Below are 563,556 nucleotides of genomic sequence, written 5' to 3'. Positions count from 1 at the left end.
ATCAGGGACACATGACAATAAACTCACTTGAACTTGAAGGTTTGCGGTAATTCTACTAGTTTTTCTTTGAGATGTGGGAAGAAACCAGAGCACTGTGCAGAAACTACGTATACAGGAAGGTAGACACAAAACGCTGGAGTAACTCAGTATGCCACGCAGCATCTCTGGAGAGAAGGAATGGGTTACGTTTCGGATCGAGACCCTTCTTCAGACTGATGTCGGGAGTGGGCAGGACAGAGATAGAATGTAGCCAGAGACTGTAAGACTGGTGGGAGAACTGGGAAGGGGGAGGGGATGGAGAGAGGGAAAGCAAGGGCTATTTGAAGTTAGAGGTCAATGTTCATACCGCTGAGGTGGGAGCTACCCAAGCGAAATATGAGGTGCTGTTCCTCCAATTTGCTCTAGGCCTCACTCTGACAATGGAGGCGGCCCAGGACAGAAAGGTCAGATTGGGAATGGGAGGGGGAGTTATAGTGCTGAGCAACCGGGAGATCAGGTAGTTTAACGCGGACTGAGCGGAGGTGTTCAGTAAAACAAATGCCGAGCCTGCGCTTGGTCTTGCTGATTTGCAGAAGTTGAAACCTGGGACAGATACAGTAGATGAGGTTGGAGGAGGTGCAAGTGAACCTCTACCTCACGTGAAAAGACTGTCGGGGGTCCTTGGATGGAGTCGCGCGGGGAGGTAAAGAGACAGGTGTTGCATTTCCTGCGGTTGCAGGGGAAAGTACCTGGGGAGGGGGTCGTTTGGGTGTGAAGGGACGAGTTGACCAGGGAGTTGCGGAGGGAACGGTCTGCGGAAAGCAGAATGGGGTGAAGATGTGGCCAGTAGTGAGATCCCGTTGGAGGTGGCAAAAGTGTTGGAGGATTTATATGCTGTACTAGACTAAGTGGGGCCCGTTGGGTCCCATGTTCACACGGGAGGGCTGGTCCCCCGAAGCAATATTCCACCTCTCCACCAATTCCAATATTGGTGGCCAGTGTGGGGGGGGGGGGGGGGACTTCTGGAGCGCTAGTATGGGCGTTGTTGGCTGCAGGGACTACTGGTCTCCAGAGGGCTAGTATGGACATTGTGGGCCAAATAGATTCTTGGGACGGCAGCTCAGTCCCTCAAGCCTGATGTGCTGGCAGCTCACTTACGGCTGGTGGGCTGGCAGTTGACTCATGGCTATTCCTTGAAATTCCATTTCAAGCAGAGTGCAAGGCCACCAAATTCAAATCCATTTTCCGACCATTTCAAGCAGGGTGCAAGGCCACCAAATTCAAGTGCAGTTTAATACCTCTTTGAGCAGGGTGCAAGGCCACAAAATTCAAGTGCAGTTTCATACCACTTCAAGCAGGGTGCAAGGCCACCAAATTCAGGTTCAGTTTCCTACCACTTCAAGCAGGGTGCAAGGCCACCATATTCAGGTTCAGTTTCCTACCACTTCAAGCAGGGTGCAAGGCCACCGAATTCAAGTGCAGTTCCCAACCACTTCAAGCAGGGTGCAAGGCCTCCAAATTCAAATGTAGTTTCATACCATTTCATGCAGGGTGCAACGACACCACATTCAAATGCAGTTTCATACCATTTCATGCAGGGTGCAAGGCCACCACATTCAAATGCAGTTTCATACTATTTCTAGCAGGGTGAAACCACCATAAAAACCACCATAAATCCCACACAAAACACCACACTCACAGATCAGTAGACATTCAGTGTGTTCAGTTGATTCACAGCTCAGACAGTCGTGAACTCTCCCTCCCCCATCATGCAGAGACTGAGCCACACCCACACTTCCGGGTTTTATAATCCCTCCCCCTCCCACCAGAAAAGGTGGTGTGATTGACAGGAGAGAGATTCTCAACATTTTTTAAACACTAATAACACTTTTGTTTTATTGATGGGAATAATCCTCTGCACCTGATGAGCGGAGGGGGACTGAGTAAGATGGCCAAAAATCACAGCCGTAAGTGGTAGCATTTTATCTAAATTCAATATAGTGCAAACAGGAAGTCAAGTTTAGACAAACAACCATTTGCAGGCAGTGCCTTTTCACTTCAACCCAAACCCCCCAAGCAACCATTTTCAGGCAATGCCCTTTCACTTCAACCCAAACCCTCCAAACAACCATTTGCAGGCAGTGTCTTTTTACTTCAAACCAACCATATTTCATTTTCAAACCACATTAAGGGCACTCACAGTTGAGTAGACACGTGTTCAGTGTTATTCAGAGCTCAGAGAGACGTGACCCTCTGGCTTCCTCCATCTTGCAGAGACTGAGTGAGGCACACTACTTCCTGGTTTTATAGTCCCTCCTCCCTCCAGCAGGGGCAGCAGAGAGAATGGCAAATTATTTAAAACAATTAATATCTCTGATTTTTCATCGATTGGAAAAATCCTTTGGTCCAGGAAGGCAGAGGGGGGCTCTGAGCGAGGTGGCCAAAAATGACGGCCGTAGGAGGCGGCGTTCTCTCGGAAATCACACCATAGCGAGCCAAAAGCGGTCAAGATCAGACTTTTAGTAATATAGACTAGACTAAGTGGAGCGCTAATATGGGTGTTGTGGGCCAAAGGGACTGGTTTACAGAGGGCTAGTGTGGACATTGTGGGCCGAATGGATTCTTGGGCTGACGGCTCAGCCACTCAAGCCTGTGTGCTGGCAGCACACTCACTCACGGCTGGTGGGCTGCCAGTTGACTCACGGCTATTCCTTGATATTCCATTTCTTTTTTTTTTTTAACTCAACATTTATTGACATAACTAAATACACATACAGACCAAACAAAGAAACACACAAAAGACAATCGCAAGATGACAAAATACAAATCACCAAACCTCTATTAGCATCGCATCAGATCCTCTTAACATTCTATCACAGAAGCATCTTATTCACAGGCACCAGAGCAAGCTCATCAATTCATATATTTAATCATTCTTGGCATTTGTAATATTACCGGTTTCCATATAATATTAAAGGCATCAGTCCTCAACTGGAGTTTAGCAGTTATACTTTCCATCAAGTATACATTTTTCAATCTTTCCCTCCACTGTTGGCATTTCCTTTCTCCATAGCACTGTTATCATCTTTTTAGCTATCAACAGCATCACCCCAAGCAAATATTTCTGATTTTGAATATCTGTCGCTGCTGGGGTATCTCCTAATATGAAACAAGCCAGTTCCAAAGGTAGATCCACTCCCAGAATTAATTTAAACTCTACCTGGATGTCTCCCCAGTATTGGTACAATTTGGGACAATCCCAAAAAATATGTGTGTGATCACCGATCTTCCCACATTGTCTCCAGCATAAATTTGAAGTGTTACTGTATCTTGCCAGCACTAGAGGGGTCCTAAATACTCTCATTTTAATTTTCCAATCGAACTCCCTCCAAGAGGTGCTGCTTGTCAGCCTATGGCCCAAGAGACATGTCCTTTCCCTTATTTCATCTGTAATAATAATGTTCATTTCCAATTCCCATTTCTGTTTTGTTTCTATAGTATTTCCTTTTGTATAGTCTTGAAGTCGATATAAATTTTTTATTTATTTATTTATTTTTTTAGTATGTTTTAAAGTGTGTATTTTGTGTTTCTTCGTGTGTTTTGTGTGCGGGGTGGTGTGGGGGGGGGTAAGGGGGAAACCACTTCGGCCGCCTCCTCCATGGAGAGGCGACTTTTTCCAGGTCGCCTCCCCCGTGGCCTAACATCAAAGATCGGGCGGCCTTTCCCGGAGACGCGCCCGGGGCTTCAGCGGCGGGCGCAGCGTGGACTCTCGATGTGGAGCGGGTGAGCCCTCGCTGGGGCTCGCTGGAGGGGAGCGCTCCGTTTCGCTGGCCCGGGGCAGCCGGCAGCCTGAAGTCGCAGCCTGAAGCCGCGGTCTGCAGAGCTCCAGCTGGTGCGGCGTCTACAGCCCGGGATCCCTCGTGGGGGACCTGGGGGAAGAAGAAGCCATCACTGCCGGCCCGCGGCCAACTTCTACCGCGGGGCCGGCATGGACTTACCATCACCCCTGGAGGGGAGCTTCGACCGCCGCCCCTGCAGTCTACGGTGCTTCTGGCTGCGGCGGGGACTTTAAATCTCGACCGCCGGCCTGCGGCCTACAACAATCTAAAGCCGCGGTCTCCGGTGAGGATGAGGAAGAGCCGATCCTGGACTCTGGTCCTGTACATGGGGGGGAAATGGAGGAGGACTGGCCAAATGTTTGTGCCTTCCACCACAGTGATGAATGCTGTGGTGGATGTTTGTGTTACAGTTTTATTGTGTGTTCTTTATTATTGTACTGCTGCTGACAACCCAAATTTCCACCAACCCTGGTTGTGTGGCAATAAATTATATCTAATCTAATCTAATCAAATTCTTTTGTAACACTCCCTCTGTAGTCATCAAGAAAGTATTTTCCAAATTTGAAGGTAATCTACATATCTGCTCCCAATCTACATGTGTCTATATGTAGTGCCGAATTTGGAGGAACCTAAAGAAACCCAACCCTGACAGTCCAAATTCATTCTGCAAGTGTTCATAAGATTTCAAGACTCCCCCACAAAAACGCTGGTCCACAGTGCCCTTTATCTGCCCAGTTTCTAAATCCCTTATCAGTTTTGCTGGGTATAAAATTTGGACTAGCAGCTACCTTCATTGCTCTAGATATCGAATTAAAAATATTTAATTGCTTTCTGATAGCTAACCATGTTTTCATCGTGAATTTAATCCAATCGTTATCTACTTTTAATTTCTTCCAATTTACTTGAGTTAGAAATGGGAGCCCAGCCAGGGGAATACTAGGACATGCATTTTGTTCTATTTTCACCCATCCCATTTCCTCGTCGTTCGTTAACCATGCTATCAAGGTTCTCAGCTGCGCTGCCCAATAATAATATTTAAAGTTGGGCATATTTAGGTCCCATTTTTGTTTTGATAACAACAGTGTCTTAAGTCTGACTCTGGGTCTCTTATTTTACCACACAAATCTTGTTAACTCTTTGTCTAACGCCTTAAATGCTGCGCCTAGGACCCCTACTGGTAAAGATTGAAATAAGAAAAGCAGTCGGGGCAAAATGCTCCATTTCAAGCAGGGTGCAAGGCCACCAAATTCAAGTGCAGTTTCTTACCACTTCAAGCAGGGTGCAAGGCCACCAAATTCAATTGCAGTTTCTTACCACTTCAAGCAGCGTGTAAGGCCACCAAATTCAAGTGCAGCTTCATACCATTTCAAGCAGGGTGCAAGGCCACTAAAGACAGCGAGTCTTGACCTCTCCCTCCTCCATCTTACAGAGACTGAGCCATGCCCACACTTCTGGGTGTTATAGTCCCTCCCCCCCCGCCCACCAGAAGGGGCGTAGCCTTCATGGCGTGGTTGACGGGAGAGAGAATCTCAAAAATTTTAAACACAACTCTTTTATTTTTCATCGATGGGAAAAATCCTTGGCGCCTGTTGAGCGGAGGGGAACTCTGAGTATGATGGCCAAAAATCACAGCCGTACGTGGTAGCATTTTTTCTAAAAATCAATATAAAGCGCAAACAGGAAGTGGTCAAGATTAGACTTTTAATTATATAGAAGGCAAGGAAACTTTATTTATGCAAGGCAACTTCAATTATGCAACACAGTTTTAACATTTCCAAACCAAAGGCAACACAGCCTTAGAATTTCCAAACCAAAGGCAACACAGCTTTAGCATTTCCAATCCAAAGGCAACACAGCTTTAGCATTTCCAAACCAAAGACAACACAGCTTTAGCATTTCTAAACCAAAGGCAAATCCTCTTGTCCTGCGCAGGGGAGGGGGATTCTGAGTAAGATGGCTAAAAATCGCAGCCGTAAGTGGCAGCGTTTTTTCTAAAATCAATATACAGAACAACAGGAAGTGGTCAAGATCAGACTTTTAGTAATATAGATTATACAACTGAGAGGGAAAGATAGATCAGCCATGATTGAGTGGCGTACACTTGATGGGCCGAATGGCCTAATTCTGCTCCTATAACTTATGAACCAGATGCTTTGCTCGGCCTTTTCAGAGGAACTGAAGAGTTAATCATTTTGCTGTGTTCCAGAGTCAGCCTGGGTAAGGACAGCAGATTTCCTCTGTTGTTTGGGCATTAATGAATTTTGTGGGGGTTATAAAAATCTGTGCAAGTTTCTTTGTCATCAAGACTAAGACTGTTAGTTTCTAATTAACACCAGATTACTTAATTGAGTGAATTTAATTCTACAATGGTCATGGTGAGATTTGAACTCTTACCTCTGGATTGTTTGTCCAGGTATCCGAATTATGAGAACGGTAACTCAGCTATTATGCCACCGCTGAACTTGCAGTACCATACCAATATTATTTTTATTTCTGGCTTCCAGCATCTGTTTTTATGTTGTGGTGACAAATATGTGACAGTCACTAATAAATTCAATATGAAATTCAGGGGAAACTTTACTGAGAAAGACGTGAAAAGGCAGAACTCAAAACACAAGAAAAAAAATTAAGGCTTTTGGCATTTGTATACTCAGTGGGAAAATAGCCATCAGGCTCGGACAAAACTCTGAACATTAATAACCCATTATCTGTTATTTGCACTTTATCAGTTTATTTATTCATGTTTTTTGTAGTCAATGCCTACTATGTTCAGTTGTGCTGAAGCAAAGCAAGAATTTCATTGTCCTATCAGGGACACGTGACAATAAACTCACTTGAACTTGAACTTGAGATTAGTGAACAATAGTGAGAAGAATGGGAGTACATGGGGATAGCTAAGACAAAATTATGAGGACATCATTGTGCAACAGTTGGACCACGTGATGTCTTTCTGTGCTGTAAAGTCCCATGTATTAAATGGAAGCAACTAATACGACACAGTGACTTAGTACACAGATACAGTTTCCACTGACATTTATGATAATCTTGAATATACTGTGTGAAGAAGTGTTAGAAGCAAATTCAGAAAGGGAGCCTGGTGTGGAGGGGCCGCCAAAAACTAAAGGGGACCCAGTGTGGAATTAACACATTTTGTAACTTTTTCGGTGCCTTTGTGGTGGCTCTTTTGTGTACTTTGTATGCAAAAACAAAGACTTTCACTGTACCTAGGTACAATAAAGTATCATCATCATCAGAAATATCAGAAAATAATGTTTTCCTACCTGAAAAAAACAGGACTATCAAAGAAGAACTACGAAGAAGACTAAGTGGCTTCCTATTTTAAAGAGCAAGAATGGGTTAACATGTAAACATCTTTATGTGTAATTCAATGAAACCATTCTTCCTGACAATGCCAGCACCCATTGTCCAGCCCCAAATACCTTGAACTGAGGAGGCAGCCAAGAGTCAAGCACATTGATGAGGTCCTGATGAATAAATAAGGAGAAACTATTATCATCGATGAAATAGTCAGTAACAGACACAAATTTTAGGTGATTACAAAAGAACCAAGAATAAAATGAGGTATCAATTTTTAAATAGTAAGTTGATGTCATCTGGAATCTACCAATGGATGTTGGCTGCAGGTTCAGCAGTAACACTGAAAAGGGAATTAAATAAGTACTTGAAGTGGAAACAAATTACGGAGCTATGGAGAAAAAACATAGCAGCACAGTGTGAGTTGTGAATTGTTCCACCAGAGGCCAGTGGAGGTACCATGAGCACTGTGGTCTGTACTGTTTTGTTACAGTAATTTCTGTTGAATAACTTCGACCTGGAGATTGGGCCTGCAAGTCTGTTCGTTTTTCGGCTTGGTCTTAAAACGTTGTAACTCAGCACTCCCCAATTTCTGGTTCAATTTCTTTCATGTCAAGCTGAATAACCTTGCACCCCCCCTCCCCGCATTAGTCAACTGCAGTAAATAAATCATAGAACTCCTTTAATCTTTGCCAAAAAAACAAATGGAAATCCACCGACTTTCAGCCACGAGGAAAGTGAACTTTGCGACAACTAGGTTTAAATTGTATTAATATTGACACTTATTAGGATATACAAACTACTGTATGAATGAATTAATGCCTTCATGCTCTAGGTCAAACAGCTGCAGCTGTATAAAACTTGGGTCAGGCTGCACTTTGAATACTGTGTATAGTTATGGTTGCCACACTACGGGAAGGATGTGGTACATCAGAAAGAGTGCAGAAGATATTCACCAGGATGTTGCTTGAATGGAGGATCATTCGTACAAGGAGAGATCAGTAGGCTGGGTTTATTCTCACTGGAACGTAGAAGGCTGTGGTTTGCCCTTGTAGAGATTTATAAAACTATGAGGGACACAGTTAGCGTATCAAGTTTGAATATTTGAAAAATGTCAAGAATTTAGTTTGAAGATAGACACAAAAAGCTGGAGTAACTCAGCGGGACAGACACCATCTCTGGAGAAAAGGAATGGGTGCCGATTCAGGTCGAGACCCTTCTTCAGACAATTTAGATCACTAATTTTACTGTTGATAAGCTCACAATTTAGCAAAAATTTCAGGTAGTGGTATAATTGTTTTTCAGAGTTAGAATCCAAGGAATTGGTTGTCTTCATTCCTTCTGAAGTGGGGATGGGGGGGGGGGGCTTGACATTGTTTCATGATTGTTTCCTGACATGAAACAGCACCTATCCATGTTCTCTGGAGATGCTGCCTGACTCGTTGAGTTACGCCAGCACTTTGTGTTCTAGCAAGATTCCCGCATCTACAGTTTCTTGCAACTTGTTATGGGGAGAAGGCAGGAGAATGGGGTTAGGAGGGAGAGATACATCAGCCATGATTGAATGGCAGAGTAGACTTGATGAGCCGAATGGCCCAATTCTACTCCTATTCCTTATGACCTTATGTCCATGAATACTTGCTGCCCTGATGATTCTCAGGATTTTGGTCATGTTCTTTCTTGACCTGGTCCCGGATGTCTGTCCACTTGATACAACCAGTAGGTTGTGGGCCGAGCATCGAAAATGTGACTAGAATTTAACTTTTGTGACTCATGTCTCGGAACTACATTAAATTTTGCACAGATGTAGATAAAATATAATGTAGAAGGAAGTCATAACTTGTCAGTGCCAAAAGATGCACATAAACTAATTAGAAAATGAGATCGAAAAAGTAAGCGCCATCTAGTGTCCAATGCCCATATTACACCATGGGGGAGCCTAATTCCGTGCTGCTGTCTATTTAAACCATATATTATTATACAATATATATATATATATATATATATATATATATATATATATATATATATATATAGTATCTTGCTTGCGGCACCGCCCCCTCCCCCCCTCCCCCCCCCCCACCCCGCTCTCGATTAAAGCAGATGCGTTGGGGGGGACAGACCCAACGGGTCTGCACTTGGTCTAGTATTATATAAAAATAATATGATGAATATAATTGTGTGTATTTTGAATGAGACTGCCGTAGAGGTCCGGCTCCTGAACCAGCCTAATTAATGGGTGAGGGCAGTTCCTGTGGGTTCCCCTGTTTAAGGAACCCCACTGACTGCCAGTGTGCAGAGTGGGGGTCAAGGCCATAGTGGGACTGGGACAGTGCCAGGCTGGGGGACAGACTTGCAAGCCATCTTTCAGTCACTTTAATAGGAAAACGAATGAGACTGTCGCAGAGGTCCCGGGTTTCACCGGCTCATGAACCCGCCTAATTAAAGGGCCAGGACAGATCCTGTGAGTTCCGTTTACTGAACCCCACTGACCGCCAGTGTGCAGAGTGGGGGTCACGGCCATATTGGGACTGGGGCAGTGCCAGGTTGGGGGACAGACCTGTAAGTAAAAAGTCTTATTTCTGATGTAAATGTCACATCCTGACCAAGAATCGAATGCTCTGATGTTTACTCGATGAGTATTCATTTTAAGTTACAATGAGCCTATATTTATGTTAAAGACCCCCCCCCCCCATGGTGCCTTTGCAAATGAGGGCTATTACCTTTAACCTAAAATAACCCCAAAAGTGTGGCATTGTTTGCATACCTGTAGTTTGTGTGTGTGTCTGCATGTACCTGTCTAAAGTGTAGATGTGGATGGATGTGTGTGTGTATATGTATGTTTGGATGGATGTATGTGTGGTTGGATGTGTGTATGAATGGATGTATGTGTGGATGGATGTGTGTGTGTATGTATGTATGGATGTGTATGTATGTATGTGTGTGTGTGGATGGATGTGTGTGTGTGGATGTATGTGTGTGTGTGGATGTATGTATGTGTGGATGTATGTATGCGTGGATGCATGTATGGATGGATGTGTGGATAGATGAGTGTATGTGTAGATGGATGTGTGAGTGGATGTGTAGGTGGATGTATGTATGTGTGGATGGATAGATTTATGTGTGTATGTGTGGGTGGATGTATGTGTGGATGGGTGGATTTTGGCCAAAACAAAATGAACTGATGTCCTGACCTACCTCATAGCATATCATATTATATCATATTATATTGTCTCCTGGGCCTGTGCAATTTACAATGCAATCGACACTTTTATATAGGGTTTGTGCAATTTACAATGCTCTCACTTTCCCCTTTATATAGGGTTTTAGGCACTTTTCTTTTCTATTTCTAGAGAAGTATATGTTTTTATAGATTATGTGTCTTTCTGTGTGTCTTTTTAATTTGACTTGACTTGACTCTCTGAACAACCGCACAAGAGTTCCTATGTGTGTAAGCACAAATGGCAAATAAAGTTTTTGACCTTTGACCTTTGGATGGATGGATGGACTGTCGCACTGGCATTCACCAGCACGCCATAATCACAAGTCATTCACTCATTTTTTAAATAATTCAACACAATAAACAAAATAACACTCCCCATTAAAAGACTTTATATAATCATTTATTTCCCCAATATTTTGGTTTACATTCCATCTAATCTTCATCTGAATATTCTTCATCAGATTCCAAATCGTTTGTAGTAAGAACATTTCTGCAGTCAACACACTTACATAATTCTGTACATGGCACACCATGCTGTTGATATGAGCATCTTCCTTTCCCTGTACTTGGCTTCTCACAGCTTGTTTTCTTGCATGAACAGTATGTTAATTCTAGCAACGTGCTTGGGGCTGGAGGCCGATCAGCCCAGTCAATGTCCCATTTACCACCTACAATTCTCCACCCATGTTCCTTTGGACTGGGAATTTGTGGAAACTGTTCCAGACATTTTGAATGTACAGCAGCCTGGTAAAGGGATGAAAAGTAAAATAAATCAACATCCTCAAATATATCTTTTCATTGTTCAAATCATATGACGATAAATAAAGAAATGTTGTTTGAGTCCTATCATTACCTTTCTTCCTTCACGACCTTGCTGTAGCTCGATTTATTGTTGTTGCAGAAGTGACGATAGCACTCGGCATGGTAAAGGGCCTGTCCCACGATGCGAGTTCACCCAAGAGCTCTCCCGAGTTTAAAAAAAATCAAACTCGTGGTACCTCATCACGAGTATTTTTTTACTCTTGGAAATTTTTCACACTGTTGAAACATATCATGTACGCATGAAATATACATGTACGCATGTCCAGGTAGATGGCATGGCAAGTCAGCAAATGATCAAATTAGTGTTCATTATGTGGCACAGTGCCTACAGTGCATGTCCACACAAAACACTTTAGTGTGTGAATATTCATGGGGCTCTGAAGAGTGGCGGGGCAGAGGCTACAGAATAGATACAGAAAGAAAACATCTCATAGTGCATGGACTTCAATTCCATATAACCATATAACAATGACAGCACGGAAACAAGCCATCTCAGCCCTACAAGTCCGTGCCGAACAATTATTTTCCCATAGTCCCATCTACCTGCACTCAGACCATAACCCTCCATTCCTTTCCCATCCATATACCTATCCAATTTATTTTTAAATGATAAAATCGAACCTGCCTCCACCGCTTCCACTGGAAGCTCATTCCACACAGCTACCACTCCCTGAGTAAAGAAGTTCCCCCTCATGTTACCCCTAAACTTCCGTCCCTTAATTCTGAAGTCATGTCCTCTTGTTTGAATCTTCCCTACTCTCAATGGGAAAAGCTTGTCCACGTCAACTCTGTCTATTCCTCTCATCATTTTAAAGACCTCTATCAAGTCCCCCCTTAACCTTCTGCGCTCCAGAGAATAAAGACCTAACTTATTCAACCTTTCTCTGTTGGGGGGGACGAGTCGGGCTACAGGAGTCTGGTGAACGACATTCTTGCCTATGGTGAGGTGAACGACCTAAGCCTCAACACAGACAAGACAAGAGAAATAATAATGGACTTCAGAAAAAATCCACCCCCCCTGCAGCCCCTCATCATCAAGGGGACTGTGGTGGAGAGGGCTGACAGTTACAGATACCTGGGATTACAAGTAACATCAGATCTGAACTGGACTTTGAACACTGCAGCCACAGTGAAAAAAGCCCAGCAGAGACTGTACTTCATCAGGCTGCTCAGAAAAGCTGGTCTGCACTGTCGCCCTCTCACCCAGGTCTACAAAGGACTGATAGAGAGCATCCTCACCACAGGCATCACGGTGTGGTATGGAAACACCACACAGACAGAGAGGAAGGCTCTGCAAAGAGTCATAAAGACTGCAGAGAGGATCATCAGAACTGAACTCCCCTCCATGGACACAATCTACACACAGCGCTGTCAAAAAAGAGCAGAGAGAATCATCAGAGACACACTACATCCAGCTCACTCCCTGCTCAAACACAAAAACTGCACATACAACCTCAGGCACAGACGAGCGGACAGTATCGCCACAAATAGAACACGCTTTTTTAAGAGCTTCTTCCCTGCAACAGTGAGACTCTTGGCCAAAACAAAACAAAATGAACTGATGTCCTGATATAGGGTTTGTGCAAGTTACAATGCTCTCACTTTCCCCTTTGTATAGGGTTTTAGGCATTTTCTTTATTTATTTCTGGAGTGGTATGTGTTTTTTATGGATTATGTGTCTTCTGTGTTTCTTTTTAATTTTTTTAAATGTTTTAAATTAAAAAAAATTTTAATTTTAATTTTTAACTTGACTTGACTCTCTGAATAGCCGCACAAGAGTTCCTATGTGTGTAAGCTACAAATGGCAAATAAAGTTTTTGACCTTTGACCTTTTGACCTTTTGTAACGTAGTTGCTGAAACCCAGGCAACATTCTAGTAAATCTCCTCTGTACTCTCTCTATTTTGTTGACATCCTTCTATAATTGGGCGACCAAAATTGTACACCATACTCCAGAATTGGCCTCACCAATGCCTTGTACAATTTTAACATTACATCCCAACTTCATTAAATGTCAACCTCTTCTAATGTTAATGAGACTTACTGTAAGTTACTACCGTAGATAAATTAGTTCAAGTTCACATACACCAATTGATTTCAAAATAAACATCCACCATTTCTGAGCATTTCTCACAGCGATGGAAGCAAATAAAGGCAGTAAATCTTCCTTTATTCTCTCGTGGTCAGTGCCTTGAAACCTCTGCAGTCGCCGCTTCGAACGGCACTATGTAAACCGCCCCCCCACCCCCCCCGCGGAGTTGATCCAAACACACTCCGCGGCTCCGAGTTCCTGAATCGGCCGCTTCTTACCGGAGACCGCGGGCGGCTTCACTATATTAAGTGATCAGAGCATTTTTCTCAGGAAGTGATCAGAGCACCGAGATTAGATGTTAAAGAAGACTTCTTTGACTTCAGCAAGCTGGCATTAGTGACAACTTTTAATTTAATTTGTTATGGATAGACATAGTTTGGGCCCTCAACTTCAGCCTGCAGATCTAATTTTTCACATTATGAGGTTGAAATTAAATTAATTAAAGTCCATACAGATTAATTTTCATAAATTCAGACTTTAGATCTTACCTTTCAGTTCCAATTGCTTCACAATGTTTCACTGGTTTTACGACTTGGCTGTCCTCTTTGTGTTGCAGCACCTTAGCAGCGACTTTGCTTTCAAGACTTTCTTCCACTTCTATCCACTTAGCTGCACATTCTTCAGACTTCTTAATGCTTTTCTCACTAAATTCAATTACCTTGCTGTGAGTTTCCAGGACATTTATTCCACAGAACAACAAATAACCTTCAGCTCTCCAACACCCGCGGCCCGTGCAGTTGATATGAGCTTTGAAATTCTCGTTGATCACAGAATTTCTCACGACAGAGCTTGAGAAATTTGTGATCAGCGTGAGAGCGTGAGAATTTGGCGAAATGCGTGATTCTCACGCTCAATGCGTGAGCGTTGGCAGCCCTGTTGTCAATGATGTTTCAGGTCAGAAACCTCCTTCAGACTGAATGTGGCGGGGGGTGGGGAGGGGGAGATGAGTTTGATGGAAGAGAGATTGATGCGGGACAAAACCAGGCAAGTGGAGGGGGGTTGGGAAGGGGGAGATGATTAGCAGACGGGTGGACAAAGACCTGAGATAACAAGGAGACAAAGGGTTTAAGATAAGGAGAGAAGAGGCATGAATTGTGAGGCCAGAGGCAGGGATGCAAGTGGGAGATTAACCTGCAGAGTTCAACTGGAGATACACGCCTGTGTTTGACATAATCAAACCATGCACAATACAAAAGAACTCTGCCTGTAATGGACAAGTGTTCAGGTCTCACAACCTGTTGACTTACTTGTGGCCAGTTTAGTTATCATTGCACATAACATTGCTCAGTGAAAGCACAAGCTTCAAGGTCAGAGCTAGTTGCTTCAAACTGTTTTTGTTGCAAAGAACCAGATAACAGCGGAATGCAGAAGGAAGCCAGTTAGCGGTCACTGGATCTTTTGAAGAGCAATCCAGTTGGTCCTAATCATTTTCCCACTTATCTGTGCAATTTCATTCAGAAGGCCACTACTGTATCAATATCCTCTATCAGGCAGTGAATTAAAAATGCTAGCCACGCTCTGCCTAATAGATGGTGAGTATTCTAAGATTTGGTACATAATCAAATGCTTTTTGCAAGTCCACAAACACCATCAGCTGCACTGCACTTGTCCATCCTGTTACCTCAGAGAACTGAACCTAATTAAACTAGGTTGCCATTAACAACCTTATGCTGATTTAATTATACTTGCTTGTCCAAGACAGTATTAGTTTTCATCCAGAGAGTTGTTTCTGTAAAGCTTTCCTATCACTTAGATGCAATTGATTGAACTATAATTGCCCAGTTAATCCTTATCAACCTCTTCAAACAGAAGATAGCGGACAGGAAGAAACAGATTTTGAAGCAGAAATATTGTGACTGCTGGGGTGCTAGTCACAAACTTGGTTGTGGGAGTTCAGCTGAGTAATTGTATTACTGACTAAGTTGAAGGGATAGAATCCATCCAAGTTTGTAGGTGATAAAAAGTCTGGTGGGAAAGCAAAATATATGGATGCAAAGAGCATGCAAAGGAATACGGACTGGTTACATTGGGCAAGATGGAATATTAATATGAGAATTTTGAGGATATTCACTTTGGTCGGTGGGGGGCGCTGCAAGTTGGTTGCCCTGCCAGCGTGTTCGTTATTTCGACTTTTTTTGTTTGTTTTGGTGTGTCTAATGTTAGTTTAGGTGTCTCTTGGTGAGTCTTGTGTGGGGATTGGTGGGGGGGAGAAGGGGGGAACCGTTTTTGGTCGCCTCCTCGACGGAGAGGTGACTTTTTCCATGTCGCCTCCCTCGCGACCTAACAGCTTGGATTGGAGCGGCCTTTCCCGGAGTCGGGCCCGAAGCATCAGCAGCAGGCACAGCGTGGACATTTCCATCACGGAGCGGGCGAACCCTTTCGGGGGGTCGCCAGAGAGGAGTGCTCCGATCGTTGGCCTGGTGACTTTGGCATCACGGTACTGTGGTCTGTGGAGCTTCTAGCTGCGGGCGTGGCGTGGACTTACCATCCGGAGCCTGGGATCCCTTGCCGGGGATTACCAGAGAAGAGCTCCAACCGCCGGCCTGCGGCCTATAATATCTTAAAGCCGCGGTCTCCGGTAGGAAAGTGCCAATTCGGGACCTCCAAGCCGCGGAGTGCGTTTGAACATCCCGACGCCAGAGTTTTGATCATCCCGGTGAGGGGGCCTGTACATCGGGCTGTGGGTAGCGGTGATGGAGGGTTGATGGCCCCGACCACGGGTGAACAAAGGAGGAGGATTGGCTGAACTTTGTTGCCTTCCACCACAGTGAAGAATGCTGTGGTGGATGTTTGTGTTAAATCTTATTGTGTATTGTGTCTTCTTTTTAAGTGTATCGCTGCTGGCAAATTCATTTCACTGCACCTTCGGGTGCATGTGACAAATAAAATTGACTTTGACTTTGAATAGAAATAAAATACTATTTAAAATGTTGCCAAACTAGTTTGTGTTAACGTACAGACAACTGGGAATAGAAAGACAATATGAGTTGGTCTTTGTTACAAGAGGGATGAAGTACAAAGTCTTGCTGCAATGGTGCAGGATTTTGATGAGAGTTTCATTTTCTGCCTCTAAAGTAGGATGTACTTGCCCTGAAGGCAGTACTTGCCGTTAAGCCCGTCCCACTTTCACAACCTAATTGGCGACCTTTGCTGAGTTTGCCCTTGACTCATACTCACAGCATGGTCGCCACAAGGTCGTAGGTCACTCTTCCTCATGCTCGTGAGTGGTCTCCGCGTACTCATGGCCTCAAAAAATGTCCACGAGTAAAAAAAAGGTTGGCATGGAAAAAATTGATATTTTTTACTCGTAGGTAGGTCGTAGTAGATTGTGATGGTAGTCGTAGGTAGTCGTAGGTTGGTAATTGGCCCGAGAAAAAAAAAAATGCAAACATGACATCATTTTATCATGTGATCATTTTCCACTCGTAGCTAGTCGTAGTTGGTCTTAGGTGTGGAAGACTGAGGTCGAGGGGGTTCGTAGGAGGTCGTAGACATAGTCGTAGGTGGTCTTTTACTTCGGAGAGTCAACACGACATTGACATTTTTTTCAACTAGTCTAGGGTCTTCTAAACTCGTGGATTAGGTCGTCCAAGTGGGACAGGCCCTTTAATCAATTGCTAAGAGGACAATTTTTGAGAAGACTGATGAAGAATGGCCTTTACTCGGTGCAGCTTAGAATAACAATAGACAATAGGTGCAGGAGTAGGCCATTCGGCCCTTCGAGCCAGCACCGCCATTCAATGTGATCATGGCTGATCATCCCCAATCAGTACCCTGTTCCTGCCTTCTCCCCATATCCCCTGACTCTGCTATCTTTAAGAGCCCTATCTAGCTCACTCTTGAAAGTATCCAGAGAACCGGCCTCCACCGCCCTCTGAGGCAGAGAATTCCACAGACTCACAACTCTCTGTGAGAAAAAGTGTTTCCTCGTCTCCGTTCTAAATGGCTTACCCCTTATTCTTAAACTGAGGCCCCTATTTCTGGACTCCCCAACATCGGGAACCTGTTTCCTGCCTCTAGTGTGTCCAAACCCTTAACAATCTTATATGTTTCAATAAGATCCCCTCTCATCCTTCTAAACTCCAGAGTGTACAAGCCCAGCCGCTCCATTCTCTCAGCATTTGACAGTCCCAGCTTCCCGGGAATTAACCTTGTAAACCTACCCGCACTCCCTCAATAGCAAGAATGTCCTTCCTCAAATTAGGGGACCAAAACGGCATACAATACTCCAGGTGTGGTCTCACTAGGGCCCTGTACAACTGCAGAAGGACCTCTTTGCTCCTATACTCGACTCCTCTTGTTATAAAGGCCAACACGCCATTCGCTTTCTTCACTGCCTGCATGCTTATCTTCATAGACTGATGAACAAGGAACCCCAGATCCCATTGTACTTCCCCTTTTCCCAACTTGACGCCATTTAGATAATCTGCCTTCCTGGTTTTGATACCAAAGTGGATAACCTCACATTTATCCACATTAAACTTCATCTGCCATGCATCTGCCCACTCCCCCAACTTGTCCAAGTCACCCTGCATTCTCAACATCCACTTCCATTGAGGCATGCACATTTCTAAGAGGTATTGACAGGCTACTGTGAGAGGTCGATTCCTCTAGCTGGAAAATCTAGAACGAGGGAGAAGTCAGGCATTTATTATTAAGCAGAGAGTGAAAAGAAGAAATATTTTTACATTGCAGGTGGTAAGTCTTTGCGATTTTCTCCATTAGCTATTGGACTTAGTGCTTTGTGAAGCAGGGAATTTGCACTACAGCAGCCATGGTATTGAAAAGTAGAGTAGCCTGCAGGGGTCATTGCCCTACTGCTCAGGTTCTTGTTATGATATATTCTCATTTGCAATTCTCTTGTCCTTTGAGACAACATCTGTATCTGTGGAGAAAGATTGTGGCAGTACTTTTGCAACTTCTAACCTTAATTCCCTTTTGACCTTGGATGTATCCCAGCTAGACAGGATGACATCCACTTTAATACTCAAATCCTTTATTTTTTGTGTCTTGTCCACATTGTAGCAATCTTTTCATTTACAATAGCTTTGGCAAAGTGATCTTCATGGGTGGGTGATACTTCGAATTGCAATCATGCTTCTGCCACTACCAATGGATCTCCATTTTTAACCCATCATTCCCACTAACCCTCTAACCTTTCAAGTTATTATGCCTCCAACAGACTTTCAGATTTCTTTTTATGTTGACCGCAAATCTATTCTTGTGCTCCCATTTTTGTCCTCATTTGCTTTTTCACGTGTTTTCCATGTTCAGTCTGATTTCCCGCTTTGTCCACAATGACGATATGTTTCCTATCTTCAGCTGAAATGGCCGGTATTTTATTCACAAGAGTCACTGCTTTGGTGACTTAAGCGCAGTATGCCTTGGTTGGTCAGGTTAAAAAGGTACTGAGGATGTCATGGGTGTCAAGCAAGAAAATCCAGCATATATGTAATGGTGCAAAGGTAAGGTTATTACTAGCTGTATTACAGTGGACAGGTGAGTTGGAGCACAGTATGGTAATGCAAAACTGACAAAACTGGCTGGAATCTATTACATTCTGCAGATTAGAGAAATGCAGGCCATCATGACACGTTGATCAGAAAGATTAGCAGGTGTCAAGTGAATCATAGTAGTGCATAGACATATAAAAGACAAGTAACCTCGGTCTCTTCAAATGATACAACGATAAAACCAAAGTTGAGAGATTTATATTTTCTACAAAACATTTATACATTTAAAAACAAACATTGACACAAGAAACCATATAGCACACGATATAGTTAAGTTCAATGCAAATTATAATATTGGTTCCCTGCTTATGAATTTTATCCCTCAGGAAATGAACTCCAGCACTTTATTTTCATGGTTTTTAACTGGCATCAAATTATTTGTATATCGACACCTTTGATATCTTTTTTCCAGCCCCATTCAGACATTTCTTTCCCCAAGTATGTAGTATCAATCTTCCCACCAATATATAGCAATTCATACATTGGACTTAATTTGCCCCTCTCTCTCTGTCTCTACCCCCTCACTACCACCCCTCCCTCTCTAGACGTTCCTGCGAGTTGGGGGCTATGCGTCAGTGGATAGGGCAGGGATGGGGTAAAAGGAGCCAATGAATAATATTAATGTAATATCAAGGAGAGGAATATTAATGTAATATCAAGAAGAGGAAGTACTGACACTTTTGAAAAATATAAAAGTGGATAAGTCTCCAGGTCCGGACAGGATATTCCCTAGGACATTGAGGGAAGTTAGTGTAGAAATAGCAGGGGCTATGACAGAAATATTTCAAATGTCATTAGAACCGGGAATAGTGCCGGAGGATTGGCGTACTGCGCATGTTGTTCCATTGTTTAAAAAGGGTTCTAAGAGTAAACCTAGCATTTATAGACCTGTTAGTTTGACGTCAGTGGTGGGCAAATTAATGGAAAGGATACTTAGAGATAATATATATAAGCATCTGGATAAACAGGGTCTGATTAGGAACAGTCAACATGGATTTGTGCCTGGAAGGTCATGTTTGACTAATCTTCTTAAATTTTTTGAAGAGGTTACTCGGGAAATTGATGAGGGTAAAGCAGTGGATGTTGTATATATGGACTTCAGTAAGGCCTTTGACAAGGTTCCTCATGGAAGAAGGTTAAGAAGGTTCAATTGTTGGGTATTAATTGGGGAGTAGCAAGATAGATTCAACAGTGGCTGAATGGGAGATGCCAGAGAGTAATGGTGGATGGCTGTTTGTCAGGTTGGAGGCCAGTGACTAGTGGGGTGCCACAGGGATTTGTGTTGGGTCCACTGTTGTTTGTCATGTACATCAATGATCTGGATGATGGTGTGGTAAATTGGATTAGTAAGTATGCAGATGATACTAAGATATGTGGTGTTGTGGATAATGAAGTAGATTTTCAAAGTCTACAGAGAGATTTATGCCAGTTGGAAGAGTGGGCTGAAAGATGGCAGATGGAGTTTAATGCTGATAAGTGTGAGGTGCTACATCTTGGCAGGACAAATCAAAATAGGACGTACATGTTAAATGGTAGGGAATTGAGGAATGCAGTTGAACAGAGGGATCTAGAAATAACTGTGCACAGTTCCCTGAAGGTGGAATCTCATGTAGATAGGGTGGTAAAGAAAGCTTTTGGTGTGCTGGCCTTTATAAATCAGAGCATTGAGTATAGAAGTTGGGATGTAATGTTAAAATTGTACAAGGCATTGGTGAGGCCAATTCTGGAGTATGGTGTACAATTTTGGTCGCTTAATTATAGGAAGGATGTCAACAAAATAGAGAGAGTACAGAGGAGATTTACTAGAATGTTGCCTGGGTTTCAGCAACTAAGTTACAGAGAAAGGCTGAACAAGTTAGGTCTTTATTCTTTGGAGTGCAGAAGGTTAAGGGGGGACTTGATAGATGTCTTTAAAATGATGAGAGGGATAGACAGAGTTGACGAGGATAAGCTTTTCCCACTGAGAGTAGGGAAGATTCAAACAAGAGGACATGACTTGAGAATTAAGGGACAGAAGTTTAGGGGTAACATGAGGGGGAACTTCTTTACTCAGAGAGTGGTAGCTGTGTGGAATGAGCTTCCAGTGAAGGTGGTGGAGGCAGGTTCGATTTTATCATTTAAAAATAAATTGGATAGTTATATGGACGGGAAAGGAATGGAGGGTTATGGTCTGAGTGCAGGTAGATGGGACTAGGGGAGAATACGTGTTCGGTACGGACTAGAAGGGCCGAGATGGCCTGTTTCCGTGCTGTAATTGTTATATGGTTATAAGGTGGGTGGTTAGTGTGTGTGTGTGTGTGGGGGGGGGGGGGGGGTGGGGTGGTTAGTGTGTGTGTGACGCAGCAGGCCCCCCTCCTCACCCCCACAACCGCACATTGAGGGGACGGGACCCAACGGGTCCCACTTGGTCTAGTATATTATATAATTGTGTTTTGCACAATATTTCTTAAGTGTTATCTGTCCCATGAACTTGTTGTTGTCCACAAATTTTTGAAGTGTATTTTCAAGTCCAAATTACATACAGCAGGGGTTCCAGCTAAAATCGTTCCAGAATATCACTCCTCACATTTTCCCAGATAGTGGAGCAGCTGTTAACCCCTTCTCTTGTTTGCTGTTCTATATTTAGGATACTATTTAATCTGCTATGTGTCATCCGACTCCAGAGGTATTGACAGGCCACTTTCTTTGGCGTGCAGATTATGCACAATCTTGTCCAGTCTTTCAAAGCATTATATCGAATTATCGTATCTATGGAGCTTTTTTTCCAAGTATCTCAACATGTTGGTTAAGCATGTCCCTTTTGACTTCCATCAAAGGGCCAAATGACCTCCTCCTGCACCTATTTTCTATGTTTCTATTACATTTTTGGCCTGGAGTCAATCCTATAAAAATCACTGATCCTATTTATAGATTCATAGTCGTGTATGTGGTGGTTATTTTGTCCTGATTTCGATTGCTCCCATGATAGCAATTCCATCTTACTGCCCTTTGCCTGGTAATTTTTTTCCCTATCCCAAAGGGACACAACATTTCAAAGGGAAGACCAACATTTATAACTCCTCAGAAAATGAAACAGTCAGTGTGTGACTGCAACAAGACCGTTGCAACATTCTGGGATGGGCTGATTAGTAGTATAAATGCTATTGTGTTAGAGCAATTTCCAACAAGGCTATGTGTAACCACCTACCTTTGCAGTTCATTGGCATTACCATTGTCAAATCTCCCACCATCAACGAGTCACCACTGATTAGAAACTCAACAGGTCCAGCCACAAACAGCATGGCTGCAAGAAAATATCGGAAGCAGGTTATCCTGTTCTGAATAATTCAACTTCTGCCATCTTAGAGCTTATCTACCAATTCAGTTCTGTTTAGTTTAACATCTACAAGTATGATGGAATACACATAACTTGTGGGATGTGTGTTGCTCCTACAACAATGAAGGTGGTTGACACCATTGGGGAAATGGAATGCAATTGATTGGCACCAACCTAAACATTTACTTCCAAGATTGCATAGTGGCTGCAGTGTATACCTTAAACAAAATGTTCTTACCTAGGGTTTCCTAATAGCAGCCCCAAATGCATAATTTCTTACATCAAGGTAACCAAAGGCAGCAGGTGTGTGGAAACATCACCTGCAAGTTCCCTTCCAAGTTGCACACCATCCTGACTTAGACATAAAAACCTCAGTTTCTGCATCTTACACTTCAAACTCCTTGCTCAATGGTATTCACAAAACGTCGAGGTAACTCAACCCCATTTTCTCTAGGGCATTAGGAATATTCAATATATGCTAGTTATGCCAATGATTCCCATGTTTCAAAATTGAATAAAATGACAGATCTGTGTCCACTATTACACAACTTAATGGAGAGGAGCAGGTTTGTGCCCTTCAGTGCTATACTGTGTTATAAAACATCAGATTAGTTTCCACTAGTGTGTGGCGCTGTATAACATATGACCCATGTCCACCAGTACAGTACACCAAGACCGACATTTGGGTATGAAACTGGATCTGGACTTGTGTACAGAAGATCAAACTAGCTTCTAGTTATTTCATAATAGGCCCCAGTGCTGAATGGGTAAATGAACCTATCCTATCTGAAGAAGGGTTTCGGCCCGAAACGTTGTCTATTTCCTTCGCTCCTGGATGCTGCTGCACCCGCTGAGTTTCTCCAGCATTTTAGTGTACCTTCGATTTTCCAGCATCTGTAGTTCCTTCTTAAACACTATCCTATCTAGTTCCCTTTTGAAATCTCTAAATAATTATTTTCCACCACAATTAAAATTCCAGATCATAACTAGTTAAAATTGTCCCTTTGTCAAGGTGCCGCATGACTGGAAGGATAGATCGAATGGGATCCAGGGAGAGCTAACTAATTGGACACATAATTGGCTTGATGGTAGAAAGTAGATGCTAATGGTGGCAGGTTTTTTTTTCTTACTGGAGATCTGTGATCAGTAGTGTCCCTCAGGGATTGCTGCTAGGCCCATTGCTGTTGGTCATCCATATCACGATTTAGACAAAATGTAGAAGGCATGATTAGTATGTATGCAGATGACACTTAAATATATAGTATCAGAGACAGTAAAGAACGGTAATAAGAATTACAGTGGGATATTAATCAATTGGATAAGTGGATCAAGGCATGGCAAATGGCGAACAAATCAAACAAGTGGGAGGAGTTCCATATTGGGAAGTCAAGCCAATCTTCTGAAAGTGAGCGGACCAGAATTGCAAGTAATATTTGAATTGTGGCCTAATTTGTGCTTTCAAGTTAGAAGTATCTACACCACCTGAACTTTAAAGTTCAACTTAATCTCCCACTTTTGTATTCAGCGTGTCATTTTATGAAGCCCTCTATATGCCTTTAATAATCATTTTCAACCTGCCCTGTCATTTAAAAAAATTCGTATAGGTCTGTACATCTACTTTAGGGTATAGTGTCTACCCTATACTACTTTAGGGTATAGGGTTTCTTTACTCCCTTTAGAACTGACATTTTGCCTTTTCCATCTATTTCTGTGAATGTGCATCACTTTATGGGTTGTTTTGATTTCATTGTACTTTACTACCATTATACTGTCTCTAATTAGAAGAGATTCCCTACCCACGTCTTTGTTCTTTCTAAATGCCTTACATCTTTCAGTACTTAACTGCCAGTCCATTTCTTTAAATAGCCACGTTTCAGTTATCCACATCTGGCTGCTTACTTTGAATTATTGCTTCCAGTTCCTGTTTTGTTTTGGAATCTGCACACATTGTTACACACGCTATTTAATGTTTTAATTAATTCTTTCACAAAATTCAATTTTATGTCATTTCATGGTAATTATATATTATTATAATTATAACTGTCACTCCTGCCTTGATCTCTTCAGCCACAAGCGACACTACTCCAGCCGAGGTTTGGAGCAAGCAGCCAACAACTTGGATGCATCATCCATGGTCAGTCATGACCGAGGGGGGCCTACGACGAACTATATATAACTATGTTTTTTTGGCATTACCTTCAGTCTCATCCTTAATTCTTATCGTTTATGACTCAAGTTATTTTCTTCAGATTTTCACCAATCACTCTGCAACCTGTGCATCCCTACTCTGAACAAGTCTTAACCAGAACACTATTTAGCCTTTGTTAGAATACTGATTTATTTCCCGTTACAAGGGACCTGATGATACAAATCTTTTCTGGCTCAGTGATAGTGTATGACCAATGGTTACTAGTAAGATAGGTTCAGGTGGTGTAGATACTTCTAACTTTAAAGATACAACCATATAGTAAATATAACAACTCTTGCTTACATCAGTCTTTTATTCATGCATTCCACTTCCAATTATGAAATCAAACTCCCAAAATAGTTAGTTGAAATAATCGATGTAATCTCTGTTCCACGTCGCTTGAAATGTTTAGGTTGATTATTGTCACATGCACTGAGTTACAGTGAAAAGCTGTTTTGCATGTTATCCAAACAGATCAGATATACCATACATAAATCCAATCAAGTCAAACTCAAGTACAATAGATAGAGCAAAGGGAAAGCTACAGAGTGCAGAATATAGTTCGCAGTATTGTCGTGCTTCAGTTCCATAGACAAAATCCAATGTCCACAATGGGGTAGAGGTGAATCTGAAGGACTGTTCAGAAGACTGATAACATAGGGGAAGAAGCTGTAGATGTCTGTAAGAGTCATTGGAGACCTGCAGAATTACCTCAGTTTCCTCTGGAAGTAGAAGTGTTGGTGTTCTTTCTTCACTGTCGCATCAATGTAGTTGGTCCATAACAGATTGTTAGTAATATTAACGACAAGGAACTTGAAGTTCCCAATCATTTCCACCCATTAATGCCGATTGGTGCATGTGGGCGGCCCGGTGCGGGGCGGAGACGGTGCTACGGCGGCTGAGGCGGCGGCGACCTGGATCCGGGGCTCGGCCGCGGGCCAATGGAGGACAATGTCAGGAGCTCGCAGGTCACAGGCTGGTGCCTGTTTTCCGGAGCACCCGTTGCAACAGCTGCGGGCAGCTTTGACCACCCCCCGGGCCGCGGAGCTTGAACCGCGGACTGACTTACCATCGCCCGGTGGGGTATCGCCTCGGCGCAGAGGGAGAAGAGGAGGGAAGAGACAGTAACTCTAAGACTTTTGCCTCCATCACAGTGAGGAGGTGTTTGGTGAACTCACTGTGGTGGATGTTAATTTGTGTTTATTGTGTTTTGTTATTATTACATGTATGGCTGCAGGCAACAGCATTTCGTTCAGACCGAAAGGTCTGAATGACAAATAAAGGATTAAATTCAATTCAATTCAGTATCCACTAAGCGTCTTGAAGTCGATAATGAACTCCTTTGTCTTGCTGACATTGAGGGGGAGGTTATTATCCTTACACAAAGTTCTCTATCTCCTTTCAGTACTCCATCTCGTAATTGTTCGTGATTCGGCCCATCTCAGGGGTGTCATCCGCAAACTTTTATATGGATTTAAAGCCGAATTTGGCTAGAATTTGGTATGGAGAATAGAATATTAAGTACACATTCTTGTGGTGCACCGTGTTGAGTATTATTGTAGAGGAGCTGTTGTTACCAATCCTTACTGATTGCAGTCTGTGGGTCAAAAAGTCGAGGGACCAGTGGCAAGGAGGGTGCAGATTCCTTGGTCCAGGAATTTGGAGATGCTTTTGGATGGCATTATGGTATTAAAGGTGGAGCTACAGTCGATAAATAGGATTCCTTGTTGTCTAGGCGTTTCAGAAATGGGTTTTATGTCAGGGAGATGATGTCTGCTGTTGACCTGTTGTGACGGCAAACAAACTGTAGTGGATCAAGGCTGCTGGAAGACTGGAGTTAATATGCGCCATGACCAGTCTCCCAATGTACTTCATGCTGCTGGATGTCAGTCACTGGACGGTAGTAATTAAGGCACGCAACCTTGCTTTACTTTTGCATTAGGATGATAGTGGACTTCTTGAAGCAAGTGGGGTCATCAGAAGATTGAGAGGTTAAAGACATCTCAAGATGTCTCAGATTCTTACGTCTGCCACAGTAACCGTTGGTACAGGCACACCCATGATTGGCGGGGAGGTGGCATTCCTCCACCAACCTTCTGCTCAAAGTGGGCATAGAATGCATTGAGCTCATCAGGAAGGGACCCATTATTGCCTGTGATACTGCCCACATTTGCTTTGTAGCCCATTATAGTGTACAAGCCTTGCCACAATCTATGGGTAACCATGTCATTGCCTCAGGACTCCAATGTGGTCTGACATTCCTTCCTGGCATCCTTAATGGCTTTGCAAAGGTTGTAGATACATTTCTTATACCGCTTGGGATTGTTTGACTTGAATGCTGCAGACTTGGAATTCACTTGTGAGTGGACCTCATGAAGCCTGTAACAATAGTGGCATATTCATCTAGGTTAACTGCAGAGTTCTTGAATATGAACCAGTCCACCAACTCACAGCCGTCACAAAGGATCTCATCTGTTTCCTCGGACCAGCACCGTATGCTTTCTGTACTGGATTCTCTCGCTTCATGTTCTGCTTATAAGCAGGGAGTTTTATAAGAGTTCTGCTTATAAGCACAGCCAGGTGATCAAGTCAGTATGTAGTTCCTGTAATCTCTGATTAACTGTATTAATCAGAGCTATGGTTTTGAAACCTGATCCCTATTTTCAGATACTTCCTTACTAAAACCTCCTTTACCTATAATTGGTTACAACATAAACCACATCTTCCTCTACCTTTTCAAGTTAATTTTAACATTGTTTTAGGACATCTCTTAACTGTATTCCGATGAGTGAACACTCTCCATGACAGATATATCATCAATTCACCTAATTGAACAATTCTCAATTCATCCTGCTCTCCTCCCCCACCCTCACCATCCATCCATCATCAAGGATCTTCACCATCAGCACCATGCCCTCTTTTCACTGCTACTATCGGGCAGAAGATACAGAGGACTGAAGTTGCCCCACCACCAAGTTCGGGAACAGCTATTTTCTTACAAAGGTTAGGTTCTTGAATCGACCTGCACAACTTCCATCCTCCATTAGCAATGGTGCACCATGGACCACCTCTTGTTAGAGCATGACTTTCATTTCCTCATCTTTTTTTATACTGATGTCTTTTTTTCCCCCAGTCTTTTTTCTTTAAACTGGCAGAATCTCTGTAATTTTCATTCATAATTTATTTTTCTGTGTGTTGTTGGAGTCTCTCCCTCTGATGCTGCTGCAAGCAACGATACGCTATAACTTTATTTATCCCAGGAGGGAAATTGATCTGCCAACAGTCATAAAAGCACAAAATACATGAAACATGAAATTAAAGTGACGAATGGAAAAGATTGGGGATGTGCAAAGATTGGGGGGGGGGGGGGGGGGGGGGGGGGGGGGGGGGGGGGGAAGGAGAGTCAGTCTCAGTTTACCGACTCCTTATTGGACAAGTGTCTTATTAATTGTGACCCTTTGTTTATTTTGCACAACTTCAATCACAATCCACCAATGTCAGAAAAGTTTTAAGATTAAATCAACCCTTGATTTTAAACATAATTTGATGACTTCTGGATTGTAATAATAATAATAATAGTATATTTTATTGTCATTGCACATCAGTGCAACGAGGTTTAGTATGCAGATTCCAACCGATGTCAAAAAATAAAATAAATAAATAAACTGCGAAGTGACCATCTGAGGGAGACAGTCCAGATGGTCAGCTCTCATAGAAATGTGACCTATCCATGCTTGCATACAAATCTCTGGTGATAGATGCCCTAGCCCACTTAGGATTTTACTAGGCCCTAGCCCACTTAAGGGCCTGTCCCACTTTCACGACCTAATTCACGAACTCTGCCGAATTTGCCCTTGACTCGTACTCGCAGCATGGTCATCACGAGGTCGTAGGTAGGTCGTGATGCTAGTCGTAGGTACTCGTGGCATCAAGTAGGTCGGGGCGTTTTTCTAGCCTGATTTAAAATGTCCACGAGTAAAAAAGGTCGTGAATTAGGTTGTGAAAGTGGGACAGGCCCTTTAGGCATGCTGCTGCTGCTGGCACCAACGATGGCTGCCACGGTGTACTGCTCCTTGCTGTTTTGTATGTGTTTGTTCGTTTGTGTCGTCTGTGAAAACCCTACAAAGATTACTTTCACGAGAGAGGTACTCATTAACATCGGACATACATACCTCCAAACATCGTTCCGGATTTCTCTCACTCGCTGGATTATTTGGACATACTCGTCGGCGGGGCTGTAGCTGCGTTCAAGGCCTTGAGATGGGGGAGGACCCGTGGGAAGCGCTCTGGAGCACTCACCTGACTCCGGCGACGAGGATCACGCACACCACTCACGAGCATATTCCTGGCAAACGTACGTTCTCTCAATAACAAAGTGGACGAACTGCAACTTCTGTGCCGGACAAACAAGGACTTCTCTCGAGCCGCTGCCCTGTGTTTCACCGAGACCTGGCTGTGTGAGTCGACCCCGGACAGCGCGCTGCAACTGGCTGGCTTCCAACTTCACAGAGTGGTTCGCGAAGTGGAGGCAGCGGGGAAATCAAGAGGCGGTGGAATATGCTTCTATACCAACCAGGACTGGTGCAGTGACATCACGGTAATGTCAAACCTCTCCTCTCCCAACCTAGAATCCTTCTTTATAAACTGCAAACCCTTCTACTCTCTGAGGGAATTTAACTCCTTTATTCTCGCTGGAGTTTACATCTCCCCCATGCCTGCGTACGTGAGGCGCAAGCGCAACTCGCTGACCAGGTAATGAGGGTAGAGAGTGATTTCCGGACTCCATGGTCATTGTTTTGGGGGACATTAACAAAGCTAACCTCAGCCGTGACCTGCCAAAGTACAGACTTCAGGTTACCTGCCCCACCAGAGGGGAGAGAACACTTGCCCACTGTTACACGTCAATCAAGAACATATATCGCTCGGTACACAAGATTACTGGAGGAACTCAGCGGGTGCAGCAGCATCAGCTGCTGCACCCGCTGAGTTCCTCCAGTAATCTTGTGTACCTTCGATATTCCAGCATCTGCAGTTCCCTTTTGAACACATATATCGCTCGGGTGGGTCCCGGGCGGGTCTGGGTCTCTCTGATCCAAACTCCAAACTCTCCAAGTTGACTGTGCCTGAACACCCCTTGTCGGTGGATCACCAGCTTCCTGACAGACAGGAAGCAGCATGTGAGGCTGGGAGAGCATATCTCGGACCTCCACTGACTCCTCTGTCAAGCTTCTCAAGTTTGCAGATGACACAACCCTGATTGGACTGATCCAGGATGGGGAGGAATCTGCCTACAGGCAGAAGTGACACAGCTGGCATCCTGGTACCTTCGTAACAACCCGGAGCTCAATGATCTTAAGACAGTGGAATTGATTGTAGACTTTAGGAGAGCTCCCCCTCCCCTCACCCCACTCACCATCAACAACACCACAGTCACATCTGTGGAGTATTTTAACTTCCTGGGAACCATCATCTCCAAGGACCTTAAATGGGGGAGGGGGGAGGGGGGGGGCACCATCGACTCGACAGTCAAAAAGGCACAACCGAGGATGTACTTCCTGCGGAGTTGAGGCAATGACGGTCCAATTTTATACGGCAATCGTAGAGTCTGTCCTCACCTTCTCCATCATGGTCTGGTTTGGTTCAGCCACCAAGCACAACATTCGGAGGCTGCAGCGAATAGTTCGATCAGCTGAGATGGTTATTGGCTGCAACCTTCCCTCCATTGACGAACTGTACACTGCAAGGGCCAGGAAGCGAGCGGGTAAGATCATCTCTGACCCCTCTCACCCTGGCCATAAACCCTCTGGAAGGCGACTCCGGACTGTCAAAGCTGCCACAGCCAAACATAAAAACTGCTTTTTTCCATGAGTAGGAGCTCAATAACCAAAAATATGTACTCCTTTTGCTCTGGTATTTTATTTAATTCCCATGATTAATCGATAATGTTTTATTATTAATGTTTTATGTGTCATTCCTAACTGTTACTGTATGTCATGTTGTCACTTGCGGGCGGAGCACTAAGGCAAATTCTTTGTATGTGAATACATGGCCAGTAAACTTATTCATTCAACTGTTGTTGGTGTTATCCAGATACCACCAATCACGAGGTTTGAAGACATCCAATGACTGCTGCTGCTGGTAGTTATGTAGGATATGTAACTAGTATTAAATACAGATCAATGGTTTGAAAAACATTGAGAATCTAAAGTGGGTCAAGAACTAAAGTTCAGTTTGCATGAGAATCAATGAAAAGCCGGAAGATTAACCAAGTGAAAATCTGAGAGGGACCAGAGTTTCCCTTAATTGAGAGCCTAGGAGTTGGTGAATACCACAGGAAAACAAGGCAATATGGTTCAAGCAATGTAGGCACAATGACCTGTAGATGTTGGTTTACAAAAATAGACACAAAGTGCCAGTAACTCAGCAGGTCAGGCAGCACCCGCTGAGCTAGTCCAGCACTTTCTGTCATTTATAGTTCAAAGCACTATTTATAATTGTGCTAAGAAATACGATATTGCAAATAAAAAGTTCTAACAAACCCTGGAATAAAAAAGCAACCACAACAGTCTAAAAAGAAAAAATCATAGTATTACAAACATAGCCTGTTACAAATGTGGAGTTTCCATTCCAAGGAGCAGATTGCTAAGAATGAGAGACGAGAGAACAAAAGCTATTCAATAGATATTTGATTAAGAAATGGGAATCATTTTCAGTTAAGTCATGAAAGGGTAGTCATCGCTTCTCTCAGGATGAGCTGAACCTGAACCGATAAAACGAATGAAAGAATATTACAGTGATACATTTCTCCTCAATTTTAAATCCAGCACAGTGTGATGCAGTTACTTTTGTTTGCTGAATGCCTCAATCCATATGTAGGAATAAAAATGCACAACTTTCCCATGAACTAAGCCTAAGAACATGTGATCAGTAGAAGTAGAAAAAAAATTATACTAACTCACCAGCGATATTATAATGTCAGGGCAAAAGTTCACGTTGAGGCAGAGTGAAGTTGAGCCATTTCTTGCAATACCTGGTCCTAGGAATGATCGGTGTGACAGTGTAATATGAGCTACATTCTGTATCCACATTGTTTTGTATCTGCCCAGGATGTGTTTGATGGGACAATGTACCTTGCACTTAACAAGTGCTGTAACCTCCCTGGATTCACTCAATGACAGTAATATGTCCCCACCAGACTGGCCGGGAAGCTAATGGAATTGGGGCTCAACACCTCCCTGTGTGCCTGGGTCCTGGACTTTCTCACCGCCAGGCCCCAGGTAGTCAAGATGGGAGGGAATACATCGAAGTCCCTCACCCTGAGCACAGGATCGCCGCAGGGTTGCGTCCTCAGCCCCCTATTGTACTCCCTGTACACACATGACTGTGTGGCTAGGTTCAGCTCCAACTCAATAATTAAGTTTGCTGATGACACTGTGGTGGTGGGCCTGATCTCAGACAACGACGAGAAGGCCTACCGGGAGGAGGTGGCTGATCTAGCACTCTGGTGCCAGGATAACAGCCTCCTCTTGAACATCAAAAAAACGAAGGAGCTGATCATGGACTTTAGGAGGGCACATCATCCGAGGATGTACACTCCATTGAGGATAAATGGGGATCCTGTGGATAGGGTGAACTGTTTTAAATATCTGGGAGTCCACATCTCCGAGGATATGACATGGGCATCACACGCCTCAGCACTCGTGAGTAAGGCAAGGCAGCGCCTTTACCACCTCAGGCAATTGCGGAAATTCAGAGTGTCTCCGAGGATCCTCCAGTGCTTCTACGCAGCGGCAGTGGAAAGCATCTTGTCCGGGAACATTACCATCTGGTTTGGGAATTGCTCTGTCAAGGACAAGAAGGCTCTGCAGAGAATAGTGCGTTCGGCCGAACGCACTATGGGAACTTCACTTGCCCCCCTGCAAGAACTATACATCAGGTGGTGCAACTCCAGAGCCAACAATATCATGAGAAACCCCTTCCACCCCTGCAACGGTCTGTTCCAGCTGTTACGGTCAGGCAAACACCTCCGTTGCCATGCGGTGAGAACAGAGAGGTTGAGAAGGAGTTTCTTCCCAGAGGCCATTCGGACTGTAAATGCCTATCTCACCAGGGACTAACTCTACTGAACGTTTTTCCATCGATCTATCTATCTATCTGTCTGTCTGTCTGTCTGTCTGTCTGTCTGTCTGTCTGTCTGTCTATCTATCTATCCATCATATAAAAGTCTGTGGCTGCCGCCTGCCGTCCGTCCGCCTTTCTGCCTTTTGATTCGTTCCATCGTGTGATGTCACAATGCCCAATACTCGCAGATGTCCAATCGGAATGGATCCATTTACATGGACGGCTGCCGGCCGCCTTTCTTCCTTTGATTCCCTGCAACTCCAAAACCAGACGCAGAATCGCCGACATCTTTTCCATTTCGGTAGAGATTTCACTTTTCTTTCTAAGTATCCGCTTCTCATTACATTTTGTCGTGTTTAAGTACACGTTTTTAATCAAATCCTCCCCCCCCCCCAATATTTCAAAAATAAACTGGCTTCTCACCCATAGAAGCAGCACCAGCCCCAGCCCCTGGTGAACGTTCCATCGTGTAATGTCACAATGCCCGATGCTCACAGATGCCCAATCGGAATGGAGCCATTTACATATGCCTTTGCAGGAGCCTCAGCCCCTGGTGAACGTTCCATTGTGTGATGTCACAATGCCCAATGCTCAAAGACATTGTTGCCATAGAGGGAGTACAGAGAAGGTTCACCAGACTGATTCCTGGGATGTCAGGACTTTCATATGAAGAAAGACTGGATAGACTCGGCTTGTACTCGCTAGAATTTAGAAGTTTGAGGGCGGATCTTATAGAAACGTACAAAATTCTTAAGGGGTTGGTCATGCTAGATGCAGGAAGATTGTTCCAGATGTTGGGGAAGTCCAGAACAAGGGGTCACAGTTTAAAGATAAGGGGGAAATCCTTTAGTACAGAGATGAGAAAACCCCCCCATCTTCCCCATCCCCACATCTCTCTCCCCATCTCTCACCCCCTACCCCGCTCTCCTTTCCCTCCCAAATCTATCCCGTTTCCTCCTCCTCCTCTCCCCCCCCCCCCCCCCCCCCCCCCCCCTCAAACGCCGTTGGGGAAACAGACCCAACGGGTCTGCACTTGGACTAGTTAATTTATAAAACTGTGTGCCTGTCGCCTGCCGTCCGTCCGGAAAGAGGGACAGCAAAGCCTTTCTTCCTTTTGATTCGTTCCATCGTGTGATGTCACAATGCCCAATAATCGCAGATGTCCAATCGGAATGGATCCATTTACATGGACGGCTGCCGGCCGCTTTTCTTCCTTTGATTCCCTGCAACTCCGAAACCAGACGCAGAATCGCCGACATCTTTTCCATTTCGGTAGAGATTTCAATTTTCTTTCTAAGTATCCGCTCCTCATTACATTTCGTCGTGTTCAAGTACACGTTTTTAATCAAATCCTTCCCCCGCCCCCCAATATTTCAAAAATAAACTGGCTTCTCACCCATAGAAGCAGCACCAGCCCCAGCCCCTAGTGAATGCCCGATGCTCACAGATGTCCAATCGGAATGGATTCATTTACATATGCCTTTGCAGGAGCCCCAGTGAACGTTCCATTGTGTGATGTCACAATGCCCAATGTTCACATATGGCCAATCGGAACTTAAGAGGGAGTTAGATGTGGCCCTTGTGGCTAAAGGGATCAGGGGGTATGGAGAGAAGGCAGGTACAGGATACTGAGTTGAATGATCAGCCATGATCATATTGAATGGTGGTGCAGGCTCAAAGGGCCGAATGGCCTACTCCTGCACTTAATTTCTATGTTTTTGTTTCCCTCTCCTCACCCCTCTCACTCTCCCACCCAACCCTCTCTCCCCCACCCCTTTCCCTCTCTACCCCACCCCCTTCCCTCTCTCCCCCGTCCCCTTCCCCCTACCACTCTGTCCCTCTTCCACCACTCACCCTACCCCTCCCTCCCCACTCTTCCACTTCTCTCCCCTTACCCCTCCCCTCTCCCTCCCCCACCCCTCTCTTCCCCTCCATTTCCCTCTCTCCCCCACCCCTTCCTCCTACCCCTCTGTTCCTCTTCCACCACTCCCCCGTCCCTCTTCCACCACTCCCGCTACCCCTCCCCACTCTTCCACTTCTCTCCTCCCCCCTCCCTCTCCTCACCCCTCTCCCTCTCCCATCCCTCTCTCCCCCACACCCTTCCCTCTCTCCCCCCGCCCCCTGCCCCCTATCCCTCTGTCCGTCTTCCATCACTCCCCCTACCCCTCTCCTCCTCCCTCCCCTCTTCCACTTCTCTCCCCCCACCCCCTCCACTCTTTCCCCTCTCTCCCCCCACCCCTCTCCCCCTCCCTCCCTCTTCCCCTCCCTCCCCATCCCCCACATCTCTCTCCCCATCCCCCACATCTCTCTCCCCATCCCCTTCTCTCACCCCCTACCCCGCTCTCCTTTCCCTCCCAAATCTATCCCGTTTCCTCCTCCTCCTCTCCCATCCCTCCTCTCTTCTAACGCCCCCCTCCCCCCACCTGTGTGTTTGGGGGGTGGTTAATGTGAGAGTGATGTATCCTGTACCTCTCGGAGCGGAGACGGCGTTCCGGCTTTCGGCGGCGGCGACATCACCACGGAGGTCCGCTGGACTGGAGGGCGGCATCTCCGGCCTGGATCGATCGCCTCAGCGCAGAGGGAGAACAAGGAGGGAAGAGACGGAGACTAAAGACTTTGCCTCCATCACAGTGAGGATGTGCTTGGTGAACTCACTGTGGTGGATGTTTAATTTGTGTTTATTGTATGTTTTGTTTTTATTGGTTCTGTGTATGACTGCAGGCAACATAATTTCGTTCAGACCGAAAGGTCTGAATGACAATAAAGGAATCTAATCTAATCTAATGCCGCAACCCCCCCCCTCCCCCGCAAACGCCGTTGGGGAAACAGACCCAACGGGTCTACACTTGTGTTCAAAAGGGAACTGCAGATGCTGGAATATCGAAGGTACACAAAATTGCTGGGGAAACTCAGCGGGTGCAGCAGCATCTATGGAGCCAGTCTAGTTAGATTTAAAAATCATGTTATATTGTGTTATTGTGTGAATGTTATTTGAACACTTAGGCTATTTAAAAATGTTAACTTTTTTGTAAGAAATGGATAGATGTTTAGATCTAGTGATTGAATTTTGTAATTAGCTACAATTGGGTAACTAACTAATTATATGCTTTAATTTCAGGTTATCCAAGTAAGATTGTTTCATATTTGTTTCAGAATGCTTCAATCTATAATAACTGAAAATGTCATTCAGTTCTCTTAATTTTTAAGAAAGTTATGGGCTTTTGACTGTCCTTGATCACAGCTTTTGAGTCGATGGAAAAGCAATAGGGAACAAGATGCTAATTTCAGAGTATGAAAATGGCCATCACTTTTTTAATACTGAAGATATGAAAGTGAATTAGGTGTCAAATTAAACTTCTTTTTATGCTTTATCTGATGGGATAAATTGCAGACTTGATTTTTTAAATCTCAAAATTTTGTAACATTGCTACAGAGGTAGGAAAGGTTGAGAAGGATATGGGCCAAATGCAGGGAAATGGGATCAGCTCGATTAAGCAACTTGGTCGGCATGGAAGAGTTGGGCCTTTTTTCTGTGCTGTCAGACCCTATGACTCTTCATCCTTGCAAAGAAGTGGCTGAAGAGTGATTTAATAGCTTTCATTAAAATTATAAAAGGGTTGGGAAGATACAGAGTATGCAGAAGAATAAAACTGAGGCCACCAAGAAGGTCATGCTGAAATGACCTTTGTACCCAGAATATAACAAACGTATAAAAACACCTGGAATGAATAAAAATGACAGAGATGTATTTAAGGGGAAGCTAGGCAAACATACAAGTTTTGAAAATGAAAGGTTATGGTGATAATTTGGATTTGAAATGCTAGAAAAAGGGTTTAGTGGTGCTGAACACTGGGTGGACCATTTGGCCCGATTGGTTTGTTTCTGTTTTGTACATTCTATGTACTATTAATTTGCCTTGTCAATAGAAAATGCTTTTGTTACTAACTTTGTGGAAGAAGGAAAATATAATAAATAATCTTTCATTTTGTCAAGCTGTACAGTGCATTCAAATAGTTTATTTCCTGGCAAATCACAAATGTGAATACAGTCCCGTGAAGACTACAAAATGCCCCAGTCCAAATGTATTTCCTTGGATGTTATCTTCCATTTGAAGATCCAAAAGTCTAGGAAAATGAACGTGTCTAACTTGATTAGTATCTTTCTCAGAATGTTAAAATGCAAAATGATCTATTTACATTATTAAATGTAACTGAATAAATCCTTCAATATATATTTAAAAATGCAGATATAGTAGTTAAAAAGTGTCTTACCTGCTGGTACAGCAGTTGGTAAAGAAACTTAAAACAAAATAAAATCATGCAATAGCATGAAAAGTGTAAGGCACATACATCTGCCTGGCAAAGACTGACTGCAATTGTGAATGTATTAATCTAATCTCCAGAACAGATCCAGAACTGCAGCTTCTCCTGACCAGATTGCAGATCTTTGTGAAATGTTCAATATAAAGGATGCACAGAAGCCCCATTAAAGTAACAAGATGTAATCATCCATAAATGTCTTTCAACCATGTGTCGTCATCTTCGTTACGTACATGGTCAGTTTCTTCCACTTCAGATGGAGCCATATACTCTGTAGATGGACCTCTGCCTCCAGTCTTCAGGCCAAATTTTCGTTTCAATAAATGGAACTGATCCTTGACATAGTTATAAAAGTCATACTCATACCGCATTCTTTGGAACAACACTTTAAGAGCTTCCTGTGATGGTTTTTGTTTCTTCACAGTGATTGTCCCATTTCCAAGTTTTCTGTACTCTGTGATGGAAGCATAAATATTTTCAGTTGTTCTAAGAAAAAGACAACTCACATTTATTAAAAATATTGCAATAAATATAGCATTTCTATACTGGAATTGTTACGTTAAATTATTTCTTTGCCAATTGAATGATTTCCAGATTTCAATTTTTTATTTCTTGAAATAAAGCAAATGTACCTCAAAGCACGTGGAAGAATTTCCAAAGTTACATTTGTGTAAATTTTGATGATAATGTCACATAATGCATTGTACAATGTGACCAACATATACATGTTGTAGGTATAATAAGATGTACCAAAGAGGAAGTGATGATATAACAGCTAGAAGGAGGAGGGGAAGAGTGGCAGGTAGGGAAAAAGAGTAACGTAGGTTGAGAAAATGGTTGCATTTGTATAATGAATTTAAGTTTTAAAAATATTCTAAAACACCTCAAGAGCAAAATTAAAACATTGTGAAACTAAAGAGGAAGACATTGATGGAAAGAATGAAAGTTTGACCAAGTATATTTTAGGAATATCTTAAAAGAATAGAGAATATATTCCATTGTAAGAGGCCCAGGTGCCTGAAGGCATGGCAAGATGAAGTATGAGAGAAATGATTTCAGAGGATCCAGACTTACAGGGAGTTAAAGTTGGGGAAGGTTCTTGTTTTTGGATGCCAACAAGACTTTGGACAAGAAATAAGATAGGGTTGAAGCGAGTGAGAGACGGAAGATGAAGGGATCAGTTTTGGATGAAGGACAGAGAATCAGGACAAAGATGGAATTATAGGTGACAGGATGACATTGATAAATTGGGAAGATGGGCTGAGAAATGGCAGATGGAATTTTATCTTGATATGGGTAATGTGAACCACTTTGGAAGGACTATCATTTATATATGCATTTGAATAGAAAGTCCGATTTGGGATAGTTAGCGTGGTTTTGTGCATGGGAGACCATGTCTCACATATCGGATCGAGCTTTTTGAAATAATCAAAAAGGTGGACAAGGGCAAGCCTTTGATAAGGTTCTGCAAGGTAGGCTGCTTTGGAAGGTTAGATTGGATGGGATCCAGAGAAAGCTAAAGAAAGAAATCCAGAAAGACTGGATACAGATTTGGCTTCGAAAAAGGAAGGTGATGGTGGAAGGTTGAAGGTGATGGTGGAAGGTTGATCAGCTGGGCAAGTGGACTGAGAAATGGTTAATGGAGTTTAATACAGATAACTGTGAGACATTGCATTTTGGGAAGTCAAACCATGGCAAGACCTTCACTGTGAATAGCAGAGCCCTAGGGAGTGTTGTAGAGCAGAGGGATCCAGGAGTGTCGGTACATAGTTCCCTGAAGGTGGCGTCACAGGTCAAGATGGTTTTTAGTAAATTGGCCTTCATCAGTCAGGGTATTGAATACGGAAGTTGGGATGTAATATTTCAGTTGTAAAAAGTGTTGGTGAAGCCGCATTTGGAGTATTCTGGTTAGTTGTGGTCACCTTGCTCTAGGAAAGATGTTATTAAGCTGGAAAGAGAAAATTCACGAGGATATTGCCAGGACTTGAGGGTCTGAGCTATCGGGAGAGGTTGGGCAGGCTAGCACTTCATTCCTTGGAGTGCAGGAGGAGAAGCAGTGATCTTATAGGGATGTATACAACCATGAGGGGAATAGACAAAGTGAATGTGGAGTATTTTACCAAGAGTTGGGGAAAAAAAGTTTAAGGCGAGAGGGGAAAGATTTAATAAGAACCTGAGGGCAAGTATTTCCACACACAGATGATGGTGATTATATGGAACGATGACCTGCCAAATGAGGCAGTGAAGGGAGGTACTATAACAATACTTTTAAAACATTTACATTTGCACATGTATATAGATGGAAAAGATGAGTGATATGGGCAAAAAGCAGGTAGATGGCACTAGCGTAGATGGGCATCTTGGTCGGCATGGAAAACAGGGCCTGTTTCATGCTGTATGATTATTATTAGTAAGGAGAGGGCATACACAATGAATAGTTGGGCTCTCAGGAGGATTGAGGAACAACTGAACCTTTGTGTACAAGTCTACGGATCTCTGAAGGTAGTAGCATAGGAAGATAAGGTGGTGAAGGCTGCATGCATGATACTTGTCTTTAAGAGCAAGGAGGTTATGGTGCAACTTTATAAAATATAGGTCAGGTCATAGCTGTAATACTGTGAGCAGTTCTGGTTGCCACACTCTGAGGAGGACATGTGCAGGAAGGAACTGCAGATGCTGGTATAAACCGATGTTAGACACAAAAAGCTGGAGTAACTCAGCAGATCAGACAGCATCTCTGGAGAAAAGGAATAGATGATGTTTCAGCTTGAGACCCTTCTTCGGACAGACTGGAGTTACTCCAGCTTTTTGTGTCTATGTAAGGAGGACATGATTGTTTCGGAGCAAGTGCAGAGATTAGTCACCAGGATGTTCCCTGGAATAGAGCATTTCAACTCTGAAGAAAGGCTGGATGAGCTGGGTTCGTTTTTCTTGGAGTGGAAGAGGCTGAGAGGGGACATGAGGACCAGAATGTAAGGGGTAAAATGAGCGTAGATAGGACATTTTCTCTTGCATGGCAGTTTTATCGAAAACTAGGCATAGGTTCAAGGAAGGTTGAAACAAGAGGTTTAGAGGGGGGGAATAACAACATTTACTAAGCCATTGGCCAAGTGCTGGTAAATTAATATAAATAGATATTCAATTGTTGGCATGGACACAGTGGCTGAAAGGCCTGTTTTAGCCTGTATGACTTCTTCTTCTTCTTTCGTGTCGCGTGCACAGCCTAAAGTTGTTGGACAACTTGTACTATTTGATGCCTGTATGACTAACAAGACCCAATAGAAGAAACATGAGACCAACACAAATGTCATTAGCTGTCCAGTTGATGTTTTCAGATTCATAAGTGGTTCATTAACCATGTTATGATTTTGACCAATTTTTCAGCTGATGGGTATAAAGTTGATCTTTGCTACGGCACATTACCTACCGCCCCTTCAGACATCATTAGGTGGCCAGGCATTCTGCTGTGCGAGCAACTTCCTAACCGTTTGCTCTCTTGTGAAGATGCTCTTTAGTTCTTATGACCAATATTTTCTTTGTTATCAGATAAGGTTTGTCTGATTGTGCTGAGCAACTTCATTCAAGAGCTATCTAATAATCCGATGGAATCTTGTGAATGACAGAATACAAGGCTCTTTGGCACACCTATGACAAATCTAACTTTTCAACTAAAGTTGTCAACTGTAATCTAATTTCTCTGTCTTTTAATATTTTGTTCAATTATTCACCTTTTTGAAATGCATCCAAATTCCCTTTTAAATATTATAGATATTTAAATGGAGATGCAAGAAACTGCAGATGCTGGAAACTTAAGCAAAAACACTGGAGGTGCTGGAGGAACTCATTGCTTCAGACAGCTTCTGCGGAGAGAATGGATAAACGACTGCATCAGTCTGAAGAAGGGTTTCGGCCCGAAACGTTGCCTATTTCCTTCGCTCCATAGATGCTGCTGCACCCGCTGAGTTTCTCCAGCATTTTTGTGTACCTATGGATAAACGACATTTTGGGTTGGGACCCTTCCTCAGACTGATTGGAGTGGGGGGGAGAAAGCTGGAAAAGAGGTAGGGGTGGGGCACAGCCTGGCAAGTGATGGGTGGATACAGGTGAAGGGGGTGTGATTAGCAGATGGGTGGAATAAGTGAAAAAGGCTGGAAGTGAAAAAGAACAAAAGGTGTCAGATGTGGTAAGAGAAGGAATGAAATGTAAAGTCAGAGGGAGGGATATGGGTGGAAGAGGAGAAAGTGGGGGAGGGGGAAATCAAATGGAAATGTGGGACTTGGGGATGTGAGATTAATCTTATGATGTTGGGTATGGGGTAGTAGAACTGGGGTAGTGGAACAATGTAGTGGAGGGGGCAGGGGAAAGTAGGTGGGGTATTGCTTGAAATTGGGGAATCTATGTTCATATAATTGGGCAGGAAGCTACCAAAGCAGAATATGAGATGCTGTTCTTCCAGTTTGCATGTGGCCTCACTCTGGCAATGGAGGAGGCCAAGGACAATATGGGAATGGGAATTGTAGTTGGAGTTAAAATGGTAACTGGGCGCTCCATCTAGCAGAGTGCAAGTATTTGGTGAAAAAGTTGCCTGGTCTAACCCAGTGGCTCCCAACTTTTTTAGCTCATGGCCTCCTTGGGCTCTTAAATTTTTCTGCCCCCCCCCTGACATTATTAGCGGAAAAAAATGGCCCTCTTCATTGAACCTGTGGCCTCCTAAATCCCCCAAAATTTCTGTGGCCCCCCCTGAAATTTGCCATGGCCCCAGGTTGGGAATCACTGGTCTAACCGATGTAAAGAAGAACACATCAGGAGCACCGAATGTAGTAGACTAAGTTGTAAGATGAGCACGTGAACCTCTGTCTCACCTGGAAGAACTGCTGCAGTCCCTGGATGGAAGTGGGAGAAGAGGTGAGGGGATAGGTGTTACATCTCTTGTGGGGAAAGGGCCTGGGGAGGGACTGCATTTGGGTGTGATGGGATGAGTGAACCAAGGAGTTGTGGTTTTTATGGAAAAAAAACAAGTAGGGATGGGAAGATATTTGACTTGATGGGATCACATTAATGTGGTGGGAGTGTTAGAAAATGATGTGTTGGAAGCAGAAACTGATGGGGTGAAAGGTGAGGACCATGGAAACTCTAAACTTGCTCCATCTGAGGGGATGGGGGAATAAGAGCAGAACTGCAGGATATGGAGAAGACACGCGAATGTCTTATTCAGGATGTCCTCGAGTGGAAAGCCTTGCCTTGGGAATAGATGTGACAGTGACAAAGAAATTGAGAGTGAGGAGTGGCTTCCTTGCAAGAGGCAGGGTGGGAGCTCATGTCGTAAAGGTCGGTTATTTGTTATGGAGGCAGAGATCGAGAAAGGTGTCAAAGATAGTCCAAGTGAATTTGAGGGCAGGGTGAAGTTAGTAATAAATTTGATGAAATCAATGAGTTCTGTACGGGTGCAGGAGGCAGCCCGTTTCAGTTGTTGATGTAGCAGAAAATGAGTTGGGGTATGTTTGTAACAAGGACTATTCAACGTAACCAACAAAGAGACAGATTTAGCTGGCGCCACATGTGAGTGTCATGACCACAGCTTTGAATTGAAACAAGTGAGAGCTGTCAAAAGAAAAGTTGTTAAGACATGGACAAATTCTGCCGGGCAGGAGAGTGTTAGTTGAGGGGAATTGATTGGGTCTCTGTTCAAGGAAGAATTGGAGGGCCCAAGGTCTTCCTGGTGGGGAATGTAGGTTAAAGGGAGGAGATGGGGGCCTTAGAATTGAAAGCTATTGAAGTGGCAAAGACATGTGAGGTGTCTTAGATGAATGTCGGATGAGACCAGAAAATGGGGGACAAGATAAAAATAGAGTTATTTGGAGATGAGCCTTCTACTTTCCTCTCCTTCATATGCTAATTTACCATCTCTATTCCCATATTTTCCTTTTATTCCCCCTCCCCTTCCCTTCCCATCCCATCCCGTTCCATCTATATCACTCCCCCCGAGTTTACATTTCACTCCTCCTCTTCTTTACTTAGCTTTTTGATTCCCTTTCATCTCTCGCCGTTGGCACTTACAACACTTATCTGCCAGTAACCCCCCCCCCCCCCCCCAACTAATATCAAGCTATCACTTGGCACGGTTTGTCCCATCCCACCTCTCTTTTCCAGCTTTCCCCCCACAATTTCACTGAGTCTGAAGAAGGATCCCGACATGGAATGTCATCTGTCCATTCCCTCCACAGGTTTTGCATGACTTACTGCATGACATCACCAGTTAGATTGCAACCTTGTCGTGGTCAGGGAGCTTGTGTGTCTCAGTGACCAATAGAGCTATGCCCGTGGGAGATTCGTCTCCTGTTAGGGTCTCCCATGCTGGACAGATCGAAGGGTAGAGGCAAGACGAAGCGCGATCCACTAGTCCTCCAGGTTGGAGGTTGAGCACAGGGCTAACAACCCTGTCTTGTAAAACAAATAAGTAACGGAAACAGCAACTGAAGGAATCAACAGAAGTGGAGGACCTTCGTTGCTGCCCTACATGCCAGGAGGCATAATAGGGAGTAAGTAAGTAAGTAAGTAAGTAAGTAAGTGAGTGGGTGAGTGAGTGAGTGAGTGAGTAAGTAAGTAAGTAAGTAAGTAAGTAAGTAAGTAAGTAAGTAAGTAAGTAAGTAAGTAAGTACTGCATGACACCAGCACTTTGTTTTTGATAAACATTTATATAGTCTCTTTCCATTTTCATATTCCAAATGTTTGCTGCATCAAATAAACCTAATTTCATTAATAGGGAACGTAGCTATTACTGATCAATCAACTAATGATAACCATCTACTGTTTATCATGAAATCTTTCATAATTAAGAAGTGAACAGACTGTTCTGTCACAGCACTCTTATTCCTCTGGGCTCATTTCCAATCCTCTACTTTTCATATTCTGTGCATTTATCTGCAATAATTTGCTGTTTGTGCTCACTTCCAGTGATCTGCATGCTATTAACATGATCAGTGCACTTATCTGGAATCTATGAGTTCCAATCCAAAACAAAGAAGACATGAAAAATAAATGGCTTATTCACTTGAAGAATCCATTACTCGGATTGTATTTTTCCGCGGGTGTTTCTAAAGTAGATAGCGCGACCTTTAACAGTTAAACCTGGATCTCTGATATTTTGTCACTGCATGTGGACTTGTACAGTTACAATGGATAAACTTGTGCCTACTGAACAACATGTTGCCTCTGCTATCAGGTGACTGCAATGGCAACCTTTCTGTTCATCTTCCCTTAAATCAAGTGACAGTGAAAGCAGTCTGCTTGATTGTTCAAACTAGCTGACACTGCTGCAGCCTTTTACTGCTGATGTGAGAAAAACTGCCTGGACTCTTGAAACTTATTCCATGCAGTGAGGCAAGCTTATTATGTGAGGCAACAGTTTGACTATCCTCAATGAGCAACAATGCTCCAATTTGCATGGGGAACATATCGCTACAGTGCTTGCATAATGGCACAGATCACTGTAATTGCAGTGTGTTGGAATCTATAGAGTTTGAAATCGCTGGACAAAACCACATCATTAACAGTGCAGTAATTTTCCGCTTGTATTTCAACTTAGCTGTTCTGCTAAATCCTTTCAAGAAAAAGTTACTATTTTAATGTATGATTTGCAAGATTCCACAAGTTGTGGACCAGTAAGAGACAGGATCCACAGGAGCCTCTATTTGTAAATAACAATTTCTTAGCCAAAAAAAGGAAAAACATGCAGATGGTATTTAGAAGTTTCCACTATTGCATGGAAACAAATCCTGCCACGATTCTTTGATTCAGAAGGTAGTGGGTTTAAATCCCACCAGATCTTAAATACTATGGCCTTAGTGCAAAGCTGAAGTGTTGCATTATGAAATGCTGTACAGTTGGTATTGGTCAATAGTCATTCTTCAAATAAAACCATTAAACTGGTTAATTTGGTACTTCATCTCATTTTATAAACTGGTTGATGTATTCGCCCACATAACAGTATCAGCTGCATTAATATGGAACTCAATATTAATGCAAATTCTTTTCTTCATAAGGTGCAGATAAGAGAGGCCATTTGGCTCATCTACTTCATCCTTACAGAAAGGTTCAAGACCATTGCAAGTCAATACTTAAGTGAAGTTTGAATGATTCTTGAACTTCTGTCTCCACTTCATCCACAGAGGGCTTTCAGGAATTGAATGTGGAAAGTGTTTCTCAACAATAATCCTGATATTGTCATTCAACAGTTTGCATCTGTGCCCTCCTGCTTTGCATTTGTAATTTAACCTGTAACAATGTTCAGGATTAATCTTTTCCATGTCAGTTAGTGTCGTCTATACCTCAATAATTTGCCTACTTTCAAAGGCTAAAGGGTCCAGTTTTTCCAACCTTTGCTTATAACTCAGTCCTTTGACACCAGGGATCAGCCTCATGGCGCTTCTCTGCGTCGCTTCCATGGCTTGGAGGTTTCCCTTGTGCCTTGATAAACCGAAAATAAGACAATCACAAAATACAATTAAAGGGCTGGTTAGTGTGGAATCCTCTGCCCTAGAGTTTTGTTATAGCAGAGTTCACAAATCCCTTATAGGGAACTAAATAGTTGATTGCTCCGAAAAGAGGAAAGAAGAGGCACAGAGAATAGGAGAATATAGTAAATCCAGATGGACTAAGGATACTGCAACCTGTGCGGATGTTGATAGGTTTAATGCCCACTGATATCCTGGCAATGAGGACTAGCTGAGGCAAGAACATTAATCCATTTAAGGGAAAGACACGAAAGAAAGAGATAAATGAATGGTGTAAGACTTTTCTTTTTTGCAGCAATGACTAGCCTGACAATGTCGCTCACATCTGAAGGCCAGTCATCCCGCCCAATTCCTTGCCATTATTATTCTATCTATGTTTCAACATTGGAGCGCAGCAGTGAAGTATTTATTTCCAGCATTTGTTCTGGGAAATCTGAGCACCAAATAAATACCAGTTTACACCTGCACAGATTCAGAGACTCCATTCATTTTAATGGGAAACATCAACTCTGAAGGAAATGGCCATCAGATAATGGGTGAGTTAATTAAAATAAATCAATAATTTATTTAAATGTATTTTCTAATGTTTTTAAAAGTTGTAATTCTTAAAAAAACAACTTTTAATAATATTTTAATATTTTTCATTATTTGGCAAGGACGCATTTTTTTTCATCAGGGATATCCGCAAACATTTCAAATTATGCACTGCTTGACTGAAAAATTATTTCTAGGGACAGGCCTTGTAATTAAAGTGGTAATTCTCTGCACTTAACTTGATCAGCAGCCAGTTTGGGTTACCACGGCAGGTGAGTGATATGTGGCAAGCTTGTGCATCTTGCTGCCCACTGAGGCGGGCTGGACCAAACCAAAGCATCCATGGGCTGCATGTTGTGCACAATTAAAATCAAAGACATTGATGATTTAAATGAACCTGCCAGTGGAGGTGGGCAAGGCCTTAGCTCAGTATCAGCATCAAGTCTAAGTGGGCCAAGTACTTGGACATTCCTTGAAACTATGTTATCCTCTGCTGTTAATTCTTGAAGTAGCAATAATGTTTTGAATAAAAGATTAAACTGAATGTTAAGTCAAATGTAATGCTCATCTTACTGACAAAACATTGATGTTGTGCATCTGTTGGCCAGCTGTTGCTATACAAGTAATAAAAGCAGGAGAGAACAGAAACTTGGATGGTGTCACTTTCAGATACTGTTAATGTTTCAGAGAGAAGGCACACAAACAGCACAAACTTGGAAAGGTTCTAACATAACTTAAAATACCACAAGAGTTGTACACATTCCCGTAAGAATCAAGGAACAACCAGGGTGTATAATTATATTATCACCAGGCCATTTATCCAAATATTCCAATTTTTAATTAGAGCAGTTTGGGTATTTGAAAATCAGTCTGAGCTGAGGGAGAGGTTCACCTGCACCTCCTCCAACCTCATTTACCACATCCGCTGTTCCAGGTGTCAACTTCTCTACATCGGCGAGACCAAGCGCAGGTTCGGCGATCGCTTCGCTGAACTCCTCCGCTCAGTCCGTCTTAACCAACCTGATTGCCCGGTTGCTCAGCACTTCAACTCCCCCTCCCATTTCTGTCCTGGGCCTCCTCCATTGCCAGAGTGAGGCCCAGCGCAAATTGGAAGAACAGCACCTCATATTTCGCTTGGGTAGCTTACACCCCAGCGGTATGATCATTGACTTCTCTAATTTTAGATAGCCCTTGCCTTCTCCCTCCTTCCCCTCCCCCTTCCCAGTTCTCCCACAAGTCCTGTCTCCGCCTACTTCCTTTCTTTTTCCCACCCCCCGCCCCCACCGACATCAGTCTGAAGAAGGGTCTCAACCCGAAACGTCGCCAATTCCTTTTCTCCATGGATGCTGCCTCACCCGCTGAGTTTCTCCAGCATTTTTTGTCTACCATCACTCTGTTCTTGTTGATCCACATTGGTTGCCAGCATTACCTCACATTTAAGATTCTCAATCTTGTTTACAAATTCCTCCAAGGTTTTTACACTCCAAATCTCTGATTTCCACCAGATACCCATTTAAGAGCATGAAGATAAGGACTGTAAACTGGACAGTTACAGGGTTGGAGACAATAATGGATATATGAGGAATTAAGGTAGAGTGCAAGAGAATGGAGTTGCAGCGGTGTTGCTGGGGAGAAGGGGAGGGCAGAGAAGTTAGACAACGTTTGAGGGAGGGTTTGTGGTTAATGCAAGTTCTCAGTTATGTTAGCTTAAAGATATCTACGAGTTCAAGGTGGCCACAAGGACTAACAGAGGTGAGGATTGAAAAAAAATTTTTTTTTTGCCCATGGATACAATTTATTGCCCATCCCTAAACATCCTTGAGAAGTTGGTGATGAGCCACTTCCTTGAACTTTGTTAAAGGCCTGTAACAAGGTTCCCCATAAACGGTCGGTCACTTAAGTACATGGAAGTACCTTCCTAGAGGGCAGTGGATCTCTGAAATTCTGTGGTATTGGAGGCTGGATCATTAGATATATTTAAGCTGGTGACAGGCAAATATTTGCAAGATCAAGGACTTGAGGTTAATGGACACCGCTATTTTTGTGATGGTACGTGCCAGCACACCGTACTAACGCTTCCAAAAAGCTAAAAACCACATTTTCAAATGTTTTTAAGTCATCAAAATTAACGCGCTAAAAACTTTAAAAAAAATTTTTTGATTAGTTAAATTTGGCAGTAAAGTCCCAAAACAGCTCAAGCAGCTTACAGGACAATGATCTGCCATAGACACCAACAGCAAGGAACAATATGCAATCTGGCACCAATTTATCTATGAAAAAACCCCACTCGTTATGGGAAACTGGCATAGAAGAGTTGAGGCTAGCATAGATCAGCCAATGGATCAGCGAATGGCCGAGCAAGTGTGAGGGGCATGGTGGCTGACTCCTGCCCCTATTTTCTTGCGTCTGATAGCTGGAACTATCACATAAACAAATTTGCCAATTATTTTCAGTTGTGAGATGGGCATTACAGGCAAGGCCAGCAACACTGTCCAAACCTTGGTGCCTTTGAGGAAGATATCTTGTTGTCTTCCTGATCTGCTACCTGATGCTGCCTGATCCACTGAGTTACTCTAGAACTTTGTGTCTATCTTTGGTATAAACCAGTTCCTTCCTACACATCTTGTTGAACTACTGTAGGAACTGCAGATGCTGGTTTACACCAAAGATAGACACAAAATGCTGGAGTAACTCAGCGGAATAGGCAGCATCACTGGAGAGAAGGAATGGGTGACTTTTCAGTCAAGACCGGAAATGCCACCTATCATTCTCTCCAGAGATGCTGCCTGGCCCACTGAGTTACTCCAGCATTTTGTGACTTCCTTTGTTGAATTATTGCTTTCTTTCTGATGATCATACCCCCATTAAGCTACAGGACAGGAAGTTCAAGAATATGCACCCAGCACATAAAATGTTTCGATATTAAGGGGAGCGTGTAATGTAGGATGAGTGAAAGGAAGTGGCAATGAGGCAATTTACCAGCTATTATATAACTGAAGAGCATGACCAAATGAGCTACTCTTGCTTCTATGTTTCCTAAAAATTATTATTTTAAAACCAAATCCCAATAACTTTGAACTGTCCACTGCTCATTGAGCTTACCTTGATTTCACTCCAGGTAGGCGGAAGAAGAACCCTTCTAAACTTTCGAATTTGAGCTATGGTTTCTTTAATTTTTTAATAATATTTACTCAAAATTGTTAAGCTTTACCGATAAACTACTTGCGGGAAGGCCTCCCGGGAAATTGCGCGTAAAATAAAATGACATAGATCCAACTATCCAGTCTATGACTTTATCTGGATCCAAGACAACATTTCTGCTCTCCTTGTATCTGATCCCATGCCACCAAGTAAGTGTCTTGAAATTACAAGCCAGCAATTTTCAATAACATTTAACGCAACTTCTTTTAAAGCTGCAACCAATCTCAAATCCACCACCATTCTATGTTAACACCGGCTCCAAAATGCTGCAAGTGAGGACAAAGTTCTTTCTAATTTTGAACTACAATCGACTCTTTCAGATTTTGGGTTGGTACTCACTGTCCCCGAAAAACGAAGCTTGCTTCAACTTTGTACTTTCATTACATCCTAATGTAAAGTAATCCACCCACAGTCCTGAAATCCCATTGGATCGGCATGTGGCTCACTTTTTACCATTGTTATCTGCAGGATTGCTCTCTGTCTACCCGTGAGGTTGACCATGTATCACTCAGAGTGTGGCTAGAGCCAAGGTCAAAGGAAGCTAAACCATACAAGCTAAGAGCCCGAGCTCTGGTTGCAGACCTGGTCAACAGAGCAACACAAGCTTAAATTCACCGGGATCTGGTTCCTGTGCTCCCTTTAAACTTACTGATTCAGTGAAAAAATTATACGTGTAACATGTTATAAAAAGTGTGAAGTAAAGGTGTGTTTTGATAATAGAAGTAACATTTAATAGTCTGGAGAAGTCCTCAGGGTGCAGGATTATCAGAGTTTTTATGTAATAAATTCTTTCAGCATATTATTTTATATATAAACTAGTTCCCCAGGTCTTGTCACCCTTCAATGAATGTTTTCTAATGCATTTTACATTTTTTGGCGTTACTTATATTTCTCTATCTCCACTGTAAATATAATTTCTGACAGAAAGCCTTTGCTTCTGCGTAGGCTCACCAACTTAATACATACTGTACCAGTACTGTACCAATGCCATAGTGTCAAACAGAAACCTTACTGTAGTTAACGTGAAGCATGACACAAGTTCTTCTAAACTTCAAAAAAAGAGGAAAAATAAACATTCTATCTGTGGCATGTTCTATAAACTATAGTATGGGTTTATAAAAAGTACTTGTTAAGTTTTAGCAAGAGACAACATAAACTTACATTCTTTCCAGAACTATTAACACAATTTCTCCTCAGGCACAAATATCAGCTTCTTGATATTTCCAAACCTGGAACTATTGCCTCTAATATAACATTTAGGTATGATTTACGATGGCACAAGAACTGCCTCATGCAAGTCAATGTACAATGATTCATGAGATATCTGATAAACTGGAAGCCTTTCTTTCACATATAACTCACTTAAAAAGGCCAACATACGCAAGATGTACTGCCTCACAATTATGCAGAAAAACACAAGACATGATCTTTGGCTACTTCTACAATTTTAGTTTAGAGATACAGTGCGGAAATGGGCCCTTCGGCCCACCGGGACCCGCCGACCAGCGATCCCCGCATATTAACACTATCCTACACACACCAGGGACAATTTTTACATTTACCAGGCCAATTTACCTACATACCGGTACGTCTTTGGAGTGTGAGAGGAAACCGAAGATCTCTGAGAAAACCCACGCAGGTCACGGGGAGAATGTACAAACTCTATACAGACAGCACCCGTAGTCGGCATCGAACCCGGGTCTCCGGCGTTGCAAGGCAACAACTCTACCGCTGCGCCACCGTGCAGCCCTTGCATAATAAGGGACACGGGGTGGTCAAAGCTCATCTTTTGATTCTCTATACAGAGACATTTAATCATGATGAATGAAGGCGCATACTGAATTTTCCTTCAATAGCTTAAACCCCAGATCAGATTGGGCTATTGTGGTCAATTCTTGCATTCTAAAACTTTTGAAGTTTAGAAAAAAGTTTAAAAAGTTAAATCAACTAATTCTGAAAAGGATGTTGTTGTCGAGACATTCTCACATGTCAAATTCAGACCATCCTATTATAATATTGGACTTCCTTTTCCAAGAACACCACCTCTCCAACTCAATGTCTGCTCTCCTACTTTGCTTGGGAGCTGCTTCATCATCTGGTGTCTGCCTTGGTCTGATTTATGCTCCCGTGAACAGCCATGCAACATTAAAGAAATGCTTAAGATTTCCGGTGCCAAAAGTGTTATGAAAATGTAGATTATCATCAACAATTATCCTGAGCGAGAGAGAGACCAAAGGTTGTCTTTTGCTCAAACTTTTTTTTAACTCCACAATTAGCATCAATTTAGGTCGGCTGGGAATATATCACATGAATGAACTTGCCATTTATTCTTAATTTTCATTTTAGGGCTCTGGTTGTCCATGTTCAGCTTGCAGAATCTTGCAAGTCAACTACTTGGCTCATCATTTCTCATTGTTGAAAACTGATATTTTAAAATATGATATGCATTCTTCTCAACAGTATAAAACCCTCACAAATTATTCTCAAATTTTCCAGGCAAAGAGTGAAAATTGATAAAGAGCTAGTGTGTAGATTTGGAACATTTGCACAGAACCAATTCTACATTAAATAAACATCTGTGTAGGAACATTCAAGTTTAGTGAGATGTGTTAGATAAAAACAGTGACAAGATTACCTGTACTGTGATAAAGAGTACTGGCATCTTTAAAGTAATGAGGTAAGAGTCGCTCCAGTAAAAGAAGGACGTCTTCAAGCTCTTCTAGAATTCCTACAAGTAGGTAATTCTGATTCATGTTCTCTTTGGCTCTCTGCAGAGCCCATCCCCCTGGGTCCCTACAAAAGGATGTAATGACATTGAATTAAAGCAAAGAGGACAGTGCATTAAGATTGAATATTAGTTTGAAAATTGAGTCACTGTAATTAACAAAACAAAAAAAGTACAAACAGGCTATACTTAGCAATGTTACAAAATTTTGAGATTTTAAAAATCAAGTCTGTAATTTATCCCATCAGATAAAGCATAAAAATAAGTTTAATTTGACACCTAATTCACTTTCATATCTCAAGTATTTAAAAAGTTATGGCCATTTTCATACTCGGAAATGAGCATCTTGTTCCCTATTGATTTTCTATGGACATAACAAAAAAGTTGTGATCGTGAACAGTCAAAAGCCCATAACTTTCTTAAAAATTAAGAGAACTGAATGAAATTTTCAGTTATCATAGATTGAAGCATTCTGAAACAAATATAAAATAATCTAACTTGGATGACCTGAAATTAAAGCATATAATTAGTTAGTTACCTAATTGTAGCTAATTTCAGACTTCAATTACTAGATCTAAACATCTATCCATTTCTTAATAAATGATTAACATTTTTAAATAGCCTAAATGTCCAAATAATATTCACAAATAATTCACAATAAAACATGATTTTTAAATCTCATTTACATTAATTTATAGGCCAAATGGAAGGAATTCAGTGTTTAATTGCTGTAAATAAATGCCCATTTAAATCAGCTTTCCAGTGGGTCCCTGTGGAACGCGCTGGTTTAGAACGTTCACATTGCGGTAGATTTGTGCCTCAAATGCCCAGAAAAATACTGCGCGATATAATGGGTCCAAAATGAGCTACTCGCAATAGTAAACTTTGTATAAAGGGATCTTTAGAAGCCCTTTTTAATGTAAAAATATACAACCTAACTTCTGCTATCTGCTTTATGAGACCATGCGGTTGCTGGCGGTCGCGGGTTTAGAGATTGATTTTTAAACTACTATAACTATTATTCAAGGCCTTTAAACCTATTAATAATAGCTTTTGCGACGGGGTCTTCCAGCGATTTTTCGTTAATAATTAACTAGGCTGAACATCTTCGATTTGAACAGCCTAGAGAAAATCGCGTTTTAAACCCGCCCCCTCTAAACGGCGCCAAAATCGCGCACACCCGTAGCGGCAGATTTTCAAAGACGCTTCAGGTAGGCTTTGCAACATACCTACTATACTGCCCATGTCTCCATCATGGTGATTTTTTTTTTTTTGCAGGTAAAAAGTTATGTAGATTCCTGGAAATCCACAGGTTGACCTTTTCTCAAGTCAAGTCAAGAGAGATTATTGTCATGTGTCCCTGATAGGACAATGAAATTCTTGCTTTGCTTCAGCACAACAGAACATAGTAGGCATTGACTACAAAACAAATCAGTGTGTCCATATAATGGAATGAAAATTTTAGATTGCAAGATTTGGTCAGATGGAATTCATAGATAAATCATGGAAATCTTAGTCAAAAACGACAGAAACAACCCTTCAGTCAATGAAGCTGCCCATAATGCACAGATTTGAAAGGTCTGGATAGAGTGGATGTGGAGAGGATGTTTCTACGACCAGTGGACATAGCCTTAGAATAAAACGGATGTACCTTTAGGAAGGAGATGAGGAATTTCTTTAGTCAGAAGGTGGTGAATCGTTGGAATTCATTGCCACAGAAGGCTGTGGAGGCCTTCAATAGATATATTTTAAGGCAGAGGATGATATATTCTTGCTTAGTATGGGTGTCAGGGATTATGGAGAAAGCAGGAGAATGGGATTGAGAGGGAAAGATAGATCAGTCATTGAATAATGGAGTAGATTTGATGAGCCAAGTGGCCTAACTTTACCCCTATCACTAACATTTACATAAATGTTACATTCATGCCTTGGAGGGCATCTACTACACGCGGTGCCTCAGGAAGGCCGTCAGCACCTCACACCCTTGTAATAGTCTGTTCGAACTCATACCTTCCGGCAGACGTTACAAGGCCTGCTACGCCCGCACCTCCAGACTCAGGAACAGCTTCATCCCCAGAGCTATCGCTGCTCTGAACCGGCCCTGCTGAGTGCCCCCCCCCACCCCCATAAACTGTATTCATGCACATCGACCCGGCACAGACATATTTGCACTGTTTTACTGTTCTTTTTTAAAATATAAATCATGTTTCTTGGGGTACCTAAATTTTATTAGTTGTTTAAGTTATGAATATCGGATGGAAGCTGCATACCAAATCTCGTTGCACCTATGTGCAATGACAATAAAATATATTATTATTATTATCATTATTATTATGCTATGACATTCTACCCTACACAATCTTAAGTCCATCGTAATTTATAGGGAACTTTATAAATTTTCTTCAGAAAATGTAAATAACATTTATAGATAATAGTCAACTATTATCAACTGCCTTAATCACTTCAAAAAGCTTAATCGGTATTTCTTCTTGCACCTTCAGTACCCTCCTCGAGAACACTTCACTCATTTCAACTTGCCAATATCAATCAATCAGTATTATTCTTTGGGATCCCTGCCTCAATCTATTGTGACCCATTTATTCAACCATCATAGTTAATCAATCTAAGCGGTGGGAAGGTTTGTTAACAATAAACATTTTAAAAATACTGAATTTGTCTCACCTGCATTTGGGATGCTGCCCACAAAAATATGGGATAATGTAGAATACTCTTGGGTTGTTGCATTCAGCGTAATTTTCTAAAATGCAATCATTGATATCCTGCAGGGAAAGGAGAAAAGGTTACAGATGAAGCAATTCAGAATCATTGAATAACACACATCGCAGGTCAATGCCATTAAGTGTCTTGCCTCAGTGGTGGTTCGGGGGGATAGTTATCAAATTGACCTATTTCCTAGCACTTCCCCAATGTACTGCAAATTCTCCCCGTCAATCTGTTTTGAATTGTTTTCATAACCCTTTCAGGCACTGCATTCTAAATCACAGTAAAATGCAGGGCTAAAATTATTTATTTGTGTCACCTCTGATTTCTCAGCAAGTATCTCCGAATTGAGCGTGGTTTGTAATTCTCCTCTGACCAGAAAGTTTCCCTAAATTACCAAAAGCATTCACAATGTCATACTTTTCCTCTTACAACTCCAGCTTCCCCAATGCTTCGACATCCTTTCTGAAGGCTAGAACTGACCACAACATTCTGTTTGAGGCCAATATACACTTTGGCTACAACAGCAACTTCTTTTAAATAACAAAACTGGTTTCTTTACTGACCATATACAAATGTAATTTTTTTAAAGTACCGGTAAATATCTATATTGACTTAAATGTCTGAAAGACTTTCATTGAGTTTTGAATTTTGAATCCTTTATAAAATAATTATTAGATATATAAAATACACAGTAATGTTGAAGGGAACGAGTACTTGTATCTTATCTTACTGCCGTGAAAGCATTCAAATCACGATTAGAAGTGAAATATATATTAAAAAAATTATTTGTTCAAAGGATGTGGGCATCGTTGGCATGATAATCAGCAATATATTCCCCATACTTGAACAGAGTGCCTATTGACTACAGTCAACCAATGCACTGCAGGTCGGATGGAGCCTATGGCTTCAGTCACATCAAAGAAAAGTGATTGTACATAAACAGTCAATTTATTCAGTAAACAGTCTATTTAAAGAGTGAAGGAAATGGAACATGACAAACTACAGCAGTCTATCTCAATAAAAGAGGTTATTTCATCGGAAAAATACAGCGTAATTATGTGCATGAATCTGCAATATGGTCATTAACAGACAGGGAGTACTCAACAGGGAGTGGTATTATCACTGTATGCAGCTACACCCCAATTCTCTTCTGAACACAAGTGATAGGAGCAGGAGTAGGCCATCTAGTCCTTCACACCTATTGCACCTTTCAACAAGAGCTAATCTTCTACCTCAGTGTCAAATTCAAGCACATTTACCATATCCCGTTTCCTTAATTCCCAGAAATATATCAATTTCCATTTTGAATGGTATAATGAGTGAATCTCTGTGGCGCTCAGAGTAAATTAACCCTAATCACACAAAACAATCTCCAAAATGGCTTTTTCCATTGTTGATCTAGTAAAGCATGTTTTTCTAGATCTAGAAAAGTATATATTCCATTAAATCACCATCCTTTTTACCAGGCCAGACTTGAATGTCCAATTTATATAGAAACCCAATCTCACCCACGTCACCCTTATAAGGGGCTCCAATTTTTGTCACACTCTATATTACAACTACAGCTCGATGATCTATATTTGCTTTTTTTTCCCATATAAAGTTTAACCTAAATGGTTAAGTCCAGGTAGAAACATAGAAACATAGAAAATAGGTGCAGGAGCAGGCCATTCGGCCCTCCGAGCCTGCGCCGCCATTCAATATGATCATGGCTGATCATCCAACTCAGTATCTTGTACCTGCCTTCTCTCCATACCCCCTGATACTTTTAGCCACAAGGGCCACATCTAACACCCTCTTAAATATAGCCAATGAACAGGCCTCAACTACCTTCTGTGGCAGAGAATTCCAGAGATTCATCACTCTCTGTGTGATTTTTTTTCTCCTCATCTCGGTCTTAAAAGATTTCCCCCTTATCCTTAAACTGTGACCCCTTGTTCTGGACTTCCCCAACATCGGGAACAATCTTCCTGCATCTAGCCTGTCCAACCCCTTAAGAATTTTGTAAGTTTCTATAAGATCCCCCCTCAATCTTCTAAATTCTAGCGAGTACAAGCCGAGTCTATCCAGTCTTTCTTCATATGAAAGTCCTGACATCCCAGGAATCAGTCTGGTGAACCTTCTCTGTACTCCCTCTATGGCAAGAATGTCTTTCCTCAGATTAGGAGACCAAAACTGTACGCAATACTCCAGGTTTGGTCTCACCAAGACCCTGTACAACTGCAGTAGAACCTCCCTGCTCCTATACTCAAATCCTTTTGCTATGAATGCTAACATACCATTCGCTTTCTTCACTGCCTGCTGCACCTGCATGCCTACTTTTAATAACTGGTGTACCATGACACCCAGGTCTCGTTGCATCTCCCCTTTTCCTAATCGGCCACCATTCAGATAATACTTTCCTGTTTTTGCCGCCAAAGTGGATAACCTTACATTTATCCACATTATACTGCATCTGCCATGCATTTTTCGGTAGGGGGCGCTGCACTGGCAGCGCCTGTCGGCAGCGTGTCCGTCTTTTTTCAACTTTTTTAATTTTTTTAGTATGTTTAAAAGTGTGTTTTTAATGTTTCTTTGTGTGTTATGTGTGGGGGGTGGTGAGGGGGGGTAAGGGGGAATCCGTTTTGGCCGCCTCTTCCATGGAGAGGCGACTTTTTCAGGCCGCCTCCCCCGTGGCCTAACAGCAAGGATCGGCGCTGACTTTCCCGGAGACGCGCCTGGAGCTTCAGCGGCGGGCGCAGCGTGGACTCTCGGCGCGGAGCGGGTGGGACCTCGCTGGAGGGGAGCGCTCCGTCACGCTGGCCCGCGGCGGCCGGCAGCCTGAAGCAGCGGTCTGCAGAACTCCAGCTGGTGCGGCGTCTACAGCCCGAGATCTCACGTTGGGGACCCGGGTGGAAGAAGCTTCCACCGCCGGCCCGCGGCCATCTTCTACCGCGGGCGCGGTATGGACTTAACATCACCCCAGGAGGGGAGCTTCGACCGCCGGCCTTGCAGACTGTGGTGCTTCCGGCTGCGGCACGGCAGGTACTTTAAAACTTTGACCGCCGGCCTGCGGCCTACACCAGCCTGAAGCCGTGGTCTCTGGTTGGGAAGAGCCGATCGTGGACTCACCTTGACTTTGACTTTGTCCCTTACCATCTGGACGCCCGCAGCAACGGCTGTGGAGGGTGGTGGTCCCGACCACGGGGGAAAATGGAGGAGGACTGGCCAAGCTCTGTGCCTTCCACCACAGTGATGAATGCTGTGGTGGATGTTTGTGTAAAATTTTAATGTGGTTGTGTTCTTTATTATTGTACCGCTGCTGGCAACCCAAATACCACCGACCTTGGTTGTGTGGCAATAAAATTATTTCAAAAAATTTCAATTTGCCCACTCACCCAGCCTATCCAAGTCACCTTGCAGCCTCCTAGCATCCTCCTCACAGCTAAGACTGCCCCCCAGCTTCGTGTCATCCGCAAACTTGGAGATGTTGCATTCAATTCCCTCGTCCAAATCATTAATATATATTGTAAATAGCTGGGGTCCCAGCACTGAGCCTTGCAGTACCCCACTAGTCACTGCCTGCCATTGTGAAAAGGACCCGTTTACTCCTACTCTTTGCTTCCTGTCTGCCAGCCAGTTCTCTATCCACATCAATACTGAACCCCCAATACCGTGTGCTTTAAGTTTGTATACTAATCTCTTATGTGGGACCTTGTCGAAAGCCTTCTGAAAGTCCAGATATAACACATTCATGGTTCTCCCTTATCCACTCTACTAGTTACATCCTCGAAAAATTCTATAAGATTCGTCAGACATGATTTACCTTTCATAAATCCATGCTGACTTTGTCCAATAATTTCACCACTTTCCAAATGTGCTGCTATCCCATCTTTAATAACTGATTCTAGCTGTTTCCCCACTACTGATGTTAGACTAACTGGTCTGTAATTCCCCGTTTTCTCTCTCCCTCCCTTTTTAAAAAGTGGGGTTACATTAGCTACCCTCCAATCCTCAGGAACTACTTCAGAATCTAAAGAGTTTTGAAAAATTATCACTAATGCATCCACTATTTCTGGGACTACTTCCTTAAGTACTCTGGGACGCAGCCTATCTGGCCCTGGGGATTTATCGGCCTTTAATCCATTCAATTTACCTAACACCACTTCCCGGCTAACCTGGATTTCACTCAGTTCCTCCATCACATTTGACCCCCGGTCCCCTGCTATTTCCGGCAGATTATTTATGTCTTCCTTAGTGAAGACAGAACCAAAGTAGTTATTCAATTGGTCTGCCATGTCCTTGTTCCCCATGATCAATTCACCCGTTTCTGACTGCAAGGGACCTACATTTGTTTTAACTAATCTTTTTCTCTTCACATATCTATAAAAACTTTTGCTGTCTGTTTTTATGTTCCCTGCCAGTTTTCTTTCATAATCTATTTTCCCTTTCCTAATTAAGCCTTTGTCCTCCTCTGCTGGACTCTGAATTTCTCCCAGTCCTCTGGTTGGCTGCTTTTTCTGGCTAATTTGTATGCTTCATCTTTTGTTTTGATACTATCCCTGATTTCCTTTGTTATCCATGGATGCACTACCTTCCCTGATTTATTCTTTTGCCAAACTGGGATGAACAATTGTTGTAGCTCATCCATGCAGTCTTTAAATGCCTTCCATTGCATATCTACCTTCAACCCTTTAAGAATCAATTGCCAGTCTATCTTGGCCAATTCACGTCTCATACCTTCAAACTCAACCATATTATGGTCACTCTTGCCCAAGGGGGCACGCACAACAAGACTGCTAACTAACCCTTCCTCATTACTCAATACCCAGTCTAGAATAGCCTGCTCTCTCGTTGGTTCCTCTACACGTTGGTTTAGAAAACTATCCCGTATACATTCCAAGAAATCCTCTTCCTCAGCATCCTTGCCAATTTGATTCACCCTATCTATATGTAGATTGAAGTCACCCATTATAACTGTTTTACCTTTGTTGCACGCATTTCTAATTTCCTGTTTGATGCAATCCCCAACTCCACTACTAGTTAGGTGGCCTGTACACAACTCCCACTAGTGTTTTCTGTCCCTTAGTGTTTCACAGCTCTACCCATATCAATTCCACATCCTCCAAGCTAATGTCCTTCCTTTCTATTGCGTTAATCTCCTCTCTAACCAGCAACGCTACCCCACCTCCTTTTCCTTTCTGTCTATCCCTCCTGAATATTGAATATCCCTGGATGTTCAGCTCCCAGCCTTGGTCACCCTGGAGCCATGTCTCTGTGATCCCAACTATATCATAGTCATTAATAGCTATCTGCACATTCAACTCATCCACCTTATTACGAATGCTCCTTGCATTGAGACACAAAGCCTTCAGGCTTGTTTTTACAACACTCTTACCCCTTATACAATTATGTTGAAAAGTGGCCCTTTTTGATTTTTGCTCTGGATTTGTCTGCCTGCCACTTTTACTTTTCACCTTGCTACCTATTGTTTCTACCCTCATTTTACACCCCTCTGTCTCTACGCTCACACATTTAAGAAACCCTTTCCCTTTAACTCCATCCTCGACTCTCCCATTTGACACCCCACCCCACTTATTCAGTTTAAAACCACCCGTGTAGCAGTGGCAAACCTGCCTGCCAGAATGCTGGTCCCCCACCTGTTAAGATGCAATCCGTCCCTTTTGTACAGTTCCCCCTTACTCCAAAACAGATCCCAGTGATCTAAGAATCTAAATCCCTGCCCCGTGCACCAGTTCCTCAGCCACACATTCAGGTCCCGTATCTCCCTGTTCCTGCTCTCGCCAGCACGAGGAACTGGAAGCAAACCGGAGATAACAACGCTTTTCAGCATTTTTCCGAGCTCTCTGAAGTCACGTGGCAGAATATTCATCCCCTTCTTTCCGACATTGTTTGTGCCGACATGCACTACCACTTCCCTACATTTTGAGAACTTAAACCTCCTCAAAAGAGGCATCAGCCATGGTTATAAAGTGCTGAACATATGCGATTCAGTAGACTAGAATAAGAACAAAGGGCACAAAGTATTGGAGACTGGCTGAGGAAGGGTCTTCGCCTGAAACGTCCATGTTCTCAAGGGATGCTGCCTGACCGCTGAGTTACTCTAGCATTTTATGTCTTTTTTTTGGTAAACCAGCATCTGCAGTTCCTTGTTTCCACATTAGAACAAATGGCCTTGTATTAAGATATGGGCATACAAACAGGTGCAGGCCATTCAACTGCTTGAGACTGCCATCATATCATCTCATGACTTCTCTGCATTCAAACCCTTTTATGGGCCTGTCCCACTTAGGCAACTTTTTAGGTGACTGCAGGTGGTTGCCGGGGAGTCGCCTTCATGGTCGTGAGGAATTCCCGCATTCTGGAAACTAGTGCCGGTCTCATTATGGTCGCCGCAAAATTTTCAAGAATGAAGCCGCCATGGAGATTAGCGAGAATTCTCGTGCCGTAGGTGGGTCGCCAGGAGGTCAAAGGTTCTCGTAGGTTGTAGCCAGTGCTGACCGGTGAATATCATTGGCTCATTGGGGAAAAAAAACGTTAGCAGTAGTTTTCAGAACCATGGATAACCGACCGGTAATATTAAATGTCCGCCAAGCTTCATAGCCTTGTATCTCTGGCTTCTTAAAAGTTGTATGGCTTCTTAAAAGTTGTCTCCACTCCTTTTTCCTTCTTCTCCCTCCTCCCCCCCCCCCCCCACCTCTTTTAAAGGACTTACCGTACACTGTGCTTTAGCCGTATTAATTATAGCTCCAACCTTCCTGTTCATCGCTCTGTGTGTCTGTATCGCCTTGTCTTTGCAGTGTGAATTTTACTCAGACAGTGCTCCCTCCGCTTGCCCTGTCCCCTGCCTGCATAACAGGCTGCTGAAGGAAGCGATGTGTGAGTGTGTGTGTGTGTGTGTGTGTGTGTGTGTGTGTGTGTGTGTGTGTGTGTGTGTGTGTGTGTGTGTGTGTGTGTGTGGCCTGAAAAATCGCCTGTGGGACAGGCCCATTACCATTCACTTCCCCACTTTTGTTGAGACTGCTACTAAATTTGTGGTTAGACCCTTGAAAGTATCAACTGATCCTTTGCATGCACAGTCTTTTCAGGAGAGAGTTCTTCAGATTATCTGAATGGTGTCAGATGAGGAAAAGGGGAGGTGCAACAAGACCTGGGTGTGCTGGTAAATCAGTCACTGAAAGTAAGCATGTAAGTACAGCAGCAGTGAAGAAAGCTAATGGCATGTTGGCCTTCATTGCGAGAGGATTTGAGTTTAGGAGCAAGGAGGTCCTACTGCAGTTTTACAAGGCCCTGGTGAGACTGCACCTGGAGTATTGTGTGCAATTTTGGTCTCCTAATTTGAGGAAGGACATTATTGCTATTGAGAGAGTGCAGAATAGGTTCACCAGGTTAATTCCCAGGATGGCGGGACTGACATATAATGAAAGAATGGGTCGACTGGGCTTGTATTCACTGGAATTTAGAAGGATGAGATGGAATCTTATAGAAACATAAAATTCTTAAAGTATTGGACAGGCTAGATGCAGAAAAAATGGTCCCGATATTGGGGGAGTCCAGAACCAGGGGTCACAGTTTAAGTTTAAGAATAAGGGGTAGGCCAATTAGGACTGAAATGAGGAAAAACCTTTTCACCCGGAGAGTTGGGAATCTGTGGAATTCTCTGCCACAGGAGGCACTGGAGGCCAATTCACTAGATGTTTTCAAGAGAGAGTTAGATTGACCTTTTAGGGCTAAAGGAATCAAGGGATATGGGGAAAAAGCAGGAACGGGGTACTGATTTTAGATGATCAGCCATGATCATATTGAATGGCAGTGCTGGCTCGAAGGGCCGAATGGCCTACTCCTGAACCTATTTTTCTTTGTTTTCTATGCTTCTATTTCAATAATATTAAAGAACTTTAAGATTAAAGGATTTTAGCATATGCCCTTTTAGGAATTTTTACAGTAGCGGCTAAAAGGTTTAATAGAAGTTCAGGAGGAACGTGCAGTCGCTACTAAGCCCACGGCTCCACTCCCAAGAATTGTTTGCAAGTCAGAAACGTGGCTGCATATGAAGTTGAAGCACAGTATAAGCGCTGGTCTCCCAAATGCTAAATTGTATGAATGGGCTACACACAAATCGGGCATCTGTAAATTGGGGCGGATCTGTACTGCAAATTAGAGACTGCTGTAATGAGGAAGAAGTGGAGAAATTTGAGTTATTTTCATCAAGGGCAGGGGGATGAGATTACAAGACCAAGTGATATTGGGAAAGTAAATTGGGCAAATAAGTTGTACCGTGAGTAATTAATATGGGGAAAGCATGTCTTATCAAATGAAATTGAAACATCTTTTTTCTTTTAATAGCTCCAACAACCCCCTCCCCCTCAGAAACTCAGAAACATTCAGAAATGGGGAATGAACCCAAGTTGGTAACCACAAAAGGCAAGATAAGCTGAATAGCTTCCTGTTTCACCAAACCAGTTTATTTGCTGAAAAAAGTTACAAAGTGCTGTCCTGTGGGTTGGACAGCATCTCTGGAGAACATAGATAAGTGACTTCACCTACTCATGTTCTCCAGAGATGCTGTCTGTGTCTGACCCGCTAAGTTACTTCAGCACTTGATGCTTTTCTTTTGTATACTATCATTTGCAGTTCCTTGTATGTCCCGTTTATTAGGTGGGTTGCTATTAGTCTCCAACCTATGTGGCGATAAATGAGACATGCTTCAAGTTCAAATCTCACATTAGAATCATTGGCACAGCGGTAGAGTTGCTGTCAGAGACCCGGGTTCAATCCCAACCACGGATGCTAACTGTCCGGAGTTTGTACGTTCTCCCCGTGATCGCGTGGGTTTTCTCCGAGACCTTCGGTTTCCTCCCACACTCCAAAGATGTACAGGTTTGTAGGTTAATTGGCTTGGTATGAATGTAAGTGTGTGTAGGATGGCATTAGTGTGCGGGGATCGCTGGTTGGTGCAGACTCAGTGGGTTGAAGGGCCAGTTTCCACGCTGTATCGCTAAACTAGACTAGAATTTTGAGTTCATGCATGAAGGCTTGCACGACAGTACAGCATAAAAGGAAAGATACACTGCTAGTACATTTTTCAGACAAGACAGAACATCTATACTCTCAGGTATTTGTAAAAGATTCTATGGTACAATTCTAAGAACAGCTGACTTTCCCCAATTGTCCTGCCCACTAACTTCTCCAACAAACTTGGTATAATAGATTATATTACTATCTTATGATCACTGATGGAACTTCACCATGCATGAGTTAGCTGTCACACTTCATACTGTGACTGCACGTTGAAAGTACCTTGTTGGTTGGAATGCCCCTTGGGAGATCCTGAGGCTGTGAAGGGTATTGTAGTCGTAGAGCTTTCAGTCTCTTCAAAAAGTTGGCAATGATTTTTGCTGTTTTAGATGACTCCACACAAAATATGAATTGGCAATAATTTTTGCTGTTTTAGATAATTTCATACAAAATACAAATCTATCAACTTGGTAAGCTGCAACAGAATTAAAGCAAGAAAATCCCGTGACAGAAACAAACTTACCAGGTATCGTTCTTCATCTTTCATCCCTGGTGTTCGAATTTGATGATTTAGTTCAGATCGCCAATCCCCAAAACGTCGAAAGAAATAGTTTGACACAAACCGATTAATTGGATCCCTGATTATGTTGATATGTACAGGCTGCTCCAATCCAAATCTAAAATCAGAAATGTGCATCATAATTGATAGAACTAACACAAGCCTTACAAGTCTTATATGTCATCTAAAATCAGAACAAACACTTAATTGCAAAACAGTAACATCTACTGTAATTCCTTGTGAACTACTGTGCATAAATTTAATACATTGGTGTAACAACCAAATCCCTATTAACCTTCTCACAATCAAAAATGTATTCTATAATTGGTGCTATCAAAACTCTCAATGAAAGAACAATAGTAGTGTCTCATTAGAAAGACTATTTTCATTAGAATCAAGCTACAAATATTCCTAGTATATCATCTTGAACCTAGAAGATGTGATTGAATAAAGAATATAGTGCATTATCTTACAATGCTCAAAAGATATAATGATCGGCAGCTCAGCAACCGAAATACTGTGACCCGTGCAATGTCATTATTTTTGGAATCAAAGCACAATAGGATGTTACTTGGCCCACTGTGCCCAGATTAAAACTTCCATTCTGTTGCCACGATATAGCATGTTTTGCATTGTCAAATTATTTATCCAAATTCCTTTTCAAAATGATAAATCAACTTCTACCTTGCTTTCACGCCATGTGTTCTAGATCTTACGTATTTTTGGCAAGTACCTGAAGATTTTGTTTTAGATTTGTATGTATGTCCAACAAATGGAGGATGATTGATGAAATGTGCTTCTTGTTGACGGTAACACAGCTGCAGAAAATGTCTCTCTCAATAGACTTTTAAGACATATTGTGCATTCAATTTCTTTGAAATGTCACGCAAGTGCCACGTAATAACAAATACTGCTTCAGCACAAAATAGTCAACATTATACTTTTTTAAATGAACATTTATGAAGGATCAAATTTCAAGTTGGAATTTCCTGCCTCAATTTCATAAACATGTGGACCTATGAAAATGAAGCTGTTTCATTCCTTTAGCTTAGTGGGAGCATGTTCATTTCTAAGTCAGTAGGTCATGGATTTGAGCTCCACTACAAAGACTGGAACACAAAATTCCGCCTACTCAGAGGCCACATCATCATTCTGGTGAGAAGTCTCCTGCCTTCTCAAAGGATCCTGGCATTATTTAAAAAAGGACTGTGTGTTATCATGTGTTTCATTGTAACTTGCATATCCACGGTGCAGTTATATAACAATAAGGATCCAAGTGGTACGTGCAGCTGAATCTCAACGGAACTGTGGTTAATTTACCTTCACCTCAGGCCAGAAAGTGACTGGATTTACTGACTTGATTGCCATTTGTTGAATTGGCAGCTGGAATCTTCCAGGTGTTGCCTCAGCAACCGCCCTCTGGAAGTCACCCAGAGTACACTGAGATTTTTCAGCAAATCACACTTGTTGAACTGAGTGGTAAAGAGCTTCTGGTAGAGTGAGAGCCCTGGGAAGCAATAGGCTCTCGAGTTTAGTATTGGTCTCGGGTCGGAGGAAAGGGTGGAATATTATCACATTAAATTCTGCTCTCAGAATTCGCCACGATTGACATTCGTGAAAAAGTTGACTTTTGCTTTCTAGTTAACATGCATCAATCGGCAAAGATAGATTTTTTTCCATGATGAGGCTTCTTACAAAAATGATTTATGGTTATTTACTCCTGATATTATTGTCCTTATACGGTCCTTGCACCGTTGTGAAAGGGCTCCTTTTGTAACAAAACAAAAACTCCCTCATAACTACAGCTCTCATTACCAGCATTATCAATAAAAACTCAGCACCCTTCCCATCTCCTTTCAATAACTTGCAAAACCCAGGTAAATGGAGAAGGTAAAAGTAAACAGTCACATAAAGCATTCACGTTTCATCTAAAAATTGATGTCTCCATTCTGCTATCAGAGAGGGGGAATAAAAAGTATCAAAAAAATCCTAACATATCCATTCTTGATTCTATCGCTTTCCACCTTGTAGTCTATCTTCCCATTCTTCCTTTCTCCAACCAATGAGGAAACAGGCTCCAATCCAATGTCACCCTTACACGTTTCTGGCTTCTGCTGGACTCTCTGTGGCTCTCTTGTTCACTTCATTTGTTACACTCCTTTTCTAACCTGTGTCCATTATTTCTCCTCTATTTAGCCTGCGCACCTTGCTGCATTAAAAGCCAGCTTCTTTATAGCCTACTTGTCCAGGAATATTTTGTACGTATAATTAATATTTCTGTACAGAGCCATGGATTCATCATGAGGAGCACTGTGAACAATCTCCATACTGCATATAAAAATATAGAAAAAGCTTTACAATATAAAAAAGGACAAGTAGTGTTTCAAAGATTGAATAGACTGGGGCTCTTTTTTTTAATTGAATAGGAATGAACCAAAAGGGATCTTGAAATGTGTGAAACTCCTTTGGAAGTATTGACATGGAGAACATGTTTGCATTGGCTATGGAATTCAAAATTAAGAGTTATAAATACCAGATAGTCAGTAGAAAATGCAATAGGAAAGTAAGCAGAAACATCACACAGATGAGCCTCATAACTTCATAACACAAAGTGCCAAAACAATAAGCAGTGACCTATAGTGCCCTCCATAATGTTTTGGACGAAGACCCATCAATTATTTATTTGCCTCGGTACTCCACAATTTGAGATTTGTAAAAGAAAAATCACATGTGGTTAAAGTGTACATTGTCAGATTTTAATAAGGGCCATTTTTATACATTTTGGTTTCACCATTTAGAAATTACAGCAGTGTTTATGCATAGTCCCCCCCATTTCAGGGCACCATAATGTTCGGGACACAGCAATGTCATGTAAATGAAAGTAGCCATGTTTAGTATTTTGTTGCATATCCTTTGCATGCAATAACTGCTTGAAGTCTGTGATTCATGGATATGACCAGTTGCTGGGTGTCTTATCTGATGATGTTCTACCAGGACTGTATCACAGCCATCTTTAGCTTATGCTTGTTTTGGGGGTTAGTCCCCTTCCGTTTTCTCTTCAGCATATAAAAGGCATGCTCAATTGGGTTCAGATCGGGTGATGGACTTGGCCACTCAAGAATTAACCATTTTTTAGCTTTGAAAAACTCCTTTGTTGCTTTAGCAGTATGATTGGGATCATTGTCTTGCTGTAGAATGAACCGCCAGCCAATGAGTTTTGAGGCATTAGGTTGAACTTGAGCAGATAGTATGTGTCTATACACTTCAGAATTCATTATGCTACAACCATCAGCAGTTGTATCATCAATGAAGATAAATGAGCCAGTACCTTCAGCAGCCATACATGCCCAGGCCATAACACCCCCACCACCGTGTTTCACAGATGAGGTGGTATGCTTTGGATCTTGGGCAGTTCCTTCTCTCCCCCATACTTTGCTCTTGCCATCACTCTGATATAAGTTAATCTTCATCTCATCTGTACACAAGGCCTTTTACCAGAACTGTGGTTGCTCTTTTAAGTACTTCTTGGCAAACTGTAACCTGGCCCTCCTATTTTAGTGGCTAACCAGTCGTTTGCATCTTGCAGTGTAGCCTTTGTATTTCTATTTGTGAAGTCTTCTGCGGACAGTGGTCATTGGCAAATCCACACCTGACTCCTGAAGAGTGTTTGGGGGGGCGAGGGGCCGGAAAGGTGTTTGGCGATTTTTCTTTATTATAGAGAGAATTCTTCTATCATCAGCTGTGGAGGTGCTCTCTTACTTTTTTATTGACATTTTTTTAAAATTAGAAGTACAATAAGTTACAGTAATACACACCACATATATCTTATTACATTTGTTGTACCCCTTCATTTTTTGAGCTTTAAGCAAGATAGAAATAAAGTGAGAAAGAGTCGTGAAAGTGCAGGGAAGTGTTGGAAAAAGAAAGCCCATTAGAGAGAGAGTTAGAGAAGAAAGTTAAGAAATAGACCCTAGAAAAGAAAGAAAGAAAGAGAAACAATTGCTCTATTATAAAAAACTCCGCGAAAAGGGATATACCAACCATATTTTTCAACCCCCGTTACCAGATCCTGGCACCATTTATTTTTTAAATTACTATTGCACCTTATGCTTGTAGTAAGTTCATAAATGCAGACCACGTCTTTTGGAAGTGGTCTGATTTACCTGCGAGGAGGAGTCTCATATCTTCCAGGTGTAATGTTTCGAACATGTTTGAAATCCACATTTTTATTGTTGGTATAGGAGCGTTTTTCCAGAATTTGAGTATAAGCTTTTTTCCCGTTATTAGCCCGTAATTAGATAAACACTTACTATATGTGCATAAATGCTCGATCAACGTAAGACATACTCTAATTCAATTCAAAACATTACATAGACTATACTATTCAAAAACCAAAATAAATAAACTTTTCCCTAACGTCTCACCCATTTGTGATAAATGTCAGTCTCAAGAAGCTACCATGGCGCACTCTTTTGTTTTTTGTATAAAAATCCAAAAATTCTGGAACGAAATACTTGAAATCTTCACAAAACTATTTAAAATAAAACTGATACCAAAAGCAGAATGGATTATTTTTGGAATAACGGAAGGTAGCCCTGAACTAAACGTGTTTCAAAAGAATTTATTTAATTACGGGCTCTCTTTCTTCTTAATGATGTTTTAAACAGTTAATTTTGGTAAGTTTAAGGTTTGGATGATGTCTCCAACAGTTTTATTCTTGTTTCTCAGTCTCATAATGGCTTCTTTGACTTTCATTGGCACAACTTTGGTCCTCATGATGATAAACGACAATCAAAGTTTCCAAAGGTGATGGAAAGACTGGAGGAAAGACTAGGTGCTGAGAGCTCTTTTAAACCTGCATTATGGAGGCAGTTAAACACACCTGAGCAACGCATGTGAAGCCATGTGTCCCAAATATTATGGTGCCCTGAAATGGGAGGACTATATATAAACACAGCTGTAATTTCTACATGGTGAAACCAAAATGTATAAAAATGGCCTTTAATAAAATCTGACAATGTGCACTTTAAACACATACGATTTTTTTCTATTACAAATCTCAAATTGTGAAGTCAGAGGAAAATAAATAAATTATGGGTCTTTGTCCCAAACATTATGGAGGGCACTGTATTTCATGGAAATCTGAAGTGTCTCAGAACAATACTGTCAACTTCTAAAAACAGATCTTGAATGCACAAGCTTCTGACTCAGAGGAAAGAAAACTACCAACTAGCCAAAACTGACACTTTTGTGATACCAGAAGATTAACTGTTTGTTAGGAGTCCACATCACTTGTGGAATTTTGTTTAGAAAAATCCAATATTATTAGAATTTTGTTTATAACTATGCCAAACATAGAAAACAGTTGGCTTGTTTTTTTACCTTGTAAAGTTGAGGAAATGGACATGTCGTGTGTACAAGTATGGTTGTTCTCCAATGCTGATGTTATTTACTAATTCCATCTGCAAAATTAAAAGACAGTCATTATGATACCATTCAGCTCCTAACCAAGCGCTCGCAACTTTCCTACAGCTTTTGCAATAATTTCATCAATAGCTTTCAGGACTGTGAGAAACACATTGGGAATACAGTTGCAGGTACAAGGAACTTGTCCTTTGGCACTTTCCTTGTTTCTCCTAACCCACTTGCCCAAATGACCCATTCCTTAGCCCTCAACTCTCAACTTTGTTTTCTGAATTCCTCAATTCTATTTCTAATAATTTGCTGGCCGCACAACTTCCTTTTCCTGGAACCCATCACATATGTATTGTTAACTCCTCTTTCCGATTCCTCTATATTTCAAATCGCGAAAAATTGCGCAACCGTATCCTGTCCACAAAAATTCAAGTAAATTTCAATCTAGAAATTACCACCCAAACAGGTGACTTTTAATAATCATAAGTACTGTTGATAGAGCATGATTGATGAACAATATTTCCTGCTCAGCTTAGTCCAGTTTGGATTTTGTTGGGACCATTTAACTCCAGATCACACTGCAGCCTTGGTCCAAATACTTGCTAAATTCCAGAGGTGAGGTGAGATGAACTGCTCGAGATATCACAAAAGGCTGTCAAAACTGAGATCAATGAGCTTCAAGAGGAAAGTACACCAATGGTCGGGAGTCATACCTTGCTTAAAGGTCAGGGCTCGAAATTAACGGTTGCCTGGGTGCCCTTGACCACTCAAAACGCCGCCGGGCAACCTAAACACCGAGTCCAGATAGACACAAAAAACTGGAGTAACTCCACGGGTCAGGCAGCATCTCTGAAGAATAGGAACGCGACGTTTTGAGTCGGCGGTGACGGCTGTAATGCGTGGGAAAGATATTAGGTGTGGGGTGACGAAAGGTCGAAGCGAATGACGGGCCCCGAACAGCGGCAACAGCGGCCGCGATAGCGGCTCCATCTCCTCCTCCTCCCGCACCCCGCCCGCCCCGATAATGGCCGCTGCTTGCAAATCCGCTAACGGCGAACTTTCAAAACAAACCCTTCCTCACGCCGAGGCCGGGAGGAGGGAGGGGAGGGGGAGGCTTCGGCGTGCGGGAGGGTTTGTTTTGAAAGCGGTTATAGCCGTTAGCGTGTTTGCAAGCAGCGGCCGCTATCAGGGAGGAGGAGGAGATGGAGCACCTGTCATTCGCTCCGACACTTCTTAAGCAGCTGCACCATAGATCCTATAGCGATAGGATCTTTGAACTGCACCGCTCGGCCCCGCACCTTGCTGTTGGCTGGCGGAGGAGGGAGGCGGTGGCGAGGAGTTCCCAACGACCAAGGCAGCGGAGCGCTGACCCTCCTTCCTCCCCACCTCGCCCCCCCCCCCCCCCTTGTCTCTCTCTCTCTCTCTCTCTTGTACGCCCCCTCCACCCCCCATCCTTATCCTGGGACCCCTCCTCTACATCCAGCACTGATCCCCATTCCCGCCTCTATTCAGTCCTCACTGACATCCCCTGTGCTCCCCTCCCCATCTCCCCCCCCCCCAATCTATTCATCCTGCGCCGATCACCCTATCCACCTCGCATTGATTCTCCTGCCACCCCCCCCCCCCCCCCCCATCCATCCTGCACTGGTTCCCCAATTCACCCTGTACTTACCCCTTTCCCATCCATCCTGCACTTCTCCTCCATCCATCCTGTACTGATCCCCCATCCATCCAGTACTAATCCACGCATTCATCCCATACTGACCCACCCTCCATTTACCCTGCATCTTGCCCACATTCATCCTGTAGTGATCCCCCATTCATCCTGCACAGACCCTCCGATCCACACTGTACTGACCCCCCCCCCATTCATCCTGCGCTGATCTCCCTCCCCCCCCATCCATCCTGTACTGATCCTCCCATTCAAGAAGAATGGGGGGGAACAGTCTGAAGAAGGTCTCGACCTGAAACGTTGCCTATTTCCTTCGCTCCATAGATGCTGCCTCACCCGCTAAGTTTCTCCAGCATTTTTGTCTACCCCATCCATCCCGTACTGAACCCCTCCATTCAACATCACTGACATCCCCCGTGCTCTCCCCTCACAATTTTACCTACTCCAACCAACACGTACTAATTCACCTGCCTCAATCCATCCATTCTGCACCGACTGCCTTCTAACCCCCCTCCCCCCCCGCCATCTATCCACCCCGCACTGATTCACACACACCCCTCCCTGACCCTAATGTCCTGGAAATGTCTACGGAGCGAACATTGACTATGTTTGATAATGGAATGCAATCAAATATGTTTTAATTCCCAATGTTATTATTTGTTTTAATCCATAAAGATGGATTAATTATATTGTGAACACGTGAAACATTAAAACCGCAGTGTTCAATTGTCACTGCTACCGTTGACACATTATTACAGAATTCATTTTAATGGCAAATCAATGCTCTTAATATGGAATATCAGTACTGTAGTTATTTAATGAGCAACATTCACAACTATACGTACGCATATATGTTACCATGGTCCAGGATTTATTGACACAGGTTGATCATACGTTGAATAATTCAACCACATTTTTGTTTGGAAGTGGAAAGAACTAATAGAAATTGTATTAATTGCAATGTGTAAAAAGAGTTGAGATACTGTCTTATAATTTTGCTGCATGTCATTGTGGGATATATCATGTCTTGATTGGTGAATGTTTAGTTTGTGACTTTATTTGAAGCAGAAATAATATATGAATGCTTCATTGAGTATAATTCCGACTGGTAACTACGCAATTCGTCCGAGCACATTATCGCACGCGTTATGCAAGCCATCTTAAATGACCACCTAAACTGTCATTTGGCAACCTAAAAAGCTGCCAAGGTTGCCCGGCTGGCAACAGGGAAAAAAAGTTAAGCGAGAGCCCTGAAGGTAGATGCTGGTGGCTGTATAAGATCAATCATTCTAGTCCCAGGACATTGCTGTTGGAGCTCCTCAGGCTGAGTATTAGGCCCAAGCCAGTAACTTCATTAATCACCATTCTTCTATGTTAAAGTCAGAAGTGGGGTTGTTCACTGAAGGCACAGTGGTTAATTCTATTCACAATTTTCCAGAAACTGAAGTAGTCCACAGCTGTTTGCAGCAAGCCTGGACAACAACCAGGCATGATCTGATAGGTGGCAATCACACATCATGTAACATTCACGCCACTAAAAAGCCAGACTACAATCAACTTCACCAACAGGAAAGAATCCAAAGACCTTTTGGTGACATTCAATGTTATTATATTGATATGCTCTAATTATCAATATTCTGAGGGGGTGACTGTCAAACAAAAATTCAGCTGGACAAGTCACATCCTCAACATTTATTTCCTCCACCACCAGCATTTGATTCCAGTGTGTGCCACCTGTAAAATGCACTGCAGGTATTCATCCAGGCTGCAGCAACAGCACCTCCTAAAATTGAGGAATCTACTAATAATGCAGGCTAATGCCCCTATCCCACTTAGGAAACCTGAACGGAAACCTCTGGAGACTTTGCGCCCCACCCAAGGTTTCCGTGCGGTTCCCGGAGGTTCCTGGAGGTTTTTGTCAGTCTCCCTACCTGCTTCCACTACCGGCAACCACCTGCAACCTCCGGGAACCGCACAGAAACCTTGGGTGGGGCGCAAAGTCTCCAGAGGTTTCCGTTCAGGTTTCCTAAGTGGGACAGGGGCATAAGGGCAGCACACTCACTGGATCCTCAACTCTTAGGGGAATGCCTCCACTTTTCTGACTATCCTGACCAGAAAATGCATCAGTGCTCCATCTTCTCTGGTTCTAAACTAAATACTGGAATTTGCCTTTCAATAAGTTTGTAAGATTAGAAGAACTGCAGTAGTTTGGGAAGATGGCTCATCACAAACTTCTCAAGTACAATAATTACTGTGCTTGCCGGTAGTATCTACATTCTGAAAAAGCTGAGTACATTTAACAAAAAATTCTTCTCAATCTATCTGCATGCTTGACATAGTTAATCACACTGTGTTCCTAAACTGCTCCATGGGTGTCCAGCTGGATGGGACCCAAGTTGTCTGGTTCCATTGTTCCTTTCCAACAGATGCAGTTGTTTTTTAAGAATCATCAGTAATAATTTCTCTCATTCCTTCATTGTTATCTCTACCATTTTCCAAGGATTAGCACTGGCCCTTTCCTTCTTCTCATATACATATTGCATCACGACAATCTATGAAAACAACCAGTTTCCACATGGACCTGGTGTTGCTGAGCCCCATCTCTGATTGCTTGTCAACTTGAAACTGGAAATAGAAACTTCCTCCTCTAAACACTGGGATGGCCAAAGCCAGTTTTAATCTCCCTCTCACCACCATTTCATTGTTCTGTCACTTGTAGCTATGGTGTCAGCTACTAATGACCTAAACACAGAATTCCCTCAACCTTCACTGCTTTCTCTCTTTTTCCTCCATTCGTAAGCGATCCTGGAATTTGGTGCCATTTACAGTAAGAAATACTGACATTTCATCTGGAACTGTTAGTATTTCTCAGCATGTTCAGGCATGTTCTAAAATGCTTTTTGTTTAATGGTTCACGTATTTTCCTTTTATGTTTCTGCTATACTTAATCATAGAAACATAGAAAATAGGTGCAGGACGAGGACAATAGACAATAGACAATAGACAATGGACAATTGGTGCAGGAGCAGGACATTTGGCCCTTCGAGCCAGCAGTGCCATTCAATGTGATCATGGCTGGTCATCCCCAATCAGTACCCCGTTCCTGCTTTCTCCCCATATCCCCTGACTCCGCTATTTTTAAGAGCCCTATCTAGCTCGCTCTTGAAAGCATCTAGATAACCTGCCTCCACCGCCCACTGAGCCAGAGAATTCCACAGACTCACCACTCTCTGTGAGAAAAAGTGTTTCCTCGTCTCCGTTCTAAATGGCTTACTCCTTATTCTTAAACTGTGTGTGGCCCCTGGTTCTGGACTCCCCCAACATCGGGAACAAGTTTCCTGCCTCTAGTGTGTCCAAGTCCTTAACAATCTCATATGTTTAAATGAGATCCCCTGTAAACCTTCTAAACTCCAGAGTGTACAAGCCCAGATGCTCCATTCTCTCAGCATATGACAGTCCCGCCATCCCCGGAATTAACCTTGTAAACCTACACTGCACTCCCTCAATAGCAAGAATGTCCTTCCTCAAATTAGGGGACCAAAACTGCATGCAATACACCAGGTGTGGTCTCACTAGGGCTCTGTACAACTGCAGGCCATATCCCTTGATTGCACTAATAGAAACATAGAAAATAGGGCAATCATAAGCAATTATTTACTATTTAACTTAAAATACGAGCTCAAGCATTTCACATTCTTTAAAAAATAGACGATGAAAAAACAGATCTAATTCAATGAGTCAAATGGCCAAATATTTTGCACATTTTGCTTTGGCGGCCAAAAATAAGCTTTCCTATTGGTTCCGATACTCATCTCACCTTCCATGATTTTTTAGATGCTTGCCTCAAAGGCAGGACACATTCCTTGAGATGGCTATTATTAAAAGCTCCTCACTTAAAAGCAGCAGACACCCCACCAGTTACCAATCGCAGATACCCAGCTGAAGCATGTGGAGAACATGGGATTTCTTGTAATGCTCTTCAGTGTTAAGCGGATATTAAAAAACAAATGCAAAGTTATTGAAACGAGATAAGCAAGGAACCACTGCATAATGCCTGAGGAACTGCACCCCATTTATACACATTATACACCTTGAGGAATCCAATATCGAAACAAGATGTTGGATCTCAGCAACACCATGCTCCTGTGCAAACTGGTGCTCCGTTTACATAGATTGTCATGGGGCAATATGTATACTGCCAGTGAAAAGTGCCAAATAGATTCAGAAATTCCATTCGTAAGTAGTTCTGGAATTTGGTGCCACTTACCGTAAGAAATACTGGCATTTCATCTGGAACTGCTGGCATTTCTCAGCACATTCAAACATGTTCTAAAATGTTTTTTGTTTAATAGTTCATACATCTTTTAAGTCTCTAGTGTACATAATAATAAGCAATTATTTAGCTAAAATAAATATATTTTACTTGAGGCTCAAGTCTTGCATTTCACATCTATTAAAAATATTGAAAATGGAAAATAGATCCAATCGATTAAATTAAATGTCCAATATCTTGCATATTTAGTGACATAATTAAGCATCACCACTATTCCTTTGCTGTAACGATTGCAACATATTGAAGCTGGTTCATATTAAAATACAGAAATGTTTGCGCAAAGTCTATGCCATGGGACGTTTTCCACAATGAATAACTGGAAACTCTCTGGATTTGATAGTCATTAAAGTCTCTAAATAAATGTAAACTGCTATAGCATTACCACCCCACGGGTGTCAGGGTCAGTTAAATGTAAATGTTTCCAGATACTCTCTGTAAGCAAGGATCAGCAGCTCCAAACAACAGCTGGTTTATCAGCAGGTTTAAATACTTTTAAACAGAACAATATGCATCATGTCATTCAGGCAATAGATCTAATTAATTATCTAGCTGACATATGATAATAGCCTGTGTTTAGCTGCAGAAAAAAAAACAACGGCCAACATTATACATGGGATGGTGCTACTTATATTAAATTATAAAAGATGAAATAGTGGCATATTTGAATAGCAGTAGCAGGATCGGTCTGAGTCAGCATGGATTTACGAAGGGGAAATCATGCTTGAATAATCTTCTGGAATTTTTTGAGGATGTAACTCGGAAAATGGACAAGGGAGAGCCAGTAGATGTAGTGTACCTGGAATTTCAGAAAGTATTTGATAAGGTCCCACATAGGAGATTAATGGGAAAAATTAGAGCACATGGTATTGGCAGTAGGATGCTGACATGGATAGAAAATTGGTTGGCAGACAGGAAACAAAGAGTAGGGATTAACGGGTCCCTTTCAGAATGGCAGGCAGCGACTAGTGGGGTACCGCAAGGCTCGGTGCTGGGATCGCAGCTATTTACAATATACATTAATGATTTAGATGATGGGATTAAAAGCAATATTAGCAAATTTGCAGATGACACAAAGCTGAATGGCACTGTGAACTGTGAAAAGGATACTATGAGGATGCAGGGTGACTTGGACAGGTTGGGTGAGTGGGCAGATGCATGGCAGATGCAGTTTAATGTGTATAAATGTGAGGTTATCCACTTTGGTGGCAAAAACAGGAAGGCAGATTATTATCTAAATGGCGTCAAGTTGGGAAAGGGGAAAGTACAACGGGATCTGGGGGTCCTTGTTCATCAGTCACTGAAAGTAAGCATGCAGGTACAGCAGGCAGTGAAGAAAGCAAATAGCATGTTGGCCTTCATTACAAGAGGAGTTGAGTATAAGAGTAAATAGGTCCTTCTGCAGTTATACTAGTGAGACCACATCTGGCGTATTGTGTGCAGTTTTGGTCTCCCAATTTGAGGAAGGACATTCTTGCTATTGAGGGAGTGCAGCGTAGGTTCACCAGGTTAATTCCCGGGATGGCGGAATGTCATATGTTGATTGAATGGAGCAGCTGGGCTTGTATACACTGGAATTTAGAAGGATGAGAGGATATCTTATTGAAACGTATAAGATTATTAAGGGTTTGGACACGCTAGAGGTAGGAAACATGTTCCTGATGTTGGGGGATTCCAGAACCAGGGGCCACAGTTTAGGCATTTAGGACGTAGATGAGGAATAACCTTTTCACACAGAGAAACATAGAAACATAGAAAATAGCAGGAGGAGGCCATTCGGCCCTTTGAGCCAGCACCGCCATTCATTGTGATCATGGCTGATCGTCCCCTATCAATAACCCGTGCCTGCCTTCTCCCCATATCCCTTGACTCCACTAGCCCCTAGAGCTCTATCTAACTCTCTCTTAAATCCATCCAGTGACTTGGCCTCCATAAATTCCATAAATTCACAACTCTCTGGGGGAAAAAGATTTTTCTCACCTCAGTCTTAAATGACCTTTCCTTTATTCTAAGACTGTGGCCCCTGGTTCTGGACTCGCCCAACATTGGGAACATTTTTCCTGCATCTAGCTTGTCCAGTCCTTTTATAATTTTATATGTTTCTATAAGAACCCCCTCATCCTTCTAAACTCCAGTGAATACAAGCCTAGTCTTTTCAATGTTTCCTCATATGACATTCCAGCCATTCCAGGGATCAATCTCATGAACCTACGCTGCACTGCCTCAATCACAAGGATGTCCTTCCTCAAATTAGGAGACCAAAACTGTACACAATACTCCAGATGTGGTCTCACCAGAGCCCTATACAACTGCAGAAGAACCTCTTTACTCCTATACTGAAATCCTCTTGTTATGAAGGCTAACATTCCATTAGCTTTCTTCACTGCCTGCTGTACCTGTAAGCCAACTTTCAGTGACCGGTGTACAAGGACGCCCAGGTCTCACTGCTCCTCCCCCGTACCTAACCCAACCCCATTGAGATAATAGTCTGCCCCCTTGTTTTTGCTGCCAAAGTGGATAACCTCACATTTATCTATATTATACTGCATCTGCCCACTCACTTAACCTGTCCAGATCACCCTGCAACCTACTAACATCCTCTTCACAGTTTACACTGCCACCCAGCTTTGTGTCATCCACAAACTTGCTAGTGTTGCTCCTAATTCCCTCTTTCAAATCATTAATATATATGGTAAACAGTTGCGGCCCCAACACCGAGTCTTGCGGCACTCCACTCGCCACTGCCTGCCATTCTGAAATGGACCCATTCACTCCTCCTACTCTTTGCTTCGGGTCGGCCAACCAATATTCTATCCATGTCAACACCCTACCCCCAATACCATGTGCTCTAATTTTAGTCACCAGTCTCCTGTGCGGGACCTTATCAAAGGCTTTCTGAAAGTCTAGATATACTACATCCACTGGCACCCCTTCATCCATTTTACTTGTCACATCCTCAAATAATTCCAGAAGATTAGTCAAGCATGAATTTCCATTCATAAATCCATGTTGACTTGGACTAATCCTTTTACTGCTATCCAAATACCCCATTATTACCTCTTCAATAATTGACTCCAGCATCTTTCCCACCACCAAAGTCAGGCTAACTGGTCTGTAATTCCCCGTTTTCTCTCTCGCTACTTTCTTGAAAAGTGGGATAACATTAGCTATCCTCTAATCCACAGGAACTGATCATGAATCTATTTAACATTGGAAAATGACCACCAATGTGTCCACTATTTCTAGAGCACCTCCCTGAGGACCCTGGGATGCAGACCATCAGGTCCAGGGGATTTATCATCCTTCAGTCCCATTTGCCTACCCAATACTATTTCTCGCCTAATGAAAATTTATTTCAGTTCCTCTACCCCCTTAGATCCTCTGACCTCCAGTACATCTGGGAGATTGCTTGTGTCTTCCTTAGTGAAGACAGATCCGAAGTACCTATTCAACTCTTCTGCCATTTCCTTGTTGCCCATAATAATTTCACCCGTGTCTGCCTTCAAGGGACCCACATTTGACTTTGCTACTCTTTTTCCCTTAACATATCTAAAGAAGCTTTTACTGTCCTTCTTTATATTCCTGGCCAGCTTCCCTTCGTACTTCATATTCTCAGCCCGTATTGCCCGTTTTATTTCCTTCAGTTGTCCTATGAAAGTTTCACAATCCTGCGTCTTCCGGATTATGCCCAGAAATTCCTGCCATTGCTGTTCCACCGTCATTCCTGCTAGGATCCCTTTCCAGTCTACCTTGGCCAGCTCCCCTCTCATGCCTTCATAGTCCCCTTTGTTCAACTGCATCACTGACACTTTCGATTTAACTTTCTCCTTCTCAAATTGCAGATTAAAACGAATCATATTATGATCACTAACTCCAAGCGGTTCCTTTACCTCGAGTTCCCTTATCATATCTGGTTCATTGAACAACACTTAATCCAGAATTGCCTTTTCTCTGGGCGGCTCCATTACAAGCTGCTCTAAGAATCCATCTCGGAGGCATTCTACAAACTCTCTTTCTTGGGGTCCTGAACTAACCTGATTTTCCCAGTCTACCTGCATATTGAAATCCCCCATCACCACAGTGGCATTACCTTTGTTACATGCCAGTTTTAACTTCTGCTGGAACTTACACCCTACATCTGGGCTACTATTTGGGGGTCTGTAGATAACACTAATTAGTGTCTTCTTGCCTTTACAATTCCTCAACTCAATCCACAGTAATTCTACCTCGTCAGCCCCTATGTCTTCCCTCGCAAGGGACTGAATTCCATCCCTCACCAGCAGAGCTACCCCGCCTCCTCTGCCCACCTGTCTCTCCTTTCTACAGGATGTATAACCCTGGATATTAAGTTCCCAGGCCCAATCCTCCTGCAGCTACGTCTCAGTAATCTCCACAATGTCATATCTACCAACCTCTAACTGAGCCTCAAGCTCATCTACTTTACTTTTTATACTTCGCGCATTCATATACAATACTTTTAATTCCTTACGCATCTCACCTTTCACATCGATATTATACTTGGCCATACTCTCCTATCCCTTTGTGAGCTTCGAGAGAGTTGCGAGTCTATGGAATTCTCTGCCTCAGAGGGTGCTGGAGGCTGGTTCTCTGGATGCTTTCAAGAGATAGCTAGACAGAGCTCTTAAAGATAGCGGAGTCAAGGGATACGGGGAGAAGGCAGGAACGGGGTACTGATTGTGGATGATCGGCCATGACCACATTGAATGGCGGTGCTGGCTCGAGGGGCCGAATGGCCTACTCCTGCACCTATTGTCTATTGCTGGTCAGAATGCAGGTAGAGCAGTGTTCGGTTCTCATCACCTTGTTACTCACCCACTGATACATAGGCCCCAAGAGTTGCAAACTGATAATCAGCCTGGATATCATAGTCACGTGAGTTTTCTTCAACAGATAGAAACTTGGGAAGTGTGTATCTCACCTGCTCATTTTTATTTGGCCTGGTTTTGTTGTGAATGTCTGAATTTATGAGGGTGAAATGGTTCTTCTCTGCTAGAACCCTCAATAGCTGCACCACCGTCCGGCTTCCGCATTTTCCAACTCTGTTGTAAACCAGCTGGCTGGGGAATGGCATCACCTGAACAAATGAAAAAAGGTAGATGTCTAAATAGCTGCTGCAAGATTGTCTCCGCTGTGATGATATTGCAGTCAGTTTGGAGCTCTGCAGGCTGCAGTTGTTTCACCCACAGGAAGAATTTCCAGACACACATACATAAAGAGACAATCACCTATCTAGTGTACAAGTGTACAATGCAACACGGGCTATCGAACAACACGAGGGGTGGAATTCCTGGGTAATACTTATCCTTTCCATTAATATCGCAAATGTTCCTGAGCACCTATTGCAACCAGATGTGGTCAATGTGGGATGTTGAAAATAAAAAATCTGAAAAATCCTTAATTGCCTCTGTCCTTTCACCCAGCTTTTTTGTATCTGTAGTGGCAGGGCTCAAAAGCATAATTTGTTGGGCTATCATTATTCTAGTTCTTCCAATGCTCCACCAAAAAATTAAAGCAGAAACCATGATGTCCCCCAGCATCACATGTAACACACATCGGCCCTATCATTCAAATAGTGAAAAAAGAACTGCAGATGAGATGATCTTGAATTACTGGAGCAAGTCTTCGTGTGAGTGCCTCTGGCGAAGATATGGAGTTCAAACCCTGCCCAAGTCAGTCTCAGCTACTGGCAACTCTGGCCTCAAATTCTGTGTATGTGTAGCGGGAGCCCACAGTTACCTTCTACCACACAAGACTAGCAACTGTTTGAGCAAGGAAATTTTTTGATTGTGGTCACAGTAGGGCCTGGCAGACTGTTGATCAACCAGAAAAACATTCGAGGAAAGCTAGACTTTAGAATCAATTATACAATTTCTAAATATGGGGATGAACCAAGTTAAGAGTGCAGTCAATGCCAAAGAAGACAATAATGATTGAGATGGCATCAATAAACTTACAGAATAGATCAATAATTCAACAATAATGAGGAATACATTTGGGAGGAAGAAGATGGAGATCATTTACAAGTTGAGCTAAAGTAGGTGGACAAAGGAATCTCAAGTCAAAATATTTCATGTCCGAAAGCTCTGCAAGCAAAGCAAGCATTAAGGTTTACTGAAAAAGGGATCAAATTGAAAAAATAAAGTTCTGCTAAACCTTGATTTGACCTAATTTGCACAAATGCAAGAGTAATGTATAATAGACCAATCTGTTGTCTCTTGAGAGAAAGCTGCTTAGGGGTAACCCAAGATATTTAAAATTATGAAATGTTCTTATGAAGTGGATGCAGGCAGAATGTTTCCACCTGTGGGGAAAAAACATAACTAGAGGGCATCAGCGTAAGCAATTCACCAAGAAATCCAACACAGAATCCAGAAGAAACATTTGATTCAAAGAATGGTGTTCATGTGGAACTTGCTACCTCAAGGAATTGAAGCAAATATTATGAAGGTGACAATTAAGAAGGGAACAAAGATCACAGTAATTGGGTGGGATAATACATACAAAGATATAGACTAATTGGGCCAAAATATTTATCTCTGTACTGCATAACCAATGAAATGAATACCTCAGTGCTCAGGCTGAAAAGAATCAGTCCAATTGCCACTCAATCTGTACAAAGTGATGCCCTGCAAAACATTAGGTGAGGGCTAGACACAATTCAGACTTTTGACAATTTCTCCTCCCCCAACAGTTACCGACAATACACAATCCTCACTACCACTGCACTTGCAGAATTGCAGAAGTTCTGAAGAGGGCTAGAAAAATGGTAGGTTCTTTTCTGTAGTGTTCTTTACTCTGAGGGTAAGAAATGTAGAAATTTCCCCATTTCCCCCAACCTCCTGCCACTAAATGCTCACAAGACGGCTTTCAAAAGTCAGACAGTGTTTGAAGCTTTACACAAGCAAGATTACTAAAACTGACGCTATTAATACCACAGAAGATCACTGTGTCACTTTTTGAGGATTGAGTATTTGATGTTGACACAAGAGAGCCACAGTTCCATGACTAACCTAATGTGCATGGCAAGCCAACCTGCTTACCAAACACTGTGTCTCTGTTCTGATCTAGGCACAGAGTTTGCATACCTGCTGTTTCCAGAACCACTATGCTGTATTCATACTAAGGCCTAAATGAACGTCTTTATTTGAGCCGAGAACCAGTGCACATACAGAATATGTGACTATGTTAATGTAAAAACATGTCTGTTGAAAAACAGCAGCTCACTAAGGCAATATTATGTGCACAACCAGATACTACTATACAGACTTCGACTCACCTGAGGCTGAAAGAAACAAACCGAGCGTTATTCTTTGGCTGGCACTAAGAAATTTATTTCTTCCGAATCGCATTTTGCTTGTTTGTTGTGATAAAAAAAATCCTAATGACAACATTTCCATCAGCCTCTACCGTATGTACAAGACGCTTTTTAAGAAACAAATTTTCATTTATAACTGGAAAGTGCTGACAAGGAATGAATATTGAATATTTACTTTTCCTTATTCATGTCCTTTCTGTTACACTTGCTGACCCATTTGATTGAGATGCTGCCCTTTACTTTTTTTGATATAAGGTAAATCTACTTTTTTATAAAATTAGTTTTTTATAATTTTTAAAAGATTCCTTGAGTGAACAGTACCAGAATTCTACAGTAGGCACAATCCTTCAAGCTGAACCAGAGGTATACAGCATTCCATACTACTCTACCTCTTACAACCATCTGTTTCTCCAGTTAAATATTTACTCAACCCTCTCTTTAATGCGTCTACAGCCAGACGCTTCCACATATATTTGCTCAAAAAGTGCAGTAGACTTCAGTAAAGTCTCCCATGAGCCCTTTCCCCAACATAAACATTCCTCAGTTTCTCTCGGTTTTCTATAGAATGGCAATATATGTGTAGTACAGAGGGACTACTGCACTGTTGGAAGTGCAGTCTTTTGAATGAGTTATTCAACTGAGGCTTCTGTTTGTTCTCTCGTGTGGTCATAAACGTTCTATTATGCTATTTTGAAGAGGAGCTGGGAATTCGCTGTGGTATCTTGATTCAAACAATACTATAAACAAATCATATTATCTTTAGCTTATATGTTGTGTGCTACGTACAACTGTTCATCGCACCAGCTGTATTATAACAATGATTAAGATCCAAACTAATTTTTTTGAGATTTAAATTTTTGCAATGCCAAGAGGTTGAGATAGGAAAACTTGCATTTACATAGACCATTCCTTCCCTGCAAGGACAAGCAAATAACTTGCACAAACTTCCCTGTGCAAGCGATCTGGGCCCTTGGCTCTGGTAAAGTACCTGATAAAGATATTTACATATGGGTATTAAGGTAAACAGCCGTAGATAAGAAACTACTTGGGAGCATAGACAATTAAATGGCGTATACTACGCGCAAATTTCTGATATTTTGATAATGTACCATACGAAATACATCATGCAAAATTAGGATGTTGTATGAAAGGGAAGACAGCAAAATGATTTTTTTTACAAAATATCCATCAATGGAACATTGCCTAGCCAAATTTTTCATGAATATTACCTGTGATGTGAGTTGAAGATTGTGAACAAGCATGATGAAGAATATTAAGGAAAGACACGAAATGCTGGAGTAACTCAGAGGGTCAGGCAGTATCCCTGGAGAACATGGATAGGTGATGTTTTGGGACCGGATCCTTCTTCAGACTGATTGCAGGGGTGGCAAGAAGGCTAGAAATGTGGAGGTGCAGGACAAAGCATGGCAGGTCATAGGTAAGAACGCGAGGAGGGGGGCGGGGGGGGGGGGGGATTGATAAGCAGAAGCCAGAAATAAAAATGTATAAGATGCAAGATAAAAGGGTTAGAATGTTGTGGATGCAAAATTAGAGGATTGACGAGGTGCATTTTTCTTTACTCAGAGGGTGGTGGGTGCCTGGAACACGCCGCCAGGGATGGCGGTGCAGTCAGGTACAATAGGAACATAAGTACTCGTTTAACTGTTCTGCCATTTCCTTGTTTACCATTATAAATTCACCTGTCTCTGATTGTAAGGGACCTACATTTGTCTTCACTAATCTTTTCCTTTCTACATATCTAAACAAGCTTTTAATGTCAGTTTTTATATTCCCCGCAAGCTTTCTTTCATGCTCTTTCCCTCTTTCCCCACCCCCCTCTTAATTAACCCCATTGTCCTCCTCTGTTGTGTTCTAAATTTCTCCCAGTCTTCCGGTTTGCTGCTTCCTCTGGCCAATATGCCTTTTCCTTGGATTTAACACTACAGGTATCTTTGATTTCCCTCGTTAGTCACAGTTGAGCCGCTTTCCCCGTTTAATTTTTTCACCAGACTGGGATAAATAATTTTTGGAATTCATCCATGCGGTCATTAAACCTTTGCCATTGATTCTTCACCATCAACCCTTTAAGTATAATTTTCCTGTCTATCCTAGCCAATTCCCGTCTCATACCTTCAAAGTCCCCTTTTCAGGACCCTAGTCTCTGAATTAAGTGTCACTTTCCATCCAAATGCAGAATTCCACCATATTCTGGTCACTGTTGCCCAAGGGGCTTTGCACAACAAGATCGCTAACTAATCCTTCCTCATTACACAATACCCAGTCTAGGATGGCCTGTCCTCCAGTCGGTTCTTCTACATATTGGTTTAAAAAAACATCCCGTATACATTCCAGGAAATCCTCCTCCTCAGGGCTGCTACCAATTAGGTTGGCCCAATCTATATGCAGATTAAAGTCACCCATGATAACTGCTGTACATTTGTAAACACATCCCTAATTTCCTGCTTCATGCCATCCCCAACCTGCTGCTTGGTGGTCTTCATACAACTCCAACAAGCGTTTTCTGCCCTTGGCTATTTCGCAGTTCTACCCTTACCAATTCTACAGCATCCAAGATGATGTCTCTCCTTGCTGTTGCATTAATCTCCTCTTTAACCAGCAATGCCACCCAACCTCCTCTTCCTTTTTGTCTATCCTTCCTGAATATCGAATACCCCTGCATGTTTAGCTCCCAGCCTTGGTCACCCTGGAGCCATGTCTCCGTAATTCCAACTACTAACTGCACATTCATTTCATCCACCTTATTACGAATGCTCCTCGCATTAAGGCACAAAGCTTTCAGGTTTGTTCTTCTTATCTCCCTTCTACCTTTTGCTCCTGTCCCTCTGTCGCCTTCTATTGGTTCCCATCCCCCTGCCCTGTTTGTTTAAACGTGACACTCTCTTTCCCGTTAACTGCACGCATACGCTTCCACTTTGTTGACTCCAGCCCCCCACAGTTTAGTTTAAACCCACCCATGTAGCACTAGCAAACCTGCCTGCTTGCAAGTAACTGGCCTAATTGCAAGAGCCACCTATAGTAGAAACTTTCATCTCCTTTTGCACACGTGCTTCCTAACTTCACTCCTGAAAGATCCTGTTCTCACTTTTCACATAATACACTAGGAGAAATTATTCTCCGTATCTGTGAAGAAAATAATGTCAGCAAAACTTGTGACATATACAGGTAAAATCAGCAACTCTCATTTTTGCTCAAATTTTGAAATCCATCATAATTCTGATATCAGCAGCTTTTTGGCTATTAAGAGGAAACTAAAATCACTGCTATTGCCACACGCTTTTCTAGTATTTCCTTTTTAAGAATTTTGCAATTTCCCATCTGCTACTGTTATCTGCAGACAAAACCCAGTGAAATCAAGATTCCTCTGAATTCTTGTCTTAAATGATAATGTCTTCATTCTGTTTGTTAAGTTTCTGCTACCCTTTTGCAGTATCCTTTGTCATCCAGTGAAGTGATTTCAATCTTCATTTGCTTTGAGTGCAGTCCAGCAGAGGCTTGCCAGTATTCAGGACAAGAACAAATTAATTATCACCCAATCTATCAAACTTTAATCATTGTCACACTACAGAGTGCTTTCCCTTCAAAATTCAACAGTTACTTGCCTTAGCTACTCAGATAGCAGTTTCCTAAACCCACAACCTATGGCATCAGTAAATTAAGAGCAGCAGGCATTGGGAAGCCAACCACTTGCAGGTTCTGCTCAAGTCTCACGCCATTCTGACTTGGAATTTCTAAATTCAGGAACTTCTGACCAACACCAATGAGGGAGGACTGTCACCATAGGAAATTCAGTAGAGCATGGCATCTAAGTGATGTGACCATGGATAGTTTAAATGCTCTCATTCTTCCTGAGTCAAAATGATTCCAGCATGTACCTCATCTCAAGGACCGAACCGAGATTTGAGACCCAGGAAGCTCAACTACAACAAACCCTTGTAGATTCATTATAGTCTGGATAAAACACTGATCTGCAATGATTTAGTTTATATGTTTTTTTAAAAACCCAAAAGTTATTTTTAAAAAAGCACCGGATTTATAGATATCAACAATAAACTTTTACTGACTTCAGTTTTTTCTTCTGAGCAAATTCAATGCTTAACATGCATTTTTCTTGAGATCATTGGGGTAACTGTACACGTGGATTACACAAGATGTTGCCACTAGGATATTGTTTACAATGTACATATATTTCTCAAAAACTTGGTGTCATCGTCAATTTGTAGATTATACTAAGTGGATCTGCAAGCTAATCAAAAACAGATGGATTGGAACAGACTACAGTCAGATAAGGAATGGCAGAAATTATTTTACAATGCACAAATTGAAATATAACTGTTGAACAACATCACGGTGGTAGTTTAGAACTCAAGACGAATCTGGTAGTGTACCTCAAGTAACGATCTTTTTTTTTTTTACATACCAACCATACTTAACGACACTACTTTATTGGTGGCCATTGATCCCTTCAGGGTTAAAGTCTGGGCCTTTTGGGATATTTAAAGGAATAACTTTGCTACAAACTCAGTGACAGATAATGCAATTAAAATTTAACCATAATTATCCGCAAATTTTTAGTGTCTTTTAATGTGAATGTCCGTCCAAAGAACATCTTGCATTAGTCTTTCTTCTCTGAAAATGGTATCAGCCATTAGAAAGCCAGGAAGTAAGAAGCAGAATAGAATTAGTGTTGCGTTCAAATGAATACTGACGTCTAAGAAACGTAGGTATGAGTAGAGAAATTAAAATTTAACCATGTGCTAAGTAATGCAGGCCAACCTCGCAGGGAATCCTTTCAAGTTAGTTAGATATATTTATTGTCATATACACCAGCTGCGATGAAATCCCTTATTCACCTGAAGTGCAGAGTAAACAGTGTACATAGAGTAATGATAAATACAACATTAAATATAATGATGAATGCAGTGACAAAGCAGTTACTTTTTGATGATGATCAGGCACCTTTTAAGGCTGCTGTGGGGTGGCAGCCACAAATTAACAAATTTAATTCAATACAAAACTTGGTGAGATTTGAACTCATCTGACTTGACAGTTCAGTACCACGTCAAGGATAGTGGGAATAGTTGGGACACCCAACACCAGAAAAGGTGACTCCATCGCATCGGAAATAAGCACTTTCAAATCAATAGTGATAAATGTTCTATTTCAGGTTCAGTGTCAGCGAGGGATTTGACTGACTCTCATCAGTGGGTGTTTCGTTTAATTATTGCAAGTTGGCACAAATGTGTCAGCATAACCTGGCATTGATAGGTTTGACCTGGTGTTTACAGTGGCAAGTGGAAAAAGCAATGGCCTAATGTAATCTCTCAATTTCAAATCACTGATGTTAAAATGAGCAGAAACCAGTCAATAGCAAGGCAGATCACAGGGTGGTTTCACCCACCAATTCCAGTGGGAGTCAAGTCTTCTTTATGTCTGCCAGATTCAACATCAGCTGCAGGATGTGGGTCTCAATTGCAAGGCCAGCATTTAATATACTTCTGTAATTCCATCTCAGAGTGGTGGTGAATTGGGAAGTGGTGCTAAAGAAACCTTGTTAAGTTGTGGTCATGGGCCTTGCAAATACAACCATGGTGTAGGGAATATTTAGAACGGTGGATAGACAGCAAACAAATGGACTGCATTTTCCTGAATGGTGTTGTGTCTATGTGGCATTGAGCTGTACTCGTCAATCCAAGGAAAATGAAGAGTATTCCATCACAATATTCACTTGTACCCTTTAGGTGCAGGAAAGGCTTTAGGAAATCAGGAGGAGGGGGGGGGGGAATCACAAGGTAGAACATAACAAAAATGTCAGAAGTCCCGACCCAAAATATCACCTATCGATTTTTTCCAGAGATTCTGCCTGAGTTACTCCAACATTTTGTGTCTCAATGTAGAAAGTCAAGTTTCTGACCTGTTGTGTAGCTACAGTTTTTACGTGGCTTGTGCTCTTAAATGTTTAAACAAAGACGGTGTCTGGATGTTGATGGTTGAGAAGTATGTGATGCTACTGTATTTGAATACAGAACTGGTGGTTAGACTCTTAGATCAGACATACTGATTATTTGTCATTTGTGCTGTACAAATTGTATGCCAATTGATTGCGCAAACTTGAATGTTATTTGAGTCTTGCTGCACATGGGCTTGGGCTGCATCATTATCTGAGGAACTGAACAGCACGTTTTTATCAGTGGGAATCCCAACTTCTCACATCACAATGAAAGATGATCATTGACTAAAGAGTTAAAGATGGTGGCTTTGTCCGGGATACTACCCTGAGAACTCCCACTACACTTGCTCTCTGAAATCTCAAACCATTTCCCTATGAGCTGGAAAATTACATCCATGAGTATGTACCAGACAGGTGAGCTTTCTATATTGTTTAAGAAGGAACTGCAGATGCTGGAAAATCGAAGGTACACAAAAAAGCTGGAGAAACTCAGCGGGTGCAGCAGCATCTATGGAGCGAAGGAAATAGGCAACGTTTCGGCCCGAAACGTTGCCTATTTCCTTCGCTCCATAGATGCTGCTGCACCCGCTGAGTTTCTCCAGCTTTTTTGTGAGCTTTCTATATTGTTCTATAACAATACTTTTTACCTTTATACGTAACGGTTTCCTCTGAACAATGAAATAGTGCGAGTGCATCTTAATTTGGATAGCAGTTAAGATAAAACAAACCAACGCGAATACTGAAGAGTAGTGTAAAGCTCCTGTTAGGTTTGTTCCTGAGTATATTACCCAGAACAAATAGCAATAAGGCAGCACAGTGGCGCAACCGGTACAGCAACTGCCTCACAGAGCCAGAGACTCGGGTTCAATCCTAACCTCAGGTTTTGTCTGTGTGCAGTTTGCACATTCCCCGTGACCGCGTGGGTTTCCTCCATGTGCAACAGTTTCCTCCCACGTCATAAAACATGTGGGGTTGTAGGATAATTGTCCTCTATAAATTGCCCCTAATGTATAGGGAGTGTATGCAAAAGTGGGATAACTAGCATGAACGGGTGAATGATGGTTGTTGTAGACTCGGTGGGCCGAAGGGCCTGTTTCTATGCTGCCTCTCTAAACTAAATGTAGCATAACCACTGTTCCATACTGCTCTTTAATATCACATTGTTTTGCTTTAACTTATTACTTTTTGCCAGTGTACAAATTGACTAAAGCATTTGCTTCTATCACCGTATTGTTTAAAACACTAAGATGTTGACATTCAAATGCTTTGTGTTGCCCTGAGAACATGGAAGGCACGATATTGATGCAAGACCTACCAACTCAAGCAAAACACATACTGTTGGAGGACTTTGTGTTTAAGAAGGAACTGCAGATACTGGAAAATCAAAGGTAGACAAAAATGCTGGAGAAGCTCAGCGGTTGAGGCAGCATATATGGAGGGAACAAAATAGGCAACGTTTCGGGTCGAAACCCTTCTTCAGACTGATGTGAGAGTGGGAGGGGCGGGAGGAAGAAAGGAAGAGGTGGAGCTAGAGGGCTGAGGGAGAGCTGAGAAGGGGGGAGAAAGTAAGGACTACCTGAAATTAGAGAAGTCAATGTTCATACCGCTGGGGTGCAAACTGCCCAAGCGAAATATGAGGTGCTGCTTCTCAATTTACGGTAGTCCTTAATGGGTCTGGCAGCATTTCTGGAAGGAAATGGACAAATGACATTTCGGAGATAGACACAATATATTGGAGTAACTCTGCGAGTCAAGCAGCATCTCTTGGGAAAATGGATAGGTGACGTTTTGGGTCGGGATCTTCAGACAATGTTTCGTGTTGGTTTCCATCTTCAGACTCAGGACTGCACTGGTAGGCCCATTATTTCTGCCTGCTTCACCAAACTCATCTCCTTATACCTCAGTTCTATCTGGTTCCTCCCTCCTTCCCAGTTCTTTTCCAATTACATCTGGAATGCATTCCACCACTTCCAATCACTTGGCCCCTATTGTCCACGACGTCCAGTCCTTTTCCATCGTTATTCCCCTTCTGAAAGACCTGAGGGCCCTCCACGTCATCCTAGGACAGAGACCTAACCAGTGCCCCGTCTGGCAGTTGTTGGCCTCATTCTCAACAATTTCTCTATTGATTCCTCTCCCTTTCTAAAAATTCCTCCAGGAAATGGGCATAGCTCAAGATTCCAACAGCTACAGTCTCTCGTATATCTACCTATCAACTCACTATGATCAGGGTCCATGATATGCGAGTGCAATAAAATTTATTTATTATAATTAGCATAATAAATGTTTACCCATCATTTTCAGCAGTGACTTAGCTCAATGAAATATAATAGTGTTGCTGCAAAAGATGGGAATATTTCAATACAAGCCTTTGAGAACGAAGAACAGAAAATGTTAGAAGTATTCCATTGGCTAGGCAATATTTATGGGGAGGGAAACAATTTTAGGTTGATCAATACAACTGGAAAAAGTTAGAAAGGAAACAAGTTTTAAATTGCAGAGAAAGGGTGAAGGGGCAGAGAGGACAAAAGGGAAGGCCTATGATGAGATGCAATTCATGAGCAGTTGAAAGGCACAAGCAATACTGTCTGAACAGATCTCTGGCATTGGCAACGGTTTCCCTCTGAATTAGTTGGGAGAATATTTGCCATTTGCTCTAAATGGAACAGCAGAATTCCCCTTTCTTATAATTTGAATTTACCTTTAGGGCTTGATGTTGATACCCATCCAGAAAAGAGGAACTGCCTGTAAAAACAAAACAAAAATAATTATTAATCTGCTACAAAGAACAAATGAAACACAAACACCCTTTTAAAAAAAAGGCAGGATTAAAATGATCAGAACACATTGTGAGAATTCTGAAAAGGAATCACAATTTATGAAGAGTGCAGATTTTGTTGAAGGCCAAAAGCAGTTCTTTGATTATATAAGCTCTTGAGGACAGATCTGCTGAATTTATTCCCACAGTAACAGTGAATGCCACATAATGACAGTCTCCCCAATTGTATGTCATTTAGCTTAAGAAGCATGTGCTAGCTTTGTGATTTCCCATTAAGGCCACAGCCACTTCATCAAATGAATAAGCTAAATTCCTTCCTATATTTCATCCAAATTTCAGGACGTTTCTAAGTGTTTTGGGATCAAATTGCAGAATTTGGTTTGACCTTTTGTCGAAAAACTAAATCCACTGGTCTCACAACTGACATCAAAAGAGTCATGGGAATATAACGGCCATGAACTTGACATAATTTAAATTGGTGTTAAATCCATCATTACGTCACTTGGCAGGCTTGGAAACTTTAAAAGCTGGCATGAGCTTTGGTGTCTTAAATTGTTCCCTCATGCTAAGAGAATTTTGACCTGATGATTTCCTTATCATCTTCCTCACTTTGGAAAATAACATAATGAAATGTTGATTTTACTTCGGAGTCACGTGAGTGACTACGTGAAGAAGGGCCGTCCGTCTGCGTGCGCGTTCTTTCGGGCTTGAAGTTTTTTTCAGAGCCCAGATGTCGAGGAGACGGCCCGCGGGGATGTCGGCTGCCGAAGACCGCAGCCTTCCAAATAGCGGGCGACGGTCTTGTTCCCGACATTAGCGCCGACAGCAGAATCGGCAGGAGACTTTGCGCGGGAACAGGAGCTCCATGGTTGCCCTGCGGGACGTAATGCCACCCGCAAGTCTAAACGAACCCGTTGACTCAGATGAGTCCGGGGAAGAGGGATACCCTCCCTCAACGGAGAGCGTCTGAGGACGACTTCTCCCACATGGAGCAACTTATGGAGAAGTTGCTCCAACAATAATCTGCTCCAAAGGAGGGAGCAGTATCAGCACGGCCTACAGCAGTGCCGGTGCCAGGAGCCTCGCACATGGGGCAGCCCAATGTCTTCCCCATTGAAGGGGGAACTACATGTGGAAGAAACCACTCTGAATCAGAGTACAAAGAGAGGGGGGGAAACCTTCCCAGGGACAAGCAGAAGAAAGGAAGTAAGTAAGTAAGTTTTACTTATATTGCACTATTTAAGTCAACACCAAAATGCTTTACATAAAAGGAATAATAAGCTTCCATACAAACAAACAGAAAATAAGTGCTTCTGCAATCATCCAGGTTCCACTGGGTGCTTCCCTGGATGGAATCTAGCTCTTGACAGCCCGGGTATTATGGAGAACCCGCAGGCAGCAGCACCTGTTTTCAGGGCTGCACAAATGTCTCCTGCTCTAAGGAGAGGAGCATTCATGGTCCTTTTCAGTCTGATCAAAGCTAGAATCTCATTTAGGTCCACTGGAAGGGCCATGTCAGCACAGGTATCCTCAGGGGCCTGCGGCAGCACCTGTTTTCAGGGCTGCCTACGAACCTCACTCTCAGTGGAGCGGTTCACTGAATCCGGTGGCAGCTTGAAAGCTGGGCACGGAAATATGATCAGAGTCGTCTTTCAAGGCAGACTCAAAATAATGGCCAGAATTGTCCTACAAGGCAGGCTCAGTATGATGAGGTTTCAGACCAGACCCAAGCAGAGGTCGGGAGAAACATGGAATCCACACTCCTTACCAGTCCTACTCCCAATCAAGGAGAGGAAAGGAAGGGGCCTTTGGGCTTACCACAAGACCACCGGTAGCCATGGAGGTAGGTGGGTCTGGGTTTACTGAAACAAGGGATTGTGGAGCAGTTACATGTTGGTAATTTACTCTTGTGTTCTTGTTCAAAATGACAATAACAAGAAATTTCAGAACGGGGTTTTTAAAAACAGATAATAACGTGATAATTTTACTGCACAACATACACAGGTTCCAAGCAGACTTGGAACTCGGACTGGAATTGTCTTCGAGGCAGGCCCAGTATTTTTGGGCAGGATTGCCATTCAGGACATGCGACAGATGGAGGATGTCACTTCATCCAGGTGTAACTCATTTGTGCAGTATAGACTTTTAGAAACAGTAATTTTGTTACGGTTTAACTACTGTTTTATAGGAGCTTCCTATAGAATGGTCACATGGCATGCATCGACCTCAAAGATGCATACTATTCGGTGTCTATTCACTAAGAACAGGAGATATTTGAAGTTTAACTGGATGGTATGGATCTGCCAAATGGGTTGACAACAGCTCCTAGACTATTGACAAACTACGGAAACCAATTCTGGGCCTACAAAGGTCTCAAAACCACATAGTAATGGCATATTTGGAGGACATTTTCATTTTGGAGTCACCAAGAATTGGCAGAAGCATCAGTCAAGCAAACCAAAACCCTGTTTGAAAGAATTGGTTACCTCATCCATCCAGTTAAATCAAAATTGACACCTACAAGGGTAATTGATTACCTAGAATTTACTATCAAAAACAGTAAATATGTTGGTGACTTTGCCTAGGGGCAAACGACAATATTAATTAAGCCTGCAATGACCTGATAGTCAAATTCTAGTCATCTATCAGGCAAACAGCGAGTGTAATTGGCAAATAGTAGCTGCATTCCCAGCAGTACGGGCCTTTGCATTACCAGAACTTACAGCAAGCAAAGGAATGAACACTCAAATTATATGCAGGCCGAATTGGCAAACTATGGATTGCCAGCAGAGGCCATTGTTAAATAACTATGGTGGATAACGAATGGGAGACAGCTCAGGGAAATTTTGCTCGAAAGCCATCGAGGGTTCTTCAGACCTATGCAAGCGGCTAAGGATGGGGAGACACCAACAGTCTAAAGCTGTGGGGGCAGATGGAATGAGCAGGAGTCTGTAATTCCCCAACACATGGAATCAATTACCCAGAATTGTTGGGGGCACAATATGGACTCAAGGTTCTCTGTAGCGATATGCAACTGGTGCTTGTTCAAATTCAGATTGATAACACCACTGCGGTGGCATATATCCATTAACAAGGGTGGTGTAAAATCTGTATCTTACGACAGATTGTCGAACCTCATTTGGCACTGGTGTATCGAGAGGAATATTTGGGAAATCTACGAGGTAGATATAACACGGTGACAGTATTTAACAAAATAACTACACGATTTGGCATACCAGATGTTGATCCGTTTGCATCTAGACTAACCATTAGTTACCCATTTATGTGTCCTGCGAGCTGGATCCAGGAGCAAGGCAGTGGATGCTTTCTCCCTCAATTGGGGAGGAATGTTTATGTATGCTTTCCGCCAATTTGTCTCACAAACCGATGCTTGACAAAAATCAAGCAAGACTAAGCCACAGGCATATTGGTAGTGCCAGATTGGCCTACTCAAGCCTGGTCCCCCAAAATTTTGGGAATTATAGTCCAGCCAGTAATGGCTGTACCCAAGAGCAGGGACCTCCTAGTGAACCCAGTTACAGGGAGCAATCATCCACTACATGAACGTATAACTTGTTGGTCTGCAGATTCTGAGGAGGCCATTTCAAGGCATAGGACTGTCCGAACAAATACAACACAGTTCGGATAACGGATGTCTTGGAGTTCCTATCAATTGTACTATAACTATAAACTAAGTTATAGTGCATCTATAGTGCCAGAGGCGTACTCTCCTCCAATCTGATGCCAGAAGCAGGGCACAGTTCGATAGGAACGCACTCCTTTACAACAAAATTCATGAAGGGAATTTACAATTTAAGACCTCCAAGGCCAAGGTACACTGACACATGGGATGTGAGCGTGGTACAAGCCCTACTTTGACAGTGGGGACCGCCTATAACTAACCCTGAAGGTGGTATGCTGAGGTAGGTAGGTAGGCGGCGCGGCTCTCGCCAGCAGCGGCCTCTGCAGTCCGTCTGCGTTTTTATTATTTTATGTCTATGTTTTTATGTAGTTTTTGTTATTTTTTGTTGGGGTATGTGTGTGGGGGGGTGGGGGTGGTGTGGGGGGGTTGGGGGTAACTTTTAAATCTCTCCCTGCACGGGAGACCTGACCTTTTCTTTGTCGGGTCTCCGTTGTCGTTGGGGCTGCAACGAGGAGCGGCCTCCAACAGGAAAACCGGGGACTCTGGTGCCAACTACTCACCTCACCGTCGCGGAGCTGGCCGAGTCCAGAGCGGGTGGAGCTGTGGTGGACGCTGCTGCGGCCCGACCCCCGGAGATTCGGTGGCTGCAACTGCGGGTTTGGCGGACGGTAACACCGGGAGCCCGCGGGTACCTGGAGGGAGACCGCTTTTCCGGGCTCCCGCAACGGCGACTTTTCCCGCCCGAGTTGCGGGGTTGAAGAGCTCCTGGAGCGGGGCCTTACAGCACCGCCCCGCGCGGCTTGGAATGGCTGCGGGTCTCTGCGAGCGCGCGCCGGGGGCTCTAACACCAAGACCCGGTGTGCGACCTTGCATCACCCGGCGTGGCGTTAATGGCCACGGGACAATTCGCCATCGCCCGCCGGGGGCTTTGAATTTGACTCTGACATCGGGGGGGAGAGTGCAGTGGAGAGAGAAGTTGTTTTGGCCTTCCATCACAGTGATGTGATGGATGTTTATGTAAAATATGTTGTGTCTTGGGTCTATTTGTTTGTAATGTATGGCTGCAGAAACGGCATTTCGTTTGGACCTCAGGGGGTCCAAATGACAATAAATTGAATTGAATTGAATTGAATTGAATTGAATTGACAAAGAGTCCAGACACTGCAAAAGCTACGGTTGGACTACATGACCACCAATATGAACAACATAACATTCCTAATCAGGAACCTGATAAACAGAGCAGGCCAGGAATGCCAGGGATGGAGATCCAGTTCTTGGCATATCCAGAGGACCAACGGTTGTGTGGGTGGTAACATACTAACACCACTATCTGAGAGTTACGGAGAATCTCAGAGGCACAGAACAATCGGTCCTCATCAGCCATAAAAAAACCACACCAAAAGGTGTCAACTCAAACCATCTCCAGATGGTCAAAAGAGGTAATGGCGGTAGCAGGAGTAAACATTTATATGGTTAAATCTCACTCCACCAGGGCTGCATCTACGTCGGCAGCAAGAGCTATGGACGTGCCCCTTGACGACATCCTAGTGGCTGCAGGATGGACGAATGAAATAACGGTCCACCGGTTTTATAACAAACCTATAACCGGACTGGGGGTGTTTGCACGTACCATTTTAAGTTCTGTCCCTTAGTTTCCCCCCCAAGGTTGGGAGGGGTAACTTTTTAAAAAACTTTTCTTTCATTTAAAGCATCAGTTTCTTTACTTAACTACGTAATGTCTGAATGCTTTAATGATTACACGCATCCATGGTCAATCCATTCAGTGTGTGACGCCTGGATTCGTAACTGGCGTAAAATCACAGAGCTTTGAAATCTTCACGTAGTCACTCACGTGACTCCGAAGTAAAATAGTAAGATTAAACGAGAACTTACCAGTTTGAAGTTTGATCTTGATTTTATGAGGAGTTACGATGAGCGATTACGTGCCCACCGCTCCCACCCTCATACTATCAAGGTCATATGGAAGTTCTAGTTTCTTCACAATCTTACTATTCTCAGGTCTTCTTTTTATCTGTGATTTAACGCCGCTGCTTTGAAGATTGACGCGCACGCAGACGGACGGCCCTTCTTCACGTAATCGCTCATCGTAACTCCTCATAAAATCAAGATCAAACTGGTAAGTTCTCGTTTAATCTTACTATTTTAGTTTAGTTTAGAGATACAGCACGGAAACAGGTCCTACGTCCCACTGAGTCCACACCGACCAGCAAACCCCGCAGGCTAACGCTATCCTACACACACGAGGGACAGTTTGCAATTATACCAAGCCAATCAACCTACAAACCTGTACGTCTGGAATGTGGGAGGAACCTGGAGATCCCAGAGAAAATCCACGCAGGTCACAGGGAGAATGTACAAACTCCATATAGACAGCACCCGTAGTCAGGATCGGACCCGGGTCTCTGGCGCTGTAAGGCAGCAATTCTACCGCTGGGCCACTGTGCCACCCACTATTGTGGGGTACTTCAGGTTTCAAATATGAATCACACAATAATCCACTTCAAATTCATTTAGAAACTCGTGGTCTGAGATATGACACTTGCAACTGACCTTGAAGAATGTGTCCACAAAGACCTGGCAATCTCTGTGACAAAAACACCCCATTTATTGACGACTGTAACTAGTACTGGGATCCCTGGCTTCTAGTGCTGGGATGTCATCTGACTCAGATGCCATTCAAAATAGAAACTGCTGAAAACATTGAGCGGGTTCAGCAGCAACAGTGAAATGAGAAACCTAGTTAAATGATTCAGCGTTGACTGAAATTCACCGTTGACTGAAAAATTAACTCTACGTCCCTTTATGTGGATGCTGCCTGACCTGATGAGTGTTTCCAGCTTTTCTGGTATTACAAGCCTTTTCCATTTAGTTTTTATTTATTTCCATGAAGAACTCTCATAGAAAGCAAACAAAAATAACAATTCTTGATCTTATATATATACTAGACCAAGTGCAGATCCGTTCGCCCAACACCTCCGCTCAGTTCCGCATACCCACCCAGTGGCTCAGCACTTCAACTCCCCCTCCCATTCCGAATCCGACCTCTGTCCTGGATCTCCTCCATGGCCAGAGTGAGTCCCACTGCAAATTGGAGGAGCAGCACCTCATATTTCGCTTGGGTGGTTTACACCCCAGCAGTATGAACATTGACTTCTCCAATTTCAGGTAGTCCTAGCTTTCTCCCTCCTTCACCTCCCCTTCCCAGCTCTCCCACAGCCGACTGTCTCCGCCTCTTCCTTTCTTTCACCCCCCCCCCACATCAGTCTGAAGAAGGGTCTTGACCCGAAAACGCCGCCTATTCCTTCGCTGCCTCACCCGGTGTTTTACTATGGGACACATTGGTAAATAACTTAAATTCAGGTAAATTCAAGTGATTTTCCTTAATTACAATAGAAAGTTGACTTATGTGACAGCAACCTTGAGATTTCAGTGTCACACTATATGCATAGAGGTCCTGAAATTGCTGTTCAGCATAATAGCACAAGTAGTTTTATTGTCATTCATACTTCAAAATCTGAACTAGAGCCTCATCGGAATGAAAGAAAGAAAAACAGAAACACAGATTCAGAATGGCAAACAGTCAATGCAGTTATCCAGCACCGTGGTAACTAGCCAACATTCACATTGTAATAGTTTTAATCCTGTGATATTTTCTACTTGTATAAACAGTGTGGTTTTTACTGTAATAAATTCTTTGAATAACACCAGCGACTGTCAGGTTTTAGTATGTCTTAGGAGTACATTGTTAAGCAGAAAAAAAAGGATTTATTTTGTGCTTTGATTGCATGGATTTTTAAATTTCAACTTTCACATTCACCTGAGATAAAAGACATTCAATATCATTTGAAAAAAAGCAATTTGGACAATTTACTGCAATACCATCTGAAATTTTACAGCGAGGTCTCTGGATTGGTACCTGAACCCACTAACTTTAGAGGGAAAGAGCCAGAGAAAAGATGATTGTGGGAACTAGAATACCCTACAAATTTCTGTTCACATGCAGATCACTACTGGAGCTCACATCTGGTTGCAGTGATTTTATTTTTTTTAAATCATGTTGTAAGTATATCTTACGATCAATTCCCATTTTGGTTGGATGTCTTCACAGTTGAAAAGCAAATACAAACAGGAAATTGTGTGCAAGTGGGGGGGGGGGGGGGGGTGATTGCAGAGGAAAAGCTAATTAGAAAAACAAATTTTAAAGTACTGAAAAGATAATTGTGATTAAATGTCAACAAATCCCTTGAGCCTAATGGTGTATATCATTGCGAGTTTTAAAAGGGGCAGCACAATTGGTTTTGGTCCAAGTATATATATATATTTTAAATCAGGACTGGGAGTTCAATACCACAGGATATGACAGATTTCTAAGATATTGGGAAAAGGGGAGGTGAAGTGACTACAATTTACAGAAAGGACTGTTTACAGCTATCAACAAAATATAAACTTCCATGTAGATGTCAAAGGTTTAATTACACTAATGTTGGTTTACCGGGAAGATGGAAGACAAAATAAGTCAGGAAAATGAGCAAACATTTCCAGAAAATGCATAAACATTTATGGAGCCTTTCGACTATCTGAAAATTAATTGTCCCAGAGGAGGTAGGCAAACAATATTAAGGAATGGAATCCTTAAAATACACAGACGACTTTTATCTAAACCTTTCCGAAAAATTCCAACAAGACAGAGTTCATTATTGTATCCAGGAAAAGGATATGAAAAGTGATAATACAAGTACAAATAGGGAAACAACATGTTAATAATAACGGTAATACAGCAATGCTTTTAGACAATAATCAAGGACAAGTATGATCAAGGTAGAAAAAAATATATTTTTTTAGGGCCAGAGAACAGAAAATAGAGTGGACAATATCAGAGGGCGGCAATTGCAAGCATTTGAAGTGTTGAACTGAGTCCAGGAAAAAAAAAAATATTCTGCCAAAAAACAAGCTCAAACTAAACACCATTGAGACATAGGCAATGAATAAAGGCAAAAGGAAAAACCTAGAGCAAGAAAAGACGGGGCACCAAGTACAAAAACAACAGGGCTGCCCAAGGTAAGAAAGAATATGAAGGGATTCAGAAAATTAACAAAACAAGTGCACAAAAGAAGACTATTAAATTTAATTATTATGGATCATAAAACAAAATTGTAAAATGTAGCACATGCAAATAAAAAAGTAAAGCTGGTGTGAGAATAGGGATCAAATCACAATAATCACTTGCAATGCTTAAGAAGTTAACAGGGTGGTAAAGTAAGGTTCAGATTTGAAAGTATATTATCATATTTAAAATAAAATTAGGGTATAAAACGCATGGATCAAACAGAAGACGTGCTCATTTAAAAAAAAATCTAGAGATAGTGTAGGTATTATCACATATTCATATAATCATTCATTAGGTGCAGCAAAGAGGCTTGGTAGATAAAGTGCACACAAGCTTTGGACCAGTTAGCTCATCAGTGATAGGAAGGCAGTTAAAAAATAGAAACACGGGTGGAAACTAGTAACAACGAAAAGTCAGCGTGGATTTTAAAAGAGCAAGTCTTACTTGCCGAACCTCATTGCATTCACTGAGGTAGAGTAAGCATGGATAATGTTGCTAGGGTAAATCATCTGGATTTCCAAAGGACCTTAACTAAGATATCGATAGGTATAATGAGAATACACGAGAATGAATAAATAGCTGGCTTCAAGCCAAATGCAGAAAGCAAAAAATCAAGGTAAACGTAAACTGTTTGGAATGGTAGACAGAGAGTCACAAAGATTGAGGCTACTCCAAACTTACAATTTATATTAACATCTTCGACTTGGGAACCAAATCTGATTTTTAAACCTGCAAATACCACAATGCTGTTATGTCTTGACCATATTATTGCAACACACTCCTGGATATGTTAACTTGTTTAATCCTTCAATAGCTTGAGGAACTTTAAACTTCTGTTCGTTCATTACACGGATGCTCAATGAACTACTCTGGCTCCCACTCAAAATTATTCAATTAAAAAATTCTTAACATCGCTTTCAAATCTATTTACAGTCCGGCCTTATCTGTGCAACTTCCTCGAGTACTACAAGCCAGCAAAGTGCCTGCATTTGCCCAAATGTATTTCTTAATCATCCTTAAGTTTGATTATTAAATCATGGCAACTGCCCAATGTTCACAAATTCAGTTGTGCTGCTGCAAGTAAGAATTCCATTGTTCTATCTGGGACATATGACAATAAACACTCTTGACCATTCAAGACCCTAAGCTCTTCGATAATCTCCATAAATATCCATGCTGCTCTCATCTCTTGAGATGTTCCTGAAAGCGTACCAAGCCATCTGCCGTCTGGTTATGTGGATCAGCGTTGACTTTTGATTGTTAGCTTTCCTCCTGATACAGGTTCATAATGCAAGTTCCTGGTGCAATGTGCAAGGATTGTTTCAGGCTTGGTTGGAGCAAAAAGAGTAGGAATAAATTTGTCATTCTCAGGTTGGCAGCTTATAAATTATGGAATGCCATTGGATCAGTGCTTCGATTCAATCTACAGCAGTCATGTAGATGAGGGCGTGAAATAAAATGAATCGAAATTCACTTAAAATGATTTAAAAATCTTTAAGTATGATGGAAAGATCAAAATGATATGGAAAAGCAAATTGAATGGATAAAATGTTTCCAGATGGTGTGCAATATGTAAAATGCAATAATATTTACTCTGGTAAAAATAGAAAATGCATGTACAGTGCCCTCCATAATGTTTGGGACAAAGACCCATCATTTATTTATTTGCCTCTGTACTCCACTATTTGAGATTTGTAATAGAAGAAAATCACATCTGGTTAAAGTGCACATCGTCAGATTGTAATAAAGGCCATTTTTATACATTTTGGTTTCATCATGTAGAAATTACAGCAGGGCATTTCCAATGTTTTCTATTTTTATTTCGGACTTTCAACACCTGCAATATTTTGCTTTCCTACTGTCTAAGAATGTCCAGTTGCTGAGTTTGTTTAAGACTGAGGTCAATTGATTTCTGGACATTATGACAATCAAAGGATACAGTGATATGGTTAGTAAGTGAAGGCAGGGGAGAAAGTCAGCCACAATCTTACTGAATGGCAAAGCATGCTGGAGGGGTGGAGGGGGGTCAACCTGCTCCTATTTATGTTCATGGTTATAACAACTATAATTAAGGTCATATGCCAGTGTATAGCTATATATGTTTCATTTATAAACATATTTCAAGTTTCTCTGCTGGGAAACTGAGAGGGTATATGACTAGGAAGGAACTACAGATTCTCCTTTAAACCGGAGTGTATAGCTTGTGGAATCTGCAAGACCCTGAACGCAAATAAGTGAATGTTAATGGTACCCTGCCTGCGGAGGCACCTTGTTACAGATTAGCTTCTGATTGAAATGCTGCTACCCTAGTTCAGAAACACAAGCATTTGAGAACAGAACGTGCAGGCTTGATCGCGAATAACCGTGCAATAGTGCAGAAGGTGAACCATAACATTTTGCCCTACAGGCTGCACACAGCTGTTTAAAAAAAAAGCTTATTGATCTTGGAAATGTCGAGAAAATTTTAAGATTTAACTGCCGCTGTTGGCAACCATTAGAATCCAGTTCAAAAAACATATTTACTGTATTTGGAATTTCCCCAAAATCTGGGAGGGTTAAATATTCAATGACTGAATTTAACTCAGTGTAACACACTGCCAAGCTTTCATCGCTGATGCTAATGCCGCAGAATACTGGGCATTCAATGGCTCAGCTCCGACACAGAAAAAGATTGATATTACAGACTGAGACAGGAATTACAACTTCAGGTGCCGTGCACAAATATTTACTTTTTGTACTCGCTTTTCTAAAGCAATGGCCAAGGAGAGCCCCAGGAAAAATGGTGGCAAGAAAAAGCCACCTGTAGTAGTAGAAAGGGGTTTGAGTTTGTGCATCGATGGATGCTGCAGAATTTTGCAAACCAACTGAAAGCTTTCCTTTGCACATTTTGCTCTCCACAAAGACCTCCCATTCTGTCCCTTTCTTCCCCACAAACCCAAGACACAGTAGAACAAGGAACTTTACAAAAAAGGACACAAAGTACTGGAGTAATTCAACGGGTCGGGCAGCATCTCTAGAGAACATGTATAGAACATGTTCTATGTTTCTATGTTTCTATAGGTGATGTCTGGGGTGTGCCTTCTTCAGATACAGACAAGGTAAGGTGCCCAATGGACTTCCCTATTTTCATTCTGCACCACTGCTGGTTTACACCGGAAATAGGCACAAAATGCTGGAGTAACAGAGGGTCAGGCAGCATCTCTGGAGAAAAGGAACAGCATTGTAATTAGGTAGACTGTTGCCTGGGCATTCCACTGCCCTCAATGGCCAATGCCCAACAACATTGAGATAGCTTCTGGACCATATTCTCACACAGGGACTTATACCTATTAAAACCAGGCAACACTTGCAAATGGTTTACTCCAAATCTATTATTAAGTAGTTATCAGTCATTTAATTAATTAGGAAACAACTGCAGGTGATGGAAATCTGAAATAAAACCACAAAATACTGCAAACACTTAACGTCAGACAGTCTCTGTGAAGTCTAAAATAATTCTAACCACTACTATCACATTATTTGAATGTCTAACAGTTATCACAATGAATCGCAGAGTTATTAGGTTGGTTCAACCAGAAGATACCATGTCGACTAATTCTGACACCAGTTAGGTTGATTTTGTTCTGTTATTTACCACCTTATATTACTATTCCTGACATTGATTCAAGTTCCTACTGCATAGAACCAAAATAGTAACAGAGCACACAATCTCTTTGCATCAGCAAGGCTGAATCAGCACTTGGGTCACGTAATTACACCACTCCCTTTCTCTTCACTCAGCCACGAGACATCCATCTCCTCACGTACACAATCAATTACAGTTTGAATGCTACCATTATATAAAAATCCATGTAAACAGTAACCATAACAGTTCACTGCGCTGAAAAATCTGCACCCCTTCCTGTTCTTTCAGCAATTATCTTAAATCTATTTCTTGTGGTTACTGACCTTAATGCCAGTTCAAATAACTTCTCTATGTCTATTCGATTGAGGCCATCTCAAAAATGTTAAAAATGATTTGTGCAATTGTGGTTTTAATCATAGTGTGGACTATGCTTCACGACTCCGGTGACCCAGGTTCAATCCTGCCCTGCAATGCAATCTGGGTGGCTCAGCGGTAGAGTTGCTGCTTTACAGCACCAGAGAACTGGGTTTGATCCTGACTAGTGGTGCTTGTCTGCATCAAGTTTGTACGTTCTCCCTGTGACCTGCATGGGTTTCCCCAGGAAGCTCCAGTTTCCTCCCACACTCCAAAGATGTGCATTTTTGTAGGCTAATTCGCTTGGTATAAATATAAATTTGCCCTAGTGTGTGTGTGTAGGATAGTGTTAGTGTGCAGGGATCGCTGATAGCGTGGACTCGGTGGGCCGAAGAGCCAGTTTCCGCGCTCTATCTCTAAATTAAATTAAACTAAAATTAGCAAAGATGGGTTGGATGGATGGCTAATTACCCATTGCAAGTTGTCCACAGGTGGGTAGTGGAAAGTGGGGAAGTTCAGGAGAATAGGTTTAGTATAAATGGGTACATGATGATTAGCGCAGAGTCAAAGGGCTGATGTACCTGGTTACATGCTGCATGGGTCCAATGGAAATTAATTCTTCCATGAAGACCACATTATCTTTAGATTAAATTGATTAATGACCTTTACAAATGGTTTAATGACCAAATCGCAAAGGCCTTGCAACATGCCGGGTAGCTCTGAGGAACAATCAGTCCGAAGGGCCCGACCCGAAACGTCGCCCATTTATGTCCTCCAGAATTGCTGCCAGACCAGTGGAGTAAAGGGCCTGTCCCACGAGCATGCGACTGCATGCGGCAAGCGCGACCTAACATGGTCGCTTGAGCCGTACGGCCTCGCGGGGCCGGTCCCACTTCGATCGCTGGAGCCGTATGGAGTTGTGCGGAGCTGGTCCCGACATTGCGCGGGGCTCCGAAAAACTGACACTGTCCAAAATTTCCCCGCGGCAATGGCCTGCCGGCCCACAGCCGCTCTACGCACCGCCTCGACGGGCGTGCGCAGCGTCTCGACGCTGTACGCCTAGCGCGAACTTCCCGCGGACTTCGCTCGAACTTCACGTCAACTCGTACGGGATCACTCGATCTCCGCGCGGCCCCCGCTTCCGGCTTGGTCGCATGCTGGTGGGACAGGCCCTGTACGGGGATCACTCGACCTCCGCGCGGCCCCCGCTTCCGGTTTGGTCGCGCTTGCCGCATGCAGTCGCATGCTCGTGGGACAGGATCTTTACTCTAACAGTTTATCGTTTTTTTTGTAAATCAACATCTGCACTTGCTTGTATCTTCAGGAACAATCACAGACTGGATTTTAATTTATTTTGATGGGTCCACTCACACCACCCATCTGTTTAAGGTATGCGGATCACTAATAAACAACAAGGCAAAGAACCCAGAAGCAAATTCTTTGTACCGTGTGTGACAAGTCTCAACAATGGGTGGAGACTGGAGCAACGGAGGAACAGAATTATTCCTTCAGCATTTTTATTTCCATTTTGAAACTTGGAACTTTATAATCTTTTTAAATGGTTAAACTTTTGAAGATATAATCTTCTTCCATAAAGGATAGGGGCGGGCAAGCATCAGCTGAGATGTGCTGAAGAGAAAGCTAGACACACATGCAAGAGAGGAGCAGACGACCTTGGCAATAGGCTGAAAAGAACTATGTGGCTGATTGTTCATGTGGCCATTTCAGTCAATATAGATCTGTTGACTCAAAGAGCCATTGCACTGCAGAGACAACATGTAATGATGCTCGTTGCTCGGGAGAGCTAAAAACTGTTTATCTTCTGACAAAATAGGGGCATTGTCATAGAATGTGTTAGAAGTTTTTTTAAATGTTCCCTGCAATTGCAGCACTAATTACCCAAAGCATATGTGATAGGAGCAGATTTAGGCCATTCGGCCCATCAGGTCTACTCTGCCATTCAATCATGGCTGATCTATCCCTCTCTCTTAACCCCATTTTCCTGCCTTCTCCTCATAACCCCTGACACCCGTACTAATCAAGAATCTATCTATCTCTGCCTTAAAAATAACAATTGATGCAGTAAAAAAATAATCTATTAAATGTTTCAGGTAAAAGCAACCTATTGCTCCATTGGTTCAGCAAGTTCCTGCAAGATTTGCTTGAAGTACAACTTTAATCTACTTCATATGGTCACTAAACACTAGCTAAAGTAAGGAACTGAGTATTTGCAGCAACGTTGCGCAGCGGTAGAGTTGCTACCTTACAACGTCAGAGACCCGGGTTCGATCCTGCTTTAGCAAGAATTGTAAATCGTCCCTAGTGTGCAGGATAGTGCTAGTGAACGCGGATCGAAGGTCAGCGCGGACTCAGTGGGCCGAACGCCCTGCCTCTGTGTGGTATCTCTAAAACTAAAACTGGTAAATTGATTGGTTAAGTAAAGTATAGATTCATATAGCACACAAACAAGCTTATAAGCCCACCATGTTACTGCAGACCATCAAATTCCAGCTGTCAGTTGATATCCAATTGGTTGACTTATTTTCCCCTAGGTAGCTCTTTGGTTGGCAAATGATGAATTGGTAAGAGAATCACAAGGGCAATCTTTTAGCGTCTCAATAATCAGGAAAAGCACCAATTACTGTTAAAAATACTCTGAGGTGCATAAAAGGAAAGGAGACAGCCAGTCCCAACAAAGTCAAGGATTACAAATTCTGAGTACATTTACAAGTCGTCTCGTTTAAGAAAGAAGATCCACAGGTGTTGGGTACTATGGCTGGTTCATCACCTTGCAATACCAAACAAAAACCAGGAGCAACAGTGATCAAGTCAATGTGTTTACAGGTATTGAAAGATCAATTTTCATTCGTCTCAACCATTTATCTCGTAGCTTTTTTGACAAGTATGATCAGCTTATGAAACATCATAACCAAGTTGTGCTATTCAGCACCGAGTTGTTCTTTGTCAACCTTGACAAATGGATAGGGGCTGAAATAAGCCCATGGTTGGGTGTCTAGTCCATCAGTATGGGGGTTAGTTCAGGTGGTTTAGAGAGTTGCCTCTGTTGTTAAGCAACAGCAATATATTAGGTCCACCATGTTAAACTGGCCACTGCCAAGGAGGGCCAAAGCAGAGGGAACAATCCAAAGTTTTTAAAGTTAGGGCGAAGAGAGCAAGTGGACCAAATGCTGCTGGCCCATTACCTAATTGTTCAACAACTAGCACAAGTTACGCAGTGTCTCGATTTTAAACTTTCCAGTCATTTCAAACCTCCAAGTCACACCCCACCTATGACATCGATCCAGGCCCCACAATACACCTAGGTTTTATTCATCTTAAAATTAAGTTGCTCCATCACCGGGTGCTGCTTTCAGCTTCTCCATCTTTAGAATTCCCTTTCTAAATACCTGACTCTCAACCTCGTTCTTTCTCAAAAGATTCTTTATTACTTCACTGCTCAAGCTATTGGTCATCAGCCTGATGGGTTTTTATCTGTTGAGCATTATTTGTTTAAATCAGTAATGTTCTCATGAAGCCGTTGAATTTTTGTTCTGTCAAGCAACTCTATACAAAAGGGAAAGTATTATTGTTGATAGCCTCTACCTTTCTGCTCCTCACATCGAAACATTCTTCGTATCAAAGTCCTTCATTAGTTAAAAAACTTTCAGTCACCCTTCTGCCTTTTATTTACCAGGAAGAGACCCAATTCTTTTTATTGCTTTCCTGATAAATACAGTTTGGGGATCATCACCAACTTGCACATTTCCGGTGCCTATATATCCTTTTAATACAATCAGACTGCACACAATATTCCAAGTGTGGTCTATCTAACATTTGGCCCATGTTTACCACAAGTACTTTCATTTAGTTATTGAAACTCCAATGTTGTTCGCTTTTAGCAGTTAGAGTACAAACTCCCAGACCCCTTTATTCTTCAAATTATTTTCTAAATAATGACCTAATTTTCATTAACAAAATATAATAATTCAGACATGTTGAAAATCATTTTCTAACTATTCGCTCAGTCTTATTTTGTCATTTAATACCCGTCTCCTTGTGTTAACCATCTTTCTAATCTGATTTTGTCACCAAATTTAGAAATTATAATCCAATAACCTAAATATTTGATAGGTATTTTTAAGTTCAAATTTAGATCCCCTGTCATCATAATGGGAAACAGACAGTATTTAGCTAAAATGAGTTTAAAGGTTTTTTGCACTGGGAGTTGGCAGCATGAGAAATTTACTATGAGAAATAGGGATGGCATAAAATAGAATTTTAGTCTAATGAGGAAAATTAAAAAGGGGGGCAAGAACAAAATACTTTCTGTGAACGGACAAAAATAGGACAAATAATCGTGTTGCGAGAATAACCTCAGTGTTTAATAATCTAGAAATTACAGAATGGCTGAAAAATTCTCCGCAGCATGCTTTTGAAAGTACATCAACCTGACCTCTCGAGAATTGCTGCACGTCCTTACTGCGTCTTGCTGTCACTTACTTTTTCAGATTTTTCTATTGTCTACTTCCTCCCCCTTTATGTCCATGCTCACATTATAATGCCGAGCAATTTGTCCCCACGGCCACCTCCGCCAAGCGGCCGTTATTGTAAACGATGCGAGGCGAGGAGGATTCGCGCGATCCCGAGCCAGCCGCTTCTCAGTCCTGGGATGAAGGTTGCCAGCGTTTCAGCAGCGCTGAGTGTCTCTGGACCGACGCGGGCCACTAGATTACTGGCATTACCCTATGATTCCTTCACCATCTCCTAGTTCGTTCTTCTTGGGCAGCTTACAACCCAGCAGTATGAATATTGATTTATCTAACTTCAAGTAATCTTTGCTAACCCTCTCTCTCTCTCTCTCTCTCTCTGTCCCTCCCCAACCCTCGTTCTCCTAGTTTCACTGTCCTGATTCATTTTACTGATTGTATGCCTTGTTGTCATCTTCCCCTCAGTTAACAACGAACCACTGTACATTTTCTTGCTCGTCGTCTGCTTTGTTGTTTTCATACCTTACCCGTCCACAAATCCAGTTTTCCTCTCCCTGTCTCTCAGTCTGAAAAAGGGTCTCGAACCGAATCGTCACCCATTCTTGCTCTCCAGACTCACAGCGTTACTCCAACATTTTGTGTCTATCTTTGTTCAATATCCTCGGGTGGCAAGTCGGTCACCTTGCCCATCATCACCTGCACCTTGACACCCACAACTCTCTGCTGCCTTTCACATCCCCTCTTTGAGGAGTTGGAGGCGGAAAAGGGGAAGAAGGGGGAGACGGAGAAACGGGAGAAGGAGAAAGAGAAAAAGGGGAGAAGGAGAAAGGGGAGGGGGAGGAGGCGAAGGGGGAGAAGGACTGCGGGGCGAGCAGTGGCTGTAGTGCCATTGTCAGGAGCCCCGCTCGGCCGAGTGAAGCCTGAGACCCGGGCGATGGGTGGGCGGTCGATCGACAGCTCGCCCCGGCCCCCATACCCGCGGCTCCCCGCCACCTACCCAGATACTTGCGGAGCTCCAGCAGCAGGGCCGGCGCGCCGCCGTTGAGCTGGTAGCAGAGCGAGGCGAGGCTCAGCAGGAGCACCGAGGCCAGGCACAGGCCGTAGTCCCGCAGCGAACACTTGAGCAGCTTCCTCAACACCATCATCAGCCGCCTCACCCTCACCGACCCTCCTCCCATCGGGCTGCCGCCCCGCCGCCGACTGCCCGCTCTCAGATCATCGGCAGCGGCCACCGCAGCGCAGCGCCCAGAGCTCAGATTGACAGGCTCCAGCCCAGCCCCGCCCCGTCCCGACCTCCTCCGCTCACAACGCCCCCTGCAGTGCCGGCTGTAGCACCGCACCCAAACCACACCTCCGCTCACAACGCCCCCTGCAGTGTCGGCTGCAGCACCGCACCTAAACTACACCCCCACTCACAACGCACCCTGCAGTGCCGGCTGCAGCACCGCACCTAAACCACAACGCCCCTGCAGTGCCGGCTGCAGCACCGCACCTAAACCACACCTCCACTCACAACGCCCCCTGCAGTGCCGGCTGTAGCACCGCACCTTAACCAGACCAGACCTCCGCACCCTGACGTCCGCGCTCCAGGCAGTTCCTCCACCAGCTGCTGCTCCTACAGGTACACAAAAATGCTGGAGAAACTCAGCGGGTGCAGAAGCATCTATGGAGCGGAGGAAATAGGCAACGTTTCGGGCCGAAACCCTTCTGCAGGTTTCGTTTACAGACCAGTTAGTCTAACATCGGTAGTGGGGAAACTGCTAGAGTCAGTTATTAAAGATGGGGTAGCAGCACATTTGGAAAGTGGTGAAATCATTGGACAAAGTCAGCATGGATTTACAAAAGGTAAATCATGTCTGACGAATCTTATAGAATTTTTCGAGGATGTAACTAGTAGCGTGGATAGGGGAGAACCAGTGGATGTGGTGTACCTGGACTTCCAGAAGGCTTTCGACAAGGTCCCACATAAGAGATTAGCTTACAAACTTAAAGCACACGGCATTGGGGGTTCAGTATTGATGTGGATAGAGAACTGGCTGGCAAACAGGAAGCAAAGAGTAGGAGTAAACGGGTCCATTTCACAATGGCAGGCAGTGACTAGTGGGGTACCGCAAGGCTCAGTGCTGGGACCCCAGCTATTTACAATATATATTAATGATCTGGATGAGGGAATTGAAGGCAATATCTCCAAGTTTGCGGATGACACTAAGCTGGGGGGCAGTGTTAGCTGTGAGGAGGATGCTAGGAGACTGCAAGGTGACTTGGATAGGCTGGGTGAGTGGGCAAATGTTTGGCAGATGCAGTATAATGTGGATAAATGTGAGGTTATCCATTTTGGTGGCAAAAACAGGAAAGCAGACTATTATCTAAATGGTGGCCGACTAGGAAAAGGGGAGATGCAGCGAGACCTGGGTGTCATGGTACACCAGTCATTGAAAGTGGGCATGCAGGTGCTGCAGGCAGTGAAGAAAGCGAATGGTATGTTAGCTTTCATAGCAAAAGGATTTGAGTATAGGAGCAGGGAGGTTCTACCGCAGTTGTACAGGGTCTTGGTGAGACCATACCTGGAGTATTGCGTACAGTTTTGGTCTCCAAATCTGAGGAAGGACATTATTGCCATAGAGGGAGTGCAGAGAAGGTTCACCAGACTGATTCCTGGGATGTCAGGACTGTCTTATGAAGAAAGACTGGATAGACTTGGTTTATACTCTCTAGAATTTAGGAGATTGAGAGGGGATCTTATAGAAACTTACAAAATTCTTAAGGGGTTGGACAGGCTAGATGCAGGAAGATTGCTCCCGATGTTGGGGAAGTCCAGGCCAAGGGGTCACAGCTTAAGGATAAGGGGGAAATCTTTTAAAACCGAGATGAGAAGAACTTTTTTCACACAGAGAGTGGTGAATCTCTGGAACTCCCTGCCACAGAGGGTAGTCGAGGCCAGTTCATTGGCTATATTTAAGAGGGAGTTAGATGTGGCCCTTGTGGCTAAGGGGATCAGCGGGTATGGAGAGAAGGCAGGTACGGGATACTGAGTTGGATGATCAGCCATGATCATATTGAATGGCGGTGCAGGCTCGAAGGGCCGAATGGCCTACTCCTGCACCTAATTTCTATGTTTCTATGTCTCGGCTCCAGGCTGGACCTCGGCCCGCTGCGCCCCCTGCAGCCCCGCCTGTCAAGAGTCAACAGTCAAGAGCTCTGCTCTATGATCTTTGGTCAAGAGTGTTTTCAAAGGTCTTTTAAGCCCCTGTCCCACTTAGGAAACCTGAATAGAAACCTCTGGTGACCTTGCGCCCCACACAAGGTTTCCGTGAGGTTCCCAGAGGTTTTGGTCACTCTCCCTAATGGTCCCTAAGTACTCCCCACTCATCAGACGGGTTAAACCAACTGTGAGGACAGTTAAAGTCTGGTCAGAGGAAGCGGACTTCACACTTCAGCAGTGTTTTGGAAACACTGACTGGAAGGCGTTTGCAGCCCAGGCCACCCTTGACTCCCACACGGACATTGATTCCTACACATCCTCTATTCTGGACTTTATAAACTCCACCATCAATAGTGTCACCTCCCTCAAACAGGTGACCATATTCCCGAATCAGAAGCCATGGATGAACAGCGAGGTCAGGCTACTGCTGAAAGCATGGGACACCGCTTTCAGGTCAGGCGATGCTCGAGCCTACAGCTCATCCAGGGCTAACCTGAAGAGGGGCATCAAGAAGGCCAAGCACTGCCATACGCTCAGGATTGAGGAGCACTTCAACAACAACTCCGACCCCCGACGCATGTGGCAAGGCATCCAGGCCATCATGGACTATAGACCCTCCAACACCACCCGCACATCTAGCGACGCCTCCTTCCTTGAGGAGCTTAATCACTTCTATGGCCGCTTCGACAGGGACAATCTAGAGACAGCCATCAAGGCTGTGCTCCCTGCCGATCACCAACCCCTCACACTCACCCCCTACGACGTATACGTGGCACTGAGTAGGACTAATGCACGTAAGGCTGCTGGCCCTGGCGGCATCCCCGGGCGCGTGCTCAGGGCCTGTGCTGCGCAGCTGACAGACGTCTGGACTGACATCTTCAACCTGTCACTTGCCCAAGCAGTTGTCCCCACGTGCCTTAAAACCACGTCCATCGTGCCAGTGCCAAAACACTCCACTGCGGCAAGCCTCAACGACTTCCGCCCAGTTGCACTTACCCCCATCATCACCAAGTGCTTCGAGAGGCTGGTCCTGGCCCACCTCAAAAGCTGCCTACCCCCCACACTGGATCCCTATCAGTTTGCCTACCGCAAGAACAGGAGTACGGAGGATGCCATCTCAACGGCACTTCACTCCGCCCTCTCCCACCTCGACAACAGAGACACTTACGTAAGAATGCTGTTCATCGATTACAGCTCAGCATTCAACACCATTATACCATCTAAACTGATCACCAAACTCGGTAACCTGGGCATCGATCCCTCCCTCTGCAACTGGATACTGGACTTTCTAACCAACAGACCACAGTCTGTTAGGTTAGACAAGCACACCTCTTCAACCCTCACCCTGAACACCAGCGTTCCACAGGGCTGTGTGCTGAGCCTCCTCCTCTACTCCCTCTTCACCTATGACTGCACACCTGTACATGGTACTAACACCATCATCAAGTATGCAGATGATACAACGGTGATTGGCCTCATCAGCAACAACGATGAGTCGGCCTACAGGGAGGAGGTCCAGCACTTAGCAGCATGGTGCGCTGACAACAACCTGGCCCTTAACTCCAAGAAGACCAAGGAGCTCATTGTAGACTTCAGGAAGTCCAGGGGCGGCACGCACACCCCCATCCACATTAACGGGACGGAGGTGGAACGTGTTTCTAGCTTCAGGTTCCTGGGTGTTAACATCTCCGATGACCTCTCTTGGACCCACAATACCTCAACTCTGATCAAGAAGGCTCACCAGCGTCTCTTCTTCCTGAGGAGACTGAAGAAGGTCCATCTGTCTCCTCAGATCCTGGTGAACTTCTACCGCTGCACCATCGAGAGCATCCTTACCAACTGTATCACAGTATGATATGGCAACTGCTCTGTCTCCGACCGGAAGGCATTGCAGAGGGTGGTGAAAATTGCCCAACGCATCACCGGTTCCTCGCTCCCCTCCATTGAGTCTGTTCAAAGCAAGCGTTGTCTGCGGAGGGCGCTCAGCATCGCCAAGGACTGCTCTCACCCCAACCATGGACTGTTTACCCTCCTACCATCCGGGAGGCGCTACAGGTCTCTCCGTTGCCGGACCAGCAGGTCCAGGAACAGCTTCTTCCCGGCGGCTGTCACTCTACTCAACAACGTACCTCGGTGACTGCCAATCACCCCCCCCCCCCCCGGACACTCCTCCCACAGGAAAAACACTATGTCTGTATATATGCTAATGTAAATATTTATTCAAATCATATGCAATGTAGCTCTTCCAGGGAGATGCTAAATGCATTTCGTTGTCTCTGTACTGTACACGGACAATGACAATTAAAGTTGAATCTGAATCTGAATCTGAATCTGAAAGTGGTTTCCGTGTAGTCGAGGCTTTTTCTATGTTCCTGCGATTATTTCAACAAATTCAAAACCGGCCTCGACTAAAAATAGGTTGCTGTTTGGTCGAAGCCAGTGGAGTGGGGTTGCTATTTACTTACAGGCAGTCGAAGGCAATCTCCTTTGCTGACCGGCCATTTTGATTGGCTCAATGGAGTTTTCAGCACCTTTGGTTTTCAAGACCTAGAAGATCCGCCGGAAGGTAAAATGCCCGCTAACTTTATTAAACTTCTTAAAACTGTCTCCACTCCTAATCCCCCCCCCCCTTCTCTCCCCTTCTCCTCCCTTCTCTCGCCCCTCTCTTCCCATTCTCTCCCCTTCTTTCCCCTTCTCTCCCTCCCTCCCGCGCTCTCTAAAAGACTTACCGTGCTCTGTGGCAGCCATTTACCTTCCTCTTCATCGTGCAGAAAGCGCTCCTCCGCTGTCCCTGGCCCCCACCTTCGCATGTGTGTGTGTGTGTGTGTGTGTGTGTGTGTGTGTGTGTGTGTGTGTGCGGTCAGTAGCAAAGATCCTGTAGGATCTTTGATCAGTAGATGCAGCTCATGCTTCGGTGGAGGCTTTCCAGGCGAGTGACCAAAACCTCTGGCGACTCATGGAAACCTTGAATAAATAAACAGATAAGGTGCAAATAAACAGATAATGGTCTATTAATGTTCAGAGTTTTGTTTCATTTGAGTTTAATGGAAGGAACCATTCCTGAACCTGGACATTGCAGTCTTCAGGCTCCTGTACCTTCTACCTGAAGGTAGCGGGGAGATGAGTGTGTAGCCAGGATGGTGTGGGTACTTGATGATGCTGCCAGCCTTTTTGAGGCAACGACTGTGATAGATCTCCTCGATGGTAGGGAGGTCAGAGCAGATGAAGGACTGGGCAGTGTTTACTACTTTTTGTAGTCTTTTCCGCTCCAGGTCAAGTTCAAGTTTCCGTTCAAGTTGCCGAACCAGGCCACGATGCAACCGGTCAGCATGCTCTCTACTGTGCACCTGTAGAAGTTAGAGAGAGTCCTCCTTGACATACTGACTCTCCGTAATCTCAGGAAGTAGAGGCGCTGATGTGTTTTCTTTATAATTGCATCAGTGTTCTTGGACCAGGAGAGATTTTCAGAAATATGCACGCCCAGGAATTTGAAGCTCTTGATCCTCTCTACCATCTTGATGTAAATGGTATTGTGGGTCCCCATCCAACCCCTTACAAAGTCCACAATCAGTTCCTTGGTTTTGCTGGTGTTGAGGGCCAGGTTATTGTGCTGGCACCATTTGGTCAGTCAGTCGAACTCTCTTCTAAACTAAATAAACTAATCTTGACTTGACTATACTCTGACTCGTCCCCATCAGTGATATGTCCCACAACAGTGGTGTCGCCAGCGAACTTGATGATGGAATTCACACTATGACTGGCTACGCAGTCATGAGTATAGAGTGAGTACAGCAGGGGGCTGAGCACGCAGCCTTGAGGTGCTCCCGTGCTGATTGTTATCGAGGCTGACACATTTCCACCAATATGAACAGTCTGTGGTCTGTGAATGTGGAAGTTGAAGATCCAATTGCAGAGGGATGCGCAGAGACCCAGATTTGAGTGCTTGGTAGCCAGCTTGGAGGGGATGATTGTATTAAATGCCAAGCTGTAATCAATGAATAACAGCCTGACATATGATTTTTTGTTGTCCAAGTGGTCCAGAGCGGAGTGGAGAGCCAGCGAGATCGCATCCACTGTTGATCTGTTGTGGCGGTAGGCAAACAGCAGTGGGTCCAGGTTTTTGTCGAGGTGATTTGCGCCATGATCAACCTCTCAAAGCACTTCATCACCACCGACATTAGTGCTACTGGTCGATAGTCGTTGAGGCACGTCACCTTGCTCTTCTTGGGCACCGGTATAATTGATGCCCTTTTAAAGTAGGTGGGAACCTCAGACCTCAGAAGTGAGAGGTTGAAAATTTCTGTAAAAACTCCAGCCAGTTGGTCCGCACAGGTTTTTAGAACACGACCGGATATACCATCAGGTCCAGGCGCTTTTCGAGTGTTTACCCCTCTGAATGATTTTCTGACGTCGGCCTCAGTGACTGAGACTGAAATACCATCCCAGCGAATGGGGGCTCGAGAAGGCACATCAGTGTTCTCCCCATCAAAGCATGCGTAAAACGCATTGAGCTCGTCAGGGAGTGATGTTTTGACGACATTCGAGCTGCCTCCTGATTTCGCCTTGTAGGAGGTGATTGCATTCAGGCCCCGCCACAGCTGCCGAACATCTGTCTCATCCTCCAGCTTGGAGCAGATGTCCCTTTTGGCCTTTTTGATGGCCTTACCAAGGTCGTATCTGGACTTCTTGTAGACCACTGTATCATCAGACATGAATGCCCGGTGTCTGGTCTTCAGAAGAGTGCGGATCTCAAAGTTCATCCAAGGCTTCTGATTGGGAAACTCGGAATGCATTCTCTATTATACAAAAACTCTTCCGTTTGTTCTTAATATTCTAAATGTCTGTGTGAGCCAGGGTTTTGTCGGCTTTCTTTTAATCTCCTTATTTTGTATCTTCTCCCAAACGTTCGGTCACAGCCTTCCCATTTTCGCACATGCTACTCAAATTTTTCTCTCGAGCGAATACATATCTTCCCGTCGCATTTCAACCTATATTTCTCATGTTATTAACCTTTTAAAAACAGCTTCAAAATATTAAAGTTTTCAACGTTCTAATTTTGAAGAAAATAATGCCGACTGACGTCACAATACAATCACACGCTCTGGGCGCGAGGGGCACTCCAGCATTCCAACCCGCTCGGCCCAGCTGGGATCCCTCGCTCTCTCCATCTCCACCCTCCCTCCCCCCCACTCTACCCCCTTGCTCGAACCCCCTCCCTCTCGGCCCTTCTAAATTCGAGAATCTCCGAGTGGTGGCGCCATCGAGTGTGGCAGCCTCGCCAGCAGCTGTGTATCCTTTCATCCTTTTTGTTATTTTTAGTCTGTCTAAAAGCTTGTTTTTGGAGGTCTTTTAGTCTTTTTTATGTGGGGGGTGGGGGAGGGGGGAAGGGGGAAACCGTTTTTCTCAGTCACTACCTGTTCGAGGATGCGTCTTTCCTCCGAGCCGCATCTTCGCTCCCCCTCGCAGACTACCATCAGGATTGGTGCGGCCTTTCCTGCCGGAGACCGGCCAGAGCTTCAGCTCCAGCAGCGGCGCAGCACTGGATTCCATCACGGAGCAGGCGATCGCTGTGTTGGAGTTCTTGTGGTGCTGGGACTGCCGACTTTAACACCGTGGAGCTGTGGTCTGCGGTGCTTCCAGCCACGGACGGAGCTGACTTTAACATCGTGGAGCCTGGGATCCTTGCCGGGGTCGCCAGCGTTGAATCTCTGCCCAGCTCGGCCTGTGGACTTCGGGAGCCGCGGTCTCCGGTAGGAAGCGGCCAATTTGGAAACTCCAAGCCGCTGAGAGTGTTTTTTCGATCGTGGGCCTGAAACATCGGGCCGCCATTGCAGTGACTGCGAAGGCCTCAATAGGCCCCGAACATGAGGAAGAGGACTGAACTTTGTTGCCTTCCCTCACAGTGGGAAACGTTGATTCCGCTATGAGGGGATGTTTTTATGTTTTATGTTAAATTCTATCGTGTTGTGTTTATCTCATTGGTGTGCTGCATGGTAACTCTAATTTCACTGCACCAATTGGTGTATGTTATAGCTGCACCTACTGGTGCTCATAATCTTTGCCTGTGCTCGTCAGCATTGAACCCTGCGGTCGGAAGCCGCGCGCCAGTGACTCTGGGAGGGGTCGGGTTTTGGCGTGGTTTCAGGGCTTTGCCCGCCAGTCGTTCCAGGACCACCGCTGTGGTCAGTTGTGTTTTGTGACCACTGTTATTGGTGAATGAGAATTGTGAATAAATTCTTTTCAAACCTACCGATTGTCGTAATTCATCCGCTAAATTGGTGACCCCGTCGAGTCTAACCGTAGTTAGACCTAAGATCATGCAAGACAATTATTTTCCCGCCGGCGAGGCCAACGCTCAACAGGACTCTGTCAGCCTTCAACTGCCTCATTTTTGGCCGAATCAGCCACAGGTTTGGTTTACGCACGTAGAGGCGCAAATCCACCTGCACCGCATTGTCGCGGACGAGACGTGGTGGGGGCCCTGCCGCAGGAGTCGGCCTCACGTTTGCTGCCTTACCCGAGGGATCTGCCAGGGACGGCCAAGTATGACAGCCTCAAGGCCCTGTTGCTGCATACCTTTGGGCTCAGCCGTTGAGACCGTGCAGCGAAGATTCTACACATGGACGGTATGGGTGATCGGAGGCACGAAGTCTGCGCCATTACCCGTCCGGTTGCGCCAGCTCGAATACCGCCAAGGCGGCCACGCGAGGAAGGCCCGCCACCGGCCACCTCTGAGGATCCGCAGCAACAATCTGAGCCCTATGGTAGACGCCGCTGGGTTACTACCATCTCCGTTTCGGGGCGGAACCTCGACGCTGCCGAAATCCCTGTACATTTCGCACGTAGAGGCAACCGCGATCGGCCCGAACGAACGTCCCTGACCTACACTCTGTCCTTGTGGATTCCGGCACCATCGTCAGCATCCTTCCCCCGACCGCCCGCAATACCCGCGCCGGTAAGGTAGGACCCGTCCCCTCGGCTGTTAACGGGAGTGACATTCGAACATACGGTACGCAGACCCTTAAACTAACCTTTAACTCCCACCCGTATAGGTGGAAGTTTATCGTTGCTAACGTCGCTCAGCCGATCTTGGGAGCTGATTTCCTGTGTGCGTTCTCCCTCCTGGTCGATATGGTCCCATTGTAAGACCTCCGCCCAGACGAACCGCGCAGTGCACCTCCGCCCAAGCAGCAACCCGACGACATCGCAGAGGTCGAGGGACATTTCGCCGCTCTGCTATCCGAGTTCCCGGAGCTACTGACGCCCCGTTTTGACGGGGCCGCGCCTCGTCGTGGTGTGGTGCACCATATTCCCACAGAAGGCCCACCGGTGCACGCTCACGCACGCCGCCTACCACCGGACAGGCTGCGCATTGCCCGCGATGAATTCCAGTTGATGGAAGACATGGGCGTTGTGCGACGGTCTGATAGCCCTTGGGCTTCCCCACTCCACATGGTTCCCAAAGCATGTGGGTGTTGGAGGCCTTGCAGTGATTACAGGCGGCTTAACGCGGTAACCACAGCGGACCGGTACCCGGTGTCCAATATTCAGTATTTTTCGGCGCACCTCGAGGACATTACCTTCTATTCGAAGGTTGACCTGGTTCGGGGTTATAACCAGATCTCCGTCCACCCCGAAGACGTCCCCGAGACAGCCACCATCACCCCGTTCGGCCTGTTCGAATGGCTCCAGATGCCATTCGGCCTAAAGAATGCTGCTCAGGCGTTCCAATGGCTTATGGATCAGGTCGGGTGGGGGTTTGCCTTTCGTCTTAATTTATTTAGACGATATCCTGGTGGCCAGCAGTTCGCAGGCGGAACACGTTAGTCACCTTCGCCTTTTGTTCGAGCGATTATGCGAGCACGGCTTGGTGATTAACACTGCGAAGTGCCAATTCGGCTTGCGCTCCATCTCCTTAGGGCATCGGGTTACCTCTGGTGGCGCCGAGCCACTGCCTGAGAAGGTCGACGCCATTTGCCAGTTCCCTAGGCCGCTCACTGTCAAGGGTGTGCAGGAGTTTATCAGGATGGTAAATTTTGTACCACCGGTTCGTGCCGTCAGCCGCCGCTGTCATGCGCCCACTATTCCAGTGCCTCGCGGGTAAGCCGCGGGACCTGGTATGGTCGGACGAGGCTGACACGGCGTTCGAAGATGATAAAGCTGCGCTGGCTAATGCCACCGTGCTGGTGCACCCGAGGGCGTCCGCTCCCACTGCGTTCATGGTCAACGCTTCAGATGTCGCTGTGGGTGCAGTCCTGGAGCAGCGGGTCAGTGACCGAGGGTCGAGCTTTCACAGCTTTCATGGACCACAAACCGCTCACTTTTGCGTTGGGCAAAACTGCCGACCCGTGGTCCACCAGGCAGCAGTGGCACCTCGCCTGCATTTCCGAGTTCCCGTCTGACATTCGGCATGTAGCGGGGAAGCTTAACGTCGTGGCCGACGTGTTGTCTCGTCCGGCCATCCCGTTGGTTACGGCTCTAGACCTGGGAGTCGACTACGCTGAGCTGACAGCGGCCCAACGAGCCGATGCCGGTTTGGCGGGTTATCACACGGCGGAATCGGGCCTTGAGCTAGCCGAGGTGCCTTGCGGTGCGGCTGGGGTCAAGGTCCTCTGTGATATCTCCACGGGTAGGGTCCGCCCGGTTATCCCAGTCAGTTGGAGAAGGTGAGTTTTTGACACAGTCCGCAGTTTGGCCCACCCGTCCATCCATGCCACGTCCGCCCTGGTGGTCCAAATTCGTTTGGCACGGGCTGCGGAAGCAGGTGGCCGCCTGGGCCGCGTTTGCATCCTGTGTCAGACCTCCAAGGTTCAGCGACATTTATGGCCGGATTTCGCTGTGCCTGATGGCAGGTTGCTACATATTTATGTAGACCTTGTCGGTCCCTTACCATGTAGGGGGCGCCGTCGAGTATGGCTGCCCTGCCAGCAGCTGTTGGTCCCTTCACCCTTTTAAAAAAAAATTTTAGTGAGTTAAAAGTGTTTGTTTTGGAGGTCTTCTAGTCTTTTTATGTGGGGGGGTGGGGGGAAAGGGGGAAACTATTTTTCTCAGTCCCTACCTGGTCGGAGATGCGGCTTTTCTCCGAGCCGTGTTTTCGCCCCTTCCTCGCGGCCTACCAACAGTCTGGAGCGGCGTTTCCTGCCGGGACCGGCCAGGACTTCAGCTTCGGTGGCGGCACAGCGCTGAGGCACCATCGTGGAGCGGGCGATGCCTTACCCGGGTCGCCTTGCGGTAAGCTCTGGAGTGCTGTGACCGCCGACTCCAACATCGCGGATCTGCGGTCTGTGGAGCTTGCAGCCGCGGGCGGCGCTGAGTTTTAAACACCGCGGAGCCTGGGATCTCACAACGAGGTCGCCAGTGTCGGAGCACCGATCAGCGCGGCCTGTGGACTTCGGGAGGAAGCGGCAGCTCCAGACATTCCGAGCCGCTGAGTGTTCACCCGACGCCAGAGCTTCATCATCCGGCGAGAGGGCCTAAAGCATCGGGCTGCTGTAGCGGCGACAGCGGAGGCCTCAATAGGCCCGACTATGGGTGAACAGGGGACGGGACTGGAGTTTTGATGCCTTCCCCCACTGGGAACCATTGTGGGGGGATGTTTTTATGTTTATTGTTAAATTCTTTGATGTTGTGTCTTCTCTTTATTCGTGTGCTGCAATGACAAGTCAAATTTCACTACACCAATTGGTGTATGTGATAATAAATGTCCTTTGTTACCGGGGTGACACGCACCTGCTTATTATAGTGGACAGGTTCACTCGGTGGCCGGAGGCTATCTCGTTCTCGGATACCTCCGCGGAAGCTTGCGCCAGGGCTATCGTGTCGAACTGGATAGCTCGTTTCGGGGTGCCATCTGACATCACCACAGACCGTGGGGCACAGTTTACCTCATCTCTGTGGTCTGGTTTAGCGCAGCTATACGGCGCCCGCCTACACCAGACTACAGCTTATCACCCGGAGCCAAATGGGTTAGTCGAGCGGTTCCATAGACACCTTAAGTCGGCGTTGAAGGCCCAGCTCACCGTTGAGCCGGGCCTTCCCCGTTGTTCCGCCTGTCCCTTGTTCGCATCCCTCCGGTTCTGTTCTGCAGGTCCCCGTTGTTAAGCCCGTCCAACGTATAAGGACTACACGTTCAAGCCGTACCATTTGGCTCCCGGTGCGTTTCCGTACCTCGGTTTCTGGGGGGGGGGGCATGTAGCTCATCAGCATCAAACCCTGCGGGTCGGAGGCCACGCGCATGTGACTCTGGGAAGGGTCGGGTTTACGCGTGGTTTCTGGCAAAGATTATATGATATGATCTCTATGATCTTTGGTTTCTGGGCTTTGCCCGCCAGTCGTTCCAGGCCCACCGTTGTGGTCAGTTGTGTTTTGTGACCAGTGTTATCAGTGAATGAAAATTGTGAATAAATTCCTTTCAAACCTACCGATTGTCGTAATTCATCTGCTAAAATGTGACAATAAATGTCCTTTGTCCCCTCTCCCTCTCTACCCGCTTCACCTCACTCTCCCTCTCTACCCCCTCCCCCTCCAGCACTCCAACCCGCTCGGTCCCACTGGGAACCGTTCGGCCCCGCACGCTTGGCTCCGCGCACAAAAGAGCTTCAAGCACTGGATTCTGGACGAGGGGCCCATCGTGGAGAGTTACACCCCTGTCCTTTGAGAAGGACTGAATCCTCAAACCCGACTTCACCTCCCTCGACGTGCTCATCTTCGCTGGCAGCGGCATCCCAGCCGGCATCAATATCCCCAACTATGACGAATTCCGTCAGACGGTGGGCTTTAAAAACGTCTCGCTCGGTAATGTGCTGGCCGTGACCTACACCCAGAAGGAGAAACCCACCGTCCTGGAGGATCATGACAAGGACCTGTACATCAAGTGGAAAGGCCCCTCCTTCGAAGTCCAGGTCGGACTTCACGAGTTGCTGGGTCACGGCAGCGGGAAGCACTTCGTCCAAGACAGGGGTCTCCAAACTATGGCCTGCGGGCCACATCCCGCCCGCCACGAGATTTTATCCGGCCCGCAGCAAGCTCAGCGCAGGACGGAGCGTGTGTCCATTAGGCGTCGATTCAAGTCGGGGAGCGCGGCGGCCCGGAGCTGCTCTTAGTTTTGTTACCGGGTAGGTCCCTCGAATTGTCATAGCCGAGATATCACTGGGCCACCGTGAAGAAGGGTGCAATGGGGGAAGGGGAGGGGGTTTCGGAGGCAGCGGTCAGAATGGGTCGGCGGCGCATTATATAGTGCGAATAGTTCCTCTCTGCCTCTCTCTCCTCCTCTCTGCCTCTCTCTCCTCCTCTCTGCCTCTCTCCCTGCCCCCCCCCCCCATCTCTTTCACCACTCCCTCCGTCTTTAGGGAGTGGTGAGTATTGGGACCTATGGGTGAGTAGTGGAGCATTGCGTTTGGGAACCAGCCCTCCCCTGTGACGCTGCGCTCCCCCTACCCCTCACTCTCTACTCCCTTCTCTATCCCCCTCACCCTCTCTACCCACTCCTTCTCTACCGCCCTCCCTCTCTAGCCGCACCTGCGCAGTTGGGGGCTATGCGTGAGTGGATAGGGTGGAGGATGGGGAAAGGAGCGAATTAATAATATTAATATAATATCAAGGGTGGGGGGGTTAGTGTGTGTGTGTGATGGTTAATGTGTGCGTGTGTGACGCCACAGACCGACCCCCTCCCCCCCCCCCCGTGCAACCGTGCGTTGAGACAGGACCCAACGGGTCCCACTTGGTGTAGTAAAGTCTAATCTTCTTCCCTCATTTTATTGTCATGTCTCAGATAAAACAATTAGATCCTTCCTTGCAGCAGCACGAGGAAAAAGTTCAGTGTGTGTATTTATACATGTGTACACATATATCTATATACACACATATAACTACATACACACATCAGCAGGACCTCCACCGACAGCACCCCCTGCAGTGGCACTGCATATTGGCAGGTTTTCCTCCTGCTGCGCCCCCTGCAGCCTAGGATCCCTCACCACAGCCGAGCTGGGTTTCAATCACATAGAAAATAGGTGCAGGAGTATGCCATTCATATGATCATGGCTGATCATCCAACTCAGTATCCTGTACCTGCCTTCTCTCCATACCCCCTGATACCTTTAGCCACAAGGGCCACATCGAACTCCCTCTTAAATATAGCCAATGAACTGGCCTCAACTACCCTTTGGCAGAGAGTTCCAGAGATTCACCACTCTGTGTGAAAAATGTTTTTCTCATCTCGGTCCTAAAAGATTTCCCCCTTATCCTTAAACTGTGACCCCTTGTTCTGGACTTCCCCAACATCGGGATCAATCTTCCTGCATCTAGCCTGTCCAACCCCTTAAGAATTTTGTAAGTTTCTATAAGATCCCCCCTCAATCTTCTAAATCCTAGCGAGTACAAGCGACCTCTGCAGCTTCGGCCCTCATCGTGCACTCGGCCGTGCCTTCCGCCAACTGCGCCCTCTGTTGCTCCGGATCCTTCAACTCGCCTCGCTGCCCCATTGCGCCCTTGCAGCTGGGTATCTGGCAGCGGGAGGTCCCAGTGGCTGTGTTCGGGCATTCATTCACCCATCATCCGAATACTTGGTGTGCTGATTGACATTGGTTCATAGTTCAGCATCACCTTAACATTAAACAATCCTCATCCTTTTAACCTTGTTTCTCTACCCTTACAATTCCCTCCAGCTTGCAAGCCTTCTAGATATCTGCATCTTAATCCAGTCCCAACCTCAAATTTTGACTGTGTAGGAAGGAACTAGGATGTGTAGGATGGTGGTTTACCCTGTAGATACATAATGCTGGAATAACTCAGTGGGTAATGCAGCATCTTTGGAGAAAAGGAATAGGTAATGTTTTGGGTCGAGACCCTTCTTCAGATTATGTCTCTGCCTCCCCATATGCTGCTCGACCCACTGAATTCTTCCAGCAGGAATTTTCTGTTCCAGATTCCAGCATTTCCAGTCCTGTCTTCCATGTTCCCTTCCCGTCCTCCGTGGCAATTAATATCCTCCATGTGTTCACTCCCTCAAATCTGTTGCCATTATCTCTCCCCAAATGTCATTAGCCACTGACTACCCTTTGTTCTCGAAAATGACCTGTCCATCTAAATTCTTTGAATGTGTTGCTGCTCCCAAATTTGTAACATGCACGGTAGAGTTGCAGCCTTACAGCACCAGATACCCGGATTCGATCTTCACTATGGGAGCTGAAGAGTTTGCATGTTCTCCCTGTGACCGCGTGGGTTTTCTCCAGGTGCTCCGGTTTCCAACGACCTTCCAATGACATGCAGGTTTATAGGTTAATTGGTTCTGTAAATTGTCTGGTGTGTAGGATAGAATAAAGTGTACGGATGATCCTTGGTTAGTGCGGATTCAGTGTTCTTAAGGGCCTGTTTCCATGCTGTATCCTTAAAACTAAAACTAAGAGAATCAAGTGCTCTGGCCTCTTGTCATGCCATGACTTTTATTGACTTCAAGCCCAAGCACCACCACTCAAAAGTTTCTTATCTCCCTACAGCAACACGGTGTTCAAGTGGAAAATGATGCTGATCATATCCAGTTCCATTCCACCAGCGTTTCCAAGAACCAAATAGGTGAGAATTATTTGTTAAACATTCTCCTACATTACTAAGGATCCTATCATAGACTTCTCTCCATTCCTCTCCCTGACAGGTGTTTGATGCATTGGTGTCACATTTATCCCCGAGAACCATTTTGATGCACATATGGATGCCATCACCAAGACCAGCAGTTTCCACCTCTGTCGTATGCCCATCCCATCTCAGATCACCTGCAACTGAAACTTTGATCCATGCCTTTGTGTATCTTGACTGATCTCCTCAGTCTACCATTGTCCTAAGTCCATTTCTTCCACCCTCCGCATTCCACCCTTGTTTTCAAATCCATTCAGAGTCTGCTGACTGTCCATTTTCTACAACTCTATAATCCTCTGACTTTTGTCCTCAAATTCTCAGTTCTTAACTATCCCAAAATCCCATTACTATCAACTATCAAAACTCTTGAATTCCTTCCATAAACCCTTTTCCCTTCTAAGATAGTTCTTCAAAAACACCTTTGTGGCTAAGCTATAGATTGTGTTCGTATCACATTTTGTTGGATAATGCACTCTCAAAGCATCGCTCTTCATTGCCACGGATGGCTGTGGAGGCCAAGTCTTTGGGTATTTTTAAAGCAGAGATTGATAGGTTTTCGATTAGTTAGGGGGTCAAAGGTTACAGGGTGAAGGCAGGAGAATGGGGTTGAGAGGGAAAATAGATCAGCCATGATCATATTGAACAGGACTGGTGGTCTTCTGCTCCTGTTTTTAAGGACAGTACAGCACAGGAACAGACCCTTGTGTTCAGACCCTTCACCCATAATGTCTATGTCGAACATGATGCCAAGACTAACTCTTATCTGCCTGCATATCATCCATATCCCTCCATATTCATGCACCTATCCCAAAAGTCTCTTAAATGCTATGAATGTATTTGCATGTTCTAAAATTGGGGATTACACCCTCAAAAGTAAGGGCTTAGACATCGAATGCAGAGATGAGGAGAATGTTCTTACATTCGGAGGGCAGTGACTCCTTGGAACTCTCTACCCAAGAGGACTGTGGCAGCTCAGTACAATAGACAAATATTTGATAACATTTTGACGATTAAGGCGATCAGGAATATGGGGTTAGTGCGAGAAAGTGGTACTGAAACAAAGGCACGATGGGCCAAATCTAGTTCTCATGTCTCCTTCAAGATAGTCATTAAAACCTACTCTCTGACCAAACATTCTACCATAATTTCTCCCTGAGCAGCTCAAATTCACTTTAATAACACACTTGTGAAGCACCATGGCATGTTTGTGACCTTGTAAGCAAAAATATTGACAACATTGTTCTATTTGACCTCAAATGGGAGTAATTAGGAAAATTTGCAATTTTGTCCAACTGTTACTTTATTCTGCTAAACGAAACAAGTTAAGAATATTTACACATACAATACATACCCTCAAGTTACATAAGGTACAACTTCTGATAGACTACATTTTACAAGATTTTGCTACTGGGATGTTATAGTTACATTGTTAAGGAAAAGAAACATATAATAAGTTACTTAAATATTCTCAAATACAAAAAGTGCATCAGTTTAATTTTGTGCTGCTTTTCAGTATTTTAATTTTGCTGGCAACATTTAACATGAGACTCGGACGCTGACCAGAGTGCGTCTCGATAATCTGACCCAGTTCTAAGTAGCATCAAACCCAGATGAAAAATTAGAAGATTATACAAAATGAAATATTGTATAATTATTCAAAATGAAATAATATCAAATATCACAAAACAACTTGTAATATTAAAAAGCCAAGCGATGGAAATTAGAAGGGATTATTGAGTATCCAGAAACAAAAACAGAAAATGATGAGAAACACTCAGCGAGTTGGATAGTAAAAGTGGAGGGAGAAACAATTAACGTTCTGGATCAAAGACCCTTCATCAGAAATAAGCTTATGTTTAAGGTCAGAAAAGAGAGTTTGGGATTCACTCAGAGACCCTCCATCTGAACAGATTTGTCAACCTGACACATTGACTCAATTTCTCTCTCCACAGATACTGCCTGACTCACTGAGTGTTTCCAGCATTCTCCACTTTAATTTCAGGTTTCCAGCATCTGCACTTTTTTTGATGAAAGAACCAGAGTTAGTTGTACAGAAGTCCAAGAACTGGCATGAGGGTTACATTGCTACTTTAAATACTTTGTACGTGGAATTTCTGGATGGAACACTAAGTGGATTTGAGTGGGAAAGGGGAGGAATGGAATTTATGGGTTCTGGGGCAGAATACATTAATGATTTAGGTGAAGAGATTAAAAGTAACATTAGCAAATTTGCAGATGACACAAAGCTGGGTGGCAGTGTGAATTGTGAGGAGGATGCTATGAGAATGCAGGGTGACTTGGACAGGTTGAGTGAGTGGGCAGATGCAGTTTAATGTGGATAATAGTGAGGTTATCCACTTTGGTGGCAAACAGGAAGGCAGATTACTATCTGAATTGTGTCAAGTTAGGAAACGGGAAAGTACAACGAGATCTGGGTGTCCTTGTACATCAGCCACTGAAAGTAAGCTTGCAGGTACATCAGGCAGTGAAGAAAGCTAATGGCATGTTGGCCTTCATAACAAGAGGAGTTGAGTATAGCAGGAAAGAGGTCCTTCTGCAGTTGTACAGGACCCTGGTGAGACTACACCTGGATTATTGTGTGCAGTTTTGGTCTACAAATTTGAGGAAGGACATTCTTGCTATTGAGGGAGTGCAGCGTAGGTTCACGAGGTTAATTCCCGGGATGGCGGAACTGTCATATGTTGAAAGAATGGAGCGACTGGGCTTGTATACACTGGAATTTAGAAGGATAAGAGGGGATCTTATTGAAACATACAAGATTATTAAGAGATTGGACATGTTAGAGGCAGGAAACATGTTCCCGATGTTGGGGGAGTGCAGAACCAGGGGCCACAGTTTAAGAATAAAAAGCCATGTAGAATGGAGATGAGGAAACATCTTTTCACCCAGAGTTGTGAATCTGTGGAATTCTCTGCCTCAGAGGCAGTGGAGGCCGATTCTCTGGATTATTTCAAGGGAAAGTTAGATAGAGCTCTTAAAGTTAGCAAAGTCAATGGATATGGGGAGAAGGCAGGAAAGGGGTACTGATTGTGGATGATCAGCCATGATCACAGTGAATGGTGGTGCCGGCTAGATGGGGCGAAAGGCCTACTCCTGCACCTATTATCTATTGTCTGGTGGAACATGCAGTGACTAAAGAAGACTTTAATCAGTGGAGCATCCAATGTTTTCCATCATGTTCTGAGCAAGTAATTCAATTTAGGGAATTCCTTGCATAACCCAATGAGAACTCTGGTTTGTTACACCTTCACGAGGCTAACCCAACTTGCCAGGATCTTGGAGTTGAAATCAAGAAGTAAAATCCTTCTTTGGGGCCCAGGAACAATGGTAGTGCATGATTCCTGGAATCTTGGAGAAATACTGTGAGTTGTAAGATGGGAGTTCTAACTCAATAACTTACAAATGACACCTGATGAGCTCAATGTTGTTTGATTGGACTCTGCCTCCTCAGTCTTGTATGTACAAACATTTCTGGAATGTCCCAATTCTATTTCCACTTTAGAAGATTTCTATTTCACGGATAATGTGACACATGGCACAGAGATGCAACATAATTCAGACAGGTCCAAGGTCACCAAGATCTCCCACTAATTTGCAAGCACTATAAAATAATACGGGGATGTGCTTTAGGTATTGGAGTGTTGGCACATTTTCACTTAAGGTCACAATAATGCACTATTTGTCAAGTATGGCAAAGCGAATAGTATTGGATAATTGCCTGAGGCGTTAACGGAATCAAGCTACAATGAGTGTGGTCTTAGAATGGAGAGCGAGAAGGATCTTCAATATGATGGTGGCCCAGAATGGACACGGAGAACATTCACACTCTGAGAAGGAACCACAAGTGATCAGTTGGAAGGATCTTTGTACACTGTGAGTATGAGCCTACGATGGGAGGTGAGAGGGCTGGCCACACATTGACAATGGACTTGATCAACAGTTCTATGCATATGCTGTACCCGAGAAATGTCCGGTGATCATTTGATACAGCGCTGGTTGATTTTGCAGTGTGTATATGAATGATGGTGGAGAGGAAAAAACACTGACAATGATCTCCATGGAAGCCCTCCCTACCAAAGAGGCAGGAGAGCTTCTCACCATCACCCCACTCTTACCCTAGGCAACTTGATGATGGGCATTTCAGCTCCACCCCGCTTCTTACGTCACCCATTTCACTAACAGGTCGCACGTTCAAGAATCTGTCACTGGTGGAGAGTGAGAGAATGGAAGACACCTTGTGCCCGTCTTTGTTCACACCTGGTTACCCTGGGCACCTGCCCACCTTACTTCCGTCAGGTTTCTAACTAATGCCTCGGAGTACTGCATCAGATGCTGATGATGTGATGATATACATGCCGGTCCTATGAAGATCAGCTCCGCAAAGACTTGGTCGTTTCTACGACTGTCGACTTTCTGCTCATCTTGTCGAAGGAACTTGGAATCTAAATGTCATGGAAACAGAAAGAAAAGTTATGATTTTGGACTTAGCCCCGCAAGAGCACGTAAAGTATAATTAACTCTGAGTTTGTTTAATGATTTGTTAATTTCCCTTCAGAGTCCAGGTGAGGGAAGTGTAGGGCAGGAAATAGATAGATGTAATTTGTTCTCATTATAACAATTTAATTATTTTCTTTAGAAACAATTGGAAATTCAAACATCGACATGCATCATCGACACTGCCAACACACATCTTCCCGCTATTGGAAATTTACTTTGTAAGACATTTCTTTAAAAATTTCTCCTGTTGAAACAATTGTGACTTACTGCTTTTCGATCAATTAATTCTTCTGCAGTGTATTTACCTCAGCCAATGGAATTTATGATGCCCAAAATTTAACAAAATCAATGATCTCTTAAAATTGCCAGTCGCACACCAAGGACTTGGGATTCATTTGCCATTATACGGAGCACTTCTGAAACGGAGCCATTGTTATAATTGGAAAATTATGGCTGCCAGGATTGTACACAGCAGTACAATAATAGCAATCTGCTATAATTATGTTGGTTTCGGGAGAAATATTGTGCAGCTTGGTCTGGCACTCTTCATCGCATGAGATCCTGTACATGCAACATAGAGGGTCTTCCTTTGAGAAAGTGGGATAACATAGAACTAGTATGAATGATGGGTGCCTACCAAATAACTTCCTTGTGTAGGAAGGAACTGCAGATGCTGGTTTAAACTAAAGATAGACACAAAAAGCTGGAGTTACTTCCTTGTCTGTGTTCCCTGCCCCTCCACTCTCCCAGCTCTCTTTCCTGCCCCTCTATAATCAGTCTGAAGAATGGTTGCGACCCAAAACGTCACCTATCCATGTTACCCAGGGATGCTGCTTGACCCGCTGAGTTACTCCAGCATTAATGTGTCTATCTTTGCGAATGGGTTGGCTTGGACTCAGTGGGCTGAGGGGTCCGCTTCCATGCTTTTTCTTTAAACTAAACATCACTCAGACAACAATATTTCAGATTGCGTTGGAAAGTCAGTCTAGATTGTGTGCAATGGACTCTGAAGTAAGACATGACCCGATGTCCTTTATTCTGAGAGATTAAACTGGTACCACTAAACCGACACTGCCACTTAACACCACTGTGAGGACTCAGTCTCCACAGTAGGTTCTCAGCAAACTTTCCTATCCTGCAATCGCAAACCAACATCTCAATGGAGGCCTCCAAAATGAGTCTCCTCTATCTGTACATATTCCATCAGAGGAACAACTCCAGGACTGTTTGGAGTCTGTAGACTGGGCAATGTTCAGGGATTCGGCAACGGACCTGAACGAATACGCCACAGTCGTTACAGACTTCATAAATAAATGTGTGGAGGACTGCAACCCAACAAAAACCTTCCAAGTGTTTCCCAATCAGAAGCCTTGGATGAACTATGAGATCCGCACTCTTCTGAAGACCACACACTGGGCATTCGTGTCTGATGATACAGTGGTCTACAAAAAGTCCAGATACGACCTTGGTAAGGCCATCAAAAAGGCCAAAAGGGACTTCTGCTCCAAACTGGAGGATGAGGCAGCTGTGGCGGGGCCTGAATGCAATCATCTCCTACAAGGCGAGATCAGGAGACAGCTTGAATGTCGTCGAAACATCACTCCCTGACGAGCTCAATGCATTTTACGCACGCTTTGATAGAGAGAACACTGATGTGCCTTCTCGAGCCCCCATTCGCTGTGATGGTATTTCAGTCACAGTCACAGAGTCCGACGTCAGAAAATCCTTCAGAGGGGTAAACCCTCGAAAAGCGCCTGGATCTGATGGTATACCCGGTCATGTTCTAAAAATCTGTGCGGACCAACTGGCTGAAGTTTTTACGGACATTTTCGACCTCTGACTTCTGAGGTCTGAGGTTCCCACCTGCTTTAAAAGGGCATCAATTATACCGGTGCCCAAGAAGAGCAAGGTGACGTGCCTCAATGACTATTGGCACTAAAGTCTGTGGTGATGAAGTGCTTTGAGAGGTTGATCATGATGCAAATCAACTCCTATCTCACCAAAAACCTGGACCCACTGCAGTTCGCTTACCGCCACAACAGATCAACGGTGGATGCGATCTTGCTGGCTCTCCACTCCGCTCTGGACCACTTGGACAACAAAAACTCATATGTCAGACTGTTATTCATTGATTACAGTTCGGCATTTAATGCAATCATCCCCTCCAAGCTCGTTACCAAACTCGCAGAACTGGGTCTCTGTGCATCCCTCTGCAATTGGATCCTCGACTTCCTCATTCACAGACCACAGTCAGTTCGTATTGGTGGAAATGTGTCAGCCTCAATAACAATCAGCACAGGAGCAGCTCTAGGCTGCATGCTTAGCCCCCTGCTGTACTCACTCTATATTCATGACTGCGCAGCCGGTCATAGTGCGAACTCCATCATCAAGTTCGCTGACGATACCACTGTTGTGGGACGTATCACTGATGGGACGAGTCAGAGTACAGAAGTGAGATCGACCGACTGACCAAATGGTGCCAGCACAATGACCTGGTCCTCAACACCAGCAAAACCAAGGAACTGATTGTGGACTTTGGAAGGGGGAGGATGGGGACCCACTGTCCCATTTTGGAAAGGGTCAAGAGCTTCAAATTCCTGGGCGTGCATATCTCTGAAGATCTTTCCTGGTCCGAGAACACTGATGCAATCATAAAGAAAGCACATCAGCGCCTCTATTTCCTGAGAAGATTACGGAGAGTCGGTATGTAAAGGAGGACTCTCTCTAACTTCTACAGGTGCACAGTAGAGAGCATGCTGACTGGTTGCATCGTGGCTTGGTTCGGAAACTTGAGCGCCCTGGAGCGGAAAAGACTACAAAAAGTGGTAAACACTGCCCAGTCCATCATCGGCTCTGACCTCCCGTCCATTGAGGGGATCTATCACAGTCGCTGCCTCAAAAAGGTTGGCAGCATCATCAAGGACCCACACCATCCAGGCCACACACTCATCTCCCCACTACCTTCAGGTAGAAGGTACAGGAGCCTGAAGACTGCAACGACCGGGTTCAGGAACAGCTTCTTCCCCACAGCCATCAGGCTATTAAACTCGGCTCGGACAAAACTCTGACCATTAATAGCCAATAATCTGTTTATTTGCACTTTATCAGTTTAATTATTCATGTGTGTGTATATTTATGCAATGGTATATGGACACACTGATCTGTTCTGTAGTCATGCCTACTATGTTCTGGTGTGCTGAAGCAAAGCAAGAATTTCATTGTCCTATCAGGGACACATGACAATAAAACTCTCTTGAACTCTCTTAATTGGCTTCAGTAAAAATCGTGACATTTTCCCCAGTATGTAGGATAGTGTTAGTGTAAGGAGTGATCGCTGGTCAGCATGGACTCGGTGGGCTAAAGGGCTTGTTTCCGTGCTGTATCTCTAAAGTCTAAATTTATTTACATACATATTAACTGAGCACTTCTGTTGTCTACTCCTATGAAAAGTAAATGCTCCGACTATAAACTGCAATGGCTACATCCATATAAATGGACACCTCAATAGGCTTATGTTTTCAATTTGTTAATAGACAGGAAAGAAAATAGATTGTTTTTTGGTCAATGATTTTGATTATGCATATTGGGCCAAAATTATCAATTGCAGCACAGTTTTGAAGATTAAAGGAAAGGTAGGAGGAGGATGAGAGTGAGTGTGGTGGGAACATGGAACGGCAAGTGGGGTGAAAGGTTATCACTTCCAATACTCACTGCCATTCGATGCTGCTTGCGAAGCTGCTTGACTCTTACAAGATCCAGAGCAACAGCCACCTGCTCTGCTGAATGCTGCAAGTCCTCTGAATATCTCTGTATCAGTGCCATCGGAATCCCACAGCGACCATGCTGAAACGTGAGAAAAAGCAGTCATTTTAGGTCAGGACCAGAACATGTTCTGAACTAAAACTGAGCCAGTTAACTATTTTGTTTCTTTTCGTTAGCTTGTTCCTGAGTAGTCAAGCCAAAACTTCACTTGATTGAAATAAAGACACAAAGTGTTGGAGTAATTCAACGGGTTGGGCAGATAGATAGAGAACATAGATAGGCGAGATTTCCGGTCAGGACTCTTCTTCAGATGAAATGTTGCTTAACCATGTTCTCCAGAGATGCTGCCTGACCCACTGAGTTACTGCAACACTGTATCTTTTTTTTGGTAAACCAGCATCTGCAGTTCCCTGTGTCCACATTTCATTTGATAGTCTCGTGCACAGGTGCTTGATGGTACCTTCAGAGGCACTTGACCATTTCAATCAATCAATCAACCCTCGCCTGGTTTGCATTGACCGTTTTCCGGTGCATTAGCAGCAAAACATGTCATGAGGTGTCCTCTTGGTTACTCACAAGTCGAAAGTACTAGGGGAGAGTTAAAAAAATCCACAATTTAAAAAAAAAGCCAACTTATCATTAGAATGATTTACCCTAACCCTCCACATTCACCCCCATCCCCTTCACTTCAATTTCCAAACTTTTGGGTGTGCAAGGTTGCACTGGCAGTGCCCCGGATGTTGGAACAGTTTGGTTGCACTAGGTGTAGGAAGGAACTGCAGATGCTGGTTTACACCGAAGATAGACACAAAATGCTGGGGAGACTCAGCGGGTCAGGCAGAATATCTGGAGAAAAGGTACAGGTGACGTTTTGGGTCGAGACCCTTCTTCAGTTTCTGACTCTCAATCTGAAGAAGGTTATCGACCCGAAACATCACATATTCCCTTTATCCACAGATGGTGCCTGACCCGCTAAGTTACTCCAGCATTTTGTGTCCATCTTTGGGTTGCACCAGGGCCAAGGTCACAGCCCACAGTGAAGCAATGACAAATTACAAGTGGGTTAGTCATTGTGGACCAACAGATTCAACACATTATCCGTGTGAAGCATCTACAACCACCAGCTTCATCACCTGATTCCCAATACTCAGCTGTTCTTAAGTTGTCTATTCCTTCGCAGAGTTATGGGTAGGGAAGGGAGGGAAGACAATGATGAGGAGCAGCAGAAAGGAAGAATATCCACCATGGTGACACAAAGAAACGGATGCTGAGCTCAAGGACACAAAAGGGTCCCTGGAGCAGAAACTTTTATCAAATAAAGGTGTCAGAAAACCAACTGTGGGGATAAGTGGACAGATAAAGGTCAATTTGTGATTGGTCCACTATAGCTGGTGATTCCATCAGGAATGGCAAAGGTGCGCAGAAAATCAGACTCAGCCCAGATCTAACTTCCCAAGGCCTTCAAAGGAACATTGGGGCCCTCCCATACACATAAGAAAATAGATCCATGCTTCAATTCTTATGGTGAGTCTACAGTTCTAGGTGTCCTTAATTTAGGATCACAACCTCAGTACTAACTACTTGTATCCCCAAAGGCAATAACCAGCTTCAATCATACCTTATCAGAGTAGGGTTTCTCTGTGAGATCAGTTGCTTCCAATTCTAACTTGTTTTCTATTAATGTTTCCAGTTCTACTTCTCTCATTCGGAGTGGCTTCCTTCCAGAGGCCGGACACAGCTTAACTCTCAACTGTGGTGTGCAGGAGGTGTCTGTCAATGCAGTCTCTGGTGAACAGGGGGTCTGAGTGACCAACAGCGACCTGGCCGGCTCTGCGGCGGGACATTGCACGTGCAAGTTGGACACCAGTCCATACCTGCTACTGATGGAAGGATTGGAGTTGTTCACTAGATGTGGCCCAGCATGTATTCCATTCCTCATATAGTCCCTGCATTTCTTGGCAGGCACGGGGGGTGGCTGAGAAGGATGATGTGCCTTATTTTCAGTCCTAATTTCCATATCTTTTGTCGAGCTACAGGTCACCACCCTGTCTCTATAATCATCCGCAGGAGGCTGTCTTTGCTGAGGTGGTGTGACCACTGTTGGACTGGGCAACACTTGGTCACACTTTGCTACCGGAGAGAACTCGTTCTTCTCTCCTGAACGGTTATGTGGGGCCGTTGCCAGTGCCGTCTGGAGTTCGGCAGTGCGGCACTGTTCTCCTTGGGGTTCCCCGAGGACACCATCAGAAACTGGAATTGGCCCGCAGAACCTCACTGCACCGCTTCCCGGAATGTTCTCGCCGGAGGTTCCAGGCGCCGTGCCGGGCTCGGTTTGCCGAGGCAGGGCGGCGCTCGTTCCTGCACTAGGATTAGCTTTCGATGGAGAACGGGCAGCTCGGCACAGCTCGGCGAAAGAGCGAGATCTTTGCCTCTGCTTCTGACCAGAGCGGAGACACGCCAGGTCCTCACAGCTAACGCTGGTCCGCAGTCTCTGGCACCGTCTGACAGGCACTGAACGCCTGGTGCAATTAAACCGTGCATAGGGGGAACTGGGCAGGCCGTCAGACCCTGCGGCGTGCTTCTCCTCCCTTCCACAGTGGAGGTTCTCAAAAGAGTTTGAGGGTTGAATCGCCAGGTATTCTGATGGCGGACATTTGAACGTCAACTCGAGATTTGCCAACCCTGCCGTCACTAATGGCCAGGACTTCCTGTTTTTGCCTATGGACAAGAGAATGTTATTCGCCACTGCTCAAATACAACCACCTGTAGTCAAAACAAATTTACCCAATGGTCAAGGGGAATAAGGGGTGGCACAGTAGTGCAGCGGTTAGTGCTGCAGCCTCACATCTCCAGCGACCCAGGTTCAATCCTGACCTTGGGTGCAGTCGGCGTGGAGTTTGCACGTTCTCCCTGTGACTGCACGGTGTTTCCCCCCCCATCTCAAAGATATGCTGATATGTTGAATGTCTTTTATAAATCACACCTAGCATCAAAAATGGCAAAAAGCAACAAAGAAGCATTGATGGGTATGTGAGAGGGAATAGGGGCTTCTAGAGTAACAAGGGAACTGGACTGCTGGGGATGGGACTGTTGGCATTGTTCCCCAGTTGCCAGCTTTGACCCAATAGCCTGTTTTTGTGTTGCTCTAATACCAACTTTAGTGTAGTTTATAATTTTCACATGTACAGCTACAGTGAAAGGCTTTTCGTTGCATGCTATCCCGTCAGCCAAAAGACTATATATGATTACAATGAAGCCGTCTGCAGATTGTACATCCGTACTGATACAGGATAAAGGGAATAACGGTTAGTGCCAGATATATAGTCTAGTAAAGTCCACCAGTAATGTCAGCCCTATTGTGAAACAGTGGCTTGTTCGTGCAAGTCCCACTCAAGGGAACTGGGCACATTGAGGCGGCTCAATGTCGCAGCAGGAAAAGCTGCTGCCTCACAGCGCCAGTCACAGGTTCGATCCTGACCTCAGGTGCCGTCGGTGTGGAGTCTGCACGTTCTCCCTGTGACCGTGTGCGTTTCCTCCAGGTGCTCCGGTTTCCTCCCACATCCCAAATATGTACGGGTTTGTAGGTTAATTGGCCTCTGTAAATTGTTCCCCAGTGTGTATGTAGTGGATGAGAAAGTGGGATAACATGGAATTAGTGCGAACGGGTGATCGATGGTCAATGTGGACCCGGTGGGCCGAAGGGCCTGTTTCCATGCTGCCTCTTTGAAATTGAACGAAAAAACTAAACTAAACTTAGTCTAGGCATGCGCTCCAACTGGCGTACAATTAATGCACGGAAACCGGCTTCACTGCTACAGGTTTTTTGAGATGATGACTGTTTCTGACTGATGACTGTTTCTAACTACCGAAGGGAATGTTGAAGAAGAGGTGGAGCCATCTCCCTGTGGGTTGTTTGAATCTACTCTTCCACCAATGTAATTAAAAGCCCATCATCTGCTTACTTGCCTTCCTGCTATTTGGGGGTACTTTGACACTGAGCTGAAGTTTCACCAGGATCTGTCTGAATGTCATAGAAGGCTTAAGAGACTGGTGACCCATACTGTTCCTGACCATTATTTTCATTCATTCACTAAACGTAAATCCTCACCCCTTGCCTTTGACAGGCTGGAAGCAACAAATGAAGTTCTTTACCGACAGCAATGAGGGTAATGCACTCTCTGACCTTATCTAGCCTGAGCCCCTGTTTCTGAGCAGTCTGCAGATCAGATCTCAACAGCTACTGACCTTCTATAGTTGGCTGGTTGTCTTTTCCGAGGTACATTCCTGCATGAAAATAAAACAAGTCAGTGAAACATCGTGCGATAGGAAAGCAGCAACATATATCAAGTGTAACATGGATCCAGCTCATTTTTTGGTTTAGTGATCCAGCACGGAAACAGGCCCTTCGGCCCACCTAGACCGCAACGACTGGTGATCCCCGCTGACTAACACTATCCTAGTAGATACACAAGTGGGACCATTTATAATTATACCAAGACAATTAATCTGTACATATTGGAGTGTGGGAGGAAACCAGAGATCCTGGAGAAAACCCACACAGGTCAAGGAGGGAACGTACAAACTCCGTACAGACAAGCACCCATAGTGAGGATCGAACCGGGGTCTCTGGTGCTATAAGGCAGCAGCTCTACCGCTGCGCCACCGTGCCGCCATTGGTGCATTGTTCTCCTTGGACAGTTGATGAACACGAGGTCTTCACCAAGCTCACCTGCCCTGGGGAAGTCCTTCTTCCAGGGGCGGACCAAGGACTTGTTTTGAAGAGACAGAAGTTCGCAAAAGCCAACCATTTTGAGATAAGGTTCATAACCTGCTTATTATTCTTATCATATTGCTCACAGGAATCTAAAGACTTTTAATGAGCCAAAGCAGGAATGGGAAAGAAAAAAAACACCATTGTGCATGTGTAAAAATTCTATCCATATTAAGGAATCAATGCTTACCGAGATACAGTTACCATCACTGCCTCAGCTGTTTTGCTTTGAACAGGTGAGCTAATATTGGATCTATCAGCTGTTTGAAATCCCAAGACCCTCTGTGCTTGCAGCATAAGATTTCTCCCCACCCCCCACTGCCAATTGTGTCCCCATGTCGTCAATTCATTTCACTTTTTCAACTAGAGAGACTCGGGATATTTGCTATAATTGCTGCAAATCAACATTTGTTTTATGAATCTGTGCTATAATGTGCATGCAGTATTATTACATGAATCAGTCATGTAATCTCATATGTAATGTAATGGTGTAATATGAATCCATGTTGTTAAATTAGTTTGTGCTGTAAAAATATGGACTAATGCTGTAAAATGATCCACTGATGTGATTTGGAAATGTATTCTAATGTGGACCAGTGCGACAATACGGATTTCCACTGCAATGTGGACAAATGCTACGTTATAATCTGCATTAGGGCCTGCACAGTAGCGCAGCTGGTAGAGTTATTGTCTCACAGCACCAGAGACCAGGGTTCGATCCTGACCTTGGGTGTGATCCGTGTGGAGTTTGTACGTTCTCCCCTGTCGCTGTGTGGGTTTCCTCTGGGTACTCCGGTTTCATCTTACATCCTAAAGATGTGCGAGTATATTGCCTACAATACATCGGCCCTGGTGCGCAGGGAATGGATGCGAAGGTGGAATAACAGAATTAGTGTGAACGGGTGATCGATGGTTGGCATGGACTCAGTGAGCCAAAGGGCCTGTTTCCATGCTGTATCTTTCAATCAATCAATATGCATGCAACCAACAGAGATGGACACTGCTATAAAATGAACTAATGGTGCTGTAAAACCCTGGGGTGGGGGATTATTGACCACCAATAACCACAAACATCTTTGTGCAAGGTATTACCCTACCAATTACAGACATTTCCAAGATGCTATACTCGGTTAAATGTTACCTTGATATCAAAGGATAGTCACTCTTAGCTCACCTCAAGCAATCAGCTCCTGAAGTGGCCTAAACCAATTCTACCCAATGCAGTAATTTTGAGAATAAACAAATATTCTAAAATGGACATATGCTATAATACTGATCCACAATGGAACAATTTAGAAGGATGAGAGGGTATCTTATAGAAACATATAACATCGTTAAGGGATTGGACAGGCTAGATGCAGGAAAAATGTTCCCCATGTTGGGGGAGTCCAGTACCAGGGATCACAGTTTAAGAATAAGGGGTAGGCCCTTTAGGACTGAGATGAAGAAAAACTTTTACACCCAGAGAGTTGTGAATCTGTGGAATTCTCTGACACAGAAGGCAGTGCAGGCCAATTCACTGGATGTTTTCAAGATAGAGTTAGATTTAGCTCTTAGGGTCAAGTCAAGTCAACATACACATACAAGATGTGCAGTGAAATGAAATTGGCAATGCCTGCAGATTGTGCAAAAAACTGCAGAACAGAATAGAAATCAGTATTTAAATAATATAAAAAACCCAGCAATTTAAAAAAGACACATCACAACAGTAAATGTGCACAGTAAATTAGTCCCTGGTGAGTTAGGAGTTTACAGTCCTGACGGCCTGTGAGAAGAAATTCCGTCTCATCCTCTCTGTTTTCACAGCATGACAACGGAGGCGTTTGCCTGACCGTAGCAGCTGGAACAGTCCGTTGCTGGGGTGGTAGGGGTTCCCATAATGTCATAATGTTGCTGGCTCTGGATCTGCACCTTCTGATGTATAGTTCCTGCAGGGGGCGAGTGTAGTTCCCATAGTGCGTTTGGCCGAATGCACTACTCTCTGCAGAGCCTTCTTGCCCTGGGCAGAGCAGTTCCCAAACCAGATTGTGATGTTGCCGGACAAGATGCTTTCTACAGTCCCCGAGTAGAAGCACTGAAGGATCCTCAGAGAGACTCTGAATTTCCTCAGCTGCCTGAGGTGGTAATGGTGCTGCCTTACCTTTCTCACCAGTGCGGCAGTGTGTGTTGTCCATGTCAGATCCTCTGTGATGTGGACTCTCAGGTATTTAAAGCAGCTCACCCTATCTACAGTAGCCCCATTTATCTCCAGTGGCGTATACGTCCTCGGATGTTGTGCCCTTCTAAAGTCCACAATCAGCTCCTTCGTTTTTATGACATTCAAGAGGAGGCTGTTGTCCTGACACCAGAGTGCCAGATCAGCCACCTCCTCCCGGTAGGCCTTCTCATTGTTATCGGAGATCAGGCCTACCACCAGAGTGTCATCAGCAAACTTGATTATGGAGTTGGAGCTGAACCTGGCCACACAGTCATGTGTGTACAGGGAGTACAGGAGGCGGTTGAGAACACAACCCTGGGGGGACCCTGTGTTCAGGGTGAGGGTGCTCGATGTACGTCTTCCCATCTTGACTACCTGGGGCTTGGCGGTGAGAAAGTTCAGGACCCAGGCACACAGGGGAGTGTTGAGCCCCAGTTCCAGCAGCTTCTCAGCAAGTCTGGTGGGGACTATCGTATTGAAGGCTAACGGAATTAAGGGATGTGGGGAAAAAGCAGGAACGGGGTATTGATTTTAGATGATCAGCATGATCATATTGAATGGCGGTGCTGGCTCAACGGGCTGAATGGCCTACTCCTGCATCTATTTTCTATGTTACCATGTTTCTAAACACTGGTATTTTGCGCATCTAACTTGTTAAATAGATCAGCGTTGCAAAGTGGATTGGCATTGTAATTATAAATCACATAAGTAATCATACCCATGCTGTACCCTGACCCTTACTGTATCACAGAAATGTATCATAATATGCAGCTGCTATACAGCTTCACGTTATAGCATCAATCAACAACTCACTCATTTCTAGATGGTATTACTGACCTGATTACTAGGCCGACAGATCGGGCATGCATGCATTGGATATACTGTTTGGTGTGTGTATTTATGAAATAATTGGCAGTCTGGACCTTGCATTAAGCTTGTTCGAATTAAGCTCAGCTTCAATGTAGCTGTCAATTTTCCCTTTGTTAAAGTTTGCAGTAGGCGCACGGCTAATTGGATACATTCACTAAGGGATTTATAGATGGAGCCAACATTCTCAACGAGTAACTAAAAATAACTCAAATAATTGGTAAAAGGACGGCGAGAAATGGAATAGATTCTGAAGAGAAAGAAAGTATTTTCATTTCTGCAGCATCTTTCACAGCCACGATCAGGGACCTGAAAATGTAACTTTCCATCCCCACTGACCTGCTGAATATGTCCAGCATTTTGTTTTGTTTTTTCAGATTTCCAGTGTTTGCTGTTTTTCTTAATTTTCATTTACTTTTGAAGGTTAGCTACTATTGTAATAGAGGGGCAAAGCAGCCAGTGTACAGAGAACAGTAATCTGATAATGGTCACATCTCCTATTTCAGCAAGGTTAGCCAAGGAATATTAGATCAGCCAGGTCACCAGGGAGAACTTTTGTCCATATTTTTTAAGTTTTGTAACAGGATCTGAACCAGTGGATGGTCTTGGTTTTAGAAGAATCCTTTCTTCTTAGAAGGAATCCTTAGAGGTCTATCATCTTTCAGAAGGATGAGCGGGTACCTCACTGAAACTTGCCGAATAGTGAAAGGCCTGGATCGAATGGATGTGGAGAGGATGTTTCTACTAGTGGGAGAGTCTGGGACCAGAGGTCATAACCTCAGAATAAAAGCCTGTACCCTTAGAAAGGAGATGAGGAAGAATTTCTTTAGAATTTCTTTTAGAGGGTGATGAATCTGGAATTCATTGACACAGAAGGCTGTGGAGGCCAAGTTAATGGATACTTTTAAGGTGGAGATTGATAGATTCTTGATTAGTGTGGGTGCCAGAGGTTATGGGGAGAAGGCAGGGGAATAGAGTTGAGTGGGAAAGATAGATCAGCCATGATTGAATGGCGGAGTAGAGTTGATCGGCCGAATGGCCTAATTCTGCTTCTACAATTTATGACCTTAAGAACTTGGTTTATTGCCACACCCTGAAAGATGTTACGACCGACAAAAGAACACTATCTCAGTGTTGCACGGGAACACTAAACTACATCTAAGCACTAAACTGAATAATTTGGCCACTAGAGAGCAGTCCTGAACTAATGCTACCTCATTTGTGACCTTCGGACTATCTTTGATCAGACTTTAACTTGCACAAAATGTTATTCCCTTATCATGTAAACATTGTAAATAGCTCGATCATACTCAAGTATTGTCTTTCCGCTGACTGGTTAACACATAACAAAAGCTTTTCACTGTACCTCAGTATATGTGACAATAAACTAAACTGAATGAGTGCTCAAAACAGGTTTTGGAACGTGTGTGAGCGCATGGGAAAGCAGTTGCTCGATGCTGCTCCTACCGTTGTCAGGAAATCCACTCTCCTCGAAGCAGCCAGAGTCCCACGCAGAATGTCTCTGCTGGCCTGAGCCGGCATTCTTAATGGAATATTGAGACAAAGCTTCCTGGGGGGCGCATTCAGCCACCAGATCCTTGTCACTGTTACCTGTGGAGAGAAAACATCAAAGGACAATTAGTGTGGATAGCACAGCCACTGCCATGGGGGAAGGGGCACAGTTTAAGACCCTGCCACCATTGGCATTGAGGGGCTGGGCTATGTCATAAGTAATCAGAGCAGAATTGGGCCCCATCAAGTCTCCCCCGCCATTCAATCATGGCTGATCTATCTCTCCTTCCTAACCCCATTCTCATGCCTTCTCCCCAAAACCTCTGATCAAGAAGAGTAATAACTTCTTAAACATATCACAGGGACATTGTTTAGGGAGAAAACACGATTGGTCTGGACACATTGTAGGAGAATGTATTTAATTGATGGTACAATACATATAGAAAATGTCAATATACAATATATGTAGCATAAATAAACTCACACTTTGGGAAAAAATAAATAATATTGAGAGCACATGAATGTAAATCAAAACAAACAATTGCAAAATTGTGTCAGAGGCCCAGGTTCGATTTATGGGTGCTTGTACGCAGTATGTACATTCTCCGCATGACCTGCGATAAGATCATAAGGAATAGGAGTAGAATTAGGTCATTTGGCCCATCAAGTCTACTTCACCATTCAATCATGGCTGATCTATCTCCCTCAGAACCCCATTCTCCTGCCTTCTCCCCATAACCTCTGACTTCCGTTCTAATCACGAATCTATCTATCTCTGCCTTAAAATATCCACTGACTTGGCCTCCACAGCCTTCTGTGGCAAAGAATTCCACAGATTCACCACCCTTCGGTTTCCTCCCACACTCCAAAGATGAAGTGGTTTGTAGATTAAAAGTAAAATTGTCCCTCAAGTGTCGGGTAGTTAATGTGCAGGGATCGCTGGTTGGTGCAGACTCGGTGGGCTGATGGGCCTGTTTCTGAGCTGTATCTAAACTAAACTAACATAAAATTAGATGGGGAATAAAGGACAGTGAGCCTGAAGGGAGAAGAGATTGGGGGCACAACGTTGACAAGCATCTGTTCCATGGTGTAGGATTTAACAGCAATATTCTGAGAATACTCCCTGTAGATGGGTTATGCATGCAACCTATAATGTAGTTACCTCATCACCACTAACCACGCCCCATCATATTAGTATAACTGTAGTATCCTCCCTTTTGTTCCTCCCACTAGGTCCCAGTACGCCTGAAGGCTGGATGCAGTCAGTGCTGGGACGTGTGTGCCATGTGCTATATTAAACTACCAGTAAAGGTTACAGTGTGTCAGGAATCACTCCTTTACATGGTGTCAGAAGTTTATAACTCGCGTTTCCCGTTTATCGGTTTTTATTTATTTTGTCTCCGTTAGTGCCCAGTGTTGGGTTTCCCTTGACATGGCCTCCTCATGCCGAAAGCCATCTCCCCTTGTCTTCGACGCTGACACTGCGGAGCGATGGTCGACTTTTGTGATGGACTACACTCACTACGTCAATATTGCGCACCGGAACGACCCAGCCGCGGTCAAAGCATCACTCCTGCTCAACCTGGCCGGTCCCGACGCAATGAAGAGGGCTCAAGCATTTGTCTACGAACCAGCAGTCCTGGATGACAACGACCAGCCGGTCGAGCCAGCTGAATCGGCCGACGACCCGGTATGTCTTTTGCGCAAGTTCGCGGAGATATGTGACCTGCCCTCCAACCGTATACTGGAGCGGGCCAGGTTCTTCTCACGCAAGCAACAGCCGGATGAACCTGTTGAGTGCTTCATCGCTGACCTGCGGCACCTTGCCCAGCGGTGCCGATTTGAAACCATGCGCGACCAGCTCACCAGGGACATTCTCGTCACTGGCATGATTGATCAGAAGCTACGTGCCGACCTGCTGCAACGGCCTGACCTAACCCTGACTCAGGCAATGCATGCGTGCCGCATTGCCGAAGTGGTCACCCCTCCGCATGGGCAGCGGGGGTCTGACAGCCGAGCCATAAATCTAACTGGTGTTGCTGGACAACGACGTATGAAGGACAACTTTCGCCCTCCACCGCGGCCCGTTCGTACATCCCGGGTCCCGCGATCTCAAAAGTGTCCAAACTGCAATTACGTGCACTCCACGGAGTCACAGTGCCCAGCCCTCGGGAAGACCTGCAATTTCTGCGGGAGAATGAACCATTTTGCAGCTGCCTGCCGGTCCCGTGGGAAAGTGCCCTCAGCTCCCAGACAACTCCTAAACAACCTTCTGCAAGTTGATAGCGAGATGGATTCTCAGTCCTCTGTTGACGCTGCCCCCGGCTCTGAGAACAGCTATTCCACGGGAGACGTAAGTGTTTACACTCTCCTCCACAGCCGATCTCGCCTCCCCGATCCTTCTGTGAACATAACTGTAAACAATAAGTCCTTCTCTGCTAAGCTGGACACGGGGGCGAAAGTGAACGTAATGTCAACAAAGCTGTTCCACCTGATAAGGAATAATGAGCTGCTGATTGCAGATCGCTCTGTTTTGCGTGCCTATGGGGGAGAGGAACTAACACCTGTGGGGAGGGCGACCTTCCACTGCGTGCTGCAGAAATCTTCCCAGGACCTGTCTTTCTTTATTCTGGACTGTGACTGTGTGACGTTGCTGAGCAACCAGGCCTGCCAGGATCTTGGTCTGGTGTCGTTTGACCCTACGGTCCACGAGGTGCAAGCTGTGATGGATCCACTATCCGAGTACCCAGACCTGTTTGACGACAAGTTGGGGAAGCTGCCGTTGGTGTACAAGATCGTGACTGACCCATCTGTGGTGCCTGTGATTCGTCCACCCCATAGAGTGTCGTTCGCCATGAAGGGCAAGGTGGAGAGCATCCTGAAAGACACGGTCAACATGGGAGTGCTGGAGGCTGTCAGCGATCCAACCGAATGGGTCTCCACCATGGTCGCCACGTTGAAGAAAGGAAAAAATGAGATACGGGTATGCATCAACCCCAAGGACTTGAATATGGCGATTAAACGGCCCCACTACCCCACGAGGACTGTCGAAGATGTTGTCGCCCAGGTGGGACAAGCCACAGTGTTCTCCGTCCTCGATGCAAGAAGTTCGTTTTGGCAGATACCCCTGGACAAACGCTCCACGGACCTGACCACGTTCAGCACGCCCTTCGGCAGGTTTAAGTTTTTGCGGATGCCGTTCGGCATCAACTCCGCCAGCGAGGTATTTCAGCGTTCAATGGAACAATTGTTTGCAGGTCTGCCCTGCGCGATCATTGTAGACGACATTCTGGTCTATGGGAGGGATGTGGCCGAACATGACCACAACCTCCGACGGATTTTGGACCGTGCTCGGCAGATAAATTTGAAGCTTAATCGGTCAAAGTGCAAGTTCCGGGTGCCTGAGGTCACATATGTTGGCCACATTTTCACGGCCTAGGGGTTGAAGCCGGACCCGCAAAAGACCAGCGCCATCTCAGACCAGCGCCATACTTCGCCGTCACTTTGCCACGTTTGGGTCCCCTGTCCGGCTGCAGACAGACAACGGACGCCAGTTCACCAGCGCCGAATTTCGATCGTTTGCTGCAAAGTGGAACTTTAATCATTTCACCAGCAGCCCGGAGTACCCGCAGAGCAATGGTCTAGCTGAACGGGCGGTCCGCAGCGCTAAGCACCTGCTTGAACAAACCCGCCTCTCGAACGGGGATCTCTATCAGGGTCTCCTGAACCTTCGGAACATTTCCAGAGACAGTACCATGGGATCCCCTGCCCAGCGACTCATGTCCCGTGTTGTCCGCCCTCCGATGCCTATTGCCCAGCAGTCCCTGATGCCCAAAGTCCTGCAGCCTGCTGATGTTCAGCAACGTATTGCCCAGAAGCACGAGATCCAGCGCCGCTGGCATGACAAATCCTGCCGCCCTCTTTCGCCACTGATGCCTGGACAGGTCGTCCGTTTGCAGACGTCCACCGGCTACTCCCGACTTGCCACCGTCGTCGGGTTTGACAGCGCGCCACGGTCCTACCTCGTGGATTTTGAAGGGACTGTATACCGACGCAGCTGCCAGCACCTGTTGGCGGTTAACGAGCCAAAACCACCTCCTGCGGTTCAGCATACCCCTCCATCGCGTGTCGAGCCTTCCTCCACTAACGTTCCCTCTGCTCCTTGCATGCCACGGTCGGTCCTTTTGCCTCGGGTACCCCCCCCTGCTCCTCCCGGTTTTGCTCCCCAGGCTCTGTTGTCCCCTGCAAGGTCTTCTCTTTCTCCCACTTCTGCTCATTCTACCCCTTCTGTTTCACCTGGCTCACCTGTGCCTCTCCGTTCCCCCTCCAAGCTGGGTTCTCCACCCACCTTCTCTCCCCCTCCTGTTTCTGTTCCTGTCCCTCCTCCTATTCTTTCGGGTGGGGAGGGTGAAGGTGCTGTGCGCACTCGCTCGGGTCGGATTGTAAAACCTCCGGCTCGCTACGGAGAGTATGCTTAGCTTTGCAGGTTCTGTATAACAAACCTGCCATTGTTGTAACTTGTTTAAATTGTAAGGGGAAGGATGTAGATGGGTTATGCATGCAACCTATAATGTAGTTACCTCATCACCACTAACCACGCCCCATCATATTAGTATAACTGTAGTATCCTCCCTTTTGTTCCTCCCACTAGGTCCCAGTACGCCTGAAGGCTGGATGCAGTCAGTGCTGGGACGTGTGTGCCATGTGCTATATTAAACTACCAGTAAAGGTTACAGTGTGTCAGGAATCACTCCTTTACACTCCCTATCTGTAACTGAAGGTTACAACACTACCAAACATCCAAAGATATCTTTCTTTTGATTACATGTGGTGGTGAGAGCCTGGAAGGAGCTGCCAGGGTTGGTGGTTGAGGCAGATGCGATAGTGGCATTGAAGACGCTTTTGAATGGGTGTGTGGAATATGCAGGGAATGGAGGGTTGTGGATTACACACAGGTAGATAAGAGATGGTCTTGGCTTCATGTTCAGTGTGGACATTGTGGGCCAATGGGCCTATTCTTGTGCTGTACTATTCTACGTTCTATGTATTATCTGTAGATGCAGCAAAAACCGAACGACTGCATTACCGCAAATAAAGATGCTGGGCTTACTGTCATAGTCAAGCAGGAGTTCGACAGCCAGCAGTAGCTGGGACCTCTGCTCTGGTTCCAGAATGTCCAGTTCGTCCAAGTCCTCCTCCTGCAGCAGCTTAAACGTGTCCAGGTCCTCATAGCCGTTCAACAAAAGAGTTGGCATGTGTTGCTGGAAACAGAACAAACACAACAAAGTGAAGGCGAGGAGGGAGCGGCCATGGAACAACACGTCGGAGGCCTTCTCATGGCTTACACAGTCGGGACCTGACTGCATCTCCTTCCCACGGGAGAGTCCAAAAATAGAGGGGGAAAAAAAATCTATGTTAATGAATGGAACCCAGCACAAATTCCCCAAAGGAAAACTCTGTTCATCTAACTTGACTGAGCTACGTGATGGAATAATAACTAAGCTAGGTGCAGGAAAGGATGTTGCAGGGACTGGAGGACATGTTATGAGGAGAGACTTGATAGGCTGGGACAGGTTTCCCTGAAGCAATGGAGGCTAAGGGATGACCTTCGAGAGGTTTATGGGATGTTGAGCATGGAGTAGAGGAGACTAAAATATTCATAACAAGAGGATTTCAGTATAGGAGTAAAGAGGTTCTTCTGCAGTTGTATTGGGCTCTGGTGAGACCACATCTGGAGTATTGTGTACAGTTTGGGTCTCCTATTTTGAGGAAGGACATCCTTGTGATTGAGGCAGTGCAGCGTAGGTTCACGAGATTGATCCCTGGGATGGCGGGACTGTCATAAGAGGAAAGATTGAAAAGACTAGGCTTGTATTCACTGAAGTTTAGAAGGATGAGGGGGGATCTTATAGAAACATATAAAATTATAAAAGGACTGGACAAGCTAGATGCAGGAAAAATGTTCCCAATGTTGGGCGAGTCCAGAACCAGGGGCCACAGTCTTAGAATTAAGGGAAGGTCATTTAAGACGGAGGTGAGAAAAAAACTTTTTCACCCAGAGAGTTGTGAATTTATGGAATTCCCTGCTACAGAGGGCAGTGGAGGCCAAGTCACTGGATGGATTTAAGAGAGAGTTAGATGGGGCTAGTGGTGTCAAGGGATATGGGGAGAAGGCAGGAACGGGTTATTGATAGGGGACGATCAGCCATGATCACAATGAATGGCGGTGCTGGCTCGAAGGGCCGAATGGCCTCCTCCTGCACCTATTTTCTATGTCACTATGTTAAAATTAGAGGGTATACGTTTAACATGATTGGAGAAAGAGAGTTAAGGGATAAGGTTTTCACACAATGATTGATGGGTATATGGAAAGTGCTGCTAAAGGAAGTGATAGAGGCAAGGTTCCGCATGGTAGGCTGTTCTGGAAAAGATAAATCGCGTGGGATCCAAGGAGAGCCAACTAACTCGATACAGAATCAGCTTGATGGTAGAAAGGAGAGGTAGAATGATTGTGGAAAGTTGTTTTTTTGGATTGGAAGCCTGTGACTAATGGTGTGCCTTAGGAGTTGATGCTGGGCCTATATAGATCATTTCTATAAACAGTTTGGATGAGAATGTACAAGGCATGATTAGTAAGTTTGCAGCTGACACTAAAATAGGTGGTATTGTAAACAGTAAAGATGGTTGGTTATCAGGAATTACAGTAGGATCTCGATCAGCTGTGTAAGAGGGCGGAGGAAAGGCAAATGGATTTTAATTCAGGTAGGTATGAGGTGTTGTATTTTGTGAAGACAAAGCAGGGCAGGATCGTCACAGTGAATGGTAGGGACCTGGGGGATGTCATGGAACAGAGGAATTTAGGAGGACAAGTACACAGTTCCCATAATATGACAAAGATGTTATGTGTTTGCAGAGAAGGTTTGAAATGTTTCCTCTTTCTTCTGGAAAATGACTATGATGGACAAAGATAAAAAGGTGAGAGATCCTTGTTTTTTTGTATAGCATAAAAAGCAAGATGCATCAAAATGACCAAAACACTCTGGGCAGCTCAAGAACCATAGTTATAGAAAAATGTCAAAATCTTACTGGGTGCCCAGAGGGGATTTATGGGAATGGACTTCTTTATTTAGACTTTAGAGATACAGCGCAGAAACAGGCCCTTTGACCCACCGAGTCCACACTGACTAGCGATAGTTCTAGCACTATTCCACACACCAGGGACAATTTGCAATTTTACCAAAGCCAATTAACTTTACAAACCTTTACGTCTTTGGAGTGTGGGAGGAAACCGGAGCACCCGGAGAAAACCCACACGGTCACAAGGAGAACGTACTAACTCCACTACAGACAGTGCTTGTAGTTGGGATCAAACCCGGGTGTCTGGCGCTGTGCCACTGCGATCACAGAAAACATTTCCAAAGTAAAAAGGGTTCCAGATTAGATTTAAGGCAACAGAATTAGAGATGACATGGGGACTATTTATGGCGCAGCCAGTTGTTTCACACCTGGAATTTATGGTCTGGAGCAGCTGTGAAAGCAGATTCAGCAACTTTTAAAAGGATATCAAATACATAATTCGAGAGGAAACATTTTTGAAGGTTTGGGAATGAACAGGGCACAGATCCAACTGGACAAGATTGAATGCTAAATTTCACAGGACCCTAGCTTCAAAATATACAGGAATTTCTATCTTATTTGAATGTGAATTCAAGTCATATTTCGTTAAAGGTCCTTCACTAATTAGCATGCAACCAAAGCTTTTCACTGTAGATGTGACATTAAATAAACTAAACTAAACCTTTAACCGAAATGTTTCTTCTGTTGATGTGATTTGCGACTCATTACTGTGGTATTGAGAGATCAATTGGCTACTAATAATCACAATGGAATTACTGTCAAATATTGAGCAAAACAGGAAGTGTTGGAGCAGTGGGTCGGGCAGCATTTCAGTCTGAAGATGTGTCCCGAGCCGAAACGTCACCTATATATGTCCTTCAGAGGTGGTGCCTGACCCACTGAGTTACTCCAGCACTTTGTGTTTTGCTCAAGATCCCAACATCTGCAGTTCCTGGTTTCACCATTTTACTGCCGAATGTTGATTTCTCTTGAATAGATTCAACCTTCTTTACTCAAAAGCTTGGACTCATTCAATAAAGTCGCAGCTAAAAAAAGTTATGAAACCAACCTCCAGATCAAATCGCTGGAGTAACTCCTGAACAGTTTGGGGTTTGGGCTGTTTGCATCCCCGTCTCCTCCTCCGCCTTGGTCTTTTTGGTTTTTCCACTTCATCATTCACGACATCCATGTAGATGAACTTAAACGTTCCAACTTTATTGTTTAGCAGACCCATCCATGTCCCTCCGGGGGGCTTGCTGATTATGTCGATAACGTCACCTTTCTGCAAAACAGGTCAATGTTTATTATCTCCTGTTAAATATAAACGTAATATCAGCAAATGCAGGGATTGCACTTACATGTTATACAACATACATAAGTACGTAAGTCTCAGGAACAGAATTAGGTAATTTTGTCCACCAAATTTACTCCGCTATTCAATCATGGTTAATCTATATTTCCCTCTCAATCCCATTCCCCCGTCTTTTCCCGATAACCCTTGACACACTTACTAATGAAGAATCTGTTAATCTAGAGGTGTATAAAAGCATGAGTGGAATAGATAGGGGAGATGCAGAATCTCTTCCCCAGAGTAGGGGAATTGAGAACTAGAGTTTAAGGTGAAGGAGGAAAGATTTTAAGGGAACCTGAGGGGTAACTTTTCCACACAAAGAGCAGTGGGTGTATGGAACGGGCTGCTAGAGGTGGTAGTGGAGACAGGTACTATCGCAATGTTTAAGAAACATATGGACAGGTACATGGATAGGATAGGTTTAAATGGATATGGGTCAAACGCAGGCAGGCAGGTTGGACTAGTGTAGATGGAACATGTTGGTCGGGTGGGCAAGTTGGGTCGAAGGGTCTGTTTCCACCCTGTAAGACTCTATGACTCTGATCTTGACTGGGGAGGTGGGAGTTTTAGGAAAAATTAGTAGGGAGTGGGATTGCTCTGTGAACTGGTGTGGGCACAATGGGCCAAAATGACCCCAAGGGTTTCTCGACCCGAAACGTCACCTATTCCTTTGCTCCATAGATGCTGCCTCACCCGCTGAGTTTCTCCAGCATTTTTATCTCCCTTCTATGTTATATGGACATAACTACTGATAGCACTGTGGTTACAAAGGAACTAGCGCAGGGTTGTCCAAGCTTCTGGTGCGTGTTAGGTCAAAGCAGATGTGCATCAGCTGAAGTCACATGTGAGACCTCTGTGCATTTGACGTGCAGAGGATTGGCGCACACTGAAAAATTGCAGTGAGGTAGAGATCCATTGCACAGATGAGGATAGAGAAGAAGATGCTCCTTCAGAGAATGATCATACCCGCACATCCCAGAGGGAGTTCACGCTTGAAGACTTCCCAAACTGGTGGGAACTTGAGGGACTGAAGGTTCGCCCAGGAAACATAAAGGGTGCAAAAACCTTGTGTGATTGTTCCACCTTTCCCTCTACCCAAATTCCAAGTTCCCTCATCATCTGTCAGTTTGATTTTCCTATTACTTGAACCAAAGGACTGTTTAAAAATGTAATATCGCTCCTTCTCCTGCCTGAAGAAGAGTCCTAGACCTGAAACATTAACTGTTCTCTTTCTGCAGATGCTGCATGACCTTCTGAGAGTTTTCTGTTTTTATTTGATATTTACAGCACCTGCCATTTTTCTTTTATTTTCATGTACCTTTGAGTCTGCTCTCCTGGATCCAAGATATTGTGCAATGCTTCCTTTGGAAAACTATGAATTGGAAAACTTACCACTAAGCAGTTAAAAAGACGAATGCATTAATTTGGAACTGCTTTAATTGCATACGTTAATGTGTGGTGATTGCCAAGCCTAATGAGACTGGAAAGTGGATTTGCTACGGGAAATAAAAGAGCAGGAATAAAAGATAAAACAGAGTTTCAAGGATAAAACAGAGTTTCAAAGGCTGTTACTTGTGGGGTGCCAAAGGGATTAGCACAAGGACATCAGCTATTTTCATTCTATATTAAGGACAGTATAATTTATTCAAGTTTGCTCACAATAGAAAGTTGATGGGAAACTGAGCTGTGCTGAGGTTGCTAAATTGTTTAATGCTGGAGATGGATGCTGGGTTCACATTTCACTTCCAGCCCACATCCACGTGACCCAGTGTAAGATGGACACAAAATTCATGCTGCAAATTCAGTAATGCGATTCCAGCAACAAGAGAGTGCATGACTACGGGTCCAGTACCAGGTCAAATTAGTCTACGATGGTTAAACGTTGAATGGTTTTATGCCTTTTGTGAATGTTCCACCTTTCCTCTGCTCAAATTCCAAGTTGTCTCATCATCTGTCAGATTGATTTTCCGATTACTTGAACCAAAAGGGTTGTTTAATGATGTAATATCGCCCATTCTCGGTCCTGAAGAAAGGGTCCTCGACCGGAAACATTAACCGTTCTCTTTCCGCAGATGCTGCCTGACCTACTGAGAGCTTCCACTTTGTGTTTTTATTTTACGCTAGAATTTAGAAAATTGAGGGGGGATCTTATAGAAACTTACAAGATTCTTAAGGGGTTGGACAGGCTAGATGCAGGAAGATTGTTCCCAATGTTGGGGAAGTCCAGGACAAGGGGTCACAGTTTAAGGATAAAGGGGAAATCTTTTAGGACCGAGATGAGAAAAACATTTTTCACACAGAGAGTGGTGAATCTCTGGAACTCTCAGCCACAGAAGGTAGTTGAGGCCAGTTCATTGGCTATATTTAATAGGGAGTTAGATGTGGCCCTTGTGGCTAAAGGGATCAGGGGGTATGGAGAGGGCAGGTACAGGATACTGAGTTGGATGATCAGCCATTATCATATTGAATGGCGGTGCAGGCTCGAAGGGCCGAATGGCCTACTCCTGCACCTATTTTCTATGTTTCTATGTTTCTATTTGAGATTAACAGCACCAGCAGTCTTTCTTTTATTTTCATGTACTATTGAGTTTCTGCCCTCATGGAACCAAGGCATTGTGCAATATTTTGTTTGGAAAACTGATATTAATGCTGTAAATGGTGGAGCAAGCTATTCCACAACTTATCGCATGCCGCATGAAATTTGTTGACTGGAGCACCCGACTGAATTCTTGGAAAACCTGATGAGCAAGTATTCCAGGATGGAGGGAGGAGATTTCTTCACAAGCAGAGTGGGGAGGCTTTGAAGGGAGGCGCATTTGTGAATGTGATGATGAGTCAGGCCACAGGATATGGACACAGAGCTGCTATAAATTTAATGAGCTCACACATGCACTCCAACTCAATAAAGGCATTGACTGCAACCCCTCATCAAAACTGCTGGGCAGACTTTATAAACGGCTGTAGACAACACACATCAGTCAGCTGCGAACAATTCCCATCAAACAGCACTGCTAGCAACTTTCTTGAGACACGTCACAGCTTGACACATTTACCACACCCACACATGTCAGCATCTCAGGCTAATCAACTGTGGAAGACACACTAACAAAACAGCCGACAGTCATCACATTCTTCCTCTCTCCTGCAGGACAGGGCGACGCCGATCACGATCACCGATCTTGTGGGTGGTACAGTGACGCATCGGTACAGTTGCTGCCTTATAGCGCCAGAGATCCGGCTTCCATCCTGACTACGGGTGCTGTCTGTACGTGTTTGTACGTTCTCCCAGTGACCGCGTGGGTTTTCTCCGGGTGCTCCGGTTTCCTCCCACACTCCAAAGGCATACAAGTTTGTAGGCTAATTGGCTTGGTATCATTGTAAATTGTTCCTAGTGTGTGAAGATAGAGTTAGTGTGCGGGGAATGCTTGCCGGCGCGGACTCGGTGGGCTGAAGGGCCTGTTTCCGCGCTGTATCTCTAAACTAAAAGGTGGGGGAGATTAATTTGATTTGCCTGAGAAAAAGACCCTCTGATGACCGTCATGCGCTAATGTTCTGCAAAATGTCTTCTCAGAGCAATGTTAAAGCTGGAGACACAGAACAGGTTGTTCAGATCACCCTCAGTATCACCGGCAAAGTGGTTCTAGCTCTGCCATGTGGTTGCAGGAAACACTCAACAGGTCAGGCTGCATCTGTGGGAAGAGAAACAGAGCCAATCCTGCAGGGACACCTGAATCTCTTGCCAGTCAGAATTCCGGGCACAATTTTACAGCCCACCACACCATTCCTTGCAGCCTTCAGAAACTACAACAAGTTCTCCAAAGAGCAAACAGCTCTTTTCTAAAACCAATCCTCTCGCTATTAATCATCAATGCACACACAAGTGAAGAGAACAAATCAGGGATGTGAGTAATTTTCCCATTGCTAACTGTACCAGGGGTGGCACGGTGGCACAATGGTAAGGTTGCTGCTTTACAACGCCAGAGACCCGGGTTCGATCCTGACTACGGGTGCTGTCTGTACGGAGTTTGTACCTTCTCCCTGTGACGTGCGTGGGTTTTCTCCAGGTACTCCGGTTTCCTCCCACTCTCCATAGATGTACAGGTTTGCATGTTAATTGACTTGGAAAAACTGTAAATTGTCCCTAGTGTGTAGGATGGTGTTAGCGTGCGGGGATCGCTGGTCGGCGCGGTGGGCCGAACAGCCTGTTTCCGCGCTGTAAAAAACTTCTAAGTTTTCCATCCATGCTCAAATTAGGGTATGAGCGATTTGATATCAATGGCAAGGTATCATCTCCCAGCAGCTATGCCTAGGTTTGCATATTCTGCATAAATCTAAATCCAGAGATGCTGCCTTTCCCGCTGAGTTATTCCAGCATTTTGTGTCCATCTTCTGCATAAATCTGGCATCTGACATTTGTAGTTATCCATTCAATAAAGATAGCAGTCAGTGCAGGGTGTGTTAAAAATGATGTCCAAATGGGAAGTGATCTAATTGAAAGATTCTAAGGTATATTGTCTGCGCGGTTGTTAAGAACCTTTTGATTGGAAAGTCTAAAATGTCTCCGTCAACCATTTTTGAGAAGAAACTTCTTTCCAAGTGAGTCGTGAACATTTGAAATTTTCTATTTGGGAAGCTGTGAATAACTTGCCACTGTACATATTTTAATGAGAATATTGGACACATATAGAATCAAATACCTTTTATTCTTTTATTCTGTTCGAAATAAACAATCAATTAAATAAACAAATAAATAGACAAATAAATAAATAAAGAGTATTTGGGGGTCAAGAAAGAAATTGAACTTACAAGGAAGATGAGTTATTTATTTTATTTTAGTTTAGAAATACAGCATGGAAAGAGGCCCTTCAGCCCACCGAGTCCATGCTATCATTGATCGGCTGTTCACATTAGTTCTATTTATTTCACTTTTCCATCCATTCCATATGCACCAGGGCAATTTCACAGAGGTCAATTAACCTACAAAGCCGCACGTCTTTGGGATGTGGGAGAGAACCGGAGCACCCAGTGAGAAACCACATGGTCACAGGGAGAATGTACAAATTTCACACAGACAGCAGGCGATCAAATCTGGATCTGTGGAACTGTGTTGCACGATGAAACAAGTTCTTGAGGCTACAACATATTCACTTGCACCTATCCTGCAGCAGATAAAGTCTTGCTCATCGATCTACAATAACTTTACACTGGTCCACCTCTATACATATAAATAGGTGATGCGGCAGGAGCTGTGGTTAAACCGCCTATGATGTTAAAACAGCTGCAGTTCATGACAAAGATGACGACATTTACCATATTCTATTTCACTTAGACGGAGGCCATTTCAGCCCATTAGAGTGCAGTCCCTGATCTACTATCTACCTCATTGGTGACCCTCGGACTATCTATGATTGGATTTTATTGGCTTTACTTTGAACTAAACACTATTCACTTATACACTGTAAATGGCTCGATTGTAATCATGTATTGGCTTTCCGCTGACTGGTTAGCATGCAACAAAAGCTTTTCACTACACCTCGGTACACGTGACAATAAACTAAACTGAACAATCCCACCAACTGTTCCTGTAATATGTTCTCCTTATAGTCCCATCAATCTTCCCCAGATTATACCACTCAGGTGCACACTGGAGGCAAGTGACAGCGGTCAATTAATCCACCAATCTGCACGTCTTGGGGGTGAGGGTGGAAACTGGGGCACCCAGGGTAAACCCACATGGTCACAGGGAGAACGTGCAAACTCCACACTGACAGCAATGGAGATCAAACTTGGATTGTTGGCGCTGTGAGGCTAGCTGTACTATCCACTGAAAGAACTGCATGTTTCTCAAAAACACAGTTTAGTTTAAGGATACAGTGCGGAAACGGGCCCTTCGCCCCAGCGAGTCCACACCGATCAGCGATCCCCACACGTTAACACTATGGACAATTTACACTTATACCAAGCCAATCAACCTCCAAACATGTACGTCGTGATGAGTGTGGGAGGAAACCGAAGATCTCAGAGAAAACCTTCATGGTCACGGGGAGAACGGACAATCCCTATACAGACAGCTCCCGTAGTCGAGATCGAACCCTGGTCTCCAGCGGTGTAAATGCTGTAAGGCAGTCTACTGCTGTGTCACCATCATCGCCGACCAGCGATTCCCGCACATCAACACTACTCCACACACACTGGGGCCAATTTTACATTTACATCAAGCTACAGATTAGCGGAAAGGACAAGATAGTGTGAGATCAAATTTAATGCAGAGAAATGTGGGGTGGTATCTTTCAGATGTAGACTGAAGAGGGCATCAAATGAAGAATAGGGAAATGTTAAGGTGAATGTGCCAGGTTATGGATAATGTTTACTCTGATTTAGAGATACAGCGTGGAGCCAGGCCCTTCTGCCCACCAAGTCCATGCCGACCATTGATCAACCGCACACTAGTGCCATGTTATCCCACGTTCGCATCGTATACACTAGAAGCAATTTACAGAAGCCAATTAATCTACAAACCTGCTGTCTTTGGAATATGGGAGGAAACCGGAGCATCCAGAAAAAAATCCACACAATTACAGGGTGAACGTTCAAACTCCGCACAGACAGCACCTGTAGTCAGGATCGAACCTGGGTCTTTGGTGCTGTGAGGTGCCACTGTGAGACCTACTATGCCGCCAAATGTAATGTAAAAACAGTACAAAGAATATGTGGTAGACACAAAATGCTGGAGTAACTCAGCAGGAGAGGCAGCATCTCTGGAGAGAAGGAATGGGTGACGTTTCGGGTCGAGACCCCTTTTTCAAACTCCAGCATTTTGTGTCTACCTTTGATTTAAACCAGCATCTGCAGTGCTTTCCTACACAAAGAATATGTGGTGTTCTAAACAAGGATGAATTAAAGCAAAGATAGATAGAAAATGCTGAAGTAACTCAGCGGGACAGGCAGCAACATTGGATAGAAGGAATGGGTGATGTTTCGGGTCGAGACACTTCTTCAGTCTGAAGCAGGGGCTCGACCCGAAACGTCACCCACTCCTTCTGTCCAGAGATGCTGCCTGTCCCGCTGAGCGAGTTACTTCAGCATTTTGTATCTATCTTCGGTTTAAACCAGCATTTGCTGTTCTTTCCTACACACTATGAATTAAAGTTAAGGTGCTGCAAATTTTTAATTGGGCTGCGGTTGGAAAACGCTGTGCAGTTTGCGTTCCTTACCGTGTGAAGAATGTAAAGAGGAACGAGAGGATAAAAGGGAGATGCAGTGAAGCTGTACCAGGGATGGCCTGCATGTACGGGAAGAAATCTGAGCACCCCTGACTGATTTAGTTTCATCAAGGGAGATGTGACAAAGGAGCTCCAATGTAGGTGGAGTTTTTAACACATTGGTGAGGAGGCGTTATTTCCCTTGGTGATCTAAGAATGCACTGCACAGAAGCAGAAACCAAAACACCTTTTACAAAGAACCTTTTGGAAGGAAAACTACACAAGGATGTGGAGAAAGTAATTGTTTCAGCTCCAACATTAAAAACAGGAGATGTTGGAAATGCTCAGCAGGTTTGGCGGCATTAAGAGAAATAACATTAATGTTTCAGGTCTGTGATCCATCTTTACCAGAGAGGGGACAGCAAGTTAGTTCTGGGTTACAGAGGGTTGTTGTAAACCTATGAGATTCTATGATTTGTATCGCCCTCTCCATTACAGGGTGTAAGGGTACGGGTGTCAGGGGTTATGGGGTGAAGGCAGGAGAATGGGGTTGAGCGTGAAGGATAGATCAGCCATGATTGAATGTCGGAGTTGACTTGTTGGGCCGAATTCTGCTCCTAAAAATTATGAACTACACAGAAGTATCGCCAGTCTATGCTTAACAAGATATTAAACGGTGTTACTTAATCCTTGACTGGGTGACGTGGAGCTGAATGTTTTGTGTTGTAAGAGTCATGCAGCATGAAACAGGCCCTCCGGCCCACCACAACTCCTCTGACCATCGAACCCATTTGACCGTACACTGATCCCACCTTAATCTCCTCACATTGACATCAGCTCCCCCTGGATTCTACCACTCAACCAAACACTAGAGGGAATGTAACGTGTCCAATTACCCCACCAAATCACTCGTATTGGGACCTGAATCTGCACCTGAAGGAAACCCCACAGGGTCATAGAAACATAGAAAATAGGTGCAGGAAGAGGCCATTCGGCCCTTCGAGCCAGCACCGCCATACAGTGTGATCATGGCTGAGCTTCCCCTATCAATAACCCATGCCTGCCTTCTCCCCATATCCCATGACTCCACTAGCCCCTAGAGCTCTATCTAACTCTCTCTTAAATACATCCAGTGATTTGGCCTCCACTGCCTTCTGCGGCAGGGAATTCCACAAATTCACAACTCTCTGGGTGAAAAAGTTTTCTCTCACCTCAGTCTTAAATGACCTCCCCTTTATTCTAAGACTGTGGCCCCTGGTTCTGGACTCGCCCAACATTGGGAAAAATTTTCCTGCATCTAGCTTGTCCTTTTATAATTTTATATCTTTCTATAGATCCCCCTCATCCTTCAAAACTCCAGTGAAAACAAGCCTAGTCTTTTCAATCTTTCCTCATATGACTGTCTCGCCATCCCAGGGATCAATCTCGTGAACCTACGCTGCACTGCCTCAATCACAAGGATGTCCTTCCTCAAATTAGGAGACCAAAACTATACACAATACTCCAGATGTGGACTTACCAGAGCCCTATACAACTGCAGAAGAACCTCTCTACTTCTATACTGAGATCCTCTTGTTATGAAGGCCAACATTCCATTAGCTTTCTTCACTGCCTACTGTACCTGCACGCCAACTTTCAGTGACCGGTGTACAAGACACCCAGGTCTAGCTGTACCTCCCCCTTACCTAACCTAACCCCATTGAGATAATAATCTGCCCAGTTGTTTTTGCCACCAAAGTGGATAATCTCACATTTATCTATATTATACTGCATCTGCCACGCATCTGCCCACTCACTCAACCTGTCCAGGTCACCCTGCAACCTCCTAACATCCTCTTCACAGTTCACACTGCCACCCAGCTTTGTGTCATCCGCAAACTTGCTAGTGTTGCTCCTTATTCCCTCTTCCAAATCATTAATATATATTGTAAACAGTTGCGGACCCAACACCGAGCCTTGCGGAACTCCACTCGCCACTGCCTGTCATTCTGAAAAGGAACCTTCACTCCTATTCTTTGCTTCCGGTCGGCCAACCAATTTTCTGTCCACATCAACACCCTACCCCCAATACCATGTGCTCTAATTTTAGTCACCAGTCTCCCATGCGGGACCTTATCAAAGGCTTTATGAAAGTCTAGATACACTACATCCACTGGCTCCCCTTCATCCATTTCACTTGTCACATCCTCAAAAAATTCTAGAAGATTAGTCAAGCATGATTTTCCTTTCATAAATCCATGCTGACTTGGACTAATCCTTTTACTGCTCCAAATGCCCCATTATTACCTCTTTAATAATTGACTCTAGCATCTTTCCCACCACCGACATCTGGCTAACTGCTCTGTAATTCCCCGTTTTCTCTCTCGCTCCTTTCTTGAAATGTGGGATAACATTAGCTATCCTCCAATTCACAGGAACTGATCCTGAATCTATTGAACATTGGAAAATGATCACCAATGCGTCCACTATTTCTAGAGCCACCTCGCCGCGTGACTCATTCTGATATATGTTATTCAACATTCCATTCAGTACCATAAACCTTTTGCATGTATTCATTGCCTTGGGAGCCTCCTTGAAGCACACAGATAAAGTGAAGATGGATTTGATACCTTGAGTTTCAGTGAATCTGTGTCGTATGGGCTTGGGACAAAATCAGTGTGGACTCTCGCACGGCCACAGAAAGGCCCCTGGTAGGCGGTCTCCTCCTCCTCTCCATCTTCTGACTTCACGCTCTCTCTGTTGCTGGCTGACGAGTCTGTGGTGCTCACTGTTTGACCGCCTGAAATGGAGAGTGAGAACAGGTGGTATAATGCATGGCAACAACAGCGCAGTTTTCCTCCCCAGATACTTGTACTAATTGTGAGCCTTGCAAAGTGTGGTCCTGCTCTCCCAAATTGGTCTCAGTTCTGCACTCTACCCCCCTGCCATTGGGCCAGTTTCTGCCCAGCACATTACCCTGCTGTCTGATGCTCCATTTTCCATTGCTGTGACCTGATTCTATCCCTCCTTTTACAAACCTCACCAGTTGTGCTGTGATCTCTCATCCAGTGATTTGATTCTCTTCTGCTTGACCAATCCCTCTTCCCAGCTTCTGTAATCCAGTGCTTCCCATCTCCCTCCCTCCCCTATGGTCCCCACCCCCATGACTAAATTCTGTCCTCCCTTGGTGCAGACACCCCCCTCCTCCCACTGTGATCCGTTTACCTGACCTCTCGACGCTCCACCTTCGCACTGCGGTTTAATTTCCCCAACCATCTTCTCATCTCACTCCGATTGCTTTCCTGTTAGGTTCCATTTTCCACTTTCCTGTTATGTTCCAACTCCACCCCCTCCAACCTCCCCATTGTGGAGAATCGCCTGCCTTTCTCCCCACTTACCCATTATGGACAATAGACCCATCTCTCCCCCCCACTATGGAACAATTACCTGCCATCTCTACATCGTGAACACTTGCCCACATTCCGTGTTATCAAACAATTGTCCCTCATCTCACTACTGTTAAATAATTGCTCCCAAACTTCCCATTCTGGTCTAATTATGTATCCACCATCCTGTTATGGTACAATGGACACCTCCCCCTACCCACCCCACCCCACTCTGGTGCATCGCCCTTCATCTTCCCATTCTGGTCCAAATCCCTCCATCCACCCATATTGACACAATTAACTCACACCATCCATTTTGTTCCAATTGCCCCCTCCATCACCCCAATGCGTCCATTCGCCCCACAGTTCTACATCACAATCCAATTTCTCCCCATTTATTCCAATTACTTCCCCATCTCTGCAATGCGGTGTAATTTCCCCCCACCCCGAACCGTTTCTGTAGCCTTTTGATGCCCAACATCTCCTTGTGGTCAGTTGTTCCCCATTCCCCCCCTTGGCAAAATCTCCATTCCACCCTATTTCAATGTTCTGATCTTTGCCCTCCCCTAATTCTATAAAATTATGGGAAATGGAAAAAGGGCAGAATTTCATATTTTAGTCAGAGTCAGCATGATTTTAGTTTAGTTTGGTGATGCAGCATGGAAACAGGCCCTTCGGCCCACCAAGTCCACGCTGACCATAGATCACCCGTTCAAACTAGTTCTATGTAATTCCACTCTCGCATCCACTCCCTAAATGATAGGGATAATTTTGCAGAGAACAATCACCCTTCAAACTCGCATGTCTTTGGGATGTGGGAGGAAACCCGAGCATCCAGAGGAAACCCACGTGGTCACAGTGAGAACGTGCAAACTCTGCATAAACAGCACCCGAGGTCAGGATCGAACCCAGATCACCAGCACTGTGAGGCAGTGGCTCGACCAGAGGCGCCACTGTGCTACCACTGTGGTTTTGCGATTGGAAATTCTGTTTAGCAAATTTTCTGGCGTCCTTTGAGGATGTAACATATAGGGTGAACAAAGGGGCACTGGTTGAATATTTAGATTTCTACAGGCATCTGAGAAGATGCCACATAAAAGATTGCTGCACAGGAGTTGAGGTTGGAGGTAATGTATTGGCATGGAGAGAGGACTGGCAACTGAAAAACATTGAGATGAATGGGTCATTCTCGTGTTTGAAATAAATAACCTGTGGTGTACCTCAGGAACCAGGGTTACGGCTTCAGCTATTTATAATCCACTTTGATGACTTGATGAATGTATCGTGACTGTATTTGTTGATGACCTGCAGTGGGGCAGCAAGTTATGAGTGGAGGGGGGTGTGGTGGGATAGAGGTTTGAAAGAGATAACATGACTGGTCAGAAATACATGAAAAACTATGTGGGGCTAAGGAATGGGTACTGAGTGGTGTTATCCTACGGGGGAAGGGAAGGGAAGGGTGGGAGGTGGGAGAGGTTAGGTGTGGCTGTTAGTAAAGTACTGTGGGCTGTTGGAGAATAGAAATGGGAGTGGGGATTGACACCAGAAGAGGATGCAGACCATATCAATGTTCAGGGTTGGGATAATCTTAGTACTTTGCCTGACAACCAGACAACCCGACTTCATTTGTACTTAAATGCTCTTTACTTTTCCCTATTAATGAATGGGAGGTCCTGAAACTGTTGTCAAATGTGACTTTTCTTCACCTTTCCCATTCAAAAGAAAAATGGGCCAGGTCAGCAGCGTCCCTAAATTTTAGTTCCCAGAACATTTTTTGAAAGCGTGTCCAAGAGAACCCTGCAATTTTGGCAACCGTAGCGGAAAAATGGAAGTCTTCTTACTCATTGAACTCTGGCCACTCAAGGAGCTCCGCAGACTCTCCACAGAGCCACCACCAGCCAGCTTGAGTCGGGATCGGTCAGCTGGTTCAGGAGGTTGCACAGTGGCCGCCATTCCTTCCGTCGTCAACTGTGGGGAGATGAGGAGGCAATTTACAGCTTTAGCAACATAGTGTCTCCATCGCTTTCTGTTTCTCCTGCTATGTCCTAAGCCAGCTGCAGGTTTCTCTTCTTGATGACCTTGTCGTGTCTCATGAACAGAAACTCACTTGTGTGCAACATTCAACTAACTACTATCTTTATTACACAACCTGCAAAAATAGAAAACACATCTGGCTAAAATTCACAATCCTTGCAAGCAGCTCAAAGCCACACAAGATTAACATGACCACGACCTCTGATGCAGGTCGCACATTAACATCGAGCTCCATGCTAATGAATATGATTACAATTTGCCAGAAATGGGAACCAATATGAGAGCAGGCACCACCTAAAAGCAACATGGGTACTATTTAAAGACATCATACACTTGTTAGTGGAGGATAGGGAGCACCATGGCTGGATTGGGTGGCGGAGAATGTTGTTCAGTTTAGTTTAGAGATACAGCGTGGCAACTGTCCCTTCAGCCCACCGAGTCCACGCCGACCATCACCACCTGTTCCATTCTATACACTAGAGACAACTTGCAGAGGCCAATTAACCTACAAACCTGGACGTCTTTGGAGTGTGGGAGGAAACCAGAGAACCCGGAGAAAACCCATGCGGTCCCAGGGAGAACATACAAACACCATACAGACAGCACCTGTAGACTGGATCAAACCTGGGCCCTTGTCGCTGTAATGCAGCAACTCTACCGTTGCGCCATTGTGCCGCCCCTGTTGGTGAACGAGCTGTGATAATGGAACCTCAATGGGCTCCAAGAAATCTCCAAAGCTGCCACTAGGTGCCTGCGTGAAGGAGATGCAGAGATGTGCTCTGTCAGTAGCAGCTTGTCAAGTTGAGTCTCAAGGCGCTGCAAATATTTCACATGCATAGTCAGGCCAGTGAATGCTATTCCCACTAACTGAATCACATCTCAACCACGGCTCAGTGAACCACATATGCATCACTCATTTTCCCACTAGAAACCACACTGCCATCACTTGTTTTCCACAAACTCTATCCACCAGGGTTCATACCTAACGTTCGTTGACTCGTCTCCCCCTCAGAATCCGAGGACCGGCTCGTGCCATGACATCCACATTTTACTGCTTTGGAAGCTGTAAAATTACGCCAATCGCTTCGGCCCAGAGACGGCAAAACACTCACCAACACACTTCCCACCCTTCTGTAGATGGCGCCGGTACACAAAGCCGAGAGGGAAACCTCCGCTTGTGCCTTTGGTGAAAGTGGCACAGCCATCAATGGAGTAGCCAATGCCAACTATACATCCAGCAACAAGGGCTGAGATCATGGAAGATGGCAGTATTCCATCTTATTCCTCCTCACTTCCTCCTTACAATCTCACCCCCCCCCCCCCCCCCCCCCCCCCCCCCCCCCCCCCCCCCCCCCCCCCCCCCGTGTAATCTCGTTCCCAGGTCCTTTCTCATTTGAGATATTCATAAACTGCAAACTGATTGAAAGGAACAAGTGAAAGAACACATGGGCAGCAAGGATGAAGTGACAATGTGACTTAAGCTTCACATGTAGCTGCAAGTTCTGCCACAGCCACCAAACATAAAGTAACCCAACTTCACAAGTTATAGGAGTAGAATTAGGCCATTCGACTCATCAAGTCAACTACACCATTCAATCATGGCTGATCTATATTTCCCTCTCAACTCCATTCTCCTGTCTTTTCCCCGCTCGACATTTGACAGATGTACAAATCAAGAATCTGCCAAACTCCGCTTTTAAGATACCCATTGGCTTGGCCTACACAACCATCTGTGGCAATGAATTCCACAGATGCGCCACCCTCTGACTAAAGAAATTCCTCTCATTTCCTTTCTAAAGGTACATCTTTTATTCTGAGGCGATGACCTCTGGTCCGAGACTCTCCCACTAGTGGAAACATACTCTCCACATTCTTTCCATCCAGGACTTTAACTATTTGGTAAGTTTTAATGAGGTCCCCCCTCATTCGTCTAAACTCCAGCGAGTACAGGCCCAATGCCGTCAAACTCTCATCATATGTTAACCCAATAATCTCTGGGATCATTCTCGTAATCCTCCTGTGGACCCTCTCCAATGTCAACACATCCTCAGATATGGGGCCCAAAACTTCTCATAATACTACAAATGCGGTTTGACCAGTGCCTTAAAAAGCCTCAGCATTACATCCCTGCTTTTATATTCTAGTCCTCTCGACATAAATGCTAGCATTGCATTTACCATGAGGTGGTCACACATGTGAGACACAGGGCAGGGGCCAGCTTCATTAAGACTGAGGTTATACATGGTGCAGAGAATATAGAAGAATGTTTTGACAGGGCAGCTTACAAAAGACAGCTATGGCTGCACTCAGCAAGAGACCTGTCACTGACTCCAGACTGCAGTAATGAACAGCAACTTTATAGAGAGTTTGGATCCCATTCTCTGGTGGTGGCCTGTGACATTAATAATATACTAAAGTCAGAGAATAATTAAGAAACAGGCCCTTCAGCCCACACTGGCCACTAAGCACCCATTTACGTCAATCCTATGCTAATCCCATTATTATTCTCTGCACCTTCATAATAACGGGATAAACACACTCCACCCATAAACTCCGCCACTAGGGACAATTTAAAGTGGCCATTTCACTGATCGAACGGCACAGTTTTAAAGTACAAGAGAAAACTTCAGCACCCAGAGAAAACTCAGGCAGGGGCAGGGAGAACATGCAAACTTCACACAGACAGTATCCGAGGTCAGGATTGAACCCATGCCACTGGAGCTGTGTGGCAGTAGCTATACCAGCTGCACCATTGTCCAACCATTAAATGAAACCATTCCATGTGGAGTACACCAGAATACGGCTGAATATCATTTATGTACACTATACCATAATATTCCTGTATCTTTGTCACCATTTCCAAAGTATTCTTCTTTTCTATTTTTCAAAAACAAATAACCCTGTTCTTCCCCAGATGAAAGTCCTTCAATCGTCTTGTCCGCCCATGGTTATTTCTTTATAGAATCTTTATATCAGCTTCACACCAAAACTTCCTAATTAGTTCTACATCATCCGCAAATTCAAAGATTGCTTACGCTCGTTTCTTCCCATGCTATAACCCCAAGTAGCTCATGTCCTAGCACCGATCCTTGCTCAAATCACTGGTAATACTTGCCAACCATGAAATAAACGATGTGGCATCTGCCTTTCCAAAACGTTCTTATGCTATCACAATGCCAGTATTCACCACAGGGTTGTAGGGTCTGAAGAAGGACCTCGACCCAAAACATCATCCATTCCTTCTCTCGCGAGATGCTGCCTGACCCGCTGAGTTACTCCAGCATTTTGTGTCCACCTTCACAACAGGGTTGTTCTTGAGCTATGAACTTTACTTTGACTAAATTGGGCTTGACGAAGTGGTTGTTCAACCTGCTTCTTTTTCCTAAGTTTGTACTTCAGTGAAAACTTGGCCTGAGACTAAAGCCTTGCTGAGGACAAACCAAACAAGAGACTTTGTTTTACAAATGACAATGTCCCTGGCCATATGTTGAATGCTTTCAGTGATTCATTCCTCACACAGTCTAGAATCAGAGATTACAGGTGCACAACCTTTTATCCGAAATTCCAAATAACGAAAAGCTCCGAATAGCGGACATTTTTTCGGTCCTTGAAGAAAGGTCCTTGAAGACGTTCACCGAGGGCGGCCCGCAGAGGTGACAGCGGAACCTCCGGTCGGTCCTCGAAGAAAGGGGAACTAAATCCCCATTCATAAAAGAGAAGGTGAGGGTATATTGCGCGGGAGGGTTAATAATTGACAATCTGCTGCTGCCTGCCCGCTGAGTTAAAAAGTTCCCACGGTAGACTCACGATACACAGTGTATCGTGAGTCTTGCGTGGGAACTTTTTAACTCAGCGGGCAGGCAGCAGCAGATTGTCGCTCCCTTCAGTTTCACCCCACCTACATCCCTCTGCTTCCCGGCCATGTGTGTGACCCCTTCGCTCCCCTCTCCAGCTCCCCGCCCATTGCACCGGCGCGGGGGCTTTGCACTGTCTTCACGTCGGCGATGCCAGCAGGTCAGTGCCAGTCACCGGAGACGTCAGGACCAACGGAACACCGACCCCCAGGCCCACTGCAAGCACGGAGATCCCAGAGACCCACAGCCAGCAGCAGCCCAGCCCCGTTCCAACTCCAGAGGAAAACTGCAAACTGGCCGGAGACGTCAGAACCACCAGAAGCCGTTCCCCGATGGACCACTACAGTGACAAGTGGGAGTTCGCCCACAGCCCGAGCTGCACCCCCTCATCGGGACACCGACCCCCAGGCCCACTGCAAGCACGGAGATCCCAGATCAGCAACTCCAGCCCAGCCCCGCTCCAACTCCAGAGGAACACGCTCCCCGTAGGGGCAGAAGCTGATGGTGTGCAAGGTACGTCTTGTTCTTGGGGTGGCGCAGCTCGGGCTGTGGGCGAACTGCCACTTGTCGCCATAGCGGCCCATCGGGGAGCGGATTCCTCTGGAGTTGGAGGGACAGGGAGACACAGCGGCTTTTGAGAATGGTGGGCAATCACTTCCAAAGTTCTGCCCACACAGTCAGTACACCTCTCCTACACATGTCTCCCGCACTAAAATAATCTCGCAGAGAATAATCCCAGCCTAACCCTCCCTATTCTCTCCTATTCTGCAAGAAAAAACAACATTGAAGACAAACTCGCGATCGAGTAACTGCCGGGATCGAGGCGCAAACTCGCGACCGTGCGGATATGAGCCGAGCACTCTACCACTGAGCCAGCCGTTAAAATCTACGCTAAAAATCTTCCATTCCGAAAGCTGAAAAATTCCGAATTACGAAAAGTGTCTGGTCCCAAGGCTTTCGGATAAAAGGTTGTGCACCTGTAATTGTTTAACAACCACCAATAACTGCTTAACAACCAGCTGAATTTACACCGCTCCTTTGATGCGGGGATAAAGGAAGAGGCACTTAGTTTACTTTAGTTTAGAGGTACAGCGCAGAACTAGGCCCTTCAGCCCATCCAGTCCGAGCCGACCAGTGGTCCACCCGCATATTAACACTATCCTACACACACTAGGGACAAGTTTTTTTACATTTACCAAGCCAATTAATCTACATACCTGTACGTCTTTGGAGTGTGGGAGGAAACCGAAGATCTCGGAGAAAATCCACGCAGGTCATGAGGAGAACGTGCAAACTCCATACAGACAGCACCCGTAATCGGGATCGAACTCGGGTCTGCAACTCTACCGCTGCGCAACCGTGCCGCCCAAATAACACAGACTTCATGTGTGGATTGAGAGACACAAGATGCTGAGGCAAGGTAGGAGGAACGATCCCAAGAGGAATAAACCTGTTTGACTAGATGTCCTTTCAAGAGGGAGTGGAAAGTTTGGGTTTACTTGCCTGGGGAGTTGGGGTGCCACTGTATGTCTTTGTAATCTTCCTTCTGACAGTTTCTTTCACTGACTTGACCTTTCTGCTCAGCGATTTCCGTGAAGTTGTGGGCGATTTTGTCGTGCCCCCCTTTTCACTGCTGGTGCTGTCTTTACAATCACACTGCTGGGGCAAAATAGACATCGTCGTTTATTCTACAAAACTCCATGCACATCTCACATTCCAGATAAATGGATATCAGATCAGGCTACAATCGTGTTTTCTAGGGGGGGGGGGGGGGGGGGAATGTATTGCAAATGGAGCAAAGAAATTAGATGGAGATCTGAATTTGTTTAGTTTAGTTTAGAGATACATTGTGGAAACAGGCCGTTCGGCCCACCGAGTCTGTACTGACCAGCGATCACCCTGTCAACTAGCACTGTCCTTATACACTAGGGACCGTTTGCAATCTTTAATGAAGCCAAGTAACTCACAAAACTGCATGTCTTAGGAGGGTGGGAAGAAACCGAAGCACCCAGAGAATACCCAGTCGGTCACAGGGAGAACGTACAAACTTCGCACAGACAGCACCCGTAGACAGGATTGAACCCGGGTCTCTGGCGCTGCAAAGCAGCAACTCTACCTCTGTGCCACCGTGCTTCCTTTCGGATCTCAAAGCCGTCCAACATCGCTGATACAGCTTCATTTTATGATGATAAGATTTGATTGTTAAGCTGATATGGGATGGATGTGGTGCAATGATAGAATATTAACTCTGTTTCTCTTGTCACTGATTCTGCTGACCTGCTGAGTTTTTAACTGACATCTTCTGATATCAGTTCAAATTCCCACTGTATATAATTCTTTGATTTTCAATTATGTTCATAGTGATTACGCTATTGGACCCCAACTTTGCACTAATAACCATATAACCACATAGCAATTACAGCACGGAAACAGGCCATCTCGGCCCTACAAGTCCGTGCCGAACAACTTTTTTCCCTTAGTCCCACCTGCCTGCACTCATACCATAACCCTCCATTCCCTTCTCATCCATATGCCTATCCAATTTATTTTTAAATGATACCAACGAACCTGCCTCCACCACTTCCACTGGAAGCTCATTCCACACCGCTACCACTCTCTGAGTAAAGAAGTTCCCCTTCATGTTACCCCTAAACTTCTGTCCCTTAATTCTGAAGTCATGTCCTCTTGTTTGAATCTTCCCTATTCTCAAAGGGAAAAGCTGATCCACATCAACTCTGTCTATCCCTCTCATCATTTTAAAGACCTCTATCAAGTCCCCCCTTAACCTTCTGCGCTCCAGAGAATAAAGACCTAACTTATTCAACCTTTCTCTGTAACTTAGTTGTTGAAACCCAGGCAACATTCTAGTAAATCTCCTCTGTACTCTCTCTATTTTGTTGACATCCTTCCTATAATTGGGCGACCAAAATTGTACACCATACTCCAGATTTGGTCTCACCAATGCCTTGTACAATTTTAACATTACATCCCAGCATCTATACTCAATGCTCTGATTTATAAAGGCTAGCATACCAAAAGCTTTCTTTACCACCCTATCTATATGAGATTCCACCTTCAAGGAACTATGCACAGTTATTCCCAGATCCCTCTGTTCAACTGTATTCTTCAATCCCCTACCATTTACCATGTACGTCCTATTTTGATTTGTCCTGCCAAGGTGTAGCACCTCACATTTATCAGCATTAAACTCCATCTGCCATCTTTCAGCCCATTCTTCCAAATGGCCTAAATCACTCTGTAGACTTTGGAAATCCTCTTCATTATCCACAACACCCCCTATCTTGGTATTATCTGCATACTTACTAATCCAATTTACCACACCATCATCCAGATCATTGATGTACATGACAAACAACAAAGGACCCAACACCGATCCCTGAGGCACCCCACTAGTCACCTGCCTCCAACCCGACAAACAACCATCCACCATTACCCTCTGGCTTCTCCCATTAAGCCACTGTTGAATCCATCTTGTTACTCCTGCATTTATACCCAACAGTTGAACCTTCTTAACCAACCTTCCATGAGGAACCTTGTCAAAGGCCTTACTAAAGTCCATATAGACAACATCCACTGCTTTACCCTCGTCAATTTCCCTAGTAACCTCTTCAAAAAATTCAAGAAGATTAGTCAAACATGACCTTCCAGGCACAATTCCATGCTGACTGTTCCTAATCAGACCCTGTTTATCCAGATGCTTATATATATTATCTCTAAGTATCTTTTCCATTAATTTGCCCACCACTGAAGTCAAACTAACAGGCCTATAATTGCTAGGTTTACTCTTAGAACCCTTTTTAAACAATGGAACAACATGCGCAGTACGCCAATCCTCGGGGACTATTCCCGTTTCTAATGACATTTGAAATATTTCTGTCATAGCCCCGGCTATTTCTACACTAACTTCCCTCAATGTCCTAGGGAATATCCTGTCAGGACCTGGAGACTTATCCACTTTTATATTTTTCAAAAGTGTCAGTACTTCTTTTACTTTGAAACTCATAGTATCCATAGCTACTCTACTAGTTTCCCTTACCTCACATAATTCAATATCCTTCTCCTTGGTGAATACCGAAGAAAAGAAATTGTTCAATATAAAGCAGAAGAAGAGTTCAAATTCAATTATTCCAGTTTGGAGACTTGAATTTAAGATAAAATAATCTGGAAACATAAATCTTGTACAAACATGTTTATGACGATATGTGCAGCAGCAAAAACCCAAATGGTTTACAACTTGGAATGAAAATCACTATGTAATCAAAGGGCCGAATGGCCTACTCCTGCACCTATTTTCTATGTTTTCTATGTAAATGACCCCAGAGGTGAAGGACATAGATTGAATACATTTTTATTCATTTCATTTCTGAACAGTTTATACTTTACCCCGAGCCCTAGACTCTCTGGTAAAGGAACAGATTCAGTCACATAGCCTGTTAGCTCTTGGATGTTCATTGTGATCACTTCTCATGCTTCTAATCTCCAGTAATCTCCTATTCAATCTCTCCTCACAGAACAATCATCAATTCAGAATTTACACTGCGCAAACTCCGATACAAGTATGATTCTTCCTTAGTGTATTGACATAAATTGCACATTGTATTCCGAGTGTGGCCCATTAAAGTCCCTTCAAATTGCAAGACTTTTTCGCACATGTACTGTAACCTCACGCAATAAAACAATTATATAATTTATCCTCTTAATTGCCTGTATATCTATTTCCAATTCCATGTAGAGTACACCAGAATACTCTTGAATATCATTTATGTAGTATACCTTAATAATCCTGAATATCATTTATGTACAGTACACCAAAATACCCTAGGGTATCTTTTTCACCATTTCCAAAGTATTTTTCTTTTCTATTCTTTATACAAAGAGAAATAACCTTGCTCTTCCCCAGATGAAAGTCCATCAATCTTCTTGTCCGCTCAGTTAATCCGAGGATATCTCTTTGTAGAATCTTTATATCAGCTTCACACCGTAAACTTCCTAATTAGTTCTACATCATCCGCTAACTCAAAGCTGGCTTAAACTCATTTCTTCCCATGCTATAACCCTAGGTAGCTTATGTCCTAGCACCAATCCTTGTGGTAATACCTGCCAACCTGAAAATATGTTTTTCAATTCTATTCTGTTTTCTATTCTTTAACCAATGAAATGTTGTAACATATTGCCCCAACCCCAAAAGGTTATTTCCTGTAACCACCTTTCAGATAGGATCTCATCAACACTCTCTTGAAAATTTAGATATTCCAGATCCATTGACATCCCTTATCGTTAATTTTAAACATTGGCACTGACAGAAGTTGCAATGTATTAGCAACAACCTGCAATTACATTTACGTGTGTGTGTGTGTGTGTGTGTGTGTGTGTGTGTGTGTGTGTGTGTGTGTGTGTGTGTGTGTGTGTGTGTGTCTGTGTGTGTGTCTGTGTGTCTGTCTGTGTGACTGTCTGTGTGACTGTCTGTGTGACTGTCTGTGTGTGTTTCTGTGTGTGCGCGTGCACCTGCTTGTGTGTCTGTGTGCACGTGTGTGTGTGGCTGTGTCCGTGTACATATGTGAATTAAAACAAACACCACATGCAGGCAGTTATTACATTATCAATGGGTTGGACAGTATAATTGGCGAGTGTGGAATAATAAAAGTGAATGTTTATGTGATCAAAGAAATACAACAAATTTGGACATCTCTTCAAAGAGCTGGCAGTTATGATGCATACACCAATAGGACTACTTTGCTATACTCCGATCCAATGCTATCAATTCATTAATTATACCCCTTGTTATCCCAGACCTTCCACTTACCCCTTGATTCTGAGTCGTCGGACTTCTGAACAGCTCACTGTCAGTCGGCGAGCGAGAAGCCTTGTGTGACTTGCCTTCACTGCACTCAGGATCAGAATACTTTTTCCCAGATTTCTTTGGAGGCATTATGGCACCGATCTCAGATGACAAGTGGAGTGGCTCGAGAAGCTTCTTCCCAGTCTGTCCTTCCAGGCTGCTGGGAGACAGGGAGTCACAAAGAGTAGTCGAGGTTGCAGGATCTTCCACAATAGTTTTCTGTAATGACTCATTCAAGCAGAGTTGTGCCTTGTTGCTCTTTGGCCTGAAAAAACTCAGCGATCTTTCATCCTGCAGAGACTCCAGCTGTTTGCTGCAGGTCCCATCACAAGTGCTTTCTGGATGGGCGAGAGGAAGACAAAGAAAAAATATATAAACTCAGCACCTGCCAAACCAACCCAACCACTTTAACAACCTGCACAGTAGCACACAAACACTGAAGGAGATTTTACGAACCAGCCTCACCACGTAACTGTGTTAATGGAGGATAGATATTCGCAGCACAAGACTACACAAAAAAACCCTGTTAATTATTCAGTGAAAAAAGCCTCGGCAAATTTTGTGACGTGTTAAACGACTTTGCTTTGTATTGCAATCCGATAGCTGTCTGAGCTTGTCGGAGTTGAAACCTGCACTACTGGCTTTCTTCCCCAACTGGAATGCTGTACAGTGGGTTTCATACCCACAAAGGCCACTTAATGTCTCTGAGGCAACAAACATGACTCACTTAATTCCCAGCCTCCTCCCAGTTCTTGCTCCGCCCCTCCATACGAGTGAAACATTTACATTCTGCTTCTAGCATTAGGCCACCTGGTGGAGGTTTCCCCAACCTGCTCCGCAATATCCGGCAAACTTGCAACCCTTGCCAGGTCGCAGCAGCTACTTTTAAAATAAGGTGTTTAAGAAGGAACTGCAGATGTTGGAAAATCGAAGGTACACAAAAAAGCTGGAGAAACTCAGCGGGTGCAGCAGCATCTATGGAGCAAAGGAAAAAGGCAACGTTTTGGGCCGAAACCCAGAAGGCTCCATAGATGCTGCTGCACCCGCTGAGTTTCTCCAGCTTTTTTGTATACCTTTAAAATGAGGTGGTTCTTTGAGGAATAGGCATCGTGCAGAGGCCTGAAAATCCCCGTTGGAGGAGGCAGTCAGATTCACGAAATGAAAGGAAAGACACAAAATGCTAGAGTAACGAAGTGGGTCAGGCCACATCTCTGGAGAACATAGATGGGTGACGTTTTGCACCGGATTCATCTTCCGACCCAAAACATAACCGATTCATGTTCTCCAGGGATACTGCCTGACCCGCTGAGTTACTCCAGCATTTTGCACCTTTCCTCGGTAAGCCAGCATCTGCAGAGCTGTATTTCTGCATGTTTTCACAAAATGAAATTTGCTTTGTGCAGCACTGTAAAGGACCCTCACTCACCCAGCCAGAAGGTCCTCTGACATGAATAGCAAGAACCATGCATCTGCTTAGTTAAATGAAGACGACAGTGCTGACATTTTACAGAAGACATGTCTGACTTAATCAGCACATGGAAATACCCAAAAAAGCCTCCTGCCGAGATCCATCTGGTTGACTTATGCATTTCCCATGATGATGACAACAATGCACAGCTTGCAAATGCAAACTGATGGAGTGGAAGAGCTCTGCACAACAATGATTGATCTAGTGGAGCTGTTGAACAATCTCCTAACTCGAGACACCAAACCGATGCATCAATTGTGGCTGCATTCAAACTACCAATAAAGGAAGCTAAGTTATTCCCGCTGACTAAATTGCCAGCTTGGAGAAGTTGGACACAAAACGCTGGGATAACTCAGCAGGTCAGGCAGCAGCACTGGTGGAAAAGGATGCGTGACGTTTCAGGTCGGGACCCTTCTCAGGCTGAAAGTAGAGGGGAGTTAACTGTAGGTAAGAAAAGGCCAGTGTTGAGACATATCTGGCAGAGATACCATTTTATTTTCAATGAGAGGTGTGGAGTAGCAAAAAAAAAAAAAAAAAAGTGGGAGGAGAGTTGACAAATATAAGCACTTTAAGCCGTTTCTAAGTATCCATTGGTTATAGTCATACAGTATGGAAACAGGCCCTTCGACCCATCTTGGCCATGCTGACCAAGATGCCCCTTCTACACCAGTCACACCTGCCTGTGTATGGCCCATATTCCTCAAAACCTCTCCTATCCATGTATCTATCCAAATGGCCTTTAAATGTTGTTATAAAACCTGCCTCAACTACCTCCTCAGGCAGCTTGTTCCATATACCCACCACCTTGTGTGCGAAAAAGTTGCCCCTCAGGTTCCTATTAAATGTTTCCCCTCGCCTCATCCAAGCTTCCTTATGGCCACCTGCTTTCCTTTAGCTCCAACAGGAACACGTTTACCCTGCACGTTTGTCAAAGCATCCCACTTTCTGCATGGCCCTCAGCCCGCAAATAACCTACATCAATCAACTTTAGCAAGTTCTTGTCAAATACCAAAGTTGGCCTTCAGTTCAGGTGCAACTCGTCCTCTTGTATAGGTCACCTCTGCTCCATAAGAGATCCCAAATGGTTTAAAATCTGAATCACTGCCCTGCCCCTCCCTCCCCCCCCCCCCACCTCTTCCGCCACTCACTCACCTGTCCAATCTTCCTATTCCTACCCTCACTAGCATGTGGCACTGGAAGTAATCTGGCTACCTTGGAGGTGCTGCTTTCTAATTTTGCCCTAACTCTAAATTCATTTTGCAGGACTTCATCCCTTTTCCTACCTATGCCGCATGACCCTTTTAAGCATTTCATCATTTTCTGTTTCTTTTCTGGAAGCAAATAAGTATTGTTCAGAGGTTGGTGAAGGCATAAAAATGGGGAATCCCAAGGGTCCCCTCAATCTCATTAGGTGGTTTAGATATTAGCTGGACTATTTATTCTCTTCTTCTCACTACTGTGGCACACAATCTTATGCATCTAGCTTGTCTGATGGGTTTACGCTGCATCAATGCTGTCCCAATGTATTCCAGCTTACCTGCAATAGGTGCATTCTTTAATTCTTCCACTTTGACAAGTTTCTTTTTCGATCTGCGTTTTGAAGAAACCAACTTGTGGAGCCTTTTAAACTTCACCTCTTGGACATCATCATCCAACTGTTCCCATATCTAAACAGGTGAAAAGCGTCATTTGCATTTAATGTGATGAGTCTGCTGCATTACACCTGATTCAATGAGTGGCATCTACATGATAATCTGACATTGTAGATTAGTTCAGTTTAGAGGTACAGCGCGGAAACTGGCCCTTCAGCCCACCGGGTTCACACCGACCAGCGATCCCCGCACACTTGCACTATCCTACACAAACTAGGGACAATCAACATTTATACCAAGCCAATTAACCTACAAACCTGTACGTCTTTGGGGTGTTGGAAGAAACCGGAGATCCCGGAGAAAACCCACGCAGGTCGCGGGGAGAACGTACAAACTCCGTAGTCAGGATTGAACACGGGCCTCTGGCGCTTTAAGGCAGCAACTCTATCATTGCGCCACGGTGCCACCCTTTGGTGCAGTTAGCAATGGGAAAATTACGCACATCCCTGATTTGTAGTCCACACTGCGTGTGCTTGTTGTCTCAATATTGCTGGCCACTGGTGTCCGTGAGTAAGTAAGGGAGTAAAAAAAAATAGCGAGAGGAGAATATGGACCCAGGTATCAAGACCACAGATAGTTGCACCCGGAAGCTGATGGAAAAGTACAGATGTGCTCTTTGGACGACAGTGTGCATGGTGTACAAAGGCATAGAAACAAGCAATTTCACCCAAGCAGTCATCAAATTGAACCTCCCATCTCATGGGGCCTCCTTACATCCAACATATCAATCACAGATAACGCCATCCAGTGATTTTCTTGTCCAGTTCACCATAAAATCTCACATCCCCTGCCCAACTCAGTTACGGCTCAGTTATGGTCAGTTACAGAACAGAATATCTGGGTTCTTGCATTAAGCTAAATCTAGGCCAACACTACAGTGCATTATCAAAGAATGAACCTTTAAAGTCTTCCCCAAGATCCCATGATACTAACTGGACAGCAAGAGCCATTCCGAGCTATTTGGCCTACGTCTATACACAATCAGCACTGCCGATAACTAATCTTTTTACATTATTTATAATTTTGTTTGAGAGAGGTTGATGTTGGCAAATTGGCTGCCATGTTTCCCACAATGATCAGAATTCTATAGATTTCATTGGTTGTAAACACATTGGGACATCCGAAAGAGAATGTGAAAGGCGTCATATAAATGCAAACCTCTTACCTTTCATAAGTTCATGTCATTGGAGAAAAATTAGGCTACTCCAATCAATCATAGCTGACCTATCTTTCTCTCTCAACCCCATTATCCTGCCTTCTCCCCATAACCTTTGACATCCTTAATAATTAAAAATCTGTCAATCTTCGCTTAAAAAATACCCATTGACGGCCTCCACAGCCGTCTGTGGCAATGAATTCCACAGATTCATCACCCTCTGACTAAATAAATCCCTCTTCATCTCCTTTCTAAACCTACGTCTCTCTACATTTGTCCTTGGAAACAAATTTCCTCATTACACTTTTAAAATACATTTTCAAATTTTCACATTCAGCCTTAGACTTTCCATCAGCACCATTTTGGTAGCATGTTGAAGAAAGCCACTCAGCCTTCACCGGGGACGTTCAGCTCAATGGTAGAGCTCTCCACCACCAGAGGGGGCAGAGTCCAGAACATGTCCCACCCACAAAATAGCTGAAAATAATCAAGTCTGCAGCTTGCTGGCTGCCAAAACCGTCAATAATATTGAATATTTCTGAAATTCAGAAACATTCGAAAATATTGCAAAACTACAAAAAAACATTAACTCTTGAAAATGTTTAATTTAAGATAAGAACTAGCAAACCAATGCAGTTCAGAAATCCAAATAAACTCAATTAAATACATCTAAAATAAGTACTAACACCTTCCTTTATCTTTTACAGCTGTTCCCTTTCAGTGATATCAGCAATGCTGCAGCTCGTGGATTCCCCACGAACTCTCTCAGCAACTAAACAAAAATGCTCAGGAAAACAAGTGTTTGCAACTTTAGGATTCTGCCATTTGTGCATGCAAGCGAAGCAACCACAAACTTGCTGGCACTTATCGGGAAATCATGGCATATTTCTCTCTTTCATGTATAGGTCCAATGCTTGGACATGTAGTAGATTCAGAAAGTATTCAGACCCCTTCACTTTTTCCACATTTTGTTACGTTACAGCCTTATTCTAAAATGGATTAAATTATTTTCTTTTTTTATCATCAATCTACACACAATACCCCATTATAAAAAAAACAAAAACAGATGCTTAGAAATGTTTGCAGTAATTAAAAAGAAATAACTGAAATATCACATTTACATATGTTTTCAGTCCCTCTACTCAGTGCTTTATTGAGGCACCTTTGGCAGCGATTACAGCTCTATGAAGAGTTCTACACTATGAAGGTTCAAAAGTACCCTTCCCCAGATCTGTGTCTCGACACAATCCTGTCATAGCAAAGGGTCTGAATATTTATGTAAATGTGATATTTCAGCTATTACTTTTTTATTTCAAATTGCAAAAATTTCTAAACGCCTGTTTTCGCTTCTTCATTCTGGGGTATTGTGTGTGGATTGATGATAAAAAAATGAATTTAATCCATTTTAAAATAATGCTGTAATGTAACAAAATATGGGAAAAGTGAAGGGGTCTGAATACTTTCTGAATGCACTGTATGTGTGAAGATAAGCACAAGACTGCTGCATTACCACCATTGTCCCTGACCCCACCACTCCCTCTATGCCTCCACCATATAGTTTAGAAACATTAAATCAACTACTCACACCACCATCGGAGGATTCATCAAACTGCTCCTGGGTCCCACGTGCCAAGTGGGCTGAATCTGCGTTTGGAGAAACCTTACTGTGACACTCATATTCCTTGAGCTGAAAAATAATTCAGATTATTTTTTTAAATTGAGAATAAAACAGGGATGGGGGTGGGGTTGAGAATATTTCAAAATATCAGGCTCTGTGAGTAGTGAGTAGTTATTGCCCACCCCGACACCACTCCTGCCTCTGAATCAGGTTGTGAATTCAAGTTCCACTCCAAAGACCTGGGCACATAATTTAAGTTTACACGCCTGCAGACGAGATGCAAGATCTTGAGTGCTGTCTGTGGGACAATAACACGTGCAAATGGTCTCCCAACGTTCCTATAATAATGGTAAATATGGTTTTGGGTGTAAACAGAGTGCTTCTGGAGATTGTGATTGTGAAAGTTATTAAATAGACAATTTCTTAGAAACATAGAAAATATGTGCAGGAGTAGGCCATTTGGTCCTTCGAGCCTGCACCGCCATTCAATATGATCATGGCTGATCATCCAACTCAGTATCTTGTACCTGCCTTCTCTCCATACCCCCTGATCCCTTTAGCCACAAGGGCCACATCTAACTCCCTCTTAAATATAGCCAATGAACTGGCCTCAACAATCTTCTGTCGCAGAGAATTCCACAGATTCACCACTCTCTGTGTAAAAAATGATTTTCTCATCTCGGTCCTAAAAGACTTCCCTCTTATCCTTAAACTGTGACCCCTTGTTCTGGACTTCCGCAACATCGGGAATAATCTTCCTGCATCTAGCCTGTCCAACCCCTTTAGAATTTTTAAAGTTTCTAGCGTGTACAAGCCGAGTCTATCCAGTCTTTCTTCATATGAAAGTCCTGTCATCCCAGGAATCAGTCTGGTGAACCTTCTCTGTACTCCCTCAATGGCAAGAATGTCTTTCCTCAGATTAGGAGACCAAAACTGTACGCAATACTCCAGGTGTGGTCTCACGAAGACCCTGTACAACTGCAGTAGAACCTCCCTGCTCTTATACTCAAATCCTTTTGCTATGAATGCTAACATGCCATTCGCTTTCTTCACTGCCTGCTGCACCTGCATGCCTACTTTCAATGACTGGTGTACCATGACACCCAGGTCTCGTTGCATCTCCCCTTTTCCTAATCGGCCACCAATGTAAATAACATCTATGACAATGGCAAAAAACATGTGTGGGTTTTACATGCAAGTCTGGGCACCCTGTCACAATAGGGAGCAATGGTTAGTGATAAACTGTGGGCATCTCTAGCAGGGGGACACCAAACTATGCCCACCTTCCCAGACACCCCCAATATTACTATCATTCTGCTGATACCCATTTACATTAATAATGTATTAATACCTAATCACATTGATTGAGAGCAAAATGTAAAGAAAATGGCCTTTAATAGGAATCTGAGGGGTAACTTTTTCACACAAAGGATGGTGGGTGTATGGAACAAACTGTCAGAGGAGGTAGTTGGGGCAGAGACTATCCAAATAGTTAAGATACAGTTGGACAGGAGCATGGAAAGGACAGGTTTGGAGGGATATGGACCAAAAGCAGGCAGGTGGAACTAGTGTAGCTGGGACATGTTGGCCGGTGTGGGCAAGTTGGGTCGAAGGGCCTGTTTCCACACTGTATCACTCTTTGACATGAAACTTGATAACAATCGGGGCCGAGGAAATTTGAAGAATGGCCAGCTTGAACCCAAACCTGACTCAGGAGCTGTGACAGGAGGAGAATGTCAATAAAATAAACCACAAATGTATGCATGGATTACTCCAAACCTTCACAGATACCTCTACCTTGGCAAGCGCCTCCTCTATTGTTATCATCTTATCTTTGACCATCATCATCAGCTCAATGCGGTCTTCATCACTCATGGTAATCTCACTGGCCACGAATCCAACATCATCTCCTTCGCGGCCCCCAAAAAAACGTGAAGTGCGGGAAGAGAGAAAAACAAATCTCCGTGTTATTCAAAAAGCCTCTATGGGAGAAGTTTAGCCCCTACAAAATACAAGTCATTTCCCTGCATTTTGAAATTTGAAGATCTAAATCAAAAGAGTTGTACAACCAAATAAATTAGTAAATCGTCCTGCAGCATGTGTGCGCTTGTGTGAGAATGTTAACGTTTTGACATCCTTTGAAGATTCATTCCTGGAATGTGGGTGCCAATGGAAAGAGTGGCATGTGATATCCAATCAGGCATGTGCCGTGAGTCATTACTCAGGGTAGGCAGTCAGTTGGCTTTTAAAAAAATCTTAAACCGCGCATGCGCAGATTGTTCTCTCCGTAAAAATAAAGAATAAAAAAAAAAAAATAACAATTCAATTTGTCCAAGGCTTCCAAATCTCCTTCATTCTGAATTACTGAATGGGTGGTGGGTGGATGGTGACAGCAGGTGGAGAGATGGTGGAAAAAACGGGAGCACACCGGGACAAGTTGAATCAGTTGTGATCTTATTGAATGACAATATTAGTTCAAGGGACCAATTGGGGGGGAGAGTTCCTTTCACAGCGCGTGGTGAGTCTGGCCAGGGGTAAAGTTGCGGGGAGGGCAGGAGCGTTGAGAAGAAGGGAGTCAGGTCGGGGATCATTACAGTAACCCACTCAATCACCGCTGCCGCGGCGTTCTGGGCGCGGAGCCACAGCATTGCGGCCGTGGAGGGAAACAGCTCGGGTGGCTGCGAGCTCAGCGCCTTCTGCCGGCCTGCTTACCTCTGGCAGTGCTCTCCGTCTGAACAGTGAGGGGACCAGCTCAAGAGCAAAGATCATACAGCGGAGCGGGTCAGTGGGCGATGGATAACAGGACGGCGGACAGTGAACACTCCTGTGTCAGCGCGAACAAGGGACCAATTGAGGTTACTCGCACTGACACATGGAGTAAGCTCCACCGCCCGTTGTCCTGTTATCCATCGACTGCTGACCCTCTCTCGAGCTGGTTGCTCTGGCATGATCCCCGACCTCCGACTTCTCAACGCTCCTGCCCTCCCGTAACTTTACCGCTGGCCAGACTCCCCACACGCTGTGAAAGGAACTCCCCCCACCCCAGCGGCGCTGTCCTTTTACAGCCGCTTCCCACTTTACAGCGGCTTGCGCTGCGCATGTGCAGTACACAGTCCACGTTGCAAAGGCAGAATTTCAGCTGCCTTCAGCTCTGCTTGAAATTGACGGCTTGAAGCAGCGTCCATGGCACGTGTGCTACACACACTTTCCTGTATTACATGTGCTGCGCATGAAAGGCACGGAGAATTATGCCTACCTAAGAGATCGATCTCTTACGTAGGCATAATTTTCCCGTGCCTTTACTATTTATATTTAATAATTACCATTTTATAATATTAGTCAGAATAGGCAGTGCCTACCTTGCCTACCCTGACGGCACGTGCCTGTAACCAATCCAGGGTACTCTCAAGAAGCAGTGACAGGTTGCAATGTTCTCTGGCGCACACTTGATGCAACAGAATGAGTGGCTTGGTTAAATCAAAATCAACCTAATCAGTTTTGGATTGCAATCATGTTGGAGCCACAACAGATAAGGACAACAGTTAATGACCCAGTAGGATTTTTACTGACAATCTTCCAACTTCAAGGTTGTTCACGTTACTTATAAACATCAGATCTTTTTAAATAGCTGAACTCAGCTTCCCAAACTACCATGTTGAAATGCAAAGAGTGGTTCTCTAAATTAGAATTACAATTTCAGTTCCATATACATTACATTTTTATACAGACATAGAAAAGCCATAAACATTTACCTTCTGCACCGTATACCAAGTGGTACCTAAGAATAGTGGCAGAAGGTTGCATCGTGAACACCTTTCTTCGGTACTTAGGAACAGGATGGGGCGTGCAGCCCTCAAACACATTCAACCACTAGCAATATTGGCTGATTTGCACCTCAATTCTATTTTTCCAACTTTACCCAAGCACAATTTTACTAAGAAGACGACAGAAGGAACTGAAAAATACTGGTTTATACAAAAAGAGCTGGAGTAACTTATTGGGTCAGGCGGAGATACTGCTTGAGCTGTTGAGTTACTCCAGCACTTTGCGTCTAAATGTTATTAACATTGGCTTTCAAATTTCTAATTAACCTGCTTTCTGTGGGTGTGGAAGTTCCAGGTCTCCATCACATCCTTTTGTGTCAAAAGACTACGATTTCATTGGTAGAAAGTTCAGGTTTAATATTCTGGCCCATTTTTGTTCTGGACACTCCCCCCTCCCCCAATAATTTTCCTTTACGACTATCAATTTTTTTCAGAAACTCCAGCAGTTTAATCGTATCTACCTTAATCATACAGTCATAGATAGCAAAGAAGGTTATCCAAGAGTCAGAAAATTATACATGGGAAATTATAACAGGGAAATAGGCCCTACAGCGCACTTGCCCATGCCGACCAACTTGGCATTCTGGGCTAGTCCAACTTGCCAAAATTTGCTAAACCCTTCCAATCTATATAATTTGAAATGTCTCTTAAAAGTCACAATTGTATCTGCTCCTAAAGCTTCCTCTAGCAGCTCACCCCAGACCCTCCAAGTGGACAATCAGGCTCTGAGGTGCTTCTTAAGCTCTCCCCTATTACCTTAAGCCTATGTCCTTAGTTTTACAATCCATTACCTTAGACTGTGAGACTGGAGTACAAAGACTGTGAGCATTCACTTTGTACATGCCGTCATGATCGTGCACACCTCGGCCTTCGACGCTCCAAAGAAATAACCCAGATGAGCTAACCTCTCCATATAATTCAAATCTGCAGGTCCAGGTAATATCCTGGTGAATTGTTTCGACAACCCTTCCAATTTAATGATATCCTTCCTAAAACTGGGCAAGCAGATCTGCGAACAGTACACCATGTGTGGTCTCACCAACAACAGCTACATTATGATGTCCCAACTTTGTACTCAATGCCCTTCCCAATGAAGGCCAATGTGCCACACGCCTTCTTCACTGCACTGTCCATCGGACTCGCCACTTTTGGGAACTATGCACTTGTAATCCCTGATCTCTTTGTTTTTCAACACTCTCTATTTTTTACTGTTTCTGGTTTGACATGCCTAAGTTCATAATGTCACACATGTCAAGAGTTAAATTTAATTTGCAATTGCTTGGCCCACCTTCCCCACTGATCTAGATCTTGTTGTGAACTTAGATCCTCACTGTCTACTCTACCACCAATTTTGCTGTCACCTACAAACTTGTTAACGATGTTAATTACATTGTCATCTACATCATTCAAGGGTGGGCTCAGTACCCGGTCACAGGCCTCCGATCAAAAAAAAACAATCCTCCACAACTACCCTGACTCCTTCCTCTGAGCCAATTTTGAATCCAATTAGCTAGCTCATTGTAGATTCCTTGCAGTCTAACCTTACAAACTAGCCTTCCATGCAGGACCTGCCAATCTAGTTTAAATCCTGTATCTAAGGACATAGATCAGATGGAAAGTTGGGCAGAGAAGAGGCAGATTCAATTTTATCCAGACAGCAAAGCATTCGATAAGGTTCCGCATGGTGGGCAGCTCTGGAAGGTTAGATCGCATGGGATCCAAGCAGAGATAGCTGAATGGATTGAAAATTGGCTTCATGTAAGGAAGCAGAGGGTGATGGTGGAAGGTTGCTTCTTGGACTGGAGGCCTGTGACTAGTGGTGTGCTTCAGGGTTCGGTGCTAGGCCCGTTACCGTTTGTCATCTGTATCAATTATTTGGATGAGAACATACACGTCAAGATTAGCAACTTTGCTGATGATACAAAAGTGGGTGGTTTTGAAGATAGTGAAGATGGTTGTGAAAAAATGCAGCAGGATCTGGATCAATTGGCCAGGAAGGCTGAGGAATGGTTGAGGGAATGTAATGCAGAGAACTGTGAGGTGTTGCGTTTTGGGAAGTCTAACCTGGTCAGGACCGACACAGTAAATGGTAGGGCTCTGGGTAGTGTTGTAGAGCAGTAGTTTAGACAGGGACTATCCCAACAATTAAGAAACAGTTAGACAGGTACATGGATTGGACAGGTTTGAAGGGATATGGACCAATTGCGGGCAGGTGGGTCTAGTGTAGCTGGGACATGTTGGCCGGTGTGGGCACGTTGGGCCGAAGGGCCTGTTTCCAAACTGTATCACTCACTCTGTCCCTAAGTGTGAAATTATGCATTTTGGGAATTAGGAAATATATGGGTCGGATTTAGAGTAAATGACCCAAGGCGTGTTGATGGACAAAGAGACATTGGATTGCAAGACTACAGCTCCTTGAAAGTTGCAAAAAGTCATTTGGTATACTTGCCTTGACAGGTTGAGGCATTGAGTACAAACAGTTGGGAAATCACTATGCTGTTGGACAAAACACTCTTTCGTCCGATGCTATGAGAATGTCGGGTGACTTGGGACAGGTGGGGTGAGTGGGCAGATGCAGTTTAATGTGGATAAATGTGAAGTTATCCACTTTGGTAGCAAAAACAGGAAGTCAGATTATTATCTAAATAGTGTCAAGTTGGGAAAGGGGAAGTACAATGGGATCTGGAGGTCCTTGTTCATCAGTCAATGAAAGTAAGCATGCAGATACAGCAGGCAGTGAAGAAAGCAAATACCATCATCCCCAGCAGACTGGTCACCAAACTCATGGATTTAGGACTCTCCCAACCCATCTGCCTCTGGATCAAGGACTTTCTGTCTAACCGCCCCCAGACCGTCAGACTGGGCCGTCACCTCTCCACCCCCATCACCGGCTCCCCACAGGGCTGTGTGTTGAGCCCCCTCCTCTACGCCCTCTACACCCACGATTGTGCCCCCGCCCACTCCACCAACACCATCGTCAAGTTTGCGGACGACACGACTGTGGTTGGACGTATCTCAGGAGGAGATGAGACAGCCTACAGGGAGGAAGTCCAAAGACTGGCAGCGTGGTGTTCAGACAACAACGTCATCCTAAACACCACAAAAACAAAGGAAATTATCATAGACTTCCGTAAGAACAGTGCAGCCCCCAAAACCCTATTCATCAATGGGGACTGTGTGGAAAGGGTCTCAGACTTCAGATTCCTGGGCACACAAATTACGGAGGATCTCTCCTGGACTACAAACACCACCACAGCAGTCAAGAAGGCCCAGCAGCGACTCTACTTTCTGAGGATCCTCAGGAAAAACAACCTGGAGGAGAAGCTGCTGGTGTCCTTCTACCGCTGCTCCATCGAGAGTGTGCTGGCATACTGTATAACCACATGGTATGCCAGCTGCTCTGCAGCGGACAGGAGAGCCCTTCAAAAGGTCATCAACACCGCACAAAAAATCACTGGCTGCCCACTGCCCTCCCTGAAGGACATCTTCAGCTCTCGCTGCCTTGGCAGAGCAGCCAACATCCTGAAGGACCCTTCCCACCCTGGACACAACCTGTTCCACCTGCTGCCCTCTGGCAGACGGTACAGGTCTTTCAAAACTCGCAGAGACTCAGAGACAGCTTCTACCCCATAGCCATACGTGAACTTAACAATGCAAAATAAGAAATAACTCACATTCAACTGAATGGTTCTACCTCAGCTGCTATTGTTATTTTTGTAATTTTTTTTAATATGTATATATTTTTACCTTTTCTTATATATTTAAAATTGCTCTTGTGAATCGCACCATGGGATTGACTTTTACATTTTGTTGTACCATGTGCAATGACAATAAAGAGATTAATTCATTCATTCATTCAAATGGCATGTTGGCCTTCATAAGGCACGGACTAGAAGGGTCGAGATGGCCTGTTTCCGTGCTGTAATTGTTATATGTTATAACAAGAGAAGTTGAGTATAGGAGCAAAGAGGTCCTTCTGCAGTTGTACAGGGCCCTAGTGCCCACTTCGGCAGCCGCGGGCTCCAACCAGGAAGCGGCCGTTTCAGGTGGCCCAGCCGCCGAAAGGACTCTCCCGACGCCGGGGCAAGACCACCCGGTGAGAACGGCCAGGGACATCGGGCCTCCGTAGAGGCAATTGCGGTGGCCTCAATAGGCCCGACTTTGGGGTGAACATGGGATGGGGACTGGACATTGTGCCTTCCCCCACAGTGCTATCCACTGTGGGGGGATGATTTTTTTGTATAATTGTAGTCCTGTAGGTCTGTGTCCAAGATGGCTGCCGTGAAGAGAGAGTGGACGCTGGCGCGCTTTGGCTGCCGCTGCTCTCTCTTCACACTGTGTTTTTGATTTTCTGTTTTTGGATTGAATTCTGTTTTTAATTTGTGTCTCTGTGATGTCTTTTTTACCTGTTCTATTCCGATTATATGTTTTTATTCCGATTACTATGCAAGGTGTCCTTGAGATGTCTGAAAGGCGCCCATTAAATAAAATTTATTATTATTATTATTATTATTATTGTGAGCAGTTTTGGTCCCCTAATTTGAGGAAGGACATTCTTGCTATTGAGGGAATGCAGCGTAGGTTCACAAGGTTAATTCCTAGGATGGCGGGACTGTCATATGCTGAGAGAATGGAGCGGCTGAGCTTGTATACTCTGAAATTTAGGATGAGAGGAGATCTTATTGAAACATAAGATTATTAAGGGTTTGGACACGCTAGAGGCAGGAAACATGTTCCTGACGTTGGGGGAGTCCAGAACCGGAGGCCTCAGTTCAAGAATAAGGGGTAAGGCATCTAGAACGGAGATGAGGAAACACATTTTCACACAGAGAGTTGTGTCTATGGAATTCTCTGCCTCTGAGGGCGGTGGAGGCCGGTTCTCTGAATACTTTCAAGAGAGCTTGATAGGGCTCTTAATGATAGCCGAGTCAGGGGATATGGGGAGAAGGCAGGAACGGGGTACTGAATGTGGATGGTCAGCCATGATCACATTGAATGGCGGTGCTGGCTCGAAGGGCTGAATGGCCTACTCCTGCACCTATTGTCTATTGTCCATACTAATGCTGTGTACAGCTCCACAGGAAGAATATGTCAGACACAGAGAGCCTGCAGAAGAGACTCACTAGGATGTTGCTTAGTATGGAGGGCTAGGGTTATAAGGAAAGATTGGATAGACTTGGTTTATTCTCACTTGAATTTAGGAAGATAAGGTGTGACCTTATGAGGGTTAATAAAGTTATGAGGGACGTAGGATAAAAAGTCAAAATCAATCCCCCCGCCCCCCCGATCCAGAACTAGGGTGCACAGCGTCTGGAATTCGGGGGTCTGGAACTACGGGGCACAGGCTTAAATAGAGAAGGGAGATATTTAAAGGAAACACTGGGTTAAGTGTTTCCACACAGGTGGTGAATATCTGGAACTTAGGAGGTGGCGGAGATAGATACAATTGCAACATTAAAAAGGAATTTGGACATGTCTTTGGATAGGAAAGGAACCAAGCGATAGGGGCCTAATGCAGGAAAATATGATTAACGTATATATAGGCCTTACAGGTGGCACAGCCAAGGTGGGCTGAAAGAGTTCATTTCTATGATTATTCATCAATTGACAAACATTTATTCAATCTGTATTCAAAACAACCATACAGACACAAACAAAAAAAGCAGCAAAGTCCATCGTATGTCAAGACTGCACATTCTTGCCTAGTCATCTTCGTCTTCTTGCGAATGAAACATAAATAAACCAAAGGAATAGTTAGATCTCAAGCCGGGTGTTGAGCAGCCAGGTTGTTGCCTCTGCATCAATGTGTGCCAGGCCCCGAGCTCCATTTGGAGGGTGCTAGAGCAGGCACTCAGAGATGACATGGTTGGCTGTCTGTTGTTCTGCTCTGCATTCACAGGTTGGGCTCTGGCAGAGCCCCCATCTCCACACGCTGGCATTGAAACGCCCAATTCCAGTACGAAGTCTGGAGTTAGGCATTGTTGCCTGGTCACCAATTATCACAACACTAGCGTCTGCTTATCAGTCAACACCCTGACCCTTGTGAATTTTCTGGGCCACATTAGTGAGTTCCTGGCTGTGTATCAACTGTGTCAGCTGCAGAGAGTCGCATTGCAGCCCTGGTGAAAAGCATACAAGAGTACACTGTGTTTTTATTTGTCAGTATTTGGAAATCTCAGGAAAACTGTCAGGCTGGAGTTCAGGGTTCACACTCACAAACTCATACATACGCAATGGAATAGTCCCACCACTCAGTAGCAGAACTCCCAAAGGCATTTCAACACCGTGCAATGTTGAGCATCGTGTTAAGTTAGTTTGCCTGTGACATTGAGAACAGGGGGATAAAAAGGTTTGGACACTAGAAACTGCGGACGATAGTTTACAAAGAAAACACAAAGTGCTTGAGTAACTAGGCGGGTCAGGCTGCATCTCTGAAGAATTTTTTTTTAAATTGGAATGGCAGAGAAATCTGTGGTACGTTTGCAAATCCCAACCTCTGTAATTTTCAGCAGACTTACACCACTCTGAGATCATGGCACTTCCCCATCCAAGCCATGCAGCAACTGGTGGTTACACCTTATATGCACAAGGCCCAGCTCTGTAATTCTCTTCCTTAATGTGTCCACCTTTCTTTTCTTCTTTCAGATCCTTATAAAAGTCAGTCCAACTTGAATAATGGCACTCCTGTACAGCAGCTTAAGACAGTTGGTTGCATCCAAGGTGTTATATAAATGTATGTGGGAAATGGGAGACCCAATTACAGGATTGGGATTGAGCCCAACCCCAGCAAGAAGACTCTGTAGGAAACCCAAGGAGGAAATAGCTACCACTGTGGATGCATTTAATGAAATACTGTGGACACAATATTAATCTGCTTTTATAATTTTCAATGGTCGGCAAATGATCTCCCAGCTTCAATCACATCACTCAATCATACAGCATGTTTTCCCCATCTCTCATCGATCACTGAACAAAGAATCTGTCATCAGAAAAGTAACATTTGCATGACCTTTTGTAGTACAAATTTATTATTTACTCACATCAATGGATGTTATTCTTTAATAGCTGGAAACTCCAGGACAATGCTGGAGAGATGTCATCTCTCCCAACACGCCTTCATCTGATGGCCTTGCCTCAAACCACAGTTAAAATAAAATCCTTCCATCATAACTTTACCTTTGCATAATTCCCGCACAGCACTCCCTTTCTGCAGTTTCCGAAAACCCTGCCAAAATGATTTATTTTTCTTTTTCCAGTCAGCACTTCCTGCAAGGAGAAGGCAAAATAGTTAAGCAGCATCAACTTTACCCTTCTCTTCATTTCAGTGAGGAATGATCGCAGTTCTCTAAAACTACATTCTCACAGTTGCTTTTAATAAGTCTTAAATAAGTCTTCAGACAGTCAAATAGTCACCTGGGGAATTGCTGCAGCATAATTCATCATAGCCCTATGCCTACGGGAATGATGTTCCATGTTAACCATGGAGCCAGGAGAGCTTTGTCTGCTATTTGTGCAGTTTTCAGTATGCTGCCCAATTTACCTGCCCAAGGTCTTGGAACAAAGTGCCTGATGCTCCTCTGATTTAGTCTACAAATTAGCTTACATTAATTACTTCATAGAAAGGACGAAGGACACATTATCGTCGTGCAGGTGATACCAAATTGGTGGGATTGTCAATTGCGGGAAGGACACAAAGGAATAAGTGAAGCAGGTTAAGTGAATGGGGAGAAAGATGACAGATGGATTGTAAGAAGTCAAAAGCAAAATCATGCACTTTAGCGAGAAGAGAATCAAAGCAGAACATTTACATTGTCTGATGCCATAAAATAAGTTTCACAGGGATTTGGGTGCCCTTCTGAGAGAACCGTTAAGTTAGTAAGTACGTAGAGGAATCAGGAAGGAAAATTATTTGCTTGCATTAGTTCAACTTTGATGGGGTCCAAAAATAGGAATCTTGTATCGGCCTTTGAGAAGATTACATCTGTAGTACTGTGTAGAGCTTTAACATAGGGATATACTTGAGTTGGAGGATATGAAGATACAGTAGATTAATTTCTGGGAGAAGGAGTTGCCCTATGAGGAAAGTTGAGCACTAGGCGACCCCATTAAAAGATACGAGTGGGCTTGACAACGTAATAGCTACGTTCTCCAGATGGAATAGCTGAGCAGTGCATGTGGAGGTTCAGTGTGAGGGACTGGTTGTTAATAACAGAGACAAAGTAGAACCTCTTCACTCAAAGGGTTGTGTGTCCTTTGTAATTCCCTATCCCAGATAGCTGAGGAGGCTGTGAGTTAGACTTAAATGACATTTAAGGCTCTTATCAATAGATTTTTGGGCTACAAGGATCAGGTAGAAAAATAGAGGTCAACTCTGCCCTCACTGGAAAACAAGAGCAGATTCAAAAGGCAGCAGGGCCTTTTCCTATTATGGTCTTATCACTCTTCCCAATCTAATTCTTGGAGTCCTGGGAACTTGATGGAAATTTTATGATGGCCTTGTTCCAATGCATCCTTTCTTAGCCGAGGTCACAAGCTTGTCCCATTACTTCATGGATGCATGAGAAACAGTGGGGAGGAGAACCAGCTGTTCTAGGAATATTGCTGCAATGATTCATTGCGTTACAATCAGGAAATTAAGCTTCTTGGAATGAAAATCTGTGCATGTGTCAAAGATCCAATGGAATGTGAGACAATCTTGTTATGGGACAAATAAACAAATCCACGAGACAGGCTGGGAGAAAGTCCGAGGCAGGATGCATATGTAAATAGAGAGACAGCAAACACCACGGCACTACTTACAAATAGAAGGAAGATTAATTAAAGACAGATAGAGTTAAGATCGAGTTAGAGTTAAGACAGACTGATAGGGTAATGAGGGCGGGATAGGGTAATCAGCTTGGACGCAGCTGGACATACAGCTTGTTTCAATGCTGTACGATTCAATGATTCTATGACTATGAGAGATACATTGGTATTATTAAACAGAGAGATTTATTATAGGTAAGTAAAGCCAAACAAAGGCAGCTGGATGACAGGCATACACACACACACACACACACATATATATATAAATAAATGTAAAAGTGAATGCCTCCATATAGATAGATATTCATCCTACCTACCGATAATCAGTCTATCGTTGATTGTTTAAAATACCAATGTATCTCTGCATGGTATTGTCAGATCATCGAGCCATACAGCATAGAAACAAGCCCTTTGGCCAGACCACTCATCGTGCCCACTTACACTAATCCCACTATCAAACAGAGATAAATACACATGTTAAAAAGGTTTAGATACTTACATGATTGGAGGGAGAATTGAAAAAGCGATAGCCAGATTGATAAAGGTATGTGGATAATGGAATGAAAGACAATAGCCCAATAGACAGACACAAAAGGCAGATAAATATGTGGATGATTAAATTGTAATGCTAAGAATATTTCATTACATTGGTTGTATTAGCTATCCAAATAAAATCACACTCACCAACTGATCCATCTTCTGAGTTCGACTTACAAATCAAATGCCTGTTCAAAAGTTTAAAAAAAAAAACATTTGTGGGGTTGGTTCCACAAACTAGATAGATCATTATTAGCAAAGTAATGGAGGGTGCAAGGAAACTGTGCAAATCAGTTCAGGAATAGTAAAAGACCCCAGTTCAACATGTTTAATTGAACAACTCTTCAAGCACCTGGGTTTTTGTGGATCAAAGGCCTTGAACAACAAAAAGCCACTGGGTGCTGCAAGCCTGGGATGGGCTGGGCTTCAGACCATATAACATGTAGTGTGATCCCAATGTACCCATTAATTATAATCTGCCAATCTGAAAGTGACCTATTGATCCTGACAGCAGAACACTCCTTGACCACTTCTGTTTGCACTATCTTGGACTAATTTTCTAATTGTGCTTTTGCACTATTGTCTTTTATTTTTGCATAATCTTTTTCTTTTCACTGTCTTGGATAATTTACATTTTATTCACGTTTTCTGTGTAGTCGGAGTTTCTGTGATGTCGCTGCAAGCAAGATTTTCGTTGTACCTGCACCTCCCAATGCCAGTGCATATGGCAATTTATAGTTGCCTTGACGATCGATGGAGAGCAAAAGAAGGGAAATAAGTGAGTTCTGCATTAGGAGGTTGAAGGGACAGGAGCAAATCCTGCAGAGAAATACTTGCTGCTCACCAGTCTGAACAAGCACCAGAAGACTGATGACTGTATTAAAGAATAAAAACACAATACCAGGTAAATGGCTTGCTGGAAAATTAGATACCAGCGATTGGAAGTGTCAGGATCAATGCATGATATAACTGAGGGAATGATCAGTGTCGAAACACCTCCATTTTGTTCAGCAGGCTTTGAGATGAAGGACTTGATACAACAGGTGGTAAGCCATCAAGAGTGGTGGTTTACATTTGGATCAAAGTGCGTGGGTAAGATTTGTTTAAGACGGGTAGTGTAGTGGTAGAGTTGCTACCCTACCGCACCAGAGATCTGGGTTCAATCCTGACCATGGGTGCTGTCTGTACGGAGTTTGCATCTTCTCCCTGTGATCGCGTGGGTTTTCCTCAGGCGCTCTAGTTTCCTCCCACACTCTAAAGACGTGCATGTTTGTAGGTTAATTGGCTTCGAAAAAAGGTTGTAAATTGTCCCTAGTGTGTAGGATAGTTCTAGTGTGATCACTAATCGGCGCAGACTCGGTGGGCCGAAGGGCCCGTTTCCGTGCTGTGTCTCTGAAAAAAGTTTGAACTTTCAAGCGCTGGTTGACACAGAAGACCTTGGCAGGGACAATTCAGAGAATCCTCCCAATACCACATCCCAGCCAGAAGCAAATACGGTGATGATGGGAGTCAGAAAAATGCTGCACTAGCTTAGGTTTACATTTTTGATTGAAAGGACTCTGGTACAGGTAGTGTGGATATGGATCAGGAAAACCTGAATCAGAACAGCAAGAGTTAATAGGGCACGGGAGAAGTTGAATCACATATGTCAGAGGTCAGAAGCCACAGTACTGGCATTATAAATTAAGACATTATGCAGGAGACCATTCTTTCGGCAAAATATGTGAAGGGTACCCAAAAGGACACAAACTGATGGAGTAACTCAGCAGGTCAGGCAGCACCTCTGGAGAAAATGGATAGGTGACGCTTCTGGTCAAGAACCTTCTTCAGACTGCCCCAATCTGAAAGGTCAGACAAGTCCAGTGTTCTCATCAGCAGGAATAAATACAACCCATCATAAACCATACAAAAAAGACACAGTGCTGGAGCAACTCAGCGGGTCCGACAGCATTTCAAGAGGAAAAGGAGAGGTGATGTTCAGGACCCGTCTTTGTAAATTGCTCGTTCTAAGCTTCCCCTCAGTCTAGTTTCAATCAAAAATCACTGAGTCAAGCACTTGCGCATCTAAACTTTATTTTGACAAAACACAATTACAGTTCAACTAATGTACCTAACCACCGCGGGTTCGATCCTCGTATCTGCCTGATCCAGCCTTCTAGGCCTCACTCAAACAGAGACACTCCAGAAGGGCATGCAGTCCCAAGCGATCTCCCAGAAGATCGACACAGGACCTCGTGGCAGCGGACTTTTATATGTCCCCGGACCTCGAGGGGCAGAACCATATGGGGGTGGTCTCTTTACAATCCAATTACAGATATCGATTAACCCCAAACATGACAGACATTTCCCTAACCCAATAGTACATTGGCTAATGCATTGTATTCAAACAGTGTTTCTCAGAGGAAACGAGCATCGCAACATGTGCCCTGATATGCAAGAAAAACCAGACAAGGCTCAATACTTAATCCGATCAACATTCAGCAAAGTAAATTATTTAAGGAACTGCAGATGCTGGAAAATCGAAGATAAAAGTGATGGAGAAACTCAGCGGGTGCAGCAGCATCTATGGAGCAAAGGAAATAGGCAACCCTTCTTCAGACTGATGTAGGGTGGGGAGAAGAAAGGAAAAAGGAAGAGGAAGAGCCACAAGGCTGAGGGAGGGCTGAGAGGGGGAGGGGACAGCAAGGGCTACCAGAAATTGGAGAATTCAATGTTTATGCCGCTAGGGTGCAGACTGCCCAAGCGGAATACGAGGCGCTGCTCTTCCAATTTCCAGCGGTTCGTTACTCTGGCCATGGAGGAGGCCCAGGACAGAGGGGTCGGATTCGGAATGGGAGGGGGAGTTGAAGTGCTGAGCCACCGGGAGATCAGGTTGGTTAATGCGGACCGAGCGGAGGTGATTGGCGAAACGATCGCCAAGCCTACGCTTGATCTCACCGATGTAGATCAGCTGACATCTAGAGCAGCGGATGCAATAGATGCGGTTGGAGGAGATGCAGGTGAACCTCTGTCGCACCTGGAACGACTGCTTGGGTCCTTGAATGGAGTAGAGTGGGGAGGTAAAGGGACAAGTGTTGCATCTCTTGCGGTTGCAAGGGAAAGTGCCCGGGGAGGGGGTGGTACGAGAGGGAAGGGAAGAATTGACAAGGGAGTTATGGAGGGAGCGGTCTTTGCGGAAGGCGGATATGGGGGGAGATGGGAAGATGTGACGAGTGGTGGGGTCACGTTGGAGGTGGCGAAAATGACGGAGGACTATTTGTTGTATGTGACGGCTGGTGGGGTGAAAGGTGAGGACTAGGGGGACTCTGCCCTTGTTACGAGTGGGCGGATGGGGAGAGAGAGCAGTGTTACGGGGTATTGAAGAGACCCTGGTGCGAGCCTCATCTATAGTGGGGGAGGGGAACCCCCGTTCCCTGAAGAATGAGGACATTTCAGATGCCCTGGTGTGGAACATCTCATCCTGGGAGCAGATGCGGCGTAGACGGAGGAATTGGGAGTAGGGGATGGAGTCCTTACAGGAAGCAGGGTGAGAAGAAGAGTAGTCAAGATAGCCATGGGAGTCAGTAGGTTTATAGTGGATGTGGGGCTGAAGTCTATCACCTGCGATGGAGGTAGTGAGGTCAAGAAATGATAGGAAAGTGTCGGAAATGGTCCAGGTGTATTTGAGTGCCGGATGGAAGTTAGTGGTGAAGCGGATGAAGTCAGTCAGTTGTGTGTGGGTGCAGGAGGTAGCACCAAAGCAATCGTCGATGGAGCGGAGGTAGAGATCGGGGATGGGGCCCTAATACGCCCTCGAACAAGGATTGTTCGACGTACCCAACAAAGAGGCGGGCATAGCTAGGGCCCATGCGCGTGCCCATAGCTACGCCTTGTATTTGGAGGAAATGTGAGGAGTCAAACGCGAAGTTATTGAGGGTAAGGACCAACTCCGCTAGGCGGAGGAGAGTATCAGTGGACGGGTATAGGTTGATTCTCCGGTCGAGGAAGAACCGGAGGGCTTTGAGACCATCCTGGTGGGGGATGGAGGTGTGGAGTGACTGGACGTTCATGGTGCAGATGAGGGGATGGGGACCTAGAGAATGCAACGCCCGGAGACCACAGAGAGTCTCTGAGGTGTCTTGATCATAGGTAGGGAGGGATTTAACCAGGGGGGGGTGGGATGATGTCACGATATTTGAAAATAAGTTCGGTGGGGCACGAACAGGCAGAGACAATGGGTGTACCAGGACAGTCAGGTTTGTGGATTTTGGGGAGAAGGTAAAATCGGGCCGTGCGGGGCTGGGGAACGATGAGGTTGGAGGCTCGGTCGGGCAGGGAGCCAGAGTGGATGAAGACGGTGATGGTGCTAGAGATAGTGGCCTGGTGCTCATCAGTGGGGTCATGGTCCAGGGGTAAGTAGGAGGAGGTGTCTGAGAGTTGGTGCGTGGCCTCAGCTTTGTAGAGATCAACGCGCCAGACTACCACGGCACCTCCCTTGTCGGCGGGTTTGATAACCCAGTCTGGGTTGTTGCGGAGTGAATCGATGGCTGTACGTTCGGGGGGGGGGGGGGGGGGGGGGGGGGAGAGATTGGAGTGAGACAGGGGGGTGAAAACTTTGCAACATTATTTACAATGATTACAGATATTATAGATATTATAGTGTATATCTGGTTTGCATTCATCCAATCCATTCTATGCATTTTGCACTTAATTGTCAGGGTCTGCAGATGTCCCCATTCTCTTCCTGCAGCTCTGATCTAGGCTCTAGACAAACTGGCACCATTCTCCAGCTTGTCTAATTTCTACAGAAAGCACTTTTAAATTGACCAAATGGCCTAGCAGCCCTGAAGCCTTTACTCAATGTTAGGGTCCTGGCCACCCCAATTTGACCAGGATTAACATCTTCACACTGAAAGTAGGGGTGGGGGAGGTGGAGGCAAGAAAAGACCAGGACCAATCAGGACCGGCAACAAATGACAACTTGGTCCTGGTCTTTTCTCGTTTCCATTTATTCACTCCCCTCTCTCTCTCCTCCCCCCCCCCCCCCCCCCACCACCACCACAGCAACTTTACTTTCTGCCTGACAAAGATCCCAAACTGAAATGTCACTTATCCTTTTGCTCCACAGATTGCTGCCTGATCCGCTGAATTACTCCAGCATTTTGTGTGTCTCTTTTGTATATTCGAGCATCTGCAATTCATTGTTAGACTCTCAGTCTAAAGAAGGGCTTCGACCCGAAACATCACCTTTTTTTTTTTTCTCTAGAGATGCTGTCTGACCCGCTGAGTTACTCCAGCTTCTTTGTGTCTATCTCTGGTTTAAAGCAGCATCCGCAGTTTCTTTCTACACATCTGCAGTTCTTTGTTTCTCCATCACTAGCCATACTGAGTTTGACAATGGACTTGATTATCGGATGAGATTGCATTGTTTAATCAGGATGGCTTGGCAATCATCACACAGGCAAATATGGGTGGAGATGGTGACACAAACACACCCGTGAAAAGGAAATTAAGCAGCAATTGTCAATGCTTCCAGATCCCGGTTTACCTGAAAGCAACAAATATGGAGTGTTTCGTAATATAAACATTACTTACTTCCTTTCACTCTCTGGTGTTGATACTGCACTGCCCAATGCACGTGACTCCTGTGATGGAAAATTAAAGTCAGTGACTTCAAAAAAGAACTGCTCTGAAATCAAGGGATGAATTTCGCAAATTCCTGGAGAGGGTCCAGGAGGATCTGGAGGGAAGTCATACTCACTCCAGTCTCAGACAGCAGCTGTGGGGATGGTGGATTGGCAGCCGAAGTTTCCTAAAACCAGAACACATGCAGTCTTTGTAAGTCATTGAACGTGGCAGTTTTCAATCCAAAAATATCACAGCCAAATTCAAGGAGAAAAATAAGTTACAATCACTGGAGCTACTGCATCCTGTTTATCAAAGAGACAAAACAAGTCTGAAAACTAAATTATAGAGATGGAATTACTCAAAATAAGGGAGCAAAGATTTTTCATTACAGGTTTTAAGAGGATTCGAATCACAGTAGAAACTTAATCCTGGGTCTGATTCCGATTCCTCAATGCCAGGGTTATACCACTGGTATTTAAAAACATCGACTCTAAAGCAGCCACAAGTGACAGGGAGTCCACAATCTAAAACAACATTATCCAATGTGAAACTCAGCTTATAGAGCGCTACACGGAATGGAAACAGGCCACATGGCCCAGTCAATTTGTGCTCCATTTGAGCCTCTTCCAGTCTTGCCTCATCTTAATCCATCAATTTTACTCTCTTTTCCCATCTCCTTCATACGCTTGTCCAATCTCCCACCTAATGTATCTGCAACAGTTTTTTCAACCATATAAGTGTAACTCTTTGGGTGAAGTAGCTTCTGAATTCTTCACTATATTTGATGGCCACTGGTTATGTTCTTGCCACATGTGGAAACATTCCTTCCATAACCACACTATCAACATTTTCAAGACCTCAGACGTTTATAGAACTCATTTTCATCTCTCGACTGTGATATCCCAGATGCCTTCAAAGACAATGAATTTTAAAAGCAGATGTAATCGGGAAACTTTACCTCCAATTCATGCAAAACAAAATCCCACAAACAGTAATCATCAGGTACCCTCTTTTAGTGGTGTTGATAGAGTGTAAATATTAGCTAATACACAAGTTGGAACTTCCCTGGTTATCTCCACCGGTCCTATGGGATCATGGATTAATGCATCAGAACATTCGTACCCCTTCAGAGCGACGTTTGCTCATCTTAAGTGAAAAACCTGATGTGAAATTTAGCTTGATTCACAGAATATGTGTGTGAATCAGTATCTTCCACTCTGTTGAGAACAGAGAGGTACCAGGTAAACTGAAGAGAGGTCTCGATCTGACTTGTCACCCAGAGATGCCGCTTGTCCCGCTGAGTTACTCCAGCATATTGTGTCTATCTTCAGTACCAGGTGAACGACAACTTCGAGCAGTGCAGAGAGATTGATATTAGTCACGAGGATGCGGTATGAAGAAAGTGGCAGCTGGAATTTAATACAATAAACAAAGTTACAGAAAACAGGAAATGTGTGCAACTATCAAAAATCCACAGGGATAGATGGAACAGGAAAAGGATGGGTGTGTGATTCCTGGACAACTAATCACAGACCCTTGCAATGTTTAGATTCTGAATCGACTCTGTCCACACGAGACCAGATGGCAAATATTTTGGAAGGTCGCACTTTCACCTCTGAGTCAGCAGCTCGTGGGTTCAAATCACACTTCAGTAACTTGATGACAAAATTTCATCCGATGCTCCAGTGCCGAAGGAGTGGAGACAGGCTGCTGAGATCTGTGGGGCTTTATGTCCATGGCCAACATTTCTTACTGGGACCGCACCAATAGTCAATCACTCATTTACATCCTCATGTCTTCCTGGGACCACACCAATCATCTACACCAAACCCTGAATCAATCACATTTGATTCTCCTCGTATTCTCTCTCCCCTAGATTCTCCCACTCACCTTCACACTAGGGGCAATGTACAGTGGTCAAATAAATTACCAGCCCCCATGTCTTTTTTTTTTTTTTTTAATACATTTTTATTAGCGGCATCTGCATATCATAGTCCAAACCAGTACAGACTTTGTTTAACGGTTACATATTAAATATCCAGGATTCCAGGGACCCAGTTACCAAAGTAGCTGGGATCCTCCTTTATCGGTTACCTATTAACATTGCCTCTAATTATTTATTTATATTTATAGATAGGAAAAATAAAGAAAGAAAGAAATTAGAAAAATAGGATAAACTATTAATAATACAACGTGGGAGATAGGTCTGTATATCAGAGAACATAACTATTCATCTAGTCCTGGGTTCAGGCTTCAGTCCGGCCTCCGCGCCGGTCCAATCTACCCCTTCAAATAATCTATAAATGAAGACCATATTCTAATAAATAATTCTGGTTTGTCAATTAAGACAAATCTAATTTTTTCCAAATGCAAGGTCTCCGACATCTCCATAATCCACATCTTGATTGTGGGGGTTGTTGGAGTTTTCCCAAAGTTTTAATATCAATTTTTTCCCAATTATTATACTGATCAACCCCCATGTCTTTAGGATGTTGGAAACTGGAGCCCCTGGTGGAAACGGACATTGTCATGAGGGAAACATGCAAGCTCCACGCAGACAGCGCCAGAGGTCAGGTTTGAAACCAGGTAATTGGAGCTGTGAGGCAGCAGCTGTCTATATTTGTGCCAGGATGGAGTGGATGGAGGGGGACTGCGTCAAACCTGTATGTGAGTAATTGACTCTATTTGTACACAGCAAGGCAGTGTGGTCAGCACTTCAAATAGGTGGCAGGGCAGAAACGGGGCATACACAGGAAGTCCGAACTGTTCTTTTCTGCAATCTGTAGACAGACCCGATTTTAGAAAACACTAAATTTGTAAAAACATTCTTAAGGTTTTGAATCAAAATAAATTTCTGGTGTTGGAAAAGTTAAACAAAACAAAAATACGAGAGTGCTCAGCAGGTCAAGCAGCATTGCTGGTGAGAGGATCAGATTCTGCTCATGGGCTTAGAACATGTATTTTATGTGTGTGCAAGCACACACACACGCACGCACGCACGCACGGAATGTATTTGGAGCTGCCGATATTTACCCTTCAGTGAACAACGCTGCAATAAACATTAATTTTATCATCACATGTATAAGCTTGGTAGGCATCAATTAGTTTCCAACATTTTAACAGTAATTCCATTTCCAAAGTAGTTAATTGACTCCACATCTTCATGGATGTCCAGATCTCATGGTAGTCACTGCTATACACAGATATTCTTGCTTTCTTTGTGCTGAAATAGAACACCTCTTATAATTCCAAGGAGCATCTTATGACTTATTCACAGCTTGAACGTACACTGACACTCGCCACGGACTGACGACGGAGGACCCGCCCGCCGCGGACCGAGGACTCGCCTGCCACGGTTAGACGGTTAGATCGCCCACCGCAGAAGGAGGACCCGCTGGTCGGCCCAATCCACCCATCGCGGACTCCAAACTCAGCCTTGAGCCACCAGTGTCTGCGAGACCCGGGCTGTCGAGAGCGAGGAGGGACCAGAGAGTGAGGTGGAACGTCGAGAGTGAGGTGAAGTGTCAGGAACAATGGGGCACCTGTCGGGGTGCGATCGAGATTGAGGGGGGACCCGGTGGGGGGGGGTGCGCCGAGAATGAAGGGGGGGGGCCCAGCAGGGGGGGCTGCTGGCACCTGCAGGAAGTAGATGGGAATGTTGTGAACTTTTATTACTTTGTTGGCACCAGACACGTGGCAACACTTATAGACTGCCAAGGTGAGGTCTGCTATATGATCAAACCAGGTTGTATGCAAAACAAAACTGTTTACTAGGTACATGTGACAATAAAGTATCATTGAATTGAATCATCGAATTTTCAAATACATCGTTTCAAATGCGTTTTTTTCCAAATACAAACCAAAGTTGTATGCAACCTCAGCTGAAATATAAAAAGGTCACAATGAACTTTGTTCATGATTAACACCATGCCTATTTAGTTTAGTAGATAAATGAGGCAAATGGTGTAACATGCTGTGCTGGAGGTCACTGTCCGAGATATTGGTTTGCATTGCTCCATTCAACAACAGTTTGAAGCATCTTTTGCAAAATTCAACCAGGGGTGTTAAAGTCAGTTCATTCATATACAACAACCAACTTGCAGGTCCTTGTAGACTCGGGTCAGTGGTAAACAACCTTTCAGGGGAATGGTCAGTGTAAAGCCCCTGTCCCACTGTACGAGGTAATTCAAGAGTTCTCCCGAGTTTACCCCTGATTCGAACACGTAGAATATCCGTAGCGGGTCCGTAGGAGTTCGTGGATGTCTCGTAGCGGCTCGTACGAGTAAAATGTAACAATTTTTTTCATCATGAGTATTTTTTTACTCGTGGACATTCTTTGCAGGGACATGAGTTTACGAGTTTACCTGATTTCCCGAGTACCTACTGTTAGCATTACGAGCTGCTACGAGACATCCACAAACTCCTGCAGACCTGCTACGGACATTCTCTGAGTTCGGATTAGGTGAAAACTCGGGAGAACTCTTGAATTACCTCGTACAGTGGGACAGGGGCTTAACATTTCTCAGTGATAATCACATATACCCAGAACTTCCTGGTGTCCTTGCACAGTTACTCCAAATGCATTTCAATTAACCGAGTTTAATTAATTAGTTCTGAACAAATGTGTTTCATTGCTTTTAGTTGTTTGCACATTGACTAATATTCTTGCTCTTTGCATGCCAATAAAACTGGGAACATAGCTTAGCCAGCTGTCAACTATATCTGGAACACGCAAGATCCCGAGGAGCGGATGTGAGTGAATGTAAAATCAGGCATCATTGTTTGAACATAAAGGGTCATCCATTTGAGCCAGAAGATGAATATTTTTGTCTCAGAGGATCAATTGTATATGGAACTCTCTTCGTCAAGGGGTGGTGGAAGCAGTGTATTTCATTACATCCCATGTAGAGTATTAGATACTTGATGCAAGGAGATCAAAAGATAGCACAAGTAGATGGTATATTTGACATAATTGACCACAGGTATTAAGTTGTGGCTCACAATTGGGGTGCAAAATGTATTTTTCCCCGCTCCTAGGTGTATGTTCTGGGGTGGCATGTTTGCCTTCCCTGGTCATGAACTTGCTCCAGGCAAGCACAATTAGGGCTAACCATGGCCGGTCCGTTATTCTTCGAGGTGGGCCAGTTAGAGACATCCTCTGGGCCAGATATCTACTGATACGAGCTATCAATTCACGATGATCTGCCACATTTGGAAAGTGGTGAAATCATTGGACAAAGTCAGCATGGATTTACGAAAGGTAAATCATGTCTGACGAATCTTATAGAATTTTTCGAGGTTGTAACTAGTAGCGTGGATAGGGGAGAACCAGTGGATGTGGTGTATCTAGACTTCCAGAAGGCTTTCAACAAGGTCCCACATAAGAGATTAGTATACAAACTTAAAGCACACGGCATTGGGGGTTCAGTATTGATGTGGATAGAGAACTGGCTGGCAAACAGGAAGCAAAGAGTAGGAGTAAACGGGCCCTTTTCACAATGGCGGGCAGTGACTAGTGGGGTACCGCAAGGCTCAGTGCTGGGACCCCAACTATTTACAATATATATTAATGATCTGGATGAGGGAATTGAAGGCAATATCTCCAAGTTTGCGGATGACACTAAGCTGGGGGGCAGTGTTAGCTGTGAGGAGGATGCTAGGAGACTGCAAGGTGACTTGGATAGGCTGGGTGAGTGGGCAAATGTTTGGCAGATGCAGTATAATGTGGATAAATGTGAGGTTATCCATTTTGGTGGCAAAAACAGGAAAGCAGACTATTATCTAAATGGTGGCCGATTAGGAAAAGGGGAGATGCAGCGAGACCTGGGTGTCATGGTACACCAGTCATTGAAAGTAGGCATGCAGGTGCAGAAGGCAGTGAAGAAAGCGAATGCTATGTTAGCTTTCATCGCAAAAGCATTTGAGTATAGGAGCAGGGAGGTTCTACTGCAGTTGTACAGGGTCTTGGTGAGACCACACCTGGAGTATTGCGTACAGTTTTGGTCTCCAAATCTGAGGGAGGACATTATTGCCATAGAGGGAGTGCAGAGAAGGTTCACCAGACTGATTCCTGGGATGTCAGGACTGTCTTATGAAGAAAGACTGGATAGACTTGGTTTATACTCTCTAGAATTTAGGAGATTGAGAGGGGATCTTATAGAAACTTACAAAATTCTTAAGGGGTTGGACAGGCTAGATGCAGGAAGATTGTTCCCGATGTTGGGGAAGTCCAGGACAAGGGGTCACAGCTTAAGGATAAGGGGGAAATCCTTTAAAACCGAGATGAGAAAAACTTTTTTCACACAGAGAGTGGTGAATCTCTGGAACTCTCTGCCACAGAGGGTAGTTGAGGCCAGTTCATTGGCTATATTTAAGAGGGAGTTAGATGTGGCCCTTGTGGCTAAGGGGATCAGAGGGTATGGAGAGAAGGCAGGTACGGGATACTGAGTTGGATGATCAGCCATGATCATATTGAATGGCGGTGCAGGCTCGAAGGGCCGAATGGCCTACTCCTACACCTAATTTCTATGTTTCTATGATCACATTGAATGGCGCTGCTGGCTCGAAGGGCCGAATGGCCTACTCCTGCACCTATTGTCTATTGATATGACAGAGAGCTATCCAGTTAGAGACTGTGGAATGATTTAGATAAACCTTGCCTCTGATTGTGATGTGTGATTAAGGAATTGATCAAGCATGAGAGGCACTTTTTCCTTTCTGTTGTTTATGATCATGGCTAGAACAGACTTTGAGAACTAACCCTACGATAGTACAGAGCATACATCAAATTTTCCAAGTTACCATAGTGAAAGAGGGGGCACAGAGGTGCAGCGGTAGAGGTGCTGACTCAGGTTCAATCCTGGATAAGTGTGCAGTCTATATGGAGTTTGTACGTTCTCCCTATGACCGCGTGGATTTTCTCTGCGTGCTTCGGTTTCCTCAAACACTCCAGACGTGCAGGTTTGTAGGTTAATTGGCTTCTGTAAATTGTCCCTAGTGTTTAGGATAGAACTAGTGTACAGGTGATCGTTGGTTGGCGCAGACCCGTTGGGCTGAATGGCCTGTTTTCATGCTGTATCACTTAACTAAACTAAAGGTGAAGCACCAGTATAATCCACAATGGTGGTTGGGCACGTTTCTCTAGGCGTTGGTTAGAAGAAATAGTAGAACACGCTGATCCTTGAGTAAATATTCAAAACAGAAAGAGTCGTTAACGTGACTGACCTATTTAATTTGTCATCAAAAACAACGACATCACTGCACTGAAGGTAGGCACAAAATGCTGGAGTAACTCAGCGGGTCAGGCAGCATCTCTGGAGAGAAGGAATGGGTGATGTTTTGCGTCGAGACCCTTCTGCAGTCTTAAACCTTTGATTTAAACCAGCATCTGTAGTTCTTTCCTATACATCACTACACCTACACTTGAGCCACTGATCAAATGACTATACATCCCATCATTCATCAATCAACCAAGTCCTATACCCAAGATCTAACTAAGTACACTTGTTTTGCTTCTCCAGTGTACAAAAATGTCCAAAGCGTTTCAGAAGAGCAAATAAACTTTGGTATTGAACCAAGGCAGGAGATATATTCGGATCAAGGATTGTAAAACTTTAAGGAGCACCTTAAATAAAGAGAGAGAGTTAGAGGTGTAGTGGAATTGCTGCCAATGAAGGAGTACTTGGATTTGGTTGCGGTTCAGGAACCAGAATTAGAACACAGAATCTATCTCAGAGGATCATGTGGCTGGAGGAAAATACAGACGTAGAAACAGGTTCAACTTTTGGAAGGACTTGAAAACATGGCTGAGAATTTCAAAACTAAATAGGTAAAGCATATTTGGGAGAGGATGTTATGATTTCGATTACTTTAAATTTACAAAAGAGCTAGGGTGACTGAACTATAAAAGCCTGCAGATAGATATGGATGAATTGTTCAGCAGCCTTGAAGCTCAGGCAAGACAGAGCCGCCGGTGATATTAAACAGGCAAAATTGGTGGCCTCAGCAATACTGGAGGTCTGCGACAGGAAATTCATCTCAGGGTTCAACACCGTGACAAATTTCTGAACGTTCTGCTTCAGTTTTCATTAGATACTGAGATGGAACCAGTGTCTAAGGAATGCAATTAGTGACCAGCACTAAAGATGGTGGTTTAACTTTACCCATTGGTAGAAATCTCTGTCATCGACCATTATATGCCAGATAAGCAACTGAGATGCAGAGAGGCGCCAGCGAGATAGAGTTAGGGTACATCGATGAACAAGTGGAAACTGTGCTTTGGACATTGCTATCAAGGGTCGGCCTGTTGATGAGAAACAGAAGGAGAACCAGAGCTTGTAATTGTATGGCTAAGAATGGAACCAGACAAGTCAAGTCCTTGCCAGGAGGATGCCAATGGAGAGACAGTCCTATTGTTGAAAATTTGCCTACAGTTAAAAAGATGGGAATGGACTATTTTGCGGCATTTACATAAGATTTGTATTTGTAATATTGTTAACAGCCGTTTCCAAACCGTGGTAAAGCTCACACGAGGGATTCAGAGAAGGAATTTCAGGAAAGACGGGTACAATGTTGGCAGTCTCCAGTGCGCGAGGATTAAGCGGCTTTTTCACGGGGCGACTTGACGCAAGAGTTAACCAGAGTTTAACCGTGGGAACCTCGTGCGATAACAGTATGGCATTCGTGGACCACCGTGGCGCTAACGGCAGGTAATCGTGTAACTTGGTGACTCGGGAGAAAATTCAAGCAAGTTTGAATTTCTCCAAGAGTGACTTGTACACTTGTGGTTGAGCATTGCAACATTATATGAACGTAGTGGCCAGTGCGATATACGTGCGATATCCGTATTGACTCTTGCGGTTACCGTGGGAACTCCTGCGAACGGTGAACCCGGAAGCTGGACAGAGGGGACAGAAGGTGAGTAAAAATTGTATTCTGTGGGATTGAATTTAAAAAATAAAGATTTGCATCCGCATATGGACATCAACTTATTCATGAGTTATGTTAATGAGATTCAAGAAAATAACTATAATCTTTAAAAGGGATTTTAAAAGGGACTTTACTGAAAGGTCCCGCATTTTTATGGTCCGTGAGAAAATTTTCACATGTACTTCTTTGAGAGATACAGCTCGGAGTCCTCGCCGACTAGCGATCGATGCCTTTCCGAAGCAGGGTCCGGAACGCTACCAATCAATGTTCTCCAGAGACCCGTGTAAGGAGTGAACTGCACATGCTGGTTTAAACCGAAGACAGACACAAAAAGCTGAAGTAACTCAGCGAGTCAAGCAGCATCTCTGGAGAAAAATAGCTGATGTTTCGGGACGAGACACATCTTCAGACTCAATTCCGATTAGGATGTCTGAAGAAGGGTTCCGATTCGAATCGCCACCTATTCATTTTCTCCAGAGATGCTGCCTGACCCGCTGACTTACTCCAGCTTTTTATGTTTTTCTTCCCAGATCTGACTTACCTGCTGAGTTACACAAACATTTTGTGTCCTTTTGTGCGTATTAACCAGCATCTGCAGTTCCTTTAGACATTACCTAACTTCAGATTTTAGAGATATAGCGCGGAAACAGGCCCTTCGGCCCACCGAGTCCGCGCCGACCACCTATTCTTATCCGGCTTCAGAACGGTTCTTCCTTCCATTCGTTTGGGCACTCACCCGACCTACCAACCTACCTCAATGCGGACATTGGACTTTTTCCCCCTGGAACTGTCCTGAAAACATATATTCTGAACTCTGGTATTTTCCTCTTCGCTCTACCTGGTGTTCTTGTGCATGTGTCGGAAGGAACAGCAGATGCCGGTTTAAAGAGAATGCTGGAGTAACTCGACGGTTCAAAATGCTGGAGTAACTCAACGGGACATGCAGCATCTCTAAAGAGAAGGAACGGGTGACGTTTCGGGTCGAGGCCCTTCTTCAGACTGTACGTGGCTTGGTTATATTCATGTATAGCATTATCTGATATGATTGTATAGCACGCAAACAAAAGTTTATTCCCTGCATAGAATCATACAGCGTAGAAACAGGCCCTTCGACCCAACTTGCCCACACCGACCAATATGTCCCATCTACACTAGTCCCACTTGCCCGCGTTTGGCCCATAACCATCTAAACCTATCCTATCCATGCTTCAGTCTAATGCGTCTTAAACATTGTGACAGTACCTGCCTCAACTACCTTAACGGATAGCTCATTCCATACACCCACCACCCTTTGCGTAAAATAGTTACCCCTTAGGCTCTCATTAAATCATTCCCCCCGAACCTACACCTGTATCTGCTGGTTCTCGATATGAGACAATAATAACAAACCAAAGCGAGTTAGGACATCAACGGGGAGATCCTGGATAACCCCAAGGTAGCCACAAAATGGAGGAACTCAGCGCAACAGGCAGCATCTCTGGGGAGAAGGAATGGGTGACATTTCGGGTCGAGACCCTTCTGATATGCTGCCTGTGCCTCTGAGCTACATGTTGTGTCTATCTTCGTTTTAATCCAGCATCTGCAGTTCCTTCCTGGCCGAACCCGATTGAAAGATGAGAGGCTGGGCGATAGAGCACTGGGTCTGACAAGGATCAGGCTTCAGTAAGCAAAGTAAAGAGAGGTGGCAACGTTATGGAAATGAAGCGGGTAATCCGAGTGATGGTGAGACGGTATCCTCTAATGTGTCGGAAAGAACTGTAGATGTTGGTTTGCGCCGATGATAGACACAGTAATACTGGAGACAGACATAAAATATTGGACGGGCAGCATCTGGATAAAAGGAATGGGTGACGTTTCGGGACGAGACTCTGAAGAAGGGTCTCGAACCGAAACGTCACACATTCCTTCTCTCCAGAGATGCTGCCCGTCCCGCTGTGTTACTCCAGCATTTCGTGTCTATCTTCCGTGTGCTCTGTGATGGTCATCTCGGAGTCAAGTGGCAACTCTGGTCTGTAGACACGAGGAACTGCAGATGCAGGAATCACGAGCAAAACACAGAGCGTTGGACGAGCCTGACCCTTTGAGTTCCTCCATCACTTTGTGTTGAAGTCAGGTCTGGACATTGCTTGGCTCAGTCTCAGGCGCCGGCTAACTAGGAAGGTCGAGTCAAAGTCCAGCACTAACACTCAAGAAATAACGTTTGCTGCCTGATGTTCCCAATATTTAATTGAAATCATTAATAAAGTAAATAAATAGATACCGGTCTAATCAGTATCTACGGGATTGGACAGGCTAGATGCAGGAAGAATGTTCCCGATGTTGGGGGAGTCCAGAACCAGGGTCCCAGTTTTACAGTCTACAGTGGGAACTCTTTAACTCAGTAAAGTAAAGTAAAGTAGCCTTTATTGTCATATCAGCGCACAGGCAGCAGTTGATTGTTGCTCTATTCAGTTTCCCAGGGGGTCGGGACGGGACTGGAGTTGGGAGGGAAAGGTGGGGGAGTCGAGGGAGAGGAGGGTGAGACAGATGGGGGTGTCTTCATTTACTGGCGGCGGGTGTCTGTCACTGAAACAGGCAGGTGAGATTTCACATCCACCTTGTGTGTGCCTCTCTCTCTCTCCCTCCCTCCCTCTTACACAGGCTGAGAGACTCTGCCTCTGTGAGTGTACGTCTCTTTCTCCCCCTCTCCCACACACAGTAAGACCGAGGTACTGTGCTCAGTCCATCTGTGTCTCCCACATACACAGTAAAACATGTCTCCAAATGAGCCAATTCAACCAAGGGAGGATATTTATAGTGTGTGAAAAAAAAGTGACATCATTTGTGCCACGTGATGATTTAACAACACTTCACAATGTTCATTCAAGATTTAACGGGAAAGCTCGGGAGACGGACAAGTCACTCGCACAAATAACAGAAATGCCGAGTACCGTGGGAACTCTTTATCTACCCCCCGTTATATCGTGTGATATCGTGCTAGACCACGACCACTTCACTCTGGTTACATCTTGCGTCAAGTCGCCCCGTGAAAAAGCCGCATAAGCGAGAATGAAGATTCATTCACTTGAACACGCGTTCAGTTAGGATGATCATCAATAATAAACTTCCACTGCACTTCCAGATGGTAAGAATAGAGAACAAAATAAAAGAACAGAGAAGAAATGGAGCAGGACGTCCAGCTGAGGGCATTAATACCCGTCATAGGGGAGACATTGCTGGCCAGGATGGAAACAAACAGTCTTGGGGTCCTGACGTCCAGTGGAGTTGTAGGAAATGTTGAGGATGTCCATTTACCTAATCCTGCGCCTTTCTCACCCTTCAGCATCTGCTAATTTAGATGCTACAGACATTCTTATTTATTATCCTGGTATTAGCCCTCAATCATTTCAAAATCTCAAGTCTTGCATCTGCCCGGTTTATAGGATGAAAGGAAGAAGATAGTGAAGAACAAGAGGTGTGATCTTAATCATCTCTGATACCCGTGGCCATCAGCTCCGCTGACAATGCTGTGTGCTGTTGAGGCATGTTGCACATCCATCAGCCAGTGAAGCTTGTTGCCACAGAAGCACAACTGGTGAAGTCTGAAGTTAAGACTTCGAGGCCCAGAGCTGCATGAATTGGCCCTTCTGGAGTCTCTCCAGTAGAAGGATAGCAGCATCAAGTGACCTTTGCCACAGCCTTTGAGGAAGCAACCTCATTGGGAACTGGGGTAGGCAGTGGCCAAAAGGCAAACTTTGATGACATTCGGGTTATGCATAGGGTGGTTATTTTACTTATGTATTTACTTTAACTTAAATATATTGACAGGAATGCACATTTATTGTTGGGTATTATCTTACATGACTGCTGAGCTGTAATTGACGAGATGTTGCTACAGATACTAGTCATTCATTATGAGATCATGGAGATCCTAGGCAGAATGTTGTTTATATTGTATCCTCCCTTCCTCTCCTACTTCAACCCCCTGGGATTCCTGTGCTCGTGGTGAGGCAAAGAGGTGGGGTTCTTTCCATCCATTTAACAACATGTTCAGCTTTGCCAGGATAAGATATGGAATGGAGATACAAGGAACTGCAGACGCGGTAATCTTGAGCAAAACACAAAGTGCTGGAAGAACCCAGTGGGTCGGGCAGCATCAGTGGAGGGAATGGGATAGGTGACATTTTGGATCGGGACCCACCTTCAGTCCCAAAACCTTTTCAGTTTCAAAATCTCATGTCCAGTATCTGCTCCGTAATTGGAAGAAGAGGTAGAATGAATTGGAGAGTGGCATTCACAGATTGAAATCTGGCACAAGATCAGCTCTGCAAAGTGATTTGCATCAGAATCTTCTTGCTCTGCATGTGGTTGCTAGTTATAAGGGCCTTGTGTATTGAACCAAGACGCTGTCCAACTCAGTTCTCACCGGAAGACTGCCAATGTGACCAGTGACTAAGAAAGAATCATTGAGCTAGGTGTGAAATAAAATTACATTTCTTACTTGTGTGGTTCTATTATAAACATGGCATTAACCACTTTCTTACCAATGCACTGAACCAGCCAACAGTCACCTTTAGTGAAAGAGCCCGATTTCTGTTGTGTTTTGGATGAGGTATTAGATGGATTTGCCTCTGGTAAATATAACAGCCCTCATGGTACTGTGTACAAGGTGGTATCTCATTTTACATCTCACTATCTCTGGTAGCTGGCAGTTGTGCAGCCTACATGATCCTTAAGAAAGCAACTCACCTGCTAAAAGGGACACACCGAAGCTTAGTGCGGCTAAGTTGCACAAGGTTTTGTGGGGAAGAACTACAATCTAAAAATCCTGCCATCTTTGGACACTGAAAGGCGGGGTCCTTTGTAACAGTCCCACAAAGATCTAGAGGGGCACTGTTCAAATAAGCTATGAGTGACATTGTAGTTTTGCACACAGGATGCATTAACTTGACAACACTATGAATGTAGATAAACACAAATGATGGACACAAAATGCTGGAGTACCTCAGCGGGACAGGCAGCATCTCTGGATAGAAGGAATGGGTGACATTGCAGGCTTTATAACACAAACAAATGTAAAGAAAGCCACGTATTGTTTTTTTATTTCTTCACAATATTTTACAAATAAAGATTATTTTTGGTGAAGAAAAACCCTCTTCTTAGTGACATCAAGGACATTGAAGGGTGTGTATAAACCAGGCTTCCTTTCCATTTTGGAATACAATGCATTGCACAGATGAGTCATATTTGAACAGGAAACTTGATAATTCAAGTGCTCGTTTTGAGGCAGCATGATTATTTAATTCCAGAGATCTAACATTTACTTTAATTTGTTGTGATACATTTGTTCTCTTAGTACTATGGTTAACATGTTCCTCAAACAACATCTCTATGGAGGGATTATCTGGCTATTTATTTCATTGCTGCTTGTCTGAAGTTGGTCAAAACCAGTGCATACGTGCACCAGTGACTAAATCTCCATAATACTTTGTTATGAATCTATGGAATATCTGTGGAGGCCAAGTCAGTTAATATTTTTTAAGGCAGAGATACATAGATTCTTGATTAGTACAGGTGTCAGACGTTATGGGGAGAAGGTTAGATGGAGTTAGATGGGAGATCAGCCATGATTGAATGGCGGAGTAGACTTGATGGGGCGAAGGTTCACCAGACTGATTCCTGGGATGGCAGGACTTTCATATGAAGAAAGACTGGATAGACTCGGCTTGTACACGCTAGAATTTAGAAGATTGAGGGGGGATCTTATAGAAACTTACAAAATTCTTAAGGGGTTGGACAGGCTAGATGCAGGAAGATTATTCCCGATGTTGGGGAAGTCCAGAACTAGGGGTCACAGTTTAACGATAAGAGGGAAGTCTTTTAGGACCGAGATGAGAAAATCATTTTTTACACAGAGAGTGGTGAATCTGTGGAATTCTCTGTCACAGAAGGTAGTTGAGGCCAGTTAATTGGCTATATTTAAGAGGGAGTTAGATGTGGCCCTTGTGGCTAAAGGGATCAGGGGGTATGGAGAGAAGGCAGGGATGGGATACTGATTTGGATGATCAGCCATGATCATATTGAATCGAGCGGTGCAGGCTCGAAGGGCCGAATGGCCTACTCCTGCACCTATTTTCTATGTTTCTATGAATGGCCCGATTCAACTCCTATCTTATGAATTTAGCCTCAGAACCTTCTGAAACGACTTGGAAGTCATGAGATGAGGGGTATAACTGCAAGCCTCACTTTATCCAAGAAAACATACAGGTTGTGCTCAAGGCAGGGAGAGGTTTCTTACCAGTTCGTGATTCTCCGAAGCACTTCGTGTGTAGAGTTCTTCCATCTGTTCAGCACCGTCACTGAGGCAAGCGTTGTAGTATTCGGTGCACTGCTGAGCCAGGTCATCAATGTGTCCCAGTGATCCATCCTTAAGTGGTGTGTGGGAGGGGGGGGGAAGCAGAGAAAACCTTGTGAGTCCTCGGATCCATCAGCCTCGGAGAAAACTCAGTGGGACTTTCCAAATCCCACGATACTCCAACCAATCAATATTTGATGTAAATTGCTACTCCAATAATGTGACCATTCACAACATTGCGAGTACATGACCAGCTCATTCTTTATTGGGCATTATTTAATATTAATACCCCAAGACACTTTTCTTTTTGTTATAAAGATGTCACACAGAAACACAATAAATGTGACAGTAAATTGCCTAATTCTACTTCTATGTCTTATGGTCTTAAAGGTTTCTGATTGATAGTAGTTGGTCTCTTTGAAGTGGCTGGCTGGAAACCAGAAATCTGAGATAAGATCTTAAGAAATATGGATTGGGCATATGCTCGTGCAATATTCATCCCCCTTTAGGGTGAAAACGGATCTGAGCGTTTTCTATTTTTAGTGTTATATTATGCTTTCCCAGTACTGTCCCCGTCAAGCCCTCGGGTAAATTTGCGTTTCAATGAGATCTCCTCTTGTGCTTCTTAAATCCAAAGAAACAGACTCATCCTACTCAAATCTATTCCCCCTGGGAAACCGCTAATCCGCAGAATAAGGCCAGAAAATCTTTTTAAATTCTGAGTCGACTGAATGCATCCGTGGGCAAGAGAGTGAAAGTAATCACAGCACAGCAATCCAGCTGCAACCAAATCCCTCTAAATTGCATTGAAACTTCCTTCATTTAAAAGATAACATTACATTAGGTTTTCAGAAACTTTTAGGTTGTATCCATGTAACCTCCCGCCAAGCATACAAATACCTTGTCCAATGCAAACACTTCTAATCATTCAAGGGATGGCTGTCTTAGGTGACTGATCACAAATTGCCTGGCACAATGAGAGCTACTGCAGGGGAGTTCAGCAGCAGTATGGGTGATATTGTTCCTCTTGGGTGAAAGATGCAGGGGGTGGCATTCCAAGGTAGCAGGGGCATGGCTTTGGAGGTTGGGGGTTGCTTTAGACTTGAGATACAGTGTGGAAACAGACCCGTTGGCCCACCAAATCCGCGCCGACCAGTGATCCCCCATACACTGGCACTATCCGACACACTAGAGACAATTTATAATTTACAGAAGTCAATTAATCTATAAACACGCCCGTATTTAGAGTGTGAGAGGAAACGAGAAACAAACCCATGCGGTCACATGGAGAACGTACAAACTCCATACAGGCTGCACCCATAATCAGGATCGAACCCGTGTCTCGGGCACTGTAAGGAAGCAACTCTACTGCTGCACCACTGTGCCGCCCCTGGAAGTTGCTGTGGAAGTTGTCTTGGAAAGTGGCCGCGATACACTCCGTGGATTGTACACACCACAGTCATGGTGCATCGGTCGCGGAGAGCGAGAAAGATGCAAGAAATGCCAATCATGCAGTCTATTTTGTCCACGATGAGCGAGACTGCAGCTGCACTCATCCAAGCAAGCGAACCGTACATCAACACATTCTTGACTTGTGCCCTGTAGGCAGTGAGGGAAACTGGCCAAGTTATTCACTGTGTTTCTCTTATACGCCATAGTTGTTAGATAGCTTGCACCGTTTGACATGCATTTAGCAGTGACTGCCAGAGCACTGATAGAAGAAAGTGCGATGCTCGTCAAATCAAAAGGCTGTCACAGAGCTGAGGTTAAACTGTCTTAAGATGGTCATTGTCCAGTACTTGTGTATTGGTGAAAAGCCCGTCCTGGAGCTGACTTAGAATACTGAGCTCTCAAAATCAAAAGAGCAATTCATGCCAAAGAAAGTGTGCATTCCAGCCAATTTTGCAGGTGGAGCATGTTTTTGCTGCACCCACACAGTTTCACAGTGTAAGAGGTCTATTCATAAAGGCACTCACTGCGATCGCATGAGCCAGGTCTGGTCCACAAATTCTACCAAGTCCTAATTTAGGTTCACTAATTCATAATTCAAACTTAGACTGACGATGGTTTTTAAAGCTACTCCTCTTTAACTCCACTCTTTCTGACCCTTTCACCTTCAGGTTGCCTAACCAAGCTAGTCTCACTTGCCTGTACTTGGCCCATCTCTCTTCACATCATTTATATCCTTGTGCTTGCCCAAATCACTTCTAAATGTTACATTCCACCTCTTCCACTTCCTTCACCCGCTTATTCAATAAACACACTTCCCAGTGTGAAAAAGTTGCAGTGGACTGCATTCAGTACTTGCAATATGACCTCCTCTATGTTGGAGAAACCAAGCATGGATTGCATGACTGCTTTGTGTCAAGATGACAGATACAACTTGGAGTGCTCCATAGCTTGAAATATTAATTTGCTATCTGTCTGTGGCCTCATGCATTGTTATGACGAGGTCCAACATAAGCTCAAGAAATAGCACTTCATCTGTTAACTGGGTACACAGCAGCATTCTCAAGTCAAGTCACTTTTATTTCTATAGCACATTTAAAAAAACAACTCTCGTTGACCAAAGTGCTTTACATTGGTGGAGGTACTAACGTTATACAACAGTGGTTCATAGATTATGTACATACATAAATACATACATATGACGTCAAGAAGGGCTTGAGAGTAAAGAAGTTTTAAGTCTCGACTAAAAAGAGTCGATGGAGGGAGCAGTTCCGATGGGAAGAGGGATGCTGTTCCACAATCTAAGAGCTGCAACCGCAAAGGCGCGGTCGCCCCTGAGCTTATGCCTAGACCGCAGGATGGTCAGTAACCCAAAGTCGGCCGATCTGAGGGACCTGGAGGTGGTGTGGTGGGTAACCAGATTTTTTATGTAAGTGGGGGCAAGCCCGTAAAGGGCTTTGTAAACATAAAGAAGGATCTTGAAATTTATTCGGAACCGCACAGGGAGCCAGTGGAGAGAGGCCAGAATCGGGGTGATGTGGTCCCTTTTTCGGGTGCCCGTCAGGAGTCTCACTGCGGCGTTTTGGACCAGTTGCAGGCGGGACAGGGAAGATTGGCTGATGCCAGTGTAAAGGGAGTTGCAGTAATCGAGGTGGGAGGAGATAAATGTGTGGATGATCTTTTCCAGGTTGTCAAACTGGAGGAATTGTTTTATTTTAGCTATCATCCGAAGCTGGAAGAAGCTTCTGGACACTAATGAATTCCACTACTCTAGGTAACTCATCTGTCTGTATCAGAACTGGCCAGTTCTACTGTAAGTTGTCCACCTGTGAAATTCCCTCAGATATTACTCTTTTTCATGTGATAGGAGCAGAATTAGGCCATTTGGCCCATCAAGTCTACTCCCCCATTCAATTATGGCTGATCTATCTACCTATCTCAGCCCCATTCTCCTGCCTTCTCCCCATAACCCCTGATACCCATACTATTCAAGAATCTATCTATCTATCTCTGCCTTAAAAATATCCACTGACTTGGCCTCCACAGCCTTCTGTGGCAATGGATTCTACAGATTCACCACTCTTTATCATTATAGTCCGATCTCCAAGAACTGCCCTTCCACATTACATTTTACAACCTGTGTTCACTCACTAATCGGCCCCATTCGATGCTGAGAACAATTAGAGAGTAATACCTCTACAAATTATCCGCACTGTAACCTTGGCCTCACCCAGTCAGAGAGATTGTCTATTTCCATTCCTGCCCACCCCACTCTGCAGTTGTTTCAGTTGTGATAAAGGATTACTCTTTCCATAGATGTTGCCTGATCTACTGCGCATTGAGTATTTTCCTAGACGTGTTCTTTTTGTATCAGTTTTCAAATGACCAAAGCCCTTTGCTTCCTGTATTGTTGAATTATAATTTGCTGCGCAACTACTTCAGGCAAGATACATAGCAAAAAAAAATTCTGCATTCCTTTCCATTGGAATTTTCGCTGAACTATTCACATCCTCAAACACTCTCCTGTTCTGGTTCAAAATCAATGGTCTGAAGTTTTCGTGCAAATCTTGCATCGGCAGTGTTCCACCGTCAGTCACTTCTGCTCTACTTTGCAAGTCGGAAGTTATGTTTCCAGATCTCCTGGCTCGATGGCACTACTGATATTATGCTGATCAGAAACCTAAAGGCCATGTGAGGATGCAGGACCTCATGAGATATAGTTCTGTCATATGGCTGCTAGAACCTGTTCTACCCATGAAGCACAAGAGAAATCTTAAGCTGAGATGAAAGTCACAGGTGGCACAGTGAAGGGCCTGTCCCACGAGCATGCGACTGCATGCGGCAAGCGCGACCAAACCAGAAGCGGGGGCCGCGCGGAGGTCGAGTGAGTGACATGAAGTTCGAGCGAAGTCCGCGGGAAGTTCACGGTGTCGAGGCTGGCAGGCCGTTGCCGCGCAGAATTTTTGAACACGGTCAGTTTTTCGGAGCCTCATGCGATGTCGGGACCAGCTCCGCACAACTCCATACGGCTCCGGCGATCGAAGTGGGACCGCCCTCGCGAGGCCGTACGGCTCAAGCGACCACGTTAGGTCGCGCTTGCCGCATGGAGTCGCATGCTCGTGGGACAGGCCCTTTAGGTCGTGCTTGCCGCATGGAATCGCATGTTCGTGGGACAGGCCCTTGACACCGCCATTAGAGCTCCAGAGTTCAATCCTGACCCTCAACACTGTCTATAATTTGCACGTTCTCCCTGTGGCCAAGTGGGTGTCCTCCGAGTGCTTCAGTTTCCAATCACATCCCAAAGATGTGTCAATTTGTAGGGCAATTGGCTCCTCTAAGTAGTCCCTGGTTAAATAGGCTGCAGAATCTGGGAGGAGTCAATGGGAACGTGGTAATAACAGGTTACAGGTTTAGGGAGACACAGGAAACTGCAGATGGTGGAATCATGAGCAAAACACGAAGTGCTGGAGGAACTCAGCAGGACAGGCAACATCACAGAGAGAATGGACAGGTGTCGTTTTGGCTCGGAACCTTTCAAAAATGGCTAACTAGTTCCTACTCTGCCTTCCGAAATAATAACATATGAATGCCATTAAATTACCTTCATGCGATATTACTGTGATCTCTAATCTCACAAATCAACCCTGTACTTTGTCAACCTGCAAGGCAATGCCTCAATTTTTAAACGCCGTCTTCTTCTGAAGCCGCTGTTTTTTCTGTAGCCTAGAGTTTCCGGAGATGACCAAGCACTCCAATTCACTCCTCTTGCTAACCTCCTATATTACTCATTACTCCCCTCGTCCCTGTGTTTTCAGCTGCTAATGGCAGTTCCAACTCCTTCCCCAAATCCCTCTTTTTCTTATTTCAAGATGCTCAGAACCTCTCTTCCATCACACTTGACAATGTGGCTCAGAGTTAATTCTCATTTGATGACACTTCCGCGAAAGTACCTTGGAAGGATTCTGCTCCTTTAGAAACTCTTGCTAAATATAATTTCTTGGTGCTCTGTAATGATCCAGCTGATGTGGTTATATTATGGTGAGAAGTTGAGCAAATGCAAAGAGGCACGGTTAGCAAAACATAAAGCTCAGACTCTACAAGAATGCATGCCTCCAGATTCAGGGACTTCCCAGCTTGTTATGAGGTAACTGAACCATCTTCTCACCAGCTAGAGCTCGGTCCTGACCTCCCATCTACCTCATTGGAGACTTTTGAACCATCTTTAAATTGGACTTTATACCGTACTAAACGATTCACCCTTTATCCTGAATCTGTACACTGTGGACGACTTGATTGTAAAGGTACTTTTCACTGTGCCTTGGTATATACTCTGTACTATAATATACTAAACCAAACAAAAACAGAAATGCTGGAACATCTTAGCCACTCAAGCAGCATCTACAGATAGACAAACCAGTTAAGGTTTTGTGTCAGTGATGCTTCCTCAGAACAGGACGAAGAGTGGAGGATTTACAGTTTTTAAAAGCAGAGCGTGGGACAGGAGTGTGGGGATGAGGAGTGATGCGCAAGGTAGATGGAGATAAATCAGGACAGATCGGGTGATAGATTTCTTCAGATTTTTGTTCAAGATTCCAACATCTTCATTTTTGTTTTCCACAGAGGATAATATTGCAGGGTGTAAAAGAAAATAGATCACTGTAATAATTTCTGACTGTTCAAATTATCCAGGTGGATTATAGTGAGCAAAAGAAAATAAGTACAACCTACAAAGAAATTGACCAAGACCTCAGAAGGAAACCACTAAGAGTTGTTCACTTCTGCAATGCAAATTGGATGATCTGCAATAAGCAGAGAGATATAAAGGAACTGGAATGAGCCTCATAACGCAGAATTCACAAACTAGTAAACACCTGCCGGGGTTAAGCAATAGAACAATAGGAAGGTCAAGGTCAAAGGTCAAAAACTTTATTTGCCATTTGTGCTTACACACATAGGAACTCTTGTGCGGTTATTCAGAGAGTCAAGTTAAGTTAAAAATTAAAATTAAAAATTAAAGAATTTTTAAAAATTTAAAAAGACACACAGAAGACACATAGAGCATTGTAACTTGCACAAACACTATATCAGGACATCAGTTCATTTTGTTGTGTTTTGACTTTAGTGACTTTTCTTCGGACAGATTATATCTCATACTATGTTACAACCTCTTTAACAGATTTTGCAAATCCACTGGATGTGTTGTATCATTGCCAAATATGATATTTTTGCAAATAGTTTTCCAAAATTACAAAGTTACAGCTATGGGATGATGCCTAGTTTATCAAGTTAACTTCCGTTTTCAAATTTGACCGGAAATAGTTGTTGTGGAGTCCGACTCCAATCTCCAACCTCTCCACCCCCTCTGTTCCAAGGTCTTTCAAGTCCTGACAAGCTAAGTAGTAATCAATCGCTTGCGTCTGTAAGCCAAGTTGCAAAGATAGGCAACACGTCAGTGTTATATTTGCTTTTATGTGTCAAGACTTTATTTCGGCAGATATTACACAATATTTTTTTTATTCCATCACTGTACATGAATGTTGCCAGCAAGGGCAGCAGCTACTGCCCAGCCAGCAATTAGCATCCTCCTCTTTCATCGGTTATAACTACAGTGGTAAACCATTCGGGCTTGCTATGCTATTCGAGAAGACCATTGCTAATATGACCCAGGCCCTTCAGTTTCCCACTTGGTCCACATAACCTTTGTCTCTTGAAGACACTTGGCTTCCAAAGTTCTGTGGGAAACATAATACAGCTGCTGCCTCACAGCACAAGAAACCAGTGTTTGATGCTGACTATGGGTGCTGACTGCAGGGAGTTCGTACATTCTGACCACTTGACCACGCAGATTTTCTCTGGGTGCTTCGGTTTCCTCCCACAGGCCAAAGACGTACAGGTTCGTTGGTTAATTGGTTTTGATAAAAATTGAAAATTGTCCCTAGTGCATAGGATAGCGTTAGTGTATGGGGATCGCTGGTTGGTGCAGACTCAGTTGGCCGTGGGCCCCGTTTCTGCATTGCATCTCCAAATTAAACTTAACTAAATGTCTTCCCTCTCACTTAAATAGACATCTTGAGAACAGAATCTTGAGACTCTGTTACCTTCTTGAAGCATTCCTTCAAACTCCCTCATCCTGGGAAAAATATCTCCATAAAATTAACCTTATCCAGACCACCCCCCCTCAAGATCTGATATATTTTGTTAAGACCCTCTATTATCCTTCTGAATTCCACAGAGTATTGACCAAACTATTTAATTTTTCCTCATAACACAACTCCAAACTTGGAATTAACCTCTGTTCCATTATCGTACTGAACTACTTTAGATTCTCTGCTTTGCCTCCATGATGAATACATCTTCCTTAGATAAAGAAACCAAAATTGTACTGTCTACTTCATGTGTATCGTTGAACCAGGCTCCCTAATTTTTATATTCCATCCCTCTCATAACTAAGAACTTCCCATTGACATGCACCACTTGCATGCTAACTTTGCGCTTCAAGTATAAAAACCGATAATTCTCAGTACAGTAGAATGTGGACTCAAACTATTAAAAATACTTGCTTTTCTTTTCTGGCTTCCAAAGTGAATAAAACGCACGTTTCTCTACATAATATCCCTTCTGACATGGTTTTGCCCACGTCAAACCTAATCTTGTCCCTTTTGCAGATTCTGTGCCCTTATCACAAATAACTTTTGTGTCTATCTTAATATCATCAGCAAACTTTGATACAGCACAGCTGGTCCTATTACCTCAATACAGGTAAATGGTTGAGACACCCTGCTAGTCACGGTTTGTAAGCCTACAATTGACCTATTTAGCCCTTCTCGCTCTTGGTTACACCAACGTATTATTCTTAATAGCATGGGTTATTATCTTGTATAATAACCGTTGCTCTTATTATTCCATGTGTAAATGTTTTGCAGGTCTTGCTGCATGCGATTCAGGATTATAGAATTTTCACTGCAGCTGCAAGGCGGACTGAACATTATACAATCTCTTGGAAACATCCCCAATTCTGACATTTTAATGGAAGCGCAGTCATTGATGAAGCAGAAGATGGTTTAGTCAAGTACAATGCCTGGAGGAAATACTGCAGCAATCTGCAAAGGCTGGGCTAATTGACTAATAACAAACACAATAATTTGACTATTCTAAGTATCACTCCAGCCAGAAGAAACTTTTTTTCAAATCCTTACCTTCTCGGAGATGTGATCAATTTTTCGGATCACATTATCCGGGCTCTGCGGCCTACCATCGCTGGAGCTGGAGGCCTCCTCGGACTGTTGTGAGCCCCACTGCAGGGCGCGGACTTAACATCGGAGCAGATCCCTTGCCTGGGATCGCTCCCACCGTGACCACCGTGGACTTACCAGCAAGGGCTCACAGTCCCGGGAGAGGCTAGTCGGGAGCTCCAACGCCGCAGAAGGTTCGTCCAGCCACGACGCGAGGTTCGATCAGCCCCGGCGCGGGTGAGCTGACATCCCCCACGATGCAGGAGCTGAACGCCTCGATGCAGAGGGCCTGAACGCCTCCGGCTACGGGAGTCAAGACCGTCTCATCAACGGAGGGCTCGAGGCCCCGACCGAGGAAGAACAAAGGAAGAGACTTGAACTTTATTTTGTCTTCCATCACAGTGAGGAATGTGTAGGAGTCACTGTGGTAGATGTTCATGTTAAAATGTGTTTTTGAGTCTGTTGCTTTTAATTGTATGACTGACCTGCCAGTAAAACTCCTCGTATGTTGCAAAACATACTTGCCGAATAAAATCTGATTCTGATTCTGATCTGATTCCGATTGCCGAGTTGAGTTGAGTTTAGTTTATTGTCATATGTACCGAGGTACAGTGAAAAGCTTTTGTTGCGTGCAAACCAGCCAGCAGAAAAACACATGATTACAATCGAGCCATCCACAGTGTACAGGACAAAGGGAATAATGAGAATAACGTTTAGTACAAGATAAAGTCCAGTAAGGTCCAACCAAGGATAGTCCGAGGGTCCCTAATGAGGTAGATAGTAGCTCAGTACTGCTCTCTAGTTATTGGTAAGACTGTTGATGCCTGCAGCTAAACCCCAAAACACCTAGCAAAACCCCAATTGAGCATTGGTTATTGGTTTTGCCTAATAGTATTGTTAAACCTTGCTAAAGATTAAGAGTAGATTAATGGGATGGTGCATTGCATTAGGAAGGCTGGAGTTATTGTCAACGGTGCCTGCCACTTGGTTATTACCTTTTCCCTCTTCTATGCCTTGCAGAACATGCAGGAGTTTGAAAGCCCAGATATCCAGACTTACAAACAGTTTCTTCTTCTGACTGCTATCAGACTCCTGAACCAATCACCTCCATCACTCTCTCTTCGCAGAGATGTTGACCTGTACTCTGAACTGTACCTCATTCGGTTATTCCATTATTGAACCGAACTACATCAGATTGCACTCCGATCTTTGCACCGTTCCAATGTTTTGTACTCGTCAATGTCAGTATTGCTATATTGATTATTGCCCTGTATATTGTTTACTCTAGCAGCTTCATGCAAACCAGAAACTTCATTGCACCCCGGTGTACATGACAATAAACTAATGAAGAAGTTCCCAATCCAAAACATCACCTATCTATATTCTTCAGAGATGCTGCCTGACCCGTTGAGTTACTCCAGCACTTTGTGTCTCTTTTTATAAACCAACATCTGTAGTTCCTTATATCTTCTAATGAAATTACTGGTAGTTTGCCTTTGCGGGTAGAACATATGGGACGATTTTCCAAACTGCTGGGTAATCGTGATGCTGTAGGTGTACTGGGCTAGAGATGTACTAGGTTGACTATAGATGTGGCTATTCTTAACAGAGCGCAGGCCGTCGGCACTACAGTCAGGATCTTGTCAGGGCTCATAGCCTTCTCTGTACACAGTACACTCAGCCACTCCTCGATATCATTAGACAGCCTTCTGTCATGGCGAGGGACTCAGGAACAGGCAGACTTAGGTTATTCAGCTCAGCGCCTCGGTCTGAAGATGGTTGTGCATTTTGCGCATACATGCCTGGCTCCAGCCTTGTGGAGGATGTACAGATCCATGGAGATACCACCAGATGCCACTTGTTGGATGCCCACCATTCCTTACCAGTATAATGGATTTAACGATGCATTGGCTGTTTAGTTGCTCAAAGTAACTGCGGCATGCTGCTTTCAAGTGCTTGTAGCTTTGGGATGCAGCTTCATCAGGATAGAACTTTTTTTTAAACATATGCTTGAAGCACAAGGATAGTCTTCTGCCCTCATCACTGAAACAATGTTATTCTCTAGCACAAAGGGAATTTATAGGCTGCAGGGCATGCTTGGAGACCAGGTCACAGATTAAAATGGAAAACAGTTCCAACACCAATCACCCACATCCGTACATGGTTGCCTGACCTCACTCTAGTCCATTTCACATGTAGTGTGAATCTAGTGCATTTCACATGTGTATGACCATGACCTAGACAGGCCATGGACCCACACACATTGCACAGGTTGCACTTGGCATGAAAATGGGTTTTAGGAATCTAAAAGTACGATGATATGATCACTCCATGTTGTCATATGTCCATCCCAAGAACAGATGGATGATGCTAAATAAAAGTTCTCTCAGCACTTGCTCCAGATCCATATAACAAGCATGTCCTTTAGTCAGAAGACATGGTATACATGGTATTGGGCCCCATTTAGTGCAGGGACAGTAATCCCCCCCCCCCCCCCCCCCCCCCCCCCCCCGCACAATGCAGAGTGCAATGCATGTCTTTGCTGCTCTATGTTTTCCCCAAACACACACAAGCTTGGTGGAGACACAAAAGACTGCAGACCTGGAGCAACAAACAAAGTGCTGGAGGAACACAGTGGGGCAGGTAGCATCTATGGAGGGGATGGGCGGTCAGCGTTTCAAGTCCACGCCCTGCCTCTGCATGGTGGAGGCTGCCAATATGGGCTCCAATTCCACAAATAATCATAATATACATTATAAAGACGTGTTGGAAGGAACTGCAGATGCTGGTTTACACCAAAGATAGACAGAAAAAGCTGGGGTAACTCAGCGGGTCAGGCAGCACCTGTGGAGAAAAGGGAATACGTGACGTTTCTGTTTGAGGCCCTTCTTCAGACTGAGGGTGCGAGGAGAGGGAAACAAGAGATATAGAAGGTACATAGAACAAATGAATAAAATATATGCAAAAAGCATAAACATTGCATGCACTTCACTCAAATGGTGCTGAACATACATTGCTAAGTAAAATGGGAAAGCTTTTCCCCCTCAAAGGCTCAACACTCTTTATCAACATTCATCATTAGGAGTGGTGGAGTTTTAGAACCAAATAAGATACATTTTAAAAGACAGGTGTTTCAGAATAAGGAACTGCTTTCATAATTGCCTCAGACGGAGAGCTTTTAAAGTCCATTTTAAGAAGAACAATTTTTAGTTTATTGTACAGTAAGATCTTTCCAGAGCTCTGAACTGAATAGAGGTAGCAATAATATGTAACTTAAATGGATAAGACAGTATTTGATATTATGACATTAAAACAACATCATTAACACCTGTAAATTAGGTCAATCTCACTTCCTGGATGATATCAAGTGACAACAGTGAATTGGTGATAACCAGATCTGAGTGGTAGAGGTTATCATTGCCTACAAGAGATTTACAAATAAGCTGGGAGCAAGCAGTGAATTTTCAAATAAGCTCCAGTATTTTCATCACCTTTGGAAACTTTCATTGTTGTTTATCATCATGAGGACCAAAGTTGTGCCAATGAAAGTCAAATAAGCCATTATGTGACTGAGAAACAAGAATAAAACTGTTAGAGACATCAGCCAAATCTTAGGCTTACCAAAATCAACTGTTTGGAACATCATTAAGAAGAAAGAGAGCACTGGTGAGCTTACAAATCGCAAAGGGACTGGCAGGCCAAGGAAGACCTCCACAGCTGATGACAGAATAATTTTTTCTATAATAAAGAAAAATCCCAAACACCTGTCCGACAGATCAGAAACACACTTCAGGAGTCAGGTGTGGTTTTATGAATGACCACTACTGTCCACAAAAGACTTCATGAACAGAAATAAAAAGGCCACACTGCAAGATGCAAACCACTGGTTAGCTGCAAAAATAGGAGGATGGCCAGGTTACAGTTTGCCAAGAAGTACTTAAAAGAACAACCACAGTTCCGAAAAAAAGATCTTGTTGACAGATGAGACGAAGACTAACTTATATCAGAGTCATGGCAAGAGCAAAGTATGGAGGAGAGAAGGAACTGCCCAAGATCCAAAGCATACCACCTCATCTGTGAAACACGGTGGTGGGGGCGTTATAGCCTGGGCATGTATGGCTGCTGAAGTTACTGGCTCATTGATGATACAACTGCTGATGGTTGTAGCATAATGAATTCAGAAGCGTATAGACACATCCTATCTGCTCAAGTTCAAACAAATGCCTGAAAACTCATTGGCCGGCGGTTCATTCTGCAGCAAGACAATGATCCCAAACACACTGCTAAAGCAACAAAGGAGTTTTTCAAAGCTAAAAGATGGTCAATTCTTGAGTGGCCAAGTCAATCACCCGATCTGAACCTAATTGAACATGCCTTTTATATACTGAAGAGAAAACTGATAGGGACTAGCCCACAAAACAAGCATAAGCTAAAGATGGCTGCAATACAGGCCTGGCAAAGCATCACCAGAGAATGCACCCAGCGACTGGTGATGTCCATGAATCACAGACTTCAAGCAGTCATTGCATGCAAAGGATATGCAACAAAATACTAAACATGACTACTTTCATTTACATGACATTGCTATGTCACAAACATTATGGTGCCCTGAAATGTGGGGGGACTATGTATAAACACAGCTGTAATTTCTACATGGTGAAACCAAAATGTATAAAAATTGCCTTTATTAAAATCGGACAATGTGCACTTTATCCACACATAATTTTATCTATTTTAAAGCTCAAATTGTGGAGTAGAGGCAAACAAATAAATGATGGGTCTTTGTCCCAAACATTATGGAGGGCACTGTAGTTGGCATTTCTATTCGAGACCCTTTTCAGACGAGAGAAGGGTCACAACCTTAATCGTCACCTAGCCATGTTCTCCAGGGATGCAGCCTGATCTGCTGAGTTACCCAGCACTGTGTGTCTTTTTTGTAAACCATCATCTGCAGTCCCTTCGTATCTGCTTGTTCTTGGGATGCTGCCGTACATGAAATGTGGTATGTTGCAAGAGCATTTCAAGGTTAATGTGGGTGTTGAAAATGGGATGATTTAATTATGAATCCCCAATGGTGGAGTTTGGTTGATAAATGTAGACTAGCATCTCCGAGGAGAATTTAAAACCTGCAAGAAATCCAGCGCGCTTTGCTTTGTGCCTCAGCTAAAGAGAGAAGGTGGGAAAAATGTGTGAACAGAGACTCTTTGGAAGCTCAAGTGAGAACAGGAAACATCCTACTCTTCAGATTAGACCCAACATCTGGCTGATTTATGGAAATGACTGAGGCTCTAAGCTCCTGAGAATCAGCGTTCGTCCAATGATTGCTGGCTGAAAGGTTCATCTCCCAGAGATGCACATCCAGAGGTCCACGGCAAATGTCATCTTCCTGGCCCTCATTATCTCTGGATCATCTGGATAGCAAGGATGCCAATGTCAGACTCCTTGGCTATATTATTGACTATAGATCTGCCTTCAACCCCATAATTCCATCCAAACTCTCTTGCAACATCTGTACCTAGGAACTAAACGGAACTGAGGAAGATGGAGAGCTTAGTAACATGGTGTCAAGACAACAACCGAAGGAGCTTGTTATTGACTTTAGTGTACATTCTCGAATCAGCATCAATGGTGCTGAAGTGAAACCAGTTCATAGATGTAAATATCACCAACAATCTTTCCTGGAACAACCACATTGAAGCTATGGCCAATAAAAAACACACCGACGCCTCTGCTTCCTCATGAGACTGAGGAAGTTCAGCACATTCCCAACAACTCCTACCAACTTCAACAGATGCACCTTAGAAAGCACTCTCTCAGGTTGCATTGCAACTTGATTTGAGGACAGCTCGGCCCAAGACTGCAAGAGATTACAGAGTCGTGACGCAGCCCAGTTCATCACAGACTCACCACCATTGCCTTCATCTACACTTCACACTGCTGCGGGAATACAACCAATATAGTTAAGGACGTTTTTCATCCCGGTCATTTCCTCTTCTCCTCTCTCAAATGAGACATAAAAGCTTGAAACCGCATAACACCAGACTCAAGAACAGCTTTGTCCCCTGTATCACACTGTTGAATGGCCCTCCCATAAGCTAAGCTGTGGTCTGATCTTCCAACCTTCATCATGGTGGACTTGTACATTTTCTCTACAACTGTGACTCTATCGGGCTGTAAAACTATATTCTGCGCTCTGTTATTTTTCTCTCTGCACTATCTGTTGTGATTATGTATAGCATGATTGCGTAGCACACTAACAGAAGCTTTTCTCTGCACCTTGGTAAACATGACAATAATACACACACAAATGACAATGCCGCCACGGATGCAACTAGTTGGAGTCTGCACTCAGCTACCTGGAACGTCTGGGGTTTGTTAATAACAAACTTTAAGTAAGACATCCAAGAAATTATGGTGTGTTTTGAGCCTTTGGTGAACCACCACTAATGGACAAGATTTAATAAGGCAGTCAAAATTGTGGAAGGCTTCAAAGGCTACTGGAGCAGTTTCTGGAATAGATTGCAAATCAAAAATATTTTCGATTTCCAGATTGCAAATTGTGAATTGCAAATTTCCAGATTGCAAATAAGGAACTTCTCAACTAATGTGCACCTACTCATTTAATAACCAACGAGTTTCGACAAGAATGCTTTTCTTTTTACTTTCAGAGAGCTTCCAAAAAATATCCAGACAATTTCTGTCTGATGAACTCAATCAAAACTCTGAGTAGCAAAACAGATTGTACTAAGTAGGTAGGAAGGAACTGCAGATGCTGATTTATATGGAGGGGTTAAAAGAGATAGATCAGCCATGATTGAATGGCGAAGTAGGCTTGATGGTCCGAATGGCCTAATTCTACTCCTATCACTGATGATCTTATGATATGAAGATAGACACAAAATGCTGGAGTAACACAGCACAGAAAAATGATACGTTACATTTCAGGTCGGAACCCTTCTTCAGTCTGAAGAAGGGTTTCAACCTGAAACTTCACCTATTCCTTTTCTCCAGAGATGCTGCCTGACCCGCTGAGTTACGGTAAGTAGGTAGGTCCCTCACTTTCCAATCAAAATATTGTACATTAAAGCCCCTCTCAGGAGACACAAGCATCGCGGCATAGCAGTAAAGTTGCTGCCTTACAATGCCAGAGACCAGAGTTCGCATCCTGACTATGGGTGCTTGCCTTTACGGATTTTGCACGTTCTGGCTGTGACCTGCGCGGGTTTTCTTCGGAAGTGCTGTCCATAGCATCATGCAAAGGGCAGCAGGGAAGATATCCCTGATGCTCCAACTAATATTTATTCTTCAGCCAAGATTACTCTAAAGAGATTATCTGGTGATTATCAGATTGCTGTTTGTGGTCACTTGCTGTGCACAAATAAGCAGCTGCTATTCTAACGTGATCATTCTGAGTAGATTTCCAAACTACTTCACGGATTTTAAAAGTTGTTGGACAACCTGAACATGATGTGATTAGTACTAAAATAATGCAAGTTTCGTTCGACTTGACTGTATTGATGTATTACTACAGGCCAGTAGTACATGATGAATACTGTTATTAGCCAATGCAGATTAAAGCCCATTGTTTAATGGCACTCAAGCCTGAATTGAACAGGCTTGTTGCTGGCCGGCAAACATGCCTTTGCTACAGAAAATGTACTGGTTTGCTCAAGACTCGTGTCCATGCACTTCAGCATTATGGAGCTTGTTCTGCTGGTAACACTATCTTTCCATTTAAATTCGGAAGTGCCATTGTGCAAAAGGCAAAGTGGCTTAAACTTCTTGTAATTACCACCCTTAATCTGCAATGAGTGCATCTTTGATTCAATATTGATCAAATATAAAGAGAATGGTTTTGACCCGAAACGTCACCTATACCTTTTCTCCAGAGATGCTGACTGACCCACTGAGTTACTCCAGCATTTGGTGATTAACTTCGGTGCAAACCAGTAGTACTTTCCTACATAAACATTCCAATCTGTCTAACTCATCCAAAGATGAAACAAAGGAAATTTTGTTTCCCAGTTTGATACAAAGAATAGGTTAAAGCCAGTAGGTACTTAGAGTAAAATTTGGTTATAAATATTAAAACAGGCAGCAAATCGTTAATCTTGACCGAAATTAAAAAGCAAAATTCATTTTTACAATATTGCTTCAGATTGAGCATGAGACAGAGTTGCCCAAGGGACTTAATGTACTTCTGGGAAGATTAGAGGTGGTTTCACAACAGTCCAGCAGGCCCTTGGAAAATGAGAAACTAATACACATTTGCAAGCTGTTTTCCATCAACAGGACAATACTAAATTAACAATTTTATTCAGATGAAGGATACATTAGAAGCAGTCCAAAGTTTTAAGTTGAGAAAATCTATCAATCAATCAATCAATATCAATATCAGTTTTATTCGTCACTTGCACATAAAGTGCAAATGAAATGAATTTGCCAGCTGCGGTATTATAAAAAAGAACACACAAACACAATTTTTTAAAAAGGAGTCAGTCTTGGAGCACAGAAACAGATTCTTTGGCTTACTGAGTCAGCAATGACCATTAACCACCCATTTGCATTAATCTTAGATTAACCCCATTTAAAAAATTTTCCCTACATCCTCAGCAACTCATCTCAAATTGTACTACTTACCGACACACCGGGAGCAATTTAGAGTGTCCAATCAACATAGCAACCCTCAAATATTTGGGATGTGGAAAGAAACTGGAGCGCTTGGAAGAAACCCACCTGATCACAGAGGGAATGTGCAGAGTCATCAAAGATAGCAGCCAAAGTCAGAAATTACCCAGTGTTCCTGGTGCTGTGAGGCAGTGGCTCGACTAGAGGACGTATTATTCTTCCTTTTTAGAAACATAGAAACATAGAAAATAGGTGCAGGAGTAGGCCATTCGGCCCTTCGAGCCTGCACCGCCATTCAATATGATCATGGCTGATCATCCAACTCAGTATCCTGTACCTGCCTTCTCTCCATACCCCCTGATCCCTTTAGCCACATCTAACTCCCTCTTAAATATAGCCAATGAACTGGCCTCAACTACCTTCTGCGGGAGAGAATTCCAGAGATTCACCACTCTCTGTGTGAAAAAGTTTAGATATACTTTCAGATAGATGTGGAAGTTGTAATACTGTTTAGTCTTACTTTCAATAATACCAATTGGAAACGTTTTCAGGCAGGGTTGAATCTTGTTGACCAAATCTTAGTTTAGTTTAGAAAGATACAGCATGGAAACAGGCCTTTCGGCCCAACAAGTCCGCGCCGACCAACGATCACCCGTACACGAGTTGTATTTTTTTTCCCAGTATTGCATCCTACACACTCTGGGCAATTTTACAGAAGCTAATTAACCTGCAAGTCTTGCATGACATGCCCTGCATGTCAGAAGAAACCGGAGCACTTGGAGAAAACCCACGCGGTCACAGGGGGAAGGGTACAAACTCTATACAGACAACACCCACAGTCCATTTCGAACCCGGATCTCTGATGCTATAAGGCAGCAACTCTTCCGTTGCACCACTGAATCTGCAAGAGGAAAGAGCTAGCGATTCAATCTGTATACCTGGCCTTCCCTTCTCACAGGGGTAGTCAAAATGTTGGACCTTACCATATTGCAGGGCAGTCTCTCTGCTCATCTTTTGATACGCAGGGTCATTTTAAAAAAAGTTTTTAACACGTGCCTTTCCTAAGCTGGGGTTTAACCGGCAAGTTTGCTGTATATTGTAGTGTAGGGCATTCCAAACATTGGCTCATTTTCTCTTCTCTTGGGAAGACAAGATATTACAGCATCCCTTCATTCAGAGCAGCCTCCATGCTGGGTTATTCTCTGGGAAGCATTGCATTGGGGTGAACCGCAAACATAAGGGCAGCATTTATCGTTCCAAATTTTCTATGTGCAAGACAGCAGTTCCACCTGCAACTACTGGCTTTTACCAATTTTGCTGTACAAAGTTCAGAACTCTCAAGCAAAGACCAAAGTCCTAATCATCCACTCATCTGATCAGTGCTGGAGGAACAAATGTGTATTCTGGACTCTGGACTATTTGGATCCATTGGACTCTTCATGAAGTCTGCAAGAGTTAAAAAAATAGGAGCAAGATATTTGGCAAACAGTCTGAAGAAGCATCCCAACCAGAAACGTCACCCATCCTTTTTCTCCAGAATATTTGTCTCGCCCGCTGAGTTACTCCAGCACTTTGTGTCTATATTTGGTTCCTGGGCTAGCTTCACTCAGTATCACGTTTTTGCACTGGCCTTATATTCCTTGGTTCCTTTAACAACTAAAAACCTCTGGCTTGAAAGTGCTCAGTGACCGAGTCGCCACAACCCTCTTGCAGGAGTGGAAGGGAAGACTTCTAAAGAGGAAACAGTACTCTGGGCAGTATCCAGCCAACCGGTCAGAAATTAGTGGGCTTCTTTTCGATCACCTCCATCCCAGCAATCAATCTGAGGAAATCCCACTGCAACATTCTTATCATGGACATGTCCTCCCCATGATAGTGTGCCCAGAACTATGCATAATATTCCAGATAGGTCCCACCAGGGCTTGATGTAATTTCAGTAAGACATCTTAACTCCTAACCTCAAATACGTAGCACGTGGCTTCCCAATTTCTTATTGCGTCTGTCTGCTACCTTTCAACGACATACAAGCTCTTTGAACACCAACATCTTTCAATCTCTCACCATTTGTAAATCAGTCCGCTTCCATAATTTTTTCCCTTCCAAATCGCACGACTTTACAATTTCCCAATTTATATTCCATCTGCCATATCCTTGACACTTTTGCTGGACCACACAAATCCCCTTGAGGCACCTCTGCACCTTCCTCTAAACTCATACCGCTCCCCCAGCTTTGCATCGCCACAAACCACTATCCGACACACACTATCCTATATTCTACGGTATATGGACACACTGATCTGATCTATATTTATGACTACAATATCCTGTTGTGCTGCAGCAATGCAAGAATTTCATTGTCCTATCTGGGACATATGACAATAAACGCTCTTGACTAGGGACAATTTACAATTTTACCAAGCCAATTAGCCTACAAACCTGTATGTCTTTGGAGTATGGGAGGAAACCGGAGCACCCGAGAAAACCCACGCTGGTCACCGGGAGCACATACAAACTCCGGACAGACAGCACCCATGGATAGGAACGAACCCGTGTCTCTGGCGCTGTAAGACAGAAACTTCACCGCTGCTCCACATGCCGTTATGTTGCACTCAAGGCCAGCGGACAGGAATGCAGATTTCTGCAGCTTCCACAACACTTAGTCTGGGAAAGCAAGGTTGACCTGGCTCAAGTCCAGTGAACTCTTTGATCTTAATGGTCATAAATCTACTGTTGAAAGCACAAGCCTACTTCATTAACTTGATTTAAAAGGCATTTTATTATTTATAATTGCTTGCCACATTCCTGATTTAATTTTATGAATACCTAATATTATTTTCAATTTTTTTAGTTTGGGCAGTTTTGAACATTCACAAATATTTGATCTCTGCGCTGTAACAATCATGACTTGACTCACCAAGGCACACAACGATTGGCATGGACATGAAGGGTGAAGACCTTTTTTTGGTGGTTTTATAACTTTATAAGTTGCTAAGCTTAGGAACAATGTTGGATGCTGCTAAAGTATTTCCGGGGGCTTTCTTATGAGTTTTGTGCAGAAAGGGCTTTTTCCTCTGCTGAGGCCAGTGTCCAGCTAGGAGGAGGGTTCAGCGGAAGACTGTGCTTAGGGACTTCCAGAAGGAACACAATAAAACCCCTTGATGCCAAAGTTAAAAGCTCACAGAATTGATGGAAAATTGACTTGGATCGGAAGTTAGTTAAGAAGCAGGAAACAAACGGACAGGAAGTGAGTACAGGTGTCCTTCAAAAATCAGTGTTAGGGCCAAAATAAGTAATTGAATTTATAAACATGTTAGACAACAATGAAAAGTCACATGTGCCAATATGCCAATGACACACATCCATTTCAATAGCATGCCAAAGGGCTCTTATTGACTGAGAAAATGTTCAACACAGCAGACACTTGAATTTGGCAGATTGTCAGATCACCACCGTACCTAAACTAAATTCTTCCCAAATTGTGAAAATGGAGTTCCAGAGAGATTGGTACTAATTTTGCCAGGAGACGAGGCTAATGATTAAACATCACTGTCCACAACCACCAAAAAGGCTAATGGAACACTAAATCATATTTGGAGGAAGGCAGGCAGGGGTAGGGATGGGGGGTAGAATAAGGAAATTGTGGTGAAGTCCAGTTAGATCACACCTGCAGTTCTGTACACAGCTCTGTGTACCCCTTCAAAATAATCTACTGGCTTAAGAGAAAGTGTAACAGATCCGTGCACTCCAGGGATTAAATTATGGTGACAAATTACAAAACTGGCCATATTTCCTGAAATTTAGCACGTCGAGGTGCTTTGATCGTGCTTTTCCATGTACTATTTGATGGAGTAATGGAGAGGCTGGAGGAGAAAACTTGTATATACGGACTCCAAAAGGCATTTGACAAAAGGTTACATAACACTACCAAATGAAATGAAGGGCATGAAATAAAAGGGACTTGTGGATGGAAAATTAGCAAGTACCAAGAAGAGGGAGAGTAGTGAATGGCTGGAAGGGAATCCCCCCAGGGATTGGTACCAGAACACTAGGTAACTTAAAGCGATGCAGGCCATGCTGGTGGGAAGGATGGATAGGTGACAGATAACATTTAAAAATGGAGAAATGTTAAGAGTTACATTTTGACATGAAGAATGAGAAAAGGCAAAACAATCTAAATTTAAAAGGGATAATTTTAAAGGGAGTTTCAGAACAGTGATTCAGGGATGTTAATATCTGCACAGCTCATGGAAAGTAACGGGAAAGTGGGAAAAAAAAGCAGCAGAGCGTTTTTTTTTTTAAATGGGAGCATAGGGTAAAAGAGCAAGGAGTCAATTAACCTCTTATGGTTCACCCATAACCAATAATAAACAAATAATAAACCAAACCAGACTGTAGTGTTGTGTTCCGTTCCCATATTGCAAGAGTTATGGCATAAAGGCATCAGTAAACTTTCAGAAGAGATTTTATCAAAGTGATTCCAGGGGTGAGGGACTTTAGTTACGTTGTAGACTAGAGGCCGATGGAGTTGTCTCTATCCCCCCCATTCCCTGAATATTCTTGTGCTTCTCTAAAACACTCCTCAACGCCACTCTCATATCTGTTTCCACCACCAACCCTGGCAGCATGAGCTGGGAGGGGACTATGTATAAACACTGCCGTAATTTCTACATGGTGAAACCAAAATGCATAAAAATGGCCTTTATTAAAATCTGACAATATGAACTTTAACACGTGTGATTTTTTTTCTATTACAAATCTCAAATTGTGGAGTAGAGGCAAATAAATAAATGATGGGTCTTTGTCCCAAACATTGTGGAGGGCACTGTACACAGCATAGATTTTTTATTGAGCAAGAATGTATCTAGCAGGTTAAATACCTTCCTTCCTTGTTCTAACCATTGTGGAAACAAGGCACTGCAGATGCTGATTTACAAAACAAATACTGTGCTGGAGCAACTTAGCCGGTCAGGCACCATCCCTAGAAAACATGGATAGGAGACTTCTCAGGGCCCAACCTGAAATGTCATCTATCCATGTTCTCCAGTGATGCTGCCTGACCTGCTAAGTTACTCCATCATTTTTTCCTTTGTTGTAACCGTTCTTTGATAATAAGGGGAACTGATATAATAGAGAGAAATTATTTCTGCTGGTTGTGGAATGCAGCATCCGGGGGCAAAGCCTAAATACATGGAACCAGGTCTTTCAGGACTGTCATAGAATATTTGAGACATACAGCATGGAAACAACTTGCCCACACTGACCAACATTACCCACACTGCCTCCATTTGGGCCATATCCCTCTAAACCAGTCCTATCCATGTACCCGTCTAAATGTTTCTTAACTGCCTCAACTACCTCCTCTGGTAGATAGACACAAAATGTTGGAGTAACTCAGCGGGACAGGCAGCATCTTTGGAGAGAAGGAATGGGTGATATATCGGGTCGAGACCCTTCTTCAGACTGATATCAGGGGAGTGGGCGGTACAGAGATAAAATGTAGTCGGAGGCAGTAAGACCGGTTGGAGAACTGGGAAGGGGGAGGGGATGGAGAGAGAGGGAAAGCAAGGGCTACGAAGTTAGAGAGGTCAATGTTCATACCGTAGGGGTGTAAGCTGCCCAAGCAACATATGAGGTGCTGTTCCTCCAATTTCCTCACTCTGCCAATGGAGGAGGCCCCGGACAGTAAGGTCAGCGTGGGAATGGGAGGGGGAGTTAAAGTGAAGTGGAAGTTAAAGGAGTTGAAGTGCTGAGCACCCGGGAGATCAGGGAGGTTTAGACGGACTGAGCAGAGGTGTTCAGCGAATCGATAGCCGAGCCTACGCTTGGTCTCGCCGATATGCAGGAGTTCATACCTGGAACAGTGGATACAGTAGATGAGGTTGGAGGAGGTGCAATTGAACCTCTGCCTCACCTGAAAAGACTGTCGGGGTCCTTGGACAGAGTCAAGGGAGGAGGTACAGGGACAGGTGTTGCATCTCCTGTGGTTGCTGGGGAAAGTACCTGGAGAGGGGGTGGTTTGGGTGGGAAGGGACGAGTTGACCAGGGAGTTGCAGAGGGAATGTTCTCTGTGGAAAGGGGTGGAGACGGGAAGATGTGGCTAGTAGTGGGCTCCCGTTGGAGGTGGAGAAAGTGTCGGAGGATTATGTGTAGTATGCGAAGGCTGGTGGGCTGGAAGAGTCCATGGGGGACTCAGTCCTTGTTACGAATGGGGGGGGGGGGAAAGAGTAGGAGCAAGAGCAGAGCTGTGGGATATCGAGGAGACCTTAGTGAGGGCCTCATCTATAATGGAAGAGGGGAACCCCCCTTCCCTAAAGAATGAGGACATCTCCGATGACCTGGTATGGAACACCCCATCCTGGTGTTGGTGACAGAGGAATTAGAAGTAAGGGGGTAGTCTTTACAGGAAGCAGGGTGGGAAGAACTGTAGTCTAGATAGCTATGGGAGTCAGTGGGTTTATAATAGATGGAGTAACTCAGTGGGACAGGCAGCATCTCTGGAGAGAAGGAATGTGTGACCTTTCGGGTAGAGACCCTTCTATGGATTGATGTCAGGGAAGTGGGCGGTACAGAGATAAAATTTACCTCCATCCGTTACCTCCTCTGGCAGAGTGGCTATTGAAAGGTTTTGTAAGGAGTACGGTGAAAAATTGGAATGTTCTTCTGTGAATGGCAAGTGATGCTGGATGAACTGTTTATTTTAAACCTCAGATAATGATCTTTCTTTAAGCAAGGATGCTCAGTGATCTGGGGCAGAGCTGAGTGCCCACAGGCAGACTGCTGGAGAGACTCTTGACAGAAACCTGAACAGTCCCTAATATATGACTGGTAACATTGCATCAGATAGCTGGACATGCTCAAACTGACCATTAGTATCTTTGTATCTGGTACTTAAGAACTCCTAAACAAAGCCAAATGAAGCATTCTCAGAATGCCACACATTCAGGCTGACCAGTGATAACAGTATATCAGATACCTCTGTCCAAACTCATTATCGTTAATACTGCATGATATAAACACTCCAAAACCAACCTATCATCAGATTGTTAATAAAGGTCAGTGTAAATGTAGTTAGCAATCTATCAACTAGTTGCACCAACTAAACATTTGTAACTGTACATTAAATATCCAAACATGCCTTGTGAGTCTTGAAAGCAGTGCATCAGACACCACAAGATGCCCAATTTAATCATTGGCAACAGTGCATCAGAAATTAGATTTATCCACTGAAGTGTGAACACTGCCAAGCTAACCATTGGTAGATGTTAAAAAACACCAGAAAAAACAGCAAAACATGCCATCGACCCAACATTTCTGCACTGACCATGACTAATCCCATCTAAATGCGTTGTCTCTCTCCCTCCATTCCACTCATGTATACATGTCTGTGGAAATTTCTCTGCTTCCACCACCAGGCCAGGTAGGACATTCCACTGACCCCTTCAGATTTAGATTAGTTGTATCAGGATGCAATGAAATTCCTGGTTGGCATTAAACTCAGAGTAAACAATATACATGCTAATGATAAACACAACCATAAATACCAAGATGAGTGTGAAACAGCTGAGTGGTGCAAAGTGTGGACACAAGGATCTGCAGATGCTGGTTTATGAAAAAAGACAAAGTGCAGGAGGAGCTCAGGAGGTCAGGCAGCATCTCTGAAGGATATGGATAGGTGACGTTTCAGGTCGCGGCCCTTCATCAGACTCATGCACAGATTGTGGTGCAATCTGAAGTAGTGCAAAAAAATCTGAGGTGCAATGACGGAATAACCGAATGATGCAGAGTTGAGTACCTGGCAACACTTGTGGGAAAGGATGTAAAAGAGATTCAGCAGTCTGGCAGTAATGGGGAAGAAGCTGTTTATTAGTCTGGACCAAGCTTTTTAGTTCTAAAAGGTAGGAGCAAGAAAATGGGGGTGGCCAGAGTATCACTTTCAGCCTTCGTGATTCTCTATGTAAAAAAACATGCTATGCACATCTCATTTTAACTTCCCCCCTTTCACCTTAAAGTCATTGACACATTAAACCAACTAACAGAATGAGTTTAAAATAAGTGATGACAAACTGACCTTCAGACACACATGTCCAGGTATTAGTTGCATTGCTACCACAGGTCAGTCAGGTGTTGTGGTATTTGACACCATGTCTCCAGGTGTGAATGTACCAAGCATACACAGGCTCATTGTGCCCGAGTATAGCGGCGCTCAACTATAGTAATATCCCAGCTGACCCCCAATAACTGCACATCTGTTACCTGAACACCTGTGGAATGTTAAAAAAAAAACTACAAACAGTCCATCACACATCCAAACATTCTCAACTGAATGTTGCCAACAGTTCACCAACTATCTGAGTATTTATAACCTGATGAAAGTGGATCATAAAGCTGAAAAGACTTGCTGAAAAGAGTTGAATTGATGACTACTAACTTCCATTCAGAAAACAGAAACAGAAAACCAGCATCTGTAATTCCTTGTGTCCAGAAAATAACATTTGTTTTTAGATTTTGAGATACAGCGCAGAAACGGGCCCTTCGGCCCACGCCGACCAGCAATCCCTGTACACTGGCACTATCCTACACACTAAGAACAGTTTAACAATCTTTACCAAAGTCAATTAACTTATAAAACTGTATGTCTTTGGAGTGTGGGAGGAAACCAAAGCACCCAGGGAAAACCCATGCAGTCATGGGAAGGACTTATCAACTCCGTACGGACAGGACCCATAGTCAGGATCAAACTCGGGGCTCTAGAGAAGTAACGCAGCGGCTCTACCGCTGTGCCGCACCCTATGAATGCTTGTAAAAATTGTTAAAGACTCTAACAGACGCAAACTAATTGACCATTGGTAATAGTGCATTGGAAGGGGGACCTGCTGAAGAACGGTCCCGACCTGAAACAATGCCTGTCCATCCCCTGCACAGATGCTGCTGATTTACTCCAGCATTTTGTGCTTTGCACAAGCGTCTGCAGTTCATCGTATCTCTATGTTCCTGCTCTAACTGACTGCTAGTAACAGTTCCTCAGATACCCGCACATTAATGAACCCAAAAGCTCAAAACAAACATTGACCATGGCGGCATGGTGGCGCAGTGTAGAGTTGCTGCCTTACAGCGAATGCAGCTTTGGAGACCCGGGTTAGGTCCAGACTATCGGTGCTGTCTGTATGTTCTATCCGTGACCTGCGTGGGGTTCCTCCGAGATCTTCGGTTGCCTCCCACATTCCAAAGACGCAAGGTTTGTAAGTTAATTGGCTTGGTAAATGCAGAAATTGTACCTAGTGTGTAGGATGGTGTTAATGTGCAGGGATCGCTGGATGGCGTGGACCCGTGGGCCGAAGAGCCTGTTTCTGCACTGTATCTCCAAGCCAAATTAAACATCAGATACCAGACATTCATAAACTGGCCAATAAGAGTATGTCAGGTGTCGAAACGTGCCCAAACCAATTTGAAGTGCATCAGATACTGGCACATTTCTGAAATGATAGTGGAGATATCCATCAAATATCCCAACATACCCTTACAAACTGTTGGTAAAGGCATCAAATATGTGCAGCCTGATTGCTCATAAGAATACATCAGATAACCAAGGAATTTTGAATATAAATAACTTTCAAATAATGGTGAAGGAGATTTACGCAGACCCACTGGATATAAACTGCAGCAACTTTGTCAGCAGATAGAACCCAAAAAAAAAATTATCTTTAGTAATAGATAATAGACAATATGTGCAGTAGACAATATGTGCAGAATCAGTGCCCCGTTCCTGCCTTCTTCCCATATCCCTCGACTCCGCTATCTTTAAGAGCTCTATCTAACTCTCTCTTGGAAGCATCCAGAGAATCGGCCTCCACTGCCTTCTGAGGCAGAGAATTCCACATTCACAACTCTCTGGGTGAAAAGGCTTATCCTCATCTCCGTTCTAAATGACCTACCCCTTATTCTTAAGCTGCGGCCCCTGGTTCTGCACTCCCCCAACATCGGGAACACGTTTCCTGCCTCTAGTGTGTCCAATCCCTTAATAATCTTATATGTTTCAATAAGATTCCCTCTCATCCTTCTAAATTCCAGTATATACAAGCCCAGTCGCTCCATTATTTCAACATATGACGGTCCAGTCATCCCAGGAATTGCTGGGATAGCAAGAATGTCCTTCCTCAAATTTGGAGACCAAAACTGCACACAATACACCAGGTATGGTCTCACCAGGGCACTGTACAATTGCAAAAGGACCTCTTTGCTCCTATACTCAACTCCTCTTGTCATGAAGGCCAACATGCCATTAGCTTTCTTCAGTGGACCACACAGGAACTCCCTTCCACTGTTCACTGAACAAGCTGTCAGACCTAAACATCCATGGACTGACTATTACTCAGAATGCAAAAGATTCTGCGCATAGAATATGATGACTGAAAGATACTAATGCTCATAGTAACTACTGCACCGGAACATTCCCAAACTTTTTGCAAGTAACTGTGCATCAAAGACGCAAGAATTTACTGCTGCTGAGATTCTCAAATAGCTGAGCACGTGAACTGACCATTGGTAACAATGTGCCACATAGCTGAACACATATGAAACGATTACTGGTGTGTCAAATAGCTGAAAACGTGAACTGGCTACAGGTAAACATGTGACAAATATCTGAACACACATGTACTGAGCATTGGTATGTGGGTCAACTATTTGAACAGTCAGTTCGTGTGAGAAATACTTGAACATACGACTGACCATGGGAAACAGTGTGTTAAATAACTGAACAAATATATATTGACCATTGGCAACAGTGCATCAAACAGCTGAACACATGAACTCAACTGATAACTGTATCAAAATATTGATGCTCCAAACTGCAACAAAGGCCAATTAATTCCAAAATGATCGCTGGATATGGGAATAAATCTGAACAGGCCATTAGTAAGCACGAGATACATGAAGACTCGGTGTGACAATGAATAAATATGCCTCAAGTACCTGAGCCCACTTGAACTGATTGTCTGAAAACAACTTTTGCCTAAAAGGGTGATAGGAACACTTGAAAAATCTTAACTTCCTCGTGCTGAAAATGGTATTGAGTCCATCCTTGTTCAGTTTAATTTAGTGTCACATGTACCGAGGTTCAGAAAAATGCTTTTTGCTGGCTGATTAGCATGCAACAAAAGACAATACATGATTAGCATAAATAGGATGGGATGAGTGGCCTCATTCAGAACTGGGCCTTGGATAGCACAATGCATGCAATGCCCAATACTTTATCTCTATTGTCAGAAATTGGACAACATTTTACACCAGTGCCAAGTGAGCCCTCTTAAGCCAGCATGAAACACCCCAGGGTTGTGAGTATATGGAATGAGCCAGTTGAAGTAGTTGAGGTACGTACAATAACTATGTTTAAAAGACATTTGGACATGTACATGTATAGGAAAGGTTTAGAAGAATATGGGCCAAACATGGGTGAATGGTTAGATGAGGCCTCTTGGTCAGCATGATGAGTTGGGCTGAAGGGCCTGTTTCCACACTGTATGACTCTACGACTCTATAACATAGTTTCAGACAACTCCAACTGCTTCCCCTGAATCCCTACCTAATGTTTCCCCTCAATTAACCTGAGCAAACATGGACCGTGACAACAGTGTGACAGATGCACCACCACGTTCAGTCTATTAATAACCACGCGTTAGATAACCGAACGGGCTGGGACTCTATGCATTAACTCTATGAATACCTGAACGCACTCGAACAATGCACAGACTAGATACCTGACGCGCACTGGTGTCAGTGCGAGACTATTGAAGATGCTCCACATATCTGCCCATCACATTCTTACCTGTATCCACCTATAACTTGCCAGGCTTTGACCCAACCCCATCTCTTTTTTTAACTTCTCTCTCCCCCCCACCCACCTCAACTCCAATCAGTGTGAAGGGTCCCGACCAGAAAACCCCCCATTCCCTCCACAGATGCTGCCTGGCCCATCCAGTTCCTCCAACACTGTGTGTGTGTGTGTTTTACTCTAGTTATTAGAGTTCGCTTTTAACAGTTCACTCGGGACTTGAACTGACGGCAGCAACTATGCCCCATACTAGAATGTGCTCAAACCGATCCTTGGAAACGGAGCTGATGAATAAATTGCAGTCCCCAGATTGACTCCAATAACTCGTTAATTATCGAGGAAAGCGAGACAACAGCGAAATGACAAGTGAGATAGGAAAGGGCGTTGATGGGGATTCAGATCACCTTGGTGATATCCAGGCTTCCTGCCTGAATTTCCTTTGGTTTGTTTATTCCCCCTGAAGGAAGTCTTTGCACAATTGAACCTTCCGAAATGCACTCAGCCCCCATCCCCCGCCCCAAACACACACAACTAACTCAACTCACCAGCATCCCCATTACATCGCTCCAGAGTGTGCAGAAGGCGTCGGGCAGGCCAGCCGAGGGGCTGCAAGGTTCGCAGGCTGCTCCCGGCTCTCCTTCCATGGCCCACCGATCGCCAGTAACTTGCGACCAAGAATCAGCGGGGCACTTTGGCCGGATCACGCCCCTCCGTCGCTCCTTGCCATTCTTCGCACCGCCTTTTCCAATCTCTCCAAACAAACAGCCGGTTTCCACGGGGTTGGGGGATGGAGGAGAGTTGGGGGGTTGGGAGAGTCTTCACGGAGCAAGCCGGCCTTCCTCCGGCCACACTCCCACCTCTCTACCCACTGCTGGGCACGGGGAGCGCACCACCAAGCGCCTGTCACTTCTCCTGCAATACCCTTCTCCCAAAGTTTGTTCAGCACTTGGCCAGATGTCTGAGAGAGTCCAACTCCAGAAGCATGAAACAGGGGGGGAAATCACCTCTCGCCAGCGGGTGACAGAGGACCGACCTGCTCCCTGAACTGCAGGGTGCAGACACCACCAATCTTCTTTACTGTTTAGAGCACCGTGTTTCACTCCAGCGCCGGTTGGGACGCGTCCTCCGGGCGTGTTTGTACATTCACCGACACCCCAGCCCCAAGAGCAAATGAACTCTTCCTCCTCCCTCCACCCCTCCCACATCAGCAGTCGCCTACAAAAGCAGCTCTGATGTCAAAGACGCTGGCGAAGAACAATCACAGTGTGTGCAAAGCGTTGCATCTGTTTGGCCGAGTATTAATGGGACACATTTAATCAGCAACAAGGTCGCCAGAAATGTTGCCGTTCAGAGCCCGGAGCTGCGAGATTGGGACACAGAGAGAAAACAAAACATTCTCGGGCACAACTGAGCCGGTTAATCCCCCGGTGCAATTTGGAGAGATAGGGAGGGCACATCAATGCATAAAATTATAAGGAGACGCGGTTTCCCCGCCTGGCAGAAGTCTCGGTAATCAGAGGACACTGGTTTAAGATAACTGGCGAGGAGAAACCACAACAGGGATGAAGAGATATAATTTTTTTTCGGCAACAAGTTGTGATCTGGAATGTACCGAGAGGGTGGTGGAATGTTCAATTGTTATGTTCAATTGTTACTTTCAGCAGAGAAATTGAACGTGAAACAGAAATTGCACAATTAAAGGCAAGGAAAGTTGTAAAAAATAGATGGTTTTCTCCAGAGTTGCCAGTGGCATCATTGAATCGTACCACGGATGACATCTAAGGCATTTTATTTCATCCTTAAAAATACTGATCAATAAATAATAATGGCAAGTGGCACTTCACTCATGTAGAAGGTAATTGGGGTCTAAACTCGCGTTAAGACATATCATCTTTGATTCCCTTAACTTTTTCACCACAATAACATCTAATGAATCCAAACTATCGGTTGAAGGTGACTATTTCTCCACCTGACTACAATCTTCCTGTAAGTTTTCAAATCATTTTCTACAATTCAGAAAAAATATTTATTGTGTCTGAAAATTCATCCACTGAAATGGAATATCTTGACATCAGTTGTGAGATTTTACTAATCTCATCATTTTGCTTAAATATAACATACGATTCCACACCTGTAATCCACCTACTTAATCTATATAACTAAAAGTCTGATCTTGACCACTTCCTGTTGTTCTGTATATTGATTTTAGAAAAAACGCTGCCACTTACGGCTGTGATTTTTGGCCATCTTACTCAGAGTCCCCCTCCTCTGCGCAGGACAAGAGGGCTTTTCCCATCGATGAAAAATAAGAGTTATTATTGTTTAAAAAATGTTGAGATTCTCGCTCCTGAAGGCCACGCCCCTTCCGGAGGGACTATAAAACCCGGAAGTGTTGTGCCTGAGTCAGTCTCTGCAAGATGGGGGAGCAAGAGGGTCAAGTCTCTCAGTTTAAACTGTGAATAACACTGAACACATGTCTACTAAACTGTGAGTGGTTTTACTGACCTGTCAGTGCCCTTAATGTGGTTTGAAAATATAGTTTGGAAATGCTAAAGCTTTGTTGCCTTTGGTTTGGAACTGCACTTGAATTTGGTGGCCTTGCACCCTGCTTGAAGTGGTAAGAGACTGCACTTGAATTTGATGGCCTTGCAAACTGCTTGAAATGGAATTTCAAGGAATAGCCGTGAGTCAACTGCCAGCTCACCAGCCATGAGTGAGTGAGCTGCCAGCCCAAGAATTCGGCCCACAATGTCCATACTAGCCCTCTGGAAACCAGTACCGTCAGCCCACAACACCCACACTAGCGCTCCAGAAAGCCTCCCTCCCCCCCCCCCCCCACTGGCCACCAATATTGGAATTGGTGGAGAGGTGGAATATTGCATGGGGGAACAGCCCTCCAGTGTAATGCTAGGACCCAATGGGTCCCACTTAGTCTAGTACTAAAATAATATTGGTAGGAGAACGTACCCCATGAATGGTAAGGAGACATGCCTTAATGCCTAACAACCGGTAGCACTAATGTCCATTGCAATGAAGTGCTTTGAGAAGTTGGTTATGAGGAGTTAATTCACTTACACCACAACAGATCAACAAGGGATGTGATCTCGCTAGTTCTCTGGACTACTTGGATAACAAGAACATACACATCAGTTTATTTTTTATCTGTAGCCTTTGTCACTTACACCACCAATCTATCAATCAACTGCATCCACCTATCACATAGTTTCAATGTTTAGTTTAGCTTAGAGAAACAGCGCGGAATAGGCCCTTCGGCCCACCAAGTCCGCACCGACCAGCGATCCCCGCACATTAACATTATCTTACACACACTAGGGACAATTTATATTTATACCAAGCCAATTAACCTACAAACCTGTACGTCTATGGAGTGGGGGGGGGGGGGGGGGGGGGGGTTTGGGGGGAAGGAAACCGAAGATCTCTGAGAAAAACCACGCAGGTCATGGGGAGGTAGACACAAATGCTGGAGGAACTCAGCCGGTGAGGCAGCATCTATGGAGAGAAGGAATAGGCGATGTTTCGGGTCTCGAAACCCCACCTCTATTTTCCAGTTGTCTCCTCAATACTACAATCAGTCTGAAGAAGTGTTCCATCTGAAACATCGCCCATCCATTCCCTCCACAAATACAACCTGCCCTGCTGGGTTATTCCAACACTTGGCTTTTTGCACATGCCAGGTTGTTGTTTGTTAACTACAGCTCGGCATTCAAACAGCATAATTCCCTCCAAACTTATCATAAAACTCAAAGAACTGGATTGTCTCTGCTTGTCCCTGGGCAATTGAATCCTCGACTTCCTCATTGGCAGACAACGATCAGTACAAATTGGCAACAACATTTCCTTCCTGATAACCATCAACAAAGGAACACCTCATGGTTGTTTGCTCAGTCCACTGCCTATGCTCCCAATACCCAATACCCATGCAGTTCCCTTTTGAACACCCATAACTGTGCAGTCAGGCACAGCTACAACACCGTCCTTACATTTGCCGATGATGCTACCTACCATTGTTGGACAGTAACAGGTAATGATGAATCAGGATACAGGAGAGAGATTAATAATCTGATTGAATGGTACCAGAACCACAACCTCACTCTCAACATTAGCAAGACTTCAGGAAAGGAACGCAGGGGATCCATGAACCTGTCATCACCAATGGACAGGGGCCACCAATGAACAAGGGATCACAGTTTAAGGATAAGGGGGAAATCTTTTAGGACCGAGATGAGAAAAACATTTTTCACACAGAGAGTGGTGAATCTCTGGAATTCTCTGCCACAGAATGTCGTTGAGGCCTGTTCATTGGCTATATTTAAGAGGGAGTTAGATGTGGCCCTTGTGGCTAAAGGGATCAGGGGGTATGGAGAGAAGGCAGGTACAGGATACTGAGTTAGATGATCAGCCATGATCAAATTGAATGGCGGTGCAGGCTCGAAGGGCCGAATGGCCTACTCCTGCACCTATTTTCTATGTTTCTATGTTTCTATGACAGTGGGGGAGGGAGTCAAAAGCTTCAAAACAGTCATTAGGCATTCATACCTCTTAAGATCTATTCTGTGCCAGCACATTGATGTAATCACAAAGAAAGCTTGGGTCTGAGCCTGGCCCCGTTGAAGAGTGAGGAGATTTGGTATGTCACCAAATACTTTATTGAACTTTTGTAGGCGTAAAACTACTACCTTGCAGGTTGGTAGGTAAATTGGCCATTGTAAATTGGCCCTCCTATAGGTGATAGAATACTCTTTTGAACCTCTAAAGGTGTATGGTAGAGAACAGAATGACTTATTGCATCGTGGCCTAGTTTGGTAGCAGACTGTGGTGGACATTGCCCAGTATATTGACCTCGCCAACATTGAAGGGATCTGTAGGAGGCACTGCACCAAAAAGGTGGTTAATATCATCAAAGAGACACAAAGAACCACTTGCCATGCACACATCTCACCATCACTTTTGGGCGAAGATAGAAACATAGGAAACAAGTGCAGGAGTAGGCCATTCAGCCCTTCGAGCCAGCACCGCCATTCAATATGATCATGGCTGATTATCCAAAAGAGTACCTGGTGTCTTGCCTCTCCCCATATTCCTTGATTCCATTAGCCCTAAGAGCTACATCTAACTCTTTCTGTGAATTGGCCTCAACTGCCTTCTGTGGCAGAGAATTCTGCAGATTCACAACTCTCTGGGTGAAAATGTTTTCCCTCATCTCAGTCTCAAACGGCCTACCCTTTATTCTTAAGCTGTGAGCCCTGGTTCTGGATTCCCTCAACATCGGGCGCATTTTTCCTGCAGGTGGCCTGTACAATCCTTTAAGAATTTTATGTGTTTCTATAAGATACTCTCTCATCCTTCTAATTGGCAGTAGGAGGGAGGGAGAGAAGACGCTGGTGAGCGGGCTGGGATCATACTCCCCCCCCCCCCCCCCTCGTTGGGGCTCGGGGTGTTCCGAGGTCAGCTGTGGGAGGTACCCCGGGGCACAGAGATGAGGTGAGGGGGTAGATTGTTCGCAGGTCAGCGTGTTCAGATTGAGGCACCAGTGGAGTGAGCTGCTGGAGGCCTTGCAGCAGCCTGGGGCTGGAGTGGACTGGGTGCCTCTCCAAGAGGCCAAGCGCATGGATCAGATGTGGCCTGCAGTGGCACGGAGCAGTAGAGCAAAGCTGGACGACATTGACAACTTGCCTGGCCAGGTCGACCCATGCAACTCTGACCCAGTACCTTCGTCAGGACAACAGACCTTTATGACCAATAGACAATAGGTGTGGGAGTAGGCCATTCGGCTCTTCGAGCCAGCACCACCATTCACTGTGATCATGGCTGATCATCTGCAATCAATACCTCGTTCCTGCCTTCTCCCCATATCCCTTCACTCCTCTATCTTTAAGAGATCTATCTAACCCTCTCTTGAAAGCCTCCAGAGAATTGGTCTCCACTGCCTTCTGAGGCAGAGAATTCTACAGATTCACAACCCTCCGTGTGAAAAAGTTAAGACTCTACAATTTTAACAACATGAATCATACAAAATGGTGATGAAACATGGCGGTGCTTGTGTACTTAGATTTAATTTTAGTATTAAAGATACAGTATGATAACAGGCCCTTCGGCCCACTGAGTCCGCTACGACCAACACCCTAGGGTCAATTGCCAGAAGCCAATTAACCTACAAACCTGCACATCTTTGGGATGTGAGAGGAAACCGGAGCACCCAAAACCCACATCACAAGCAGAACATACAAACTCTGTAAAGACAGCACCCATAGTCAGGATCGAGCCCAGGTCTCTGGTGCTGTAAGGCAGCAACGCTGTGCCCTGTGTTGTACTGTCACGGTGTAATCTACTATTCCCACACTCTTGTACTTGATTATGATTGTACCTATGTATAGTAAGAGCTTTACTGAACTGTATATTAATAAAGAATTTCACTAAACCTAGGTATATGTGACAATAAAATATAATTGAATCATTGGGAAAAAGGTGCAGGAGCCTGATAGCATGATCTCCAGGTTCAAGAACAGCTCCTTCCCAGTAACCATTTGGCTCTTGAACACTGCACAACACTAACCACTATATCAGCCACTGTGATGTGCTCTGCACTTTGTTTTTTGGTTGCACGTGGATTGTGATTTTGCACTAATATGGTCTGGTTACATGGTATTACTGATTATAAATCTATAATCGATTATTGTTTAGTTATTTGCGTTTTATTGCGTTATGTTTTAGCAAGTAAGAATTTACTTATTCCGTTGCCAGTACATATGACAATCAAACACTCCTGACTCTCCTAACTTGATCCTTGAACAGTGGCCATTAAAACAACATTTTTTACTGATTGAATGCCTCATTGTCAACTTCTCCTTCGCTAACAATGAACTTGAAATGTAGAATGCTTTGATCTCTCATTTTCCCACCTTATCCTTCCATATCTCAAGTCTCACTCTCCCCTGACTCTCAGTCTGAAGAAGGGTCTCGACCAGAAACTCCACCCATTCTTTCTCTCCAGAGATGCTGCCTGTCCCGCTGAGTCACTGCAGCGTTTTGTGTCTATCTTTTGTGTAAACCAGCATCAGCAGTTCCTTCCTACAGTACATTTCTTCTGTACTGTGACTGGATTTAAAAGAACAAACACTGAACAAGACCAGGCTGACTGTGGCATTTTTTAATACACACATGCCATGGTTATTTTTTTAACTCAGCACACTTGAAATATCAAAAATCAATTTTTTGAAAAGACATGACCACATAATGCTGCACCTGAGTGTGCGGTGAAGCTTGCTCTCATTGTTTCACTCTCGAACTGAATAAACAGGCAGGGCCACTTCAATATTAAAGTTCAACCGCACCTGAAATTAACCCACAAAAACTAAACAAATGCAAAGCACGTTTGAAGAACATATGGCAGGGATAAAGTGGAGCATGGAAATGAAACATGAAAAGCAAACTTGTTTACTGAGCGGTGCTCTGAAGATTTACAGCCAGCCAAACTGGCAGCCTTTTCCCTTACCTTAACCATCCTTCCAGCCACCCTTACCCAAGCAGAAGGTAGACACAAAATGCTGGAGTAACTCAGCGGGACAGGCAGCATCTCTGGAGAGAAGGAATGGGTGATGTTTCAGGTCGAGACTCTTCTTCAGACTGATGCTTAACGCTTACCCAAACAGACCTACCATGTGATATAGGAAATGGAAAGACACTGCTGAAGTTGGTGTTACTTTTCCTCTGAGTGGCAGCATGAAGTGTGTGCACCTGCACTCCCTCTGGGCCTTGGTTAGAAGTCCATTTCATGCGAATCCAGGCAGAGCACCGAGGGGGGAATTAATTCTCAACTGTAGAAACAAGTCCAGAATGTTCCTCAATCCAAATCGCTCGCTCTCAAAATAATCCCTGTTGCTCCTTATTTCCTGATCGGTGTTTCCTCTCGCCCGACAAAGTGTACCTCTGCCTGCACGCGTACGTTTGGCTGTCTCGCCCTTCCTTTTCCAGGTCACCCTTCCTTTTCGCAGGAGCCAATCTCACTTCCACCCCATTCCCTCACAACGCCAGCAGGAGCCGTCACTATCAACAACCTGTTGCTGAAAGCTGAGACTGTGACTGCAAAAGGCTCACCTCCCAACCCCGCAGCAAAGAAAAGCTCCACGCCTTCATGACAAAAGAAATTCTAGGCCAGCCCATAATTTCTTTCAGTCTCTCCCTCTCCTTACAATTACACTCAGTCGCTTGAAACCTATAAACAGCTCCATTATTTGACTTTGTAGGATTAGATAACGCTCTCAGCTCAGAAACACACCATTCAGCCCAATGGTGTTTGTGCCACCTAAGGGCCCTTACTGCCTTTCTTTATCGCCTTCTATCAACAACTATTTATGTTGCATCTTTAACATAGCAAAACACCTCAAGGCACTTCACGGCAGAGGTAACAAACATCTTGAAGCGCACACATAGACACGTTAGCGCAGTTTGTATTGTTAAATGAAGCAACACCACAAAAGAGTTAGAGAGGCAGAATAGTTTGGGAGGAAATTCTACCCCTCAGGATCTTGGCAGCTGAAGATACAGCTGTCAATGGAGGGCTGATTAAAATCAGGGACAATAAAGAGGTCAGAAATAGCACATTTACCTCCCTCATACTTAACTAGTTTCCTGATATATCTTCAGCAAAGACATATCAAATTAACCATTTCATTTATCAACCTATTTCACATGTTGACCACCAAGTATTTTTTGTAAGATGTACTGAAAGTAATATTTCTGGTTGGTGCGAAATGATTTTTTAATATAAAAATTCTGTACACTCAGTCTGCAATGCAGTGTAATATAGCCGGGATAAAGTAGAGAGTTTTAAAAAACTCATTGCCCTTAATCAGCCATTCACCCGATTGTCAATCAAACGCTCCTTTAGATATTTTTTCCATACAATGTGCCTTTCTCTGGCTCTGCCCTGTATGATCAGCTGCCACTGCAAACTTATTAAGGAGTCAGCTGTGCCTCAGTGGCAGCTCTCTTGCCTCCGAGTTAAAAGGTTGTAGGTTCAAGATCAGCCGCAGGAACTTCTTTGAACACAGTCACGCTCAACACGACCAGGTGGAACTAGTGTAGCTGGGTCATGTTGGCCGGTGTGGGCAAGTTTCCATGCTGTATCACTCTACGACTCTATAAACACTCTGTTAACTGAATCAGTGCTGCACAGTTTGATAAGCTCTCCTTTCAAATGAGTTATTGAATCTAGCCTCTGCTAGTCCTACCAGGCAGATGCAAAGGGTGCCGTGGCATTATCTACATCAAGATCTAGTGAGTTATTGTGCCATATTCATCTCTCGATTAAATCATGTTGTCTGTACATTGTCACCTATAGCATTATGCAATTGTCTGCAAAACCTATATTACAGTGGCCACTACACCAATTCATTGATTGTCCAGTGTTCTAAGCTGTCCTGTGGTCGTGAAATATATTATTTAATTGCAGGTTGTTCTTAATTTATCCCCTACCATGCATGTCCCTTTAAGATCTCCACTGCCCCCAAATCTAAGAATCACTTGATAAATATCCCAATCCTGTACCTGCCCCACGCCTCCTACTATTTCCTGACCAGAGCCACAATTTCTCCCACCATCCAAGCTTCATTACTCCCACCTTTCTGGATCTTCACTCTAACAGGAACATACATGCGTGGGAAATTGTGTCTTACAAATCTCATTAAGTTTTTTGAAGAAGTAACCAAAAAGGTTGATGAGAGCAATGCCATAGACATTGTCTATATGGACTTTCTCAAGGTATTTAATAGGGTTCCACATGGTCGGCTGGTCTATAAGGTGAGATCGCATGATCTCCGGATAGAGCTAGCCGACTGGATACCGAATTGGCTTTGTGAAAGGTAGCAGAGGGTGATTTTGGAAGGTTGTTTTTCAGACTGGATGCCTGAGACTTGTGGTAAACATAGAAACATAGAAAATAGGTGCAGGAGTAGGCCATTCGGCCCTTCGAGCCTGTACTGCCATTCAATATGATCATGGCTGAGTGAGACTCAATGGCCAGCACTGGGCCCATTGCTGTTAGTGGTTTATATCAACGATTTGGATGAAAATGTAGGAGGCATGAATAGTAAGTTTGCAAAACATGGTTATCAAAAAGTACAGCAGGAACTTGATCAATTAGGCAAGTGTGCTGAGGAATGGTTAATGGAATGTATTACATACAAGTGCAAGGCGTTGCATTTTGGGAAGTCAAAGCAGGGCAGGGCCTTCATAATGAATGGCAGGGCCCTGGGGAGTGTGGTAGAGCAGGGAGATATAGGAGTGTAGGTACATAATAATTCCCTGAAAATTGTATAATTGGTAGATAGGGTGGTCAAGAAGGCTTTCATCAGTCAGGGTATCAAGTTTAGAAGTTGAGATGTGATGAAACAGTTGTACAAGACGTTGGTGAGGCCACATTTGGAGTATTGTGTTCAGTTTTGGACACCCTGCTATAGGAATAGAAAGCAGGAACCACGTACTTATCTACACTAATCCCATTTAACCACATGTGGTCCACAGCCATTTATGCCTTGAGAATCATAAGCTTATCAAGATCCTCCATTGATGTTTGTTCAGGGGAGAAGGTGCTTACTCCTTAATAATATGTCCAAATGTTTATGCGGAGATGGGATGTTACTTCCGCAGAAGATTATAATCCACATTTAAGAAACATTTGGACAATACTTGGATATAATAGATTTAGAAGTTTATGGGCATACCACAGGCAGGTGGGACTAGTGTAGATGGGGCATGTTGGGCGGCATGGGCCGAAGGGCCTGTTTCCATGCTGTATGACTACTGGATGGAAGACTATTCCCTTTATCGCTCCACCACAGAAGGAGGAAAGTGAAGGCAATGACCTAATATGGGAAAATGATCCCCTAATCCTTAAGTGGCTAGCCAAGTTATGTACAGATCTTAACCAACACTGCAGAAGATTTATCTCTCTAGGCTTCATAAGATGCCTATTGACTGACTTGCTGTTAGCTGAGTTGAAGCCTGTTTAGTTATTATGGTGAAATGTGTACTTATGTACATACAGATATATATATATGAACTTTTTATTGTTTATTATATTGTTTTTAGAGTACTACATTCACATTTTCTGTTGAGCTGCTGCAAGTAAGAATTTCATTGTTCTGTTAGGGACATATGACGATAAAACATTCTTGATTTCTTGATCTTGCTCTCTATTGAAATTGATGCTTCTCGTCTGAAGGTAGGTCCCCTTCCAGGTATCCTATGTGGACCTTTATTGGACTAGTCGGAGTCAAACTGGGCCAGGGGTTCGCTGCATGTTAAAACATTGCCTGGCACAAAGCTTACACATGGTTCACTGATAGCACGCAGGTTCGAGTCACGCTCCAGAGCAACTATTCCTGGCCGACACACTGAGTGAATTCTGGAGTACTGCACTGCTGGCAGCACTATCCTGTGGATGAGGCAATAAAGTGAATTCCCGTCTGCCCTTTCAGAGGGATTCCATGACATGACAAAGAAGAGCAGGACATTCTCCCAATAGGTCTGGCTAATTATTATCATTCAACAGTAATAAGACCCTGTGACACACAAGGCCTAAGACAAGGAGGCATTGATTCAAGAGGGCAGGCTGTTGGTGCGTGGCTTAGGTTACAGAATTCCACTGCTGAGACCCTCTTCAGTTTCTAGGGGAGGGAGGGGGGAGGGCATCATGAAAACTCAAACACCAATTCCTTTAAATTGGCACGTAATTTTACTAGTAAACTATGAATACTCCCAGTCGAATTGTTAGATTCTGTTCAGATTTGAAACATATTTGTTTCATTAGTTTACCATAAGAACAATTTTAATAATAAAAATCTCCAATAAATAGATACTACCTGATATGCCAAATTCATCCAGCACTTTGTGTTTTGCTCAAGAAGTTAGTATTTGAGTTGTCAGGATGCACTCCTCCCCCTCCCAAAACAAGAAGAGGGTCTTAGTAGTGGAATCCTATGGAGGTGCTGTGGAAGTGCAACTCCCTCTTCTCCCCTTTCCCATTGTGCAAAATGAATAAAAGAATGAACCGCACACCTCCAGATTCAGGAGCAGCTGGTATCAGGCGACTGAACTTTCCTACCAACCAGTCGAGAATAGTCTTGAGCTGCTATCCACCTAATTGGAGACCCTCAAACTATCTTTGATTGGAATTTACTGGACTTTATCTTGCACTAAACGTTATTCATGGTATTCACTTTATCATGTATCTGTACACTGTGCATGGCTCAAATGTAATCACATATTGTCTTTCAGCTTACCAGTTAGCATGCGACAAAGGCTTTTCACTGTATTTAAGAAGGAACTGCAGATGCTGGAAAATCAAAGGTACACAAAAATGCTGGAGAAACTCAGTGGGTGCAGCAGCATCTATGGAGCGAAGGAGATAGGCAACGTTTCGGACCCAAACCCTTCTTCAGACTACCCTGGTACACGTGACAATCAATAAACTTGAACTCAAACTCAGGCTAATGCTGTATACACTGCATTTGTCACGGGAAATACCTCCACAATTAGACATTCTGTCTCAAGGATGTATCATCACATTCGATTATTCATGCTCCCACGAGGTCCTGTCACTTTTACACATTCACACTTGTAACAAGACTGTCACATTCACACTTCCTGCAGACACTGTTTCAGTCACACTTCAGACAGACTACTGACACAGTCACACCGCCACAGACACTGTCACTTTTACACATTCACATTTACCGGTCACTTTCACATTGACACATTCCCCTCTCCCATGAGGCACTGTCACTTTTACAGATTCTAACCTCTTCAAATGAGACTGGCTGACTTTTCCGTCGTAGTAGGATGGCACAAGAGGCTGAAAAAGAAGGCTCATCCTGCTTATCAATTAAAAAAAAGCTGTCACAGTGCAACGGACTCAAAGTGCAATTTTTGTTGAGAATCCACACAACATCGTTTTTATTCCTCACAAAAATCTTTGTTTGCGCTCTTTGTTCTTCAGCAAGGAGAGTGATTGGCGAGTTACAACTGGGATTTGTGGGTATTTCTATTTTTCTTAACTGCTTTAATCTCGGAGAAAAGTAAAGATAGGAACTTCAGATTGTATACAGTTATGCATAAAGCGGAATAAAACTCCAAACTTATTATTTATTCCCTTTAATTTAAAGCATGAAGGTCATAAGTGATAGTCCAGAATTAGACCTGTACCTGTCTTATGTGGGAAGTCAGGTACATATACTGTGCAGCAGCATCTCTGGAGAACATGGATAGGTGACGTTTCGGGTCAGGACCTTTCTTCAGAAGCATCACCGAGATATAATTAGTAAGTTTTCAGATGACATGAAAATGTTGTTGAAAGTGAGTAAAATGGTCTCTCATTACATCATATTACATAGAAACATAGAAACCAGGTGCAGTAGTAGGCCATTCGGCCCTTCGATCCAGCACCACCATTCAAATGATCATGGCTGATCATCCAAAATCAGTACCCCGTTCCTGCTTTTTCCCCCATATCCCTTGATTCCGTTAGCCCTAAGAACTAAATTTAACTCTCTTGAAAATATCCAGTGAATTGGCCGCCACTGCCTTCTGTGGCAGAGAATTCCACAGATTCACAACTCTCTGGGTGAACAAGTTTTTCCTCATCTCAATCCTAAAGGGCCTATCCCTTATTCTTAAACTGTGACCCCTGGTTCTGGACTTTCCCAACATGGGGAACATTTTTCCTGCATCTAGCCTGTCCAATCCCTTAAGAATTTTATATGTTTCAATAAGATCCTCTCTCATGCTTCTAAATTCCAGTGAACACAAGCACAGTTGACCCATTCTTTCATCATATGTCAGTCCCGCCATCCCGGGAATTAACCTGGCGAACCTACGATGCACTCCCTCAATAGCAAGAATGTCCTTCCTCAAATTAGGAGACCAAAACTGCACACAATACTCCAGGTGTGGTCTCACCAAGACCCTGTACAATTGCAGTAGGGCCTCCTTGCTCCCAAACTTAAATCCTCTCGCAATGAAGGCCAACCAAATATTGACCAGTTGGCAAAATGGATAATCATAGAAGCTGAAATATAATCCTGAAACACAAAAAGCATTAGGAGAACTAATAAATATATAACATGCACAATTAAGGTTAAGGTCCTAGATGGTATTGAGGGACAGTGTTGCTAGATAATAGGATTTTTTTCCACATATCAAAGTGCCAAAACCTAGGGGCTATAGGTTAAGTGGTTAGAGAATTGGAGGGGATCTCAGGAAGAATATTTTCATCCAGAGGGTGGCTATTGGCAGGAGCATACTGCTTGAGAAGGTGACAGTAACAAATGCTCTCAGAAAATTTAAGAACAATCTAGATTGCCAAGGCATAGAAGGCTTTGGTCCCAGTGCTGGAGAATGGGATTAAAGTACATGCATTGTTGAAGATACATATTAATGGGCAAAGGGTCTGCTTTAGTGCTATATGACCCATGACTGTGTATAATATCCTCTCTCACTCGACTATCACATTTGCACAGTTGCTTCTTTGACCGAATTACACATTCTCTCCCCCATGAGACTATCACATTTGCACTGTTGTTTCTGGTAGAAATAATTACATTTAGCCATTTCCCCCCCGTAGGATAATGATACATTTTTGCATTAATTCCATTGAGAAATCTGGTCACATTGCCCATTGTTTCTCCTTGAATTTACGGTCACATTTACACCTTATCTCTCACACAAGGCACTGCCAGATTTGCATCCTTTCTCCTGGGATAGGTAGTCACAGTAATACATGACCTCTCCAAGGAGATACTGTCAGATTTCAGCATTCTCCTCGCAGTAACGAGTCTCACCTTCAGAAATCCCTCTCAGGAGTTACTGTCACATTTGCACATTATCAGTCACTGGAATGACGGTCACACACACAAGCCATCTTTATAGATGTAGTAATCTCATCCCGGAGATACTGTTACACTTGTTCTCTCTCTCTTTTGGATTACACTGTCATATTCGCACATTATCTTCGTGAGGAAGTGCATTCACATTTATACACAGAATCTTCTTGGCAAAATAAACATGTTACCTATTACTCTAATCTGTGATACTCTTTATACGTTATGTCTGGAAATACCTTAGCACATCCATTAAATCTCAGCAGGTACCATAATATTTCCATGTTTTATTTCGGAGGAAGTACAGTAACATTTGAAAATAAACCCACGGGGAATTTGCAATATTATTTAGTGGGCAACACTGGATCATTTTCACGGGATCCAACTTGCACGGGATCCAGCCGGCACACTGGTTGAAATACTGCAGCCATTTTATGTTCGGTTGACAATAGTCAATAGACAATAGGTGCAAGAGTAGGCCATTCGGCCCTTCGAGCCAGCACCGCCATTCAATGTGATCATGGCTGATCATCCCCAATCAGTACCCCGTTCCTGCCTTCTCCCCATATCCCCTGACTCCGCTATCTTTAAGAACCCTATCTAGCTCTCTCTTGAAAGTATCCAGAGAACCGGCCTCCACCGCCCTCTGAGGCAGAGAATTCCACAGACTCACAACTCTCTGTGAGAAAAAGTGTTTCCTCGTCTCCGTTCTAAATGGCTTGCCCCTTATTCTTAAACTGTGGCCCCTGGTTCTGGACTCCCCCAACATTGGGAACATGTTTCCTGCCTCTAGCGTGTCCAAACCCTTAACAATCTTATATGGTTCAATAAGATCCGTAGTTGAACAAAGGGGACTATGAAGGCATGAGAGGGGAGCTGGCCAAGGTAGACTGGAAAGGGATCCTAGCAGAAATGATGGTGGAACAGCAATGGCAGGAATTTCTGGGCATAATCCGGAAGACGCAGGATCATTTCATTCTAAAAAGGAAGAAAGATTCTAAGGGGAGTAGGAGGCAACCGTGGCTGACAAGAGATGTTAGGGATAGAATAAAACTAAAAGAAAAGATGTATAACGCAGCAAAGAGTAGCCAGAAGCCAGAGGATAGGGAAACTTTCATAGAACAACAGAAGGAAACAAAACGGGCAATACGGGCTGAGAAGATGAAGTACGAAGGGATGCTGGCCAGGAATATAAAGAAGGACAGTAAAAGCTTCTTTAGATATGTTAAGGGAAAAAAAGTAGCAAAGTCAAATGTGGGTCCCTTGAAGGCAGACAAGGGTGAAATTATTATTGGCAACAAGGAAATGGCAGAAGAGTTGAATAGTTACTTCGGATCTGTCTTCACTAGATGTACTGGAGGACAGAGGATCTAAGGGGGTAGAGGAACTCAAATAAATTTTCATTAGGCAAGAAATAATATTGGGTAGGCTAATGGGACTGAAGGATGATAAATTCCCTGGACCTGATGGTCTGCATCCCAGGGTCCTCAGGGAGGTGGCTCTAGAAAAGGTGGACGCATTGGTGATCATTTTCCAATGTTCAATAGATTCAGGATCAGTTCCTATGGATTGGAGGATAGCTAATGTTATCCCACTTTTCAAGAAAGGAGCGAGAGAGAAAACGGGGAATTACAGACCTGTTTGCCTGACTTTGGTGGTGGGAAAGATGCTGGAGTCAATTATTAAAGAGGTAATAATGGGGGATTTGGATAGCAGTAAAAAGGATTAGTCCAAGTCAACATGGATTTATGAAAGGGAAATCATGCTTGACTAATCTTCTGGAATTTTTTGAGGATGTGACAAGTAAAATGGATGAAGGGGTGCCAGTGGATGTAGTGTATCTAGACTTTCAGAAAGCCTTTGATAAGGTCCCGCACGGGAAACTGGTGACTAAAATTAGAGCACATAATAATAATAATAATGTCTTATTTATATAGCACATTTTTAGTCAACTTGCATTGACCCCAAAGTGCTTCACACAATTACTTCCATACAGACAGGCAAAGGTGGGTGAAGTGTCTTGCCCAAGGACACAACGACAGTATGCACTCCAAACAGATCCCCATGGTATTGGGGATAGGGTGTTGACATAGATAGAAAATTGGTTGGCAGACAGGAAGCAAAGAGTAGGAGGAGTGAATGGGTCCTTTTCAGAATGGCAGGCAGTGGCGAGTGGAGTGCTGCAAGGCTCGGTGTTGGGGCCGCAACTGTTTACCATATATATTAATGATTTCGAAGAGGGAACTAGGAACAACACTAGCAAGTTTGCGGATGACACAAAGCTGGGTGGCAGTGTGAACTGTGAAGAGGATGTTAGGAGGTTGCAGGGTGACCTGGACAGGTTGAGTGAGTGGGCAGATGCGTGGCAGATGCAGTATAATATAGATAAATGTGAGGTTATCCACTTTGGCGGCAAAAACAAGGGGGCAGATTATTATCTCAATGGGGTTAGGTTAGGTAAGGTGGAGGTGCAGTGAGACCTGAGCATCCTTGTACACCGGTCACTGAAAGTTGGTTTACAGGTACAGCAGGCAGTGAAGAAAGCTAATGGAATGTTGGCCTTCATAAGAAGAGGATTTCAGTATAGGAGTAAAGAGGTTCTTCTGCCTTTGGGGGCTCTGGTGAGACCACATCTGGAGTATTGTGTACAGTTTTGGTCTCCTAATTTGAGGAAGGACATCCTTGTGATTGAGGGAGTGCAGCATAGGTTCACGAGATAGATCCCTGGGATGGCGGGACTGTCATATGAGGAAAGATTGAAAAGACTAGGCATCTATTCATTGGAGTTTAGAAGGATGAGGGGGAATCTATTAGAAACATATAAAATTATAAAAGGACTGGACAAGCTAGATGCAGGAGGAATGTTCCCAATGTTGGGCAAGTCCAGAACCCGGGGCCACAGTCTTAGAATAAAGGGGAGGTCATTTAAGACTGAGGTGAGAAAAAACTTTTTCACCCAGAGAGTTGTGAGTTTGTGGAATTCCCTGCCACAGAGGTCGGTGGAGGCCAAGTCACTGGATGGATTTAAGAGAGAGTTAGATAGAGCTCTAGGGGCTAGTGGAGTCAAGGGATATGGGGAAAAGGCAGGCATGGGTTATCGATAGGGGACGATCAGCCATGATCACAATGAATGGCGGTGCTGGCTTGAAGGGCCAAATGGCCTCCTCCTGCACCTATTTTCTATGTTTCTATGTTTCTATCCCACCTATGCTGCACTCCCTCAATAACAAGAATGTCCTTCCTCAAATTAGGGACCAAAACTGCACACAACACTCCAGGTGTGGTCTCACTAGGGCTCTGTACAACTGCAGAAGGACCCCTTTGCTCCTATACTCGACTCCTCTTGTTATAAAGGCCGACATGCCATTCGCTTTCTTCTGCCTGCTGTACCTGCATGCTTACTTTCAGAGACTGATGAACAAGGACTCCCAGATCCCGTTGTACTTCCCCTTTTCCCAACTTGACGCCATTTAGATAGTAATCTGCCTTCCTGTTTTTTATACCAAATTGGATAACCTCACATTTATCCACATTAAACTTCATCTGCCATGCATCTGCCCACTTCCCCAACCTGTCCAAGTCACCCTGCATTCTCATAGCATCCTCCTCACAGTTCACACTGTTTTGTGTCATCTTGTGTCAAACTGCTTTGTGTCATCTGGAAATTTGCTAATGTTACTTTGAATCCCTTCATCCATATCATTGATGCATATTGTAAATAGCTGCGGTCCCAGCACCGAGCCTTGCGCTACCCCACTAGTCACTGCCCGCCATTCTGAAAGGGACCCATTAATCCCTACTCTTTGTTTCCTGTCTGCCAACCAATTTTCTATCCATGTCAGCACTCTGCCCCCAATACCATGTGCCCTAATTTTGCCCACTAATCTCCTATGTTGGACCTTATCAAATGCTTTCTCAAAGTCCAGCTACACTACATCCATTGGCTCTCCCTTGTTCATTTTCCTAGTTACATCCTCAAAAAATTCCAGAAGATAAGTCAAGCATGATTTCCCCTTCGTAAATCCATGCTGACTCGGACCTACTGCTATCCAAATGTGCGGCTATTTCATCTTTTATAATTGACTCCAGCATCTTCCCCACCACAGATGTCAGGCTAACTGGTCTATAATTCCGTTTTCTCTCCCGCCTTTCTTAAAAAGTGGGATAACATTAGCTACCCTCCAATCCACAGGAACTGAACCTGAGTCTATAGAACATTGGAAAATTATCATCAGTGCATCCATGATTTCTAGAGCCACTTTTTTTCAGTACCCTGAGATGCAGACCATCAGGCCCCGTGGATTTATCAGCCTTCAGTCCCATCAGTCTACCCAACACCATTTCCTGCCTAATGTGGATTTCCTTCAGTTCCTCCATCACCCCAGATCCTCTGGCCACTACTATATCAGGAAGATTGTTTGTGTCCTCCTCAGTGAAGACGGATCCAAAGTACCCGTTCAACTTATCTGCCATTTCCTTGTTCCCCATAATAAATTCACCTTTTTCGGTCTTCAAGGGACTAACTTTGGTCTTAACTAATTTTTTCCTCTTCACATACCTAAAGAAGCTTTTACTATCCTCCTTTATATTCTTGACTAGCTTACCCTTGAACCTCATCTTTCCTCCCCGTATTGTCTCTTTTATTTTTATCTTGTCCCTGACGTCCCTTGTCAGCCACTGTTGCCCCTTACTCCCCTTGGAATCTTTCTTCCTCCTAGGAATGAAATGATCCTGCACCTTTTGTATTATTCCTAGAAATACCTGCCATTGTTGTTCCACAGTCATCCCAGCTAGGGTATCTTTCCAGTCAACTTTGGCCAGCTCCTCCCTCATGGCCCCATAGTCCCCTTTATTCAACTGTAACACTGACACCTCCGATCTACCCTTCTCCCTCTCCAATTTTAGATTAAACCTGACCATATTATGGTCACTGCCTCCTAATGGCTCATTAACCTTGTTCCTTTATCAAATCCGGTTCGTTACATAACACTAAATCCAGAATTGCCTTCTCCCTGGTAGGCTCCAATACAAGCTGCTCTAAGAATCCATCACAAAGGCACTCTACAAAGTCCCTTTCTTGGGGTCCAGTACCAACCTGATTTTCCCAGTCTACCTGCAAGTTGAAATCTCCCATAACAACCACAGCATTACCTTTGCTACATGGCAACTTTAACTCCTGATTCAATTTGCACCCTAAATCCAGACTACTGCTTGGGGGCCTGTAGATAAGTCCCATTAGGGTCTTTTTACCCTTACAATTCCTTAGTTTTATCCATACTGACTCCACATCTCCTGTTTCAATGTCACCCCTTGCAAGGGACTGAATTTCATTCCTCACCAACAGAGCTACCCCACCCCCTCTGCCCACCTGTCTGTCTTTTCGATAGGAGGTATACCCTTGAATATTCAGTTCCTAGCCCTGGCCCTCTTGCAACCATGTTGCTGTAATTCCCACAACATTATACTTGCTAACTGAGCCTCAAGCTCGTCCACTTTATTTCTTATACTTCTGCGGAAGTGGCGGCGCTGGGAACGGCTGCGGCTCGCCTGCAGTCCGTTTGTCCTTACTTTTTTGTGTTGTTTTTTTTCGTTTTGTGTAGTTACTTTTTTGGTTTTTAAGCTGTGTTTATGTGGGGGGGTGGGGGTGGGGGGTTGAAACGGGGCTTGCTGTCTCTCCCTTCGGGGGAATACGACTTTTTGTCGTATCCCCCTTCTCTGCCTCCGTCTGCGCTGAGGCCTAATGGCGGAGCTGGCGACCTCGAGGCTGTCAGGACTCGCTCCCGTGAGGGCGGCCTGACGAGGGGCTGAGACTCTCTCGTGAGGGGCTGTGACGCTCCCGTCGGAGCAGCCCAGCCCGAGGGTGGAACGGCGCTCCCGTCGGAGTGGCCCAGCCCGAGGTGGAACGGCGCTCCCGTCGGAGTGGCCCAGCCCGAGGGTGGAACGGCACTCCCGTCGGAGTGGCCCAGCCCGAGGGTGGAGCGGCACTCACGTGAGGGCGATCCGGCTCGGGGCTGGAACGGTGCTCCGGTGGCTGGGACGGCGTTCTGGCGGCGGCGACCTGAGTCCGGGGTTCGGCCGTGGGCCAGCGGCTGCGTCCGCTGGACTGGAGGGCGGCAGCTTCGACCACCCCGGGCCGCGGTGTTTGAACCGGCCCGTTTGCGGGGTTCGGTGAGCCGCGGGACTGTTTGTGCCATCGCCCGGTGGGGAATCGCCTCAGCGCAGAGGGAGAAGAGGAGGGAAGAGACAGTAATCCTAAGATTTTTGCCTCCACCACAGTGAGGAGGTGCTTGGAGGATACACTGTGGTGGATGTTAATTTGTGTTTATTGTTGTTTTTTATTGTATGATTGTATGTATGACTGCAGGCACGAAATTTTGTTCAGACCGTAAGGTCTGAATGACAATAAAGGTATTCAATTCAATTCAATTCAATTCAATATACTTCGCGCATTCATATACAACACTTTGACCTCTGTATTCACTTCCCCCCTCGCACCGCTCGCAATTGGCCCTGACCTTACTCTTTTATCCCTTCTCGAACTTTCCTTCCCATTAATTTGAGAATCTTTTGTAACTTTTCCTGTACTCACTTCCCCTTCAACTCCATCTTTATTCTCTCAATTTGTCAATCCCTCCTCCCCACTATTTAGTTTAAACCCACACGTGTAGCACTAGCAAACCTGTCTGCCAGAACGTCGGTCCCCCTCCAGTTAAGGTGTAACCCGTCCCTTTTGTACAGGTCACCCCTACCCCAGAAGAGATCCCAGTGGTCTATAAAGCTAAATCCTTGCTCCCTGCACCAGCCCCTCAGCCACATAATCAGACCCCCTATCTCCCATGTGCCAAGTTCGAAGGTAGCTCGTAATTTACTGTTAAATTACTTACTCTGTTGTTGTTATTGTTCTCGGCAATACATAACAAATATAATCTCAGCTGATCTATGCTGATCCAAGAGATGGCTATCATGCAGCATGCATTACCCATTCGTGACTCTGCTCTGATATCGCATATATACCACATGCCCGCTACGGGGGATGTATTCCTGCATTCTCCACACTGTAGACCAAATTGTTTCCTCAGCAAAAGTATTGCAGGTCACTCTGTAACACGCTTCCACAGAGCAGTTGGACAGAAGCAGTTGGAGAGAACCTCTATATTGCCTCTTCCTTTAGTGCTTGGGATATTGAGCATGCAAAGGGTCAAGGATTAGTTTGCACTAGTGGAAGAGAAAAAAATCAAAAGTATTGACGTGCAAGTTGGAAAAGATAGCAGATCAGGAATAACCACGAAGAGAGGGGGATTAAGGATACAGACACCCTCATGACTGGGTAAGAAGGAACTGCAGATGCTGGTTTACACGGCAGATAGACACAAAATGTTGAAGTAACTCAGTGTGTCAGGCAGCATCTCTTGAGAAAACGAATAGGTGAAGTTTCGGGTCGAGACCCTTCATCAGAGTGAGAGTCAGGGAGGGGGACACAGGAAGAGGGTGATGAGGGGAATTCTCATCACTGATTCCTTTCAGGGGCTAAAGCTTTGTTGATGGTCCTCCTCACATCAGCCATTGCTATCTCCTCCATGTAGTTTAACACTGGGAGGCGTATTGCTTCTCTCCAACTTCTCTGTGGAAGTGTACCACCGAGTGAATTGCAGCGTATTTTTGCTAACGTATGCAAACTATTAACGGTGACTGTGAGACATGCAAAAAATCTGGGGGCAAGGTAAAACATATTAATTCATGTAACTTTTTCCTGCACGATATTCCCAGGATCCATCATAATAATAATAATAATAATATATCTTTTATTGTCATTGCACGTCAGTGCAACGAGATTTAGTGTGCAGCTCCACTGATGTCCAGGAAAGGTAAATAAATACAATACATAAATAAACAAGCTGAATTGATTGACGTGACCATCTGAGGGAGACTGTCCAAAGGGGGTGGGTGGGGGGGCACTCATTAGGGCCGGTTCAGAGCCGCTATAGCTCTTGGGATGAAACTGTTCCTGAGTTACTTACTCTGTTGTTGTTATTGTTCTCGGCAATACATAACAAATATAATCTCAGCTGATCTATGCTGATCCAAGAGATGGCTATCATGCAGCATGCATTACCCATTCGTGACTCTGCTCTGATATCGCATATATACCACATGCCCGCTACGGGGGATGCATTCCTGCATTCTCCACACTGTAGACCAAATTGTTTCCTCAGCAAAAGTATTGCTGTGGAAGAAGGGTCGAACCCTTCTTCAGACTGCCTCTACCATATATATGCTTCTTATAATTTCATATATAATAAACCCTCGTTATAACTGACCACAGGGGGCAGGGTGAGGGGAATGGTCTCCGTTATTTCCGATTGTCCACTATAACACTAAATCATTATATTATCTCCCCCAGGAATCAATTTGCAGGTTATGCCTCAAAAGAGCTACCGTGGCGTTTACCATGTGTAACTTCCAATGATTTGCAAACTGACTCTGAGGAAATATTTTAATTGCTGTAATGGCTTCAGGTAACATCGGTCATTATTTCTGGAACTCCTCCCAGCAGACACTATTTCATCTCCTGCTGCCCATATTTGCACTTATCTTTAGCTGATGATTCTGTTTTAAGTAGAAGGTAAAACAGTATAGCACAAGAACAGTCCCTTGGGCTCACAATGTCTAGGCCAAACATGACACCAAGACCATCACCTAATTACTACATAACCCATATCCCTCCATTCCCTGCATATCAATCTGCCCATACAAAATAATTTTTAAATGCCACTAACTTATCCACTTCAAGTCAAGTCAAGTTTATTCGTCACATACACATACGAGATGTGCAGTGAAATGGAAAGTGGCAATGCTCGCGGACTTTGTGCAAAAAGACAAACAAACAAACATTCAATCAACTACAAACAGAATGTAACAGAATCACATATTCTTTTTCATATTAAATATTGTGGGTGGAAGGAAAAAGGGAAAAAAACAGCAATTCTTAAAAAAAGCAGTAGAGTGGTACAGTAAAGTTAGTCCCTGGTGAGATTGGAGTTTACAGTCCTAATGGCCTCTGGGAAGAAACTCCTTCTCAACCTCTCCGTTCTCACAGCATGGCAACGGAGGCGTTTGCCTGACCGTAGCAGCTGGAACAGTCCGTTGCACCACCAGTTCTACCACCACCCCGACAGTGTGTTCCAGGCACATATCACCCTCTATGTAAATCACTAGCACTACGCATCTCCTTTAAACTTTGTCCCTCGCACCATAATGCTATGCCCCTCTAGTATTTGATTTTTCTATCCTGGGGAAAAAGATTCTGATCGTCTACTCTATCTGTGTAGGAAGGAACTGCAAATGCTGGTTTACACCGAAGATAGACACAACATGCTGAAGTAACAACAGGACAGGCAGCATCTCTGGAGAGAAGGAATGGGTGGCGTTTAGGGTCGAACCCTTCTTCAGACTGCCTCTACCATATATATGCTTCTTATAATTTCATATATAATAAACCCTCGTTATAACTGACCACAGGGGGCAGGGTGAGGGGAATGGTCTCCGTTATTTCCGATTGTCCACTATAACTGAGTGAGCTATTATCATTGGACGTAGTTGAAATAAACTAGATGGTGGTTAATGATGGTTAATATTCAAAAGGACACAAAGTGTTGGAGGAACTCAGCGGGTCAGGCAGCATCTCCAGACAAACATGTATAGGTGATGCCAGGACCCTTCTTCAGATTCTTTCAGTCTGCTGAGTTATTCCAGCACCTTGTGTCATTTCACCTTAAAGCTAGGTGCCGATGCTGCTAGTCCGCACCAGCAAGACCTTCTTCACCAGCAGCCATGGCTGTTGTAGTCCCTGACAAGACGTGTTTTCTTCAGACTGCCGCTACCGACAGGATGCGTTCGGTCCACGTGGGGCTCCTGCCCCTCTCACCCATCGCTTTGTCTGCTCCACCGCCACCTCCTCCTCTTCCTCCCCGACAGTCGGCAACATCTTCCAAGGTGGAGTATGTCAGAGTCTCCAGGGGAGGAGGGCCAGCGGCAGTGGAGGAGGGGAGAGGCTGAGTGGACAGAGCGACGGAGAAGGGGAAGGTGGTGGAGGTAAGATTCGGTGGAGTACAGCAACTCCTGTGTTCTTTATCAGTGCTCCATGAAAAGGATCAAGTTCTCGATTACCAGTCAAGTGAGACCTAGTGCAGAAATTCCATGTGCAGTCAATCAACCGTGGCAATCTCGCAGGCTGCACTCTTTGGCTAAAAACACTTGAACTAACAAGGAATTTCTGGCATTTAAGCATAAACTTTGTGACAAACATCTTTGAAAACCAATGACTTGAAATTTCCATGGTTACTAAATTATAATTATCAGTTCGCAAAGCATTTGGCCAAAAGAAAAGTGTTTTTGGTACGCTGTAATTTCACCATGTTTTCTTGTGATATTAGCCATTCAGCCATTCAGGTCTATGCTGACTCTCAGAGGTACTCAATCAGTCCATTCTCTCTCACTTGCCCACAAATTCCCCCAATTCTACTACACCCATCGACATTAGGGACTCTATAATTGCTAATTAATCTACCAGCCCGAAGAAGGGTCTCGATCCGATATGTCACCCATTCCTTCTCTACAGAAATGCTACCTGCTCCACTGAGTGACTCCAGCATTTTGTGTTTGATCTTCCACCATAAGGTTTGGAACAAACCGGAACACCCAGAAGGAAATCCAGGCGGTTAGAGAGCAAACATGCAAATTCCATGCAGACAGCACCTGCGGTCAGGATTGAACCTGGCTTCCTGGGGTAGTGGCGTTTGCGCCAAACTGTGACACCACAGTGTCACCCTTCCTTCCACAAATATTGCAAAGTACAAGGGATATTAATGTACCATAAATAAACTTCTTAAATTAAAAAAAAAAAGAGCTTCTCTTTTGACTACAAACATATGTTCAAGAGTTTATTTGGAACTCTGCATAATATTTACAAAGCTGATTGCTTCCTGGTTTGCCTCTTTCGAGAATTCCCAAGTTTGAATGACTGCCGAGCCAGCTTGAAGACATCACAGTTGTAAGGCAAAGGGGGCAGCGTTGGCCTGGGTTTGACAACTGCAGGAGAAGGTTTGAACTGCACAAAGCACCACTACTTAATCCTCCAAATCAGGTAACTAAACATCCCACCACAACCAGAGAGCAGTGCTGCATCAGTATCTACCGCGTTGATGACCCTTGGACTATCCTTGATCGGAGTTGCTGGCTTTACCTTGCACTAAATGTTATTCCCTTATCATGTTTCAATCCACTGTAAATGGATCGATTGTAATCATGCATTGTCTTTCTGCTGACTGGCTAACACACAGCAAAAAGCTTTTCCCTGTACCTCGGTACACGTGGCAATAAACTCAGCTAAACCTGTCACCAGGGAACGAAGGGGTGGAGGAGATGGGTCCTGAGAAGGAACAAAAGTAACAGCAAAATAATAAATCAAACTAATCAAGTGAATCCACTGAAGCATTTCATGTGAACAATGTCCAGAGTCCTACTGACACTGGATACTGAGAGGCTGTGCCCCGTGTAACAGCCTCTCATATGCTCCGCTGATGCAGTGGTTCAGCAGGAAACATTTGTGGTGTTGACACATTGTAAGAGAATGTGTTGAACCGCTGGTGTAATGAACATGGATAATGACACATCCCAGTGGTATCAACTGTGTATATAATGAACAAAGTATGCTTTGGAAAACAAATATGTCAGCAAGAAATATGAAGTATCTGCGTAATAGCAAGGCATGTAGAAGCCACAAAGGATTTTTACAGAATCAGACTGTTTTTGTATGTAGGAGATACAAGAAACTGCAGATGCTGGAATCTTTGCAAAACAGAACGTGCTGGAATAGCTCGAGCAGATGAAGCAGCATTTCTGGAAGGAATGGATAAGCAATGCTTCAGGTCAGGACCCTTCTTCAGACTGGTTGCAGTACTGGGGAGAAAGCAGGAAAAGAGGTGGTGTGGCGGGACAAAGCCTTGCAAGTGAAAGGTGGATACAGGTGAGGAAGGTTTGATTGGCAGGTGGGTGGAGTAGGTTACATAGGCTGGAGATGAAAAAGGAGACAAACTGAGGTCAGATATGGAAAGGATAAGAGTGAAATGAGAGAGATACAGGTGGAGGAGGAGGTGAGGGGGAAGGGGGGTGGAGGAGGAGGTGGGGGGGAGGGGGGGTGGAGGAGGAGGTGGGGGGAGGGGGTGGTGGGGGGGGGGGGATGGTGGAAGGGAGATGGAGTGTATGATCGTGGGGAAAAACGGGTGCACACCAGGGTGGGGGTTGTGCGGATCTGAGGACAGGTGTCATCTTTCAGACACGTCCTCATACCTACCCCTTGACCAGGACTCTATCGGTGAACACCAGGTCTCCGTCTCCCAGGCTGTTACCAATCTCATTGCCTCTGGCGATGTCCCCTCCACAGCCTCCACCCTTATAGATCCCCAACCCCGTACTGCACATTTCTATCTCTTTCCCAAGTTCCCAGAATTGCCTTGGTAGACCCATCGTTTCTGCCTACTATTCCATCGCCTTTTCTTTACCATGGATGTCTAGTCTGCTACACCTCCATTTCCCACCAGGAAGGACTCAGGGCCCACTAGTTCTTCCTTGAACTGAGACCCAATCAGTTCACCCCTTCTAACACTCTCCTCCAGTTGGCAGAATCTGACATAATTTCTCTTTTGATTCCTCTGATTCTCTGCGTCAAAGGTGTGCCCATGGGCACATACATGGGCCCCAGCTATACCTGCCTTTTTGTTGGTTACATTGAACAGTCCTTCTTCCAAACATACGCTGCCACCAGTCCCCAACTCATTCTCTGCTACATCAACAAATGCATCAAGGCTACTTCCTGCACCCATGCAGAACTCGTTGATTTCATAAACATTACTCCTCACCTCCACCCTGTACTCAAATTCATTTGGACTATCTCTGCCACTTCACTCCCCTTTCTCTCCCTCCTTTCTGTCTCCATCATCGACTGTTGTCCACTACAAAGCCCATTAACTCTCACGGCTACCTCGACTATACGTCCTCCCACCATGCCTCTTGCAAGGACACCATCGCTTACTCTCAATTACCCCATCCCCACCACATATGCTCTAACCCTAAACGAGGCTTCCCACGCTAGGATATCCAAGATGTCCTCTTTCTTTAGTAAACGTGGCTTTCCCATTTCTGTTGCGGATGGATCCCTCATCCATGTCTCTTCTGTGTCCCGTAGATTTGCTCTCGCTCAGAACAGAGATAGAATCTCCTCGGTCCTCATCTTTCACTCCTCCAGCCTCCACATCCAGCTATTCCTGCCATCTTCAACATGATCCCACCACCAGTCACATCTCCACATCCAAACCCCTTTCTGCTTTCTACAGACTCCGCAACTCCTTGGTTCACTCATTCCTTTGCATCCCTTCCCACTCAATCCACTCCCTCCCCAGGTACTTCCCCCTGCAACCACAGGCGGTGCGACACCTGTCCCTACACTTTCTTCCTCACTCCCATCCAGAGACCGCAACAGCCCTTCCAGGTGAGATAGAGGTTCACATGCACCTCTTCAAACCTTGTCTACTACATTCGATGATCCCAGTGACACCAAGTGTAGCCGAGGCGACCATTTCACCGAACATGTGCACTTGGTCCACTGAGGCCCGCTTGATTTACCGGTTGCTAACCATTTTAACTCCCCTTTCCTTTCTGTCCTGGGCCTCCTCCATTGCCAGAGTGAAGCCACATGTAAACTGAAGGAAGAGCACCTCATATTTCTCTTGGGTAACTTACAACGGTACGAATATTGAATTCTCCAATTTTAAGGAACACCTCTTATTCTCCCTCTCCCATTTCACCCACTATCCTGCCCCTTCTGCCCCCACCATCCCCTTCCACCCATATCCCTCCATCTGGCTTTACATTTCACTCCCCTTCTCTCCTTGTCTGACATCCTTTCCATTTCTAGGTCTTTGTCACCTACTCCATCCATCTGCCAATCAACCCCCTCCCTTCATCTGTATCCACCAATTACTAACCCATTCCCATCATTCTCCCCCCAGTCGTTTCATTCTGAAGAAGGATTCCAACCCAAAATGTTGCCCATCCAATGCCTGACCTGCTGAGTTACTACAGCAGTTTGTGTTTTGCTAATTGTATATACATGGCCTACATTCCCGTTCCCTCGAGACCTCTGGCTACGTGGAAGAGCTCAAAATAATACAATAAGCTTGAGACCCTGGAGCCATATGGCCAAGCATCATCAAGAACAAAGGTATCAACGAGAAATATTGCAACACTTGCATGGGGCAGAAAACTTTCAGCACATACTAAATTTCATTTCCTTTTTGCATATCTAAGTTATAGTTGATAGCGTGGCACAGTGGTAGTAGAGCTGCTGTCTCACAGCACCAGAGACCCAGGTTTAATCCTGACCCTGGGTGCTGTCTGTGTTGAGTTTGCACGTTCTCCATGTGACCTACGCGCGTTTCCTCCAGATCAGGAGTGGGGAACCTGCAGCCTTAAGGGCGCATGCAGCCTTCTTGGTCATTAAGTGCATCCTTTTGAATGAATCCAAATTTTGTAGAACAAATCCTTTTATTTTTATTTAAATGTTGTTGTTCATCTTTTATTATTTTTATTTTAATCTTAAAATGAACGTATTTAAAATACCAAAGAGTAAAAGAAGTTTCAATAAAATATGTGCTTTTCAACTACGTATTGCTGCGAATCTACGTTCTCCTACCTAACCCAAATCAAGACGCCCTTAATGTCACAAATGACGGATACCCATCTAGAAGATCAGCTGAAACTGCGTACCTCCATGTTGCAACCAAACATTCAAATGCTTTCCCACAAAAAGCAGTCACAACAAAGTCATTAATAGATTAGATAACTTTAGAATTACAAAATGTTTTCATTTTCTTGAAGTTAGTACATTGTAGTTAGATTTTTAATAAATAATCATTTTGAAGCATATTTAATTGAAGTTTTTTGGATGCGGCCTTATTAGATTATAGCTAACTTAATGCGGCATTCCAACATGAAAAGGTTCCCCACCCCTGCTCCAGATGCTCTGGTTTCCTTCCACATCACAAAGGCGTGTGGGTTTGCAGGTATATTGGCCACTGTAAAATTGGCCCCAAGTATGGAGGAAGTGGATGAGAAAGTGAGATAATATAGTAGTGTGAAGGGTGATTGATGGTCGATATGGACTCGTTGGTCCGAAGGGCCGGGTTCCACGCTGCATCTTTCAGTTTAGAAACACAGTGTGGAAACAGGCCCTTCGGCCCATCGAGTCCACACCGACCAGCGATCCCCGCTAACGCTAACGCTATCCTACACAACACTAGGGACAATTTACAATTATACCAAGCCAATTAACCTACAAACCTGTGTGTCTTTGGAGGAAACCGGAGATCCCAGAGGAAACCCACGCAGGTCACGGGGAGAACGTACAAAATCCGTACAGTCAGCATCCATAGTCAGGATCGAACCCGGGTCCCTGGAAGTATAAGGCAGCGACTCTACTGCTGTGCCACTGTGCTGGAATGAAAAGGGCAAGAAAGTGGGTGGATCTCATCAGGGCATCTTTGTGACGAGTCCTCGCTGTCATAATTTGACACTAAAGGTCTCAGAATACGTTGTTCTCATGATCCCACTGGAAATGCTGTAACAATTTCACATCTCTCTGACGAGACTGTATGATTTCTCTTCAAGGTCCAGTACAAGTGCTGCAATTGTTGCTACATTATCTCCTGACATAATTTCCCAAGAGACACCATATCACTTGCACCATATCAGTTTCTTCTCAGCTGTTATCAGGCAACTGAACCATCCGACAAACAACTAGCGAGCAGTCCTGAGCTATTATCTACCTCATTGAAGACCCTCGGTCTATCCTTAATCAGACTTTACTGGACTTTATCTTGCACAACACGTTTTTCCCTTTATCATGTATTTGTACGCTGTGGACGACTCGATTGTCATCACATTTAGTCTTTCCGCTGACCGTGAAGCCCGCAACAAAAAGCTTTGAACTGTACCTCGGTACACATGACAATAAACTAAACTAAGCAATATCTCTCACGTGTGTGTGTATTGTTACATGTACATGAGGGTATTTTTGGGACATATTCCATTATTTCCACATTATCTCCCTTACACTATCACTGGGGGGGGGGGGGGGGGGGGGGGGGGGGGGGGGGGGGGGGGGGGGGGGAGGGGCAGCTGAGAACAAAGAGGGACTATTGGGACTACATTGCAAACTTTGCAACTTTGTCAGTGCCCTATGCGTGGCGACTCTTTGCATACTTTGTGTATGGTATACAAAACAAAGAAGGTCACTGTGACTTGTCACATGTGATAATAAAGTATCATTCATTCATTCCACACCTTCTCATTCTGAAAGGAGTTGCGTAGCATTCGCTCTCTCGGGAGACACTGTAACATCGCCGCACTATCCCCCTCCAGAGACACTGAACGTTTCCACTATCTCCCTCCGTGATATCACAATATTTCCACATTGATTCCCAAATGTAGCGTCGCACATTATCTTTTTCAGGGGGTACTGTGGAATTTCCAAATTACTTCTCAGGAGATACCGTAACAATTCTACATTATCTTTTGGCAGATACTGTATCCTTTACAACATGAGATCTGTCAGGGGATACTGCTGCACTCCCTCATTAGCCTGCAGGAAGCATTACCATATCTCCAGACTATATGACAGGCACATTTGTCACATTTACATATGGTCTCTTTCATATTTTTGGGCTATGTCACTCTCTCTCAAGAGAAACTATGATTTCCATAATCCCTCACAGGGACTACTTCATAACTTTCACTTCAACAAATTAAATACTGTAATATTTCAAAGCTACCTCTCAGGAGCCAATGCATAATTTCTACTTGATCCTTCACTGAATCTGTCACATTTATACTCAAACTTTCTCAGGAGATAGTATATTATTTCTGCATCACAGTGGGGGAATTTGACACATCTATGCAGTATACATTATTATTGTAGACAATAATATAGTATATATTCTCAATCATTATAACTCTTAGAAAATAAGGCAACATTTTCACGTTATTTAATAATAAATCGTATCACATCGCCACATCACCTCTCTCAAGGAATGCTTTGTTATCCTAGAACATAGAACAGCACAGGAACGGCCCCGTCAGCGCACAACGTTTGTGCTGGACATGATGCCTCTCCACAGCTCAGGGCAGATGGTAGAAAAGTTCCATCCAGTCACTCAGGAGAAACTGCGAAATATGTTCACGCTATTTTTTCAGCAGATACTGCCAATTGTCTACACTTACCGAAGATACAGTAACACTGAGGAAAATGGTACTGAGGAAATGTGATCACATTTCCACTGTTTCAATTCTGATGAAAGATCTTAAACCTGAAGCATTAACTTTGTTTCTCTCTCTCTACAGATGCTGCTCAACTTGCTGAGCATTTTATGCATTGTTAGATCCCCGTTATTTGCTGCATTTCACTTTTATGTCAGTATTACTGTTTTTCATCTGATAACTGCGACTTCCAGAACCTTGCTCGTCAAACCTGAGCATCACCTCCCTCATGGCGTTGTTTTTAAAATGTAACAAAATACTGTCCAGAAGACATCTTCGCACAGACACATTGTCTTCCATAGAGTATTCTGTTATATAAGATCATTTCATTTTAATCATGTTTTTGCAATCTATTGTGCTCTCTTGATCTTAGCATCTACAGAGCATCAGTGGTGAGTGTCTTTGAAATGCCTGCCATGTTCGTTCAAGTGATTTTTGTTTTAAATTTATTTGCAAAAAGAATTAAGACCATTATGCTGGCCCACAATAAAAAGAAATGATTGAAAGCATTTTCTTTAACACAATGCACAGTGTTCCTTCAAATGCCAATCATTTAGCTCTCTGCCAACTTTCACTGGATTCGGCGTAACAAGGGGTCACTTTCAATTTCCAATTCAGTGTCAAACTGGTTGTCAGGCGCACATAATACGCTGCTAGGGAAGAGTTACCTAGGTAACAGGGCCAGCTGAACAAAAATTGCCAATTTCCATGATTGACACAGGATTGCGATCACCAGAATATTGAGCGTGTTTGAAAGATGAGCCGTTTGCAGAAATAAAAACCACGCCAGTCAGGTGCAGTGGCATTGGGCCGTGCACAAGTTTTGACTATTTTTAAATTGCTGGGAATTCTAAGCTTCAGCCATCTTTCGTGATCAATTCTCTGCAAAGCACCTCCACATCCTGCACCTTTACAAAGCTGGCCTGGGTAGAACATCATAACAACAACAAGCACATCACATGTCACGCAGAATGGGGGAAACATTTTATTAACGCATTGCTGGAACAACCCGAATAGGAGGAATCGAGTTCCCTGTGACAAACTGCGTGAGGAATATACCAACCCTGGAACATTGTCGATGACATTTCTTTCTTTCGCTTGAAGTTTATTTAACACCCCACAATTTGTCAGTACTTCGGCTGTTAAAAAAACATTAAAACGTTTTGAAAATCATTGACATTTAGGGACAGATTCTGCAATGGCTCCTAGCTTTCCCCTTGCGATGTCTGTCTAGATTCTATCAAGTGTAAATCAATCGAGAGCATGATTATGTTTTTCCCTTCAGGCTCAGAGCAATGACCAACCCCACTAAACTGCAGTCAATCTAAATTAATAAGATATTCAGGAATTAAAATACATAGCCCAAAAACATGTCAACACTGCAGAATAAAAAAAGATGCCTGGCAAGATATCCCGATGGGAATTAAGTATTTAACAAAATACAAACATGTGGCTGATGTTATAGTGTACCCCAGTGGAATTGTAGAAATTTGTGGAATGGATGTTAGAGTGTCCATGCCAGACATTTGCTTGAACAACCGAAAACCACTATACTCACCCAATCAACTTGCCCCAATTTCAAATATTAATCCATACTCTGGAGTATTGTGTACAGTTTTCTGGAGTATTGTGTACAGTGTTGGTTTCCTAATTTGAGGAATGACATCCTTGTGATTGAGGTAGTGCAGCGTAGGTTCACGAGATTGATCCCTGGGATGGCGGGACTGTCGTATGAGGAAAGATTGAAAAGACTAGGCTTGTATTTACTGGAGTTTAGAAGGATGAGGGGGAATCTTATAGAAACATATAAAATTATAAAAGGACTGGACAGACTAGATGCAGGAAAAATTTTCCCAATGTTGGGCGAGTCCAGAACCAGGGGCCACAGTCTTAGAATAAAGGGGAGGCCATTTAGGACTGAGGTGAGAAAAAACGTTTTCACCCAGATAGTTGTGAATTTATGGAATTCCCTGCCACAGAGGACAGTGGAGGCCAAGTCACTGGATGGATTTAAGAGAGAGTTAGATAGAGCTCTTGGGGCTGGTGGAATCAAGGGTTATGGGGAGAAGGCAGGCATGGGTTATTGATTGGGGACGATCAGCCATGATCACAATGAATGGCGGTGCTGGCTCGAAGGGTCGAATGGCCTCCTCCTGCACCTATTTTCTATGTTTCTATGTTTCTATACAGTAGTTACTCCTTGCAGCAAACCATTCAGTCCTCAGAGTATAATGTTTCCCTTATCTATTTCTGCTCTTTGTGTTCATTTTAATTCAGGACCCATCATAGGCATCTCAACTACTTTTCCCACATCCTTTATCATAAAACTTATATTAAAGTTCCTCGAAGTGATATCTCAGTTAAAAAAATCCCACCGTCTCAAGTCTCTGCTGGCATAATCCTGGCATATCTATACTGAACACTTTACCAAGTGCCTGAAACACCACAAGATCTTCATATTCGAAGGTGTGTGATATACCCATCTGGAACTATAGTTGACTCCTTGGTAAACCCATAATAATTAAATACCTGAATACTTCCATTTATCAGTTCAAATCTACAAAGCTCATAAAGGACTTGGCAGGCAAGATAACTGAGATGTCTCGCACCACAGGGGATAGGGAATTATGGAGAACACCATATAGGAGGAAAATTTCTTCACTTGTAGGGTAGTGGACCCTTGGAATTCTCTGGACTGGGGTGCTGTGGAGGTTAGGTAATTGTGTTCATTCACAACAAATTTTAGGACATTAAGAGATTCAAGAGACATGAGACATGAGTTGAGATGGTAGCACCATTTCTTATGTCCTTTAACAACAGATAGAACAAGTTGAAGGGCCAGATGTACTAGCTCCTCTCCAAATTCAATAATTGTTACATAGAACTCAGTCAACCATCACTTTCTTACATTCTGTGTGCATTTAGAATTTGATATTTATACCTGGCTTAAACTACTCATATATCCTTTCTGTACCGTACCAAAGCCAATCTGAGAACAATCTTCTACTCTTCCAGCAAAGATCTGCAAACTTCAAGTACTTGTCAAATGCGTGTTTTATTGTGTAAACCTACCTTACAGATTCCTGTGTCTTCTGAATTACAGACAAATTCCCTCAGAGCTGTAACTCATATACGTGCAATAAAACACAGGCAGAGTAGATTTCAACCTATCCTTAGCTGGCTGCTCTACAAATTCCAGCCCTACATATTCCATCATGCTACACCACTCCCACTCCCATCCCCACCCTAAAACCCATGAAATATGAGAAAAATCCTCAGCATCTTGGAACTGACCAGTCCACCTTTTGGAATAACCACCATTAAACTCCTTTGCATTCATGGTGTGATAGTTCAGACCATGGTCATTTAAGACTCCTTTGCCCATTGCTCATTACCCACCTTGCTATAAGAGGGTTTCCGCGAATAGCTGCCGCTTCGCCGTCGCTTCTCTTTGATCTTCAGCATGAGTTTGGAATAGATCACCCTCTTCTTGTGGCCCGCTCTCCTCTTTGACCCCGTAGCGCTCTGCGGGTCCTTGTTGGCGCCTCGCGTTCTCCTCCACAACAGGGTCCTGAGCCGGGGCTGGCATTCCTTCAGCTTGGCGTAGATGTAGGGTTGGCAAAGGGCACCTGCCCACGGCTCCAACGTGAAGTAGACCACCGCTCCCGTCTCTTCCTCCTCCCGGAGCCGGGCCACGGCCGCTTTGATGAGACGGCGGTGCCCGGGGCTCACAACTCCAATCGCGTCCAGGTCTGGCTCCCCGATCTGCTTGCAGACCTCCAGGTCATCGTAGCCGTTGTCCAAGAAGGACTCGCCGTACTGGGTCAACTTCAGGCTCTTCAGCCACTCCAGCACGATGTTCGTACCCATGGGGGCAGAAGGAGCTCAGCAACGATGACCGGTGATGGGTTAAGGACCAGAATGTGGACCCAAGGTGGTTGGGAATAGTATTACAACCGGGATTAGGATTGGGGATGAGAATAAAAATGTGATGGGAAAGGAAGGGGATTAGGAATGGGTTGGCATTAGTGTTGGAATTGGATTGAAGGGTGGAAGTGGGGTTGTTATGGGAGGGGTTGGGGCTGGGACAGAGAGATAAGGATTAGGGATCCAGTGTGGGTCAGGGATGGAATGGAGGTTGTAGCTGAGATAAGATGCGAGGAGATGGTGAGAGGAGATAGGGGGGGAGAGGAGGAGAGGAGAGGGGGAGTGGGGAGAGGAGGAGAGGAGACCGGCCACACACTCACTCCGTGCGGTTCCCGGAGGTTTTCTCACGGTCCACTGCGCACACGCCCCCGCCCCGCCCCTCTCCCCTCTCCCCTGCTCGGCTGCCGGTGGATGGTCCCCGCCCGCCCGCCCGCCGCGCCCGCTCCTCCCGGGGAGCTGAAGCGAGAGGCCACAGCTGGCGAGGTCGGGCTGTGGGGCTCCGGCGGACTGTCACTGCCCAGGGTCAACCCGGTGGCTCCGTCCCGCTCTCCCCTCCCCAGCTCTCAGGCTCCGGCCTGCAGGCGCCGCGGGCACCGCCAGGTGGCGATGGCGAGTCGCTCGGCGAGAGCGTTCAAACCCGCGGGGGCAGCGACCTCCAGCGGGCGGCCCACAAACGGCAGGCGGCAGGGCTCTCCCCCCCCCCTGTCCCCCCTGTCCCCTCCCCCCTCCTCCCCCCCTGTCCCCTCCCCCTCTGTCCCCTCCCCCCCCTGTCCCCTCCCCCTCTCTCCCCTCCCCCCCCCTCCCCTCCCCCCCCGTCCCCTCCCCCCTGTCCCCCCCCCCCCTCCCCTCCCCCCTGTCCCCTCTCCCCCCTGTCCCCTCTCCCCTGTCCCCTCTCCCCTGTCCCCTCCCCCCTGTCCCCACCCCCCCGTCCCCCCCCCTGTCCCCTCCCCCTGTCCCCTCCCCCCTCCCCCCCCCCTGTCCCCTCTCCCCTGTCCCCTCCCCCCTGTCCCCCCCCCCCCTGTCCCCTCCCCCCTCCTCGCCCCCCTGTCCCCTCCCCCCTGTCCCCTCTCCCCTGTCCCCTCCTCCCCCCTCCCCCCTGTCCCCTCTCCCCTGTCCCCTCCCCCCTGTCCCCTCTCCCCTGTCCCCTCCCCCCTGTCCCCTCCCCCCTGTCCCCTCTCCCCTGTCCCCTCTCCCCTGTCCCCTCTCCCCTGTCCCCTCCCCCCTGTCCCCTCTCCCCCCTGTCCCCTCCCCCCTGTCCCCTCCCCCCTGTCCTCTCTCCCCTGTCCCCTCTCCCCTGTCCCCACCCCCTGTCCCCTGTCCCCTCCCCCTGTCCCCACTCCCTGTTCCCACCCCATCCCCCCCCTCCCCCTGCCCCCCCTGTCCCCTACCCCCCTCCCCCTACCACCTCCCCCCTCCCATCTGTCCCCTACCCCCTCTCCCCTGTCCCCTCCCCCCTGTCCCCTCCCACTCCCCCCTGTCCCCTCCCCCCTGTCTCCTACCCCCCTCTCCTAACCTCTCCTTACTCCCGCTGGAGGTTCTCTCCCCTCATGTTCCTCCGCAACTCCCTGGTCAACTTGTCCCTTCCCACCCAAACCACCCCCTGCCCAGGTACTTTCCCTTGCAGCCGCAGGAGATGCAACACCTGTCCCAACATCTCCCCCCTCGACTCCGTCCAAGGGCCCCGACAGTCTTTTCAGGTGAGGCAGAGGTTCACTTGCACCTCCTCCAACCTCATCTACTGTATCCGCTGTTCCAGCTGTGGACTCCTGCATATCGGCGAGACCAAGCGCAGGCTCGGCGATCATTTCGCTGAACACCTTCGCTCAGTCCGCCTAAACCAACTCGATCTCCCGAATGCTAAACAATGTGACCCCTCCCATTCCCACACTGACCTTGGTGTCCTTGGCCTCCTCAGTTGTCAGAATGAGGAATGGTTGATGTAATTAATGCAGTGAACTGTGAGGTGTTGCATTTTGGGAAGTCTAACCAGGGCATGACCGACGCAGTAAATGGGGAGTGTTGTAGAGCAGAGGGATCTAGAAGTGCAGGTACAAAGTTCCTTGAAAATGGTGCCACAGGTAGAAGACGGTGAAGAAGGCTTCCGGCACATTGGCCTTCATCAGTCAATGCATTGAGTGTAGAATTTCGGAGGTCATGGTATAGTTGTACAAGACATTGGTGAGGCCACATTTAGAGTATTGTGCTCAGTTTTGGTCACCGTGTTATAGAAAACATGTTGTTGAGCTGGAAAGAGTGCAGAGAAGATTTACGAGGATGTTGCCTGGACTCGAGGGCTATAAGGAGAGAGTGAGCAGGCTAGGACTCTATTCCTTGGAGCGCAGGAGGATGAGAGGCAATCTTATAGAGGTGCATAAGATCATGAGAGGAATAGATAGGGTAAATGCACAAGGTATTTTACCCAGAGTGAGGGAACCAAATACCAGAGGACACAGGTTTAAAATGAGGGGGAAAGATTTTATAGGAAACTGAGGGGCAACTTTTCCACATAAAGGATGATAGGTACACGGAATGAGCTGCCAGAGGAGGTAGTTGAGGCAAATACTGTCACAACATTAAAAAAAAGTTGGATAGGTTCATGGATAGGATAGGTTTAGTGGGACATAGCCCAAACACAGGCAGGTGGGACTAGTGTAGATGGGACATGTTGGTTGGCGTGGGCAGGTTGGCCTGTTTCCATGCTATATGACTCTATGACTATCATACATCCTTCACTCTGAGCCTCTTCACCTTTTCTCTCGGGATTCTTCACCTTTTCCACCATCCTTAATTGCACCGCTCGCACAGCTTGACCTTCTCTGCTCATCAGATGACGTCCACTCCTTCTCTGCTGAAGTGCGGCTGCTTCAACGTTTACCCTCTGACTGTCATGGCTTACTCTCTTCAGGGCCACCTCCAATTGCCAATTGCCTTCCACCCTGGTCACAGTGGTCTATAGTCTAGTCCAGAGAAGACATAGACATCCCATCTACAACCATTCACTCACTCCACGGTCAGAGCAGTTCAGACCAGCTACAGCATCTCACCAAGACTCCTTAGATAGCACCTTGCAACCCCCCCAAAACAGCTAGAAGGACAAGGAAAACAAAAGCATGGGAACACCACCTCCTGGGAGTTGCCTCCAACCACACCATCCTGACTTGGAAATATGTTGCTGTTCCTTTATTGCCGAAACAGATAATGCCAGGTTTGGCGGTGCCCACGCCGACACACGCAGTAGGGTGAACTCTGGTTATGTATTTTATTTACAGTGGTCCAAGATAGTCCAGGACCGCATGGTGCCGCTGACCTTCGCCATCAGGCCAAATGTGCGGGGATGCTGGTGATATCTTACTTGTCCCAGCAGCTTGGTCCTGGTCTTTGAAGGAGGAGGCGTGATGATCTCAGGCTTTTTCCTGCAGTTTACCCTTTCCTCGAGAGGAGGCGCTGATGGTACAGGTTTCTTCCTGGTGGCTCAGCTTTGGGCTTGGAGAGGTGGCGCTGGTGGCCTCTGGATTATACTGACGGCTCTGCCTTTGCCTCGAAGGTAGACACAAAATGCTGGAGTAACACAGCGGGACAGGCAGCATCTCTGGAGAGATGAAATGGGTGACCCTTCTCCTTCTGTCTTTGCCTCTGTGCGTATGTGGGTGCAGCCCCTCGTTGTCTGTGGGCTGCACCCACACAGGATCTGGCATCTCAGGCTTGCCCCGGCCACTGAGTCTTGGCCTCAGGTAGAGTGGGTGAAACAATGGGTTCAAATTGTGGAACTGCCTCTCTAAAAACATTGTGGGAATGTCGATACCTCAAGGACTGCAGTGGTTTAAGAAGGCAGCTCAACGCCATCCTCTCAAGGGAAACTATGGGTGGGCAATTAAATACAGGCTCAGCTTGCAAAGCCCTCGTCCCTTCAATTAATACATATAAACCCACCCCCCTTCACCCCCATCCTGCAAGAAATATAGCCAGTGCTATATGTGGTTCATCATAGCTCACAAAAAACAGAAGTAGGGATAGATTGCTTGACCTCGTGTGCTTGTTCCACCATCCAATTAATCATAGCTGGCCATTAATCCAACACCAACTTCCCACGCTGTCCCCTTGTAGAGTGATAGTCTGACAGTGTGCAAACAGGCCCTTCGGCCGAACTTTCCCACACTGACCAACATGTCCCATCTACACTAGTCCCACCTGCCTGTGTTTGGCCCATATCCTTCTAAATGTGTCCGATCCATTTATCTATCTAATTGTTTCTTAAAGATTGTAATAATCCCTGCCTCAACTACCTCCTATGGCAGCTCGTTCCATACACCCACCATCCTTTGTGTGAAAAAGTTACCCCTCAGTTTCCTATTAAATCTATCGGCCTTCACCATAAACCTATGTCCTCTGGTTCTCGATTCCCCTATCCTGGGCAAGAGACTCTGTGCATCTACTCGATCTATTCCTCCCATGATTTTATACACCTCTTTCAGATCATCCCCTCATCCTCCTGCGCTTCAAGGAACAGAGTCCCAACCTGCTCAACCCTCAATTCACTTCACTTACGCATCTGTTGTTCATACTTAATGAATGAGTCTCCCTGGCTCTCTTGGGTAGATAATTGCAAAGATTCATTACACTCTGGGTAATAAAATTGCATCTCATCTCAGTCCAAGACAGCCTACTCCTTATGCCGAGTCTGTGACATCTGGTTCCAGACATTCCCAGTACAAATATCGCTGTTGCATCCCCCACTTTAAGCCTTGTCGAAATTTTGTGATTTCCACATGACTGCCTCTCCTTCTTTGAAATTCAGGCAAGCGTGGGCCCAGTCTGCTTAATCTCACTTCATGGGCATCCATCATTCCAAGAATCAATCTGGTGAACATCAGGTAAGGCGCACACTTTGCCTTGAGAAATATCTGTGGTAATTTGGAAAGATCTTGTTGGATTATTGCTGGTTGGCACATAGGGAGGTGAGACCTCAGTGTAGTTCCCTCATGAATCAGGGTTGGAGATGTGAGATCATTGGATCTGAGCATGTGCAAGTAATTAAGTCCCCATTTAATGCAAAGTGCTGCGTTGGCTGGGAGGTGAACAGATGGAGGGACGAGGCATTTTTATAAAACATAAATTGCTGGTTAGGGGCAGAGTTGGAAGCAAACTTCATGGCATGCAGTTAATTCTAGAAAAACACTACATTTCTTTTTTCCATTCAACTTTTTTGAAAAATATCGTCAGAGTTCGAAGCCCTTCAGCCAGATACTGCAATTGAACACCAACTAAAAACAAAATGAAATCCCCACATAATTATAATTTATTCTATTGTACAGGTTCCATCAAAGTCAGTTGAGCTGGATCATATTGGGCATATTCATAGCAAAAGGATTTGAGTATAGGAGCAGGGAGGTTCTACTGCAGTTGTACAGGGTCTTGGTGAGACCATACCTGGAGTATTGCATACAGTTTTGGTCTCCTGATCTGAGGAAGGACATTCTTGCCATAGAGGGAGTACAGAGAAGGTTCACCAGACTGATTCCTGGGATGTCAGGACTTTCATATGAAGAAAGACTGGATAGACTCGGCTTGTACTCGTTAGAATTTAGAAGATTGAGGGGGGATCTTATAGAAACTTACAACATTTTCAGGGGTTGGACAGGCTAGATGCAGGAAGATTGTTCCCGATGTTGGGGAAGTCCAGAACAAGGGGTCACAGTTTAAGGATAAAGGGGAAATCTTTTAGGACTGAGATGAGAAAAACATTTTTCAAACAGAGAGTGGTGAATCTCTGGAATTCTCTGCCACAGAATGTAGTTGAGGCTAGTTCATTGGCTATATTTAAGAGGGAGTTAGATGTGGCCCTTGTGGCTAATGGGATCAGGGGTATGGAGAGAAGGCAGGTACAGGATACTGAGTTGGATGATCAGCCATGATCATATTGAATGGCGGTGCAGGCTCGAAGGGCCGAATGGCCTACTCCTGCACCTATTTTCTATGTTTCTATGTAAGCCCTCTATCTATTAATGTCACGTGATTCCCTCAAGCTTGCACTCACCTGACCAAGATAGAGAAGGGACTGTGGCATGGTGACGCAGCGGTAGAGTTGCTGCCTTACAGCGCTTGCAGCACTGGAGACCCGGGTTCAACCCCGACTACGGGTGCTGTCTGTACGGAGTTTGTACGTTCTCCCCGTGGATTTTTTCCCGAGATCTTTGGTTCCCTCCCACATTCCAAAGATGTACAGGTTTGTAGGTTTATTGGCTTGGTATAAGTATAAATTGTCGCCAGTGTATATAGGATAGTGGTAATGTGCGGGGATTGCTGGTCGGCGCGGACTCAGTGGGCTGAAGGGCCTGTATCTCTAAGCTAAACTAAACAAATGTAATTTTCTCTGAGGTATGTGACTTAAAATTATGCATCTTCTTTCCAACTCTCACAAGTGGTGTGCCACATGTAGGAATACACCAAACTGAAACATATTCCAGGACCATGTCCCTTTTGTAAACCGGGACTGCATCTCATTGCCTTGGGCCTGCCCTGTGATGCTCATGACAGCTTAGACGACAGGCAAAACTGGAGTCAGAGGTTTAACTTCTGTTGTCTCTGGTCAATTGAATTTAACAGTTTTTAAACATCTGGTTTTTAGAAACATTCAAAACTATTCAAATTTAATTTTTCACAAAAATTAAAATCAATAAATATTTAGATTTTAAGTCCTTTAGAAACAAAAAGTATTAGACTGAAGCAAATTAAACTCAAAAAGCTTACCTTACTCTTTGCTTGCTAATCTGCAGGTTGGGATGTCCATTGTAATGCAAGTGGCAATTCCATAGCAAAGTGCTGAGGTATCCAAGCAAGACCTGGCCTTACTATTGGACTTCAAGTAGAGTACAATGACAGATTTGTCCCCGACATCGTTCCTTCCCCCACACCTCCCCACCCTCCTTCCCCTCCACCCACATCTGTCAGTAAAATCAAAGTGCATGGTTGCAAATTCAGGACTTCAGTTTTTGAATGACTGAACACGGACAATTCCAAATATGCGTTGGACTGTTATCGCAGTAGCATTGCAGATTTATTGCCTCACAGTAAATGGAGAGAGCCTTTTGTGGGATCAGGGAACCTGGATCACCAGCTTCTGATGGAATATTTTGATTAATTTAGCAAATTTTATGTATATTGACTAGACTAAGTGGGACCCATTGGGACCCAGCATCACACGGGAGGGCTGGTCCCCCAATGCAATATTCCACCTCTCCACCAATTCCAAATTACTGGCCAGTGGGGGGGGGGGGGGGCTTTCTGGAGCGCTAGTATGGGTGTTGTGAGCTGAAGGGACTGGTTTCCAGAGGACTAGTATGGACATTGTGGGCCGAATGGATTGTTGTGCTGGCAGCTCACTCACTCACGGCTGGTGGGCTGGCAGTTGACTCACGGCTATTCCTTGAAATTCCATTTCAAGCAGGGTGCAAGGCCACCAAATTCAAGTGCAGTTTCTTACCACTTCAAGCAGGGTGCAAGGCCACCAAATTCAAGTGCAATTTCATACCATTTCAAGCATTAGGGCACTGACAGGTCAGTGAAACCACTCACAGTTTAGTAGACATGTGTTCAGTGTTGTTCACAGCTCAGACCGAGAGACATGACCCTCTCACTCCCCCATCTTGCAGAGACTTACTGAGGCACTCAACACTTCTGGGTTTTATAGTCCCTCCGGAAGGGGCGTGGCCTTCAGGAAAGAGAATATCAACATTTTTTAAACACTAATAATTCTTTTATGTTTCATCGATGGGAAAAATCCTCTTGTCCTGCACTGCGGAAGAGGACTCTGAGTAAGATGGCCAAAAATCACAGCCGTAAGTGGCAGCTTTTTTCTAAAATCAATAGACAGAACAACAGGAAGTGGTCAAGATCAGACATAGTAATATAGATAAGAAAACTAGTTGAAACCCAGTAACTCTACCTATAAACTTCAACTAAAAGTTAAACTGTTTATCATTGTGAAGGTAGAACTACTTTGACACCACTAACTCCCACGGCTATTTTAGGTTCTTCTGCTCAATATGTGGCTTTAAGAATGTATTTCTATAGTTCCTATCTGTAATTTAAATGTTCAAGTTCCATATCAAAAGAATATCATACCGAATTATGGAGTAAACTGTATTCGCTCATAGCTGCTGGGAGTGCCATTGAAGGTTCAGTACTATATAGATCCTGCTTTGAATAAATTCTCTCCAAATTCAATCTTTATTTTCCTACATCAAGTTCTGCTTGTTCTTAGGGTCACAGAGTTAAACAGCATGGAACAGGCCGTTCGTCCCACCATGTCAATGTCGACTATAAAGCATTCTATCTATGCCTATCCTTTACTAGCACTTGGTCAGTACCCTTCTATGCCTTGGTGATGCAAATGCTTGCTCAGATATGTCTTAAATGTTGCAACAATCTCCAGACCACAACTATCCTCGGGCTGAAAAATAAATCCTCAGATACCTTCTAATATTGCCATGCCCCACATTAAACCTAGCCTCTGTTCTCAAACATGTCATGGGGAAAAGCTTCTCAATATCCTTTGTAGGGGGCGCTCCTCTGTGTGCAGCCATGTCAGCAGTGCGTCAGTTTTTCCAGCTTTTTTTTATTTTTTAGTATATTTTAAAGTGTGTATTTTGTGTTTCTTCGTGTGTTTTGTGTGGGGGGTGGTGTGGGGGGGTAAGGGGGAAACCGCTTACCCCCCCAAACCGTAAGGGGGAAGTCGCCTCTCCATGGAGAGGCGACTTTTTCCAGGTCGCCTCCCCCGTGGCCTAACATCAAGGATCGACGCGGCCTTTCCTGGAGACATGCCCGGGGCTTCAGCGGCGGGCGCAGCGTGGACTCTCGGCGTGGAGCGGGCGAGGAAGAGCCGATCCTGGACTGACTCTGGACTCTGGTCCTGTACACGGGGGGGAAATGGAGGAGGACTGGCCAAATTTTTGTGCCTTCCACCACAGTGATGAATGCTGTAGTGGATGTTTGTGTTACAGTTTTATTGTGTGTTCTTTATTATTGTATCGCTGCTGACAACCCAAATTTCCACCAACCCTGGTTGTGTGGCAATAAATTATATCTATCTATCTTATCTGTGCTCCTCATCATCTTGTATACTTCATCTCCCCTCATGTCGACAACTTCAATGAAAACACACAAAACTCTCCTATCTCTCCTTATAAGCAAAACATTCCATCCAGGCAGACTGATGAAACTCCCCTGCACCCTCTCCAGTCAACCACATCTTGATATAGATCTGCTGCACTGTCTGCTCCTATCTCAAAGATGCATGGATTTGCAGGTTAATTGGCCTCTGCATATTGTCTCTCATGTGTAAAGAGTGGATGAGATAGAAGACATAGAACTAATGTGAACAGGTGATCAATGGGTTGGCATGACCTCCATTGGCAGAAGGACCTGTTTCCATGCTGTGTCAGCATTTGTTTTCCCGTGTATTCAGTACATGTAGCTTCACAACTTCTGAGTATTCTCTTCAACTTCTCTTTTCAACAGGGGCTTTTGAAATTAGAATTGTCCCATGCTTACAGATGACAATTTAATGCCCCTGTCCCACTTAGGAAACCTGAACGGAAACCTCTGGAGACTTTGCGCCCCACCCAAGGTTTCCATGTGGTTCCCGGAGGTTGCAGGTGGTTGCTGGTGGTTGCAGGCAGTCGAAGCAGGTAGGGAGACTGACAAAAACCACCGGGAACCGCACGGAAACCTTGGGTGGGGCGCAAAGTCTCCAGAGGTTTCCGTTCAGGTTTCCAAGTGGGACAGGGGCATTATTACTTACCATGTTTTCATTGTCCATCCATCACCTACATTTTGAAGTTTTAAAAACCAATGATCAAATATGGAAACAGAAACTCTTTTATTTTTTAGTTGAATAAATGCTTTGTCCAGATGATGGAACCACATGATAAGAACCTAACAGCAGTTTCTTCTATTCTTTTTTCTCCACGTTTCTTGAACAATGCAGTCTGATACCAGACTTTTTACTGGAGCTCAAAAATCACCACTGCTAAACCAGCAGGAGACTGAACAAGTCCAATAACATTTCCAACCGCAAGTTGATTTTCAATCAATACCTTTACCATAATGCAGGAATAGTGGCCTAGGAATTAACACAAATTCGCAACAAAAAACAATAAATACAATGTAGTCATGCTCGCTGCAAAGCAGGAAGGCAGCATGAGTAGTAGAGAGGATGCAGAGACACTCAGGAGGGACATGCACAGATGAACTGAGTGGCCAAGAATACAGGAGATGGAATGTAATACAGAAAAGTCAAGAAAAAAAGAGAAAAAGCATCGCAAATCCTCCAACTACAGCGAGTTGTAAACACAATCACAATAATACTTTATTAACAACATACGAGGAATTTAATTTGCCAAGTCAGTCATACAAATAAAAAGCAACGGAACACACAAAATACATTTTAACATAAACATCCACCACAGTGACTCCTCCGCATTCCTCACTGTGATGGAAGTTGATAAAAAGTTCAAATCTCTTCCCTTAGCTCTCCTGTGGTCAGGGGCCTCGAGCCCTCCGTTGACGGGACGATCTTGACTCCCATAGCCGGTGGTGTTTGGGCCCTCCGCATCGAGACAATCAGCTCCTGCATCGGGGGGGGGGATGTCAGCCCCCCTGCGCCGGGCGATAGGACCCCGGGTCAGGGCTGTTCGAACCTCTGCGTCATTGGAGCTTCCCAACTAGCCTCTCCCGAGACGGCAAGCTCTTGTTGATAAGTATGCAGGCCGCAGTTGGAACGATCCTAGGCAAGGGATCGGCTCCGACGTAAATCCACGCCTCGCGGTGAGGCCCAAAGTCAGTCCTAGGAGGCCTCCAGCTCCATCGATGGCAGGCCGCAGAGCGCCCAGAGATGCAATCCGAAAATTAATTGCATCTCTGGCATGGTAAGAAACTGAAAAAAAAGGTTCCCCCCCGACCCCTCCACCTCCCCCCACATAACACAAACCGGAGAACATTTACACAGACTTTTAACACACTCTAATAATTAAAAAAAGACCAAAAAACACAGACTGCTGGCGGGGCTGCCAATCGTGTGGTGCCCCTGGTTGGGACATACAGCATGGAAACTGGCCCTGAAGCCTAACTCATCCATACCGACCAAAATGCCTATTCTAAGCTTGTCCTATTTTCCCGCACGTGCCCCATACCCCTCTAAGTTTTCCTATCATGCACCTGTCCAAGTATCTTTTAAATGTTGTTATTGTACCTACCTCAACTACCTCTTCTGCCAGCTCATTCCATATACCCACCACCCTTTGAGTGAAAAAAATGCCCCTCGGGTTCCTGTTAAATATTACCACCCCTCATCTTATCTATGTCCTCTGGTTCTTGATTCCCCTACTTGGGTAAAAGATTCTGTGCATTCACCCTATCAATTCCCCTCTTTATTTTATACACCTTTATAATCGTATCCTGCACTCCAAGGAATAAAGTTCTAGTTTGTCCAATCTCTTCCTACAGTCAGGTCTTTGAGTTCTAAGGCCCTTGGTGTGATAACAAGGATGTGAACCATGTTGGACACCGCACATCTTGAGGAAATGCGATTCCTCCTAATGGATAAATCAGACCAATTCATAACGAGTTGGTCTCCATTTGTCGTCTTTTTGGAATCATATGGTGCAACACAATTGTAAAAGCTAACTGTTTCAGGACTGGACAAGGGATGGTCAAGATTATAAACAATGATCTCCTTACTTCTTTTCTTTATGTCTTATTCTCTTTTTCCTATTTTCTTTTCTTCAACTTTCTTCATTCATTCGTCTTTTTTCTTTTCCTTCACACACTATATATCTCACGTCTTTCTATCCTTTACTATCTAATTTCTTTTTCTTATTCTTATTTTTCTTTATTATAACAAAAAATAAATAAGAAGCTGTACATAAAATGTATTATGAAAATATATATTAGGCACTTTGGTGCCATATGATTGTATTTACTTCTAATAAAATAAAATATTTTTAAAACCCCCCCCCAAAAAAACAAGGATGTGAACAATGGAATTGGTTGGATGACTAGCTTGGGGGAGGGGAGAGGAGGGGTGGGAGAGAGGGGAGGGAATGCAGGAGTTATTTGAAATTAGAAAAATTAACAATCATATTGCTTGGTTGTTAGCTGCATAAAGTGAAATATGAGGTGCAGTTCCTCCAATTTGTGTGTTGCCTCACTCAGACAGTGGAGGAGGCCCAGGGCAGAAGGTCAGTATGGGAATGGGGACTCATCAACTACCCCCAGATTCTACCATTCACCTACACACTAGGAGCAATTTACAAAATCCAATTAACCGACCGACCAGCATTCTTTGGGATGTGAGAGGAAATTGGAGCATCCAGATGAAACCCATGTGGTCACAGGGAGAAGGTGAAAACTCAATGCCAACAAAACCTAAGGTCAGGATTAAATCCGGCTCTCAGGCACTGAGGCAACAGCTCTACAATCTGGACCATGGTGCTGCACATTGAAACTCGTCCTGGAACAATTTTACCCTGTGGATATTTTTGGGAATCAACATGATTCTTCCTCGTGAGGCAGAACAGACCTCACCACAATAAACCCATCCCATTACTTCATTAACATTAAGCCTCATTCATAATCTGTCCCTTGTGTTTGCTGTCAAGTTTTCAGCCACCCCTAAATGGTGGGGACCTCAGCCAACCAAGAAGCAAGGACATTCAGCAGCATTCCTGTTATAAATGTTTGCGGACGTCAGCCTTGTGTTTTTGTCTGATTTGCTGGGTCTTGCAATTATTAATTAATTGCATGACCCAGTGATTTCATGGAGCCTTTTTCTTCTATTTGTGGTTTAATTGCCCTTTGTTGTCATTTCTCCAGTTTACAACTTCTTTTTCTGCAGGCCTTTTGCTAATTCTGACATTCAGAATTTGTCCCCTTCATTCATAGGAATAACAGAGAGTGAAATGCCAGAGCTTGTTACAGATCGCGATGGAAGATAATTCTGCTGGTGCTGCTGATGGTCCCGTAATGAAGCTAGTGGATCTCTTCCAAGTTGATGCCATTACCACACAACACAGAGAATGATGTCCGCATTCAGATGGAACTGTTGCCCATAGCTGGACGGCTATCTCTCTACATACCATCATGGGCAGATGAATCTGCAGCATATAGATTCACAAGGCTGAGGCCAATGACCTTTCTGCTCTGGGAGTTTACATGTGGGATTCTGTCAGTGGTAGTGGTCATTAGTATCCTCTTAATATTTTCTCATGTGGTCCACCTTGCCACATCAAGACTAGCCAGTGGTGGTGGACATTAACACCAGAGTATATATTGTGCTCTTGCTACTTGGGTGGGTGTCTTGAGTTGTGTTTGATGTAGAGTTATATCAATTCCCCTGCACCGAGGGCAAGCACTGATGGCATTCAGCATATTTCCTTGTAGTAGGTTGGCATCACTGAGTCGGTTGCTGGACCATTTCAGAAGGGCATTAAAATCAATTACAGTGTTGTGGTTCTGTAATCAAGTATAAGTCAATGAAGGAAGGGTAACCTATTTTCTTCCCTACGGAACTTTAGGTAAATGGATGAGATTTTACAGCAATGCAATAGATTTGGCCCTGATCACCGATACTATCTTTATCCCACCGATTTACTGGATTTGTTCCTTAATTGCCCTGGTGGAATCTTAAATTATATCACTAGATATCAGTAAATTACCCACTAGGCTTTCATTGATACCAATTTCCTTTGAGCTGAAAAATGTCATTCTATAGTCCTTAGAGATACAGCGTGGAAACAGGCCCTTCGTCCCACCGAGTCCGTGCCGACCAGCGATCGCCCAGTACACTAGGACTATCCTACACACTCGTGACAGTTTACAATTTTTAAATCAAAGCCAATTAACTTTCAAACCTATACATCTTTGGAGTCTAAAAGGAAACCGGAGCACCTGGAGAAAACCCACAAGCAAACTCTGTATAAACAGCACCCAACTTCAGGATCGAACCCGGGTCGATGGCGCTGTAAGGCAGCAACTCCACCACTGTGCTGCCAGTTTGTCTCTTGATGTGGACATGTTTGCAAGCAACTGGATTTATGCTTGGTGTTTTTCCCCCCCAATGTTCATTGCTGACATTGATCAGGTTTCCAGGTAGTTTGCCATTAATTGTTGCACATGTAAGCTCCTTTATGGTTAATTATCTTGTGTTAACACTGTTGGTCTCTTCTGAAAGTCAGTCTTTTAACCTGCATTGTCAGGAATTTCCAAAAACTAATATCTAAAAGCAATATTTAAAAGTATGCATGACACCCAGTGAGCTGGGGGGGGGTTGAGAAGTTACACTAAAATTTATTTTTCTACGTGGAGAGTATCCTTCTAATATTTTCTTACATGCATGGGCTTCGCATCTTACCACATCAGGACTATTCCGTTATATTTACTCTCACGCCCACTTAGCTGAGAAACTCACCCATTGTTCCTGTCTAATGTTCTTCCTCGCATCATCATTTATCCACCTGCAACTCACCCGGATCACAATGTATTTGGAAAATAGTCCAGTCAACATGGCAGGGAAATGTGGTCAAATCTGAATGATTAAGTCATTTTATTGTGTTAGTTCGTAAATGTAAATCAAATCTCAATTAATTTCAATCATTTCTCCTTTTCATTCTCACTCTCCCTGTAAATAAAGTGACAAACTAGTTTGTTCGGCCAAAACGGCCTCGCTCACATTTTATCAAGAGCCTTTAAACATATGGCTCTTTGTTCTTTTGTGGCCTCGCTGCACAAGAAATTTGTTGTTGAAGATGCTGGGCTGCTAATTATATAACTGACTTCCAAAGCATGAATTCCGGCCAGGCATTGCACGCGATAACTAGCACTATTCCTTGCATCATCTATCCACTACAGTTCGAGATGATACAAATGATGGTAGTTAGTTCCCAGAGAACAATGAATAATGATATCACTTTCTGGCTCATTTTTTCACTCCCATTCCCTCCCCTGCTTTAACCTGCCATTTCCAGTCTGCTGCTTTCAACTAATGAGCAGGATCGACAAAGTAACTTTCAGAATTAACCGTATAAACACCAAACTAGTTATTATATTTTGCTAAAGATTTAGGGCAGTTACGACAGGTCCTTAATTTAATAATGTATCACTTTGAAGACGGCTGCCACGTACGGCGCGAGGCCTGCTTCGCCACTGCGAGATGATAAAACTGTTTGATGAACTTTTTGTAACTTTGTCAGCTCCAGAAATATGCGACTCTTTGTTTAATTAAGTTTAGTTTATAGATACAATGTGGAAACAGACCCTTCAGCCCACCGAGTCCGCCCTGACCAGCAAACACCGGACATTAACACTATCCTTGGGGTCGGAGATTGCAACCTTCACGTGGTCCATCCTGTTTCGACGAATGCAATCAACCTGGCGTGCACAAACAGAAGATCAAACAGAACAAGGTGTCTTACAGCTGGTTAATTCTGAAAGCACACCATACGCAAGAAGAAAAAGAAGAACACTATCTCACACACACTCAGGACAACTTATATCTACACCAAGCTAATTAACTTACAAACCGATACATCTTTGGAGTGTGGGAGTAAACAGAAGATCTCGGAGAAAACCCATGGAGGTCACGGGGAGAACATACAAACTCCGTAAAGACAGCACCCGAGGTCAGGATTGAACCAGGGTCTCTGGCTCTGTAAGACAGCAACTCTACCGCTGCACCACCGTGCCACCTCTTTGTGTACTGCCTCAGCAAGGTCTGCTGAATGATTTGACCAGATTGGATGCTGTAACTAGGTACAAGTGATAATAAAGTACAATTGAAGTGAACATTTGGAGGCACTCTTACCGAAGACAGAATAGAAAACTGGTGCCATCACATACACCACGGTCAGTGCAATGGAGAGTTCTATCCTCCACACACAGAAGCCAATTAACCTGCAAACCTGAACAAGTTGAGGCTTTGCATTCTACGACATCTGAGATGTCGTCGTTCTTTCATAAATGTGGTTTGCCTCCTGCTATCATAGATGGATTCATCACCGACGTCTCCTCTGAATCCCGCTCCCCCTCCCCCACCCCGCAGAAGGAACAAGGAATAAAGATCCCCTGGCCCTCACCTTTCACTCCATCAGGCCCCACGTCCAACGCATCATTCTCCACCATTTCCATCACCTCCAGCGTGATTCCACTACCAGACACATCTTCCCATCCTCATTCCTTTCTGCCTTTCCCAGAAATTGCTCCCTTTCCAGCTACTTGGTTCACATCCCTTCCACCCAAACCACCAGGTACTTTTCCCTTCAACCACAAGACATGTAAGACCTGTTCCTATACCTCCGCTCACCTCCATCCAGGAACCCCAGCACTTTCCAGGTGAGACAGAGGTTCACCTCCTCTAACCTCATACACTGCATTTAGTGTTCCCGTTGAGGCCTCCTGCACATTGATGAGACCAAGTGTAGACTCAACACCAGTTTCCATGAACACTTGCACTTGGTCCGTCAAAGCATATGGGATTTCCTGGATGCTAACCATTTTAACTCCCATTCGCATACTAAACTTTCTGTCCTGGACCACCTCCATTGGCAAAGTGAGGCCACATGCAAACTAGAGGAACACCTTACAACCAACGGTATGAACATTGAATTCTCCAATTTTAGGTAACTATAACCCCTCCCCCTCTCCCTTCTTAACCCCGCTGTGCCAAACCTGACTTGCGCCCTTCCCCCTCCCCCTCCATTCCTTTCTCTAGCTTCACAATTTGCAACTCTTCAATCCTTTTGTCTCACACCTGCCCTTTCATCCATCTTGGTCCATCTGCCTATCAATTCACACTCTCACTTATATCAATCTATTACCTGCCAGACTATCCCCCTCCCCCCCCACTCCTTTAATCAGTCTGACGAATGATCTTGACCCAAAGCGATGCCTAGCCATGTTCTCAAGTTGCTGCCTGACGCGTTGAGTTATTCCAGCTCTTTGTCTATTTTTGTAGCTCCTGTGTCCAGATTTTAGATTTTAAAAAGTTGTTTTATTGCATTTATGGGGATATTTGCATTGTTTTGATTATTTTGCGTGAGCCAGGTTTGAAAGGCACCAAGGGCTACCTCAGACTGACATTTCAATAATGCTTTCGTCAGTTTTATTGCAAGTATAAATGGAGTCTTTTGGACATAAGGGTGCCACCCCAGAGGGATAAGATGGAACCTAGCCAAATGAAATTCAGCTCTGGTGCATGTGAAAGGTATTCAGACCGCACAGTGCAAGGCTAGTGTTATCTGAAGCTGCTGAATGCTCAGCATCTGTGGGGCTTCGGAGGTGCTCAGTTTGAGTTCCTTGAGTAAGTGTTCTGCTTTGTTAAGAATACATCAAGGAGCATTGTACAACCAAAGATTGTGTGCATGGCCTTTTGTAATTCAGTGACAAATTTGGACATTGGACTACAAGCTTCCCTGTAATTTGTGAATCAACAATGATGTTATGCATGGTATTTAGACCTTCAGTAGATCTGGGTACCGACACACTGACCCAACAGAAATTGTTGTGATGCTGGCACAGCAATGTTGGATCAGTGCAGAAAGCTCCATGATATAATTAAAACCCTCGTTCAGACGCATTGTCTGTACTTTTTTGTGTATAAAGCCGACCTCCACAATGCTTGGCTTTGTCTTTGGTGCATTTTTTATTCCAGGCTGGTTGTTAATCCACCCATGAAGCATCTTTCCTTTCTTTCACATTCTTTTCATCACAGATTGGTAGTGTACATTTTCCACAATGAACTTGAAACAGCTGACAAGCAGTTTCATATTTTTGCCAACTCAAATAACATTCAGTTGACAACCCGCTGTGCGTTCAACGTGACGACCACATTCCATGTTTATAACAGTGGAATTCATGATTTAATAAGTATTTTCAACCACCATTATACAATTCTTTATTCGCATACTAAACTTTCTGTCCTGGACCACCTCCATTCCACTTAGGCCATTCGGCCCATCAAGGCTTCTCTGCCATTCAATCATGGTTGATTCACCTCTCCCTCCGAACCCCATTCTCCTGCCTTCTCCCCAGAACCTCTGACATCTGTACTAATCAAGAATATATCTATCTCTGCCTTAAATGTATCTACTGACTTGGCCTCCACAGCCTTCTGTGGCAAGGAATTCCACAGATTTACCACCCTCTGACTAAAGAAATTCCTCCTCATCTCCTTCCTAAAGGAATGTCCTTTAATTCTGACACTATTACCTCTAGTCTTAGACTCTCCCACTAGTGGAAGCATCCTCCCCACATCCACTCTATCCAAGCCTTTCACTAGTCTGTCCATTTCAATGAGGTCCCCCCTCATTCTTCTAAACTCCAGTGATTATAGGCCCAGTGCCGTCAAATGCTCATCGTCTGTTAACCTACTCATTCCTGGGATCATTCTTGTAAACCTCCTTTGGACCCTCTCCAGAGCCAGCACATCCTTCCTCAGAAATGGTGCCCAAAATTGTTCATAATATTCCAAATGCAGCCTGACCAGCACCATATAGAGTCTAAGCATTACATCCCTATTTTGTATATAAGTGCTATTGAAACAAATGCTAGCATTGCATTTGCTTTCTTTACTACTGATTCGACTTGCAGATTAACTTTTTGTGAATCCTGCACCAGCACTCCCAACTCCCTTTGCACCTCCGATTTCTGGATTCTCCCCATTTAGAAAATAATCTACGCCTTTATTCCTAGTACCAAAATGCATGACTCCACACTTTGCTACACTATATTCCATCTGCCACTTCTCTGCCCACTCTCCCAACTTATTCCAAGTCCTTCTACAGAGTCCCTGGTTTCTCTACACTAACTGCCCCTCCACCTATTTTCGTATCATCGGCAAACCTGGCCACAAAGCCTTCAACCCCCCGATCCAAATCATTAATATACAAGTTCCAAGTTAGTTTCTTATAAAATTGAATTCTTAAGTCACTGGAGTGCATTGTAGAAACAGAACTTTTTATTTAAAGTGTCAAGCACAATATGACCAACTGAAGCAGTGGGGAACAATGAATACAGCTCCTGAATAGTGAAGGTAGAAACAAAATGCTGGAGTAACTCAACGGGACAATCCGCATTTCTTGAGAAGGAATGGGTGACGTTTCGGGTCATGACGCTTCTTCAAACCCACAGCTCCTGAATAGTGAATCTGCCTGAGAACCCTTTCAGTCCGATTCTTCAACTCACTTAGATAGTCAGCAATGACATAAAGCAAATGGATACAAAATGAGAGGATTTAATCTCATTCATATGCATACAAAACTACCTTGTGGAAAAGTTCTCTGTGGAATCTACAATTTCCATTCGCTAACCTACCTCAATTAAATTTCCTTTTCGCACAAAAAGATTTGAGCAACAGGGACGTGCAATATAAGGTAATCGGTGGCTGGTAAATAAATTATTTACTTGTGGAATTATGCCCTTGTGAAATTAAACATCCCAGGTTATTCTGGTTAAGAACGTCTTAGATTTGACAAAGTGAGATTCCACTCTGATTTGACACTCATTCTCAAGACTCAAAGATTTGGGATTAAATATTAATGTATTAAGCTATTATTTCTGAAAAAAAACCTTAGGTGAATCTGACTACTGCAAAATGTGCCTCCCTAATGAGGTACCAGGGCCCAGGTTTGGACATATCCACTGTACAGTGGAAGACCAAAAACAATCCGAATTGGTAAGAAATAACAGGATGAATCACATATCCCCCTCCCCTCCCCAACCAAATGCCTTCCATTCAACTTTGGCACAACATTAATTCCATCTCTAAAGAAATAAACCAATTAATCAAATTAGTTACATCAAATGGTGGTGAATTTTCAGCACAAGTGTTTGGTAACATTGATAGTTTAAAAAAAGGGGCAACCTGCACTTAGATATGGATGATTTTGGTAATATCAATTAAAACACTTAATCGTGAGACTTTTGTAATCATTTTACCATTTCTCTCTAAAGTGGGTACAATTACTCCGTAGTTGGTCAAATTTGTACTCTAATGTGTAAAAAAAATATGAAACAGTATGAAGTCATGATCATCAGCTCATAAGGTGTGAGGGACAGTTAAGACACCCGTGTAATTTCCTGGAGGCGATAGTAACTCTAAAGTAATGGGGTTTAATTATTTTATTTAAGGTCAGCTGGGATAAACCAGCTTGTGAATCTTACGTCAGTGGCAGTGAAATTATTAGAATCAATTCTGAAAGACGGGATTTATGTACAAATGTAGGGTGCTGATCAGGGATAGTTAGCATGGCTTTGTGCAGTGTAAATCCCACCTTATTAATTTGATTTAGTTTATCAGGAACATAATTAAGATGATTGATGAAGCCAGGGCACCGTTGTTATCATGTATGGCATGTGACTAGTGGTGTGCCTCAGGGATCAGTGCTGGCCCCTTTGCCGTATGTGGCTTTTATTAACGATTTGGATGCAAATGTACAAGGCATGATTAGCAAGTTTGCTGATGGCATGAAAGTGGGTGGTATTGTAGATAGTGAAGATAGGATCTTGAACAGTTGGACAGGTGGGCTGAGGAATGGTTAATTGAGTTTAATGCAGATAAGTGAGAGGTGTTGCATTTTGTACAACTTTAATTGGTGTTGTACAACTGTCACATTGGTGAGGCCACATTTGGAGAAGCGTGTTCAGTCTTGGTCACTCAGTTATAGGATAAATGTTGTTACATAGAAACATAGAAAATAGGTGCAGGAGTAGGACATTCGGCCCTTCGAGCCTGCACTGCCATTCAATATGATCATGGCTGATCATCCAACTCAGTATCCTGTACCTGCCTTCTCTCCATACTCCCTGATCCCTTTAGCCACATCTAACTCCCTCTTAAATATAGCCAATGAACAGGCCTCAACTACCTTCTGTGGCAGAGAATTCCAGAGATTCACCACTCTCTGTGTGAAAAATGTTTTCCTCATCTCGGTCCTAAAAGATTTCCCCCTTATCCTTAAACTGTGACCCCTTGTTCTGGAACTGTGACCCCATGTTTCCTTCACATGCAAGGTTATTTTTCTGGTTTCCAGTATTATCATATCCTGCTTTTTCAGCTTGTTTTCTTTCATGTATTTATGGAACATCTGTGTTTTCCTGACAATTATTTTTATGCAGCATATGCAGGACTTTCATATGAAGACTGGATAGACTCGGCTTGTACTCGCTAGAATTTAGAAGATTGAGGGGGGATCTAATAGAAACTTACAAAATTCTTAATGGGTTGGACAGGCTAGATGCAGGAAGATTGTTCCCGATGTTGGGGAAGTCCAGAACAAGGGGTCACAGTTTAAGGGTAAAAGGGAAATCTTTTAGGACTGAGATGAGAAAAACATTTTTTACACAGAGAGTGGTGAATCTCTGGAATTCTCTGCCAGAATGTAGTTGAGGCCAGTTCATTGGCTATATTTAAGAGGTAGTTAGATGTGGCCCTTGTGGCTAAAGGGATCAGGGGGTATGGAGAGAAAGCAGGTACAGGATACTGAGTTGGATGATCAGCCATGATCATATTGAAGGCTCGAAGGGCTGAATGGCCTACTCCTGCACCTATTTTCTATGTTTCTATGTATAAGAGCATGAGAGGAATGGATGGCGGTAAATGCAGAGTAGGAGAATCAAGAACCAGATTACATAGGTTTATGGTGAGGGTAAAAAATAAAATAAGAACCTGCGGGGCAATTTTTTACTTTACACAAAGGGTGGTGGGTATATGGTAGGCCAGGCTTGAGGGGCTTGCTAATCAATTTCTGCACTAATTTCTGGTGTATATTTAGGGCTGACATGAGAAATTCCTTCACTCCGAGGATAATGAACTTTGGGATCCTTTACTGCTGGGAGCTGTAGCGGCCAAGTCACTAGGTACTTGAAGGAGGTGATGGATATATTTTTGGCACAAGAGGCATTAAGGGTTAGATGCAAAGAATGGAAATGTGGGACTGAGATACATAATCAGGCATGATGTAATGAATGGTAGATAGGAAGAGCTGAATAGTTTATTTTATTTTATTGCTTCTATTTTATTTACTAAGTGTCCTGTAATCATAGACACCCGACCTAACTGTAACTCAACAGGTTAAGCAGCATTATTATGAAGATATTTTGGGTTGGGACTTTTCTTCAGACTATAAACTGTGTTGTGCGGCATGGTGGCGCAGCAGTAGAGTTGCTGCTTTACAGCGCCGGAGACCGGGGTTCGATCTTGACTACGGGAGCTGTTTGTTTAGAGTTTGTACGTTCTCACCGTGACCTGCTTGGATTTTCTCCGAGATCTTTGTTTTCCTCCCACACTCCAAAGACATATAGGTTTGTAGGTTAATTGGCTTGATGTAAGTGTAAATTATCCCTGGTGTCGCTGGTTGGTGCAGACTCAGTGGGCCGAAGGGCCTGTTTCCGTGCTGCATCTCTAAGCTAAACTAAACTTGAAGTATCCCAACCCGAAATATCGTCTGCCATTTCTCTTCACGGATGCTGTCTGATCCACTGAGTTCTTGTTTTTTCCCCTTTATAAATTGGCCTTATATGCATGTGACCAGCCCAGTACTCACTGCAGCGCCTTTTGAGTGATCTTGTAAGCCTCCTATTTGAAAACAAACTTTTACAAAAAAAACATACAATCAGAAGGATTACAATAATTCCAGAGATATAGAATCTCAAGATTCCAAAGAACGAGTTGTGAATGTGTAACCTGCATCGAAAGAACAAGGCAGACAAGTTCAAGGTATGAGCCATTTCAAGAGAAAGAAACGCTTGTGGGGGGCAGGTGGTTGTTTAAGGAAACGGAGCTAGAAAGCCACATTTGTGCTTGTGGCTGCACCAAACACTCTGAATCAAGTGCTTTGAAACAAACACTTTCAGATTTGTCAGCTAGATTGGATATTTTAATTTTTTTTAGAAAAACAATTTTCAGGAAAAAACATTACAATTTGGCAGAAGTACTCAGCAAATTCAACTTCATTAGCTTTTAATTTAACAGAACAATCAGAGACTTGATGCACATCACGGGTAACACACAAACAGCAGTAAATTTCGTGCACTTCCATCAAAAGATCAGGGAAATGAAGTACAGACCCTACACTGAAAACATGTTTAAGGAAATATATTTCTCAACACATATACTTCATATTTATATATTTTCAAATATGCTGAAAAGAAATTTGTTTCATTAAATAAATCCTGAAATGCTAATCAAGAGGATAAAGACCCTTGCACATGTACAACTCCCCTTGTTGGGAGTATTGTGCCAACTTAATCAGGAGGGGACAATCCCGGCAGCCGCCACTTTACAAAAGGTGCTCCATATTCTCAATGAGATGCTTAAAACACAGAATAAAACACATACAGTGCCCTTCATAATGTTTGGGACAAAGACCCATCATTTATTTATTTGCCTCTGTACTCCACAATTTGAGATTTGTAATTTAAAAAAATCACATGTGGTTAAAGTGCACATTGTCAGATTTTATTAAAGGGTATTTTTATACATTTTGGTTTCACCATATAGAAATACATAGTCCCCCCCATTTCAGGGCACCATAATGTTTGGGACACATGGCTTCACAGGCATTTGTAATTGTTCAGGTGTGTTTAATTGCCTCGTTAATGCAGGTATAAGAGAACTCTCAGCACCCAGTCTTTCCTCCCGTCTTTCCATCACATTTGAAAACTTTTATTGCTGTTTATCAACATGAAGACCAAAGTTGTACCAATGAAAGTCAAAGAAGCCATCAAAGAAACAAGAATAAAACTGTTAGAGACCAGCCAAACCTTAGGCATCAAAATAAACTGTTTGGAACATCATTAAGAAGAAAGAGAGCACTGGTGAGCTTACTAATCACAACAGGACTGGCAGGCCAAGGAAGACCTCCACAGCTGATGACAGAATAATTCTCTCTATAATAAAGAAAAATCCCCAAACACCCGTCCAACAGATCAGAAACACTCTTCAGGAGTCAGGTGTGGATTTGTCAATGACCACTGTCCGCAGAAGACTTCATGAACAGAAATACAGAGGCTACACTGCAAGATGCAAACCACTGCTTAGCCGCAAAAATAGGATGGCCGGGTTACAGTTTGCCAAGAGCAACCACAGTTCTGGAAAAAGGTCTTGTGGACAGATGAGACGAAGATTAATTTATATCATAGTGATGGCAAGAGCAAAGTATGGAGGAGAGAAGGAACTGCTCAAGATCCAAAGCATACCACCTAATCTGTGAAACACGGTGGTGGGGGTGTTATGGCCTGGGCATGTATGGCTGCTGAAGGTACTGAGTCACTTATCTTCATTGATGATACAACTGCTGATGGTAGTAGCATTCTGAAGTGTATAGATACATCCTATCTGCACAAGTGCAAACAAATGCCTCAAAACTCATTGGCCGGCGGTTCATTCTACAGCAAGACAATGATTCCAAACATACTGCTAAACAACAAAAGAGTTTTTCAAAGCTAAAAAATGGCCAAGTCCATCACCCGATCTGAACCCAATTGAGCATGCCTTTTATATGCTGAAGAGAACACTGAAGGGGACTTGCCCCAAAACAAGCATAAGCTAAAGATGGCTGTAATACAGGCCTGGCAGAGAACATCAGAGAAGACACCCAGCAACTGGTGATGTCCATGAATCACAGACTTCAAGCAGTCATTGAATGCAAATGATATGCAACAAAATACTAAACATGACTACGTTCATTTACATGACATTGCTGTGTCCCAAACAGTATGGTGCCCTGAAATAGGAGGACTATGTATAAACACTGCTGTAATTTCTACATGGTGAAATCAAAATGTATAAAAATGGCCTTTATTAAAATCTGACAATGTGCACTTTAACCACATGTGTTTTTTTTCTATTACAAATCTCAAATTGTGGAGTACAGAGGCAAATAAATAAATGATGGGTCCATGTCCCAAAGATTGTGGGCACTGTACACTGTAAACATAAGGGAATGAAAATGACATATAAAATAAACCTAAAAAAAGCTGAACATGAAAAGCATGGCAATAAATGATAACACAAGTAAACATTTCTGTCCTGAATGCAACCATGCTCTTGGCCATCAACAGTTTATGTTGACTACAGATTAGAATTTCATTGTGAAACAAACTCCTGTGAATTTCTAATAGCCTACATTTTAAAAGCATTGTGATTTGCTGCGTTGATCTGGACTCTTGTGGCTGCTGAGGTTTGTGAGGAATAGTTCTGCCGCGTGGGTACTTATGACAGTGGGACTCCAACTATGTAGAGTTCAGGTTTCATTGTTAAATGAACAGCTGTTTCTGTGGAAGCCAGCATCTTTTGTACCCAGCCTTCAGTTTCCCTCACAAGACCCAAGTTGAATATGTGCAATGATCATGAAGGGGAAAGGCTGCAGACGTCATACACACTCTGAAGCAAAGTGACTGGAAGAAGTGAAGATGTGAAAACATACAAAAACAAAAGAGAAACACAGTTGTAACCAACCTTTTCAGGTACATTCTATTTAATCTTCAAATATGGGCATTCCCAAAGTATTGCACTAAATAACATCTCATGTACTGTAACATGGAATGCAACAATACACCAATAATGTACAGTAACTATGAACAGGAATCAGAACCAGCCCTTGTTGGCAGCTGATTTTACTTAATAAAAATATGTTCAAATTCTATCTGTGTTGGATATTCTACATCTACAGTGGCACTAAGTATGTTTTCAAAAGGAAACTTATATTCTACTGCAGCCAAATTTGCCATTAACTCTCATAGTCATCCCGATTCAGCTCTTCTTCCAATTCCATTAACCATGCCAACAATGCCATCTTCTTCCCTTTGGTTTCAACTAGATTTCTGCCAGGAAAATTGCTTGCTGTTGTTGCTGGAGTTGTTCCTTGAAGAACAAGGGGAGAAAAATACTTCCATGGTCCTCCAAACTATCCTACAGATGTAAGACTACCACCAGACAGCATCAATTCAACAACAGGATCTGGTTACCTAGGCTGGGAGTTAGCACAATAAATAACGTATATTTAATCTGGCACCATAATACTATTATTGAGAATTAAGGTTTTTGTATCATAGTTATGTGACTCCAAACCAGTGATGATTCATTTATTTTAAAAACAGTTGTTACTGTAGCTCAAAGGATTTGCATTGTTGACAATTATCTATAGTAGGTGGGGGCACAATAAAATCTAATTACAAAAAGCTTTTTGAAGCAGTAACGACACAGGGAATATCTGCATCAAATGAATCCATAATCAACTAAAATCATCAGCTAAGACAAAAACCACACCCCAAAATGTTATTCATTCAACCAGTCTTAGGCAGAAGCTGGCTTCATCCATTATCGGCAGATATAAACCAGCATCAATCAATCAGCACTGACCACAAAACAATATCATCCAAACTCATTGCGTCCAGCCAGTGGACACACACCATTATCTAATATCGGACACAAACAAATATTATCTGATCAGAGTTGACAATCTGCAAACCATTATCACCCACCTAGCTCAGTACATAAACAAATAATGTGCAAATAAATCATTATTTGGATTCTCTATGCAATACTTTGCTACATGTTTTTATCCTCTTGTTTTGCATTTGCTGGCATCCGGAGTGAATGCAGTATTACATTTATAGTTTTAATGGGTGAAACACTGCCAGAGACAATAGCACAAAACATTTGGCGTGTGAAATAACACATAAAATCCAGCACTGCCCCTTGTTCCCTGCTCAGGTCCCACACTGTGCACCAACCCACAGCTACAGTAGAAAACACCTTCATGTTGCAAGTTTTCAGTTTCCTCCTCAGTTTAAAGCAATGTGACCGAGGGAAAGAGTTTATGAGTTGTGCTTGGAAACAGCAATACTCAAAGATGAACCTCCTGTCCTGCAGAAATAAATGAAGAGGGAGAATCATCTGTGGATAACCTCCTTCCAGCTGAAGTATTTAAGTAACGTTGGATCGAGGTGTTCAGAACTGGTACCACTTCTTATCTTTGCACTTTAACATCATCTGAAACACAAAAACATTTCTTCAGGATCAGACATCGGACATTGTTGGCCGGGGTGGGCGAGTTGGGCCGAAGTGCCTGTTTCCACACTTTATCACTCTTTATGACTATCTATATTCTGAGACTCTCAAATTGTCTAAGTTAAAAACTGAGCAAACATATTTTTTTTTGACCATGCAGTAAAGCTATAAAATTAGCAACAAGCTCTCTGGGTCCTTTATCATTTCTTCCCCATCTTTTTTTGCATACTGTAATGGCTTACAATTGCCTCATGCAATTCTCAAGGACAACAAGTAATGAGGATATGTTTCTATGACAAAAAAATTGATTTATTTTCTCGAAAGTTGATTTTTTTTAAACAATCCTGGTGAAATACAACAACGCTGATGGAAGCCTCATCATAGCTCATTCTTTGGTCTCACAATGAGTTTAAACTGAATTATTCTAGGAAGGTTCCAATCTACAACCAAAAGTTCAAATCACTGATAAGCATGATTACAGATAAAGACAGTGAATACTGAGTCTATTTACCCTCCTCCCATGAAGCAGGTGAAACAAGAGAGTAAAAATCATTAGTAGAAAAAAGGAAGGGTAATGGGAGTTTAAATTATTTGTGGGATAATTATAATTCAAATGCGCTGAGATGGAATTGCAAGGTTTGAGTGGGGGCTGTGGTGGGAGTTTGAAAATGATAAAACTTAGCACCATAAGGTGCGAGGAGGAGTTACCTGGAGCTGTGAGTATAAAAACAGCGCGGGGCTTGCTTCTACAGAGGTCCGGGGAGCCGTTGGTGCGAGGAGGAGTTACCTGGAGCTGTGAGTATAAAAACAGCGCGGGGCTTGCTTCTACAGAGGTCCGGGGAGCCGTTGGTGCGAGGAGGAGTTACCTGGAGCTGCGAGTATAAAAACAGCGCGGGGCTTGCTTCTACAGAGGCAAACGTTCCATTCGCAGATCACACTTCAAATTAAGGGGGCTGGTGGAAGCCTCTGATTGGTCGAACGGACTAGAGGAAGCAGCTGATTGGCTTGTATCCCGGGTAAGGCTTTATTGTATACAGGATAAGGGGGAGAATGAGGGCCAGGGCAGTTTACTGTTCTGGATGTCAGATGTGGGAGGTCATGGAGTCTGAGTGCCCTCCAGACGTCCACATCTGCGCCAGGTGCGTCGAGATGGGGCTCCTAAGGGACCGTGTTAGGAACCTGGAGCAGCAACTCGATGACCTCTGTCTGCTCAGGGAGAGCGAGGAGGTCATAGAAAGGAGTTACAGGGAGGTGGTCACTCCAGGACCACGGGAGACAGAAAACTGGGTCACAGTTAGGAAGGGCAATGGGCAGAGGCAGGGACTGGTGAGTACCCCGGTGGCTGTACACCTTGAAAATAAGTACTCATGTTTGAGTAAGGGTGGGGGAGACAGCCTACCTGGGGGCAGCGACAGCGGCCAGGCCTCTGGCACAAAGACCGGTCCTGTTGCTCAGAAGGGTAAGGAAAAGAAGAGGAGGGCAATTGTAATAGGGGGCTCTATAGTCAGGGGGTCGGATAGGCGATTCTGTGGACGCAGACAGGAGACCCGGATGGTAGTTTGCCTCCCTGGTGCCAGGGTCAGAGATTTGTCTGAACGTGTCCAAGAAATCCTGAAATGGGAGGGAGAGGAGCCTGAGGTTGTGGTACATATAGGTACCAACGACATAGGTAAAAAAAGAGAAGAGGTCCTGAAAGAAGAATTTAGGGAGTTAGGTAGAGAGTTAAGGAGAAGGACTGCAAAGGTAACAATCTCAGGATTACTGCCTGTGCCACGCGACAGTGAGAATAGGAATGGAGCGAGGTGGAGGATAAATGAGTGGATGAGGGACTGGTGCAGTGGGTATGGATTCAAGTTTCTGGATCATTGGGACCTCTTTTGGGGAAGGTGCGACCTGTACAGAAAGGACGGGTTGTACTTGAACTCGAGGGGGACCAATATCCTGGCGGGGAGATTTGCAAAGGCTACTGGGGAGACTTTAAACTAGTATGGTTGGGGGGGAGGGACTCAAATTGGGAAAGCTAGCAGTCAGTGTGTGAGGCAGGAGGCAGAGAATGGTAGCACTCTGACCCAAAATGTAGGGGAGAGAGAAGAAAAAGACAATAAACAGAGAATAAGAGAGGGTGGGTTTCTTAAATGTGTATATTTTAATGCTAGGAGCATTGTAAAAAAGGTGGATGAACTTAGAGCCTGGATTGACACCTGGAAGTATGATGTTGTGGCGATCAGTGAAACATGGTTGCAGGAGGGCTGTGATTGGAAACTAAATATTCCAGGATTTCGTTGCTTCAGGTGTGATAGAATTGGAGGGGCAAGAGGTGGAGGTGTTGCATTGCTTATCAGGGAAGATATTACAGCAGTGCTTTGGCAGGATAGATTAGAGGGCTCATCTAGGGAGGCTATTTGGGTGGAACTGAGAAATGGGAAAGGTGTAGCAACACTTATAGGGGTGTATTATAGACCGCCTAATGGGGAGCGAGAATGGGAAGAGCAAATATGTAAGATCGCAGATATTAGTAGTAAGCACAAGGTAGTGATTGTGGGAGATTCCAATTTTCCACACAGGCTGGGAAACACATTCTGTAAATGGGCTGGATGGGTTGGAGTTTGTAAAATGTGTGCAGGATAGTTTTTTGCAGCAATACATAGAAGTACCTACTAGAGAAGGGGCGGTGCTGGACCTCCTGTTAGGAAATGAGACGGGTCAGGTGGCAGAGGTATGCGTTGGGGAACAGTTCGGGACCAGTGATCACAATACCATTAGTTTCAATATAATTATGGAGAGGGTCAGAACTGGACCTAGGGTTGAGATTTTTGATTGGAGAAAGGCTAACTTTGAGGAGATGCGAAAGGATTTAAAAGGAGTAAATTGGGACATTTTGTTTTATGGCAAAGATGTGCAAGAGAAATGGAGGACATTTAAAGGTGAAATTTTAAGAGTACAGAATCTTTATGTCCCTGTTCGGTTGAAAGGAAATAGTAAAAATTGGAAAGAGCCATGGTTTTCAAGGGAAATTGGACACTTGGTTCGGAAAAAGAGAGAGATCTACAATAATTATAGGCAGCATGGAGTAAATGAGGTGCTTGAGGAGTATAAAGAATGTAAAAAGAATCTTAAGAAAGAAATTAGAAAAGCTAAAAGAAGATATGAGGTTGCTTTGGCAAGTAAGGTGAAAGTAAATCCAAAGGGTTTCTACAGATATATTAATAGCAAAAGGATAACGAGGGATAAAATTGGTCCATTAGAGAGTCAGAGTGGACAGCTATCTGCAGAGCCAAAAGAGATGGGGGAGATATTGAACAATTTATTTTCTTCGGTATTCACCAAGGAGAAGGATATTGAATTATGTGAGGTAAGGGAAACAAGTAGAGTAGCTATGGAAACTATGAGATTCAAAGAAGAGGAAGTACTGACACTTTTGAGAAATATAAAGTGGATAAGTCTCCAGGTCTGGACAGGATATTCCGTAGGACATTGAGGGAAGTTAGTGTAGAAATAGCAGGGGCTATGACAGAAATATTTCAAATGTCATTAGAAACGGGAATAGTACCGGAGGATTGGCGTACTGCGCATGTTGTTCCATTGTTTAAAAAGGGTTCTAAGAGTAAACCTAGCAATTATAGACCTGTTAGTTTGACGTCAGTGGTGGGCAAATTAATGGAAAGGATACTTAGAGATAATATATATAAGCATCTGGATAAACAGGGTCTGATTAGGAACAGTCAACATGGATTTGTGCCTGGAAGATCATGTTTGACTAATCTTCTTGAATTTTTTGAAGAGGTTACTCGGGAAATTGATGAGGGTAAAGCAGTGGATGTTGTATATATGGAGTTCAGTAAGGCCTTTGACAAGGTTCGTCACGGAAGGTTCGTTAAGAAGGTTCAATGGTTGGGTATTACTGGTGGAGTAGCAAGATGGATTCAACAGTGGCTGAATGGGAGATGCCAGAGAGTAATGGTGGATGGTTGTTTGTCAGGTTGGAGGCCAGTGACTAGTGGGGTGCCACAGGGATCTGTGTTGGGTCCACTGTTGTTTGTCATGTACATCAATGATCTGGATGATGGTGTGGTAAATTGGATTAGTAAGTATGCAGATGATACTAAGATAGGTGGGGTTGTGGATAATGAAGTAGATTTTCAAAGTCTACAGAGAGATTTATGCCAGTTGGAAGAGTGGGCTGAAAGATGGCAGATGGAGTTTAATGCTGATAAGTGTGAGGTGCTACATCTTGGCAGGACAAATCAAAATAGGACGTACATGGTATATGGTAGGGAATTGAAGAATGCAGGTGAACAGAGGGATCTGGGAATAACTGTGCACAGTTCCCTGAAAGTGGAATCTCATGTAGATAGGGTGGTAAAGAAAGCTTTTGGTGTGCTGGCCTTTATAAATCAGAGCATTGAGTATAGAAGTTGGGATGTAATGTTAAAATTGTACAAGGCATTGGTGAGGCCAATTCTGGAGTATGGTGTACAATTTTGGTCGCCTAATTATAGGAAGGATGTCAACAAAATAGAGAGAGTACAGAGGAGATTCACTAGAATGTTGCCTGGGTTTCAGCAACTAAGTTACAGAGAAAGGTTGAACAAGTTAGGTCTTTATTCTTTGGAGTGCAGAAGGTTAAGGGGGGACTTGATAGAGGTCTTTAAAATGATGAGAGGGATAGACAGAGTTGACGTGGATAAGCTTTTCCCACTGAGAGTAGGGAAGATTCAAACAAGGAGACATGACTTGAGAATTAAGGGACATAAGTTTAGGGGTAACATGAGGGGGAACTTCTTTACTCAGAGAGTGGTGGCTGTGTGGAATGAGCTTCCAGTGAAGGTGGTGGAGGCAGGTTCGTTTTTATAATTTAAAAATAAATTGGATAGTTATATGGACGGGAAAGGAATGGAGGGTTATGGTCTGAGCGCAGGTATATGGGACTAGGGGAGAATACGTGTTCGGCACGGACTAGAAGGGTCTAGATGGCCTGTTTCCGTGCTGTAATTGTTATATGGTTATATTATATGGTTATAAAGAGGGGATCCTAACATCTGAGAAAGCCATGTATTTAATTAAAAATATGACAATGAGCATGAGCGGAGGGGAGCTATTCAGGGATTTGAGAAAAATAGTTACATGAATTTATAGTGCATTCTATAGCTTGAGGCTATTTGAAAGCATTTTATAGACAATTATTCACTTTGTGAACTGGGACACTGCTATAATGGAGGAATGAATGCAACAAGATAATTCACTTTAGTTACATTCATAGATTGATAAACACAGGCCAGGATTTTGTGATGACATCTCCTGCAATTCCTAATTCCATGTGATCTTTAACAACAGAAAATTCATTACTGAGGCGGTCACCATCTGTCTGGCCTATAATGCCTGTGCTGGTAAAAAAACAAAAAACAATACAGTCTAAAGATAGACGCACATTGCTGTAGTAACACAGGCAGCATCTCCAAGGACAATGGATAGGTAATGTTATGGAACGGGACCCTACTTCAGACTGATTGTAGTGGGGTTGGGGGTATGGTGTAATTGGAAGCGAGAAAAAAACCAGGATAAATCGGGGCCAGTAACAGATGATCTCAGGCAAGGAGGTTCCCTGATAGGCTGATTGTTGGATAGCGACGATGTGATCCAAAGAGGAAAACACTATTGCAAAATGTGGAACTGGTTAATTGACATTTAGTGGAGGAAAGGGGGGGGGGGGGGGGGGGTGAGGGAGGTGAAGAGGGAGGGGGAGGAAGGTGTATGTAAAAGTTACCTAAAATTAGTAATTTCAACATGTTTAATCCCACTTTACACACTTAATCCTCTGCTGAGTAAATCACGGGTTGTCACGTACAAATCTAAGTACTTGTGACAAGTGTTTCTGCCTCTGCCACCCTTTCAGGCAAAAATTTCCAGTTTCCTATTTTCCTTTGGGTGAAAATCATTTTCCTCGTCTCCCCTCTAATCTTTCAACCAATTACTTTAAATCTATGCCCCCGTTATTGATTACTCTCCCAAGAGAAATAGATACTTTCAATTTGCTCAAAATGGGACACGTCAATTATCCCTCCTCTTAGCCTCTACTGCTCCAAAGGTAATAACCCTTGCTTATTTAATTTTTCCCTCATAACTTTCCAGTCTCCTGGCAACATTATCTTAAATCCCCGCAGCACACGTTCCAATGAAATCAAATCTTTTTTCTAATATAACAAGCAGAGTACTTATACATTGATCGTTCTATTGTTATATATGGATCCAGCAGAAACTTGCTGTTCTTATTTTCAATGATTCCATTTGCAAAGAAAAGTGGACCATGCTTTTCTGACAATCTTATTGACATGTGGAGCTTTCCTTATGGATCATAACACTCGTTTAAGGGCAGACAAGACTCTGATTTATGACAAACTTCAACTCCACACCAAATCTTGTCTGAGGTATTGTGCACCAATTATTCTCAGGTATTGTACAACCAGTAAAAAGGGCACATGGGGTTATGTGTTGGGACTTTACAGATACGGCATGGAATCAGGCCATTCGGCCCACCAAGTCCAAGCCAACCAGCGATAACCCCGTACATTAGCATTATGCTGCACACACTAGGGACAATTTACAATTTTACTGAAGCCAAAGCAGGCTAGAGTGCAGAGAAGGTAATGGAGGGGATTGAGTGAAACAAAGATATCTCTAATATGGTAAAACTGGATGACCTGAGGTGGCAGCTAAAATCAGATTAATCTTATTTGTCTGTGTTATGCATTGCTAATGGCAAAACTGAGTGACATGCTCAGTAGGCCAGCCTGCACAAAAGAGAAATGAAAACTGCCAATGTAGAGGCACGCAGAAATGATAATGGTCATCAGGAAGCTCAGAGTCACTGCTGCGAACAGTATAATTCACCAACTACTTTAACTCAGCATCCCACTCTGACCGTTCTGTCTGTTCTCTCCTATATTGTTACAAGGCCCAAAAGCCTGAGGAACAACGCTATATCTTCTGTCTCGGCATGTTGCAGCCTTCAGGAATCAATGTCAGATTCTTTAGCTTTAGATAATTTGCTCGTTGTTTGCATCAGAACTGGCCTTTTCCACCTGCCATCGTTTTGGTTTAGTTTTTCTTTTTTATAGTACTGTGGGAAAATGTGTATCAAATACATTACTTTGAACAATCTTTATTACTTAATTAAGACTAAGAACATTTATATTGTATGGCCATTATTGCATTGATAGTGTACAAATTGGCTACTGCATTTGACTATACCATGTAGCATTTCATTGGCTGTTAAGTGTTTCATATGCCCTGGACCTTGACAGTTACTCTGCAATTAAGATCATTTTTAAATGCATGTGTCTGGGGAAATATCGGTCTTCATGGTTAAGGTATGAAGGGACACTAATACATAGAAACATAGAAATTAGGTGCAGGAGTAGGCCATTCGGCCCTTCGAGCCTGCACCGCCATTCAATATGATCATGGCTGATCATCCAACTCAGTATCCCGTACCTGCCTTCTCTCCATACCCTCTGATCCCCTTAGCCACAAGGGCCACATCTAACTCCCTCTTAAATATAGCCAATGAACTGGCCTCGACTACCCTCTGTGGCAGAGAGTTCCAGAGATTCACCACTCTCTGTGTGAAAAAAGTTCTTCTCATCTCGGTTTTAAAGGATTTCCCCCTTATCCTTAAGCTGTGACCCCTTGTCCTGGACTTCCCCAACATCGGGAGCAATCTTCCTGCATCTAGCCTGTCCAACCCCTTAAGAATTTTGTAAGTTTCTATAAGATCCCCTCTCAATCTCCTAAATTCTAGAGAGTATAAACCAAGTCTATCCAGTCTTTCTTCATAAGACAGTCCTGACATCCCAGGAATCAGTCTGGTGAACCTTCTCTGCACTCCCTCTATGGCAATAATGTCCTTCCTCAGATTTGGAGACCAAAACTGTACGCAATACTCCAGGTGTGGTCTCACCAAGACCCTGTACAACTGCAGTAGAACCTCCCTGCTCCTATACTCAAATCCTTTTGCTATGAAAGCTAACATACCATTCGCTTTCTTCACTGCCTGCTGCACCTGCATGCCTACTTTCAATGACTGGTGTACCATGACACACAGGTCTCGCTGCATCTCCCCTTTTCCTAGTCGGCCACCATTTAGATAATAGTCTGCTTTCCTGTTTTTGCCACCAAAATGGATAACCTCACATTTATCCACATTATACTGCATCTGCCAAACATTTGCCCACTCACCCAGCCTATCCAAGTCACCTTGCAGTCTCCTAGCATCCTCCTCACAGCTAACACTGCCTCCCAGCTTAGTGTCATCTGCAAACTTGGAGATATTGCCTTCAATTCCCTCATCCAGATCATTAATATATATTGTAAATAGCTGGGGTCCCAGCACTGAGCCTTGCGGTACCCCACTAGTCACTGCCTACCATTGTGAAAAGGACCCGTTTACTCCTACTCTTTGCTTCCTGTTTGCCAGCCAGTTCTCTATCCACATCAATACTGAATCCCCAATGCCGTGTGCTTTAAGGAGTGTTCTGCTTCATACATTGTTCAGCAAAATCAAAGCAACTTGTTACTATTGATAAATGTATGTTAGGAGGATATTTTAGATAACGATATAAGTGGATGGCAAAATTAATCTTGAGAAGAGAAATACATTTATTCTGACAACTGATGGACCTAAACCCAATTCAAATTTCAATGTGTAAAATGAAAACAAGTACTGTTTTTGCAGAAATGACAGAACAGATCTTATGTCATTAATGTATTGAATATTTAACTTTTTATTATGGGGTGGGAGAAGAGTAAAGAAGAAATAGATAAGAAGGGTATTAAATCCATGATGGAAAAGGCCACTGGTTCCTAGTTAATGATAAAAAGTATCGATATTAGATGGCACCGACCATAATCACAGATACCCCTGGGCACTTTGGAGATAATGAATTACTTTTGAATTGTAGTGACTCAAAGTTATATTTGCAAACTTAGGAAATCTGGAATTAAGACATAACATAAGGACACTCTGGCAACTAATGAGCAGATCTTACCTCATGAGCATGTTTAGAGAAAGTATCGGCACTGTATAACATGGCCGCCGTTCGCTCCTCCAGCTCACTTAGTTTCTGCCCTCTTTCATCCAGTGCTATCCTGGCCCTTGCCATCTCTCCTGCAACACCAGATGCTGCTCCTTTGACCCCTTCAATTCCACCAGTCCCTGGGATGTGCTGGGCCAAGCTCCTCGAGGCTTTCCCCGCTACAGATTCACCAACTGGTGTAGGAAAGAAAATCACATTTATAAGAGAAATCAAATGTAATTCTGAGGTCAAATGAAATACATGAATTTAGCAAATGGCAATGTAATTGTTCAGAAATTACATTTTAATGTATGCTTTGTGCTCTAAAGTCATTCGCAAATCACTGGGATTTTATACACAACCCTAATGGTGCTGATCTCTTTCACCTTTGTTTCTTCCTATTTCCCCATTATAATACATAAACCGAAGCATTCTAGGAACAGACAATTTACTTACCATTTCCCCCCCACTTGAAGGCAAGGAAAATCAATGGAGCCTTAGACAAACTGTTTGACAGCATATACCTAAGGAGTAATATTTCTGTGCACTTTTTGTTTTGTCAATATGCCATTGTACTTACAAAGCTCTTCCCTGTCCAGTGACTGGGCACCACCACCAAACAACCCTTTAAAGAACCCCCTGTTTGGAGCATCTGGTGTTTCCACAGGGGTAAACAGCTCTCCCAGCATTTCCTAGTAAAAATAATATTTAGAAATACCATTTTAATTAAAAAATATATAAAACAAGAACCTGCAGTATAGATAACATTTTACATTTCTAACTTTTGTCATTATTAAGCCTTTATTTTACTGGTGAAAAAAATCTGACATTCAGACTTGCCAATAATAGCAGTGTTCTATCCTACCAAATCTAAACATGGCATATTTCAAGGTAAGCTTTTACCACTTTGAGTAGAGTAAGCAGCAGTGAATCCAATTTACACGCAGCAAAGATTGCACAAAATTTCTCAACATTATTACACCAACACCATATTTAAACAGGTCCCTCGAAAATAATGATTGCCATAGAGGTTTCAATTGAATGGGGGTGCCAAGAATCATTGTGAATGTAGCGGGAACAGGGCAATGAAATTGTTACTTAATGCTGATTTAACGGGTCCATTAGTGCCATAATGCAACAAATACATTTACAACAATCAATGATAATAGATAATCAAACTATAATAGCGCAAAACCAAAATCTGTAGAGTAACCAAAAACACAAACAGAATAGAAAAACAGATTACAGTTGCTAAATTTGTCATCAGTGTTCTGCAGTGTACAAGAGCATGATGGTTGATGGGATGAAGCCATTCTTGAATCTGGAGTTCATGGTTCTCAGGGCCCTGAACGTTCTTCCTGATAATAGCAGCGAAATCAGATCGAGGCTAGGGTGGTAAAGGTCTTTGATGATATAGAAACATAGAAAATAGGTGCAGGAGGAGGCCATTCGGCCCTTTGAGCCAGCACCACCATTCATTGTGATCATGGCTGATTGTCCCCAATCAATAACCCGTGCCTGCCTTCTCCCCATATCCCTTGATTCCACTAGCCCCTAGAGCTCTATCTAACTCTCTCTTAAATCCATCCAGTGACTTGGCCTCCACTGCCCTCTGTGGCAAGGATTTCCACAAATTCTCAACTATCTGGGTGAAAATGTTTTTTCTCACCTCAGTCTGAAATGGCCTCTCCTTTATTCTAAGACTGGCCCCTGGTTCTGGACTCGTCCAACATTGGGAATGTTTTTTCTGCATCTAGCTTGTCCAGTCCTTTTATAATTTTATATGTTTCTATAAGAACACCCCTCATCCTTCTAAACTCCAGTGAATACAAGCCTAGTCTTTGCAATCTTTCCTCATATGACAGTCCCGCCATCCCAGGGATCAATCTCGTGAACCTACGCTGCACTGCCTCAATCACAAGGATGTCCTTCCTCAAATTATGAGACCAAAACTGTACACAATACTCCAGATGTGGTCTTACCAGAGCCCTATACAACTGCAGAATAACCTCTTTACTTCTATACTGAAATCCTCTTGTTATGAAGGCCAACATTCCATTAGCTTTCTTCACTGCCTGCTGTACCTGCACGCCAACTTTGAGTGACTGGTGTACAAGGACACCCAGGTCTCTCTGTACCTCCCCCTTACCTATCCTAACCCCATTGACATAATAATCTGCCCCCTTGTTTTTGCCGCCAAAGCGGATAACCTCACATTTATCTATATTATACTGCATCTGCCAAGCATCTGCCCACTCACTCAACCTGTCCAGGTCACCCTGCAACCTCCTAACATCCTCTTCACAGTTCCACCCAGCTTTGTGTTATCCGCAAACTTGCTGGTGTTGCTCCTAATTCCCTCTTCCAAATCATTCATATATATGGTAAACAGTTGCGGCCCCGACACCGAGTCTTGCAGCACTCCACTCGCCACTGCCTGCCATTCTGAAAAGGACCCGTTCACTCCTATTCTTTGCTTCCTGTCTGTCAGCCAATTTTCTATCCATGTCAACACCCTACATGTGCTCAGGGAATGCCTCCTGTACATTCCTTTGATGGTGGGAATACCTGTGATGGACTGGACAATGTCTACCACTTTCTTCAGCTTCTTTGTTCCTGGGCATTCAAGTTACTGAACCAGGTGATGCTGCAACCAGTCATTATGGTCATGGATCCATTTTCATGGATCCTCAGTGTTTCCTTCTTGAAGTCAACAGTTAACATTGAGAACAAGATTGTTCTGGCACCGTTTAATCAGATTATTAATCTCCCTCCTGTACTCGGACTCATCATAACACCATTAGTGCAGTGTGAGAATTAGACTGTCCTTTCACACAATTACTGCATTGCGTTTTTTGTCTGTCACCATTAATTCAGTGCAAGGTCTGGACTGTCCTTGAACTCCAATAATACAGTACAAGGTTTAGTATGCCCTGAAGAACATTAGAGCAATGGAAGCTTTACACCATTTCTAACCATAATTGGTGTGGTGGAGACAGAAACCCTGAATGAGATTAGAAGATTAGGATGGAAGAGTTTGCAAGGAAGTCTTGAATGATGCCCTTAATTTTTGGCATAATCATATTTTCAAAACCTTGAGCTGGGATTCTGTTTGCCTTGACCAGTCCAATTTGAGAGTACAGTCAGTAAATCTGAACAGATTAACAAGCTAAGCATAGGCCGTTTCATTTTAAGCAAAACAACTGTAGATATTAGAAATCCAAAATAAAAATAGAAAATGTTAAAAATAGCTCACAGGTTAGAAAGCATTTGAAATAAAATGTTAACTCTTCTGGTCCATAATGATTCTTTTGAAACTTTAATTCTGTTTCTGTCTGCAGGCACTCCCTGCCTGACCTGCTGAATATTTCAACACTATGTGTTTTTATTTCACCGCGTATCCTATGGGAAGAATCTGTGGTATGCAATTATGTTTATACTGGGTGATGGTCAAGTGTGACTTCAAAGTCATAAAGAGCTTTGAAAAAGACAGATGCCATCAGCATTTGTCAATAAAAGCAGTCCTAGGATTGAAAGTACAATTCAGGTAAACATAAATGGTGGAAGAGCTCTCCATTTACATACCTGCATAAGAGAACCATTAGCATGCTTACTGAAGAACACTTATATTACATCAGCTTGGTGGTAGATCATCTGATGACCGAATCAATTTCCAATTAACGGCTGCCAATTAAACAAGATTCACATAGACTACTTTGTACCATGCTTCAGTTTTCATGTGGTGGTTAATCGTGGAGAGAGTGAAGGGGCTGTCCCACTTGGGCGACCTAATTAGCGAGTTTAGAAGAGTTTGAAACAAAGACATGTTGAAGACCTCCTTCGACTAGCTATGACTAACTTCGGGAAAATTGGACAACGAATAGTTGAGAGTGAAGACGACCTCCCTTCGACTATGATAAAGACTATCTACGACTACCTTCGACTACTCTTGATAACCAATGACTAACATGCCGACCTACTACGACTAAACCTACGAGTAAAAAAAGTATAGATTTTTCCATGGCAACCTTTTTTTACTCGCGGGCATTTCTTAACATATTGAAAAAAACGCCGCGACCTAGCTGAGGCCTCGAGTACGCGGAGACCATTCTCGAGCATGAAGGAGAGTTACGAAGACCTCCTACGACCTCGTGTCGACCATGCTGCGAGTATGAGTCGAGGGCAAACGTGCCAGAATTAGGATTAGGTCTCCCAAGTGGGACAGGCCCTTTAGCAGCTTCAAATTCCTAGGCATTAACATCGTAGAATGACTGGTTGCATCGTAGCCTGGTACGACAATTCCTGGTACAGGAATACAAAAGGTTGCAGAGAGTTGTGGAGCCTGGCCAATCCCGTTTATCGAAAGCATCTACGTGAGGCGCTGCTCAAGAAAGTGGCATCTATCAAGGATCCCTACTATCTGGGCCATGCGCTCTTCTTGTTGCTACAAACAGGCAGCAATACAGGCCTTGTCCCATACCACCAGATACAAGAACAGCTACTTTCCTGAAACAATCAAATTCTTGAACCAACCTGCACAACCTATTCCTAGGCCAACAATGGAAGAATAGTCCACCTACCATGGACTATTTTTTTCAAATAAAGTTTTTGCAGGATTGTTTTATTTTTTGCAGTCTTCTTTCTTTTAGAAATTTAATATACAATATGTGTATAATTAATGTTTCATTTTTTTGTGTGTTTGAGTATGTGCCTGTGATGCTGCTGCAAGCAAGATTTTTCCGTGTACCTGCACCTCACCCTACTTGTGGATATCGCATAAATATGGGAAGATTAAAGGCATGGTCTCTACTTGGCTCACATTTCACCCAGATTATTGTCCTGTGTAATGGCAATATGCACCTCCATAAAAACACTGACTGTCTGGCTCAGTTCACTTTCTATTTCAACCATAATCTGTGCCTTTATTACCTCAAGACATCCAAGTGTTCCAAGATGCCCCATCTGCCTGTGTTTAGCCCAAATCCCTCAAAACCTTTCCTAGCCATATACCTGTCCAAATGTATTTTAAATGTTGTTATTGTACCTCCCTTATTGAATTCATCTGGCAACTAATTCCATATATCCATCACCTTCTGTATAAAAAGGTTACCACTCAAGTTCCTATTAAATCTTTCCCCTCTCACCTTAAACCTATGCTCTCTAGTTCTTGATTCCCCCCACTCTGGGAAAAAGACTCTGCATTCACCCCATCTATTCACCTCATGATTTTATCTACCTCTGTAAGATCACCTCTCACCGTTCTACGCTTCAAGGATTGGGCCTGCCCAATCTTTCCCCATAGCTAAGGCCCTTAAGTCCAAGAAAACAGCTTGGTAAATCTTTTCTGCACACATTCCAGTTTAATAGAATCTTTCCGATAGTAAAGTGGCCAAAATAACATAATGTCCCAACTTTTATACTTAATTCCCTGACTGATGAAGTCAATGTGCCAAAATCCTTCTTCGTCATCCTATGTACCTGCAATGCCACTCTCAGAGAAGCATGTACTTGTACTCCTTGATGCTTATGTTCTATAACAGTTCCCAGACGCATACCATTCCACTGTGAAGGACCCGCCCTGGTTTGACTTCCCAAAATGCAACACTCACACTTATCTGAATTAAACATGCCACTCCTCCTTTGCCCACTGGACTCCTATCTGCCAGTCAACTCTCCTCACCAATATCCTGGTAATTCTTGCTACATCTATAGCCTGGTAATTCTTGCTACATCTCTCCCTCGACTTTTTATACTGCCTACTTCCCCTCTACTCTTTGTCTGGATGAACGGTCTCGACCCGGAACCTTGTCAGTCCATTTCCCTCCACAGATACATGATAAGATGGCACACAAATAGAGAAATACAAGTGATATTGGCATTCTAATGTAAAGACTGTTTTCAATGTTTAAATAATTTCAAAGATTCTTACCTGTAAATTCTCACATGTTCCCTGACTATAGGTGATGCGTTGGATTTCAGTGGGTGAAACCAGATATAGAGCTTGCCCGTTATTGGTGAAACAGAAAGTACGAGCTATTCGCATATCGGTCAGTGGCAAATAATTGACGTCCAGCAGTGGCCTAAGACTTGGCAAGCTTCAAAAGAAAATCAGAATATTCTGGTTCAAAATATAAGAATGGTATTTCCTGGATAAAGTACACTATACAATAAACAGTTACTTGGATCAGATATCCCACCACAAGCACAACTGGGAACTCCAGCTGCTCCACAATGCAAATATGTTATACACTACGCACATACCTATTCCATAGATTTGACTTTCTAAGTTAAGATGTATGTTAAATTAAGAAAACTGGGAGAAGAGAACTGCTGAAATCTTATATTAAAAACTGACGTTCAGTGTTGCTAAAGTATTGATGCGAAAGGGAGTTATAATTTTTATTTTTTATTCTGGTAAATAAGCAAGACGGGGCTCCTTTACTGAATGTAAGTTCAATGGGACTGGTAAATAAAGCACATCTCGCTTTCAAGAACAAATACAGGCGGCATCAACTAGAAGTGCACAAGATTTGATTTTGGACCCTATGCAAGTCACTGCATTAGTGAAGCCGAGTAACACTGAAGCAAAAATAAATGTTGAAATAAACAAAAAAAATCCTGAAAGTCAACAAGCCAGGCAATATCTGTGGAGAGAGAGAAGCAAATGTTTCAGGTTACTGACCTATCATCAGAACCAGGAAAAGTTTGAAATCAAACAGTTTTAAGTTGTAGAGGTGGAATGGTGGATAGAACAAAAGGGAATGTCTGTAACAGGGTTGAAACCAAGAGAGGCTATGAGGCTGGCCATGCCGCTGCCTGAATAGGGTGGTGAAAGTTCACTAATTGCAAATAATCTGTTTGGAGGAATTGGAATCAGGCAATGAATGAAGCCAGATGAGAATGAAAGGGGAAATAAATAATGCTGGATCTGTGAAGTCTAGAATACTGCAGTTGTTGAAAATCTGAAATAAAAGTGAATGCTGAAAATACTCAGGTCAGGCAGTATCTGTGGAGAGAGAATAAAACTGAGCTAATGCTGCAGTTTGATGGCCTTTCATCAGTAAAGACGGTTCTGATACAGCATTGAAAGGTTGGATATCTACAACTGTTCAATTCAATATTGCATCTTTCGGCTGTACTGTGCCTTGTTGGAAAATGAAATAGTTTTAAGAGTTTATTATGGTAGTCTGTGTTGCAGTAGTGTCAAAGGACAAATATGGTGGTCAGAGTTCATGGGGAAATTAAAAGCTCAGGATTACCCTTCCGACTGAGAGGCATTCTGCAAAAGTGGTCACCCAATCTGCATTTGATTTCTCCAATGTAGAAGTTTTTTGATTTGATTTTAGCTTTTGAAGAGCTTGAAAGTTTAACCATTTCTTTGCCTATATGCACTGTCCAACCCATTCAATATTTTCCAGCAATGTTACGTATTCAGAATGATTCAGAAGGTGGTCACCTTACAAATCAGAATCTGCAGAGAGAGGGAATGGGAGACAGTGGGCTGCTGTTTATTGGCAAGGTCATGGTCATGGTCAAGGGGGATATACGTGGAGGTGTCTGAGAGGTGTTTCCTAGCCTCAGCAAGGTAAAGGCCAAACACTACATCGGCAACACTCTTATGTGCGGGTTTGGGAATGGTGTAGAGTGAGTGGAGGGCTGCATGTTTGGAGGGGATGAGACTGGAGCTGGTGAAGGGACGGAGATGTCAAGACAGTCGATGTTGTGGGGGCAGTCAGAAATGAAAAGTTCAAGATAGAGGATACAAGGCAGTTGGTGTCCAAGAGGAAGATCAGTGTTGGAGAAGGGGAAAGTTCATTAATGGGGGGAGATGGGGTGGGCAGGTATTCCTTTCCAAAGAAACAGACAGAGTAGTCGTCAACAGAAGGAGAGCACAATGTCATGGTGGGTTTGGAACTCATTGAGGTGTGGGTGCAGGGGTAAAAAGCTGAGGCCTCTACTGAGGACAGACATCTCATCACCAGAGGGGAAGGTTGGATCATTATAGCAAGATCAGGAGTGCCAGGCAGATGCTACTGAGTACACCAGGGTCACTATTCACCTTTGACTTTTGTAAAATCTTTTGGTCCATCAAGGGATTTCAGCCGGAGTCACATCGGTGGCACCATGTGAAATTTGGTTTTTCGGATGAGGGGAGAAAGAACTGGGGAGCTAAATGGTCGGGAGATTCAATAGTCACACATGTGATTTCAGAGTAGTGTGTTGCTTCCATGGTGGTAGAGTCAAGAGGTAACTGAGCAAGTGCACAGCACTCTTAGAAGGGTGTTTGAAAAGCCAAGGGTCATGTACTATGACAGAAAATGAAACCGCTGATGTACATTACAAGATGCCAGGAGATTAAAACCAAGAAATGATCTCAGTTGCTATGATCAATGATTTCAAAAATAGTCACATAGTGCAAGAGGGAAAGCTTTTGATTCTTGAGCACCGAGTCTGGTTCTGAGAGAGTGTTAGATCTGTACAAAATGATGGGGTTGTATCTCAACAGGACTTGGACCAATATCCTGACTGAGAGGTTTAGTGGTGTTATTAGGAGAGAGGGTGAGAACCTGATAAGAAAGAGGCAAAACAGGATGTGGGAATTCAGAATTCAATAAACAAATTTAAAACACAAAGGAGCAAAGACTGGATAAAGGAAACAGTTTGAAATAAAACAAGGTGCTGGAAATACTCAGTAAATCAAGCACACCTGTGAAGAAAAAAAGGTCAGTGTGTCATATCAATTACCTTTCTCAATTACCTTTCTCACTACTGGTAAAAGTTAGAAAACATACATGTTTTATGTGGCCAAAAAAGAGGGGAGTGGTGGAGGGGTTTAGAAGAATGAGGGTGGGACCTTATGTGGACCAAGAGGGGAGTCGCTGGGGTTTAGAAGAATGAGGGTGGGACCTCATTGAAACGTACAGAACAGTGAAAGGCTTGGATAGAGTGGATGTGGAGAGGATGTTTTCACTAGTGGGAGAGTCTAGGACTAGAGGTCATAGCCTCAGAATTAAAGGACGTTATTTTAGGATGGAGATGAGAAGGAATTTCTTTAGTCAGAGGGTGTTGAATCTGTGGAATTCTTTGCCACAGAAGGCTGTGGAAGCAAAGTCAGTGGATATATTTAAGGCAGAGATAGATAGATTCTTGATTAGTACGGGTGTCAGAGGTTATGGGGAGAAGGCAGGAGAATGGGGTTAGGAGGAGAGATAGATCAGCCACGATTGAATGGCGTAGACGATGGGCCGAATGATCTTATGATCACATGATCTTATGAGCATAATAGTGTTAAAAAGCATAGAATATGCTGAATTCTTGACACATATTTGAATGCTTTCTTAATCTCTGCGTAACTAGCCCAACAAGACAGAGCTAGAAGTAGTTTTACTGAGCAAACCTGCAAATGGAGAAGTTGGCAATGAGAAAGCATCTTGGAGGCTGCCATTATAATTCAGTTTGTTTTAGTATTTAGTGTTAAGAGACAGAGAAAAAGTGTCCTAACAGTGTTGTTAGCTCAGCTTTAGGGAACTTAACTTCGTTCTGATCTTGGGTGCTTTCTATGCAGAATGCATATTCTCTCTATGACCATATGTGTTTTACCTAGAGGCCCAGGTTTCATCACGTATATCAAAGATGGGGGTTAATTGTCTAATGTAAATTATCCAATCTTGATAAGCTGCAAAATAAAAAAAATCAGATGAGGGTATTGGATGAGCATGCAGCATGCCAGGTTTATAAATTAATAATGAATGGACCTGATGGGATTGTTCTGCTGATGGACCAAATGCCACCTCTTGAATAACACTAAGTATAATTTTTAATTTTGGTATCATCAATTTTACAAAGCTGAACTATAACATCAAAATTGGACTAGAAGGACCTATGTGAATGTAAATTAGTTTCAAGGCAGTGGGAAGCAATCAAGGAAGTTATTTATAGCGAGTGTCCCCAATAAAATAAAGTTGTAAACCTCAATCCTTAATCTAGACAACTTCAGCAGGTATCAAGAAACATACAGAGTAGAAGGCAAAAGAAGAAAAGGTTGTGATGGATAGATACAAAAAGCTGGAGTAACTTAGTGGGCCAAGCAGCATCTATGGCGAGGAGGAATGGGTGACGTTTCGGGTCGAGACTCTTCCCGCTGAGTTACTCCAGCTTTTAGTGTCTATCTTCGGTTTAAACCATCATCTGCAGTTCCTTCTTACACTGGTTATGACGGATATCCAGAGCTCAGTACTGCAGAAAGCCTACAAGAGTGTGAGTGAAAGTAAAAAAGGAAATGAGTAAGGCAAAGATGCTGCATAAAAATAATTGGCAGGAAAACACAGATGTTCCATAAATACATGAAAGAAAACAAGCTGAAAACGCAGGATATGATAATACTGGAAACCAGAAAAATAACCTTGCATGTGAAGGAAGACTTAATGTTCTAAGTTCCCACATAGCAGAAACAAATATAGATTTTGAGGAAGAATGTCAAGTATTACAAATGATAAACACTGACAAAGGACAAATTAAACGGTCAAGGATCTTAAAAGAGGATAGGTCACTATGCTCAGGTAAAAACGTATATCAGGCTCTTGGGGAAAGCAAGAATGGAAACAGTGTTGCCAATACTCTTTGGGTTCTGGCATTATTCAGAGGACTGGAAGATTGCCATTGTGCTGCTGTTGGGTATAAAGGGATAAAGCACCTCAGCTAGCCCAACAATGGTGCGATAAAAATAATGGAAAATAAATTGGAAATTACATTTAGAAGAGCTCAGGTTAATCAGCATGAATTTGTTCAGGGAAGATTGTATCTAATTAACAAATTAATTTTTGAGGGGATTTAATAAGGAAGATCCATTAAGTAGTTTTATGAATTTTCACACGATGATTGCCTTGACCTGTTGAGTAAACGCTCACAGGATACAAGATAAAGTGAGAGTGATATTATATTAAAAACAGGCTCACTGCAAAAATAAAAACTAAGTTTATTTCATTAAAAAAAGATTCCCGATTATCATTTCAAGAGGCAATGGACTGAGTGGGGAGGGTGCATAACCTACACAGTTCATTTATTGGCTGGCATGGCATGATTGGCCAAATGACCTCTTTTCTTATATATATTTTTTTATGAATATGCAAATTATGCTAAATGTGCACCATACAGCACATGTGTTGATTCCACACATGTACCTTGTCGATACCAAGTAGTTTACACATGCACCTAGTTATATATTTGTACTGACCTATATCTATATTACCTATACTAGACCCATTTTCCTTCATACAAATTACCTGTATACAGAATGTATTATATGGACATAGCCCAACTGAGCTATATTCACATTACCATAATATTCATGGTCATTGGTGCAGATGTTCGGCATGGAAGGAATAGGCCTGGTGACCATCTGACCATCTTGGTCTTAGGTCCGTCCACATTTCTGTATTCTGCCCATAACCTATAAAATTTGCTATAGATAGAAAACTATCCATCTAAAGTTTGAATATATTTAAGGACCCAACTCCTCACAACTCTCTGAGATAGAGAATTTCAACGGCTTATGAGATGAAAAATTCCTCCTCATCTCCATCCGAAATAGGCTACCACTTATTCTGGAATGATGCCCCTCAGTTTATAGTTGCCCCCATAAGAGGAAACATCTTAGCATGTATCTCTAAAGCTCCCTCAGAATCTCATGCACTTTAATGAAACTGTTGTTCATTCCTCAAATCAATAGCTGTTTAATTGTTTCTCATAAAACAATACCTTTATTCTAGAATGCAATCTGACTTTCTCTGAACTGCACGTACACATCTCCTAAAGGAGTATTCCAGATATTTCACCATTGCCCTGTACAGTTGCTGCAAATCTTTATTCGGCAATAAGGGTCAACATTTCACTTGTCTTCCAAATTAAAGACTGGATAGACTTGGTTTATATTCTCTAGAATTTAGGAGATTGAGAGGGGATCTTATAGAAACTTACAAAATTCTTAAGGGGTTGGACAGGCTAGATGCAGGAAGATTGCTCCCGATGTTGGGGAAGTCCAGGACAAGGGGTCACAGCTTAAGGATAAGGGGGAAATCCTTTAAAACCGAGATGAGAAGAACTTTTTTCACACAGAGAGTGGTGAATCTCTGGAACTCCCAGAGGGTAGTCGAGGCCAGTTCATTGGCTATATTTAAGAGGGAGTTAGATGTGGCCCTTGTGGCTAAGGGGATCAGAGGGTATGGAGAAAAGGCAGGTACGGGATACTGAGTTGGATGATCAGCCATGATCATATTGAATGGCGGTGCAGGCTCGAAGGGCCGAATGCCCTACTCCTGCACCTAATTTCTATGTTTCTATGTTACTTGCTGTTTTAGCCAGCTAACTTTGGCTTCTCGTACGAGGACACCAGATCCCTCTGTACTAGAGTATTATGCATTCTCGCTTCTTTTACACAATATCCTGTTTTTGTTATTAATTACAAAGCTGTTAACTTTACAGAGGCTAATTATCCGATAAACCTGCACATCATTGGAATACGGGAGAAAACCGGAGCACACAGGGAAAACCCATGCGGTCACAGGGAGAACGTACAAAGTTAATGCTGACAGAACATGTAGCAGGATCGAACCCTGGCCTTTGGCACTGTAAGGCCCTAACTGTACCCATCTCATTACGTGCTTTCTCATCTTTTTGGTGTATTGCTATAAAATTTGTCTCTTTTGCCTAAATCATTAATATTGAACGCAAATGGCTGAGGCTCTAGCATTGATTTTCTTAGTACGAGTTACAGATTATATATCTAAAATTGATCCATTTATTTTGACCTAGTTTTCTGGAGGTTACCATGCTTATATTTTATCAACAATGCCTTGAGCTCTCATAGTTAATTTATGTGGCACCTTATTAAATGTCTTCTGAAAATTAAAAAACATTACATCCATGAGCTTCCTTTTTAACTATCCTACTCATTATTAAGATTTATTAGTTGTTTATTAAGGTACAGGAGAACATTCAGCCCATCTGGTCCACATCAACCACCATCAGTCATATTCCCTTTTTTTTACTGTCTGTTGCCCCGCAACTTATTCAATCTCAAGTGGCCACCACTTTACGACACTTAATTTCACTATGGTGTAATTCACAGTGACCAATTTACCTTTTGGATGCAAGACAAAACTACATGGCATTGGGGAGAATAAAGACAGCATCTCAGATAAGGATTGTACCCAGATCCCTGGAATTGTCAGGCTCGCAGCAATGATGCTACATCACGATGCTTGGTAAATATCCTCTAGGAACTACAATAAATTTCCCAAATATGATTTTGATTTTTCCTTCATAAAATCATGTTGTCTCTGTTTTACTGTATCACAGTTTTTAAACATCCTTCGACTATTTCCTTAATAATGGACTCCTGAATTTCCCAATAACAGATATCAGGCTAACTGACATACAATTTCCTGCTTCTGGTCTCCCACCTTTCTTGAATATAATAAGAATACTAATAGTGATATCTGATCAAATTCTATGGAACTTTGGTAGGCCACATAAAAATGTGCACATCTCTTCCAAAATAAGTACATGGCATATACGGTACTCTAAATACATTTCTTGTATTATTTTCAAGTTCTCGGGACTAGACCCACAGCCCTTGAGACACATCCAATGTAGTAAAAACATAATCCCCAATGTACATGGCTTGTATCAGATCTACAATACTAAATGCAGTACTTGCATGGGACAGAAATCCCGGGGGACAGGGGACAGGGGGGAAACGGGGGGTCACACACGTCCCCTCCATGTTTTGAGAGGTGGGGGACAATCCTCCCCATCTCCATAATCCTGATTCATAATCCGGATTTTGAAATTCGGTGAAAAAAACTATTAAAAATCTCCACTTTCCGTGAGACAGGTGGGGGGTGGGGACTGATGATCGAGGGCGCCGATTGGATGAGAGAGATGTCGGTCAGCAGGCAGTGGGGGGGGGGAGGGAGCGGGACATGATGATTCAGCGCGGTGATTGGAGGAGGGAGGTGACGGTCAGAGGCGGAAGTAGGGGGTTGGGACTGAGGAGAGCGCAGTGATTGGAGGAGAGAGACGTCCTGGCGGAGCAAAGATCATAGAGCGGAGCGTGAATCGGTCCGTTCGCGGGGCCTTTCATCGCCCGGCGCGGCTTAAAATCGGCCGCAGGATCTTCCATTGCCCGTCAAATTGCTGTGTCGAGGTGATTGAGGCTTCCGATGTTGAAGCCCCCGCCGGGCGATGGAAGATCCTGCGAATGGGCTGATTGAAGCCCCACGATTCGGGCCAGACAAAGCTGCTGTTGCTGGAGTTCGGAGTCGGTCACCAACCAGGTTAGTTCTCGATGTTATCTTCCACAGGGTCCACGGCCGAAGCCTCGCATGTGTGTGCATGTGCGTGCGGCCATCAAGAAATTGTGTCCCCCCCATGTTTTGATAGCGATTTCCGCCCCTTGTACTTGTACCAAGTTATTTGTGCTGTAAAGCAGTACAAAAAAGATTTACAAGAATGTTGCCAGGAATTGATTACTGGGTTATAGGGAGAAGTTGGGCAGGTAAGGATTTCACTCCTTGGGGCATAGGAGACCCAGGATGACCTTATAGAATCATGAGGGGCATAGATAAGGTGAATGCCCACAGTTTTCCCCACCGCCACCAAAGGAAGGGGAATCAAAAACTAGAGGGCACAGATTTAAGGTGACAGGGGAAAGATTTAAAAGGGACCCGAGGGTCATCGTGTTTACACTGAAGGTGCGGTGTATCTGGAACAAGCTGCCAGAGAAAGTGGTTGAGACAGGTACAATAATAAGGTTTAAAACACATTTGGACAAGTCCATGGATAGCAACGGTTTAGAGGGATATGGACTTAACCCGGGCAAATGGGACTAACCTAGTTGGGCATCTCAGTCGGTATGTACTTGTTGGGCTGAAGGACCTGTTTCAGTGCTGTATTACACTTAGATTTTGAATGGTCATTACCTCATCCAGGTTTACTATGCAATTCATGTATTACTTGTACCAGACATATTGGACTGGCACTAAATTCTCAGTAATGTTTTCATGTATCTCTAATCAGATATACTGAACTATATATACACATGTATCAGATTATTGTAGTATATAAAGTTTGACTGGGCCTGACAATATTCATTACCTAATATAATTCATGACAAATACATCTGGCAGCAGGTACATTTTACCATTTGAACACCTTTATCAGATTCACTCATGTCAGATTCATGACACCGCAGCACACTGTACTATACATTACTGTACATATAACCTATATCCACTATACTACCTGCAAGAGATACACCATGTTAAAAACACTACATTACCTGTAACAGATGGCATGTCCATGACATGCAACTTCAACATGCATCATGAGTCTTGGTGGAAAATTTTTGCAAAAAAACAGTTGGTCATATAATGATTTACTATGTTTAAGAGTGGCTTTCTTCTTTTTCCTTAAAGTCTTTGTCACTGTGACCTCAATTACTTGACGAGGCACAATCAATCAGAAATACACGCGTTTAAGTGTAATGGTCAAAGTCTTGAATAAAAATAGCGGTAAAATAATTGTGATTAGTAAGGAAAACTGGGCTCCATGCAGAGGTACATTTTTACAACACTGCTACTCAGCTAGTGCGATTTCACTAGATCAAAACAGCCTATAATAGAATTAAATATTTTAAATTGTATTGACGAATTTGACTATTTCACTAATCTGTTCATTCTATATTCTAACATCACAGTACAGGTTGGAATTTGGTTTAGTGTGCTTGAGCCGACTATTCAAAAGAAATGAGCATTTTTCTTCCTTAACCGATGGATGTTCATTGATTTGAAATATTAGCAAAGTCAAGAGGGACTCTCTCTATTGACACTGCCCAAGTTACAAGGTGCTTTTAGCATCTTCTTTCTATTTTACAGGTACTTCATATAAAAGGTTTGTTTTACATTACATCAATATGAATTTACAGCACTGGGAAATGAAAGCCTACCAGATCAACTTCATAATTCACAATATTGCACAGGCCAAAGTTACAAGGTGATAATGAACAAAGATTTTCGATCAACACATTCCATGCACCCTTAGTTCAGAAGCATTGCATGTACGCTGTACTCTGCATGGTTCTCTGTACCCTATCATTGCTTGCACCTTCTGACACATTAGTCTTGGATGACTGCTCCAACACTCTCAAGCCCTCCCAACATAATGGTAAACCCAGATTCAAGATAAACAAAGCAGATTAAACCTGATGTTTCATCCACAGGAGTCATCAAACTCTATGTTACCTTTTTTCCCCAAACCAAACTGTTGCAGACTATTTTCTCCCACCCCTCTTGCTGTAAAACTCACAGAACCTACCTTTAAATTGCTCAGCACCTTGGTGTGCATCCATGGGAAAGAAGTGATTTTAAAAGTGTGGAGCGAGCTCTCCGTAAAGGACTTTTGATCATTACACTTAACATTTGAACAGATTTCTTGCAGCATTACCAAGTACAATATATGCTAAGATAAATAGTGGACTGTTTAAAAAAAATCAAATAACATTAATTAATGACCTAACTTTTGCACAAACATTTGATTGTTGGTGATAAATTCTTCATTAGTTCATTCTTTCAGTACAATTATTCTGCTCATACTTCTCAAGATGTGAAATAATTTATAAATGCACAAAGATGTTATCAATGTTAAATAAACTTTAGCTTCTCAGTCAACACAAGCAGCAAGAGCACATGGCAACCACGCGGGACACTGCTGGGCAGCGGCAGGCGATGAAGACTAGCAGATGGCAGTGAAGCTGCCTGAGTGTCAGGATTTGGAACTTGGAGCAGGAGGAATGAGACAAAGAGGGCCCCCACAGGCCGTAGCCCACTGGAAATGTGAAGAGGTATGCCTAGAGTAGGACGCTGATAGGGAATCATATCAAGTGCATTACTCAATTTGCTACCATCAAACAGATGTAGGAGAACGTGTCGTTAATGCAAAGGGGATGTTTTTGACTAAACACATTGTAAGAGTTCCTCTGTAGAGAAAGCAATTTTTAACATTCAACAAATATTTTGAAGATAAACACTGAAAACTTCCTGGAAAGTTAGTTTTTAAAGTAAAAAGGAAAACTATGAACATTAAGGCGCTGAGAATTAATAGCTTTGAGCGAACAGCTACAGCCAATCATGTGCACCATCACAGTGTGGTGGAAAGAAAATTCTGTGTTGTTCAAGTACAATTTATTCCTTCTGAGACTTTGGGGGTCATTCATTTAAGCACTGAGGAAAAATAGCTCTATTTGTAAAGTATCACAATCCTCAATTAAGTAATTTTAAAATATTTTTGCCGTTGCCGGTGCTAAATGACCAACTGATTCACAGTGAAGTTCCGCAAACATGTCATGTCTTTGGATGTTGTTATCTGAGCGATCATTACTGGTTAACAAGCACTCGCAGTGTAGTTTAAAGCATCATTCAAAGAATGTCACCTCTTACAAGACTGAACAACATGAGCTTGTGGAACTGGAGCATGTGATGAAACCATACCTGCTATCTCATGAACATGTGTACTGCAAATGAGCAGAGCTGAACCACACTCAAAATTACAATTCTTTAAAAATCTTTCAAAACAAATTAATTTCAGCCAATAAAGCCTTCAGTACTTTTTCAAAGTATTACCATGTGATTAAACGTCTTAGCTTGTGCATTGTGGACACCATGATGCATCCAGATACAATCAGTTTCTTAGCACTATTTCAATTACCTGAATGTCATGATATGTCCATTGGCACAGAAGCATGCAAGGCAGGTGCTCCCATTCAGTCCCACAATATCAGCACGAAGAACAAACGATGTTTCAGTTATGTTGTGTTTATAAACACAGTTTTGGGATGGCAGTGAGATAACCTTTGCCTGCTTTTCTGAACATATCACTGCATATTGGGTTTCACTTATTTCCTGAGAGGATGAAGGGGAGACAGATACAGGTCTCAGTTTCCTACATTTATCTTTCTCATCTTTCTCCTCCTGAATATTTGGTTCTTTCCAAGGATCATGTGCTGGATGGATGAGACTTCCTGTGGTGTCCAAGAATGCCATTCGCAAAATTGCTCCTTTTAGTCTCAATATAGTCCCTGTATAAGATTACAAAACATACTGTTAAATTATATTAAGGGTGACAAGGTCTACAAAGTACACAGTGTAACGGTGACCTGTAGTTAGATGCTAGCTCTTTCTTTCCATTAAATATACACAACATGCAATATGACATTGTATCAGAAAAAGGAAAGTACTGTAAATGTTGGAAATCTTAAAATGCCAGAAACAGACGGTAAGTCGGAGAGAACATGGAGAAAGGTAGGGTTATCATGTCAACCCTATTTCTATTGGGCCTCTCTATTTCATCTTCTCACCATTGACAGCACTGCATAGAAAGCAATGCAAACAGAACTCCTCTTTGAAAAAAAAATCTATTAGAAAAAGTAGTATCCAATCTATTTTGTACTTGCTGGTGGCAACTCGTGGTAAACTGATGATAACAAGACATGATTTCTCAACTGAGTGCAACTTCTCATAATTTGATAATTTATCAGACCACTCCAATTCTGCTAACATTTGCATACCATTATTTGGCTTATGAACGTATTTCAGTGAGGAATGTTTGGGGGTGGGGGGGGGGGGGGGAGAATAATTAATGACTACATTCACATATCCTTCCCTTCTTTCTTAAACATTCACATAACCGGTAGGTTAATACTTTTACAATAGATGCTTCTGTAAAATTCATCAAATAATTCCTGGGATGGCGGGACTGTCATATGAGGAAAGATTGAAAAGACTAGGCTTGTATTCACTGGAGTTTAGGATGAGGGGGAATCTTATAGAAACATATAAAATTATAAAAGGACTGGACAAGCTAGATGCAAGGAAAATGTTCCCAATGTTGGGCGAGTCCAGAACCAGGGGCCCCAGTCTTAAAATAAAGAGGAGGTCATTTAAGACTGAGGTGAGAAAAAACTTTTTCACCCAGAGAGTTTATGGAATTCCCTGCCACAAAGGGCAGTGGAGGCCAAATCACTGGATGGATTTAAGAGAGAGTTAGATAGAGCTCTAGGGGCTAGTGGAGTCAAGGGATATGGGGAGAAGGCAGGCACGGGTTATTGATAGGGGACGATCAGCCATGATCACAATGAATGGCGGTGCTGGCTCGAAGGGCCGAATGGCCTCCTCCTGCACCTATTTTCTATGTTTCTAATGTGAAAAGATGAGACAAATATTTATGTGCTAAAATTTAGCTGTTTTGTCATTTATGGGAACGGTTATAAGAGAAAATAGTCTCGGGGGCTTGGAAATGTCAGATTAATTTGCTGTACAATGAAGCTCATAAAGAAGCAAAATAAGTTGAAAATTGCACAGATTTTTCAGAGCTTGGAAGGATAACAATTGGATCTCTGAGAACGATTTGGAAGAGAATGTAGAATACTACTGTTGCTCCCATATCAAATTTTGTTGTGACTGGTACAAATTTGGAAGAATCTACAGTTGAGGTGGAAAGCATGTCGCACTATGAATGAGACCATCATGTATTTGAGACCATCATGTATTTGAGGCAGCATACACTGGAAAGTCATGCTCTGTGAAGAAAGCCAGTTCCCAACCATACCATAACTTGGTATATTCAAATGGCAAAGGCTTGTGAAAATAGCTCCCATAAATATTAGGTTTAGGGCTCCTTCCCCAAAATTTGAGTTGCAGCATAGTGAAAGAACATTCATTTCTTATGCTGATCTCCCATCTTCCCTTTCCTGATCCAATCCATTACCTGAATATCAAAAACATCCTTAATCTAACAAAATGCCTCAAAGTACTTCATAGGACCATTATAGCATTTTATTCATCTCTTTTCTATATTGTATGTATGCTAGGAATATGATCGTCCCAATGTTCTTACCACTAGGAGATACAATGACTGGCTGGGTAAGTCTTTGTTCTCCACCAGGTGGCAGATTCAGTACTATCACCAGTACGGTGCCAAGAGTCGTCCCAACCCACAAACAAGGTGAGGTGCACGTGTCTGCCTTTCGAGTATAAGTCTCAGAGAAGTGAAGAGCAGTGATGGCCTCTCGGGACTCCTTGTCAATGCTGGTAACACTGGAACTGCGGGAACGGCTGAAAGAGTTGTCTTTCACATCTAATTTTGAAACAAGAAAAATAAAAAGCCATTATTTATACAGACCAGAACAAAACATTAGAATGTTACCATTCTAAATTATCCAGGCATGATCTGTCCATAGATGGACTTTTGAAATGCAATTTTATATTTCAAACTACTTCGCTTTCATTTGGCTAATTCATTGCCATAAAGATTCAACAGTCAGATCTGTTAATCCAATGCTCTGGCACTAAATTGCTCAATCCCTGGCAGTCTGATTTTGCTACTGGAAGAAAATTAATTGGATATATGTCCCCAAGTGGGATAACTAAAGGTTTGCTTCCACATTTGGTATAAAGCTTCCAAATTTTGCTGACTGAAGGCTGCTGAATTTTCTTCAACCTATCAGTGCAGGGATTAATAAGGCCCTGAAATTATAGTCATGAACGAGATTGAAAAGTATGATTTGCACAGGTTAACCATGGAAGAAATTAGGTGTACATTAGTAATGGAGCAAACAACAGGAGGAAATGGATTATGGAGATCTGACTGTGTATGAAGCACATTTTCCCATAAAGATATTGAGATGTACAGTGTGTGCATATCCAGTATACACTATAATGGGAAATAATCATGCTTAATTTCATTGTTTTTTCAGCACACCAGAAATTTAATTGCAAGAATATAAATGAATCTTAACTCTATGACAGATAATTGGAAATTGAGAGGTTTTGCAGAAAAGATCCATTGGTGATAGAAAATGACCATGCAAGTTTATCAAAGATAGATTTAATTCCTTAGCCCTGTTCCCAGTAGAGTCTTACGAGTGAAATGCATGTACAGAGAGGTCATACTCCAACCATCATTTTTAAGTTGCCTCTTTTCCAGGTGATGATTAATGCCTTGGGCTCTGTTCTTTGATTCAACTCCAAGCTCTGTCATTGGCAGAGAGTTGAAAATGGGGATTAGTCATTCAATTTAAAGATAAACTAAGCCTCTTCCACTCCAAAACACAGAAAATAAAATTATATTTGTCTATATATATTAACAATTTTCATGGATAAATCCCCACATAGAGAAAAAGACTACTGTCATACCAGTTCTTTCCTTCAGTTGAGTCACTATTGTCAAACTACCTTATACAACCATCAAATACTACCAACTTGCAGGTGCATCTCCTCTGCCACCCCACATTGTCATTGCAGTAAAAAAAAAAAAACTTTTACATCACATTGTTACCCTGCGCCTACACCACCAAACTACATTTATGCCCTGCAGTTATACCATCATACTTTTGAACTGCATCACTGATCCATGTTTTACTATCCTAACCTTTCATTCCACCAATCTCCACATACAACACATCACTCTCCAACATTTCTTCCACCTTCAACGTGAACCCTACCACCAGTCACATCTTCCCGCCCCCACCTCTTTCCGCAGACCAATCCCTTTACAACTCCTTGGTTCACTCATCCCTCCCCACCCAATCTGATCCTCTGCAGGCACTTTCCCCTGCAATCACAGGAGCCGTAATACCCGCAGATCAGAAACACTCTTCAGGAGTCAGGTGTGGTTTTGTCAATGACCACTGTCCACAGAAGACTTCATGAACAGAAATACAAAGGCCACACTGCAAGATGCAAACCACTGGTTAGCCGCAAAAATAGGATGGCCCGGTTACAGTTTGCCAAGAAGTACTTAAAAAAAGCAACCACAGTTCTGGAAAAAGATCTGATCAAAGAAATGCAGGGCACTGTCTCTTGAGGACATGCATAATTCCATTCCAAATCCTCCATTATTTACATCTGAACTAAAATTGACCACCACGCGATCTAATAGGTTGCATTCTACCTCCTCCCTGCTGTGTTCCTCTTTGTAATTTTACTATTTTTGTCTCTGATTCAGAAACTCACACGCCAATACCACTTCATTCTCCGGAAGTGGCGGCGCTGTGAAACGGCTGCGGCTCGCCTGCAGTCTGTCTGTTTTTACTTTTTTGTATTGTTTTTTTTGTCTTGTTCAGTTAAACTTTTGGTTATTAGGTTGTGTTATGTGTGGGGGGGGGGGGGGGTGTGAAACAGGGCTTTCTGTCTCTCCCTTCGGGGGAATGCGCCTTTCTTGTCGTATCCCCCTTCTCTTCCCCCGTCTGAGCTGAGGCCTAATGGCGGAACTGGCGGCCTCCAACCTGCGACCGACCTCGAGGATCCAGAGGTAGAGCCAGCCAGGACTTACCAACGCGAGGCTGGCCGTCTTCGAGCTGCGGCGGCGTTCGGGCAGCGGCACGACTCGGCGCTCCGGTGAGGGTGGACGGCGCGGGGCTGAGACACTCCTGTGAAGGCGGCCCGGCTCCCGGCTGGAAGGCGCTCCCGTGTGGGCGGCCCGGTGCGGGGCTGGAAGGCGCTCCCGTGTGGGCGGCCCGGTGCGGGACTGGAAGGCGCTCCCGTGTGGGCGGCCCAGTGCGGGGCTGGAAGGCGCTCCCGTGTGGGCCGCCCGGCTCCCGGCTCCCGGCTGGAAGGCGCTCCCGTGTGGGCGGCCCGGCTCCCGGCTGGAAGGCGCTCCCGTGGGGGCGGCCCGGTGTGGGGCTGAGACGCTCCCGTGAGGGCGGCCTGGTGCGGGGCGGAGACGGTGCTCCGGTGGCTGAGGCGGCGGTGACCTAAATCCGGGGCTCGGCCGCGGGCCAGTGGATGACATCGTCGGGAGCTCGCGGGTCACAGGTTGATGCCTGTTTTCCGGAGCTCCCGTGGCAACAACTGCGTCCGCTGGACTGGAGCTTCGACCACCCCCGGGCCGCGGAGCTTGAACCGCGGGACTGACTTACCATCGCCCGGTGGGGTATCGCCCGGTGGGGTATCAGCGCAGAGGGAGAAGAGGAGGGAAGAGACAGCAACCCTAAGACTTTTGCCTCCATCACAGTGAGGAGGTGCTTGGTGAACTCACTGTGGTGGATGTTAATTTGTGTTTATTGTGTGTTGTTTATTATTACATGTATGGCTGCAGGCAACGACATTTCGTTCAGACCGAAAGGTCTAAATGATAAATAAAGGATTCAATTCAATTATTCAGCAAATGAAGTGCTGTGATAGGTGCAGGATATCTCACGAGCCGCTTTGCCTGCTAAAGGATGGCTCAGAGCACAAAACTTTAAGGAGCTCGCAAAGCTCTACCTAAAATGTTAATTCTTTATTATTCACAATTTCTCAGATATCTGCAGTTGCTGTTAAACAGAAAAGATTAATAACAGCCAACAAGTAAATTGCTGCAGCAGATGCTTCAGAAGACATATATTCAAAGACATTAGGAACTGTTAATAGCAATCGGAAGCTGGCAATATGAAGCAGGAAATCATTGAGGTGGCGGTGACAAAAACAGACCTCCAGCAACAGCAATAACACAAGATTCTTTTGGAGAAAAAAAGTATTCACTATGTTATATCGTGAATAGAAGCATTTTTCTGTTAATTACATTGGAAGTGATGCAATCAAGTAATAACAGGCAGTTGCGCGACAAATGCCAACAAAGTTCAGGGAGAGCAGAAAGCCCTACAAAAGGGCTAACAATAGGAAAAAAATTCCCACTTTCTAAGGTCACAGGAAAAATGTGACCTCTGGGCTTTCAATTCAATTGCAGTATTTTTGCTCATGAATCCACTTGGCTCCATTTCCAGGACAGGAAGAGCCAAGAAGCTTACTTGTTTAATTAAATTGGCTGTTTGGATGGAGATTAAACAACTGTTGAAATGTTAGTTCGTTTATAGCTGAAGACTCAAAACAGCATTTCGCAAATTTAAAATGTGCAGGGAAAAGACCCTGTTCTGATGCTGTGGTTTAAATGGAGTGTTCTGACTTTCCAGCCCTTCCATATACAAACCTTGTGCTACAGGGGCTAAGGTGACTGAACAGATACAAAATGAGAATATCACCAGCGATGTTCAGGCTTCAATCCAATTGATGTTAGTGGAATTAAAGCCCAAGGATCTGCCTGTCGTCAGGCTCCAAAATGAAATGAACTGCAGGAGTCTAATTAGAGTTCCTACTGGATTCAAGCCTATGGCACAAACCATCTGCAATTTAATAGAAAGTGATATCAAGGTGACACATAAGCACAGCATGTGTTATGTGTGTAAACTGTTGAAATCGGGTAGAGAAAGATTCTAAGCTCCCCCAATAGTCATTGTTGCAAGTGTCTTGTGTCTTCATGCACTTAAATATTCATCAACTGAATAGCCATTAAAGTTGAGGAGGTCACTAATGAGAAACATTTATTTCTCATCCTTGACACCCTTCTGTGATCGTGGACTTGTTCCTGAAATACTAGTCACTGTGATGACAATGTTTCGACAATGGTGCCAAGTCATGAATGACGGAGTTCTCATGCCCTTTTTTCCCCCAGTAATGGAAATTCAGCGATGGAAGTGGCACTGAAGTACTGTTGAAATCTTGACTTTTTTTACATCTTGATGGTAGCAAGGCTTAGCCCCCCCTATACCTTGCTGCTCTGTATACTGTAACTTTCATTGGATAAATTCACAGAACCACATTAGATACTCACTGAAAAAATTGACCATCATATTGTGACCCGATTCAGCTTTTTTAACGTTATTATCAAGTTCAAAGTTAGGTGCTTATGGATCAGAATATGAACATTCTGCTGTAACCGTGATAATGGAAAAGAGGAGCTGGTTGCAGGTACACTGCCTACTTGATTCTGTTTTTTTTTTCACAACCAAAAAATCATACAAAATAACATTTCCACACCAGGTGGTGTCAACCTTCACACTCACCTAAATCAGGCTTCAGTTCAGTTGGCAAGCTTAGTTTTCTCGACATCTTCGCTGAAAGAAAACCCACAGAAAAGTTAGATTTAGACCACTCAATGCAAACCAGTACTAAAATGTGAACTAATACTGATTCCCTGTTACTAGTCCACTCAATGTTAACTGAGGAATAACAAAAGACATCATCGCTTTTCAAAAAATTGTTTTGTAATACAAGCACCATGTCCAAGTTTCTGCACAGATTTGAGGAAGAGAATATTGAAATTAAGGTCTTCACGGAGCTGGAACAGTTGCAAGCCGGTAACCACAAGGACATGTGCTTGGACATCAATACAAGGTGTCCTGGCAAGAGTGGGAAGTTGACCAGTGCAGCACTTGGAAGTTGGGTAGAGGGATGATAAAAGCATAGATAAAAGCATTGTTAATTGAGTTGATAGGATAGGAATAGTTTGACGAGTTTTCACGAAAATAGGCATTCCTGGTGGTGGAAAGTATATGTCAGAAAATATCACTTAAAGTACAACATTTTGCTAATAGTCTGGGTTAATCTCAGGCAACAGCAAGAGAAAGGAATAGAATTGGTGGCAACAAAATGGAATTTGTAATGGGGACCAAATACAAAGGCACCAGGTCTCCTATATTTAACCAGTGGATATTTGTAGTCACTGAGTTCTGAATGCGAACTGGGGCATATATTTGGTCAATGAATACGAATATCATATAAGTCGAGTGACAAATAAAAGCAGCAGAGTGTTTGTGGGAAGTGGTGCTCAAGAGGAACTGGGAACTATTACTCAACAGCAGAATCAGCGACGGTTTTGTTTTATATCGCCCCAGGTCAGCATGTAGCTGGGAAATAGGATGCTAATAGGAGATGAAGAATATATCCTCCATGGAAACCAAAGGGTGCTGATGGGTGAATCGGTCTTTCATTGAAAGACAATATTATCATAGAAATATTTGGAAAGGCAGGTTCATATTTGGGAGGCAACTATGTGAAAACATATTCACAAGACTGTCATTTTATGGGTCCAGATATACTAGATGAATGTATGAATAGACCGGTTGATACAAGCAAGTTAATATCCTACATTTACAACACTCTTTTAATTGCACACATCTCATCTTCTGAGATGCATAGGCGAACATGGGAAGACAAATTGGGTTTATTAATTTCAAAGGATAGCTGGGAGGAAAGCCTTCTGTACATACACTACTGCTCTCTCAATGTCAGGTACTCCCTGATACAATTTAAAATACTGCATAGACTCTACTATTCAAAGACCAAATTGAACAAGATCTTCCCAAACGTCTCTCCTATTTGTGATAAATGTCACCTCCAAGAAGCGACTATAACCCATTCCTTCGCTTCCTGTATAAAGTTCCAAAACTTCTGGAGGGGAATATTTGATATCTTCTCCAAAATACTTAAAATTAAAATTGAACCAGATATAAAACTGATCACATTAGGTATGTCAGAGGCCTGCTCTAAGCTAACGATATTTCAAAGACGTTTCCTCAATTACGGCCTAATAACGGCAAAAAAACAAATACTCAAATTTTGGAAAAATACAACAGTCCCCACAGTGAAGATGTGGATTACTGATATGTCATAGAAACATAGAAACATAGAAATTAGGTGCAGGAGTAGGCCATTCGGCCCTTCGAGCCTGCACCGCCATTCAATATGATCATGGCTGATCATCCAACTCAGTATCCCGTACCTGCCTTCTCTCCATACCCTCTGATCCCCTTAGCCACAAGTCCAAGACATTACATTTAGAAAACATTAGGCTTGTCTTGGCGGAAAAAGCAGATCAATTTCTCAAGACATGGTTACCTTTTACTGAATTTCTGCAACAACAGAATGGTTAAACACGAATTTAAACCTGATGCCGGGGATGGGTGAGGTTGGGGGGGGGGGGGGGGGGGGGGGGGGGGGGGGGGGGGGGAAGGTAAATATCCATCTTCTCTTTTATTATTTCTTCTCTTTCCTCTTGCACTTCTTTGGTAGCCTAGGGGTCTTTTTCTTGCTTTCTTCATTCTCTTCTTTTCTCTCCTTTTTCCCTTTTTTTTTGATTTAGGTTTCAATGTTAAAAATGAAGCTGTACAATAATTGTATAACTGTTATGTCGATTGCCTTATCCCTGTACAATTGCTTCTAATAAAATTAATTTAAAAAATAATAAAACATTTGGGAGGCAACAGCATATTGGGAAGAGGTGTTGGAGACTTGTCAGCAATTTGCAAGGACAACATCATCAAAAGATATTTTCTTTTGGAGAAGAAGATGATGTCAAATTTTCAAGTGAACAGTGCCAGAGAACCTAAAATCATTTTTAGTATAAGTTAACCTGGGCTCCTGAAAGTGAAACTGGGTGCCAAGCTGTTTGGTAAGAACATGGTTGAGAGAACAGGATGTGGGTCTCTGGTAGAGAACATGAGAGAAGACTCCGGTTAATATTTAGGCAGAAGTACAACTAAGAGGAGCAAGGCTGATGTAGCTGAACGGATGGCATCAAACTTCACAAGCTCCTTGCATAATTCAGGGGAAATAATGTTTTTTTTGCCATAAAGTTTCACATTTGATTTACTTGGACTCTTTTTACTCACTGATTATTCCCTACAAATGGAATCTGGGTAACACTTACATTGTGTAGAAAGAAACTGCAGATGCTGGTTTACACCGAAGATAGGCACTAAATACTGGAGTAACTCAGCGGGACAGGCAGCATCTCTGGAGAGAAGGAATGTGTTATGTTTTGGGTTGAGATCCTTCTTCTACCTTGACCCGAAACATCACCCATCCCTTCTCTCCAGAGATGTTGCCTGCCCCGCTGACTAACTCCAGCATTTTGTGTCTATCATCTATGTAACTCTTCCATTGTGTAAGTTTCTCTTAGGATGTTCGGGTATCCTCCCAGTTACAAAGACATTTTGGTCGATAGTTTAATTGGATACTTTAAATTTCTTCTAGGATAGGTGTGCGGTTGGCAGGTCAAGGTGAAGTTAGTTGACGGGATGATAGAAAAGCCTACATGGAAATAATTGGGGGAATGGGATTGATGGGATTATTCTATAAGCAAACATTGATTTAGTCGGTCAATGTTGAAAAAAGTTTATATTTATACTTCACAGTTATCGTGGGGGTGGGGGGATGGAGAGTGTGGCTTTATCTATGTACAGAAGATTAGCGTGCCAGCTGTGATTTGGCATTAACACTCTTGAGAGAGTCAAAAGTTCATGGTTTCAAATCCTACTTCTGAGATTGGAGGACAAACCAAGATTAGCATTTAAAAAGAAATGCTTAATTATCTTTGCGATGAGAATATGAAGTGTCTCTGTTTGGCCTCTCAAACGAGTTTCAATGTGGGACTGCAACTTTCCCAGTTTCCTGATCAAATCTTTTTCTCCAAGCAACATTTGGGAAACAAACAGGGAAATAATTTATTTCATTGTTATGGAGTGCTCCTCTGGTCAAAATGTCAGTTGTATTTACCTGTAAAACACATATCCAAACACTGAACGGCTATTAACTGCTCGTGTGTTATTGAAGCCACAAAAGATTTTCTTTCTTAACCAAACGCTAATTGGCACCTCATGAAACACCACCTTTTGAAAGTAATTCCTACTTGAGTGACCACACATTATATACTGTACATGTTGGAAAATATTTCCTGTACAGGGACTGAAATGTATAACATAGGAGATAATTAACAGAATCCTTTGCCTGATCATGCTGAGACACTGCCAAAATTTTCATAAAGGTATTGGCAAATTAGTGAATTGGATGGCAAACAAGTTTAAAACAAAAACCAAATAGTGGCAAATATTAAAGATTTTAGAGAAAACAAGAGAAATCAATGACAACAAACTTTCCCATCACATCCCAAGTACAAAGGAGATATTGGGATATGAAATTTTCTGACGACAGCAAGCTATATTTCAAAGTGGCATACAAAAGCCTAAAAAATAGTAGTATGTACGTCACACGGTTCTTTGAATCTGTACTGATCCTATTACGATTGGCAACATACTTCCCACATCCCTAGATTTTCACAGGAAACCAAGAATCTATTGGCCTCTCTTATGAATATAATCATTGATTGAGCAGAGTTCCCAGATATAGAAAATTACAAAGATTCACACAGCTCAGTGACAAATTTCTCCTTAGTGCTAAATTATATAGAGTCCTGCCCCGATTTTATTATCTTCAGCCATTGGAAAAATACTCTCATATACGCTTCCCCATCAAGGACTTTAAATAATTTTGAATATTTGAACCCTCTTTAAATCTTTTAATCTCAAGAGAATATATACCCATTCCTCAATTATGACTATTTAATTTACCTGAAGAAGTCTGAAGAAGGGTTTCGGCCCGAAACGTTGCCTATTTCCTTCGCTCCATAGATGCTGCTGCACCCGCTGAATTTCTCCAGCACTTTTGTCTACATTTAATTTACCAATTTCCCCCATTCCACCATTGACTCTTTGGGGTAAATGTTTGATTTAAGAATCTATTTTTAGCTGTAACTAACAGTTTGCTCATTGATATACACTGCATCAAAGTCACCATAAATCATTTCCTCCAGCATGTTTAACTTACAAAGTTTCACTTAATATTTTCCAGGAATGCATTGCTTTCATAAATTGAGTGGCTGTATATTCATTATCTTGGGAGTTAGCATGGAGTTGAAAACAGGTTGATTTTGAACTCGGATCAATTGAATAAATATCAGGTAAAAGGGACAAGTTCATATGATTATGTAGTAAGCTATTTGGACCACTATTAATTATTTTTTAAAAAGCTTACATTCCCAGTGAGACATTCCAGTAAGGAGGACGGATAAGGATGTCGGCGTAAGGGGATCTTGGATGACCAAAGAGGTTGTAAATTTGGACAAAAAGTAAAAGGAAGTACATGCAAGGCTCAAGAGGATGGAATCAGACAGGATCGTTGAGGAATATAAAGGAGGAAAGAACTCATAGGAAATTACAAGGGCCACAAGTGGCTACTGAAAGGCTTTAGGGAGCCGGATTAAGGAAAATCTCAAAGTATTTGATACCTACATTAAAAACACGAGGGGAACCAGGCAGAACTGTTCAAGGATACAGGAAGCAACCTGTGTTTGGAGTCACATTTTCTCTAGCATTTCTCTCACATTACAGGCAAGGTCCCAGAGGACTATTGTTGTTCCCTTATTTAAAGGAAGTAGAGAGAATCCGGGGAATCATAGGCCAGTGAGCCTCATGCATTTTCTTCTAAATAGGAGCAATTCCTATCCTGAAGAATCCTCTCCAATAGTTTCCCTGCAATTGACGTGTGTCTCATTGTCCTATAATTCCTTGGATTCTATCTACTTCCCTTAAATAAAGGAACATTTGCGAGTCTCCAGTCTTCTGGGACATTGTCTGTAGCTACAGAAAACACAAAGATCTTCATCACAGGTTGGCACAATGGAGCAGTGGTAGAGTTGCTGCCTTACAGCGCCAGAGACCAGAATTTTATCCTGACTACAGGTGCTGACTGTATGGAGTTTGTATGTTCTCCCTGTGACCGTGTGCGTTTCCTCCGGGTGCTCCAGTTTCCTTCCACACTCCAAAGATGTACAAGTTTGTAGGTCATTTGGCTTTGGTAACAATTGTAAATTGTCCCCAGTGTGTAAAATAGTGCCAATGTACGGGGTGATGGCTGGTCAGTATGGAGATGGTGGGTCGAAGGGCCTGTTTTCGTGCTGCATCTCCAAAGTCTAAAGTAAAGAGGGTGGTGAGTGTCTGGAACGTAACACTGGGAATGGTAGATGAGGCAAATGTGAATACTTTGTCAATAAACTTACTTACTTACTTAAATATATTTCAGTTCATTCAAATTTGTGTTACAATCACAACTCGATGGTTAAATACTTATTACTGATAACAGTGGCAAATCACAGGTAGACTATGTATGAAGCAATAATCAGCATGCAGACTGAAAAGAACAAATTCCTGCATATGAAAATTATGGAAGCCTGTAGTGAACAATCAGGATGAGGTGTTAACATTAATGGCATTATATGAAAATAACTTCAGCCAGTTGTCCATCACTTTGCCAAGAACTTATGATTTTTAGCGTAATTATAATTAAGATAACTATAAATGTTCTCTTTTACATACATAAAGCTAATTTTGTATCTTGAGCATCTTCATTAAAATTGTTACTTTATTAACACATTTGAACATTCTAACATTAATTCCACTGACGCCCACTCTGAATTTGCATCACTAATAAATGAGTTGGTAGATCACTAGTCTTGCTATCCAATAAGATTATTGTTCTTCTCCATTTAAATTCTTATTCCAGCTGAGGAATCACAATCTGCCACAGGCCTAGTTCCTTCACTCCATAGATGCTGCCTCACCCGCTGAGTTTCTCCGGCATTTTTGTCTACCTGCCACAGACAATGATGGTCCAATTCTATACTGCCATCGTAGAGTCTGTCCTCACCTTCTCCATCATGGTCTGGTTTGACTCAGCCACCAAGCACGACATCCAGAGGCTGCAGCGAATCGTCCGATCAGCTGAGAAGGTTGTTAGCTGCAACCTTCCCCCCATTGACGAACTGTACACTGCAAGGGCCAGGAAGCGAGCGGGTAAGATAATCTCTGACCCCTCCACCCTGGCCACAAACTCTTTGAAGCGCTTCCCCCTGGAAGGTGACTCCGGACTGTCACTGCCGCCACAGCCAGACATAAAAATAGCTTTTTTCCACGAGTAGTAGACTCGATAACCAAAAGTCTGAAGCCTCCTTTTCCGCTGGTATTTTATTTCATTCAAATGCTTAAACTATATTGTTTTATTATTAATGTCTAATGTTTTATGTGTCATTCTTAATTGTATGACGTGTTGTTACTTGCGAGCGAGCACCAAGGCAAATTCCTTGCATGTGTACATACTTGGCCAATATATTTATTCATTCGTTTCATGTGAAGGCTGTAGTGTGCCGTGCGACCCATATCACAGCTGACACTTTCTCTCCTTAAGTCTCAATGCTACTCACTTTGCATATGAAATTCTCAGCAGTAGTATTTCCAAACATGCAGTCAATTTCCCTCACAGCAGTTGACATATTATTTTCTAATACTGCGCAGGACATGTGGATAACAACCGTCAATTATCATATGCTTAAAACTTTAAAAATTGATGGGAAATTAACTTATTTCCACCGTGAAAAAGTCAAACCTCACATCATCTTTCAAACTTTGCAGCTTCTAGAAGTTGATGTTCAACAAAAACATACCTTGGGAACTCCAATGTAGCATAAACACGGCGGTTTATAAGGATACCACCAAATAAAAAACACCATTGAATCACATAAAGCCAAAGTATGGAAGTTTACAAAAAGATCTGTTGAAGAGTTAAGTTTAAGAGAAGGGAAGAAAATCAATTTTAGAGGCATGGATGTTGAGTGCAAGCACTGCAAGCCAACAAAAGTGATGCAATAAACTGCAAACATGCAAAACCCATTGTACTTTATGTTATTGTTTGAAATCTCCGATAAATTACGGTATTTTCAGTAACATTTAATTTTATTTTAATGTTTTCTAAAATAATATTTGTATTTTTGAATTATTTTTAAATGCCTTTGATTAAAATAATTAACTGTACAAATGTTTTTGACACCATGCCTTCCATATCTGGAATATGTCAGTTGGGGAAGATGGTCACTATGAGTAGCAGCAGTGGGCTGGACCTTCAACAATCTTCCCAACGTTGAGCTGGAAGAAATGTCTGCCTACGACATTCACCAATGTGAAGGGATCAAGAGAATTGGTAGTGTATATAATAGTAAAGTATATATAATCATTATTCATATGGTAGCTGATACCCAATTTTCAGATAAAGGTCAAGAACTAGCATTTAGAAACAATGCAAGCCAGGACAAGGATAGATCAGTCAAGGGACACTGATGAGTGTGGTCGACACAAAATGCTGGAGTAACTCAGAGGGACAGGCAGCATCTCTGGAGAGAAGGAATGGGTGACGTTTCGGGTCGAGACCGTTCTACAGACTGATGTCAAGGGAGTGGGTGGGACAAAGGTAGAATGTAGTCGGATTCAGTAAGACTGGTGGGAGAACTGGGAAGGGGGAAAGGATAGAGATGGAAAGCAAGGGCTATTTGAATTTAGAGAAGTCAATGTTCATACTGCTGGGGTGTAAACGACCCAAGTGAAATATGAGGTGCTGTTCCTCCAATTTTTGCTGGGTCTCTCTCTCAATATGGAGGAGGCCCAGGACAGAAAGGTCAGATTGGGAATGGGATGGGGAATCGAAGTGCTGAGCAACCGGGAGATGAGGTAAGTTAAGATGGACTGAGCGGAGGTGTTCAGTGAAACGATCGCCGAGCCTGCACTTAGTCTCGCCGATGTAGAGAAGTTGATACCTGAAACAGTGGATATAGTAGATGAGGTTGGAGGAGGTGCAGGTGAACCTCTGCTTCACCTGGAAAGACTGTTTGGGTTCTTGGATGGAGTCGAGGGGTGAGGTAAAAGGACAGGTGTTGCATCTCCTGCGGTTGCAGGAGAAAGTGCCTGGAGAGGGGGTGGTTTGGGTGGGAAGGTACGAGTTGACCAGGGAGTTTCGGAGGGAAAGGTCTCTGTGGAAAGCAGAAAAGGGTGGAGATGGGAAGATGTGGCCAGTAGTGGGATAATGTTGGAGGTGATAAAAATGTTGGAGGATTACATGCTGTATGCGACAGCTGATGGGGTGGAAGGTGAGGACAAGCGGAACTCTGTTCCTGTTACGAATGGGGGGGGGAGGGGGAGCAACAGTGGAGCTGCGGGATATCAAGGAGACCCTAGTGAGAGCCTAATGGAAGAGGGGAACCCCCGTTTCCTAAAGAATGAGGACATGTCCGTTGCCCTGGTATGGAAAATCTCATCCTGGGCGCAGACGGAGGAATTGGGTGTAGTCTTTAAAGGAAGTAGGGTAGGAAGAAGTGTAGTCTCGATAGCTCTGGGAGTCAGTAGGTTTGCAGTAGATGTCGGTCAATAGTATGTTTCCTGTGATGGAGACGGTGAGATCTAGAAACGGTAGGGAGATGTCGGAGATGGTACAAGTGAATTTGAGTGCAGGATGGAAATTGGTGGTGAAGTTGATGAAGTCAGTGGGTTCAGCATGGGTGCAGGAGGTAGCACCAATGCAGTCGGCAATGTAGCGGAAGTAGAGTTTGGGGATAGGGCCCATGCAAGTGCCCAAAGCTACGCCTTGGATTTGGAGGAAGTGGGAGGAATCGAAGGAGAAATTGTTGAGGGTAAGGACCAGCTCTGCTAGGCGGTGGAGAGTATTGGTAGACGGAAATTGGCTGGTTCTGCGGTCGAGAAAGAAACGGAGGGCTTTAAGACCTTGCTGGTGGGGGATGGAGGTGTAGAGTGACTGGACATCCATAGTAGAGATGAGGGAGTGGGGGCCTGGAAAGCGGATGTCATTGAGGATGATGAAGAGCGTGTGAGGTGTCTTGGACATAGGTTGTGAGGGATTGGACCGGGAGATAGGATGAAATCGAGGCATGTTCGATTTTTTCCCCTGCACTGATGAGTGTGGTATTGGTCAACTATGCCAAAAGATTCCAGGCACATTCATGCGAACAAGCAGCGCTAGATGACAAATATCGCAATAGTATTGGATATCTGTGATCATAATCGGAGCTGTTTGGGTGCAATAGCAGCATCAGAAACTTGATGAGAATGATTCAAAAATACAGTTCAAAGTAAAGTGCAGTTCACAAACCTCAATACATTCAAGAATTTTGAAGATAAAAATTGGAGAAAGGGTAATTAGTTTGCAAGGAAGTAGTTCTAATTCAAAGCAAATAACTAACTGTAGTGCAGAAATCTAAAGTTGAAAAAAAATTGTACTGCAGTTTGCTTCCATTTCCACAACACAAGTACAAAACCCATTTTCACGACCTGAACACACAATCAAATCTGACACTTACGATGGTCCACTGAAGGAATGCTTCATTGACAAGTGTGCTCTCTTTGACATAAAATAATTGTGCTTTCCCCATGGCAATATTAAAACAATGGCAGGAATGTTCAAGGAATCTGATCAATAACTTGCTGCTTTCAGTAGAAGTGGAACTGGGATTTTCTGTTACAGAAATAAATATAGTTCGAAAGACATCCCTGATGTCATTAATTTTTTTCCCCTAATAGCAGGAGCTTCACTTCCCTAGGCTATATTATTAAATTCCTAATGCCTCCATGTTCTGCACTTCAATCAGTTAGGCAGAGTATTGTTATGTGATTCAGTTTGATCAGCGTGGCCAGTATGATTTGTGCTTTGAGTAGCCATGGTGACTGCATTTCTGTCCAATTAGGAACTATGCATGTTTTCTGTAAAAGGGAAAAAAACCAGATAGCTTCACTGTTGGATTAGAGATAAAATGCTCATTCTAGACAGTGTTTCATCGCACTTTTCATTGTACTATCATGTCCTATGAGACTTCAATACACATCCAAAAATGTTTCCCAGATATCAAGCAGTGAGTTGTAAGATTTATTAAGCATCTATGGATAGAGAGGTCTAGATTGTTTCTCATGTAATCACCATGATCCCTTACTGCAATTATCCATGAGAAATGGGTAGAGGCGTTATTACCCAGTTTTAATTTAGATCAAATAAATGTACACTTCAGGATTTAGATGCTTGCTGTTATGTTTTTACACTACAATGTAAACAGAAAATGCTGGAAATAATCATAACATTTCAGATTAAAGGCCCCTTGTCAGAGCCTTTCTTTCACAGATACAGCTTAAGCCGCTGAGTTAGCATTTTCCATTTTAACTTTAGATTTTTAGCATCTGCAGTTTTCCTTTTTGATTTTCACGTTTTCACATCTTTGGCCACAATTTAAAAACAAAATGTCCACAAAAGGAAAGAATAGTCAGGTATCACACAGTTGTAGCTTTGAGTTGGATTATGTTGAACTTTTTCTCTATGAAAGATGACATTGAGACAATCTCGTCTTGTGAATATTAAGGCAAAACACCAAATTGACTCACACTGAGAAATGTTGTGGTGAGCTCTCGAAGTATTATGCCATTGTTGATTGAGTTAAGGTTTTGGCGTCTTCAATCTCTTCAAAAGTCTTTGCTTGTGTAGTTAGTGCTATGAGATGGGTATATGAACATTTCCTCTAAATAAATGACATGTCTGCTGGCTCTTAAATTTTGAAGAGAGTAAGTCGGGAGGAGACTTTCCTGCAAGATGTTGTTATTTAGGATTCTCACTTCACACGTTGTCCATTAATATTCAGAGTTGAATTAACTTGTCAATTGGAAATCAATGGGGCAAATTAAACACCATGCAATGCTTTCAGAATATTGTAGGCTGCAGCAATATCATACTTCAACATGAGATTGTCAAAGGAGGGGGAAGAGTGGAGCTGGAAAATGAGATCTACAAGAAAACAGTTATTATTCTGAAGAAGGGTCTCAACGTCACCCATTCCTTCTCCCCAGAGATGCTGCCCGGCCCGCTGAGTTACTCTAGGCATCTTATGTTTACCTCCGGTTATTATTCAATGCTGTACATCAAGCTTGGTTGGCCGGAAATGCAAATGAAATTGACAGATAACCGGTTTTAAATAATGCTCCTCTGACATTCTTTGTCTTCACAAATAATGAAAGGGGCAATTCGGCCCGCTAGGTTCATGTCAGCTCCCAAGTTAATAATCCCATGAACCAATCTCAGGAACAACTTCTTGTGAGGCTTCAGAATTATCTTGTATAAACTCAGGTACTGTCCAATTCACCTATACCATGGTGCAGACATTGGATTTTGCCTATGGAACTGGTGCACCACAATACTTGGAATTATATTCCAATATCTATATCATATCTATAAACTTTTAAAACTCTGTGTGTGTGTGGGTGTATGTCATTTTGCCTTTGATTTTGCGTTTGATTCGTTACTCCGCGAAAACCAGACGCAAAAACGCCGAGATTTTTACCATTTCGCTAGTGATATTACTTTTACATTCGCAAATCCACTCCTCATTAAATTTAGTCGTTTTTCTGTACACATTTTCAATAAAATCCTTCACAAAACTTACTGTTTTCTTTAAATCAGCAGCTGCGGACGTCACAATGGCCACATGCCGACCAATCCAGGCCCACCTGCCTCCAGTATGCCTCCAAGTACGCTCGCGCCACGCCTCCCGCAGCTGGATTCCAACGCCCGCCCGCCTGCCCGCTCACTCCAACCCCCCCCCCCCACTCCAACTCTCTCACCCCCTTCACCCCGACTCGCCCTCTCCCCCCAGACAGAGTAGAACGCCGACTGTTGCCAGAACCGCAGCCGCAGTTTTCCCGCTGCAATATTTCGTTTTCAGCTTCTGGTAACTGTGCCCGACCGACCTGCTTCAGGGGAGAAGAGATAAGGCGACGGGTGGGCGGGGTAAAGGCCGGGGTGTGTGGAAATGAGCAGCCACCCGCTACAATAGGCGCAATGGTCCTTCCTATAGTGAACCCTGCTGCTGCTCACAGTCTCTGATGGGGCCGCTTTCACAGACTTAACCGTGAGCGGCCCCCGCGTTAAACCAGTGCTCTGGAAACTCGGCATCTGATGGGGACGAGGAGGCTTCCAGACGGAAGGCAGGGACAACTTAGAATCCAGCAGCAGAGTGGCTCCGTTAATGGATTATTCCAGTGAGTTCAGTTTGGTAACAACCCCCCATCTCCTCCCCCCTCTCCTTCCCCCCCCCTCCCTCTCTCCACACCCCCCTTCTCCAACGGCCCCCCTTCTCCAACCCCCTCCTCTCCAACACCCCCCGCTTCTCCAACCCACCCCTTTTCCAAAACCCCCCCTTCTCCTCCCTCACTCCTCCCATCCATAACCCCCTCTCACCCCCCTCCCCCCACATCTCACCCTCCCTTCCCCCCACCTCTCACCCTCCCTTCCCCCCACCTCTCCCCCTCCCTTCCCACCCTCTCTCCTCCTCTCCACCCCCCTCTCCCGCTGTCTCTTGCCCCTCTCTCTGTCTCTGCCCCTCTCTCTCTGTCTCTGCCCCTTCTCTTTCTGCCCTCATTCTCTACCACCCCCCCCCTCCCTCTCTAGAAGCGCCTGCAAGTTGGGGGCTATGCGTCAGTAGATAGGGCCGTTATGGGGTAAAAGGAGCATATTAATAATATTAATATAATATCAAGGGGGTAGTTGGCGTGTGTGTGTGGTTAGTGTGTGTGACGCCGCATGCTGCCCCCCCCTCCCCACGTTGGGGGTACAGACCCAACTGGTCTGCACTTGGTCTAGTATCTATTTGTGTGAGTGTGAGTGTGTGTGTGTGTGTGTGTGTGTGTGTGTGTGTGTGTGTGTGTGTGTGTGTGTGTGTGTGTGTGTGTGTGTGTGTGTGTGTGTGTGTGTGTGTGTGTGTGTGTGTGTGTGTGTGTGTGTGATTTTGCAGTTGAAACGTATCTCCTTGAAAACCAGACGCAATAACGCAGAGATTTTTACAATTTCGGTGGGGATTTAACTTATGAGTTCAGAAATCCACTCCTTGGTCAATTATTTCCCCAAATTTTGAATAAAATTGATCACAAAACTCAATTTTTAAAATATAAACGCCGCTCACCAGCTGCTGACGTCACAATGCCCACATGCCCACCAATCCAGGCTCACCTGCCTCCAGGCCCCGCCTCCCCACCGCTGTGGATTAAAATGCGCAGAAAGATCGAGAAAGTTCTGCAGAACAAACATTCTACAGCTCCGTTCCGCTATAGCTTCTTTGTTCTACAGATCTCGGGGCAGCGACTCCTCGCGCGCTGAATCTACTCCTCTCCACTATAGGATCACGCGCTTAAACTTCTCATCACTGTTGGTGCAGTTCGTGAAGCTCTGCGCGCTCATTCCAGCTGTGGGTTTCCAGAGTCAGAAGCCGCTTCTCTCTCTCTCTCTTCATTTGGCAGCCCGGCTCTCCTCCACTCGCATTCCCACCTATATTTCCGGACTTTTTAATCCTTTAAAGTTTTAACAAAAGACAGAAAACCCATCCATTAAAAAAAAAAAAAAAATCCAGAGTGACTCGCAGGGTAGAACAGGACACTCCGGGAGGAAGAAGCACTCCAGCGCACCCAAGTGACGTCACAATGGACTCACAAGGCAGGATGGGACACTCCGGGAGGGAGGGGCACTCCAGCGCACCCGAGTGACGTCACAATGCACTCGCAAGGCAGGACGGGGAGGGTGGTGCTGGAGCTGGAGTGAGAGCCGAACCCGGGGCCGAAAAAGCCGCCGCTGGAACGAAGGACAAGCCTGGGTCCGGGGTCAGGGGCGAGCCCACTGGAGCCCAGGGCCGGGCCGGGTACGAGAACCAGTTCCAGGCCGTGGTGCAGCTCTACGACCTTGGTAGGAACTGGGGCAGGGAATGGGAGTGAGGGAAATGAGGAGGGAAATGGGTGGGGGGTGGGTTAGAGAAAGGAGATTCCCTTCACTCCAACCCTCTCTACCCCTCTCCTTCTCAACCCTCCCTCCCCCTCTTTATCTCTATCTACCTCACTATCTACCCTCACTCCCACTCTCTTTACCCCCTCCCTCTCTACCCCCTCCCCATCTAACACCCTCTCTACCCCCCTCCCTCTCCACCTCCATCACCCTCCTTCTCTGACCCCCCTTCTGCTCTACCCCCTCCCTCTTCATCCCCCATCCCTCTCTACCCTCCTCCCTCTCTACCCCCCTCCCTCTCCAGGAATTGAAGAGGGAAGGTAAAGAGGAGGATGAGGGGGTGCTGGGGGGTGAGGATAATTGAGCCGCGCCAGCGCAGCTGGGGGCTATGCGTGAGTGGTGCAATAATGCGTTGGCGGGAAACGGCTTGCATTGGGGGAACGGGTGAGTGGTGGAATCTAGCATTGGGGAAGCAGACCCAAGAGGTCTGTACTTGGTCGAGTATATTCTTATATTCTAATATTAGAATTATCATGCCATTATGCAAAATGCTAATATAAACTTGTCACAGTGTAATTATATCCTCCACAGCAGAGCATCACAACAATTGGAGGGCAGATATAATTACAATATATCATGTTTATTTGGGCATTTATGAATACAGGTCAGGACAGTATTTATAATTGAAATATAAATGTAGGGCACACTATGGGATGAGCGATCCTAGTCAAATTATGAAGTTGGCTATGCAAGTCAATAAGCAAGTCAAAATGTATCTCCTTCCCTTTGAGTAAAACAAATAAAGGCTGGTCCCCCAATGGGTGCTGTGAGAAGCTAAAGTTACCATTAGCCCAAAGGAAAAGGCCTACATTGTTGCCAAATTAGGCCGATTATTTAGAAAAATTCAGAATTCTGCAGAGGATCCGAATTGAACAGGAAAGGGAAAGTAGAAAAGAATAGCCAGCCAGAAAAATAAAACTAGACTAAGAACTGATAAAAAGAAAAAGGTTAGCTATTACTATTGTGTGTCCTTAATGTTGTGCAATAAGGAAATAGAAGAGCAATTAAATATCTATTTTGGGTCTGTCATCAAGGAAAAGACACATAAATCCTCCTATAAACAGTGAAGAACTGCAGATCAAGAATGAATGAAGAGCTCAAAGAACAAATGTTAACCTACTAAAACCCCTGTCTCACGGTGCGAGTCCACCCACGAGTGATCCCGAGTTTAAAACAAATCAAACTCGTGGTAATCACGTAGAATTAACATAGCGGGAACGTTGGAACTCGTAACGCTAACGGCAGGTACTCGGGAAACATGTTAACTCGTGAAAATCTTTCAACATGATGAAAGATTTCCACGAGTCAAATTTACTCTATTCCTGCACCTATTTTCTATGTTTCTATGCTTGAGTATATGGCAATAAAACTCGATCACTTGATTTTGAAGCATTCATGCATGGTGGAGGTATAATGTAGTCATAGAGTGATACAGTGTGAAAACAGGCCCTTCGGCGCAACTTGCCCACATCCGCCAACATGATCCAGCTACGCTACCTGTTTTTGGTCCCTACCTCCAAACCTGTCCTATCCATGTATCAGTCTAACTTTTTCTTAAATGTTGGGATGGTCCCTGCCTCAACTACCTCCTCTGGCAGCTTGTTCCATGCACCCATAACCCTTTGTGTGGATAAAGTTACCCCTTAAAAAGTCACCTCTTAAAAATACTTCATACAAAAAAAATTGAAATGGTACTTCTACAGTGCACTAAAACATGATTTTAATACATCAAATAGTTCCTACCCTTGGAGGGAGGACACCCTTCTTCCACACCCTCTCCCCACTCGGCTGCTCCACTCCCTCACCGGGTACCCCCAAAGCCAGTGATCAGTGGACACCCCCCCCCCCCCCCCCCCCCCGTCGCTATGCTCCCTCGGGATTGGTCTCTCGCAATTTCTCACTCCCAACTCTCACCCAATGTTGGCAGCCCTGTAAAAATGTTAAACTTTTAAACTCGTTGTAAGAACGTAGTAGCCTGTGAGTTTACCGTAGTGACTCGTGAGTCTACCGTAGTGACTCGTGAGTCTACCGTGGGCACTCTTTAACTCAGCGGGACAGGCAGCATCCCTGGAGAGAAGGAATGGGTGACGGGATGATGTTTCCAAAATTCTGCTGCGTCTTTGTGTTACTCCAGCACTGTGTGTTCACTTTTTGTCAACCAGCATCTGCCCTTTCTTGTGTATGACATTGGATGTTGTTTAAAACTGGAGTAACTCACAGGAGGCATCTCTGGAGAGAAGGAATGGGTGATGTTTTGGGTCGAGACCCATCTTCAGATTGGTTAGGGATAAGGGAAACAAGAAATATAGACGATGATGTAGAGAGATAAAGAACAATGAATGAAAGATATGCAAAAAGGTAACGATGATAAAGGAAACAGGCCATTGTTAGCTGTTTGTTGGGTGAAAACGAGAAGCTAGTGCGACTTGGGTTGGGGAGGGATAGAAAGAGAGGGAATGCCGGGGCTACCTAAAGTGAGAGAAATCAACATTCATACCAATAGACAATAGACATTAGGTGCAGGAGTAGGCCATTTGGCCCTTCGGGCCAGCACCGCCATTACAAAAGACTCTTGCATCACCAACTTCCTATAGGTATTCCATTTTCCAAGTTTTTCTATTCCATTGCACTTTTTCCCCACAATAACATTTTTCACATGTGCTTCTGAAATGTCTTCCCTTTAATTCAACTATAACTTTGTCACAGAAGATAGGGTACACAAAATGCCTGTTCCATTTCCCACACTACTTTTCTCAACTCTCTTCTACCACCCAGAGCAAGAGTGGGGTTCCCCGTCATCTTCTTTCACCCACCAACCTCCTCATTGAAGGAATCCTCCTTCATAACTTCTATTACCTTAAATAGAATGCCCATACCAGAAACCTAGCATCATCGACTCCTTTCATGACACTTTTACAAGCAATCACAAGAAATGCAACACATGCATTTCCCACCATCCAAGAACAGAGAATTCTTGTGGGGAAGTAATGATTCACTTGCATTTTTCCAAAGTAGTGTCTTGTATTTGGTGCTCATGATGCTGTTTCCTCTATAATGAAAAAAACAAACGCAGATATGGTGACTGCTTTGTAGAATACCCCTGCGCACGATGCAGGAATGACCCTGAGATTCCAGTTGTCAGCCATACTCCCACCATTGTCTATGGTTTCTTGTCACTGTTCCAAGAAAACAAAAAATGCTAGAAGCACTCAGCAAATCAGGCAGCATCTGTGCGAAGAACATTGGGGGTAATGTATCAGATCAAATGTCCTTCATCACAACTGGGAAAAAGAGAAGGCAAAGCAAACATCTCTGATAGGATGAGCCCAGGGTAACAGTGGGAATAAACCACACATGAAATCGCTTTGTTGACAGGTTAATGAAGCAAGCAGAGAACATAAAGGAACGCAAAAGCTGAGAATACAGACCTGGAAAGGTGAGAGAATGGAATTGATGTTCAGATTGTTTCAGGTGTCCTTGCACACAAATTCTTAAATGTTAACATGTAGATAAAGCATCCAATGAATGAGATTCACTTCTATTGATAGAAGATTTGAGTACAAAGTAGTGACATCTTGCTATAATTATTTGGAGCCCCTAGACAACTGTGCACAGGTCTAGTCAACTAACCAAATGAAGGATATACTTATGACTGAGAGTATGCTGCAAACATTCACCAAATTGATTCCTGGTTTACAGGGTTTTTCATATATGGAGAGATTAAGCAGACAGAATCCAGATCGTTTAGAAGAATGAAAGGTGATCTCACTGAAATGAAAAATATGATTGACAATAGAGAATAGGTGCAAGAATAGGCCATTCAGCCCTTCGAGCCAGCATCACCATTCAATGTGATCATGGCGGATCATCCCCAATCAGTACCCTGTTCCTGCCTTCTCCCCATATCCCCTGACTCCACTATCTTTAAGAGCCCTATCCAGCTCTCTCTTGAACGTATCCAGAGAAACTCTGTGAACCGAATTCCAGATTCACAACTCTCTGTGTGAAAAAGTGTTTCCTCATCTCCATTCTAAATGGCTTACCCCTTATTCTTAAACTGTTGTCCCTGGTTCTAGAATCCCTCAACATCGGGAACATGTTTCCTGCCTCTAGTATGTCCAAACCCTTTATAATCTTATATGTTTCAATAAGATATCCTCTCATCCTTCTAAATTCCAGAGTATACAAGCCCAGCCGCTCCATTCTCTCAGCACATGACAGTTCCGCCATCCCGGGAATTTACCTTGTAAACCTATGCTGCACTCCCTCAATAGCAAGAATAGATTGAGATAGCAATTATATCTAGCCTCATCTTTCTGCTTGCAATGCCAAAAGAAGTCAACTGCAATATATAATTATTTGAGTCTGAGCATTAATCCAGAATTCCATGATGCAGCTTTTGACTAAACATGTTGTTACAGATTACAACGTCCACTTGTCTTCAGGATGTAACAAATCTTTACTTTTGCAGCAATGAGACAAGCCATACAAGCTTGAAGCAGTGTATTGTATGATTTCTGCCAGAGATATTTTCATAATGCGGTGTATTAGGTCCAGCAAACAAGTGGAAGCTGCAAATATTGAACACCATACTACGGAAAATAACCAATTTAAAACTGTACTGAAATACAAAATTATTCAAGTTGTGATTTAAAAAAGAATGCTCAATATATACTAATTTACTTGCTTCCCTTTGATTTATAATTGCTTCTACCAGGCATGTCAATGAATATGTAAACTAATTCTGTATTCATCCTTGAAGAAAATATCATTGTTATTAACAGATGATTTTAATATAATCAATTACAAAAGCAAATTCATGGCGAGGAAAAGCAATTAGAAATGATTTCTCTTTTGGTCAAGTATTTCATTTCCACTTAATACAACAATACCAATATAATACAACAAAGTGATCAATACACGATCATGCATTGCACTCACAGATCAGAAACACCCCAAGAGCACAAAGTGCGAATTAGTAAGTCACCAAGCAAGGTGCTTTGATTAGTCGTCTGCTTTTGGTTAGTGCTTCAGAGGGAAAGGCGTTAGTTAAATATGGAATTATTACTTCATACCTATGTCAGATACTACGATCTTGGAAAGTTTTCTGCTTTTGATTTTCACTAGAAAGGCATAATAATTTATGTGTAAATAAAACAAAAGTAATGTAATTGTGAAAAAAGAACAAATTATTTTGTACCATAATACTATACCCTTTTCTATAAAGTTATGCAATTTCTGATCATCTTCAGAATTGCACGAGGAAGCAGAACCTACACAGGAATACATTGACAAAGAATTAAAATGTAAAATGGCATGAACATTTTATCTTCCTCATATATAGTCTAGGTTTGAATGTGTATGGCTTAACAATTAACTTACTTCACTGAACTCAGAGTTAGAACGTTCTAGGCAAATGTCAATTTGTCTCCACCCAGATACATATCCTAGTAATTCGGAAATGGATCCCTTTCCACCTCCCACCTCTCCCAGCATTATGCACAATAACCGGCAACTGAAGGACAATTTTAGTCCACATTAATTGTTAGCTACATCAGAAACAATCACCTTACATGAAAACATTGCCATTATTGCTCAAAATAATTTCTACTGAAATGAAAATATTAAAATAAAACTCTTGTAAAGGTGCAAGCCCAGACAGGACACTTTATAAAACCTAACGAAGCAAAGATTGCGTTCAAAGCACTAAGATTACATCAGAGTACAGGAAACCTTTAATTGCACCGAAACCATTGCCTTCATGCTAATTAAACTCCTGCAGACATTATCTGCAAGATTGGCCATGTAACTTGTACTAATGCAAGGGCTCAATAGTGAATATTCCCATCCGTGAGGGTGTAATGAATATTAAAGAGTCCAGTTCAATTGTGTCGTGATCGCTCAATTTCTGTACACAAGTACTTTCCCAGAATGGATTGTTGATTTGAAGGCTACACACAGACTGTGGTCAAGTAACTCATCACAGGCTGGGAATCAATCCAGATACTTCTGTTCCAGAACACTTTCAGATGTATTCTGTTCAGAACTATAGTAACCGATTGAGACACAAGAAGCTTGCATTATAAATCTGCTCATCTGTGTATGGAATGCAATCGTATTTGTTTGCCTATGAACACCAATTATATTTTCTAAATATAAATCTAACAATAAATCAGCTTCGTTTCTCTAACAAAAACTGTATCAGAACAAAAGAATGAAGGCAATTGAAGCTAATCAAATGCAGTAGTTTACTTTCATTGCACATCTCTCATGTCATCTAAGATTCTCAACTTGTAGGAGCACCCAGGGCAAGGTCTTTGCAACTGGACAATTCAATTTCAAATACTAAAACCATGGCAAATAAATCTATGGGTTTGGAGATTAATTGACCTCTGTAAAATTGTCCCGAATGTGCAGGGAATGGACGAAAAAGAGTGATAACACAGAACTGGTTTGAATGGGTAATCAGTGGGTGATCGGCATGGACTCAGAGGACTTTAGGACTTGTTTTTATGCTGTATCTCTAAACAAACTAAACTAAGAATTTAAAATCAGCTTAAACAACATGAAAATAAAAGAAACAGACCAATAATCTCAAATATTAAGGTCTCAAGATTGCCACTCGAATTACCAATTGGTTGACTAATATTCCATCGGAAAGGAAAATACCAACCTTAATAGGTCTACATTGTACAAGTACCTATAGTGATGTGGATGCTTTTCAGTAAAGGATGGACGACAACTATAATCACAGTGTAACTAGAGATGGGCAACAAATGCTGACCTTGCCATATTAGAAGTACAGGTGCACAACCTTTTATCCGAAAGCCTTGGGACCAGACACTTTTCGTAATTTGGAATTTTTCGGCTTTTGGAATGGAAGATTTTTAGCGTAGATTTTAACGGCTGGCTCAGTGGTAGAGTGCTCGGCTCATATCCGCAAGGTCGCGAGTTTGCGCCTCGATCCCTGGCAGTTACTCGATCGCGAGTTTGAGTCTTCAATGTAGTTTTTTCTTGCAGAATAGGAGAGAATAGGGAGGGTTAGGCTGGGATCATTCTCTGCGAGATGATCTTGGTGCGGGAGACAAGTTTAGGAGAGGTGTACTGACTGTGTGGGCAGAACTTTGGAAGTGATTGCCCACCATTCTCAAAAGCCGCTGTGTCTCCCTGTCCCTCCAACTCCAGAGGAATCCGCTCCCCGATGGGCCGCTACGGCGACAAGTGGCAGTTCGCCCACAGCCCGAGCTGCGCCACCCCAAGAACAAGACGTACCTTGCACACCATCAGCTTCTGCCCCTACTGGAGTTGGAGCGGGGTTGGGCTGGAGTTGCTGATCTGGGATCTTCGTGCTTGCAGTGGGCCTGGGGGTCGGTGTCCCGATGAGGGGGCGCAGCTCGGGCTGTGGGCGAACTGCCACTTGTCGCCGTAGCGGCCCATCGGGGAGCGGCTTCTGGTGGTCCTGACGTCTCTCAGCTCCTGTCCAGGGGGGTGGCCGGAGACGTCAGGACCAACAGGAATCCGCTCCCCGATGGGCCGCTACAGCGACGTGGCAGTTCGCCCACAGCCCGAGCTGCGCCCCCATCCGCAACCCGGGTTCCTCTGGAGTTGGAGCGGGGCTGGGCTAGAGTTGCTGCTGGCTGTGAGTCTCTGGGATCTCCGTGCTTGCAGTCGGTGTCCCGTTGGTCCTGACGTCTCCGGCCACCCCCCTGGACAGGAGCTGAGACTGGGAACTGTACCGCCCTTGCCCCCTCCCTCTGCAACTGCAAACAACCCCACAGTTCCCAGTCTCAGCTCCTGTACAGGGGGGTGGCCGGAGACGTCACAGCCCGAGCTGCGCCCCCTCATCCGCAACCCCAAGAACAAGACGTACCTTGCGCACCATCAGTTTCTGCCCTACGGGGAGCGTGTTCCTCTGGAGTTGGAACGGGGCTGGGCTGCTGCTGGCTGTGGGTCTCTGGGATCTCCGTGCTTGCAGTGGGCCTGGGGGTCGGTGTCTCGTTGGTCCTGACGTCTCCGGTGACTGGCACTGACCTGCTGGCATCACCGACGTGAAGACAGTGCAAAGCCCCCGCGCCGGTGCAATGGGCGGGGAGCTGGAGAGGGGAGGGAAGGGGTCACACACATGGCCGGGAAGCAGAGGGGTGTAGGTGGGGTGAAACTGAAGGGAGTGACAATCTGCTGCTGCCTGCCCGCTGAGTTAAAAAGTTCCCACGCAAGACTCACGATACACTGTGTATCGTGAGTCTACCGTGGGAACTTTTTAACTCAGCGGGCAGGCAGCAGCAGATTGTCAATTATTAACCCTCCCGCGCAATATACCCTCACCTTCTTTTTTATGAATGGGGATTTAGTTCCCCTTTCTTCGAGGACCGACCGGAGGTTCCGCCGTCACCTCTGCGGGCCGCCCTCGGTGAACGTCTTCAAGGACCTTTCTTCAAGGACCAAAAAAATGTCCGCTATTCGGAGCATTTCGTTATTTGGAACTTCGGATAAAAGGTTGTGCACCTGTAGTAATAAAATTCCCCAATGAATTATCTACTAATGTGGGATCTGGTGATCTGTAAAACTGAAATACATCAGAAAATGGTTAGTTAATCAGCTTTGCCCATTTCCAGAACCTGGGACAGCAGTTATCCATTTCCAACATACCACCTATCATTTATTCAACAAATAAAGTTCCAGAAAGATTCAATGTATCATGAACTAGTATATTTGCAGAAGCAACAATTATCAGGTTATCAAACTCTAATGAATGTCAAGAGGGACATAGAAGTTTGATATTGGAAAACATTCCAGCAGGTTGGAATACTTTGTCTGTAAAGTAGTACAGGTGCACAACCTTTTATCCGAAAGCCTTGGGACCAGACACTTTTTGTAATTCGGAATTTGTCGGTCTTCGGAATGGAAATTTTTTAGCGTAGATTTAAATGGCTATCTCAGTGGTAGTGCTCGGCTCATATCCGCAAGGTCGCGAGTTTGCGCCTTGATCCCGGCAGTTCCTCGGTCGCGAGTTTCAGTCTTCAATGTGGTTTTTTCTTGCAGAATAAATGTCTGTATGAAATGCAGTGTGTTGAATGAATTCCTGAATTTGTAAATGTGACCGTAGCATTGAATCACCTCTCGCACTCATGTCACCCTAGCGGGGCTACATGCCCTTAGGCGGCCTAAGGCGACATTTTCACACTCTTATATCCGTGTGCAGCAGAGGCGACGTGCGTTTGGCGCCAAACATGAGCTTTGGTGTGCAGACGACATCCTGGAAAAAATGTCCGGTTTCTTCCAGGTAGGCGATATACCCTCCCGGGCAATATACCCTCCACTTCTCTTTTATGAAGGGGATTTAGTTCCCCTTTCTTCCAGGACCGACCGGAGGTTCCGCTGTCACTTCTGCGGGCCACCCTCGGTGAACGCTCACTCAACTTTGTCTTGGGATTCCTACTCTCCCGCGCAATGTATCCTCACCTTCTCTTTTATGAATGGGGATTTAGTTCCCCTTTCTTCGAGGACCGACCGGAGGTTCCGCTGTCACCTCTGCGGGCCGCCCTCGGTGAACGTCCTGTCTCCCTGTCCCTGGGATAGTAGGGGGCGATCAAACAGCACAATACCCCCCTCCCCCTCCAACTCCAGAGGAATCCGCTCCCCGATGGGCCGCTACGGCGACAAGTGGCAGTTCGCCAACAGCCCGAGCTGCGCGACCCCAAGAACAAGACGTACCTTGCACACCATCAGCTTCTGCCCCTACGGGGAGCGTGTTCCTCTGGAGTTGGAGCGGGGCTGGGCTGGAGTTGCTGATCTGGGATCTCCGTGCTTGCAATGGGCCTGGGGGTCGGTGTCCCGATGAGGGGGCTGTGGGCGAACTGCCACTTGTCGCCGTAGCGGCCCATCGGGGAGCGGCTTCTGGTGGTCCTGATGTCTCCGGCCAGTTTGCAGTTTTCCTCTGGAGTTGGAACGGGGCTGGGCTGCTGCTGGCTGTGGGTCTCTGGGATCTCCGTGCTTGCAGTGGGCCTGGGGGTCGGTGTCCCGTTGGTCCTGACGTCTCCGGTGACGGGCACTGACCTGCTAGCATCGCCGACGTGAAGACAGTGCAAAGCCCCCGCGGCGGTGCAATGGGCGGGGAGCTGGAGAGGGGAGGGAAGGGGTCACACACATGGCCGGGAAGCAGAGGGGTGTAGGTGGGGTGAAACTGAAGGCAGCGACAATCTGCTGCTGCTGCCTGCCCGCTGAGTTAAAAAGTTCCCACGCAAGACTCACGATACACTGTGTATCGTGCTACCGTGGGAACTTTTTAATTCAGCGGGCAGGCAGCAGCATATTGTCAATTATTAACCCTCCCGCGCAATATACCCTCACCTTCTCTTTTATGAATGGGGATTTAGTTCCCCTTTCTTCGAGGACCGACCGGAGGTTCCGCTGTCACCTCTGCGGGCCGCCCTCGGTGAACGTTTTCAAGGACCTTTCTTCAAGGACCGAAAAAATGTCCGCTATTCGGAGGTTTTCGTTATTTGGATCTTCGGATAAAAGGTTGTGCACCTGTATGGCTATTTTCCTCTCTGAACAAAACCCATCATGAAACTTTAATAAATTAGTTTAGATTCAAGCTGACACAGTTCTCCAAATGTTAACATAAATGTAATATAAATATAATAGAATTAATAATGACTTTTAATAACACTAGACGAGGTGTGGAGAGAGGAAGAGAGAGAGGGAGAGGGAGAGGGAGAGGGAGAGAGGAGGGGGGGGGTGGCAACTTTTTTTTCAAAGGACTTGCGAGCGGCGCGATTGGCAGCGTGTTCAGTTTGCAGCGGGAGGGAGGGGCATGACTTCACTCGCTGCGCCAGGGCAGGTTTCCCTGAGGGAGTAATGGCCGCGAGGGCCACCTTCTCATCGCGTGCCCCGCGCGATGAAAACGGCCGCCGCTGCCATGTTCTACCATCGGGCGGGGGAAACGGAGAAGATTCAGATGCAAGCCGGAGACCTCCGGTGACCGGGCGGCTGTGAGCGCGCGGGGGGCTGTGAGTGCGCGGGCGGCTGTGAGCGAGCGGCGGTGACCTCCGGATCTGCAGAACGCTCGTTCTTTCTGCTCGTTTTGCGAGGAAGTTTTGAATAAGGGGGGCGGGCATAATGTGACTCGTAAAAAACTGCGCATGCGCGTTGACAGCAGCTGCATTAATCCACAGCGGCGGGGGGGGGGGGGGGGGGGGGGGGATGGGTCCAGGAGGCAGGTGGGTTCGATTGGTGGGCATGTGGGCATTGTGACGTCAACAGCTGGCAAGCGGCGATTATTTTTTTTAAAGAGAGTTTAGTTAACAACTTTATTCAAAATCTGGGGAAATAATTGACCAAATTTAGAGCGGAGTGGATTTCTGAAATCATAAGTTAAATCCCTACCGAAATATATAAAAATCTCCGCGTTTTTGCGTCTGGTTTTCAAGGAGATACATTTCAAAGGCAAAATGACACCCACCCACAGAGTTTTAAAAGTATAAAAGATAGATAGATATGATATGATAGTACCTCCAATACAACATACTGTGTTCACATTTCAAATCATTTAGTCATCAGTGCTGTTACCTATATTTGCATCAACAGTGATAAATATGATTAGGTCACATTGGCCTACGCCATTAACGATAGTGATATGACAATACACCTCAGTCAATGGGATGGTGCAGCACCTCACCAGTACTTGATCATGATTTGCGAGGAAGTTTAAACCACCTCTGGTGTCTTGATTAGAGGGCACACATTTGAATCATAGAAAACCAGGAATTCATCCAAAACTGCTCTGTTGTAGAATGGTCAGATATCTTTGATGGCAAGCTTCCATAAATTCAATAAATTGATATGAAACTGGAAAGGTACGACTTACCTTCATATATTAACTATGTACATTCTCACACGTGAAAATATTGAGTGATGATATCTGTAGTTCAAATCTATTCCTTTCATTGGATTTTAAAGTAGACAACCACATTCATATCTGATTGTCATATTATGTTACTCTTCATTTCCACTTAATAACAAGTGCTCTATCTTAAGCAACCACATAACAAAATAATGAGATTTATTGAGACCTTGCATATTGACAGACTTACCTGATGTGGGAGACTTGCAGCGGTCATCCAGAACTGTAGAACTCTCATTGATATCACAGAGACCTAGCAAAAAAAAAATCAGCTTGTTATTTTTGATAATCTTGATGATGATGGACAGCTTATCTTTATACATAACTGATATTTGGTGTCTTTAATGTACAAACAATTTCCAAAGTACTTTCAAGAGATGCAGCTATACAAAAATGAACAGAAACCAATAACAGAAAATTGAAGCTGAAGTTACCAAAGGTTCCATACCTATACACTCTCCGTACCATACTCTCTCCATCCCCTTCTCCTTCCCAGTTCTCCCACTAGTCTTACTGTCTCCGCCTACAATGTATCTTTGTCCCGCCCCCTCCCCTGACATCAGTCTGATGAAGGGTCTCGACCCGAAACTTCGCCCATTTTCTCCAGAAATGCTGCCTCACCCGCTGAGTTACTCCAGCATTTTGTGTCTTCCTTCAATTTAAACCTGCAGCTGCAGTTCTTTCTTACCATAGGAAGTATTTGGGGGCAGAACTTTGTTGGGAATTAATGGAGTACCTGTAGTATGGGAATTAATGGAGTACCTGTGGATCATCATGCCAACATTTATGAAAACATCGTTTTGAGGTGGACGTGTCCAGAGAAGAATGAAGAAGGAAGCCTTCTCGAATGAACTCCCCCATTCAAACCCATTATTTCAGAGCACTCACTTGAACAAATCAAACCTAGTTATATTTCCTTCAAAGTCTCTTTGAGTTGTTAAGTCTTCTATTGAAGCAATCGCTCCAGAACGATAACGTTTCTGGAAAATATACAGGTGACAAATGAGATCATATAGCGTGCATGAACACCATTCGATGGACAGGAAACTGTGGGAGAGATGAGATCACTACATGACTCCAGAAACTCAGAAACATAAATAATTATCAATGGATGGTAGTTTTACTTCTTGGTCAAATATTCATTCCATTGTATAACTTAATTGTATATAATCAATTAAATGGAGCAAGACTACAAAATATGGCAGTACAAAGGGAATTGGAAGTCCTAGTACAGAAAGATTAAAAGTCCTGCAGCTACAATTGGGAAGGATATTGGAATATTGCAGATTGACACAAAATGGTGCAGTAACTCAGTGGGTCAGGCAGCATCTCTGGAGAAAAGAAATAGGTGACATTTCGGGTCGAGACCCTTCATCAGACTAGGATGGAACACTGTGTTGGTTTTACTGCATGCGTTATGCAAAATCAAAGCAACTAAGTTAAAGGATACTGACATAATAAGAATGTAAAATATAAAGAAATGTTGAGCCTATACTTATCAGAATAAAGAATAATCTTAGTGAAACATAAAATTCTGAAGGGCAGGGCCGAGAGAATTTTTCTTCTCAGAGGATAACAAATCTTTTCTAGTCCAAAGGGCCGAGGACCTGATATTTTTGAATATCTTCAAGAATTGACGGTCATCTAAATTTCAAGGAATCAAAAGGAATGAGGAGAAAATAGGAAAGTAGTGTAGTTTGGATCAGCCGTGACTTCATTAAATGGTTTATGGAGCTGAATTGGACGATTACTGTTCTTATTTTGCATTTTCTAACATTATCAGAGTTTGTAATGAAGACAGACAGGGATAATGTTCAACTAAAGTTATTTCTTTTCTAACATTTTCCTTTCCTATACCTGGATCAAAAAGCATAATGTATCAATTCATGTTTAAGAAGGAACTGCAGATGCTGGAAAATCGAAGGTAGACAAAAATGCTGGAGAAACTCAGCGGGTGAGGCAGCAACTATGGGGCGAAGGAAATAGGCAACGTTTTGGGTCGAGACCCTTCTTCAGGCTGATGTGAGGGTGGGGGGCGGGAAGAAGAAAGGAAGAAGCGGGGACAGTGGGCTGTGGGAGAGCTGGGCAGGGGAGCAGAAAGCAGGGACTACATGAAATCGGAGAAGTCAATGTTCATACTGCTGGGGTGTAAACAGCCCAAGCGAAATATGAGGTGCGGTTCCTCCAATTTACAGTGGTCCTCACTCTGGCCATGGAGGAGGCCCAGGACGGAAAGGTCGGATTCGGAATGGGAGGGGGAGTTGAAGTGCTGAGTCACCGGGAGATCAGGTTGGTTATTGCGAATCGAGTGGAGGTGTTGGGCGAAGCGATCGGCAAGCCTACGCTTAGTCTCAACGATGTAGAGCAGCTGACACCTAGAGCAGCGGATGCAATAGATGAGGTTGGAGGAAGTGCAGGTGAACCTCTGCCGCACCTGGAAAGACTGCTTGGGTCCTTGAATGGAGTCAAGGAGGGAGGTAAAGCGACAAGTGTAGCATTTCCTGCGGTTGCAAGGGAAAGTGCCAGGAGAGGGGGTGATTTGGGTGGGAAGGGACGAATTAATCAGGGAGTTACGGAGGGAGCAGTATCTGCGGAAAGCAATCAGAGGAGGAAATGGGAAGATGTGGCCAGTGGTGGGATCCCGTTGGAGGTGGCGAAAATGTCGGAGGATTATTTGTTGTATGTGAGGGCTGGTAGGGTGGAAGGCGAGGACAAAGGGGATTCTGCCCTTGTTACGAGTGGGGGGATGGGGAGAGCAGAATTACGGGGTATAGAAGAGACCCTGGTGAGAGCCTCATCTATTTTAGAAGAGGGGAACCCCCGTTCCCTGAAGAATGAGGACACCTCCGATGCCATGGTGTGGAACATCTCATCCTGGGTGCAGATGCGGCGTAGACAGAGGAATTGGGTGTAGGGGATGGAGTCCTTACAGGAAGCTAGGTCCATTTCACCATTAACTTCCATCCGGCACTCAAATACACCTGGACCATATCCGATATTTCCCTACCATTTCTAGACCTCACTATGTCCATCGCAGGCGATAGACTACTGACCGACATCTACTATAAACCCACTGACTCCCATGGCTATGTGGACTACACTTCTTCCCACCCTGCTTCCTGTAAGGGCTCCATCCCCTACTACAATTCAAGTATTCAAAAAACATATAAGGCAGATATTGTAACTGGAATTGGCAGCTATTTGAGGTTAAGTAGCTCAACGAGCCCCTTGACAATTGCTCTTCCCAGATGCAAAATGATTGTTGCGGATCAGATGTCTTATAAATTCCCTGCTGTTCTTTTCCATTACAAATAGAATTGAAAATTCAACATTTACCAGGACAAATAGCCAAACTAATATGCCCAGTATATAGTTAATCAGTAATTTGAATGTACACATATTTCAGAGATAGATGTAAGCAATGCTTCTGTTTGAGGTTGAGATGTTTCCATAAAATAGAAGCATCTTTTAAAATATAATAGTTTATTTCCAAATTTATTTCATTAAATTTGCAAAAGTTTATCTATCTCACCTATCAGTAACTATTTACAATCAATTGCCATCAAGTTAGAAAAATGAGCATTGCATGTAATTTATCACAACATTTTGATAAAAGTAACATATGGGGTCAAATATAATCATCCTCAAAAGTTACCCAGAAGGGGAATACAATGCATATATTCTGCTACTGTTCATTCAAATAATTTCCATGTCCAGACAGTATAATGTCTTTGTTTTAATGGACTCTTCAGCATGGGGCCAATAACCGGGGTCCTTTGCACCAATTAAATCTATCCTAAACTGCTAAAGGGCAAGGCACATTTTGGCTGGAGGTGCTGGCAGCCAAGCAGTAAATGAAGATGACAAGGGAAACATCGGCCAACATGGGAAAAAATGGGATCCGAGGTTTTCAGATGCTGCACAGAAGACTTTGATGTGCAATGTAAATGAAACGCCCTGTATTCATTCACAAGAGGTCAGAGTACACTGCTGACCAGTACTTGAACGGAAATGGGTTCAGATACCAAATAAGATGACCAAATCCCAAAAGGTTGTACATCTTTAGATCTTCCCAACAAGTAGAAGCAGTCTTTGAATATTTTTTAAAGCAGAGGTAGGTACATTCCTGACAAGCAAACAGTTAGATATTTCCTTGGGTAAAGTGGAAGCCAGAATCAATGCTACAATTAGATCACCCATGATCTTATTAAGTGGCACACAGGCTCAGGAAGCTATGGTCCACTCCTGCCCCTATCCCACGAGTTAATATGTAGCATTGCAAGAAGTTTAATTACGCTATTAATGATTAAGATTAGTTAATGGGGCTCAAGAGGAATATTCATATCATACCACTGAGGGTGATTCTGACTGCTGATCCTGTCAAACCTTTCACCAAGGAAGGCAATATCCTTGTTTTCACAAATGAAAGCATCCATGATTTTGGTAAATGGCCACATGGTTCCCAGGAACTGCTCCAGTGCATTGACCACGCAAGCCAACTGGACTTTGAACTTTGAATAATAGCATCAAAAATAGCGTCGCTCGAATGTGTAATATATGCAAAATGAATTTTGCTGTGCAGTTGCACATGTGACAAATAAAGCACTATTGACTATTGATAGTGAAATGATTTTCAAAACCATAACCTACCAAGGGCACATTAATTTCATCCAGTGCTCAATTCACGACATTCATGTCGCTCATCATCCAACGATTTCCATCCATCAGGGTTCATACCTAACAGTCACTGACATTTACACGGTTTTAGTAAATCTGAGTTTGCGAATCAACCACAACTGTCACTAAATTCTACACTGCACAACACTTAATGGAAACGTTCTTTTTCTGCAGGGTCAGTTGGCACTAAAACTGGAAATATCAGGAGTTAATTGGAAGGGGACAGGTATGCCTGCATCCTCCAAACCCCATGGAAGAACGTGTGCTGGTTATTGATTGGAACAGTCTTTGTTGAGCCTACACCAGCTGAATCAATTAATAACAATGAATAGATGTGAGGAAACTGCTCACATCTAATCTTCCTCCTTATCTGCTTTATTGACTCCTGAAAATATTAACACTCACTTTACATATCATCATACCTCATCCCTCCAATAGCCTCACCACAATCTACTCTTGTGTTTTGCTTCTGCAAGAATCTTGAGAAGTGTGACATGGTTTGGCAATGGGTGAACAAAAAGACATTCAAAGGAGGAAGACAAAGTGAATTTTACAAATGCAGTCATAGTTTGGATATAGACACCCGAGGCAATTTTAAGGATCCAGGCAGGGTGTGTCCAGAAGAAACCAGGCACTTGATCTGTAGCCAGGGCAGGGACAAGGATCGTGTAGGTAGTATAGGTTTAGTCGGCAAACTCAGATACAGGTTGTGCTGCATCACATGCAGTTGAGGGCATGTTACAGATGGAAATCACTTTGTAGGCACAATGAAACACCTGATGCATTGGAAAACCTGCCAAAAGTCCTGAATTCAACGTTAAGGGCCACAAAGGGATCAGGTTCCAGCATAGAGTTTAAGGGATTAGAGCCCTTCCTTTAGGGTTAGAAACCAGCGTTTGGGGTGTGGGTGTTGGTCAACTCCATCAACACAATGGCAAGACTAACCAATGTATTCGGAAGCCAATGTCATTATTCTCACTGCATTGACAAGCAGCAGCCATTCAATGTCCAAGTAGCATAGTGGAAGGTCAGACTTCTATCAAGCAACACCAGCTTCCTGCTCTGGAAGTTCAGCCTCTTGCCAGCAATGGTTTGGATTTTAATGTGTTATGCAACTTAAAGGTGACAGCTGTCCAGGAATCTCAATGATATAAAAGCTGGAAACCTGCTTCTGCAGTGGTTCCATAAAACATGAACACACTGTCCTCTCTTAGAGACATGATACAGTGTTAATTCAGTAGAATAGGCAAAAACATGAAGGACAGACAATAATCACGAGCAACTACAGTGCCCTCCATAATGTTTGGGACAATTTATTTGCCTCTATTCTCCACAATTTGAGATTTGTAATATTGTCATCACATGTGGTGAAAGTGCACATTGTCAGATTTTTATAAAGGCCATTGTTATACATTTTGAGTTCACCATGTAGAAATTACAGCAGTGTTTATACATAGTACCCCCATTTCAGGGCACCATAATGTTTGGGACACATGGCTTCATAGGTGTTTGTAATTGCTCAGGTGTGTTTAATTGCCTCCTTAGTGCAGGTATAAGAGAGCTCTCAGCACCCAGTATTTCCTCCAGTCTTTTCATCACCTTTGGAAACTTTTATTGCTGTTTAACAACATGACGACCAAAGTAAAAGAAGCCATTATGAGTGCGAAACAAGAATAAAACTGTTAGAGACATCAGCCAAACCTTAGGCTTACCTAAATCAATTGTTTGGAACATCATTAAGAAGAAAAAGAGCACTGGTGAGCTTACTAATCACAAAGGGACTGGCAGGCCAAAGAAGACCTCCACAGCTGATGGCAGAAGAATTCTCTCTATAATAAAGAAAAATCCCCAAACACCTGCCCGACATAGAAACATAGAAAATAGGTGCAGGAGGCCATTCGGCCCTTCGAGCCAGCACCGCCATTCATTGTGATCATGGCTGATCGTCCCCTATTAATAACCCATGCCTGCCGTCTCCCCATATCCCTTGACTCCACTAGCCCCTAAAGCTCTATCTAACTCCATCCAGTGACAGGCTCCACTGCCCTCTGTGGCAGGGAATTCCATAAATTCACAACTCTCTGGGTGAAAAAGTTTTTTTCTCACCTCAGTCTTAAATTACCTCTACTGTGGCCCCTGGTTCTGGACTCGCCCAACATTGAGAACATTTTTCCTGCATCTAGCTTGTTCAGTCCTTTTATAATTTTATATGTTTCTATAAGATCCCCATCATCCTTCTAAACTCCAGTGGATACAAGCCTAGTCTTTTCAATCTTTCCTCATATGACAGTCCCGCCATCCCAGGGGACAGATCAGAAACACTCTTCAGGCATCAGGTGTGGATTTGTCAATGACCACTGTCCGCAGAAGACTTCATGAACAGCAATACAGAGGTTACACTGCAAGATGCAAACCACTGGTTAGCAGAAAAAAATAGGATGGCTAGGTTGCAGTTTGCCAAGAAGTACTTAAAATAGCAACCACAGTTCTGGAAAAAGGTCTTGTGGACAGATGAGACGAAGATTAACCGATATCAGAGTGATGACAAGAGCAAAATATGGAGGAGAGAAGGAACGGCCCAAGATCCAAAGCATACCGCATCTGTGAAACACGGTGGTGGGGGTGTTATGGCCTGGACATGTATGGCTGCTGAAGGTACTGGCTCACTTATCTTCATTGATGATACAACTGCTGATGGTGGTAGCATAATGAATTCTGAAACGTATAGACACATCCAATCTGCTCAAGTTCAAACAAATGCCTCAAAACTCATTGGCTGGCGGCTCATTCTACAGCAAGAGAATGATCCCAAACATACTGCTAAAGCAACAAAGGATTTTTTCAAAGCTAAAAAATGGTTAATTCTTGAGTGGCCAAGTCAATCACCCGATCTGAACCCAATTATATGATGAAGAGAAAAGATTAGCCCCTAAAACAAGCATAAGCTAAAGTAACATTCAAAGTAACATTAGCAATTTTGCAGATGACACAAAGCTGGGTGGCAGTGTGAACTGTGAGGAGGATGCTATGAGAATGCAGGGTGACTTGCTCAGGTTGGGGGAGTGGGCAGATGCATGGCAGATGAAGTTTAATGCAGATAAATGTGAGGTTATCCACTTTGGTTGCAAAAACGGGAAGGCAGATTACTAAATAGCGTCAAGTTGGGAAAAGGGGAAGTATAAAGGGATCTGGGGGTCCTTGTACATCAGTCTATGAAAGTAAGCATGCAGGTACAGCAGGCAGTGAAGAAAGCGATGGTATATTGGCCTTTATAACAAGAGGAATCGAATATAGGAGCAAAGAGGTCCTTCTGCAGTTGTACAGATCCCTAGTGAGACCACACCTGGAGAATTGTGTATAGTTTTGGTCCCCTAATTTGAGGAAGGACATTCTTGCTATTGAGGGAGTGCAGCGTAGGTTTACAAGGTTAATTCCCGGGATAGCGGGACTGTCATATGCTGAGAGAATGGAGCAGCTGGGCTTGTACACTCTGGAGTTTAGAAGGATGAGAGGGTATCTCATTGAAACATATAAGATTGTTAAGAGTTTGGACACGTTAGAGGCAGGAAACATGTTCCCGATGTTGGGGGAGTCTAGAACCAGGGGCCACAGTTTAAGAATAAGGAGAAAGCCATTTAGAACGGAGACGAGGAAACACTTTTTCTCACAGAGAGTGGTGAGTCTATGGAATTCTCTGCCTCAGACGGCGGTGAAGGCGGGTTCTCTGGATGCTTTCAAGAGAGAGCTAGTTAGGGCTCTTGAAAATAGCGGAGTCAGGTGATATGGGGAGAAGGCAGGAACAGGGTACTGATTGGGGATGATCAGCCATGATCACATTGAATAGCCGTGCTGGCTCGAAGGGCTGAATGGCCTGCTCCTGCACCTATTGTCTATTGCCTGTCCCACGATGCGAGTTTACCCAAGGGCTCTCCCGAGTTCATAAAACAATCAAACTTTTAATCTTGTTTCTCTGGGTGTCTAAATCTTTAGCTAATTAAGTTATTACATTGGATGGAAGCTGCATACCTAATCTCGTTGTACCTCTGTGCAATGACAATTAAAGATATTATTGTGAGACAGGCCCTTTACGATGGCTGCAATACAGGCCTGGCAGAGCATCACCAGATAAGGCACCCGGCAACTGGTTATGTCCATGAATCGCAGACTTCAAGCAGTCATTGCATTGAAAGGATATGCTACAAAATACTAAACATAACTACTTTCATTTACATGACATTTCTGTGTCCCAAGCATTATGGTGCCCTGAAATGGGGGTACCATGTATAAACACTGCTGTAATTTCTACATGGTGAAACCAAAATGTTTAAAAATGGCCTTTATTAAAATCTGACAATGTGCACTTTAACCACATGTGATTTTTTCTATTACAAATCTCAAATTGTGGAGTACAGAGGCAAATAAATAAATGATGGGTCTTTGTCCCAAACATTATGGAGGGCACTGTAACTTGTCCCTTCAAATACCATCACTAGGGTGGGATTTCTGCGGCTGATTCTTTGAGGGAATCAGCTGACTGCAATAAAGAGGTCCAAATTAAAGAATGCTGGTATCCAAATAGCATTACATGCTAATCAATTTCATGATCTGTCTGATTTGCAGTTTCACCAGACATCCACTGTTGAACCCATCGAAGTGACGTTGGGTGACATGTACCCTACAAATGTGTGCACATGGATGCCTTTCATGGAGCTTTAAGGACACTCAGCATCCCCAAAATGGACCGCATTCTTCATTTTGAATAGTTTCTGGGATGGACTTCCTCTGGAATACCACCTTTCTTTAAACTATGAGTAGAGAATGGGTTCTAAACAGCCAAAGGCACATTTAGAATTCATACAAAACTCTTCATTAAAAAAGCAATAAGTGCATGATCATCAGATAGCGAATAATGGCCATAATAATGGAAATCGGATAAGGAACTCCTTAGTGTGAAAGGGGAATTAGCTGTTGCGTATTTCTGACTGGATGAGTCAAAATTGACCAAGAGAGCTCGAAAGTCGTGCTGTCAATGTTAAGAAATTTAAGTTCTATGTATTTTCAATTTGTCTCTTTGGTTCAACTCCAATGGAAACAAAATAACATCATGAATTATGGGGCTTCCGCTTCTTTGTAGGGAAACGTGATCTGACAATGCATAGTTGCCACTATGAACTGTGTTAAAATTTTAATATACTAACTCTGGCAATAGTCTAATGACTTTCAATTGATTGAAAGATACAGCATGGAAACAAGCTCTTCGTCCCACCAAGTACAACACCAACCATCGATCACCTTTTGACACTAGTTCTATACCATCCCACTTTCGCATCTATTCTCTGCACTCTAGGGCCAATTTCCAAATAAAAAAATTAATAAACAAACAGCACATCTTTGCAGGGAGAACATTCAAACTCGACACAGACAACACCCAAGGTGAGAATCGAATCCGGATCTCTGGTGCTGTGAAACAGCAACTCTACCAGCTGCTCCACTATGTTGCCACTGACATCTCATGCTCTGTTAAGGGTGGACACAATACTGGGCCTTGACCGGTAAAGACATTAATTTACTCTTCTTTCTGTGAGTTATTATGGATTAATGGGATGATAGTCTATTTGGTGGATTATAATATCAACAAACCTGAATAAAATGTTAGGACAGAAAATATTGATTACCAGCTGGCAGGTCGAAAGAGAGCAACTGGCTAACAGCAGTGTATATACAGCTGGTATGTGGGGTTGTCAATCACAAGGCATAGACCAGGTGCACTGTTATCTGTGTTTCTTCTGGAAAGTGAACATTTCTCAGCCAAACATTAGCAGGCCATCTCAAAAACTGCTGACTACAAATGCCCCCTTTTGGAACAGAGACCGAAAAAATGACTTTTGAATGCCTCCAGGTGTTATGCAACCAATGCAGACAATATATTCTTAACAGGTCTTCCTACATGTTATAATAAAGGGCTTTGCAGTATGCACTAATTTCAATGGCATTTGCTATTTATAGTAACAACAGAAAGCAAATAGCAAGACAGAAATGTGTTTCATCATAACTTACTTAGATATGAAGAACGAAGTCTTTTCACAGACACAGAATACAAACTAGAAAGACCACACATGCAAGAAGTCACCGTCAGCATGCCTTAGGATGCAATGGAAAAAGAGCACAACACCAAAATAGTATTTTGGCTGTAATAACCTGCAGAACAAAACTTAGAACACAGCAAAAGATAATGCAATCTGTACAAGGAAAGGAAAATAAAATCAACTAGGAGTTACTTGTCATAACCTTTTTGTGACCTCAACACTACACTCATGATGTGCAAGAAAATTATATGCTATGGAAACAGAGCATATGATATGGATACACAAACATGCTGATATTTGGAGGACTGCAAGGCCATAAATTTTGTTAATCGATTTGTATTCTATCCATCCAACTGATGGGTACTCAGAATGTTACTGTATAATTAAAATTATGGAATTACTGAAGGTGAAAATCAGTATAAAGTGAAATTAATAACAATGTGCTGCAGATTTCATTAAGTTACAGAATGGCCATTCAAAAGTGACCTCTTCTAAAACCCATTTATGTTAGCAGTACCATGAATCATTTAACGGAAGAGGAAAATTATGCTGTGAAGTTAGAAACCAGTACATACTAAAATATGCAATGTTAATTAAACAAGAGGTTCCTACTGATGTCAGTTAAATGGCTTCAGATATTCTAGCTGTTGTACTTTTGTTTTCCGAGAAGCAAATGCAAGCTTACATCTCTGCTCCCCTTTCCCATTCCCGACCGCCCTTGCCATGATTTTAAGAACTTCTTTCTTGAAGGGCGGAGAGGGAAGTGATAATGGAGCTTCTTGTACCAACTTCCAGCCCTCATATTACCGGTCATCTAAAATTTATAAGTGGTGTTACTGTGACAAGCACTAATACCTCAGTAACAGCATGCAGCTCTTAATGGGGATGATAGTACATGAGCTCAGCACTTACCTACCACACAATGGTTTTAATGAACCAATTGCATGCAAAGACCTGCATAAAAAATACTTTCACTGGAAAGGTATCAGCAATTAGCTGTTTATTCCTAAACAGATGTCAAGTAGATAGCTTTATTGATGGTGTAGGAGAAATGCATTGTGTTAATCAAGTAACTATATAAACATATAATGATAAATTGGTGACTATATTAGGAAAGCAATGCAAGATTCAAAGGAAAGCACATAATTTAATAGGCAAATAAGGAATAGCATAGAGCACAATAAAAGCTTGTCTGGTAAAGCTGCATATTCTTATAAGGCGAAGGTGAAGCAGATCTGTAAACATGCCTGGATGACTAGATTATTTTTACCTACTAAAGACTAAAGTAAAGGCAATTATAGTTGAGATTTTATTAAATTTCAAACTATTTTGATATTTCATGCAAAGTCATCCCAAACAAATTTAACTGATCAATGAACTTATGAACTTCATTGGTGTTTATTCTGCTTCTGCAATTTAACAAGTCAGTAATAAAGATGAAAAATTTATAAAAGGGACTTTTGAACTTGAGATGTTTACATTTCTAATTACTACATTACTAATTTAACTAACTTTCAAAAATACTTTAATAATTAAATTAACCCCTCCATATTGAATGGTTAGTGGATTATAGCTCAAAACTATATTTGGCATCAAGACATGTGTACTCAAATACATTTCCATCATAATATTCCTAAAACAATAAGAAAACAAACGGTAATCATTCAAGATAATTAAACCCATCTCAATCATCAAATGCCACAACACCGTTTTAATTACTGGACCTTTCCCAATCTCCCAACACCCATTCTTGAATGAGTTTATCATCAATCTCTGACTTTATTCAATGTCTTACACAACCTTTGTACCTAGAATGCCTTCCTGTTATCTGCACTAAGTCTATACTAGTTTAAATCTGTGGATCCTTGCTCCAATATCTTGGCCTACAATAAAATATGTTCCAGACGTTATTTACCTTTCCTATTTTTAATTTTGCTCCCTGGGTTCAGTTCCCTCAATCCTTCAAACTCAAAGGCTATGATTTAGTTTTGTAGAGTTTCTCTGTAATCTCCGTCAGGGTGACTCAAACTGAATCTGGGTGATTACATGCAGGATACTTGTGATGGTTGGCCACAGATCATCGCATCTCCGGCTGATCTGTGGCCAACCATCGATAGAGCTGGAGTTATCCTCGGACTGACTCAAGTCCCAACGCGGGGAGGGTGCGGGTGAACCTAACATCGGAGCTGATCCCTTGCCTGGGATCACTCTCCCGAGACTGCGAGCTCTTGATGGTAAGTCCACAGAAGCTCGCAGTCTCGGGAGAGGCAAGTCGGAAGCTCCAACGACGCAGAGGCTCAACCAGCCCCGACCTGGGGTCCGATCGCCGCGCGGGGGAGCAGACATCCCCCGATACAGGAGCTGATCGCCCCGATGCGGACGGCCCAAACGCCGCCGGCTACGGGAGTCAAGATTGTCCAGTCAACAGAGGTCTCAAGGACCCCGATCGCGGGAGAGCAGAGATGGGAAGAGATTTTAACTTTTTTTTGCCTTCCATCACAGTGAGGAATGTGGAGGATGTTTATGTTAAAATGTATTTTGTGTGTTCCGTTGCTTTTATTTGTATGACTGACTTGGCAAATGAAATTCCTCGTATGTTGCAAAACATACTTGGCTAATAAAGTATGATTGTGATTATTGTGATTGTGATTTATTTTACAATAGCTTTTATCTTAATCATAGTGAAGAAGATGGCGGCGCTGCCTTAGCAGTTGCGGATCGCCTGCAGTCTGTCTGTTTTTTCTTCTTTTTTTGTGTTGTTCTTTTGTCCTGTTTAGTTGATTTTTGGTTTATTATGTTGTGCATGTGGGGGGGGGGGGGGGAACACGTTTTTGGTCTCTTCCTTCGGGGGATGCGACTTCTTTTGTCGTATCCCCCGTCTCCGCCTGCGCCGAGGCCTAATGGCGGAGCTGGGGCAGCGGCAGCGGCGGCTGGGACAGCGGCAGCGGCGACCAGAACTCGGAGCTGGGCAGCGGCAGCGGCGGCTTTGACAGCGGCAGCTGCGGCCTGGCCTCGGAGCTGGGACAGCGGCAGCGACCGCCCGGCATCGGAGCTGGGACGGCGGCGGTAGCGGCTGGGACGGCGGCAGCCTGGCCTCGGAGCTGGGACAGCGGCAGCGGCTGCCCGGCATCGGAGCTGGGACGGCGGCGGCAGCGGCTGGGACGGCGGCAGCGACAGCGGCGGCCTGGCCTCGGAGCTGGGGCGGCGGCAGCGGCGACCTGGCCTCGGAGCGGGGACAGCGACAGCGGCGGCCTGGCCTCGGAGCGGGGGCAGCGGCAGCGGCCACACGGCATAGGAGCTGGAGCAGCGGCAGCGGCGACCTGGCCTCGGAGCTGGGACAGCGGCGACCAGAACTCGGAGCTGGGGCACGTTCCGGCGGCAGCAGCCACTCGACCCGATCGCGGGCCCAGTGGACGACAGCGGCGGCTGGGACAGCGGCAGCGGCCTCGGCGCAGAGGGAGAATAAGAAGGGATGAGACAAAGACTTAAGACTTTTACCTTCCACCACAGTGAGGAGGTGCCTGGTGAACTCACTGTGGTGGATGTTAATTTGTGTTTATTGTATGTTTTGTCATTTTTACTATATGTAGGACTGCAAGGCAACAAAATTTCGTTCAGACCGCAAGGTCTGAATGACAATAAAGGCTACTTGTTACTTGTGAAGTAAAAAATGTTACTGCAGGCCGATACTCACTTGTCCGGCACTTTTGGAACTTCGCCAGTGCCAGACGACAGAAAATCCGGACCACAAAATTTCACACTGATCATTTTTCAATGAGCAATAGAAAATTTATTTCTAAATATAGATACATCCCCAGGTTATGTAAGGTTTCTGAGAGCTGTACGTAACCCAAAGTTTACCGTAATTAAATGTGGAGGAATAATTTAAAAACTTACGCTTCCTGTTGCTTCCTAACTCTATGCCTGAAAACCCTATTGAAATCAATGCGGTCTCAGATCTTGTGCATGTCTGAATTAGCATAAGATCACAACCTGGTTCTCAGATGTATGCTGGGAAATCTCATCAAGTTCAGCCCCACTAATGAATTCCATTGCTTTAGTCCAAAAATTTCACAATGTCACACTCTGTCAAATTTTATAGAATTCAGCTCTTTGGTCCATGTTAGTAACAATGCGGTGACAAGCCTTTAGTCTTTTAGTGAAACTTAAATTGAGCAATGGTGTGCAAGTTAATGATGAACAAGTGCTGTTTGATGGTATTGCTTGTGGCACTTTTCATCACTCTGCCAATGACTGAGGTCAAACTGACTGTGGTAATTACAATGCCCTCCATAATGTTTGGGACAAAGACCCATCATTTATTTATTTGTCTCCGTACTCCACAATTTTAGATTTGTAATAGGAAAAAAATCACATGTGGTTAAAGTGCACATTGTCAGATTTTATAAAAGGCCATTTTTATACATTTTGGTTTCACCATGTAGAAATTATAACTGTGTTTATACATAGTCACCCCATTTCAGGGCACCATAATGTTTGGGACACATGTCTTCACAGGCGTTTTTAATTGTTCAGGTGTGTTTAATTGCCTCCTTAATGCAGGTATAAGAGAGATCTCAGCACCCAGTCTTTCCTCCAGTCTTTCCATCACCTTTGGAAACCGTTATACCTGTTTATCAACATGAGGACCAAAGTTGTGCCAATGAAAGTCAAAGAAACCATAATGAGACTGAGAAACAAGAATAAAACTGTTAGAGACATCAGCCAAACCTTATGCCCCTGTCTCACGGTGCGAGTCCACCCACGAGTGATCCCGAGTGAAAGAAAAAATCACACTCAGGGTTGTCTACGAGATTCCAAGTTTATGTTCACGAGTTTAAAAGAGTTCCCACGTGTATGGGTGACGTTTCTGGTCGAGTCCCTTCTTCAGACTGAAAAAAACGTTTTGACCCTTCTTTCCAGAGATGCTGCTGGCTTGGCTGAGTTACTCCAGCTTTTTGTGTCTAGTAAGATTGTTTTATTCCCTTAATTTATCTCTCATCAAAACGTTGGTAAACTTCTAACAAAAAGATTAGGTAAATTGAACATTAACGTTATTTTTTCCCCCGACAGCAAGGTCCGTAGACCAGAGGGATAGCAGTGTGTGTCTCTCTACTCACCCAGTATGTCTGTCAGAGCAGCCGTCCCACCGCCGCGACTTAAACTGTATAAAAAGCAGCGGCTCAAAACATTGCTGATTGGGCAGATCTGCCCAGAAACCACCCCTTTCACACTCACCCCAGCCCTGGGAAACAAAGTTTTCAGAGCCCTAGTCACCCCAGCCCGCCCGCGAACCTCTGAATGAAAGACAAAGCTCAGATGTTCTCTTCAGCAGTGGCGTCCCAGAATTTCCCAGCACCTGGCCCAAGTTTCAATTTAAACTCGGGTAAACTGAGTTTTTATTACAAACCCGAATACAATTGGCCCTTAATTGTAAATATGAGAATGTACGGTATTGTACGGTAGGCTATCATTGTACGGTATTGTACGGTAGGCTATATTGTACGGTAGGCTATCATCCGGTGTAGATACCATAATTTATTGGAAAAATATGAATACACGAATACAGGGGTTAGTTAAAAATTGGAGTCATATCCCATCTACATTCACACTCTCTCGCTGTGTTTCTAAGAAATGTCATTAAGGACTTATGTTATGTGTTTTTGCTGGACTGAAACCAACCCATTTACAACCTAAAGTTGTGGGTAACTTTTTAGGAAAATATTTGTGATGTAAAGAACCTGAAATTAATTTATTTTACATAACACACAAAAATGACTGGTCTTAATTACCAATGCGGCTTGTGAACTTATATGTGGGTGCGGCAGCATCTATGGAGCGAAGAAAATAGGCAACGTTTCGGTCTGAAACGTTGCCTATTTCCTTCGCTCCATAGATGCTGACGCACCAGCTGAGTTTCTCCAGCACTTTTGTCTACCTTCGATTTTCCAGCATCTGCAGTTCCTTCTTGAACTTGTGAACTTATTTTGTGAACTTCCCCACTGAACGCCTCCTATCTTTCGCAAGCACATTGCACGGGTTAGTACAAATACACTTAAAACTCTGAATAGCAACACGCCACGAAGGAGCTTCTGACGATTCATTTCGAGTAACTCAGCGGGACAGACGGCATCTCTGGAGAGAAGGAATAGGTGATGTTTCGTGTCGAGATTCTTCTTTGGATTAAACCTGCATCTGCAGTTCCTTCCCATTTATAATTTATAACATTTATAAAATTCCCATTTATAAAATTATAAAATAAAACGTCCCATTTACAACATTGTTTTGACCATTTGCTCTCTAAACCGGACAGACGGTGGAAAGTGATGCCTGAGAAAATCCCCTGTATAAACGCAGCAGCCTTCAATAACTGATGTTAATTTGTCGGATATAAATACTGAGACGGGATTCCTTATTATAGACGGATCCCATATATCTGCTTCTCCATAAAAAGTGCATTAAGCTAACAAGGATTCATGGCACCGTTTCAATGTGAAAAGTTAAAGTTCTGAAGGGAACTTATTAACTCTCGCAATGCGGCTTTCCCCACACTGCATGGTTCATTCTTTTTGCCACTGTTTCTCGGATCCCCGGTGAGTGCTTTTTGCTCCTTAACAGTGAATTGTTATATCACTGTAAAATTTTCCATTAAGGTCTGACTAATCTTCAACATTTCATTTCTGGCACTCAGGCCAAACGCACGAGTTACTCACGAGTCACTACGGTAAACTCACGGGCTACTACGGTATTACAACGAGTTCAAAAGTTTCAAATTTTTCCTTCAAGAGTAAATTTGACTCGTGGAAATCATTCAACATGTTGAAAATTTTTCACGAGTTCACAAGTTTCCAGAGTACCTGCCGTTAGCATTACGAGTTGCTAAGTTACGTCCACGAGTTCCGACGTTCCCGCTACATTAATTCTACGTGATTACCACGTGTTTGATTTGATTTTAACTCGGGATCACTCGTGGGTGGACTCGCACCGTGAGACAGGGGTTTAAGGCTTACCAAAACCAACTGTTTGGAACATCATTAAGAAGAGAGCACTGGTGAACTTACTAATCGCAAAGGGACTGGCAGGCCAAGGAAGACCTCCACAGATGATGACAGAAGAATTCTCTCTATAATAAAGAAAAATCCCCAAACACCTGTCCAACAGATCAGAAACACTCTTCAGGAGTCAGGTGTAGATTTGTCAATGACCACTGTCTGCAGAAGACTTCATGAACAGAAGAATACAGAGGCTACACTGCAAGATGCAAACCACTGGTTAGCCTCAAAAATGACTCATAACTCATTGGCCGACAGTTCATTCTACAGCAAGCCAATGATCCCAAACATACTGCTAAAGCAACAAAGGAGTTTTTCAAAGCTAAAAAATTATCAATTCTTGAGTGGCCAAGTCAATCACCCGATCTGAACCCAATTGAGCATGCCATTTATATGCTGAAGAGAAAACTGAAGGGGACTAGCCCCCAAAATAAGCATAAGCTAAAAATGGCTGCAATACAGGCCTGGTAGAGCTTCATCAGGGAAAACACCTAGCAGCTGGTGATGCCCATGAATCGCAGACTTCAAGAAGTAATTGAATGCAAAGGATATGCAACAAAATACTAAACATGATTTCTTTCATTTACATGACATTGCGGTGTCCAAAACATGATGGCGCCTTGAAATAGGGGGGGGGGGGGGGGGCTATGTATATACACTGCTGTAATTTCTACATGGTGAAACCAAAATGTATAAAAATGGCCTTTATTAAAATCTGACAATGTTGACTTTAACCACATGTGCTTTTTTCTATTACAAATCTCAAATTGTGGAATAGAGGCAAATAAATAAATGATCGGTCTTTGACCCAAACATTATGTAGAGCACTGTAGTTGAATTGCGTTTGTCCTACTTTTTGTGAACATAACATACCTAAACAATTTTCCCTATTGTCAGATAAATTCCAGTATGATAACTATACTAGAGCAGCTCAATGTGCTGGCTACTCACTGACTGGACACCAGGCTGTTCCTCTCAAGTGCCATCTTGCATCAAAACAATAGAAACAGTTTCTTATCAGAGATTGCTATATCCAGGGCTGCCAACTCTCACGCTTTGAGCGTGAGAATCACTCATTTGAACAAAGTCTCACGCTCTCACGCTGATCACAAATTTCTCACGCTCTGTCGTGAGAAGTTATGTGATCAACGAAAATTTAAAAACTCATATAAACTGCATGCGCCGCGGGTGTTGGAGAGCCGGGGATGAAGCAGCGGCGGGAACAGATGCCGGGAGCGGGGCTGGCGAGTGTTTGTGGGGCTGGTGTTTCCTTCAGTTAAATATTGGGAAGGTAGCACTATTGTCATTTGCCACTCAACTATTATGTTTGTTTACCTCGCTGACTATTTCTAAACACCCCCCCCCCCCCCCCAAATTCCTTTGACAGGTTGAATAGAAATGTCCCCAATCTCATTTTATTAATTCAACACGTATGAACATCCTCAAGGAGTGTAATCAGATGGAAACTGATTCAGATGCGATGTTCAAGAGCTTGTTCAAAGAAGGGGCATATTTTAAAGGAGTGACAGATATACCTGTAGGGGAATGTGTGAGGAGGTTATTATTTGTCTTTAGTTTTAGCTTGAACCAGGACATCTGAAGATTCAAAGTTTAATATAGTAATTGTGCTGATACTGACTCTAACCAACCACGTAATGAACATCATCCATTCCAGAGGCTTTATTTTTCTAATGCCATTTAAACTTCACTTGGATTTCAGTCACTTCAATGTAAAAGTAATTGGGAAAGGAGAGCATTGGAACAAAAATTTGTCCTTGGTACATATTAACTGTAATATAATAATGTATGCATGTTGATAGGTGCAATCGAAACAATGATCTTTTTATCATTGTTGTGTTATGAATACCACAGAAAATATTATGTACACTAAAGATCACATTAAATAGAATATTATTGCTTAAATATATAGTTATTGGACTTTGTTATTTGCATTTCGGAAAAGACCCAGCTGAGAGGAAGACAGCAAAATACTGAAAATATTGGGGGTGAAAATGACTTCAGGACAGTTTGTTAGGAAAATGAAAGAAATGGTAACAGAATATTTATACAGCTGAGTATAATTTTATGGATGAGAAATTGTGTTCAACCAATTGATGACTTCTTTGACAAAGTAACTAGCATGTTAGATAACAAGGAAGCCAATGGGTGTAGCAAATTTTGTTATACATAATCTGGTCTGTGAAGTGCCCCATAAAAGATTACCACATTTGATAAACACCTGTGGACTTGAATGTAATAGGTTAGGTCCAGGGGGTCAGATATGGGGCTTTATGTGTGGGACAGATATATTGTCAGTGCAGAGGGGCTAGGAGCAAAGCCAAGTGTGCATCCAGAGTCAAGGTCTGGAATAGTACTGGGTGTGCAGTCAAAGCTGGGACAATGGGTGTGTTCAGCACTGGGAACCTAAGCAGGTAAGCAGTTATGATCAGGGTTGAATAGGGGGGCAGGTGTAAGGCTGGACTCAAGGTCAGGAATGAGAGAAGGTATGCAACTGGAGTCAGGGTCAGGAGTAGTAGTGAGACCCATGTTTGGTCAACATGGGCCAAGTGTTTGATTATAATCTGATTTCCATACATGAATATGCTAGGATCATTCATGTGTTGATCAGAGCCTTGGCTCTACTGTGGAATGCAATTAGGAATGTAATTTAGTCTAACCTTATTCACAGCTAATCCAATTTAAAGCATATATATTGCATTCAAGTGTAAGTTAAAAGAGTCTCTACAGTGTGCACCATATTGCGCAATTTCAAGCTGAAAAATGCAAAAGCTCCGTACCAATGGGAGGGGGTGTGGGGGGGACACACACCCTCCTCCCACCCCCCCCCCCCCCCCCTCCGCTCCCTCGGGCTTGGTCTCTCGCAATTTCTCACTCCCAACTCTCACCCAATGTTGGCAGCCCTGTTATATCTTTGTGGGAAGCTCTCAATGAGGCCAGTCGTGAACAATGTTAATTAGCTGATGATGCACATTCTAGAATATACTACCTTATTCCTTGAGTGATTATTCTCTATCATGCCAGTTTTCAATTATTTTATGATCTCTGAAGCCTGTACATTTCTACCAGGCAGATAAATCGTTATGCCTAGTTTTTCCCCCTTTTTGCTTGCAATATCAATTTCACCTGCTACTCATTTGGGCAATTGCATTTGCTTTTCTTTGTTCAGAAGATTTTGACAACTTATCTACAATTTCCAATGTTCAACTTTAAAAAAAAAAGACTGCATTTAGCAAAATGATCTTGGCCATTCAGTCCATAAAGGCTATTATGATGCAATATCATAATCTTAACAACACCAGCATAAAAGGTCAGGAATTTGTTCTGTCCTGTGCCCATCACCCATCCCTTTATCTCTTCCGGTCAATTCTTTGCTCATTGATTTTTAATTTTTAAATCTTTCCATGAGAAACTTTTACTGTACTGTGTACATGGCAGCTTGCTTGACCATATTTCTAAGGATTAATATAAAGTAGCAATTCACTGAACAGATTGATGATGTTCCTTTTAAAAGAAAACCTTCCTCTCACAGCAGAAGCAACAATTGTGCAGCACTTCACGTTGCCTTGCAATAGCTGGCTATGAACTGCACTGCTACCTAATTAATGCTTTCATATCAGATTACATCTTCTGCATACTGTGCCTATATCCACTGCACATCATGTCAAATTCACCTCCTGCAGCTATTAGGGAAATAAAAACATCAGTGCTTACCTCCCGAGGCCTGTCGGGTTTTGCGGGGGGACTTTGGTTGCCTCTGATAAGGATCATTCGAACCATAGAGTTCAATTGTGCCCAGGTTTAAAAGTATAGTCTTCTGAATGTAATCAACCATTGCAATACCATTACAGTTCCCAAACACCAAACTAAAAAGGAAAAAAAAGAGTATTATTAAAAATATTTTTAATCTAATACATTTGAAACACTGAAATCTGCATCCCACCCTGCACATTCAGCAGCGTTTTAAGTGAATGTGTATTATATCCCATATACTAAGCTAGAAAGGACAAATAAATATATTCCACAGAGAAAAATCACACTTCATGGAAACAGCTGAGGACCAGGTATGATGAACAATCCTGACCAGGAATTAATCTGATGTAAGTCCCATCATCTGCACAAAGAAGAAAAATTGGTATGCACAAAAAAAGGTTAATACACATGATTTAGAAGAACAGAAAATCTTATTGACATTGTAATGATTCATATTTTTAATACCTAGAATGCTGCAGGTTAGACTGTGGGGGAAATTAATGTTTTGCTCATTGTAGACACTGGTACTCACAGTCCATATGATGAATTGACTGCAAGGCTGGTTATCTGTTGTGGAGGTTCACCATTAACCCAAACTAGCTGAATGACTACTTCAGCTTGGTAGCCTCCCGCTTGTTTTAATGGAGTACTTCTAATTCTGGTGAAGGAAACATATGCACTTAATTAATATATAACCTTTCACGATTGCACAAAATACATACAAATACATAAATATCTTACAATATCGAGGGCACAATCTTCAAAGTTCAGCAACTAATAAAATGGTGGGACCTAATTTTATTCAATCTTTTTTGTTTTCCTCTAAAGGCGTGACTCCTCACTTGCCTGTACATTTATTGGCATAAACCAGTCTCTGGTATTTTCAAGAAGGAATGTGCACTGTCTGCAAAAAGGGTTGGTGTGAGATATTAAATCTGAACCCGAGAACACCCATCCCAATTCAAAGAAAACTTACTGCACACAATGCATTGTTTTCATTCTGGTTGAAAAGGAGATATCTTTTCATCCCTCCTTTATGCTTCCACCAAATGCTTCAAATCCATGCCTCTATTTTTTCACTGTCCTGTAAGAAAATAAGTACTTGCTACTTGCTCCTTCCAGGCCCCTCAATTAAGCTTTTCTTTGTCCTCGTCTACTCTGCAGAAAAATTACCCCAGCCTATTCAAATTTTCTTCGGAGCCAAAATATTCCTATTCTAGCAATATTTTCTTAATCTATTCTTTACCCTCTCCAGTACAATTATGTTTCTCCTGCAATATGATGACCAGAACTGTGTTGAGTATTCAAGCTGCAGTCTGATTTGTGTTAGCCTAGCATAAATTCCCTGATATTATATCCTACATCTCAGTTGATAAAGCATCTAAGTGATCTGTCCCAATGAATTTTGGGGAATAAGTCTATCGTTTCTGCTATAACTCTCAGTAACCTCCCATTTGTTACATATTCTCTTGCCTTTCTGCACCTCCCCAAATGCATTCCCTGAGAATCACTAGAATGTATTTCATTTGACATTTTTCACACCAAGTGATCAAATTATCTACACTTTCTAGTCTAGCAAGTTCCTTCTAATCAACTACACAGCCAAATATATTACCTGTAAACCTCTTTGTCATGCCCTATATTTAAATCTGAATCATTAATATATATCATATAAAGCAAGGAACAGAGTACTGGAGCCCCATGGAACCCCAATGGAAGCAGCCACAAAAACCCCATTCCCTATTACCTATTGCTTCTAACTGTTGAGACAACTTTGAATCTCAATTTACCAATCTCTGTGGATTCCATGGACTTCTCCTTCTTTGACCAGCCTGTCATATCTGAAGAAGTGTACCTACTCAAAATATCACCTATCCACGTTCTACAGAGTGGCTGCATGTCCCGCTGAGTTACTCCAGCACTATGTCTCTTATTTTGTAAACCGGCATCTGCAGTTCCTTGTGTCTACATTTTATTACCACGTTCTTTGCCAGAAGCTCTGTTACAATCTATGGGGACAATCCTCTTGTTATCAACTAAAAATAAAATCAACCAAGTTTGCTAGGCATGAACGTCTGTTAAATTTGACTCTACTAAATGAATCTGTGCCTTTCTAAATGTAGAGCCTAACAGGCCCTATGCTATCCTTAAATTTTCTCTCCAGAACATTAAAAAAATATTTTTGATTTTATTTTCCAGTATTTTTTTCATTACCCCCCCTTGCTGTACTGATTTCACCATTTAATTTCACCCCTATACCTTTTACAATATTCTAGATCTCAGCAGTACTAAGTGAGAAGCACCCACCATTTGCCAGGCTTTGTCCTACCCCTCCTCTTCCAGCCTACTCAATATCCCCCCCCCTCCCCACCACAATCAGTCTGAAGAAGGGTTAAGACTCGATACATCACTTATCCATGTTCTCCAGAGATGCTGCCTGGCCGCTAAGTTATTTCAGCACTGTGCGTCTCTTTTGTAAACCAACATCTGCAGTTCCTTGCATCTAAGCTCTTGGTGGCTGACAAAAGGCTCTTTTTTAACCCCCCCGCTTCATGTATATCATTCTATATTATTCAATACAATACAATACGGGTTTATTCGTCACATTGCACATAAAGTGCAAGTGAAATGAATATTCAGGGGATACAAATTTGCAATCCCACCCTTTTTGGGTAAATTTTTTACAATGAACTTCTAGAGTATCCTCCTTTGGAGCTCCATAGCTCAGTCTGATTGATTGAACATCTGTTTCAAGTCTAATTTTCTAAACTGAGTTTAAAACCTAGTTTTATCATGTGTCAAAGATGTGCCCTCAAATATTTTTTTTCTCCATTAGACTTTTTGGACCTATGGCACACATCCAGCATCATTGACATCGTTTTATTTAAGACCCAAAAAATATTTTTTGACAAAACATATCTTCCCTTTGCACAGCTGCGATTGATTCTTTAACCATTATTACCAGATCATTTAATTTTATTTTTTCTCCCCATTCCACTATGTAAACAGTGATCAGGAATGTTAATCTATCTTCCTGGCTCTCATCAAGCCCCATTTCAGTGGAAGCAAATATATCATTCTTTCAAGTGTTTCTTTCGCCCTGAACACATCTCACTAACGTCCTCATAATTTGCAATGCATCATTAAATTTAACCAGCCTCCCTTTTTGCGATTTCTAAGCTTTGTTTGCTCCATCTTCCAAAATGTCATTATTGTTCTGTTTGCACGTCAACTGCTTTTCACCCTTCTTAATGTATGTGCAACTTTCTGACTAATGGCCAAGATCAAGAAACCGGCCCCAAAACCACCAGCAGACCTATCGCCCCAAAACCACCAGCAGACCTATCCTATGAGAATATTAGTCCTAGTCCTGAGACGCCATTCATTTGGCCAGGACGCATCTTAACCTCCTCGGAAGCAATATTAAGACTCCAAACAGTGAGGCCTCCCTCCCACGCCATCTCTTCGGCTGCATTATCTAGTCATTCCGTTCCATGAGTAATCTGGACATTACCACCTATTATATTTTGCTTCTTAATCTCTTTTCCAATTACTTAAAATCTATCTGCAAAACATTGCCTCTCCTTTGTTCTATGATATTGACACTGATAAGAGCTGAGATATATGGAGGGTTAGTCCTCTACTCCAAATAATCTGCCATCTTTGAGTGTTATCCTGATCTGGCACTAGGAAAACAACACCTTATAATCATGCCCAATACTGCTTCCCTATCACATACACGCTCCTGATTTCTCTCCTCTCACTTCCTGTAGCACTGTACAATAAATAGTAGCAAGGCAGTCAAGACAACAGAATTCTGGTGGGGCTAAAGTGCCAGATTCAGTAGCAAGGCAGTCTTTTTGATTCCAGTATCTACTCATCAAGATACAACTTTGAACCACAAAAATGAGCATGAAATTCACAAGTAAAATTATCTGCATGCAGGTGGAAGGATAATAGAAGTTAATGATGTGACTATTATTTTGTAACCCATACCCCACCCATGTAAGATGATAATACTTTATTGTCACTTGTACCTAGGTAACATTATTTTGTTTTTGCTTACAAAGAACTCTCCCGCTGCATCCCCCTTAATGAGACAGAGATATTTTACAATTAACTTAATGCATGATATTTAACATTTCTCATAACACAGGAGACCATTCACAGCATTGAGTCTATGCCAATTTAGAGAACAATCCCAATCTCCCAATTATTTCTCAGTAACCTGTTCTTTCTTACATACTTATCAACTCTCCCTCCTCCACCCCTACCATTCACTTCTCTTCCCAGCACTCACCTACACTCAGGGAATTTTATAGTACTCAATTAACTGGCTAACCAGTACAGATTCATGACATGGAAGGAAGCCAAAGCACCTGGGAGAAACCGACATAATTTGAGGGATAACTGTCAAACTCCATGCAAACAACATCCAAGGACAGGATCGTACCTGGGTTGCTGGAGCTGTGAGGCAGCAGCCCGAACTACTGTGCCACCAATTTACAATGAGTACCCTTTCTATTAGAAACATAGAAAATAGGTGCAGGAGTGGGCCATTCGGCCCTTCGAGCCTGCACCGCCATTCAATATGATCATGGCTGATCATCCAACTCAGTATCCTGTACCTGCCTTCTCTCCATACCCCCTGATCCCTTTAGCCACAAGGGCCACATCTAACTCCCTCTTAAATATAGCCAATGAACTGGCCTCAACTACCTTCTGTGGCAGAGAATTCCAGAGATTCACCACTCTCTGTGTGAAAAATGTTTTCCTCATCTCGGCCCTAAAAGATTTCCCCCTTATCCTTAAACTGTGACCCCTTGTTCTATTGAATATATATTATCAAAGGAAATATATTTTTATCACATAGGCTCCCTTTCTCCCATTTAATCTAAGACAGAGGTAGTATTTTTCATAAGCGAGTAAATTAAAGTTGGGTTGAATTTCATTTAAAGAGAAAAATCACAGCCTACAATCGGATCCCATGGAGGGTTGCACTGTTGGTGATGATGCCCTTGAGCTGAAATGTTAAACTGAGGACTCAAAGCCTTTCAAGAATTGCAAAAGATCTGTTGGCAATACTTAGAAGAGAAGCAGTATATATTTCCTTGTTATTCTTCAAACAGATTATGTCACTATTGCAGACCACAATTCTCTCACTCTCAAAGCTGTCTCCAAATCAGCTATTCCTTTTCGTTCATTACAAAATCGACTACACTTGGAATAGAATGGAATATTTTATTGTCACATGTGACCAGGACAGTGAAATTCTTTGCTTGCATACCCAATGTATACAAATACTTCCAAGTACTTCCAAAATACTTCACAGACTGCAGTAATTGTTATTGATGAGGTCCTGCTGGACCATACATAAATTCAATTCATCCTTTTTATAAAAATGATACTAATGAATAAAGTTGACTCTAATGATTGATCAATACTCACTTTAGGCAGGGCACATTATCACGGAGGCCATCTGAAGACGTGCTGCTTGTAGAAGGGTGAGACTGAGAGTTTGCAGTCTGAGAATTTGACCCCTGGCATGAAATTCCTACTGTTGGTATTTGATCAGTCTCCGGTGATTCAAGATCATTTATTTCATAATGCAATCGTATTTCAAGCATCTGAACAGCAGGAAACACAGAAAAAGAAGAGGTCCTGCTGAACTTTGGTCAAGCAATGTGATAATGATTCACATTATTAGACATCACAGTTCTACATTAAAGAGGTATGAAAGGAATAAAACATTTGAATCGTATCTATGGGAGCACAACGATCTTTCTTTTGACTCCATCTCTATGAAAGATCACTTTACTCTCCCATTGTAGATGTCCTTAATGTAGCATGGCTTTACTCTGTTCTGCAGCGTTCTCAGAATGAGATTTTAAATGGTTTGATGAACATTGATACAGCTTGAGTGCTCACAATCTAAACTCAGTAAGCTTCATTGCATAAATTCTTGAATTTGCAGCAGCTGCTCATCACCTTACAGAGAATTACCACAACAGTTTAGGGCCCCATTAAAAATCAAGGTAACCATGTATTTCACTGGTGTTCTATAAACCTTTTTCTGACAGCCTGTTATCAACACACATTGGTGCAATTTTCAATGTCATTTGGAAGGTTTCAAAATGGAGAGATTTGATAGAGTAATAGGAATCTGAGGGGTAATTATTTCACATAAAGGGTGGTGAGGGTGTGGAACAAGCTGCCAGAGGAGATAGTTGAGGCAGGGACTATCCCAATGTTTCAGAAACAGTTAGACAGGCCTATGGATAGGACAGGTTTGGAGGGATATGGGCCAAATGCAGGCAGGTGGGACTAGTGTAGTTGGGCTGAAGGGCCTGTATCTGTGCTGTATTACTCTGTGACTGAGTAAATAAGCAGACACTGTTTCTGTAACAGAAAACATTTTTGCAAGATAACAGGCAAAATATATGAAGTAAGATATGAGGAGAGCCTTAATTAGGCAGAGATTATAATGATCTAGAATGTACACTCTTAAAGGGCAACGGAAGCATATTTGAAAGTAACCTTCTAAAGATAATTGGATATACACTTGTGAATGTAAGAAAATAAATGGGGACAGAGTGGGACTGATTTGAGTTGTTTCAAAGAGCTGAGAAAGACATACTCCTATAGTGTATAACTTAATGATATATTTCAAAACTTCATTACCATAATTCTGACAAGTTACATATGTTCATGTGTTCATTATAAATATTAACAAAAATCACAGTATATATGCAAGTATAATAATTGATGTCACACCTGGATAACTTCTGTTGTCACTTCCTGTTTGCTGAATTTGTAAACAATTACGTGGGCCGATACTCCTGCCACACAAAGCATTCGGCTTTCAGGACACCATGAGATTATCTGGATGGCATAAGGATCTTCATCCACTATATCTGTGTATGGTTTTTCCTCCTTATTTCGAGATTTTTCAAATACTTTGGATGTCTTCATCTTATACAAAACTTGTAACGTTACTATCAAGTGTGGAGAATAAGGAAATTAAATTAAATCATGATAGGTTTGTCCCAAATTTAAAATAAATAATTACGTATAAATCTCTTGCTCTCTGACAAACTGTAATATACTGGGTTCCAGATAACACCACCATTTCATAGTTAATAAGTACCAAAGAACCAATAGCTGCTCACAAAAGACAAATGCTTATATTATTTCCCTTGGCCATATTTCATGGCTATTAATGAAAACAAAAAGGGAGTATCATGGAGTTTTCCAAGAAACTGTGGAGCTAAGAGAAGTGCGAAAGATTTAAAAAGCAGCCGCTAAGATAAGAATTTGTTGATTTCCCCAGTAAAAGGGAGTGGTTTTAATGGAGTGGCAATTGTAAGAAAGGCTGTGTGCGAGTTCCAAGTTCTGTGCAGAGTAATAGCGCTGAGGCGTTGGGTTTGGCAAAAAGGGGGAGCCGAGGTATAAAAAAGAACAGGTCTTTTAACTTTTCTCTTCAGACTTAGTGTAGTCAGGATGGTAGTTATGGCAGTGGTATGCTGCTCCAGCAGGTTGTGTAACAGAGCATGAAAACAGGCCCTTCTGCCCACCGAGTCCATGCTGATCTTCCGTTCATACTAGTTCTACTTTACCCCACTTTCTCATCTACTCCCTCGACTGTAGGGAGTAATTTGCAAACTTACAAACCCACGTGTCTTTGAAATGAGGGTGGAAACCCATTCAGTCCCAGGGAGAACATGCAAACCCAATACAGACAGCACCTGAGGTCAAGATCAAACCCGGGTCTCTGACACGGTGAGGCAACAGCGCCACTGTGCCGTCCAAGTGGGTGACCACCAGGAAAGGTATAGGGGGTTAAATAGATGATGTAGGGTTCCCCTGTGGTAATTCCCTCCAATAGATGGGGGTGGAGAGATGATTTTTCAGAGGACAGCAGCAGCAGCAGCAGCAGCCAGGTATGTGGCAGCAGGTATGGTGTGTTGCCTCCTTGGTGCCAGGGTCAAAGATGTTTCTGAGCAGTTGCAAAACATTTGCAAGAGGGAGGGTGAGCCATGTTTACTGTGCACATTGATACCAATGACATAGCAGGAAAAAGGGAGGAGGTGAATGAATACATGGAGTTATGAAAGAGGTTAAAAAGCAAGACCTCAGGTAGTAATGTTCAGATAGTGCTTGTAAAAGCAGAAATGGAAAGATGTCCGATGCATGTATAGATGATGAGCTGCTGCAGGGGGCAGCGATTCAGGTTTTTGGAGCAAGCTAATTGGATATATAATTGATCATATCAGGAAGCAGAGGGTGATGGTGGAAGGCTGCTTTTTTTGGACTGGAGGTCTGTGATTAGTGGTGTGTCACAGAGATCTGTGCTTGACCAACTGTTGCTCATTATTTATTTAATTAATTTGGATGAGAATGTATTCGTTTGCAAATGACACCAAAATTGATGGCATTGTAGGCGGTGAAGGTGGTTATCAATAAATACACAGGGATCTTGATCAGCCAGGTAAGTGGGTCAAGGAATGACAGTGGATTCAATTCAGGTTAGTACGAGGTGTGGCATTTGGGAAGTCAAACCAGGGTAGGACCTTCACAGTAAATGGTAGAACCCTGGGGAATGTTGTAGAACAGAGTGACCCAGGATTACAAGTACATGGTTCCTTGACAGTGGCATTACCAGTAATCAGGAAGAAGGCGTTTGACACACAAGCCTTCATCAGTCAGGGCACTGAGTACAGGAATTGGGACTTTGCAATTGTACCAGAAACCAACATACTATTATTGTGATGTTAAACCCAATTCATGGCATAAAGTGCTATTCTGTTACCTTCTAAAAGGCAGGAAAGACAGCGAAACAAATAGCAGTTTATATACTGAAATTATCACTTTACACTTAAGAGTTTTAATTAAACCATGGGCGAGAATAGCTCCATTGGATTTAAGCGATGACTCACTTGCAACATTAATTTGAGGCACACAATTAAAAGATAACTAAAGTTAAAAGCCTACAGCAACCTAATCCATTTTTCTCGTGTTCCTTCTTGGTCTTACACTTTTATGGTGGAAACACCATGCTCAACATGTGATATATGCATGCAGATAAATCAATGGTTAATGAAGCACAAAGCTTTAATTATTATTTTTTACTTCAAGTTTTAAATCAGATAGAACATAGAACGGTGCAGCACAGGAATAGGCCTTTGATCCACCACATCTGTGCCAACCAAAACAGAATCTGCAGAGAATCTGTCTCCTGTGCAATTGAAACATTGTTAAAAAAAAATGGAATTGGAAGTGTTGAGGTCCAAACATCTAGCAACAGAAGGAAACAAAACGGGCAATACGGGCTGAAAAGATGAAGTACGAAGGGAAGCTGGCCAGGAATATAAAGAAGGACAGTAAAAGCTTCTTTAGATATGTTAAGGGAAAAAAAGTAGCAAAGTCAAATGTGGGTCCCTTGAAGGCAGACACGGGTGAAATTATTATGGGCAACAAGGAAATGGCAGTAGAGTTGAATAGGTACTTCGGATCTGTCTTCACTAAGGATGACACAAACAATCTCCCAGATGTACTGGAGGACAGAGGATCTAAGGGGGTAGAGGAACTGAAATAGATTTTCATTAGGTGAGAAATAGTATAGGGTAGGCTAATGGGACTGAAGGATGATAAATCCCCTGGGCCTGATGGTCTGCATCCCAGGGTCCTCAGGGAGGTGGCTCTAGAAATAGTGGACGCATTGGTGATCATTTTCCAATGTTCAATAGATTCAGGATCAGTTCCTGTGGATTGAAGGATAGCTAATGTTATCCCACTTTTCAAGAAAGGAGCGAGAGAAAATGGGGAATTACAGACCAGTTAGCCTGACTTCGGTGGTGGGAAAGATGCTGGAGTCAATTATTAAAGAGGTAATAATGGGGCATTTGGAGCAGTAAAAGGATTAGTCCAAGTCAACATGGATTTATGAAAGGGAAATCATGCTTGACTAATCTTCTGGAATTTTTTGAGGATGTGGCAAGTAAAATGGATGAAGGAGTGCCAGTGGATGTAGTGAATCTAGACTTTCAGAAAGCCTTTGATAAGGTCCCGCACAGGAGACTGGTGACTAAAATTAGAGCACATGGTATTGGGGGATAGGGTGTTGACGTGGATAGAAAATTGGTTGGCAGACAGGAAGCAAAGAATAGGAGTGAACGGGTCCTTTTCAGAATGGCAGGCAGTGGCGAGTGGAGTGCCGCAAGGCTCGGTGTTGGGGCCGCAACTGTTTACCATATATATTAATGATTTGGAAGAGGGAATTAGGAGCAACACTAGCAAGTTTGCGGATGACACAAAGCTGGGTGGCAGTGTGAACTGTGAAGAGGATGTTAGGAGGTTGCAGGGTGACCTGGACAGGTTGAGTGAGTGGGCAGATGCGTGGCAGATGCAGTATAATATAGATAAATGTGAGGTTATCCACTTTGGCGGCAAAAACAAGGGGGCAGATTATTATCTCAATGGGGTTAGGTAAGGGGGAGGTGCAGCGAGACCTGGGCGTCCTTGTACACCGGTCACTGAAAGTTGGCTTACAGGTGCAGCAGGCAGTGAAGAAAGCTAATGGAATGTTGGTCTTCATAACAAGAGGATTTCAGTATAGGAGTAAAGAGGTTCTTCTGCAGTTGTACAGGGCTCTGGTGAGACCACATCTGGAGTATTGTGTACAGTTTTGGTCTCCTAATTTGAGGAAGGACATCCTTGTGATTGAGGCAGTGCAGCATAGATTCACGAGATTGATCCCTGGGATGGCGGGACTGTCATATGAGGAAAGATTGAAAAGACTAGGCTTGTATTCACTGGAGTTTAGAAGGATGAGGGGTGTTCTTATAGAAACATATATAATTATAAAAGGACTGGACAAGCTAGATGCCGGAAACATTTTCCCAATGTTGGGCGAGTCCAGAACCAGGGGCCACAGTCTTAGAATAAAGGGGAGGTCATTTAAGACTGAGGTGAGAAAACACTTTTTCCACCCAGAGAGTTGTGAATTTATGGAATTCCCTGCCACAGAGGGCAGTGGAGGCTTAGTCAGTGGATGGATTTAAGAGAGTTAGATAGAGCTCTAGGGGCTAGTGGAGTCACGGGATATGGGGAGAAGGCAGGCACGGGTTATTGATAGGGGACAATCAGCCATGATCACAATGAATGGCGGTGCTGGCTCGAAGGGCCGAATGGCCTCCTCCTGCACCTATTTTCTATGTTAAATCTCAAACTTTGGAGACAGATTGAATCTCTAATTAAAATTTTAAGTAAGTCATTATCAAACACAAGGAAAAATCCACCAATTAAATGTAATCATGCTATTGTCAATAATGGAAATTCTATTTATGACTGTCTCGCCAGCAGTCTGTCCCGTCCCTTTTCTATTTTTATTATTTTAAGTATGTTTTAAAAGGTGTGTTTCAATGTTTCTAGGTTAGTTTATGTGGGGGAGGTGGGAGGCGGACATTAACATTGCAGAGCTACGATCCTTTGCCTAGGATCGCCAGAATTGCTCCGACCGCGGGGCCTGTGGACTTTAACACCGTGAAGCCTGCTGTCTCCGGTAAGAAACGGCCGACTCAGGAACTCCTTGCCGTGGAGTGTTCCGATCCATCCCGACGTCGGAGTTTCGATCTCCCGACGTGTGGGCTTCAGACATCGGACTGTCTGTAGTGGCGAACTGCGGAAGGTTCAAAGGCCCAGACCACGGATGAACAAAGGAGGAAGATGACTGAACTTTATTCCCTGCCACCACAGGGAGGAATGTGGATTCCACTGTGGTGGATGTTTATGTTACATTTATTTTATGTGTGTATTGTGTTCTTTTCACTTAGTATGGCTGTATGATAACTCAAATTTCACTGTACCTTAATTGGTTAAGTGACAATAAATGTAAACTTGAACTTGAAGAGCAGTCAGCCGATTGAGTTGTGTTGGCTTTGAGCAATACAATTGACCCTTTTCCCCCCACTACTTATTTTCCTGTAACTCCTTCACTCGCATGGCCATCTTACCCATTGTGATTCTTCTGCACTATTATAGTATCCAATTAACCTAATTTGAAACCAGCATGTTTTAAGGATATGGGAAGAAACTGAAAAGCTAAAGAGAAACCCACACACTTTTAGGGAGACAGATAGCACTTGACGTCACGATTGAATCTGCTGGTGCTGTTGCCATATTATGAGAAAGTTAAATTACCTAAGAAAAATAACCAGCTAAGATGCAATGCAATTTGAATAATTTAGTTATGTTATAAATAAATTGTGGTCTGGAAAATCCAGAAACCAACTGCAATCTGCACAATTAATTTAACTCAGAAGACAATCCCGACTTGCCTACGTAACACCTCTAACTAATGAAATGTTATCATATCAACCTCTGATGTCCATAATAGAAAATAAATGCTGTAATGACTTTTGGAGAGTTTAATTACATGCCTGTCAATTAAAGAAACTTACTAGCTGAAGCATCCCAGAACTTCAGTGATCCATCTGCATGCCTAAATGAGGAGGGGGTGGGGAAGGGGAGAGAAACAGGGTTTAGTATTTTGATCACCTGCATTATCGCTGAAGGTTTTCATCCAAGTAAGAGGATGGAAGGCCTTTATTTATCAAAACTTATCATAAAATCCTGTCAACCTATTTGTTGCAGATAAACCTGGCTCCACAAGTTCTTGTTATTACGTGAAAAAAAACCCAGAATAAATAAAGCCTAATTTGAAATGAATGTTTGGAAACTAAGGAATGAAAGCCGTGCTATTTGACCTGTTAGGTCTTTGTCTAATTTGTTCTGAAAATGTGTATGTGACTGATTACATTTATTGCTAGTTTCCAGTTTCTCAGAAGTGACATTAATGATCCCAACACAAGCTCTGATAATGCTCCCACAATACTAGCAGGTCACCAATTTTAGGTTATTATCATCCATAACATGGAAGTGATTGCACCAGGAACCAACATGCCAGAGAACAAATGCTAGAGATCGCTGGGCGTACAAAAGGAGTCAAACAGGGTTATTGGTCAAAGACTCAATCTTCGATGATACAGACCAAGGCTAACATTTAACTGGCATGATCTAGTTAGAAATAATTATTGGGATGACGTGGAAACTATGACAGTCCTACTTTCTTTCTCTCCCTCTGTCTGCTACCCACTAAATGCATTCAATTATCTCAAAATGTTAAACCAAGCACTTTGCTTTGAAAGTTACTGCAGAATTAGGTCATAAGTGATAGGAGTAGAATTAGGCTATTCGGCCCATCGTCTACTCCGCCATTCAATCATGGCTGATCTACCTCTCCCTCCTCACCCCATATCTCTCCCTCCTCACCCCATATCTCTCTCTCTTAACCCCAATTCAGCTAAATGAAGTAAATAAATCTACCACACACTGCCTTTGAGTTTTTAAACCATTTCTTTAGTCCATCACTATACCAACAAATGTTCTGTTGGCTGCCTAAAACAAATTAAATTTCCAAAATCTAATTTTCTTCAATAGGAAGGCTATCTTCATTAAGTTTTTAGTTACTTACATCCCCATGAGTGAAATTATTAAGGCACCCTATTGTTTTTATATACTCGCTTATGGAATCAATAACAAAAGATTTAAACTTCAAACCTGCTATTGCCAATTATTATTCATATTTTTAATTCATGCCCAACGATTGAGATTCATTCTCTCTCAACTTCATTTGACAGATGGCTCACCATGGAATAAGCCCGTTTCTTAAGTGACAAAAGACATGGATAATTCACAACGTGGAAGAATGTCATTCATCCTGTGACCGTTTGCAGAAAGTTTCCTGACTTATGGCCTGGAACAGCAATTCCAATGCATATGAACGCAAGAGGCTGCAGAGTGGTGGACTCAGCCTCGCCCTTCAACGGAACAGCCCTCCACACCATTGAAAGCAGCTGCATGAGTTTTTGCCTCAAGGAGGCAGCATCCATATATAACCATATAACCATATAACAATTACAGCACGGAAACAGGCCATCTCGACCCCTCTAGTCCGTGCCGAACACATAATCTCCCCTAGTCCCATATACCTGCGCTCAGACCATAACCCTCCATTCCTTTCCCATCCATATAACTATCCAATTTATTTTTAATCATCAAGGATTCCCACCATCTCGGAATCCAAAGCCTATCTGCCTTATTTAATGTTGGCGAATCCTGATACACTTAGAGATATCTGACATGATATCCTCTTCTTCCACAGCAAATATTTCAAAAATATTGCGTTGATCGTTTTGATATCCTGTGCTCAATTTCAGTCACTTTTAATTGTTTTGTGAACTTTTGCAAACTGTCCTAATTCACAATTTATGGTACACTATATTTTGCTATAGTTTCACTTTCAGCAAGTTAGCTCTCAAATCCTGTGAAACTCATGACTTTTGTTTTAAAAAATCAAATCTGTACATATTAAGTTCTTTTTTGATCATCTTATGATTTATTGATTAACAGGTTGGTCCAGACTTTCAATTCTCCCTTCAAACAATGACATTGACAGTTTGTTAACGACTGTGTGTGTAAAAGCAGATCCGAACAGAATCCAGAAGATCACACCTTTTACCAATCTTAATCATGTAAAGATGGCAAGGAGATAAACATTGAAGCATTTGCAGACTGGTACCTTCGATTTGCTTAAAGACAATAGACAATAGGTGCAGGAGTAGGCCATTCGACCCTTCGTGCCAGCACCGCCATTCAATATGATCATGGCTGACCATCTACAATCTGTACCCCGTTCCTGCCTTCGCACCATATCCCTTTACTCCGCTATCTTTAAGAGCTCTATTTAACTCTTTCTTGAAAACATTCAGAGAATTGGCCTCCACTGCCTTCTGAGGCAGCGAATTCCACAGATTCACAACTCTCTGGGTGAAAAAGTTTTTCCTCATCTCCGTTCTAAATGGCCTACTCCTAATTCGTAAACTGTGGCCCCTGGTTCTGGATTCCCGCAACATCGGGAACATGTTTCCTGCCTCTAGCGTGTCCAATCGCTTAATAATCTTATATGTTTCAATAAGATCCCCTCCCATCCTTTTAAATTCCAGAGTATACAAGCCCAGCCGCTCCATTCTCTCAACATATGACAGTCCCGCCATCCCGGGAATTAACTTTGTGAATTTACGCTGCACTCCCTGAATAGCAAGAATGTCCTTCCTCAAATTTGTAGACCAAAACTGCACACAATACTTCTAGTGTGGTCTCACTAGGACCCTGTATGACTGCAGAAGGACCTCTTTGCTTCTATACTCAACTCTTCTTGTTATGAAGGCCAACATGCCACTAGCTTTCTTCACTGCCTGCTGTACCTGAATGCTTACCTTCAGTGACTGATGAACAAGGACCCCCAGATCTCTTTGTACTTCCTCTTCCTGTTTTTGCCACCAAAGTGGATAACCTCATAATTATCCGCATTTAACTGTATCTGCCATGAATCTGCCCACTCACCCAACCTGTTCAAGTCACCCTGCATTCTCATAGCATCCTCCTCACACTGCCACCCAGCTTTGTGTCATCTGCAAATTTGCTAATGTTACTTTTAATCCCTTCATCTAAATCATTAATGTATACTGTAAATAGCTGCGGTCCCAGCACCGAGCCTTGCGGTACCCCACTAGTCACTGCCTGCCATTCTGAAAGGGATCCGTTAATCCCTACTCTTTTTTTCCTGTCTGCCAACCAATTTTCTATCCATGTCAGTACCCTACCCTCAATACCATGTGCTCTAATTTTGCCCATTAATCTCCTATGTGGGACCTAATCAAATGCTTTCTGAAAGTCCAGGTACACTACTTCCACTGGATCTCCCTTGTCCATTTTTCTTGTTACTTCCTCAAAAAAATTCCAGAAGATTAGTCAAGCATGATTTCCCCTTCGTAAATCCATGCTGACTCGGACCGATCCTGTTACTGCTTTTCCAAATGTGCCACTATTTCATCTTTTATAATTGACTCCAGCATCTTCCCCACCAATGATGTCAGGCTAACAGGCCTATAATTCTGTTTTCTTTCTCCTGCCTTTCTTTAAAAGTGAGATAACATTAGCTACCCTCCAATCCACAGGAACTGATCCTGAATCTATAGAACATTGGAAAATGATCATCAATGCTTCCACAATTTCTAGAGCCACTTCCTTAAGTACCCTGGGATGCAGACCACCAGGCCCTGGGGATTTATCAACCTTCAGTTCCATCAGTCTACCCAATACCATTTCCTGCCTAATGTGAATTTCTGTCAGTTCCTCCGTCATCCCTGGTCCTCTGGCCACCAGTACATCTGGGAGATTGTTTGTATCTTTCTTATTTCTCATTACCCAATCTAAATGGCCTGCCTCTGTTATTTCTGAGAAAATTTCTGTTCCAGCATTTTGTGGTCTGGTAACTACCGTGGTCTGGCATGTTTTGAATGGCTATATAGTATCTTGTGTTAGCGATATTTTTCTGTATTAGCAAAATGTAATCAGAATGGAATTTATGTAAATTTGAAGCATGAAATGTATAAGGAGTGTTGAATTATTTTATGAGGGCCAACAATGTACAAACTGCCAGTTCACAGTGGAGGCTAACTTAAGGGATGTGCAGAGTGAACTGGTAAACCTAGGGTAAACACAAAATGCTGGAGTAACTCAGCGGGTCAGACAGCATCTCTGGAGAGAAGGAATAGGTGATTTTTCAGGTCGAGACTGTTCTTCAGACCTGACCCGAAACGTCACGTATTCCTTTTCTCCAGAGATGCTGCCTGACCCGCTGAGTTATTCCAAAATTTTTTGTCTATCATCAGTGCAAACGAGCATCTGCAGCTCCTTCCTACACATTCGGTAAAGCCAGGGGCTAGGCATATATGTTTACACAAGGCATTCTTGGGGCAATTTCTGTGGTCCAACACCAGTCAGGTCCCAAGAGTAGCGGGTCAGGCAGTATCTCTGGAGAGAAGGAATGGGAGACGTTTCAGGTTGAGACCCTTCTTCAGACTGATGTCACGGGAGGGGGCGGGACAAAGATAGAATGTAGTCGGAGATACTACAGCCCAAGAGTGCTGGACTGAGAATTCCATCTAGTTCCACAAGAAACTCACTATCTTTCAGAAATGAATGAGTATGCTTTCTTTCACACATTAAAACCCTGCTGCCTTGGCTCCATACATTTAAAATCTACCAATTTACAGGATATTACAGGACACATATAAATAATTCAACACTCAAACCTACTTTTATTTTGCAATTCTAACAATAAAGACCACCCACAAGCGCCGGTTTTCATTTCAAAGCCATAACACACTTTGTACTCAAAACTGAATAGTATCCAACATAATGAATATAAGATAAAAGAAAATAGAATACTAATAAAAGTCTGAATGTTGCCTACTTACCCTGTAATAATTATCTCTGGGTAGCTCTGGGTACCCAAACCCCAATTACCTCCATTGATAGGCCATTCCTAGAAGATATAATGAATATAAACGTAGGCAGCATAATAAATTCCTTGTTGAAAACAAGACTCTCATCACACACTTTAAACTCGTCCAATCATCTAGGGCAGTTCGATTGGACAAAATAGCTATACTCCTCACCAGGATCTTCAGGAAGGTTCATGTTTCCAATTCACTTTCTATCTCAAAGTAGAAAGCAACGACTACAGCAGAAAATACGACAGGAGGAACACAGGCCTCAAGCTCTCGGTCAAGAAGTGAAGTCACATTGAACATAGCTAAGACTGAAACAGAGCAGTGGAAGGTTGTACTCATGAGGTCATATAGCTTATTGATAAAGTGCTGTATTGCAGATTTACACAAAAAATATACTGGAAGCATACATGCATTCACCATAGAAATGCGTTAAGATGCTTGTTCCTCTTGATACCTTCTTTATGTGCATCAGTAACAATTTAATAATTTTGTAAATACCACTCCAAATTGAAGATGAGCAAACACCAATTTAGGAAGAAACCACTGAAGTACTGTATGAGGAGAAGTCTGCATACAAATAAACTACAAATTAGACTGAAGCCATTTTATAAATTCATAGGTGGTCTCGTCACAAAACTGGTGAGATATACTTAGAGAGACATTACTCTTACAATGGTGCGATATATACAGAGCAGCCAAGTTTTGTCAGAGCATTTCAGTGTTCGAGTACCTGAAAATCAGTATTTTGTTGAGGAAAGAAGTATTTTTACACGGTGCCATTTTGCTGAAAAAAAAGTGTTGTTTTTTATGTGCGGTCATACCCATGTAAAGGCCCTGTCCCACTCTCCCGAGTTTTCCCCTTGATTCGAACTCGGAGAATTACGGTAATAGCCGTTCGTAGGTACTCGGGGTTATTTTTTTAACTCGTGGACATTTTTCAACATGTTATGCTGGCATTACAAGCCTACAAAACATCTACAGCCTCGCTACCAACATTACCCGACATTCCCCGAGTTCGAATCAAGGGGAAAACTCAGGAGAGTTCGTGAGTAACTCAGGAAAGTGGGACAGAGCCTTAAGAGTACAAGAATGCATAACTTTGCTACCAATTAACATGTCCTCTAAGCACCTTACTTGACAGTGCATTCATTGCCATCTCTTTGTATATTGCTGTTTGAATGGCTGCGTCTTGCTTTTAGCACCAGATGATGATGATGTAGGAACTATTTTGGAAGCATCCCTCTCCCTCCCTCACTCTCTCTCCTTCCTTCCTCTCCTTCCCTCCCACCCTCTCTCTTTCCCTCCCTCCCATTCCCTCTCTCCTTCTCCCTCTCTCCCTCCCCTAACAGTGTGTAACCCATAGTGCTGTGGCCATAGCGCTTTGTGTAAAGCCCTTAGCGCTATGTGTAAAACGCTCCAGCTGGGAGCGCTATTTTTAGAACCAATAGCGCTGTTTGTTTAAATTCCCACACGTTAAACTGACAACACTGTTTAAACCCGAAGCGGGTCAGGCAGATCAAAGCTTACAAAAATAATCATCCAGATCTTGAAATTTAAAATACAAATAGATTTAATCTGCTATCATTTTTAGAGTTACAGTATGACTTTTTATATCCTTGCATTTTTTAAGCAGCAAGATGAAACAGGAAGTCGGGCAGATTTTTTAAATATCCGTATTTTACAAAGCAAATCCGTACATCCGTATTCTGATCGTATTTCCGTACAAAATACGGAAAATCCGTACTACTTTGCAGCTCTGTATATATAGTATACTCTAAATACCAAGAAAATTTTAGGCAAACATTAAAAGTGATTTAAAATACAAGGGAAGAGCATAGTTGAACAAAGTATGATGCTTTTAGATTTAAAATGAAAGGAATTTAGAAATAAAAGACTAATTTGAAACCTTTTTACTGTATCCTTGCCGCTTCTGCTTTGCCCCTACAGAATAAAGTGCAGGAATTAGGTCAACAGGGCAGTCAGCAAAATATTCGCAGCAGGTGACAGGCGATTCGTGTATGTCCAAAGGGTAAGGGTTCTCAAATATAGGATAACTGGAAGACAAAAATATCAACATGCATTCACCATCAGTGGCGAGTTGTTCATTCAAAATAAATGCTAAAGTTACTTTGCACAAATAATGTGGCACCGTTAATTATAATTAAAACTTTTCATTTGAGTTTATTTCAAATATTGAACTGTGTGAAAAGTGAATGTTGCAAACACTTAGTTATGATAGAAGGGTGCCTTTTGCTTATGGATTGCCCACAGATTGAGGTTTTTCATGCCTTCCACTCATTAATGGTTGAACAAAATACTTTTTCTAATATTTCTAACACTTTATGCTGAGGCTCACGAGGACTGCCAACACTTATAGAAACATAGAAACATAAAAATTAGGTGCAGGAGTAGGCCATTCGGCCCTTCGAGCCTGCACCGCCATTCAATATGATCATGGCTGATCATCCAACTCAGTATCCCGTACCTAACCATATAACCATATAACAATTACAGCACGGAAACAGGCCATCTCGGCCCTACAAGTCCGTGCCGAACAACTTTTTTCCCTTAGTCCCACCTGCCTGCACTCATACCATAACCCTCCATTCCCTTCTCATCCATATGCCTATCCAATTTATTTTTAAATGATACCAACGAACCTGCCGCCACCACTTCCACTGGAAGCTCATTCCACACCGCTACCACTCTCTGAGTAAAGAAGTTCCCCCTCATGTTACCCCTAAACTTCTGTCCCTTAATTCTGAAGTCATGTCCTCTTGTTTGAATCTTCCCTATTCTCAAAGGGAAAAGCTTGATCACATCAACTCTGTCTATCCCTCTCATCATTTTAAAGACCTCTATCAAGTCCCCCCTTAACCTTCTGCGCTCCAGAGAATAAAGACCGAACTTATTCAACCTATCTCTGTAACTTAGTTGTTGAAAACCAGGCAACATTCTAGTAAATCTCCTCTGTACTCTCTTTATTTTGTTGACATCCTTCCTATAATTGGGCGACCAAAATTGTACACCATACTCCAGATTTGGTCTCACCAATGCCTTGTACAATTTTAACATTACATCCCAGCTTCTATACTCAATGCTCTGATTTATAAAGGCTAGCATACCAAAAGCTTTCTTTACCACCCTATCTATATGAGATTCCACCTTCAAGGAACTATGCACGGTTATTCCCAGATCCCTCTGTTCAACTGTATTCTTCAATTCCCTACCATTTATCATGTACGTCCTATTTTGATTTGTCCTGCCAAGGTGTAACACCTCACATTTATCAGCATTAAACTCCATCTGCCATCTTTCAGCCCATTTTTCCAAATGGCCTAAATCACTCTGTAGACTTTGGAAATCCTCTTCATTATCCACAACACCCCCTATCTTGGTATCATCTGCATACTTACTAATCCAATTTACCACCCCTTCATCCAGATCATTGATGTACATGACAAACAACAAAGGACCCAACACAGATCCCTGAGGCACCCCACTAGTCACCTGCCTCCAACCCGACAAACAGCCATCCACCATTACCCTCTGGCTTCTCCCATTCAGCCACTGCTGAATCCATCTTGCTATTCCTGCATTTATACCCAACAGTTTAACCTTCTTAACCAACCTTCCATGAGGAACCTTGTCAAAGGCCTTACTAAAGTCCATATAGACAACATCCACTGCTTTACCCTCATCAATTTCCCTAGTAACCTCTTCAAAAAATTCAAGAGGATTAGTCAAACATGACCTTCCAGGCACAAATCCATGTTGACTGTTCCTAATCAGACCCTGTTTATCCAGATGCTTATATATATTATCTCTAAGTATCTTTTCCATTAATTTGCCCACCACTGAAGTCAAACTAACAGGTCTATAATTGCTAGGTTTACTCTTAGAACCCTTTTTAAACAATGGAACAACATGCGCAGTACGCCAATCCTCAGGGACTATTCCCGTTTCTAATGACATTTGAAATATTTCTGTCATAGCCCCGGCCTAGTACCTGCCTTCTCTCCATACCCTCTGATCCCCTTAGCCACAAGGGCCACATCTAACTCCCTCTTAAATATAGCCAATGAACTGGCCTCGACTACCTTCTGTGGCAGAGAGTTCCAGAGATTCACCACTCTCTGTGTGAAAAAAGTTCTTCTCATCTCGGTTTTAAAGGATTTCCCCCTTATCCTTAAGCTGTGACCCCTTGTTCTGGACTTCCCCAACATCGGGAGCAATCTTCCTGCATCTAGCCTGTCCAACCCCTTAAGAATTTTATAAGTTTCTATAAGATTCCCTCTCAATCTCCTAAATTCTAGAGAGTATAAACCAAGTCTATCCAGTCTTTCTTCATAAGACAGTCCTGACATCCCAGGAATCAGTCTGGTGAACCTTCTCTGCACTCCCTCTATGGCAATAATGTCCTTCCTCAGATTTGGAGACCAAAACTGTACGCAATACTCCAGGTGTGGTCTCACCAAGACCCTGTACAACTGCAGTAGAACCTCCCTGCTCCTATACTCAAATCCTTTTGCTATGAAAGCTAACATACCATTCGCTTTCTTCACTGCCTGCTGCACCTGCATGCCCACTTTCAATGACTGGTGTACCATGACACCCAGGTCTCGCTGCATCTCCCCTTTTCCTAGTCGGCCACCATTTAGATAATAGTCTGCTTTCCTGTTTTTGCCACCAAAATGGATAACCTCACATTTATCCACATTATACTGCATCTGCCAAACATTTGCCCACTCACCCAGCCTATCCAAGTCACCTAGCATCCTCCTCACAGCTAACACTGCCCCCCAGCTTAGTGTCATCCGCAAACTTGGAGATATTGCCTTCAATTCCCTCATCCAGATCATTAATATATATTGTAAATAGCTGGGGTCCCAGCACTGAGCCTTGCGGTACCCCACTAGTCACTGCCTGCCATTGTGAAAAGGACCAGTTTACTCCTACTCTTTGCTTCCTGTTTGCCAGCCAGTTCTCTATCCACATCAATACTGAACCCCCAATGCCGTGTGCTTTATGTTTGTATACTATCACATTGATTGGCTGCCAACTTAAAATATCCAGGTCTTAACTGAAGAATGGGGAGAAAATTAAATCCATATTGCTGCACGAAATGTGGTACAAAATCTATCATGCCAAAGCAATTTATTTTCCCCATCATAAACACATAGAAGTGTTTCATAAATGTCAGCACTATACAATCAAGACCCCTTATTCTGGACTCCCTACCAGTGAACTTTAACATTAAATTCCACTTATCACCTCCAACCTTCTCTCCCACATCTGACATTAATCTCTCCACCTGAATCCACCTATTATTTACCAGTTCTTGCCCCACCCCATCCCCCACCTTATTTTGGTAACTATCTCCCCTCTACTCCATCAGTACGAAGAAGGGTCCCAACCCAAAATGTTGTCCATTTCCCTCCATACGTTCCATTTCCCTCTAAATCTCCATGAACCTTTGCTTAATTTTAATAGAAAACAATTCTAGGTTGTGTAATAAATCATTGTACTTCAGTGTGTAAATAAATCTTGAGGTACTTTAATTTTCACAGGTGTGATTAACCCTAGCCATCCTCTAACCAGATCCTGTATTTCTAACCCTTTGCACTCGTCTTCTTGACAGTTTTTCAGAAAAGTCAACACTTTAATGGTGTCTGGAACCCCCTAGTAACTTTGATCCTCCATTGCTTTTAGCTTTTCCCCCCCATTTAGAAATAGTTTTATCTTTTGATAGGCAAATGTGAAACTTTTGATCTAAATGAAATCCATTTGCTCATTTTGCTCCTTCAATTTATTAATTTATTTAGTAAAAACTGCTTCCAGCTGCATTGCTACAATTATTTATTTTTTTTAATGAAATGCCAAAGTTGAATTCCAATGTTATGGACTAGAGAGAAATGATCATGACAACAGAAGTCAACACCAAATGGAATCCTACCCATTTTGTCCAAGATCTACGACTACCAAGTCCTTTTCCAGAAGGACAACAACTGCAAATGGATCCTGAAAATCTGCAGTAAAAATGAAAAACAAATCAAACAGATCAGAAACATACAATATGACTGGTGAACCAATTTCTAGAAATTGGGCATTAATCAACTCTTAAAAGTTAAAAACTAGACCATCGCATTTTTACTCTTTTAATTATTGCACTGCTCTATTTTAAATTATCAGTTATATTTTTTAAAAATTGCTAAAATTTGAAAAATAAAGTTCATTTATTAAATTATGCGATCAGGCCCTTATACAGTTTAAGCAGTTTACAGGACGATGATCCACTGTAGACACCAAAACAAGAAAGGAACAAAGTTATAGATTGCTTCTGACAACAATTTAGACAAAGTAGTGATTCTTCCATCAAAGAAACAATTTGGTAATTTTTTTTAAGTGTACATTATTTTAATAATATGTCTAATTTTAAATTTATATGGCATATTTTTTAGCTTAGATAAGTCACAAAATTGTATATTACATTTGCTATAATACAAATACAAAATCAATATAGAGGGGGGCAGGGGGTATATTGACGGCAGAAAATTGTTGATATATGTAACTTAATTTTTAATTGGTATTCGTACCAGCACCTTTTTGTCCAAACAAAAAAAAGGCACTGTCCACGGAGAACAAAGGTACAAGCATTTTCATTTATATATTTTACTGTACTGAATTAAATACTATTTTCATTGAAGTCATCATCTTTCTCACATTAAATAGTCTATGAATTAGCTGATTTGGATCATGTTGGGACTGAGAGAGCTAAAAAGGGTTATGGAGTCTAGCCAGTAGGCCAGTCCAGTTATTTTCTCTGTGTGCAGTGAGCTTGAACCTGGTAGGATTAAAACAAAAGGTAAATGGTGAAATGGTCTTAAATTCACTACTAAGGGACAGTAATACAAAAACCCTATTGATCTGTGTGCAGTGTACGATGAGCACCATACTCGTTTTGCAGTAAATCCAGGACAGCATATTTAAAAGGAATAAGCAGAAAGTTATATTTCCGTTTAAAGAGTAACCACATGCAATATAGCAGTCGAATGGTTTCTGCATTATATACTTTAAGAATGTGGCCACCAAAAAGGCAGTGGTTGATAGTTCAAACCAAAGTAAAATGGAAGAAGTGAATGTAAATCCATAGATATGGCAATAGAGGGCGAACATTTGCAGTGGATAGATATTCATAGAATAGTATAGTATAGGATAAGCATATGAAAGGAATCAAACAATACTGCAGCACCCTGAAGCAAGGAATAAACCAGAGTCTATATTGTACCTTAATTCATGATTTTCTGGGCTCAAAAGCAACCCTGTGGTTCATACTTTTATTTTAGCATTCGTAGAATCGTTCAAGAACTGTTAATCCTGCATACAGTTAGAATGCATGGACAGTAGAAATTTGACCTTTACTCGAACAAAACAAACATGCAATCGTCTGCCTGATTCTCGACATTGTGCCACATTTATTTAATTGTTTTCTTTCAGTTAACCTGTGAACTCGCTGTTTCATAAAGAAAGGCGTTTCCAATACACAGCTTCAGGAAAACTAAGTAAATGATTACATTGAATGGAGAATGATTTTTTTCATTGCAGCCTCCACAGAAAGCTTATGTCTATGATGTTTAACATGAAGTCTCCCTGCCTGACTACATCTTCTGTCACTTCACCACACCAAGATCTGCACAAAGACAGTGTGCTCAACACAGTGCCCTACTCCTTTGCTCATTTTCTAAATGGGGAGACAATCCAGACTATTTTCTAAATGGGAGAGAATCCAGAAATCGGAGGTACAAAGGGACTTGGGAGTGCTGGTTCAGGATTCCCAAAAAGTTCATCTGCAAGTCGAATTGATAGCAAAGAAGGCAAACGCAATGCAAACATTGATTTCAAGAGGGCGAGAATACAAAAACAGAGACGTAATGCTTAGGCTCTATAAGGCACTGGTCAGGCCGCATTTGAAGTATTGTGAGCAATTTTGGGAACCATATCTGAGGAAGGATATGCGGCCCTGGAGAAGTTCCAAAGTAGGTTTACAAGAATGATCGCAGGAATGTGTGTGTTAAATTATGATGAGCATTTGACGGCACTGGACCTGTACTCGCTGGAGTTTAGAAGAATGAGGGGGGACCTCATTGAAATGTACTGAATAGTGAAAGGCTTGGAAAGAGTGGATGTGGAGAGGATATTTCCACTTGTGGGAGAGTAGGACCAGAGGTCATAGCTTCAGAATTAAAGGACGTTCCTCTCGAAAGGAGAAGGAATTTCTTTAGTCAGAGGGTGGTGAATCTGTAGAATTCCTTGCCACAGAAGGCTGTGGAGGCCAAGTCAGTGGATATTTTTAAAGCAGAGATAAATAGATTCTTGATTAGCACAGATGTCAGGGGTTATGGGGAGAGGTGGGAGAATGGGGTCAGGTGGGAGAGATATATCAGCCATGATTGAATAGCGGAGTAGATGTGATGGGCTGAATGGCCTAATTCTGATCCTATTACTTATGACCTCATCTGATATTTTCTCTGCCTTTGAACATTTCATCTTGTGTTGTCTTCATTTTAAATTCTCATCTCTGTCACCCTCTTAAATATCATGCCAATTTTCTCTGTGCTGCCTGCTTACCCTCTTCAACAAAGGCAACAAGTTGAGACTGAAACTATCCAGTTGTCTTTATTGTTTAGGAAAGAACTGCCTTTATTGTTTTCTTCTATTGCTTCAATTTATCTGGTTGTTATTTTTTCTGATTTTTCTCCACCCAAGCCCTGAATTTGCTCTTTCTCTTTTTCTCTTCCATCATCCCTTACTAGGGCCATCCCAGTTAAGAACACATATTCTATTCCCCCGACCTTGAGCGTGGAGACAGAAGTCTAGGTTGACAATACTGAAGTCGCAAATGCCATCTTTCGGATGAGATGTTAAACTGAGGGGCCATTTGTTCCCTCAAGTTGAAAGGAGTAGTAGTTATCAGTGGAGTCCTGGCCATTATTTATTCCTCTTTCAATACTACCACAAACCTATCTGGTCATTATTAAACGACTGCTCGTGCGAACTTGCTGTGCACAATTGCTATATTACAATACTGATTATATTACAAAATTATTGCATTGGCAAATTGCACTTTGGAACCTCCAAATATTATGAATGACATAATGTAAATGCAGTCCTATCCATTTTGAATGACCAATTTACCTTCCCTGCATTCACATCAGCCATTATTGTCGACGACTCCTCCTGGTCAGTTCTATACCACACCCCTTTAAATCTGCACTCATAGCTCCTCTGTTCAAATAGGAACATCCTGTCACTGCAAACTAAAGGCCCATCTCCAATCTCCTAGCCTTTTAATTCCTGATCTCCACGCTAATTTTGCTGAGAACTCTAGTCTGAATCGTCCAATCTGGTTTCTCCCTGTTGCACTAGTAAACAACAAATCACTCTATTCTTGTCCAAATCAAATAATATTGTGGTAATCAATAGTCTTTGCCTCTGATGACTTGTCTACTTGTGGACGAGGATTGACACATGCTTGTGGTAGCAAGGCTAGGTGATGATGTGGTTTGAAGAGCAGGAGAGCCATAGGTATCTCAGGAAAGCAGTGAGAGAGGGTTTTGCAGAACTCCCGGAGAGGAGATCTTCGAACATAGGATAATTGGCTGCTGGAGCTTAAGATAACCGTATTAAATTCTAGGTCCTTCTTTGAAAAAAAAACATTTAGTCATTGATAAGATCTATGATTGGGGGAGATGACCCACACTGCTAAGTGTACAGGCCACAGTGAAACACCAGTTCTCCAAAGATCTTCCTTGGTCATGCATCAGGGCTAGTAAAGCCGACAAACATGGTATAGATTCCAATCAGCCCATCAAAAGGCATGTTTGCTTTGATACAAAGTAACCCTACAGTAAAACAGCAATGCCGATTTAAATCTTGCTCTCAAATTTATCATTGGTTGATATTTCTACTGTAACACAATTACTGCACTGCTACTGGTAGTTTAATAACACTTTTTCATTATCTCATTTGCTCACATTTAAAAAAAGAGAGCGATTGAAATGTATTTGCAGCTGAAGTAAGCAATGTCAAGCAAGGTTTTATTACATCAGCCATGACTCAATTGGAAAGCTCTCATAACAGAGTCTGAGTTAAGAGTTCAAATCACACTCTAGAGGCTTGTATACATATTCCAAGCTGAGCTTCCAGTGCAGTATGGAGGGAGAAACACGATCACAAAGGTTCAATTTTTCAGATGAAATGTTAAACTGAGACCTGATCTTTTCTCTCTGGTCACACTATGGAGGAAGGATGTGATTAGCACTGGAGAGGATATATAAGTGCATTGGCAGGAAATTGCTTAGTATAGTGTGTTTCAGTTATGAGAAAATATGATTTTCCTTGGAGCAGAGATGGCTGGAGTTCCTTATAAAAATTTACAAAATTACAAGGGGTAATGGTAATTACAGGAAACGTTGTATTAGGGGCATAGGGGTCTTACTCCAGAAGGTGCAGGCTAAGGGATGTCACATTTAGAAAATATATTTTAAAAACTTTTTCATCCAGAGATACTACAATGCACTGCCTGAAAGGATGATGGAGGCAAATATTCTCAATATCCAAGAAACTCGAAGGTGAGCATGTGAATTGGCAAAGTGTAGAAGGCTATCGACCAAGTACTGTAAATAGGACTGGTGAGGATTTGTTTCTGTGCAGTATTACAATGTGAATTAAGCTTACTAAAGGAAAGAATAAGGGAGTTCTGCATTCTGAAATGACCTGGTCAATATTTATCCCACAACCATAGAGTCATAAGTCTAGAAACAGATCCCTTGGCTCTCTATACGTATTATAAAGGTGTGTGTGTGTGTGTGTGTGTGTGTGTGTGTGTGTGTGTGTGTGTGTGTGTGTGTGTGTGTGTGTGTGTGTGTGTGTGTGTGTGTGTGTGTGTGTGTGTGTGTATGTGTGTGTGTGTGTGTGTCTGTGTCTGTGTGTGTGTTTCACATCTCCTCGAAAACACGACGAGCTAATGGTGAAATTTTTACATATTCCGATAGAGACTTACGCCATGATGTCAAAAATCGCGTCATCTGAAAATTTGATTAATTATTTCTTGACTTATGTATTAAAATTGTTCCCAAATCTGAAATATTTTTTACAGTTAACGATCTGATGACTTCACAATGGCTCTGCTCCTCGCGGCCCGCTGCGCACTATTTTCAATGCCCAGCCCGCTGGGCACTGTTTTCCATGCGCTGCGAGTTACGTCACTCCCCCTCCCCACCCTCCGCAGTCATTTGGTCGCTACCTGCTCCCAGTCGACTCTCATTCGGCCGGCCGGCCGCAGCTGAATGGTTGGGCTTCCGAGATCCAGAGCGCCCCCGAGGCCTGCCGCCCACTCGCAGTTGGCGCCGCCCGCTCAGTGTCCGTGCCACCCGCCGACTTTAAGTCCGCCCTCTCACCCTCTCTCTAACCTCACTCCCCTTCTCCCCCGCCCTCCCCCTCCATCCCTCCTCTCCCCTCCCTCCTCCCCCTCTCCCTCTTTCTCTGCCCCACTCTCTCTGCCTCTGTGTCTCTGTCCCCTTACTCACTGCCCTCTCTCTCAACTCCCCCCCCCCCCCCCCCCCCTCTCTAGATTTATTACATAAATTATAAAGTGGCTGTACATCAATAGTATTCACTGGTTGTAGAAAACTTTGGGATATCCTGAGATTTTGAAAGGCATGGCAGAAATAGGAGAATGATCCGGGCAATGATTGGGTTAATATATGATGAGCGTTTGGCGGCATTGGGCCTGCACTCACTGGAGTTTAGAAGGTTGAGGGGGGACCTCATTGAAACTTACCGAATAGTGAAAGGCCTGGATAGAATGGATGTGGAGAGGATTTTTCCACTAGTGAGAGAGTCTAGGACTAGAGGACACGGCCTCCGAATAAAAGGATGTACCTATAGAAAGGAGATGAGGAAAAATGTCTTTAGTCCGAGGGTGTTGAATTTCTGGAATTCATTGGGACAGACAGCTGTGGAGGCCATCGGAGACTGACAGATTCTTGATTAGTAAGGCTGTCCAGGATTATGGGAAGAAAGCATTAACAGGGAAAGGTAGATCATAGAAATGGCCTAATTCTGTTCCTACGACTTCTGAATTTATGAAATACATGTCCTTTACTCAATATGTGAATAACTTATAAGAGAGTTTCTCTCATTAGAGTCAGCTGCTGCATGCAAATTCTTATACAATTTTTTAATGAAAAACAAATACACTTTTGAATGTTTTTTACTGGTATGGACTTCAGAATCTGGTAGTACAGAATACAAAGCTGTCACATTTGATGCAAACCAGGTTACGAAGCAAACTTACCACTTGCATATGGTGTTTCACAAAGGGTGAGAAAGTCAACAATTGGATAGTCCATTTCAAGTACTGCAGTGCTTTTCCCGTGCATCACTGTCAAGCATGGTCTTCTACCTACTGTATCATAGGACAGTCCCCCTGAAAAAATGATGAAAGGTTCTCTGGAAACAATAAATATAAATATTAGTTGGAATTATGGGTAAATGTTTATGATCTGATTATGCTATAGTAGGGCTAAAAAATTACATTCCAAAATAATATTTCATTGCTATAAGCACGTCACAACTGCTGGAAGATCATCTTTCAAACCATACTACATAGAAATCAAATATAGAAATCACACTTGGAATATAACAATGTAATATCCCATGGTAGACACAAAATGTTGGAGTAACTAAGTAGGACAGGCAGCATCTCTGGAGAGAAGGAATGGGTGATGTTTCAGGTCGAGACCCTTCTTCCGTCTGAGTTACTCCAGCATTTTGTTTTATACCTTTGAATTAAACCAGCATCTGCAGTTCTTTCCTGTACAGTGTAATATTCCATATATAAGATTAGCCTTTGTTCCAAAATATAATTATTGGCTTTAATGAGTGGCTGGAAGGAAACGGATGCTTACCATGTTTTAAAAAGTGTAATTTAGCTGTAACTTATGTGTACACAGAGTAATCTGTCATAAGAGAACAAATATTGGTGTTCTTAAAACAACGGTTCAATGTGCAACACATTCTGAGTTGGTGTGAGCCCAGTCAGACAAGCAGTTCAGAAGTCAGTGAAATTTTACCGATCCACCCATCCAGCATCACATTCAACATCAAAAAGATCTGGTGACTGTATAAAGGAGTGTTAACAGTGGAAGATATTAAACAGTGTGCACAAGCTACCTCAGATAAAGGAATATTTAAAATGGAAAGTTGAAAGGCATATATTTTGATATATTTAATACTCTAAGGTGTGAAATCAAACCATATCATTAGTTTGGAGTATTCTGGAGTATGCATGGAAAAACTCAAAATAATAGCAGTCAACAGTTTGCACACAGACTGGTTGAATCCATTATATTTTTGTCCTCAAACACAAAGGATGTCTGAAATCCAAGTGAGAGTGGGGTTGGAAGAAGAAACAAGGGATTGCAGATGCTGGAATGACCAAAAAAACAAAATATTGGAGTAACTCAGTGAGTCTGGCAGCATTTCTGGATAACGTGGATAGGTGACGTTTCGGGTCAGGAAGCCTTTCCATGTTCTCCACGGATGAGCAACCTGCTGAGTTACTCCAGCACTATCTCTTTTTTAGGGAGTGAAAGTGGTGGGAAGAATGGAAGAAATGAAACCCAAGAGGAAATAAGAAAGGGGAAAGGGGAAAACAGCAGAAATAAGTTAAAGACAAAGTTGGGAAACAGAGTAGGTAAGTGGAAATAGTTCTATTTTAAGTTATAAGAAGATAGAAACATAGAAAAATAGGTGCAGGAGTAGGCCATTCGGCCTTTCGAGCCAGCACGCCATTCAATATGATCATGGTTGATCGTCTACACTGCACTGTGAACATACACTGGCTTCCCTCAATAGCAATAATGTCCTTCCTCAAATTAGGAGTCCAAAATTGCACACAATACTCCAGGTGCGGTCTCACCAGGGCCTTGTACAACTGCAGTTAGACCTCCTTGCTCCTCGATTCACATCCTCTCGCAATCAAGGCCACCATGACATTAGCTTTCTTCACTGCCTGCTGTACCTGCATGCTTACTTTCAGTGACTGGTGTACAAGCACACCCAGGTCTCGTTGCACCTCCCCTTTCCCCAATCTGACACCATTGAGATAATAATCTGCCTTCCTGTTCTTGCCACCAAAGTGGATAACCTCAGATTTATCCACATTATACTACATCTGCCCACTCACCCAACCTATCCGAGATGGCTCGCTTTTAACCTTATTAACTAATATAGTGAAACACAATGGGCTAAATCATTGTGCTGAGCTATAATATAAGTTTTCAAAAAAAGTTAGCGAGTCCGAGCCACCTCCCATTCCTTTCATTAAATGGTACATTTAAAGCACGAGTTCACACCGCGTCAACACCCTGTAATTCAAAGAGCTCACAGCGATAACATGTTGGAGCAGAGTACTAAGTGCTGGCATAAATTAGATTAGACAACATAAAACAATACTGATGAATTTGATGCTGTCAGCAGATACCGCCTCCCTGGCGTGCTGATGGCCTTTTGGCCTGTTAAGTGAGACTAGGCAAAATTTGGCCTGTTGGTTTCCCACCTTTCCCTTGAAAAGGTTCTTCTGTATATGTTAGATTTGCTACCTCAATCTACATTTCCATTAGTCCACCTTATGCTAGCAAGTTCCCCATTCTAACCATTCACTGGATTATTTATTTTATTTCTAAATTCCTTATTTGATATATACCTTTTGGAGAGCAACTATAGTCCTGCTTCAGAATCACTAGAACAAGTTCCTTGACACTACTTACAAAGTCACTGCTCAACCAGACACTGCTAGAAGTACTTACACAGTAGGGGCGCTGTATTGGTGGCAGCCTCTGCCTACAGCCTGTTCGTCTTTTCAAATTTTTTTAAATTTTCAGTTAGTTTAATGTCTGTTTTGGGGGGAAACTTTAACTTTTCTATGTGGGGGAGAGGGGCAGGGTAAGGGGGAAACTGTTTCCCAGTCGCTTCCTGGCGGGGACGTGACTATTTCTCCGAGTCGCGTCCTCGTTCCCCACCTCGCGGCCTACCAGCTGGATTGGAGCGGCCTTTCCTGCTGGGGACCGGGAAACGGGACTAGAGCTACAACAGCGGCGGCGCAGTGCTGAATTCACCGCGGAGCGGGCGATGCCTACCTGGGTCGCCGTTTGGCGCTCCGGAGCGTTGGGCCGCTGCTCCAACATCGTGGAGCTGCGGTTTGGGAGAGCTTCCAACGCGGGCGGCGCTGACCGTCATCGCGGAGTCCTGGGGCTCCTTGCAGAGGGCCGCCAGCATGAGTCTCCGCCCGGCACGGCCTGCGGACTTTGGGAGCTACCGACTCCGGTAGGAGGTGGCCGACTCTGTTGTCCAGGCCGCTGAGGACGTCCCCCAGCCCCGACGTCGGACTTACATCACCCCGGCGAGCGGGCCTGAACATCGGGCCGCCCGTAGCGGCGACTGCGGAGGGCTCGGGGAGGCCCCGACCACGGGTGAACATTGGAGGAACAGACTGACTTTGGTGCCTTCCCTCACAGTGGGAAACTTGATTCTGCTGTGTGGGGATGTTTTTATGTTGAATTCTATCGTGTTGTGTTCTTTATTTTTATCTTTATTTTTATTTTTATTGTATGGCTGTATGGTTATCTCATTTCACTGTGCCATCTGGCACATGTGACAAATAAATGTATCTTGTATCTTGTAGAGTTCCACAAGGTTGTTTCCTTGGTCTTGTTTCCACTGTCCATAATTAAATAGAATTAGTTCAGGATTTAGAACTTCATCAATCTATTCAAGGTGGGCAACTTAATGTCAAATTGCTCAAGATGTTATGATACAATTTGTTGTAACTCAGCATGTGACAATTTGTTTAATATGCATTAAGCACCATCCCAATTGCTGCTGCTTTGTCACAATTCTTGCCAAGGTCACCACAAGCTGAGAGTTTGCAGCCAAACATGCAGCCACGCTCATTCAGACTTTTAACAAAACTTCATATCAGAAGGATATACTTGACTACGAATCAGTGCAGTACAGATTCAACAGATTGATTGTTAGGGTGAAGATTAGACTGGTCTTCATTGGAATGTTATAAAATGAGAACTTTTCATTGAAACATAGAGGCTTTTGAGGAGGATTAACATAGTAGATACTGCAAGGCAGATTCCTCCATATAGAATGTATAAAACCAAGGTCATAAAATTAGGATAAGGGGTCAGCCATTTGGAACTAAAACAAGAGGAAATTTCATCACACGAGTTTGTGAAACTTTGGAATTTAGAAAGCTGTTAATGCTCAGTCATTTAATATATTTTGGGAAAATCCGAAAGATCTGTAGACATGAAAGGAATGAGGGGTTTGGGGGTCAAGCAGAAAAATGGAAAGGAAGAACTTTGACCTTACTGAATGGCATTCCACTCAAGTGACCACATTGCCTACTCTTGTCTCTACTTCTTACATTCTTGTGTTAACACTGGCCATCTTGCATAAACTGTCCTCCAAAACTCTCAATGTGCCCATTCCGTTGTCTTTTTTGATGATCCCCACTATCTCCTCCAGCTCTGTCACTAATTTCAACTTGCTCAGAAATATGCCAATGCTAAATTGTTGGGATTAAATTTTTAACATGCCCATCCATCTGGAATCACCATTCAGTCTGCTCATACCCATCTGTACAGATACAGAAGGATCAATCGTATTCACCCCCCCCCTCCCTACACCCACCACACCAAACAACTAAAATTCCAGTTATATGAACAAAGGGCCAGCAGGAACTCCGACGGCATGGCGAAGAGACCCCGTTCAAAATGTCTCTGATGGCTTTAACAACCAGCAAAACCCCAACCCCAGCTATAGAAATTGTGTGGCGTTCGTTAAATGACCTTCAAGGAATTGAAATATAGTTTTTGAAAGCATAAAACATGGATTATTAACGCTAAACTGAAGTAAAATAACTTTATAAACTTGCTCTTTCTTTGTCCCTTTCCACAAAGCCCTGCAATCTCTTGGATCTTGCACCAGTTTTGACAGCTAACATATATAAATCTGAAACATAACCATTCAACCCATTAGTTGTGGTATATTATTGCATTTCTCTTCCATACGCTTTCCATTATCCATCTGATAATGATCATCTTTAGCATGGCAGAGAAGAGTCTCGATCTGCTGTCAGATGCACCTTTTGACAGTCTTATTTTTGACAAGCTCAGAGGACCACCTCTTTTCTATATTCTTAGTTTTCTGACAATGCTTTTTTCCTCATGCCTAAATCCCTAAAATTCCCAAATTATATTTTTCTACAGCCCGTTTTTTAAAAAACCTAACATTTCCTAGAGTTGATCAAAATTTAAGAGATTTTGAGAATTCATCATTAATAATGTGAAATGATACCCAAAACATATTAACAAAAACTGATTGTGCATCAATGCAAAAACAAAACAGATGCTGGAAATCTGAAAATGAAAACACAGTAAACACTCAAGACGATCATGGAATACTTTTATAAAACCAAGACAGATTACGTATGTCGGGTTAATAATTTTTATCAATTCTAAAAATAGGGCAATGAACAAAATTGCCCGACCTTTCACTCTCCATTCAATATGCTTGCCTGGTGAGTATTTCTGGCTTTTATTATTATTAATGCAACTATTTGTTCCCAACCTTTTTCCTTGTCACCATGCATGACTCAACTTTTTGATGATGAATCATTGCTGATAAGAGCTGTATATTTGTCCTCACTAGATGAACAAAATCCCTAAATCCAACATAAGACCCATGCATGTGCTTAATTTAAATAACTTGCAATGTTTGCACAATTTGTAATGGTTTAGACCCATCAGTCATCACACCCACAAATTACCACCAAACTGCTAATTCAATTTGAAGAATATGTCAATCATACTGGTTCCCAAGACCAATCCCACAATGTGGCATTTACCATTTATCCATCAGCAACTTCAGCCAAACAGAATACTAACAAGAGGCATGTATGACTTTGCAATAGCATCAGAACGAACACCCTCACAGTGTTGCAAATTTGTTGCCAATTTCCTCAGCAAATATAGCCAGAATTTGCATGCAAAATGTCATTTCAGGCACAATCACATCATCCATATAGACTAAAGAACCGCAGATGCTGTTTTACAAAAAAAGACACAAAGAGCTGGAGTAACACAGCAGGACAGATAACATCTCTGGAGGACATCCATATATTCATAGCACAAAAAAGGAACACTACTAATCCTACACTAGTTTTAGCTAACCCTGCAACAATGAAGCACTTTTATTTAACTATATATGAACCGGCCAAAAAGCTCTCACCTCCATCTGCATACAGACTAAATTGCACACCCTCTTAAATTAATCTCTGGTTGATTTGACTTCATATTAAGAAGACATTTAGGCTTTACATGCACCCCATGCTCTCTTCTTCTGTATGTAAAACAGGGGTTGGCAACGTCCGTCCCCGGGCCAAATGCGGCCCGTGATCTGTAATCATCCGGCCCTCAGACTTCCGTCATCTCCAGTACCTCCCGGGCCTGAGGCCGCGGCGCCTTGGCACAGTGAAGCAAGGCAGCATGCGCTGGCGGAATCGCCGAGCTCTGGCTGTACCGCATCCTGTGCAAAGCCGCCGGCACGGCCGCGCACCTTCCGTGTCTGGGCTTCACTGTTGGGATCGGGGTTGTCAATAGGCCGGGGGCAAGTGAATGTGAGTATTTGAGCCACAGCCTTCAGGACAGAGCCAAGGCAACGATCCGCAGGTACGCCATGTTCGTGAGCGCCCGTAACTAGGGACCAGTGCTCCAGGTGGCGTCCTCGAAGGGGCGGGATCTATGTGAATACGTGATTTGATGCCTGCCATCCGGGGTGGGATCCATGTGTACACGTGATAGATGTGGCCCGCCATCCGATCACAGACATGCGTCCTGGCCCCTATGCAGAACAAGGTTGCCGACCCCTGATGTAAATGGATGGCAACGAGAAAAATGTGGGGCAAGTAGTTACTGGTCCTTCAGACCTGTTCTGATATAGAGTCCAGGACCTAAAACATTAACTGCTTTTCCTTCCATGGATGCTGCCTGCCTACCTGATTATTTGCAACATTTAATTACATTGCAGATTTGCTGCATCTGCAGCTTTTTCCTTTATTTCAAGTTACTATTTGCCAGTTAACCAGTTTACACAAATTAGTGTAGTATTTTGCATTAAACTTTTGCCATAAATCTTTAGCAAGACCATTTCCAAAGACTAGAAGCAGTAGGTGTTGGTTGTATTTGTTATTGTTGAATGGGTTGCTGAAAAAGCTCAGAAAATAGTCAGGGAAATAGATAGGAGATCGTTGTCACTTGTAATAACTCAAAGTATTGATAGAATGAAGAGGAATATTAACACATACCCAGATTTACATGTTCTATATTCCACTTTCAGGATGGGTTTGCAGGACTCGGGCTTCTTTCCATCTTTTGGCTGCTTTGCTGAAAGCAAAGTTTTAATTAAATGGAGAGTTGATTAGTTCAGTCTGCTCCCCAAAATTGACATGCACAAGGAAAACACATTGCTCAAGAACGTGCAGAACAAAATGTCATACAAGAGTGTAATTAATGCAAAGGAGTACTTGGTAACTGTTCTTTGCTAAGAAATAATGTACTCCAAGAAGCTACTCATTTTTTTGTGCAAAAACCTCAAAGAACTATCTTTAAACAGTGATTAGCAAATGGAAAATGAACAAATCTCATCTAATCCATTAGAAAACAAAAGGAATCAGCTCATTCCATTCATGTGCGTCCAGATAGCTAAATCCTTTGAAGCCATCTGCCAAATAGCATGAATGCTTTTACAGGGCCAGGCCAACACACACTGCAGTCAAGGAATTGACATATTCACAGAAGGGTAGAGAACAGGAACAGGCCCTTTGGCCCACGATATCTGGCCGAACATTATGCCAAATTAAATTGACCCCTTCCGTCTATAGTTGATTCTCGTCCTTCCATTCCCTGCATATTCACGTGTCTCTCTAAAAGCTTGAAAAACATCACTATCTGCTTCCACCACCCATGGCAGCAAGTTCCAGGCACCCACTATTCATTCTGTAAATAAGCTTACCTCATTGAATCCAAAAGCTATGCCTTCTAGTCTTTGGTATTTCCACCCTAGGAAAAAGGTTCAGACTGGCTCCCTACAGCTTTTGACACTGAAGAAAAAACAATCCAAGTTTGTCCAAGCTTCCATATAGCTAATACCCTCTAATCCAGGTAAACTTCTTCTGCACCCGCTCTAAAGTCTCCGCTCCTTCCTGTAATGGAGCAACCAGAACCTCATGCAAAACACCAAAAGTGGCCGAACAAAACTTATATAAAGCTGCAACATGACTTTCTGACTCTCACACTCAATGCCTGTCCAATGAAAACAAGCATATCATAAGCCTCCTTTACCACTCTATCACTTTGTGTTGCCACTTTCAGGGAGCTATGGATTTCCCCCCCAAGATTCATCTTTACATCAATGTTGTTAATTAACTCGGTACTTTCCTCTTACATTTAACCTTTCAAAACGCAACACCTCAAGCTCGGATTGATCATCATTTACTATTTCTCTGCCCATAAGTGATTTCTATCCCCCCTGTATCCTTTGACAACCTTCCACATTAATTCCACCAATTTTGGTGTTGACTGCAAACTTCACCAAGTAATATTTTCAAAACAGCTAGTATTCAGGCTCTTGAAGAACAAGAAATGTACCCATCTAGATTATGCAAAGTTACAGACATAATAAATTGGAAACTATTACAAGGCTGAGCATGAAAAAGCAAGTAGCAGTTAATCAGTACATTAACAGCTAAAAAACTTAACCAATAGCCGAGTTGAAGCGTCTCTGCCTTTGCAATAAGGACTGACTTTTAACCTTCATGGAGAATTTAAGGAAGGAAACTGCAGAAAAAATCTTTGAATGAATCGAATAACACACAACAGGCACTTACCGTGTGGTGTAATAATCTGTGCAGGTTTAATGGGAGATCTTACATTCCAGACAGTAAGGCTGCCATCTGAATGGCTACAAACAAATTGTTTTCCTTCATGATGCCAAGCCACGGAATGGATAGCCTGCTCAAAAGACATTTGCACTAGCTCAATTTATTGCAATAGAATTAGTGTGGAAGAATCGTGAGAATCACAACTAGCATTGAAAAAGCAATAATAGTAACTAAATATGCATAGAATAATGCTACACACCAAAACTAAAACTGATGCTTAGGCTGCAACTTGAACGTCCAGGAATGGAAAAGACTGCAAAAAGTGGTGAACACTGGCCAGTCCATCAACGGCTCTGACCTCCCCACCATCGAAGGGATTTATCGGAGTCGCTGCCACAAAACGGCAGCCAGCAACATCAGAGACCCACACCATCCTGGCCACACACTCATTTTACGGGAAGAAGGTACAGGAGCCTGAAAACTGTAACGTTCAGGTTCAGGAACAGCTTCTTCCCTACAGCCATTAAACACAACCTCAAATAAGCTCACTATTATTATTGCACTACTATTGTTTGTTTTTTGAGTATGTGTGCATGTGTATGTGTATATATGCGTGTGTGTGTGCGCGTACATGTATGTGTAAATATACACACTGAACATATTTTCTCTCTCGTTTATCATATTGTTTACAGTGTACTATGTTTTCATATTTTGTTATGCTGCAGCAAATAAGAATTTCATTGTTCTATCTGGGACATACAGTGCTCTCCTTAAAGCTTGGGACAAAGACACATCCTTTATTTATTTGCCTCTGTACTCCACAATTTGAGATTTGTAATAGAAAAGAATCACATGTGGTTAAAGTGCACATTGTCAAATTTTAATAAAGGCCATTTTTATACATTTTGGTTTCACCATGTAGAAATGACAGCTGTGATTATACATAGTCCCCCCCATTTCAGGGCACCATAATGTTTGGGACACATGGCTTCACAGGTGTGTTTAATTGCCTCCTTAATGCAGGTATAAGAGAGCTCTCAGCACCTGGTCTTTCCTCCAGTCTTTCCATCACCTTTGGAAACTTTTATTGCGGTTTATCAACATGAGGACCAAAGTTGTGCCAATGAAAGTCAAAGAAGCCATTATGAGTGAGAAACACGAATAAAACTGTTAAAGACATCAGCCAAACCTTAAAAGAGTTAGAGACATCAGCCAAACCTTGAAAAACCACAGTTCTGGAAAAAGGTCTTGTGGACAGATGAGACGAAGATTAACTTATATCAGAATGATGGCAAGAGCAAAGTATGGAGGAGAGAAGGATCCGAAGCATACCACCTCATCTGTGAAACACAGTGGTGGGGGTGTTATGGCCTGGGCACGTATGGGCTGCTGAAGTTACTGACTCACTTATCTTAATTGATGATACAATGCCGACTCCGGTAGGAGGGGGCCGACTCTGGCGTCCACGCCGCTGAGGACGTCCCGCAGTCCCGACGTCGGACTTGTATCACCCCGGCGAGCGGTCCGGAACATCGGGCTGCCCGTAGCTGCAACTGCGGAGGGCTTGGGGAGGCCCTGACCACGGGGAACAGTGGAGGAAGAGACTGACTTTGGTGCCTTCCCACACAATGGGAAACTTTGATTCTGCTGTGCGGGGATGTTTTATGTTAAATTCTATAGTGTGTTGTGTCCTTTATTTTTATTTTTATTGTATGGCTGTATGGGAATTTCATTTCACTGTGCCATCTGGCACATGTGACAATTAAATCTATCTTGAATCTTGAATCTTGAATCTTGAACTGCTGATGGTAGTAGCATAATGAATTCTGAAGTGTATAGACGCATCCTATCTGCCCAAGGTCAAACAAATGCCTCAAAACTCATTGGCCAGCGGTTCGTTCTACAGCAAGACAATGATTCCAAACATACTGCTAAAGCAACAAAGGAGTTTTTCAAAGCTAATAAATTGTCAATTCTTGAGTGGCCAAGTCTATCACCCAATCTCAGCTCAATTGAGCATGCCTTTTATATGCTGAAGATGAAACTGAAGGGGACTAGCCCCCAAAACAAGCAGAAGCTAAAGATGGCTGCAATACAGGCCTGGCAGAGCATCATCAGTGAAAACACCCAGCAACTGGCGATGTCCATGAATTGCAGGCTTCAAGCAGTCATTGCATGCAATGGATATGCAACAGAATACTTTCATTTGATTGATTCATTTCATTGATTACTTTCATTTACATGACATTGCTGTGTCCCAAACATTATAGTGCCCTGAAATGGGGGGGACTATGTATAAACACTGCTGTAATTTTTACATGGTGAAACCAAAATGTATAAAAATGTTCTTTATTAAATTCTGACAATGTGCATTTTAACCACATGTGACTTTTTCTATTACAAATCGCAAATTGTGGCGTACAGAGGCAAATAAATAAATGATGGGGCTTTGACCCAAACATTACGGAGGGCACTGTATGTCAACAAAATACTCTCGACTCTTGGTAATACTAATTGAGCAGCATATGACAGTTGACAGAATCACAATTAATATATGGAACCACACAACCCTGAAGAAGGGTCTTAAACTAAAAACATCACCTATCAATGTTCTCCAGATCTGCTGCCTGACCCGAGTTATTCCAGTGCTTTGTGCCTTTTTTTAACCTTGCAACATATCCTGGAATCAACTTTAGATCATCTGCCCCAACATTACCTTCCATGGCCATGGCTAGAGTAGGCATTAACGGGTCCTTTTCAGAATGGCAGGCAGTGACTAAAGGGGTGCCGCAAGGCTCAGTGCTGGGACCCCAGTTAAACACAATATATATTGACGATGTAGACAAAGGAATTAAATGTAACCTCCAAGTTTGTGGATGACACAAAGCTGGGTGGCAGTGTGAGCTGCGAGGAGGATACTATGAGTTTGAAGGATAACTTGGATAGGTTGGGTGAATGGGCAGATGCATGGCAGATGCAGTATAATGTGGATAAAGGTGAGGTTATCAACTTTGGTGTCAAGAACAAGGAGGCAGATTATTATCTGAATGGTAGGAATGGGTGACGTTTCGGGTCGAGACCCTTCTACAGACTCTTTTCTGAAGAAATGTCTTGGTCCGAAAGGTCACCCATTCCTTCTCTCCAGAGATGGTGCCTGTCCTGCTAAGTAAAGGGCCTGTCCTACATAGGTGATTTTTTAGGCGACTGCCATAGTCGTAGCAGGTCGCCAAAAAAACGGCATCTGCACCCCCCTACGACAATGTCTACGACAAGCTACCACCTTGTCGACGTCAAACTACGGCAAGCTACCGACAACTGGCGACTCAATTGTCATGATTTATGACGTCCACCTACTATCACACCTACGACAATCTACGACCACACAGGCGGCAACCTACGACAACCGAGGTCAACCTACGTCCACCCGTGACAACTGCCGGCGACAACTAAAGACAACTGAATTCAATGCCTGTCGCTACTTGACTTCTCTTGACGCTGGTTGATGTAGGTAGTCGCCAATGGAATTCACCGGTCAGCACCGGCGACAACCTACGTCACTTGGTGACAACCCACGACAGCACCTCCGTCAGGAGAAGTCAAGCTACGCTCATTGGCGTCAAACCCACTCGCCGACTGTCGCCGAAAATTTTTGAACATTTTGAAAATCCAGTGGCAACCTGAAGGATGCTATGACTCTTTGGGCGACTAAGGAGACTACTCACAACCATACCGGCGACACCCCAGCGACAACTTAGTCGCCTAAAAAAAATCGCCGAAGTGGGACAGGCCCTTTGCTCCAGCTTTTTGTGTCTATCTTCGGTTTAAACCAGCATCTGCAGTTCTTACACATTATCTGAATAGTGTCAGATTAGGAAAAGGGGAGGTTCAACGAGACATGGGTGTTCATGTACATCAGCCACTGAAAGTAAGCATGCAGGTACAACAGGCAGTGAAGAAAGCAAATGCCATGTTGGCCTTCATAGCGAGAAGATTTAAGTATAGGAGCAAGGAGGTCCTATTGCAGTTATACAGGGCCCTAGTGAGACCATACCTGGAGTATTGTGTGCAGTTTTGGTCTCCAAATTTGAGGAAGTACATTCTTGCTATTGAGGGAGTGCAGCGTAGGTTCAGCAGGCTAATTCCTGGGATGGCGGGACTGGCATATGATAAATGAATGGATTAACTGGGCTTATGAAATCTTAGAGCTAACGGAATCAAGGAATATGGGGAGAAAGCAGGAACGGGATACTGATTTTGGATGATCACCATGATCATATTGAATTGCGGGGCTGGCCCGAAGGGCCGAATGGCCTACTCCAGCACCTATTTTGAATGAATACGTTTATTGGCCAAGTATTCACATACAAAGAATTTGCCTTGGTGCTCCGCCCACAAGTGACAACATGACATACAGTGACAGTTAAGAATGATACATCTATACAATTAAAAGTCTCATCTTGACCACTTCCTGTCTGCTCTGTATATTGATTTTAGAAAAAACGCTACCCTGTATCGCTGTAATTTTTGGCCATCTTACTCACATCCTCCTCCGCTGTGCCAGCCCCAAGGATTTTTCCCATCAATTAAAAATATAAAAGTTATGAGTGTTTAAAAAAACCTTGAGATCAGCTGATTGGTCCTCTCGCCTGTCAATCACCATGATGAGGGTAACGCCCCTTCCGGTGGGGGGGGGGGTGGGGGCAGGACTAAAATACCCCGGATGCCTGGACGCGAGTCAGTCACTCTGCAGGATCGCGAGGGAGAGGCCACGACTGTCATTCTAAGCTGTGAATCAATATAACTGAACTGTGAGTCTGCAATGTACTTGCAATAAATGATTTGTTAGCCCTTAATGACAATGCCATGGGTTGTTTGGCCTGCTGCCCTGCCTGTGCTTGAAAGTGCAATGCCTAATTGGAAATTAAATGAAATGAAATGGCAATGCCATGAGTTGTTTGGCCTGCTGTCCTGCCAGTGCTTGAAACTGCAATGCTTTATTAGGTCCGACTGTTTTTTTAAGGAATAAATGCTTTATTAGGTCCAATTATGTTTGGAAGGAATAAATGCTTTATTAGGTCCGACTGTGTTTGGTAGGAATAAATGCTTTATTAGGTCCGACTGTGTTTGGAAGAATAGATGCTTTATTAGGTCCGATTGTGTTTGGAAGGAATAAATGCTTTATTAGGTCTGACTGTGTTTAGTCCAAGTCCCGCTCATTTCATAACTTCCGCTTAGTGGACAGGTCGCGCTGATTGCGTAATTTCCGGTGAGTGCAGAAATCGCGCTGATTTTTTTTTTTTAACATCGCCCGGTGGGGTATCTGGGGCTCTGGGGTATCGCCTCAGCGCAGAGGGAGAAGAGGAGGGAAGAAACTGCAGCCCTAACACTTTTGCCTCCATCACAGTGAGGAGATGCTGGGTGGACTCACTGTGGTGGATGTTAATATGTGTTTATTGTTGTTTTTTATTGTATTGTATTGTATGTATGACTGCTGCAATTTCGTTCAGACTTCGGTCTGAATGACAATAAAGGCTATCTAATCTAATCTAATCTAATGATTGCAGAAGTGCCGCTGACTGTGAAAGCCCCAAAGTGGAGAGGCCGCGCTCAGCTGTGTGAGTAGATTCACGAAAATGTACTGTCATATATATGGTGTGTGAGCCAGTGTATGTGAGTGTGTGTGTGAATGTATGTGCGTGAGTGTATGTGTGAGTGTATGTGTGTGTGTGAGTGAAATGAAATGCCTTTATTTGTTGTTGTAAGTACTGCATACAACTAAATTGTATGTGTGTCTGTGTGCGTGTGAGTGTATGTGTGTGTGTGTGTGTGTGTGTGAATGTGAGTGTGTGTGCGAGTGTGTGTGTGTGTGCGCATGAGTGTGTGTGTGAGGGAGTCTGTGTGTAAGTCTGTGTGAGTGTGTGTGTGTATGTATGTATGTATGTGTGTGTGTGAGTGTATGTGTGTGAGTGTATGTATGAGCGTGTGTGTGTGTGTGTGCGCATGAGTGTGTGCGTGTGTGTGGTGGAGGGTGTAAGTGTGTGTGTGAGTGTTTGTATATTGGAATTGGTGGAGAGGTGGAATATTGCATTGGGGGACGAACCCTCCAGTGTGAAGCTGGGACCCAACGGGTCCCACTTAGTCTAGTAAAACATTAAACATTGATAATAAAACACTATTGATTAAATATGTGAATTAAATAAAATACCAGAGCAAAAGGAGGCTACAGATTTTTGGTTATTGACATGTGACTACTACTTGTGGAAGAAAGCTGTTTTTATGTCTGGCTGTGGCAGCTTTGACAGTCCGGAGTCGCCTTCCAGAGGGAAGTGATTCAAAGAGTTTGTGGCCAGGGTGAGAGGGGTCAGAGATGATCTTACCCACTCGCTACCTGGCCCTTGCAGTGTACAGTTCGTCAATGGAGGGAAGGTTGCAACCAATAACCTTCTCAGCTGATCTGACGATTCGCTGCAGCCTCCGGGTGTTGTGCTTGGTGGCTGAGCCAAACCAGACCATGATGGAGAAGGTGAGGACAGACTCTACGATTGCCGTATAGAATTGGACCATCATTGCCTGTGGCAGATTGTGCTTCCTCAGCTGCCACAGGAAGTACATCCTCTGTTGTGCCTTTTTGACTGTGGAGTCGATGGTGGCCCCCCACTTAAGGTCCTTGGAGATGATGGTTCCCAGGAACTTAAAAGACTCCACAGATGTGACTGTGGTGTTGTTGATGGCGAGTGGGGTGAGGAGAGGGGGAGCTCTCCTAAAGTTTACAATCAATTCCACTGTCTGAAGAGCATTGAGCAAGAGCAATAGCACCAGGATGCCAGCTGTGACACTTCCTGTTTGTAGGCAGATTCCTCCCCATCCTGGATCAGTCCAATCAGGATTGTATCGTCCGCAAACTTGAGAAGCATGTCAGAGGAGTCAGTGGAGGTGCAGTCATTGGCGTAGAGAGAGTAGATGAGAGGGGAAAGTACGCAGCTTTGCGGTGCTCCTATGCTGAGGGTTTGCAGGTCCGAGATGTGCTTTCCCAGCCTCACATGCTGCTTACTGTCTGTCAGGAACAGGCACGTGCTGTCAGGGTAGGCACTGCCTACCCTGACTAAAATTATGTAATGGTAATTATTAAATATAAATAGTAAAGGCATGGGAATTATTAGATTATGCCTATCTAAGAGATCGATCTCTTAGGTAGGCATAATTCTCCATGCCTTTCATCCGCAGCACTTGTAACACGCGCCGTCGGCACTGCTTCAAGTCATCAATGACAAGCGGGGCTGAAGGCAGCAGAAATTCTGCCTTTGCAGTACTGTGCATGCGCAGCAGCCTACTGTGCATGTGCAGCACTAGTTTCTTGGCGGGTATTTCAAATTTTAAGAGTATCTTAGGAAACAAAGAGTGAAGAATTGAGTGTGTACCAATAATGTGGTAAGAAGTTTTCTTGGTACTTTATGTTTTTAAATACCGTATTTCCCGGGGTGAGGGGGTGGGGGGAGAGTGCCTTTCACAGCATTTGGGGAGTCTAGCCCGGGGTAAAGTTGCGGGGAGGGCAGCAACATTGTGAAGGAGGGGGTCGGGGATCAGGCCAGTAACCCACTAGCCGCGACGTTCCGGGCACGGAGCCACCGCATTGTGGCCGGGGAGTGAATTAGCTCGGGTGGCTGCGAGCGGCCACCGGGACCGGACAGCCCCTTCTGCCAGCCCCCGCTCACCTCTGGCAGTGCTCTCCGACTGAACATCTCTCCCGCTGCTCGCCGGCCTCGCTCATGTCAACCGCTTCCCGCAAATCCTTAAATTCCGACTGCGCGATTGAGGTTACTCGGCTGTGGGAATTTAAGGATTTGCGGGAAGCTGCTGATATGAGCGAAGCCGGCGAGCGGCAGGTGAGAGATGTTCAGTCGGAGAGCACTGCCAGAGGTGATAGGACCAGCAGAAGGCGCTGAAGAGGCGGCCAGTTCTGCTGTCCGGTCCCAACGGCCGCTCGCAGCCACCCGAGCTGCTTCCTTCCCCAGAAGTGGCGGCCAGTTCTGCTGTCCATCCCCGGAGCGCTGCGGCAGCGGTGAGTGAGTGGGTTACTGACATGATCTCCGACCCCCTCCTTCTCAACACTCCTGCCCTCCCTGCAACTTTAACCCCTGGCACAGCCTCTCCATAAGATGACAACTGATTCAACTGATCCCGGTGTGCTCCTGTTTTTCCCACCATCTCTCCACCTGCCTTCATCCTCCATCCCTCACCCATTCAGTAATTAAAAAATGAAGATTTGGAAAACTTGGGCAAATTGAATTGTTATTTTTATTTTTACAGAGAGAACAATCTGTGCATGCGCGGTTTAAGATTTTTTTAAAAAGCCGACTGACTGCCTACCCTGAGTAATTACTCACGGCACGTACCTGGTCAGGAAGCTGGTGATCCACTGACTGAGGGGTTCAGGCACAGTCAACTCGGAGAGTTTGGAGTGTAGTAGCTCTGGCACAATGGTGTTGAATGCAGAGCTAAAATCAACAAACAAAATCCTCGCATAGGTTCCCTGGCGGTCTAGGTGCTGGAGGATGAAGTGCAGGCCCAGGTTAACTGCATCATCCACAGATCTATTGGCCCGATATGCAAACTGCAGAGGGTCCAGCAGGGGGTTTGTGATATTTTTCAGCTTGGCCAGCACCAGCCTTTTAAGGGTCTTCATGACTACAGAGGTCAGTGCGACAGGCCTGTCATCATTAAGACCAGTAATCCTTGCTTTTTTGGGTACAGGGACAATAGTGGAGACTTTGAAGCAGACAGGGACAGTACAGGTTTGCAGGGACTGGTTGAAAATGTCTGTGTAGACCAGTGCCAGTTGTTCGGCACAGAGCTTGAGAGTAGAGGGGGAAACATTGTCCGGTCCTGGAGATTTCCAGTTATGGAAATTTTCTATGTTTCTACGGCTAATTGCAAACAGTGTGTTCAGTCTGTATACCCTCCTGTCTTGGGATGTTTTGGTGTGTTAAAATACAACAGATGCAAGTTATTGTGCACAAGGTGTCCTATAGAATTTAGAACCAGAGAAACCTATGGCACAGAAACAAATGATTCAACCCACTGCATCCATGCTGATCAAAATAGGGGTACTTCGAGTAGTCCGATCTGTCTGTACCATCTAGTTTACACTTCTTCACATACTCACTCAAGCACTTTATAAAATAAATGCAAGGTCGGGAGGCCCACTGTCACAGAGAAATTTTAGTTTTGCAAAAAAGAAAAAATATAAACTGTTTAGTTGAATTTTCTTTAGAGTTTAACCGCCAGAATAGGTACCTGGTAGTTTGTGTGTATTTTTATTTTTCATTCATCTAAGATTATTTCATACAATATCTACAGTTACAGGAGGTCTTTTGGTCTTGTCAACCTCTGCTTCTCGCAGGTCATCGATAACAACTCTCCTGCCATTAAAGCACGCAAACAACCTGCTCATTGCGGAGATATAACATAGAGACATAGAACATAGAAAATAGATGGAGTAGGCCATTTGGCCCTTCGAGCCAGCACCGCCATTCAATATGATCATGGCTGATCATCCAAAATCAGTATCCCGATCTGGCTTTTTCCCCCATATACCTTGATTCCCTTAGCCCAAATAGCTAAATCTAGCTCTCTCTTGAAAACACCCAATGAATTGACCTCCACTGCCTTCTGTGGCAGAGAATTCCACAAATTCACAACTTTCTGGGTGAAAAAATCTCAGTCCTAAATGGCCTACCCCTTATTCCTAGACTGTGACCCCTGGTTCTGGATTCCCTCAAAATCTGGAACATTTTTCCTGCATCTACCCTGTCCAATCCTCTAACAATTTTATATGTATCTATAAAATACCCCTCTCATCCTTCTAAATTCCAGAGGATACAAGTCCAGTCGACCCATTCTTTCATCATAGGTCAGTCCCGCCATCCCGGGAATTAACCTGGTGAACCTACACTGTGCTCCCTCAATAGCAATAATGTCCCTCAAATTAGGAGACCAAAATTGCACACAATATTCCAGATGCGGTATCACTAGGGCCCTGTACAACTGCAGTGGGACCTCCTTGCTCCTAAACTCAAATCCTCTCATAATGAAGGCCAATATGCCATTAGCTTACTTCATTGCCTGCTGTACCTGCATGCTTACTTTCAATGACTGATGTACACGCACACCCAGGTCTCGTTGCACCTTCCTTTTTCCTAATCTGACACTATTCAGATAATAATCTGCATTCCTGTTTTTGCCACCTAAGTGGATAACCTCACATTTATTCACATTATACTGCATCTGCCATGCTTCTACCACTCACCCAACGTATCAAAGTCATCCTGCAACCTCATATCATCCTCCTCGCAGCTCACACTGCCACCCATCTTTATGTCATCCGCAAACTTAGAGATATTAAATTCAATTTCCTTGTCTAAATCGTTGATATATATTGTAAACAACTGGGGTCCCAGCACCGAGCCTTACGGCACCCCACTAGTCACTGCCTGCCATTCTGAAAAGGACCCGTTAATTCCTACTCTTTGCTTCCAGTTTTCAATCCATGTCAATACCCTACTCCCAATACCATGTGCTCTAATTTTGCACACTAATCTCGTGTGGGACTTTGTCAAAGGCTTTTTGAAAGTCCAGATACACCACATCCATAGGGCTTTCCCTTACCCATTCTACTTGTTACATCCTCCAAAAATTCCAAAAGATTAGTCAAGCATGATTTTCCCTTCATAAATCCAAGCTGACTTTGACTGATCACTGCTTTCCAAATGCACTGCTATAACATCTTTAATAATATACTCCAGCATCTTAGAAACATAGAAAATAGGTGCAAGAGTAGGCCATTCGGCCCTTCGAGCCTGCACCGCCATTCAATATGATCATGGCTGATCATCCAACTCAGTATCCTGTACCTGCCTTCTCTCCATACCCCCTGATCCCTTTAGCCACAAGGGCCACATCTAATCCCTCTTAAATATAGCCAATGAACTGGCCTCAACTACCTTCTGTGGCAGAGAGTTCCAGAGATTTACCACTCTCTGTGTGAAAAATGTTTTTCTCATCTCGCCCCTTTATCCTTAAACTGTGACCCCTTGTCCTGGACTTCCCCAACATCGGGAACAATCTTCCTGCATATAGCCTGTCCAACCCCTTAAGAATTTTGTAAGTCTTCCCCACAACCAATGTAAGGCTAAATGGTCTATAATTCCCTGTTTTCTTTCTCCCTCCTTTCTTAAAAATCTTGGCAATCCTAGAAGCAGATCTAAATATATTACTTTAATAACTGATATGGAAATAGGGCACATGCGCAATTCCCTCTCTAGAAGAATTACCTGGAAAAATTCTCACATTTTTTTTTTTTTTTAAATAACTGAAATAATTACATCATTCAAACGAAACAAAAATCCCCAAACTGAATCTGAAATGCAAATTGTAAAAATTAACCTTATTCTTTTCAGCAATTTAGGGGTGGTTTGAATGAAAAACAAAATGTACTCAACATTCCACGGTAGACACCAATGTTTACAACTAAACTAATAAAGATGCATAAAATATTTTGCTGTTTTCAATAGGTATACCGTAGCAGTGTATGTGAGATACTGAAAATACAGTTTTGTGCCTTAAAATTGGTTGTAGGTTTTCTTAGGTAAGAGCCAATACTTAAATCCTAATTCTTGGTAATTCTGTGTATCACCAGAAGAGATGAAGTAAGAGAATAGAGGGCACGAGAAGAGATCAGGATAGAGAAGGCAAAGTCCAGGAAGGAACGTAGGAATGATGAAGGGTACAGAGGAGGTAAGACACAGCTTACTCCCCCACTACAACAATCAGCTGAAAGAAGGGACCCAACCCGAAATATCACAAGAGACAGATTGGGATCAGAGGCATATAGAGATACAGCACAGAAACAGACCTACTGGCCCACATGGATTATTTACACAAATTCAGCATTAATCCCAGTTTTTTATTCTATTATTTTCAAATTCTAGCACTCGCCTACATTTTAGGAACAATTTACAATGTCCAATTAACCTACACGCCTTTGGGAAGTGTGAAGAAACTGCATAACTCAAGAGTAAACCCATGCAGTCACAATGGGAACATGCAAATTCAACATACGCAACACCCCAGATCAGTATCGACCTCTGGAGCCGTGAGGCAGCAGCTCTGCTAGCTGCACCATTGCGTCACTTGATAAGACCTGCTGCCATCTTGTACAGGCCCATCCCTACCCTAAGCAGTTAGCAATTACCAAAAATGAAATATGCCGATAATACTAAAATAAAGCTATTTCCAATGTCAGTGAGTGGTAGGTAAAGGAGAAGAGGTAAGAGCAGGCAAATTGAGAGGAACTGCAGAGCATGGGCTGCTGAAACTGAGCAACTGTGAGAGATTAGAACAGGTTAAGGAATTGGATGAGAAATTGATTAAAATGCAAAGTCTTTTTCATGCTCTCAAGATGGAATATGAAGAACCAGAAAATGGAAATTCTGCTTAGCAGTGCAGAGAATAAGTTCGAGAAAAATATTACTTGCAAAGTTAATTACAAATATTAAAAGTAACCAAAATGAAGATCTTGCTTGTACTCATCAGGACCTGACTATGCAAATTAAATTTTGGCTAGATTATATACAAAGAAAGGCCAAATTCCTTTGAAAGTGTGTCGAGTTAAATATATGCATTCAACCTCTATAAATTATAATAAATTATAAATGAATGTTAGAATAAATGTTAGCCATTTAATGTCTGGAACCTGACCATAGCACAATGTATCAGGTTTGGGTCAGAAGATATTACAGGCATTTGCGATGATAGACACAAAAAACTGAGGTAAATCAGCGGGTCAGACAGCATCTCTGGGAAAAAAAGAGTAGGTGACATTTCGGGTCGAGACCCTTCTTCAGACCGTTTGGGTCATATTCAGATGGAACGTGGCTGTGTCAGGTCTTGGATTTAAATACAATATTTTACCCCATAGCGAGGACTTGGAGAAAGAGACTGCCTCAAAGCTAATACTTTCAAAAATATATTGCACAGGGATCACATAATGGTGAAATATGTGACAAAGTTGCTAATGGAAAAGAAATAAGAAAACCCTATTAAAATGCTGAAAACTGTCCCAGGAAAATCTTAAACGATGTTAAATAAATACCATTGAAAAGACTTATGGGCCTGTTCCACTTAGGCGATTTTTCAGGCGACTGCCGACGACTGTCAAGTCACCTGAAAAACCGGCGACTGGAACGGCGACTGTCAGAGTGGAACACACACACACACATACACAGCTTCCTTCACCAGCCCATTATGCAGGCGGGGGACAGGGCAAGCGGGGGGCAAGCTGTCTGAAGTGCAAAGCCAATGTGATGCAGACACACACCGCGATGAACAGGAAAGTTGGGGCTGTAATTAAGACGGTGAAAGCACAGTGTACGGGAAGGGTCACCTAAGTCCTTTAAAAGAGGGGGGGAGAAGGAGTGGAACCAACTTTTAAGAAGTCAGAGATACACAGCTGTGAAGCTCAGTGGACATTAACATTACCGGTCGGTTATCCTTGGTTCTGAAAACTACTGCTTACCTTTTTTTCCCCCAAATGGGCCAATGAAATTCACCAGTCAGCACTGGCTACAACAAACGAGAACTTACGACAACCTTCGACCTTCTGGCAACCCACTACCACTGCATCTATGGCACGAGAATTCTTGCTACTCTCCATGGCGGCTTCATTCTGGTCGCCTCTAATTTTTCAACATGTTGAAAAATTTGCAGCGACCAGAATGAAGCCGTGACTATTTCCAGAATGCGGGAACTCCTCACGACCATGAAGGCGACTACCCGGCAACCACCCGCGACCATGTGGCAACCACATAGTCTCCTACAGTCGCCTAAAAAGTCGCCTAAGTGGGACAGGCCCATAAGAAACCTTACAGGTGCCAGGACTTGCTGATTTTTAATGGAAATCCTGGACACTAGCAATCACCTTCCAAAATCTATTTAATGTCTGTACATGAAACAACAACTTGTACCAACTCTATCTCAATATTAATTAAAACATTTTAAACCATGCTGATTTGTCCAAGTAGTTCAAAAGGTGAATAGGTCAGCAACATCCTATCCTGAAAAAGTTAATTTCTCTTATAATGGAAGATGTGATATTTTTTGAATTTTTTCCCTGTCACTCATTAAAGGACTTGCATTTCAGGGATTCAACATGGTTACTGCATCTTTTTTCAACCTTCCCTGAATTTTTCAACAATGCTGAAACAAAGCCAAGTTGAAATTTAAAGAAAGGATTGTAATTGTGGGCGTCATACTTTCAATAGGTTTGAACTGTTGAGTGGCGATTCAAAATTTCTGCTGTCATGGTAAATTTTGTGCTTTCAGGCGACAAAGTGGTGGCAACAAAAGATATCTGTGCACTTGTCTGAGAGGACAATACATGTAAACTGCTGTCAGGATCACAGAAATGGTAAATTAGATAGACCATTTGCAGAGGTTGTCAAATAGACAGAGACAAGTATGGTTTTCTGACTTACTCATGTGGAGGAAATTTAAACTCCTTACAAATACCTGTACTGAACAAGATTGCAAGGAAAATTACAATGCTGTTCATCAGTTATTCAATTCATGTGATTACATTCACATTTTATAACAATCAAAAGTTTACCTCATCGTAGCTGTATCTGTACTCTCCCTTCTTTGATTTGAGGTCCCATAACACCAAAGTTCCAGATTCAAAACCAATTAAAAGCTGCAGAGACAGAAAGAAAGGTCACCAGATTAATCAACTCAAAACAAATAAAATCCCACCTCGTTTCCCATCGTCAAATCCATAATCACCAAAGTGGGTGGTATTGTAGATAGTGAAGGTGGTTGTCAAAAACTGCAGTAGGATCTTGATCAATTGGGCAGTTAGGCTGAGGAATGGTTAATGGAATTTAGTATAGAGAAATGTACTTTGGCATTTTTGGAAGATTAAAATGGACTGGACCTACACAGTGAGTGTTGTAGAGCAGAGGGATCTAGGAGTGCAGCTACATAGTTTGTTGAAAATGGCACAAGAGGTAGATAGGGTAGTCAAAAAAGATTTTGGCACATTGATCTTCATTAGAGTATTGAGCATAGAAGTTGGGAGGTCACGTTGCAGTTATACAAGATATTGATGAGGTTGCATTTTGAGTATTGGGTTCAGTTCTGGACACCATGTTATAGGTGTTATCAAGTTGGAAATGGTGCAGATTTATGAGGAAGTTGCCAGGACTCAAGGGCCTGAGTTATAGGGAGAGGTTAAACAGGCTGAGACCCTATTCCTTGGAGCGCAGGACGACGAAGGGTGATAGAAGTATACAAAATTATGAGGGAATTATAGATTAGATAAACGCACAGAATCTCTTGCCCAGAGTAGGGCCATGAAGGGTCTCAACCCGAAAAGTCACCTATTCCTTTTCTCCAGAGATGCTCTGACCCACTGAGTTACTCCAGCTATTTGTGTCTATCTAGGGGAATCAAGAACCAGCCGACATTGGTTTAAGGTGAGGGGGAAAGATTTAATAGGGACTGGAGGGGTAATTTTTTCAAAAAGTGGGTGGCGTGTGGATGGAACAAGTTGCTGGAGGAGGTAGTTGAGGCAAGTAGTATTGCAACGTTTAAGAAATATTTGGACAGGTACACGGATAGGACAGGTTTAGAGGGATATGGGCCAAACGCAGGCAGGTGGGACATGTTGGTCGGTGTGCGCAATTTGGGCTGAAGGTCCTGTTTCCACTCTGTATGACTCGATGACATATACAAGCTCTGATCCCTGACTCCCTCAGCAGAAGCGAGTGAAATGATATATTTGCCCTTCCTTCTCCTAGGTTCAGCATGTTCCATGTTCCTGTTACCACTTATTACCTTTCTGTAATACAAACTTTCCAAATTACAGGTGGCTGAATACTCGGCAAGGATAGATTGAGCCTTTTTAGCCAGGTTTAAAGCCTCGATGGATGGTGGACTGGGACTGTCAAGTTTCAGTTGTTGCGCTAAACTGGCAAACGCTAATCTTGTTCAGATAAATTATGGACTACGAGCACACAAACAATTTGGAAAATAATAAAACATAAACATGTATAGCTTGAATGATAAATATGTTGAACACCAGGTGGAAATCAGTGAAACTAAATTCAGCAATAAGACAAGAAATGCAAGCATGATCTGCAAAGGATAAGTGATCAAGTTATCCTAAATGGACATAGTCCAAGTGGAAATGGGAATCAGGAGCGCTCAGCTAAATAAGGTTAGGTTTCAGTACATGAAAGGCTTTATTGTAATTGGGCCTAGATTAAGTTGTTGATCTGGACAAAGTTCATAATTCAGTAGTTAAGCACTTGTGGATGAGTCACAACTTAAAAGAATGGTAGTAACAAGCAAAACACAAATTCATGCATATCCAAATGTACAATATATATTTTAATATGTTTAACTGCAAATTCCATACATAGATGTATCATCCAAGGAAGAATAGATGTTATAGACGCAGGTAATCTCTGCTAAGGTCATTCAAGTTATGGACCCTGACAGAATTCACAAATCGCCACCAATAATTTGAGATATGGAATAAAATTCTCCCTTGATTAGTACAGGTGTCAGAGGTTATATAGAGAAGAAAGGAGAATGGGGTTAGGAGGGAGAGATAGATATGCCATGATTGAATGGCAGAGTGGACGATGGGCCGAATAGCCCAATTCTACTATTCCTTATGACGTTATGACCTAACAGAACACATGGTAAAAAGTAAATAAACAATCAAAATTGATCCTTTGTCAACTCGCATTTCTTGATGCATGCACAGAGGACACTGCTTTGCATTACAGAAAAATGTGTTTCGGACTGTTAACATTTCTCTCAGTATTGAAAGGTCCAATTGTCCAGCTTCCACAAACTTAACAGCTGGTTGCAAATATTGTTTGATATTAAAAAAGTTGTTTCTCCTTTTGCTTGAATAGCTCCACTATAATTAGATCATTTCTATGGTTTCATGATTCACCCAATTAGAGAATGACAATAAATGATGACCATCAGATAAATAAATAAAGTACTTCATCTGTTGTAAAGTGCTTTGGAACATTGTCATAAAATATATTGCAAGAATGCAAGATCATTTCTGACGTTGAACTCAACCTTTCTTTGTTTTCTTCACTCATGTCTCTATAGCTTGCTGTTACCATGAATAGGATCAACATAATTTACTGTCTTCCCTAATTTAGTACCATTTGCAAATGTGGATGCACGAATTACTAATCCTTCAAAGTTAGCAATTTACCCAATGTAATGTGGAGGCACTGTTGCAAATCACAAGGGAATGCCAGATTTCAAGGAACCAATCAGAGCATGCATTTACACCCACTTTGTCTCTTAACTCTCAATTTTATAATTGTGTGTGGGAGTACTCTCTGTAGTACAGCCATTGACTGTCATCTTACAGTCTACTACTATATCCACAATTAAAAATCTTGTCCTTTCCTTTCTTAAAAATAATTCCTGCTCAAAAACAAGAAACCAAGTACTCCCTTAATTGTAACTGTAAACAGAAATCAGGAATCAGTTTATTGACACAAAATGCTGTAGTAACTGAGCAGGTCAGGCAGCATCTCTGCATAGAAGGAATGGGTGACGTTTTGTGTCAGCAGTTGCGAGAGAGCATTTTGTGTCTGTCTTCGGTGTAAACCAGCATCTGCAGTTCCTTTCTACACATCAGGAATCAGTTTCACCCTAAACATAATCTAATACATAATTCCATAACTTTGCAGAAGCACTCAACCTTGAAGATTCCCAAATGGAAAGAAATTCCAGAAATGGGCTCGGGCCCATCCTTTTTTTCCAGAGATGCTGCCTAATCCACTGCTTTACTCCAGCACTTTGCGTCTATTTTTTTTAATTGATTACCTCCCCACCCAGTCATATCAGATTAATTCAGTCATGACCATCTGACAATATAATCAACAAACACTACAATGCGATCTTAAACAGGCTGCCAGTAAAAGGTGATAAAGCAGAAGAAGGATCCTGACCCAAACGTCACATTCTTTTCCTCTAGAGATGCTGCCTGACCCGCTGAATTACTCTAGCACTTTACATCTATCAGTGGAATAGTAAAAATCAGTCTGAAGAAGGATCTCGACCCGAAACGTCACCCATTCCTTCTCTCCAGAGATGCTGCCTGTCCCGCTGAGTTAGTCCAGCATTTTGTGTCTACCTTCAATTTAAACCAGCATCTGCAGTTCTTTCCTACACAGTAGAATGGTAAACATGTGTCTCATTAAACACGTGTCTCACTTCAGAGAAGATACAGAATTATAGGCCAAGCAAGATCAGCCAATCTCAACACCAGCTCAGGTTTACCTCAGAAAAAGGCATGTCTTTACAGTGTCTTTAATATTTTCAAATTGCACCAACATCTCACAGAGCAAAGAACAAAGTATGTTGGAACTGCCATATTAGAATCAATGAAACCCAGAATACAAGAGACTTACAGTCCACTGCGTGTGTCAGTTTAGGAAGAGCTATCCAATTTGATTCTACAGCATTTTCACCCCATAATCCTGCCATTTGTCTTTTTCAAACATCTATGTTTGTATTTTGAAAGCAACTGTGCAAAGATTTAATCACACTTGCAAGCTGCATTTTCCTTTTCCTTCCAATGTTTTGCCTATTATAAATCTTGAGCATCTGCTTGATAATCCGTACTGAAGAAAGAAAGTTTTTAATTGGTTCATCAGAACCCCTCAATTTTAAACATCTCCCCAAGACCTCCCCAATCTTATCTGCTCCAAGAAAAACAATCCCCTTCTCCATTATTTCCACATTACTATTGTTGCCATCAGCTGGGAAGTTCCTCTATGTCCTCTCCAAGGTGCTGACATATTTTATGATACCTGCAATCATGCATAATGCTCAACCAAGGTCTAACCAGAGATGGGTAATAAGTTATTATGACTCCTTAGCTTTTGCATTCCCTGCCCCTATCTGGTGCTCCAGATCTTTCTTATGCTTTCTTACCTGCCTTAAAAGATTGTCCTGCAATGTTTAAAGAATACTAGACCATTGGGCCCGTCCCCCAAGGCAACATTCCACCACTGACCCATAGCCCCCAACTGTGCAGGTATGGCTGACGGGTTCCCGTTGTGACGCCAGAGATCCCCATTGTGACGTGAGTCACGGCAACCTTCCCCCAACTACACAGGCAAGTGGGAGCGGAACTGTGACGTTTTTAAAGTTCAAAATGGCAATAACCTGTAAAATATAAGATCAATGTGAACGCATTTCACTCTCCCTCTTCAGTCCCCTAGACCTCTCCTCCATTATCCTCCCTCTCCCCACCCTCCACCAACCCTCCTCTACTTCCTCCCCTCACCCCCTCCCCTCCTCCCTCTTCCCCCTCCTCCCCCTCTCCAGTACCTCGCTATCCCTCTCCTCCTCCATTCCCCCTCATCCCTCAGCACTTCCTCCCTTTCTTCACACTCACTCATCCTCCCCTCCCCCACACCCTCCCTCCCCTCTCCCTACCCCCCTCCTCTCCTTCTATCCCTTTGCTCCGCCACTCCTCAAATCCCCCCTACCCCAACAACCCACTCTCCTTCCTCACCTCCCCCACTGCCCTCCTCTCCCTCTATCCCCCACTCCCCCCCACCACTCCCTTTATCCCCCCTCCTCCCCCACTCTCCCTCCTCACCTCCCCCACTCCTCCTCTCCCTCTATCCCCCTGCTCCCCCACTCCTCCCCCACTCACCCTCCTCACCTCCCCCCACTTTTTCCCCTCCCTCCCGCTCTCCTCTCCCTTTATCCCCTGCTCCCCCACTTGTCAACTCCCCCCTATCCTACCCCCCACAATGAAAATTGCAATTAAAAAAAAGAAATTCTCAATAAAAATCGCATAAAAAAAAAAAAAATAACCTAAACACAATGTTAGCTGTTAATGAAAGAATTTGATTAAAACTGAGTTTTTTGAAAATCGTGATTTTTAATGCAAATCAGATTCGGGATCCCATTGTGACATCATTGCAACGCAGCTGACAGGCAGGGCAAGTGGAAAAGTGGTTTGATAAGTGATTTTTGTGAAGTTTAAAATGTCAATAACGTACAATATACCATCAATCTGAACGAAACTTGTTTCATTTACATCACAGGACAATGGCGAGTAAGGTGGGCCAAAAATTGTAGCGTTATGGTGTACAGTTTTGGTGGGGTTTTGGGATTTCATCCACACACACTGTATGGGGCAAGAATTATCTTGTAATTTCTTTTATTCTATTACCAGAATAAAAATATTTAGTGAGTTTGATAAATGTATAGTATGTCCTGTAGAGGGCGCTCCTGGAGACCATGTGGTCTGTGGTGCTGTGAAAACAAAATGGTGCCACAGAAGCAGAGTACGAATCATAGAAATTAGCTGTGGAGGCAAACGGTTTTCTTACCGTGTCGGACCGTGTTTTACCGTGTTTCATCGTTTCTGACCGTGCATGTAAGTTTCTGACATGTTTGGAAATAAATCGGTGTTTGTTTAACTTAACCATGGAGTCAAAAGGATAACTGGAATTACGGTACATCGGTACGACTCGCGTAGGCCGTGATTAGCAGCTAGTACATTCTGCCGTAACACACACGCATATCACAAACAAGATGAGAGTTTTAGTAATGGGCCCCGTTCCCCTAATGAAATATTCCACCACTCACCCGTTCCAACACAACCCGTTCCCCCAACGCAATATTCCACCACTCACCCATAGCCCCCAACTGCGCAGGCGCATTTCCCCTCATCCCCCAACAATCCTTCCCTCTCCTTTCTCCTACCGTCACTCCCTCCCTCCATAACCCCTCTCCACTCCATACCCCCCTCCTCTACATCTATCTCTCTGCTCCCCACTCATCTCTCCCCAAACTCACTCCCCCACTGAACACAATGTTTAAATAACATTTCTCCTCCTCCCCTTCCCCACTCCCTCCCTCCTCTCCTTTCCCCTACTCTCAGTCGCCAATCAATCGCCCCCATGTGGTGGGGGAATGGCGTCGGCGCTCACCACCGGGGTGGAATAGGGGAGAGGTGGGGGTGGGGGGGACAGATTCGACACTCACCCCCATCCCACCTCCCCACGAGGAAAATTCAGGAATTTGTTTTGTAAAAGAAACCTCTACCCTATTCCACCACCCCACAATGATAACTGCTATTTTTTTCGTAAATGAATCCTCCCCCCCAAGAATTTGATTAAAACAGATTTTTATTTTATTTTTTAATCTCACTGCCTCCCTCCCTCCATAATCCCTCTTCCCTCCCTACCACCCTTGAGGTGGAAGCTGCTGATCCCATCGAGATGTCATTGTGGGCTGGAACACTGCTCACGGGCAGTTTATGTAAATGAGATCCCATTGTGATATAATTGTCGTGTGGAACACTGTGATCCCATTGTAACGTCATAGCTGTAACTGCCACTGCAGTGTTCAGGTAATTCTTTCTCAAACTGGATTTTGTAAAGTTAAAAATGTGAACAACTTGTAAAATATAACATCAATATGAACGAAACAGGATAAAAACACACAAGACAATAGTGAGTAAGGTGGTCCAAAAAATGTTGATGTTGTCGTGGGTTGTGGGGATCACAGACACGCACGCACACAGAATAACAAACAAAATGAGTTTTAGTAATATATATACTTGACCAAGTGGGACCCGTTGGGTCCCTGCCACACGGGTGGCCTGGTCCCCCAACGCAACCTGTTCCCCCAACGCAACCCGTTCCCCCAAAGCAATATTCCACCAATCACCCATAGCCCCCACGGGAGCCTGGTCCCCCAACGCAACCCGTTCCCCAATGCAATATTCGACCACTCACCCGTTCCCCCAACGCAACCCGTTTCCACCACTCACCTGTATGTGTGGGTGGAGGGAGAGCTCGGAGAAAATACAGGGGTTGTGGGGGAGAGGGGTGTATCACGGGGGAGGGGGGCAGGAGCCAGCGAGGGGGACCAGAGGGGAAGGGGCTGGAGCTGGCGGTGCGATGGGGACTCACAGCGGGCGCTGGTCACAGGACGTTCTCCTCCGCCGGGATCCGATTCTCCGCTTTCCGTTTGGCAACATCACCCGCACCGGGCTGCTTCCGGTCCCTCCGAAAATTGTGTCGGGTTTGAGACCTCCGCCGGCCATCCTCAGCTCCAGTAAAGATGCAATGGCGCAGGAAGGGGCGGATCGTCCCGCGGAGTGACAGGAGAAAATACCAATCATCGTGGCGCTGACTGGCAGGATAGGAGATCGATCTGTGCATGCTTGGTTTTTAAGATTTTTAAACCTTGCTGACTTTTACAATAGACCACCGATCGGAATGAAACTTGCAGGACAGGAGAACGGTGAATGAGCTGGTAAACAATCGTACCGCGTACTGATTCGCGCAAATAGAAAGACTGCGCAAACCGGGAGAGAGAGAGAGAGATAGATAGAGAGAGAGAGATAGAGAGAGGGATAGAGAGATAGATAGAGAGATAGATGTATATAAATAACCAAGCATTCATTTGCTTTTGCATTCCATGCAGACTATCATTTGACAAAAGACAATAGACAATAGGTGCAGGAGTAGGCCGTTCGGCCCTTCGAGCCAGCACCGCCATTCAGTAGCCCGTTCCTGCCTTCTCCCCATATCCCCTGACTTCGCTATTTTTAAGAGTTCTATCTAACTCTCTCTTGAAAGCATCCAGAGAACTGGCCTCCACTGCCCTCTGAGGCAGAGAATTCCACACTCACAACTCTCTGTGCACAAAAGTGTTTCCTCATCTCCGTTCTGACTTACCCCTTATTCTTAAGCAGTGGCCCCTGGTTCTGAACTCCCTCAACATCGGGAACGTGTTTCCTGCCTCTAGCGTGTCCAAACCGTTAATAATCTTATGTTTCAATAAGATCCCCTCTTATCCTTAGAAACATAGAAACATAGAAATTAGGTGCAGGAGTAGGCCATTCGGCCCTTCGAGCCTGCACCGCCATTCAATATGATCATGGCTGATCATCCAACTCAGTATCCCGTACCTGCCTTCTCTCCATACCCTCTGATCCCCTTAGCCACAAGGGCCACATCTAACTCCCTCTTAAATATAGCCAATGAACTGGCCTCGACTACCCTCTGTGGCAGGGAGTTCCAGAGATTCACCACTCTCTGTGTGAAAAAAGTTCTTCTCATCTCGGTTTTAAAGGATTTCCCCCTTATCCTTAAGCTGTGACCCCTTGTCCTGGACTTCCCCAACATCGGGAGCAATCTTCCTGCATCTAGCCTTACCAACCCCTTAAGAATTTTGTAAGTTTCTATAAGATCCCCTCTCAATCTCCTAAATTCTAGAGAGTATAAACCAAGTCTATCCAGTCTTTCTTCATAAGACAGTCCTGACATCCCAGGAATCAGTCGGGTGAACCTTCTCTGCACTCCCTCTATGGCAATAATGTCCTTCCTCAGATTTGGAGACCAAAACTGTACGCAATACTCCAGGTGTGGTCTCACCAAGACCCTGTACAACTGCAGTAGAACCTCCCTGCTCCTATACTCAAATCCTTTTGCTATGAAAGCTAACATACCATTCGCTTTCTTCACTGCCTGCTGCACCTGCATGCCCACTTTCAATGACTGGTGTACCATGACACCCAGGTCTCGCTGCATCTCCCCTTTTCCTAGTCGGCCACCATTTAGATAATAGTCTGCTTTCCTGTTTTTGCCACCAAAATGGATAACCTCACATTTATCCACATTATACTGCATCTGCCAAACATTTGCCCACTCACCCAGCCTATCCAAGTCACCTTGCAGTCTCCTAGCATCCTCCTCACAGCTAACACTGCCCCCCAGCTTAGTGTCATCCGCAAACTTGGAGATATTGCCTTCAATTCCCTCATCCAGATCATTAATATATATTGTAAATAGCTGGGGTCCCAGCACTGAGCCTTGCGGTACCCCACTAGTCACTGCCTGCCATTGTGAAAAGGACCCGTTTATTCCTACTCTTTGCTTCCTGTTTGCCAGCCAGTTCTCTATCCACATCAATACTGAACCCCCAATGCCGTGTGCTTTAAGTTTGTAAACTAATCTCTTATGTGGGACCTTGTCGAAAGCCTTCTGGAAGTCCAGATACACCACATCCACTGGTTCTCCCCTATCCACGCTACTAGTTACATCCTCGAAAAATTCTATAAGATTCGTCAGACATGATTTACCATTTATCCTTCTGAACTCCAGAGTATACAAGCCCAGCCGCCCCATTCTCTCAGCATATGACAGCCCCACCATCCCGGGAATTAACCTTGTAATCCTATGCTGAACTCCCTCAATAGCAATAATGTCTTTCCTCAAATTAGAGGACCAAAACTGCACACAATACTCCAGGTGTGGTCTCACTAGGACCTTGTACAACTGCAGAAGGACCTCTTTGCTCCTATACTCAACTCCTCTTGTTATGGAGGCTAACATGCCATTCGCTTTCTTCACTGCCTGCTGTACCTGCATGCTTACTTTCATTAACTGATGAACAAGGACCCCCAGATTCCGTTGTACTTCTCCTTTTCCCACCTTGACACAATTTAGATAATAATCTGCCTTCCTGTTTTTGCTACCAAAGTGGATAACCTCACATTTATCCACATTAAACTGCATCCTCCATGCATCTGCCCACTCACCCAACCTGTCCAAGTCACCCTGCATTCTTATAGCATTTGGATTATATATTACATTGTTTTTCTCATGAGTGCCCATTTCTGTTAAGGCCCACCACTATCCTGTACTACTTACAAAGCTGTCAAGTTAAGCTTCAGCCATGATCTTCAAAACTGTAATTTCTATACCCCAAAAGTTAACAAGATTACCTTCTATGAAAACACCACAACAGCCTACATGCAGTGTATCCAATAATACTATAAGTAAAATAGAAGTAAACATCCAACCCTTCAAGTCTACTTTTCTATTTAATATACTCTAGTTAATAAACAATTTCTTTATATGTTGGTTGAGTAATATTGTCAGGATACAGAAAACTCCCTTGTTCTTTGAGAAACAGCAATGATTACTTCACATTATTCACCTGAGACACTGTCTTCCCTTTCGGTTTAACTTCTTAATTGACGATAATGATTTATACTTTCTCAAGGCTAGAGCCAGTGAGATTGTAATTGGTGTTAGAAGAAAAAATCTACGAGATAGAATGTTGGTGCATTAGCCAAGCATTTAATCCAGCATGTGGCAGGCCAACTAAACAAAATTGGCGCAGGTGCTAAAGCCACACAGTAATGATTGCTAAAGGTGCTAATTATTTCATGTAGACACACACAGTTGATAGCTACTTGAAATACTTTCAAACCACCTGCTAAGCTGCTGTTTTGTAATGGTCATGACATATAACTAGAGAAGACAAATATCAGTGGGAATAATAGAGGGATTTAATTGCATTCACACAGTATATTGTATCTTATTAACAATCTTCCACGGAACTTCCCTAATTCCAAAATGCTGGAAAGTATCATTGGAAGAAACTAGTTTCCTGACCTAGTACATGTATGATGATCCACCCTCAGCTGTAAATCAGGCCCTGTGTTAAATACAAATCTGATAAACCAAATTCAAAATATTGTTGAACAAGTACCCAAAGCTGTGTTTAAATTTTTAATTAATTTAATTTAATTCTTTATTTCGAACAGAATAAAATAAAAAAGCAAGTGTGAAACAGCATACAAAAAACAAAAAAACAAAACCAGAATATTTATAAAGTGTCATAAACAATATCTATAAATAAATGAAATCGTATGTGTCCAAAAAGCAGGAAGAAGCCAAATCTTATTAATTCCCACCCCTTATTCAACTGCTTAAAATGATCTTATACAAATTTAGCAGCTATATGTACACCATATGTACACCAGCAGCTATATGTACACCAAATTATTAACATTTATACACTAATCAAATATTTACAGCCATACAAAAAAAGAGAAAAAAAGAAAAAAGAAAAGAAAAAACCCTCATATACTATACAGGATCTTAGTCAAATATACAACCCATAACCCTATAATCACCCTTCCCAATACAATCAGTATAACAAGTATCCCACTCACAATCACCTATCCTCATCCCAATACAGGTGCACAACCTTTTATCCGAAATTCCAAATAACGAAAAGCTCCGAATAGCGGACATTTTTTCGGTCCTTGAAGAAAAGTCCTTGATGACGTTCACCGAGGGCGGTCCGCAGAGGTGACAGCGGAACCTCCGGTCGGTCCTCGAAGAAAGGGGAACTAAATCCCCATTCATAAAAGAGAAGGTGAGGGTATATTGCGCGGGAGGGTTAATAATTGACAATCTGCTGCTGCCTGCCCGCTGAGTTAAAAAGTTCCCACGGTAGACTCACGATACACAGTGTATCGTGAGTCTTGCGTGGGAATTTTTTAACTCAGCGGGCAGGCAGCAGCAGATTGTCGCTCCCTTCAGTTTCACCCCACCTACACCCCTCTGCTTCCCGGCCATGTGTGTGTGACCCCTTCCCTCCCCTCTCCAGCTCCCCGCCCATTGCACCAGCGCGGGGGCTTTGCACTGTCTTCACGTCGGCGATGACAGCAGGTCAGTGCCAGTCACCGGAGACGTCAGGACCAACGGGACACCGACCCCCAGACCCACTGCAAGCACGGAGATCCCAGAGACCCACAGCCAGCAGCAGCCCAGCCCCGTTCCAACTCCAGAGGAACACGCTCCCCGTAGGGACAGAAGCTGATGGTGTGCAAGGTACGTCTTGTTCTTGGGGTTGCGGATGAGGGGGCGCAGCTCGGGCTGTGACGTCTCCGGCCACCCCCCTGTACAGGAGCTGAGACTGGGAACTGTACCGCCCTTGCAGGTGAGCAGGAGAGTGGGGTTGTTTGCAGTTGCAGAGGGAGGGGGCAAGGGCGGTACAGTTCCCAGTCTCAGCTCCTGTCCAGGGGGGTGGCCGGAGACGTCAGGACCAACGGGACACCGACTGCAAGCACGGAGATCCCAGAGACTCACAGCCCCGTTCCAACTCCAGAGGAACCCGGGTTGCGGATGAGGGGGCGCAGCTCGGGCTGTGGGCGTACTGCCACTTGTCGCTGTAGCGGCCCATCGGGGAACGGGTTCCTGTTGGTCCTGATGTCTCCGGCCACCCCCCTGGACAGGAGCTGAGAGACGTCAGGACCACCAGAAGCCGCTCCCCGATGGGCCGCTACGGCGACAAGTGGCAGTTCGCCCACAGCCCGAGCTGCGCCCCCTCATCGGGACACCGACCCCCAGGCCCACTGCAAGCACGGAGATCCCAGATCAGCAACTCCAGCCCAGCCCCGCTCCAACTCCAGAGGAACACGCTCCCCGTAGGGGCAGAAGCTGATGGTGTGCAAGGTACGTCTTGTTCTTGGGGTGGCGCAGCTCGGGCTGTGGGCGAACTGACACTTGTCGCCGTAGCGGCCCATCGGGGAGCGGATTCCTCTGGAGTTGGAGGGACAGGGAGACACAGCGGCTTTTGAGAATGGTGGGCAATCACTTCCAAAGTTCTGCCCACACAGTCAGTACACCTCTCCTACACTTGTCTCCCGCACTAAGATCATCTCGCAGAGAATGATCCCAGCCTAACCCTCCCTATTCCCTCCTATTCTGCAAGAAAAAACTACATTGAAGACTCAAACTCGCGATCGAATAACTGCCGGGATCGAGGCGCAAACTCGCGACCTTGCGGATATGAGCCGAGCACTCTACCACTGAGCCAGCCGTTAAAATCTACGCTAGAAATCTTCCATTCCGAAAGCCGAAAAATTCCGTATTACGAAAAGTGTCTGGTCCCAAGGCTTTCGGATAAAAGGTTGTGCACCTGTATCCTTTAAAAAAAAGTGTTTTTGTACATCTTTATAAACTGAATTATGTTTGTGCTAAGTTTTATCTCCTGTTCCAGACCATTCCACAAATTCACCCCACAGATTGCTATGCACACACTTTTAAGAGTTGTTCTGACATTGTTTTTTTTAATTATGTTCCCCTCTCAAATTATATCCACCCTGTCTTTCCATAAACAGTTTTTGTATATTTTCTGGAAGTAAATTATTTCTTGCTTTGTACATGATTTGTGCAGTCTTAAATTTAACCAGATCGGTGAACTTCAGTGTATGTGACTTTAAGAATAATAAATTGGTATGTTCAAGATATCCAACGTTATTGATAATTCTTATTGCTCTTTTTTGTAATGTGCATAATGGCTGTAGGTTGGTTTTGTAGGTGTTGCCCTATATCTCCACACAGTAACTCAGATATGGCAATATGATTGTATTATACAGAGTATGTAATGATTTGTAGTCCAGAATGTGTCTTGATTTTCCCAATATTGCTATAGACTTTGCCAGTTTGCTTTGACATGGTTTATATGTGGTTTCCAGCAGATTTTGTGGTCTAAGATCACACCAAGAAATTTATTTTCATATACTCTTTCTATACTTATGTTATCTATTTTCAATTGTACTTGAGGGTTTGTTTTATGTTTTCCAAATAGCATAATCTTTGTTTTGCTTAAATTTAATGACAATTTGTTGACATCAAACCACTGTTTTAATTTATTCATTTCTGATGTGATGACCTCCAAAAGCTGCTTCAAATTGTCACCGGAACAAAAAATATTCGTATCATTGGTATAGTGTTCCAGTTTCGATAAATGATTTGATAAAGTTTCTGAGAACTTGCTTTAAAAAAAAAATCACTTATTGACAATACTATGGCCAGACAAAGTACAGACTGGGAAACTCCCCATGAATCAAGCTTGTGACCAGGCCTCCAAAGATGACTTTATCTGACATGATGTTGAGTTTTTCCCACATTGTTAAAACTGCACTTAATCGGGCAAGTGGAGTGTATTATATTTTCGATTTGTGCCTAGCAGATAATGGAAAGACATTAGGGAGCTTAGTGAATCACTCATTGCAGAATATGCTGACCTACTCGCTTTTCTGTGCTTGGATCAAGGCCATATTGGTCTGCAGTACAGTGGATAAAGTAGAACACAAACTGAGTTGGACTCAGTGTTAATGGTAGGTCGTATTTTCTACTATTTTTGATAATGGTTATATTACATAAAATAGACAGTTGAAGAGAATCTACACAGCCCACAGTGCTGGCCGAAAGTATATCTGTGGTGCAACAGGATTTCTGTTCAGAGTTTTTTTTTGCATAATTTAAAACAAGCTACAGAATGAAAATTGAAATTGTCAGCATCTGCTTAAATTTGGAGATCAGAGAAAGAAGTTATATTAGATAGACAAAAACTATAAATTACTAAGAATATTTTAGCTAAAATAATAGGTTTTTATTTTAAGCCGTTACTATGGTTTGCTTTCCACCAAACAAAAATCCAATGCAACTTTAAAAATATTTCTGGTAAGCATTCCACAAAGGCTAATTAAGATCACTTGTGCTCAATTTATCAATTTCAAAACTTTAATTGTTTATTTCTACTCACAGCAAGTAAAAATAAATAAATGACAGTTAGTTATCTAGAGCATTCCACTGTTAAACACCAGAATGTCGTTAATGCCATGTCGGATTCCCAACACACCCCGATCCCCAGAGCTTAATCTTCTCTAATTTTAACATCTTCAAGCTTCTCATGTTTAATGATGCTAAAGACCTGAAATATGATATGCATCTGGCCCAAGTTAAAATCATAATCATTCAGAAAGCTTGCATGTGTGGTCCACTCACCCCATGCAAACCCATTTTCATTCTTGAGAAATCTACTCAGTAAAATAAAATAAAAGTTCATAGGAGCAAAAGTATGCCGTTTAGTCCACTGAGTCTACCCCAGCATTCAATCATGGCTGATCTAACTTTCCCTCTCAACCTCATTCTCCTGCCTTTCGCCATAACCCTTGACACCCTAACCAATCAAGTATCTGTCAATCTCCACTTTAAAAATACCCAATGATTTGGCCTCCATTTGTGGCAATGAATTCCACAAATTCATCACCGTCTAACTAAGGAAATTCCTCCTCATCTCCTTTCTATAGGTATGTCCTTTTATTCTGAGGCTATACCCTTTGGTCTGGACTCTCCCACTCGTGGAAGCATCTTCTCCACATCCACTCTATCCAGGCCAAATAGTTGTTTGATGCAGGAGGCCACAATCTGCTTATTAGTCAATCAGTACACTGACCGCCACAACACAATAGATTTGAAATTATCATAACAAAATCTTCAGTGGCAGAATTATATAGCATGATATTGATGTAGCAATCTATCATAAAATTGACATCAATAGTTTTTAACCAATGAATATATTATGTCTTACAACCATACAATCAAAATTAAGCAACTTTAAAGTAATCCTTTTCCACCCTCACAAAAAGGAACGAAATATGGAATACTTTCCCCACAAACAAGCAGGTGCTCATTAAGCTCCTTTTTATTTTGTCAATATGATAAAAGGATACAGCCACTATTACACCAGATTCTATTGAATCAACAATTTATGTCAACTGCCTTTTGACATCAATCAAGGCATATAGATTGTGAAGCAAACCAAGGTAAGGAACCAAGAATAAGTTCACACAGTTAACAGCCTGATTAATGGGACACTGTCAATAAGCGAATTCGGTATTCAGACTGTGCATGCCCAGGTCATAGGTCACTCGCTATAAACAGTCTCTGCAACGGTGGTGCTGCATTGTGTGCAGGCTTGCGTTTCGTCCGTGGTCGGGCCAGGCTCTCCGTTGCTGCGGGTGCTGTTGAGTTGTAGTGGGGCCGTCCTCGTCCCCTCCCTGGTGTCCTGTCCCTGTCAGGTGTCCGGGTGGCCCCGTACTTGCAGCCAGCGCTGCAGCCGCTGGCTCCAGCTCGTTTCTGCCTGTCCCGCTGGGTTGGCCGGCAGCCCTCCACCTCCACCCCTCTCCCCTCAGTCCGACCCCGAGATCCTGCTGAAGATGGGCAGCCGCTGGCCCTGCACGAACATAGGTGACTCGGAGCCGCTGCTGCTGGAGTCGTCCTGGTTGGAAAGTCTGCGGACGGGCTCCTGCCAACCATGGGCAGGCCGGGCTCCCGCTGGAGCTGCTGGTGCTGTTGGTGGTGCTGGCGGGTGCAGCAACCTCTGCCCCCAGCCCCAAGCCCAGAGTCTAGGCCAGCTCCAACTCCAGAACGGGGCTGACGGCCGCCCGCAGCGCGGCCCAGTCGAGCACCGGGCCGGAGGAGGCTGAACCCAGGCCTGCGCTCTGGCGCAGGTGAGGCCGGGGCCCTCGCTCCTCCTCGGGGTTGTGGATGAAGTGGCAACGGGTACCGAAGAGTGGCAGAGGGACAGAAGCCGGTGGTGTGCAAGGTACGGCTTATACTTGGGGTGGCGGCTGAGGGAGCGCAGCTCGGCCAGCCGTGGGCGAAATGGCACATCGCCGTAGCGGCTTATCGGGGAGCGGGTTCCTCTGAAGTTGGAGCAGGGTTGGGCTGGGGTTGGCGCCAGCCCAACCCTGAGAGGAGAGAGAGAGAGAGAGAGAGAGAGAGAGAAATCCTATAGTCAGAGAAAATTTACAAAGGTCGTGCAAAATTAATCTAGGAGAAATAATAACAGAACTTCTATTCATATTGTGCAGTTAAGTCCTATGGATATTCCAGTCTGCTTCAGAGCAAATTACTTTCTTTGAGTAGTCTCTGCAATAATGAAGCCAAACAACATATAATGTGCAATCAGCGCAATGCCATCACACAGCTGTAATACTAAGGACCAAGAAATCAGTTTTTGATGCCGATGTAGGTACAAAACGTGGTCAGGAAATCAGGTGTCTTCCTTCGCTTATAATCCAGTAGGGACATAATAAAAGGTAGACATGCTAATTGTAACTTTTCATTCAAGAGTGGGATCTCTTCATCCCAACCAGCATCAGGCCATTGAACATTACAAACACCAACTAAACTTCAAACTGCAAACTGTCTTGGTTGCACTAGGGACTTTCGTTTTTTGTTTTGTACTAATATTAGTTGTTTTTTTTAATTATTGTACTTTTGTTTGTTATCTATTGAGTACTGTTTACGGACCTGTTATGCTACCGCAATAAAGAATTTCATTGTTCAGTTTCGGTACATATGACAATTAAACACTCTTGAATTTCTTGACTCCACAAGTAGCGTTACTCTGGGTTTTTACATTTTTATATGGCCATTTGCAGCATGTTCAATCAATTTCACCAGGAGCACTTTGTGAGTTCATATCTTTCATCCTTCCACAATATTTGTAAAATGCTCAGAACAATTCGATATGGAAATTCTACTGTTTTTTTCACAGCGGCACCAAAAATACTTGCCGGAATTCTGCCAAAGATTTTAAGACTCCTACATTTATGATTTCAAAGACAATAACTAGCACAAGTATTGCTGGCTATGGATACTTACAAATATCTATTGGAAGTTGTCCAAAAGTTTGCACGTTTCACTGGAACAACTGTGAGTTGAGGTCTACACTTACTAGTTACATAAACATTTGCAAATCTAGTAGTCAACATTTCTGAAAGCAGTAGACATGGAAACATAGCTGAAAATATCTGTGCACAGGCAAGAGATAACAATATCCAATATTACAAGAAAAGCACTAAACTGTCCACAGAGCCTCACTGGCACACTGTTCATTTCAAAATTCTTATATTGAGTGTAAATATTCCTGAGTTGAGACATTGTATCAACACTTTTCTGTCTTGGAAAGAACCTAAAATGGATACCCAACAGGTATTTCTCAAGTGGCGTACTCTTCTTTCCCAACATTTCACTAAAGGTCTCGTGCCCCATTATTTTTTTATGGTTCATCACCAGTGAGCATACTTTCAGTTGTGTAGGTCTAATCGCTGGAATTCCTTCTTGACCTTTCTAATGCACTCACTAAAACACCAAAATCTTCTCTCTTTACCCTTGCTAATATCTCACAGGGCTCAATGTGAAACCTGATTAACTTTCCTGCGAAAGACCTTGGACCATTTTACAAGGTTAAATCTAAATACCAATGGCTATTGTTGATGAGAGATATACTTGGTCTTTTGTACTTCGATATCTTTTTTAGAACCAGGAATAAGTACAGCAGATTCTACAGCCTTTATTTTTTTTCCCCACTGTGCTTTAAATATTTTCACGTTTCAGAAAGATTTAACAAATTTTGAAGCCTCCATGATTTAACAGAAAACACATAAAACTGTCTTTCTATTCTTTCAAAATTTAAAAGCAGCGACAAAACATCCCAAAATTATGATCTGTCAATTAGATGCTTTCCCAGAACTATTGCTTAAATTGTGTACAGCAAACGTTTATCACTGATAGAAAAAAAAGAGCTAAAAATACACCAGTATAAAACTGAAGTAAAACTATGTCAGTATATAATATGGGTAAAGAACAAATGAAAGCACAGCAGTGCAGCGAAGGTTCACAGGATTGCGTCCCGTGATGAAGTGGATTTCTTACATAGGGGTATTGAGTAGATTTATAATTTCGAAGATAGACCAATGATCCTATTTAAACATTTAAGCTTCTGAGGGATCTTGACACAGTAGATGCAATTTCTTCATGTGGTGTGAGAATGTAGAACCAGGTGACAAAATCAGGATAACAGCTCGAAGGGGAAGGTATTATTTCTCTCTGAAGATTATGAATCTTTGTAATTCTCTACCCCAGAGAAGGCTAGTCAAGATATTTACACAACATGCTTTGAAGCTAACAATATGATCAGCCATTAATGTACTAAATGTTAGAGCAGGTTTGTGATGCAGTGACCTATTCTTGTTAATATTGCTCACTTTACTTGTGTTTCCGAAAGTAAAATAAGCACAATGTTAAGCATTCCACCAAAAGCTACATATTTCCAGAACAGTACAGTACAGATAAAGATTACTTAATCATTTCAAACACTAAGACAAAAAAATGATCAAATTGTTTGGTATTGAAGCAGTTAACAAGAACAAAGAAGAGGTAGAACTGGACAGGCATGCATGCAATATGTCGGGTGAATACTGTATGAATGATAGAATGCATGCAAAATGCAACTCCCACTAAATTTTGAATATTACTTTGCCACTGAGGCAAGCTTTAACCAGTTACCCTTTGTGTGAATCATATACCTTGCCTTCATCCATTGGGTTGTCACTGATGTGGACAATGAGGCCCGGGTGGGATTTTGATGATCTGCAATTAAAACAGGTGAGAAATCAGGAAAATTCTAGTTATACAAAGCTTTCCAACTTTACAAGAAAATTATTACATATTTAAACACTAATTATTTACAGTAACTGCAAACAGCTTCTGAAGGTTGAAAGGAACAAAGCTATTAAATTATTCAGCTTCCAGCATTGTCCAGTTGAACTAAATGACTTTGAGGCATTTATGAAAACATCCTTGGCCTACTGTCACATTATTCATGACTGAAATATTTTTCATATGAACTTCACAGCTACAGCATCACTTATTTGTCCCATATTGCAAACTTATATCTTACAATTAATATATGTATACTTTAATCTTTTGTTAATTTATTCAAAAATATTCAAAGCAATGCAGGAGTTGATGTCAAAACACAGTCCACAGCCCAAAAAAACTGCCACTGGAAAGAAGCTGAGAAACTAATTGGACAGCTGTGTAACCAATCAATCAGCTGGCCAACAAGCTGACAGAGTTGTAGGAAGAAACTCCAGAAGATGGTTAAACCAAAGATAGACACAAAATGCTGGTGTAACTCAGTGGGACAGGCAGCATCTCTGGTTAGATGGAATGGGTGATATTTCAGGTCGAGACCCTTCTTCAGACTGAGTCAGGAGAGAGGGAGATATAGAGATAAGGAAGTGTTGATCGGATCATTGTTAGCTAGGAGAAGGTCATAACAAAGGAAACATATAAATGTAAATGAGGACAGTCAAACTAGTCAGAGAACTGGGAAGGGGGGAGGGATGTATAGAGAAGAAAGGCAAGGGTTACTTGGTTAGAGATGTCAATATTAAAGGCGAAATCCTTGCCTTCCCGCTCTCTCCTTATCTCGTTATCTCCCTCTTCCCTGACAGTCTGAAGAAGGGTCTCGACCTGACGTTTCGGGTCGAGACCCTTTCCTTCTATCCAGAGATGCTGCCTGTCCCGCTGTCTATCTTCACCTGACATAGAAATTAGCAGTAGACCACCCAAACAACTTTCATGTCAACTGACTGCAGAGATCTCCAAAAATATAATTGCAGAGAACGACCTGCATTAAGGCGGCTTGATGGCGTTGCAGTAGAGCTACTGTCTTACAGCGCAAGAGACCCGGGTTCGGCCTCACATCAAATGCTATGCTGAAGTTCACAAATACAGGGGCGGAAATCGCTATCAAAACATGGGTCGAGGAGACACAATTTCTTGGTGGCCGTGCACATACACACGCAAGGCTTCGGAGGGTTCGGCCATAGGCTCTGTGGACGGTAACATCGGGAGCTGACTTGGTTGGTGACCGATTCCAAACTCCAGCAAAAGCAGCTTCGTCCGCCCCGAATCGTGGGGCTTGAATCGGCCTGTTCGTGTGGCCTTTCATCGCCCGGCGCTGCTTAAAATCGGCCGGCGGGGGCTTGAACATCAGGAGCCTCGATCTCCTCGACGCAGCAGTTTGATTTTAAGCCAAGCCGGGCGATGAAAGGCCCCACGAACGGGTCGATTCAGCACTGAGAAAGCATCTGATACCCACTTGAATCTTTCAAAAGCTACAATGTGATAAATAACATTAAACAAATAAAACTGAAGCAAATAGAGGCAAACAGAAGAACCAACCTTGGAGGGGGCAGAGAGAGAAAGAGATGGAAAAAAAACTAAATAACGTGAGTGACCGTGAATGAGGGACTTACCTACAAGCCAGCCAGGAAACCCGTTCGACCTGAGCCCTTAATGACCTGACCCGTTTAAATCCGATACCCGTTTAAAACTTTCCCATCCACCAATACATCCAATTAGTTCAAATGGAAATTGTACCCGCATCAGACAGCTTTATTCTCCGTGAATACCTTCAGTAATACTTGAATGTCAAAACACAATTGGTGACACATCGTGTTAATACGATGTTAATAGAGACATTTAACAAGTGCTTAACAGTGACACCCCCACTGTCTGGCAGAAAGTAGATTTTAATAGATTTTTTTTCACCGAATTTCAAAATCTGGATTACAAAACATGGGAGGGATTGCCCCCCACCTCTCAAAACATGGGAGGGATGTGTGTCCCCCCCGTCCCCTCCCCCCCGCCCCATCCCCCCACCAGATTTCTGCCCATGCACAAATATGTGTTCCTAAAAATATCCCAGAAATTCCTGGTGGCAAGTACACACCAGTGGACATGGTTTATTTTTACCTAAAAAGGACACACAGTGCTGGAGTAACTCAGCGGGTCAGGTGGCATCTCTGGAGAAAATTGATGAGTGACCTTTCAGTCGTGAAGGGCCCCGAACCAGAAATGTCACATCCATGTTCATCAAATATGCTTTGTGACCCGCTGAGTTACTCCAGCACTTGATGCGATTTTGCAAACCAGCATCTTCAGTTCATGTTTCTGCTTTAGTTTTACTTATCCTATCATGTATCTTCAATATTTTGAAAGTTTCAATCAAGTTACACCACAACTTTCTGAATTTCAAGAATGATAATCCCAATTTCTGTAATCTCTGAAGAAGGGTTTCGGCCCGAAACGTCGCCTATTTCCTTCGCTCCATGGATGCTGCTGCACCCGCTGAGTTTCTCCAGCATTTTTGTATCCCAATTTCTGTAATCTTCAACTTATTTGGAAATCTCCAAGCCCACAGTGCTTGAGCAAAACAAAGTTTAGTGCAATAGCCCTTCAAACACTGTGAACCTAGTTCTCTAGATATGACTACAATAATTCCATCAGCCTTTATGATTATGTTTCAAGTCTGCACTGACAGTAAAGTCCATAGGATGTGGTGGGCTGCTGGTGCTGTCTTCCATGTAAGACCCCACTCTTCCAACGAGACCTGGGTGTCATGGTACACCAGTCATTGAAAGTAGGCATGCAGGTGCAGCAGGCAGTGAAGAAAGTGAATGGTATGTTAGCATTCATAGCAAAAGGATTTGAGTACAGGAGCAGGGAGGTTCTACTGCAGTTGTACAGGGTCTTGGTGAGACCACACCTGGAGTATTGCGTACAGTTTTGGTCTCCAAATCTGAGGAAAGACATTCTTGCCATAGAGGGAGTACAGAGAAGGTTCACCAGACTGATTCCTGGGATGTCAGGACTTTCATATGAAGAAAGACTGGATAGACTCGGCTTGTACTCGCTAGAATTTAGAAGATTGAGGGGGGATCTTGTAGAAACTTACAAAATTCTTAAGGGATTGGACAGGCTAGATGCAGGAAGATTGTTCCCGATGTTGGGGAAGTCCAGAACAAGGGGTCACAGTTTAAGGATAAGGGGGAAATCTTTTAGGACCGAGATGAGAAAAACATTTTTCACAGAGTGGTGAATCTCTGGAATTCTCTGCCACAGAAGGTAGTTGAGGCAAGTTCATTGGCTATATTTAAGAGTGAGTTAGATGAGGCCCTTGTGGCTAAAAGGATCAGTGGGTATGGAGAGAAGGCAGGTACAGGATACTGAGTTGGATGATCAGCCATGATCATATTGAATGGCGGTGCAGGCTCGAAGGGCCGAATGGCCTACTCCTGCACCTATTTTCTATGTTTCTATACCCTTTAGTTCTGTGTGGATAACATCACAATTGTCTGTATTGACACATAATTGTCATATAATTGAGCTTCCAGTGGAAGTGGTGGAGGCAGGTTCGATTTTATCATTTAAAAATAAATTGAATTGGTATATGTGCGGGAAGGAATGGAGGGTTATGGTCTGAGTGCAGGTAGATGGGACTAGGGGAGAATAAGTGTTCGGCATGGATTAGAAGGGCCGAGATTGCCTGTTTCCGTGCTGTAATTGATATATGGTTATATGGTGAGAGTCAGAAGCCGGTGCTTCTTTGCTGTCAACCTTCGCTTCTGGGCGAACGCGTCTTGCCTTAACGGCTTTAAAGGGCTGTTGTCAGCTGGCAGTTATCAACGGCTGCGGGGCGTCGCAAGGCCGAGTTACGTCAACACCCCACCCATTTGGCTCTCTAACTCCTCCCTGATCTGTGTTCCCCTCTGTGAACGAGCAGGTTCTGCAGATCCGGAGGACAGGTGAGATCCTGGGGAGGTGAAGAGGGGGAGTAGGGGGTTTGAGGGAGAGGGGGTATGGGGGATGTGAGGAGGGAGAGTGTGGGAATAGAGGGAGAGGAGGTGATAGGGAGTGGGGAATAGATGGACTGCCCCCACCCCTCTCCCTCCCCTCCCCACTCTCTCCCACTCCCACCTCACTCTTCCCCCTACCCCTCTCCCCCCTACCCCTCTCCCCCCTACCCCCCACTCTTCCTTACCCCATATCCGCCTCCCTCCCCACTCTTCCCCCTCTCCCCCTCCCTCCACATTCCCTCTCTCTCCCCTACCCAATCTCCATCCTGCCCTCCCTCCTCCCCACCCTCCTTCCCTTCCCCCCTCTCTCCTCCCCTCTCTCTCTCCTCCCATCTCTCTCACCCCTCCTCCCCCACCCTCACCCACCCTCCCTCTCCTCCTCCCCTCCACCCCCTCTCCCTCTGTCTCTTGCCCTTCTGTCTCTGCCCTTCTCTCTCCGTCTCTCCCCATTCTCTCTCTGCTCTCACTCTCTACCCCCCCCCCCCCCTCTCTAGACGCGCCTGCGAGTCGGGGGCTATGCGTCAGTGGATAGGGCGGTTATGGGGTAAAAGGAGCAAATTAATAATATTAATATATCAAGGGGGGTAGTTAGCTTGTGTGCGGGGGGGGGTAGTTAGCGTGTGTGGCGCCTCCCTCTCTCTCCCCCCTCCCTCTCTCTCCCCCTTCCTCTCCCCACCTCCCCCACCCTCCCTCCCCTAACCCCCCTCCCACTCTCCCCTCCACTACCACCCCATCCCCTCTCCCTCCCCCCCACCTCTCTCCCTCCCTTTCCCCCTCTCCCTTCCCTTCCCCCCCTTTTCAGCCCCTCTCTCTCCCCTCCCCCTCGCCTCCCATCTCTCTCACCCCTCCTCCCCCACCCTCCCCCTCACCAGCCCTCCTCCCCTCCACCCCCTCTCCCTCTGTCTCTTGCCCTTCTGTCTCTGCCCCTTTCTCCCTGTCTCTCCCCATTCTCTCTCTGCCCTCACTCTCTACCCCCCCCCTTCTCTAGATGCGCCAAGGGGGGTAGTTAGCGTGTGTGCGGGGGGGGTAGTTGGTGTGTGTGACGCCGCATGCCACCCCCCAGCCCCCCCCTCCCCCGCAACCACACGCTGCGGGAACAGACCCAATGAGTCTGCACTTGGTCTAGTATACTTCTAAAACTCGGATCTTGGATATGGATGTATTTGTGTCTGTATTTGTGTGTTTGTGATTCACATCTCCTTGAAAACACGACGCGCTAATGATGATATTTTTAAAAATTCCAATAGTGATTTACCTCATTACTTCAAAAATCGTCTTATCTGAAAATTTGATTCATTATTTCTTGAGTTTTTTAATTAAAATTGTTCACAAATCTGAAATACTTTTTAAAGCTAACGAGCTGATTACGTCACAATGGCTCTGCTCCATGCTACCAGCTGCCCAGAGTTTTCAACGCGCTGCCTGCTGGGCACTGTTTTCCACGAGCTGCGAGTTACGTACCCCCCGCCCCCCCCCCCTCGACTCGCAGTCATTTTGTAGCCTCCCGCTCGCAGTCGACTCGTACGCGGCCGGCCGTCTGTAGCGCCCCGCCCCGCTCGCAGCACAGCCCCCCCCCCAGGGAACTGGATTGAAGCCGCTGAACACGCAGTAATTTGGTTGGGCTTCAGAGGTCCCGCGAGCTACCGAGGCCCACCGTCCGCTCGCAGTCGGCCCCGTCCACGCCGCCCGATCTCCGAGTTCAAGTCCACCCTCTCCCTCTCTCTCCCCCCACCCCCTCCTCTCCCCCTCCCCCCCTCTCCACTCTCACCCCCCCCCCCTCCCCCCCTTTCCCCCCCCACTCTCTCTGCCACTCTAGCTAGGGCGGCGATGGGGTAAAAGGAGCCAATGAATAATATTAATATTTCAAGGGGGATAGTGTGTGTGTGTTAGTGTATGCCTCTGTGTGTGTTAGTGCATGCCTCTGTCAGGATGACCCCCCCCCCCCCCCCGGAACCGCGCGTTGAGGGGACAAGACCCAACGGGTCCCCCTTGGTCTAGTCATTTATAAACAGTGACTACTTGTAGCCTCAATGCCAATCCTTGCAATTGTGTAGCAATTTGAGGACCTCCCATTTGCCCTATTCTCTGTTTCGACTGCTTAGTCAATAATTTAGCTTCCAAAAGTACAAATTCAGTGTTCAGGGCTTTTATCAAATGCTTTCTTGGTCCATATAACACCCATTATGTTCCCTGTCCTCTACATCAATCAACAAAAAAAAAAAAATCAGTTTTGTTATGCTTTATGAAAAATGCTTGTCAACGTGTTCAAACACATCATCCTTAATTACAAGCTACTCATTTTCCTACTGATCTTACGCTAACTGGTTTATAATTTCTTCCTTTCCTTCCATCATGCTTTGTCACAGCATGGCATCCAAGTTCTAAACTAAAGGATGAGTTCCCAATTCAAACAAAGTTTAAAAAAAAATTGTTTTAAATAGGATGAGTCTAAATGGACCTTCTGAAGAATGCCTGAACTACTTTGGAGAATTTAGTAACATGGAATGGTAGCAGAAAAGATGAAGGGACCCATGAAGGAACATTGAGAAATGTGAAATAAAAAGACATGAAGGTTGGAAGAATCAGGAGGATAAGAGGAGAAAGGAAATTTGAAATAAATAACGAAGTATGAGCAGCAGTGTGCTCAAGAATAAACACTGAAAGTCTGAATTACAGGCAAGATGTTGCAAGAAAAGATTAGAATATTTATTGAATCAAGCCACAGTAAACCTGACCATACAGCACAACTAAGATGTACAATATAGAACATAGTTGGTTTTAAATATACTTCCGCATCTTGCAATCAACATCCTAACTTCTCAAAGCAGCTGTCAAATTGGCAACATTACAACTTATATAGAAAAAAGCAGAGCCGAGTTTCTCATAGATTTACCCTTTCTGCACCAGTCAGATTCTTTCCTTCAAACATACCACAAATCGAAAACCTTCATTGTGCATTTCATGAAATGCATTCATCCATACTGTAAGATGACCGAAGTTGCATGTGTGATTACTTGGTCATCTAATTGAAGCGTTGATCATTTTTAATAATAGACAGGGTAGAATAAGAAAAAAACATTTTCTCAAGTGAGAGTGGGGAGGTAATGGGCTAGTCCAATCAAAGGGGTATAATGTTAAAATTGGGAATGGGCAATTACAGACAGGAGGATGCATTTCTTTTAACAGAGAGTACTGGAAATCTGGAAATCTCTCCCTCTCTCTCTCTCTCTAAAGGTCAAGAAGTTCTTTAAAAAATTCAGAACCGGAAAGGATTGCTAGGTAAGAAGAATGGAGACTCAAAGGTAAACAAAATTAAAGTACCTAGTTTAATTAGACTGGTGACGATGTATGGAAATGCTAAAATAGCCTGTTCTTATTCCTCTGATGAACAGTTATATGAACAGAAGCCCAGACAACAGAACATTTTGTTGTGATAGATATCAACTATTCTTCCTTAAAGAAATTGAAGTTACAAAGTTCATTTGCAGCAGAAAAAATATATCTGGAATTAAAATTGGATCCCTGACTTTAAATGCAAACACAAATTCACTAGTTGTCTTTCCCTCTCTCCAACAGATATATTACGGTTTGAGAAAAAGTGGCCTTGAGCTTCTTGGGTAAAAAAAATTCAACAGGATTGTATATGTTTAAGTAGGACAAAGAAGATGTATTAACACTCATGGTTGTAAGGTTTTTTTTGGGGTGTTTTTTTTTTAAATTATAATTTTATTGGAAGCAATTATACAAAAAGGAATGACTTTTAACAGTTCTACAACTCTAGCACAGCTTCATTTTTAACATTTTAAAAACAGAATATTAAATTGAAAGAAGAAAAGAAAGAAAGATGAAAAGAAAGAAAAAGAAACGGAGATATATCCTTCGACCCACCCATGCGCCCGCACACCCTGCTTTACAATCAGTTTTGAGTTTGTATTCAACCATTGTATTGTTCAAGAAATTCAATAAAAGGAGATCATATTTTTAAGAATTGATCTGGTTTGTCAGTCAAGATAAACCTAATTTTTTCTAGATGCAGTGTCTCTGTCATTTCCGTAATCCACATCTTCACTGAGGGGACTGTTGTCTTTTTCCAAAATCTTTTGATATTAGACCATAATCAAGAAAGCGTTTTTGAAATACCGTTAGTTTGACACATGCCTCTGATATTCCCAATATTATCAGTTTTGGGTCTGGTTCTAGTGGAACTTTCAATGTTTTAGAGGTAACATTAAAAACTTCCATCCAAAATTTTTCTATTTTTGTACATTGTCCAAAAGTATGGGTTAAGGTGGCTTCTTGAGAATGACATTTATCACAAAGGGGGGAAATACTGGGGAAAATCTTACTCAATTTGGTCTTTGAGTAATATAGCCTGTGCAGTACTTTAAATTGTATCAGGCAGTGTCTGGCATTTAAAGAGCAATGATGTATGTTTTGGGAAGATATATCGGTATTGACTGAAATAGGTATAGAAGTTGCGGGAGAAATATCATCTTTACGGCATTTAACCTGCAGAGAAGAGAAATAGGCAGTTTTCCAAAATTGAATAGACGTATGGAGTTTAGTAATTAATGGTGGGAAATTTGTTTTAAACAAAAGGGAATATTTTCTGGTCATGTAGACTCCGAGGTACCTACATTTTTCAGTAACGATTCTAAAGGGAAACTGTTGGAGTTGGGTGACATCTTGTTCTTTTATTGGCATAATTTCACTTTTGTTCCAATTGATTCTATAGCCGGAAAAGGAACCGAATTGTTCTATAGTAATTAATAAATTTGGAATACTAATTTGGGGGTTAGTAATGTATAGGAGTACGTCATCTGCATATAGAGAAATGTTATTAGAAGTATGTTTAGTATTGTATCCATGTATGCCTGAATGGGACCTGATACTCTCGGCAAGAGGTTCTATGGCTAATGCAAATGGCATCGGGGGGAGAGCGCATCCTTGTCTATTGTCCCTGAATAAACGAAATTTAGGTGAAAGCATTTGGTATGTTAGTATTCTGGCTGTCAGATTAGTATATAAAAGCTTCACCCATGAAATGAAGTTTTCTCCCAATTGGAATTTTTCCAACACTGCAAAAAGATAAGGCCATTCCACTTGATCGAAAGCCTTTTTGGCGTCCAGTGAAATGATTCTTAGGTCTTCGTTTGATATTCTCTGCGAATACATTATATTAAACAGACATCGCAAATTATAAAATGAGTGTTGTTTAGGTATAAACCCGGTTTGGTCTAGGTGTACTGATTTGCCAATGATTAGGCCAAGTCAACGAGCCAAAGTTTTGGCTAGAATCTTCTGGTCAGTATTTAAGAGGGCAATTGCTCTATAGGATCCAGGCTGTTTGAGATTTTTATCTTTTTTAGGAATTAACGTAATAATTGATTCTGCAAACGTCTGTGGTAAGGTCTGTTCCTTGAATGCTTGTGTGTAGAGGCTTCGTAGGCGTGGGGAAATTATATCGTTAACTTTTTTATAGAATTCGTTATTGAGCCCGTCGGGGGGGAGGTTCCATTTTTCAGTGATTTAACAGTCTCTGAAATGTCCTTTATTGTTATCTCTGCACCTAGTTCCTCCCGTTCCATCTCACTGAGGTATGGGAGGTTACACTTATCAAGAAAGCTCTTCATCTTCGTTAAGTCGGCTGTTGTTTGTGACGAGTATAGGCTTTGATAAAATTGTAGAAATCTTTCATTAATATCTTTGGGCAGTGAGAGCAAATCACCTTTTTCTGATCTAATTTTATGTATGGTCCGGTCATTCTCTAATTTGCGGAGTTGTCGTGCTAAAAGTTTTTTTGGTTTATCGCCAAATTCAAAGTATTTTTGTTTAGTATATTGAAATGCCCTAGTGGTTCTTGCCGAAAGTATCTGGTTTAGTTTGAATTTGAGTGCAGCTATCTTATTGTGTTTTATTATGGACGGGTCAGCCGCATTTTCTAAGTTTAATTGTTTTATTTGTTTTTCAAATTCCAGTTGTTCTGCCCTATTTTTCTTATTTTGAAAGGCTTGATATGAAATAATGCAGCCTCTAAGATAAGCTTTAAAAGTTTCCCAGAGCAAAGATGGAGAAATACCAGGAGTGTCGTTTATCTCAAAAAAAGTTTTTGTCTGTACCTTCAGATAGTCACAACAACTAGCCTCTGCAAGTATTTGTGGGTTGAAGCTCCAGCACGGCTGTTTATTTGCCATTCCTTCCAATTTTACAGAAAATGTAAGAGGGCAATGATCCAAAATAATAATATTGTGATATTTTGGATTGTAGGTATGGGGCAGAAGTTTAGAGTCAACCAGAAAATAGTCAATTCGTGTATATACTTTATGAACACCTGAGTAGGAGTATTCTCTTCCTGAAGGATTGGCAATCCTCCATACATCCTTTATATTTGAATTGTTTATATAAGTGTTTAAAAAGTCACTAGACTTGGATGTAATTTTTCTTTGAAATAAAGATCTATCCAGGTATTGATCTAATACACAGTTTAAATCCCCCCCCCCCCCCCCCCCCGATTATCAAATTGGACTGGGATGCGTCTGGTATTAAATTGAATATTTTATTGAAAAGTTGGGGGTTATCAAAATTTGGAGCGTATATATTCACCAATGTCAATGAAGTTGAGTACATTTCTCCGGATACTATAGTATACCTCCTTGTCAACTATTGTGGACTTATGTTTAAACGGAATACCTTTATGGATTAAAATTGCAGTTTCTCTGGCTTTAGAAAAGAATGTAGTGTGATATAACTGTCCAATCCACCCACCCCTCAGTCTGTTATGTGCTTCGTTCTTGAGGTGAGTCTCCTGAAGGAATATTATGTCAGTATTAAGAAATTTTAAGTGGGCTAGTATTTTACCCCTTTTTATTGGTTCATTAGCACCCATGCTGGTCCAACTACAGAACGTGATTCCTTTCCCCCCTGTTTTTCTAACTACATCATCTTGCATATCAAAAATTATATGGTCTCTGCTGAGTTAAATGGTCCAACGCAATAATTAAAATATTTATTTTAGATGTAGGATGAGTGAGCCCCTCGCCCTTTACCCCTACCCCCCCAAGATATCTCCAAGGAAAATGTACACTAGTACAAGGTGATAAGATATTTACTAAAAGGTTCAGAAGGAAGAAAAGAGAAACAAAGAAAACTACAACATAAGAATGTTGCTAACAGATACCACAAATCAGTGGTTAAATTGAAGTTAACTTCCTTACAGTATACTGTAGATACTATCATTAATATAAGATTTTAGATAGTAAGATAGTCCCGCACCTTAAGGAGTTAGGAAAACTAAACAGAACAAAATGTGAAGATTTTTTTCCCTTTTAAGGGTCTCAGCATTCCCCTCCAGTTAGGAATTTATATTGGGGTATGAGTAAGTAGCTGTGTATTAGTTTTAACTGACATACATCTCATATTAATTAACTTTCGGTCAATACTATTTTGACATATTAGCAGATCGTAAGTCTGTAACAGCTTGTAACTTATGAATTCTATAAGCAGGTACTTATACCCTGTCAGCTCCGGCAATGTCCTGGGGAAACTGCAATGCTTTATTTGGATCAATAAAGCAGGATTCAACATCTTTGTATGTGACACAGAGCTTGGCAGGGTATAACAGCCCAAATCGGATGCCTGGTACACCCCTCAGAATGGCTCGTCTTGGAAAAGAGTGCTCTTTTCTTGGCTACTTCAGAGGGAAAGTCTCTGAAAATTCGTATCTTTTGTCCTTGGAATGTTAAATTTCTGTCCATGGCCACTTTACGCAGGATTGCCTCCAGAACGTAGCAGTGATGCACCTGCAGGATCAGATGTCTCAGTGGGGCGTTGTCGTCCGGCCGGGTTCTCACAGCTCTGTGTGCCCGGTCGAGTACTGGTTTTTCCTCCAAAGCGAGTACATCCTGAAGTAGTTGAGCCGTAAAGTCGCGGAGGTTTTGACCATGTTCTTTGCCTTCTTTCACTCCAACAATCCTTAGGTTCTGACGTTTGGAGCACCCCTCCAAATCTAGGCATTTTTCTGTCGCTTTAGATAGTAAACCGGAGATGCGCTCCACTTCAACTTTCAGTCTGTGTGTAGCCTCGGAGTTTGTTGCCGTTGCTATTTCCAGCTCACGGATAGCCTCACTGTGTGTATGTGAGATAGCCAGAACAGATTCCAGCTTGTGGCTGATATCGGTTTCCAGGCTTTGAATTCCCCTTTTTAAATTGGTATTTACCTCTTCTATGCGAGAATAACCATATAACAATTACAGCACGGAAACAGGCCATCTCAACAGGCCACCTACAAGTCCGTGCCGAACAATTATTTTCCCTTAGTCCCACCTGCCTGCACTCATACCATAACCCTCCATTCCCTTCTCATCCATATGCCTATCCAATTTATTTTTAAATGATACCATCGAACCTGCCTCCACCACTTCCACTGGATGCTCATACCACTCTGAGTAAAGAAGTTCCCCCTCATGTTACCCCTAAACTTCTGTCCCTTAATTCTGAAGTCATGTCCTCTTGTTTCTTATCTTATCACAGATCTCTTGCTTCACAGTCGAAAGTTCCCGACGTAGAAGGGCTCCAATGCCCTCCAGGGCCGGTGTTTGAGTTTCCGTTTCCTCTCGGGGCTGCTCTTCAGGCAAGGTCGAGGCTTCACCGCGGCCTTCCTCTTCGGTTTTTTTCTGTTTTTTGGGCGACATTATCGGTAATTACACGAGTCGCGTAATTATGACGTCCACTTACCGGTCTGCTAGGCCTCTGCCGGTGAGTATGTTTAGCGATCCGTGCGTTCCATTCTTCCAGTAGTTTTAATCGAAACGGTGCGGAGGTGTTTCACGTGTGTCCTAACCCTCTATAGCGCCACCGGAAGTCTCCTCATGGTTGTAAGTTGAAACGACAATTGCACATGGCATGGGGATCGCCACTCCCTGGTTGCAAACTCTCTGGTTTCAAACATTTTTGGTTGAGCCACGAGGCATTATTTCAATCTACCAATACTCAAATGATTGGGTGTGGAAGAATTGCATTATTACGTGAACTAAAATTGGTTTAACCGTGCAAATATGAGGAATAATAATTGACAAAAATACTTCATGTTTGACATTGCAAGCTAAATCTGGGCTCTGAACATAAATTAAAGTTTTGATAAATTACTGAGCTAGTAAACATAGATAAAGACACATATGAATCGAAGATAAAACATTTTGTCTTGAAAATACATTATTAACCATCCATAAGAATGAAGCACTTACAGTTCAATGGCTTTATTCCACATAATGACATAGCCTGAGAGCGTGAAGGACTCCACATTGACAATATGTACATTCCCTCTTTCCGTGCCAACATACAACCATTTACTCTGGAAGGGCAGATGGCAAAATGTTATCCTGCAGAGAAGAAAATCATTAACTGAAAATCAATGTATATTGTACAATATTCGTACATGCAATTAAAGATATACCATTACAACAATTCCTGAAAAAATTAATAGAAACACGATTATATTGTTCAAGGTTGGTTGCATTTGAGCTCCACAATTTGAAAAAGTAAATTCCACAAATCATTGCAAAAATTTAATACACATGGTGAGTGACCTCAAATAGAGTTGTTGTAAAAATAAAACAAGTCAGACAAGTGAACTTATTATCTTCACAAAAACCCGGTCTCAATATATGATTCATGGAGTTGTTCTTCAAACTAGTCAAGCTAACAAATTAGATAGCTGGCATTAATAGCTCAAAATAATAGATATTAGTCTTATTCCCACAAGGCATTAAGAGTACAGTCAATGCAAACATTAATTGTACACTTTATCTTTAAAGGTATTTTGCACTTTAGAGTCAGAGAGTGATAGAGTGATACAGTGTGGAAACAGGCCCTTCGACCCAACGCTCACACCGTCAATAATGTCCCAGCTGCACTAGTCCCACTTGCCTGCGCTTGGTCCATATCCCTCCAAACCGGTCCTATCCATGTACCTGTCTAACTGTTTCTTAAAAGAGGGGATAGTCCCAGCCTCAACTACCTCGTCTGGCAGCTTGTTCCAGACACCCACCACCCTTTGTGTGAAAAAGTTACCCCTCGGATATCTATTAAATCTTTTCCACTTCACCTTGAACTTATGTCCTCTGGTCCTCGATTCCCCTACTCTGGGCAAAAGACTGTGCATCTATCCGATCTATTCCTCTCATGATTTTGTATACCTCTGTAAGATCTTCCCTCATCCTCGTGCGCTCCATGAAATAGAGACCCAGCCTACTCAACCTCTCCCTATAGCTCAAACTCTCTAGTCCTGGCAACATCCTTGTAAATCTTTTCTGAACCCTTTCAAGCTTGACAATAACTTTCCTATAACATGGGGCCCAGAATTGAATACAATATTCTAAATGCAGTCTCACCAACGCCTTATACAACTGCAATATGACCTCCCAACTTCTATACTCAATACTCTGATTGATGAAGGCCAAAGTGCCAAATGCCTTTTTGACCACCTTATCTACCTGCGACTCGACTTTCAAGGAACCATGCACCTGTACTCCTAGTACCCTCTGCTCTACAACACTACCCAGAGGCCTACCATTTATTGTGTAGGTTCTGCCCTTGTTCGATGTCCCGAAATGCAACACCTCACACTTTTCTGTATTAAATTCCATCAACCATTCCTCCGTCCACCTGGTCAATCGATCCAGATCCTGCTGCAATCTTTCACAACCATCTTCACTTTCTGCAAAACCACTAACTTTTGTATCATCAGCAAACTTGCTAATCTTGCCCTGTATGTTCTCATCCAAATCATTGATGTAGATTAACAAACAGTAACAGGCCCAACATAGAACCCTGAGGCACACCACTAGTCACAGGCCTCCAGTCCGAGAAGCAACCTTCCACCATCACCCTCTGCTTCCTTCCATGGGGCCAATTTGCTATCCATTCAGCTATCTCTTCTTGGATCCCAAGCGATCTAACCTTCCAGAGCAGCCTAACATGCGGAACCTTGTCGAATGCTTTACTGAAGTCCATGTACACAACATCTACAGCTCTGCACTCATCAACCCTTTTAGTCACGTCTTTAAAAAAAAACCAGGTTTGTGAGACACGACCTTCCACGTACAAAACCATGACGACTATCCCTAATCAGCATTTGCCCATCCAAATGCCTGTATAACCTATCCCTCAGAATACTCTCCAGTAATTTACCTACCATAGATGTTAAGCTCACCAGCCTATAGTTCCCAGCATTTTCCCAGCAGCCCTTCTTGAAAAGAGGCACATTTGCCACCCTCCAGTCCTCCGGCACCTCTCCTGTATTTAAAGATGACTCGTAAATTTCAACCAGGGCTGCCGCAATTTCCACTCTAGTTTCCCCGCAATGTCCTCGGATATATCTGATCAGGCCCTGGAGATTTGTCTACCTTCAAACCCGACAGTACCTTCAGTACTTCTTCAAAGGTAACCCTGACTGCTCTCCAGACACCCAGAGGTGACCGCTTTGATTCGTGAGAGGTCCCACTCTCTCTCTCTAGTTACCCCTTTCCCCCTTATGTATTTATAAAATCTTTTGGGATTGTTATTAATGCTACCTGCCAGAGCTATCTCCTGGCCCCTTTTTGCCCTTCTGATTTCCCTTTTATAGTTTACTCCTTAGTTCCCAAAACTCCTTCATGGATGCACTTGATCCAAGCCGCCTATACCTGTCCCATGCATCCTTCTTGTTTTTGACTAACATCGCAATTTCCCTCAGCCAAGCTTCCTTATGTTTGCCTGCTTTGTCCTTCACTCTAACGGGGACGTACACATCCTGAGCTTTCTTCAGTACACTTTTAAAAACATCCCACTTGGCCGATGTTGCTTTCCCCTCGAATAACCTGCTCCAGTCAACTTGAGCGAGACCTTCTCTCATACCCTTAAAGTTGGCCTTACCCCAGTTGAGCACTTTAATATATGGACCCTCTCCGTCCCTATCCATAATTATCTTAAAGCTAATCGAACTGTGGTCACTGGTCCCAAAATGCTCCTCCACACACACTTCATCAACTTGCCCTTCCCAATACTAGATCCAGCGTTGGCCTCTCACATGTACGGGCCTCCGCATACTGCTTAAGAAAACTCTCCTGAACACTTTTGAGGAAGTGCACCCCATCTAAACCCTTCAAGCTATGATTTTCCCAGTCTATATTGGGAAAGTTAAAATCCCCTACTACAACAACCTTATTTGACCTGCAGCTGTCTGTAATCTCCCAGCACATTTGTTCTTCTAATTCCGGGGGTCTGTAGTACACTCCCAACAAGTTGAACATCCCTTTCTTGTTCCTCAGCTCCACCCATATAGACTCACTAGACGAACCATCCGTAATGTCACCACTGAACACAGCCGTGTTATCCTGCTTAACCAACAATGCAACCCCCCTCCTCTTTTTCCATCACTCCTGTCTCTCCTGATGCTCCTGTACCTCGGAACAGTGAGCTGGCAGTCCTGCCCGTCCCTTAACCAAGTTTCAGTCATGGCTACAACGTCCCAGTCGCTCGTACCTATCCATGCCCTAAACTCATCTACCTTACCCGTCAGGCCCCTTGCATTAAAATACATGCAGTTTAAACCAACCCTCCTTCCTCGCTTTCCGCCTTTCACCTGCCTATTCTGTCCACTAACCTTTCCCACACCACCCTCCATACCAACTTCTAGCCTCTCACGTGCCTCTGTCCTGCACGAGATCCCAGTACTGTGGAGTAAAGATAAGCAAAGGCAAAATTCTGGCCATTTGAAATGTATATTTTATGATCATTTTAGTCAGTACATTAGGTACAATAAATATGAAGTTTTTGCTGCATAAGACCACACCATCACACTCTGTAATGGTCTTTATCATTCCCATGATTTTATGTCGCAGTGTGCATTCATGGTCTCAAAGGTATAACACTGTAATCATGATTTTGGAGAACAATTTTAAGCAAATGCTTTCTCCCCACCTCCAACTAGGTTGGCTTAACAGTCCTCAGCTGAAGAAATCTCCATAGATTTCAGCAGTTAAACTGGATCCAGAGTAGTCAAGAGTGTTTAACTGTCACATGAGCCGACAACGGAACAATGAAATTCATAACTGCAGCAGCTTAACTGACCCATAAACGCAATAGACACAGAAAATATATATATTTTTAAATTCAATACTTTATTAGATGTAATACTGGTGTAAAAAAGTTCTTAGAGCAACCGACAACAGTCTATAGGAGTTCATAGTTGTTGAAGTTAGCATTGTGCAGTGTTCAAGAGCCTGATCATTGCTGGGGAATAGGTATTCTTGAAACTGGTGGTCATGATTTTCAGACTCCTGCTCCTTCTTCCAGATGGCAGAAACGAAACGAGAACATGGCCAGGAAGGCATGCGTCTTTGATAATATTGGTTGTCTTTGTTCAATAGAGTATTTGTTGGCAAACCAAATCTCCTCAGTCTTCTAAGGAAAGAGCCATTAATGAGCTTTCTTTGGAACTGCAACAATGTCCCGGTCCCAGGATAGATCCTCATAAATATGAACATGCAGAACTTGACGCTTTTGACTCTCTTCACCGCCAGTCCCATCGATGAAGACAGGTTCATGTATCCTTGGGGTTTCCTACCTGAAGTTAAGAATCAGTTCCTTGGTCTTGCTGACGTTGTGAGCAAGTTTATTTTCTGGCATCATTCAATCAGATATTTGACCTCCTCCTATACTGGGATTATCGTAACCCATTATTCATCCAATTAAAGTGGCATCATTGGCGAATTTGAAGATTGTGTTGGAACTGCGCTGGCCACACAGTTACTAGTATATAGTACCATCTTAGTAAAAGGAATCTTTGCTACATAGCTAGCTGATTAGCTGTGATAGATAAACCAATTATTCTTCCCAGAATGTCTAGAAATGAGTAGGTGCATTTGCTGCTAAAATAGCATAAAACTGAATTGAATCTATTATTCATCAACTACAACTGTGTTGAGACAAATGGGGAGAAGGTAGGCACGGATTACTGATTGTGGATGATCAGCCATGATCACAATGAATGGCAGTGCTGGCTCGAAGGGTCAGATGGCCTCCTCCTGCACCTACTTTGTATGTTTCTATGTAACACTATTACTCCCTCCAAACTTAAACTCAAAAAACTGGGTCTCTGCTCATCCCTGTGTAACTCAATCCTAATGGGCCTGTCTCACTTACGCAACTTTTTTGGCGACTGCCAGCACCCGTCAAAGGTCGTTGCAGGTCGCCGAAAAATGTCAACATGTTGAAAATCCAGTGGCGACCAGAATGACGCTACGACTCTATGGGCGACTGAGGAGACATGTCGCGGGGTGAAGCCTGTATGGTCGTGAGTAGTCGCCCAAAGAGTCATAACTTGTTCTGGTCGCCGCTGGATTTTCAATATGTTGAACTGTGTCCAGTACATTAATGCATAAAGAAAACTCATCAATGTCTCTACTTTCTTAGAAGATTGAGGAGATTCAATATGTTGACAAATGCTCTCTTGAACTTCTACAGATACAGTAGAGATCTTCACCACTTTGGCCACACTCACATTTTGCTCCTTCATTGGGAAGGTGGCACATGAGGCTGGAAACCATAACCACTGTGTTCAATAGGCTCTTCCCAGCAACCATCGGGGTCTCAAACGCTGCACCATACCAGCTCAGCAACCCGGACATCTGTTTTTAGATTATGGTCACCTAATATTATGGTTATTGATTTATTGAGTTTTTTGATTATTATATATTTTTATTTAAGTACAATGTGTTTAAGCTGCGTTAAGCTGCGGCAAGTCGGAATTTCATTGTTCTTTGTCGTTACACATCTATCTATCTATATATCTATACATCTTTCTTATAAATATTAAAACTTTGATCTTGGATGCGTGTGGCTGTATAAACACATCTGCTCGAAAAAACGACGTTCTAACGGTAAAATCTTTACATATTCCTGTAGAGATTTATCCCGTGGACTACGAATTTGCCTCATCTGAAAAATTCATTTCTCGAGCTATTAATGAAAATGTTCAAAGATCTGACAAAACTTTGCATTTAAAATGGTTTTTCCCACTTAAAATCATTTCTCAGAGCTTCCAACACACTTCAATACAAAGTTGCAAGACGGAAACTCTGGCAGGAACACTCTGAACTTTTCAGTTCAATGGCATCTCAAAGCAAGTGCACATTTGCAACAATGTTGCCATCATAGCTCCTGGCAGGACAGGAGGGGGAGGGTCAAGTGGTATTGCAATTGGGAAGGTGCTGTTGGGATTTTTATTTCAACTCCAGTGCTGGGGGAGACTTACGAGCTATGATCTTTGCTGAGGAGTGCTCGAATCTTACCTTCGGCAATGGGTTGAGTTGGAGGACTACGCCTCCCGTGGGGGCTACGGGGGAGACCCAACGGGTCTGCACTTGGTCTGGTATATAACTTGAAAACTCTCATCTTGTATGCGTGTGTCTTTATATTTTCGCCAAAATGGATAAAATGTTTACATATTCTGACTCACATTTTCCCCCTCTAAGCAGTGATCAAATTCACTTAAGACGATGCATTATTTCACAACTTATTGGTGATTAAAGTTTAAAAAAAAGATATCTATCTATCTATCATAACATCATATCATATACTTATTAAAAGGCTGATCTTGAACATGTGTGTAGGTGTGTGTATATGTGGTTGTCTGTACATCATCGCAAAAATACTACGCGGTAACAATTACATTTTTACATATTCTGATTGACATTTTTCCCGTCGAGGCCGGGAACACCTTATCTGAACATTTTATGCTTTATTTCTCGACTTATTCTCAACTCATTACTGATTAAAAGTATTAAAAAGTCAAAAGACTTTGAAATTAAAATCTTTAACTGATGACGTCACAATGGCTCAGCTAGCAGAGATCAGCCTCAATGAAGATTTCATCCTATATTTGACACGTTATTCGCGACTGTGGTGCTGGCTCGAAGGGCCGAATGGCCTCCTCCTGCATCTATTTTCTATTAAAGCTTTAAAAATGCCAACACTCACAAGATTTTTAGATATTCTGATTCACATTTTCCCCCTCCAGGCAGATCACTTTCACTGAACATTTTATGCTATATTTCTTGACATTACTGATTAAAGTTTAAAAAAAATCTAAATACCTTGAATTTCAAACCGACTAGCTTCAACTGATGATGTCACGATGGCAGTTTCAACTGATGACGTCACAATGGATAGATTAGCAGGGGGAGGGCGAATTGCTATTGCAACACGCAGGGCAAGTGCAATTGGATTTTTTTAAGAGCACTGCTGAGGGAGGCAAGGGGAGTGCTAGAATCTTACATTCGGGAATGGCTTGAGTTGGAGGACCACGCCTCCCAACGGGTCTGCACTTGGTCTAGTGTACACTAAAACTCTGATCTTGTAAGTGTGTATATATATATATATATATATATATATGTGTGCGCATATGTGTGTGTCTTTAGATATTCGTAAAAACACCACGCGGTAACGATAAAGTTTTTACATATTCTGATTCACATTTTCCCCTCTAGGCAGAGAGCATCTTCACTGAACATTTTATGCTTTATTTCTTAACTTATCTATACATAACTACAACTCTGATCTCGTTATCTTCCGGTTTGGCAGTCTTTCTATTTGCGCAAAAATGTTTCGTGACAGCGCTACACTTTTTCGCCAGTTCACTCACCGTTCTCCTGTACTGCGAGTGCACAAAGTTTTGTTCCGATCAGTTGAATGTCGTAAAAGTTAGAGAGGTTTAAAAATATTAAAAACCACGCGTGCGTAGATTGATCTCTTCTCCTGCCAGTCAGCGCCGCACAGATTAGTCTCTTCCCTTGTCACTCCCCAGGACGATCCACCCCTTCCTGCGCCATTTCCAACCGGACTTTTGGAGGGACCTGAAGCAACTGGACTTTCGGAGGGACCCTAGCCCAGCCCCGAGCAGCCCAGCGTCGGAGACCTGACCCAGTCCAGCGTCGGAGACCTTGCCCAGTCCAGCCCAGCATGGGAGACACAGCCCTGTGGGGGGACAGCCAGTGTCGGAGACGCAGCCCAGTCCAACGTCGGAGACCCAGCCCAGCCATGAGTCGGAGACCCAGCCCAGCCTGGAGTCAGAGATGTTGCCAAACGTATAGCGAAGGCTCTTATCCCGGCGGAGGAGAACGACCAGCCCCCGCTGTGAGTCCCCATCGCATCGCCAATTCCAGCCACTACCCCTCTGGTCACCCTCGATGGCTCCTCCTCCCCTCTCCCCCCCCCCCCCCGTGATGCCCCCCTCTCCCCCATGGCTCTTCCCCCGTCTTTTCTCCAAGCTCACTTCCCCCCCCCCACCCACACACCCCTCTCCCCCCACAACTCCCCCAGGTCCACTCACCCCTCTCCCCCCACACAAACCCCCCCACCCACACACCCATCCTCCCACAGGCCCCCCTGCCCAGCCCAGTGTCGGAGACCCAGCCTAGCCACGAGTCGGAGATGGCGCCGATGTCATCTGCCACTACCCCTCTGGTCCCCCTCGCTGGCTTCTCCCCCCCTCTCCCCCACGGCTCTTCTCCCGTCTTTTCTCCAAGCTTACTTCCCCCGCCCACAACCCCTCTCCCCCCACAGCTCCCGCACTCCCACACACCCCTCTCCCCCACACAAACCCCCCCGCCCACACACCCCTCCCCCCCACAAGCCCCCCTGCCCACACACCCCTCTCTTGTATGTGTGTCTTTATATTTTTGCAAAAAATGATCAGGTTCAATTAAGATTTGATCCTATATTTCACAAGTTATTTGCGATTAAAGCTTAACAAAATGCCGACTTTCACAAGATTTTTACTGTTAAAATCATTCTTCACAGCTTCCAACTCACTTCGGAACAAAGTTGCAAGACAGGAACACTCTGAACTTAGTCCTTCAACAGGAGGGGGAGTGCCAATTGGTATTGCAATTGGAACTGCCGGAGCAGGCAGGGGAGGTGCAATTGGAATTTTTTTTTAATTCCACCGCTGAGGGAGGCAGGGGAGTGCTGGAATCTTATGTTCGGTAACGACTTCAGTTGGGGGAACCACGCCTCCCGTGGGGATACAGGTTAGTGGTGTAATATTGCGTTGGGGAACGGATTGCGTTGGAGGACCAGGCCTCCCGTGTGACAGGGACCCAACGGGTTCCAGTTGGTCTGGTAATATACTAAAACTCTCATCTTGTATGTGTGTATATATGTGTGTCTTTAGATTTTCACAAAAACATTACACGAATGCTCGCCTTGTAGCCCCTTTCACACACAGAATATTTCATGAGCTTCGAGTGATATCACACACCCCTCCCCCCCACAAGCCCCCCTGCCCACACACCCCTCTCTTGTATGTGTGTCTTTATATTTTTGCAAAAAATGATCAGGTTCAATTAAGATTTGATCCTATATTTCACAAGTTATTTGCGATTAAAGCTTAACAAAATGCCGACTTTCACAAGATTTTTACTGTTAAAATCATTCTTCACAGCTTCCAACTCACTTCGGTACAAAGTTGCAAGACAGGAACACTCTGAACTTAGTCCTTCAACAGGAGGGGGAGTGCCAATTGGTATTGCAATTGGAACTGCCGGAGCAGGCAGGGGAGGTGCAATTGGAATTTTTTTTTAATTCCACCGCTGAGGGAGGCAGGGGAGTGCTGGAATCTTATGTTCGGTAACGACTTCAGTTGGGGGAACCACGCCTCCCGTGGGGATACAGGTTAGTGGTGTAATATTGCGTTGGGGAACGGATTGCGTTGGAGGACCAGGCCTCCCGTGTGACAGGGACCCAACGGGTTCCAGTTGGTCTGGTAATATACTAAAACTCTCATCTTGTATGTGTGTATATATGTGTATCTTTAGATTTTCACAAAAATATTACACGAATGCTCGCCTTGTAGCCCCTTTCACACACAGCATATTCCATGAGCTTCGAGTGATATCACACACCCCTCCCCTCCCTCTCTGCCCCCCCTCCCTCTCTACCACCACCACTCCCTCTCTTCTACCTCTCCCTCTCTAGGGAGTGGTGAGTATTGGGACCTATGGGTGAGTGGTGGAGTATTGTGTTCGGGACACTCTGGGAGGGAGGACCACTCCAGCGCTCGTGCGGCGGCTGCCGGCGCCCGACACCTGGTGGCGAGGGTGGTACCGGGCCCTGACTGGAGCCTAGCCTGGTGCTCGAGCTGGAGTGAGAGCCGAGCCCGTGGCTTGGGATGGGGCCGTAACCGGGGCCGAGAAAGAAGACACCGCTGGAACCACGGACGAGCCTGGGTCCGTTGGTCAGGGACAAGCCCGCAGATGAAGTCGAAACCCGTACTATAGCCCAGGTATAGGTGCGCGCTTTTGGTAAAATAAAATTTAGTTGTTTCAAGTGGCATGTTTAAAATAACATTTCTCATTACATTTCAGTAAATTGTGGATAAAGAATTAATTTGTTCATTTTTGATTAAATATGCTATTGAAATAAATGTATAATTTCACAACAGAAGTATCAGAGACATAATTATTGAATGAATGCGCCTGTTACGAGCTGGAGGCCACATCACAGAAATTTCCCCCAAAAGTGCATTAAACAATACAGAGACTTTATTGGACACTTTCATACTGCAAAAATAATGGTGAATTGTATGAATCAAAGAGGACTGATGCCTTTGTTTAACAATACCATAAACCTCTACCCTCAAGCTCTGTGCCAAACAACTGGCACCAGTCTCTACAGATATTTTCAATTGGTCCCTGCAAACCTGCACTGTCCCTGCTTGCTTCAAAGTCTCCACTATTGTTCCTGTACCCAAAAAGCCAAGGATTAATGGTCTTAATGACTACAGGCCTGTCGCACTGACCTCTGTAATCATGAAGACCCTAGAAGGACCTGTGCTGGCCCACCTGAAAAATATCACAAACCCTCTGCTGGACCCTCTCCAGATCAGTAAACGATGCAGTGAACCTTGGCCTGCACTTCATCTTCCAGCACCTGGACTGCCAAGGGACCTATGCAAGGATTTTGTTTGTGGATTTTAGAACTGCATTCAACACCATTGAACACCAACACCAGAGCTACTACACTCCAAACTTTCCCAGTTGACTGTGCCTGAGCCCCTCTGTCAGTGGATCATCAACTTCCTGAGACAGGAAGCAGCATGTGAGGCTGAGAAAGCACCTCGCACCCGCAGACTCTCAGCATAGGAGCACCGCAAGGCTGCATACTCTCTCCTCTCCTTTACTCTCTCTACACCAACGACTGCACCTCCACAGACTCCTTTGTCAAGCTTCTCAAGTTTGCGGACGACACAACCCTGATTGGACTTATCCAGGATGGGGAGGAATCTGCCTACAGACAGGAAGTGACACAGCTGGCGTCCTGGTGCCATTGTAACAACCTGGAGCTCAATGTAGCAATGTTACAAAATTTTGAGATTTTAAAAATCAAGTCTGCAATTTATCCCATCAGATAAAGCATAAAAAGAAGTTTAATTTGACACCTAATTCACTTTCATATCTCAAGTATTTAAAAAGTTATGGCCATTTTCATACTCGGAAATTAGCATCTTGTTCCCTATTGATTTTCTATGGACATAACAAAAAAGCTGTGATCGTGGACAGTCAAAAGCACATAACTTTCTTAAAAATTAAGAGAACTGAATGAAATTTTCAGTTATCATAGATTGAATCATTCTGAAACAAATATAAAATAATCTTACTTGGATGACCTGAAATTAAAGCATATAATTAGTTAGTTACCCAATTGTAGCTAATTTCAAACTTCAATTACTAGATCTAAACATCTATCCATTTCTTAATAAATGATTAACATTTTTAAATAGCCTAAGTGTCCAAATAATATTCACAAATAATTCACAATAAAACATGATTTTAAAATCTCATTTACATTAATTTATAGGCCAAATGGAAGGAATTTAGTGTTCAATTGCTGTAAATTAAAGTCCATTTAAATCAGCTTTCTAGTGGGATCCTGTGAACGCGCTGGTTTAGAACGTTCACATTGCGGTAGATTTGTGCCCTCAAATGCCCAGAAAAATACTGCGGGATATAATGGGGCCCAAATTAGCTACTCGCAACCTTAAACTTTGTATAAAGGGATCTTAAGAAGCCCTTTTTAACGTAAAAATAAACAGCCTACCTTCCGTTTTCCCCTGTGTGAGATCCGACCCGTTGTCGGCGGTCGCGGGTTTAGAGGTTAATTTTTAACCTACTATAACAAGTAAAGAAAGCCCTTAAAACTAAAAATAGCTCCAGCTACGGAATCTTCCAGCGATTTTTCGTTAATAATTAACTAGGCTGAAAAACCTCGATTTGAACAGCCTAGGGAAAATCGCGTTTTAAACCCGCCCCCCTCTAAACGGCGCCAAAATCGCGCACACGGGCTGGGACAGATTTTCAGCGATCTTCAGGTAGGCTTTGCAACATACCTACTCAATGCTCTTAAGACCGTGGAATTGACTGTAGACTTTAGGTGAGCTCCCCCTCCCCTCCCCCCACACACCATTAACAACACCGCAGTCATATCTGTGGAGACATTAAGTTCCTTGGAACCATCATCTCCAGGGACCTTAAATGGGTGGCCACCATCGACTACACAGTCAAGAAGGCCCAACAGAGGATGTACCTCCTGCTGCAGCTGAGAAAACACAATCTACCACATGCAATGATGGTCCAGTTTTATGCTGCCATCATAGTCTGTCCTCACTTTGTCCTTCATGTTCTGGTTTGGCTCAGCCACCAAGCATGACTTCCGGAGGCTGCAGCGCATCATTCGATCAGCCGAGAAGGTTGTTGGCTGCAACCTTCCCCCGCCGCCCCCCCATCGACAAACTGTACACTGCAAGGGCCAGGAAGAGAGCGGGTAAGAACATCTCTGACCACTCTCACCCTGGCCACCAACTCTTTGAAGCACTCCTCTCTGGAAGGCGACTCCAGACTGTCAAAGCCGCCACAGCCAGACATTTTAAAAAACAGCTTGTTTCCACGAGCAGTAGCTCTACTCAACAGCCAAAAGTCTGTAGGCTCCTTTTTTTCTGGTATTTTATTTAATTCTTCATATGTTTAAATTATAATGTTTTATTTTTAATTGTCTACTGTATATCTTGTTGTTACTTGCGAGCAAAGCGGCAAGGCAAATTCCTTTTATATATACACATATTTGGCTAATAAAATTTATTCAATTCAATTCAACCCAGGAGGGAAATTAATTTATTAGTAATGTCCTGAACTCCATGTATTTGTAATAATGCAGGTGATATCTCTGGCTCTTATGAACTTCATGTTTCACTCAACTTCTGTGCTGCAATAATGAAGGTGCAATACAATATAAAGAAAATTGAAATGCACACTTCAAGTGTGAAGCAACGAAGGCTGTTCAATTCGTTCATAAAAATTAGGTGAAAGAATATGCAGTTTCTCATGTGCTCAGCCACTTAATGAAGTCAATTTGGCTGTAATCCTAACGATGCATTCCCATCCATCTTTGATAACATTTCATGTCTTTATTTATCAAGATAATACTCACAACATAAAAATATTTCAAAATATCTCTTCCTCAAAGGGCAGTAGCAGAAGAGTTTCAAAGACTCATAACATTGTAGCAAAATATTGCCTCGTTGATCTATATGACCGCTTACTTGTAAAACAATGACCCCTAGTTCTAAATTCTCCCACAAGCAAAATCACACCCCCCCCCCCCCTTCCTCCCCCATCTTTCCACCAAATTCCATCTCAAGCTTGAAAACGCCAGTAAGTACAATCCTGGCTCGTTTAACATTTACTCAAGACAATCCGCCCATTAAAGGAAATAGTTGAGTAAACCATTTCAAAACTGTTTTCAATGCCTTATCCTCCTTCCTTAAATAATACCAATGATGTAAACAATACACCAGATGAGGTATTACCAGTGCCCGAGACAATGGAAACATATCCTCCTTACTTTCATATTCAATTCCCCTAGCAAAAAAAGGTAACATTATTTGCTTTTCTAACTACTTTCTAAACAAGTATTCTTATTATCGTACCTATTATATTTTGATAACAATCCTCATGTAGAAACATTTCAGGCGAAAGGTAGGAAAGAAAGGAAGCAAACAAACAATAAGAAAGAATGGCATTTCAAAACAGAATTAAAAAACAGAAATGATACAAGAAAAATTGTGATGGTATTGCAAAAAGGGAGTGTGATTAATGCAGGGGTCGGCAACCCATGGCCCCCGGGACGAATGCGGCGCGTAACCCGAAATCATCCGGCTCGCAGGCGGATTTTTCCCCCCGGCCCGTAACCCCGAAATCGTTCGGCCCGCCGGGCGCCCCGAGTAGCAGCCGGGCGCCCCGAGAAGCAGCGCCCGAGAGCCGAGCTCTGGCTGTACCGCATCCTGCGCAATGCCGCCGGCACGGCCGTGCACCTTCTGTGAACACGTTTAAGAAAGAACTGCATATGCAGGAAAAATCGAAGGTAGACAAAAATGCAGGAGAAACTCAGCGGGTGAGACATGCAAGGATTGCATGAGGCTGCCTCACCCGCTGAATTCCGCCAGCATTTTTGTCTTCCTTCTGTGAACACGTGATTTGATGCCTGCCATCCGGGGTGGGATGGGGGCGGGATCCATGTGTACACGTGATAGATGTGGCCCGCCATCCGCTCACAGACATGCGTCCCGGCCCCTATGCAGAACAAGGTTGCCGACCCCTGGATTAATGGATAGTTTTCAGACAACATGTAACAAGCAAAATGCCACCTGCTCGCTGCATGATGCTGTGCATTCTTTAAAGCAGCAGATTAGAGAAAACATAGATAAACTGTAGAGCACTGATAAGGTCCCACATTTCTCAAGATACAAAATCCATGTCCTATATTGAGGCAGATATATGTAATCCCACTGTACTTTTAACAGAGCTACGGCTAAAATCCACACAGGGAAGATAACAAGCGCAATGCCAGGTTTCATTAATTTGGCAGTAGTGTGGGAACCAGAATGAGACACTGAAGAAGAAATAAGTTTCACAGAGGATCAAGCTACAAATACCACTAGAATAAAATATTGTTCAGAAACAAGACAGTTTAAAATGGGTAAGGAATGCAAGAACATAAACATACATGCTATTTTTAAGTTTGTGAGTCTCAAAGTCAAACATGGAACTTTGATACAATTGCAAACACAGAGACTTGGCTCAGAGGAGCGAAGCTTTGGGAATAACATTACTGCTTAGCCAATACTTGGACATGATAAGATCCCTATGAACAGGTATGGTTTCTGGATTTAACCAAAAAAGCTACTATAACACAAAGGATGATGGAGCTGAAGTGGTAGAGTTAATGATAAAATCCATTTAGCACTGCTATAGGACTAGAAAATATTCTAGCTTTAGTGCTGCAGACTGAAACTCCACAACTGTGCCTCTAGACAAACTGTTCTAGTACAGTCACAGCACCAGCATCTACTCAAGACCCATCTTTCTGCAAACAGCAAGGATAGACGACAAACCATCCTTCATAATAATTTTTCAATTCCTCTCAGCACCAGCGATCCAGCTTGGATCCTGATCTCGTGTGCTGCGTGTGGAGTTTGCACGTTCTCCCCGTGACTATAGAAACATAGAAAATAGGTGCAGGAGTAGGCCATTTGGCTCTTCGAGCCTGCACCGCCATTCAATATGATCATGGCTGATCATCCAACTCAGTATCCTGTACCTGCCTTCTCTGCATACCCCCTGATCCCTTTAGCCACAAGGGCCACATCTAACTCCCTCTTAAATATAGCCAATGAACTGGCCTCAACTACCTTCTGTGGCAGAGAATTCCAGAGATTCACCACTCTCTGTGTGAAAAATGTTTTCCTCATCTCGGTCCTAAAAGATTTCCCCCTTATCCTTAAACTGTGACTATGTGGGTTTCCTCCAGATGTTCTGATTTCCTCGCACATCCTAAAGACGTGCTGGTTTGTAGGTTAATTAGCCAAAGCTTCACGTTTCTTAGTGTAAATATCACTAACAATTTGTTTTGTCGAACCACATTGAAGCTACCAACAAGGAAGGATACCAACACCCCTACTTCCTCAGTAGGCTAAGAAAATTTAGCATGTCTACATTGACTCCTATCAATTTCTACAGATGCACCACAGAAAGCAACATATCCAGATGAATCACAGCTTGGTAAAGCAACTGCTCTGTCCAAGATCGCAAGAAATTGCAGAGTTTTCAATACAGCCCATCACACAAACCCAGCCTGCTTCGGGAAACCAGCTAACATAATCAAGATTCACACACCAATCAAGGTTCATTCTCTTCATCCCTTTCCCGTTGAGTCGAAGATATAAAAACAAAAGCAATACCAACAGATTCAAGAAGCTTCTTTCCCTCTTACACACTAGAGATGAATTCCTTTGAATTACCTAGATAGCTTGCTAAACAAGGATTTTCCAGTGTCTCGATACACGGGACAATAAAAAAAACAATACTAATATGTAAAGTTGCCCAGCTATATCCTGATATTAAAAAGCAGGACAGGTTTGAACAGGCAAAATATTCCTCAGACCACTCTCAATTATCAGCAAACTGACATGTGATGGTATTGACAGTGTTATTGAGTGCTCTTGAGTTCAACAAAAGAGTAGAATTTCAGAAAGTAGGTAGATAACAAAACCTTCAAAGAAGAGAAAGTTTTGACACAATCAGAAAGTTGTAACACAGAAGAATCATAGAAATGTACAGCACAGAAACTGGCCCTTCCAACTCACCTCATCCATGATAACCATGATGCATTTGTCCTAATTCTAACATTTAGTTCTTCCATTGTTGCACTTAATATTCTTTTACACTGCTTGAATTTGCAGTACAATCTTGCACCATTCTGCGGTTTTGCATGTATCATTACACTTATTGTTGTATTTAGTATTGGTGAATGTATGCAGTCTAATCTCATCCAATGCTCCTGATGTGGCCTCCTTTACAAAGCAAGATCAAGCTTAGACTAGGCAACTGTTTCGCAAAATACATGTTTCGTCCGCCATGGTCTGCCAGGAGGAGGCCACTTGCAAACTCGAGGAACAGCACCTCATATTCTGACTGGGTAACTCACAACTCAAAAGGTATGAACATTGAGTTCTCCAATTTTAGATTAATCCCAACCCTCCCCCCATTTTCTTGTGCCCATCCAACCCCAATGCACACCCATTTCATCCACTATCCACCCCTCCCACCCCCTGTCCACTTCCACCTATAACCCTCCCTCTCGCTTTACATTTCACTCCTCTTCTCCACTTATCTGACACAATTTTGTCTCCTTTATGAACCTTGTTTCCTTTTCAACTGTAGTATTTGTCCACCATCTGCCAATCAAACCCCATCTCATCTGCATCCACCCATCACTTGCCAGACTGACCCACCCCCACCTCTTTTTCAGTTTTGTCCCCCCCACTACATTCAGTCTGAAGGGTCCCCACCAAAAATGTAACCTATCCATATCCTCCAGAGATGCTGCCTAACCTGCTGAGTCACTCCAGCAATTTGTATTCTACGCCAGATTCCAGAGTCTGCTGTTCCTCACGTCTCCATGTGTTGGGATTTTAACTAGCTTAGGTCAGGGAGCAAAGTTTTAATTTAGACTAATCCCATTTCCAGCTCACAGACCTTGCCTTTAACATTGCAGTACATTAATTGCTTATCCAGATATTTTCAGTGTGATCAGGGTTTCTGCTTCAACCATCCTTTCAGTTAATATGCCACGAATCACCACCACTCGGTTAAAAAAATCCTCAACTCTACAATTCCTCTCCCCATTAAAATCATTATCACATAGTTACTAAACTCTCTGCTTCAAGAAATAGGTATTTCTCATTCATCCTATTCTGATATCTTAATTTTGTGCACTTCAGTCTGTATGTCTTCATTCTGCCTCTATAACTAAACTTTCTATCCATGACAACGTAATTTTAAATCTCCTCCAAATCCTCTCTGGCCTATCACATTCTTCCAGTAATGATGCCTGCTATATGCAACACACAGTGGATTAACTAGTGGGTTTTTTCTTTTAATCTAATTACTTTGCCTTTCTTAGCTGAGGCAGAAAATATATTACATTATGTATCCCCTTTATCGTTTTGCCTTTTATAAATGCATTGTCTTCCGGCTTAATTTAATTTGACAGATTACTACCCGACAACCAGTATATTAATATTCTCCTTCAGCTTTAATCCTTACTGCTAATCACACTATCAACATATGTAATATACAAAACTGCTTAAGCATACCCCTTACATCTAAACTACAAAAAGAAATGGAAATCGCACTGCAAAACCCGAGAGCAAATAGTCTTCTAGTCATTAAAATAACCAAATCTTTTGGTTCCTTACTTAATGAATTAATTAATAAGATTATTGTCCAAGTATTGACATACAAGGAATTTGCCTTGGTGCTCCGCCCACAAGTGACAACATGGCATACAGTGACAGTTAGGAATGACACATAAAATATTAATAATAAAACATTATCGATTAAACATATGAATTAAATAAAATACCAGAGCAAAAGGAGGCTACAGATTTATGGTTATTGAGTAGAGCTACTACTCGTGGAAAAAAAGCTGTTTTTATGTCTGGCTGTGGCAGCTTTGACAGTCCGGAGTGGAAGTGATTCTAATAGTTTGTGGCCAGCGTGAGAGGGGGTTTCACAGATGTTTTACCCGCTCGCTTCCTGGCCTTGCAGTGTAGTTCGTCAATGGAGGGAAGGTTGCAGCCAATAACTTTCTCAGCTGATCAGACGATTCGCTTGGTGGCTGAGCCAAACCAGACCATAGTGGAGAAGGTGAGGACGGACTCTACGATGGCCGTATAGAATTGTACCATCATTGCCTGTGGCAGATTGCGCTTCCTCTGCTACCGCAGGAAGTACATCCTCTGTTGTGCCATTTTGACTGTGGAGTCGATGATAGCCCCCCATTTAAGGTCCTTGGAGATGATGGTTTCCAAGAACTTAAAAGACTCCACAGATGTGACTGTGGTGTTGTTGATGATGAGTGGGGTGAGGGGAGGGGGAACTCTCCTAAAGTCTACAATCAATTCCACTGTCTTAAGAGCATTGAGCTCCAGGTTGTTGCGATGGCACCAGGATGCCAGCTGTGTCACTTCCTGTCTGTAGGCAGATTCCTCCCCATCCTGGATCAGTCCAATGAGGGGTGTGTCATCCGCAAACTTGAGAAGCTTGACAGAGGAGTCAGTGGAGGTGCAGTCATTGGTGTAGAGAGAATTGTGTAGTTGTGTGTCTTGCTTTTTTTCCCAGTATGTCTGTATGGTAATTCGAATATCACTGTACCATAGAATCAAATACACAGGACAAGATATTAAGAAGTCCCTTGTGCCAATAGGTGGGGAGCATTTCACGACATTCGTTGATTGTTGAGAGTGGTAGACGCTCAACATCGGTGGGGGGTGGGGGGGGGGATACGTATATCTTGACCTGGGTAACCTTCAGGACAGTTGGGCACAGGACACATCATCAGTAGTGTACCCTTGCATCACTGGGTGTTTCGGCCTTTTAACACTATACACCCTCCACAAGGGCGGCCCGCTGCAGGATGATCAGCCCTCAGCGTGTGTCCCGTGTCAAACCGTCCCAAAGATTCACCCTGACGTACTTGGGGCCCAGCATGGGTCTTTCCGCTTGAGCCAAATCCACCGGCTGCTTCTTTCAGCCGTCTCTGAGAGTGGTCTTATGGTCTTCCGCAGAGCCTGACCGTGGATTCCAAGCTCCTTCAGCAGTCTGATGGTAGATGACGCAACAAATCCTCTGCATCCCACTTCAACTGGATGGACTTTGGTGTTCCAGCCACGCTGCGTTGCCTCTGCTGCAAGCTCTGCGTAGCGCAGCTTCTTACGCTCATAGGCCTCCTCAACAGAGTTCTCCCATGGAACTGTGAGCTCTATGATGTAAGCAGTCTTCTGTGAAAGGGACCAGAACACCAAGTCTGACCTGAGGTTGGTGGAAGCAATTTCAGGTGGAAAAATTAGTTGTCGGCCGATGTCCGCCAGCATCCTCCAGTCACGGACCTGCATAGGTTTCCTTCTTCTGATCTGGTGGAAGGATGTTTAGATGTTTTCTGTCCTTCACGGACAAAGGTTGTTACCCTTGGGGGGGGGGGGGGGGGGGGGGGTTGCTTGCTCTCGGAGGCAAGGAGTTGGTCGCACACCGCCTGTTCTCAAGGGCTGATGCCAGGCTTTTTAGTACCTGATTATGCCGCCACGTGTATCTCCCTTGCGTGAGGCTGGTCTTGCAGCCTACCATGATGTGTTTGAGGGTCGCTGGAGTTGGGCAGAGGGCACAGGTTGGATCCTCGCCGTACCACTGATGGAGGTTCTTTGGTGATGGAAGCACGTCATAAGTCGCTCTGATGATGAAACTGATCTTGCTTGCTTCCATTTCCCATAGTTCTTTCCAGCTGATCTTCCTCCGCTCCACACCTTCCCACTGCATCCATTGCCCCTGTTTGGCAAGAGAGACCGCCTTTGCACTTCTTGCGGCCTCCTCCTGTCGCCGCACCTCCTCGACCACTCTGATGTTGTGGCCTTTCGCCAAGTTGTTTTACTTGTCGTAAGGCCAAAGCCTCCTCTTCCCTGCTGGACTTGCCCCACGATGTCTTTGTGCCTCAGGGCTGATGAAGCTTGCTGTACTGCATCAGATGGTGTCCACTTCCGGCCAGTTACTAGGAGCGGCGCAACAGCACTGATGGTCTTGTCTCTAGAGTCCCACAGTGTCATCTGGAGTCTTACTTTAGAACACTTGTATTCCTCTGTTAGACTAGTGAGAGGTAGTTCCAGGAACCCTTTGCCATATAGGCCGATGTTAGTTAGACATCGTGGGACCCCGAGCCATTTCTTCGCGTATGAAGTTATGGTTCGCTCCATCTTCTCCACAGTTGTTATTGGGGCTTCATAAACGGTCAGTGGCCACATTGTCCGAGGAAGGAGTCCAAACTGTAGGCACCAGAGCTTCAGTTTCCCAGGCAGTAGGGTCTGATTGATGTTTTCCAGGCCGTTGACAATTTCTTGCCTTAGTTGTTGCACCTGCTCTTTGTCCTTGAGACTTGCTTTGTACCATCTGCCCAGGCTTTTAACTGGCTGCTCAGACACTGTTGGTATTGGGTCGTCACCGATGCAGAACCTTGTGTCTCTAAGCACCCCCTTGACTATGGAGATGCTTCGAGATTTACTTGGTTTGATTTTCATTCGGGCCCACTTGATGTTCTCCTGCAGCTTTCCAAGTAGCCGCTTGGTGCATGCTGCAGTAGTGGTTAGTGTTGTCATGTCATCCATGTATGCCCTGATGGGTGGCAGACAGAGCCCAGCCCTAGTTCGTTCACCGCCCACCACCCATAATTGGTACATGTGACAATAAAAGACCTTTGAAACATTTGAAGTGCCAATTTTGGATCAAACTTGTTTGTTTTCCTGGGAACTGTTGGCTTTCGCTTTAATAAATTTAAAAAAAGATTCACACACATTTATTCCCATAAGATGCTTAAGGATGGCATTGCAAAGCTAGACCTTCTTGAATGACTGCAGTGACTACACTTACCAATCCAACCTCCCACTTTCCATTGACCATTTGACCTTTCCAGATAGTTTCTGGCATTCTTCAAGAAACTCAATGCAGGTCTGGGAAACAACAATTCAGCAAGTTTCAATGTACATCTTCTTAATGGTAACTTATTGGCTCTGGGCCTTGATATCTTATTTTCCTTCAGCTGGGGAGATGGAATGAGAAGGAATATGTTTATCTGCCAAAGATGTTTCACAAGGTTGCAGAGTGCATGGGTGCTTGTGAAATAATGTACTCCATCGACCAGTTATACTAGAGTTCTACGCAAAGCCATAAAATGTGCAATGCTCTCAATGCTACTGTAAATGGTTCTTCTCCATTCTGAAGAGTCATGAGCCAGGGATTCCCTCAGGTTGATTGAGATAGTACACTTTTTCCAAGGTGGCTTTGAAAAAAATCTTGAATCTTTTCCTCTACCCACTTGGCAATCTTCATTTAGAGATTCTCAGATGGCGCAAATGAGCTAAGTGTTCGGCTGGCAACCTGAAGGTGGCCGGTTCGAATCCTGCTTGGAGTGTGTACTGTCGTTGTGTCCTTGGGCAAGACACTTCACCTACCTTTGCCTGGGACTAGAGATGGAAATTAGCTACTGATTGGCTACAATCTCGCATATTTACATGAAAATGTTCATTAATATGCACTGTCCCTATAAACAATTATATATATATTCTGGTGACAAGCATGCACACAAAATGGTCTGCCCATCTAAACTAACTGAATCTATTCAGGGTGCCAATGCTGGGGTCATTGGCTGAGAAGAAGCTAAAAAATTGGTTGGACTGGGATCAGTAGTCCCCAGCAGACCATGGCAGCTCCAACATATTGATGTTCTAATGGTTCTTTTTTCTGATGGCCATATAGTATGATGGTGCAGTGAGGGCAACAGTGAATTTCCTCATCAATATCTGCATTCCGTATGAGGTGGTTTCTAGATATGAGAGGCTGTCCAAGTTTTCCAGGATGTAGTAGTAACCTTATGTCAGAGGGTGGTGTACACCAGCAGCAAGTTGACAAATGATCACTAGTTTGCAAAGGTCAAGTCTTATTCCCAAGAATATTGTTCTATTCCCAAGAATATTGCATCGAGCTTGGAGTATTCAGTGACTTAGAGCTTGACCTTTGAACATGAATGTATACAAGTGATGTCAAGGAACTGGGTCTCGTGAAACTAATGATTAGGATAGGAGCTTGTCGTTCACAAAGCACATTTAGGATAGAGAATAATTTCCACAGAAAGCTAAAAAAAGAGAAAGAGAGAAAGAGGCAGAGGCTGAGAGAGCGAGGCAGAGGCAGAGGCTGAGAGAGCGAGGCAGAGGCAGAGGGGGAGGGAGAGAGAGAGGGAGAGAGGGAGGGAGAGAGAGAGGGAGAGACGGAGAGAGGGAGAGAGGGAGAGGGAGGTAGGGAGAGCGGGAGAGGGAGAGAGGGAGAGAGGGAGGGAGGGAGGGAGGGAAGGAGGGGTCGAGGGAGAGAGGGAGGGAGAGAGAGGCAGAGAGGGAGGGAGAGGGAGGGAGGGAGGGAGAGAGAGGGAGGGAGGGAGAGAGGGAGGGGGTGAGAGTGTGAGGGAGGGAGGGAGGGAGGGAGGGAGGGAGGGAGAGAGGGAGAGAGGGAGAGAGGGAGAGAGGGAGAGAGGGAGAGAGGGAGAGAGGGAGAGAGGGAGAGAGAGAGAGAGAGAGAGGGAAGGAGTGAGAGGGAGGGAGGGAGGACGTGAGGGAGAGAGAGGGAGAGAGGGACGGAGAGAGGGAGGGAGGGAGGGAGGGAGAGAGGGGGGGAGGGAGGGAGGGGGGGAGGGAGGGAGGGAGGGAGGGAGGGAGGGACGGAGGGAGGGAGGGAGGGAGGGAGGGAGGGAGGGAGGGAGGGAGGGAGGGAGGGAGGGAGGGAGGGAGGGAGGGAGAGGGGGAGGGAGAGAGGGGGGGGGGGAGAGAGGGGGGGGGAGGGGGGGGGGGGAGGGGGAGGGGGGGGGGGAGGGAGAGGGGGAGGGAGAGGGGGAGGAGAGGAGGAGAGGGAGAGACTGTTTCAAGAAAACTCCAAAAACTTGCAACCTAATGTGGAAAAAGGACTAATTTACCTGAAATGGCCAACCGCCTATATTTGTTTGGAAACAGTGACCCGTGTTCCAGATTCTCCTACAAGGAGAAATATTCACTCCACATTTGCATGTTACAAATAAAGCAGTCATACCCTACATGCCTGTGCTCTTCAGAGCTGTACAATGTTTTACAATTTAAATAATATACTTTTTACATTTTCCTGCCAAAGAGGACAATTTCACACTTTCGAACATTGTTACATATATGCATAGACAATAGGTGTAGGATAAGGCCATTCAGCCCTTTGAGCCAGCCCTACTCCACCACAATAGGTGGAGGAGTAGGCCATTCAATGTGATCATGGCTGATCATCCACACCCCATTCCTGCCTTCTCCCCATACCCCTTGATTCCGCTAGCACTAAGAGCTCCATCTAACTCTCTTTTGAATGCATCCAGTTAATCGGCCTCCACTGCCCTCTGAGGCAGAGAATTCCACAAATTCACAACTCTCTGGGTGAAAAAGTGCTTCCTCATCTAAGTTCTAAATGGTTTACCCTGTATACTTAAACTGTGGCCCCTGGTTCTGGACTCCCTCAACATCGGGAACATATTTCCTGCATCTAGCGTGTCCAATCCCTTAATAATTTTATATGCTGGCAATTATTCTCCAATTGCCAGATCTTGGCCCTTTCATATGATCTTAAAGTACTTTAAAACTGGCTATATAGATAGCAGCATAGATATTATCGAAACACCGGACAAAAAACATAGGAACATAGAAACATAGAAATTAGGTGCAGGAGTAGGCCATTCGGCCCTTCGAGCCTGCACCGCCATTCATTATGATCATGGCTGATCATCCAACTCAGTATCCCGTACCTGCCTTCTCTCCATACCCTCTGATCCCCTTAGCCACAAGGGCCACATCTAACTCCCTCTTAAATATAGCCAATGAACTGGCCTCGACTACCCTCTGTGGCAGGGAGTTCCAGAGATTCACCACTCTCTGTGTGAAAAAAGTTCTTCTCATCTCGGTTTTAAAGGATTTCCCCCTTATCCTTAAGCTGTGACCCCTTGTCCTGGACTTCCCCAACATCGGGAGCAATCTTCCTGCATCTAGCCTGTCCAACCCCTTAAGAATTTTGTAAGTTTCTATAAGATCCCCTCTCAATCTCCTAAATTCTAGAGAGTATAAACCAAGTCTATCCAGTCTTTCTTCATAAGACAGTCCTGACATCCCAGGAATCAGTCTGGTGAACCTTCTCTGCACTCCCTCTATGGCAATAATGTCCTTCCTCAGATTTGGAGACCAAAACTGTACGCAATACTCCAGGTGTGGTCTCACCAAGACCCTGTACAACTGCAGTAGAACCTCCCTGCTCCTATACTCAAATCCTTTTGCTATGAAAGCTAACATACCATTCGCTTTCTTCACTGCCTGCTGCACCTGCATGCCCACTTTCAATGACTGGTGTACCATGACACCCAGGTCTCGCTGCATCTCCCCTTTTCCTAGTCGGCCACCATTTAGATAATAGTCTGCTTTCCTGTTTTTGCCACCAAAATGGATAACCTCACATTTATCCACATTATACTGCATCTGCCAAACATTTGCCCACTCACCCAGCCTATCCAAGTCACCTTGCAGTCTCCTAGCATCCTCCTCACAGCTAACACTGCCCCCCAGCTTCGTGTCATCCGCAAACTTGGAGATATTGCCTTCAATTCCCTCATCCAGATCATTAATATATATTGTAAATAGCTGGGGTCCCAGCACTGAGCCTTGCGGTACCCCACTAGTCACTGCCTGCCATTGTGAAAAGGACCCGTTTACTCCTACTCTTTGCTTCCTGTTTGCCAGCCAGTTCTCTATCCACATCAATACTGAACCCCCAATGCCGTGTGCTTTAAGTTTGTAAACTAATCTCTTATGTGGGACCTTGTCGAAAGTCTTCTGGAAGTCCAGATACACCACATCAACTGGTTCTCCCCTATCCACGCTACTAGTTACATCCTCCATTCTATTTCCGGCAGATTATTTATGTCTTCCTTAGTGAAGACGAAACCAAAGTAGTTATTCAATTGGTCCACCATATCCTTGTTCCCCATGATCAACTCACCCGTTTCTGACTGCAAGGGACCTATATTTGTTTTAACTAATCTCTTTCTTTTCACATATCTATAAAAACTTTTGCAGTCAGTTTTTATGTTCCCTGCCAGTTTTCTTTCATAATCTATTTTTCCTTTCCTAATTAAGCCCTTTGTCCTCCTCTGCTGGTCTCTGAATTTCTCCCAGTCCTCCGGTATGCTGCTTTTTCTGGCTAATTTGTACGCATCATCCTTCGCTTTGATACTATCCCTGATTTCCCTTGTTATCCACGGATGCACTACCTTCCACAGAATGAACAGGATGCACTACCTTTACAGAATGAACTCCCAGAAATAGTAAATTGGCAACACCTGGATAATCTGTTTCAGTAATAAGGACTAAAAAAAAAAATTCTGACCAAGATAATTACCATGGATGAGCAGCCTCCTTTGCAAGTGTCATGGGATTTCTTTTTAAACACTCACTTTAACAGTGGCTCAGTTTAACATCTTATTCATAAGATGATATCAACAATGCATCACTCCACAGTTCTGCATTGTAGTGTTAGACTGCACTTTTGTTTTTCTTCACAGGAGTTAATGAAATAAATGATTGTGCTGTTATATATCACAGCCTTCAATAAGAAAGCATCAGATATTGAAACATAAAACATCTTGTAGTCAGTTCTTGCGTTAAAAGTATTTACAAGGGTTCAATAACAATTGTATGCATAACTTATTTGGCCACTTAAATCTGTAACACATCTGGCTATACAGTACATTTTAAAAACTGCACCTTTTGGGAATTAGAATGGACATTAAGTAAAAAAACAAGCCGCTGGAAGTACTCAGCGGCTCAAGGACATCTATGGAAGCGAAAGGACCATCATCATTTTTGGTTGAGACTTCGGGACAAGACCCTGCATCAGTACCCGAGTCTCTAGGATACACATTATTAAGTTGTAATGAGAGAGAAATTATTCACTCATCCAAAGTCTGCAGAAAGTTAACATATCAAATGCAAAGTGAGAATTAATTGTCAGAAAATACTCGCAGCAGTGATAAAAATTCATAAACATATATTCTTAAATTACACACAGAAATATAATTCCAACATTTCCATCCATATTTCCAATAATCTCAGTTGATGGCGTTTGGTCAACCAGATTGCAGTCACTGGAAATCACCAATGGATACAGTGCCCTCCATAATGTTTGGGACAAAGACCCATCATTTATTTATTTGCCTTTGTACTCCACAATTTGAGATTTGTAATTAAAATAATCACATGCGATTAAAGTGCACATTGTCAGATTTTATTAAAGGGTATTTTTATACATTTACGTTTCACCATGTAGAAATGACAGCAGTGTTTACACATATTCCCCCCCCCCCCCCCATTTCAGGGCACCATAATGTTTGGGACACATGGCTTCACAGGTGTTTGTAATTATTCAGGTGTGTGTAATTGTCTCCTTAATGCAGGTATAAGAGAGCTCTCAGCACCTAGTCTTTCCATCACCTTTGGAAACTTTTATTGCTGTTTATCAACGAGGACCAAAGTTGTGCCAATGAAAATCAAAGAAGCCATTATGAGACTGAGAAACAAGAATAAAACTGCTACCACCAGGGCGCCTGCACGATTGGCAGCCCCGCCATCAGTCTGTCTGTTTTTTTGGCCTTTTAAAAATGTTTTAGTGTGTGTTAAAAGTTCATGTAAATGTTCTCCGGTTTGTTTATGTGCGGGGAGGGGGTGGGGGAGGGGCAAACTTTTGTTTCCGTTTCTTACCTTGCCGGAGATACAATTATTTACCGGATCGCATCTCAGGTCGCTCTGCGGCCTACCATCGTTGGAGCTGGGCATGCCTTTTATATGCTGAAGAGAAAACTGAAGGGAACTAGCCCCCAAACCAAGCATAAGCTAAAGATGGCTGCAATACAGGCCTGGCAGAGCATCACCAGAGAAGACACCCAGCAACTGGTGATGTCCATGAATCACAGACTTCAAGCAGTCATTGCATGCAAAGGATATGCAACAAAATATTAAACATGATTACTTTCATTTACATGACGTTGCTGGGTCCCAATCATTATGGTGCCCTGAAATGGGGGGGACTGTGTAAACACTGCTGTAATTTCTACATGGTGAAACCAAAATGTATAAAAATAGCCTTTGCTAGACTAAGTGGGACCCGTTGGGTCCCATGTTCACACGGGAGGGCTGGTCCCCCAACGCAATATTCCACCTCTCCACCAATTCCAATATTGGTGGCCAGTGAGGGGGGGGGGGGGGGGGGACTTTCTGGAGCGCTGGTATGGGTGTTGTGGGCTGAAGGGACTGGTCTCCAGAGGGCTAGTATGGACATTGTGCGCCAAATGGATTATTGGGGTGGCAGCTCAGTCCCTCAAGCCTGATGTGCTGGCAGCTCACTCACGGCTGGTGGGCTAGCAGTTGACTCACGGCTATTTCTTGAAATTCCATTTCAAGCAGGTGCAAGGCCATCAAATTCAAATCCATTTTCCTACCATTTCAAACAGGGTGTAAAGCCACGAAATTCAAGTGCAGTTTCTTACCACTTCGAGCAGGGTGCAAGGCCAACAAATTCAGGTTCAGTTTCCTACCACTTCAAGCAGGGTACAAGGCCACAGAATCCAAGTGCAGTTTCCTACCACTTCAAGCAGGGTGCAAGGCCACCGAATTCAAGTGCAGTTTCCAACCATTTCAAGCAGGGTGCAAGGCCACCAAATTCAAATGCAGTTTCACACCATTTCATGCAGGGTGCAACGCCACCACATTCAAACACAGTTTCATACCATTTCAAGCAGGGTGAAACCACCATAAAACCACACAAAACACCACACTCACAGTTCAGTAGACATTCAGTGTGTTCAGTTGATTCACAGCTCAGATTGAGTCGTGACGTCTTCCTCCCCCATCATGCAGAGACTGAGCCACACCCACATTTCCAGGTTTTATAATCCCTCCCCCTCCCACCCGAAAAGGTGTCACCTTCATGGCGTGATTGACAGGAGAGAGATTCTCAACATTATTTAAACACTAATAACACTTTTATTTTTCATTGATGGGAAGAATCCTCTGCACCTGATGAGCAGAGGGGGACTGAGTAAGATGGCCAAAAATCACAGCCGTAAGTGGTAGCGTTTTATCTAAAATCAATATATAGTGCAAACAGGAAGTTGTCAAGTTTAGACAAACAATCATTTGCAGTGCTTTATTCGCTTTAACCACAAACCCCCAAACAACCATTTGCAGTGCGTTTTTCGCTTCAATCCAAAACCCCCAAACAACCATTTGCATTGCCTTTTACTTCAACCCAAAACCCCCAAACAGCCAATTGCAGTGCCTTTTCCTTCGACCCAAAACCCCCAAACAACCATTTGCAACCCAAAATCCCCAAAAAAACATTTGCAGTGCTTTTAACTTCAACCCAAACCCCCATCAACCATTTGCAGCGCCTTTACTTCAAACCAACCATATTTACATTTTCAAACCACGTTAAGGGCACTCAAGGTCAGTAAAACCACACTCACAGTAGACATGGGGTTCAGTGTTATTCACAGCTCAGACTGAGAGACTGACTGAGACACAACACTTCTAGGTTTTATAGTCCCTCCCCCCTCCCACAAGCAGGGGCAGCAGAGAGAATGTCAATATTTTAAAAACATTAATAACTCTTTTATGTTTCATCGATGGGGAAAATCCCCTGGTCCAGCTCAGCGGAGGGGTACTCTGAGCGAGGTGGCCAAAAATGATGGCCGTAAGTGGCGCCGTTCTTTCAGAAATCACGAAACAAAAAGTCAGAAAGTGGTCAAGGTCTTAGTTTTAGTAATATAGATTAACATCTAACAATGTGCTCTTTAACCACATGTGATTATTTTAATTACAAATCTCAAATTATGGAGTACAGAGGCAAATAAATAAATAATGGGTCTTTGACCCAAACATTATGGAGGGCACTGTATATCCTGTATCTACAGCAAAATAAAAATGGTCATGACACAGTTGACTGAAACTACTCTGAGGGGATAGAGAACCAGAGCGTGCCTTGCAACTATAAAGTGAAAGCAAGAAAACTTTGTAAAGGAGCGGATATCATATGCCAATTTTTAATATTATGGAATTTGGTTGAAAACATACAAGGTGCACTGAACATCTATTTCTTTTAGTCTTAAATAAATCACCACCAAAACAATCTCAATCAACTACATCCCTCAGAAACTTATTTCACTCTACACAACTTAAAATTGATCATCAAAATACTGTTGGTTTAATGCTACACTCCCAAGATTTGAGCACAAGATCGAGCTGGACTATCAGAGTGCAAAACTGAAGGGACACAGTGCTGTAGGTGAGCAACCTTGCAGATAAGATATCAATTCAAGCTTACTTGGTCTTGTAAATGAAAAAGGTGAGCAAGTCTTTTTGAAAAATAAGACAGCATGCTCAACGGGACCTCCCACGCATCGCCTGCCGACCCAGACTCCACTACCCACAGACTCCTACCATCAATTCCACCGACCCTCTCCAGTCCACTGCCCTCCAGCTGCCCGCAGCCGTCGCCTTACCTGCAGCCTGGACTCAGCGCCGGGCCTGAAGTTTCCACGCTGCAGATTCCCACTAGCCCGGGTTTGACTGCGCTGGGTCCTAGTGCCGGTCCCCCTAATGCTGGTAACCTCAGTGGCTGTTCCTCTGGGTCTTCCCCATCCCCCTCAAACCATGTGACCCCAACTCTTCCCCACCCACACTACAGTCTTCATGCCCTGACCACCCAACACCCCCCCCACCAGACATCACCTTGGCCTCAATCCACTCACCTGCCTTCCTCCGGCCCCAACCCTCATCCCTGTCATGTGTTCACCATCCCCCCTGACCTCCCCGAACGGTCGGTCCTCACCAGAGGCCTTACCTTTGCCCCCCTCCATCCCCACCTCAATGAGTTACATGCCCACCACGACGGAGCTCTTCTACCAGCGTTCTTCCATGGGAAGGAGTCCTCGCTCCCTATTGATGATCCCTTTTCCCGTCTCCAACGGACCCCCTCTTCGTGGACCCTCCCCCCCTCATGGCTTTCCGGCTTTAGACCTTTTTATTCAAAACTGCCGGCTGGACATCAACCGCCTCAACTTCTCCACTCCCGTCTCACTCCAATCTCTCCCCCCCTAAATGTACAGCCATCGACTCACTCCGCAACCACCCAGATTGGGTTATCAAACCCGCCGACAAGGGAGGTGCCGTGGTAGTCTGGCGCGTTGATCTCTACAAGACTGAGGCCACGTGCCAACTCTCGGACACCTCCCCTTGACCATGATCCCACAGATGGGCACCAGGCCATTATCTCTAGCACCATCACTGACTTCATCCACTCCGGCTCCCTGCCCCCCCCGAGCCTCCAACCTCATCGTTCCCCAGCCCCGCACAGCCCGATTTTACCTTCTCCCCAAAATCCACAAACCTGACAGTACTGGTAGACCCATTATATCTGCCTGTTCGTGCCCTACGAAACTTATTTCCACATACCTTGAGTCCATCCTATCCCCCCTGGTTAAATCCCTCCCTACCTATGCTCAAGACACCCCAGACACTCTCCGTCGTCTCCGGGCATTCCATTCTCTAGGCCCCCATCCCCTCATCTTCACCGTGGACATCCAGTCACTCTACACCTCCATCCCCAACCAGGAGCGTCTCAAAGCCCTTCGGTTCTTCCTCGATCGGAGAACCAACCAATGCCCGTCCACTGATACTCTCCTCCGCCTAGCGGAGTTGGTTCTTACCCTCAATAACTTCCTGTTTGATTCCTCCCATTTTCTCCAAATACAAGGCAAGATATGGGCACGCGCATGGGCCAGCTATGCCTGCCTCTTTGTAGGGTACGTCGAACAATTCTTGTTCGAGGCGTACCAGGGCCCCATCTCCGGCCTCTACCTCCGCTACATCGACAATAACTTTGGTGCTACCTCCCGCACCCACACACAACTGACTGACTTCATCCGCTTCACCACTAACTTCCATCCGGCACTCAAATATACCTGGACCATTTACGACACTTCCCTACCATTTCTTGACCTCACTATCTCCATCTCAGGTGATAGACTTTTGACCGACATCCACTCTAAACCGACTGACTCCCATGGCTATCTAGACTACACTTCTTCCCACCCTGCTTCCTGTAAGGACTGCATCCCCTACTCCCAATTCCTCCGTCTACGCCGCATCTGCTTCCAGGATGAGGTGTTCCACACCAGGTCATCGGAAAGCCCTCATTCAGGGAACGGGGGTTCCCCTCCCCTACTATAGATGAGGCTCTCACCAGGGTCTCTTCAATACCCCGTAACACTGCTCTCTCTCCCCATCCCCCCACTCGTAACAAGGGCAGAGTCGCTCTAGTCCTCACCTTTCACCCCACTAGCTGTCACATACAACAAATAGTCCTCCGTCATTTTCGTCACCTCCAACGTGACCTTACCACTCGCCAAATCTTCCCATCTCCTCCTCTGTCTGCTTTCCGCAAAGACCGCTCCCTCCGTAACTCCCTGGTCAATTCTTCCCATCCCTCCTGCACCACCCCCTCCCCGGGCACTTTCCCTTGCAACCGCAAGAGATGCTACACTAGTCGCTTTACCTCGACTCCATTCAAGGACCCAAACAGTCGTTCCAGGTGCGACAGAGGTTCACCTGCATCTCCTCCAACCTCATCTATTGCATCCGCTGCTCTAGATGTCAGCTGATCTACATCGGTGAGATCAAGTGTAGGCTTGGCGATTGTTTCGCCAAACACCTCCGCTCGGTCCGCGTTAACCAACCTGATCACCCGGTGGCTCAGCCATTCAACTCCCCCTCCCATTCCGAATCCGACCTTTCTGTCCTGGGCCTCCTCCATGACCAGAGTGAGCACCACCGGAAATTGGAGGAGCAGCACCACATATTTTGCTTGGGCAGTTGGCACTTCCACCCTACATCAGTCTGAAGAAGGGTTTTGGCCCGAAAAGTTGCCTATTTCCTTCGCTCCATAGATGCTGCAGCACCCGCTGAGTTTCTCCAGCACTTTTGTCTACCTTCCATGCTCATACCATGACTCCACTCTCAATGTAAAATACCTAGACAAATTAAGCAATTATTTGTCATTGTGGGATTCCATTGTGTTCTGCCATGCTTGCCTAATAGATACGTACTGCACTTCAAAACTGGTGAAGCAACGATATTGTTGCATGGGACATTATAAAATGCTGTGTTCATCTCTAGTCCTTTGAACTTTCTTCACTTAAGAAAATGAAATGATTCAAGTGGAAAAGCCGGTTGTGCAGTTCCATCAGTTCAGGTAATTAAGACATTTCAGGATGAGTAATTGATTACCACATAAACCTAAGAAGTGGGTGCAGCACTATTTTCGAAGAAAAACAGTAGGGAGCAGCCTCAATATTCAGTGTAGTGAACACCATGGTGAAGGGCAGAGCAGCCCCACAAAATGCCCGTAGGACAGAGAGGGGGAGCGAAATAGAAGCCGTGCCTTTACAATTATCCCAGCGGGAATGTACGTGCTGCATGGCCTACATGTTGCTAACACCAAGAAGACCTTTCTTATCTCCCCCATTATCTAAAGTGCCCTCTAAAGACCATTCCCTCTTTAAAGCTAAATAGCTTTGCCAGGAGTAAAATCTTACATCCTGTTTCACATTTTCATTTTATGGATAATACTTTGGATGTGCCTTTCAGTTCAATCTTCTCTTTAGGTCTCAGGGACAAATTCAGGACAGTGCTGGACCCAAGCGCAAGAAGATATTTCTCCCACCTTAAATAAGGTAAAATACAGGGCCTCTTGGGAAGCTATTGGCCGCCTCGCCAGCAGCCTGTCACGTTCCTTCTCTGTTTTTATTAACACCCCCTATCTTGGTATCATCTGCATACTTACTAATCCAATTTACCACACCTTCATCCAGATCATTGATGTACATGACAAACAACAAAGGACCCAACACAGATCCGAGGCACCCCACTAGTCACCTGCCTCCAACCCGACAAACAACCATCCACCATTACCCTCTGGCTTCTCCCATTCAGCCACTGTTGAATCCATCTTGCTACTCCTGCATTTATACCCAACAGTTGAACCTTCTTAACCAACCTTCCATGAGGAACCTTGTCAAAGGCCTTACTAAAGTCCATATAGACAACATCCACTGCTTTACCCTCGTCAATTTCCCTAGTAACCTCTTCAAAAAATACAAGAAGATTAGTCAAACATGACCTTCCAGGCACAAATCCATGCTGACTGTTCCTAATCAGACCCTGTTTATCCAGATGCTTATATATATTATCTCTAAGTATCTTTTCCATTAATTTACCCACCACTGAAGTCAAACTAACAGGCCTATAATTGCTAGGTTTACTCTTAGAACCCTTTTTAAACAATGGAACAACATGCGCAGTACGCCAATCCTCGGGGACTATTCCCGTTTCTAATGACATTTGAAATATTTCTGTCATAGCCCCTGGCTATTTCTACACTAACTTCCCTCAATGTCCTAGGGAATATCCTGTCAGGACCTGGAGACTTATCCACTTTTATATTTTTCAAAAGTGTCAGTACTTCTTTTACTTTGAAACTCATAGTATCCATAGCTACTCTACTAGTTTCCCTTACCTCACATAATTCAATATCCTTCTCCTTGGTGAATACCGAAGAAAAGAAATTGTTCAATATCTCCCCCATCTCTTTTGGCTCTGCAGATAGCTGTCCACTCCGTCTCTCCAATGGACCAATTTTATCCCTCGTTATCCTTTTGCTATTAATATAGCTGTAGAAACCCTTTGGATTTACTTTCACCTTACTTGCCAAAGCAACCTCATGTCTTCTTTTAGCTTTTCTAATTTCTTTCTTATGAGATGGTATGCTTTGGATCTTGGGCAGTTCCTTCTCTTCTCCATACTTTGCTCTTGCCATCACTCTGATACAAGTTAATCTTCGTCTCATATGTCCACAAGATCTTTTTCCAGAACTGTGGTTGGGTTTTTTAAGTACTTCTTGGCAAACTGTAACCTGGCCATCCTATTTTTGCAGCTAACCAGTGGTTTGCATCTTGCAGTGTAGCCTCTGAATTTCCGTTCATGAAATCTTCTGCGGACAGTGGTCATTCATAAAACCACACCTGACGCCTGAAGATTGTTTCTGATCGTCGGACAGGTGTTTGGGTTTTTTTCTTTATTATAGAGAGCATTCTTCCGTCATCAGCTGTGGAGGTCTTCCTTGGCCTGCCAGTCCCTTTGCAATTAATAAGCTCGCCAGTGCTCTCTTTCTTCTTAATGATGTTCCAAACAGTTGATTTTGGTGAGCCTAAGGTTTGGCTGATGTCTCTAACAGTTTTATTCTTGTTTCTCAGTCTCATAATGGCTTCTTTGACTTTCATTGACACAACTTTGGTAATCATGTTGGCAAACAGCAATAAAAGTTTACAAAGGTGATGGAAAGACTGGAGGAAAGACTAGGTGCTGAGAGCTCTCTTATACCTGCATTAAGGATGCAATTAAACACACCTGAGCAATTACAAACACCTGTGAAGCCATGTGTCCCAAACATTATGGTGCCCTGAAATGGGGGATGGGGGATTACGTATAAACACAGCTGTAATTTCTACCTGGTGAAACCAAAATGTTTAAAAATACACTTTAATAAAATCTGACAATGTGTACTTTAACCACATGTGATTTCTTTAATTACAAATCTCAAATTGTGGAGTACAGAGGCAAATAATAAAATGATGGGTCTTTGTCCCAAACATTAGGGAGGGCACTGTATGTGCAATTCAATTCATGTTAAAAGAACATCCAAATAAATCATATTTAATATAATATCTGGCACTACTTGGCCTGAGGAAGCCTGGCTAACTATCTGGGTCTGAAGAAGGGTCTCGACCCAAAACATCATCCATTCCTTCTCTCCAGAGTTGCTGCTTCTCCCGTTGAGTTACTCCAGCATTTGACCTGGCTTCTACCAGTGTCGACCTGGCTAACTACCAGTTTGAATCAGAGATGACTAAAATTAGCTCCATGGATGCTGCTCTACCATTTGTGACACTTTCCTAGCTAAAACCAGCAGTGTAATGCTAGTTCACTTACCTGGAGTAATAAGGAATAAAGTTATTCTGCCAGGCATTGCTCTGAACAAATTGGAGGAATGTCATTAAACTAACGTGTTTTCTCATTATAGAGAAACATGGAATGGCTGGAGTAACTTAGCAGTTCAGGAAGCATCCCTGAAGAACATGGATCTGTGACGTTTCAGGTTGGGACTCTTCTTCAGACTGAGGGTGGGGATGTAGGGGGAAGTAAGAAAGCAGGAAGAGAAAAGGGGCAGGACAAAATATGGCAGGTAATAGCTGAATACAGGCAAGGAGGGTTTTAATAAACAGATGGTTAAAGGCAATTGAAAAAAACCGAAAGAGAAAAAAATTAAAGAGCTGGAAATTGTGAAGCCAGAGTCCAGGTGGGGCACAGGGGAAGGCAGAAGGGGTGGTGTGGGGGGAGAAAGAGGAAGGAGGGTTGTTAGAGGTTACCCAAAATTAGGGAATTCAATGTTCATACAATTGGGTTGTAAGCTACCCAAGTGGAATATGAGGTGCTGTTCCTCCAGTTTCCGTGTGGCCTCACTCTGGCAATGGAGTCGTCCCAGGACAGAAAGGTCCACATGGGAATGGATTAGAGAGTTAAAATGGTTAGATCCAGCAGACCTTGGCAGATCGAGCGCAAGTGGAAACGGTCGCCGCATCTACATTTAGTCTCGCAGATGTGCAGGAGGCCACATCGGGAAAACTGGATACAGTAAATGAGGTTCCGGTGAGGTTTTCTCATGAAATTCAAGTTTGTTTTGTACATTGGCTGTATATAAACTGGAGAAGGGAATGAAAGTGTTTCTTTGGAAGTTGGATGGTAAAAAAATCATGTGATAAAAGTTTCATAAACATTGTTCAAGCAAAGGTACATGTCTAAATTCAGGAGGAGGAGCCATCTTGGTGAACGGCTGCTAGCAGCAGCCGTCCGTCTTAAATTCGTTTTTTTTCTAGTTTTTAGTGAGTCCTGTTTTTTTTGTTTGTAGGGGATATGGTCTTTTAATGTGGGGGGGTAGGTGTTACTTTATTTATAGGTCCCTACCTGGTCGGTGTGGCAGCCTTTTTTCCGGGCTGCCCGTCGACCCGTCGTCGTGGCCTACCAGCGGGCTTGGAGCGCCGTTTCTTGGCGGGAACCACCCAGCACCTCGGCCTGCGTGGCGGCACTGCATTGGAGCGCTGGAGCGCTGGAGCGGAGCGGAGCGGAGCGGGCGATGCCTTGCCTGGGTCGCCGCGCTGGAGCTCTGGCGAGCTGGACCGCCGTGAGCAACATCTCCGGGCTGCGGGTTTGCGGAGCGGAGAGGCGGCGTGCGGAGAGGCGGCAGTGCGGAGAGGCGGCAAGGCGGCAGTGAGGAGAGCGGGCGCCGACTTTTTCATCTGGAGCCTAGGAGCGCCAAACCGACGCGGCCTTGTCGGCTTCGGCAGCCGCGGGCTCCAACCAAGAAGCGGCCGTTCCAAGTGGCCCAGCCGCTGAAAGGACTCTCCCGACGCCGGGGCAAGACCACCCGGTGAGAACGGCCAGGGACATCGGGCCTCCGTAGAGGCAACTGCGGTGGCCCCAATAGGCCTGACTTTGGGGTGAACATGGGTTGGGGACTGGACATTGTGCCTTCCTCCACAGTGCTATCCACTGTGGGGGGATGATTTTTTTTGTCTAACTGTAGTCTTGTAGGTCTGTGTCCAAGATGGCTGCCGTGAAGAGAGAGTGGACGCTGGCACGATTTGGTTGCCGCTGCTCTCTCTTCACACTGTGTTTTTGATTTTCTGTTTTTGGATTGAATTCTGTTTTTAATTTGTGTCATTGTGATGTCTTTAATTACTTGTTTTACTCCGATTATATGTTTTTATTCCGATTACTATGTAAGGTGTCCTTGAGATGTATGAAAGGCGCCCATTAAATAAAATTTATTATTATTATTATATTCAGAATGATTGAAATCATGTTTTATTTATTTTGTTGATTCATCTTTTAAACTTTCAAAATCAGGAAACTCTATTCAACTTTTTATGACAGTTGTTAGCTAATCATATTAAGAAGGAACAGATTTCAGCTTGAAAGGTTGCAAAAGCTAACTCTGCCACACTAAGGATTGGTAATTGGGTCAGTAATACCACAAACAGAATCCAGAAGCAAAGGGTCAAAATCCAAGCCAAACAATGATTGGAAGTAAAATCAAGAATAGATGCAATGCTCTAAAGAAAAAAAGTGGCTCCTGCACAAATTGCTCAATTGCTGCCTGAACCTACCCTTCTTTGTGCTAGCCTCCCATTTAGCGAGCTGGTATACACGTTTTCCAAAAGATTTAGTTGACTGATTTGGTCATCTCAGCTTGTATTTGAAACTGTGTACATTATATGAAAGTAGAAGCAAGAAACTGCAGATGCTGGTTTACAGGTAAGGCAGCATCTCTGCAGCACATGGATTGGTGACGGTTCAAGCTGAGTCAGGGTCCTGACCCGACCCAACCCGTAACCTATCCATGTTCTCCAAATATGCTGCCTGATCCACTGAACACAAGGCAGCAAGGTTATTCTGAACACAAGGCAGCATTCAGTTCAGGTTTCCAATAATGTGCAGACTACACTTACTTAGCGTAAGAGTTCAAGATGCAACAGTTCAGACTGTTGCTGTAGCTGCATTGTAACAGCATCACAAGGGATATAGTTGGTTATGTAGGGCAAAGTTCAGCACTTCAGCTGATAGCAGGATTATAACCCAGGGTCCAGAATAAAGGTCCAATGCTCTGCCTGCAGACAAGTATAAAGGGACAATTGCTCAAATACAATCAGGTACTTTGTACCTGAATTGGGAAACAGCTTTGTATTTGGTACCCATGATAACTAGTTTGGTATCAGTAAAACGGAGAAGGCACATATTACAGGATTCCGAAATGCAGTAATTTTCTTTTGAACCAGTTTTAACACATTATGATTTAACAATAATTTATGTTTGTACAGCACCTATAAAATTGCAGAGCTTCCTGACTGACTTCCCTTCTAGTAGAGGCTAGTTTCGCTGAGCAAAAATGCAACGGTAAAATATCAGCAACCCCTTTACAAAAATAAATTACAATCTTCTTTGTTCCTCTCAAGGTTCCTTAATTCTATTTCCAGTTTATTCCAGTATTCTCCAAATTGCTTAAGGGTTAGCCAAAGGAATAAAAACAGTGACAAACAAGATGGAAGGCATTCAAATATTAAAGAGGAATACATGAAATAGTGCCAGGCAACAAAGGGAACTAAAGGGTATTGTGGTAAACCTCTAGGCACCAAGTGACCAGAGGAACTTGCTATCTGCAACAAATATCATCGATCCTCCAAAGTAAAATCTATAACCTCATAGGTAATCCAAGATTATAATTTAAATTAGACAAAATGCTGGAGTAACTCAGCAGGACAGGCAGCATCTCTGCAAACCCATTCCTTCTCTCCAGAGATGCTGCATGTCCGCTGAGTTATTCCAACATTATATGTCTATCTTCAGTTTAAACCAGCATCTGCAGTTCCTTCCACCCATTCTTTCTCTCCAGAGATGCTGCCTGTTCCGCTGAGTTACTCCAGCATTTTGGATCTATCTTCGGTTTAAACCAGCATCTGCAGTTCCTTCCTACACCAAGATTATAATTTCACAACTGCGAAAAACAAATCCAAAAAGTATGGTTGAAAATAAAATTAAAAAATTTGACATTTGCTGCATAAAGCAAATGTAATCGTAGTTCACTCTGAGATTGACAAACTGCAAATGTGCCCTGGGGAAATCCATCCTGCTTGGTCAGTGAAGTTAACAAACTTCAAAAGCAGGCTCAAGCAACAACTAATTTGTAGTTAGACTAGGCAAATAAATGTTGAAGGTAAAACATTCAATCATGAAGGTTGCTCTTATCCAACATAAATGTACTCTCATTAGATGCCACTTTCAGCTTTCCTCCTCCTCCACAACTAACAGATTTTCTCTTCTTCCAGTTCGAGGGAATAAATTCTTAAGGCTTCCTGACGTCACCATAAATTTAACCACTTTAACCATAACTTCATGAGGGTGAGGTCCACACTGATGGGGTGAACATAGAAATATAATCTGAATTTTAATTCCATACACTATTTTTGTATATAAATAACAACGTCAGACAGAAGAGATTAATTTGGGTGTTTTAACTGTAAATCTATCTTGTGTAAAACCAAAGAAATAGAAAAATGAAACATTTGAGAAGAGGATGTTTCTGTTCCAGATAAAGAGATTCAAAATTATTTGCAGCCAAACACTCATCTGAGCCTTACTATTGTTGAATGTATTTATTCAAGAGAACAGAAAGCCATCTGATTCAAACACAGCTTCAGGTCTGCAACCTCCTGCTTCTCGATAATTCAAATTAATTGAATTGCAAACAACCAATCTTCCAGAATGGGAGAGGGAGAGGGAGAGGGAGAGGGAGAGGGAGAGGGAGAGGGAGAGGGAGAGGGAGAGGGAGAGGGAGAGGGAGAGGGAGAGGACAAGCTTTGCATTGTTATTCCATGCCCCTCAGTCCCAATGGAAATCGACATCTCCTGCAGCCAAGGGAGCCAGCTGCTTCCAATACCACCCCGGTGCACCCCCCCCCCCCCCACCCCCCCCACCCCCAGCACGCGAATGTGGTCTGGTTAGTCTTTCCGTCCCACTTCTGTCTCTACTCCCATTGAGACACATCTGTATGGGTCCAATTATGTCAAGCAAGTAACACGGACAAACATTTCTAGTGATTTTTTTGTTGAGGCTCAGAGCACCCCAAAGCACTTTTTAACAAATGAGCTCCTTTGATGTGCAGCCAGTAAATGTTTGGGGGAGGACAAGATTCCATAGCTCTAGCAATACATTTTAGATTAATTGAATAGATTATTTTAAACTAGGCATTAAATGTTCAGATATTCAAAAACTTAAAACCATACATGGGGTTTGTGCGCTCTTTGAGATGCACTTTCTACAGAATCCTGTACATCTCATTCCCTTCACGATGTCATCACTTAATCTTTTTCGAACACGCTTTCAATCAAACAATCAAAATCTTAACAATCGGCTGCAAAAACATCTTCTCTGTCCTTTGTCACCTTTATCATTTACCTTAACTTTATGTTCTCTGCTTACTGACATTTTGATGAGTAAAAAAAGTTTCATCATGGAATAAATCACAAAATGTCATACTAAACATTGTTGTAAATGCTCAAACTACATTTCAATATTTATCCAATATACATAGTAAATACCAGAACACTACTGAATATTTTGTTAATTTCTCTACCTTTCTTTGTTGAATTTAAGAGAATGGAGTATGGCAGGCCTTTTCTGACGCAGATTCCAGAGATGTAAGGTATCATCTGCCAAGGCACTCACAAGGGCTCCCTGCAAGAAAGCAGAAATATGTTAAATTTTACAGCAATGCATTATACAAAAAGGCAACAAGACCATAAAGATTGTCCTTTCTTGATTGCTGTGCAACCTCTCAGTCTCCCAGGAAAAAGGCAAAACATCGTAGAAAAAAAAGCTGGCCCATTTGGAAACTACCATAGGAAAATCCACTTACAATGTAATTGAATGAAGCTCCAGTTGCTCAGACGTCATCAATCATAACAAAGCAGAAAATTGACCCTAGGATCAAAAATGTCCACCTTTTAGTGGAGATAATTCTTTTTTTTTTTTTTAAACGTTGTAGTAACACGGCATTCTCAAGTCTCAGCAGCATGTCCCAGATGGCTGCTGGCATCTAACATAACAGCCTATATATAATTCTGTTATATTTATTTTTCCCAGACAGTAAAGATCAGCCCAAGATAAAAAATATCATGGGTAACATTTACTGAAGCTAACGTTTGAAGCTGTCACTCGAACCATTTCCTGGAAAAAGGTGACCATGCGAATTTGATATTATTTGTCACCATTCCTCAAATAGTGAACTGGGGTGCCTCACAGGACGGAAAAAGATAGAAACTGGCACCTTTTATGATTCAGTACCTAGGAAATGTATCTGGTTTCTAAATGTAGAAACAACCCTGGATGTCAGCTGTGGATCTGTTCGTAGAGCACATATTCCTGGAATCGGGAATTTTGGATTTATGACCCACTCTGTATATTTGTGCACGTAATCTCTCTCAGCTGCCACTCTAATGTTATAATGAGGAAGTGCTGCTATCAAAGATAACATCTTTCAATGTACATTCATGCTCTATCTTTCAATCAATCAATTTCCTTTCTCAGCTGGATGCAAACAGTCTCTTAACATTATTCCGAGAAACAGCAGGGAAGTTATCCATAATGCTAGCCCAATATTTTCCCCTGAACCCAGAAATGTGTGTGCCATTTGAAGAATTTAATAATTATAATATTTATTAATAACAATTAATAAACATTAACTGTGAAGTGGGTTAAAGCTTTCAGGTAAATACAATTTTTTTTTTCTTCTGTTGATGATGGCGGTTAGTCAGTTAGTATGGTTGGGGGGGAGGGACTCAAATTGGGAAAGCTAGCAGTCAGTGTGTGAGGCAGGAGGCAGAGAATGGTAGCACTCTGACCCAAAATGTAGGGGAGAGAGAAGAAAAAGACAATAAACAGAGAATAAGAGAGGGTGGGTTTCTTAAATGTGTATATTTTAATGCTAGGAGCATTGTAAGAAAGGTGGATGAACTTAGAGCCTGGATTGACACCTGGAAGTATGATGTTGTGGCGATCAGTGAAACATGGTTGCAGGAGGGCTGTGATTGGAAACTAAATATTCCAGGATTTCGTTGCTTCAGGTGTGATAGAATTGGAGGGGCAAGAGGTGGAGGTGTTGCATTGCTTATCAGGGAAGATATTACAGCAGTGCTTTGGCAGGATAGATTAGAGGGCTCGTCTTGGGAGGCTATTTGGGTGGAACTGAGAAATGGGAAAGGGGTAGCAACACTTATAGGGGTGTATTATAGACCGCCAAATGGGGAGCGAGGAATTGGAAGAGCACATATGTAAGGAGATTGCAGATATTAGTAGTAAGCACAAGATAGTAATTGTGGGAGATTTCAATTTTCCACACATAGACTGGGAAACACATTCTGTAAATGGGCTGGATGGGTTGGAGTTTGTAAAATGTGTGCAGGATAGTTTTTTGCAGCAATACATAGAAGTACCTACTAGAGAAGGGGCGGTGCTGGACCTCCTGTTAGGAAATGAGACGGGTCAGGTGGCAGAGGTATGCGTTGGGGAACAGTTCGGGACCAGTGATCACAATACCATTAGTTTCAATATAATTATGGGGAGGGTCAGAACTAGACCTAGGGTTGAGATTTTTGATTGGAGAAAGGCTAACTTTGAGGAGATGCGAAAGGATTTAAAAGGAGTAAATTGGGACAGTTTGTTTTATGGGAAAGATGTGGAAGAGAAATGGAGGACATTTAAAGGTGAAATTTTAAGAGTACAGAATCTTTATGTCCCTGTTCGGTTGAAAGGAAATAGTAAAAATTGGAAAAAGCCATGGTTTTCAAGGGAAATTGGACACTTGGTTCGGAAAATTTACAATAATTATAGGCAGCATGGAGTAAATGAGGTGCTTGAGGAGTATAAAGAATGTAAAAATAATCTTAAGAAAGAAATTAGAAAAGCTAAAAGATATGAGGTTGTGTTGGCAAGTAAGGTGAAAGTAAATCCAAAGGGTTTCTACAGCTATATTAATAGCAAAAGGATAACGAGGGATAAAATTGGTCCATTAGAGTCAGAGTGGACAGCTATCTGCAGAGCCAAAAGAGATGGGGGAGATATTGAACAATTTCTTTTCTTCGGTATTCACCAAGGAGAAGGATATTGAATTATGCGAGGTAAGGGAAACAAGTAGAGTAGCTATGGAAACTATGAGATTCAAGTCATTAGAAACGGGAATAGTACCGGAGGATTGGCGTACTGCGCATGTTGTTCCATTGTTTAAAAAGGGGTCTAAGAGTAAACCTAGCAATTATAGACCTGTTAGTTTGACGTCAGTGGTGGGCAAATTAATGTAAGGGATACTTAGAGATAATATATATAAGCATCTGGATAAACAGGGTCTGATTAGGAACAGTCAACATGGATTTGTGCCTGGAAGGTCATGTTTGACTAATCTTCTTGAATTTTTTGAAGAGGTTACTCGGGAAATTGATGAGGGTAAAGCAGTGGATGTTGTATATATGGACTTCAGTAAGGCCTTTGATAAGGTTCCTCACGGAAGGTTGGTTAAGAAGGTTCAATGGTTGGGTATTAATGGTGGAGTAGCAAGATGGATTCAACAGTGGCTGAATGGGAGATGCCAGAGAGTAATGGTGGATGGTTGTTTGTCAGGTTGGAGGCCAGTGACTAGTGGGGTGCCACAGGGATCTGTGTTGGGTCCACTGTTGTTTGTCATGTACATCACTGATCTGGATGATGGTGTGGTAAATTGGATTAGTAAGTATGCAGATGATACTAAGATAGGTGGGGTTGTGGATAATGAAGTAGATTTTCAAAGTCTACAGAGAGATTTATGCCAGTTGGAAGAGTGGGCTGAAAGATGGCAGATGGAGTTTAATGCTGATAAGTGTGAGGTGCTACATCTTGGCAGGACAAATAAAAATAGGACGTACATGGTAAATGGTAGGGAATTGAAGAATGCAGGTGAACAGAGGGATCTGGGAATAACTGTGCACAGTTCCTTGAAAGTGGAATCTCATGTAGATAGGGTGGTAAAGAAAACTTTTGGTGTGCTGGCCTTTATAAATCAGTGCATTGAGTATAGAAGTTGGGATGTAATGTTAAAATTGTACAAGGCATTGGTGAGGCCAATTCTGGAGTATGGTGTACAATTTTGGTCGCCTAATTATAGGAAGGATGTCAACAAAATAGAGAGAGTACAGAGGAGATTTACTAGAATGTTGCCTGGGTTTCAGCCACTAAGTTACAGAGAAAGGTTGAACAAGTTAGGGCTTTATTCTTTGGAGCGCAGAAGGTTAAGGGGGGACTTGATAGAGGTCTTTAAAATGATGAGAGGGATAGACAGAGTTGACGTGGATAAGCTTTTCCCACTGAGTAGGGAAGATTCAAAGAAGGGGACATGACTTGAGAATTAAGGGACAGAAGTTTAGGGGTAACATGAGGGGGAACTTCTTTACTCAGAGAGTGGTAGCTGTGTGGAATGAGCTTCCAGTGAAGGTGGTGGAGGCAGGTTCATTTTTATCATTTAAAAATAAATTGGATAGTTATATGGACGGGAAAGGAATGGAGGGTTATGGTCTGAGCGCAGGTATGGGACTAGGGGAGAATACGTGTTCGGCACGGACTAGAAGGGTCGAGATGGCCTGTTTCCGTGCTGTAATTGTTATATGGTTATTATATTATATGGATTAAACTGACATGGTTTGTCAACAAGCACTAAAAAAATATCCAGTAATGAAGCCGTTTACCTCTGCATTATATATTCTCAAAAAAAAACTTTTGGTCAGTTTAATGGGATTGGGTGCACTTAACGGTGGGACTCCCTCACTTTCAGTACTTGCATCCATGTTGGTATCTTAGATTTGAATACCCAGTTTGCTAAATACATAAGATAGACACAATGTGCTGGAGTAACAGCGTTTCTAGGAAAAAGGATTGGTGACTTTCGAGGTGGGATGCCTCTTCAGACACACTCCTTTGCTCAAAAAAAGCTGATGAGTCAATTTAGTTTAGGACTGGAGTGAGAATATGTAGCCATTAACACGAATCATTGGTGTCTGTTGATATGTCGTTGCAATTTTCACATAAGCATTCTTAGGTTGTCTTCCCGAAAAGATGGGAAAACTGCTATGTTGCTTTACTGGCCTAGCATATTTGAAAGCATCATCCATGGCTCAGTTGCCACTCATGAAAATATTGCAAATATTATTCCATAAATAAAATTATTCCAAAAATAAAATTATTCCAAATATCAAGCATAAAATCTAGCCTGACTGATGGAAATGCCACTTTTTGTATATTAAATGGAGGAATTGGCTACCCTTGCTAGTTCTTCTAGCCATTATATTGAACAAACATTTATCCTTACCGATAGATGCAAATATGCCCACAAAATTACTTGGAAGAGTGTCCTCGCTAATATCCTTACTGCTTGTCCAATACAATTTAAATTAATGTACTTATTTGTTCTAAAATCCTGCAGTGAAAGGACTGTCACCCAGCAGATCCATGTCATGTATGTATTGCACTTTGTTCAAGGCAGTTTCTGGTAGTAGTTTATTTGTTAAAACTGAAAATAAAACTTGCAACCCAAAGTACTTTTGAAATGTGGTTATTGTAGTTATGCAGGAGTTTCAATTAATAGTTCAGCATGCAAGAACCGACATACAACACTGTTTCCTACATACATGGCTCTTTACACATATAATAATACCCAAAGGCGAGTTGTGCCTCAGAATTTTAAAATCACAACTTCTACGAATTCTGTGAGAAAATCAATTGGATCACCAGAACTCTTCATGTAGCAAACGAGCTCATGTCGCTTCTGCAAAAGTCCTTTGAGCCTTGCACAGTCAATTAATGCAATCTCACTCCAATAAAGGCGGGTTACATCTGGGATAGTCAAGTAATACAATCTCACACCAATAAAAGGTTAGATATGGGATGATCATGCAATAAATCTGAGCTTTTTGAGGATTAATAATTGCCATTTTTTAAAGCGAAAATGATAGTTCTCAGACAAAGTGGGCCAGCATGGAAGATTGGAGTCATCCAAGATGCAAGACATGGAAGGGAGTAATGGAAATCGAAGAAGGGAGAGAGATAGAAAAGAAACAAGAAATTGACAGGGGATCAGATACACAAAATGGGATTGTGAGGAAACCGAGTTAGGAGGAAAGCTGATATAAAATTCTAAAGAGCATGATCTTGTGTCAAGTGCAACATGCCCTTAAAAATCAAATGAAAATGTAAAAGTTAAAGTCCAATTCACTGTTGGAGTGAATATAACTTTGTTCCATGAACATACAATCCTCATAAATTATCCGAAAAACTGCAAGCAATTGCAAAAATAATTACAGGTGCACAACCTTTTATCCGAAAGCCTTGGGACCAGACACGTTTCGTAATTCGGAATTTGTCGGCCTTCGGAATGGAAATTTTTTTGCGTAGATTTTAATGGCTGGCTTAGTGGTAGAGTGCTCGGCTCATATCCGCAAGATCGCGAGTTTGCGCCTTGATCCCGGCAGTTCCTCGGTCGCGAGTTTGAGTCTTCAATGTAGTTTTTTCTTGCAGAATAAATGTCTGTATGAAATGCAGTGTGTTGAATTAATTCCTGAATTTGTAAATGTGACCGCAGCATTGAATCACCTCTCGCACTCATGTCACCCTAGCGGGGCTACATGCCCTTAGGCGGCCTAAGGCGACATTTTCACACTCTTATATCCGTGTGCAGCAGAGGCGACGTGCGTTTGGCGGCAAACGTGAGCTTTGGTGAGCTTTGGTGTGCAGACGACATCCTGGAAAAAATGTCCGGTTTCTTCCAGGTAGGCGATATACCCTCCCGGGCAATATACCCTCCACTTCTCTTTTATGAAGGGGATTTAGTTCCCCTTTCTTCCAGGACCGACCGGAGGTTCCGCTGTCACCTCTGCGGGCCGCCCTCGGTGAACGTCCTGTCTCCCTGTCCCTGGGATAGTAGGGGGCGATCAAACAGCACAATACCCCCCTCCCCCTCCAACTCCAGAGGAATCCGCTCCCCGATGGGCCGCTACGGCGACAAGTGGCTGTTCGCCCACAGCCCGAGCTGCGCGACCCCAAGAACAAGACGTACCTTGCACACCATCAGCCTCTGGAGTTGGAACGGGGCTGGGCTGGAGTTGCTGATCTGGGATCTCCGTGCTTGCAGTGGGCCTGGGGGTCGGTGTCCCGATGAGGGGGCACAGCTCGGGCTGTGGGTGAACTGCCACTTGTCGCCGTAGCGGCCCATCGGAGAACGGCTTCTGGTGGTCCTGACGTCTCCGGCCAGTTTGCAGTTTTCCTCTGGAGTTGGAACGGGGCTGGGCTGCTGCTGGCTGTGGGTCTCTGGGATCTCCGTGCTTGCAGTGGGCCTGGGGGTCGGTGTCCCTTTGGTCCTGACGTCTCCAGTGACTGGCACTGACCTGCTGGCATCGCCGACATGAAGACAGTGCAAAGCCCCTGCGCCGGTGCAATGGGCGGGGAGCTGGAGAGGGGAGGGAAGGGGTCACACACATGGCCGGGAAGCAGAGGGGTGTAGGTGGGGTGAAACTGAAGGGAGCGACAAACTGCTGCTGCCTGCCCGCTGAGTTAAAAAGTTCCCACGCAAGACTCACGATGCACTGTGTATCGTGAGTCTACCGTGGGAACTTTTTAACTCAGCGGGCAGGCAGCAGCATATTGTCAATTATTAACCCTCCCGCGCAATATACCCTCACCTTCTCTTTTATGAATGGGGATTTAGTTCCCCTTTCTTCGAGGACCGACCGGAGGTTCCACTGTCACCTCTGCGGGCCGCCCTCGGTGAACGTTTTCAAGGACCTTTCTTCAAGGACCGAAAAAATGTCTGCTATTCGGAGGTTTTCGTTATTTGGATCTTCGGATAAAAGGTTGTGCACCTGTAATTTCATTCACATCTTCAATTGCTGGATTAAACACTTCCAGGTTTCAAGGTCAGTTTATTGTCAGATGTACCAACTAAGGTACAGTGGAATTTGAGTTACCATACAGCCATACTAAGTGAAAACCAACAACAACAACATAAAAGTTAACATAAACATCCACCACAGTTAACTGGCAAAAGACCAATGTAGTTATTTTGGTTAGATTTATGATTTAAAAAAATCTCTGTTCAATTTAAATATATTTTTCAAGATTGCAAAATAAATTCAAATTAAAAATTAACCTTGTGAAATCCTTCTCACAAACATACACACTTAAGAAGTGAACACAAATTTGTGCATGCAATTTAAACCACATTGAAACCCAGAATATACTTACTTCATTGATCAAGAACTGCAGTTGGATTACTCCTGCAGAACTGTCATGCTGGCAGTAACACTCCACCCCTGGTCTTCCGAAGCTGAAGATCCATACTGTTAAGGAATATGTGTTTTTTTCAACAGTGCCAAATCCAGATAAAATTTTCAAGTTATCAGGTAAAGCAAGAGCACATTTTCTCACTATTCTTCCAAACTTAGGAACAGCTATGTTAGTACATATGATTAAGTTGACATGCCTTTTACAAAAGGCCAATGTTACACGGTTCTTCAAGGACCAACTTCAATGGCATTAGTTTTAACGTAGACAAAATGAAAATCAATGTTCCTCTATTTTTAGTTTCTGTGCTTTTGCTTTTTAAACTTCAAGTGCACTAAAGATCTACTGATCCATTCAAATTTAGACCTTTTATTTCTTTCTTTTGCATATCCTGAGCATCTCAAGTATGTTCTTCTGTTTATAAACAAATAAAATGTCTCACAATTTCCAGACCCTAATATGGCAGCTCAGAATACTGCAGCTGGAAGCAACGAAACTAACAAATATTTATTGTAAAAAAACATTATTGCGAGAGCTATGAATCTAGAGTTCAATTTATGATATTTACCATAGACACTGCTGTGTATTGACTGGTTTGCCATTGGCTGTACATATTTAAGGAACATACAGAATCCTGTAAATGATAAGTTTAATCTGTATCTGACAGAATTATCTTATACAGATATCTGTAAAATTATCAATGTTAAAAAGATTGTTAAATTGCTGGCAACTCTACCTCCCCAAAATTCCACAAATTATCCCTTGTATAACAGCAGCTTGTCGCAATGGGTGGCAAACATGCACTTAGACAGTCATAAGTTCAAGCTTCACTGCAGACCTTGAGCAGACAATCTCACGCTAGCATTTCAAAGTTGCTTTTGGGGGCACACTGCATTGTTAGAAGTGTCAGCTTTAGGATGAGAAAATAAACAGGTATTATCTGCCCGTTTCATATGATGCAACAGCACCTTTCACAAGCCCAGTTTCCCCCAAAGTGCTTTGGAGTCAATTAACTACTTTTCCTTTAAAGTGCAGTTCCAATCATAAGATTGAAAACATGCAGCCAATTTGCTAAACTCCCACAAACAATGGTGTGATAATGATCAGACAATCAGATTTTGTGGTTGAAGGATATTGGGCAGAGCACCAGGGAAAAGGCATGCACTTTGGAATAATGTACCATATGATCTTTCAAAAGGAAAGCAATGGGACTTCAGTTTAGTGATACAGATTGTTCAAATCACTGCCCACCTGCCACTCATGGGTTTGGCAGGCTGACTCCATGCTGCATTCTATGCTGTCCTAGTTTCATTGGGGGGGGGGGGGGGTCACACATTTTAAATAGACAATATACAATGGGTGCAGGAGTAGACCATTCGGTCCTTCGACCCAGCACCGCCATTCACTGTGATCATGGCTGATCAAACACAATCAGTACCCCGTTCCTGCCTTCTCCCCATATCCCTTGACTCCGCTATCTTTAAGAGCTCTATCTAACTCTCTCTTGAATGCATCCAGAGAATTGGCCTCCACTGCCTTCTGAGGCAGAGAATTCCACAGATTCACAACTCTCTGGGTGAAAAAGTATTTCCTCATCTCCGTTCTAAATGACCAACCCCTTATTATTAAACTGTGGCCCCTGGTTCTGGACTCCCCCAAAATCAGGAACGCGTATCCTGCCTCTAGCATATCCAATCCCTTAATAGACGTATATGTTTCAATAAGATACCCTCTCATCCTTCTAAATTCCAGTGTATACAAGCCCAGTCGCTCCATTCTTTCAACAAATGACAGTCCCGCCATCCCAGGAATTAGCCTCGTGAACCTACGCTGCACTCCCTCAATAGCAAGAATGTCCTTCCTCAAATTTGGAGACTAAAACTGCACACAATACTCCAGGTGTGGTCTCATTAGGGCCCTGTACAACTGCAGAAGGACCTCTTTGCTCCTATACTCAACTCCTCTTGTTAATAAGGCCAACATGCCATTAGCTTTATTCACTGTCTGCTATACCTGCATGCTTACTTTCAGTGACTGATGAACAAGGACACCCAGATCTTGTTGTACTTCCCCTTTTCCCGACTTGACACCATTTAGATAATAATCTGCCTTCCTGTTCTTACCACCAAGTGATCCAAGATGGTTGCGCGCCAGGACGCTGCGGCTGTGAGCTCTCCTAGATTGAACTGTTTTTTCGTCTTATCTCTGTTTGTTTGGTGGGAATTGTGCCAGGGTAGACCAAACACGATTCACTTCACCCGAGAATCGCTAACCTTTATTGGAACGACGCAACAACTGGGGGTTTCGTGTACTTTCCAACATACACACGAGATTCCAGCAGAGATCAGCAGAGCACCGGGGTCCCCATGGATAACCTCCCCCAACAGTCACCGCAGGAGACGGAGAGACCTCAAACGGTAGCGAGGGCGTAGAGCTGGCGTGCTAACTCGGCTAAAGAGGAATCCGCACAGACCACCACTCCGCAGCCTCTTTGTCTCCAACGCCAGGTCTCTTAACAACAAGATGGACGAACTAAGACTCTGTTTATCATCACAATCAGCTATCCAGGATAGTTGTGTTCTGATAATCAGTGAGACCTGGCTCCATCCTGGAATACCTGATGCTGCTATCGAGCTAGCGGGCCGGGCTACTCACCGCAGCGACAGAACCGAAGCCTCAGGTAAACAATGCGGGGGGGGCCTGGTTGTTTTTACGAACAATAACTGGACTACGGATGCTACTGTTACTGAGAGACATTGCTCACCAGACCTAGAAATGATGGTAGTTAAATGCAGACCCTACCATCTCCCAAGAGAGTTTTCTGTGGTTTTTATTACAGCCGTGTACTTAGCTCCGGAGGCTAAAGCTAATGTAGCACTGGGCTACCTGCTAAATGCGATCAACAAACAACAGAACTCACATCCTGATGGGGTTTTTATCGTGGCTGGTGACTTTAATCACACCAACTTAAAGAAAGTACTGCCACGGTTTGTGCAACATGTTAAATGCCCAACTCGAGGGGAAAACACACTAGACTGTGTTTATTCTAACATTCCTAAAGGTTACAGAGCCTTACCCCTCCCCCCCAGGGCCGGTGCTAGGAATTGCGGGGCCCAATTAGAAAATTGATGGCGGGGCCCCTACTCTAGAAAAGTAAAAAATTTATGTATGTTTATATTTCGTGTAGTATGCTCGTCTTTAACCAGAAAAAACATTAAATGCTTGATATACTAAAATTTTGAAAAACTATATGAAAGTGTCACACATCTAATAAAATGAGCGGCACTTTGAAAGATTGAATGTGTGTGTGTGTGTGTGTGTTTATGAGTGTATGCGATTGTGTCTCTGTGTCTGTGTGACTGAGTGTGTGTGTTTGTGTGTATGCGTCTGTGTGTGTGTGTGTGTGCATGGCCGGCCTTAGGGGGTTTAAACGGTTTAGAGATGTTTAGAGGGCTTCAGATGGGTTCAGGCGTGTTTACAATTGTTTAGAGGGGAATAGAGGGAAATAGGGGGGCTAGAGGGGGTTTAGAGGTGTTCAGATGGTCCCAGAGGGGTTTAGAGACGTTATAAGCCCCCCGTGAGAAATTGTATTTCTCTGAAATTGAAGATAGACATAAAGCTGGAGTAACTCAGCAGACAGGCAGCGCAGCGACTCTGGAGAGAAGACCCTTCTTCAGACCGAACTGAACTCGCGTCGGTGAGAGTACTTGTGATTGTCTGAAGAAGGGTCTCGACCAGAAACACAACCCTCTCCCCAGAGCCGCTGCCCGTCCCACTGAGCCACTTTCAACTTCAGAGCCAAACAAAAACACAGAGTGCTGGAGGAACTCAGCGGGCCAGGCGAATGCCTCACCAGCTGAGTTTCTCCAGCGTTTTTGTCTACCGCTAAACATCAATGATTCCGGGAATGCTGAGGGGACAGGGTGATAGAGAGGGAGTAGGAGAGCTAGAGAGAGACGAGACGGGGAGCGGGAGAGAGAGCGCGAGAGAAAGAGGGAGGGAGGGTGTGAGCAAAAGACAGAGAGACACAACGTGGGTCGGTAGGTGAATGACTAACCTGCACACCAGGAAGAAGCCCCTTCTCGCGGTCTGGGGCCCTCACTCATGATGGTGAGTTAAATGAAATTCTCAACGTGTCATCGATCTACATTCCTCAGTAATGTAATTGTGTTTTAAACAAGTATTAATGACGCCGCGTGAATTTTATTCAAAGGAACACGGCGTCATTAAATGAGTCTGAAGAAGGGTTTTGGCCCGAAACGTCGCCTATTTCCTTCGCTCCATAGATGCTGCTGCACCCGCTGAGTTTCCCCAGCAATTTTGTGTACCTTCGATATTCCAGCATCTGCAGTTCCCTTTTGAACACGACGTCATTAATACTTGTTGAAAACACTATAACATTTACTGAGGAATGTGGATAGATGCAGATTCATGACTTCGCATAACAAGGTGTTAACTACTTACCGTTAAGAAGTGCTAACAGCACTAGTTAACAAATCGTTTGTGTATGATGGCCGTGCAGCGGTTGTTATGCATGTTCGTTTAAAAAAAATCCGGATGGCGAATTAAAAAAAATCTTTATTTAACAAAGAGAATTCGTATTTCCGTACGAAATACTGAACATTAGTGCGGGGCCCCCATTAGGCGCGGGGCCCAATTGGGAGCAATCGGTCAAATCGGCTTAACGCCGGCCCTGCTCCCCCCCCTTGGACAGTCAGACCACCAGTCATTGTTGTTAATCCCAGCCTACATCCCCATCAGTAGAAAGCAGAAACCCACTACCAGGATCATTAAAACTTGGCCAGAGGATGCAACCTTACAACTGCAGGACTGCTTTCAGAGCACAGACTGGAGTCTATTTTATAACCAGGACATAGAAGAGTACGCTGCAGCAGTACTCTTCTACATCAGATGTTGTGTAGAATGTGTCACCATCAACAAGTGCATCCGTGTCTTTCCGAACAGGAAACCATGGATGACTACGGAGGTCCAGCGTCTTCTGAAGGAGCGGGACTTGGCCCACAAATCTGGCAACAAAGAACTGTACAGCGTTGCCAGACACAACCTTAAGCGGGGCATTAAATCAGCTAAAATGTCCTACAAGGAGAAGATCGAGGACCATTTCACCTCCAGGGATACAGCACGCATGTGGCAGGGAATACATCACCTAACAAACCTCAGGGGCAGCAGGGACCCACCGACAACTGCAAATACATCGCTGGCAGAGGAGCTCAACCACTTTTTTGCCCGTTTCGAGAGAGGTCCGAATGAAAGAACCTCTCTCCAACTGGACCCTGCTGACCAGCCACTTACCCTCCAGTTAGAGGAGGTAAAGCGGGCCCTGAGAACTGTTAATGCTAGTAAGGCTGCTGGCCCGGATGAGATCCCAGGCAGGGTGCTCCGGGACTGTGCTCACCAGCTCGCTGGGGTATTCAGACATTTTTAACCTTTCCCTAGCACACTCCTCCGTGCCAACGTGCCTGAAAACCACCACTATCATCTCGGTGCCCAAGCAGACAAACATCAACTCCCTCAATGACGACAGGCCCGTTGCTCTTACATCTGTAGTCTCCAAGTGCTTTGAAAGGCTGGTCCTAGGTCACCTTAAATTATCTCTCCCCCCCTCACTCGACCCACACCAGTATGCATATAGGGCTAATAGATCTACAGAGGATGCCATAAACACTGTCCTCCATGCTGCACTACAACACCTAGAGGAGAAGGGGTCATATGTCAGGATGCTTTTTGTTGATTACAGCTCAGCTTTTAATACCATCATACCCAGGAAGCTGATCACAAAAATGCTAGACCTTGGCCTCAGCAGTCAACTGTGTCGGTGGATATTGGACTTTCTCAGTGAACGCCCACAGACGGTGAGACTTGGACCCTACACCTCGACATCCCTGACCCTCAGCACAGGAGCACCGCAGGGCTGTGTGCTCAGTCCGCTCCTCTACGCCCTATACACACGACTGCTTGCCCCATCACCCCGCAAATAGGACCATAAAATTTGCGGACGATACAACCGTGGTGGGGCTCATCTCAAATGGGAACGAGGTCGCCTATAGAGAGGAGGTGCACAGACTTTCTGAGTGGTGTGCTCACAACAATCTCTCTCTGAACACTAAAAAGACAAAGGAGATCATCACTGATTTCAGGCGACATAGAGCGGAGCTCAGGCCACTGGAGATAGGGGGCGAGGAGGTGGAGAGGGTGCCTAGTTTTAAATTTCTGGGGATCAACATCAGTGAGGATCTTAAATGGTCTGTGCACTCTGCTGTAGTTGTAAAAAAGGCGCAACAGAGACTTTACTTCCTCAGAACACTGAGGAAGGCCCATCTGTCTGCTAAACTGCTGGAGTCTTTCTACCGCTGTTCGGTAGAAAGCATACTGACTTACTGCATAACTGCCTGGTTTGGGAACTGTTCAGCAGCTGACAGAGCAGCTCTCCAGAGGGTGATAAAAACTGCCCAGGGTATCATTGGACTCCCCCTGCCCCCTATGGGGGACATTTACCACTCCAGATGCCGCAGCAGGACCTGTAATATCATGAAAGACATTACACATCCTTGTCACCACCTTTTCACACTGCTGCCCTCAGGAAAAAGGTACAGGTCGCTAAAGTCACGCACTGCCAGACTCAAGAACAGCTTTTACCCATCAGCAATCTTGGAACTGAACTCTGTCTCGGGAGCGGGTTATGGGGAAGGAGGGGGGGGGGGGGGGGGGGGGGGGGGGGGGGGGGGAGACAGTGTTAATTTATGTAAATGTGAATCCATGGGTGGGTTTGGGGAGGGAGGGAGTGTAAAAAGTATGAGTATGTGAATGTTTGAAGTTCTTTTAAATGGAGAGACACAGTAATCTCGTTGTATGTGACACATGCAATGACAATAAAGCATTCTGATTCTGATTCTGAATGGATAACCTCACATTTATCCATATTAAACTTCATCTGCCCACTCACCCAACCTGTCCAAGTCACCCTGAATCCTCGTAGCATCACACTGCCACCTAGCTTTGTGTAATCTGCAAATTTGCTAATGTTACTTTTAATCCCTTCATCTACATCATTAATGTATATTGTAAATAGTTGCAGTCCCTGCACCAAGCCTTGCAGTACCCCACTAGTCACTGCCTGCCATTCTCAAAGGGACCTGTTAATCCCTACTCTTTGTTTCCTGTCTGCCAACAAATTTTCTATTCATGTCAGCACTCTACCCCCTACACTATGTGCTCTAATTTTGCCCACTAATCTCCTATGTGGGACCTTATCAAAGGCTTTCTGAAAGTCCAGGTACACTACATCCACTGGCTCTCCCTTGTCCATTTTCCTAGTTACATCCTCAAAGAATTCCAGAAGATTAGACAAGCATGATTTCCCCTTCGTAAATCCATGCTGACTCGGACCGATCCTGTTACTGCTATCCAAATGTGACGCTATTTCATCTTTTATATGACTCCAACATGTCAGGCTAACTGGTCTATAATTCCGTTTTCTCTCTCCCGCCTTTCTTAAAATGTGGGATAACATTAGCTGCCCTCCAATCCACAGGAACTGATCCTAAATCTATAGAACATTGGAAAATTATCACCAATGCGTCCACGATTTCTAGAGCCACTTCCTCAAGTACCCTGGGATGCAGACCATCAGGTCCTGGGGATTTATCCCCAGTCTATCAGTCCCATCAGACTTCCTCTTTGGAATGAACTGATCCTGCCCCTACTGTATTCCCAGAAATACCTGCCATTGTCACCCCTGCTAGGGTTTCTTTCCAGTCAACTTTGGCCAGCTCCTCCCTCATGGCTCCATAGTTCCCTTTGCTTAACTGTAATACTGACACTTCCGATTTTTCCTTCTCCCTCTCAAATTAAAACTTATCATATTATGGTCACTACCTCCTAATGGCTCCTTTACCTCGAGTTCCCTTATCAAATCCGGTTCATTACACAACACTAAATCCAGAATTGCCTTCTCCCTGGCAGGCTCCAGTACAAGCAGCTCTAAGAATCCATCTCGGAGGCACTCCATGAACTCCCTTTCTTGGGGTCCAGTACCAAACTGATTTTCCAAGTCTACTTGCATGTTGAAATCTCCCATTACCTGCGACATGCCAATTTTAACTCTCGAGTCAACTTGCACACTATATCCAGGCTACTGTTTGGGAGCCTGTTGATAATTCCCATTAGGATCTTTTTACCCTTACAATTCCTCAGTTCTATCCATACTGACTCTGCATCTCCTGATTCTATGTCACACCGTGCAAGGGACTGAATTTCATTCCTTACCAACAGAGCTACCCCACCCCCTCAGCCCACCTGTCTGTCTTTTCGATAGGACGTATACCCCTGAATATTCAGTTCCCAGCCCTGGTCCTCCTGCAGCCATGTCTCTGTAATTCCCACAACATCTTACTCACCACTCTCTAACTGAACCTCAAGCTCAGTTTTCCTTTGTATCAGACGATTAGAGTCATGGAGTGATACAATGTGGAAATTGGCCCTTCAGCCCAACTTGCTCATACCGGCCAACTACACAAATCACAGCTGCCTGCACTTGGTCCATATCCCTCCAAACCTGTCCTATACATGTACCTGTCCAACTGTTTCTTAAATGTTGAGATAGTCCCAGCCCCAACTACCTCATCGGGCAGCTTGTTCCATACACCCACCACCTTTTGTGTGAAACAGTGACCCCTCAGATTCCTATTAAATCTTTTCCCCTTCATCTTGAACACATGTCCTCTGGTCCTCTATTATTCTCATGATTTTATACACTAATTACTTCATTACTTTAAAAGTAATTAACTTAAAAAAAAAAACCCTGATGATGTATCCATGCTAATTTTTTTTTTTTTGAGGTGGGTCATGCTTCACAATTGGATCCACTCTTAGAATCAGAAACAATAATCATCTGGAAGCAAGCAGGAATTTATATATTTGAAAAATATTAAACAAAAATGACCAAGTTCTACATTCATTCAATTAATTGCATATATTTAACCTTTATTAAAGCAAATAATTAAGAGGGCCCACACCTCCTACCCCACTGAGCTTTTGCCCAATTCTCAGACTGCCAGAGAACTGTCCTTCATGGGCACACACACAGCCAAAGCCACCCTGCCTTCGGAGGTCCAGTGTCACCGGGAAACCTTGTTGAGCCTGATGGTTGAAAGGGGAGAGCCACACACTTACATAGGCCTATAGATTCTATTTACTAATTGCATGACAAAGTGGTAACTGCTGGACAACATGTTGGACAATCCAGCATGTGATGTTATCCAAAATCTGATAGCTCCCTCGTGCAGCAATGCTCCCTGCTGGGAATGTAATAAATGTATCCAACATCCAAACACACATTAATCCATGCCACGCAATCACGCATTTTTCAAGATACATTTTTTTTCTATGACAAGGAATTTTCTGAATCATTATTCCAATCTTATGCTGTCAGGACTCTTGACAGATAGTGATTCAATTTGCCTTCACAGCTATCTGTTGATGCAAAATAAACTATATTCTTTGGAAGCCTATTCTTTAGTTTAGTTTTAGTTTAGAGATACGGAGTCCACGCTGACCAGCAATCGCCATTCACTATCACTATCCTACGCAAGCTCGGGACAATTTAACAAAACCAATTAACCTACAAACCTGTACGTCTTTGGAGTGTGGCAGGAAACCGGAGATCACACACAGGTCACAGAGAGAACCTGCCCCTCGATCCGTTGACTCCATCTACAGTTCACACTATCTCAGGAAAGCAGCCAGCATTATCAATGACAACTCACAACCTGGTCTTTCTCTCTTCTCCAGGGAGGCAAAAGATACAAAAGATGCATTTGGAATATTATGAGCAGTTTTGGGCACCATATCTGAGGAAGGATGTGCTGGCTCTGGTCAGGGTCCAAAGGAGGTTTACAAGAATGATCCCAGGAATGTGTATGTTAACCTATGATGAACGTTTGTCGACACTGGGCCTGTACTCGCTGGAGTTTAGAAGAATGAGGGGGAACCTCATTGAAATAAACAGAATAGTGAAAGGCTTGGATAGAGTGGAAGTAGAGAGGATGTTTCCACTAGTGGGAGAGTCATAGCCTCAGAATTAAAGGACATTCTTTAGTTCAGGAATTTTATATCACCAAAACTGCAAACTGCCTGGTTGAAGAGTGGAAAAGACGCTCAAAAATTCCCCTCAGCTACAGAACCTTGGAATGAAAGACTAAATCTTCATCTTCCTGAGCCATTTCTTTCTGAGCCATTCGTACACATATTTTAATTCTTCCGTTTTACTCTGCACCATTACACCAGCGGCAGCACATCCTACAGTCAATACTCTATGCACATTTTGTAAATCATACAGTAAAATGTAAATATTTCCACGGTGCCATGAGGTTTTGTGAATGTGAATAATAAACAATTTTCCTAGTTGGCCTCGAGGTTTCTATGTTTCAAAAAGATTGGTTTAAACTTTTTGTTTAAACTTTGGTTTAAATTTTGGTTTAAATTTGATTTTCTCTGGAACGCTGGAGGTTGAGGAGAGACTTGGTACAAGTATATAAAATTATGAGGCATAGATAAGATAGACAGTCAGAACTTTTTTCCCTGGATGAAAATATCACATTCTCGAGGGCCTAGCTTTAAGGTGCGATGGGCAACGTTTAAAGGATATTTGCTGTTTATTCGTTTATTAAAACAAACATGGTGCCTGGAACACTCCAGCAGTGGTGATGGTGGAGGCAGATGCAATGGTGGCATTTAAGAGACGTTTATATAGGCACATGGATATGCACGGAATGGAGGGATGTGGAAAATGTGCAGGCAAGTACAGCAAAGGTTGGTCATCATGTTTGGCACAGGCATTGTGGGACGAAGGGCTTGTCCCTGTGCTATACTGTTCTACTTGACTTCCAAAATGCATCACATCGAATTTGTTGGAATTGAGTCGCCAACCTCTGCCAAACTTTCCATCTGATCCATCTCCTGCCACGGCTTAGACAGCCTTCTTCACCATCCACAACTCACCAACGTTCTTGTCATCCACAAACTGACTAATTATAGTCAAGTCGATTGTGTTGTCATATGGTATGGTGAGGTACAGGTACAATGAAAGTCTTGCCTGCAGCAGCATCATAGTTACATAGACTTGGGTACATAGGCATACTTCTCCTATTTTCATATCTAAGGCGTTAAAATATATCAGAGAAGATTGACCAGGATATTGCCAGGCCTTGGGGCCAGGGGTGTGGGGTGTGGGAGAGAATGGGCAGGCTGGGATTTTGTTCATTGGAGCAAAGGAGACTGGAGGCTCCACAAGGGGGGTGATCTTGTGGAGGTGTGCGAAGCCATGGGAGGGATTGGTGGGGTCAATGCATGCTCTTTTAGCCGCAGTGGGCAAAGTCGGAAACCTGGGAACGTGGGTTCAATGTGAGAGGGAAGAGACTTGGGGGGCATCTGAGGGACAACTTTTTCACTCAGAGGGTGATGGGTGTGTGGAATGAGTTGCCAGGAGAGGAAGTTGAGACAGGTGCAGTGGCAGCATTTAGAGGACACTTGGACGAGAGGGGTGTGGACAAAATGCAGGCTAGACTGATTGGCTTAGATGGGGCATCTTGTTCAGCATGGACGAGTTGGGCCAAGGGGACTATTTCCTTGCTGTATGACTATGACTCTAAATACACTGATTTGGGAGATGGCCAAGATATGACTGAAATAGGAAGGACTAAATAACTAATACGACTAATAGGAAGGCCCACATGCACTGAAAATGTTTCAGAGCAATGAAGAAGGCAGGAACCAGAAGAACAAACATGTTTCAAGTTTTGGGATTAGTCTGGATTGACTCGTCCTGGATACAAACAATACAGAAAGAGCTGAGAGTACAAAATAGCAAGGTGGGGGAATCTGGGGACCACAGCAAAAGTTGCAAGTCTGGTGTTTGGTAGTTAAGTTCCTTTTAAATGGGATTCAAGCCAGAGATCTATGCGAGTTGATAGTAGGATGGCCCCACTTCAAGCCTATCTCTTGGAAGCTATCGTGGAGAAACATGATAAATTTAAGCAGAGCAACATCTTAGCATTCAATCATAAAATATTTTGTTTCAATATCTTAATCTTCCTGCAACTACATCACAGTTATGCCCCGTAAATAGCAAATGCTCAAATTTTCACGTTCCTATGTACTCCATTTTGAGTCGTCCCACTTTATATCTCTCCTCAACCATGCTTATTTCTATTCAGTCTTTGTATCTTCCTACCTTATATGATTGTGGATCTTTCTATCTGTCTCTACCTCACTTTCTGTCCTTCACTTCATGTGACTCTCTCTCACGCACGTACTCTTCACCCTCCCCACACACCCACTTTGTGAGCATACATCTCTCATTTCTATTACTCCCAGAGCCAAGCACTATCCATTTATGGGAGGTGTGTGAAAATTTGCAAATGATATAGAAATGGGGCAGGACAGGGAGGGGAAGACAATCTATGAGTGAGATACAAAAAGTGCAGGGAGAATTATTGATGGGTGGAGCGAGTTGACAAAAAAGAAGGAAAATGGAGTACCTTGTATGAGAAAATGCAAAGCTATTCCCTTTGGGAGGAAGAATGATAAACAGATAGTTTAAATGAAAAAAGACAGGAAAAGTAGCTGCAAAACAGGGATTCGCAGGTCGTATATGTTAGAAAAAAGCTAGCAGGAAGATTAGTGGATGTTGATATTTAGTTCAAGAGGGTATGAGTGTGAAAGGGAAGTACAATTATACACGGTACGAATGTAACTGTATCTGGAGTACTCTGTAACGTACGGAAAGGTCTCATCGTTTGACACAGTTCTAAGTAAATTAGCAAAGCTATCAGATTGTCATGAGGAAATGTGGAACAGGTTAGGTTTGTACTAGTTGGAGTTTAGAACACAAGATCTCAGGGAGCAGGGTAAATGGTGGGAGGATAATGCCACTCATATGAGATTTCAGAATAAGAGGGCACCAATTTCTGACAGATGAAGGAGAATATCTACTCTCAAAAGTCTGAGTGTCTTTGGAATTCCTTGCTCCAGAAAGCTGTAGAGATTGAATCCATAGATATATTCAAAACTGGGGTAGATCTTTAATCGATGAGAATCAATGATTAATCGAGATGACAGGAAAGTAAACATAAGAAAAATTGAATCAGCCACAAATTTATTGAATTGTGGGTTAAGTTTAAGGCATCCAATAATCTACTCCTGTTTCTATTTCTCATGGTCTCATGCTATAGTTACAAGGATTGTAAAGCAAAACCTCAAACCAATCATATAACATGAAATAGAAAATTCAGACTCCTTGGACACTGGAATAAAACCACATTAATCCAGATCACGTGGCCCATACATTTCCTACCCTGAGGGAATAGATTTGTATCAGTGTTTTACTATCACAATTATTAACTTTATTTTTAAAGTTCAAATAAATTTGTTAAAAGTAATGTTCGGAAGGTAATACAGTGCCCTCCATAATGTTTGAGACAAAGACCCATCATTTATTTATTTGCCTCTGTACTCCACACTTTGAGATTTGTAATAGAAAAAAAATCACATGTGGTTAAAGTGCACATTACCAGATTTTAATAAAGGCCATTTTTCTACATTTTGGATTCACCATGTAGAAATTACAGCTGTGTTTATACATAGTCCCTCCGTTTCAGGGCACCATCATGTTTGGGACACATGGCTTCACAGGTGTTTGTAATTGCTCAGAGGTGTTTAAATGCCTCCATAATGCAGGTATAAGAGAGCTCTCAGCACCTAGTCTTTCCTCCAGTCTTTCCATCACCTTTGGAAACTTTTATTGCTGTTGCATGAGGACCAAAGTTGTGCCAATGAAAGTCAAAGAAGCCATTATGAGACTGAGAAACAAGAATAAAACTGTTAGAGACATCAGCCAAACCTTAGGTTTACCAAAATCATCTGTTTGGAACATCATTAGGAAGAAAGAGAGCACTGGCGAGCTTACTAATCGCAAAGGGACTGGCAGGCCAAGGAAGACCTCCACAGCTGATGACAGAAGAATTATCTCTATAATTTAAAAAAATCCCCAAACACCTGTCCGATTGATCAGAAACACTCTTCAGGAGTCAGGTGTGGATTTGTCAATGACCACTGTCCGCAGAAGACTTCATGAACAGAAATACAGAGGCTACACGGCAAAATGCAAACCACTGGTTAGCTGGAAAAATAGGATGGCCCGGTTACAGTTTGCCAAGAAGTACTGAAAACAATCACAGTTCTGGAAAAAGGGCTTGTGGGCAGATGAGACGAAGATGAAATTATATCAGAGTGATGGCAAGAGCAAAGTATGGAGGAGAGAAGGAACTGTCCAAGACTCAAAGCATACCACCTCATCTGTGAAACACAGTGGTGGTGGTGTTATGGCCTGGGCATGTATGGCTGCTGAAGGTACTGACTCACTTATCTTCATTGAGGATACAACTGCTAATGGTAGTAGCATAATGAATTCTGAAGTGTATAGACACATCCTATCTGCTCAAGCTCAAAATAATGCCTCAAAACTCATTGGCCGGTGGTTCCTTCTACAGCAAGACAATGATCCCAAACATACTGCTAAAGCAACAAAGGAGTTTTTCCAAAGCTAATCATTTGTCAATTCTTGAGTGGCCAAGTCAATCACCCGATGTGAACCCAATTGAGCATGCCTTTTATATGCTGATGAGAAAACTGAAGGGAACTAGCCCCAAAACAAGCGTAAGCTAAACATGGCTGCAAAACAGGCCTGGCAGAGCATCACCAGAGAAGACACCCAGCAACTGGTGATGTCCATGAATTGCAGACTTCAAACAGTTATTGCATGCAAAGAATATGCAACAAAATACTAAACGTGACTACTTTCACTTACATGACATTGCTGTGTCCCAAACATTATGGTGCCCTGAAAATATGGATTACACATTCACACTTCAAAATTACACAATAAAAATAGAAAGAAACTTGGAATTGAATCCATTCATTGATTCTGAAAATATTCTGGTGGTTTAAATAAACCCAAATAAATGCATATTTGAAAGTTAGAACAATCAATAAAGAATACTGACATTCTTGGAAACCAGCAAGATGAATGATATCATGGAATGGTAAATAGTCAAAACTATTGATAAGGAATGACTGAGCAATCATAGAGTTCTAATAGTGATTTCTCAAAACCCTAACAGATAGAAATCAGGTCGCAGCAGAACACCAACAACACATTATTTTTAAATTTTCACCCTATTCCCATACATTTATAATGTATCATAATCTCAAAAGTAAATTGATTAAATTATTCTATACTCCAATAATTAAAATGAATTTCCCGTTATTCTTATTATAACCCTTGATCTATGACTCGACTTTACCAATCTGTCAAAATGGAAGCAGTCTTTCACCACTTACCCTCTTAATAACCTAGATAATTTTGAAACCATTATTTCTTATAGTCTCAAGCAGGATGAGAATAGACTGATTAGTAAATTTGCAGATGACATTAACGTGTTGTAATTGTGGTGTTGTAATTGTGTAGATGGTTATCAAAACATATACAGAATCTTGATCAGCCTGGCAAGTGGGCTGTGGAATAGTACATTTTGTGAGTAAGGAACTTCAGAGTGATACCATGGATGTTGCTACAGGCCTTTCTTCATTTCAAAAGCTTTGTAACTGGTTAAAGACATACAGGGAAAAAGGTTTTGATGAAGCCTTGATTGACGCTAGTGAACTTGCCAAAGACCTAGATGCTGAGCCTGTATTCAAGCGCTTACGCAAAAAAATTTTTTTTTCATTTCACTGTCACTAAAACAAATGGTATTGTAACTATGTACTTTTCAGAGATGATCTACACATTTTGTTTGTCACCTGTAGGCTTACATATATGCAATTTTATATTAAAATGTAGCTTAGATCTGTTTGGTCCATTAAATTGCATGCACTTTTTAAGCACACATTTTGATTACTTTCCATTCTACCATAGAGATATAAAGTCTATAATAGACTTTATTTATATTGCTATGATTCTACAGACCTTGGCTGGCAACCTGGGGCTCACCAAAATTGTTCCCAATTGGGCCCCGCACCACCTAAGGCCGTCCCTGATGGGCGTGGAGGGCTGTGTGTGTGGGTGTGTATGTGTGTGGGGGGGGAAAGAGGTAAAAAACATTAAAACCACAAGGTGCTTTCAAACCCGAGGATTGTGACATAACGGGGTTTTTTTCCCGAAATGGGTGAGTTTTCCAGCTGTTTTTAAAACTTTAAACAATTAAAAATTCGGAAATATAGGTGGGATGTTTATCTCCTCGACGGGAAAATGTGAGTAGAATGTGTGAAAATGGGAAGGCTGTGGTCTAGTGTTTGGAAGAAAATAGGAAAATTAACCAAATACACACACACACACGACGAAGAGCTTTAGTATTATAGAGATAGATATAAAATCATGAGGGGAATAGAGAGGGTGAATGCACAGTCCTTTACCCAGAGTAGGGGAATCAGGAGCCAAAGGACATAGGTTTAAGGTAAGTGAGAACAAATTTAATTGGAACCAAAGGGCCAACATTTTCACACAAAGGATGGTGGATATGTGGAACAAACTGCCAGAGGTGGTAGTTGAGGTGGATCATCTAACAACATTTAAGACATTTGGACAGGTACATAGGTAGGAAATGTTTGGAATATCAGCCAAATGAAGGCATGTGGGACTAGGGTAGATGGGGGCATCTGGATTGGAATGAGCAAGTTGGGCCGTAGGGCACGTTTCCATGCTATATGACTGTTAGACTATCCATTCCTAAACTTTCGTCCAGAAAGAATAGGGTTTTTTTTTAAATTCCCTGATAAAAGAACGTTCATGGAAATCCTTTTGAACGCCGTAAAGGGATGTCCCGAATCTTTCACAGGCTCAGCATCACTGCCATGCTTTTATATTGCACTGCCTGCAGTAAACTCAAGATATCCATTTGGTTTCTTAATATATAAAGAAGATTCTTTCATTCTTGTATTCACACCAGATCTTTCTATCCAATTAATTCCCTTCAGTGATTATTTCACTTTGTTGACCATCATATTTTGTTCCCATCTAGTTTCTTCCCTTTCTAATTCTCCACAATATTATACTACTATAACAGTACTTAAATATTGCCCACTGTTTGGCCTGCCAATTCTGTCAATGTGCAATTAGCCTATCTCTAGTCCAAGCACACTTCCTTTTCTCAATTTTCAGCTCGACTCCAATCGTTATAGTCTCTGTCTTTAGATTATGATACATTTCTGTTTTATCATTCAAGACCAAACCTATCTCTGAATCCTCAATTTATTTTCTACCATAGCAAGTATTTATACAGCAACTTCAATGCAGCAAAAGGTTTCAAAGTCTATTAGGAGACACAAATTGATACCAAGATGTGCAAAATATTAGGGCAGATGATAAAGCTTGGTCAAACAGCTAGGTTTTAGGAAACAGAGATTTGGCATAGAAATTTACAAGTAGGGCTACAGAAGCCACAGCCAACAAAGGTAGACTGATTTAATCCAGAAACTGTTATCTTGTAATGCTTTCCATGGTCCAATTCCAAAAAAACAGCAAAGATTGGCAGACCAGGTTCTTGTTCTAATAACCCACAATGACTTCAGTAATTTATTCATGGTCATAGAGTGACACAGTTTGGAAACAGGCCCTACGGCCCAACTTTCCCACACCAGCCACACTAGTCCCACCTGCCCGCATTTGGTCCATATCCCTCCAAACCTATCCAATCCATGTACCTGTCTAACATTGTCTTAAATGTTGGGATAGTCCCTGTCTCAACTACCTCCTCTGGCAGCTTGTTCCATACACCGACCACAATTTGTGTGAAAATGTTACCCCTCAGATTCCTATTAAATAATTTCCCCTTCACCTTAAACCCATGTCCTCTGGTCCTCGATTCACCTTCTCAGTGGGCAAAGGACTCTGTGCATCTACCCGATCTATTCCTCTCATGATCTTATACACCTCTGTAAGATCACCCCTCATCCTCCTGCGCTCCAAGGAATAGTCCCAGCCTTCTCAACCTTTCCCGATAGCTCACATCTTCTAGTCCTGGCAACATTCTCGTAAATCGAGAATCATTCTTCGTAAATTTATTGTTGCACTTTAGTAATTCTGAAGACTACTATTAATATGTCTTTTGTTATCCAACCTGATACTGATGCAATACTAATGAATACAATATTTTATTTCTATTAAAGCAACATTCCTCCAGGATTCATTCATTCACTCCAAAGACGTACAGGTTTGTAGGTTAATTGGCTTGGTAAATGTAAAAAATGTCCCTAGTGGGTTAATGTGCGGGGATCACTGGTCAGCGCAGACCTGTTGGGCCGAAAAGGCCTGTTTCGCACTGTATCTCTAAAAACTAAAAAACCTGCCTTCAACAGTTCTCAACACTTCATGAATCTCCAGGGCCTTACATTTGTTAAGTCCGATTCAGACATTGACACTGAAATCACTAACTTCCATTCTGAACTCACCCCTTAAGGATACTGAACAATTATAAGCAAATTTTAATTTGAGCTTCAATTATTTTCTTAAATTGTACCACTTTCAAAATGTTCTGTAACTTAAAATTCATAATTTACTTTTCTTAAGTTTATTTTCATTATGACAGTTTAAGACTCATTGTTTAGATTCACACACATAGTTTAATATGATCACCATCTCCCAGAACTCACACCACTGTGTATTATCGATATGAAAACTCCCAGTCAAAATCTTGTAACTTGAGATTTTTAATTTAAGAGCTGAAACACTTTCATATTTACTTGTGTTTGTTCTGTCACTTCACTTACATAATCCAACTGATGCTTGCACATAAACCCAAATAATTAATTCTGCTTATTTTTTAATGCAAGCTAGGTCTTCATTTATGCCTTCTCTTCCAATATTAAATTAATTTCATTAATGTTCTAATTATCACATACACAAAGCTGGTCTTCCTCCTTTCTCATGAATCGTCTTTGAAGGTCCTATCATCTGCATACTTAATTCAACTGGGAAAGGTGAATCAACTGGGAGTCTCTCTAATACCACATCATAATTTATTGCGAAATCCATCTGGCATTAGCATTTTCTAAAAGAAAAACATTCTTGTGATTTGGGCACTGTTGACATATTCCTAATCTCATGTTGTGCAATACATTACATTCAATGCTGCACTGTTGGGGTGCTCACTATTTAGTGAGATGGCAACCTCTCAGCCAGATTCTGAAAAGTAGCATGCATTCTCTTTAGTCTCCTGTCTTTTATTTATTGAACAAGCAACACGGAAAAAGAGAGAATCTAATCTGAGTATTTTGCTGCTTGTGGAACTTCACACTGTGACAGGCATTTTCCACATTGTCCTGTATGAAGAAATTGACTTGCATCTCAAAAAGCAGTCAGCTGCAGTTTTCTGATATATGCTAAGGTTACGAGTGCCGTTATATTCTCTGCATTAAAAGTAACTGGTGGGTTGTGAATTGCTCCAGGCACTGAAATATATTTTTTAACAAAACTAGAATAAATCTGGGGATAAGGGATTTAGGCATTCAAATGATTATCTTCTTCCTCATCTTCAACCCCATCTTATTTCTAATTCAAGTTGTATCACCTTCTAAAGGACATTTACAGAAGCGAAAAGCCACTGACCCATTATAATTTATCCATCCAGAAATATTCACTGCTTCAGGAACTAATTACAGAACTCTACGTCTAACTTACACAAGGTTTAATTTCCTTCCTCCACATCTGTTCATTCTAATCTATGCTATTCAACCCATCTTCAACAGTTTGACTCACTTCCAAAAAATCGTGACTGTTATTTACAAGTACTGTTTGATTAGGTGGGCAACCACTAATTTGTCATGAAGAGAAATTAAAGAATGTTATTTCCCAAAGAGCATGGAATGATTTCCACACAGTGGCACAGACAGAGATCAAAATATAGTTTCTAGGTGTGGCATGGGATACAAGTAATGCATATATTTTACATAGATTATAGAGGCAATTTACTTATGCCACCATTTCCTGTTATGCAAGCAACTATCAGAATGTCAAAATATCCTTTGTACATAGTTATTTTTGATGCTTAAAATCATCTGGTTTGCTCATGCCTCCCACTGACACTTCATTTTCAGTTGATGACCAGTAAATGCAATTCTCACCACAAAAAGATAATCAAGTGAGCAGGAAAGACTGAAGGAACACAAGAAAACAAGATAAAGAGACCAGTCGAATATTCAACCTTTCTTGTTTACTCTATCATTGAGTAAGAACATGGTTGATCTTTTACCTCTGCACAACTTTCCTGCATTAGTGCGGAATTCCTCAATTCCCATAATATCTAAAAATCTATGAATCTTTGACTTGGCTATGCTCAATGAATGAGCCTTAACAACTCTATTTGGCAGAGAATTCCACAGATTTTCTATCCTTTGAGTAAAGGCATATCTTATCACCTCAGTACTGAATAGCTAACACCTTATTTTGAGATTGTGATTCCTGGTTCTAGAGATCACAGCCTGCAATTATCTTATCATGTTCCATAAGAATTTTGTACATTTCAATGAGATCATTTGTACTGAAAACTTTAAAGTATAGGCTTGGTCTGAATATCCTCATATGAGGAATTGACCTGCTGAACCATCATTGCACTCCTCGAATCATAAGTACAACCTTCAGGTTGGTTCTTCATATAGCATTCTGGATGCCGTATCACCATGGCCCATTTTTAATGGAGCGAAACATCTCAATTCTTGTATTAGATTCTCTTACAATGACTGCCAATATAGATGACCACGCATTTTCCATATATTACATCTGCCATGTCCTTGCTCATTCAAGCAACCAGTTTGCATTCTACAAAGCATCCCTCTGCATCCTCGCCACAAGACAGACAGCCATCAGTTTTTGTATTAATTGAAAACTTGCTATTCCTCTTATTCAAATCATTGATCTCGATGCACAAAGTCAGTCAGGGAATTACTACCATTCCCTGTCGCACCATGTTAGTCATAGCCTCTCAATCAATAACATTGTTTTCTATACATAACTAAAATCTCAGTGCATAGTTGCAGCAAATCAGCATGCATTCTAATTTTGTTAAGTAAGTTCTGATACCATCTTAATGAAAGTCTTCTGAAAATCCAAATACATTCTCAAATAGGCGGGTTGACAGTGACCTCCAGATTCAGCTTGCATCAGTTTTTTCTCACATCCAAAAGGTGTGCAAGTTTCCAGGTTAACTGGTTACTGTAAATTGCTTTTAAATATGTCATTGAATGGTAGAAGTGGAAGGGGAGTTGGGGGGGGAATGTGTGGAGATAAAACAAATTGGGATCAATGTTCTGACTCCCACAGCGATCTAGACAACACTTCTTCCCACCCAATCTCCTGCAAAGACTCTATCCCCTACTCCCAATTCCTCTGTCTATGCCACATCTGCGCCCAAGATGAGGTGTTCCATACCAGGACATCTGAGATGCCCTCATTCTTTAGGGAACGGGGGGGTTCACCTCTTCCATCATATATGAGGCCCTCACTAGGGTCTCATCAATTCCACTCTTGCTCCCCCTTCCCTCCAGTCGCAACAGGGACAGTCCCCCTAATCCTTGCCTTTCACCCCATCAGCCGTCACATACAGCACATAATCGCCCGACATTTCCATCACCTCCAACAGGATCCCACCACTAACCACATCTTCCCATCGCCACCACTTTCCGTTTTCCGCAGAGACCATTCCCTCCACAACTCCCTGGTTAACATGTCCCTTCCCACCTAAACCGCCCCCTCCCCAGGTACTTTCCCCTGCAACCGTAGGAGATGCAACACAATCTCAACACCAAAGACCTCGATAATCTTTTCAGGTGAGGCAGAGGTTCACTTGTACCTCCTCCAACCTCATCTACTGTATCCGTTGTTCCAAGTGTGGACTCCTATATATCGGTGAAACCAAGCACAAGTTTGGCAATCGTTTCGCTGAACACCTCCGCTCAGTCCGCCTACACCTACCTGATCTCCCGGATGCTAAACACTTTAACTCCCCTCCCATTCCCACACTGACCTTACTGCCCTGGGCCACCACCATTGTCAAGAGTGAGGCCCAGCACAAATTGGAGGAACAGCACCTCATATTTCGCTTGAGCAGCGGTATGAATATTGACTTCTCTAACTTCAAGTAACCTTTGGTTTCTCTCTCTCTCTCTATCCCTCCCCCTTCCCAGTTCTCCAACCAGTCTGACTGTGCCTGATTACATTTTATCTCTGTTTGCTTTGTTGTTACCTTCTCCAATGATCTATTCTACATTTTCCTTGATCTCCGCCCCTTTTGACGACTCGTACACACCTTACACATTTCCTTATCTCTGTATCTCCCCCTCTAAATCTAAATGATCCTTATCTAAATTCCCTCTCCCCTGTTGTTTCAGTGCTGTATAACTATGATTTTAACTCGTCTGCCTAATCTATTAGATTAGTTGGGGGGGTCAAGGAATGAGCGTTCACGTCGCAGCCCTGTTTCCACCAATCTTTCCACCATTACGCACAAGAAGCACAAGACGCCATTGAATGCAGATGCCGAGAAGTGTGTTCAGCTCTGCCTGAACAATTTCTGATGTGGACTCAATAAGAAGAATTAGATTAGTTGCAATCTAAAAAACCTGCAATAGGTTTGACAAACGTGATTTCCTTTCATAGATTTAGTGATTTTGCCTCCGTTTTTTGTTAATTTTAAGTACTCTGTTGCCAGTTCAGTTCCTTAATAATAGATTCCAACAATTTTCTCTCCCACTGATATAATCTAACAGGTCAAAAGCTTTCTAGTTTCTCTTTCCATCTTAAATAATGTTACATTTGATGCCTCCCAATCTGTGGGAACCATGGTGAAAGCTGTGGAATTTTAGAAGGTGACAACTAGTGCATCCATGAACTCCATAGTCATTTCTCTCAAAATGTTGAGTTGCAACTCATCGCGTCCTCAGGATTTATTGGCTTTAATTTCCCATTTATTTCTCCACTATAAAAAAAATGCAACATTATTTCAGCTCCTTCACAGTAGGTTTGTTTTTGACCACTATTTCCAAGTTTTCTGTATCTCATTACTCCCAGACAAGAGATAGAGTGTAAGAGGGTGAAGGAACAAGAGAGAAAGAAAATGTAAGAGTTATTGATTGATCAAAAGATCCAAAATCATTTCAATGGCACCCATGCAACTCTTGGGGGCAGTGTCAAAACTAGAGCAAAAACTTGCGACCAGTTCCTCTTCTCTCTGCAACTAGTTAGGATGGGTGCGGGAAGACAGTGGCAACAGGAGGTAAAACCAATAATAATAAGGATAAATATTAGAAGGGATTTTATAAATTAAAAATATGCATTCTGACTACATTTGTATACAAGTCAGATATCCCTTCTTCATTTCTATTTATAATTTTTCCAACCGTTACCTTTGAATTAGCATCAAGGCACATTTGCAGGCGTGCATGTAATTACTTTGTATATTTTTGTATGACAATGTCATAATCTTTCAGACTAATTCACAATCTTAGTAGTTTATTCAATATTAAACAGAATTTTCCAATTTTTGAATCTAACTTCAAAATAAAAATTTGGTTTAAAATGAGATTCAAATCAGCAGATCGAAATGGACAAAGAGTGAATCCTGGATTTAAACTGAACACTTATTGAGTATTTGGCAAATTCATAACTGACTTTTGCTTGTTCAGGGACAGCAAAGGAACTATAATTCATCCATGTCCAAGGAACATCTAATATAGAAAATAACTGGCAAGGGCACTGCTGCTTCTAAATATTATCTTGAATCAGGTTTGATGACATCTCTAATTCATGTTCACAAAGGTTGTCCCCATCTTTGAAATATTAGACCACAGGTACTGTTAGGTTCAATGACCCTTGGTATTTTGAACCAAAGAGAAGTGGCACGCCTTCGGAGAGAGGAGAACAACACTGAAAGCAGTTTCACTGAATAATTCAGGTCAGAGATTTTAAAGAATTCAACTCAGTCATGAAACTGAAGAACATAGGAATGGCAACCTGGATAAGATCACATATGGTGGTCTTAATTTTTGATTAAATCTCATGGGGAAAAACTAAAAGTTCAGCAGCAGATATTTGGAGTTAACTGGTTTTGTAGAGCATGGAGGAAACTTCAGACATGCATTGAATGTAACAGTACATCCTGAAGTTAAATTGAGAGATGTTTTATTATTAAGCAAAGAAAATTCCAGATTTGCTGATTACCTTGACGCTAAGCAAAGGAAAAGACAAATAAAATAAACTGACTGTTGTTTTAGAGAGGCAAGGATGCTTAACACACTTAAGCTGGTAATTTCCAACGGATAGAATGGCATTTTTAAGCGTGATTGCTCTCAACAGCTGACCAAAGCTTGGACATCTTAAAAGGAGAGGAATTTTAGAGTGGAGTTGCACAAGCAGCCAGAATTGAAGGATCACAGAATGATAACAGATCGCTGAATGATAACCAAAAAAAGACTACAAGGCGATCCAGATACAAGATTAGAAATGTAACAAAATCAAAGCAATATTTGATACAGAGCCAATTTACATCCACAAGTGTAGTCGCAAATGGCAATTTATATTTGCCAAGTCAGAGCAGAGGCCTTAACTAAAGAGCTTCCAGATCTGTTTGTTGCCGGTGGAGCTTTTTTACCTCATGTGCCCTTCGAACTTAATTCTCATTTAACTTCTCACACAAACAACACACTAACTGCAAGCTTTGAAACAAGCCACTAACAAGAAGCCACCTCTATACCGTAACACAAATGCATCAATAGTGTCAAAACAGTATAATAGGAGGGAAATTTAAAAACAATGCAGTCAACAACATGACACCTTATCTTTTAAGAAAAAAAGCAATAGCAAACGAAGTATGCTACAACCAAAACAGTTGTAAAATATAACAGGCTACAGTGCACATGTTCCCTGAGGGGACCAGCTGTACTGATAATGTATAGATAGATAATAATGAACCACAAAGCATATGACAAACCAGAAATGAACTATCATAGCTTATATATGCACAATACGTAACAGGCAAAAGACACGGGACCCACTGCTTAAAGTCTGATCATTAGAATCCATATTAAATGCAACATGAGAAATTGCAGATTAATTGCTGCACAACAGTTTAGCATGGTACCAGCAGATACAACAATCAAAATACTTAAGCATTACCTCCAATGACCGATGATCATAAAAAATGATTTATCTTTCACATCTTCATTGCTACAGCAAGAGAAATGTAGCATACTATCAGTCCATGCACCATCATCGTTTTGAGAAGGCAAAGAAACACAGAATGACAGGCTAGCCTCTCCAATTGGATGGAGCAAGGTGCCAAAGGCTCTAAAAGTGATAAATGAAGATCATTACTTTCTCTCCAGTCACAGTTAAAGGATACAGTCTTAATGATCCAGATTGGGTTCCAATAGCCAGGATTTTCTGCACTGGATCAAAAGCCATGGCCGAAGGTTGATATGGAAATCCATGACGAACAGTCTAATGTAAGTAGCAGCAGGAAAAAAACAGGTACAAAAAGGGAGAAACAGGTATTAACAGGTCCATGTGGCAAGAGAGGGAATAGGGGAAGGCTGGTGATCATTTGGCAGTAGACTTTACTGACTTGGGACACAGGTAATCAGGTAAATGGATTTAATGGCTGAATAGATGACATTTGATGGCCAACAGAGAAAAGACAGTTAGGAACATAGAAAATAGGTGCAGGGGTAGGCCATTCAGCCCTTCGAGCCAGCACCTCCATTCAATATGATCATGGATGATCATTCAAAATCAGTACCCCGTTCTGGCTTTTGCCCCATATCCCTTGATTCCCTCAGCATCAAGAGCTAAAATCTAACTCTAAGTCTCTCTTGGTCGGGAACAAAAGGCTGACAGGAAAAGAGAAAATAGGAGTGAAAAGCCAACCAAGTGGCAGTTGGCAGATGAGGGAAAGGAAAGGGTGCGATGTGTGTTGGGAGGACCAAATAAAGACTGAAGCAGCGCTGGGGAGAAACAGGAAATGACAGAAGTTGAGGGATCGCGACTCCGGGTGCTGTCTGTATGGAGTTTGTACGTTCTCCCCGTGACCTGCGTGGATTTTCTCCGAGATCTTCGGTTTCCTCCCACACTCCAAAGACGTGTAGGATAATCGGCTTGTTTAATTGGCTTGATAAAAAAATGTAAAATTGTCCAAGTTGGCGACTACAACATTCAGAAGGAAAGAGTGGCAATCAAGGAGATCAGGAGGACTTTGGTCGAGGGTGGTGGAATGAAGGGGCCGGGATTCGCAAGGATGAAGGGATGAGATGGAGAGGCCGGGTTTGACAAGGATAAAGGGGTGGGACTATCTTGAGTACGAGACAGATTGACAGATGGAGATTAACCGTAGAAATTATGGCTCGGGGTCGGCTGTGGCAAACGGGTACGGCAGGGTGACAGTCACCGTCCTGCTCCGGCCCCCCTCCCCCCCTGAATGCCGCATTACCGGGGGGAGGGGAGGGGGCAGCAGCCTCTCCTCCCCCTCTGGTCTTGTTGCCTTGACCCTGAGCCTCGAGGAAGGAGCGAGGCAGTGATAAGAGAGAAGGGGGGAGGTTGTGATGGGAGGGAGCCGCACTCACTTTGCAGAGCTGGAAGTGCTCGGAGCACAGGCTCTCGACGATGTCACTGTCGGCGGGCCGCTGGCCGGGCTGCTGCGACGACGACGAGGAGGAGGAGGCCGAGGCGGCCGCCGCCGCCGTCAGGCCGTCCAGCACCTTCCTGATGTTGAACTTCTTCATGGTGCCGCTGCCCGCGTCACATGTCAGGGCGGCCGGCAGCACCGCTCAGGCCGCGGGCTGAGGAGCGGGGCGGGGCAAGGCGCTGCGGTGCTCGACTCTGCCCGACTCAATCCTCCTGGGCACCGGCTGCCCGTCGTCTCTTCGCGTCTCTCCCCTTCGCTCTCCTCCTTCTCTTGCTCGGTCTGTCTGTGTGTGTGTGTGTCTCTCTCTCTCTCCCTCCCTCCTATCGCTAGACGCGGAAACGCAGCCACAAGCCGGACCGCAGCTCCGCACTTGCGCGCCGTTGCCGTTGCCACCGCCACCGAGCGAGCGCGCGCGCACCCGGATGTCAAGGAGCCGGTGCACCTGAGGCGCTCGAGCGCAGCGTTGCACAGCACAGGGGTGGGGAGGGACAGCACTAATGCTGACACAACCAGGGCGTGGAGCAGCGCTGTCAGTGCAACAGCCAGCAGGGTTCCGGTAAATTGGCTGCGATTAATGTGCAATGGCAGCACTGTTACAGCAGTGACAGCGACAATAGTAGTAATGGCAGCGCCAATCGTGCAATAATAGTACCAAAACGGCAGTGTGAATAGTGGCAATAGTAGTAAATGGCAGCGCCAATCGTGCAATAATAGTACCAGAACGGCAGTGTGAATAGTGACAACAGTAGTAAATGGCAGTATCAATGGTGCAATAGCGACACTAATAGTGACAACAGTAGTAAATGGCAGCGTTAAGTGTGAAATAATAATACTAGAACGGAAAAAACGAATAGTGATAACAGTAATAAATGGCAGCGGTATTTGTGCAATAGCAGCACTAATAGCGACAATGGTAGTAAATGGCAGCATTAACCGTGCAATAATAGTGAGAATGGCAGTATGAATAGTGACAATAGTAGTAAATGGCAGCATTAATCGTGTAATAATAGTACGAGAAAGGCAGTGTGCAGAGAGAACAATAGTAAAAGGCACCGTTAATTGTGCAATAGCAGTATTAATAGTAACCAACGGCATTAATGGTGACAATAGTAGTAAATTGCAGCGTTAATCCTGCAAGAGCAGCTTTAATAGTGACAGCAGTAAATTGCAGCATTAATCCTGTAAGAATCGCAGCATTAATCCTGTAAGAATCACAGCATTAATAGTAACAATAGTTGTAAATAGTAGCATTTGTGACAATAGGTTAAAATAACAGCAATAATCATGCAATAAGAAGAATCACAATATTAATAGTGACATTGGTAGTAAATAGTACCATTAATAGTGGCAATAGTAATAAATAACAATGTTTATAGTGACAATAGTAAATAGCAGTATTAATAGTGCAAGAATAGTATGGGATCAGCATCATTAAAAGTAGAAATAGTAATAAATAGTAACATTTATAGTACAAAAATGGCAGCATTAATACTAACAATAGTATGACATAAAAGTGTCAATAGTAGCAATGAGAATGGCAGCATTAATAGTTGGTAGAAGTAAAATGAATGCTTATAACACAGTGGGAGCAGTAGAATTGCAATATTGATAGCGCAGTGGCAAATAGCAATATTAATCATGCAAAATCAGTATTAAAAGTATAGATATTGAATAAGTGTTAATAGGGCAATAGTAATACTAAAATTGAAGTACTAAAATAGCATCAGGTGTGGTGTTAGTTGCAAATAGCAGCCTTAATAATGTGATAGCAATACTAGAAAAGTGTTAGTAGAGGAAATAATAATAAATAACAGCAATAATAGTGCAATACGAACAACTTTAATAGTGCAATACTAGCAATATAATAGTGTTAGAGGCTAAAGTAGTAAATAACAGTAATAATGTGATAGCCGCACTAGTACTGCAGGATTAGATGTAGCGATGGTAAATATTTGTAGCAATAGTGGAATACTAGACTAAGTGGGACCCATAGAAACATAGAAACATAGAAAGTAGGTGCGAGAGTAGACCACCAGGTCCGTCGAGCCCGCACCGCCATTCGCTCATGGCTGAACACTAAACAGACACACTTACCCACAAACAGTAGACACAAGACACAGAACACAAGACACTACCCTCCCCTTTATACCGCTATCACCCCTCTCCACCCCAAGAACCTCGCGATCTCCTGGGGGAGGCAAAAAACCGGATAAAAACCCAGGTCCAATTCGGGAAAAAAATCCGGGAAATTCCTCTCCGACCCCAATCCAGGCGATCGACACTTGTCCAGGAGATCACTCAGGTCTTACTATACTAACCATACCTAGGTCCATATCCCTGCCCTCTCCCCGTAGCCCCTTATCCCCTTGGCAGCTAAAAAACCATCTATTTTAGTCTTAAATATATTTAAAGTTTCTGCTTCCACTGCTCCCTGGGGCAGTGAATTCCATAAATTAACCACCCTCTGGGTGAAGAAGTTCTTCCTCATCTCAGTTTTAAAAGAGCCCCCCCTTATTCTGCAACTATGTCCCCTAGTTCTAGTTTCCCCGATCATTGGGAACATCCTCGGTGCATCCACCCGATCAAGGCCCCTCACGATCTTATATGTTTCAATGAGATCGCCTCTCATTCTTCTAAACTCCAAAGAGTAGAGTTCCAGCCTACTTAACCTTTCCTCATATGTCAATCCCCTCATTGCAGGAATTAATCTTGTAAACCTTCGCTGCACTGCCTCCAGGGCTAGTACATCCTTTCTTAAGTATGGACCCCAGAACTGTACACAATATTCCAAATGTGGTCTCACTAATACTGTGTACAGCTGCAGCAAGACCTCCGTGTTTTTATACTCAATCCCCCTAGCAATAAAGGCCAAAACTCCATTGGCCTTCCTGATTGCTTGCTGCACCTGCATACTAACTTTTAGTGATTCATGTACTAATACCCCTAGATCCCTTTGCGTTGCATTACAACGCAGCTCCTCCTCATTTAGAAAATAACTTGCCCTATCATTTTTTTTCCCAAAGTGAATGACTTCACATTTATTAGTATTAAATTTCATCTGCCAAGTTGTTGCCCACTCACCTAGCTTATCTATATCCTTTTGCAGACTCTTCCTATCCTCCTCATCCCCTACTTTTCCTCCCATTTTTGTATCGTCCGCAAATTTTGATATATTACACTTGGTTCCCTCCTCCAAATCATTTATATAAATTGTGAACAACTGGGGTCCCAGCACCGACCCTTGCGGAACCCCGCTAGTTACCGGTTGCCATCCCGAGTATGAACCATTTATCCCCACTCTCTGCTTCCTATTTGTTAGCCAATCCTCTACCCATGCTAATATATTACCCCCAATCCCATAATTTTTTATTTTTAGCAATAGTCTCTTATGTGGCACCTTGTCAAAAGCCTTTTGGAAGTCCAAGTATACCACATCCACCGGTTCCCCTTTATCCACCCGGGTTGTTACTTCCTCAAAGAATTCGAGCAGATTCGTTAAACAGGACTTCCCCTTCACAAAACCATGCTGGTTCTGTCCGATGAAGTCATGTTTATCCAAGTGCCCCGTTAGTGTTTCTTTAATAATTGTCTCTAACATTTTACCCACCACCGATGTTAGACTAACCGGTCTATAGTTACCCGCCTTCTGTTTACTTCCTTTTTTAAATATAGGTGTTACATTGGCCATTTTCCAATCCACTGGGACCGTTCCTGCCTCCAGGGAGTTTTGGAAAATTATCACCAATGCATCCACAATCCCCACCGCTATCTCCCTCAAGACCCTTGGATGTAATCCATCAGGCCCAGGGGATTTATCCTCCTTCAGTCTCATTAATTTCCCTAATACCACCTCCTTGGTGATCTTAATAGTATTTAGCTCCTCCATTCCTACCGCCCCCTGTTTATCCAGCGTTGGAATATTTTTTGTGTCTTCTATGGTGAAGACTGATACAAAATACTCGTTTAATGCCTTTGCCATTTCCATGTTCCCCACCAACAACTCTCCAGTCTCACCCTCCAATGGACCAACGTTCACCTTAGCCACCCTTTTTCTTTTTATATAGCTATAAAAACTCTTACTATTAGTTTTTATGTTGTTCGCTAAATTCCTTTCATAGTCTATTTTCCCCGTCTTAATTAATCTCTTAGTTATTTTTTGCTGACCTTTAAATGCTTCCCAATCCTCTACCCTCCCACTATCTCTGGCTACCTTATATGCCCTTGCCTTCAGCCGAATACTATCCTTTATAGTTTTACTGAGCCATGGCTGACTGTTCTTACCCTTACCCCTTTTTTTCTTCATAGGAATAAATTTTTCTTGAAGGTTATACAGTATACCCTTAAACGTACACCACTGCTCATGTACCGTCTTATTCTTGAGTCTGCTATCCCAGTCAACTTTGATCAGCTCAGTCCTCATACCTTCATAATCCCCCTTATTTAGACTAAGCACCCTAGCCTGAGTTTCAACCTGCTCCCCTTCTATTTGAATATGGAATTCGACCATATTGTGGTCACTTGTTCCCAACGAGTCCCTAACTATGACATTTTTAATTAATCCTGCTTCATTACACAGGACCAGATCCAAGATTGCCTCCCCCCTTGTCGGTTCGGTGACATACTGTTCTAGGAACCCGTCTCTAATACATTCTATAAACTCTTCCTCTAGTCTACCCTGCCCAGTTTGGTTTGCCCAATTAATATGAAAATTGAAGTCCCCCATGATTACAGCAGTTCCCTTTTTACATGCGTCAACTATTTGCAGATTTATGTTCTGACTAACAGCGTCACAGCTATTTGGAGGTCTATAAATTACACCCACTAGTGTTTTTTTCCCCTTATTATTCTCTATCTGTACCCAAGCTGTTTCACTATCCTGATCCTTCAACGCAATATCCTTCCTCTCTATTGCCGTTATTCCCTCCCTTATTAAAAGGGCCACCCCTCCTCCCTTTCTTTCCTGTCTATCTTTCCTAATTGTCGAGTACCCCTCTATATTTAACTCCCAGTCCTGATCTCCTTGCAGCCATGTCTCCGTAATGGCCACGATATCATAACTATATATACTTAATTGCACCGTTAATTCATTTATCTTATTACGAATACTCCGTGCATTTAGATAAAGCACTTTCAGATGATTTTTACTACCCTTCCTTTCCGTTTTTGCCCCTTTTACATCTAGATCTTTATCTTCACAAATTCTGTCTCCTGTCACATTTTGAATTTCCGCTTCCCCACTGATACCCTGCTCTATTTCCTCTACCCCTGCCGTTATTACCCCCCTTGATACCTCCCCCCCGCTACTTAGTTTAAAGACCTCTCTACTGCCCTAGTTATATGATTTGCCAGGACCCCAGTCCCAGCACCGTTCAGGTGAAGTCCGTCCTTACAGAACAGATCCCCCCTGTCCCAGTACTGGTGCCAGTGGCCCAAGAAACCAAACCCATTATTCCCACACCAGTCTTTGAGCCACGCATTTAGCTTTTTAATTTTACGTACCCTCGCCGATTTGGCCCGTGGCTCAGGTAGCAATCCGGAGATCAGTACCCTCGAGGTTCTGCTTTTTAATTTATTCCCTAACTGCTCAAACTCCTTCAGCAGATCCTCCTTCCTCGTCCTTCCTATGTCATTGGTCCCCACATGGACCACGACCACTGGATCCTCCCCCTCCCTCTGCAAATTTCTCTCCAGCATCGCAGAGATATCCTTAACCCTAGCACCGGGTAGGCAACACAGCCTTCGGGACATGTTCTGCTGGCCGCAGAGAACCTTATCTACCCCCCGAATAATACTATCCCCTATCACTACGGCATTTCTTCTAACTCCCCCCTCTTGAATGGCCTCCTGATCCACGGTGCTGCAGCCAGGTTGCTCATCCCTCCCACAGCCCCTGATCCCGTGCTTACATTGAGTAAGAGCCTCGGTCATGCTCGTCAGGGACAAGGGCTGTGGCTCCTGCCGCATCTCCTCCTGGTTCCCCCTACCTGCCTCGCTTATGGCCACACCTTCCTTTCCTTGCTCACTGCCTACTGAATTAGTTAAACTGGTCGGTGTGACCATCCCCTGGCACAAAACATCCAGGTAATACTCCCCCTCCCTGATGTACCGCAGCGTATGAAGTTGGGTCTCCAGCTCATCAATGCGGAGCTGGAGTTCCTCTAGCCTCAAACACTTACTGCAGCTGTAGGGATCTTCTACATCAATGGTGTCGACAAATTCCCACATCTCGCAGTATTGGCACATCTCCTGACCGCCCATCTTATATAGGTAATTAACTGGTCCTGTTTAAGAATCCCCTACTGTATTGATACACCCCTTATTTATATAATCCTACCTCCTATAAATGGGAAAGTACTCACCCCAGCCGTAAATTACCTACTGGTTTGGCTGTCTAGTGGTAATTCCGTCCGCTCTTCCTGTCTGGTCCACTGCTCCCTTGCAGTGCGAGGCAAACCTCTTTGCCTCTGTTAGTCTCTGTTAGTCTCTCGAGCCGCGGCTCCGTCCGTCCTCCCTCGGCGACAGCACCTGTGGCACCGCGGTCGTGACGTCCCTTCCGTTCCTGCAGAGCCTTCCTGTCCTGGGCGGAGTCTGCAGCTAACTGTGTGCTCACGTCCGTTAAATCAAACGAACCTTGCTACTGCACACCCCAGGCGAATGGTGAGAAAGGCCTCAATCAGGAAGTGGTGTGCCTCAATCAGTCTCTGCAAGTGGTGACGTTTTGGGTTGAGACCCTTCTTCAGACTGAGAGTCGGGGGAGAGGGAAAACGAGAGATACAAAAAGGTACAAAGTTCACTAGTCAATCCGAGTTGATTAGATTTTCCTGCTCATTTGTTGAGTGGAAGACCCTATCGTATTGTGCATGAGGTGACTGCAAAAGCAGACCCGTTGCGTCCCAGCATCATACGGGGGGGCTGGTCCCCCAAGAGAATATTCCACCTCTCCACCAATTCCAACATTGGTGGCCAGTGGGGGGAGGGGGCTTTCTGGAGCGCTAGTATGGGTGTAGTGGGCTGAAGGGACTGGTTTCCAGAGGGCTAGTATGGACATTGTGGGCCGAATGGATTCTTGGGCTGGCGGCTCGGTCACTCAAGCCTGTTGTGCTGGCAGCTCACTCACTCACAGCTGGTGGGCTGGCAGTTGACTCGTGGCTATTCCTTGAAATTCCATTTCAAGCAGGGTGCAAGGTCACCAAATTCAAGTGCAGTTTCTTACCACTTCAAGCAGGGTGCAAGGCCACTAAAGACAGCGAGTCGTGACCTCTCCCTCCTCCATCTTGCAGAGACTAAACCAGGCCCACACTTCTGGGTTTTATAGTCCCTCCCCCCCCACCAGAAGGGGCGTGGCCTTCATGGTGTGATTGGAAGGAGAGATAATCTCAACATTTAAAAAATACTAATAACTCTTTTATTTTTCATTGATGGAAAAAATCCTCGGCACCTGATGAGCGGAGGGGGTCTCTGAGTCTGGGACTGGAGTAAGATGGCCAAAAATCACAGCCGTACGTGGTAGCATTTTTTCTAAAATCAATATAAAGCGCAAACAGGAAGTAGTCAAGATTACTTTTAATTATATAGATAGCAAGGCAACTTTAATTAGGCAAGGCAACTTTAATTAGGCAAGGCAACTTTATTTTGGCACAGCAGCTTTTGCATTTCCAAACCAAAGGCAACACAGCTTTAGAATTTCCAAACGAAAGGCAACACAGCTTTAGCATTTCCAAACGAAAGGCAACACAGCTTTAGCATTTCCAAACCAAAGGTAACATAGCTTTAGCCTTTCCAAACCAAAGGCAACACAGTTTTAGCATTTCCAAACCAAAGGCAACACAGCTTTAGCATTTCCAAACCAAAGGCAACACAGCTTTAGCATTTCCAAACCATATTTTCAAACCACATTAAGGGCACTGACAGGTCAGTAAAACCATTCACAGTTTAGTTGACATGTGTTCAGTGTTATTCACAGCTCAGACTGAGAGACGTGACCCCCTCGCTCCCCCATCTTGCAGAGACTGACTGAGGCACTCAACACTTCCGGGTTTTATAGTCTCTCCTGAAGGGATTAAACACTAATAACTTTTTTTTTTCATCGATGGGAAACATCCTCTTGTCCTGCGCAGCGGAGGGGGACTCTGAGTAAGATGGCCAAAAATCACAGCCGTAAGTGGCAGCGTTTTTTCTAAAATCAATATATAGAACAACAGGAAGTGGTCAAGATAGTAATATAGATAGATAAGTACCAGAAAGTAGCATTGAAAGGGAATAGTATTAAACAGCAGCAATAAGAGTGCAATGTTAGCACAAAAAATAGCAGCATTGATTAGTAGTGTTAGATAGCAGTGTAATCGTGCAATAGCAACTGTAAAATACAATGTTAATAGTGTCAATAGTAATAAATAGTAATATTAACAATGCAAGAGCAGCAAACAAATAGCAGCATTAATCGTGTAACCATTTAATAGCAGCATTGAAAACACAGTGACAATACCAAAATAACAACATAATTGTTTAATAGCAACTTTGATAATGTAAATATTAATAGCAGTACCTGTATTAAGATTGCAATGGCGAACCAAAATGGCAGTGTTAATAGTCCAATACTTGTTGGAATAGTAATATTAATAGTGCAGCAGAATGAAGAGCAAGGCTAATAGTGCAATATTGGGACTGGAATAGCAACATTAATCATGCAATATTAAATAGCAGTGTTAATAATGCAATAGCAATACTAGAATGGCAGCATTATTGCCGGCAATATATGCAAAGACCTGCTTTAATAGTGTGATAGCAGCATTGGAATAGCAATTTTCATATTGATATTGACCATAAATTAGTCATAATTAAACATTAAAAGTGCATTGATAGCGCTAGAATAGCAGTCTTAGTAGTGGCTAAAGTTATAAATAATTCTATGTAGCAGCATTAATAGTGCAACTGCAACCCTAGAATAGCAAATGGTGTATACTGAGTAATATGTTTGCATATCTGTTGTGCTGCTGCAAGTAAGAATTTCATTGTTCCGTTTTGGGACATGACAATAAAACACTCTTGACTCTAATACTACTGTCATTGTTAATGGGATCAGTTGGACCTGTGGTAAAAATAGCATTAAAACAACAAGATGTTTAATACTAAAATGAAGAAACATTCTGCAAAGAATAGAAATCTGGAATAAAAGCATAAGATTCCAGGAATATTCTACTCATCATGTCAACCTCTGTGGGGAAAGAAAAATACATTTCAGGTTGATGACATCATTGGAACTGGAAAAAAGTTCAAGGTTAGCAGATGAAAGCAGGAGTGTGGGAATTGGAAAGTCATTGGCTGTATCTATTTACACTTTGAAATGTTATATTTTGTTAATGTTTTGGTTGGTCTTGTCAACAAAATTAATAGTAACACAACATTAAAATGAAAAGATGAATTAAGCAAAATTGATGGCATTCATAGGATAATAAAACTAAGAATTATAGCAGTAACAATAGGAAAATCTGTCTAATAGAAATGCCACCATTAATAAATACAGCAGATCTAAGTTATTGAGTAATTAGCTGTAGGAGGAATGGTTATTCCAGCATCAAGAGTGTCAGTTGCATCAAGTATAATCAAGTGTTAACAGCAACAGCAGAACTAATTGTAAGAACATCAAGTGCATTAATAAGAACAGAACAAGTGATAAGTAATTTTTACTTTTAATATCCTTACTTTTGAAAAATAACATGAATGCGAATAATATGTTATTAAAATCAATAAAATAACTATGAGGATTAGCTCGATATAATAATGACAATAAAGGAGTACTGTCAAGGAGCAAAGGTCTCTGCACATCCCTCTGCAATTGGATCCACTACTTCCTCATCCACAGACCACAGTCTGCTCGAATTGGCAAAAATGATACAATACAATGATACAATTTATTTGTTGTCATTTGAACCTCATTGAGGTACAAACGAAATTTGGTTTCTGCAGTCATACACACAAGTAGAAGAACCAAGACACAACACAATTTACACAAACATCCATCACAGCGCATCTCCTCCTCGCTGTGATGGAAGGCATTCTTATCTCTCCCCTGCACTCCCCATTCTCCTCCCGATGTCAGAGTCAAAGCCCCCAGCGGGCGATGGTAAGTAAGTCCCGCGGCCATTAAAGCCGCGCGGGGCGATGCAAGGCCGCGCTCTGGGTCTTGATGTTGCAGCCCCCTGTCGGGCGCTAGCAAGTCCCGCGGTCATTTAAAGCCGCGCCGGGCGATGTAAGGCCCTGCTCCAGGTCATCCTCAACCCCGCAACTCGGGCGGGCGAAGTCGCCGTTGCGGAAGCCCCGAAAAGCGGTCTCCCACCAGGGACCTGCGGGCTCCCGGTGTCACCGTCCACCAGACCTGCGGCTGGAGCCTCCAAAATAGGATGAAATACTTCATCCTCAGTAACAATCAGTACAGGAGCACCTCAAGGCTGCGTGCTCAGCCCCCTGCTTTACTCACTCTATACCCATGACTGTAGCTGGACATAGTGCGAACTCCATCATCAAGTTTGCCGACGACACCACTGTTGTTGGACGAATTACGGATGGTGATGAGTCAGAGTATAGAAGTGAGATCAACCGATTGACCAAATGGTGCCAGCACAACAACCTGGCTCTCAACATCAGTAAAACCGATTGTGGACTTTGGAAGGGGAAGGATGAGAACCCACAATCCTGTTTATATCAATGGGACGATGGTGGAGAGGGGTCAAAAACTTCAAATTCCTGGGCGCGCATATTTCCGAAGATCTTTCCTGGACCCAGCACACTGATGCAATTACAAAGAAGGCACATCAGCGCCTCTACCTCCTCAGAAGATTAAGGAGATTCGGTATGTCAAAGAGGATTCTCATGAACTTCTACAGGTGCACAGTAGAGAGCATATTGACTGGTTGCATCGTGGCGTGACTTGGCAACTTGAATGTCCAGGAGTGGAAAAGACTGCAAAAGGTTGTGACCACTGCCCAGTCCATCACTGGCACTGACCTCCCCACCATTGAAGGGATCTATCAAAGTCGCTGCCTCAAATAAGCAGCCAACATCATCAAAGACCCACTCCATCCTGGCCACACACTCATTTCACCATTGCCATCGGGAAGAAGGTACAGGAGCCTGAAAACTGTAATGTCCAGGTTCAGGAACAGCTTCTTCCCCACAGCCATCAGGCTATTAAACACGACAACAAATAAGCTCTGAACTACATCAGACTATTATTACTATTGCATTATATTTGTTTATTTATTGAGTATGTGTGTGTGTGTATATACAATACAATACAATACAATTCAATTTATTGTCATTTGGACCCCTTGAGGTCCAAACGAAATGCCGTTTCTGCAGCCATACATTACAAACAAATAGACCCAAGACACAACATAATTTACATAAACATCCATCACATTGCTGTGATGGAAGGCCAAAAAAACTTCTCTCTCCACTGCACTCTCCCCCCCGATGTCAGAGTCAAAGTCAAAGCCCCCGGCGGGCGATGGCGAATTGTCCCGTGGCCATTAAAGCCACGCCGGGTGATGCAAGGTCGCACACCGGGTCTTGATGTTAGAGCCCCCGGCGCGCGCTCGCAGTCCCGCAGCCATTCCAAGCCGCGCGGGGCGGTGATGTAGGCCCCGCTCCAGGAGCTCTTCAACCCCGCAACTCGGGCGGGAGAAGTCGCCGTTGCGGAAGCCCCGAAAAGCGGTCTCCCTCCAGGGACCCGCGGGCTCCCGGTGCCGCCGTCCGCCAAACCCGCAGTTGCAGCCACCGAATCTCCGGGGGTCGGGCCGCAGCAGCGTCCACCACAGCTCCACCCGCTCTGGACTCGGCCAGCTCCGCGACGGTGAGGAGTCGGCACCAGAGCCCCCGGTCTTCCTGTTGGAGGCCGCTCCTCGTTGCAGCCCCAACGACATGGAGACCCGACAAAGAAAAGGTCGGGTCTCCCGTGCAGGGAGAGATTTAAAAGTTACCCCCACCCCACCCCCACCCCCACCCCCCCACACACATACCCCAACAAAAAATAACAAAAACTACATAAAAACATAGACATAAAATAATAAAAACGCAGACGGACTGCAGAGGCCGCTGCTGACGAAAGCCGCGCCGCCCAACTGAACTTTTTTTCTCCCATTATGTACTATGTTTACATATTCTGTTCTGCTGCAGCTAGTAAGAATTTCATTGTCCTATCTGGGACATCTATACTATTACTAAAACTCTTTGTCTTGTTTGTGGCTGTCTGTGTGTATGTGTGTGTGCCAATTTCTATTTTCCTATCTTCTTCCAAACGCTAGACCACAGTCTTCCCATTTTCACACATTCTACTCACATTGTTCCCATCGAGGCAATAAACATCTTCCCGTCGCATTCCCACCTATATTTCCACAATTTTAAATCGTTTAAAGTTTTAAAAAAGCCAGAAAATGCACCCATTTCGGGAAAAAAACCCCGAATGATGTTACAATTGACTCGGAAGGCAGGGCGGGACACTCCGGGAGTGGAAAGCACTCCAGCGCTTGTGCGGCTGCTGCCGACGGCCGACATCTGGTGGCGAGTGTGGAGCTGCGGGCCCTGGCTGGAGCCGAGCCTGGTGCTCGAGCTGGAGTGAGTGCCAAGCCCGGGGCTTGGGATGGGGCCGTGCCGTCGACACCTGATGGTTAGGGTGGAGCCGCAAGCCCTGGCTGGAGCCGAGCTGGAATGAGAGCCGAACACGGGGACGAAAAAAAGCCACCGCTAGATCCAAGTCAGGGCAAGGCCGAGTACGCGAACCAGGCCGAGTTCCAAGCCCTGGCGCTGCTCTACGACCGGGTAGGTCCTGGGGCAGGGAATGGGAATTAGGAGGAGGAATGAGGGAAATGAGGAGGAGGAAGGCGGGGAGGGGAGTGGGGTGGTAGAGGGAGATGGTGGGATGGAGGAGGTAGATGCCCCCTCATTATCTACCCTCACTCCCACCCTCTCTACCCCCTTCCCTCTCTACCCCTTCCCACTCAACTCCCTCCCTCTCTACCCCCACTTCCTCCCTACCCCCCTACCTCTCTACACTCTCCCTGTCTACCCTCCCTCCCCCCAACTCTACACCCCTCCCTCTCCCTCAACCCCCTCCCTTCCTCTACCCCCCTCTCTGGCCCTCTCTACCCCCACTCCCTCCCTCGCTACTCCCCTCCTTCTCCCTCTCTACCCTCTCCCTCTCTACCCCACTCCCTCTCCCGCTACCCCCTCTCTACTCCCTATCCCTACCCCCCCCCTCTCTACCACCCCTCCCTCTCTACCACCCCTCCCTCTCTACTACCTCTCCCTCTCTACCCCCCCCTCCCTCTCCAGGGATTGAAGAGGGAGGGTGAAGAGGAGGGAGTGCTGAGGGATGAGGAGAAATCAGTCACGCTTGCGCAATTGGGGGCTATGCGTGAGTGGCGCAATATTGCATTGGGGGAACTGGTGAGTGGTGGAAGCTTATGTTGGGGGGGCAGACCCAACAGGTCTGCACTTAGCATGCACAGTAACGCCTCCATCTTCGGCAACCAATGTCACAACGGCAACCCATCAGCCGTGCCTGCGTAGTTGGGAGCTATGGGTGAATGGTGGAATATTGCATTCGGGGACCAGCCCTCCTGTGTGATGCTGCCCCCTCCCCCCCGGCGTTGAGGGACGGGACCCAACGGTTCCCACTTGGTCTAGTATAACAAAAAAACACTCTTGACTCTTGAGCCTTATGATTAATAGTAAAACAAGAATTAATAGAAATGGCAGAATTTTTTGGAGCAGCTGTATGAATAGGAACACAAGTATAAATGGGAACAATGGAACTAATGATGAATTATAAATTAAACAGGAACAACATTACTAATAAGGGTAAGGTGTATTGTTTAGAAGTAAATTCACTTTTTTTAACATGGCATAAATGACTAACCAATTCACACATACGTTTATTTATGGAGTTTATTTATGTCTAGGACTTGCAACACTAGCCTAGCAATTGCAATACTAGCCCAGATCAAGGACACTCTGACAGCTGCACCCAGTGGGCAGTCTGGCTGCTATGGTGCCTGTCAGCTTTGGCCAGATCC

At 43.6% G+C, this 563,556-nt stretch overlaps 3 protein-coding genes across 15 annotated transcripts; all 3 read right to left on the bottom strand.

Annotated features, from left to right (window-relative positions):
• Positions 1-36,371: 36,371 nt before the first annotated feature.
• On the bottom strand, positions 36,372-118,206 carry ust (uronyl 2-sulfotransferase). Its single transcript, XM_033026418.1, has 9 exons — positions 118,190-118,206; positions 109,735-110,063; positions 91,423-91,466; positions 80,357-80,512; positions 69,383-69,462; positions 63,965-64,118; positions 54,382-54,479; positions 51,610-51,767; positions 36,372-37,180 (listed from the first exon to the last, which is right to left on the bottom strand). The coding sequence occupies exons 1-9, from the start codon at positions 118,204-118,206 to the stop codon at positions 36,912-36,914; spliced, it is 1,305 nt and encodes a 434-aa protein (XP_032882309.1). The 3' UTR covers positions 36,372-36,911.
• An 8,647-nt stretch (positions 118,207-126,853) lies between these two features.
• Positions 126,854-279,552, bottom strand: sash1 (SAM and SH3 domain containing 1). Of its 8 annotated transcripts, none has more exons than XM_033026131.1 (20): positions 243,594-244,168; positions 213,853-213,981; positions 198,781-198,831; positions 198,615-198,664; positions 193,188-193,228; positions 190,875-190,964; positions 181,672-181,784; positions 179,842-179,943; positions 176,986-177,115; positions 173,945-174,318; positions 169,624-169,779; positions 164,074-164,200; positions 161,477-161,646; positions 151,384-151,596; positions 148,309-148,459; positions 143,154-143,297; positions 138,097-138,135; positions 135,470-136,569; positions 133,801-133,932; positions 126,854-130,034 (listed from the first exon to the last, which is right to left on the bottom strand). In XM_033026131.1, the coding sequence occupies exons 1-20, from the start codon at positions 243,690-243,692 to the stop codon at positions 129,963-129,965; spliced, it is 3,483 nt and encodes a 1,160-aa protein (XP_032882022.1). In that variant the 5' UTR covers positions 243,693-244,168; the 3' UTR covers positions 126,854-129,962. The 8 variants fall into 8 exon arrangements, with proteins under 8 accessions (XP_032882022.1, XP_032882015.1, XP_032882016.1 ...); XM_033026124.1 differs by lacking the exon at positions 243,594-244,168 and adding an exon at positions 278,715-279,552 and having other exon boundaries at positions 128,579-130,034; positions 148,285-148,459; positions 181,654-181,784; XM_033026125.1 differs by lacking the exon at positions 243,594-244,168 and adding an exon at positions 278,715-279,552 and having other exon boundaries at positions 128,579-130,034; positions 148,285-148,459; positions 169,624-169,776; positions 181,654-181,784.
• A 25,189-nt stretch (positions 279,553-304,741) lies between these two features.
• Positions 304,742-549,928, bottom strand: stxbp5 (syntaxin binding protein 5). Of its 6 annotated transcripts, none has more exons than XM_033026117.1 (29): positions 549,423-549,928; positions 548,207-548,304; positions 522,705-522,786; positions 515,023-515,123; positions 474,169-474,303; positions 460,805-460,868; positions 441,368-441,451; positions 426,712-426,835; positions 425,131-425,209; positions 418,048-418,202; positions 411,646-411,718; positions 407,596-407,743; positions 405,654-405,721; positions 400,731-400,771; positions 395,047-395,267; positions 393,721-393,899; positions 388,805-388,930; positions 388,234-388,385; positions 366,877-366,939; positions 359,995-360,054; positions 359,857-359,904; positions 340,309-340,359; positions 336,350-336,460; positions 335,325-335,564; positions 333,138-333,507; positions 321,304-321,469; positions 315,955-316,066; positions 315,348-315,568; positions 304,742-306,285 (listed from the first exon to the last, which is right to left on the bottom strand). In XM_033026117.1, exons 1-29 carry the CDS (start codon positions 549,579-549,581, stop codon positions 306,244-306,246), a joined length of 3,573 nt encoding a protein of 1,190 aa, XP_032882008.1. In that variant the 5' UTR covers positions 549,582-549,928; the 3' UTR covers positions 304,742-306,243. The 6 variants fall into 6 exon arrangements, with proteins under 6 accessions (XP_032882008.1, XP_032882009.1, XP_032882010.1 ...); XM_033026118.1 differs by having other exon boundaries at positions 336,380-336,460; XM_033026119.1 differs by having other exon boundaries at positions 336,386-336,460.
• Positions 549,929-563,556: the final 13,628 nt, after the last annotated feature.

The sequence above is a fragment of the Amblyraja radiata genome, chromosome 8 (genome assembly GCF_010909765.2).
Source record: "Amblyraja radiata isolate CabotCenter1 chromosome 8, sAmbRad1.1.pri, whole genome shotgun sequence".
Lineage (NCBI taxonomy): Eukaryota > Metazoa > Chordata > Chondrichthyes > Rajiformes > Rajidae > Amblyraja > Amblyraja radiata.
The sequence above is the reverse complement of the archived record's forward strand: the minus strand, read 5'-3'. Positions and strand labels throughout refer to the sequence as shown.

Bases quoted from the DNA above. Each gene is read 5' to 3' on its own strand.
- ust (XM_033026418.1), bottom strand. The intron at 69,463-80,356 runs GTGAGATACACA...TTAATTTTGCAG, and splicing joins GGCCAAATAAAAATGAGCAG to ATGGAATTAGTAAATAACAT. The intron at 54,480-63,964 runs GTAAGTTTGTTT...CTTTCCCTGCAG, and splicing joins AAGATGAAGAACGATACCTG to GATATCAATGATTGCATTTT.
- sash1 (XM_033026124.1), bottom strand. From the start codon at position 279,185: ATGGGTACGAACATCGTGCTGGAGTGGCTGAAGAGCCTGAAGTTGACC. The intron at 190,965-193,187 runs GTGAGTGTGATT...TTCTCCTTGCAG, and splicing joins CTCAGAAGATGGATCAGTTG to GAAGTGCTGACTGGAAAAAG. The intron at 169,780-173,944 runs GTAAGTGGAAGG...ATTTTGCCCCAG, and splicing joins CGACGACTCAGAATCAAGGG to CAGTGTGATTGTAAAGACAG.
- stxbp5 (XM_033026117.1), bottom strand. From the start codon at position 549,581: ATGAAGAAGTTCAACATCAGGAAGGTGCTGGACGGCCTGACGGCGGCG. The intron at 407,744-411,645 runs GTAGGATTCCAT...TTTGTCTTCCAG, and splicing joins GTAGATCTTGGACAAAATGG to TTATCCTATATTTGAGAACC. The intron at 335,565-336,349 runs GTAAGACTCTAC...TTTCAAAATTAG, and splicing joins TCTGTACATGCATTTCACTC to ATGTGAAAGACAACTCTTTC.